At 38.2% G+C, this 565,510-nt stretch overlaps 9 protein-coding genes across 23 annotated transcripts; 6 read left to right on the top strand and 3 right to left on the bottom strand.

The window, feature by feature from the left end:
• Nucleotides 1-24,627: 24,627 nt before the first annotated feature.
• LOC130075617 (cytosolic beta-glucosidase) lies at nt 24,628-31,274 on the bottom strand. Its single transcript, XM_056240333.1, has 5 exons — nt 31,103-31,274; nt 30,369-30,593; nt 28,825-29,633; nt 28,568-28,691; nt 24,628-26,899 (listed from the first exon to the last, which is right to left on the bottom strand). The coding sequence occupies exons 1-5, from the start codon at nt 31,176-31,178 to the stop codon at nt 26,679-26,681; spliced, it is 1,455 nt and encodes a 484-aa protein (XP_056096308.1). The 5' UTR covers nt 31,179-31,274; the 3' UTR covers nt 24,628-26,678.
• Nucleotides 31,275-34,195: 2,921 nt separating this feature from the next.
• Nucleotides 34,196-87,380, top strand: LOC130075608 (adhesion G protein-coupled receptor A3). The gene is made up of 19 exons (XM_056240320.1): nt 34,196-35,073; nt 48,006-48,077; nt 56,837-56,908; nt 60,212-60,283; nt 63,522-63,593; nt 63,917-64,077; nt 65,349-65,562; nt 65,864-66,028; nt 67,538-67,739; nt 67,864-68,013; nt 70,148-70,309; nt 71,728-71,928; nt 72,112-72,319; nt 77,285-77,493; nt 78,519-78,643; nt 78,738-78,861; nt 79,984-80,129; nt 82,629-82,724; nt 85,673-87,380. Exons 1-19 carry the CDS (start codon nt 34,850-34,852, stop codon nt 87,120-87,122), a joined length of 4,125 nt encoding a protein of 1,374 aa, XP_056096295.1. The 5' UTR covers nt 34,196-34,849; the 3' UTR covers nt 87,123-87,380.
• An 18,278-nt stretch (nt 87,381-105,658) lies between these two features.
• On the top strand, nt 105,659-354,104 carry kcnip4a (potassium voltage-gated channel interacting protein 4a). 9 transcript variants are annotated; one of them, XM_056240368.1, is made up of 9 exons: nt 105,659-105,759; nt 324,809-324,914; nt 328,299-328,419; nt 346,675-346,744; nt 348,151-348,221; nt 349,228-349,335; nt 351,759-351,863; nt 353,567-353,629; nt 353,783-354,104. In XM_056240368.1, exons 1-9 carry the CDS (start codon nt 105,690-105,692, stop codon nt 353,828-353,830), a joined length of 762 nt encoding a protein of 253 aa, XP_056096343.1. In that variant the 5' UTR covers nt 105,659-105,689; the 3' UTR covers nt 353,831-354,104. The 9 variants fall into 9 exon arrangements, with proteins under 9 accessions (XP_056096343.1, XP_056096344.1, XP_056096349.1 ...); XM_056240369.1 differs by having other exon boundaries at nt 105,659-105,747; XM_056240371.1 differs by lacking the exons at nt 105,659-105,759; nt 324,809-324,914 and adding exons at nt 127,420-127,509; nt 128,579-128,730 and having other exon boundaries at nt 328,295-328,419.
• Nucleotides 354,105-361,555: 7,451 nt separating this feature from the next.
• Nucleotides 361,556-383,322, bottom strand: sec24d (SEC24 homolog D, COPII coat complex component). 2 transcript variants are annotated; one of them, XM_056240345.1, is made up of 23 exons: nt 383,184-383,322; nt 380,196-380,396; nt 379,464-379,566; nt 379,242-379,384; nt 378,889-379,152; nt 377,395-377,549; nt 377,191-377,302; nt 376,982-377,109; nt 374,346-374,484; nt 374,073-374,188; nt 372,977-373,101; nt 370,511-370,702; nt 369,435-369,528; nt 368,735-368,851; nt 368,431-368,601; nt 368,202-368,298; nt 367,429-367,574; nt 367,006-367,144; nt 366,533-366,651; nt 365,367-365,546; nt 365,081-365,272; nt 363,262-363,354; nt 361,556-362,192 (listed from the first exon to the last, which is right to left on the bottom strand). In XM_056240345.1, exons 2-23 carry the CDS (start codon nt 380,344-380,346, stop codon nt 362,052-362,054), a joined length of 3,117 nt encoding a protein of 1,038 aa, XP_056096320.1. In that variant the 5' UTR covers nt 380,347-380,396; nt 383,184-383,322; the 3' UTR covers nt 361,556-362,051. The 2 variants fall into 2 exon arrangements, with proteins under 2 accessions (XP_056096320.1, XP_056096321.1); XM_056240346.1 differs by having other exon boundaries at nt 363,262-363,351; nt 383,184-383,321.
• Nucleotides 383,323-385,910: 2,588 nt separating this feature from the next.
• LOC130075622 (synaptopodin-2) lies at nt 385,911-406,578 on the top strand. Of its 2 annotated transcripts, XM_056240344.1 has the most exons (5): nt 385,911-386,041; nt 398,473-398,624; nt 399,075-399,108; nt 399,187-399,796; nt 401,305-406,578. In XM_056240344.1, exons 1-5 carry the CDS (start codon nt 385,934-385,936, stop codon nt 405,039-405,041), a joined length of 4,641 nt encoding a protein of 1,546 aa, XP_056096319.1. In that variant the 5' UTR covers nt 385,911-385,933; the 3' UTR covers nt 405,042-406,578. The 2 variants fall into 2 exon arrangements, with proteins under 2 accessions (XP_056096319.1, XP_056096318.1); XM_056240343.1 differs by having other exon boundaries at nt 399,075-399,796.
• A 4,711-nt stretch (nt 406,579-411,289) lies between these two features.
• LOC130075634 (synaptopodin-2) lies at nt 411,290-412,438 on the top strand. The gene has a single exon (XM_056240376.1). It carries the CDS (start codon nt 411,644-411,646, stop codon nt 412,271-412,273), a length of 630 nt encoding a protein of 209 aa, XP_056096351.1. The 5' UTR covers nt 411,290-411,643; the 3' UTR covers nt 412,274-412,438.
• A 6,885-nt stretch (nt 412,439-419,323) lies between these two features.
• On the top strand, nt 419,324-434,959 carry myoz2a (myozenin 2a). Its single transcript, XM_056240366.1, has 6 exons — nt 419,324-419,478; nt 420,997-421,083; nt 423,168-423,334; nt 423,460-423,580; nt 433,437-433,620; nt 434,571-434,959. Exons 2-6 carry the CDS (start codon nt 421,002-421,004, stop codon nt 434,815-434,817), a joined length of 801 nt encoding a protein of 266 aa, XP_056096341.1. The 5' UTR covers nt 419,324-419,478; nt 420,997-421,001; the 3' UTR covers nt 434,818-434,959.
• An 18,640-nt stretch (nt 434,960-453,599) lies between these two features.
• LOC130075625 (inactive ubiquitin carboxyl-terminal hydrolase 53-like) lies at nt 453,600-509,566 on the top strand. Of its 2 annotated transcripts, none has more exons than XM_056240348.1 (18): nt 453,600-453,965; nt 467,670-467,913; nt 468,085-468,253; nt 471,056-471,148; nt 471,250-471,384; nt 473,469-473,582; nt 474,515-474,597; nt 474,761-474,860; nt 476,076-476,222; nt 478,375-478,524; nt 481,218-481,386; nt 483,402-483,551; nt 489,058-489,192; nt 495,146-495,842; nt 497,527-497,594; nt 506,713-506,764; nt 507,926-508,632; nt 509,196-509,566. In XM_056240348.1, the coding sequence occupies exons 3-18, from the start codon at nt 468,110-468,112 to the stop codon at nt 509,270-509,272; spliced, it is 3,021 nt and encodes a 1,006-aa protein (XP_056096323.1). In that variant the 5' UTR covers nt 453,600-453,965; nt 467,670-467,913; nt 468,085-468,109; the 3' UTR covers nt 509,273-509,566. The 2 variants fall into 2 exon arrangements, with proteins under 2 accessions (XP_056096323.1, XP_056096324.1); XM_056240349.1 differs by having other exon boundaries at nt 468,088-468,253.
• Nucleotides 509,567-511,631: 2,065 nt separating this feature from the next.
• On the bottom strand, nt 511,632-550,765 carry frem1a (Fras1 related extracellular matrix 1a). 4 transcript variants are annotated; one of them, XM_056240339.1, is made up of 36 exons: nt 550,401-550,765; nt 547,977-548,071; nt 547,530-547,843; nt 545,415-545,611; nt 545,002-545,325; nt 544,416-544,524; nt 543,221-543,352; nt 542,739-543,083; nt 541,085-541,227; nt 540,741-540,937; nt 540,516-540,606; nt 540,267-540,434; nt 536,176-536,384; nt 536,001-536,094; nt 535,668-535,920; nt 534,645-534,848; nt 533,716-533,901; nt 533,393-533,589; nt 522,873-523,080; nt 522,281-522,425; nt 521,949-522,090; nt 520,373-520,568; nt 519,996-520,260; nt 518,973-519,390; nt 517,504-517,705; nt 517,240-517,384; nt 516,942-517,071; nt 516,760-516,829; nt 515,839-515,985; nt 515,484-515,686; nt 513,649-513,696; nt 513,332-513,490; nt 513,122-513,238; nt 512,881-512,996; nt 511,972-512,057; nt 511,632-511,835 (listed from the first exon to the last, which is right to left on the bottom strand). In XM_056240339.1, exons 1-36 carry the CDS (start codon nt 550,629-550,631, stop codon nt 511,633-511,635), a joined length of 6,489 nt encoding a protein of 2,162 aa, XP_056096314.1. In that variant the 5' UTR covers nt 550,632-550,765; the 3' UTR covers nt 511,632. The 4 variants fall into 4 exon arrangements, with proteins under 4 accessions (XP_056096314.1, XP_056096315.1, XP_056096316.1 ...); XM_056240340.1 differs by lacking the exons at nt 511,632-511,835; nt 511,972-512,057; nt 512,881-512,996; ... (5 more) ...; nt 516,760-516,829; nt 516,942-517,071 and having other exon boundaries at nt 517,295-517,384; nt 517,497-517,705; XM_056240341.1 differs by lacking the exons at nt 511,632-511,835; nt 511,972-512,057; nt 512,881-512,996; ... (17 more) ...; nt 534,645-534,848; nt 535,668-535,920 and having other exon boundaries at nt 536,005-536,094; nt 536,181-536,384.
• Nucleotides 550,766-565,510: the final 14,745 nt, after the last annotated feature.

Genomic DNA, 565,510 nt, shown 5'->3' on the forward strand with positions numbered 1-565,510 from the left:
AATGAAGTCCTGCTTGTTTTGGCAAAGGGGACTTATATGAGAGGCAGGCAGCGCTGATCACTTAAAGGTGCAATAGGTGATTCTCGATAGAAACAGTTTTTGTTACTGGTTGAAAGTCTCCTCACATCCTGAAAGAAATCACTATGTTAAACAGTCTCAATGTATTTTTATAAATATATAGGCATACGACCATACAATGTAAATACAATCAATATATTCAGTCCGAATGAAATAATAATATGTCCTACCTGCCTGTCAACGTTTCTTTTACATACCTTCGCACACCCTGTTCGTAACAGACATTGCGTCATCAGCACGTACAGACAGATGTCGGTCACGGAGCACCGCAAACAAACATCAGCCACCATTTACAGTTCCTCCAAAACAACAAGGTTACGTTCACGCCATACCTATCATAATTAAGAGATAAAAACCTGTGACGTTCTAACCGGAGCTCAGACTCGGAATTATGCATTTCAATCTCAACCGTATCAACACCGCAATGAATCAGCAGCAGTCAGGTACAGGCTCTCTAAGTTGTTTACGTTCATATTATTGTAATGTTATGTGCTTTGAGACATGAGGTAGTTTAACGCCGTCTCTTGTGACACTTTGCTGAGAGCAGCTGTGTGTGTGTGTGTGTGTGTGTGCGTGCCTTCATGTGTTTTGCAGGAGGCTTTGGCGATTTGCAGGGAGTGTAGGATCCTATGCTTTTAATGCTAGCAGGCTAACGTTAGCATTTCCCAGATCACCTACTGCACCTTTAAAGGGATAGTTCACACAAACATTTTAATTCTGTGATCAAGATTCTGTGATCAAGAGTTTAAGGTTAGTTTGCAGTGTAGGGTTTTGGGTTAGTATTTGTTGTAGCGTTGTGTAGGCAATTAGCACTGTCTGTGACACATCAGTAATGAAATCTTTAGAATCGGCTGCAGGGTGGAGTTTGTGCTGAACTGGTTTTGGGGCAAAAATCGTAAGTCCACTAGTATTGGATTTAATCCAGTACGTCCTCGTCCTACAGGCTGACCCTTATGATGACTTTCTTTTTTCTGCAAAACATAAAATAAGGTATTCTAAGAAATGTTTCAGTCAATGGCAACCAAAACCGGTTACCAACATTCTTTAAAACAACCGCAGAAGAACGAAAGTCATACAGGTTTGGAAAAACATGAGGGTGTTAAATCTTTTTCTTTTTTTTTTTTATGGAACAGTTTTGAACCTTTAGAAAACAAAAAAAAAGTTTGCATGTGTGTTTTTTGCTGAGTATCATATTTGACACATGCTTTTTATGGCTCATAGTATCTTACCCTTTAAGAGTTGGAGGTGTATGTGTGTGTGTGTGTGTCAAGTCAAGTCAAGTCATCTTCATTTATATAGCGCTTTTAACAATGTAGATTGTTCCAAAGCGGCTTTACAGTGATAATAGGTAAATAATAAATTAAAGTAACAGTTTGTTTTTGGCTTTATGGCAGCTCTAGAATAAAGTTATTTTCTAGCTAAAGTTAGTTTTGATGAATTCTCTTCCGTCGCAAGTCGCAACGATCATTAGTTATTAATTTAGGGGCCGCTCACACGACACCGTTTTAACAGAAAACTCTTAAGTTCTCTCTACGCAAACTTTAAAAACGCGAACCTGTGAGAACGCTGATGGGGTGCACATGTGTATTAAGAGTTCATTCTATAGGTATGCGTGTTTGAATATATGTGCGCACGCATGTAGTCCTTCCCAAAAAAAACCTCAACAAACTTCTTGTCTGGCCTTAAAATGTATAATACAGAATTGTATCGCTTCGGCGTAGCCACGTGAACCGGAATTATCCCGACAACGATTATCTGTACAGAGGTAAAGGGAAGGAGGCCTTCACAGGGGAGGGACTAGTGACACATCAGGACTGCGTTGTCATCGCGTCCAGGCGCAGGTCCTTCATCAGATCTGGATACGGCCTGGATCCGGCAGACTTCTTCTTATGATGTAACGAGTACATCAGGATTTATGGGAAGTGTTCCCGGTTCCGGCTGACCTAATCTATGCAGCCTAACTTTGAATTATAGAAGTCTATAATGTGTTATGTGTATGCTAGGTCAAAGAGATGTGTTTTTAGTCTAGCTTTGAACTGACAGAGAGTGTGAGTGTGAGTGTGAGTGTGTGTGTGTGTGTGTGTGTGTGTGTGTGTGTGTGTGTGTGTGTGTGTGTGTGTGTGTGTGTGTGTGTGTGTGTGCGTGAATTAAAAGGCTCAAGAGAGAAGAGAATTTCTTGCCCAACACTGTCTATTTTATCTTTTAATTTCTGAAACATTTCTTGCAGAACTGTTCTTTGATGCAAATGTTAGCGAGTACATCTGTGGACACAAGGTCAGCCGGTCGAGAGCGTTCAGTGGCTGCCTTCGGTCACGCTGGCTGCTCCTGGCTCCTTGACATGGCTGACATTTTCACTAGATAGCTGCCTTTATGTGCTATGAGAGAGAGAGAGAGAGAGAGAGAGAGAGAGAGAGAGAGAGAGAGAGAGAGAGAGAGAGAGAGAGAGAGAGAGAGAGAGAGAGAGAGAGAGAGAGAGAGAGAGAGAGAGAGAGAGAGAGAGAGAGAGACTCATTTTCTGGATGTCTGCTTCACACCTGAAGCCACACTTGTTTCCATCAGCACGTTGTGCTGCTTATGCAAAATGGCACGGTGGTAATAAGGAGACAATCAATGCTGTCCGCTGCTTACTTTTCGACAGGCCGTGTCTGCGGGGCGGAACGACCCTCTGTACCCTCCAAGCTGTGTCCTTTTTTTCTAAATCACTGACAATTTAACACAGGTGGGATGTGATAACAGATCTTCATGGAGTCTAAACCAGATGCTGGACTCACAATTTGATAAAATGCAAACGGGGGGGAAACAGCATTATTTTATCATTATGTTCATATAGGCTATAAGTCATTCTCAGAAAACAGTGCAATATCTGAGCCTTTTGCTTCATTTGGCAAAATTACTATAGAACTTCACAAGAAATCAGACCCTCCTCCAGGGTGAAATTCCAGGTCCAAGAAAAGTGGGTATTTTTGAAACTACAGACAAATGCTTTAATTTAAACATAAGCTATTTTTGCTTTTTTATATTAAATAAAAATAATACAAAATTAAATAATGTTATAGACTACTGTTCATAATTTTGGTGATTTTAAAAGAAGTCTCTTCTGATCACCAAGGCTTTTATTTGATCAAAAATACAGTAAAAACAGTAATATTGTGACATGTTATTACAATTTAATGTAACTGTTTTCTATTAGAATATATTTTAAAATGTAATTTATTCCTGTGCTGATAAAGCTGTATTTTCAGCATCATTACTCCAGTCTTCAGTCATATGATCCTTCAGAAATCATTCTAATATGCTGATTTAGTGCTCAAGAAATATTTCTTATTATTATCAATGATGAAAAAGGATGCTTATTAATATTTTTGTGAAAACTGAAATTGAAATTTTTGTAACATTATAAATGTGTTTTTTTTCTGTTGAGCATAATGCATTCTAGATGAATAGAAGTAATAATTTCTTTGTTTAAAAAAAACTGCCCCCTGTAACATGTAGGCCTACGCTCTGTTTTGTTGAGATTTTGTGTTATGTTTTGCCTGAGTTTCCTTTGCTTATTAATTTCCATGATACCAAATTAGTTAACAACTGTTTCTGTTCATGTTAATTACCCTATTTGTGTATTTAAGCTCAGTTTTCCAAGTTTCTTTGTCCGGTATTGTTTAATGTGTTGTGATTCTGATGCTCCTGCATGTTCTCCTTGCTTATTAAAATACTCTTTATATATCTTTTGATTTGTGTTCATCTACATGTGACAACCCTAAACTTTAAACGGTACACTGTAATTAAAAAATAAATGTCGTCTTTTCAGAAAAAAGAAAATGGCAGCTGGCAGCAATGCCAGAATAATTCAGTAAAAATACAGTACAAAATGTAAACATTTACAGAACAACCTATACATTTTACGGTTTAAAACTTAACTTACAAAAAACACTTATTTTAAACCGGTAAATCCAAGTCATTTTCTGCTGAATGTGCAAGGCTGTGTTGCTATAGTTTTTATAATATAAGAATAAGATAAAGTTATAAGAAACGAAGCCCCATGCATTCTCTGAACCAGATTCTCAATGGTCTAAACACATTTGTTAAACAAATCACTCTTTCTGCAAATGCTGAGGCAGAATGAATCTCTCAATGACTTTGATTTTTGAGTGTATTGAAGCGTGCCTTGTTGAACCTTTTTGGCTTTTGCAGTTAGACTTCTGTATTTTTAGAGTATGCAAGTGCTGAAAATTCACTATATAATATTCAGTATTCAGGCTTTTCACTGTAAATTATACAATGATTTGTTCTTTTTACATATATATATATTTTTTTTACATTTAACTGAAATGTGAGGTTATCTATTACAGTTTTTTTCCTGTATTGTATATATGGGAACTTACTGTCACATTTTTACAGATAAAAAACAACATGTACAGTGTAGAGTATTAAAAGGTTTTGTGACCTACACATTAAACCAAATCAAATCTATAAAATAATTTGAACAATTGCAGTACTTGGGGGAATGGAGCATGAAAAGTACATATTATTAAAGTCCCCGTGAACCGGAAGTTGCAAACGACTTTTCTCCAGTGTTGTGACGTATTTCCGAGAGAAACGGAATACTAAATGAGGCAAAATGGTGGGCGTGGCTTTTTTCCCAACTAGCACCTGATTGGATCTAGAAAAGTAGGTGTTTTCATTCAGCCTGTCTACTGTCAGTTGGAGGGGCGTGATTACGGATGTTAAGAAGACGCCCAAACCGTGAAACCTACGTCATCAGGGAAGGTCCTGCAACGCAGAGGGGAGGGGAAATTTCAGATTTTGATTAAAGATTATGACGCCAAAAAAATTTTTTGTGTGGATTGACTTGCATGGATGAATTGTTCACCACAAAACGATCAATTTAGGCAAACAAAGTAAGTATGGTCAATTTTGAATTCATGGGGACTTTAAGGCATTCAAAGAAAAACAAATGATCAGGATACCAAACAGTGCATGTAAGCAGCCCATTCTGCAAGACTCATAATTCTAACGCTCAGATTCCGACATGCTTATTTGCTCTTTCCAGCTTGTGACACAGCAAATCCATGATGCTTTCCAGAGGCCCATAAAATCAAATGGGGTTGCCCTCGATTTGCAATCACTGTCCTTAAAGCGTCCTCTTCATAGGTGTCTCCCTCCGCACACATTTTTATATGTCAAAAATGGATTGACTATTTTCACAGCATACCCAAGAGTGTGGCCCTTTCATTATATTAAAAGCAATGTCTGGTGTGGAGGGATTCGGCCTGAGGATTCGGATGGAAGCGAGATAATTAGGATAACACAGCGGGTCTTTTTAATGTGTAATCCTCATCCTGATATGAAGTTGTTGTTATTGGCTATAGCAGATTCGTGAGGTTATTTCCTATTCCTAATGGCAGTGTAATAGCATAGTACTCATTACTTAATAGTACCTTGTTTGCTTTACCTTTAGAGAAACCTATTTAGTAAAGCGTTAATGTTAATATATGTTCTTATTCAAATTAGTTTTTAGAAACGGACCGTCTATTTACACCAAGTGCAAATTGCCCAACTAGTTTACAACTAAGTTTTTTCGTTTGTACTGCAACTATAGGCTACTAAACGAGAACATATAGGTAGACTGATAGTTTACTAGTCAAATACTTGTAGCACATTTTTAGTTTATAAAAAGTACACTTAGAAGTATACTCTCAGTAAACTATACTAGTTTAGTAGTTTTATACTGCAAGTACTTGTAAGTTCTCTTACGAGAGGTTCTCTCGTATTGCGTTGAAGCCAAAAAATTATCCTATAATTTTGTATCCATTGTCAACGCAGTTCAGCTGCAGAAGACCATGAGCGGGCTAGCTATCAGCTCATTGGTTCGCTCACAGAGAACTGCTTAAGCCTATGAGGAGACGCGAATGAACTCTCGACCAGGGATGTAGTGGAGGCTAAACGCACGTAAACGCCGTTTACGCACCTCCCAATATTCGGAAATAGCGTTTACCCACCTCCAAAGTGCGTTTATCCACCTCTAAATAGCTATAAATTAAGCTTATGTCGTTTTAGTTTCATATTGTTCATTATTTGTTTCATACTGTAGGTTGTTAAACCTAAGACGAACTCTTTCATTTTGCGCTGCATTACTGTCAGTGTTGTTGACTATTACTGACGGTCGGTAAGGTTGCGCTGTTGACGCTAACGCAGCCTCTCAAAGAGAAATCTACACAAATGAGCGCGCACACACACTCAGTTAACAACATACTGCCTATAAAAATCTAAATGTGGAGTTTTTATATTATTAACATATGTTAAGCAACCTCAATTATTTTTCCTGAACACCTTAACGATTGAAAATGTGACATTGATTTCCTACAGCAGTTCAATAAACAGTTAAAATTAAGTCACTTACATTTTAGATGCAATATTGGCTGTTTTTTGTTCTGTTTCAGCAGTGAAAATAGTTCCAAACCAAAATCACAGCAGAACCACGGCACATCTCACAGGAACACTCACTGTTATCATTACTGAATGATTCAGCATTTTGAACGAATCGATTGAATCAAAGATTCAATGACCCATTCATAAACATCTGTCTCAATCTTGAATGAATCAGCCGTTTGAACAAATCGTTTGAATTAATTAATTAATGACTCACTCATTATGATGGTCGCCTGCCGCCACCTACTGGCGGTTTAGTGTTATGTTTAAAAGTAGATAATTTTTTCCAACGTTTCTTATTTGTAAATTTAAATCAAGTTCATAACTTTATTTTATGCAACTGTAATTTTTCAGTGACCCCCTATATTTAAATCGGCATATTACATTATGCCGATTTAAATATCAAAGCTGATTGAACACTGATGAGAATATTGTTTCAGAATAAATAAATAAAAAAAAAAAAAAAAAAATCCGGACGAGAAACTTTTTTACTCGGACAAGTGATCACTTCATTCGAATGACAGATTTACTTGTCCAAAGGACAAGCGTATGAAAAGGCTTAATTTCGAGCCCTGCCTATAGCAATGTCATCAGGATACACATACACCGGTAGGCAGTGGCCCACCTTACCGGGTGACCACGTCGTGGTCCACCAGAATTTATAGTTTACCCATCTCTTTTTTTACCACTACACCTCTGCTCTCGACCAATGAGAGTCTGGCCCGCTCTCATTGCGTCAGACCCCGCCGAAACAGGCGTGGTCAGAGAGTATAAATAGCGTCCCAGGCTGTAAACTCTGATTTTCATCTCTTCAGCGAGGCTACACGCATCTGCTGATCCTGAGAGAAGCCGCCGTCGTCGAAAAGGCAACTCTAGCGAGCATCTAGCGGCTGTCTTCGCCACCTTCAGCCGTCCTGCGAGCTAGCGCCATCCGACGGATTTGTATCCTTTTTACAAAAAAGCTTCCTGTACTTATTTGTATCTAAAAGAGCCGAGCGTCTTTTTAAAGATGTCTCGTAAATCCTCCTGCGGTTCTTGCCGCGCTCCCCTCGAGACTGGAGACCGCCACGTCATCTGCGCTCTCTGCCTCGGATTGGAGCACGCCGAGCTCGCCCTCGCCGATGGCGGCTGCGATCTCTGCGAGGACATGCTGTTGTCGACCCTGCGGGCTCGCACATCTTCTCGCTTCAGACAGTGAGGAATGATCCGGTTCTCAGGCCTCCTCGGCCCGAGAATCCTCTGGGACCCGCGCTGGAATCGAGGAGGAATTAGTGCGCCTCCTCTCACAGGCCGTCGAACGCCTCGGGCTCGATTGGTCCCCTCCCCCCGAGCAGACCATCAACCGTATGGACGGCAGCTACTTCCGCCAGCGCTCGACTCGCGTCACTAAACGGGCCGCGCCCTTCCTGCCTGAACTGCATGCGGAACTCACGAAGTCCTGGAATGCCCCGCTCTCTGCTAGAACTCGCTCTGACTCTTCCGCCCCGCTTCGCGTTGTGGACGGAGCCGCAGAAAAGGGCTAACTCTCCATTCCCCCTGTAGATGACATGGTCGCCGCACATTTTTGCCTGCCTTCCACGAAATGGCGCTCATCACCTGTGCTTCCCTCTAAAGCCTGCAGAGCGACTTCAAGCTTTCACGCCCGCGCTTACTCAGCCGCCGGCCAAGCAGCCTCTGCACTTCACTCCATGTCCGTCCTTCAGATACTACAGGGTGATTTACTTTGTGAATGGGACGAGAGCGGAAAAAATCCCCCCACAGTCGCGGATTTGAGGAGCGCCACGGACATTGCCCTTCACGCTACAAAATCTGCTGCTCAAGCCCTGGGGAAATGCATGGCCGCCATTTGTGTGTCTGAAAGATATTTGTGGCTCACACTCGCCGACATGGGAGATTCTGAGCGCGCCGCCTTTCTCAACGCCCCGCTCTCTCCATCTGGCCTCTTCGGATCTGCTGTCATGGGTATCGTTGACCGTTTCTCCGAAGTGCAGAAAGCCTCCCAGGCCATGAATCTTTTTCTGCCTCGTCGCGCTAGCTCCTCTGCAGGCCGCTCACGTGACCAGCCTCCTGCACGAGCCCCACTCCAGCGCCCAGCTCAGCACAGTCAGACTTCTCAGCGACGCCAGGGCGGCCGCCCACGTTCTCGCTCTGACAGCCGCCACAGACCGCCGCCTCCTCGGGGGCCTCGGCCTAGGATCACGCTGAAACCTGATCACTCGAAGTCTGCCTAGCACAGCTGAGGAAAAGACGGCGCTCTCCCGCCGCGGCCGGACCGCCGTCAAAGTTTCGCCCTCTGTTAGTCCCCGCTCACGCGGCTACTACAGCAGTGTACCCCGCCATTACCAAGCCGGTCCCCTTTCCCGCTTGCATGAGCACAAACGCCGTTTTCACGGCGACCCAGAGAAATCTCAAAAAGAGCATAAAAGCCTCCTGTGTAGAAAATGTGCCCACAACACTGTGTTCACTCATACACAAAAGCATTTCAGTTCCCGTGTTTCTCACAGAGCCCACTCTCATAAGCGGTTCCAACCCGCTCGAGTTTCAGAGTGCATAAGCGCGCCCGAGCCCGTGTGCGCGTCCCACCTCTGCTCACTCTGTTACACGGCCCTTAAACTCCTCTCTGAGTGTAAGTCCCGCTGTCATAAACACTATGAGCGCGCCCGCGCAGCCCGCTATGTGCAGCAACGGGGACCATGTAGCCATTCACACCTTAGCGTTACGCTTCAAAGCGTAGGAAGCTATTCCGGGAATTTCCCAGTGGGTGCTTAACACAATAAGGCTAGGCTATCGTTTACAGTTTCACCGCCGCCCTCCACGTTTCCGAGCGCGGCTAGAAACTATTGTGAACCCAGAAGCAGTGACACTGCTCCGTTCAGAGATAGCAAAACTATTGTGCCAAAAAGGGCTATAGAGAGAGTTCCTCTATCTATGAGCGAGTCAGGGTTTTACGGCCCTTATTTTCTGGTTCCAAAGAAAGATGGCGGCCTCAGACCAATTTTAGACCTCATATTTCTGAACAAAGTTCTCATGAAGAGACCGTTCAAAATGCTCACTATCCGAAAACTCCTCGCGCATGTGCGCCAGGGGGACTGGTTCATTTCACTAGATCTGAAAGATGCTTACTTTCAGATTCAGATAAATCCCCTTCACAGGCCATTCTTACGTTTCGCCTTCGAAGGCCAGGTTTATCAATACACCGTCCTTCCGTTCGGCCTATCCCTAGCACCCCGCACGTTCACGAAGTACATGGATGCGGCGCTCGCCCCCCTGCGGAGTCAGGGGCTGCGAATACTGAACTATTTGGACGACTGGCTGATTTTGGCACAATCACAGAGAGAGCTACTGTCTCATTGTACAGTTCTCCTCGACCATCTGAAAGCTTTGGGCCTCTCTGTCAACTGGACAAAGAGCGCACTACAACCCAGTCAGACTATCTCCTTCTTGGGTATAGAGTTAGACTCGGTCACGATGAAGGCTCGTCTGTCAACACAGAGCGCGCGCCGTGTTCAGCGTCTCGCCGCATCTTTTCAGATGAACAGACTTACACCTCTGAAAACTTTTCAGAAGGCGTTGGGTCACATTGCCTCAGCCTCCGCGGTGCTCCAGCTGGGGTTACTGCGCATGCGCCCGCTTCAGCTCTGGTTGAAGAGCCGTGTGTCTCACCGTGCGTGGACCACGGGCCGCCAGCTGATAAAGGTAACGCAGACCTGTATCACAGCTCTGCAGCCATGGACTGTGGCAGAATGGTTTCAGCGGGGCGTTTCCATGGGGACCTTTTCTCGCCGAAAAGTCATCTCGACAGACGCATCCAACACGGGTTGGGGTGCGGCCTGCGAGGGCTCACCGGATTTCGGCCCCTGGTCAGCTCAGGAGAGCCTCCTCCACATAAACTGTTTGGAGATGCTGGCGGTCGAGAACGCGCTCACGCGCTTTCTTCCGCGCATTCACGGTCACCACGTGCTGATCCGTTCGGACAATATAGCCGTGGTCTCCTATCTAAACCGTCAGGGCGGAGTCAGATCCAGGAATCTCTTCCGGCTGACAGAACGCATCTTAGTTTGGTCTCGGTGTCACCTGCTCTCGTTCCGGGTCATCTGAACGACGGTCCCTGCACACTCTTACAGTCCAAAAGCTGTGGCGAATATTCGGCAGAGCAGAGGTGGACCTCTTCGCCTCAGAAGAGAACACCCACTGCCCAATATTTTTCTCAAAGAGCGAGGACGGGCTAGCCCAGACCTGGCCCAGCCGCCCGCTTTATGCATTCCCTCCGGTTTCTCTGCTACCACAGGTGCTTCAGAGAATCAGGGAAACACGCCACTCGGTGCTCCTCATAGCCCCGCGTTGGGAGGGTCAGACTTGTTTTCCGGAGCTCACTCAGCTGTCACAGACAGCCCCGTGGCCCATTCCAATCAGAGCAGATCTCCTCACCCAAGCTCGCGGTACGATCTGGCATCCCCACCCAGAGCGCTGGGCGTTACATGCGTGGGTGATCAACAACTACCCGTTGCTTTGCCAGAGGGAGTGTTAAACACGATCATGCAGGCTAGAGCGGCTTCTACTAGAAGGCTCTATGCGTCTAAATGGTCTGTGTTCTCTAAATGGTGCACTGACAGAAACTTGGACCCACGGTTACGCGAAGTTCCTTCCTTGCTAGTTTTTCTCCAAGAGATGTTGGACAAGGGCAGGTCCCCGTCCACTCTCAAGGTGTATTTGGCAGCCGTCGCAGCGTTCGTTGAACCCCGGCGCAGCCAGTCACTGGGCAAAGATGGCTTGGTCATCCGCTTCCTCAGAGGAGCTAGGAGGATGAACCCCCCACGCCCCCCTTCGGTGCCGATTTGGGACCTTTCCATAGTTCTCGAAGCTATGAAAGCCCCTCCATTCGAACCGCTAAACACCGTGGACCTCAAATACCTTTCGCTCAAAGCAGTCTTTCTGCTTGCGCTCGTGTCAGTAAAACGTGTGGGAGACCTTCACGCGCTGTCCATTAGCGCTTCCGGTCTCGAGTTTGGGCCCAATGACTCCTTAGTCGTTCTCAAACCTAGACATGGTTATGTCCCAATTCATGTTATGTCCCGTTCAGGGCACAAGTTATTTCCCTATCGGCTCTGCCTGCATCCGATAGCGAATCTGACACTAATCTCCTGTGTCCGGTCAGGGCCCTGAGATTATACATTACTCGCACTGCTCCGGTCAGACGATCCGAGCAGCTTTTTGTTTCGTTCGGTGGGCGCACCAAGGGGTTGGCCGCCTCGAAACAGACTCTATCCAGATGGATAGTTGATGCCATTGCAGCCGCATACGCATCAAAAGACCTGCCATGCCCTCTGGGCATCAGGGCTCATTCCACTAGAGGCATGGCCTTATCGTGGGCATGGTCCAGCGGAATTTCCATTCATGACATTTGTGTGGCAGCGGGATGGGCTTCCCCCTCCACCTTTGTCAGATTTTACAATCTGGAAGTTCCCGCCTTGCAGGCTAAGCTACTAGCAGTCTAGTATGTTACAGCTCTTCTGGTTGAGCTGCACTATGGGGAGTCATTCACACAGACCGGTTTTCGCTCTGTCCCTCTCTATCATGTGCTTATGTACTACACAATCTCCGGCCCGCTCTGCTGGCCTTTGTCACAGGTACATATAATTATTCCCACTCATAAGGGTTCCCTGGGGTCTCCCCTGGGACTCATAGTGGATGCTTAGCACGCACGGCGTTGACCAGGTGTTCCCGTTACGCAATACGAGAGAACCTCTCGTAAGAGAACGAATCGGTTACCTAACGTAACCTCGGTTCTCTCTAGATGAGGGAACGAGTATTGCGTTCCTGGCCGTGCTTGTGCTCCTAGCGTTCTCGATTCATTCTATGAAAACCAGAGTTTACAGCCTGGGACGCTATTTATACTCTCTGACCACGCCTGTTTCGGCGGGGTCTGACGCAATTGGTCGAGAGTTCATTCGCGTCTCCTCATAGGCTTAAGCAGTTCTCTGTGAGCGAACCAATGAGCTGCTAGCTAGCCCGCTCATGGTCTGCTGCAGCTGAACTGCGTTGACAATGGATACAAAATTATAGGATAATTTTTTGGCTTCAAATTCTCAGAAAAGATGAATCTTTTCCGTAGCATAAGCTAGCTTACGCAATACTCGTTCCCTCATCTAGAGAGAACCGAGGTTACGTTAGGTAACCGATTCGTTTTCTTTAAGTGAACATAATATCCTACTTACAGTGCAAAAATAATATATAAATAGTAAACTAAGTATACTACTATGTTTCTATTTAGTTATTCGTTTGGTTACACTTTATTTCGATAGTCACTTTAGACATTCTACTAACTATAAGTAACTTTTCAACAACATGTCAACTACCTGTCATTAGAGTATTGGTAGACTGTAGTAGACTGTCAGTAGACTGGTAGGTTATGGTTAGGTGTTAGGGTTCGGGTTAGAAGAACAAGTTGACTTGTAGTTGCTAAGTTACTTATAGTTAGTAGAGTGTCTGTTGGGGGACCAACAAAATAAAGTGTTAGCAGATATTAAGCAGACAGTCTACTAATCCTCTAATGACAGTTAGTTGACGTGTAGCTGCTAAGTTACTTATAGTTAGTATAATGTCTAAAGTGGACTATCGAAATAAAGTGTTACCATTCGTTTTTTATTCTTGAAATATACTTTAAACTGTACTTTAACTCTTTCCACATTTCCATGTTATTCTAGCTTCATGCATTGTTTTTATTATCACTTGAATGTGGGTAAGTTTCATAAAAAAGAAACATTTTAAACAAAAAGCTGAGAAAATCGCATTTTTGTCAAAGACTATATGTCTTGGATTGACCATGATGATCAAAACACAGATGGAGTAGATCGAGTCCATCAAAACCCCTAAATCCGGTAACGTTGGGCAGTTTTGAATTGATATGCTATTTAATGTTTGATGATCGCGTTATTTTACATTTGCATAAGCAATCTTCTTGCACTTGTTTCTGCTGCTTCTTCACCTGTGTTTTGATCCGGAGATTCCGTGCCATTTCAGAAGATGTGTAATAGCGCCCCCTACCGCATAACAGTGAAGACATGGATAGCCGCGGTATGGCGGGGAAAGAGTAAAGTAGATTTGAAGTAAAGATTTTATGTACACTACCAGTGAACTAACCTACAAAAAAATTCTGATACTCAGAATTAGTAACATTAATGTTTTCTTTACATATTTTCAAACCATGTAAGTTTATAAGACAGTGGGTACAACAATGTGAAAATGGGTATCTCTTGGCTACTCAATCAAAAGAGTAAACACAACTACAAGCCAAGCTTCCGCGTTCATCATTACATCGTGCACCAGCTCAAGGTTTACAAGGTTTCGCCTTAAACCGATGCGTACGGCCGTCTGCCGGAAACTAGTTATTTTTGTTAATAAAGTTTTAAATATGGATATTTTTCTTACACGAACGCATCACTTCACTTAACCTTCTGGGGACGGATTGGGCGGTACCGCCCAAAATGGCATACTTTTACAAATGTGTAAATATCTTAAAAACTATTAATGATAGAGAGAGGTGCGCTCTTTTTTACCGTCTTCCTCAGATTCCGCTGAAAACAGTGATAATTTACCCGGCTTGTAAATATACACACTTCCTTGTTGCGCAATACCACTATGTAAAAGGCCAATGAAATCGATGTTGTTTGGCAGATTCCGAAAGCAACAACCAATGGAAAATTGCCGATGGAGAAATATTTTTCTTATCCAATCAGAGGAAGGTTACCAAGATGTATCTAGCAAATCAGAGGACTCTGTAGCCTTGCAAGGGGTGGTACTATATAGTTAGGGATATGACGCAAACAGCGTTGAATGGAGAGAAGGAGAGAGAGCGAACGGAGGCTTACGGAGCGGATTATCAGAGAAATATGAGAGACAGAACAATTATTATTATATATATACATACAATTGTATCATTATTTATTGTTTTAGCACTTTTATGATGGCAAGCAGTAAATATTTACGGTGGAACAAGCTCTGGAACAATTACCGGAGAGTGACGAGGAGAAAGCATTGCTTAGAAAATTCTAAGCATTCCTAAGAAAAACGCATGGGATTATTTGTAAATAAAGTTACATTTTTCATTGTTCTTTACACATTTTATTTAACAATTACACATGTCTGTCAAGCAAAGGCTTTGACAAATATATTTTTTGTTAAAAAACTGTTCACTATTGTTGTGTGATGTGTGATTTTCAGAAATAAATGACAATCTAATTTCCGTTTTTGAAAGTCTCTAGTTTATTGTACATTTTCACTCATACTTCCTTTATAAACACATTACATGCATGCTTATGTTAGCTTAGGGTCTTCTGAATCCATAGATACCAAACACATAGTGTTCCATCTCCATTACATATGGTTTATAAGCCCAAATAGAGAAAACGGACCAAAAAGGGCTTAGTCCCCAGAGGGTTAAGGCCTTTATTGACCCCCCAGAGCCATGTGGAGCACTTTTATCATGAATGGAAGAACTTTGATGGACTTCAAAACAGAAACGGCCATTCCCTGCCATTATAAACCTTGGAAGAACTCCTGATTGTAGTGCAATTTATATTTCTGAGAAGTACATAAAAAGTAGACTGAAGTATACTTATTTTTAGTTTTTTTAAAAAGTATTCTTATAGCACACTTGAATAAACTTATTTTTCGTAAGGGAAGGACATGACGATACACTGAGTTGGCTGGCAATCCTAGATTATGAAGTGTTAGCCGCAAGCAATAGGCAAAAGAGGATGTGAAGGACGAGGACAGAATGTTGATTGCACATTGTCTCGAGGGTATTTCTCACTCCTGCTCCCCTACAGAGGTGACTTATCACAGTACAGTAGGATATCCAACCAGATAACAAAACTTTGCCATAATTAAATGTAAATTGGGTTTCCAATTTATACTTGATCAATCATAATATATAAAAAATGCTTTAGTTAAAATAGAAGAATTTATCTGTTTATTTTGTCTCCTAAGTACCATTTATTTTGCTCAAAACAATAGTGAATCATGAAGAGGAAGTGACGTCATCTCAATTTTTCATATCGCATGTTGCGATAGTCTTTTCTTCCCTATTGAGATGTAATCCAAGTGAAACGGCTTCTGGAACAAGAAGAAATGTAGGACGGGATTTGAATTTGTCCATGGGAAATTGATAGGATGGTTGTGGTTTGCTATTGGTGGATCTCGTGTGAGTGACGGGTTGTCCTGCATTCATTTTTTGAAAATACTAATGTACACAGATAAATCATTTATAATAAAATACTGTAAAATTCCATAGAGGAAAAATAAACAAGAATTGTCCCTTTTGACTTTATGGTGACTTTATAAGTTAATTCTATTCACATTTAATATCATTTTTTGTTTTTCATGCTTGACAAAAGCATATCCATAAATTACCTATATCCTATTTCCACCCTGTCACATTATAAAACAATTTTTATTTTTTATTTTTATTTTCTACAATTTATACAAAGTAATATCGTTGATGCTTGAATGCTAAAGATAGGAGGCCATAACCTTGAAAACAGAAAACAGTTTGAAATGTTTGGTTTGAAATGTTTCCCCGGTCACAAGTTCAGAATATTCAAATCATTGTTATTTGTTGAGTAATTTATCTTGAGAAGACAGAATTCAATTGATTAATTTTCAATACATTCTTCAATACATGGGTTTCAATGTATTCATTTGTATTCAATACAATACACTAGAAAGTTACAGAAAGGTCAGTTTGATCAGGGATGCAACTAAACTCAGTGGACCTTGAGGGACAGAGTGTTTAAACTTGAAGATTCACCTTACAATGACCTTTCCAACATGTAAAAGGCACATTTTTTGTAATAATCTTTCAGTTTTGAGAAAGCAGAGTAGAAAGGTAACCAAAACAAAAAACAGAGGCAACTAATAATATTGCTACTAATTTGAAATATGTGTCTACAACTAAATTTTGTGAAATGGTTTGGGCCCATTTCACTATTGATATCTTTTACATCCAGGATCATGCATAACATGCCTGTTGTACATGACCCTGAGCTTAGTATTGGACTTACGGAGAGATGAACAGAAATTCATCATTGTTCTTTCAGACTGTTGTTAGTGGTCATTTTTCAAAATTATCTTGGAACAAGGATTCCTAATCATGAACAGAGCTGACCCTGCCACATTGATCAAAGTGTCAAGGCTGTAAAAGAGGATAATTGAAACAGAAACGACACATTTTCTTTTGAATACCTTCTGGAAAATGGTCTCAGATCTTTACTTTACTAAGACCTCAATATGTTTACATGCACTGAATTTTATCAAAATGAAATAGACCCAATCCAATTCGCAAATTCTGGAAGTTCTGCTTATGTGCGCAAGGTTTTTTTTTTTTTTTTTTTTATCTGATCAAACCAATAGTCGGATTCAAGCCATTTAATTTATGTTTAGATTTGTATTAAAGTTTAGATTAAATCATCAAAATATGAGGAAAATAAATAAATTAAATATATATATATATATATTTAAATATGACGGAAAGACAAAATACTAAACTTTGTTACATGCACTTTTTCAAATTGTTTGTACTGAAATGTGTGTTGGCAGTGCCTGTACACAACCATCATAATGATACAAATCTATCCAGTGTTTTTGTTTTAATCTCCTTATATGTTTTCCCCTGCCTCAAATTGAGCCGTTCGATTTTGTGACGTCACTAAATCGGACGCCCCTACCCCCGATTGTTGATTGACAGCAGTGTTTCAACACAGACCCGCCCTGAGCGAGCTGTCATCATAGTCCGCTATTGTTGATACGCTGGAGCAGAATGGCGTCTAAGCGATTGTGGTGTTCTGTTCTTGAGTGTAATAACGAACACAGCAGTCATTTTGATGTTCCTAAATCCGAACCGCTGAAGACGCAGTGGCTGAGTTTTGTTTTCGAGGGGAATATTCCCCACGAGCAACGTCAATGCTTTTATGTTTGCGCGATTCGCAAATCATTTCTCAATCAGACTGCTTTATAAACGAGGGTCAGTATAAAGCTGGTTTTCTATGTACGACGTAGTGTTGCACGGTGCACCGATACTTCAAAAGTATCGCGATACTCGGAAATTAAAAACTTCACGATACCTAAATTTATTAGTATCGATACTTCTAAGAATGACCGCGTTCCAGATTTGTAAGAGAGTATTGCATGTTGGTGTGTGCAACGCACGCTTCCAGTGCCTCCCTATGGACGTCTGTGTTTTTCTCCTCATGCGCGTGTGACAGGGCGCGTGAACTGAACGAGCGCAGAGAGAGAGAGAGAGCGCGAGAGAGCCCCGGTTGCGCGCGCGCACTCTCTTTCTGCGTAGCCAAGCGAAAGTATAAATAAGGCTTCACCGTCTCTAAACTAAGCGCTGTCTTGCTCTCTCTCTCTCTCTCCCTCGCACATATTAATCAAATTAATTAAAAAAATGTTTTCCTGAATTACCGCTAGGAGTAAATTGTGGTAAAATACGTTGCCTTATCTTCTCTGAAAAGCGTTCCGCACATTCAGCTGACATAAACCACACTTTAAATAAACGAAAAAAACTATCCAGTCATGAAATGTTTTCTGTGATGACACAAATCTTGTGGGATGTCCTAACCGCCGGGATAATCACACAACGCGCACACGTCCGATAATGACACATCCAATTCGCGAACTAATGACTCATTTGAACCGATTCGTTTTAATGAATGGTTAAAACAACTGATCTGTCTGAATCGGTGTATAACTAATCGCTAACACTTTGTAATAAGGTTTCATAAATTACATAAAAAGTAGGCTACAGTTTGCATACTCAAGTGTAAGTTTTTAAAACAAATAACCCCCCCCCCCCCCCTGACTACTTTTTTCCACACAGTGCTATCAGGAATCGATAAGAGAATCGTTAAAGAATCGGATCGATAAGCAGAATCGTCAGTGGCATTGATATTGATAAAATCTTATGTTTCTTATGATAACTGAGATACTGCTGCTATATTTATTTATTTTTTTACCTTGAATGTCATTGCTCTAATTTATTTTTTATATTTTTCATATTTCATATTTTGTTCAAATGGTTAATATAGCCTATATGCTGTTCATATGTTCATTTATTAGTGTGTTATATGATTAGAATGTTGTCCCAGTTTTAAAATAAAGCACAGCAATGATATTTGAGTGTTTCTCCCTTTTCAGGAAAAGTATCGAAAAAGTATCGAAATCGCAATTCTTGACTTGGTATTGGTATCGAAACAATAATTTTGGTATCGTGACAACACTAGTACGACGTTCTCAATATAATTCATAATCCCACGTTTATAATGAACAACGTGTTATGGTTATTGTGTTATTACAAACTGAGTACGTATACATCAGTAAACACATAGCGTTCGTACATCTCACTAAGTTACTCTACCCTGCCAGTTAACAAAGATATATCGAAGTGACATTGGGCCCTATCTTGCACCCGGCGCAAATGACTTTGTACACTGACGCATGTATCATTCCTATTTTGCACCCGGGCAAAGCGGGCTTTTCCCTCCACAGACGCACGTCGGTAAACTAGGGAATGAACTTGCGCGCCCTGGGCGGGTCGGCGCAAAAAGGAGGCGTGTTTTGGCGCAAACATTCCCTAGTGCTATTTTGCAGTTCCAGAAAACAATTGCGCCACTGACCAGAAAAAAACCTAGTCTAAAGTCAGTGGCGCGTTGCGCATGCTTGGTCATAATGTAGCGGGTGCACAACGCGCATGCACTTTGATTCTCTCATCAACACAGATGCAGCAGTTTTTATTTTTGCAAATCATACATTATAACAAGGAAAAATATTAACACATGAGGGAAATCATTGTGGTGTCCATGAAGATGTAAAAAAATGTTGGCCTAAATCTACCTTACACATTTACTCAAATTTTTCAGGCTAATTGTAGTAATGACGGATCAGACCTGTTTGCCCAATAGTGGCAAGACACATATGTACGGTATTAGGACATCTGACAAATTAGTTTGTCCATCAAGAACCAGGAAACAAAAAAATCTCCCATCCCCATACAACGTCACTTCTCTGTCTTTCACTGCCCTGACAAGAACGTCGGTCTCCTCGGCTGTGAACCGCTCCTGGTGCGCGCCTGTTAAATCCGCCATAATAATAACAACAATCCGCCATGCAACATGCGCACCTACTCTTAAAGGGTATGTTGGATGACGCTCTGATTGGTTTATTTCACGTTACGCCCAAACCACGCCTATGAATAATGATCGAAGCTATTCCAGACCAACCCCTTTTAAACTTGAGTCGGGCGCAAGAGTCATTTATCCCGCCGGTAAAATAGCAACAGCGCCCAAGACCCGCCCACAAAGTTACTTGCGCTTCGCGCTTGATACTTGCGTTTCAGATCGTTAAAATAGGGCCCAATATGTTAACCAACCATTCAGAAACGTCCTGTTCGAGCCTTAATTGTCGAACTTCTTCGGGGCCGTCATCTTGTTCCAGGTCCGACTCCGGTTCAAATTGATACTGTTGCACAGATGTGTCCTCAGAGACTCCCGCTGCCATTCTCCAAAATATACCCTCAACTGTTGTCAAGGCAACACTCCACGTGCGTTGTGTCGAAGAACAGAGGGGCGGAGTGAGCGAAGCTCATTATCATTTAAAGGCATATGCACTGAAACGGCGTGCTGAAAACAGAGCTGTTTTTGACCAGGTAAAATGAGTGTTTTCTTACAATGCTAACGAGAATTTTTAATTAAAGTATATTACAAACTTTTCATTTAGACCCTAAAGAATCAAATTAACTTGTATGAAAATGGCATTATATGACCCCTTTAAAGCTACACTGTGTAATATTTTAAGTTGATTTTTAGCAAAAAAACTAGCCTGACTTCGTCATACTCATATTCTAGTCAGAATGTGAGTCTGATACTGCTCCATAGGGCTTTGATTATGAGGCGTGTCTTAACCGAACCAGGAAAAAAAAACCTCTGCACTCAATTGGATAGACCTACAACCAATCAGAGCAACGCAGTAAGTCAGCTACATAGTTGCATAGTATAGTTTCAACAGAACTCAACTGCACGCACGCTGGAAGAAGTAGTAAAATAATGAGCGTTGCTTCTTTTACTTGGTCCTCCATGAGTGCGAGTGTGCGACCAAAGGAGAAACCACAACGACCACAGGGTTTTCATTGCGTCCAATCTTCATAGCGACCATCGGAGCCAACTGATAAAATAAACTTTTGCCGAATCCCGTAGGAAGGACGGCAAACACATCTTTCCGATCGACAAATGCCTTGATTGCAGTTCTCTGTTCGTCTTTTAAAATGAATGCGCTGTCGATTTATTTGACAACAGACGTGATAGCGGAATCTATACATCTCAATTCTCCAGCTGCAGTCATCTCTGAGGGAAACCAGTTCAATCCAAGCGCTCTGATAACGCGATGACTACGTAACTGCAGATCATCTGTCCATCATCGTATAAAGCCCGCCCTGGCAATTTGATTGGCCCGACTAATTCTGAACCGATCATAATTACTCCTCAATGGATCGAGTCCAGACCGAACTTCCCGACCAAAAAATGTTGTGGGCGGGGTTCGGGCTGGCATCCAGGCTAGCAAAAAACACTTTGTTCTTTCAAAATTATATGTTCTCATTAATGTGTAATCAATCAGTTCAACCAACTAATTAAGTATTCTCGTACGTGTATAATCTGCCATTTAGAATACACACGAGCGAGTCACTCAAATGGCGGAAGCCATGTTGCGCATCCATCTAGAAAATACATTAGACAAAGAGGGACATACCTGGAAATTCTAGCTTCGCCTTTCGCGTTTTTACTCTCAGTGGCACCGTGACGAATGCGAGAGGGAGATTACTCGCGACTGCCGGCAGATTGAAATAACACGGTCACCGAGTTAAAACGCCCTCGGAATGGGAGGGGCTAGAAAGTAATATTCAGTTGGTAGTCATATACAATTTCACCGCTAGATGAGAGTAAATACTACACAGTGTAGCTTTAAGGTATTATTTTTTTTTTATTTGGAATAAATGGCAAACTACAGCAACAGGTTTTATTTTAATGCAAAAATATTTCTCCCTTGTTTTAGCATGTTTTCATTATTTCTTTGTTTGACAGCCTGGCAAAAAAATGATGTCTGCAAGATTTGGTATGTTTCATTGCGTTTGACAGCCTGGCAAAAAAATGATGTCTGCAAGATTTGGTATGTTTCATTGCGTTATCACAAATAAACCAAATTACTCCAAGTTGACTCCAAGCCAATATGCTTACAAAATCTTTAATACATTTTTAATGGATGGTTGTGGTTTGCTATTGGTCGATCTCATGTGAGTGACAGGTTGTCCCGCCCTCATGCAGTAAACATGTCATCAGAGAAAAGATTATGGGTTAAAAAATAATGATGTGCACAGATAAATCATTTATAATAAATACTGCAATAAAAAATAAGAAACGTCCATTTTGATTTCATGGTGACTTTAAGGAATAAAGAGAAGAGACACTGTGATTCATTTGGAAGGTATATGAAGGTATTTTACAAAAACTCACTGATCAGATAGTCCATCACATGTCAGACGCCACGCTCCGTCCTTGCCAAACTACCAAACAGCAGCAGCTGGTACACACTCCACTGGGCATTTTCCACTTTCCCCGTCACCGCTCCATCACATCTGAAGATGAGAGGCTGTAATTCACAGGCTATCTATTCTCAAGGTTTAGCCACACAGTCTTACTCCTCCACTCGTCCATCCACCACAGCTCCCATACCAGGGTGGTATCCATCTCCTGGCTGCAGGACAACCTCTTCCGGCATGGCATCACTCCCAGTGCCCCACTTACAGCCATCAGTCACTGTCTCAGCTGATAGCTCCATGTGTCAGCCGTATGGATGACTGTCGCTTACCTGTACGGTCCTGCATGCCAATAGACTCAGAGTTATGGGGAACAGAGTAGTCAGTCTGTTCAAGTATTTCACATCATCTGTGACGGGATGGAAAAGCATCTTATATTCATTAAGGCTGTGAAGTGTGAGTATACTGCAAAAATCTATTTCTTATTTTTGGCTTGTTTTCCAGTTCTTAAATCAAGCAATAAACATAATTCAAAAAAGAAACCAAGTTCAGTTTTCTTACCCCGTTAATGTTTCTCATTGGAAGCACCCCGATTAAATTTTTGACAAATTTGATTAAATTGATCAAAAACAAGACTTAATATCTTCTTAAGTAAATTACTTCTGTTTAGATATTTGTACCGGAAAACAAGATATTATAAACAACATATTGTATGCTATGTACTGTGTTGTGTGTGATCGAAGGTGTGTACTGGCCGTGTCATGTTGTCCGAGACAAATTTCCCAGGAATGGGACAATAAAGTATAAAGTAAGTAAGTAAAGTAAGACAAAAATACTGTGTAAGAAATGTACTTTGTTCAGTGATAATCAGGGTTGAGAAGTGAACAACTGCGATGCTAACTTAGCTATATTTGTCAATAGCGTGAGAGCATCGCGTGACATAATAGTGTTTCTCTAGTAACTATTGATCAAATGAGTAGCAGTGTAGCAGGACCAAACAGTTTTAATGTCTTAGCTAAGAGAATTGAACATGCAAACCTAAATGGTTCTCTCTCAAACTTAGCATAGGAAAGTTTGATTCATTGTAGCAAATTGCTTCATTTTGACATAGATATACATGCTCTCTGAGCATTGGAAAGTCTGATTCATTATTACCCAATTTTATTTATAGCTTCTAGGTTTGTTTTGATTTTGGTTTGCTTGATTACTTTTAAAAGTAATTATTACAATATTGCATAACTCTTAAAAAAGTAACTAATTGCATTACTTGATTACGTTTTTTGGAAAGCAAAGTTACTTCTTCTTACTACTTAAAAGAAAAACAAAAAATTTTAACAAATGTGTGTCATTTTTGCTTATTAGTATGGCTGAATGGATCGTTGAAGGTCAGCAGCAAAGACATTGGCTAATAAAGTGAGATTAAATGCATAAAGTCTTTGTTTTATTTAACATGCTTAATTATTGCAGGTAATATTCTGCGTTTGCATTTCACTGTGTGGTTCATTTTGAGGGATACTAAATCTGTTTTTCTGCAAGTGAGAGATGAGTAAATGCATGCTCACATTTAACTACAATAACCATCATGTTCACACAAAGCCTTTGCACACTCCTGATTTCCCTCAACATGGTTTCAGTGTAAAACAAAGTAACTTCCGTTATTTATTTGAAAGAGTAAACTCGGATATCTTGTTGTAAATAGTAATGTAACGCAATACTTTTACAGTGACTTGAAAAAAAAAAAGAACCTGATTATGTAACTCGCGTTACTTGTAATGCAGTGCCCCCCAAAACTGTTAAAGATTATTTTTCTCACTTCAAAAATGGTTGAATAAGAGAATATGGCTGAACAGAAATGAGGACATTAGTTTCCAATCATTATTTCTGTAAAAAATAGCAATGTACTTGGTGCAATAATCTTTGCAGCTTCTTGGTTTAAAGCTTATAGGTTTTTTTTTTTTTTTGAGATCTTATACAAACAAAGACTTTGCAGTATCAATTGAGAATATAATCCTGTCATTATTGGGGCCCAAGGGAGGCCTTTTTCAGCCACTCAGATGATGACAGTTCACAGTGAGTGCCTATTATTCAGGACTAAATGGAACTGAAAATGTACATTGCCACACTGAACTGGCTGCTGAAAGTACAGTCTTCATGCCAGCAGAAATGGCGAATCCCTTGTAATTGTGCCATTAGTGTTCCCATTCACTTCAGTCCAAATAGGCTGTAGTCAGTCAATTGAATGTCACGATGGTATGGGAAAGTTTACTTTTATTGCCGTCTCCTATACAACTCTATCTTTTACATTGAAAACATATTTGTATCTTTGTGAATGTCTACTGACCCGTAGATGTTAAATATCAATTCCATAGTATCTAATCTAATTTTGATTTAAAATCAGGAGTTTGAAAATGAAAGCACAAAACATAGGCAGAAATAAAAAAGTGGGCTTTAGAATATTTCATATAAAAACATTTACATAAATGTAAATGTTTTTATATTGACTGTTATTATTTCAGATTAATCATGAAAGATCACTAAACCAGCAAAGGCTCTATTATTTATTAGAATTATATATTCAATTAAATTCACATTTATTAGCGCTTTTCACAATACATATTGTTTCAGAGCAGCTTTACAGAAAATGCATGCGTCTGAATTACAATTTAAAGCGATCTGTTATCAGAGGTGACTGTGTCCAAGTTATGCATTTCAGAAATGTGCATATACAAATCACGCAGTTAGCTAACATCATGTATTCGTTTAAACAATGAGCTCATTGATTCTGAACATAATGATTTCAATATATAGAAAAATTGGCATTGGTGCATGTTGATTCAGAAATATAAATGTAAATTAATAATCCTATATTGTAGAAATTGGTCAATTCGAGGAAGGCCTCAAGTCATGTTTATTTGACAAATATTTATTTGATTGGAAGCATTCAGTCACTCATGAGGTTCTTCATTCAAGTATTGTAATTACATAAAACATCAATTATTGGTGTATTGTTACATTTGGTGCTGCATCTATTCATTGTGGTATTATAATGTGATTACTGGCCTATAGATGCATTATGATATCAAAATGACCAAATGTAACACTTGCATCATCAGGAGTGCTGAATTCAACATCTGACTTTATTAGGTAAGGCACTTTGAAATGGATTATCTCGCATACACGCTTTGTTTTTCTTCTTCTGTGGTTTATTCATTGAGACTGCCTTTATCTCACAGGGTATCTCCGTTTCTACATCTTTCTGTTTCGCCCGTCTTTCACTCCCTGCTGGCTTCTGCCGCCAACACCGGAGCCATATCATTTAACACATACTGTCACTGACGCTGAAATCTATAGGACGCTTGTCTAGCAGGGTTCCCACACTTCTTGACCAGTGCATTTCCATTAATTATTTAGTTGTTCATATTTAATAAATAAGGATTTTTAAAAGTAACTATAGAGAATGCACTCACAAAAAGCTATTTTTATACCCAATGAAATATGTGAGCGTAACCAAAAATCGTTTTGCTAATTGCCGTGACTTTTTCCAGGCTGGAATTCACAAATATTTAATGATATTTCCAGGTTTTAATCGTGGGAACCCTGTTCTAGGACACAAGTTCTAGGTTTTGAATGTAATCTACTTCATACTGGAAATAGTTAATTAGCAGCTAAATTATTCAGTTAATTTATATTAATCTAATGAGTTCCCTTGTTGCTGAATTTTTCATAAGTGTGTCAAAATATAAGTATGTTCCAATAAAAATGTGCCTCCATTAATTTGACATCTGTATAATTGACCATCAGTGGAGGTGATTGAATGTTACAATTAAATACACTAATTTACAGTCAAGAAACCTGTATAAAAATGTATTTGCCAGCCTGACTGGAACATGAGGATTAAAAATAGCTTCTATTGTTGCTTAATTCACTTGAGCTCTGATTATAAGAATTCAAACAATACAATCAAATACGATTTGTGATCTCATATTATTCGTTTATAGGATGCAATAATGGCTGTTCCTGGGTGAATAATTAGAACAGAACGCTAATTTTTTCAGCCATTTACTCCCTTGGGAGTTTAGGGCTGCGGTTAGATTCAGCATTCCCTCATTTCCAATGGTAATTACATGTGCAATCCAGTTAATGACACTTCAGTTTGCATGTAAAATTACTACAACCTGTTATGTTAATATCTCATGAACATTCTCATTTTACACCATTAGGAGAGTGTAATGAAATGACTGTAGAACTCGCATAAAGCAATCCCAGCCAATATACCAGCACAAAATGCTGTTCCAAATTTAATACCATTTTTGGCCACACAGAGGCAGCATTTATCAACAAAACACTAGATCTGAAACCTTGATTTTCTTGCTCATGCTTCATACTAAATGTTCAAGAACCCTCAGCTAAAGGACTTAAGTCCAACTTCGATTTAATGATAATGACTCACTCGATTTTACAGCAAGCAACACTGTAGTGTAACCAGTTAGGCTCATCATTATTTAGGCAGCAAAAAATAGAATTACTGCATTTTCATTAGACATTTCCTGATGCCGTTTCTTCATGTGTAATTTAATGTTGATTTCGTTTCTTAGTAATGTTCAATTCTCTTGGGTTTGGTCTGAGAGCGATGTTTGGATATGACAGCAGCATACTCTCTACCTGAGCGGTATATGGTGCGTTTTAGTTCAGGCGTAGAGAAATCCACATGAAACAAGCCGAAGCGCACATTGAAGCCATCATTCCACTCAAAGTTATCCAGCAGTGACCAGGCAAAATATGCCTTTACATTCACTCCATCTTGACTGATAGCTGGAAAACAAACACATCATCCATATTATAATAATATAGTATATCATATTTGAAAAACTTCCAGTAGTCTGGGTCTCAAAGCTACAATACAAGGACTTTAACTGTCAACTTGGTGTTTAACTGTTTAACTGGATTTTACAATTTCAGGACTACATCCACCCTTGTGAAAAAGAAATACACTTAAAGGGATACTTCACCCAAAAATGAAACTTACCTCACCCTTTTACTCACCCTCAAGCCATCCTAGGTGTATATGACATTCTTCGTTAAGATGAATACAATCCGAGATATATAAAAAAAAATGCCCTGGCTCTACCAAGTTTTATAATGGCAGCCCAAAATTTGAAGCCCAAAAAAAGTGCATCCATCCATTATAAAAGTAATCCACACGGCTCCTGGGGGGTTAATAAAGGCCTTCTGAAGCGAAACGACGAGTTTAAGAAAAAAAATCCATATTTAAAACGTTATTAGCTATAATAAATAGCTAGATGACCGTACACATAGTGCGCAAGTCGATTTGCACCACAAGAGTAACCCCTGACGCATGTATGACGTTGGATGTAGGAGTAGCGTAAGCTTTGACGCCTCTCGCGGTTTAAACAAATAGGGCTGTGCAACAAACTCAAGCTCCTCTTCTATTATATATCAAAATCCTCTGAGATTTCTCTTTTAAAAAAAATGTATGATGGATGGATGCATTTTTGGGGCTTCAAAATCTCACCCCCCATTCACTGCCATTAGAAAGCTTGGAAGAGCCAGGATATTATTCTAATATAACTCCGATTATGTTAGTCTGAAAGAAGAAACTCATATACACCTTGGATGGCTTGAGGGCCAGTAAATCGTGGAATAATTTAAATTTTGGGGTGAACTATCCCTTTAAGCATACTTACAAAAAGAGTACTTATTATGGCAACAATATACTTACTTAAAAGTATATACTTAAGTGCAACCTGAATGAAATGTTTTGACACTTAATTGCAATTAAATTAAAATGTATTATTGTATAAATGTATACAATTAGTTCAACTTAAGTTCATCTTTGTATGTAATCTCATAATTACTTCTATTGTATTTAAAATATGGTATTGCTGCATGTACTGACAAGCATTTATGGCAAACTAAAATTTACTTTAATGTAATTTCTGTTGAAATTCACATCTTGTATTTAAATACAAACATAGTTGCAATTTAGTACGTTTAAAATATAAATGTAATATAAATATAATGTAAATATAAATGTAATTAATGTAATATTGAATAACACACTACACTTCAAATAATAATCAAGTACATTGCACATTTTTTTAGTTTAGGACAACAAAAGATTAAAGTAATTATTTAAGAATTATTTAAAGTCAAACTTTTCATTTGACATCATTACAAAGTGCACTTTTAAAAAGTGAACTTAAGTGTGTTAAAGTCATGAAAGTGTAGTCTCTTTTAAGTACACTTAAATAACCTTTTATTTCATTCAAATTAAATTATCTCCAAGTATGTTTTTTAAAGGAAAAACTATTTATTTTTGTTTAAGACCAATACAACTGCGCATTGAAGCACACTTTTTCACAAGGGCATTACTAGTCTGTATAAAATTAACTGTATAAAATGAACTTTGTACTCTTGAGCTATTTTATTGTACATTGCGCAGTGTTAATATGACAGTACCTTTGCCAACTTCCTGCAGAGTGTCCTGATAGAACTGAGAGCGGTCGGCATCTTCTATCTGAACCGGCCCCATCTGCGAAAAGCCATTTTCAGTGATATAGATGGGCAGACTGGAATATGTGTCCTAAAAAAACAAGCAAATGTAAATGATTTTGTTAATAAGACAATATATGAATCACTGTATGATAAATACACACCTAATTCAATTCAAAATAAAGGAAAGTTAGAGAGAATTGTGCACAAATAAATGAAGGTACCTTTATATATTTCAGCAATTTCCGCAATCCATCAGGAACAACAGCCAACCAGTGAACCCCACATATGGGCCATGACGGGTCAACAACCCCCTCTGCCCCCTGATCCCCCACAAAACTGAGCTTGTTGTTCTTACCAGCACTACTTAGATCTTTGACTTTCCGAGAGGTGTAATAGTTTAGTGCAAAGAAATCCGCTGTGCCCAAAGGAGTGGGCTCTTCCTTTGAGAAGTGTGGCAGCCGAGAGCCCTGCTTGTATCCCAGATCCAAGCTCCTATTCTCAATCCTGAATCTCATGGACTCTGGGTAATCTCCTGTGCAAAACACAGGGCAGGCAAACCAGCCCAGAGTGAAGTCCTTGTAGCGCTCAGTGGCTGCAGCATCTTTAGGACAGTCCGGGTTCAACGGCTCTGCCCAGTCACTGTTCAGGGCAAGAGACACTTGCCCTCCTTGTAAAGGCCTGAAATGAGTATTATAAGTATGCCAGGCTTTGGTGTGGGCACGCAGCATGTTATGTCCCGCCAAGTAGACTGATATTCCTGGATCTTTGATCCCAGGGGCAAAGGTGCCATCCTCATGACCCAGCTTGGCACAAATATAGGGCTCGTTCAGTGTGATCCAGAGCTTCACTCTGTCTCCAAAGGTCTTAAAGCAAAACCTGGCATAACTTTCAAAGATGTCTGCAATATCTGCCGAGTTCCATCCGCCAAGATCCTGTAAGGCCTGAGGTAAGTCCATGTGGTACAATGTGATCATGGGCGTCACATCACAAGCAATCAAGTCGTCGATCACTTCGTTATAATACGCCACACCTGAGGGTTGCGGAAAAAAAGGTCAAAAACGCAAGTTAGCAACTTCAGGAAGTATAATGATTTAGGTAACAAGTAGGCCAAAATTAAACTTGCACACTTTTTTACATCATCCGTGTCAATCGTTTAAATCATTTAGAGTCGGCATGAAACAGATGTTTTCCTCACTAATGTGACAAAATTAGGGCAGGACTTGATTTTGTCCATTAGAAATTGATTGGACAGTTGTTGTTGATTGCTATGATCTCATGTGAGTGACACATCATCAGAAATGAGATGTCATTGAGAGGCTTTTGTTTAAACATAATGGTTTTGATTAAACATTACGATGGCACTTGAATTTTACAAAAGTGCATTTATAATCATTTATAATTAACACTGCAATATTCCATAAAAAATAACTTTAAACAAATGTGTAAACAATCATTTGAAGCTGAAATAAAATCCAAGAAAACACAAAAGTTGATGTTTTGTTTACTCAAACTTGTTCATGGATTAAGAATGCTAGAGCTTCAATAGAATTATTTTGACTCGGTTTTCATATTTTCCTGTTCCTACGGGTGAATTTTATGCTATTTATATAAATTTTACTTTTTTACTTTTTGTGTTTTTTAGTGATAAGTTAATTAAAAGTATTATTTACAGTGTTTGTAAATCTGTTTAGCACCGAGAAAGAACACGGGATTGACTTTTTTTTTATTTGACTCTTATGAACCTCACAAAGGTTGCCATAAGCACCTTTTGGATTGACATGATTTGTGGTTCCATCGGGAAGGAGCCGTGACCAGGATATGGACAGACGGTAATGGGTGAGACCAAGCTGTTGGATACATTTCAGGTCCTCTTTCCAGAGCTGATAGCTGTTACAGGCTACATCTCCATTATGGTCTTCAAACACCCGTCCTTTGACGTGACAGAATGTGTCCCATACGCTGGGGCCTCTACCATCCATATTCCAGCCTCCTGCAAGATAATTTAAGGAATCGAAAGGAAAGTTTAGACCCATTATATATATATAATCTCATTTAATTTTCCTTTGACATGTACAACTGTCAAATAACAAAGTTTGACTGCTACAAAATAACAATCCACATCTGCCAAATAACAAAGTTTGACTGCTACAAAATAACAAAATAAACAATCCACATCTGCCTTTAACAAAAAGTACTGGAGTGTTATAATCTAGCAATATCAGTTTACCATTGTAATTGCATGGTACTAACTATAATGAAGACGACCATATAATTACCATGGTATTTGTTATAAAACATGACAATAATGATGCCACGTTAAAAACCTTTGTAGTATTTTTGTTAGAGTAACTGAATAACTCTATATTCTAAATAATTGCAAATTGTTGGTATTACATGCATCCTGAAATGCTGAATCTGCAAGTGAGTTAAATCAGATAAGTCGACAACCACCGCGACGTTTACTACAGTAAATAAACACTAGTGTAACATGTAGGCTACCTTCTATTTGATAAGCAGCAGTCGCAGCTCCCCACGCAAAGTCTTTTGGAAATACGGTGACATCTAATGCAGACATATTTTAAGACAATGATGAAGAGGAAACTAGACAAAGTTATCGCGCTATTAAACGGAATAAAAAAAATACATGCAATCAAGTCTGTCTGCACGTTCGCAGCTTAAAGTAAGCGGTGAACGTCAGCACGCCCTGCACGTTACGTCATCGCGCACCGTCACGAGACCGTACAAGGTACTTTTTTTTTTCAAATATATATATTTACATTAGTGACGTTTTTTATATTATTTACATTTTTGACGTTTTTTGCTTCATTTAAATTAGTGACGTTTTTGCTGTTGGGTAGAATAGAAACGTTAATAATTTGTTTTTAAGCTCAACGAATTGTAATGCAAATGGTTTATCGTATCGCATGTTTCGTAAGAGATTGAAAAGCATATGATACAAATGTAAATGTAAACTGAATAGCCCCAAGGACCTTTGACCTGCATGAGGCGCAGTCCTCTTTACACACGGCTTCTAAATTGTCCCTGCCTGGTCACAATGACAATGTATGAGAAAGATATCCCAATGATAGGAAGCCGAAACATCTCCATGCGATTCAGAGTCACAAACGCTGCACAAGGCATTGTTCTCTTCAGGTTGTGCTACGACGAAGACCCATCTAGGCTAACTTTTTTCCTTTTCTTTTTTTTTTTCTTTTTTTCCACTACTGCCAACCTGTCTAAACTTGTTTGTAGTGCAGCAATGCAAAGAGAACCTTTTGTGAGGGCCACACAAAAACAAATGAGCACAATGGATCAAGGATCCTTTAGTATTGTGTTGCATTTTGTTTTGTGGTTTTGTAATGGAAAGCCATAACTGTAAAGGAAATGGATGTGCTTTTTTATTAACTGCAGAAGGGGGTCACTCAGTTGTCTCTTACATGTTTAGATAACAAAATATATATATATATACCTATATAAAAATGTATGTCTGAATACACACACACTCACACACATATATATACATAATTTAATATTCAGACATACATTTTAGGTTAAGATTTATAATAATGTTTATGGAAAAGCATATTTTTTGTTATGTAACCTGGCAGGTTACAGGTTAATCCTGCCAGCTACTTTAGCGCCTTAAATAGTCTTAAATAATCCTGGTGTTACAAATTATTTTTTACAAATAGAAATATATAGTCTCTCAATTAATGTGAGGTGAGGTCATAAACTGCATGCTGTTTAAAATTTAAAAAGTTTTGAATAGAGTACTGCATTTCACACAGATCAGCAACCTTTTAATGACATAAAAACATTTAGACCAGTTTTATATACTAACAATATTTAAATGACTCTTATTATTAAAGGTATATATTTAGTAAAAAGTACACTGATCTGCATAATGTTCTACAGTATACAGATCAGTGAAAAAGTAACAATTTAAGTGCAATTTGCAGGCCTGGAATATTAATGACTAACATTTATAGTAATAGAAATCTAAATAAAAACAACGAGAGGGGTTAACACTGATAAAACCAAAGAGGGCAAGAATTCTCAAGATTTGTTTTTTTAATTTTCAGAATGATATAATTTAACAAAGTGCATACCATCAGATGACTATTTACAGGGTCTTTTCATAAGTCTTCAATAACCTCCTAAAAAATTGTCGAGGACAGAGCTGTTTTACCCATGAGAGAGTTTTAGCCAAGTTAAATAAATAAATTAACAACATTGACAGCAGGACAGCAAACTAAACCTCATATATAGCATTACCAAAAAAAAAATATCGCATCGCCTACTGCTTCATTAATCTGTCACATTTTTATTAATATTTAAACAAAGACCTTTGGCGTGAATGTTATTTCACCAAGTAGCCTACAACATGTTCCTCTTTCAACTTTTTGTTGATCCTAGAACAAAGTTCCAATCAACTCATCAGATCTGTGCCCGTTTTAAATTTTATGTTGGTTTATAGGCCGGGTTAGGTGCCTCTACATCAGTTATTATTTATCCTTCTAAATCTCAAGATTTTCTGATATTGATGATGTGCTGTTTTTGTAATAATGAAAAAGAGATACTGACTCACTTATTTTTTGACTGTAAAGTCGTGAACCAGTTTTGGACTGATTTGGCAGATTTTATATTAATCTGATAAATATTTATTATTGCTTTACTTTAAAGGATGTTACCTTGTATTATGAAAATAAAAGCAATAAAGATCTGGAATTTATTGTTAACCTTTTTATTTTATCAGCTAAATTTTACATACACAAACAAACATTTCTTAATTCATCTCCTGTGTTAAATTTGTTTTGTTCTGACTTTGATTTTTACATTTCTTCAATAAGACTGTTAAAAAACAAAAAATCTGTGAAATATTTAAAATGCTACGATACCATTGGTGTTTTGTAATATCCTTATTTGTTAAAATTGAATGTGAGCTATGCTTTTTTTTTTATTATTATTGATTGTTTATATTTAGTTATTATTTGTGTTACCTTTTCTGCAATAAAAAAACAACAACATCAGTTATTATTCACACACCATTTACCTCTAATTTTAGGGATATAAGTAGGGTTAGGTTTAGCGTTAGGCCTAGGCCTATTTTTTCGGAATGTTGTTCCAGGATCAACCAGGGGATCAACAAAATATGTCGATCCAGGAACATGTCTAACTTGATGAAAAACTCCAAAACTTCATGGATAAAAACAAAAGAGAAATTGAGGATATATTCTATAAACGTATATGCCTACTGACTGAAGATTCAGTATAAAAGAAAATAATATCTTCTAAATTAAAGGCAATATTGTATAAAATGTGGGCAATAACAGTGGGTTTAATTAAAAGGATCGGTGTTGACTGGAGTTCAGACCAAACCTATGATGACGTCAGGGGAGGAAATGGAACATGGAGCCCGAGGCTCAGAGAACAGCAACACACTCGGCTATGAACTGAACAGCGCTGGTCACATTCACGCTTTTACCGTCTCACCGACCGCAAGAAGCACACTCTGGGACCCTGGGTTAAACATTCCGCTTGTATCTCTCACAAAGCGTTTTTACCGTCGTGGTCGGTAGCAGTATTCGGGGAACAGTAGCAAAGTGGAAACCAACTTTACGCATTCAGTTTCTCAAGAATGGTTTTATTGTTCGGCACGCGGACATGTCGCGTTTAATGACCTGTTTTAGATAATCTTCAAATAACTACCGTCTAGAAACTCTTTCTTTTCTTTTGGAGTTCAAATGTGCAGTGAGATGAGCACAGAGAAAAAGTTTATGTGAACAGATTTCCTTGAGTTTGTGAGTGAGACTGTTATCTCGGGATGGTTGCAGCTGTCTCTCTTTTAGCGCAGGAGCGAGATCTCCACTTTGACTGGAAACAAAGAAAATGCTTCGTGTAAAACAGTGGAAACTTGCGTGCAACCGGCTGGAGAAGGTTTGTTGAGTTGTACAATGATGCTTATGGAAAACAAAGAAGGATATTCGACCGCTGCCTTTCGGACTGCTTAATGTGGAAAGCAAAAACCATGATAAATCGTCCCATCTAATGTTGTGTCGAGTCAGTATTTCGACCATGACTTAAAGAGAGTGCTGGCCAGCGTCTCTGCTTGATGGCTTTTGACGAATATTCAACGCAGAGATCGTGTTTAGATATAAACAACAGCAACGAAAGGCTTTCCGGGGCTATTTATATGCTAATCTGACCCCTCTTCTTGCCGTGTGAATATCAACGAAGGCAGGAGTGATGTCGGTGGCCGCTACTTGTGTCTTTTTCCTGGCTTTTGTGCTTCTCAGAAGCTCGAGCTCTGCAGGATCGACTGAATGTAAATCATATGATGAACGCTTCAAAAGTGCAGTAGGGAAAAGCTCTTCGTCTGGGGCCACACTGGACAGAAAAGTGGTCTGCAGTAACATGGAGCTCCATCAGGTGCCTTCTACTGAATCATTTCCCAACAGAACAGTCTCGCTGTAAGTTAACACTCATTTTCCTCACAGAATTAACATTGCCATCTAAAAAATGCCCAACCACACATCACGAGGGTCATTCCTGCCATTTGACCTTATGACTTCTGGTCCTTCTGGGAACCTTTTGATAAACGAAACTGTTTTCAAAAGTCATACAGATCAAACTGAGCGACTTAAATAGTTATATACAAAACATATTTAATCCACTGATAATTTGATACTAAAATAGCTTATTACCTTTATTTACATTTCTCAAAACTCTAATAATTTTACTTAAGAATGATTAAAACAATTGTTGTGATTAGAAACAGTTTTCAAAAGTCATACAGATCTAACTGAGCGACTTAAATACATTACATAGTTATTCAAATACAAAATATTTAATACACTGATAATTTGATACTAAAATAGCTTATTACCTTTATTTACATTTCTCAAAAGTCTAATAATTTTACTTAAGAATGATTACAATTATTTTTTTGTGATTGAACCTTTCGAAGGACACACTATTAGTCAATTCATCTATGATTTTCTTTATTGAACTATGATTAAAACAAATACATTAGTGAATACAGTCATAAAAGGGTGGTCATCATAACAATAACAGGACATACCTTATTAGCAGGGAACACTTATAACATTTAAATGGTATATTTTACTTAATTTTGGTTAACCTAAATTGTACAAGCTTGTGCAATTTTCGTTTTGCATGCCTATTGCCTACTTTAGATATTAGTGAACTGGTGTGACCTTTTGCTGTTGTTACTTAAAGGTGCAGTAGGTGATTCTCCACAGAATCTTTTTTTTTTTTTTGTGCTGGTTGAAAGTCTCTTCACATCCTGATAGCAATTACAATGTTAAGCGGTTTGTATTTTGTGGAAGGCGTAGGACTATAAAATGTTGAATCATTGCGCAGACATCAAATGTCATCAACGCGTTCACGTACACTGTGCAGACAGAGCGAGAATGGCTGGCAAATAGTTGTTTACTTTTTTTTTATTGTAGTATTGTTACTTACTGTACTGTAAAGTTTTCTCACCGGTGAAAGACACATGATGTAATCCAATATCGTTGTTTCTGGTCTGTGCGCGTTCATGTGTTTTGGAGGAGGCGTGGCTTTGGATGGCGTATAGAGGGTATGCGCATGACGTCACCGTCGGCCGGAGTGAATGCGGTCACGCCCACAAGTGGCAAAAAGACTGAGTGGCAGCATTTGTTTTCAGCGTGAATGCCGTGAAAAACACACAAAACACATCTAAAACGGGAAAGAGCTTTGCGATTGACTGTACAACTAGATTTGACCAGAAATCTGAGGTACTGTATATTTTTACAGACTGCAAAAAGCTACAGAACAGACTATATTCTGCATACTTGGATGTTTTTAAATAAACACTGACAAAAAACTATACAAGTTTCAGAGCTGGACGATATGATGATATACAGTATAACATTAATGTAAGAGATCACTCGGATTCAGACCTATCTATATTGTATTTATATAAAACGTTTACAGGCAAATTTTCTTAATTTATTTCCCCGGCGTCGAAATCAGGCACATATAAATGTCAGGAAACACGATTCCTGGCTGCATGTCAATATTCATGGATTACTGGATCTTTGATAAGTTGTAAGGAACACTATTTCGAGTCCAACTTTTAGTTTAAACTGATAATAGTTTGTTTTACTCGCGTTTTCGCAGTTTCCCCTATTAACTCCAGTCACGCAGCAGCTCTTTTGCCACTCAGTCCGGCTGAGGGGGGCGTGTTCCGGCGGGAAAGTGACGTTAATGCATTCCCTCTATTGGAGGGAGGGTGGGATCGTATGCTTCCAATGCTAGCAGGCTAAAGTTAGCATTTCCCAAATCACCTATTGCAGACTCTAATCTACAGTCGGAAGTCCAGAATTGTTCTTCACTGGTTTTGTTCAGATCGGGCAAAAAAACCTAGGACTAGTTTGCAAAAGTAGTAAAAAAAAATAAAAATTCCAAATACCCCAAAATTTCCAACGATATAGGAGACTTGAGCCTGCGACGAACGGTTTAGGAGTTATTATGATCCTTTACGTACTTTTGATCGCTGTAGGGCCACCATCAGGCTGATTGGTGCGAGCCTTGTTGACATTGTAGACGGGGTGGGTATTACCATCCCTCAAAGTTTCAAGTCTCTACGACTTACGGTTTGGTCTGCCCAATCACTTTTAGGGGAGAATGCTGATCCTTGGAAATTCTAACTATTACAATAGGATTTCAGCACTTCGCGCTTGAATCATGCACAAGAACCAATAAGGATTGTTCTATCTAGCACATGATGCGTACATGAGCTTCCATGTTTACCATATGTGATGCTCTATTTGTATGTCAATCATTGTTTACATGTAAATAAAAGCCTAAATTAAATTTGTGAATCATATAAAGCAATCATATCTATTCACAATACCGCTCTGTTCATTTGGATTCATTTTACAACCTTTTTGGATCATTTAATTTTTGGTTGTGTGGACATTCAGTGGAGGGACAGAAACCTCTTAATTTCTGTCAAAGGTGAACCAGATGATAAATGATGACAGAATGACATTTTTCTGGGTTGCTTTAAAGCTAAAAATATTTGGTAACATTACATGTTATGCACTCTAATCTACCAGTCAAACGTTTAGACTTATTATGTTTTTAGGATCTTCAGAGTGATTTTTTTTTTTTTTTTTTACAGTGGCTTAGTTTTGCCCTGTGCTCTTTTTGTGGCTGGTGGTGCAGCCTTATTAGATTTTAAACAAAAAGCGGTCCACGTGACTGTGTCTTTCAGAGATGGATATCAAGCATGTCTGAAAGCCTGAATGGTGCATTCGTCTTTCTTCATGTGGCTGTGCTGAGTTTGTAAAGAGAGGAAGAACACATGTAAAAACAAAGACTTTGCTCCGGTGAGGGGAAATAAACGTTGAAACCTTGATTTAGTTGTGTAAAAGCATTTATTTCACTACTTTATGCACTGAAATATTTTTTTTTACTGAAACCGAAGTTTTCTTTTAGCTGAAAACCAAAAATAAATGTGGGTAATTGGGTGGTTGAACTCTTTATGCTGCAGGGTGGTGAATTAAACCAGTCATAGTAAAGTTTTTCGTTAATGAGACCCCTCTTAAAATTTCATCAAATAGGCCTACATTTTACATATTGCTACTCTTGCAATATTTTTGGTCACGGTGACATGCTTCCACACATTTGACATGTTTACCTGAAACTTGATCACATTGTGTGCATGAAATAGATGGCGAAACAGTCAGAACACGTCATCTGAGAAGTGTCATTGAAATATCAATGGTTTCAGCTCTCCAAAATGTTTTCGGCTGAAACCGGAAAAAAAATAAAATAATTGTGGCTTTTTCAGAAAAAATATTTGTAGTTGCCCAAATTTTGGTGCATCACTAATGTAAAGTGGACATTTGATTTAGGAACCCTAGATTGATATTTTAACACTTTCTCATTACGTTGGTGAAGCTTTGTGAGCTTGTCCCGTTGAATGAGATTGGTAGTTGAAATTCAGAAGTGTCAAGTTCTCAGACCTTGTACATGAAGTCTCAGGATTACAATAGCCAAACATAAACTTCATTCATGGGGTCTCAAATACTTGGTTTGGCACATGAATGGCTTTTTACACATTGGTTGAGAGTGTTTATGGGTCGCAAATCCAGCAGTCTTGTCGCTTCACATGATGTTTTCTTCACATGGAGGGGTCAACAGTAGTTATTCATGGAATCCTACCTTTTTTGACCTCCTCTAACCCTGAAAATCAATTACTTTCCTCAACCTGGTGTAGGAAAGCCTTTACCTCACACACATATGTGGGGTCAGCAGGTTTATTATACCACTCCTTTAACAGGGTGAAAAAAACGCTCCCCGTTATAACCTTGTGAAATTAAGCTTTTTGATTGCTCACTTTTTTTTTTACTGGTGGCACTGGTGAGTCAGTTGGTTTTAATCCTGTTAAAGTCGACATGAAGAGAAAATTCACCCTCATTCATCTGTTTTCTAAATGCATGTTATAGATCTTATTGTGTGCAATGCATACATGTATGTTTCTTTTCTTTTTACGTTTTTGACCTCATAATTGTCAATCAAAATATCCAGTGAAACAACAAACTTCTCTCTGTGATGCAGGTGGTCTTCGGTCATTTAGTCAATCATTTAGCCCCCATCCTTGCAAGCGTGTGTTCATCTGCCTGCGTTTTTGAGTGCTACGCCCACATCTTACAATCCAATCAACAGCCGATGCATAAAACCAAGTTCCGCCATTCATTATTTTCTTGTTCGATAATTTGTTGTTGGATTTGCGTCACAATTATGGAAGAAAGGTTCTGTTACTACTTCTGTTTCATTGCGACTTGTAGCCTACTTGGAGCTGGAGTTTTTAGAGTTATTTATGCAATGCTGCTTTTTAAATATCCTGCAAATGGCTTTAGGGGAGTTATTAAATCTCTTCCCAACGTTGACATTGTTTCTTAGTGCTTGGGATTGGTTTATAGCAATTTCTGTTGTAAGTGGATCATGTTTGTGCAGCTGTCTTTTTATGTGAGCCCAGTCACTGAGATTGTTTCTCTTAGGCAAGTGTTGAAAGCTACACCTGGACTGAGCTGTCCTCCCCAAAGCACACCTGGTGACCGTAGCAAGGCAGTGTGGGATAGGTTTCAGAAAAGCTTCAAAATATTTCCTAACAGGTTTTTGATTATATTGGACTTTTTAATGTTTGCAACTCAAGAAAATATCAGTTGGTTGCAAGAGTGATTCATCCACAGGTCAAGTAACAAAGAAATAAAACTATTACATAATGTTGATGTTTAATTACTTAGTTTATCATGTCCCCGCTTAATATGCAGAGTCAACAATAAGCCATTCATATTCTGATTGCCCAGTAATTACACACTTCACCTTTTAATGTAATTATTTGCGTCTCATGAGACTGAGAAATAATTTGTCTGTCTGCTTTTTGAAGTTGATTTTAGCCTATTGGTGCACCCATTTTTGCCGTTCTGCAGAGCATATTTCCATGTATTATACTGGCTGTTTTCATGTAGTCCAGGTATTTGATTTTAGGAAGATGTGGTCTTGCAGAAGAAAAAAAAACTTTTAGAGTAAATGTAAATTTGTGCAAGCGTGTTTTGTAGCTCTCTTTCCTTTCCAATGGTGTTATTTGATCACTAGATCCTGTAGAACCTCAGAAAATCAAGATAAGGTTGTATCTTCACCATCTGTCTCCAGCTCTAGCAGACCTGTGGGTGCCTAGCCAGATGCTCATTTAAATGCTAATTGTTAGAACCAATGCAAGTCCCAGACGAGTGGTCATCACCCCAATTTCTTGATGTGACCCTGGACAACTGGTCTTTACTTCATTCTTACCCACCAGGCATATCTTATTGGTAAATAATGTACTGGTAATTCAAATATTTACAATGATTTTGCTGGCTATGTAAAGTTCAGCAACATTGTGGATATTGTAATTTTTCCGTTAAGTAAGATGTCCCTCTTTGGATTCTTTCATGTGATTTAAAGGTACAATATGTAGGATTTTTGCAGTAAAATATCCAAAAACCACTAGGCCAATGTTATATATTTTGTTTAGTTGATTACTTACCATATCCCCAATGTTACTTTCCAACTATTTGTAAATCGTGAGAAAATTTGCGATTTTAACCAAGGAAACGGGATGTGTCAGCAGGGGGGAGGAGTCGCCAGTCAATGGCGTCATATCCGCGTTACCCTCGTTTTCCGCTCGTACTTCCATAGTGACCATGGCGACAGACGTGGACAACTGGGTTATGCTTAGCAGGATGCTCACGCTGTTGTTGTTTTGTTCAAACATTTTGGACCATGGCAAGCAGACTTTGAGACAAAAAGAGGACTAGAACGAAGATCAAAATCTTTCGAGATGCCGAGAGCTCCACGTCCGCGACTAACTTCAACTTGACAGAGACGCGAGTGTTCCATGTACTTTATTAGACAGGTGAGCAAATGTACATAAAACTAATCAATGTTATTTAGTTCAACATGATGAAATGTTAGAATATGATCTGTATGTTATTCTAATGTTGATCTAGCTTACTGCTAGTCTCATACAGCCAACAAACAACCTAACTAACAACATTCAACACACTCAAATGCCGTTTAGTTTGATAGTGTAACTGTTAGAGCAAGTGAAACAGCGCTGCGTTACCTTGTTTAATTATTAACCTCGTTTGAGTAACTTATTAATTCAGCACTTGCGTGTAGTTTGGTAGAATGAAATGTCCTTTTTCCTTTATATCCACGGGGCTCGCGTTGCGTGTGGCGCTGGTATACGTCTCTCATTAGCAATCGCGCCCTGCTTCATACCACAGTCATGTTAAAAACATCACTGTATTCACTCATCCATAAAAGATCCATCAGCTTGACGACAAGATCCATAATTCCGCTTGATGCTTTGCGTCATCGATATACGCCTTTGTTATTGTAAGAGATTAGCAACCCCTGGTGGCCAAAAATCACATACTCTACGTTTAAATGCGTTAGTAAAAATTGCTGTTTATGTTGGTGCATAAATGAATATATCATTCTTCATTTTAGGGCTGCATGATATCGATGCTTAAACGATATATCACGATGTGCGCGTCCGCGATAGTCACATCACAGGATGTGCGACGTCAAGTATAGGGATCTTAGTTGATCCGTGATCCGTACGGATCAGGCACCACTGTTTGAAAGGTGCATGATTCTCAGATTAATTGCAAAGTTTAACCATCATCGAGCGAAAGTTTATCATTTTGCACGTGTTTTAGGTTCTTTCAGTTTAAACATTCCAGCTATTTTAAACCATTCGAGCGCAAGAAGGCACGAAAGCGAACTCAATCCGGAACGGACAATGAATTCCCCTTCTGCCTCTATTTGTGCTTGAACAGACACATTCACACAAAATTGTCGAAAGGCTTGTCTTGGCAATGACAAGTATCCTCGTGCCGGGCTCATATTGTAATCTTGAGGGAGGGGAATCGCTCCCAGCTGGGAGATCGCTGTGCTCATGAATATCAGTATCGCTCTCAAATTGATCTTGACAGATCAGAGTCACAAGGCAGCGTGTGCATGTTTATACAAACTTCAGAATGTTTTCAGGCATTTTTTTTTGTCTTCTCTTGACAGCTTTGAAATGTACAATTAAAGTTGCCCAGAATGAAAATGTAAACAAACAACTAATTGCAGGCAGACGAGAAGTTAATCTGAGCGATATCATTAGATATCATACGTAATATATAAGATACAGCTACAATTAATGTTCATTATGATTAAACTCTTTTTATAGGTTTATCAACATTTTCTTGCATAGGCTATGTATGTGCATTTTTTTCTGTGTTGTGACTCATTTATAAGTGAAACTGGAAATTAAGTTGTATTCAATTAAATGTAATAATCAACACTCAAAAAAACTATATATAAAAATTTATATATAAAATGTTTTTGTCAACTTTTTCAAGGTGTCATATGATGCTTTTTAATCTTTTCATTTAATAATAATAACTTTATTTTTATATAGCACCTTTAAAGCAGCTTCTCAAGGCGCTTTACATAATAGAACAAACTAGTTAAAATACAACACACACACACACACACAAAAAAAAAGTCAATTAAAAGCTAACCTAAAAAAATGCGTTTTTAAATGAGATTTAAAAATACTTAGTCTGTGCATCTCTGATATTTGGAATTAGTGCATTCCAAAGCCTAGGAGCGTGTATAATGTATCTGTTTGTGCAGTTAATCTGCAAAGTTACAAAGCTCATAGTCTCCCACAAAAGGATTTATCTAACAGAGAACACTGATCCAGACCTGCCTAAAACTCCTCAATATATTACCGGATATTACTTCTTCAAACATCTGTGTGTTTGGATGCAAAAGCCAAACTTCTTTGTTTGGCCTTCCGAAAAACGGATGAACTTGGGAATCGGAGGTTAAGATTTATTTATAAAGCTGTTGCAGTACAACCCACAAGTTTGCTTGTGCACAGCGCATTTTACAGAGGACAGCTTCCTGAACCTGGGAGAGTACAACACCAGCTTTATACAAAGAGTACTTACCACTAGGGGTGTAACAATATATCATGTCCCAATAAATCGCTTTACAAAAATGCAACAATATGTATCTGTATTGTGTATAGTTCACCCAAAATGAAAATTAGTGTGTGAGGAAAAACCTCAAGTTTACAGAGTTTTAATGTCAGTACTACGTTAAACTACTATATATAATGTATAATAATGCAATGGGGGAATATTTGTGGGTCCTGATAATGCCAAATGTTACCTATAAAAAGTGGCCTACATTATTTTAAATATGTCTAGTCAGTGACAGAGTGCAAGCATATTGGAGCTGGCCAATCAGAGCACTCTGAGAAATATTTGATGTAATGTGTGGAATAATATCTACGTGGTCATTTGGGGTGCGGGTTGCGAATCAATGCGCTGATTTCACGCAGCCGCCATTTTAAAAATCGAAAGCGAGGCTCCGGTGGGAAGAACCCCGGAAGTACAGATAGACAACAATGCCTTGGACTACCAACCTGAAGCTGCTGCCGCGATTTACACTATTGGATGTTAATATCCAATATAGGATATGTATATAGTTCGTTCCTGCATCTTTTTTTACGTTCTGAATATATATATATATATATATAAAAATATATATTTTATTTATAAATGAATTTCACTGTATATAGTCTAAAATATGAAAGAAATGTATGTACATTTCTAGAATAACTAATTTCTACATTAAACACAACACTACGCCATCGCATTTGCGACTCTCCTATGATTAAAGGCAATTAGGCGACACTTCCGATTTCAAAATGGCAGCTGCGTGAAATCAGCGTATAGGCACGGGCGGATTGCAGGTCCAATAGCCAAGACTATTTTGACTCCATTCGGTACCCACTGATTGTGTTCACGCTCTGTAGTCTGAAGACCGTCAAAGTTTTCTAACTACTATGCGATTTGCTGCATCAAGCACAGCGTTTGCGCACTGCAACTGAAGTGATTGATCGCAAAAAGGGTATACATTTTGATTTCATGACTACTTTAAATGCAGAGTGAATCCAATAAAATATCCACGATATCATATGACTGCAAAGGCTCATATTTTGCTATACAGGTCCTTCTCAAAAAATTAGCATATTGTGATAAAGTTCATTATTTTCCATAATGTAATGATACAAATTAAACTTTCATATATTTTAGATTCATTGCACACCAACTGAAATATTTCAGGTCTTTTATTGTTTTAATACTGATGATTTTGGCATACAGCTCATGAAAACCCAAAATTCCTGTCTCAAAAAATTGGCATATTTCATCCGACCAATAAAAGTGTTTTTAATACAAAAAACAGAAAAAAAGTCAACCTTCAAATAGTTCTGTTCAGTTATGCACTCAATAGTCAATACTTGGTCGGGAATCCTTTTGCAGAAATGACTGCTTCAATGCGGCGTGGCATGGAGGCAATCAGCCTGTGGCACTGCTGAGGTATTATGGAGGCCCAGGATGCTTCGATAGCGGCCTTAAGCTCATCCAGAGTGTTGGGTCTTGCGTCTCTCAACTTTCTCTTAACAATATCCCACAGATTCTCTATGGGGTTCAGGTCAGGAGAGTTGGCAGGCCAATTGAGCACGGTAATACCATGGTCAGTAAACCATTTACCAGTGGTTTTGGCACTGTGAGCAGGTGCCAGGTCGTGCTGAAAAATGAAATCTTCATCTCCATAAAGCTTTTCAGCAGATGGAAGCATGAAGTGCTCCAAAATCTCCTGATAGCTAGCTGCATTGACCCTGCCCTTGATAAAACGCAGTGCACCAACACCAGCAGCTGACATGGCACCCCAGACCATCACTGGCTGTGGGTACTTGACACTGGACTTCAGGCATTTTGGCATTTCCTTCTTCCCAGTCTTCCTCCAGACTCTGGCACCTTGATTTCCGAATGACATGCAAAACTGAGCAACAGTCCAGTGCTGCTTCTCTGTAGCCCAGGTCAGGCGCTTCTGCCGCTGTTTCTGGTTCAAAAGTGGCTTGACCTGGGGAATGCGGCACCTGTAGCCCATTTCCTGCACACGCCTGTGCACGGTGGCTATGGATGTTTCTACTCCAGACTCAGTCCACTGCTTCCGCAGGTCCCCCAAGGTCTGGAATCGGTCCTTCTCCACAATCTTCCTATATCTTCCTTTATAAATCTCTTATAAAGTATTATTTTTTAAAGTAGGCCAATACATTTTATTATACATATTTTAAAGTTAAGGATTCATTATTTTGATATAGCCTAGCTGGAACAAACACTATAACAGTTGATAAGTTTATTTTTGACAAAACATATTATATATTTAACATTAGAGCAGAAACTGCTAACAAAAGCTTATTTGATGTCTATTTTAGAGTTAAAACTTTATAATCTATCCTAAACTAGTCACACACACACACACAGAACATGATTCAAATTTAAACAGTAGGCTATTTTTGCGTTTACAGACACTAAACGTTATTATATATCGCGATTAGAACAAGCCACAAGAATAAAACACTTACAGCTCAGCTCGCTCCTCGAAGTGAAAACCAGCACTTGTTCTGAGGTAGGTAAATGTCCCAGGATTATTCCTCACAGCCGCGCAAGACGACAGTACATTAATCTGACTAAATATAGTGTGTTTACAGAGTTTGTGGGGGTGTTTACACGTCTCAATGTGTTGCTTCAGATCATTAGCATTTGAATAGCGCGCGCTCTCCGTGGGCGTGTTACATTAGCGGAATAATGAGATGCGAGAACGATAATGAGAACGGCTGACACCTCTCTCTTTTTATATAGATTACATAAACAGGGAATATTTATTTTAGTTTTAAATTAGATAATTTAAAAGTACAAACTTAAATGATCATAAACATATATTGCTCATGTCTGGGTGAATAGTATTCGCTGAGTTTTGTTTAAGTTTAGAGACGTGCTCCAGAAAAAAAGTTCACGGACACGGAGAGGCAGAACGCACACCCTGTTTATTTTCTTTATTTTACAAAAGCACAATATTTTATTTCGATTCTAGGTGGGCACATAAAAAAGTAGACATTTAATAGTTTATTTTTTAATCTCTCTTAACTCTGTATGACCAGAAATGATGGAGTAGTTTAAGTCTATTTTTCTGCTATGTGAAAAAAAATCTGCCAAAGCGCACGGGTGCGTTCTTGGTCCCCAGAGGGTTAAATGCATCACCTCAGAATGTATAATGTTGGTTTGATTGCTTGTTACATGGGGGAAAATATATATAATGATTTACTGCGGGTGTGGGTCAGGTTGCTGTCTTTGTCAATCGGGTCAGGTATGGAATTAAATTCTGCTTTCGGATAACGGGTTGGGTGTTCTGTTAAGTACTGCAGGTGCGGGTTTACCAAAAAGGACCCTGCAGGACTGTTTGATATACCTCTTCCGTAATGCTCTGCACATCTGGAGTTTGAAAATCCACAAGCTCTTAAAGTGAGGAGAGGATAGGATCTGTTTGTGTTCTCAAAGCCAGAAAAATATGTAGGCTGTCTCAGTAGGCCAAGCTTGTAATAGTCACCCCTCAGCAGCACCCCATAATAATAACAGTCTGGCCGGGACCTGTGGATAAGGGGTTGTGAGCCTGAGTAACCGCATCCGGTCCAACTGTCCCTAAAACAACCAACCACGAGCGGTTGTGGTGCTTCCTCTGGAATGTACATCACTGTTTATTGCTGAATGACACAAAATGGAGGAGACATATGGAAGATATTTTGGCTCCGGAAAGCAAAAACAAACATGATTCAGCAGTGTATTTTGTCAAATAGCTGGTTTTCATTGAGAAACCTACTTCTAAAGTTAGAGGCTTTTGTTTAATTTTGCAGTAATTTCATGTTTCAAAATAAAACCAAGTAAAATGCAATTCGTTCTTTATCCATTGCAACTGTTTTCTTTCTTGTATATCACTTGTAGTGCTGTTTAGCACTGCACCAGTTTACAGCTAAACACATTTTCTGGTGTGCGCCTCAGCAGCCGCGAAAGCTCTGCTCCATTGATGGTCTTGTCAGCCAATTGGCCGTCATCTATGTGGAAAATTGAAGCAAGGAGACAACCGATTTTTTTTAGATCTGTTCTGTTAGACTGATTCAGAAGTGATCAAATAGGATTCATTGGTTCAGTCAGTGTATGTAATGTAGGCATGTTTAGCAGACATTTTCATTAGGCCACAAAAGTGAATGTTCTTTTGGGTTTAAACTTTTAGTTACCAGCTCAGACCTTTAAGAGTGCATCTTAAATCTAGACTACATCAGGTAGACAAATTATATTTTTCCCCCATGTAACAAGCAATCAAACCAACATTATACATTCTGAGTTGATGCATTTAAGAAAAACACATTACGATTCCATTTGGTTGCTATGGTAACTTTCCATATCTTTCTGTATCTCCAGCTGTTAGAAGCCAAAGTCCTTTTAGGCAAGTCATGCCACTCGGCCGCCATATTTGGCGTTACGGGTTTTCCCTATATAGTTGTATTGAGGAAGTGGCATGTCTCTATATAAATTGTCTCTGTAGAAGCTTCTTTCTGAGGATAAAGAGCTTAGATAGTATCTTGTATTCTTAGCTGCCTGTCCTTGCTAGGCCACTTTCATAAGAAAGCATTCGCTTAGAAAAAAAACCCCATGTATAATTAATGCAATATTATGCAATGCAAAATGTTGTTTTCTGAGGTACTTTGTCTGAGTCTTTTGAGGTTTTGAGTATGCAATGGAGGATGAAATGAGGATGTTTGCTCATGAACTTGCAAGTAAATAACTAGATCTAGTTTTACAATTCAGGTTCAAGTAATGTATTATCTGTGGTCACCTGTTTTTTTTGTGTGTGTTTTTTTAAATATCAACCTCTTTTGTTTTCTCCACAGGATTTTGAGTAACAACAAAATCCAGGAACTTCTAAATGGCTCTTTCATTGGTTTGTCATCACTGGAACGACTGTAAGTTCAAAATTCTCTTTATTTGTTATATTAATTGTAGTTCATTTTAGTTTGTTTAATAGGCAATACACTGTAAAGGGTTAGTTCATCCACTCACCCTCATGTCGTTCCAAACACGTAAGACTTTCGTTTATCTTTGGAACACAAAGGAAAATCTTTTTGATGAAATCAGAGAGCTTTCTGTCCCTCCGTTTGTCCCTCTAATTGTGTAATTAATGACAGAATTTTCATATTTGCTTGAAGTTGAACTATCCCTTTAATAGATTGACAGTTTATTTAAACTGACGCCCAAACTAAAACTTTAAATTATGGTTGCCACTATGGGTGCACCGGTTCAAATTACTCACGTTTAGTTTTTTATCATGGTTTTAGGGTCACTGTTTCGGTACAGTTCGGTATGTGCTATTCAGGGAAAAAAGGACTACTGTTAAATAAAAATAATGAAATTAAAAACAAATGATCAAACTACAAGCAACAGCACAAATAAATACAATAGAGCAAAGATACAATATTTATGCAATAAATGTTGATAAATCTCTGTTGATGCATGACAGCTAATGGTTTACATGTCATTTCATTATTCTATTATTATATGTGAATCTATTATTATAGATATTAACCTATTTGAATTGTATAATTTCAGGGGGGTTTTTTTGTCAAAAACAAAATTTAACCTACTGTATGTTCCCTGACTGATTTTTTTTTTTTTTTTTTTTACAATTTGATACATTTTCTTTGCACATTTGGTGGTGGAGAATTTCAAGCAGTGTTTTTTAAGTGTCACTTAAATTTTGAGACTGTTTTTTTTTTTTTACCTGTGGTATCGATTTAGTATTGATACCGAGGTATTAGGTTCTGGTATCGTACCGAAGCCAAAATTGTGGTATCGAGCCATCCCTAATATGCGCGCATTGCCTGAGACGCTGGCTTTCCGTGTGCGTGTTTCAGATGAGTGCACACACAAATCTTTTCAGTTCTCTTTCACGTTTTCTTTGAATGTTTAAATTGGCAAGGCTTAAATGAGTTTAGTTTAAACGCAGATAATGTGCTGTTCAGGTCTCACCTGTGCTCGCGCTATCAACACGATGATGACCGATGACGGCATAAATGACTGGTCATAAAGCATATGGCACTCGCATTGAACAAAGTTTAGGGGAAGCCAGAATGCGTATCCATCGACACAAATATCCATTACTCAAACTCTGTCTGTTTTACTCGTTATTATTTTTAACAAACCATGTAATAAATGCGTCATCAGATTTGAGGTGAACGGTGCAAGTGCGTGTTGAACTGTGGGGTGGAGAATGGTATAGTTCGATTTTTATTTTTTTACCGAGAACCATTACACTCCTAGTGGCCACGCTACAACTTAAGTACATTATGTGTAATTTGAATTTGACTGACTCTACTAAAAAGCATTTATGGTAAACTAAAATGTACTTTTAATGTAAAAAAAAGCTGCCCAACAATAACTTCACACATGTGATATTTGTAAATAAATACAAATAGTAAAGTGGCTGGAGCCGCTTTGTCTCCAATGTAGATTTAATGGGAATGTGTTTATAATGGGATCAATTTAGTTTTTCAGTTTTGGCATTCTGAGTTGTTCTGTTTATTTGATGTGTACATTAACAGTTCCTTGTTCGAGACCAGCAGTTCTTTTGGGTAAAGTGCAAAGCTGATTGGTTCGTATTCTGATGTTGACAAGGTGCATGTTGTCAAGCAAATTTAAAAGACAAAGCTATCGGTCAAAAGACCATCCTCAGGGCAGAGGATGGTCTTTTGACCGAAAGCTTGGTCTATTAAATTTGCTTTAAGGATTTGAGTGTGCGGACAGTTTATTTATTGAGATCTTTAGTCTTGTGTGTCTGGCACCTTGAAGATCGTGAGTGCGGTGTAACTCCTTCAAAGCATGTTGTCAAGCAGAAAGGAACCCCTGATTTTTCTGTTGAGGTACCGGTGAAGGATCTTGAGGCTGTTGGAGACCTCGAGGAGGTCATGACGGGGATGGTCATGTGAAAGTTAATTATAGCTGTTGCCTTCAGGGAGCACAATTGTCTGGTCTTGGCATCAGTTTACTGCTCGGTACTTCCGTTAGGCATTCAATGTCACTCACTGTAGCAGTGCTGGTCAAATGCTGGAGTTCACTGCTAAAATTAGAGCCAGCCTGTACATTAAAATGCCGTATTTAGTGTTGCTGTGTATGTGTGCACTTTCCCTTGCTTCACTATACATGACCCAGATTTTCAATGACCAGCAGACATGTTCACGGCCTATCACATAACCGGTTTCTTTCAAAGAACTGCTGAATAAAGGAATTTACGCACTACGGTTTGTTTTTTAAAGAAAGTATTGATTTTTTTTTTTTTTTTTTTTTTTTGCTTATTTAAGTCTTGTCAATGGGTTTTAATCTGGAAACATGGAAGTAGTTCTTTAGTTTTGTGCTTCATTTAGGGCCAGAATTACACAATGTCATCCTTGAGGGTGTATTTACCATGTCTTATTCTTGTTAATATTAATGTTATTTCAGGGTGTATATATACAATGTAATTGTTTTCAATTTGAAAATGTAATTTATTGCTGTGATGATGACACAGCTGTATTTTAAGCATCGTTTCTCCAGTTTTCAGTGTCACATGGTTCTGATTTGCTGTTTAAGAAACATTTCTTGTTATTAGCAATGTTGAAAACGGATGTGCTGCTGATTTCAACCGTGATACTTTTTCAGGATTCTTTGAGTATGAACAGCATTTATTTGAAACAATAAAAATATAATCTACTGTCTTTTGATTAGTTAAGTGCATTCTTGCGTTTCCAAAAGATAAATAGTACTAACCCCACATTTTTCAACGGTATAGTTAAGTTTGAATAAGTGCATCTATTTTTTTTTTATTATACTACATATTTTCAAAATTGATTTATTTTACTCATTATAAATTCATATTTCTATATTTAATCTACATTTTTTTTTTATGTAAAAACAATTTATTTTTATATTTCTACACGTATCCAAAATTGAAATTTGTGTAATTTTACACATTTCACTATAAATTCATTCATGAATACATCTCTTCACTCTTCATATTATATTAGCATACCATCATTTTTCACTATCTACACTATAAAACATGTTTCATACAAAAGTCATATAACCAAATTAAGAGGTCTTGTAGCTTAGCCGGTAACGCTTCCTTTTACAGTACGGTGTACTTACGGTGTATTTACCTAGAAAGTACTGGCTAATATAAGGTAAGTACATGGGTTAGGGGTAGGTTTAGGGTTAGTACCTAGTTATTACCCAGTAATTATAGTTACTATTATAAGTACATAGTAAGTACATGGGTAACAGGACTGGAAAAGGAAGCGTTAGTTTCCAGTGCTCGTTTACCCCCCGAGTAAGATCTGGGAATCATCTCAGCCAACAAAGAAACAGATGGACTTTCGGCTTGTGTTTTGCTTGAATGCAAAAGAAATTGATGTTTGTTACAGTTGTGATTGTGGTCCTGGAACCTTGCGTTCCAGCAGCCAGTAAACCTCGTCATCTTGAGAGATGTGTAAACTGAATTGAGAGCTTCCAACTGGACCGTTTCAGCCAGATGCAAAGCTTCGTCTTGATTCATCAGTGAATCTGTGCACCGTTCTGTTTATAATGTGAGGGAATTCTTCACTCTTTTAATGTTGAGAAAATGATACAGTTCAGGGTATAACTAGCTAAACCCTTGTCTTTATAACACATTGGAAGTGTAAACATCTTTGATCTTTGCGTGCTTTGAAAGACTGAGGAATTCATCTTCGGCTCTCTTGACGGCACGGCGGGTTTCTGCGTCTGGGCTTTTTGGCACAGTTACCTTCCAGTGCTGCTCCCTGTGTGCCCTCTCTGGCTTTGTTTTCACACTTCTCTCTCGCTCCTATCCCTTCCGCCCAGAGCAGAGCTCTGCTTTTGTCATTCTAATAAATCGAGCTAAAGCCAGAGATGTCAGCAGTCTGATTCACACATTATTCTCTGCACTGTGATTCTTTGTCTCTGTGTTGGAGTGTGTGTGCACTTTTGAAGACTGAATTGGTGAAAGGCTGATTTTTTTTTTCCACCTCATTGTCACCTTATTGTTGCAGTTAAAGGTATAGTTCACCTAAAAATGAAAACTCTATGTTGTTTCAAACCTGAATTACAAACTTGTGAATGGGGCTATCAAGCTCCAGAATTACAAAAAGCATCATAGAAATATCATACAAGTGCTCCATACATCTGGTGCACTATATTTCAAGTCTTTTGAAGTCACATAGAAACTTTGTTTTGTAGAACAAACCAAAATTTAAGTAGTTCACTAAAAATCTTGCAGAAGTGACGCTCAGTTTGTGAATGAATCATTGTTTTGAAATGATTTAGATCTTTTCAGTGAATCAGTTATTTAAGTTCACAAAACCTGAATGATTTGTTTGTGAATTGGAATGATCCGGTACTTGTGTGACGAACTGACCCAGGGGCCGTTTACACAACACCGTTTTCAACTTAAAAACTCAATACTTTTTATGCGTTTGGCCGTTCATTTACGTGACACTGGCGTTTTGGGGGTCTGAAAACACAAACTTTTGAAAACGGGATTCAAAGTGCGAATTTAGTCTCCATGTAAACTACAAAAATGAGAATTTGTGAAACGGTGACGACTTGCGCATGCGTATTACATGTTCAGTCAATAGGCGTGTAGTGGTTCTTTAAAAAGTGACATCGCCTACTACTGGCCTGGAAGCAGAATACAGCGTTTTTAATCGTTTTCATGGATCTGTGTGAACAAAGGAAAAACCTTTTAATTTTTGGCACTTTATTGTTGTGAAACTGTACCCTAAACGATTAAGTCCCAGTGCTTAATTCAACCTAAAATTTAAATTTTCATCATTTTTGTATCATGGTCAAAATCCATAAGACTTTTTGTTCATCCTCAAAACATAAATTAAGATATTTTTAATGAAACCCGAGATGTTTCCGTACATCCATTGAAATTCTATTCACCCAATACTCTGATGCTTCAAAACGTTCATAAAGGAGCTGGAAAACGAGTCCATATGAATCGAGCGATTTAATCCAAGTAGGGGTGTGCGATATCATGAAAGTTTATTATTTGCATACTTTTTAAAGCCTAAATGGTCTGTCATTCTTTTTTCTTTTATAATTTGTTTAGCTGTACTGCTCAGTCACTTGCAAAATAGTAAAACCAACATGGAGAAATCATGATAGAATCGTGATTTTTCCAGATTTTTTTTATATATATATATATATATATATATATATATATTTGCCATATCGCCCACCCCTAAATCCAAGTCTTGAGAGGAGTTACGAGTGCTTTTATATGATGAACGGATGAATCAGGGGTTTATTTGACTTTATCATTTGACTATGATCAATGCACATCAAATATGATAAACAGGAAAGCTCAAATGTGTGTCACAGCTAGAACAAACCTCAATGGTTCTGGCGTGTCAAGAAAGTTTAAACTTTGTTGCATGGACTTTCAATGGAGGGACAGAAACTTCTCAGGTTTCATTTAAAAAATATCTTAGTTTGTGTTTGAAGATGAATGAAAGTCTTATGGGTTTGGAGTAAATTGACAGAATTCAAATTTTTGGGTGAACTCTCACTTTAACAGCTCACTGAAGTTTGTTAGTGAATAACTAACATTTCAGTATTTTCATCCACACAGAGCTATCATATGACGAAGACTTGCATTAACTTAAATCATCAGAATAAATCAAGCATCATAAAATTATTTCTTTAATACCAAAATATTGTTTCAGGCAATGCCGATGAGCCAGCATATTTGTGTTGAAATTTGACTAGACATTAAGTTTGAAAACTGTCAAATGTTTTTCTTTTTTAAAAGGCCTGTCCTAATGTATCCTGAGAAGTTTAAGCGTTCCATTTTCCCCCTTTTCCCCTCTCACTCCCCCGACCCTTGTGTAAAGGTTATGAGCAGTGCCACTGGAACGCGTGTTTGCCTTTCCACTCCAGAGAACTGCCCACTGTGACCTGCAGCTCCGCCAGCTCTTCTCATAAGTGTTCTCTCACAGAAAGAAAAAAGCTTTTCCATGTGCTATTCCACGTTTGCTTGACATTAAACTTTTCTTCTGTATCCGTCAGAAATATTTCTCAATCAAGAATGGCGTGTCTTAGAGATTCTGTCAATCAGAGAATAACAGCTTACAGGTTTAGAATAGCAGGGCTTAAATCCACAGCAAGGACCTTTTCCGTCACTTTTGCAGTTCAATAAGCCGAAGAACACAGGTTAATGTGTTTACATGCTAGGTGAAATCGGGGTATTTGGAGTTAGAAAAACATATGGGCTAATGCATTCGCAATATTTAGTGTTTCAGCCTTTTATCATCAGGTATTGTCAATGTTGAACGTGTGTAAAAAGTACCTGTACACATAAGAGGTAGCAAGATCACAAGAAAAGCTTGACGTACACGTGCCGTTAACAAAGGGGCTGCACTATGGAACTCTCTCCCAATTGGACTCAAACTGCAGAACAATATTAACATCTTTACCAGAGAGCTCAAACAGTGGCTTAAATCGGGCCAAAGTTGTACTCGTGTATAATGTGCCTTGTTTTGCTTAATGTGTTTTTATCTGTCGTAAAAGCCCCTATGGACAGGTGTTGAAAATTAGCACATGTGCTATAACATTTTAAACAATGCATCTGGTTCGTCCAATGTTATTGCTATGTCCATATTAAATAAATAAATAAATAAATAAAATATATATAATTTAAGGCCATATTCTATTTGTCACTATATTCATAATGTTTCCTGTCCAGAAAACTGTCCAGGTGCTTCACTGTTCTGACAGCATCCCGTTATTAACAAACACTTGGAAAATAATTTTTTTAAATTTGTGCTTTGATTCGAACTGGTAAGATTGTAAAGATGTAAATTGATTTTCCCCCCTACCTCTATTATCAATGTTGAAAATGGTTGTGCTGCTTAATATTTTGGTGGAAATCGTGATACATTTCTAAATGTTGTTGTTGTTGTTCTTCCTCCAGAAATCCTATAATCATTGATATGACTTTAGTCTACCTTCTCTCTCTTGCCGTATTGTGTGTTGTGTGCTCCTCTATTCCACTCTCAAACCACAAATGGCACGACATCAAAGAGTCTCGCATGGTTAGTCCGCCTTTGACGCAGGAACTCTGTGATGATGTTTTGAACATTGCTGGCTGACTAGCGCAGGTGTGGGCTCTGGGTATCAGTGACGGGAGCCTTTGAACTTACCCGCCCTTTGTCGGATCCTGGAATTGTTGCACGCTTACTCATTTAATGCTCGGTCAGTGGTGCTGGTGATGGCACTAGTTTAAAGTCCTGATGAAATCAAAATGGAGGGTTTTTTTTGGCTTTTAGTATGAATATGCATCTCAAAAACAATAACAGAATTCGCATTTAGAAGATATAAGTGTTCAAAACTTAGTTTCTCACTCCTGCCAATATAGATAAATGATTTTGATGACGTCACTCTGCACTTCACCTTCTCATCAGATTTTCTGTCCAATCAAATGCTCTCGAGAATCTGAAGTGTCCCGCCCCCTATACTAAAGACGCTGAAGCTGCGGTTGAAATCGGCCACTTGTTCACACAATTACTGTTTTCTACATGGTGAATGACACATAATGCACTATATAGGGGATAGGTAACTATTCAGGCGGTGTAAATATGTTTTCCATTGGGGCGAATGTAGTGTCATGCAAACCGCCACAGCGCACACACAGTTTTCTCCAGTCCAGAGACACGATACTACAGAGCGGATCATGTGCGCGAGTCTGTGCATTTTTTTTCACTCTGTTTTTATGAACAATGAACAATGAGTTACTCATAATTTTGAGATAAAGTCATTAATTCAGAAAAACAGAGCAAAAACTTTTTTCCATGAGAAAAAATCTCGTAATTCTGAGATAATTAACTCGTTAATTCAGAAAAACAGAGCAAAAACTTTTTTCCATGAAAAATTATCTCGTAATTTTGAGATAATTAACTCGTTAATTCAGAAAAACGGAGTCGATTTTTTTTTCCTCAAGTGAATGCAATACAATGCCGTACTGCCACACTGCAATGCCGTACTGTTTTGCTTTAGTAATAGTCTCATATTTATTTAATCTAAAAGGGGAATCTATTAGACTGTGGCTGTCAAATGCGGCTTTGATGAGCTCAACAGCTCTGGCTGAACTGTGATAGAATCAAAACACCATTGGCTATTTAAAAAAAGGGGGAGGAGCTGTTCGATATGTCCCGCCCTGTCTTCCTGTTTCAGTGGAAATTACGTCAACACATGTTTCAAGGCACTTAATGAGCCTTTAAGCACTAGCCGTCAGTCAGTTTCTGCTGTAGCCATTGTACAGTGGTCGTTTACAGTCAATTCCTATAATTGATGCATAATATAGTGCAGTACATCAGGATATTATTGAATTACCTAAATGGATTCATTTTGCAGATTGAATTATTAAGTTTGAAGAGGTTCCAATCCTCATGTTACGTTACACTGGTAAAAGAGTGATTTATTAAGGGGTGTGCATTGACTTATGGCTTGATGGCTACGGCACATCAAGCATCAAAAGGTTTGAGTGTTATACCCACTGGCATGTTTTCTGAGTTTTGAATAACCTGTTATTATAGGGTTGGGTTGGCTCAGTTTAGCTCGTTTGAAATTAACCAAAGGCCTTTTTTTGAAGTGTTTGATAATGTTCACTGCCTAAAACTGTTTTTCTTCGCAGGGATATAAAGAACAACATAATCACACATATTGAACCAGGAGCTTTTTATGGACTTTTCGCCCTCAAACGACTGTAAGTATCATTCTGTCTTTCTAGACTGTAAAATGTGTTGATGACAACAGGGTTATTGTAGTTGACAAAAACTAACACCATAAAAAACATATTTGTTACATGAAATCAAAAACTTTAAAGGTGCTGTATGTACAGAATGTAATTTGTTTGACTGTACTAAAGCGTACAAATACCATGTTATATTTAGAAAACATGCTAAGTTCACATACTTGTTTCTCTGAAAAACAATGCTATAGAGCTGCACGATTCTGGATAAATTGAGATTCATGATTTTTTATTCAAATAGAGATTACGATTCTCCCACGTTTCTGAACAGACAAAATAACTGATCTAAACAAAGTAACATGTAATTTACTCTGACAAATGTTAATTGCCGCAGTCTATTTAATATGTTTAATGAATCCGAATGAATTATTTTTAATCCTTTCCCCGCCAGCATTTAAAAAAATAAAAAGTTGCCAGCCACCACCAGTATTTTTGATCATTTTTTTGTAAAAAATTTTCATTGCTCCCAGAATATTTTGTTGTATGAATATCTGAACATGCAAAATATAAAAAGAACTGAGCCTCTGCTTTAAAAAAAATAATAATAATTATAAATCATTTTTATCCAGACATCAAGAGCTGTATTAGTATCAGTGATACTGACCTTCATTCATAATAAACAAGTATTTAAAATATACTATCTTTATGTTGTCTCTACATTAATTTGGAGATTAACTGTGAAATTATTACATTATAAAATATATAAACTAAATATAAACCTATAAAAGCATAAGTGTTTTTAATTGCAAATAATCGTGATTAATCACAGATTTTTTTTGATTAATCGAGTAAAAAAATTTATCGATTGGCATATATATACATACAATTATTTTTTTTATTATATATATTTTTTTATTTTGTTTTTGCTAGTTGCCAAGGTAACTTCTCATTTTCATTACAAAAACACAACAAAATTATTATAACTTGAACTAAAATCAAAATGAAAAAAAATTAAACATTTATAAAAATAAAAACAAATTCGGAATATTAATAAACACGATAATAGTATCTCAGTGATACTAAAATAAATCTGGTTGACACCTCTCTTGCAGAAATGCTCTGATTCGAGTAAAAACAGTTTCACTGTTGGGTGTGTGCAACCACGGAAATAAGACTTCATCTTTCTGCAGTTCTTCACTCCAGATGGACAATGTCCAGACAGCACTCTGCACAGCATGACTGATGCTATCTACTTTAGTGTGTGTGTGTGTGTGTGTGTGTGTGTGTGTGTGTGTGTGTGTGTGTGTGTGTGTGTGTGTGTGTGTGTGTGTGTGTGTGTGTGTGTGTGTGTGTGTGTGTGTGTGTGTGTGTGTGTGTGTGTGTGTGTGTGTGTGTGTGTGTGTGTGTGTGTGTGTGTGTGTGTGTGTGTGTGTGTGTGTGTGTGTGTGTGTGTGTGTGTGTGTGTGTGTGTGTGTGTGTGTGTGTGTGTGTGTGTGTGTGTGTGTGTGTGTGTGTGTGTGTGTGTGTGTGTGTGTGTGTGTGTGTGTGTGTGTGTGTGTGTGTGTGTGTGTGTGTGTGTGTGTTGAGAGCAAGAGACTTGGAGAAAGAAAGGAGAGTTTGTTCCTTGTTTTGTGCAGAGTGAAGTATGTACATGTGGTGAGTGTTCGGCTATATACGTTCTTTAGACACACACTCAGAGGGTTCGCGTGTATGGCGTGGCTGTGTAATATGACTCACTTCTTGCCAATATAAACTGCTCTTTGGCTGGCTGAATGGAGAAGTATGCAGCTCCCCTGAAAAAGAATAGCTGTCTTCCGAACTTTTGACAGTGTACAAGATGAATTTTCACAGTTTTATAACCCTAGTTACTTTGCCAACTTCAGAGAAGTGTCCTGAACTTTAAAAAGAAATGGCTGGTGCTAATTAGAAAATGCATTCATTAATTATTATCTTGAGTATATATTTAGATATTGAGTATATTGATATCTAAAAGTATTCTCTTAAAATACATTTTTGTCGTCATTTTTATTAAACTAAAAAAATTATATTCATAACTGAACAAAGAACAGATATCAAGAATTATTCTTTAAAAATAAACGTGTAATATTATCTGTTATAATTGATAATATAACATATATTTCATACTAAGATTTATGCCTAATTCTTCTATTATCATTCTGCAATGTTAACTGTGCAACTTCTCAAATGTACACAGGACCCCATCACATATTGATGTACTTTTTGATGTTGAAAGGAAGCTTGTGATAAATCAAAGTGCTATATTTTTTTTTATGTCTCATGCTTGTATGTCTGAAAAATGTGGCTTGACATTAAAGTGAGTGATCAGATGGGGTTTAGAGACCTTTGCCAAAAACATGTTGTGTCATGTACGAAGACTGGGACGACTGCTAGATTGACATTAATGGTTATGTTTTGTCTGGGATGTAATGGTAGTTTGGCTGTCAATATTGTATAAATATAGGCACTAGCAGGATAAGATAATTTCCTAATTGGTGTTTGGTGAGGTGTATATTGTTTTTAGAAGTGAACGTTTTATCTTTTGCTTTATTAAAAGCAGTTATGAGGCTGTATGAATGCTCTTTCACTCCAAGATCAGTGTTGTTATTGTAAACTAAAACTATTACAAATAGTTTTCATTATTCAAAAATAATCTGAAATAGAATCAAATTAATCGATGAAATAAAACACCTTAAAGTTAGAAATGTTGCCTTGGCTACTAAATGGAATAAAGTAGGTTTGAAGTACTAAAATTGAAATAAATAGAAATTTAAGATAAATAGAGAAGCACATACAATTACTAAAAATGTAATTAGTAACAAAAATACAAGCTAATTCAAAATATTACACACTTTAATAGTATATAATGATAGTAATGGTATATAATGTAGTATATAATAATTCTGCATATAATAATACTGTAATATTATATAAACTAAATACTAAAATAACACTGATCAAGACCAGAGTGGAACTGATGGGATCAGTTATGGTGTCATTTACAGCTTAAAAAAAATAAAAAATATATATTTTCTGTGCCAATTTTTAAAATGTAAAAATATTATTGTGTGCGTATCAATCAATGGGGAAAAAAACCTGCTCATTTACAGCTCAACAGCTACAATAGGCATTCAGAGTATACAAATAATTGAAGATGTTGCAAATTGTATGTGGTTTTATGTATTTGATGTTTCAATTAAAATGATGTTGTAAAATGTTTTGACAAACCCAGGTAAGAAATTCTATAGTGCCTGTACGAGTTACCAAACAACACTTTCTCTTATCTTTTGTACCTTGCAGAGACTTGTCCAAAAATCTGATCGGCTGCCTCCATGTGGATGTGTTTAAAGGTCTCACAAACCTTGTTAAACTGTAAGTCATGTTTTTGTTACTACTCTGAACCTAAAGAAATTAATTTAATTAAATATAATAAAATTGATTTGAGTTTAAAAACAATCACATTTGATAGAAATATGGGTTATTTATGGTCACATGCTTTTACTGTAAAATGAATCTAATACACATTTCACCCCCTTTAATGTATAATACACTGAGCCAAAACATTTTGACCACTCACAGAAGCAAACATTTTTGATAATTTCCTAACAAGGCCACATATTAAGTATTGAGTATATTAGATGGTAAGCAAACAGTCAGTTCTCACAATCAACGTGTTGGATGCAGCAGAAATGTGCAGGAATAAAGATATGAGCGACTTTGACAAGGGCCAAATTGTTATGGCCAGATTACTGTCAGAGTATCATTGAAACAACAAGGATTGTGGGTTGCTCCTGGTCAGCAGTGGTGAGAATTTACCAACAGTTGTCCAAGGAGGGACAAACCACAAACTGGCAACAGGCTGTTGGGTGCCCAAGGCTCATTGATGCACGAGGGCAAAGAAGGCTATCCCGTCTGGTCCTAGCCAAAAGAAGGTCTACTGTGGCACAAGTCACAAAAAATTGCACTTTGCTCTGTATTGGGCTGCGTAGGAGTGCCTATGATGACCCCTGACCACCGTCAAAAGCACCAACAATGGGCCCAGGAGTGTTTTAATTGGTCTTTAGAGCATTGGAAGAAGGTTTTTGGTCCAGTGAGTACCATTTTCCATTACATCACGTAGACGGCCATGTACTTGTGCGCCTTTTACATGGGGAAGTGATGACACCAGGGTGCACTGTGGGAGGACGGCAAGCCTGTGGAGGGAGTGTGATGCTCTGGGCAATGGTTTGCTGGGAATCTCTGGTTCCGGCCATTCATGTGGACGTAAATTTGACACGTGACACCTACTTACACATTGTTGCAGACCAGGGACACCCCTTCATGATAATGTCTTGCCTGGAGGAAGTGGTCTCTTTCAGCCTGATAAATCACCCTGGCACACTGCACTCATTGTTCTGGAAATGTTTGAGGAGGATGATGAAGAGTTCAAGGTGTTGCTCTGACCTCCAAATTCCCCAGATCTCAATCTTGATTGAGCACCTGTAGGATGTTCTGGTCCAACAATTCTGATCCATGTTGGCTCCACCTCACAACTTTATAGGATTTGAAGGAACTGTTGCTAACGTCTTGGTGCCAGATACCACAGGACACCTTCAGGGGTCTTGGAGAGTACATGCTTCGGTGAGTTGGCGCTGTTTTGGCAGCACGCGGAGGATCAACAGCATATTATGCAGGGGGTCATAATGTTTTGGCTCATCTGTGTATAATCCATCTCATAATGTGAATTGAAAGTGTTTATCCATTTATCTGTCTGTCCATCTATCCATCGGTCTGTTTATATGCAGATATTTTTTATTAGATTGTGATGAGAACGTAAATGTCATTGGCGGTGTTTGGCTGAGAATCATTAGCCTAATTACCCTTCACAGAATTCTGAAACTCATAACAGATGTTGTTAGATGAGCGTGTTAACGTTGACTTCCCATGGGTGTAGCGACAGCTGCAGGTGTAACAGTGAGCATCGTCTTCACCAGGTGAAGGTGAAGATTATAATTTATCCAGTCATTTCAATTAAGACAGCAGTTGAAGCACTGAACAGATTTCATCCCAAACAGATGTGATGTCAAGGGTTTACGGGGAAAAAAACAGTTTGTAATGAGGCTTTTTAGTTTAACATGTTAATGGATCCCACTTGAATAAATTGGACCAGTATTACAGTCGTTAAGTTTGTGTGTGTGTTTTTTTTTTTCTCATATCAAACTGCAGATATGACATTTGTCATATCAGAAAGTGTTCATGAGTTTCTTCACAGACTGTTGCAATGTTGCAATCATCATAATAGTTTTAACAATATTCCATTTTATTCATCATTCAAGATACTTAAAGGTGCTGTAAGCGATTCGGACCTGTTTAGTACCACAACACACACGTAGCCAATCAGCAGTAGGGGGTGTGTCTGCTCATGATAGGGGAGGAGCAAGAGGGAGATTTGAAGAAGAACTGTAGAAAGAGATGACTGCGAGACATTACAAAAGAGAAAAGGTCAGAGGAATATCACTGGAAAAATAGGGGTTATGATCAGGCAAGAGCTTTAGGACATGCGTTAATATTAGAAAAGCTTTCCAGCGCAGGAGAGACCAAAGCGAAAAGGCCTGAAAACGGACACAGAGGTTGTGTTGTTTCTAATTCATTACATTGATATAGCGCTTTTCTCGGCACTCAAAGCGCTTTACATAGAAGGGGGGATCTCCTCAACCACCACCAATGTGCAGCATCCACCTGGATGATGCGACGGCAGCCATATAGCGCCAGAACGCCCACCACACACCGGATTACTGGTGGAGAGGTGGACAGAGTGATGAAGCCAATAGGTATATATATATGGGGATGATTAGGAGGCCATGATGGACAGAGGCCACTGGGCGAATTTGGCCAGGATTTGGCCCCTACTCTTTCGAAAGACATTTTGGGATTTTTTTTTTGTGACCACAGAGAGTCAGGACCTCGGTTTAACGTCTCATCCGAAGGACGGTGCTCTTTGACAGTATAGTGTCCCCATCAATTTACTGGGGGATTAGGACCCACACAGACCACAGGATGAGCACCCCCTGCTGGCCTCACTAACACCTCTTCCAGCAGCAACCTGGTTTTCTCAGAAGGTCTCCCATCCAGGTACTGACCATGCTCAACCCTGCTTAGCTTCAGTGGGCAACCAGTCTTGGGCTACAGGGTGATATGGCTGCTGGTATTTTTCTGCTCCGTACATAAGAAACATTGGTTTTGCTATGTCTCACAAATCAAAATGATGCTGTTGTTGTAATGTTAGCTTTAGTAAGAGGACAGTTTTGAGTGTCATTGTTTGTCTGGAGCTCGTGTGCCACTGGCAAATATCAAACTCCTGCTTGTATATACTCTTATCTACTGTTCATTTTTTGTTTTTCGTTTGTCACCTTTTTGTTCGTTACTTTATTTTTTTGTGCATTTTGGGGGCAGAGCATTGAAGGGAGGGGTGTGTTTGTTTGGGTTGATTTCAACAGTGTTTCTCAGAAATCACTTACTACACCTTTAAGGGCAGTTTGCACAATATAAAACAACTATGACTTATGGTGCTAACATCAGTTTCCATTTTGGATGTTATATTTTGCTCATTACTGCCCCGTTTTCGTTGTAGCAACCTTTCGGAGAACAAGTTTTCTTCACTTTCTCAAGGGATCTTCGACAGCCTTGGCTCTTTGAAAATACTGTAAGTGTTTTGTTGTACATTGCATCATTTACACATGTTAAAATTGCAATGTGCAATACCTAAAATAAAATGCAGATTGCAGTTTATTAGTGATTGTTCACAAACTTCATATGCATTAACTTAAACACTTGAGATAAGGTCTCATGACACTTGGCATATCTTCAAACATAAGGGACATTCAGAGTTCACACTCAGACCCCAGTCTAAATTGAATGCATTTGTTGACCCACACTCTGTAGAAAGGGAATGTTCTTATGATGTTATCTAAAGATGTTTGGTTCTGATGCAGTTTTTACTATAATTTCTGCTGCATACATTTTTAGGGAGTTCGACAGCCCGTATCTTCTGTGTGACTGTAACCTGCAATGGTTGGTGGTCTGGATCAAAGATAAGGCGGTAGGGGTGAAGGAAACTCACTGCTCGTTCCCTCGCTCCCTACAGGGTCAGCTAATAACCTCGCTCAGGCCTGAAACCCTCACCTGTGGTAAGAATATACTTCAACACACTTGTTTTCTGTCATGTTGGAGATGTTACACTGACTTCTGTTGTATTTATGCTGAACTAATGATGTTTTCTAACCCTCACACAAATCTTATTTATGTATATATATATATATATATTTAAATGTAAATGCATTTATTAATAACAATTTATTTAAATATATTAAACTAAATGTATTTCTCATTAAAACAAATGTAATATATTTATTAAGATTTGTCCTAGAAATCAGTGCTATTTTAGTATTATTTATATACTATTAGTGTTTATTAATATTTGTAATTAGCTGGTTGTGTATGTACATTTGTATATATGTTGTGTGTTTGTATAGTAAGTTTGTGCTATGTGTGTGTATATATAATAAATACTGTATATATTCTGTGTATATACAGTATCATATGTATTTATTATTTTTATTTATATAATTATTATATAATATATTTATCTATTTTATTTGAGTGTCATTTGTATACTATTTTATTGTACTTATTAATATTTTGAATGAACTTTTCTCTTTATATTTCCAGGTTTTTTCTTTTAATGTTACTTACATTTTTTGTAATGTTGTTGTGTATATACATTATATTTTATATATATGTTGCATAATGTGTGTGTGTGTGGTGTGTATGTACTATTACAGTATTTATTCATATTTAGGTTTTTCATCCATTTAATTTTTTTTTATATATTTAAAGTTTCAGCTTTATTTCAATTAAAAATGTTCAACAATTTTGAATAGCTGAATCAGGTTTAGTTATGAATAACAGCACTGATAACAATGTAGGCAACACCTGACCCACATACATTGTTAGCTCCATTCCCGCTCATGTGTGCAAACAGAAACTAGATTAAGTGCCTTATTTTGTTATATTTTAATGACGTTGTGGAGCATGAAGTCGGCTTTTCATGACCTATGACATATTGCACGTTAGGTACCTTATCTGTATTCTAAGATAACAACTGATAAAGAAAAATTACACTGTTGCTAATAAATTAAATAAATGTCCCAAAAACTAATGATTTTCTGTTCTTTTACTAACACTCTCCTACACCAAAAGCAAAGTAATCCTGCTATAAACGATCTTCAGCCTTGGTTCAGGCCTCCCATTTATGTTGATTTTGGACTTTCTAACCATAGCTTGTGCAAGAACTACAATGAAACTGCTCCCAAATCTCTCATTAATGTCAACTTTCGCAAAAAGCAATTATCTGCGGCTGACCACAGTGTATTTTTTTCCTTTCTCTCTTTGTTTTTAGACGCTCCTCTAGAGCTTCCCTCCTTCCAGATGACTCCATCTCAACATCAGATCGTCTTCCAGGGCGACAGCCTGCCGTTTCAGTGCATGGCCTCTTTCGTGGATGAGGACATGCAGGTTCTGTGGTATCAGGATGGGAAGATGGTGGAACCTGATGCCACTCAAGGCATCTACATAGAGAAAAGCATGGTGCAGAATTGTTCTTTAATAGCCAGGTAATAGAAACCAGCCATGAAGGAGACACCCAAACCCAATACCGCCTGCAAAATGCAATTTCTGCACACTAGATATACATGAATCACACTATGAGCAATGTTTGCCTTGGAGCATGGCGATACATATACCTCAAATATAAACTTGATCTACCAACATTGTGCTGGGAACTGCCAGAACCTTTTTTCTAAAGTGTTTCTATTTCAGTTTTAGTTGACCGTAACACTGTGGAATACTAAAATCTGTTATGCTAAACCTATTGTCCTGGAGCAAAAAGTTCTTGTTTGATTTGTTCTCACACAGCGCCTTAACCATTTCCAACATCCAGCCGGGATTCACTGGGAACTGGGAGTGTCGTGTGCGCACCAGTCGAGGAAACAACACTAGGACGGTCCACATTGTGGTTTTGGAGAGTTCTGCCAAGTACTGCTTGCCAGATCGGGTGTCAAACAACAAGGGGGAGTATAGGTGAGATTTACATTACCACTTAAAATATTGGGGTTGGTAAGACTTTTTAGTGTCTTTTTAGTCTCTTCTGTTCGCCAAGGCTGCATTTATTTGATCAAAAATACAGCAAAAACCGGAATATTGTTAAATATTACAATTTAAGATAATTGTTTTCTATTTGATTTTGTAAAATGTCATTTATTCTTGTGATGCAACGCTGAATTTTCAGCATCATTATTCCAGTCTTCAGTTACCCCTTTTCCACCAACGCATTTTGAGAGCCGGTTCGGAGCCGGTGCCTGCGCGCGAACCGGTTCTTTGTGTTTCGACAGCCAAAGAACCGGTTCTCGGCCAGGAAAACTGGTTCTAAAGCGGCACCAACTCTTTGCTGGACTAGAACCGTTCTTTTACCACGTCATGCTTACGTCGGGGGCTGGGGGCGGGTTTAGATAACATATTTTCTGACATAATATAGGATCGCAAAGCCAGGAGAAACATTTGCAGAAACACGATGTAGTCCGCCATTGTAATTGTTATGCTTGAAGTTGGCGCAAGCGTTTCTAGTTTTTTTTTATCAATTTTTTTTATTGAAAACGTTATGTAAACAAAGAAGAAAACAGTCACAATATAGAACAAATAAATGGAAAGAAAAAAAATACACAAGACAGGAGTACATAACTAATCAGAAAAGATTACATATCAAAGGAAAATATTAAAAGACTTACATATTTCAATTGTTTTCAAAGCCTTCTTGGTTCACGAGTTAGAGATAATCCCAAAGTAATGTTGTACTTGCAAGCGTTTCTAGCTAAGATGTATGGCGACGTACACAGTGACATAACGACGTCGTTCGCTGGGCGCTCTAGTCAGTGGAAAAACTGAGAAGGTTCGCAAGTTGAACCAACTCCGAACCAACTTTGAACCAGCACCAGTTCCGAACCAGTTCGTTTTTGGTGGAAAAGGGGTAAGTGTCACATGATCTTTCAGAAATCATTATAATTTGGTGCTCAAGAATCTTTTCTTCTTATTATTATTATTATCAATGTTGAAACTGTTTCATATTTTTGTGGAAACTGTGATACGTTTTTTTCTTCTTTGATAAATAAAATAGTTTAATTAGCATCATTTAAAAAATAAATCTTTTGTAACATAAATAGTCACTCTTGATCAATTTAATGCTGAATAATATATTAATTTCTTTCATTAAAAAAAGCTCATTCAATTGAATCACATGTATCAGCTGACAGTATCAAAACAAATGTCCAAAAAAATATTTTAGCTCTTTGCTGCACTCTTGTGGTTATAGATCTAAGTGAAACCTGTATTAGTGTGCAAGCAAAAACCATCAGACTGTTCACCTATTAATTTTTTTCTTTTACTTATTGCATATTTTAACCACTTCAAACTAATGTTCTCTCATTTAAGGCCATTTATTTCCATGCAATACCACAGACAAATGGTGTTCTTGGTACTTCCTTTCTTGCGCATTAACCTGATGGAGATTTAGCATTTGTTTTTGTCTGTATGCAGATGGCCTCGTACACTGGCCGGCATTACGGCATACTTACCCTGTAAACGGCAGGTGACCGGAGCTGGCATTTATTCGGGCAGCTCGGCCGAAGAGCGACGCGCATGGAGGCGATGTGACCGCGGTGGACAGTGGGCGGAAGACGACTACTCGCGCTGTGAATATATGAAAGATGTCACGCGTGTGCTTTATATCATCAACCAGGTAGGTCACTGTAACTTTGCAATACAGTATTCTGTGTTTAACTTTCATCATACACCTTTTTTTAGCCTGATGTATTTGATTCTTCTCTGTCTGTGCTAATTTTTTTGCTTTTCTTGAATATCAGATGCCTCTGAATCTGACCAATGCGGTACAGACAGCGCAGCAGCTGTTGGCTTACACTGCAGAGGCACCCAACTTTTCTGACAAGGTGGATGTGATCTTTGTAGCAGAGATGATTGAGAAGATTGGCAAGTTTGCAGAGAAGTATAAAGAGGTGAGATAGTTAAGTCATGTAGGGGGGGAAACTGTTATTGTATTAGGAATATTAAAAATCAAATCCACCAGTTCTGTTCTGAATAATGTTATTTTTTTACGTGCAACCCAAAAGACGATGTGAAATAATAGTCAGAAAAGTCATCATCTTTTTTTTAAAATAAAATTGTGCATATGAGTTTTTGTTGAGTATCATATTGGATACATCAGGCTTTTATGGCTCATATAGTATGATATTATGATGAGAATATGGAGCTCACACTTGAGGAGGGAAAAAAAACACCAGTTTTCTTCAGATGCACAAAGTGAGCAAAAATATGCAATTTAGTGCAGTTGCTGATATTCATATTGCCAAAAGTTAAGATGAAATTCTGAGAGTTTGTAATACCGTTCAGTGAGATATTTATGAGAGTATAGCAGATTACTTGCATAAAATGCATATAAACATCAGTATATCTCCCAATAATGTATCTTAAGATTCTATTTAAATGCTTAGTTTTATGATCAAAGCTCTGTAGTTTTTTTTTTTATTGTGGGCATCAAAACATACAATGCAGTGCAATACAATGATGATTGAGAGATGAACAGATAAACGTTCCTAAAAAGCCTGATGGATAATTTTTGATACTCACATTTATCACATATCATACTCACAACCAAAGTTGCTTCAGTCCAGTAAGTGGTCATCTTGAAATATTACTAATAATATAAAAGTTAGAAAGTTAGACTTTAGTTTAGGGTCCAATTCTCACTATTAACTAATTGCTTCGTAGCATGCATATTACTAGGATATTGGCTGTTTATTAGTACTCATAAAGCACATATTAACGCCTTACTAACTATTAATAAGCAGTAATTATGAGTTTTTAAGGCAAAAGTAGTAGTTAATAGTGATAATTGGACCCTAAACTAAAATGTGACCAAAAAGTTATTCTTATGTTTACTTCATAAAGATCAAAAACGCATGTGAACCACAGCCTGAATGGGGATGTTTTTACAATTATACTAAAAGTTATTTTACCCGCTAAAAAACTATAAACTATCAATCAGACGACAGAAGGCATGTAGTAGATTGTGAACAACTGGTTTCTCAGCAAGTTTTGATCATGTTGATAATTTAGAGACCTTAGAAATGTGTGTATCAAACATGGTTCAGTAGGCTGTATAGGGCTAAAATGATAAGACAACAACCATTAAAATGAGCTAAAAAATCAATATATTCCTTATTTTATTATATATATATATATATATACACCCCCCCCACCCCACCCCCCCACCCCTTCCTCCAAGATTCCCACTTTCAGAGAAGATGTGTGTATTTGAGGGAATTTCTAGACTTGAAAGACTGCCATAATAATAAATATTTAATATCTATCCAGTAAATCACAAATAACTGAAAAAGTTATGTGGCCTTTGAATATTGTTGTGGACAATGGGGGTGGCCTTGAAGTCAGAAAGGTTGAAAAAAAAACGTTGATTTAAAGCAACGTCCCTGTTCGCCACCTCAGTTCGTGACTCTCTTCCTCTCTGGAGAACAAAAAAGGCTTTTGCAGTTGAATCCGTAAGGAGAGGAGCAGATAGGATCTGAATGGATTTGGACACTGAGCCACAGAGGAACATTGAACCTATTTTTCAGGATCAGGTTGCACTTCACTCAGTGTTGAGGGGAAACGTTATCATGTAACACCTGCGCAGGGATCTGTACCATCATTCAACATCTCACATATTGCAAGGACACGTTATTAAATTTGACTTGCCTCGCGATTTTGCCATGCTTGTGAAATTTTGCTGAGGAATTTAGTGGAACTCAGATGTATTGAGTTGACAAAGAAGAGGCTGTTTAGGGCTCCAGCATTGGGTTTTTTGATAACATTAGCTGTAAGTGTTTCTCTAATGGGGGAATGTCAGACAAATCCCAGTAATCACATTTTAGTTCTTAGAAAAATGTTGATGAGTCAAATTTTTTTTTTTTTTTGAGTGTGATGTCAGGTTTTGTTCAGGAATGCGGTGGGGGTGTGTTTGTGTGTGTATATTGAATTAGTATGTAGTCTGTTTGTGTGTGTAATGCAAGCCTGGAGGAATGGGCATTGTTGTGGGTGTGCATGCATTGTCTCTAACTGCATTTCCTCTCTCAGCTGGGAGATGTGATGGTGGATATCTCCAGTAATCTGATGCTGGCTGATGAGCGAGTGTTATGGATGGCTCAGAGGGAGGCGCGAGCTTGCTCACGTATCGTTGAGTGCCTGCAGAGGATTGCCGTTCTCCGAATCAGTAATGGGGCTCTGGTCTATTCTACTGTGAGTACTGCAAAAATCCTTTCAATTGTTCATTTTAAAAGAATTGTCTCCTAAATCGGCTGCCAATACTGTCCATTACTATTTATTTTATTAATATTTATATTTTATTAGTTTTTATTAATATTTTGAATTTAATTTTTATATTTTCAGTTTTCATTTTAATTAGTTTATGGGCTTAAGTAATTGTATTATTATTTATTCCTAAAACAAAATTTATAAAAAAAAAAAAAGTAAGTTTAGTAAATAACAACAACACTGTCAATTTTTAAAGAAATATTCCTCAGTATTCTGCTGGTGTTACCAGAAGTTCATTTAGACAACAGCTCAAATAACACACATTTATTTTAAATAAATATAAAAAAATTTAAACGCTCCAGAATGCCTTGCCACTTGCAATTTTCATTGAAAGTTCTGTAAATTAGATTTTGTTTGCTTTTTACAAATTAAGGGTTAAACCAAAATAATTTCACTGATAACTGTCTTGAACAACTGATTGATAGTAATAAAAATATTCTTATGGAAGCATTTCTATTTTCTGCATCCTAACAGCTAGAATTGAATGTCTACGTTGACTAAATATTTCTTTGGAATTACTGAAAAATAGTGTAATTTCTTACATTACTTCATAAATGGAAAATACAACGCACTGTTCTCATAGTTAGAGGTGTGTGTTCTTGCAAAAGATAAATTAAATTAGATTTTTTCCCCTTTCTTAAGCCCCTTTCACACAGCGCTTTGAACCCGGCAAGTTGCCAGAGTGCCTTCTGTGTGAACGCAAACACGACCCGGGATTGATGCCGGGATTGATGCCGGGATTGATGCCGGGTTGGGAACCTAATAACATTGCCGTGTTCAGACCCGGAACACGCGCTGTGTGAACAAAAGCCAGAACCAATGCCGTATAAGGGGTGTGTCGTAGTGAGGATTCACAAGCCTTTGCAATGACGTAGTTATCGTGCGGCTCAGTTACTCTAGAAGAAAGTTTGTGTTTGTCATCGATACAAGAAAGAACGAAAAAATGTCTGCAAACTGGACTGAAGTAGAGACCCGTCACATCCAACGTCACGCGTCTTATTCCGGCAAATCACTGGCAGTGTGAATGAAGCAAAATCAAACGAACCCGGGTCAAATCCCGGGTCACTTTATCCGTGTATTTTCCGGAATCTCTGTCTGAAAGGGGCTTTATTAAAAGCAGCTGAACAGTTTTCATAACTTTTTTTAACTGAAATAAATGTATATATTTTTACATGCTTTATTGAACCCTTTATTTTTTTCAACAAAATATAGCCTACGCTACCTATTAAAACTTTTGGGTCAGTACGATTTTCCATGTTTTTGAAAACTGTTATGCTCACCAAGGTGAATGGTGTGAGTATGGTGTGGTAGCCGTTCTTCTTTATTGTTGTCTGTTTCAACAGACCTCTCATAACATTGCTCTGGAGGCTCATGCGATCAAGGCCAGCAGCTTCAATGGGATGACCTGCACTGTGTTCCAGAAGGTCTCACCGGAGCGCACGGCCATGGCCCATTTCTCTCCCAGAGACTCCGACATCAACCCAGAGCGCCAGCTCAGCTTAAAATGCAACGTGACCAGCAACCTGTCAGCATTGGCTCACAAAGTATGCGTTTTTCTCTGGTACTTTCTGTACGTCAATGTGTGTGGAGTATACAGTAGTGTAGATGTTTTGTCACAGCATATAAGATGAGTGTTTCTTCAATCCGAGAACTCCAATAAAGCTGTGGAAGCAGGAATATATCCATCATGTTTTGACAGTAACGTTATTGCATCTCCATGTGTGCAGAACGCTATAGTGGAGGCGTCACTACAGCTTCCCCCGTCTCTCTTCTCATCTCTGGGAAGTTCAGGTCAGGCCGAAGAGGCCGTCTACAAACTCCACCTGCTAGCCTTCCGCAACGGCAAACTCTTTCCCCCAACGGGAAACTCCACCGTCCTCAGTGATGGCAGCAAGAGGAGGAGCGTGGCCACACCTGTGATTCTCACAAAGATTGGTAAGAACACACTTGGTGCTGATCCTACTGCCTTGGGCAAGATCAGACATGCGCTCAAACCCACTTCATTTTTGATGTTATACAATATTTCTACCTGGACACAAAGCAAAGTAAAGTACAGTAGTTTAAAAATGAAGAATTAAAGATACAGAAGAATGATGCACTTGAGTTGTCACCATCACCATGAGTAATACAAGTTAAATTTTAGTTTTTAAATCAAACTAATAAAATTGCTACTGCAGTTACTTTTTTCCACCCTGGACAAAAGTCACACCCGACTTTAAGTTGCACCAGGTCAAAACTGCAGAAAGAAATAATAAGTTGCAGCGATGTATAAGTCACATTTTATTATTAAATTCAGAAATGTAAAATGCCATTGAATAAAAGTGAAACATGTAACATTATAAACACTATAAACATGTATTTTATTTCCCCTCACTCCACAATAAATTATAAACAACATTTATTATAAAATTAATTAGTTTAAAGTGAAACTGAAACTACCATCATGTGTGAAATGCACTATACAAATAATATATATATATATATATATATATATATGGGCTGTCAGTTAAACGCGTTATTAACGGCGTTAACGCGAACCCGTTTTAACAGCTTACATTTTTTTATCGCGCGATTAATGGTCTTTTTGGCCTAGCATTTTTCACATGCTTTTGCAACAGGACGCGGCATGTGCAGCGCTGCGCTATGAAACCCATTCATTTCAATGGCTTTGCGCTGCGCAAGGACGTTTTGTTGCTTCGTCGACCAAAGCGCAAACGGATCTAGCTAGACCGGAAACAAAACAACAGGCACGCCGCACACACTTGTTTGGGCTTGCGAGCCGGCCAAATAGTTGGTTAATATTACGTTTTGTGTGGATGACGAGCGCGAGACGCCGAAATGGATGCCAATAAGATTCTGAATTGAAAGTTTACTTTTAAAAAGTTGCCAAATGGTTCCATTGACAAGACCAAAGAGATCTGTGTGTTTTGTCGTTGTGAACTGAGCTATTATCATCGCAGCACGTCCAGTCTGAAATACCACTTGATGATGGCCAAGCACACACACACACACACACAGCTGATGCGAATTCTCCGCCCCCTCGTCAATATCAGGACCTCGTCAGTATTTCTTTCACCCTTTTATTGATGAGAGATTATTTGCTCCAAGTGAGAATGTTAGTGTGAAATTGAACACAGTATATGCCAATGTTGTCTTCAATAAAAAACATTTGCACACAGCAAGCCGATCCACTTTTCCATGTTGATAAGAGCATTAAAATGAGAAAAAATAATGGGACAAAAAGAAATCAAGAGACATTTAGAATAGATAAAAATGTGCGATTAATCGCAAGCTAGCTATGACATTAATGCGATTAATCGCGATTAAATATTTTAATCGTTTGACAGCACAAATATATATATATATATATATATACACACACATAGTTGTGGTAAGAGTTATTGGCACCCCTGGTAAATGATCAAATGTGACTGTGAAAATAAATCTGCATTGTTTATCCTTTTGATCGTTAGCAAATCTAACCTTTCATTGAATTAAAAGAATTAAAAGTGGGGGGGAAATCACATTATGAAATACATGTTTTTCTCCAAAACACATTGACCACAATTATTGGCACCCCTAGAACTTTTTATGAGTAAAATTATATATTTCTGAAGTGTGTGGAAATATATATATATATATATAAATAGATGACAGATCACAAAAAAATTGCACTAATGTTCTGGAAAATATGTGGATATTTAGAACTGTTATTTTATAGCGTTTTTTATTTTGTGATTTGATCTTTGCTGCACAGCTCTAATATCATCCATTCCTCCCCCATTTTGGCTTCAAGCGGGTAAAGAGGCATTGTGTCATAAACGCAACAATAATAGCAGCTGCTGAAGTGAGAGGCGGCGGCAAAGAACAGCACAGGGTGCTGCTGGGAAAAAGTTACTGCTATAACAGATTGATTTCACTTTGAAGGATGAGCAGAGAAGAAAGCGTTTGCAATCCCATGAAAAATCTGCAAAGGTTTTTGTTTCCCTAAAGAACTTTTCAGTCTCTGTCATTCTGTTTGTGCAGTGGAAGCTTCTGTCACCTAAACAAATTCCTCGAATGTGTAAACACACCTGGCAATAAAGCTCTTTCTGATTCTACACTCACCGGCCACTTTATTAGGTACACCTGTCCAACTGCTCGTTAACACTTAATTTCTAAGCAGCCAATCACATGGCGGCAACTCAGTGCATTTAGGCATGTAGACATGGTCAAGACAATCTCCTGCAGTTCAAACCGAGCATCAGTATGGGGAAGAAAGGTGATTTGAGTGACTTTGAACGTGGCATGATTGTTGGTGCCAGAAGGGCTGGTCTGAGTATTTCAGAAACTGCTAATCTACTGGGATTTTCACGCACAACCATCTCTAGGGTTTACAGAGAATGGTCCGAAAAAGAAAAAACATCCAGTGAGCGGCAGTTCTGTGGGCGGAAATGCCTTGTTGATGTCAGAGGAGAATGGCCAGACTGGTTCGAGCTGATAGAAGGGCAACAGTGACTGAAATAACCACTCGTTACAACCGAGGTATGCAGCAAAGCATTTGTGAAGCCACAACACGCACAACCTTGAGGCGGATGGGCTACAACAGCAGAAGACTCCACCGGGTACCACTCATCTCCACTACAAATAGGAAAAAGAGGCTACAATTTGCAAGAGCTCACCAAAATTGAACAGTTGAAGACTGGAAAAATGTTGCCTGGTCTGATGAGTCTCGATTTCTGTTGAGACATTCAGATGTTAGAGTCAGAATTTGGCGTAAACAGAATGAGAACATGGAACCATCATGCCTTGTTACCACTGTGCAGGCTGGTGGTGGTGGTGTAATGGTGTGGGGGATGTTTTCCTGGCACACTTTAGGCCCCTTAGTGCCAATTGGGCATCGTTTAAATGCCACGGCCTACCTGAGCATTGTTTCTGACCATGTCCATCCCTTTATGGCCACCATGTACCCATCCTCTGATGGCTACTTCCACCATGTCACAAAGCTCTAATCATTTCAAATTGGTTTCTTGAACATGACAATGAGTTCACTGTACTAAAATGGCCTCCACAGTCACCAGATCTCAACCCAATAGAGCATCTTTGGGATGTGGTGGAACGGGAGATTCGCATCATGGATGTGCAGCCGACAAATCTGCGGCAACTGTGTGATGCCATCATGTCAATATGGACCAAACTCCCTGAGGAATGCTTCCAGCACCTTGTTGAATCTATGCCACGAAGAATTGAGGCAGTTCTGAAGGCAAAAGGGGGTCCAACCCGTTACTAGCATGGGGTACCTAATAAAGTGGCCGGTGAGTGTAATTCTGAACAGTTAACCATCGTTTTTCTTAGTGCGAAGAACATTTTAAATTCTAAAAAACCTTTCTCCCCTATATAGAACCTTTTTTTCCAGTGGAAAGGTTCTATAGATGTTTTAAGGGGATTTCGCACCAGAAGAGCGCTTTCTTTCATAGTTCCTATAACTATTGATGGAAGTACCTGCTTTTTGGCGTGTTCACACCGCAGGAACTGAGAACAATCTTAAAGGGATACTCCACTTTTTTTTGGAAATAGGCTTATTTTACAACTCCCCCAGAGTTAAACTGTTGAGTTTTACCGTTTTTGAATCCATTCAGCCGATCTCCGGTTCTGGCGGTACCACTTTTAGCATAGCTTAGCATACATCATTGAAGTGGACAAGACCATTAGCATTTCTCAAAAAAAAAATGACCAAAGAGTTTAGATATTTTTCCTATTTAAAACTTGACTCTTCTGTAGTTACATCGTGCACTAAGACCGACGGAAAATGTAAAGCTGCGATTTTCTAGGCTGATATGGCTAGGAACTATACTCTCATTCCTGCGTAATAATCAAGAAACTTTACTGCCGTACCATGAGTGCAGCAGGCGTAATGATATGAAGCAGCGCCTGAAAATAGTCCCCAGCTCGGTAACTTCCAACGTGACCGGGACTAAGTGCCTGCGCCTGCTGCACTCATGGTACGGCAGTAAAGTTTCTTGATTATTACGCAGGAATGAGAGTATAGTTCCTAGCCATATCAGCCTAGAAATTCGCAACTTTACATTTTCCGTCGGTCTTAGTGCACGATGTAACTACAGAAGAGTTTTAAATAGGAAAAATATCTAAACTCTTTGGTCATTTTTTCTTTAGAAATGCTAATGGTCTTGTCCACTTCAATGATGTATGCTAAGCTATGCTAAAAGTGGTACCGCCAGCTCCGGAGATCGGCTGAATGGATTCAAAAACGGTAAAACTCAACAGTTTAACTCTGGGGGAGTTGTAAAATGAGCCTATTTCCAAAAAAAAGTGGAGTATCCCTTTAATTATAGGAACGGTGGGACTAAATTAGCTCCTACTTCAGAGAAGGGTCTAACCGAGCACAATAGTGATGTAAGTGTACACTGATTGGCCGAACGCATGACATATGATACGAAACACCGGCATATGTAGCACTGGAAGATGTTGTAGGAGATCTCATCTCTTAGCCCTCCTTTTTGCTCTTTCAATCGCATAACTTCAACTTGTACGTCTACATTCCATCTCTGTTATCACAATACCCACAACAAATACACAGCTCCGATCACTGCATGCTGACGTTGTTGAAGGACGTTCTTATAAGACGTCGCTGTCGGCTTACGTCACTTCAGAGTTCTTACTGGCGGAAAACGACCCCAGGGGAAAATTTAGTTCTCAGGGAACCACCCTGGTGGATAGTTTATGTAACTCAGTTCCTATAACTACCCAGTCCGAAAAATCCGAAAAATTCTTCATGGAATTATAGATGCAAATAGAGAACATTTTATTTTTAAAAGTGTACCATCAAAGATGGTCCATAACCAGATTTGTTTTGAGTTTTGTAGCACAAACTGATTAAACGTCCATTCTCCTGCTGTTTAGACGGCTTTCCACTGAAGAACCTGCAAAGTCCAGTGAACGCCACTCTGCGGCGGTTCCTTCATGGATCGGATGCCGTTCCCGCCTTCTGGAATTTCAGTCTGCTGGGCGGACAGGGAGGATGGCAGAGCGACGGCTGCCAGATCCTCCGTCAGGATGACAACTTCACCACAATCTCCTGTGATTCACTTAATAACTACGCTTTACTGATGGTAAGAGAGACGAAAGTGGCTAAAAATGTTAGCCTGTTCTTCAAATTCACTTAATTTTTATTGTGCTTTTCACAATAGCACACATAATTGTAAGTAGTGCTTTTATGGTACTTTTTTAGAATGTATATGGAAAAGAACAGCCTGAATTTTTTGCTGAATAACTTCTTTTGTAGTCATACAGTTGGAAGAGTGAGAATTTATTTCACCTTTAAGTTTCAAAAATGAATATTTTAAATGAGTAGTGAGACGCTTCTCATAAACAGTTTAAGGTTTTTTTCAGTTTCAAATGCTGTTTATTAAAAATCGTTTGCATCGTTTTTCATCCTTTTCAAATTAAACCTAACCCTAATTAAAGCAAAATAAAAATATATGAAAGAACCCTAATAAAAAATAAAAAAAAGTTAATAAAATTACTAAAACTTGAACTAAATTTAAAATGAAAACTGAATGTCAATTTAATCTAATTCAAAATATTAATAAATAGTACTATTACTAAAACAACACTGCTGACCAGTATTTACAATATAAAAGCACATTACATGATAATACAACAGAGTCTTGGTGTGAAAGAAATACTGGTAACGCTTCCTTTTACAGTCCTGTTACCCATGTTCATACTATGTACTTATTATAGTAATTACAATTACTGGATAATAACTAGGTACTAACCCTGAACCTACCCCTAAACCTACCCCTAACCCATGTACTTACCTTATATTTGTCAGTACTTTCTAGGTAAGTACACGTAAGTACTGTACTGTAAAAGGAAGCGTTACCGAAATACTTTGTAATGTGAATTCCAATGTTCCCATCATCCTCTTGGTTTTTTTTTAGTGCTAGATTGATCTGCTTTGCAATTTTGTTCTGATTTTCCTTCATGTTGATTTTCCTGAGCCTTCGACTCTAGACCTCTAGATTTTTTTTTCACACATCCTCAACACCCACCATGTACCTTCCAGAAGATGATTATTTGGTATTGGAATGCATTTGCAAATATTATCTGCTGATATACTCTTGTCAAACAGGATCTGAACAGGACCGGGTACGACGCGTACAGCTTCAAACCTCTTCACCCTGTTATCTACGCCACAGCCATCGTCCTGGTGCTCTGCCTTCTGTCAGTCATAGTCAGTTATATCTACCACCATAAGTAAGTGCTGTTTTTGGAGGATGAAAGTTGTATTTTACTAAGTACAAGGCATGGGTTTTTACTGGTTTTAATGTGCTATTTCATGTGTTCGCAGGTCAGTGCGTATAAGTAAGAAGTGCTGGCACATGCTGGTTAACCTGTGCTTGCATATTCTCCTCACCTGTGCTGTGTTTGTGGGCGGCATCAACCAAACATACAACGCAAGTGTTTGTCAAGCGGTATGTGCCTGCTTTTCCACATTTATATAAGTTTGGGGGACAATATTTTCATGAAATCTTTTTATAAGTTTCTCGGTTTTATAGACAGATCTGCAATACTGCTCTCAAGTTCACATTTGATACTCTTAAAGTCAGCATGAAATGGAAGTTGCGATTAGTCTTTTCTTCCCTATTGATTTTGGTTTTGTCTTGGGGGACTTGATTTTGTCTGTGGGGAATTCATTGGATGGTTGCGCAGCAGTAAACACATCATCAGAGAAGAGAAGAGATATCGCTGCAAGAGGGAGGGGAAGGCATTTTGATTAAAGATTATGAGTGCACATAAAAAAATAAATTAAGTATTAATGATGTTAAAGGGTTAGTTCACCCGAAAATTTAAATTCTGACATTAATTACTCACCCTCATGTCGTTCCAAAACTGTAAGACTTTCATTCATCTTCAGAGCACAAATGAAGATCTTTTTGATGAAATCTGAGATATTTCTGTCCCTCCATTGACAGCTACTCAACTACCACTTTGACACTTCAAAAAGTTCATAAAAACTAATCCATATGAATTGAGTGGTTTAGTCCAAAATTTCTGAAGAGACTCAATCGCTTTATATGATGAACAGATTTATAATTTATTTTATTCCCATACAAACATTGATCAACGAACATAAACAGAAGCTCAACTGAACCTGCATGATGCTCTAACACGAGAATGAACCTCATTGGATCTTGCGGAAGCTCAAACGTGCTGCGTAACACACGAGAATGAACCTCATTGGTTCTCAAACGTCAAGCGAACATGCCCAATTCATATGGATTAGTTTTAAGATCTCTTTATGAACTTTTTGAAGCATCAAAGTGGTAGCATAGCTGTCAATGGAGGGACAGATTTTCATTTAAAAATCTTCATTTGTGTTGCGAAGATGAATGAAAGTTGTGTAATTAATGACAGAATTTTCATTTTTGGGTGAACCTTTGTATATCTTTTATAATAAATACTGCAATATTCCATTTGGAAAGAATTGTCCATTTTGATTTCATGGGGACTTTAAATGGTACTTTTTTGAGAATATTTGCATTTTCATTGGCCTTGAGGAGAATTCAAATGTTTTCTAATGTCTCGTCCTGAAGGTGGGGATAGTGCTGCATTACTCCACACTGGCTACGGCCCTGTGGTCCGGCGTAACTGCACGCAACATCTACAAACAGGTGACGCGGAAGGCCAAGCGCTACGAGGAGCTGGATGAGCCTCCACCTCCACCCAGGCCTATGCTGAGGTAATGGTCAAAGTAATCAATGAGTAGAAGTGTAAAAGAAAAAGCCTGAAAAGAAAAATGGATGTACAAATAATACATCATTTTATTTAAATAAGTGATTAGAAATAGATAATATAATAAATGAATAATAAATACATTCAAAAAGCAAGCACACATGTGATTCATTTTAGGGTACAATAGGTCTGGAACTTTAATTTTACACTTGCATTGCCCAAAAGGCAAAACTCTGTGTTTTAAGTTCATTTCCACTGCTCTCCACTTGGTGTCAGTAAACATACAACAGTAAGTAGGCAAATTGATTATCTTTAAAGGAATAGTTCACCCTAAAATCTGTAATTTTCTGACCCTCATGTTGTTACAAACCAGTAGGACTTGACTTGCTTCTCCGGAACACAAAAGAAGATATTTTGAAAAACTGTTTTGATTACCATTGACATTACATAGACAAAAAGAATATCTTGTTTTGTGTTCTGCAGAAGAAAAGGAAGTCATATGAAATGACATGAGGCTGAGTAAATATGATGTGTAGTAATTTATATACGTTTTTTTAATTATAATACTATAGTATCCAGACTCTAACTTACGATACAGAAACACTAGTACTTGTTGGCAGGGCCGGCGATTGCTATAGGCGAACTAGGCGGTTGCCTAGGGCGACAAATGTGTTGGGGGCGCGGGCGCCCTCTAGTGTCGCCCCTGGCCTACTTCCCATTAATCATAGAATTAGAATGACAAGCGAAACAAAAACATGTTTATTAAACATGATCATCTTAAGGCGCCCCTCAGCCATACGTTTAATTACTTGTCAACCTGATTATTAGATTGAATGGATGATTATTGTCGATCAATTCCTAAAGGGGGGGCGGGGGTTAGTTTTATTTTTCTATTTTTGTCTTAACGACCCATAAAACTCGTACATCGATGGCCCATTCGTTTTGTTTTGTTTTGCTTAATTGGCGGCGCTGGGTTACTTCCAAATATATAACTTACTTTCAAGTATAGAAATTTGTACAATACTCATGAAAGTTTCCTTTATTTTTCAGTGCATTTGTTTTACAATATAGCCTATGGCAATTACTGTCATGACTCATGGGATTAATATTATATCTATTATTATGTAGTAGTGTAATGTAGACAGACGCTGTAATTAAAAGAGGTTTGAATTTTTCTTTGTTCAATTTGCACACTGAATATGGATTGGAGCTTTTAGTTTTGAACTCTCAAAGTGCACCAGATTGATGAATTTAACATTAAAATGCACAAAATTTTCTTACGGGGAAATACCCCCGAAACCCCCTTAACCTTGTAGCAGCCCAATAGATTGTAATAATAGTAGGCCTAGTGGTGGTAGTAGTTGTAATTTATCTACTAAAAGTTATTTATGGTCAGATAAAATATAGTTGTACAATGCAACTATGATATAAATATCCCTGAACGTTCTTTGTAGCATTTGTATGAACAATTTATTGTTTAAGTTTTTGAGTAACTAAGAGCATGTTTAGTTTAATAAATACTTATAATTTTTTTAGGGGGGGGGGGGGGGGCGCAAAACTCAATATCGCCTAGGGCAACCAAAGGGTTAGAGCCGGCCCTGCTTGTTGGCATATAGATATTCAGTTGATAATTTCTTCTTGATAAGTGCTTTTGTCATTTAAATATTTCTATTTAGCTTTCTTACCTTAGTTTTAGTAATTTTAGCTCTTCAACTTATTTTAGATAGTCATTTTAGAACTTTTTTTTTTAAGTCTTAAATTTTTCATCTAATTTTAAAATTCTATTTTATTTAAGCTTTATTTCATTTAATGAAATGTATTTGTAATATTTTAGTGAACAATAACACTGATGATTTTCGTTTTTGGTGAACTATCCCTTTAAGGCTGGAATACACAACATGATTTTGTGCCCAAATTTTCGGTAGTGTGTTATCAAAAATGATTACAGAAAGAAGCTAGGCATGAAACACTTAATGACTGATGAAGTTGGCACGTGTATAAAACCTAGTGTTTCAGAGTATGTTCATATTTTATAAAGTTGTGTAGTCTATTCCAGCCTTAATGCTTTAACATCAGGATATATATATAATACCTTACTAATTTTATGTCAACTGTAGCCTTAAAGGAATAGTTCACTTAAAAATGAATATTCTGTCATCATTTACTCACACTCAAGTTACATTTCTTTTTTCTGCTGAACACAAAGGAAGATATTTTGAAGTATGTTGGTAACTAGACAGTGGATGGACTCCATTGACTTCCATAGTAGAAAAACAAATACTATGGAAGTCAATGGAGTTCATCAACTGTTTGTTTTCCAACATTTTTCAAAATGTCTTCTTTTGTGTTCAGCAGAAGAAAGAAATTCATACAGGTTTAAAACAACTTAAAGGGTGAGTATATGATGACAGAATTTTCATTTTTAAGTGAACTATTCCTTTAAGGCTTCAGTTGACATCATTATTGTTATTGATAATGTTGTTGTTATTGTTTTTTTCTTCTACAGATTCTACTTAATAGGTGGAGGCATACCGATCATTGTCTGTGGAATAACAGCTGCTGCTAACATCAAAAACTACGGAAGTCAAGTCAATGCACCTTAGTAAGTATGAGTTTTAGGACACTTTTGAAAGTGACATGAAGGCCAAGTATGGTAACCCATATTCGGAATTTGTCCTCTGCATTTAACCCATCCAAGATAGTGCACACACATTAGGAGCAGTGAACACACACACACACACACACACACACACGGACCAGAGGTCAACCATTCACTGTGGCACCCGGGGAGTGATTGGGGGTTAGGAGCCTCGCCCAAGGGCACCTCAGTCATTTCCTGCCGGTATTAAGAATCGAACCCGCAACCTTCGGGTTACCAGTCCCTAACCATTAGGCCACGACTGTCCCCGTGGCTTTTTAACCATCACTTACAATAAAATTCAAGCTTGGGGTTAGGGGTGTGCCGGTTTCAGGCGGGGCGTTGCGACGTTCGTCTGTTATAGGACAACTTAGTTTGAATAAACGAGCAGACACTGATTAGCTACTTGCTATTTTAAATTAACAGCAAGACAACTAGCAGTGAATGTGCTTTCCATTAAATGAATCACACACAGTAAACAAATCCTTAACAAAAAAAACCCAGGCCTTTCTTTGTCAGTGTCGGCTACAAAGACGATCTTCGCGGTAGTCAACGCACCGGAGAGAAATGCACATTTCATACAGATTACATAAGCAGAGAGCAGTCTGTAGTCTGTTTTCTTTCGGTTTAAATTGTTCGGTTTAAAAGTAGACATGTCTGTGAGGCAAGTAGGCTACCTTAAATGCTGAGTTTCAGTTTGTTTATGAGACGAGCTCCAGTTCACGCGCCGGCGCCTCCATTTCGTGATTATCTATCGTCTGCTATATTTACTTCTTATTTATTAAATCCAGGCAATTGGTTGATGAAACATTGATTCAAATTAAGATACAATTAATACAAAACGAAATGAAAGGTTTTGTGCTTTCTATTTGATGTCTCTGTGAACGTTTTACTCTGTGAGATGTGATTAAATCTCCCGTCTTTTAGTGGCGCTTTCAGACCGGTCACATCCGTAACATTGTTTTTTCCTCATAAATGCGAACACGAAACATAAAATAAAATGAATATTTTATGTTCTGTGGAGACTACTGTTACTCATAATTTGTATTCTGAATACGTAACGCCGGTACATGTATTCCGTTACTCCCCAACACTGATATTAGTATAACCTTATCTGCAAGATATTTTAAGAACTTGGTTTTGGCGGTTATAGAGTTCTAATGACGGTGTTCAGCTATAACCGTCGGTCTCACCCTTATATAATAACCGTCACACCCCTACTTGGGGTCTTTGTTTGAAAAATGCATTGATTGTAATTAACAGATTTTGTGTAATCGATTAGCCATTTTTGTGTGGATATATTAAAGCCACTAGAGACTAAATGAAATGGTTTAGTATGTTTCCTTAACTTCGTTGCTATTAAGAACAGACTGTACAGATACAGCCTGTATATGCCTCAAGGCTCTTTCCAAATCCCCAGGTGAACATTTCCTGTCATTTAATAGTCTCTCTGCCATGAGAAATTGCTTCTGCTCTCGCTGGAGCCTAATGCCCATGCTCTGTAAAGTGCAGAATAATACTTTATGGAGGAGCAAGTAGTGTAGACTTCTGAAGTTGTGTGAACCTAATTATGCTGCTCTATTTTTGGCTCCCCACCTTGTGCCTGTTGGTTTCCCAGTCTCTCTTCTTTCACTTGTGACAGCTGTTTTGATTGTGTAACAGCATGGTTTAATTTGAAAATCCAGACCATCTGAGATCTTTGGGGTTTAATTAATCTCACGCTACCGTGACAAAAGGAAAAAACACTCTGCTAAGCATCACAGAACTCTTAAGTGTCTCATAAGTGTTTTTCCTACAATATGAATCACTTGATACCACCAGTGTAAACCTTTAGAACTCGTATGTACTTAAATATAACAGTTAATTTTCAGAAAGCAGACCTGCAGAAAGTGACAGGTGCTTTGATTTATAAAATATGATGGCAGTGATCTAGCATTGTTCTGTGTATGTCAAATTAAAATTTCATTCAAAATGTAAATTTCATTTTCTTGCTGGCAAGTAGAGCAATGTGACGTCGATTTACTGAAGTTTAAAACGGCAAAAAAAAGTAGTTCTCAGGAAGTTCTCAGCTTGTCAAGATCAGTATTTTAGTGTACTCTCTATTTGGTCGTTTGGCTGTTTCCTTATAAAGGTCTAGAAATGTAAGGTTTTTATCAGGTGTGTGATTGTTCTTTTTTTAATATGATGTCATTACGTTACTGTCTTGCCGCCAGCCAATCTCTGCATTGCTGATCATAGTTTCGAGTATCGATATATCTGCTGTTTTCAATGAACACAAGAACGTGCCGTAATCTCAGACACAATGGCAAGCAGAAATACTGGTTTAGAAGATCTGGAATCTGTCAAATCATCTCAAATGTATTAAGCCAGGTACGAAGAACGGACCCCTGATCCACTCTGTCAACTTTACTATTGTAAACGCTGCACAATGGCAAGTAGAAATACTGCTTTAATTCAGCCATATATGTTTGAACCAGAAACTGATTCGAATAAGTTGAAGAAGGAATTATAAATGGTCAACTACAAGTCGATCTATCAGAATGATAACGCGTTTAATGTATTCCTCTTTACAACGCCGGGCACATAACGGTAATTAATATGAGCCTTTTGTTTGACTACTTTATCAAACAGCTTGTAATGTGTTGCTAATGTTACACAAACCATGTTCCTGTTCGTCATCTTAGTCTTCCTTCTAAAAATTAGTATCCTTAGAAACATTTTTAGCAACTTGGAACGTCAGTGGAGACATGGTTGTTCTTTTTCTTTGCAAATGGTTTGCCTTAAAGCATATTAAAAACACCACATAGACATATAAACAACATTTAAAAACGTAGTTTTCAGAAAATAAGAAAACAGATGGGGTGAATTTCCATTTTAATGCTAACTTTTTATTTTTTTATGTCTTTCCTCAGCTGCTGGATGGCATGGGAACCCAGTCTCGGTGCGTTTTATGGCCCGGCAGCCTTCATCGTTTTCGTGGATTGCATGTACTTCCTCAGCATTCTCATTCAGCTCCGACGGCATCCCGAGCGCCGCTTTGAACTCAAAGAACAGTCCGAAGAGCAGCAGCACCTTTCTGTGACTGAAGCAACCGAAATCACACCTGACCATCTGGAGACCTCCTCCACAGCCGCCGGACACCCGGTTTTGATGTCGGCTCTGGAGAACGAACATACTTTTGTGGCCCAACTCATTGGCGTTGCAGGATCCCTAGCTCTTTATGTAGCGCTGTGGGTGTTTGGTGCTCTTGCGGTGTCCCAGGAGCATCCAGCAGATTTGGTGTTCGCCTGCCTGTTCGGCACTATCGCTTTAGCCCTCGGGGCGTTTTTTGTGGCGCACCATTGCGTAAACCGCCAGGACATGCGTCGTCATTGGTCACAAGCTTGTTGCCTGGTTCGCCGTAACTACGGAGAACAAGTTGATTCCTTGCTATTGCCTGTCGCGGTTACCAGTGACTCTGTGTTGACGGCCAGGGGAAACAGTGAAGCAACGAAGTGTCCGGCCAGCAGCGCTGAATCATCCTGCACCAATAAGAGTGCACCGAGCGTACGCAACTCCACCCAAGGCTGTAAACTGACCAATCTGCAGGTCGAAGCCGCTCAGTGCAAAGCGGCCCCTTCAACGGCCAATGGGACGGCTTTACTGGACAACAGCCTGACTGAACATTCAGTCGACAATGAGATTAAGATGCATGTAGCACCTGTTGAGGTTCAATATCGGCCCAGCTCAGTCAACAACAACAATCTTCCAGGAACGGGCAACGCCAACATCAATGGGCACTCTGGGCGACACCACAAGAACCGTTCGAGAGCTCATCGGGCCAGCAGGCTCACCGTTTTGCGCGAGTACTCTTATGACGTCCCAACCAGTGTGGAGGGCAGCGTGCAAAGCGTCCCGCACAAGCGCCACCATCATCACGAGAGCCTACACGCCCGCAACAGCCGACGGGCCGCGTATTTGGCTTACCGGGAGCGCCAGCAGAGCCAACTTCAACAGGACAGCAGCGACGCCAGCACCAGTTTGCCGCGACGCTCGCGCCACCTTAGCAAAAGTGGAGGCGTCCGCCTAGGTAATGGGTTTGGGCACGGCCTCAGCAACAATGTGGGGAACGGTGTCAGTAATGGAAGCTTAGTCGGCGGAGGGGAGGGATCTGGGACCGATGTCACCAGCCAAACTAAAGACTGTCCAAAACAGCCCCTCGCTGTTGAACTGGAGGTACAGCCCAAGTCTTACGGGTTGAATCTAGCTTGCCAAAACGGACCTGCCAAAGACTCAGAGAGACTACAGAATGTGTCCCCCCTGAACGTGGAGAGTTCAGGGAATATTAAGACTGGCTTGTGGAAGCACGAAACTACTGTGTAGCAAGATTCCCTTCTCAGAGACTACAAATCAGACTTTTATCTCTTAACTGTGAATCTTTATTTTATGATTTTGGTGGTACAGTTTGTAAAAAGTAAAAAATGTTCCTAAAGAATTTGCATTTTAATGTTTATGTTCAAAAACTGAGTACCTACAAATGCTTGGCTGCGAATCATCAGTCTACAAATGGTCTATTTTTGTACCCCTTAGCCCATTTTGTATTTCATTCTGACTTTTTGTATGTGAAGATGCATGACTCGCTGCTCTTTGAGTATATGAATCGAATTGAGTTGGCTGAATCTTTAATGTGTTTTCACATTGCAGCCATCAAAATAAAAAAAAATAAAAAAACGCAGCCCACTTCATCTCTGAGTTCAAAGGTGAGTTCATCCCCCGTCTTCCTGAGACCTGCTTTTTGGCCTTGTGGTTTCAAGTAAATGGGAGCTTATTATGATTTTACTACAAATGGTGCAATTTGTAAAAAGTTCAAAAGAATTTGCGTTTTAATGTTTATGTTCAAAACTGAAGTACCTACAAATGCAAATAGTTTCCCACTTGACTGCGAATCATCATAATCAATCTAAAAATGGTCTATTTTGTATCCTTTAAGCCCATTTTGTATGTGAAGATGCATGACGTTCTGCCCTTTGAGTACATGTTGCTGAATCTCGTATGTTCTAATGTGTTTTCACATAATTGCATGTAATTCACATAATTGCATGTCATGTAATAAAAAATCTCTTTGCCCAGCCAACTTCATCTCGTCTCTGAGTTCAAAGGTGAGTTCAGACTTCTTCTCAGAGCTTCCTTTAGGCCTTGTGGTTTGGGTAATTGGGAGCACATTCTGCCATTACGTCCATGGAGGCTCTAATTGAGGTGCAGGTCCTGCTTTTTCCCCACTATGGTGGAACCAGTTGGATGGGGAAGAAATGGTAGGACGCTGCCTCCAGAGTTAGAGACCCGTGTAGTGATTGATGGCTGACTCTCAGGTTGGGCTGCCTGTCATCATTAGTGGTGAAGGGAATATAATTGCTGTAGTGCAGTCTTACCTCACCTTCCCCCTTGTCTCACTTGCCACACGTCTATCGAGCTGTTCTCTGCAGGATAATACAGGACAGAGTGAAGGACAATAGAATAATGCTTTGTTTGCACACACACACACACACACACACACACACACACACACACACACACACACACAGCTAAAAATAGTGGATCAAAATGCAACTTGTTGTGTTCTTTTAACAACCGATATTTTGTGAGTCTGGTGGTGCTAATGAAGTCCTTAGGGGTTTCACTTTGTCAAATTAGGCCATATATCAATTGTGCTCAAGACACTGAAGAAAATTGAGATTATTGCTTTCATAACACATAGATGGATTTTTGCCCTGGATTTGAAGCTGAGAAAGTGCTTGTCTAAGACATGAATACAAATTAAAACCAGGTATGATTATTAATTATGGGTTGATGACATGATTCTTTTTTTTTTTTTATCTTAATTTAATTTATTCAAAATATCATAATGAAGAAAAAAGCCTCATTTCAAGAATAAAGTTCTTTAAAAGAAGCTTAGTTTGTTAGGAGTTTGGCATATTTTTTCTAAAAAATTATTATATGAAATTGAATCTGTCAAATCAGTCGTGAAACCAGGTTTATTTTAGCACTATTGAAATACAATTGTAGTGTTTTTATTTTTTATAGTTTCTGGTTAATTTTAGAAAGTTCCATTAATTTTGTTTGATGTTGACATTTTTATGATTTTTTAAATATGCCTATATACGTGTGTGTGTGTGTGTGTGTGTGTATATATATATATATATACGTCAAGTGAAACTAAATTAAAATAAATGCTGAAATAAAATGAGCAAGTATATCTGGAATAAAATAAGTTTTTGTAGTTTTTATTTGTAAAATTTGTATCTGTTAGTTAAAAAAAAAAATAACAGAAAATGAGATCTCAGAGCAGCATATCAAACCCTGAAGACGTGTCAAGGTCAATAAGTCTCTTAAAATATCAGATAATTTAACCTTTTATTAACAAGACAAAAGTTAGTTCTTAAGTAGGAACATTTCATGTGGTGTGGTGTCACCAAAAAATGTAATATTTATATAATATATTAATAATTAAAATCTAGGAAAGAATACAACTTTTTTTTTTTAAATAAGATTTTTCACCATAAATTCAAAAGTGGGGCGCACATTTTTGCACAATTGCTGCAACTGCACAAATACGCCACTAACGTGCGCATATGCAGATACTCAAGATAAGTGTTTGCGCAAGAGATGCTTATAAAGATATAATTAAATATATAATGAAAAGTAGATTTTTGTTGGCATCAGTTTGTGTGTGTACATGTTGTTCCACTGACCTTGTTTTACCATATGGGGTTGTTGATTCTCACTTGATGTCCACTGACTGATGTCCAGATGGATTGATGGGTGACATGCCCATTTCATGTCCCAGAAATCCACTTCCACATGGACAGAAATCCTGAAAGTTATATGTAAAGTGTGTTTTACCGGTTAACACCGATAAAGCCCATGCACTCCAACTTCTGTGTGAAGGTCGTGCAGAAACAGTTCATTCAAAAATGATAGAACTTATCCATTAACGTCATCTGCTGTATCTGCTCATGGAGGCCTTAAAGAATGAGCAAAAGACAAGATGTTCTTAATTTTCAGCCCACTAATGTTATATTAAAATCATATTTCTCACAGACAGAGATGTATTGCCAGACCCTCCTGAATGTGACGATGAGAAAAGGCTCTGAATTATGCATGGAACACTTATGACTGTATTTCTCAAACCAAACTCCACTGTGCCAGCCTTTCTGAGTTAAATGGTGTTCCTTTTCTACATTTCACCAATGCTTTGAGTCATGAAAGTTATATTATTTGAATGTAGGATCCCAGGGATAAAAGAAAACTATAAATAAAATAAAATGGTACACAAACCGTTCAAAAGTTTGGGGTGTAACGTCCCAGGGGTACCGTTTTGGTTACACTTTATTTCGATAGTCACTTTAGACATTCTACTAACTATAAGTAACTTTTCAACTACATGTCAACTAACTGTCATTAGAGTATTAGTAGACTGTAGTAGACTGTCAGTAGACTGTTAGGTTATGGTTAGGTGTTAGGGTTCGGGTTAGGAGAACAAGTTGACTTGTAGTTGCTAATTTACTTATAGTCAGTAGAATATCTTTTGGGGGACCAACAAAATAAAGTGTTAGTAAATATTAAGCAGACAGTCTACTAATACTCTAATGGCAGTTAGTTGACACGTAGCTGCAAAGTTACTTATAGTTAGTAGAATGTCTAAAGCGGACTATCAAAATAAAGTGTTACCAAAGTTTTGTATAGGGTAAGGGAGTAAACAGTGAAAAGAAAAAAAAGATTTAGGGTGAGTGAGTGTGCCGATGTACTAAAAACAGATTTTTTTTTTTCTTCGCGTTTTTCGCGTACAGACGACTTGTTGTCAAAACGATCCCCGCTCACACAGTTCCATGAAAACGACTAAAAACGCTGTATTCTGCTGCCAGGCCAGTAGTTGGCGATGTCACTTTGTAAAGAAACACTACACGCCTGAACATGTAATATGCATCCGCATGACATCACCATTTTCACAAATTCTCGTTTTTGTAGTTTACGTGGAGACGATAACTGTATAGTTTTAAAAAATTTACACTTTGAAACGTTAAAAGTGTTAACGGTCCCCAAAACGTCGTTGTCGTGTAAATGAACGGTCAAAACGCAAAAAAGTTTTACGTTTTTAAAACTGTGAAGTGTAAACGGCCCCTAAGTGATGAAACATTTCATATTACTACCCATGTTGAAAAAGTTTTTCCTGCCTCTATTTTTGTGGAAACGTGATACAATGCATTCAAAAGTTGGGGGTTCGAAAGTAAAAAAAAAAAAAACTATTTTATATAAATGTTGTTCTTTTGACCTTTCTATTCATCAAAGTATCCTGAAAAAAATCTATCACGGTTTCTGCAAAAAATAAGCAGTGCCGCTGTTTTCAACATTGATAGTAAAATAAATTTTTCTTGAGCAGAAAATCAGCATATTAGAATGATTTCTGAAGGATCATGTGATGTAGTAATGATGCTGAAAATTCAGCTTTGCATCACAGGAATACATTTAAAAATATGTAAAAATAGAAAAGAGTTATCTTAAATTGTAATATTTCACAAAATTAATATTAACTTTTGACTGATACAATATCAAACTTGTCAGCTTTCTCTGACTGTTATGCATATCAGCATATCTCAGAGTAGCATATTTTGATTTTTGCCAAATGTTTTTTTCGAAGCATCTGGCAGTGAGTTTGAGGTTTGCCTTAGAGATAAAGATTGATATCTTCCATGAAGTTGTACCATCTGTGCCTGATAGAATTAGCTTGACTTAAAGTGTAGGAATAAACCTACAGTTACCTACAGTAATCAGATATCATACATGAAATCTTCCTCCTCCTTAATGCATGTGAATACTGTACTTGAGTCATATTTGCAGTGATAATCTGCTCTTTTAGAGCTTAGTTGAGAACGAGAGCCATTAATGGGTATGGAATTAATAAATGATGAGGATAAATGATGCCATGTTCTCTCATCCGAAGCACCACGAGCCAAGGGTCAAAGACAATAATTCTGAGAACCTGACACCATTATTATGAAGGTCTTGCTCCCGAAACACATTACTTGAGCATTGACAGTGTGAGCATTTCACTCGCATTCGACTAAAAATAGATGTGTGCGAACTTAGGAGAATGAGTGCGAATAAAATTTCTTAAATATCTTAAATGTTATACAAACATCTTATCATTTTAAGAGGTTTTCAATTGGTTATGGAAAAACAGGGAATGAAAATGAAAATGCACATTCACTCTCTGAAATGCAGTCGTTACACTGGTAACCATGTAAACAAAGCAGGCTGCGCTACTTCCTGTTTTCAGCCAAGCAGATTTATGTATTTTCTATGTTGTTCACCACTGCATTAAATACTTAATACTTAAAGACTTAACAGGCTATTTCTTTTTTAAACTTAATAGGCTATTTATTTATTTTTTTAAATACTTTTCAATCTGACCTAAAACATGCCCAGGATGTTGACTGAAAATGTCTGATTCTTTATTATTGTTCAGTATACTTTACAATGAGGCTCCCTTAGTTAACAAGAAGTAACAATGAAAACTTTTAATACATTTATTAATCTAGGTTCATGTTAATTTCAACATTTAGCCTAGGTGTTATATGAAATGTATGTAAATCTAGTATTATGTGTTAAGTCTTACTTATTGCATAGTGAAATAGAGATAATGCATGTCGTACCAAAGTGTACGTTGAGTTATTTTTTCGTCTAATTTTATTGGCGATACTCAGTTGAATTATATTTCTGCTACACAAACTATTTGAGTTATGTTTACGAGGACAATTAAGTTGGCATTACTTAAGTGTGCATGTTGAAGATATCTAATTTGTGTTTGACCAAATAGACTTTACATAAGTTCAAAATACTTAGAAGTCGGATGCAAATAGTTGCCTCAATTTATTTTGAGTAAAACCAAGGTGATATTTTTTACAGTGTACATTATTAAAATCAAAAGTTGTATCTGCTAATATTAATGGACTAATTAACTAACAATGAACAGTTGTATTTGTATTAATTAACGTTAACAAAGAATAATAACTACTGTATCAAATGTAGCAATTTCTCATTGTTAGTTAATGTTTGCCTACCTAATGCATTAACTAACGTTAACTAATGGGACCTTATTGTAAAGTGTTACCTATTGGTTGTTACTTATAGTTCTTTAATCTGTTTGAAACATTTGTTTACTTTATACAGTTGTGTGTGTGTATTGTTTTATTGTATATTTAAATGTTGAGTTATTTTTATTGTAAGAAAAAGGTTATTAAACCTGTTAGAAGGACAACACTTTATTCTAACCTAATTAAATACGTGATACAACATAGAAGCTCCAGCAATTATCGTTAAATGAAAATGTTATACTGTCACATGTCTATATACAGTTTAAAGTAAGACTATAAATAATTTCATTATTATTCAAAACAGTTTGAAGCACTATTTAAATGGATGGTGAAGCATAGTTTACTGTAAAGCTACGTCTTAGTTTTGCTTATCTTGGCGAAAGCCGAGTACAAATCAGCATGAAGTTTTAACATCTACTCTTGTGTAATGGAAATCATAAAAACCTTGTGTACTTTGTGTATACTTATAGTGTCTCTTTATATCCACTTATTAAGCTAAAACGCATTTGAAAAAATTGCATTGCGCCCCCAAAAGTTTTTAATGTGCTCCGAAATTTTTCAAGCTACGAGCTCATGTGCTCCTGGGGGAAAATGTACGTCAAGCCCTGCAGGTGTACAGACCTGGAATAAGGTCACCACCTGTTTAAAGCAAGCACAAAACATGCTGGAAGTGATGCAGAGAACTCATTATGTCATCATTTGTCTGGAGTCAGAGAGAAGCTTTAGTGTAATGTATTGTTGGGTAGTGAATGATTACATGTTATCAGATTCCAAAAATGTTGTACTTGTAATTATATTATATTATGTTTTTTAAAATGCTCATAATTAGTTACCTTTTTATGGATTACACATGATTATACACTCACCGGCCACTTTATTAGGTACACCTGTCCAACTGCTCGTTAACACTTAATTTCTACACTGTAAAAAATTCACCCGTATATTTACAGTAAAGAACTGGCAGCTGTGGTTCCAGCCCTTTACCGTAATTTTACGGTTTCAACAATGCTGTAATTTTACAGTAAAGTACTGGCAGCTGTGGTTCCAGCCCTTTACCGTAATTTTACGGTTTCAACAATGCTGTAATTTTACAGTAAAGTACTGGCAGCTGTGGTTCCAGCCCTTTACCGTAATTTTACGGTTTCAACAATGCTGTAATTTCACAGTAAAGTACTGGCAGCTGTGGTTCCAGCCCTTTACCGTAATTTTACAGTTTTTAATTTGAAGGCTGTGCTGTAATTTCACAAAGTACTGGCAGCATAAAGTTAGAATATAAATACTGTTTTTTATTTACTCTATTGTCTGATATCTATTAACATCCCTATATGTAGCATAATGTATACAGACATTCCAAACAGACTTTTTACTCAATGGAAAAAATAAAGACAAAATAGATTATGTATTAGTACATTGTTTGCCATTTATTTAAAATAAGTAACAGGTTTTAACAATACATTAACAGTATTTAAGGAAAAAAAGTCACAGAAAATACATTTTAAAATTCAATGAGAGGAACCAGTAGGCAAACACAGAAACATGACAAAGAGGCAAAAAAACCCCCCAAAAAACCCGAACAAACAAAACACTAAAACCAGCCAAAATGTCACATCAGCAACCAGGCCAGAGATTAAGTCTGGGTCTGAGAGGAAAACATTGAGAACCAATGGATGAAAAATCCTTGATAGAGAAAAAAAAACAAAAAAAAAAAACACTGCCAAAATATCCCAAACCTGCTTTTGAATGATCTGGCCTGAGAGGAAGTCCAGATCTGAGAGGACATAATCACGAGAACCAATGGGTGAAGAAATGTAGAAAGAAGCAAAAAACAGCCAATACGTCCCACATCAGCTTTTGACAGATCTGGTCTGAGAGGAAATCCAGGTCTGAGAGTAAAGAAAATCAAGAAAATCTTAGTGCTAAAATAAAGCACATTGCAAAAAGTGATCACATACTCTGCAAAAAGTGATCACATACTCTGCAAACACTTTTAAAAGAAACATAAAATGATCATGTTAATGTACTTAACTAATCTTAATTCTTTTGTCACTTAAAAAACAACACCACGATCGTAACATTAATTCACAAGACCACCGTGGATGAATCAATGTCTTCTAAATCTGAAGCCAAACGATAGATGTGTGTAATAAAAATATTAATCGTTTTAACTCATTTTATTTTTGTGTAAGAGAAACAAAAATAAAATAAATACTAAATGAACTATAAATCATTACTTACGATCTACTGCCATAAGAGTGTTCACCAGGGACATGGTGACGTGACAGAGAATTGTGAAGCTCATGTGTCGGTCATCCTTGCTTCTGTGTTACTTCTGGAATATCAAATGCAAAAATGGTAACGTTACTCCATGATTGTGCACAAAGTTTGCAAGTAAGTTATACATGGCGTGAAACTCACCAAAGATTAGGGCAAACTGTCTCAGTAAAACATTTACAATTTACATCAAGTGAAGGATTCCTAGGAAAAAAGAAGAAAATAATTATTTCGAAATCTTTAACCAAGCAAAGAAAATCGACGTCAGAGTGCGGAGAACATTGAATAGTGAAATGCCTCAGCTGTTGATAACTGTCTGTCTGCAAAAACGTGTTTCGCGCCGCAAAGAATATCCGTCTCTGCCTCGTCTTTCAAACACAACCTCTTTGACTTAATACTATAACGTTAGGCCTAACTTACATGTGAATCTCACAAAAACGCAGGTACTTGCATCACTAAATCGAAAAAAAAAAACATATCTAATTTGCTTTGGGAATTTTAATATTATTTGCATGGAAACTAAACAAATTGACCACTACATTTTAATTACAACATTGGATCTGGATATTTCGAGTTGTTTTGTAATTATTCTCCATCTTATGTGCATGATATTATGCGAATTGATGCATCTGGTAAGATTCGCATCGTGTAACGTTACTGAATCACAAATTCATATAAATCGTTAGGCTACTACAAAAGAAAGCCCAACTAATTTCTAAATGGTAACAACTTTAGCCAAGCAAAGAATTCGCAGTAATAATCGCATAGATTTACGTTAGTAATCGGAGCTCAGAGAGCATTCATTAGCAGCTAGGCGAAATGTCTCAACCGTCGAGCTCTGTCTTCAAAACGCGATTCGCGCTCAGTAAGCAGTTAAAAAAAAATACCTCATGAAAAAGGCGATTTTACAGGTACTCTGGAGCAACATAATAGAATAACAGCAAAGAAATAAACTTACCTTGAACAGTGGCCTTCTTTAAGACAGCAGGAGTGTTGCGAAACCATTTTGTTTTCTGTTCGAAAAAAGACCGCGTTGAAGATGCCCCGCCCACACGTGCTATTTTTTACAGTCCAAGACTGTTTTTTCCAGGAACAAATTGGTTTACACATAAATGCTGTAAATTTACAGCAAGCAATTAATTTATGGAACATAGACTGTAAATTTACAGGATAAAACTGTTTATTGAAATAACAGTATTTTACTGTTGGAAATTGGCTGTATTTCTACAGCAATTTTTAACAGTGTAAGCAGCCAATCACATGGCGGCAACTCAGTGCATTTAGGCATGTAGACATGGTCAAAACAATCTCCTGCAGTTCAAACCGAGCATCAGTATGGGGAAGAAAGGTGATTTGAGTGACTTTGAACGTGGCATGATTGTTGGTGCCAGAAGGGCTGGTCTGAGTATTTCAGAAACTGCTAATCTACTGGGATTTTCACGCACAACCATCTCTAGGGTTTACAGAGAATGGTCCGAAAAAGAAAAAACATCCAGTGAGCGGCAGTTCTGTGGGCGGAAATGCCTTGTTGATGCCAGAGGTCAGAGGAGAATGGCCAGACTGGTTCGAGCTGATAGAAGGGCAACAGTGACTGAAATAACCACTCGTTACAACCGAGGTATGCAGCAAAGCATTTGTGAAACCACAACACGCACAACCTTGAGGCGGATGGGCTACAACAGCAGAAGACTCCACCGGGTACCACTCATCTCCACTACAAATAGGAAAAAGAGGCTACAATTTGCAAGAGCTCACCAAAATTGAACAGTTGAAGACTGGAAAAATGTTGCCTGGTCTGATGAGTCTCGATTTCTGTTGAGACATTCAGATGTTAGAGTCAGAATTTGGCGTAAACAGAATGAGAACATGGAACCATCATGCCTTGTTACCACTGTGCAGGCTGGTGGTGGTGGTGTAATGGTGTGGGGGATGTTTTCCTGGCACACTTTAGGCCCCTTATGCCTCGTTTCCACTGAGTGGTACGGTACGGTTCAGTACGGTACGGTTCGGGTCGGGTCGCTAAACCATGATCGGGGCTCGCGTTTCCACTGCCAACAGTACCCTACTTGATAGGCGTGGTGTATGCCGGAAAGTATTGATAACGTCACTTGATAGGCGTGGTGTTTGCCGGAGAGAAGCGATCGACGTCATTTTCGCGCGAACAAAAACGACATAGTAAACAACAATGGATGACAGACAGCAGATCTTGATCTTGCTTCTCAGGATGTTTGTCACAAGAAACAAGCGCTGGCATTAGGCGTTTCTCAATACCAAGTAGCCACGCAAAGTCCGACTCAGGAGATGAGATGACTCCCGAGGACGCGAGTCCAGTAATTCTGCTGATGGAACAGCGCGTTCTTGAAAGCGCCACTCAGCTCGCTCTGCTACTCCGGTTATGTACATTTTAGGCAACAATAAAACGAAATATGTTATAAAACACCACTCTGCTTCTTTTCGATTTAATTTAAATACATTTTAAACATTATAAGCACACAAATGTGGTTCAGGCAACGCATAGCCTATATTGATTATATTCACTGCATGTAACGTTATATTTATAACAAAACTAAATATAAAACACAATCCTGCCTCTTTTCGTTTAAATTTAAAAATATTAAACATATTCCAGGCAATGTATTGCATATTGCATTGGTACAAATGTTGCAATAAACAACATTACAGATGATCTTGTAATAAAATAAAATAAATGACAAAACTATCTATTTTTGTTGAATTTCAGTTTTATCAATAATAGCCATTGTAAAAGTATAAGTAAAAGGTACAAAAATATATACAGTAAAGCTTTAATAACAAAGCAAACAATTCAGTCAAATATACAAATTCAGCGCTCAAATATATGAAACTTCACTTATAGCCTTCTGCCAAAACTATTGGCCAGGGAACGAATTATAGATTCACGAGACCAAAGATCGCCTGTTAGGTCTGTACAAGACGAATTATATCTCATGTTTAACCACTACAGAGACGTCAGAGTCAGCGGCAAACATCAGAACGGCTAGCCGGGGAAAGGCGGCTCCAGGCGGGGTGCACGAGCGCCGAGCGTCCGGTGATTGCTTGGAATGGATCTTCAAATTATCATAAATCTATAAATAAACCACAGATTTAAGCTTTAAAAAACTACTTTCTCGCCTGAAAAACTCTTAAAACTACATTTCGTGACACAATAACAGTAGTATTATATTTTAACTGTATGCTTCTAATGCCCTTGTAGCACGCGCAAGTGACGATACTCTGTCAACCAATCACCGTTCTGCAGTGAGTCTAGCTCCACCTTTTAGTACCGTACCACTGTGCTAGGTACCACAACGGAAGGGTACCCAAAAAGTGGTACGGTACGGTTCGGCTTTTTGGTACCATTCACAACTTTTGACAGTGGAAACGCAAATAATTGCGTACCGAACCGAACTGTACCGTACCGTACCGCTCAGTGGAAACGAGGCATTCGTGCCAATTGGGCATCGTTTAAATGCCACGGCCTACCTGAGCATTGTTTCTGACCATGTCCATCCCTTTATGGCCACCATGTACCCATCCTCTGATGGCTACTTCCACCATGTCACAAAGCTCTAATCATTTCAAATTGGTTTCTTGAACATGACAATGAGTTCACTGTACTAAAATGGCCTCCACAGTCACCAGATCTCAACCCAATAGAGCATCTTTGGGATGTGGTGGAACGGGAGATTCGCATCATGGATGTGCAGCCGACAAATCTGCGGCAACTGTGTGATGCCATCATGTCAATATGGACCAAACTCCCTGAGGAATGCTTCCAGCACCTTGTTGAATCTATGCCACGAAGAATTGAGGCAGTTCTGAAAGCAAAAGGGGGTCCAACCCGTTACTAGCATGGGGTACCTAATAAAGTGGCCGGTGAGTGTATATTATTCACTCATTGGAAGTAAATAATTGTCCCTCATTGACTCGTTTAAATTTTCCTTTCGAAAAAATCCTGTTGTGTTTCATATCGTTTAGCTTTGACTATATTCACAATACAGAACGGCCATGTAAATAAATGTGTGATGCTGCTTCTAAAATTGGGGACACAAGCACCTCACCCTATCTCTTGCTGTGGAGAAACGCACGACGAAGGAGTAGAGTCAAAAAGAGTCTTTATTATAATCCACACAGAAAACTCAGATCGCAGGAGATAAACCAGAACTCAACCACATTCAACATAAATGATATTGGACAAATGAACTAGGGAAACGAATGCCTGCTACAGACTGTGCGATCACAAATCACACTCTACAACATGGATCTAATAAACTTGGGTACGACATATGTAAACTGTACGATGATGACCTATTGAATTGCAGGCTACAACGCAAGTTAGTATAGAAGAAAAAAAGCCATTAGGATGAGCTAGTGGTAAACAAATAGAGCAAGATGAATCTCACTTTGGCAATTGTGGTTTTTATGTGGAGGAAGAGGAGGAAGTGAAAGATGAGAATAAGGGTGTGTTCATGGGTAGGGAAAAGAGCCCAATTTGGCATGCTAATTTTGCAAATGGAGCTTGAGGTAAGTAGTTTTAAGTTTTAGTGCCATTTCCATTTTAGTGATCAATCACTAAAATGGAAATGGCACTAAAACATAGCACGCGTACGTCTGCAAGATGTCTGTTAAAGATCACTTCATCTGGAAAGCATCTGCTGTTTACTAACATCTGATAGACATCTTTAAGATGTCAGTTTAACATACATTCTAAATCATTACATCTTAAAGACATTTTCTAAACGTCTATTTGACATCTGTCAGGAAACGTCCTATAGACGTATTGCAGATGAGCAAACACTAAAAGATACGTCTTCCAGATGTAAACACACACATCAAATAGACGTCTCAGTGATGTATGTGTGCTATCAGGGCACACATACATCATTATATAATGTGTACCGGGGCATAAGGATATTAACGAGTAGAACAGAAACATGTGTGGGAACTAATGAACAGCTTGGGAAACTAACTAGGGAACTTAGGAAAATTTGAAAAGAGTAGAGTAAAACAAAACTAGAACAGAACAAACACGTTACACTTTACCCAATTATCTAGCCTTCTAAACGTGAAAAAAAAAATCACGTTTAGCCTACTGAGTAGAGAGCATTCTCCGTGGCAGATAGCACACGTACGTCTGCAAGATGTCTGTTAAAGATCACTTCATCTGGAAAGCATCTGCTGTTTACTAACATCTGATAGACATCTTTAAGATGTCAGTTTAACATACATTCTAAATCATTACATCTTAAAGACATCTTCTAAACGTCTATTTGACATCTGACAGGAAACGTCCTATAGACGTATTGCAGATGAGCAAATGGGGACTTGACAGTCCGGTTTGGTGAGGCGACATGGCACCGACCCTAACTACAATTTTTGTCATGTTATTTGTACAACAATTTGCAAGTAATCTGCCCAGCACTGTATATTAATATGACAACTCAACATCTGATGTGATCAGACAGCAGCTGTCAGCTGCTCTTCAGCTATTGTGCTCAACGACAAAACATTGCAGCCTCACAAATATGTCTTGGGGAAGAAATTCAAACTTTATGTCTGAGATTTTAGATCTATCAAGTTTGACAGAAGACATTACAGCGTACCTGGGACTCTATGGGTTCGTGTCCAACTGCACAGATGGCTGATTCGGCGAAGGCTGGATTGGTTTTGTGCTTGAAGATGTGTTCTAAAAGAAGTTGTTATGTTTCCCTGTCAGCCTGCTATTATTTGTATAGCGAGTGTTATAATTAATCAGTCATCCACTGACATAAAAACAAAAGCTTGCATGTCTTTTTGCTTCTTTACTGACAGACAGTGAAGAGTTAAAGGATACAAGTGGGATGAGAGACTCGAACCTCCTTTAACCATTTGAGCTCAATGGCTCAACGTGTCAGAAGTGAATACATTATCTGTGACACTGCTACAACAGATCAGCTTTTCTATAAATACAAATATGCACATTGCAAAAGCATTCAGAGCATAAGACATAAAAACATTTTTTTTTTGTTAATGAGAATCAACTGAAATAAAACAACAACCTAAACTTATTTTATTTTGTACTAAACAAACGAAAGGAAAAGAAAATAATAGTAACTACAATTAAAACTGTAATACGAATAAATAAATAAAAAACGTATTTTTAGACATTAAAAAATAAACTAATAAAAAGGGGGAAAATCACAAAAAAATTCTATAGAAATATATCTCAATGTAAAATTAAACTGATTCAGAATATAATTTTTAAGCACTCACTCTTAGAAAAAAGATTTAATGTGTTTCTATAGAACCCTATGTATCTTGACTAAATTCTAAAGATTTATACTTTCATGTTTAACTTTTTATTTCTATTAATTTCTAGTGATAAAGTTGTTTGCAAGCTGTTTATTTAATAAAATCTCATTAAAAATGAATGAAAACAAAATTCATTAAAGCTAAATCAATAAAATTATCCCATGATAGGAACCTCTAAAATGTTTTATATTAAGCGACTGCATGCCAGATTATATATATATGTGTGTGTGTGTGTGTGTGTGTGTGTGTGTGTCTGTCTGTGTACGTGCGTGCGTGTGTGCATGTGTGTGTGTGTGTGTGTGTGTGTTTAAATCCATAGTAACTGGATTTAATCCATGGTATCATTTTAATTATTCATAGAGAGACCAATTGTAAGGCAATGGTGACTTTGTTAGGGAAATTATATTTGTCTCAACCTTACTTTTGTAGATTTATGGATTATTATATTATATTATATTATATTATATTATATTATATTATATTATATTATATTATATTATATTATATTATATTATATTATATTATATTAAATTATATTATATTATATTATATTATATTATATTATATTATATTATATTATATTATTATAACATATCTGCTGCCAGGGACAACCGCAAATTATTTGATTTTCATTTTAGTCATCGTTGTTTTTAATGCCAATTATCTCTAGCTGAATTTGACCAACTTGTCTGAGCGTTTGGAGAGCAAGAAAGGTTAAATGAGCGTGTTTGAGTGAAATAACATCTAATGCCAATTGAAAGATTTCAAGTCAGCTGCTTGCATCTCGTTCTCATGTGTTTCCCTCAATGGCATGTCACATTAACCCTCATATTCTGCGTATATGCCTCGGTCCTCAGTTACGTAAGCTCATCACACTTGATAGCTCAGACATATCTTCTTAGTCTCCAGGCTACAATCTCTTGTACGCTCTCACTATACAGTACAGTCAAATGTGGGATGGAGTCAGTGAATTACTGCCTTCAGCAAATGGAGGCAAATCCTTCTTTATCCTCTTGTCTGGAAAACATAAAGTTAGTCTGGATGCTTAATTTCTCCTGTGAGGAGTTTTGCCCTCCTACGTGTTCGCCAACTCCTCATTTCCTTTCACCAGCATTTCATTACAGCTTGGGTTGTAGACATTGATTGCTGATGTTTAATTTATTATGTTGATTATGGTTTCAGGAAACAGCTTAAAGTGATGATGATATTAAACTGTTTATTCTTCTTTTGATGGAAAATTTCTAATATACAAATATTGTTAGATCATTATTACAATAGAATAACTGCACATCTTGTGCAATACTGGTAAAATAGTGAAGGTATATTCCAGAGTGTAAACGCAAGTTATTGCCATTCGAAACACTGTCAGCAGTGTCAAATCCCATCTGCTGGATTCTGAGCTGTCCTTTTATATTTCTTTTTTTTTTTTCAATTCTCCATGAAACAGTAAATCAAGCTTCAGCGTGCCAGTGTGTTCTGCCAGTTCTGAGTAAGCTCAAACTGAAAAGGCATAGTGGTGGCTATAGCAGTACAAAATTCGAGTGCAGTGTAAATGTTACTGCTGGATCATACAATATACAGTGGCACCCCAAATTTGGATACTGAAAACCTACTGTATGAATTTTATTGCATTAGATAAAAATGTTGAAACAGGTCCCTTTAAACTAAGGGTTAGCTCACCCAAAAAAGAAAATGATCCCATAATTTATTCACCCTCGAGACATCGTGTATAAAACGTAATTTATTCTCTTTATACTTTTGAAAATACTTTTTATTAACTGGTCTAAAGTGTGAATAGTCACCATGTGTTTGACAAAAATCGTGTGTAGTCATTCATATTTTTAGTCAAATCCCATTGTGTTTTCTTTTTCTTTTTACAAAACTGAATGAGTTTAGCTCAATAAATGACCGAAAGAGTAAAAATTACAGTTTTTTCATCAGTTAGTAAACAGCTCAGCCACTTAGATAGATATATCACCGCGTTATATCATGTCAAATCAAACTTGAAATGGCCTGACACCATGATGACTGTGGGGTTTAGTGAGCAATCAGCTTTTTTTTTTAGCAAGAAATTAAAGAGACCATCTTCGTGTCTGTGACCAGCAGTGTTTAAATGGCTGTTGATTCGAAAATCAGTTGGCTATTAAAAAGAACAGCTGATTTTCAGCTCACAAATATAATATTGTTTACATTGTTGCTGCCTTATAGGCCTATTATTTTGGAATAAATGTAAAAATGCTTAAAACACTACCTTTATTAAACAGAACATTTATTACATTTTTAATGTAAAAATACTAAATAGAATTGTATTTTGTATGTAATGTAAGGTTACCTAACATTTAACCAGGAAAATGAGACAACATTAAAGTCCCTGTAAAGGCAATTTTAACAAAACATTCTAAACACATTCTAAAGGTTAGAAATGTATTGCTAAAACATATTACAAAGACTGTGAACTGTGAAGTACTGAATTGTGGAGTTAGACCGTTAAACAGTTTTTCACCCTGGCAATTTCACGGATTTTTTGGGCGGGTCTAAAACAGGGCTCGATGACGCACTGGAGCTCTTGGACACGCCCCTACTCGATGACGCACTGATACTGATCCCTCTAACAATATAAATAGAGCACATTCGCATCAGTTTGGCGCTCATTTGCGAGTTACTGTCAGTACTATTATCAGTTACTACAGCCTACAGTTTGCTATCTAGCCATGCCTTCGTCACGGAAATGCGTACTACTTGGATGCAATCATTTGCAAAACAGATCGGTGTCCTTGTTTAAATTTCCTAAAAACGACGACATCAAGAAGAGGTGGATTAATTTTGTGAAGAGCCACCTTGATGGAGAGCTGAGGATCACCAGCCAAACCCGCCTCTGTAGTGATCATTTTACTCGTGATAGTTTTATAAACTTTCGTCGGAGACAACTGGGATTCACAGATAATCCGTTGTTACTGGTGAAAGGTGCCGCACCGACTATCTCTCGCCTCGGCCTTCATCCTCCCGTCCCGCCGACAACTGGCGCCATCATCGGCAATGCGTGCCCACCAATGAGTGTAAGTTGCCTTGTGTGCTTGTTATAATTATAGTAGGTAGTCCACTGTAACTACTAAATTCTGCAACCCTCTAACGTGATTTTTATTTAACGTTATATGATCAAAATTCCTTAGCCAAGTAATTTAAACTAGTATCTGTTCACAAAGCAGTCCCTTATCTAATGGATTTATGCACATCAATTTATCGTTAATATAACAACCATGATGGCTATTAGTTTGATCTATAACTATAAAGTGTAAATATATTTTTTAATCAGTTGTTTATTGCTAGTCTAACTTAGTTTGATCTATAACTATAAGGTGTAAAAATATGTTGTTTTTTTCTGTTATTTATTGCTAGTCTAACTTTATTTGTCTAAGTTAGGTTAAGCTAGTTAACGTTTACTTACATATAACTTAGCTAACTTGCATAAAAGGGAGAGAAAAAATTTACCATTCTGTTGCAGAGCGAGGGGGACGATGTTGACTTCCTTGGTCAATGTCTTCTGAATCGGATTCAGGCTCTGGAGGCTCAAACAAATATGGCTTGGTATAACCTAATAAGCTGCTAGGAGCATCCATTTCGGCTGTAGCGGGTCCCGTCGAGTGCAGCTTTCCCGCGAGTGGGCGTGGTTTCAGCGCAGCCAGCGGACACGCCCCCAGCGTTTGAGAGCAGAGAAAACTGCTCATTTTTTCAAGATTTTGATAGCTTATTTTATGTACTTGCCGGCTTTTTTTATCATTCAAATTTGGCTGGGTGGCTAATAACACATTTTTCTGTGGTGTGACAAACTCAGAACACATACTTAATTTTGACTTTACGGGGACTTTAAGTGTAGCTGGGACATGAATTTACATTTGATTAAAAAAACAACAACAACTGAGGGCTTTGCATTTGATTGATAGCACTTAATTTCACATCTACATGATTTATGATAAAAAAAAAAAACACTACCAAAAAAATCTAAGTAGATCTCTTAAAAGTAGCCCTTTTAAAAAGTTGACTACCCATACAAACAACACTGGCCGCGAGAGCGCGCCTGACCGGTGACGCGCATCCTCACTGCATCATACAGCATCCGCTGAAGTTGTTAAACGCTGAACTGAAGCGCAACAGTCACGGTCTGCCCCTCATAAGTGCGCTACACACGGAGAGAAAACTGAAAACAAAGACTATTATTACAATGGAGAAGAATCTCGACAGCATCTCATCCCGAGTGGACTCGTCAAGTTCGTCGAGTGGTAGGACTAAAGGTGCATGAATCATGATTATTCTCTCGCGCACCTTCACATTTTCTCATGCATGTCTCGCATGTAAGTTTGGCAACCTAACGGTCATGTTTGTACTTTTGCCGTTCTTTGAATGAGAGGTTTTTTATTACAACTTGCTGGTACAACGAGTTGGGCAATTCAGGCTATACCTGTTACTTTACTTTGGCCATAGGTTTGAAAAAGGCTATTTATTTATTGTCATGGCAGATGGAAATCGTGATATTGAAGCTTAGGTTCTTGCTTGAAGCGGTGTAATACTTTGTAGAGTAACTAGATGAACTAATGTGAGCTGTTGTGTTTTATACATCAGTTTGTTTTCTGTCGACTTTTTATAGGTCGTGTTTCAGCATTGTTTTTATAAAACGCATCCTTAGAAGCAAGCAGCCAAGCAGATGTGGGATGAAACTCACTGCCTGTGGACACAATCCCTGACCATGACACAGAGAATGTCTAAAAAAAACCTTTCTTCTCTTACCAAACTACAAACCCTCAATATTTATAGAACCTTATGGGCTTTGCCATCCAGATATTGCTGTAAATCCAGCAAAAAAAATTGCATTATATCAAGTCGATTTCGATTATTAATATAATGTTAATACCACTTCTGTCAAAAAACCTATTATTTTATCAAGTAGGCTATATAGCCATTTAACAGAGAACCTTTTTAGATAAAAATCTGCCTTCATTATATAATTGACTCTTGTCATATGCATCCCAATGTGACTGTGAAACAGCATTAATATAATCTATTGTGTGTTGCTAATGGTGGAATGACCTCAAGTGCATACTTTGTGCAAACCTGGAAAAATGTTGCTTTCCCATTATCTTGCTTAGTATAAAAAGATTATATCCGCACAGATCACTGATTTCTTTGCAATAATAATGGGAGAACAATTGCGGAAAAGCATGTGATGGTTATCTCTGCAAGAAGAGGATTTGTACTAATGGTTTGTTGTCCAACAGTGACTTTTTATCCCCTGCTAGAGTCCATGTGTTCTGTACTAAATGACAAAGTAGCCTATGTGAAGCTTGTTTGTTTAAATGGAAGGAAACAATTTGATTCAGTACACAATTACTATACATTTGCTCGTCTACTTCACAAACAAGTTATTCTTAACATAGACAAAGAGAATAATTAGCATTTTCATTGCAAGGAGATGATCTTTAAATCTTGAATCTGCAATGACATTAATGCGTTTGCTCTCCTATAATGGATCTTAACATTCACGCTTTGAAATTTCACATTCAGGCAGGTTTATTACCATTAGAGAAATATTGTGTTTAGAGTGCTTTCAAGGGCAATGCCATTTAAACTTGTCTTCTACAGTGAAATTCTACCAGTTGCTACAGATTAATCTTGTGAGAAAAGACACAATTGATGCAGGCATTAGTCAAAGGTTAACAAGGATGAGGGATATAAAAATGAACGTGATCTATTGTCTGATGCCATCAAATGATTGTATCTATATAGTTGTGAATATTTGAGCATTTATTTTTGTATAATATCATGACAAATAATATTTTAGACATATTTCTAACTACACCATTGCCCAGTGTGAAAAGTGAATTAGTTGATTAGTAAATTAAGGGTATGTTTACTCGAAAACGATGTTTGTTTACCTTTGCTTATTTCACGTAGAGACGACAATGTTGTAAAAACGATCTTCATTCACGAAACTAAAAACGCTTTAATATGCTGCCAGGCCAGTAGTTGGCGATGTTATTTTGTAAAGAAACCGCGCCTAGACACATATTACGTGCACATGTGCATGATGTAGACTTGTAGTCAAGACCGCCTAAACCGAGACCAAGACACTACCAAGACCAGATGGTATCGAGACCAAGACAAGACCAAGTCGAGACCAAGACCGAGACCGGAGGGGGAAAAAAACAGACTAGTGTTGTTGAAGCTAAGCAATAACTTGTAAGATTTTGTTTTGCATTGCCTGCCTATCTCTGCCGATTTCGAAGTCTCCAAATGAATCCATTCTGCAACTTTTAAATACATAATAATATTTTTAAAAACGAAATTATAAGTTAAAGTCCAGGATCCGAAAGTTGGTTGTTTTGTCGCTATGGTTACACACACACACACACACACACACACACACACACACACACACACACACACACACACACACACACACACACACACACACACACACACACACACACACACACCATTGGCGGTGCGCTCAAAGTCATCTGTCAGTTGTGCAGTTACCCAAAATCTCCTGAATGAAGTTAAAACCCATCATGTCACTGATATGTGTTTAACTAAATATTACTACATCAAAAACTGTACATGATATGTGTTTTTTAAATCAAGTGTTTAAAGTGCTCGTTGTCGCTGCGATCAGTGGCACGGATACGGCTCGCGCACCGCACTGTCTTCACGGACGCGCGCTTCAATCCGTTGCGGATTTCGTCGTGGATATTGATTTTCCTAAATCCCCCGACCACTATGTCGGTCTGAGACAACGAGACCTAGACAAGACCGAGAGGTCCGAGACCAAGACCAAGACCAAAGACCGTCAAGGCCGTGACCAGACCGAGACCACGTAAAAGTGGTCTCGACCGGTCTCGAGACATACACTAGCATGATGACACAGTTTTTACAAATATGTGTGTTTGTTTATAGAGAAAATAACTGGTATCGGTTTCAACTTGCACTTTGAAACCCATTTTCAAATGTTTACGTTTTTAGGCCCCCAAAACGCCATTGTCGTGTAATCGAACAGCCAAGACGCATTGTTTTACGTTTTTTAGTTGAAAACGGTCTTGTAAACGGCCCCTTAGACACCTGTAGCTTTAGTAGAAATGTTTTATAAAGCTTTAAATAAAAAAATGATGTACAAAAAGGTTTTTGTTATCGACTCGCTCTCATGTTCCAATCTTTTTCTTCTACAATTCTTCTGTGGAACACAGATAAATTTTTTAAAGAATCTTATCATCCACATCAGTGTATGCTATCATTCTGTTTATTCTAAGCGCGTGCGTGTCTGTCATTTATATACTCAAATACAAATACTTAAATACTCAGGCTCATTCCAGCAGGACGGATTCTGATTGGCTGTCAATGTTTTTATCGTTCATCAGTTGGATTAAATCATGCTGAAAGTGATTACAACAATATCGTTTCTCTGTGCTGTTATCGTTATAGCTGTGGTGTGAACTCTGCTATTCTATAACTATAACTATATCTTTATCGTTATCGTCCTTGGTGTGAATGGTAGCTCCTTCGCTATATTTTTAGTCTTCTGAAACCGTATGATAGTCATGTGAGGAACACATAAGCCATTCTTCACAGAATCTTTTTGTAGCTCTGTCATCTCAATCATTATCCTGCATATTCAAATGTCCTCATTGACTTCATACCAGGTATGATGCGGCAGGGCAACTTTTTTTTTTGTGGGGGGGGGATCTGAACATGATAAAAAAAACTATCAATGGATTATTGGTGGAAAAGAGCTGCGTAAAGATTCTTCAAAATATCTCCTTTTGTGTTTTATGGGGGAAAACAACATTCTGATTGGAAATAACGTGAGGGTGAGTAAATAATGAAATATTCCATTTTTAGGAACTTGATATAAAGGAAAAAAACATGCAAAATTGATCACGAAGAGAAAGCAAACTGGCACAAATAAGAAGACAGTGCGTGCCAGTATTAGGTAGGCGACAATTTTACTTTGCAAGTTACTTAACTCTCAAACCCACGCTTTGGAAACGCTAGCCACTCAGTTGGAAATGTAACTGTTGTGGCTTTGAACAGTGTTAATCTTTAAGTACATATTTACATATAGAAGAGTGTGAGTCTGCTGAGCTGAGCATGTTGAATATTTAAAATCCCGAATGGTAGACGAGACGGAGGAAGTATTTTACATTTGGCGTGCTGACTACAATGTATAATGAGCAGACACTTGTTTCCAAATGTTGAGGCTTGAAAACTGACACATTTTTTTGCTTTTTTTTATTTTCAAAAGGTCACACATTGTGCTTGTTTCATTTGCACTTGGTGAATGAGTGTTTGCTTTAGCATTATTAAATATATTTTGATCGGCTGATGACCTTGTGGCAGAGTGCAGCTTTCATCTGAAGCCAAAGGTCTGGTAGCCTTTTGTACGCGAGTCATTATCTTTTAGATCCTTTATTAATGCATCACTGGCCCTCTCTGTAGAAGTGTTGGCTTACGAATGTCCGTTTCTCAATGTGTCTTTCTCTTTTATTGTCATGCAGTTTTGTGTTGCATAATCAGTGGGTGGGACCAAACACTTGCCAGGTGGACTTTGCAATATTACTTGGGAAGTCTTTATTTTAAAGGCTCAACATTGCCAACCAGCCGTTCATAATCAACATTACGTCTACATCCTTTTATGAATTCCTTGAAAAATAAATGTTAAACCAAGTGCAAAGTACGAGACTAAAGCTTTTCCCCTTTTTTGTTTGACTAGATTGTCAAAGCACCCCAGATCATCAATGAACATCATTGTACATGAGCGTCAATGAAATTACAGCGAGACTGCGGGGAATGGGAGCCGAAAACATAACTACAGTTATGGAGGAAAATAATATTTTAATTGCTCTAGTTGGCAATTAGTTGTGCACCATAAAACAAGAAATTGTCAGGGGGGAATTCAATATTCAGACATTTAAAATTGTTTACTTGAACACACTGTTCATGTTTAGCATCTTATTCACCAAAGGAATTAAGAAATGCTCTTTACCATAATTCGGATGTATTCTTGTTTGTAATATTTTCTCTATCATTCTTCATGTTATGTTCTGTCATGAAGAGATGTGTAGTTATTTGAGGAGGAATAGGCATGTGGCGGATATTCTATCTTGGATTATATTAATCTCATGCCTGTTCAAGAAAGATTTCTTTAAGTACAGTAAGCAACATGATGAACTTTCATACCATATTTTTACATATGTTGGCAAAGCAAATGTGCCGATTACGCACTGAGGTGCCATGCTGAGTTGCCAAAATTCTTTAGGACTCACAAGATTCTTGTTGCAATGGAAACACTGACACAATGCTCATACCTTCACATGCACAGAAATTTGCTATGTAATTTAAAATCTACTACTACTAATACTACTAAGTGTTTATTTTCAGTGATGGACACCGAATCTTACTTTGGGTAACTAGCCTAGAAATCTAGACGCACCCTAGCGGCAGCAAAAATTATTTTGCAGCAAAGTGTGGTCTAGCAACTCTCCGTTGGCTTTTCGAGCTGGAAAAACCAAACTCTGGTCAGGCCAATCACATCGTGTATAGAGTTGGTGGGCGGGCTTAAAAATGACGGCAGAGATGTGACGGTTCCGCGTGATTTCCATAGGTGATTTCCCTGCTAACGTTACTTGAAAACAAAGAAGATGCTGCTGGCGAACAGCGGTCTTTCGAATCGGATTTGGCCGCGACTCTGGAGGACTTGGAGTTAAAGGATTAGTTCACTTTTAAAAAAACTTTTGCTGATAATTTACTCACCCCCATGTCATCCAAGATATCCATGTCTTTCTTTCTTCAGTCGAAAAGAAATTAAGGTTTTTGATGAAAACATTCCAGGATTTTTCTCCACATAATGGACTTCAATGGTAGCCAAACGGTTCAAGGTCCAAAAGACAGTTTCAGTGCAAACTGCAAACTGTTCAAATGGTTTTAAATGACACCAGACGATGAATAAGGGTCTTATCAAGCGAAACGATCGCTCATTTAAAAAAAAAAAATAACAACGTTTAAGTTTTATAAGCTCACATGCTCACCTCGCTCTGTTCTGTGTAACTCTCCTGTTCGAACTCGTTCATCAAAATGAACAAATCTTTTTCCGAGTCAATTCGTTCATTTCGGTCGTTAAATGAATCAAATGACTCGAAAAAAGATTTGTTCATTTTGATGAACGAGTTCGAACAGGAGAGTTACACAGAACAGAGCGAGGCGAGCATGTGAGCTTATAAAACTTAAACGTTGTTATTTATTTTTTAAATGAGCGATCGTTTCGCTTGATAAGACCCTTATTCATCGTCTGGAATCGTTTAAAGCCCTTTGAACAGTTTGCAGGTTGCACTGAAACTGTCTTTTGGACCTTGGACCATTTGGTACCCAGTAAAGTGCATTATATGGAGAAAAATCCTGGAATGTTTTCATCAAAACCCTTAATTTCTTTTCGACTGAAGAAAGAAAGACATGGACATCTTGGATGACATGGGGGTGAGTAAATTATCAGCAAAAGTTTTTTTTAAAGTGAACTACTCCTTTAAGAGAACGTAAGTCATTCTTAAAGTAACAACAGGTAACTTTTCAACCTTCATAATATATTTCCAAGTCTCTTGTGATGGTACATCGACTTACAATAGGTTGAATGACACGTCTGCCATAGCCTGACGGGGTCTGTAGCGTTTTTAATCGTACTTTTAAACTTCGGGTTTCGGGTAGTAACCGGCGAACAAAGAGAACTACAAAATTCGACTGCGTCACTTCCACCACCACCCCCACTTCCTTAAAATCGGACTTGCGAGCCAAATGTTATAGTCATGGCCGAAGCAGCACAGAAAAACAAGAAAGCAAAGGTTTTATCGGAGCAAAGCAAAAAGAGAAAAAGAGAAAGTGATCGCGTTAAAGGCAGAACGAGGATCAACATTGCAGAGCTGCCAACTCACGCATTGGCCGTGAGACACCCGCATTTGATTGGTTTCACACGCTCACACGTACGCCACACCCCCGGTTTCTCACGCTAAATTGTCAACCCGGTCGGTCAAATCCCTGAAAGATGAGTTTATCTATAGATCTACCTGTTGAGCCACTCGTGATCGACAAGTTATACCGCAAATTAGTTCAAATCTCCCGGAATCTAGAGCGAGCGCGCACGCGAGACAGAGACTGTGCTCCAACGCGCGCGGACGGCAGAGAGAGAAAGCGAGCGAGAGACCTTGCGTGTGCAGGGAGCATCGAACCCCCATCGAAAAAAGAATGCCTCTCTCTAACCTCTCTAATTCGCTAGAGTAGTAGCGAATTATCAATCTGGTAGCTAGTAAACGATATTCTAGTTTTTGATGGTTAGCTATCGCTAGTATTCTCGTTCTGATTTGAACTTTGCAATCGATGAAATGCAAATAGCAAATGTTTGACCTAAAAAGTGTAGTCTACTCAACATGTACAAAGAAAGGAGGAAGATTATTAATAAAATCATATTTTAGGATACCTAACATGTCTGTGATATTTGTTTATTTGTCTTGCCTCAAGCTATAATGCAAATCGATTTGTAAAATTTGCAGATTCATTTATGGTAGCTTGATATTATAATATTGACGATATATGGTTATTATCAACCACTCAAACATTGCATTGAAGTATCATATAGATCCAGTAAAACGGTAACCAATAGACTAGGCTACTATAATGACGCTGGCTTGTAAACGTGAGCATCGCGATCATTTGTCGTTAGAAAAAAAATAAAACCCATGAAATTATATTCATATGACATGCTGAAATATATGCCACTGTACCTGGGATGAAGACATTTCACACGCGATGCAAGCAGAACACCTGCATGTGACCTCCTCCTACAGTGTTCAGGGCTATCCTGGTTGTCAACAATTGCACGTGCATGTAGGATGACAGAGTTTACGACAGTAGTAGAGGACAATACTGTTTCCCAACTGTAGGGGGAGCCCGAGAGCAAAAAACGACCTGTTGTTACTTTAAAAAAGGAAGATGTGTTCGGAGTTTTGACGATCTGACACAGCAAAAGTTTAAAATATCAACTAGCTCCGCTGGTGGAAAAACGCATGGGACTCACACAGCCACAGCCGTTCGTTGCTCTGGTTGGTTGTAGCGCTGTCCTGTTTTTTTTTTTTTAAATTATGGCATCGCCTCTTTACAGAGACAAATAATTTATGCCATGATTAGTCTTCATTCTGTTACACAAAGCTTTTTTTCGAAAGCTTTTCTTACTGGATGGAGATGGTGACCACATATGGAGCTTTATGCTCTGTTAGCTGGACAGCCTGTAGTGGTGGTGATGAATATACTTTGCCCTGAATCTGTCATATGCTGGAGGTGGAGATCTGCTTTGGAAGTTGATGGTGATATGTCTGCAGAAATCCAAACATCGATCTGAATTTCAGTGTGCACGCATAGATAAGTAAACACCAGTTTCATAGTTAATTAATTGCCGAATCATCACAAAAAGTGATAACAGGCTATAAAAGTACCCGTGTAGTACTCTCAACTGTTTAACACATTTTTTTACAGAATAATTCTACAGAATTTGCTCTAAAAATCAGTGTAGATCATGTAAGTAAAGCAACCCAGGCTCATTGAAAAATACGACTTTGGCTATGAAAAACTCCAAAAGCCAATACATTTTCACTGCAGTTTTGAACACTAGAGGCAGTATCACCAACAACTTTTATTCTTTTTTACCCAAATTATGATTACATGGACATATTATCGATTAATACAGACTTATTTTATACATGGTTCCTTGCACAATACCTCAAAACACTTTTTACCAGTACATGATTTGTAAACTAATACATGTTGACATTTACAATACACAATCAGCTCCATATGGATGGCTTTTCTGACAAAATAAACTTGGTACAGTGATGTGGTGCGCTTGGGTATGAGTCCCATGAAACACAAATCACGATATAAGAGCTCAAAGCCTTCTATACGGCATGGTTGTATTACAATTGTATTTCTATCTCACGCTTGCTTTTGTTAACACTGTCAGTTAGGTTTAATGTAGGTGGTATGTTATTTTCAAATGTTACAGCATTAACCGAACATCTGCCATGATTTGTGTATTAACAACTGTAATAAAATATTCTCGTTTAACATTTCACTTTTACAATTCAGTGAAACGTGTTACAAGCAATGGATTATCATTTTCCAAAATTGTACCTACAGGCACATTTTTTAAAATCTGGGCTATAATGTAAACCCGCATTGTCAATAGAGAAAAAAACCTTCCGGCAGCCATAATCCTGTAGCCCAAGACTGGTTGCCCATTGAAGCTAAGCAGGGTTGAGCCTGGTCATTACCTGGATGGGAGACTCCTGGGAAAACTTAGCCTCGTGAGACCATCCTGATCTCGCGAGCTTTCAAGGTTTCACTCGCAGATCAGTCTGGATACTTTCCGTTAAAGAAAATTTGGGAGCAGTTCACCAAACGAACGTCCAATCAGCGTTGGCTTTGAGGCGGGTTGAGGTGTGACGCAACGAGAAGCGCGTCAGTTCAGTCTAAAGAACATGTCTGCTTCAGCGGATGAAACTAGCATCAGCGTGGCTATCGAGCAAGTTTTATCGGAATTATTTCTTCACTGAAAGAAGAGCAAAACACTGCTCTGGAGGCTTTTCTCAGAGGAAAAGATACGCTCTGTTAGTACGTCATATGCTTCGTTAATCTGATTGGTTGATTTGGCCCGTCTATCACCAACATAGGCCAATCAGCTAACCAGTATTTTCGCCCCTTACCAAAACTACTTCAACGGAAGGTTTCCAGATGGATATGCGGAGCAAATCCATCTGGCGGAGTCAGGTTAGGGAAAACTAGGTTGCTGCTGGAAAAGGTGTTAGTGACCCTGTGGTCTTTGTGGGTCCTCTATAGCACGAATTGTATTTATTGTGCAATTTATATGCAATTTATAAAAAGAGATTTTACGTGCATACGATATGCAGATTTCACGTATATGATATGCACTTTATGCCGTGTAATACGCACGTACTCCACACCACTAATCTTACCCAAGGGGGGTATCATATGCACATAAAATTTTTTTTTTTTGCATATAAATTGCACGATAAATACAATTCATGCTATAGATACGCATTATCATGAGATTGTGTTGGTCCTAATGCAACGTGTGTGGGTCAAAAAAGCACTGTCCTTTGGAAGAGACGTTAAACTGAGATCCTGACTCTCTGTGGTCGTCATAAATCCCAGAATGTCCTCCGAAAAGGAGTAGGGGTGTAACCCCGGCATCCTGGCCAAATTTGCCCATTGGCCTCTGTCCATCATCATGGCCTCCTAATCATCCCAATATAAATACTGATTGGCTTCATCACTGTCTCCTCTCCACCAATAAGCTGGTGTGTGGTGGGCATTCTGGCACAATATGGTTGCCGTCCCATCATCCATCCATCCAGGTGAATGCTGCACTGCTCCCTTCCATATGTAAAGTGCTTTGAGTACCTAGAAAAGCGCTATATGGTAAATGTAACTTATTATTATTATTATTATTATAAAAAATGACATCACGTATAGCACATCTAGTGGACGAGTCACTTGAAAAGTGCATGAGCAACGTATACGTTTTGCAAAATTGTTGCCAGAATCATGTATTTCCGATGAGAAAATTAAGTCCTTCAATTCTTTCTTGGCCTGGTAATACGCTGTGTTAGAGAGAAAACAATGCCCCATAAAAATGTAGTACAAGAATCAGATTTCATGACGAAACACAATATTATTAAACAGCACAAACTCAACCTCCTTGCCACCTTAAATATATTTATGTGGTTTTAAAGCCCCAATATACCCTGTTCATCCACTTCACACACCCTTGGAAAATCAAGGATTAATTGCCACGAGTACTTCCCGTCGGTCTATCGGGCTTTTTCCACCAGGTTTTGTTTGCTGTGAAGCCAACTTGTGTTTTTCCCGTCGGGAGCTAGCGGTGAGCATCTGCCAGGATGGCGTCCTGCCGTCGGAGCGAGGCCAGGCGTGAGCGGCGGAGGGCCGAGAGCCCGCGGCAGAAATAAACTCACTGGGAAGAGCCAACAGAAGGCGTTTGTTTATGAACGCCTGGGGGCAAAAGGAGAACGGACACGCTTTCATGTTTAGAAGCTCCCTCCAGGCTTGTTTATGCCACACATTCACAGTGTCTTCTTTGCTTACTCGGGTGTCATGCCAGCGATCGCGATGGAGAGCACTTTCCCAAACGCACACTTCAGCATCCGTCCGCTGTGGTTTGAATGAATGTTAAGCTGCCATGAAGGTTAATGTTTTGGTCTTGGTTACATTACTTGCCTTTTCCTTGCGAATTTGACCTGCAGTTCATCCTCTCAATGGCAAAACCTTTGGGTGGTGTGTCATACATTTAATTTATAATCCCCCAGCTCACATAGACTTTTTGCAGCACTAATTGCCTCCGATGGACATGTCAATATCATCCATCCTTTTACTGATCATACACTGTGTAAGTTTTGATGCCTTAACATCTGTCTTTCTCACCGTCTACAGTTGAAGTTGTATAATTCATAACTGAATAGGTCTATGGTAAGATCAAAGATATGACAGAATCTAAAGACAAGCGTGCAAACAGATCCGTCACAGATCAAATACAGCCACTGATGCAACTCTCTTATCACCTGAATATATTAGAGCATCACTAAAGATTTCTTCCTTTTCTGTCACGATCAGAACATATGTGCCCTCAATCCGCAAGATTTTAAGCCATATAAAGGAAGTTTTATAATAATTTAAGACCATATATATATATATATGTATGTATGTATCCATACACTGTGTACTTACTCACTCTCTAACCCCCCCCCCCCCCCCCCCCACACACACACACACAACCACACATTATAGATAGATAGATAGTTATATAGAAAACAAAAGATTTAGAGCCATCAGCATTAACACTTAGTGACCTTTCATAACAGTTTTTTTAAGCAAAGTTAGTCAGAATTGTTTTTGTATTGATTAACCAAGGGAACAGAACTAATATCTCTGCACTCTTCTAGAAGCAGTTTAGCTTCCCTACCTGTAATCTCATGAAGTGCCAAATAGTGATTTTTGCATAAATCATCACCAATCTGAATAATGAAGTAGAAGCAGATTGTATTGAGCTTGGCAAAGCAGTAAAGTGTTTACTCAAGAGTAATTTGAAGCTCATTCTGGTTTTGAATGTACTGAAATACAGCACTGGCATCTAGTGGCTAAACTTCGAAGCTACAATCCATAGAGCATTTGTTCATAAATCATCATTTTATATAGTGGAAACCAGGGGGAAATTGTAGCACACTAAATTTCCTCAGGTCGAAGGAGGACTCTTATTTTGCACAGGCTCTCTTTTCTTGAGAAAAGGGAATGTGAACATTTGAAAAATATGTGCACATAAGCAATTCTGTCATTTTTGAATTGAAACTAATATCTATTTTATTAGAGTGTTGATTAAAATGTAACATGAATGATAGATGTACCGTAGATAACATACAAGATTTTATCATGGCTGTAAGTTTGGGACAATCATAATGCATGCGATTAAAACTGTATAAGCCTTCTGAAATTAAAAATTTAATCATTAAAATGCATTATGAACTTTTTTTTTATCCTGTAATTGGGGTAAACAATTTCACTTCTTATATTAAATTTAATATGATCGGTGTTTCCCATTATTAGCTGCTTAATGATACCGTTGCTTTTCGCATAAACCTTTTTTACATATAAATGTTGTAGAAAGGACCTGCAGAATCAAATGTGAAATAAAAGTTGCATTTTAACTTCAATTCAATTTCTTTTTTGTTTGATTTATGACATGCATTTAAGTGCAAATAGCAATACACTCTATTTACACTATGTAAAAATAGCAGTATTTTCTTTGCAATGAGTGTAAATAGTAATCAGATGCTATTTATACTTATAAATAGTGGCCGATACTATTTGCCCAACCAGACGTCAATGGGCGGAGTTTACGTAAATAGCCTCTGCCAACAAGGTGGGATATTTGCACTTTGCTTAAAGGTGCTCTAAGCGATGTCATGTGTTTTTTAGGCCAAAACATTTTTTGTCACATACAGCAAACATCTCCTCACTATCCGCTGGCTGCCTGTCCCCTGAACACACTGTAAAGAAACGCGATCTCTGTAGACAGCCCATGCTTCACAAACAGCACCAAAAACAAACTGCAGCGACCCGCTCCCCAAAACATAACAAACTGTTCCAGCCAATGACCGACAAGAAGGGTTTGGGGGTGTGGTTTGGGGGGTTAGTGTGCGGATGAGGAGGAGGGAGGGTCTAGCTAGCCTCCGTTTTGTTTGACAATAGTTCGAACGTCAACAAGAAGTGACGTCACCCAGGATCGCTTAGAGAACCTTTAAAGGTGCATTGCGCACCTCTCTGAGTTTTTGCAGAACTATGCCCCCCTCTGGCGACAAGCGAAACTGCCTTACTGTCTTTGTCTTGCGTGGAGTTTGCGTTGGGGTTTATGAACTACAAGCCGATCTCTTTGAACCCATCTTCTACTTTTGTCGAAAGTTGACTGAAGTTTTGTCGCTCTAGTTGTCTTCGCTAATGCGGAGAATGGCGGCGAATACACAAACCTGCCAGACATAGCCAGGGGAGCGTGACGTCACGCCCAGTCTCACGTTCCTCTTATTTATTTTACTGTACAGGATTATAGAGGCAATCGCAGTGATCAGAGAAGGGCTCATTCAGCCCATCAGGCAATTGTTTAAGCATGTATGGGTTAGAAAAACGGGTATTTTTAACATGAAATGTTGCGCAATGCACCTTTAAATATACACTGTTGATTTTAAATACTTCTGGCTATATTCAAAAACATTTATATGTTTTTTTAAAATAAAAGGTATACAACAGAGCAGCGTGGTTAAGCAGCGTTACATCATATGGCAGTCGGTGTCGACAAGTGTCTTTATAAACGAGTCTCAGAATCATTTATTCAACAGGCTGGTTGCTGAAAACCGTTTCTTCCTTAGAAAATTATGCTAAAAACGGTAAGTATATTCATTTTCGTTCCCACATTTCAGCAAATCGTCTTCATGAATGAGTCATTGAATTATTCATGGTTTCGTTCAAAAATGCCTAATCGTCCAGGGACGGTTCTGCTAATGTTTGGATTTTGAACTGTTTTCCTCGGCGAAGCAAAAACTGACAAAGTATTTGAAAGAATTGAGTCTAAAATGTAAGTACTCCATATTAACATATAGTTTATTGAACTACGATAGCCTACTCCACAATCGGACTGCCTCTGAAAGACGTCGTTGCCAGCTGAAACATGGCATGTTTTTGGATTAGTAACGGAGACTCAAGCAATGGTAGATTGTGATAGTAACTGTTGTTCTGTGACTTGAATTCACAAAAGAAAATAGGGTTCAGCTTTTGTTATGAATTAGCTATTTGAATTTGTATGTGATCTCTCAGGAACATGCTATCATATATTGCAAATGAACATGAGGGTCAGTTTAATCAATACATGATGTTTAGTGTCATATATCAAGAGTACCTGTAGGAGTAAGAGTTGTTTTACATTGAAGCACTAAATCAACGTCACTGAGTGTGTTTTTTGGGTTGTTGAAACAGGTTGACGGGCAGTATGTTGGATGTTATCTCTTGTTACTCGGTAGATTAGCTAAATAATTGATGTGGACATCCCCTCACATCGGCTCACAGTCCGCTTAAGGGGAAAGCAGTGGGACGGTGTGTGTGTCTGAGTCTGTGAGCTTAAACTACCATTTCTTAGGTGTAAAACTGAACAATTTTTGGTCTACACAGAGTAACATGTATTCAAAATAGATGTCAGCAAAGCATCACAAATCATAAATGTATCTGTAACAAGCACCAATCACACAATGAGCAACTATTCCTGCAAATGGATATTATCCATTGTGCTTTATCATCCACAGATACAGTAAACATCTAGTAAACACACTATATAGAGTGATGAAATATTTTTGTAGACAACCCTCCCCCCCATCGTTTTCTGATTATCACATGTTTTGTTCATCATGAGAATCTTCAAAAATGCAGCTATAATGAATTTTGAAGGCTAAATGCAACTGGCAGAAGTAAAAAGCTAAATGTAAGCTATAAATGAACAATTTCAATGTCACCACCAATAACTCTGTTTTTGTTTTTTAAAGCCATTTTTCCTGAAAGTTTGAGCTATAATAATTAGCTAGACTTATTTTTACATTTGGCGTGATGATTTTACCTGTTTGGCGTGATGACGTGTATTATACCTGACAACCTCTATAGTCCCATTTAGCCACTTTATAACAACTGCTTTTTTGAGACTTAAAAAGCTTTATACAACCACAAGGGGATATATTACTTGTGTGTTTTATGATGTTGAATTAAAATGTGAAAATATCTTGAACTTGTGTTCACCACAGACCTTATTTCAGGCATTTAAAATCCCGTAAAAAAAATCCCTTTGATTTTGGGACAATGGAACTGAACGTGCTAAAATGCTAACTTGTTTCTGGGTTTTGGCCTACAAAAATACATCATCCCTGCATCAGATCATTGATGCAAAGTTAATTTCACTATGTCTAAGACTGTGTTTAAATCTCAAACTTAAACTCAACTTGGCTGATGAAGCTTTTTGCTGCACATTAACAAACCAGGCTGAAACAAAGAGATGGTCCTCACTGCAGAACATGAAATCCTGCCTCCCACCTTACATATACCTAAACCAGGGGTAGGCAAGTTCGGTCCTAGAGAGCCGCTGTCCTGCAGAATTTAGTTCCAACCCTAATCAAATACACCCGAACAAGCTAATCAATGTCTTCAGGATTACCAAGGCTAGGCAGGTGAGGATTCTTTTCAGTGTTGGAGCCAAACTCTGCAGGACAGGGGCTCTCTAGGACCGAACTTGCCTACCCCCGACCTAAACCTACCCATCTCCGCCCCCTGATCCCTAACCCCACCCCTAATCCTACCCATCTCCGCCCCCTGATCCCTAACCCCACCCCTAATCCTACCCATCTCCGCCCCCTGATCCCTAACCCCACCCCTAATCCTACCCATCTCCACCCCCTGATCCCTAACCCCACCCCTAATCCTACCCATCTCCACCCCCTGATCCCTAACCCCACCCCTAATCCTACCCATCTCCGCCCCCTGATCCCTAACCCCACCCCTAATCCTACCCATCTCCACCCCCTGATCCCTAACCCCACCCCTAATCCTACCCATCTCCACCCCCTGATCCCTAACCCCACCCCTAATCCTACCCATCTCCGCCCCCTGATCCCTAACCCCACCCCTAATCCTACCCATCTCCACCCCCTGATCCCTAACCCCACCCCTAATCCTACCCATCTCCACCCCCTGATCCCTAACCCCACCCCTAATCCTACCCATCTCCACCCCTTAGATCTGGATCCAACTCCGCCCCCTGGATCTCGTGTACTGCAATGAGGTGCTACTGGAGACAAATGGCTTTGTGCCATTAGCTGCTGTTTTGAAGGGGACCAAGGTTGCTGTTAATGGCCATGCAGCAGTCGGCTGATGTTCTCAGTTCTCTGTCTAGACCTGCTGAGTCCATAGACGGTAACTGTCAGACTCATGACCACAGTGACTTTGAAAGAGCAGTAGAGGAGGGACTAGAGACCTCCACTGTTCACAGTCATAATGAGTTATGAGGCCTCAGAAAATTAGGGCAACCCTGTGCAAAATGTTTCAAAAATGTGAACAAATGTTTTCCAGTAACCTTAATTCAAAGTTATATGGTCTTAAATAATGTTATCAAGACCTTAACACAAAAGCATTATTTATACACTGTTCATGGAACATTTTTGCTGAAACATTTTAGTTGGATGTTTTTCAAACATTTTTCATAAATCAATCAGAAGTTATCTCAGGAGACAGGATGTGGCACGATCATTGGATTCTGATGCGCATTCTTGCCTTCCTACGTTTTCAGCTTTCAGACGCAACCTTAAAAAAATGTAACATTTTGAACGAAATAACGTTTTCATGACTTAATTGGGGTGGTTAGCAAAACGTTTGTAGTAGAACATATCTTTGTTAGCTGGTGAGGTGGGTCAGAGAAGGGTCAGATAAGAGGAACAGAGGAGCCTTAACACGGGTCAAAGCAACAGAATTCAGTATTCTTTAAAACAGGTCGCATCGCATCGCTTCCGGGCCAGGTATTTTATATGTGCTTTGTTAAATAACAATTGGTGGCTCTCAAGGGCACTCCAGCTGGTGACTGTTACAGCCGTCTTCTCACTAACATTCACATATTGAAATTTAATAAAACGGCAACAATAAAAATAACTATGTAGGTTAGCTGATTACCTTAAATTTCCATAGATATCATACTATTGTCACGTCTTCTTTGGTTCATGTTTCATGTCAGTCATATGATTTCCCTTGCCCTCATGTGATCCTGTGATGTGTTCCTCATGTGAATGTCATGTTGTCATTGGTTTATTGTCTGATCATAGTGCACAGGTGTCTCTTGTCATTAGTCCTTGTATATTTACCCTTGTTACTTTAGGCTTGTTTGAGATGAGCAAAATCTGCGCAGAACCGATCACCGGTGATCACCGCGAGATGCATGCCGGTTAGAAATGTGTCCGAGTGCGGTCGCACGCAGTTGCTCTCCACCGACTGCGCTGATCAAAAGCACGATGGGAAACGACTTACTGACGACACAGCTTAATGCTCATTCGTTTAAACTACCCTGATGTATTGTTCTCTTTTAAAATGTTTGATTTTAAAACTCTGATATCATGTTTTATTTGTATACGTTATGTGTGAATATTCCCAAACTCTCTGACAGTGCGAATTCTATGGGTTATGCAATGTAATTTTTATTTGAAAAAAAAAACAATAAAAAAAACACATCTGTATTAAAGAAAAAATTATTGATAAACACGTATTTGGAATGTAATTAAATAAAAAGTAGGCTACATTGGGTGTCTTGTTCATTATATTTATTTTCATATAAAAGCAACAACTTAAATTACTACCAGTTTATTAGCAACACTGTGCATGAGCGTGAATCCCGCAATATCCATCTTTGATCTCGCAGGTGTCAGATCCACTGCGAGAAGAGAGAACTTACTGTCCGGCTTGCCTGCGCTTTTTTCACTCCTGCGCTTTTTTCACTCCTGTGCTTTTTCACTCCTCCTCTCACTGGAGCCGCTTACTCTCGCATACATTTCAGGCGAGGCAAGGCGCATCTCAAACAAGCCTTTTGTCAAGTATTGTTACCTGTAACGCTATTTGTAAGTCCATGTTTTTTTTTGTTTTTTTTCATGCCATGCCATGTTTTATGTTTGATCTTGTTTTGAATAATATTAAGCAGCACACTTTCCTCCAGTGGAATCCATGTTATGTGGACTAACATGTACTGTTAACACTTTCTCCAACAAGCTTATGCGTTAAGACGTGTTTTCCTGTTTGTTCATGTAGCCTACCCTGCTGTGTAAAGATGCCTGCCTTAACAATACATGTAAAAATATTTTTTAGTAAAACAATTTTTATGTGATTTTGTTGGGTGTCTTTTCAAAATGCTTAAAAAGTCACATTTTCAATAACATCAAGCAGAATTCACTGACAGTCTGTCTTTATCTGTAGTATAACAGATGTGTGGTTGTGTGGTATCTATTGATTTCTCTGGATCAGGGTTCGCTTCATCTTGAGATCAATACAGGTTTCTAACTAAAGAGCAGTGGTGCGTAATTTAGCTCTAGGCACTAAGTGAACCATATGTCATAAATAATGTCGATTTCATTTAATTTATACGGTATGTAAAATGTCAAAAATGCATCATGATACAAACCCAGACTTATATTGTGTTTATTACATTTGTTCACTTTATGTACACTGAATAAAATTATAAACGCAACACTTGTTTTTGCCCCCATTTTTCATGAGCTGAACTCAAAGGTCTAAGTCTTTTTCTATCTACACAAAAGGCCTATTTCTCTCAAATATCCCAGTTTTCACTGTACAGGGCAGATGGCAGACAGTGTGTGTATGGCGTCGTGTGGGTGAGCGGTTTGATGTCAACGTTGTGGATCGAGTGGCCCTAGGTGGCGGTGGGGTTATGGTATGGGCAGGCGTATGTTATGGACAACGAACACAGGTGCATTTTATTGATGGCATTTTGAATGCACAGAGATACGGTGACGAGATCTTGAGGCCCATTGTTGTGCCATTCATCCACGACCATCACCTCATGTTAAAGCATGATAATGCACGGCCCCATGTTGCAAGAATCTGTACACAATTCCTGGAAGCTGAAAACATCCCCGTTCTTGCATGGCCAGCATACTCACCGGACATGTCACCCATTGAGCATGTTTGGGATGCCCTGGATCGGCGTATACGACAGCGTGTTCTAGGTCCTGCCAATATCCAGCAACTTCGCACAGCCATTGAAGAGGAGTGGACCAACATTACACAGGCCACAATCAACAACCTTTTTTTAAATTTATTTTTTTAGTCGGGGGTCCCCCCTGTACCCCCTAATACAGTAAAACTGCACATTTTAGAGTGGCCTTTTATTGTGGCCAGCCTAAGGCACACCTGTGCAATAATCATGCTGTCTAATGAGCATCTTGATAAGAAGAGAAGTGAGGAGAAGTGCTCAATAACACAGATTTAGACAGATTTGTGAACAATATTTGAGAGAAATAGGCCTTTTGTGTACATAGAAAAAGTCTTAGATCTTTAAGTTCAGCTCATGAAAAATGGGGGCAAAAACAAAAGTGTTGCATTTATAATTTTGTTCAGTGTATTTGTTGTTGCGATTAATCAGTCGCAATAGCCGAAAACAGAAACCGCAAAATCGAGAGGATAATAATGATATTGTGAAGCTCTTGAGCTGTGATTTGTTATGTCTTACTGGATTTCTCTATGCAGGCTGATAGATCAATCTTTCTAATCCACCTGTGAATGTGAACCTCCCTGTGTGAATTTAGGTTATTTTGATCTGAGGACGAATTCCACAGCTGGACTGAAATCCAGCTGATATTCCTGTAGACTCTGTAAATGCTGTCATCGACCGTGTTTGTTAAAATATTGGTCATTCGAATTTTTGTATGATTGACTTGTTAATCTTATGTGTTTTAAAACATTTTAAACAGAATACCCATAATTTTATACAGGGTTAATTCAGGATAATTGGGATATTTTTCTCCAGTCATCTAAATGGCAAAGTGTCCGAATTTACCTGAATTTATATATTAAGTTACCTGAATTTACCTGAATTTATATATAGGCTATATATACGCATTAAATAAGTCTGTCAATATTGCTTTTGGATGCAAAATATGTTAGCAAAATATATTTGGCTCCCATTCTAATCTACACCATCTTTGACGCGCATGTGCGAACGAACTGACACTCGTTCATTGAAGTGTGAAGTTAAACATAGACTCGCTTGCTGTCAGGATAATTCTTTATGCAAAATAGAAATACTTGTGTGAATTTGTAATATTTACAGGTAACTAACTATACAACTGTAAGATGTAAGTTGTGCTCTGAGTTAACAAAACACGCGCATCTGATGACATTTTCGGTAAGAAGATGTGTACCGTTAGACCTATTTATAGACCTATTTATATATATTATCTGATATATAGGATAATGAACAAGATGCCCGATACAGATGAGCAAGATGGCAGTCTCTACAATCCTTGTGCTCTTGAGTGCCACTATCAAGGACATGAATGAGCTGATTAAATGTTTTAATTACATAGTATTATTCTTACAGCTGTACTGCAGAAAGAATGTTCTTAGTCAGTTTGTCTCGTTTTTTTATTTAAAAATATCTTCCATGATAAATTTACTACAGAAGCAAAATTGAAGATATATTTATTATATATTTATATATTTATCATTTATTCTAAAAATACTTTTGTTAATTCATGTTTGTTCGGGCTGTTCATTTAAACAACTAAAATGTTAAACTGAATTATTATCTGGAGATACTAATTTTAACCTAAATTAATAAATGCTGTCAAAATACTGTTCATTGTTATTTGGTGTAAATTGATGTTAACTAATAGTACCATATAAATTTGTTTATTTTTTTTCCAGAATAAAGACTTAGTCGTTGTCATGAAACGGAAGTTGGGATAGGCTTTTCTTCTCTATTTGGACGCATATCCAAGTGAAACGGCTTCTCGAACAAGACAACATGTAGGACAGGGCTTGATTTTATGGGAATAGGTTAGATTTTGTTGAAATGGTTGTGGTTTTCTATTGGTCGATCTCATGTGAGTGACAGGTTGCTGCGCCCCCGTGCCATAAACACGTCATTATAGAAGAGAAGAGATTTTGCTGCAAGAGAGAGAAAGCTATTTTGATTAAAGACTGAGGCACATGAATAAAAAATAATGATGTGTATGGATAAATAATTTATAAAAAACACATTTATAAATTGTAAATAATTATTATACAATTATTGTATAGCATCTGAAACGAAATCATTGCTGACAGGATCAGGTGCGTACAGGGTGTGAGTATTCTCGGTATAGTTGTCCCTGTTGATTTGTGTAAATGCAGCATGCTGAGTGATTTTAGGGGATGTTTGGGGGGGGGGGGGGGGGGTCTAAATATGGCAGCAGAGCAGCAGGGGAATCTGTCTGTGATCCAACACTTCATTATTGGCTCTGTTTGTGTGTGCACATGTGACAGTGAGGGCAGAGAATGACACTTATGTGTGTGTGTGTTCCTCAACAGAAAAGTATACTTCCCATGGGTCCTGTGAGTAAAACGTCATTTGCATGAATGATCATGCCGTTCTCTGATTGGCTGCTCTCAGGTGCAGATGCTGATGATGTTTTGCTGTCCCCTATAGTGAGAGAGGGGCGGATAAAGGCTTGAGCGAACCCTTGATCACCTCCCCTCCTCTTTTCTCGCACGAAATAAGAGAAAGTTCAGTTGCGTGAAACCTGAGCATCTTTGTGTTTCTGTGAAGCCGGTTGAAGGTTCAGCAGCTCCTCTAAGCCCACAAGGTAAGAAAATACTCTCACTGGAGGAGAGAGTGCAATACTCTTTTAGGGCGTTCAATTTAGCTACTTAATTTAAAGCAGAATTAAGTAGTTCAGTTTCACCCTAATGTAGAACAGGAGCTTTTTGCCTTGTTGTAGTTTGATGTATTCTTCAATGTGTAGATGTTAAGTTCATCTGTTGCTAAACTCCTACTAGTTGCTATTATATAGAAGAGGATATTCAAACCCTTCTGGCATAGAGCATAGTTTTGGGATCTGTATTATGAATCCATACTAAGCCATTTTTCTCACACTTTATATTAGGTGTCTACTATGTACTTGCATTCATTTTTTACTTATTGTACTAATGTAGTATTGGCAAACACTTTTGCTGCTATTGAGAGGGGCTGTGGGTATGGTTATGGACAGGTTTGGTGGTTATTGGTAGGCTTAGGTTAAGGGGTAAGGGAAAGGTCAACAGTGTAATTAAATATGTAATTACAGCTGTAATTACATGCAGGTATTTTAATTAAGTAAAATAATGTATGTACACCAGTGTTTCCCAAACCTGGCTGTTCCTAGAGACACATCAACAGTATACATTTTGGATGTCTCCTTTATCTGACCCATATATTTCTGGTCTTGCAGTCTATACTGATGATCTGATGAGTTGAATCAGATGTGTTTGATTAGGATGTGTTCAAAATGTGTAGTGTTGGTGTGCCTCGTGTCGAGGAACAGGTTTGGGAAACACTGATGTACACAACAAATGCAGTATCAATTGATTCATTTAAATGTTTGTACATAAAGACACTCAATATAAAATGGGACCACAATCTCTCTTGGGTGAAGGCAAAGTTGAGTAACCATAATGCAAAGCGTAATAATATTAGGGAAGTGTTTTTATAGGCATATAAAAAAATAAAAAAAAACTTTGTAGATTAGTTATTACTGCAGAAGGTTCAATGACCGAACAGTCATATTTTATTTAGCCTCAGCCCACTGGGGGGAAAAAAGAAAGTATAAAGTCTTAGGAAGAAACTATGTAGGATCCAATGGCATCATTTTAACAGAAGCTACCGGATTTGAATAGTTGTAGCGTGACCATGTCCACCCCAGTCAAGAGGACTCCGTGGGACGAAGACCTGTCTCAGTTTCGCAAGGATCACGGCCTTTCCAAGAAAGTGCTGCTCAACTGCTGTCTGTTCAGACGGATCATCTCCTGGGCTTCCCCCATCAAAAAAGGTAAATCTCTCTTCAAGAAAATGACTCGTTGTATATTAGGCTATACATCCCAGAATGAGAATGCAAAGTTTAGTCCATATTGGGTATTTGTTAGAGTCTGGTGGAACTTATGGATTTTTTTTAAAGCTCCAGTCCGTAACTTTTTTTGGGTTAAATTATCCAAAATAAATTTGAGCAAGTACATAACTAGCCAGTGTTCAAAACTATCTGCTTGCCTTAGCTCGATTCAAAGCGGTACGCTTGTAATAATGTTTTTAATTCCAGTGGTACTGGTGGATTTCCGCGGGAGATTCGATCATGTCTTTGCGTCATTACGTCACATCTGTACACATAAAGAAGGAGTTTCGGCTAGTAGGCTATATTGCGTGTGAGGATGTTGGAGGTAGAGATTTATAGCCTTTTCTCACAGCACTTGATATAATTAAACTTATTAATTTGATGGTGGATCCAGAAAGGTTCAAACGACAATCATCAGTGACAACTAGAGATTCACCCGTTGTAAAATGCAAAACACTTTGGACTGAGAGTTTGGAAAAAGAGAGACTGCATTTGTAGGAGTTTCCCTTTTCAGGAGAATGTTCAAATGAATCACGCAAGGTGATTTACTAAGGTTTGCTCTAGTCATTTTTCTGGTATTTGTGCCCAAAAAAAGCATGTCTTAAACCAGACGCTAATTTACACTGCTCTTGGTAGATTGTGTTGGTCATAATGGAAATGATCCGGCTGCGTCTGCGTTCTTTAATTTGCACGTCATCAGTAGATCACGCGCAAAACTTTCCTTTCCCATCGGTGCTTTTTTTTTAATTGTGCTCTCATGCAAATTTGCCCTGTTTAGTAAATCTGGCCCCTAGAGTCTGGTGGAATTTTTTTAAGTAGTGTACGACAGTGCAGTGCATTTCCTAAAAACAAAGTCCATCAGTTATTTTCTTTACACAGACTACATTTGCTTGAAGCTTTTTTTTTTTTAAAAGAACTGAAAACACATTAAAAGTGTATTTCAAAGGTACTATAGTTCACCAAAAATGAAAATTCTGTCATTTACTCACCCCTATGTCGTGTCAAACCTGTATGACTGCTGAGGAACATAAATGAAGATATTTTGAGAAATGTCTCAATTGTCAATACGATGGAAGTTAGTGGTAACCATAACAATTTGTTAATCAACATTGGGTGTGTTTAACTCCACTTTTAGACATACACTCGCGAACTTCCCTAAGCACTTCCCCTCTGGGGAAACCTGTCGCCATTTTGAAGTGGGTTACAACTTCATCAAGTGGACAAGGGAAGTTTATTTGGACAGACACTCGACCCCTTGATTCTGACCGAGGGAGCGAGTCTACTCATATGTACACTTCAGACAGATCCATAGACCACAACACGATTGTGACGTCACAACAGAAACTTACATTGCTCACACTTAATTTATCCACGAGTGATCAAGGGCTTAGGGCGTTCCATTTATAACCATTGCAAGGGTTCCACCAGTAGTGGGCACTCGTGCAACGTAAGCAATGACGTACTTCCGAGTGAACAAGGAGGGAAGTTGGTGTGGAAAGGACTTCCACAGCCATTATTCAATCTTGTGTTCCACAGAAGAATGTCATTCAGGTTTGGAATGACTTGAGGGTGAGCAAATTATGATTTTTTGGGTGAACTGTCAAGACCTTGCACCATATTTCTCCTGTCCTATGGGCATAGCTTTTTTTAGATCTGTTTTGTGTGCACATGTGCACCAGCCAGTTTGTTGTTTCCTTGAAAAAAGATTGAAAACCCATTTATTTAGATTTTGTAAAAAAAAAAAAAAAAAAAAGGCTGCAGTTTGCAGGATGAAAAAAGGATGAGCATGAGTCAAATGTTTACTTCTGATGCAAGTTGGCTCAACAACTGGTGATCTCATTTCAGAAAGTGACACTTGGAGCTTAGAACAGTATTATATTCTTCAAATCTCATTTGAAACTAATATTTGGCCCCAATTTCACTCTTATAGACTTGAGTTGGCTGAAAAGTAGAGTTTTGTTTCATCAGATTACCTGTATGTGTCCAGTGTATTAGATACACTTATACGCTTTTCAAACACTCGGTTTTACTCCTTTTTATTTTACCATTAAAATGATAGTTCACCCAAAAAAGAAAATTCTGTCATTATATACTTAAACTTCCAAACTTTTTAAACCTGCCTGAATTACCTATTATTTACCTATTCTTTTTTTAAAACAAAGATTGTAACCAAATCATTTTGTTTACCATTGACATCCTTTGCATGGACAAAAAAAACTAAAACATTTCTCAAAGTCTTCTTATATGTTCTGCTAAATAAAGCACGTCATATACAGTAGGTGTAGAACTATATGAGGGCGAGTAAATGATGGCAGAATTTTCATTTTTGGGTGAACTATCTCTTTCATAGAGGGAATATTTTACAGTAAAACTGAATAATCTTTCAGATTTGCTGGGAATCTTTAGAGCATTCTTGCTTCCTCTGCTTATTGAAGTCAAGCCCCTTGACACATTGATGTCTAATCTGCTGAAAGAGGGACCTCGGGGTGGTAATGCTTATATCATTTTACTGCTGTGTGTTGGATTTATGTTGCGTTCTGTGTTTCGAGTGATCAGACTTTATGGTCTCATGTGAAGTGACGGTCATATAAATCATTATATTACAGTGGAAGGGATATCGATGGATATCGATCTTATTCCTGATTACAGTCTCCGTACAGTGCGAAATGATGAAACTGCTTAGCTCCAAACTGCCAAGTGAGTGTTGCTAGCTAAAAAAAGACATTCTGGCAAAGTCCATGGAAACGATACTACTGAAAGTAAAGCAGATGCTGAGGGAATGTTGTTCAAAAAGATTTCAGAAATTCTCAAGTGGCACGCTTTATATAAATACAGTATATGGTTCATTCCAATATTAGATGAATATGTAGATCAAATGATGTGTGTTTGAATGTTTATGTTTGCATGATGGAGGCTCATCCCGTGTTTTGTATGTGTATATGTATTTGTGTCTCTATTCATAAGACAGTTATTATCTTAGGCGCTGTGTTGCTGTTATCACACCGGTTTGGGAAACAGCTGTGCCCTTTATAGTGTCAGATGCTGCTGTCAGTGTCCAGCCTCGCTGAATGGACAAACTCAATGGGTTTATTTGGCTGGCTCAACACTGGCCTGTCTCAGTGCAGCATAATCTGCTTTGACTATATCATTGCATTCAAAAGCATAACCTTCAAGATGGATTCAACTGACACAGCAGAAAACTGCATTAGTAAAAGTGGTATAAGGCATCAAGCTTGCTCTGGATTCTATATATCTGCAATACAGCTGCATTACGATGTATTTTATGAAGCTGCATAATTGCAAGGCAGAGAAGGTTTATGGTCATTGCATGATCTCTTTATTGAATATTTTGGTTCGTTTTACAGCTGCAGATTTCCTTTATATTTATGTCAATGTCGATTTTAGAGTTATTAACAGTAGGCCTTTGCTATGTTTCAAGTGAAACGGGTCTTGCAACAGAAGGGGCCTTCGTTTGCACCAAGCGTCAACCTTACGGTTTCTCTCTTGAATCCAACACGGAAGTGACTTAAACTGCGATCCATCAACTGGCCTCTAGAGGCAGGCTCCAAAAGATAGTCAATCCCATATACCCAAAGTTTGAAATTCAAGGGGGCTTGGGGCACCAAAATGAATAAAAATGCCCCTAAATTTAGGATATGGGCAAAAAAAATCCATGTATGAATTCTTTATGACAGGATAATTAAGCAATACCACACGACCAAGAGTATCAGCATGATTGCAAATGTAACTGATTTTATACAACAGTTCAATAAACAAGAAGTTAATATTAGGTGACTTACATTTTAGACCATTAGAATATTGTCTGTTTTGCCAACGGAAATATTTCCAAACAGATCCACAGCCATTGCACTTCTCCGAGCAACACTGGTGTTTCGTTACCGAATCAATTTGCATATTTGAACAAATCTCTACTGAATGAATCTGGATATTTGAACAAATCTGTCTAATGATTAATGACTCCACGACTCGCTGCATAGCTACTCTCTTGGTACTTATTTTGAATAAGTAATTACTTCACAACCACTAAGAAAATATGTGTGTTGAATGAAGATACATTCTCAAAGTTGTCATTATCATGTGACCAGTGTCAGGTGTATCGCTTCACTTCCATTTATAAATCCTCTCCTGTGGCAAAAAGTGTCCATCATATGCATGAATCTTGCCGGAAGAAGTGGGTCATCCGGGTGCTTTTTTCCTTCTCTTTTATAAGTACCGTGAATTTGGACATAATCTTGTTTTTTTGCATATAGTAGGGAAGTATGTGATTTTTGGATGCAGCCAGTCACTTGCTTAGTTTGAACGAATTGTTTATGATTCAATGACTCGCTTGTTAAGACAATGATTGTCTGAATTGCAAAGGCTGTCTTTCGTCATTAACCCATTATTTCATTTATGAGTATCTGCTTACATGTATACTACATTGCAATGTCTTGAAATAAACAGGACTTAAAGTCGGCATGACATTAAATTCACCTGTTTTGTAAATTTGTACATGCATGTTATAGGTATTACTGTATTCATCCATGCTCTTTTTTTATGACTCATCTCAATCTTCCATTGAAAACATATCTGGTGATGCTTGCTGGAATTCTCCAATAACTTGTTCTGCTTAAATCCAGTCAAATGTAAAAGTCAATGAAGAGGAAAAAGCAATATCGACAATTTGTCAATTGCTCTATGATGTGAGCTATTTTCTCTTGCCTTGTCAAATTGTATTTATTTATTAATTTAAGACGAGAAGAAAAAATTGAACACAACATGACTGTCTGGAAAGATTGTTCAAAAAGATGTTTAACATTTGCTACAGAGACTGGTAATTGGTTTGTCTAAATCAGCTGTTCTCAACCTTTCTGACTCCGGCCCATAACAATATTTGAAAGCCCTCTAGCCCTGGTTTTGTTTTCAAAGCATATTCTAAATTATGGGCACTCCTATAAATACAAATATTTTAGTTCGCTTTTTTAAATGTATTTTTTTTTGTTTTAAGTTATCTTAAGGGCCCCTTGAAAGTTTGCTGAGGGCTCCTGGTTGAGAAGTCTATATATACTTATTTTAGACTTTATTTTGTACAATATTTATTCAAAGCATCCATGGAATGATTGTTAGAAATGTTCAGATGACTGTGGTACAACTCTGACCACTGGATGGGGCTGTATCCATATGTTTCCTAATCCACTCAGCCATAGAGTATACGACGAAACCAACAGAAAACCGAATACAATAGGGCTGTTGTCAGTTTGTAAGCCATACTGGAAGGCTAATTCGCTATTGAAATGTCCCATGGATTTTTATGGGATTAGTGGTTAAAAAAAGGTTTGTGGTTACCATTACTAGAAAGAAGTTTTTTTTTCGTTTTTTTCCCCTATACTTTTAACATATAGTCATACTCATACCTCTCAAACCACACGTTACAATCAGTGGTCCAGGTCATCAAGCTGATTTATTAAAGCTCAAATCCTTAGTTGTAGACTTTATATAGCAACTTTTGGAATTATTTGAATTATTATCATACATCACCCTCATGTTGTTCCAAACTTATAACATGTGTTCTGTGCATCACAAAAGCAGAAGCTGCTCTCTTCCATATGGAAACTATATAAAGAAGGAAAGACGGTGCCCTTGTGAGAAAGAAGTGCGCTTAATTGTATTGAATATGCACTTGTAGTGTACTTCATAGATCATATAATAATAAAAGACTACTAAAGTTAAGTTTTACTTTAAAGTACATATAAATCACTATGTTTTAAGAGTCTTTTGTCATACTTTAAGTACAGTTATTTTGATGTGTTGGCTAACATGCTTAAGATGTGCTTTAGAACATAATTTCAACTTGTGTAGCCTAAATAAAAATTAATATATTAATGTTCTAAATTGCAACTTCTTTATTACAAATACTGATAAATAAATGCTTACCATAAATGCTTGTCAATACATTCGGCAGTACACTTTTACCACATTTCAAAGACAATAGAAGTCATTATGAAAAACAGATGTACTGAAGATCTACTTTAGTGGGTCAAAAAAGCACTCTGAAGTTCATTACATTTAATATAAAATTAAATGGCAATGGCAATTAACATGCAAACAATTACATTCAGTTTGCACTCAAGTATATTAAGTGTACTATTTTTCACAAGGGTATAAAGCTCAAGAAACCTTTTATTTTCATTGTGTGCTATATGCAACTCTTGTTTCATGGATGAAATTCAGTCATACAGTTTTCGAAAGAGTTTGTTTTTGATATAATCTTTAACAATAAATTTCTTTAAAACTCTCGCAATCCTCGCTTTCTAGGATATTTTGTATTTTGAAACTCTTTTTTTTTTTCGCCCAGTAGTAGGTAATGATGGATTTATAATACAACTACAGAGATATTCTGATTCTGTTATTTTATAACTGCAGTGTACTTTCATACTTTGGAGTGAATACAATTTCGGAAGAAGAAAATGTTTAATGCATGGGTTGGTAAAAGTGAGTCATTCATCATCTAAACCAATGTCTAGTTAGTTCATTATTTACAGTCATTAAAGGGTTAGTTCACCCCAAAATGAAAATTCTGTCAGTACTCACCCTCCCATAAGACTTTCGTTCATCTTCGGAACACAAATTAAGATATTTTTGATTAAATCTGAGAGCTGTCTCACACTCCTCCATAATGGATCGAAACTTGCCGGCCCAAAAGTTATGAAAGACATCGTTAAAATAGTCCAAGTGACTACAGTGGCTCAATCTTAAGTTTATCAAGCGACGAGAATACATTTTGTGCGCAAAAAAACAAACAAAAAACTATTCACACAAAGTATTCTCGTCGCTTGATAAACTTAAGATTGAGCCAAACGCGATACAATCCAGGCACCACGTGATTAATATCAGTATTTTTATGCAGTCTCCCTGATTCCCCAACTACTTCTCCGAATTCTTCATGTTGATGAATGGCCTTTGTGTTCAGATTAAGCTCAGCAGCACAAAATAAATAAATGATGCCATGAATATGGAGATATCACCATTGTCATTAGGCCTACTCAATTGACATAAAGTGAATCTGTAATATTTAAAAGGTTACTGTAGGCGGTTCATTACTGTACCACTAATGGTGTGTTCTCACCGAACGCGAATTTAATTATTTGCGCGAGTAGATTACATACAAAGTCAATGCAAAGACGCGAATAGATGCATCATTCGCGCCGGGCATTGCGAATGACGCGAATTGGGCGACGCGTTTGCCGCGAATGTCTTCCGCGCAAGTTGAAAAATTTGAACTCGAGCGAATGTTCAAGCGTCTAACTAGACGCGATAGACGCGTATTTGACGCTCTATTCGCGTTCGGTGTGAACACACCATTAGAATCAAGATCCTTTGGTCACACTTAGGTGTCTTTACGATGTATTTGCACTAAAAATAATAATTGTAGGTACAGTGTTCTATTGTGTTCATGTTATTGCAAAACACATTTCTGCTATATGGAGGTGAGATATATGGGTGAAGTTAGGTACAGGTTTGGTTTGGTATAAGGAAGGGTCAACAGGGTAATTCTACTGTAGATGTAATTACAGAAATTAAATACAGCTGTAATTACATGCAGGTATTTACTTGCTTATTGGTGTCACAGCCATAGCTTTTCCCTTCACATGTGCTAATAAAAAAGCTGTTAAGAAGAAATAAAATGTTCTTTTTGTCAACTTGAATACAATTGTTAAAGCAAACAGGAGCTAGTGACCTTTCGTCTCAATGTTTTTATTGACCACAGCTCACAGTTAATGTGATTTATTGATAGGAAGTGGTTTAACAGCAGGAGCTTGAAGTATACTTCTTTTTTTTATATCAAAGTATGCCTCTCATAAGCATTTGTTGTGTATTGGTTTCAAAAATGAATAGAATTTATCTAGATTTTGTTAGTTAAATGCGTTGTGTTGGAGAATCTCTTGCAAATCAAATAGTCTGCTGAAGTATTTGGGCACAGTTGTACATGTAGAAGTATTCCCTCATGGTGTCTTATTCATATCTTATGTTGTTTCAATGTTTATTGAATTATTTGAGTGTCATAATGGTGTTTTGTATTTGTGGGTCTTCAATAGTATTTAGCTCAGCTTGTGGAGAAGCTACTTGTGATGAACTTTTCATTGTCAATATATCGTAAAAGTAAAAAAACAGATTTTAGATCGGTAGTTTAATTTTAATCTATAAGACCTAAAATATTGCCACCATATTTTTTTTTTTACAGTAAATTTCTGGCAAACACAGCTCTTCTTTTTTTTACCATAAATTTAAACTTTTTCTAGTGTATTTAATATGTATTAAATGTGTATTTATTGTAGTTATTTTTACAGTGTAACATGATTATCATTCATGTCAATTAAAACTATGCCACATGTTATTCTTTACCAACAGATCTGGGTAAAAATGCTGTTAAATACTTAACTACTAAAGTTATTATTATTTTAACATAGTATAACTGCTGAAAGCACAGTAAAGATCAGTATAGTGTCACCATAATTAGCATTGTAGTTTAAACGTATCCTTGTGAACATTAGCTGCCGTCTGCTGGAAGACTTGGCTAATGAATTTTCCATTAGCTGGAATGGCCTCATATGGTGGCAGTTCACTCTCTACAGGGGATGTAGTGGAGATGATGGATAGTATTAGCAGTTAAGCGTGGCTGTTAGCCAAGCATTAGCCCTGAATGGGCAAGCTTGAAATCGGCCTGTTGGTTGACAGACAGGATCCGTTGTCTGTGTCATCTCATCTGATATGTCACACAACATGTCATTAGGAAACTTGACACTGGGATTGTGCACATCTATGACCTGCCCACAACTACAGTACCAGTATCACAACTGACAACTGAAATGACCATTGACTTTGACATTGATCCTGTAAACATACTTTTATTTGACATGAAATGTCAAAAATGTGTGTAAAATAGTAATATACACTCTACAGGTCAAAAGTTTGGAGTAATTAAGATTTTTTTCAAGGCTGCATTTGTTTGTTCAATAATACTGCAGTAATTTTGTGAAATATTTAGTTACATTTTTAAATTAGCCGTTTTCTTTTTGAATATATTTTTAAATATAATTTACTCCTCTGATGGCAAAGCTGAATTTTCAGCATCATTACTTCAGTCTTCAGTGTCACACAATATAGAAATCATTATAATATGCTGATTTAGTGCTTAATTATTATCAGTTATTATTGGTGCTCAGTTACAGTATTAATAATATTTCTTATCAATGTTGTAGACATTGCTACTTCATTTCATTGCTACTACATTGGTACTTCATTTTTCAGGATTCTTTGATGAATACAAAGTTTTAAAAAAAACAGCATTTATATGAAATAGAAATCTTGTGCAACAGTATAAATGTCTTTACTGCCACTTTTGATCAATTTAATGTGTCCTTGCTTAATAAAAGTATTAATTTATTATTTTTAGTTTAAAAATCTTACACTATACCTCTACTTATTTCACCATGTTTCCACAAGTATAAGGCAGCACAACTGTTTTCAACATTGATGATAATTTCTTGAGCAGTAAATTATCATATAATAATGATTTCTGAATGATCATGTGACACTGAAGACTGGAGTAATGATGCTGAAAATTCTGCTTTGCATCACAGGAATAAATTACATTTTGAAATGTATTCACACAGTTCTTTTTAATTGTAATAGTATTTCACAGTATTACTGTTTTTACTGTATTTTTGATCAAATAAATGGAAAACAAATATTACAAAAATTGTAATTATTCCAAACTTTTCACTTGTAATGAAATTACAAATACATATATTATGTATATATAATATTTTGTATAACCTCCAAAGCATTTTCATTTAGCATTCACTACTGGCTATAGACCTATAGGTTATTCATCTGTCAGGTTTACACTAGATCAAACCCTTACTTTCTGAAGGTAACCTACTTTAGCCATTTTTGTATTCCAGTGATGGCTCTGCGGTCTATAAATAGTAGGAATGATTGATATGTCATATGGTGAACCCTTGTAAGTTCCCTTGCCTGCAGGCAGAGATGACTTTCAGCATTAAAGGTGGCTTCACGTTGTAGTCACCTGTGCCTGTCATAATCTTCAATTACTGGCCCAGCATCAGTGTCAGGCAAACACAGCGCAGGCAGAAACCCACTGTTAATGCACTGGATGGAAGACATGGAAACAATGCAAAATGCATGTCAAATGTTAATGACAAACTGTTACTTGTTTAGTTTGCCATGCAATTTTATGAGTAATCATAAACTGAGTCAGTATTAGACCGAAGAATATCACAATCTAAAATGAAATTCTCAAGGTCAATATTTTGGAAGTACCTGGGAGACTGTGCACCGTTACACTTCTGAACTTGACAGATACTGTAATTTCTGTTGGCAGTCTTGTGGAAGACTTTTAACACCTACCTCTGGACATAAGTGACAGGCACAAGGACTCAACCTAGACTTACAGTCAGTGCCAAGCTACCGCAAAAGTGCATGCCAGTCAATGCAGAACTGTCCCAACCACCAGAATAAACCAATATGCCTCAGATGCAATGATGCTTCAGATACTTCAAGTTCTTACTTACAATAATGGGTTATTGCTCTATCTTCTGAAGTCGACAAACTGGTTGAGCTGAAAAGTGAAGTAAAAATCAAACCTATTTCAAGAATTAAGAATTGCAAACTGCTAATGGAAACTGCTAACAGCACTATAGAGATACAGGTCCTTCTAAAAAAATTAGCATATTGTGATAAAGTTTATTATTTTCCATAATGTAATGATAAAAATTAAACTTTCATATATTTTAGATTGCACACCAACTGAAATATTTCAGGTCTTTTATTGTTTTAATACTGGTGATTTTGGCATACATCTCATGAAAACCCAAAATTCCTGTCTCAAAAAATTAGCATATTTCATCCGACCAATAAAAGTGTTTTTAATACAAAAAAAAAAAGTCAACCTTCAAATAATTATGTTCAGTTATGCACTCAATAGTCAATACTTGGTCGGGAATCCTTTTGCAGAAATGACTGCTTCAATGCAGCGTGGCATGGAGGCAATCAGCCTGTGGCACTGCTGAGGTGTTATGGAGGCCCAGGATGCTTCGATAGCGGCCTTAACCTCATCCAGAGTGTTGGGTCTTGCGTCTCTCAACTTTCTCTTCACAATATCCCACAGATTCTCTATGGGGTTCAGGTCAGGAGAGCTGGCAGGCCAACTGAGCACAGTAGTGTTGTCACGGTACCAAAATTTCAGTATTCGGTACCAATACCAGTGAAAATCCACGGTTCTCGGTACCAATTTCGGTACCAAAGCTTAATTTAGATAAAATGTACATATATTAAAGTGTATATCACAGTTACAAAGATGGAAACTGTAGTATTAAAAACACTTTACAATAAGATTCTATTTGTTAGATAACATTAGATAAAATGACCTAACAATAAACCATAGTTATATACTGTAGCAATTATTCTCCTTGGGGTTCATTTAAAAATATACTAATACATTTTTTAAATCAAAAGTTTTATCTGTTAACATTATTTAATGCACAATGAATGAAGTGAACAAACATGAACAATCAAGTGTTTGTATTAAATAACTTTCACAAACATTAATTAATGTTGTAAAAATATATTGTTCACTCAATGTGTTGATGTTAACACATTAAGTAATGTTAATGAATGGTATTTTATTGTAGTGTTACCAAACTATACAGGAGATAAAACATGTTTTATTTGACTAAACTGTAGCCTACTTTTATTTAATCCAAAACTGCCAAAAATGTCACTCTTGCCTGTCTTCAAAACTTGAGAACCCTGTAGCTGATTTCTAATGCAAGGGCTAGAAATCAATTAATTCTTTGCTGATACTTCCTCGTCATCACGGAGAGCGCAGTTAGCACCGCTTTCTCCTTCTCTCCTCAAGTGCTCGCTCTCGCGTGTCTCCGCTATGCAACCATAAACAGTGACGCGCCTGGAAAAACAAGCTCGCACGTCGCTTATTATGAGCGCGCTTCCCGCGCGCCTACATTTGAAATTTGCACGCGCAAAAAACGTGCTATGTGAACGTGTGAACGGCCCTTTATGGCAACGTGACATTAGCCTAATTCAACATATTTCCATATGTGGCTCTTTCCTCCTTTCTTGTCAACAAGTGGATTCAGAGCCAGCGCATTAGCAGCGCCGCCGGTCGCCATGTCTCAGTGTTTTTATGAAGAGGACGCAACTCTGCACCTTTCAGACAGCGCGCATCAAGAACCGGATTAACCCGGTACTCGGTACCTAGAAAAGCTGGTACCGTAACCGTTCATTTTTTTTAGTACCGACTTGGTACCGAAGTACCGAGTTTTTTGACAACACTATAGCACAGTAATACCATGGTCAATAAACCATTTACCAGTGGTTTTGGCACTGTGAGCAGGTGCCAGGTCGTGCTGAAAAATGAAATCTCATCTCCATAAAGTTTTTCAGCAGATGGAAGCATGAAGTGCTCCAAAATCTCCTGATAGCTAGCTGCATTGACCCTGCCCTTGATAAAACACAGTGCACCAACACCAGCAGCTGACATGGCACCCCAGACCATCACTGACTGTAGGTACTTGACACTGGACTTCAGGCATTTTGGCATTTCCTTCTCCCCAGTCTTCCTCCAGACTCTGGCACCTTGATTTCCGAATGACATGCAAAACTGAGCAACAGTCCAGTGCTGCTTCTCTGTAGCCCAGGTCAGGCGCTTCTGCCGCTGTTTCTGGTTCAAAAGTGGCTTGACCTGGGGAATGCGGCACCTGTAGCCCATTTCCTGCACACGCCTGTGCACGGTGGCTCTGGATGTTTCTACTCCAGACTCAGTCCACTGCTTCCGCAGATACCCCAAGCTCTGGAATCGGTCCTTCTCCACAATCTTCCTCAGGGTCCGGTCACTTCTTCTCGTTGTGCAGCGTTTTTTGCCACACTTTTTCCTTCCCACAGACTTCCCACTGAGGTGCCTTGATACAGCACTCTGGGAACAGCCTATTTGTTCAGAAATTTCTTTGTCTTACCCTCTTGCTTGAGGGTGTCAATAATGGCCTTCTGGACAGCAGTCAGGTCGGCAGTCTTACCCATGATTGCGGTTTTGTGTAATGAAAGAGGCTGGGAGTTTTTAAAAGCCTCAGGAATCTTTTGCAGGTGTTTAGAGTTAATTAGTTGATTCAGATGATTAGGTTAATAGCTCGTTTAGAGACCCTTTTCATGATATGCTAATTTTTTGAGACAGGAATTTTGGGTTTTCATGAGCTGTATGCCAAAATCATCAGTATTAAAACAATAAAAGACCTGAAATATTTCAGTTGGTGTGCAATGAATCTAAAATATATGAAAGTTTAATTTTTATCATTACATTATGGAAAATAATGAACTTTATCACAATATGCTAGTTTTTTGAGAAGGACCTGTATAGCAGAAGAGCAAGTATGCATCTTTATCAAAGAATTATTTACATCCAGAATACTGTTTTTTAAAAAAAAAAGAATTTAAAGTTGTAAGTTAAACCAAGAGTATGTTTTTGGTCTTTCTACTTTAAATGTTATGTTTAAAGTTACACTATGTAAATTAACTATTTAAATTGTGATTCAATACATCATCAATTCTTCTTCCAAAATGTCTTTTTGTCTTACCCTGATTCACTATGGTAGGCCTATAATAAGTTTATATTTTAGACCTAGTGGGATGTTTTTCGCAGAAAATTGTGTGCATACGTCACTCATCCGTGCGTGTCGCTTCATATCTGTAAATAGAGAAGAGTTGCTCCTGCTACTTTGACACGTGCACGATTTGGGAGTTGCGTAGGTTAGTCACAGCGAGCGAGAAAGGTTGACATGGAGCAGCTAAATCTCCAACCTCCAGGGAATCTCCTATTTTAAACAATCACTGAGTCTGCTGGCAAAGAGAGAACGTGACAGAGCTAGTAATAAAACCATAATCAACATTGGCTTGGCTATTCGGAGATGGTGAGAACTGGGGGATTTGAAACGTTTTGAAATGCCGTTTTTATTACTTAACAGGTGAGTAAGGTATTTGACGGAACAGATAAATTGCCATATGTAGCTCTCTAACAGAGTTCATTGTATCTACTGTGAAAGGACATTTTGTATTTGCCCGTGTGTGATGTCACAGATCTCGCAATAACAAAAAGAGCCATTTTGGAGCTTGATTAAATAAATGCTTTGTTTATGAGGAGGATGTTTTATGCTATGAAACTTGCAAGATGTTTTAATAGTACAAAGGCCTTAATGTTCATGCATGCAGCTGGTTTAACTCCTAGAGAGCTATAAAGTTACATAGTGTATCTTTAAGTCTATGTGTTACTTGCTGTTTCTTTATTTATTTGTAAAATTTATTAGCAAGTCCTGAATTGTTTCAATGTAATTCCTACACCAATTTTTTTTTTCAGTGTAAAATACATCCAAATAAGTCTGGATGACTGTAAAATTACAACTTAGTCGATCATGTTTTTATTATATAGTTACATTACATCACAAATAGCTGTAAATATCAGGGCAGGTGTGGTAGCGACAGTACTTTAAGGTGTCAAGAGGTTACATGGAACGTTTTTAAGGCACTATTTGCTTTAAAACCAATTCTTTTGTGGTAAAAAGCAAAAACAATTTCTTAGATGTCGAAGATTATTGCTTTTGAAGGCATTGCAAATAGCATAAGGGCTATTATGAAAGCTTTTTTTTTTTTGACGAGCCACCTTCAGTTTATTGATTCAGTTATTGCCTAATTTTTTTCTTGTAATGACAGTTTAATGTGTTGAAATTATGTTTAGAGAGGTTTGTTTATGCGCATATCAAGCTGTTAACCTAAAGCAATCATATGAATGCGAACTTAAACTGCAAACTTGCAGTTCTATGCCATTAATGAGTCAGTAAATGGAATGAGCAAATTGAAATAATAGCGTTTTAAGCCTAAAGGGATCCATTAATTGAGATCTCCTCTATATAAGACTTTTTGAGAGGAGACTTTTGAGGGTGAGGGTTGCCATGATGCAATGAAATGGAAACTATATTTCCAAAAGGATTCCAGAAGCTCTTGATCAGACTATTTTTGAGGGCCCTTATTTTGCAATTGTCTCAAAATCTTAAAGGTGCCCTAGAATGGTTTTTTATATTATTTTATAATGTTTCCTGGGTTGCCCTTATAATGTTAGTATGTTTTTTAGATCAAAAATAGTCATAATTTAGAAATAAAAGGCATTTTTCCTAGCCTAATTTTAGCCTCTGATTTGAACGCTCTGTTTGAAGGGGCGTGTCTGCTGTGTGTAACCGGCCTCTGCTGTGATTGGCTGACATGCTTGCATATGAAATAGCTATGTATTACATGTGAAACTCTCTCGAATAATTTTACTACAGCTATTATACGTTTTTACTATTATAGCTATTGAGATATCGAAGTTTTTAAAGTATTTAGATCTATTCCCATCACATACAATGTTGCCGTGATGACTGAGCATTGAGCAAGCAGATGACTGTGTGTTGATCGCGAGCATGAAGATCTTATCATTGCAATGCAGTGTCTGCACTCTCTCTAATGCTTTCACCAATGCAAATACGATCATGTAAATACAGTAAGAGCTTCGTTGTGCAGTGTAACGTGCGTCATTGAATTCATAACGAGTTTGGCAAGTGTCCAGATAATCTCGCGCTGTGGAAAGATTGTTCTTTGATCGCTTTCTGTATATAATTTATTCACAATTTAAATACGTTTTTTTTCATCCTACTAAAAGAAACGATGTGTAGTTGATATTTTAGTCACTGGCTTGACTTACTGATGCATAAACAGTATTGAACGATTTTGAGAGAAAGATTACCTGTCTGAACTTGAACAATTACACATCAGAAAGTGTTGCTTGGTAGCTCGATCCGAGGCCAGCTCTGTATTGGCCCAAGTTGAGGAAACAGTCGTCGGTGAAATGTTTGGAAATTTCCAGAGAAAATAAAATTAAGCCATTGTTTCTTCAGAGGCTCGGATGAAGGAACTAAAAATACTTTTGTGTTCATGTGTACATCCAAACACTGATCAACTGCTATGCTTCGGCTGCGCAGTTCCGCCTGGCATTGAACATGGGCTGGCATATGCAAATTCTTGGAGTCATACATATTAATGATCCCGACTGTTGCGTCACAGTCGGTTTTATGTGGAGATTCGCCTATTTTTCAGGGGTGTTTTTCAAAAACGAGATTTAAGTAAGAAGGAGAAAACAATGGTGTTTGAGACTCACTGTATGTCATGTCCATGTACTGAACTCTTGTTATTTAACTATGCCAAAATAAATTCAATTTCACATTCTAGGGCACCTTTAAAGGAATAGTTCACTTAAAAATGAAAATTCTGTCATCATTTACTCCCCCCTTAAATTGTTTCAATCTGTATGAGTTTTTCTTCTGCTGAACACAAAAGAAGACATTTCGAAGATTGTCGGTAACCAAACAGTTGATGATGATCCCTATTAGTATTTATTTGTTCTGCACAGATATCACAAGGATACAGTACAAGGAGGGGAGCGAAACCCACTTGGGTTTATACAGAGTTCCACTCCACTTACATGAATAAACAACAAAACAAAATAAAGGCACGCAGACAAATAAGTTGAATAATTAAAGAGGGGAAAAACATATTTTCAGAAGCCTGATTATCCTTTTAACTTAAAATTACAGATGTTGAAGGGTGATGATAAAGGAGGAACAAAAGTGAAGAGCAGCATTTGAAGTATACTGCAGGAAACTATAACCAAATGCTGCCATATTAAAATCAAAAGGTCTTTCAACTGTCTTTTAAAAACAAACAAAGAAGACAAAGATCTTAGGGACAAACTTAATTTACTCCATAATTGAGGACTCCTAAAGCTGAGGTCAGTTTTATAGCCTAAAGTTCTAGAGAACGGTAAGACGAGATTTATTTCACTATGCCTTGTTTGATGGATAATGAGTATCAGAAATAAAAGTAAAAAAGTAATGTTGGTGGAAGGTCTTCTCTCTTGTAAATAAACTTATGAATAAATATGCATGATAAATGAACATTGACGTTCTCGATTGGTAAAATCTTGAATCTAAGAAATAGCGGAGCCGAAAGGAGCATATTTAGACGAGTAGGAAATCATCCGCAAGAACTTCTTTTGAATTTTAGAAATTTTTGCAAGATAAGTGGGAAAAGTAGCACCCCAGACAATATTGAAATAATTCATAAGGGGGAATAAAAAGCTATAATAAAATGTTAAATGAGCAGATGAGTGAATTGAAGGTAAAACAATTCTTAGAGTATTTAACATTTTCGAGGTTCTTGTACAAACTAGATCAACATGTTTGGACCAAGTTTAACCTTCATCAATCAGGATACCGAGAAATTTTGTTGAAGCCACTTGAATAACTGGAGCTCCATCAATTTCTATACAAGCATGTTCTTTGGGGTAGAATTTTTTAATATTGTGAAATATCATAAAGTTACATTTTTTGACATTTAGCGTTAGCTTGTTAATGCGAAACCAATTTGATAATATTTTTAACTCGTCATTAACATGTTGTATCAAGGTGACAAAATCCTCGTGCACTGCAATGAGATTGGTGTCATCAGCAAATAATATGGGTAGGAAATGTTTACAACAAAGGAATAAATAATTAATATAAATTAGAAACAATAAAGGACCCAAAATAGAACCCTGAGGAACCCCAAATGAAATTTTTAGAAGTTTAAGAAAAGAAACCATTGAAATAAACAAATTGTTCTCTATTGATAAAGTAATTGCGGAACCAAACTAAGGCAGTATCCTCCACACCATATCTATTAAGCTTAGAAATCAAAATATCATGTGAAACAGTATCAAAAGCCTTACTTAAATCAAGAAAAACACAGAGAGGAAATTTTTTATTATCAATAATTATTATCAATTATTTGATATATAATTTACAAGCTGAATTAATGCATGTTCTGTTGAATATTTCTTCCGAAACCCATATTGGTGTTTATATATAATGTTATTAACAATTAAATGTTTATTTAATCGTTTGTAGACGAGTTTCTCAAATATTTTAGAGATACAGGGCAGAATGGATATGGGACGATAATTGCTAAACACCTTTATATCACCTGATTTAAAAATGGGAATAACTTTAGCAATTTTAAGAGCTTGGGGAATAATTCCGGATTGAAATGATGATAAAGAGATAACATAAGTAAGAGGTTGAATAATATGATCAATGGTCTCCTTGAGGAGAATACTCTTAATACCATGGTGGCCAGGGGCTGAGTTTTTTAAAGAAAAAATAATATCTCGAACCTCCTGCGTAGTTGGGTGATCAAGATTAGGGAGGGGAGCGTACCGCCCATTTATTTGGCTACATGGATCATTATCAGTCTTCTGGATATTGTGAGCTAAATCAGAACCAATTTTGGTAAAAAAAATTATTAAAGCCATCAGCTATATCAATGGGGTCTGATAGACACCTATCATAGTCCCTCATCTCTGTAGGTGCAGATACAGCCTTCCTATTACGACTCAGTACCTGATTTATAATGTTCCAGGTTGATTTAATGTCATTAGAGACACGATTAAACTGGTCAGCATAACTTTTTTTTAGTCGCCTTAATTAATCTTGTGAATTGGTTCCTATATTTTTTTGTATGTTTCTAGGTTATTAAGGAGTGGGCTTGGTGACAGACTTGCGATACAACCGATTTTTCTTTCTAGATAGTTTCCTCAATTCACCGGTAAACCAGGGTTTCTCTCTACTACTTTGGATTTCACAGCTATCAGAGGAAAACTGGATTTCAGAGCAGAATTAAAGAGAGTCAAAAATAAATCATAGGCTTTAATAGCATCCTGCAACAACATGACCTCATCCCAAATGATAGATTTGATGGCTAATTTGAATATTCCAATATTTTTAAGGGTGAAATTTCGATATTTTAAATGCACATTTTTAGTAGTACAAGCATCAAAAACAGTGTATCATTTGAAAGACTGGAAAATGGTCAGACACGTCACACCATAACAGCCCTGCTGACATTTTATAGTCACATGAGTTGAACAAAATATTATCTATAAGAGAGGCTGAGTGTGTAGTGACCCTAGTAGGTTTTGTAATTAAAGGGTAGAAATTTACAGAGTACAGGGTGTTAAGAAAATCATGTGTAGCAGTGAGATCAGAATGTAAGATATTCAAATTGAAGTCACCGTGTAACAGACAGAGCTTATGTTCCTTTGAAATAATATCTAAAGTTGAATCAAGTGCATCAATGAAAGTATTTATATCTGTAGCCGGTGGTCTATAAATACATCCAATCACAATGCTTTTCCCTTTAAATAAAAAACATGAAGGAATTTCAATAAATAAAGATTCTACTAATGTTAAGTTGAAGTCATTACTTAAATCCTTTCTGAGAATATAATTAAATGAATCAGACACGTACAGAGAGACTCCTCCTCCTCTTTTCATTTCTCTACAAGAGTGAATAGCATTATAGTGTGATAGATTATAGAGGTGTGATGTATCATTTTGGAGCCATGTTTCCGTAAATGCTAAAGCTGAGAAGGAGTGTGACAAAAGGATCTCGGGTCTATCTTCTAAATTCTGCTGATGATTAGATTATACCCTGACATCATAGCCTACTTACGCCAATAATATCAGTTTAGAATTTTTTTTTTCTAATCAGTAGCAATCGTGTCTTTCTCTTCCACTTGATTTGTGTATAGCATATTTAAGCTAGCAATGCAATGCATAATATCATATTACTTAAATTAATAATATGACATTATCTGCAGTCAATATTGATTAAATGGGAGGGGAAAATCCTGCCCAAAAAAATGATAAAAGCATATATCACTGAAGTGGTATTCTGGAACTGTGAATATATTGAATAAAACAGCAAAATAACAATAACAATAACATCTTCATTAAACAAAAAAGAGATTACCTTAGATGAAGTTTGATTAATACATACAGTAGCCTACTGGTAAAAAGTCTGGACCAATTACTATTTTTAATGTTTTTGAAATAAGTTTTTTATTATGCTCTACAAGCCTGCATTTATTTGATAATAAAAAACAAAAAAAAAAAAAACAGGAATATTCAGCAAGGATGTGTTAAATATATAAAAAGTGATAGTGAAGACTTTTTTAAAACAACTTTTTAATAATAAAAAAAAATCCTGAAAAAAAGTATCACAGGTTATAAAATAAATATTAAGCACCATTTCTAACATTTGATAATAAATCAGAATATTATAAAGTTTTCTGAAGGATTACATGACACTAAATTCAGCTTTGCATCACAGAAATATATTTTAAAGTATAGGAAAATAGGAAAACCATTTTTTTTTTTTTTTTTATAATATTTCACTATATATTATTTTTCTGTATTTTTGATCAAATAAATCCAGGCTTGATGAGCATAAGAGACTTCTTTCAAAAACATAAAAATAGTTATGTGTCCAAACTTATGTACTGTGTAAGTAAAAACATTTAAAATTAAACATTGTATGTTAAAAGGTTAGGAATCATATTTGTTTCAAGAGTTTTTTATTGGGGGTGGGGGGCCTCCAACATGAATATTGCCTAGGGCCTCCAAATGTCTAGAACCGGCCCTGCCTGCCAGTGTCAATTAACTAAAAAAGAAGCTGTCAGAATCCCTTTAAATTGTCCAGAGAAGCTGTGAATTACCCAGGCAATTTAATGTTCATTCTCTTTTATGTGTATGAAATGCCAAAAATGCCTGTGTAAAACATATGTAGCACTTTTGAAATTAAATTTATGACGCACTACATCTATGAAAAAGTCTGCTGGTGGGAACGTTCACACAAAATTTGGCCTAATTGCACTGAAATCTAATATTCATACTTAAGTACGGACTGACTCAAATAATTAAGCATCACAATTTGTTTACCCTTGATTACACGCCTCATCAGCTCACTTCCTAATGGAGGAAGATTGTTAACAAAGATGGAATAAATAGTGTTTATGAATGAAAATGAGACTTTGTTTTGAGGTCCTGATCAAGGTTTTCTTTTAAAACAACTACTTCTTTAAACACTTAATGTACGTGCTATTCATCTGGGTATTGAAATAACCCATTTCAATACAAAATATAGTAAGTTGTATATTTCTTTGGCTTATAAGAGAGCAGTACCTTTGCATCAGTACCTGTGATTGATGTATTCATGCAATGGATGTTGCTTCTGAATAATGCATCGCATTAGGTGTGAGCCTGCAATCAGTGAAAGAAGAATATAGAGAGGCAGCTGTTCACAAAAGCGAGACAGTGATAGATGGAGCTGGTGTGTGTGTGTCATTTTCTACAGTGAGCCATGCTGAGCGATTTAAAGGGGTCCATCTTTTACTAAGCTTGACACAATCTGTAATAGAATTTTCAAGTTAGCTTCCCCTTTTTTTGACTTCCAGGAAAGATGTTTGCTTCAGTGTGAAGATGTGAGAGGTTGATGCAAGGCCTGTGTGTTTATGGCTTTGCCATGTATGGGTTTCAGGGTCACTGTTTATGTAAAACTTGCGCAATAGCAGATATCATATCTGTTACTTTTAAAAAGAAAAAGACAACATGGCTATTTCCCACAGTAAAAATGTTTTGTTTTGTTTTTATTATATTACAATATAAGTTCTCTGCATGCCACATTATCTCCGCTTTAAATGCCATGTGACTAGTCCTTCTGAAGACACAGGAAACACTGATAATCCTGAGCTAAATTAAAGCTGCAGTAGGGAGTTTTGAGAAAACGTTGACTTAGCCTGAAAATTTGAATAAGCACAACTTACAGGTCCCACCCCCTTGCTCTCTGCTGCACTACAGCCCTCCCTCCACAGCTCGTCCTCCACAGTAAACAGGGCCACCCATAACAGCGGATAAAAAGTTATATGGCACATTCACTAATAGGGACTAAACGTCAATAATATGCTTTACATTGACTATGGCCTGCCCATACTTTGACTACAAACTTGGTCCTCAAATCATTATGTATTTTCCAATAGCCTACATGTAACTTTATAACGTTGCACTCTTTCTATAAGTTATAAATAGCGAGTAAGATAACGTTAATATAACGGTAACTAAAGTTACAGTATGTAAGTAATTATTCTAGCGATATATAATGCTAGATAAGGTGTGCTAGGACATTATTTCATCAACATGACAAGCCAGTGAATTAGCAGGTTTCAATTGTTGCTTAGCAGAGTGCGTGACATTTTATCTACATGTTATGCGGCTAGAGTTTTGACACCGAGTCAATGGGCTCTGTGTAATTCTTTCTTTTTCGCTTGTTTATCGTCACCAGTCTTTTTCCTTTTACCTCTTTGTTTTATGAGCAGGAGTCACTCGAGAATTGGCAGTTTAGGTTGTTTCTCCGTCATAAGCACAGCTGCAGCACGCCGACGCCGGCAATCTTGAGTTTGAACGACGGCTCGCGCAACGCGCTGTGCAAGAGAGGGGTGTGATCAGCGCGTACACGAGCGTGATTGACACTGCTAAGACACTCCTCCTGGCTCTGATTGGTTGTTTCTGACCGGGAGCGTGTATTTCTTGCAAATGGCAATAGGACCACTGGGAGGAGCCAGAGGAGCTTGATTTTTACACAGATTATCTGTCTCATATTCTACTGTCAGGACATAATGACAGTTTTAGCAAATACATGTTTTCAAAAGTTACCTACAGGAGCTTTAATTATGGCCATAGATATTATGTAGATGCCACATTTGCGGTTGCTGATAACCACAATATGTATGTCCGTCAGACTGGAAGCTTCAGGATCAGTTTAGAGTGGCTCGGTTCACAGTAAATGCAGCAAACTAAATCTCTGCAAGCACTGAAGTTTAATGGACTGTGCGCCAGTTTCACCCTTTTTTTGGGCTTTTTTTTTTTAGGATTAGGCCTTAGTTTAATTAGGACATTTAAGTAGCTTTTTAAAACGTGCCTTAGAAAAAAATATTACTGGTGTGCAGTGGCGTAGGTTTGATTTTGAAATTGGTGGGGACGGGGACATCAATATATAAATATATTTTAAGTTTTGATCGAAATTATTGCTAGGATACATCAGTTTCACTGGATATTGGTAGGGACACGTCCCTAGCGTCCCTACTAAATTCTACGCCCCTGCTGGTGTGCATCTTGAGACAAAACATTGGAACTGACATATTTTAAGATATGTCAAGTTGATTTCAGTTAAAACATGCATTTTATCCTGCAGACCTTTTTGTGAAACGGGGTAATTCTTGCAAGTGAAGAAATTAAGCTACAGTATATGTTGATATTACACGTTAAACTCAAAGGTCTTACAGAGATGGAGTTCATGAGAAGCTTTTATAAGCTGCACGTGTGTAAATAAACACAGTGCCGCCTTTACTCTGAAATACGCAGCGCAATGGACTTCTTTCAAATTGCAGCCTTGTATTTGTTAATTGCGATTTTATAGTATATTGTATTTTCAGTTTTATTATGATTAATTGTGCAGCTTATTTCTTTCTTTCAATGTTACATTTGATTTAAATAATTAATAGCTTTCCATCAACACACAAACCCTTGGGATACCCTGCCCTGTAGGGTTTGAGGTCCACCTACTAGAGTCTCACAAAATCCTGTTGGGGAAGCATGGATTTATGAAAAATTCCTCATAAAATATAATGGAAAACAGTCAAACAGATCTCCTTGGTGTAACACTCCTCCATGATGAAGCGCATGATGAGTAAATAAGATGCCTCTCCTGTGAAAGTACCATTCCATGAAACGCTGGTAACCCCCAAAGTCCCTTTACTGTAAGTGGGTGCAGCTGGTTGTTGTTTGGGTTCTAGAGGTAAGATTAGTCTTGTGTTTAAGCTCAGCTTGGAGTCTGGTTTGAGGGAATGTAGGTCGACCGACAGCTCCAGGCCTTTTTCAAAGGTTCAGCTAAACAAACCAGGCCATGGAAAAACCGTGTCAGCACCAGTCGGCTTTTAACTGTAGATAATGCATGTTCTGTTTGGACAGACTGACAAGTCCATTTTAGTTGATACAGCTGAAAAGGGAAAGGGATTGTGAATATCTTCTTTTAGGCTGGTTTGAACAGTTAAAGGGAGAGTTCACCCAAAAATGAAAATGCCCTCAATCTTCCGTGAAATTAAGTCATTAAACTACGGAAGCTTGTTTTTGAATTGCGACTTCTAACAATGCAGTTGATATCTTACAATTCAGACTTTATTGCAAAAAGTCAGAACGCATTTCTGAGAGAAAAAAAGTTTGAATTGAGAGATATAAACTCGCAATTGCGGTTTTTTTTTTTTTTTAACTATAGAAGCTTGTTTTCTCCATAAAATAAAAAAATATGTAAAGGTCTGAAAATATAGATTTTGAATTGTCTATGATGCATTTCTTTGTATAGACTGGTCTAGGAGTCTGTCCCCAACATGAGCTGCCTTCTACTAATCTTTCCATACACCTGTTTTGCAAACCTGTTGGCTTGAGAAGATGGTTTTACCATCGGTTTTAATCCACATTTAGTTTGTATTATGACACAATTCTGTTACCAATAAAACAATCATGGTAGGAACGTGGATTTAATCCACACACTGTTCTTGGGTAATACTCGGCTCACCAAGCCACCAAGGTGATTAAGTTTGTTTTATCACAAACCACTTGAATGTTGTTATTAGAAATGTTCTGTGCTGATTACTGTTGTATATACTGATCTCAACCAGGCCGCCTTCAGAGGTAATGTACAGTATTGTATAGTAAACTCAGATTGTGATTGTGAACGTGTTTTGTTTAAGTGATATATTTTACTGCACATTCATGAGCTGGAAGGTCTAGGGGACAAACTCTTTTAGATTAATCTTGGTGCAAACTGACAGTTATTTTCTGTAGATTTATTACTTGGACAAACATTTGTTGCAATTATAGTTATGTATCATCTCAGGGGAAAATATGTTGATTTGCATAATATCCCTTGTGAAAACGTGTGCTTGATTATTGAATGTGCACTTCTAGTGTACTATAAATCTTAAAGGTATGTATTTTAGAGATTTTTTTTTTACTTGCAGATAGTATTGTTAATGAAATAAAAGGCCACAGTCTTGAAAAGTGTACTCTTGTTAAAAACACTTAAAGGATTAGTTCACCTCAAAATTAAAATTTCCTGATAATTTACCCCAATGCCATCCAAGATGGTCATGTCTTTCTTCAGTGGAAAAGAAATTAAGCTTTTTGAGGAAAATATTTCAGGATTTTTCTCCACACAATGGACTTCAAGCGCACCCCAACATGTTGAAGTCCAAATCAATGCAGTTTCAAAGGGCAATGAAGAGCTTCAAAGGGCTTTGCACCTTCCCAGCTGAGGAATAGAATCTTATCTAGCGAAACGATCGGTCATTTAAAAAACAAACAAACAAAAAAACACATTTATATACTTTTTAACCACAAATGTTCATCTTGCGCTGGTCTGCGACGCGCCAGGCATTACGTCATCACGTTGGAAACGTCACGATTTTTTTTTTGGAATAATAATAATAATAATAATAAATTGAAACAAAGATGTCAGACGATTTTGAAGTTGGAGGAGAAAACGGGAGAAAATGAGATGGAATTTTTCACCTTTCCCTGCCTTTTTGATCCGTAGTACACAGACAAATAACGTAGATGACGTGACGCGTGACGTTTCCAACGTGATGACGTAATCCCTGGCGTGTCGCAGACCAGCACAAGACGAACAATTGTGGTTAAAAAGTATATAAATGTTTTAAAAAAATTAGAAAATTAATGATCGTTTCGCTAGATAAGACCCTATTCCTTTAGCTGGGAAGTAGTAGTCCTTTGAAACTGCATTGATTTGGACTTCAACATGTTGGTTGCAATTGAAGTCCATTGTGTGGAGAAAAATCCTGAAATGTTTTCCTCAAAAAACTTAATTTCTTTTCCACTGAAGAAAGAAAGACATGAACATCTTGGATGGTATTTGGGTGAGTAAATTACCAGGAAATTTTCATTTTGAGGTGAACTAATCCTTTAAGTGGCCTGTTGTTTTTAAGACGGCCGCGCCCGCGAAGTTCAAATTCAAATGGAGTATCATTACATTTGTAGCACACTGAAATACATCTGAAATTGCACTTAATATAAATTTAAGCTATAATATATTTTAATTTAATTGCAAAGTGTCTTAAGACATTAAATTCAGTTTGCACTTAGTACTTTTTACAGATTTAACACTTTAAAAGAATATAGAAACTGAGACAATGCACACATGCCACTAAAAAACACCCTTGTCTCAGCATTTCTCATTCTGAAAATAATAATTAAAAAGTCCCTCCAGTGGCTTGTGTCTTGATGTGACATTAATGCATTTTCACGATGACAAGACAGGTGAGGACATCAGTTAGCTCATCTCTGTGGTACAGACATACATGTCCATCAATCTTTCATTTTAGGCAAAAAATGAAAGATAAGATGCTAAATGTGCTTAAAAACGAACATCTCTGACAAAAGCTTTAGGAAAATGCCACAACATTACATAAAACAAATCTATCCAAATCCAAACAGGCAACAGGGCTTGCTCCAAAATGTGGAAAATCATACATTTTACTATGTTGATGTGATGACAGTTTAATTGTCTTATCTGACAAGTGCCACAATGTGAACACCATTGGGCTATCATGAGCTTTGCAGGATTGCATTGTGATGATTTAGATGACTTCGGTTTCTGACTCTGAGATAGCTTGATAGACATCAAGTTGGGGAGATTTGGACAGTGCCATGACAAACTGGAAACTTCTTAGGGGAACTAACATTTTACACATCAGTGTTTTACACATCAGACTTAAAGCTCCTGTAGTTAACTTTTGAAAAAATGTATTTGCTAAAACTGTCATTATGTCCTGACAGAAGAATATGAGACAGATAATCTGTGTAAAAATCAAGCTCCTCTGGCTCCTCCCAGTGGTCCTATTGCCATTTGCAGAAATACACGCTCCCGGTCAGAAACAACCAATCAGAGCCAGGAGGAGTGTCTTAGCAGTGTCAATCTCTTGCACAGCGCGAGCGCCGGAGCGCGAGCCGTCGTTCAAACTCAAGATTGCTGGCGTGCTGCAGCTGTGCTTATGACGGAGAAACAACCTAAACTGCCAATTCTCGAGTGACACCTGCTCATAAAACAAAGAGGTAAAAGGAAAAAGACTGGTGACGATAAACAAGCGAAAAAGAAAGAATTACACAGAGCCCATTGACTCGGTGTCAAAACTCTAGCCGCATAACATGTAGATAAAATGTCACGCACTCTGCTAAGCAACAATTGAAACCTGCTAATTCACTGGCTTGTCATGTTGCTGAAATAATGTCCTAGCACACCTTATAGCATTATATATCGCTAGAATAATTACTTGCATACTGTAATGTTAGTTACAGTTATATTAACGTTATCTTACTCGCTATTTATAACTTATAGAAAGAGTGCAACGTTATAAAGTTACATGTAGGCTATTGCAAAATACATAATGATTTGAGGACCAAGTTTGTAGTCAAAGTATGGGCAGGCCATAGTCAATGTAAAGCATATTATTGACGTTTAGTCCCTATTAGTGAATGTGCCATATAACTTTTTATCCGCTGTTATCGGTGGCCCTGTTTACTAGCCTGCGCGTTCACGACGGGGTCCGCTGTGGAGGACGAGCTGTGGAGGGAGGGCTGTAGCGCAGCAGAGAGCAAGGGGGTGGGACCTGTAAGTTGTGCTTGTTCAAATTTTCAGGCTAAATCAACGTTTTCTCAAAACTCCCTACTGGAGCTTTAAAAGACAAGTTCAAAGATTTTCTTCCAGATTTGCATTGTTACAATTTCGGTAGTAAATATGAATGTACAATGTTTACTTTCTCCTTGTTACCTGGACCCAGATACCCCCGTTTATTTGTCAGCAAAAGTCAGCCAAATGGTGGACTTTTGACAGGTCCTGGGGCCTCATTTATAAACGTTGCGTACGCACAAAAGAAGGCGTACGCCACTCTCTACGCAATAATTGGTATTTATAAAAAGCAAACTTGACGGTAAAATGTGCGGTCCTTCACGCAAGCTCTGACCCAGGCGTACGCACAAAAACGGGTGAAATGAGAAATGGCGACACCGTCGGCAGATGGAAGAAACACGTGAAAGTGTGTGAAACTGTAGACCGTTGTGTAATGGCAATACTGCCTCTCATAAATAACACGAAGACTTCACAAAGCAAGTCTTACAATTAACAGCCTACACGAACACCCGTTTGATCGATCTGCAACAGAAATGCAAATTAACACATATTTGCAAAAAGAAAAGTGAAATATGTTCTGCAATAATATTGGCATGTTATACAATTCATCCTCATAAATAAGATGGTAAACAGAACGAAATAATGTACAAAACTGATATTCTCGCCAATGTGTCCGTCAGGCGGAGCAGATATAGATGCAATTAGATAGATAATTAGGGAGATAGATAGATAGATAGATAGATAGATAGATAGATAGATAGATAGATAGATAGATAGATAGATAGATAGATAGATAGATAGATAGATAGATAGATAGATAGATGTATTATTTGTCCACTGGGGAAAGTTGTTTTCATAGTAAAAATGTCTTTATCAGCTACGGAATCATGGTATTCATGCATATGCCTTTAGTTTGTTTTATTTTTGATAAAATAACGTATGACGTATGTCTCAATCATTCAGAAAGCAAGAAATTACATTTGCGCTGAACTATTTCCCATTTCCAAGTAGATTATAACCGACATCTGTAGCTTGTCATTTCTTTTTTATCTCGGCCACAGTCCGAGGTTGTGAGGCTACAGCACTACGGCGTCTGCAACCTTTTGCCACTCAAGTGCCTTTTTGGCATTAGTAGGCCTAATGGCCACACTGTGCCCTCCAAACAACATTTTTCTCCTCTTTTCCACCTCGCCAACGATAACTTCTACTTCACATTGAGTGAAGTTACGTTTTTTTTTATTTCCTCTCTATGTTTGCCATGATTTCGCAATCGATGAATATTAACTTATGGGCGTTTCACGGACTATTTATGGGCAACTATGGGTGTGACATGAAGCCGCAAAAGCTGCGCTACATTTAGAATTGATTGTGATTTATTAAGGGAAAAATGCGTAGGATGTGCGTGCGCACGGTTTTATAAATCCGAATATTTCTGTGCGTACGCACGTCCTATGTTTCATCCGTACGCCACTTCTGACGCAAATCCTACGCAAAGTTTTATAAATGAGGCCCCTGGTCTTTTTTTTAAAACTACAGATCAAACTTAATTTTTTTTTTTTTCGCTGCCTACTGACAATCAGATCGACAGAGGTGTCAATTTTGGTCAAGTATTTTGGCAAAGGGGAATGCCACAGTCCTTTTTCTCTAGTCATACAGCACTGATTAACAAAAAATATTCATGTTTCTACGAATTAATTGCACATCAAATTTGGCTGAGAAATTGAGTCATATAGTCGTTATACTTTATTTGAATCAATATCCGCCGTCAGTGTATGAATGAGTGAGTGAATGGGTGAATGTGAGGCAATATGTAAAGCGCTTGGGTGGCCATTGGGTCTGTGAAAGCGCTATATAAATGCAGTCCATTTACCAACATGATATTTATTACGCATAAACTTTTAGGCTACAAGGGCCATGATTATTTTTATTTTTTTCAGAAGCTGCATCTGAATTGATCCAGTTTGGTTACCAACAGTCTTCAAAATAGCTTCTTTTATGTTACGCAAAATAAAGAAAGTTTGAAACGTCATGAGAGTAAATGTAAATAAAAAGAATTTATATTTTTGAGCAAACTATTGAAAAATGTAAACTGCCAGTAGGTGGCAGTACTTGTCTAAATGAGTAAGTCATTCGATTTGTTCAAACGGCTGATTCATTCAGAAATTAAGTAAATGGCTCTCTTATGAATGGGCCATTGAATCATTGGTTCACCCGATTGATTCGCTTTAAAATGCAAAGTCGTTCAGAAATTAAACACAAGGCACTGCACAGACCGATCAGTGTATGACATCAAAGTTTCGACTTCGATGTCGTACACCGATCGATCGGTCTGCTCAGCGCCACTTCAAGTCGAACACGCCTACCGTGTTGCTCGAAGACGCATAACAGTTCTGCCGTAGCTTTACATGTAGGCTAATATTTTCATTGGCAAATTGAGCAAAAACAGTGCATTAAATAATTTTTAATTTTTTTTCATAACTGATTAATTAAATTAACACGTTAAAGCGACAGTCCAAGTTTTATTAAAATCCCATCTTGTACTCCTTCATCAACACCAAGCCAGAAATATAATTTGCCTTATTTTATGGCAAGAAGGGAAATGGCCTGTTTATTCCCTCTTAGAAAGAATTTAACCCTTAAAATATTATGAATGCACATTTGGATTAAACCTTTATCGAAACCTTAATTATTGGAGAGTATCATGCCGTGTCTAGACCAGATGTGAGTGACGCAACAAAAGCCAATAAAACCCATTATATTCAGTGATGCTGTGACAAATTCCCGACAGTAAACTGATACCTTTTTTATTTCTGACGCACTCCAAGCGCAACTTCTGACACTTAATAATTGATGATCTACTGTATATGATGCATGATCTGTTACATGTACAATCAAGTTACATTAAGTGAAAACATCTCTCATTTTAATGGCTTTTAAGTCGATAGATTGGAAGGAACATTCATTTATGACAAAAACCTCATTTTACCTTCATTGCTCTCATAGATTATGTTTGATTGCGAGCCTTCATTATTTATCTGACTGATGTCAAAGGTGCTAGTTTATCAATGTCACAGACAAAACGATCCTGCTAGTTTCACCTCTCGTAACCTTTACTGTCTCCACATTACAGACCAGTGATTGACTAAGAGTTTTAGCTCCTGTCTGACATTGATGATGACTTCATTCAATGTCTAATTGATGGGAACAGAGCGTCAGTCATGCCTAATAATTCAGAAATGTCAAGAGCGACAACTGCAGTTTGCAAAACCTAATATTTGAATAGTAGCACACTGCGTTCTAATGTGTTTCTCTATGACATTGCTTTCTACTTCTGTAATGTAAATCACAAGCTTCTGAAATCTTCATAATTCGTATGCTATAACCAGTGTTGGGGAAAGTTACTTTTAAAGGTAATGCATTACAATATTGCGTTACTCCTTAAAAAAGTAACTAATGGTGTTACTTTTTATGGAAAGTAATGTTACATTACTTTTGCGTTGCTTTTTCTCGCCTGGCTTGGGCTTACCTTACGTTTTTTAAAAACAACAAAAAACTATTTTTGGCAAATGTAAAGGCCCTTTCACACCAAAAGTGATCTGAATAAGCCTTAGACTGAAAGAAATGCAAATTCACTTCTGTACAGTAGAGGGCGCAGTTAAAAAAAAACGTTTCAGCTGTTCTGCCATTCTGAATTGAAGAAGAATAGGATGCAGGAGAATAAAGTTCAACGCTTTCTTCAGCAATATTTTTTTTTTTTTTATGAAACACGTGATGTTTATCTAAAGTCATTTTTGTTTATTGTTGAAGTGGATCATCGAAGGTCAGCATTGGTTAATAAAGTGAGATTCAATACATGTTTTTATTCATTTTGAGTAATACTAAATCACTTTTGTTTGCAAGTGAGATGAGTTAATGCCTGCTTACATTTAGTTAAAATGACAATAACCATCATGTTTACACAGTGAACAACACAATGCCTGTGAACTTACGATTTTTCTCAACATAGGGACAGGAGAGCTGTCAGTCAATGACTGGAAAAACAAAGGGTGTATTCACACCTGCCTTGTTTGGTTCGATTGAATCGAACTCTAGTTCGTTTCCCCCCTTGGTGCGGACCTTTTGGGCAGGTGTGAATACAGCAATCGAACTCGGGTGCGGACCAAACAACCGAACCGAGACCCAGCTGAAGAGGTGGTCTCGGTACGGTTCCAAACGAACTCTGGTACGGTTCGTTTACGGTGTGAACATGAACCGACCCAATTGCAAGAAAGCACTGTGCCTTTGAGTTAACAGGCTTCTGTAGTCGGAGTTGCGTTATGGGAAAGTGATATGTTGTAGCCTAGCCTACTACATTACATCTGTTGTGCGTCTTTCTGCGCGTTGTGTGTGCATCATTGGAATGGAATGAATGAGTGTGTGCATCAGGACATTCACATACAAAGCGTTCTCTTTAGTCTAATCGCGCATAGATGCCAAAAAAAAAAGCATTTGCAGTTCATATAATGTAACGAAAGTTACAATACAAGGATGATGCTGCGTTAATTTGCGTTAAGCCTTTTTTGCACTTCCTGATTTCCCTACTTGAGAATCCTTGTCCAATGAATGGACGACCTTAGCACACGTGTGGTTTTGTTTACAAATTTTGGTTCACTTGCAAAAAGAGTAGTGTAAAAGCGAACCGTACCAAAAAAAAAAAAAAAAAAATCATTTGGTCCGGACCAAAGCAAGTGAACTATCGGACTTTCCTAACTTGTGTTTAAAAAAAAAGTAACTCGGATCTTTTTTTGTCAATTTAAGCGTTACTTTTTTTCTTATCCTTGATCATTTTTATGGCAGCTTATGTTAGGATTCGTTATGCAGTTCCTTCCTGCCATAAAACAACAGCTCCAAGAAAAGTATTACATTTTTAAAAAGTAGTCCGTATGACTTCCGAGTGGTCTCTGTGTTCTCCCTTTGTGTTTACCAAGTTTAACAACATGACGAGGAGTAAATTATTCATTTTTTTTGCGTGGACCGTCCCTTAAACCTTAGTTTGGATATATAATTTCAAGCACAACTTTGTAGAAACAGATTAATGAACCCACTTATCCTTTGAGGGAAATTGTATTTAATGTCTTTCATAGCTCAGGGATATGTAAGAGAAGTAGGATATTTGCTTCACATTTGCACTCTTTTTTACCTTCAGGGTTGAGACAGTGAGTCCCCTGCTGCCACATAAAGAGTGATTTATGAAGTAATCATCGCTATTGCTTAAAGTTTCTCATTACCACCACCAGACTCTCTTTCCCTCTCGCTCTCAAACACATACTCACTTTCTCCTTTTAGAAGCTCCTAACAAGCACTAATCTTATTGTGTTTTGTGCCTTTTCTTCATGTTGTGTATATTATAAACAGCTCAAGGCTGAACTTTTTCAGGTCTCCGATGACCTGTGTAATGTGGCCAGCGTAGTAAATGGTCCCTCAGGGGCGTTCATGCTCAGCTGGGATATTCTGCAGTGCTTTCATGGAAAGCTAACACGGGCATCTGTTGAGTTCGTTTTGGCTGAGACTGTTGATTTCAAACCAAGCCATGATAAAAACACAATAATCACCTTTTAAAACCGTATAAATGTTTTCTGTAGCAATCATGAATATTAATGAGAAAAACAGTCAGTATTCCTTTCATTGACGTTATGGTGGATTTGCAGCTTTACAGTTTGTATGTTTCGTCTTCCTGGTTTTGAGTCTCCATAAGCAGTGCTTATTTAGGTAATTTCACGTCTTACATTTTGTTTCGTACTAGGTACGATTTTCTCGACAGAGAGCCTGATGTAACAAATCAGACTTCACGCTCTTTTCAAAAACTATTTGACATGGCCAAAGCTATTTATTAATGGCATCTCTCCTTTTTCTTGTCTCATTTCACTTTTCAAATTTTTCAGCAAGTATATTGTTGTGTGGTTTTTGAAATGTTTCTCTTTTGGTTTGTCTTCAATGATGGGACCTTAACTCAATCTGCTTGCAATCACATCATTGTCTAGGGCACAGCTGATTGGTTCCTGCTGTAAAAGTAGCCAATGAGCTCGCTGCTTAACCTTCAAATACTTGGTCATTTGCTGTAGTTGCAGCACGCTTTCAGAAACCCTCCATCTTCCCCAGCTCCACCTGTATAGATCTGCTATGGGTAATTCATGTATGCTATATTGTACAGCAGCAGCATATTGTGTATGTATTGGCATAGCAAGTCCCGTACTTGCTCTGCATTAGTAATCTTTTGGTTACACTTTATTTCAATAGTCCACTTTAGACTTTCTACTAACTATAAGTAACCTTTCAACTACATGTCAACTAACTCTCATTAGAGTATCAGTAGGCTGTAGTAGACTGGTAGGTTATGGTTAGGTGTTAGGGTTCGGGTTAGGAGAATAAGTTGACTTGTAGTTGCCAAGTTACTTAGAATGTCTGTTGGGGGACCAACAAAATAAAGTGTTAGCAGATATTAAGCAGACAGTCTACTTATAGTCTAATGACTGAGAGTTGACATGTAGTTGCAAAGTTACTTAAGTGGACAATCGAAATAGTATTACCAATATTTCTTTGTTGTATTTACAAATTTAAAAAATATATTTCTACAGTGTAGATTTCATCGTATGACACAAATAATGACAGATGTTCTGTTACCTTTGTGGTTTTTGTGGACATTGGTTGTTTGCAAAGGGCCTGAAAAATCGTGGCTCCAAAACAGAGGTAAAGTTTCTCAGGCAAAATGAATGAGTGTTGAATTACAGTATTTTAAGCAGGGTTACAGTGAGCTTTTCTTATCAGCGTCCTGTTCAAAACCCCTCCGTCTTCCTGAATGGCCATTCTTTGATTCGTGGAACAAAATAGAGCATGGGCATTATGTCTTGAAATAGACTATTCAGATTCCCGCTAGGGAAATTCGGATTCATTACATCTAACTTGACATAAAATGAGAGGGAAAATGAGTTTAGAGAGGTCAGTGCTCAGTTACAATTCTCAGATTGAAGCGCAATACAAAACGTCGGATTCAGTTTTAAGTACTAACGGTGGCACAGTGAAGTCATGCAAGGTTATCTACACAGAATGATATTCCCTTATGTTAATTATTTTGTTTTGGTTTGTTTACTTCCTGTCATTATGATCAGAACCATTCACATCAGCTGTTTCTTTTGAAACCCCAAAGGAGGTTAAAAGTCTCCAAGATGATTCCCTCGGTAGTTTCTCTTGAAGCTCTCACTCTCCCTGAAAAATGTCTTCAGTTGATGTGAAGTTGCAGAAATTAAGTCACTGACAGGGAACTATTGTGATGATCCTTCACACCAAGTCTCAGCTCAAAGAAATATAGCTGTCCTCAAAGCTTTTCAATTATATACAGTATCTATTCCTGCCTTTGAGTCATACGCTCAAGCAAAAAAAAAAAATATATATTGTTCAAATTACTTTTCACAAAATGTTCAATAATTGTTGCATCAGCTCATTTTAACAATTTAATTATGTTTACTTAAATTTTTTAAATGGAAGATAACACAATCCTTTTATGTTAGGACTACATTATTTATTTTTGTTGATAATTAACTGAGCAGTGGATCTGTAGTTCCCAGCTTTATTATGACAGTAAATTTAGAGATTAAATAGAATTCAGAAACATGATGAATAATTAATTTAAGAAGGATTTTTGTGTGCTTTGTTAAACAACCAATACTGTTCAGTTATTAGAATGAGTCTCCCAGGGTTCTACAGCACTTAGAATAGAGAAAACCTTTTACATTCCTGTTCAGTTCCTGAATTTGCATTTAAAATAAAACCGAAAACAAGATACAGAATTGTGTTATCTTGTGTTAAATAAGTTTTTCCTCTTTGTCGCCATCTCTGTTCGAAATCTACAATTGCAGTTATTCACGGAATTATTAACTTTACGTGAGTTGTACTTCGACACGGCACAGCGCGGATGAACACAATGTTTGAGGCGAGTGTGCAACTGTCAGTCACCGCGCCGGTGTGGATACTGTCATTCAGAATCACAGATTATTCTTTTTGGAAGTATGACCAACATAATAATTTTCACTGGAAAATGTCATCTGAACAAGTAAGTAACATCCACTTTTGTTCTGACATTGCAGTAAATCGCACTGATTAAATCTAAAAATCGCTTATCATATCACGCAAAACCTTGCAAATTATACTTTGTTCTCAAATTGTTAATGTTAACAACGTCAGCATTGCGTGACTACATGTAATGTCCTTCCGATATGTATCCTCCTTGTTTTCGCATGGGTCCGGTTGCAGTCTCTTTTTTTTTTACTCCGAAGTCCGAACGAAGTCTTTTGCATTTTACACCGGATGAATCTGCAGTTGTCACTGATGATTGTCGTTTGAACCTTTCTGGATCCACCATTAAATTGATAAGTTTAATTATATCAAGTGCTGTGAGAAAAGGCTATAAATCTCCACCTCCAACATCCTCACACGCAATATAGCCTACTAGCCGAGACTCCTTCTTTATGTGTACAGATGTGACGTAATGACGCAAAGACATGCTCGAATCTCCCGCGGAAATCCACCAGTACCACTGCAATTAAAAACATTATTACAAGCTTACCGCTTTGAATCGAGCTAAGGCAAGCAGAGCGTTTTGAACACTGGCTGGTTATGTATTTTTTCAAATATGTATTTTGGATAATTTTTAACCCAAAAAAAGCTACGGACTGCAGCTTTAAGGAAGTAAATAAAAAATGCAATGAAATTAAAGGGAAGTTATTTAAGTGTACTGTAAACTTTTGCTTGGTTAAAGAACACTTTATTTCCAAGAATGCTAATGAAGGCTTTATTTGAACGTTTCAGCGTCACATGCCATAACATACCAGTTCTTTTCTAGTGACGTCATTACACGGTGACATAAATGAACAGCTGAATCGGTTTTTGAACCAGTTCATTAAAACAAAAGTTTTGTTCACAGAAATTAATCTGACTTCCAATCACTATTAGCGAGCGAGTGGTGAATTAAGCCTTTTTTTTTTCAAATCAACACAGCTAATCATTAAAGAAAAGCCTTGATGGAATCTAAACTGGCTCTTTCCACACCCTCAAAATTAATTTTAAGCATTTCTATCCCTACTACTCTTTCTTTCATGCCTTTCCAGAGGATTGCACCCACTCTGATATACATTCCTGTGTCATTGAGAATGAATTGTGTCCTTGCAGCTAACCTTTTATGAGCAGCTCCCCGTGTTTTACTTCCCTCCCCATCCCGCTTCTGCCGCTGTCTTGCCCAGAGTCTCCTCTCCTGCTGGGGGATTGATGTTATATTAATAGCACAGTTCAGGGTCATGTTAATAAATCAGAAATATTTAAAATAAATAAAAAATTTCACTCAGCTGCACCCCTTTTTATTGAAAAAAATATCTCAGTCCACGCCTCTTGTTTTTTGACCGTCAGGTCATTCTGTCTTATTAATTTTTCTGTTATCTATTGTAATTTTCTTACAGGGCTGCACAGACTGTTTTGATTTTTTTCAATACCATCTCATTTTTTTTTATTTTTTTTTTTAACTATTGAGTTTTTGATTCTTTTTATGTGTGCACTACATCGAATCGGTATGCAATGTTTGTGTTTTAACACCCCATACAATGTGAGTGAGCGAAGCAACAGTTTCTTTGATAATGAGTGTTGCAGTGAGCTCACACTGAACTGTGACTTCAGACAGACGTGTGAATTCAGTGAAAATGTGCATGCTTGCATAGACAGTGGTTTGGAGAGTTTTAGATCACATCTGTTTATTGTATCCATATACTGTAAGTATATATATATATATATATATATATTAGTATATAGTTGGACAATGAAACTGAAGCACTTGGTTTAGACCACAATAATTTATTAGTATGGTATAGGGCCTCCTTTTGTGGCCAATACAGCATCAATTCGTTTTCAGAATGACAGATACACGTCCTGCTAATTCAACCTTCAGGCTCTGCTCTTACAGATGGAATGTTAAAGGGTTAGTTCACCCAAAAATGAAAATTCTGTCAGTAAGTACTCACCCTCATGTTGTTCCAACCCCGTAAGACCTTCGTTCATCTTCGGAACACGAATTAAGATATTTTTGATGAAATGATGACAGAATTTTCATTTTGAAGTGAACTATCCCTTTAAGATTGTGGACTTTAACAAACCACTAACCCCAACCATTAAACTTTGGCAACCTTGCTCTATTTGTGCAACAGACATGAATCAAATATATCCCTGCAATGATGTATTTTTACAGGCCAAACTGGAACCATCAAACCAAAACTTGACAAAAACCCAATAGGACTTTTCCATTGGTATTTGGATTATAAAGACAACGATATGGTGAAAGCGGACTAATCAGTAGATGAGTTTACCTGTTAAAGGGTTAGTTCACCCAAAAATGAAAATTCTGTCAGTATTTACTCACCCTCATGATTGAACTTGCCGGCCTCGAAAAGTTATTAAAGACATCATTAAAATAGTCCAAGTGACTACAGTGGCTCAATCTTAAGTTTATCAAGCGACGAGAATACTTTTTGTGCGCAAAAACAAACAAAAATAACGACTTTATTTCAACTATTCATTTCCTTCTCTTTGGGCCTCTAGTCAGTTAACGTAGTGTGATTCCGTAGAGCTACGTCACACGTAGGCTCACTATTGGCCGACGCTGGTCATGTGCGTGATGCGTGTGACGTACAACAACAGAAGCTTACGCTATTACACTAGTGAACTGACTCGAGGCCCACAGAGAAAGAAATTAATAGTTGAAATAAAGTCGTTATTTTTTCAAAAAAAAAAATTGCGCACAAAAAGTATTCACGTCGCTTGATAAACTTAAGATTGAGCCACTGTAGTCACTTGGACTATTTTAACAATGTCTTTAATAACTTTTCGAGGCCGGCAAGTTCAATCCCTGAAGAAGGCTATGGACTAGTATGATTAATTTCTCAGATTTCATCAAAAATAGCTTAATTCGTGTTCCGAAGATAAACGAAGGTCTTACGGGGTTGGAACAACATGAGGGTGAGTAATTACTGACAGAATTTTCATTTTTGGGTGAACTAACCCTTTAAATCAGGGAAGATTGGCCACCGGGTGGCACATGGGTCCAACATATATATATCTTTGAAGTTTGTGTGAAAGACTCAAGTTCCAAGGAAAAACATCAAGGGCTAAAAGAGAATTGTTAATCTTCCCTCATTGTTTTGTGTTCATTTAAAGACATTTCACATTGTCCCTTTTATTTTACTCATATAGTAGCTTATAAAAAGCTGCATAAATCGTTTTTGTACATAGCTCAAGAAGAGCATGTGCAGTGCAAATTGGGGAATAATTTGTTTAAGAATTAAATGTTTTAAGAATGACCCAAAACAACCTTCAAAACAACATTCTAAGTGCATAATTGGGTTCAACCCCTGATGTTGGCCAGTTAAGTTCAAATTCCAGCTCATTAATGGCAAAGAGAGCCTGTTCTTAAATTCTGCATTTTGTTCATCCCTGCATTCTACAGTTTCAATAAAGAACTCTATCAGCTTTTTTTGTTTGTGAGAACAATTGCATCTCCTTTATCTCTTTTTTCCTTTGACTTTCATGTCTTTTATATAATACTTTGATATGAAGTAATTTTGAAGTAATTTAAGTATGTTGCTACATTGCATTCTTGGTGTATTTCAAACCGTAAACTCCCAAGTGACCCCAAATGGCCAAAGGGATGTGATCATGGGCTTGTGAACGTTTATTTACGTCACTTTGTTGCAATACATTACATTAAATGTACATTAATTCTCTGTATCAGAGTAGTATCGATTACAGTATCCGTAGCGATTGTTCCCTTTACATCATTTATGTCTTGTAGCTTGAGAGCTGAAGTAGTCTGATCACTCAGTGCGCTCTCTAATGCTCAATCATCTGGCTAATTCCCAACGCATCAAGCACGGTTCCAGCACTCTAGGAAGCGAACACCATTATTCCTGAGGTTTATGAGGCACCGCAGCATTAAAAGCCTCATCTAATGGTCTTCCTTTCGAAACCAATCTCCATTGTGCTGCTTCCATATACTCTCAAATCGACTTAAGCCCATTTGAGGGCAGCCTTCACATTTTTCATCAATCTTCATAGAAGTCACTTTGGCTCTGTGTTGGAGATTTATCGACTTCTATAAATGCATGTCACTTGCAAACTGCAAATTATTCTTTATGTTTTGCCAAATGAATGCTAGCGAGACTGAGTTTTGATGTTGGTTAGGTTCTGCTGTTGATTATAATATTAATTTTAAAACACCCTAGAGTTGCAGCATTGCTCCTGTACATATTTTTGTGTCTGCCAGCCATAAAACAGCCTTGAGGTTTTCAGTCGTGAGTGAGAAAAGGCATGTGCATGTGCACTCACCTAGTAGCTGCCATTAAAGACAAGGATTTGAAATAGAAAATGCTAGAAGGCACATACAGTAGAAACAGTATCAATAGAAGAGAAGGTCTGCTCTGACTCCACTGCGTCCTGACAGACACATCATGCATTATGTATTAGAAAATTATGATTTCTCTTGGCGTATTTTGTCCTGGCTTCTTGCCTAGATGTTCAGCTAAGATTAGAGTATATCACATTGACTTCTTGACTTTTAATTGATCACAGCCCATTGATGAGAAGGAATTTAAATGCATTGGACCTGAAGCCTGAACTTTGGAAGTTTAATTTGACATCAAAGACATTTCTGGATGTAGAAATTCTTATCGCATTTGTTCTGCATCCCCAGAGAATGTGAAAAGTGATGCAATCAGGCACATTTACTTGCAGATATGCAGTGGCACTTTTACTTCAGAGCGAAGATCAATAAAAGTGTCAGCACATCAAGACTTGAAGCCATCTCATCAAATGTCCATGGCCTGCAGCCCGAGCCGAGGTTTGTTTCTGTGTGGGACCGTTGACAGTGCAGGATATTGCGATCATACTTGGAGTGCTTTAGCTTTTGGCAGTCAGTTCCATCAAATCTAGTTTTCTGACAATGTCATAAGGGCTACTCCTCCTGTATACCAATGGGCTCTCCTCCCTACACAATTTGCCAAATGATGTTGACATTTATTGAAGTGCCCCAGGCAAAGCTATGCTATCAAAAAGTTTGGCAGGGGAACAATCTCTTGAGGCGTACAGGTTCATATACTGTCGAGTTTGAAATTTTCAGCTGAATTTACAATTGTAGGACACTTTAAAAATGTGTCCTTCAGGTGCTCAGGTCACCCTGGCAATCAATCGTTTTATATTTTACAAAATATGTTTTCGCTGATTAATTCATGATTTTAATTTAAAGGGTTAGTTCACCCTGAAATTAAAATGATCCCATGATTTACTCACCATCAAGCCATCCTATTTGTACAGTATATGATTTTATTCTTTCAGCTAAACACAATCAGAGTTCCATTAAAAAATATCCTGGCTCTTCCCAGCTTTATAATGGGAGTGAATGGTACCTTGTTTTTGAAGGCCAAAAAAGCGCATCCATTCATTATAAAAGTAATCTATATGGCTCCAGGGGTTAATAAAGGCCTTCTGGAGTGAAACAATTAGTTTTTGTAAAAAAATATCCATACCTTTATAAACAAAAATTTCTGTCTTCCAGTACCAGGCTAAGTACGCGAGCTAGTTCCGGCTGAAGAGGTGACCCGACCGGTCACGATTTAGAAGTCTAAAATGAGAATTTTTAAAGAGAAATGTCGGAGGAGCTTGAGTTTGTCGCCCAGCCCTATTTGTTTGAAAAGCAAGAGGTGTCTACTCTCACCGAAGTCCTACGCCGGAACTCAACTCTCTCGTGAACGCGTTGACAGACATTACAGAAAGCAAGTGATTACAGTTTATAAAGTTATAATTATGGAGACTTTTCTTACAAAAATGCTTCAGAAGGCCTTTATTAACTGAAAACGATGATTTGTATGACAGTGCAGGAACAAAAATAGTGTTCACCAAACCATTTCACATGGGGTCTAATCTGAATCTCAAATACAATTGTTCAAATCTGCTTCTTTTTATTAGATTACTTTAGGAAAACCCTGCTTTTTCTTGCTTTCTCTTATGTGTCAGTCTCATATACTATATGTATGTGTGTGTGTCTCCCTGCCCACATCTTGATTTTCCACAATTTCTGAGCATTATACTCCCAGGCCAGTGGTGTCGAAGCAAGAGTCCAGGGACACATCTTCAATATTTCAGCTGCATGTTAAGTCGGGGAGTCCTGCTTCCTCTGCTCTGCCCTGCGAGGGCCAGGGTGGAAACCAGGTCACACAACACTCAAAGTAAACTGAAGGACATGCAGGAGATGAGAACACCATTAGCCCTGTGCCTGTGACTGTATCTGCAGACATTGTAGTGACACACGTCACAGGCAGAAAATGTGAAATCTGTCTCTGCACTCCCCTTGTGCTTGACCTTTGTGACTGTGACTGTTTCTCCTTATCAGCATCATCTGCTAAGTTTGAAATAACAAACAGAGGAACGGCATGATTTGTAGAGACACAATTTTTGAATATGGCCCTTTTTTGGACACGAACGAGTGTGTATGAAATTGATTGTATTAAAAACAAAATCTGCAATCTTTTTTTTAATAGCTTGCATATAGCTTAATAGGGATTATTTTGTCCCTACTCACTGCAATAGATATTCCTAGATGTTCATAAGCATTGATTTAAAAGGAATTGAGGTCACTTTACTGGCCCTATTACTTTAATAATTCAATAACTGACCAACAGATTTGAATGTTCATAGTTTTCTGATGTTGGTTGTCACATGGCATTGTTTTTTTTTTAAATAGTTTTTAATTCAACTATGATCTGATTCAGAGAAAATGAAGGGTAAAAATGTATGTTGAATCAATCAAAAAATCAAAAAATGATTTGCTTCTGTTTCAGTGTTGGAATAGTTAGTCATTAAGGCCCAGCAAAAACGATTAAGGAAGCACTTTCACAGACCTGCTTTAAGGATCAATAATTGTCTTTGAATTCACTCCCTTGTCTTTGTGCAACTGAACTTAAACAGGATTGTGTGTGTTGCTGGGAATAGGCTGACTTGATTTGATATGATTTGTCCACAAACTTGAGGTACAGCACTGTCCATTGTGCTATTGGTGCCTTTGCTCTACCGCATCATCAGAGTCTTGTCACAGACACCCAGCTCAATGTAAACACAGCGGGCCCTCATGTCCCTTTACTGTATAAGGCCTTTGAATTCCACTATGTGGAGAATACATTACACCAAACATGAGTAGCAGTGCATGGGGAATCCATTAAGGTGATGTATGAGTTGGGTCGCCTGTCTGTAGGGTCAACGGTGAGAGGAATGCAGAAGACAGTTTCAAGAAATGCTTCCATGACAGTAATGAGAATTGAAGCTCAAAAAATATAATGACTGTTGTGGATTGTCATATACTAGTACTGTGTCATTTACATCTACACTCCTGGGCAAAAACATATTGGGCAAAGCCAAAATTGGCTAAATAGTTAGTGTTTTATTAATGGTCTTAACAATACAATACAATACAATACAAAGTTTATTTATAATGCACAATTTAAAAACAACCGAGGTTGACCAAAGTGCTGTACAAAAGAAGATAAAACCAACACAAGCTGTAAAATAAGTGTAAAACATAAAAGTAAAATCCTGAAACAGCAAGTCAAGGTATATTAAACGCCAAAGAAAATAAATGCGTCTTGAGGGAGGACTTAAAGGTAGATAAAGTTGGGGCAGTTCTGATATGAACCGGGAGAGTATTCCATAGTTTAGGGCCGATGACAGAAAAGGCACGATCACCTCTATTTTTTAATCTTGTCCTGGGAACTTGCAATAGTCCGGAGTTAGCAGATCTAAGTGACCTTGACTGAACGTAGGGTTGTAGCAAATCTGTTAAATACTGTGGCGTCTCATTACGAATGGATTTAAAAACAAACAATAGAATTTTGAAATCAATTTGATCGGGAGCCAATGTAGTGAGATCAATATTGGCGTAACAGAATCATATTTACGTTTTCCATAGAGGAGCCGAGCCGCTGCATGCAGAACTAATTGTAGACGTGAAACACAAGCCTGGGGGGCACCGATATACACAGAATTACAGTAGTCCAGTCGAGATGTTACAAAAGCATGCATAACTGTTTCAAATTTCTTTAGAGAAAGAAATGGCTTCACCTCTGACAGGAGACGAAGATGGTAAAAACACGACTTGATCACAGTATTTATCTGCTAATCGAATTTAAGATTATTATCAAGCCAGACACCTAAGTTTCTGACACATGTGGTAGTATAAGGTGACAAAGATGCAAGTTCAAGATCATGTACATAGTGCTCATTTGAACCAAACACAATAAGTTCAGTTTTACTCTCATTAAGACTCATGAAGTTAGTTGCAAGCCAGTGTTTTAGTTCTTCCAAACAGTCCATAATGGGCTTTAAGGCCTGCTTGTTATCCCGCTTCATAGGGATATAAATTTGGGTGTCATCTGCGTACAAATGGAAAGAGACCCCATACTTGTTGAAAATAGACCCTAGTGGAAGCATATAAAGGGAAAACAATACTGCCGTGCAAAGGCAAAAGACCGTAACTTCGTGTTTGGTCGAAAATTAGTTTTTTATATTTTTGGCACATTCAAGACCCCCTTTATCATGTGGATAAGTATCTTGAGTCAATTCCGTTGTTTTTTCGAGAAAATAATGGGTTGTCTTAACAGTAACTTCCAAAAGCGCGTGAGAAACCAAGGCAGAACACCGTAACACCAGTTACCGCTCTTTGGCTTAGTTTTGGAACGCTCATATTGAGTTACGGTACTCTGCCTTTGTTTAGCCGCGCGTCAATATGAAGTTACGGTGCTGGCGTTCTATCAAATAATGCTACCTTTGAGATTGTACGGTGTTCTGCCTTTGTTTTGCTCTCCATTAAAATTGAAATTACGATGTAGCCGGTGTACTTTGTACAGCTGCCATCAGTCCCTGTAACTTCTGATGTCCTCAGAGCTTTGTCCTGCACAAATGCGGTCAGAACATTTAGTATGGTCTGAACCCGCTCCATCGACAAACGTGCGATAGGCTATCCATCGCGAATGATATATGCAGAGTTGACAGAAAAAATGTTACACACGCCGTAGCAGGTGAATACAACAAAGAACTAAAGCCCCGCCTCACCCAGATCGGGTACCGGACCTGGTTGAAACAATCATGCATCTAGCTGGCAGAGTGCCAAAACTTCGCCGGCGCCTTCAGCAACGCCCTGAACACAGTTGTGCCGACGCGGGACTAATATGTCACAGGGAGTGATAATAATGAAGCAACAAGGGTATATTGGTGCATACAACATAATGAAGCAAGAATTGCTGGTGCATACAACATCAGACAAGCTGTTACAAGCGGGTTGTTACGGAGCCCCTAAAGGGACGTGGTGGTGGAAGCTCGTTTTGAGGAGAATTGGGTTGTATCTCGTTGTCTAGGTTACTGTGATTGTAAATAGGTGTCGTCTGTGTTTTAACAACGTTTAGCTCAAGAATATTGATCCGGGAAGTTCGAATAGCATGTGAATATTTTGCCAACTTCATTGAACACCTTGAGTTAAGCACTGACCGCATTTCTTTATATTTGAGTCCAAGTTCAAACACTATGAAACGCTCCATTAACGTACGGAGCTCTGAAACACTGCCAGCGGGACATTAAACAGGAAGTGTCTGTCCGAGCTGCCAACAGGTTTTGCGTGGGAACGCAAATATCTTTGCGAGGGAACGCAAATAACTTTGCGATGGAACGCAAACATTTTGCGTGGGAACGCAAATATCTTTGCGAGGGAACGCAAAAGTTTTGCGAGGGAACGCAAAGTTTCTCGGGGGAACGCAAAAGTTTTGCGAGGGAACGCAAAAGATTGAAAAAAAAAAAAATCTCCCATCCTAAGAAAATTTCCACCACCACGTCCCTTTAGGGGCTCCGTAGGTTGTACCTACAATCACACTGTCCGGAATAAATCCGCAGGACGAGCGAAGTGCACTGCACAATAATAGGGCAGAAAGCTGAAACCACCGCTACTGAAAAGACGCAGAACACAGAAGGTTGTGTCAAAAAAGTCATAAAATGTGTCATAAAAGTCAAAATGGTCAATAAATTAGAAGTTAAGGTATTTTGCCTTTGTATGACCCATTATTGTTTTGCAGAATACAGTAACTTCCGAATAAGGGTCAAAGGTCAAGTTTGAGCTAATTTTTTTTTAATGTAGATAAATATATTCATTATGACAACTACTTGGCAAATTTTCATTGTCCTACCTATCATACAATTGGCTGGACAACAAAAAAAACTTTAAAGTCATTTTTCTCAGTTTCACACTCTGGTGAGTTAAGGTCTTTTGCCTTTGTAGGGCAGAATACAGGACCAAGAATTGAACCCTGGGGAACACCTGGGGCCTCATTTATAAACGTTGCGTACGCACAAAAGAAGGCGTACGCCACTCTCTACGCAATAATTGGTATTTATAAAAAGAAAACTTGACGGTAAAATGTGCGGTCCTTCACGCAAGCTCTGACCCAGGCGTACGCAGAAAAACGGGTGAAATGAGAAATGGCGACACCGTCGGCAGATGGAAGAAACACGTGAAAGTGTGTGAAACTGTAGACCGTTGTGTAATGGCAATACTGCCTCTCATAAATAACACGAAGACTTCACAAAGCAAGTCTTACAATTAACAGCCTACACGAACACCCGTTTGATCGATCTGCAACAGAAATGCAAATTAACACATATTTGCAAAAAGAAAAGTGAAATATGTTCTGCAATAATATTGGCATGTTATACAATTCATCCTCATAAATAAGATGGTAAACAGAACGAAATAATGTACAAAACTGATATTCTCGCCAATGTGTCCGTCAGGCGGAGCAGATATAGATGCAATTAGATAGATAATTAGGGAGATAGATAGATAGATAGATAGATAGATAGATAGATAGATAGATAGATAGATAGATAGATAGATAGATAGATAGATAGATAGATAGATAGATAGATAGATGTATTATTTGTCCACTGGGGAAAGTTGTTTTCATAGTAAAAATGTCTTTATCAGCTACGGAATCATGGTATTCACTATTCATGCATATGCCTTTAGTTTGTTTTGATAAAATAACGTATGACGTATGTCTCAATCATTCAGAAAGCTGCAAGAAATTACATTTGCGCTGAACTATTTCCCTATTTCCAAGTAGATTATAACCGACATCTGTAGCTTGTCATTTCTTTTTTATTTCGGCCACAGTCCGAGGTTGTGAGGCTACAGCATTTACGGCGTCTGCAACCTTTTGCCACTCAAGTGCCTTTTTGGCATTAGTAATGCCCACACTGTGCCCTCCAAACAACATTTTTCTCCTCTTTTCCACCTCGCCAACGATAACTTCTACTTCACATTGAGTGAAGTTACGTTTTTTGATTTCCTCTCTATGTTTGCCATGATTTCGCAATCGATGAATATTAACTTATGGGCGTTTCACAGACTATTTATGGGCAACTATGGGTGTGACATGAAGCCGCAAAAGCTGCGCTACATTTAGATTTGATTGTGATTTATTAAGGGAAAAATGCGTGTATGTGCGTGCGCACGGTTTTATAAATCCGAATATTTCTGTGCGTACGCACGTCCTATGTTTCATCCGTACGCCACTTCTGACGCAAATCCTACGCAAAGTTTTATAAATGAGGCCCCTGCATTTAAAGATATTTCAGAAGATGAATGGTATCCAATATTGACAACATACCTCCTGTCAGAGAGATATGACCGAAACCACTGTAATACTGTGCCACGAAGTCCAACACATGTTTCAAGACGTGATATAAGAATATCATGGTTGATTAGATCAAAGGCAGAACTGAGGTCTAACAGAACCAGAGCCATAGACTGCCTGGAGTCAGTAGTTAACATGATATCACTTACCATTTTAATCACAAATCACTGGTCAGGAAATTAGTAGGGCTGCCCCCTAATAGGCAACTGTCCATTAGTCAACTAAAAGAGGCTTAGTCGACCAAAATTTTATTAGTCGGTTAGTTGCAGAAAACTGTGGTAACAGCATGTCGGGCTGGAAATCCAAGCGTTCGCCTATCATCCATCGCCCTTAAATATGGATTATCATTTGAAACATGCAAGTAGTAGCAACTTTACTTGGCCGATCGCTCTAATGTTAACCCAGACAAATGTGCGTTATTATTAGGCACATATCCAAGTATGTGTGCAGTGTGTGGAAGCTGAAGTATAGCGCTCTTACTGCATGACATGGAAACGCTGGTGCCTGACAACAGCGGAAACAACCTAAAATGTTTTTTTTAGGGCTGTACTGTCCCAGTCGATTAGTCGATTAATTGGTCGATACGTTCTGGTTCGACCAAAATTCTGATTGGTCGATTTTTTTTTGCCGCGTTCATTTCATCAGGTGGAAAGCACTAACTACTAATGGGGGTGTTTTCAGAGTACCCCTGTTTCACAGGTAACTGTCTGTCTTCAGAACACCCCCCTTGGTTTCACTTTTTTTGGATTAGCCCAATCCACTGGAGAAGAGAGACAGATAAGTAGGCTATAGAAGGTTTGATGCTGAATATTATTTATTTAATTGTGAGAGCGTTTAATAGTCAATCCTCTTCTAACATGTCAACAACAAATACATCGACAGTGTGGCAGCATTTTGTTAAAATTGATAACGGGAAAAAGGTCGAATGCAAAGTTTGCAAGCAACAGTTTGCCTTCCACAGCTCGACGACAAACATGACATATCATCTAAAAGCGGTAAGCTTACTTGTCTGCGTTAGGTTGCCCTGTCTGTTTTGAGTAGGCTATATGAACATATCAGTTATGCACTTTATTTCGTTTCTGCTCTTGATCTGGTTTGTTTAATAAATATTCTTTTTCTATTAAAGTGGACGTGCCTTTTATGTTTATTAAGAGTAAAAGTTTTAAGTTAATAGTCTCTTCGTGTCTCAGCCGCGAAGCTGCGCTCCTATGTTAAGCCTCGCTGAATGTTTTTGTAGAATAGTAATACATCTTTCAAAACTGTAAGGGTCTACTTTTATTTGTGTAAACTCACAATAACAAGAAAACGTTGTGCCTTTGTAGAATAAAGAAAACACGCAGGATGTGCTATCTGCTGTCTCTGTCTCCCTGGCATCACAAAAATTAACCGAAACTTAATGTATAGGCCCATTGTCTCTCAGAAATATATCTATAGAAAGCTTGAAATGTCTACTTTTAAACGAACCAATTCAAATCTAAAACACATACTCTCTGCTCATGTTATCCGTTTGTTATGTAATCCACTTCTCTCTCTATAGGCACGTTCGCTATTCTGCGGAGATGACGAGTCAGCATCGCCAGCTTTATCTTTGCAGCCGACACAGAAAACACTACTTTATTATTATTATATATTATTTTTTTTACTTTTTTTATTCTTAATTAAGCTTTACATAAACAAGGAACAATTAACAGCAATACGATATGTTGAAACAAGACTTCACATTGCCCTCATTCCTGAATGTTACAAGTACAAGTCATACATATTGTACTGAATACGTTAAAAAAAAGAGATGTAAACATATGAATACATTAGTGCTGTAGCGGCGCGTCGATGACGTCGACGCTTCGACGTGAAAATTACGTCGACGCCATATTTTTGCGTCGACAATTCTTTATTTATTTTTATTTTTTGCACCGTGTCCGGCGGTACAGCTTGACACCACACGTGGGAGACCGAAACATTGCAGAATGGAGGACGAAGACAACTAGAAGTGAATGTGCTTTCCATTAAATGAATCACATACAGTAAACAAACCCTTAACAAAAAAAAAAACGTTGCAATTTAGACTCGCAAACTGGGTGCCGGTGCGGAGACGTACACGCTCGGGCAGATTCGGCTTGAAGTCGTTCATCCTCGGTTGCGGCGCCGTGCGCGCTGTTACAAAAAAAGCCGTGCACACAGCACACAGGGGTCTTGCCGGTCTTGCGCACCCAACGCGTCATTTTTGCGGCGCGCACCTTCGCGCTTGTGCGGACGCGTCGAGTATAAACAAGGCTTTACTCCGGTTCAGCGCGCGCTCTGATCGGTAAAGGGGCGCAGACCTCTCCCGAATCATCTCCAGCACTCAGCCTCCGATCGCAGCGCTAACTCCGCCTACGTTTCCCTCGTAAGCTGATATTAGTATTTAAACATTCTCTATGATAAAAAATGTTTGTAAAAAATATTTTAATAACACGTTTTTGGTGGTTATAGAGTTCTAATGACGGTGTTCAAATACATAACTTTAGACTAACGTTAGCCAGCTTATAGTATCATGATTCAGTACACTAGTTAGTATTTATTTGAGATACATTATGTTATTAATCGAGCAGCAGAAAAATAATCTTTATATTAATCGTCCGAATAGTCGTTAGATTAGTCGACTAATCGATAAAATAATCGCCCAACTAATCGTTTAGTTAATAATCGTTTACCCCAGCCCTAGAATACATAAACGTGAGGAAAGAGAAAAATAAATACAATTAAATGAGTAAACAAGATTAACTTGATAGGATTGCATACAAATTGTGCATATTACGTATACATGTCATATACACCTAAATACACACATATATAAAGATAAACTATATGTACATGACTAATATGCATGCAATAATTATATACACATACGTATACACAAGCACATTCAGAGCCGCCACTTGGTTGTCTATGCAATTTGGGCAGGAGCATTGTCTTGTCTGACCATCCCTCTTTAGATAACAACTTTTAAGGTGTGGGAAGCAAGCCATTCTGCAATATTCTCCTGTACTCCAAAGCGTTAAATGACTTTTCACAATGAAGAAACTCACCAATAGCAGCAGCTAAAAAGGCTCCCCACACAATGACAGCTCTTCCTCCATGCTTCACTGTGCTAGAGATGCATTTATTATTATATTTCTCAGCAGATTTTCGATGACACCGCTCTGGAGCATCACCATGCAAGTTGTTTTATTGTGATTCATCACTCCACACAAATCTGCTGAACCAGTCTGAATCAAACTTATATTCTGCAAAAAAAACAAAACTGTCTTCGATGTTTTTCTGAGTTTGCTCACTAGCATATTCGCTAACCACTACATATACGTAAATGCAAAAATATTTGCTTGTCCTTATGAAAAAGTACACTTTAGCATACTTTTAAATAGGGTAATTGTGGAAAAATATGCATACACTTAAAATAAGAATACACTTAAAGCGATAGTTCACCCAAAAAATGAAAATGCCGTCATCATTTACTCACATTTACCCACAAGTTGTTCCAAACCTGTATGATTTGCTTTCTTCTGCTGAACACAAAAGAAGATATTTTAAAGAAGGTTGGTAATTAAACAGTTGCTGGTCCCCATTGACTTCCATAGTATTTTTTTTTTTCTACTATGGAAGTCAATGGTGCCAAACAACTGTTTGGTTCCAATCGTTCTTCAAAATATCTTATTTTGAGTTCAGCAGAAGAAAGAAACTCATACAGGTTTGGAACAACTAGAGGGTGAGTATCATTTTGGGTGAACTATCGCTTTAAGTGAGAACTGAATGTAATGTTCTTGGACACTTAATTGCAACTAAATGAAAATGTGTGTACAAATGTAATATTAAATAACACACTGTTAAAATTATAATCAAGCACTTTATATGTGCTTCAGTATGTTGGTCAACACATCCAAATAAGTTCTTGTTAAAGAACAACAAAAGATTATTAAAACATGTTTCTAATGTACTTTTAAATTTTAATGTTTAAGTTAATGTTTAAATTGACATTTCGTGCACTTTTTAAAAGCCTACATTAGTGTGTTTAGAAGCAATGAAAGTGTACTGTCTTTAATTCTTTTTCTATCATCTGCAAGTTTAGTCTTTCAAAACTACTTTTAAGGTTTGAAGGTAAAACACAAGTGCACATACAATTAAGCGCACCTTTTCCACAAGGGTATGTTTGGAATATTTAAATCCTAAATCTTTAAAGTAATCTGGCTATAGGTGATTTTAGAAAAAATGAAAAGGAGAAATATTAGTAAGTAATTGGCATTGGTGGCAGTGTTTTGGCTAGAATGTGTGTCATGGCATCAGTCCTTCTTGAGATAGCGTGTGTGTGTGTGTGTGTGTGAGCAGGTGCGTGCGGGGGGAGGAATTCAAAGAGGTGCGGAAGCTAGTTCTCGCACACGCCAGGAGCTGGCGGATACTCTTCATACTCAGCAAGTCTATCACTCAAGCTGTGTGTGAGGCATGTCTGCAGCTCCTCAAAAGCTGCCTGGATTTGAATTGAAAGCAGATTGATCGTTTCAGAGGGTTGCGTAGCAGCTGCTAATTGGTAATGAGGAACATTTGCAGTTGCTTGCTTAGGCCTGGTCTGAATTAGACAGAGTTCAGCTTTATATTTAGCCTGTATCTGTATCTGAGACATTTTCGTAAAGCCTGTAGATGGCATACATTTTAAAGCTCTTCCTAATACCCTAAAATACACATTGTAATCTCTTATAGTACATATAATGTACAGATAATATCTTGTCATGAATTATTGATTATAACTATAATACATGTTTTGAAGTAAATGGTGGTTGCCTGTGCAAAAATAACCTTCATAGGGTGTTGGAAATCATCATTTCGATTATTTATGAAGGTAATTTCACATGTCCCCTCAACCAATATCACAATTTGAGATTAATAGTATTATTAATATTGATGTCAATAAAACAAACAATGAAAGACAATTTATAAGTCATGATTAATAGAGAAGTTTAAGGGTTTGTTTAAATCCTTAACCTTAAGTATGAGCATTAGTATAAATCTGCCCTTGATTATGTTTTAATATTTAGATTAAAAAAAATTATAATTTAAAACAAAATAAATAACCTTAAATAAGTATTGAATTTAAATTAAAATGTATAATTATGTTTTTTAATATAACAAAACAGAATATAAATACTTTTTAATGCATTAATTACCGGTAGTTCAAAACGCATTATATTAACGGTTCATAGAAATTGTTACTATTTTTTGTAATTAAATCTGAAGAGAACTTGTGATCTTTCCCTTGTGAAAAAAAGAAGTGCTTAAATGGTGTTAATTCTAGTGCACTTCAAATATTAAAAGTATATATTTTTAAAAACTACTTTAAGTAATATTTCATTAATATTATAACTGCAAGTCCCCCTGTGTGTATATGTCTGTGTGGTGTTTTTAATATGCTTTAAGACAAACCATGTGCAAATTCACAAGTCAGTATTTTCTCCTTAAAACTGCAGTGAATCAAAGTCTTAAAATCGCTGGTGTTTATGACATCACAAACTATACCTTGTAACCAATCAGGTCAACGTGTGATCGTCAACGAGTGGATCTCTGAGCTGGTGTGAGTGAGTGGAGGCAGAGCTAATTTGCATATTCATAGCACCGCGTAGAAATGAAATGAGTATGTATAATTAATTATGAAATTACATGTAAAGAGTCCTATTTTAGCGAGTCAAAATGTAATACATTAATTAACATGCAATGTGTCCAGAAACACATTCAGTTCTCACTTAAGTATATTATTTTAAAGTATATTATTTCCATAAAAAGGACTCTTTTTAAAAGTGTGTACTTTTTTTATGCTGAATCTACAGTAGTACATGGAAATCATTGACCTTTCAAAGCACCTAGTAAAGCTTGATAGTAAAATGCCACACATGTCTCTTTGGATTTAAAACATGAAGAAATTAATTTGAGTACATGAATTATCGCTATGCTGTTCATAAGGTCATATCAAACGTGTAGCTGTGAAGCGGCAGTATGAAACGTGCACTGCAGTGACAGTGTGCACACATTGTAGCATAATCTGTATGGAAAATCTGTTCACTTCGCATTCACCCAAATTTTTCTCTCTTGTCACAACAACCCAGAGCTCCTTTCAGAACAACACGCCTCTTTGCGGAAACAGCGTTCCTATTTGAGAGCACCAGGGACAGAGAGGGGTCTAAATCTTCTGCGAGTCACTCGTGTAAAAAAATATCTTGGTTTTGGAGTGCTCTTCCTGAAATAGGCCTGTCTGAACCAGAAATGACCAATGGGAATCAACTATTCTTTCATATACAAAACAAGACGTTTCATTTGTCATCTAAATGGCTTGCCTCTACCTAGAGCTGCTAGAATGAACCGCAGATTCCTCTGGAATGTTAAAGTATTTTACACACAAAAAGATCATCTTTTTTTTTTTTTTTGCAGTAACATCATGGATCAGAAATAAGGCTTTAATGGATCGATGATTGATAATAGCACAGAAGTGGAAAAAGTGGAAAGATTTATGATTTTTGAAGTCGATGTGAAAATTCAGCTGCGATTCACACTCAAAATTTGCAAACGAAAACAAACGTTTTAGCTCTCAGGCCGCCTTCAGTGTGTGAGGTAATCTAATATCTCCACCTATTTATACAATTAATTCTTTGTTGACATCACAAACAATTAACATGCAGGTGTAATTAATGCTAAATATTAAATATGGTTGAAATCACCAAAATCATCAACTTACTATAAACTTACAATTAAGTATCATCAATCAACCATGTACAATATAAACTTTCTAGATATGTTAAAGTCCCCCTTTCAACCATTGTATCCCTTAAAACTCACCTTTGATCACTAAAATGACATATTTAAAAAAAAAAAATCCTTGGAAAGAAATCTTCATGAAAATGAAGCTTGACAAACTCTACACCCTTGCTGCCTCATTTAGTATTTGTGGTTCTATAAATATATATAAATGAGCCCCGCCTCCACTCACACCAGCTCAGAGATCCACTCGTTGACGATCACACGTTGACGCGATTGGTTACAAGGTAATTTGTGATGTCAGAAACACCAGTGATTTCAAACTGTGATTTTGAGACTGTCTTTGGGTCACTGCAGTTTTAAGGAGAAAATAAAACTTTTACATATAGGACATAATTCTACGCCAAACTCAATAGAGATTCCAAAAATCAAAACATTAAACAAACAGGATTACATTTGAATGGAAGCTTGTTTCCGCCACTGAATAAAAAATAAATAATAATAATTGCGACTTTTTATCTCACAATTGCGAGATATGAAGTCAGAATTGTGAGAAATAAAGTCGCAATTCTGAGAAATTGTCACAATTGTGAGAAAAAAAGACAGAATTTAGACTTTCTCACAATTCTGACTTTTTTTCTCACAATTGCGAGTTTATATCTCGAAATTCTGACATCTTTTCTCAGAATTGTGAGATATAAACTCGGAATTGTGAGTTATCAGGCCAATTTAAGGAAAAAAAAGACACATTTTAAATATCACAATTCTGACTTTACAACACGCAATTTCGACTTTATATCATGCATTTCTGACTTTATAACACGCAATTGCGACTTTATATCAATCCATTCTGACTTTAAATCTCGCAATTCTGACTTTATAACACGCAATTGCGACTTTATTTCACGCAATTCTGACTTTACAACACACAATTGCGACTTTATATCACGCAATTCTGACTTTATAACCTGCAATTGCGACTTTATATCAATAAATTCTGACTTTATATCTCGCAATTCTGACACGCAATTGTGACTTTATATCACGCAATTCTGACTTTATTTCTCAGAATTGCGTGATATAAACTCGCAATTGTGAGAAAAAAAGTCAGAATTGTGAGATAAAAAGTCGCAATTACCTTTTTTATTTTTCATTCTGTGGCGGAAACAAGCTTCCATACATTTGTCATTATCAACACAAGAAATTTCCTCCATGTGTAAAATAAAATAGAGTGCAAATCACAGCAGAATTTTCTATTTAATTAAAAAGATTTACACACCAAAACGAGACGATATGCGAAATGAGATTGCGTGGAAAAACGACCTTGTTGAACTGCAATTTAAACAACATCTCACATCATTCATGTGGGTGAATATCACAAAACCTGTTAACATGACTGGGTAAAATTTTACTCGCAAATCAAAGAAATTAATATAAATGTATATTTTGCTTAAATAAAAAAGCCTGTTTGTGAAAAATAGAAGAATTGGTTCACCCCAAATGTTCCTTCATTTTAACTGATATTTTAATTGCCCTCATGTACAACAACAATACGTATCTGTCAAGCTCTGTCAATTTCCATATCTCTGTCAGGGTTGGTGGCTGTAGAAATCACAAGGCGCAGGAGAATTCAACAAGAAAAATACTTTATAACAAATACTCAGGAGCACTTTATTAATAAGTTAAATAAACACTAGTGATGTTATGCCTGATACTGAGGCTTCGAAGCTTGTGTTGAGAACGTCAGGTTCTTCCCGCCAGAGCTCCATATCGAGGCTTGTATTGTTTTAGTTTAATGACGTCAAGCCTCGGCTGAGTGCAGTGGTTTGAGAAAGGGTTCACTTTGGGCGGAACGATGTGTTTTTTTCCCCCTCTCATGTTACACAAGCACTTCCACTTCTCTCTGTCCATTTCACCTTAATCACTTCTTCACTTCACCTTCTTTTATCAGTTTACTCCATATCCGTACAAGAAAAACAAAAGCACTCCCCAGTTACTAATAACAACACTTAGCATAAATTCAAATAACTATTTATTTATGTATACATGTTTGTGTGTATATGTTAATGTACCATGAACCATGTAACACATTTTGACACACTCTTGACAATATTTTTCCTACACCATATTTCCATTGACCAGCAGGTGTCCCTGGGTGCATTCGAAGCTGGAAAAGGCTCCGAAGCTTCATTAAGTTTCATCTCGTCACCACTAATAAACACGCAGGAGATTGTAGAAGTAATCACAGGATAGCACAACCACTACACACAAACGCAAACAAGACCGAACCCAGAACTGAGGAAACTCAAGGCTTAAAGGCACAATATGTAAGTTTCGCCACTAAAGGTCGCTTATTCGAAACAAAGGCGTAGCTTGATGATGCCGTGAATGAGTGTGGAATCATGGGAGTTGTCGTCTTGACTCTTCACCTCCACAGCCGATGGAAAGGAATCCGGTGGACTCGGGCAGAAATCATGTATTCATGTAAATCGTGTAAATCAAAAGTGAGCGAGTGAATGCTAATGAGAGAGACCTCTGGAAACACTGGTGTCTGAGCTTTTGTTATGCCTGTGCTGCAGTCGCCCGCTTCCGCTCTTTTCGTTGCGTATGTGGGGTAACGCAGCTCTGTTTTACATGGTTAAAACAATCATACTAAATACATTTGAGTGTGTTGAAAGTTGTTATAACATTACTCTGTGCGTTCACTAGGTGGCTGGTATGAGGGACTTGTTGCACTTTGCAGTAATCTAGATCGATATTAGAAAATCGTATTAATAAAAAACGGATGACTGTTGCTAAATGACATGCAATTTATTTGATAATATATTGTATGATGGAGAAAGCTGTCTCTGATTATGCTAGGTTACGTGACACAATAGTGTTGTCTCTGAGGCATGGTAAAAATCAAGAAAATAAGCGATTCAGACAAGCCGTGTTGCGCTTTATATCAATGATTCGTTTTCTGTTGATAAATGTATATCCAAACAGTTGCTCCCCTGTCTAATAAAACACATACTGTATTAAAGCGTCTTTGGTGTTTCCATGATTTCTACGGAAATCAATGGTAGCGTGGATATGACGTCATTGACAGACGAGACGACGCAAAGACACGGTCGATAACACTGGTTAAAATAGCTGCTTTCTCTGGATTTAAACATTGTTGGAAACGTTTGGGATATTGTAAGTACACAGGTCAACAAAATATATAACATTGTGCTAGTGGTTTTTGGCTATTTTAATCTAAAAATCTTACATATTGTGCCTTTAAACACATGGGGGGATTAATCAAGGATAAAATGGAACAGGTGTGGGAACTGATTAACAAGCAGGGAAACTTACTAGAGAACAGAACAGGCAAACAGGAACAACACAGTGAAAACTAAAGTGCGGGCCGTTTACACAACACAGTTTCTTACTGGAACCTTTATGCATTTTGTCTGTTTATTTACCCGACAACTGCATTTTGGGGGCCTGAAAACGCAAAATTTTGATGACGTGTTTGAAGTTTTTAAAAATGACACCGTTATCGTCTCGGTGTAAGCTACAAACATGTGAATTTGTGAAAACGGTGACATCATGTGCCTGCGTCTAGGCACATAGTGTTTCTTTACAAAGTGACATCGCCAACTACTGGCCTGGAAGCATAATACAACGTTTTTAATCATTTTCGCAGTGTGAGTGGGGATCATTTTGACAACATTTTTCAAGTTTTTTAATACATTGTTGTCATGTAAACATAACCTAAAACTAAACATTATCATTACATTCTTTAAATGGCAACTTAAATTTGGTTTTGTGGATCCCAAATCACAAAAATTGTATAATTACAGAAGAGTATAGTGGTGCACTTTTATGGTGCTTTAAAATAGTTTTTTTTTTTTTTGTTCTTGCTGGAGAACAATCCGTTTACTATTAGTTATTGTATGTGTAACATTTCTTCAAAAGTGTATATTTTTTTCATTAGACAAAAAAAGAAAATAGCATAAATGGGTTTATGACATGGGTGAGTAAATTATGACAATTTTCATATTTTGAATGACCTTTTTTTGTTTATATTTTCAGTTTTAGTAATTAAGTGCTTTCCTATGCTTTTTTGAATATTTCTTTTTAGCTTTAAATGAGACATTCTAGTACTTTTTTTCAGACATTTTCATTTGTCAAAGAGTTCTCAATGCCATAATACAATAAAAGCTCATTCCCATTACAGATTATTTATGTTTTAAACTATATACTGTTAATACATCGCTGCAATGTTTGTTGTACTGCCTTTCATGTATGCAGCTTTAAACAATGATAATAAAATATCTATATACCTTATGCGCCTTATGCGCATCTTTCGAATTTTGTCTTTGAAATTCCGTTTTTGTGGTAGCTCTGTATATTATGGCATCGCTGTCGTAATTAGCTGGTGAAGTGGACTTACTCATTGTAGAGTTAACGAAAGTTATCATGAGCATTGTAATGTTTGAAGGAAGTCATTAAAATGATCGGCTCATTAAAAAATACGTAAGATCTTACCGTCATGCTGTGGAAACACAAACCAGGAGACAGAACACGACGAGCGCAGCTTTGGAAAGAGGCGGGGCTACATAAGGTCTATACCAATCTTATTTTTTACTTTTATTTTGGAATAAAATGTTACCCAAGGCTGTTTTCATGGACGAGTCCCAGTCTTTTGATGTGGCTTTGTAAAATAAGTACCTCGGACTGTGAGTCATCAGGACTGACCTTATGAACTCCACCTTTATTTCTACCATCTGAACACCTGCCGTTCGAAAATGTCAAGGTGTTTCCCATCAGTTTTAACCTCTCTCTCTCTCTCTCTCTCTCTCTCTGTTTCTTTATATTGCCTTCAGTACACACCTCAGTCCCTTTGTCTTTCTGTCCAGATCTCTTTACACTTGCTTTCTTTGCACCTTGACCTTTATCTTCCTTCCCAATATCTCCGTCCTATTCACTTTCTCTCAGGCGAGAGCAGGCTGTCTCCGTAGTCTTTCTTATCTTTAACCTCGCCGTCCCTCCCTTTCTCCATTTCTTCCACTTTTAAAAAAAAAAATCCTTCGCTCTCAATGCCGTGACACTCAGAGATGCCTCATCCAGAGCGTCTCTGAAGCGGTGTAGCATTGTAACTGGCAACACGACAGTCCCATAATCGCCTGTCAATGCTGATTCCTTCTCTTTTTTCACCTCTCCTGCCCCTCCTCCTCATCGCTCTCTCTCTCTCTTGTGCTTTCGCTCCGAGGCCACGCTGGCACCGCCTTCCCAGAAACGGTCGTGGAGGTTGAAACAGCCACAGATGGTGCTGAGACACACAAGCAGCCACTCTACTACAAATGTGTGTGTGTGACAGAAAGAGTGTGAACGGCTAAAGAGAGGAGACCGCTTAGAAGGGAGCGCTCAGCACCTCTGGGACACACGAGCGCTCCAGAGGAAATATTTATGACCCAACGGCAGTAAGTGACCCCCCTCGCGCAGCTCCGTATGAGCCGACTCTCGCAGACGCACGAGCTGAGCAGGTTCGGGCAGGAGCGCAGCCACGGGGAGGAAGTTTTCCTCTGTCTACAAAGCTTTTGAGGATAAAACAGCGGGAAGAGAGAGAAACCTCAGCATGAGCTGCAGGAAGAGATGCAAGAGGGAGATTCTGAAGTTTGCTCAGTACCTCTTCAGACTAATTACCGGCACACTCAATGCAGGTAAAATTGGAAAGTTTTTTATCTTGTAAAAACCTGGTTTGCTCTTTGTTGGATTTGCAATGGCGTATAAAATACTTTGGTGCAATCTATATACAGTATTGATGTAGAAGTTGAGGCAGTGCAGCTCAAACAACCTGCAGCCATCTCTTAACCGGGTTTTGACCTTTTGATAATATCTATCTATCTTCTCCTTCCTAATCTCCTTAATCATGTCAATTAATCCAAGTCAACTGGCAATTAGGAGGAGGCAAACAAATTTTCCCCATCATTTGCCAAATATAAATTGATGTGTCAGCTGTTTCAAGGAGAGATGGGCTCTTCTTCGTGGATTGCAGCAAATTTAGTCATGTTGTCCTTGAGTATCCTGCTGTAGTTTTCCCAGTGTGTCTACAAATAATGTCAAATTGTGTGGAGATAATTTGGGCAGTGAGCCATATTTCTGAAATGAATAGGCTTGTTGCAGGAAATCAGCAATGCATCAAAACAAATGCATGGGAGTATGCTGACCTTGTTAAACGGTTTAATTTGTCAAGATATGTTTTTGCATTCTTTCATTATTTATTTCTATATATTGTGAAAAAACAATTTAATTTTCAATATTTTGAAGAAATAACCTGAAGGACTCATTATTACTAAATGTTTGTTACAGAGAGAATTAATGGTCTAATAATTGTTCTCTTTCCACCTCAGTATGAGGAAGTTTTGTTCTAGCTAATCCAAGCAAGAAGTCATGGGATTTGTCTGATTTGACAAGTTTATTTGTTTACTCTTTCCCTTTCTTTATTTCACGTTTATTGATTATCGTGTATCTGTTGGGTTTTGTGTTGTGTTGAATATCCTGTGAATCTCTGCAGCATCTGAATGTGTGGGTGCGTTTGACAACAAAGACCACGGATGGCAAAGCTTGGCATGCATTGCTTTGCTCGTCTTATTTTTTATGAATACGATGCATTAGGATGTGTTGTGTACATAATTTGAGTGATAAAGAGACCTGCGGTGAAGACTTGACTACTGCTGGCGGACTGGTTTAAGTAGATTTCTGTAGGCGGGACTGATGTAGTGTTTGATCATAATCACTGACAGCGAAAGAAAAACTTTCCCTCATTAAATCTTGTTGATTATGGTCATGTGTTGATAGAAGGCATGTCTTCTGTGTTTGTGACAGGCTGTCCTTTTTAAGTTATTACTTACTTTTTTTGAGCATACATTATATTAGTCAAGCAGTTCATTTAGCAGTTGATCATAATCTGCAAAATCTGTGTGTTCCTATAAAATGGTATAGACTATTCTCTTCGCATTCTCTTTTCAATTATATTGACTATTTCCTATAAAGATATAGGCTATTTACTAAGCAGAAATTCTTAAAGGGATAGTTCACCCTAAAATGGAAATTAAGTCATTTACTCACCCTGGTGTTGTTCTAATGCCATATTGCCTTCCTTCCTTTTCGGACCACAAAAGGAGAATAAAAAAAAAAATTTGAAATAAATGTCCCGCACACACTCGTCCATATAATGGCAGTGAATTACGACCAGCATCACACCTTTTTAAAAAGACGCAAAAGTGAATGATTCCATACAACAAACATGTAGTATATTCAAAGTGTTCTGGGGGTATAGGATAGGGTAAGGCTGGGCGATATATGGCCAAAAATATTATCACAATATTTTTTTCCATATCATATGATGTCAAAATTCATCACTATATTAATTTACCTACCATTAATGGGGAAGGAACTGCTCTCAACATACAGTACTGTGCAAACATCTTAGGCACGCTAGTATTTCCGCCCCAAAGAAATGGTTTTAAGCCAGATATATATTTTGCTGTAGTGTTTCAGTAGTAAATATCAGTTTACATTTCCAAACATTAATTTTGCCTTTATTTGTAACAATCCAGTGAAATTTCTGTATGCACAAGGAGTCTGACAACAGCCTGTATGCTCCACACGGAGATCTGATATCACCATTATCGAGTCCGTCTGAGATTACATGAAGAAACAGAATTAACTGAGACAGACTAAATCCAGAAGAACTGTGGCAACGTTTCCAAGAGGCTTGAAGAAACCTTCCTACATTTCTGATTTTATAGGGATCTTGACATGATATAGTTTTTCACCAAGCCCTACGATAGGTTTGATGAAAAGCAAACCAAAATTGAATGTATTATTGAACATCTTCCTTGGCCATTGGTCTTCTGTGCACGGATATTCGAAGATAGCGCCAAGTGGAATACAATCCATGAACTTTCTTCTCTGAGGTGAATATATCCATTAGATATATTCATACAGCATTAAAAACACACAAGGGTGAGTAAATGACTCAATTGTCATTTTAGGGTGAACTATCCCTCCAAGACATTAAGGTTTCAGAGCAAATATCTTGAATTAAGTTCATGCTTACTCCTTTGGCAAATAATTTTTCTTGTTTTAAGAAAAAAACTCAATAAATTTGTTTATGCTCATAAAATAAAATGAATTTATGATCGGTTCACACAGTATTATATCATATTTGTCTGGTGTTGCACTCTCTTCCACTGCGTAAATGGCTACAGATATACTGCGCTATCTTTATTAACAATGCTTAACATTTGCCAAATAGTGATTTAATTGAATTTAGAGTCAAAAGCATGAAAAATTAATTAATCCAGATGTCAGCTGTTTTGTGATGATTACCAGGATATATCAAACGTGCTGGAAAAAAGGATGTGTTCTTGGAACGAGCCCAATGTCAGATATTATGCTGAGTCACAGAAAATGACTTTTAATATTGATCGTCTGACAGACTGACAGCTTTTCTGACTCTAAGTTGCTGGAGACCGTCTTTCTGCCTTCACTTGAAATCCTTGTTACGGTGCTGTATTGATTCGGCTGACACACTAAGACAATCCGTCTAAACATGGTTGTAGAACCGTGTTCTTGTTTCTGTTGGTCTTTCTTTTCTCCGTTTACACTTAAAATAATAAATAATAAAAAAGTTTAAAAATAAAGATTTAAAACGGGTTTGAATTTTGTCACAATATGAAGTGGTAATTATTATGTCACAGGAAATTTGAATATGACCGTCAAAGGAAATTATTTTGGTTGAATGCCAAAAACTGATTATCTTGTACTTTTCTAAGGAGCCATTTGTAATATCAATATATTCATGCTTATATTTCAACCACCCTTGTGAAGGCAAACACTATATCTTTTGTCTTAGAAAGCAATGCACAGACACTGAATGTCAATATCTGTTGCTCAAGTGATCAGGATTGATCGATGACCTGAAAGAATCGGTCCGTTGTAAAGTCTGACCTGAGCCTGATTCTAATGGGATCTGACGTAGAACACAGCAGAGGGACACTGGAAATCTGTGTCCTTGGAGATATCATCTTATTCTGCAATTCTTAGTCAGTTATTGTGTATATTGTATTATTTATTAGGCTACATCATATAATAATAAAAACTTGATCTGTGCTGATTAAATATCTTCAATATTTACTGTTGAAAGAAACAGGAAGTTGGGGTGGGACAAAGGTCTTTCTTTTTTTTTATAATGACGTGAAAGCTAACAGAATAGTTTTTATTTCCTTCACCGTAAAGAAGGAATTATTGAGAAAACAACGCAACTTGATGCATTCAGATTTTTAGGTACTCTCAACTATTGTCTTAAAAAATTATCACACAACCTTGTTTGTCAATTTACAATGTATTCATTCACTATGCAAAATGCCTCATTCAGCCATAAATTCTTCGAGGGAACTACAGATTTCTTGTTCAGCAAACTAATACATTAAATTATTGATCTATCATTTTGGTAGCCATATATTTGACACTTAATGGGAAATGAGCTATGCTATCTTTGTTTCTGAAGGTGCATTCACATTGCAAAGCAAAGATATCTGGAATAAAGTTTTAAAAGGTTGTACCATAGACCTTAGTCTCAGCCTCAGAAGTCACTGGAAACAGCCAATCAAAGTCAATTTCAAAGTCGTCATGTGAATAGGTGAATTCTAACGCCGTTAAACATGACGCTGAACAAAACGAACTGTGATTGGTTGCTTTCTGCCAACAGTCTGAAGGTGTGTCTACTATACATAGACAATACATACACTGTAAAAAAACCCCGTAAATTTACAGGTAACGGCCTGTTTTTTTTTACATAAATTTGCCGTTTTGTCATTATACAGCGAATTCCTGTTATTTTACAGATATTTGCTGTAATTTAAAGGTCCACTATTAAATTTACAGGTAATTGCTTGTATTTTAGTTTTACATCAATTTTACGTTTTTTTAAAGGAAATTGTCTGTATTTTTACAGGGTTATGTGTAATTTTACATAAAATATTCGTAATATTTTACAGATTTTTTCTGTTAAATTAGAAAACACAGAAAAGAAGGTATAACTGCAGAAATCAGCAGTCATTTAACATGTTTTCCTTGAAGATCATTAAGCATGTGGGTGTTAAAGTGAGTTTTAAGGTTAAATAATAGTATTTCCGTACTATATACGGTAAAAACTGTGATAGATCTAATGGTACATTTAATGTAATTTTACTGTAAAATACATTTAAATTTACAGTTTTTGAAAGTGAAAAAGAACAACTCGTTTAATTTACAGTGAAAAAACGTAAATTGACATTCCCACAATTCTCTGCGTGACACTTAACATTTGATGTGTTTTTGTTGAAAAAACTGTTTCTTCATAGTTTTCTTAGTTTTTTTTTAATCAGTTATGTATATTAGGGTTTTATGTTACATTTAATGTTGTTAAACTAATGTTTATTGCATTTTTAAAATTTCATGTGTCACCATGATGGTGTTTAATGTTTGTGCGAATGACACTGTGCAGTTTCTATATATTAGTATTAACTCTCTTGTGGAAGAGCTGCTTGTAATGAGCTTTGAATGATCATGTGACTCATCACCACTGTGGTTGTTGGTTGTCAGTGTATTACAATGGTACAAAACCGAAATTAATACTTCAATAGGTCAGTAAATTAACATTATATCAGATAATGAAAGATAATTTTGTGTAGAATAACAGTAATAAACCATAATTATAGGATAAGAAATTACCATTTTTTTACAGTTTTTTTCCTGACAGTATTTTTCCGTTTTTTAACAGACATTTTCTGGCGCCCCTGCTGCCAGAAAATTACCATTTTTTTACGTTTTTTTTTTTTACAGTGTAGCTAACAATAATGACAAAACAACAAAGTCAACAAACAGTAAATCTATGAGAGTAACTGCATAATTTAATCATGCTGCAATGCATACTAGGAACTCACAAATCATCAACATTTTAGCAATATTGTTTGTTCAGCCAATTGTGTTTGACTAGTTAGGACAACATTTGGGGAAATCTGTTGGTTTAACATGGGCTTTTATGTAGTTTCTAGTAATTCACAAGTCTCAGTATTTGACTCAAAGATCCAGTGAACTGGAAAATATGTAGTTGCTATTTTTTTTTTTTACCCTGTAGTGTCTTTTAAATATGTCTTCTCCTTTCTTTATAGTCCATTGTCTTGATTAAAGATCATAAAGAAAATGAAATCCTTGTTTTATCTCACCAGCAGTAAACACCTCTTGCTATTTCATTGCTGTAAATTACTTTTGAACAACCTATTACATTTTGTACCGTAATGTTCAAATGTCCCACAGAAAGGACAGTGCGAGCTGCATATTTCTTCAGGCTTTTGGACCCTGAAGACTGTGAATTGAATGGCTGACTTTCAAGCTACATGGAGCCGGAGGGCTGTGTCCATCTATTTGTCACATTGTGGCCTCGCTCTCACCGCCTAAACGCTCGAAATCTCTCTCTTGTGAACAAATGACATTTGCCTTTTTGTTTCTCCTCAGTTTATTGCTTTCTGCTGTCACACACGTCCACCGCTGCAATGTATCATCCATTTTTAGGGGAACCGGTTGAAATACTTGGCACAGGATCTGGAACAACGTCTGCTTTTTGTCTTTAAGGAAAAAGAGACAGAAATGGCCTTCATATTTCTAATCTTGCCTGAGAGCATCTGGAGAACTTTCTCTTCTGCTTTATCACGTTTTATTTCTCACGCAAACCTCTCAGGTGCACATGCATGCAGCAAAGTAGATGGTTATAGATTTCAAGTGATTTGATTAGGTTTGTCAATGTAATTTGCGGAGGTCTCACAAGGTCAAAATCCTTCAACTCGTTGACATTATGCTCTCTCTTTGAGTATGAGAGAGTATCAGATGCTCTTACCGGTCATAATTCGCAATTGAACAGTTTCTAGCTTCCATTTCTTTTTTGTCTGTTTACTTGCAAAACTGTGCGTCTTCGCGTAAGGAAGCGGTGTCGTATTGCGTGAAGGCTGAGCCTGTGGTCATGTCAGTATGGTGTGTTTATTTAGACAATCTCTGCGACATGAGTCGTGTAGGTTTCGTCTCTTTGGTTTCTCGACAGCTATTACCAGGTCATGTTCCAGCTGTCCTCTGAGATGCCGTTCCAGGAGCCCACATAATCCTTGACCAAACACTGAATATTTAATCCAAGATGCCAGCTCATTGTGGCTTAATATGCCCTCACTTCAGTTTGATAGACAGACTCGCAGCTGAGCTGCTATTAAACAGCCTTGTATGTGTTGTCAGGAATAGCTTAGCTTGGATAGTGGTGCAGTACTTACTAGTTATTAGTATAGGTTTCCACCACATAGAAGGTATGTGCGTGACGTCACAGTCGGCCGTATAGTGACTGCGGTTACGCCCACTAAGTGGCAAAAAGACTGAGCGTCAGCATTGGTTTTCAGCGTGAATGCTGCAAAAAACACATCTTAAACGGGAAAGAGCTTTGCGATTGACTGTAGACTACAACTAGATTTGACAAGAAATCTGAGGTATATTCCGGCGGGAAAGTCCCTTTATTGCGCGGTACATTTTCTCCCATTCATAGTAATATTAGTGCACCGTCTTTCTATATATAATGTCTTTGGTACAAGTAAGCCCACTCATTTTATATATATATATATATATATATATATATATATATAATGGCAGGGCTGGCAAGAAAAACGTAACATTACAACAGGAAGACCCTGAACGTGCATGAAAATGGTAGTTCCCAAAATATTTTAAATGATGTTGGGGTCCAAACAACATTGGACCCCACTGACTTTCATTGTACACTGCAAAAAATGAAATATTGCCGGGTTAAAAAATCTTAAAATAAGGCAAGAATTCTTATTTTTTTTCTTCTAAGATAAATTAACTAGCCTAGAACTAAAAGCAAAAGATTATTTTGCTTGTTTTGAGAAAATATGACTTGAATTTTCTTACTTAGAAAAAAATGCCAATTCTGGTGATTTCTGTAAATGAATTAAGTATCTTTTTAAAGTGTATGGTATATTTTGACACAGTCTATCCAATTTCAAGCCATATTTTCTTATTTTAAGAGCACAACGTTTCTTATTTTTAGAAAACAATGTTAGCACATTCAGACACAAAGATTATTATTTTTAATTGTTTTCTACTTTACATTGAATGAATGCATGAGGCATTTAGCGCTTTCATATGTACAACTGTACACCCAAAGCCCTTTACAATCATATCAGGGGATCTCTCCTCCACCACCACCAGTGTGCAGCATCCACTGGGATGATGCGACGGCAGCCACAGCACCAGTGCGCTCACCACACACCAGCTATAGTGGAGAGGAGAGAGAGAGTGATAAAGCCAATTCAGTGAATTAAACATTATTTAGTTTGAACCATAACATTTTTTTCGGTGCTGACAACTGTCAATATCTTGTACATCAACCCAGTAACTTCATTTTAAAAGATTATTCACCCCAAAATGAAAATTTCCTGATAATTTACTCACTCCAATGCCATCCAAGATGTTCATGTCTTTCTTTCTTCAGTGGAAAAGAAATTAAGTTTTTTTGAGGAAAACGTTTTAGGATTTTTCTCCACACAATGGCATTGTGGAATGGAACTTCAATGGAATTGCAACCAAAATGTTGAAGTCCAAATCAAATCAATGGGTCTTATAGCGAATCGAAGAGTCATTTAAAAAAAAAAAAAAGAAAAGAATAATAATAATAATATACTTTCCAACGTGATGATGTAGGCCTAATGCCCGGCGCGTCACAGACCAGCACAAGACGGACAATTGTGGTTAAAAAGTATACTTTTTTTTCTTCTTTTTTTTTGAAAATGACTCTCTAAATAAGACCCTATCCTCAGCTGGGATTGAGGAGAGCCATTTGAAGCACTTTAAAGCCCTTTTAAATGAAACTGCATTGATTTGGACTTCAACATTTTGGTTGCAATTCAAGTCCATTGTGTGTAGAAAAATCCTAAAACGTTTTCCTCAAAAAACTTAATTTCTTTTACACTGAAAAGACAAACATCTTGGATGGGATGATTTGGGTGAGTAAATTATCAGGAATTTTTCATTTTTTTGGAAAAAGTTAATTGGGGAGTAGTGAAAAAGTCAGCGAAGGTCTTTTGATCACCAATTGTTGACAGCAGTTGTTTTCATCAGGTTCTTATAGACAGCAGTCGCTTAAATTAAAATAAAAATTCAGTTTTTTTGGTCTCTTTATTTTATATATATATATATATATATATATATATATATATATATATATATATATATATATATATTAGGGCTGTCAAATGATTAATCGTGATTAATCACATCCAAAATAAAAGTTTTTTTTTACATAATATATGTGGGTGCATTGTGTATAATTATTTTATATATATAAATACACACACATGCTTGTATATATTTAAGAAATATTTTCATGTATATACTGTATATAGATTTATATATAATTTATATTATATATAAATATAAATATTTTATAAATAAATTATATATTTTTCTTAAATATACATGCATGTGTGTGTATTTATATATATACAAAATAATTATACACAGTGCACCCACATATATTATGTAAAAAAAAACTTTTATTTTGGATGTGATTAATCGTGATTAATTATTTGACAGCCCTAATATATATATATATCACTATCTCAGTGATGTATGTGTAACCTTGATGTATGTGTTAACTTTACTCAGTAATATAAAATACATACTTATTACTAGGTTTTACAAGCAAGTAACAACAAAGGACGCAATGACGTTACTAAACCAGTGAGAGGCAGCAGTTAAAGCGTGCCTAATGTGCAGAAAAAACAAAGAAGAAGAAGCGGCACTTGTGAGAGCATGCACGATAGATTTTGTTCGTATTTAGGCGCCAATTTTGCAGATGTGGAAAGACGTTAACAGACTGACTACATTTTCGTGATTAATCATTTGACAGCCCTAGTTTTTTTTACAAAAAGCACTCATGTCATTACCATTATGCCTTTAAGTGGAGAAGTGACTATTAAGATTACAGTCCACAGTTAAAGGGTTTATCAACAAAACCCCACAACACTTTAGTCAACAGCTAGATAGATTGTAAGCAAAACCATGATCAACTCAGAATAATAATAAAAAATTAAGGCTGCCGTAAACTCACCTCTGTATTAATTTTCTGCATAAGCTATCCAATATCTCTCCAATGCTTCTTGAAGACTTGAAGATTGTGACAAAGCGTGGTGTGTAGAGATCCACAGCACCATAAAAGTTACTCTGCAGTCTGCAGACCTGTGGTGACTAGACTATCCTGTCAAACTCTGCAAACACCTACAACACAGGCACACACACACACACAAAAAAGGCACGAAACAGTGTGGACATTTTTCAATGCATGGTCAGGCCTACAGGTCAATTCTAAAGCAAACCTAAACAGAATGTAGTTTCTCATTGTGGAAAAAGGGATATGCATAAGTACTTAACTTACTTGTCTCTGTAAAAAGAGCTGGCCACTGCTCCATCTGCATCCACAATCTCACGTCTTCGCATTGAGAAGGTCTGGTCCATCTTTGATGCAATGAGAGGTTCCACTAAGATAACATCAGTAGGGATAACATCACTTAACATCAGGCACGGCGTTATGGGTGGGCCTGACGGGCCTAGGCCCACCCACTTTTCAACAGGCCCACCCAAAACTTTTCTTCAATTTTTTTTGTCAAGAATTATAAAAAATCGCCAATTAAGCTCATAATTTGTGCTAAAATAGTCTAAATGTTTAGTTTTAAAAACAATTTTAAGCTGGTTATTTCTTGATGTTTCTGCGCAAGTTCAGCAGACGGTGTTCGGGTTTTCTTCCGATCAGAGGATGTGAGTGGAGAGCGCATTTCTGAATATTCCGCTCTGTTCGCTCATTCTGCAGGCTCGCGCGCTCAACCCAGAATGGCCTGCTGGTTCGAACTTCGAAGATATGTGGAATAAGGCCTTAGGCTACTTAAATAGGGCAGGCTATAGCCTAGTATGGAAGCTTGTTTCCGCCATAGAATAAAACATTTTAAAAGATAGGCTAATTGCGACTTTATTTCACACAATTGCGACTTTAGTTCACACAATTGCGACTTTAGTTCACGAAATTCTGATTTTATATCTCGCAATTCTGAGAAAAAAAGTCAGAATTGCGAGATATAAAATCAGAATTTCGTGAACTAAAGTCGCAATTGCGTGAAATAAAGCCGCAATTGCATGTTATAAAGTCAGAATTGCGTGAAATAAAGTCAGAATTGCGTGAAATAAAGTCGCAATTGCTTCTCTTTTTTACCCAATGTTTACTTTATATCTCACAATTCTGACTTTGTAACACGCACTTTATATCTTGCAATTCTGCCTTTATATCTCCCAATTACGTAGGCCTATTATAAAGTCAGAATTGCGAGATAAACATGCAATTATGTGAAAAAAAGCCAGAATTTCAAGCTATATTTCTCGCACTTTTAGCCTATATCACGCAATTTTGACTTAATAACATAGGCTACAATTGCGACTTTATATCACGCAATTCTGACTTTATAGCTAACCTGCAATTGCCACTTTATATCATGTAATTCTGAGATATATGGAAGTCACCGCCGGAAGTGATCTCTCGCGCGTGTACGTCACTCATTGTTTACACAGAACAGAGATTGTAGGTAAGACGGCTAATTAAAATGGTACTAATTTGCGCTTATCCGGGATGTTTAAACCGTCGTAAAAGAAAACGAAAAAATTAATAAATAAAACAATTGTATGAGCGACGTACACGTGCGAGATATCACTTCCGGCGCTTTCCGGAAAAGACCGAAGCGCCGGCGCCCTCAGATTACTTGGACGTGGCTGTGTTTACAAGAGGTAAAAACGATATAAATACTGTTCGTTTTCTCACACAAACCGCTCGTTTCATGTCTTAGGCCATCAATGTGTACTTACATTTACGAGTCATTAAATCATGTTTAATTTGGACTTCTCTGTGCATGCTCTTTGAGGTGGTGACCGTAGACCTGCATTATATGACTGACAGACAAGAACGGTTTGACCTAAAAATATAAAAATTGAAACTACTGCGGAAACAAAGACACCTACATCTTGGATGCCCTTGAGGTAAGCTAAAACATACCAAAAATTAATTTCAAAGTGAACTATCCCTTTAACAATTATACAAAGAAATGGGACTTCCTGCTTACAATTATGCAAAATGACGATTTTTACGTCATAAAAATCATGAAGTGGAACACTTAAATCCTTATTTCTCCCATCTCGGGAAAATAAGGGAATAAACCTTGACCATTCAATAATATGACTGGGTTTCTAAAGATACAAAGCTTAATGCAAATGGGTGAAGTGTCCCTTTAAAGTGAATAGAATCATTCTTTGATGAAAATAACATACCTGTATGACTGATTATATATTTAATATATCTGCTAGGTTCTGTTCTCTGAAGGTTTTATTTATTGTCTGTGGTTAGCTGGCAATCACTTGTCAAATTGTCTGTCATCACTGAAACCACACAGCACATTTCAATGAAACATTATTCGTGTCTTTGCTTTTAAACTCAGCAGACACTTTAAATGAACCTCAGGCTCTAAATTCCAGCCGCTCGATATCTGTCTCCCAGACAATGTAGAGGAAGTAGGGCAGCTTCTCCATATCATATTCTCATTACACCCTTTCTCACTTCCACAATATAGAAAAAAAAAATCTTTCCCGATCAATGGCTCACAAACATTGTTCAACAATGCTTGGAGAAAGAAGCTGGATGAAAACCAAATGCAATTTCATTGGTATAATTCATTTATTCAGAGACTCTTCGACTTTCCTGCTGTCTTCTGTCTGCATTGGGGAAAAGTCGTTGTTGTTGTTGTTGTTTTTGTTGTTTTTTACTTTCTACAATTTCATTTAGACCTGAAGAGTATAGAGTCACTGGTGGTTTCACAGGTCATCATGGCAATTATAATGGAGTGTGTCTTACTGCCCTTGTGAAGAGACTTCTCTTCTGGCACCACGACATCGATTCTTTGTCCTGTCCTGTCCTGTCCTGTCCTGTCCTAAAGAAATGTATGTTAATTATAAGATATAAATGTTGCTGAAGATGGCCTGAACTGTAAAAAAAAAAAAAACATATTTTAGTAAACTAGACTTAAAGGTTTAGTTCACCCAAAAATGAAAATTCTGTCAATAATTATTAATTATTAATTTCGTTGAAAATCTTCAAATGAAAATCTTTTTAAGGAAATGTCCTTTCATTGACAGCTACGCAACTACCACTTTCAAGCCCCAGAAAGGTAGTGAAGATATCATAGAAGTAATCCACGTGACTCCAGTTGTTTAACCTCAGTATTATATATACTAATATTATTTTTTAAATACTAATCAACATTTTTCTCAAGGCATCATAATTAACCCGTCTGAAAAAAAAAGAAAAAAAACATCTTAAAGCAGTCTAAAATTGTTTGCTGGTTTTAGCTGATTTAAGCTGGCCTCAGTTGATTTAAGTTGGCTAGCTTGAAACCAGTAAACAGACCATTTTGGTTTGGCTGGTTGACTGGTTTAAGCTTTTTTTTTTTTTAATCATGGAAGTTGTCTTTGTGTCGGTAGTGTGCATTCTGTACTACAGCCTCCATAGGCAGCTCACAAGGTTTTAGATCCAAGCAATAAAATAGGCTGTTTCTTTTATTTTTTTGTAGAATTTGTCTCAATGTGCTGTGATCTCTGCATCCCCTACTACTGCTGTACACTTCTATGCAATTACTGATTATAATCGCCCAGCTGCAAGCCGACAATCCCATCACATGCCTTTTTTTCATACAGCATCACTGCTTGTATACTCCCACATGAACTTTTGGTAATGAGTTCAGTTACGTTTTGCCCAGTTTATTTGAGTAAGAGCCTATGGCCTCCAGCCTGTGTCTCATTAGTATTGCACTCTAAATGGCATCAGTCACTATTGATGTGAGCACTTGCACACTGACCTTAACCTGTGGCCCTTGTGCCGGAGTTCACTGACCTTTGAATCCAGAGCCACAGTAGATGATTCTGAAAACAAGCACGTGTTGTACTTTTGTTGTTCTTATAGCGTTAACGGTCTGTTATGTCTGACTGCATGACACTGTCTTAAAATGTTTTTAATCTTTAAGTTTCAAAACTTAAAAATCGGTCATGTTGTTCCATTGATTGATTGATTGATTGATTGATTGATTGATTGATTGATTGATTGATTTGATTGATTGACCTTTTTGAGTATGTGGTCAATTACGTTAGCCTGGATGCCAGCCCGAACCCCGCCCACAACATTTTTTGGTCGGGAAGTTCGGTCTGCACTCGATCCATTGAGGAGTAATTATGATCAGTCAAAAAATGTTCGGGCCAATCAAATTGCCAGGGCGGGATTTATACGATGATGGACAGATGATCTGCAGTTACGCAATCCTCACGTCATCAAAGAGTGCTTGGGTTGAACTGGTTTCCCTCAGAGATGACTGCAGCTGGAGAATTGAGATGTATAGATTCCGCTATCGCGTCTGTCGTAAAAGAAATCGACAGGGCATTAATTTTAAAAGACGAAAAGAGAACTGCAATAAAGGCATTTGTCGATCGTCAAGATGTGTTTGCCGTCCTTCCTACAGGATTCGGCAAAAGTTTAATTTATCAGCTGGCTCCGATGGTCTCTAAGAATATGGGACTTAATGAAAAGCCTGTTGTCATTGTGGTTTCTCCTTTGGTCGCACTCATGGAGGACCAAGTAAAAGAAGCAAACGAAATGGGCATGTTATACTGTACTCGCACACCATACCCATACTGGTAATCACTGTACCCCTTATAAGCGGTTTTTGTTTTTTTAAATAAATCATTAGATGATGTTACTCAATTCAGTTTATTTGCCAGACTCATGTCCAGAACACCATGCAAGACAGAACAAATAAACAAGACAAAGTACAAGTACAAGAATTACTCATCATTTTGTATTTAAATCATCATTAAAACATCATTTTTGCTCCCGGTCTCTTTTCTCTGAAGACTCAAATGAACACGCTTATTCAGTCTGGTGTCTTTCGTCGTCTCTACATACATTTATTAAAATCAGTCAAGTCGCGCTCCAACCCTGTTATAAAATTGAGACAGGTCAGACAAATGCGAGTGGATTTGTTGGCTTTACTGTCGAGATCTAATCCTAAACGGAGAACTTGTTCGTATATATATTCACATTTTCTATTTCGTTCAAAAATATTTTTCGAGCTTGCAAGTACTCTGAAAATTCTTTTTGCAACACCGGCAAAGGTCGTTAACACTAATTTTTCTTTTAAATACTTTTTCCAGAGTGCGTGCAGTCATAGATGCGTGCAGTGCAGTTCAGTTCTGTTGATATGAGTCGCTCAACATACGTCACTTACTGCGTTGCTCTGATTGGTTGTAGGTCTATCCAATTGAATGCAGAGTTTTTTTTTTCCTGGTTCGATTAAGACACGCCTCATAATCAAAGCCCTATGAAGCAGTATCAGACTCACATTCTGACTAGAATATGAGTATGACGAAGTCAGGCTACAATTACGTGGTATGTAAAGTTATTCTTTAAATATGTCTACTTTTGTGTTCCATTTCAAAAATGTACATTTTCAAAGTGTGGAAAACTGTATTTAAAAAGGGTAAGAAAAGATTTATTGGCCATCCAGAGCCCATTTTCCCATTTTAATTGCACTTGCATGTGTGTAACCCACATTGCGGTTTCAAAATAGACATTAAGCGTAACCTAATTAAACTCTGCATAATTAATAGGATGTACAGTGAATAATTAGAGGATGATGTTGTCATAATGTCAGCCTTGGATTACTTTAAACCCTCTCATGAGTCTTGTTATCTACAGTACTTCCTGTACGGTATTTGAGGTTATGAACACTATGAAAGATACAGTTAAATAACTTTTTAACTCTTGTTACATCTTCTACATGCTTAAAATGTTACATTTTTCAAAATTATTTTCAAATAGGCATAGCAATATCTGAGTATTATGCCCCGGGTCTGGGTTTATAGAGAGAATGCTCTAAAGGGCAGTGATAGTGAATCCCAAAAAAACAAATCACTCCGGTTGATAATCATACAGATCCACAAGAACTAAGCAGAGAGAACTGTAATATTAGACTAACAATTAACTAGTGGAATAAGGAGCAAGTCCTTCAGTGTCAACAAAGGCCAAAGTAACAAACCAAATGAATACTAAAAGAAAAGTGATCAATTAAATAACCTTATCAAATATCAAAATAAAATACAACTGGCTTACTTAACTCTAGGGCTGCAGCTATCGATTCTTTTTGTAATCGATTAATCTAGCACTTAATCGATCGATTAATCGAGTAATCGGATAAAACATTTTTTGTGTTTTTAAACAACCAAAACAAATAATGCATAACGAAAATGATGTGGTTGTAAAATGATCAAGCATTGGCTTTTATTTATATATATATAAAAAAAAACTGGTATTTATTCCAACTCCAACATTTGGCTCCAAAACTAAGCCTATTTATTGCAATTTTTACCCATTTAGTATAAGTGCCAACAATGTTCTATGCTCAATTACTTTGGTAGCCGATTAAAATGTCTTCCCCAAAAGTAGAGTGGATTTGGAGAAGCAGGCTGGGGAATTTCATTTTTTGTTGTTGTCTGTAACTATTTGGAAGACCGACGTGACATACAAACAAGGTCTCGCAAAGACTGCAATACAATATTTGTTCCTCCATCACGTCTCAGTGTATACAGTGAATGCATGCTGAAATTATTGTTGCGTGGCTACATAAAAGTTTAAGTATATGATGCATTGCCGCAATTGATCTGACTGGCGCGTGAGAGAGACGAGGGTGCATGCGTGCGTGTGTGTGAGTTCTTTTTTTAGGCTATACTCTCTTGCAATTGAACGTGAATACATTTACTACTTAAAAACATCAAAGCTAAACATCATATCTAGTCAAACCGCATCTCGACATCGCTACAAATACAGTATGGGATTAAAATCAGCGAACATCAATGTGTCATAGGCTTATGGTGTGTTCACACCGAACGCGAGTAGATTACATACAAATTCGATGCAAAGACGCGAATGGACGCATCATTCCCGCCGGGCGTCGCGACTGACGCGAATTGGGCGACGCGTTTGCCGCGAACGTGTTCCGCGCAAGTTGAAAAATTTGAACTCGAGCGAATGTTCAAGCGTCTAACTAGACGCGATAACGCGTATTTGACGCTCTATCCGCGTTCGGTGTGAACACCATTAGCTAACCTTGTTTCAGCGAGGCTTGGTGAAACAGCATGGAGTGGACTGTTGTGGTATGCCAGGTCTACTTTGCAGTAGACACATTGCACCTTGTTGTCTTCCTTTTTAAGTATGTAATGATTAGACATTCTCTGCCGTTTATGGACATCTTTACTCTCCGCCATCGCGCCAACTAAATTCAAAATCTATCACCCGCTATAGTATAGATCCGCGCATATAGTGCGCGTCATAGGAATTTAACGAGGCTTCGAGGCAGAGTTTTTGCCTCGAGGAATTTTTGCAATCGAGTAACTCGATGAATCGTTTCAGCCCTACTTAACTCTTTATCAAAAACAAAGCCCAAACATGTTCACCAAAATAAAGAGGCAGGTGACCCCTATGCTCCAAGATCTTTTAACATGTTTGTAACATAATTGAACATGATCCACTTGTGTTACAATCAGAAAGAGAAATGAGCGCTCTGTCGAGTGCCAGCAGCACCTTTATAAAGACCATACCTCGGCTGAACAGCCAATGACGGTTGTACACCCCATCATTGGACAACCTATCAGAAGTCAAAGATAGTGCAACAACACAAATACAGGGGCAGGTCTTAATAACACTGCTGTTTCTTACACAGAATGTGATCTTGTTAAAGTATGAAGAAGATATGTTTTCATTTTGTTATTGGTAGCAGATTTCAGTGGTGTTGCTTGCCATATCCTCAAGGTTTTATCTCAGCCGAATAACATTAAGAATGAATGGTACATGCTCTTAGGCTTATCTCAGAAATTCTTGCCGTCATGGCCACAATGCAATCATCTGAGCCTTTCCCAGACCTTTGGGAGCCCAGAGCTTTATTGTTTCTCTGCCATTTGATTCCGACTGCAGCTTCCAGTCAGCCCATTTCAGCCGCTTCCATTCCAGCCCCTTCAGTTATTGTAATCAGTTTTCTCATTTGCACTAATGTTTGTAAATGAAAATCCCTTCAGTCCACAGGATGGATTATTTCTGTGGACTGGATATAGGGTATTTTTAGAAGCACCCGTGCTTTCTGGACTTCATATGAATCCTTACATTGAATAGATTGACCACTTTTACCACCCATTTGTTCAGAAATTGTTCTGTGATGGTGGATTCAGGAGACTAAACCGAAAGAAAAAACTCTTAACCTTTACCCAGCGCTTAATGGCTTTCTGAACACCAAGGCCACTGGTCTGTCTGCAATGGAGGTGGTGTGTTCAGTCAGCTCATAAATTGAAGGCACTTTATATGTCTGTGCGCACTTGGTCCTTTTCATTTATTTCAATCATTTTATTACTCCTCCATAAGACTTGTGTCATTTATCACATCTGCCCGCCGCATGCATTGGAAAATGGTTTGCGACAATCTCTTTAAGGTCATCCGATTTCTGTTTCTGTTTCTTGTTCCTGTAATTGCCCTTTCCATCCTGCTCTCAGGACGGGGGCGGGGCAACCTGTTACTCACATGAGATCGACCAATAGCAAACCAGAACCATCCAATCAATTCCCCATGGACAAGTCCCGCCCTAATGTCACACTCTTAAAATCACTGGCCTCTAATTAGGGCTGGGAATCTTTAAGCACCTCACGATCCGATTTGATTCAAAAACACACTTTTGAAAGAAACCGTCTGTCAGTAAGTGAGTTTCGTGTATTGAATATATAGGCCTGCTGCATTCTAAATGGCATAAACGATGCCTTTGTAGAGCATTTGGAAGGTAAAACTCCATTTCGAACTTTATGGAAGATTATTTTATGGAAGGTTCGAGTGTGTGTGGGTGGTTCAGGTATACAACCCCAGGTATACAAATTTCCCCACAAAGATGGCAATATCCTAAATCCTTGTCCTCGTGGGGTTATTTTTGGTCCCCATGAGGAAAACGGCTTATGAACCAAACTAAGTGATTGTTTTTATTTTAACTATAAAAATGCAGAAAGTTTTCTGTGATGGGAAGGTTTTGGAGTAATTTTAGAGGATAGAATATATGTCTATGGAAAGTCCCCATAAAACGTGTGTGTGTGTGGTTTCTAGAGCACACATAGTTCAATGGTATCTGTGGTTAATCATTGAAGAGAGAATCACGATGCATACATTTTCTTTACTCCCACCCCTAATTCAGTGCTGAATATCTATAGCAGATATTATAAACTATAATAGTTGCACATGTATTTTGCTGCCTGCTTCATCAATAGAACTGTGTTCTGAAGAGTTTTTTTTTTTTTTTTTAAGAAAGTATTATGCATATTTCAGTTTCTATTGTACTTTCATTTCACTTTCATCTATTTTCAAAGGTATCCTCTGTCTCTTCTCAGGGTGAACATTCAGCTTCCATGAATACATTTTCAAGCCGTGTCAAACGCAATTTAACGCAGAATTTAACGCTAGATTTGCGTTAGTCAGTGTTGTTTAATGTTAATGCCTCTTTATTTTGCCCTCTTTTTTGTTTCTTTCTTGTCTCTGCCCTAACTTTTTTTGTTAAAAATAATTATCAATCCTTCCAAAATGTGTTTTTGTCTTGCCCTGGTTCACTATGGTAGCCTGTTATAATTCGTTGTATTTTAGACCTGTCGGGATGTTTTTTTGTGGGAAATTGTGTACATGTCACTTGCCCATGCGTGTCTCTTCATATCCGTAAATAGTGTATATGGTGTGGGAGTGGCATAGTTGTCACAATGAGCGAGAAAGGTTGACAAACATGCTCAAACCTCTGGAATCACCCGTTTTAAAATAAAACGCTGAAGAGAGGAGAGTCTGCTGGCAAAAAGAGAACACGAAAGAGCTCGTAATAAAACAAGAATCAACATTAACTTGGCTTTTCAGAGATGGCGAGAACTGAGGGATTTGAAATGCTGTAAAAGCGATGCAGAGAGAGTGTTTGTATTACTCGACAGGTGAGGTAAGGTATCTTATTGAACAGAGTTCACTGTAAAGTATTATCTATTGTGAAGGGTCATTTCATTATGGTTGTTGTAGCGCTGTGCTGCAATTTATGCAAGGAAGTACCGTGTCTACTGTATTAATGGGTAAAGTTACAGTAACGTCTTCAGCTTTTCAGCTTGAGATTATTTCCTTCTAAATTAGTTAAATCTCTTAAAGGGGGGGTGAAATGCTATTTCATGCATAGTGAGTTGTTTACACTGTTAAAGAGTTGGATTCCCATGCTAAACATGGACAAAGTTTCAAAAATTAAGTTGTACGTTTGATTGAGTATTTCTGTTCTCAAAATACTCCTTCCTGGTTGTCACAAGTTTCGGAAAGTTTTTTTCCGAGTATGGGCGCGTATGACGTCAGATGCGCCGGAATTTCCTTATACGGTCCCAAGGGCACTTCTCTCGGAAGGGCGCGCGTGCAGCTGTAGAGCGATAGCCGTAACCTATGCCCATCAAAGCGCTGTGCATCGGCTGCGCTGCAATATGTCACCAAAGAAGTGTGTTTTCGGTTGCCAAGGCAAGACAACACTGCACAGATTCCCAAAGAATCAAGCGTTAAGGGACCAGTGGATGGAGTTTGTTTTTCCAGAACATCAACACAGTTGTGCAAGTGTTCTTGTTTGTTCCATGCATTTCCAGGATGATTTTTTTATAAACAAGGCCCAGTTCGAAGCCGGATTTGCTAATCGTTTAGTTCTCAAGGATGGAGCAGTCCCAACACTAAAGGTTAACGGTCTTGCATTGGAACCGCAGGCGGTGAGTAGAACTGCTTCAAATATCTGTGTGTGTCTATCGGCGTGTTAGCTCCCCCCACACGGTACGCCTCCACCCGCTCGGCTTTTTCCGGAAAGACTCGGTACAGCCTATCTTTCTTTTATAAATATAAAAAAACTAAAGACTTTTTGGAGATATGATGGATGCAATATTACTCTATAGGTACTCAAGATTAACATGAGATTGACTGAAACTGAGTGTTTCACCCCCCCTTTAAGCCTAGGTGAATGTGTTATGAGCAGTACGAGAACCATATTCATCCGCACAGTCAAGCAGAGACGAAGCACAACCAAAACAATGTTCTTCTGCAAAATGCATGCAGTTTTGTTTTCCTATCCACTAGAGGGCCAAAAGTTACACATTGAATCTTTAAAAAAAAAAATTCAAGTACATTTTTTTTAATGGTTTTAGCTTGTGTTAGTTTTAGTTATCTAAAATAAACCTGAATTGTATTGTTCTATAGATTGTCAAAGTTTGAGCTGCAATACACACACTGATATGCAATATACTGTGGATGCCATGAATGTTCTTATTGCAACATATTACACGTGTCAAGTCAAGAGTCCATTATTTATATAGCGCTTTTAACAATGCAGATTGTTTCAAAGAAGCTTTACAGTGAGAATTGGAAATGAATGAAACTGAAGTTGTAAGTATATTAATTTTATGGTTAGCATTTGATAAGCAGTACACTTCATGTCAGGGTCTTGATTATTATTTTGCAATAATGTCGAGCTGACTGTAATTTATCCCTTACATAGAATGTACTATCAGTCCACTGAAAATGAAAAAACAGTATTTCAAAAACAATAAGAACACATTTTTCACAGCTGAAGCATCCAATTGAGGTCAGAAATGTGAACTCCTTGAGACTCTGGAAGCCATTTATTTTACAGTAATGACTCACCTCGGCAAGGTCAGCTGATGTTCAGGGCTCAACAGCATCCCTAAGATGTCCAGTGACCTTGGTTTTGCAGAAACTAATGCCATTTGCAAATTCAATTTAAATGCAAAGTAATGCAAATAATATGTATGTAGTTGGTCTCACTGCATTAGAGACTCAAGGCTCATGGTCGTCTTCTGCTGAAACACTCTATAACAACGCCAGTGCATGTTCCTGTAGTGAGATTGGAGCATTGACTTTACCTCCAAACTGAAATACTAATTTAGTTTAGGTTTTATTTGTCTTTTATATCCCCTGTGTGCTGATTTTAGCTTCACGGTGAATTCACAATTGATTTCCTTGTCAGCCACGAAGAGTATCCATTTTTAATCTTGTTCATTTACCACAAAATGGCTTTTTTATGCAAACCTTTAAGTATGCTTATGTTTGAGTGAAGTTAACAAGCCTCCTTTAGCACCACTAGATAATTTAATTAAGCCCCACACCTTCACAACAAGACTCAATGAACAAGGGAACACAGCGGCACCTGCATCCACACTGATTTTGAAACAAGGGCAGATACATCACCAACAAAGACATCAGAGGTCGGAGATCGATGCGCAAAACCTCATTACATGAGGGCAAATTGCTGATTACATTTTTGACATTGACGCGCCACCTTTGGTCACTGTGGTTTGTGGTGTATACATCTTCATGGCGACTATACAGAGCCACACTAGCTAGCAAGGAATTCACAGCTTTGCTTGACTGCTTAATAATGAGAATTACAGCCATAGATCTCCATGACAGATGCACTGCACCGTAAAGACTGCAGGAATAGAATCTCTCTCCCCCATATTTCTTATTAGCAAAGAAATATTCTCAAAGGAGCCGGGCAGCCGTTGTAAAACACAGCGATGCTGGTGACAAGGACTACAGTAGGACCAAGGAGACTTTTTAACTGCGAGTAACTTGTGCCTCAGAGGCCTATATGTTCCTGAATTTGCAGTAATTTCTGGCTACTACTGTAGTTGCTTTATCATAGTCTACCATAATAGCCCTGTTAATTACAAATGAATGACCATCATAGGCTATACTGTGAACAGGACCATGAAAATACTGCAATATGGAATCACTATGATCCACTGTGTCTGTACAACAGTCATCTCTGGTATAGTTCCATATGAACTGTAATAGTATTGCAGCCCTATAGCCAGATTAGAGCAAACTAAAGACTCCCACATGGTAATTATAGGATAATTCCTACAAAGCTCATTGTGTGTAATGGAAGCCTGTTTCAGCCCGTTTTTGCCAATTTCTGACTTTTTATCTCACAATTGCGAGTTTTTCATCATTTACATTTTATGTCTCCCAATTATGACTTTATACAGTTTCTTACAAAATGACTTTATATCTTGTAATTAAGACTTTATTTCTCATAATTGCGCCTGTGTCTCCAAATAATGACTTTATCTACACAGTGTATCTATATCTCACAATGCGACTTGATAGCCCCTTTCACACAGTAATCCAATTAAATTACCGTACTGGAATTACCGTACCATACTAATTACTAGAATGACTTTACTGGTAAATACACAAATATGCCGTTCACACAAGCAATGGCATTTGCCTTAATTCGCCCGCATGAGGAGAAGCGCTTTAGTTACCCTATCTGTTCAATTTGACACTTTTTTCTTTTTTTACTTCTGAGTAACAGGCATAAGGGGATGATCACACAGAACGTGTTTTTTCTCTTAAAAACAAAAGATGCGCATAATAGTATCCAACTACAGGGTCGCAGTGCTGATGAATAGAAAAGAAGGGATGTTCTCGAGCGCAACATGCTGAAAAAGCGTCAAGATACGGCGCAACGGTCAAATATGGCGATCTAGTGCACATTTAGAAAAACTATTAAAAAGCAGTTGTAACTGTCATAGGCCAGGAAGAGCTGTGCGTGTACGGAGAGCGTCTGACATTAGAGACTGAGGTCTTTAGCCTCCTTGTTAAAGCGCCCGCCTCTCACGCCGGAGACCATGGGTTACATTTGGTGCCGTGACCCGGATTGGAGTGAGGTTTAGGGGGTAAGTGTAATGGTGTGTTCACACCGAACGCGAATAGAGCGTCAAATACGCGTCTATCGCGTCTAGTTAGACGCTTGAACATTCGCTCGAGTTCAAATTTTTCAACTTGCGCGGAAGACATTCGCGGCAAACGCGTCGCCCAATTCGCGTCATTTGCAACGCCCGGCGCGAATGATGCGTCTATTCGCGTCTTTGCATTGACTTTGTATGTAATCTACTCGCGCAAATAATTAAATTCGCGTTCGGTGTGAACACACCATAACTGTCGTAGGCCAGTATGAGCTGTGCATGTGAACCTCACTCCCCTGATCTCGAGGCGCTCTAGCGACTGACGTTAGAAGCTGAGGTCTTTAAGCCTCCTTATTAGAGTGCCAGCCTTCCACACCAGAGACCAAGGTTTCGTATCCCGCTCGGAGATACACAAACATTGCGTACTAGTAACCGCGTCATCTCTGTAAGAACTTTTTGATTGGTCCAAAGCAGACTTCTTGGGTGCTTCTTAATACTCAAATTGATGATTCCTTGTTTCCTTGCTCCTCTGTCCTCCAGCCCGTGACCAGGAAACCGATTGAACTCAGCCATCTTGAATCTCAATTCTCTAATTGCACCGCAAAGGAGGCGAGGAAGCTTATCCTGAGTCATGAGAGATGACAGCGCGTTCAGACCTCTTATGTGCTCATACCAGTAATCCTCATTCTTTGTTCACACAGAGCATCATACCAGTAATCTACTGGTAAAGTCACACAACTTCTCATACTGGTAAATTACCAGAAACAATTTACCGGTATTTTTGAAAAGGTCCTGTTCACACATGATCCTTAACGATAATTTACCAGTGAAGTATGTGAAAGGGGCAGATATCTCACAATTGCGAGTGATTTTATGTCTCCCAATTATGACTTTATACTGTTTCTCACACTTTATATCTCAAACTGTGACTTAATGTCTGGTAATTGACTGTATTTCTTATAACCGTGACTTTGTCTCCCAGTTATTATGACTTTATTTTATATCTCACAATGTGACTTTTTATCTCAAAATGTGGCTTAATATCTCATAACTGAAACTTTATTTCTGGTAATCTTGACCTTTTCTCCCAATTATTACTTTCTCACATTTTGACTGTCACCTATCTTGTAGAGTTATTGAGACTTTGTCTCATAATGGCAACTTTATATCTCACAGTGTGACTTTATCTCAGGTTAATCTGTGACTTTAAATCCCGTAATTGAGACTTCTAATAATTGTGACTTTTTCTCCCAATTATGACTTTGTCGCACAATGTGACTTGATATCTTGTAGAGTATTTGAGACTTTTTCTCGTAATTGCGACTTTATACATCACATTTGCAACTTAATATATCACAATTTGAATTTATTTCTTATTTCATGCTTTTTGATTTTGATTTTTTTACTCTGAGAAACAGACTTCCATAGTGTGAGATAACATACAGCATGTGCTATGGAGCTTATTATATTCCCCCAGCATACTCACAGTGGAACATGTGTTCATTTGCAGTGAATTTAATTCTGTTAGTAAAAAAAAAAAAACTGATTATAAATGAACAGGGTCCAAGTTAATCTCCATAATGAAATTTCAAATGAAACCCAACTATTAACAAAAGAATTACATCAGCAGTACTACCCACAGATCTATTAATTCTAAATAACATCTATTTATAAATCCTCCCCATGCTTTGCCCAAACATACCTAATTAAATTATTCTAGCGCAAGTCCTTATGGGATTCCACAATGCACTTTATTGTCATTTGTTTTGAAGAGAAAAAATGGCCTAGCCTGCATTGATTTCAAAGTATTGTACAATCCTGGTATTGTGACAGAGAAAAAATGTGTCTATGATTTATCTGACTATAATGTGAATATGAAGAAGATCTACTGAGCACAAAGTGAATGCTTTTATCAGCATTAATGGTCTCATTGATTGTCTCTTACATCTCGAAGAGCTGAGCTGCATCTACTTCACTAATTACACTCTACTTGCTTTTTTCCAATTACTGCACTTTCATTGTCTCAGTGAAAATGACACATGTATTTTAATGCTCTCTGGAAGAAAAAAAAATAGAACGATTGTCACTTTTAAGTTTTTTGTCGTTTTGATCCATTGCTCTTTTACTTGAATGCAAGTCTGGCGCACTTGTTAAAAAGCTTAAAAACAGCTAAAGTTTAGCTAGAAGCAACACATCTAAACAAGCTCACCCTGTGTTAATTGCTACCCAGATAATAGCAGCTCTCATATTGCTTTGGCAGAGAGAGTAAAGACATTGTTTACTTGCCAAAACAATGATAAAACAACAGATGACCGGGTGAGATGCTTCTATTAACCTATGCATTTGGCCCCTAGAAACTGCATACTGGTCAGTTCAGTCAAATTAATTTTCACAAGCTTCTGTCACCAATTATAGTGTAGAATATGTATGATGGAAGCATAAGTGAACATTTTAATCGGCTTCACAGATGTTGGACTGAACTGGGTGAACTGACATGTTATAGCTAAAAATAGTTCTTTCTTTGACCTCACAGAACTCTCAAGTGCTCTCAAGTCATGGATTTGGTCACATTTACTAATGATGTCATTGGCATATGATTTATAGGGCCCTATATATTCAATTTCCTTCATTTTGAGATTCAGTTTTACTTCAATGACAGCTGGTCCTCTCATCACTCAAGTCAATTTTCATTTTACATGCTGATAAAGCTCTTGACCTTGTCAAGGTGTTTTCTGTCCAAATGCTTATCAGTGTGAAGTGTTTCAGCTCTAACCTTTAATCCATGAGGTAAAACACCAGTCTCAGGAGATATTCATAGTCAGCTTTGCTCTGTGCACAATGGAGCTCAACTGTACCTCCCACAGCTCCGTGCTTAATGTAGGAAGCTATTTGAATTGAAAAATAGGCCTCCCATGATGATCTGCAAAACCAAACCAGCGTTTCACAGTGGGTTATAAAAACATCATCACGTTGCAAAAAAAAGGCATTAGGAGAATAGATAATGGCAATAATCATATTAGTCGTTTAGCCTGTGAGGCGCAGTGTGGAGAGATATTTCACATCAAGTGTCGAGCAGCAGGAAACGCATTCACAAACTGTCAATTCTGACGGAAGTACGTTGCATAAGATCATTTTTAACTACACGACTCCATGATGAATTCCTCTAGTTATTGAGGCTGATCGCTGAATGGAGTCATTTAAAGAAAAGAAACATGAATGACTCTGATGCTGTTTTACTAACAAATGATGTTGCCATTTACTGTACATTAACTGGCTGTTAAAAGTTGAATATTCCACAAAATTGGTTGATCCCAAAAGTATGTGATTTTAAATGGTTAATCATTTATCAGTTGTTTACAGTAATGAACTGTAGATTGAACTACTCTGACAAAGAGAATCATATATATATCCTCATTGTTTTATTTAAAAACAACTATACCAATCATTTTTCTATCTACAAGTTTAAATGATGCTCTTTTCTTGAGTTTGGAACCAGATCCTCCACTTAGTTCAAAATGTCTTTCATGTTAAATGAGATTCCAATTCCATCATTTAATCCAAGAGACACTGCACATTCAAAAAGCCTTTCATCAATGCAATCAGCATTGGTTTCTTTGCTTAGAGCAGGCAGAATAGAATATTCTCACTATCATTGAGCCCCTCAAGCCCCCAGACAGAGTGATGCTAGGACACATTTTACTTGATGAAGCTTCTAGGCAATTTAAAAGCCTAAGTCACCGACAATTTATGTGTTTTTATACCAAGCAATCAATGTGCTCGGCCAGGGAGAGAATGTAGCACTGTTGAGAATTAGACCGTAGATACAGTCTCACTTTTTGGAGAGATGACCAAACCAAGAAAAATGTATCTAGAGTCAGGGGTTTCCCTGGAGATCTGTGAACAGATAGATAGAACATACTGGATATTTTCTTTAAAAATACACTATATTGCCAAAAGTTTTGGGACGAACTTTAATGACATCCCATTCCTGATCCATAGGGTTTAATATGGAGTTGGCCAACCCTTTGCAGCTATAACAGCTTCAACTCTTCTGGGAAGGTTTTCCACAAGGTTTAGGAGTGTGTTTATGGGAATTTTTGACCATTCAGGCACTGATGTTGGACGAGAAGGTCTGGCTCGCAGTCTCCGCTCTAATTCATCCCAGAGGTGTTCTATCGGGTTGAGGTTAGGACTCTGTGCAGGGAAACTCGCTCATCCATGTCTTTATGGACCTTGCTTTGTGCACTGGTGTCATGTTGGAACAGGAAGGGACCATCCCCAAACTGTTCCCACAAAGTTGGGAAGCATTAAGAGTTCCTTTTACTGGAACTAAGGGGCCAAGCCCAACCCCTGAAAACAACCCCACACCATAATCCCCCCTCCACCAAACTTTACACTTGGCAACTTGGAATATTTAGTCATGAGGAATTTCATGAATAGACTTATTGCACAGGTGGCAACCTATCACGTTACCACGCTTGAATTCACTGAGCTCCTGAGAGCGACCCATTCTTTCACAAATGTTTGTAGAAGCAGTCTGCATGTCTAGGTGCTTGATTTTATACAACTGTGGACATGGAAGTGATTGGAACACCTGAATTCAATGATTTGGAGGGATGCCCCAATACTTTTGGCAATATAGTGTATCTGTATTTCTATTTTCAAGCCAACCCAGGCTCATTGGAAAAATTTACCTGTGGCAACATTTCTGCAAAACGATATTACGTTACTTACGAGTTTTGCTACACTTTCAAAGTGAAATGTCCAGTGAGTGATATTAAAAGCGCATTCTGTTTTATCTGAAACAGAACTGGCAATGCTTAATTACGTTGGTTGATGTACGGAAATGAAATGTCCGGTGAGTGCCGCTTAAAGGTTAATTCTATATCGCGATTGAAAATACTGTACACCACTGATGGGCAGTAACGCGTTAGAAGTAACGCGTTTCTGTAATCCAATTACTTTTTTCAAGTAACGAGTAAAGTAAGGGATTACAATTGCAAAAACAGTAATTAGATTACTGTTACTTCCCCGTAAGCAGGCTGCGTTACTGCGTTAGTTAACCGTCATTTTGTTTTGTGAGACTCTCGTGCCATGAGTCGTGAGTGACAATCATGTATGAGCGCCGCGACGTCAGTGGTAAACACCAAAATGTGTTGAACAAGAGACAACATGGAGCGCGGGAGAGAGACACGCGTTTGATTGGTCTCACACGCCACACCCCCGATTTCTCACGCTGAAGTGTCAACCCGGTCGGTCAACCCGGTTGCCTGAAAGATGAGTTTATCTATAGATCTACCTGTTGAGCCACTCGTGATCGACTAGTTATACCGCAAATTAGTTAAAATCTCCCGGAATCTAGAGCGAGTGTGCATGCGAGACAGAGACCGCGTAGCGCGCGCGCACCCGCAGAGAGAGACCTTGCGTGCAGAGAGCATCCTGATCTAGAAACAGGACCCCCGTTGGAGAATGTCAAAATTCCACCTCAAATCTGAGCAAGCACCCGCAAACCGGCACGTGAAACTTACTGAAACAAACCCTGAACCCCCAACTGACATGACATGGCTGTTTTGGTAAACTCATTTTTACTCCTTTCTGCACTTTACTGTTAAAAGACGTAACTGTTAATAATTTGGAATACAGTCAGGAGAGACTAAAATTTTAATTATTTTATTGCTGTATTTTATTTACATCTATTCGAATGAAGGATTTTACAAAAAATGTATTGATTTTATATGCTGGAATATGCAGAAATATAAGTTAACAGAAGAAGGACTTTCTTTATTTCATTAAAATATGGTGGAATGTGCAGAAAATAGGTTTAAATGTTCATCAAAAGTCTGATGACTGTTGCATTAAATTTAATTGTTGCTTGATGCAATGTGCATAAAGTAAAAATATTGAAACTAATAAAATTAATAATTAATAATTAAACTTTAGATGCTGGAATATGCAGAAAGAATAGAATTAGGCTGAAAGGTCTATTGCTTTATAGCGTATTCAGGTCGTGCATCATGTTTTTGAAAAGTAACTTAGTAACTAATTACTTTTGAAAATAAGTAATCAGTAAAGTAACTGGATTACTTGGAGAAGTAATCAGTAATCAGTAACTAATTACTATTTCCAAGCAGGGCCGGTTCTAGACATTTGGAGGCCCTAGGCAATATTCATGTTGGAGGCCCCCCACCCCCAATAAAAAACTCTTGAAACATATATGATTCCTAACCTTTTAATTTATACAACGTTTAATTTTAAATGTTTTTACTTACACAGTACATAAGTTTGGACACATTACTATTTTTAATGTTTTTGAAAGAAGTCTCTTATGCTCATCAAGCCTGGATTTATTTGATAAAAAATACAGAAAAATAATATATATTGAAATATTATTAAAATTTAAAATAATGGTTTTCCTATACTATACTTTAAAATATATTTCTGTGATGCAAAGCTGAATTTAGTGTCATGTGATCCTTCAGAAAACTTTATAATATTCTGATTTATTATCAAATGTTAGAAATGGTGCTTAATATTTATTTTTTAACCTGTGATACTTTTTTTCAGGATTTTTATTTATTATTAAAAAGTTGTTTTAAAAAAGTCTTCACTATCACTTTTTATACATTTAACACTTCCTTGCTGAATATTCCTGTTTTTTATGTTTTTTTTGTATTTTTGATCAAATAAATGCAGGCTTGTAGAGCATAATAAAAAACTTCTTTCAAAAACATTAAAAATAGTAATTGGTCCAGACTTTTTACCAGTAGGCTACTGCATGTACATATTCAAACTTCATCTAAGGTAATCTCTTTTTTGTTTAATGAAGATGTTATTGTTATTGTTATTGTTATTTTGCTGTTTTATTCAATTTATTCACATTTCCAGAATACCACTTCAGTGATATATGCTTTTATATTTTTTTTGATAGCTGCGGTATGGGCAGGATTTCCCCATTTAATCAATATTGACTGCAGATAATGTCATATTATTAATATAAGTAATATGATATTATGCATTGCTAGCTTAAATATGCTATACACAAATCAAGTGGAAGAGAAAGACACGATCGCTACTGATTAGAAAAAAAAAATTCTAAACTGATATTATTGGCGTAAGTAGGCTGATGTCAGACAGGGTATAATCTAATCATCAGCAGAATTTAGAAGATAGACCCATGAGATCCTTTATTTGAAATATTTAAAATGTTGTAGTGTGTTGGCTTTTTAACTTTGAATACAAACGTCCTGTCTTTTACCTTTGTAGTGTTTTTAGTCAGCTCCCGACACGATGTTATTCATTGTATGCGCAAATTCAAAGCGTCGCGTCTGGGCACGTTAATGACGCTCGCGCTCTTTTAAACTCGTAATAAAGCGGTGAATGATTTTGTCCAGAAATGACGCTGATCTACAGTACAAGTTTATATTTAGAATACATTGCAATCACTCCAAAATAGATGACGACAACGCACACACCTGCATTAGAGCTGTGCTTCTTTGCGTGCCTATTTAGACTTTTGCTTCGCAGCACCTGATGGGCTGGCGTTAATGTGACGTAATGTAACAGTCTATGGTTAAGATAAACATCGTCACTATTTTTTAGTTAATTAATAAATATTGAAATAAATTGTAGATAGGATATTTGTAATTTTTTTATTTTTTTTATTTTTTTTATTTTTGTCCTTCTGTCTGGGCCCCATCCCACCAATCGGGCCCTAGGCACGTGCCTAGTTTGCCTTTGCGTTAATCCGGCTCTGCTTCCAAGTAACTTGACCAACACTGCTGTACACATAACCACCTCCGTATAGGGAAACGCAGAAAAATAAGTCTTTATTAATTGATAATCTGCCCGATAAACATAATCTGCATGAAAAAGAATAAAGTTGTTGGTGTTTTACTGCCACTAGTGTTCCTTTCAGCTGGAAACTGCAGTGAATTGTGTCTGTAGGTATTTGTCAGTGATCCTATGTTGTTTTAAGCATTACAGATTGTGAAAATGTTAAATAACTTTTTTTATTATTAACATTTCATACATGCAAATTATTATTAATAATAATGTATAACATAGTGAAAAAAAGAAAATGTTTCTTTTGACTATAGAAACACTACACTAAAGGAACATTATTTTCAAAACACCATTCACTAAGACTTTGGACAAAATATTTTGTAGTTTCACCCATTATAAAATATGTTTACATTGCATTTACTCTGTTATTATGTGCTTTTTCTTTTGTCTCATATCAAGTCAATAAGTGTCCTTCCATTTTACGTGGGTTTCTTAAGAGGCCACGAGTTTGACTCTGAAGTGTCTATATGTCGTAATTCTACTGATTACCTGCTTTCACTTTATATTGCAGTAAAAAGAGAAGAGTGGAGGATTATAAAGTGGTTCATTATAATGTTTAATGTGCAAAGAATGTTTTGTTTTTTCTACTTATCAATTATAAAAGGAGTATGACAGCTTTTCAATGTTTCTATCAACTGACAGAGTTCTTAACCTTTTAACTACTATATATAGCAGTGTTATTCAATTTTTCATGTTTGAATGTTCTGCACATTTTTAACCACGACAGCACAAATGATGCTTTAAGGCAAGGCATGTGTTTTCCATTTGTAATTCTGTGGTTTGTACAGAATTTCATTTAGTTCATTTTAGGTTGGTAGTCATATACCATTAGTCATATCAATGTGTATATATAAATCAAACTTACGATATTAATAACATATACAACTACAAAAAGTAACAGCACATCTATCTTGAGAAAGCAGCATGATGAGAGACATCTGTAATAGTTATGCTCGGTTTTGGTTTCATTTTCATTGTGATTCAGTTCCTGTTTTAGTTGTCTATTTAGTTTCCTTTTTTCTTAGTTCTTAGTTTTTCTAGGTTATCCATTAATTAGATCACACCTGTATTCTGTTTGTTATCTTGTGTATCTAAGCTCTCCTGTTCCTTCAGGTCATCGTCTGGTGTGTGTGTAGGCACAGTGTTTCGTTGGTTTTGTACCTTTCATTTTTATTTCTTTTTTTAATAAACAATTATTTTGATCTCCTTTGTTATCCTTCATCTCCGGACCCATGAAGTGACAATATCATTCGTGTCTGTAGCATAAATGTGCAACAGTTTTGGGTGGAAGCATAACAGGTACAGTTTGAGCAATAATAATAGTGATGCTTGCCATAATAAGCATTTCTAGCAAATTGCATCTGTTTATTTGGGATTGGTTCCCTCATTTTGAAAATCCTTGGCATTCTTAACCTCATTTTAGTCCAGACGCAGGATATAAACTCCATTAATTTTGAATTGATCTGATCACAGAATGACTCACTCCCCATCTGACCTGTGCACTGCATGATAACACACATCATATTGCAGCACATCTTTTGTTTGAGTGATGGACAATCCTGTATACATGGATGAATTATTTAGAGACTATAATGTACAAATAAGATACTATAAATAAGCGGTGCGCATAATTTATGAACTGTGATCCTTGTTTTATTATATGGTATTAAATAAGAACCTGAAGAAGCGGGATCTGCAGTATTGGCTTTCATATTTTTTTGTACAGGTTGCAGAGTTTAAGTTTGGAGGTCAAGTCATTTATTAATGTGTAGCAGATGGCACTTTAACACCCTCTTAACACCCCAAATGTTTCTTCAGCTCTTGTTTTCACATCACTGCCGACCCAAGGCCTCCAGCTAGATTCCATTGACTTCCATTCAACAGCAACACGAAATATTTCAATGCTTATCACTCAAGGTCCAGGGAGATCACGATTTAGTGGTGCATTTATCATTTCTGAAAGGCTCTCCTTTAGGTCCAGGTTCTGTAGAACAGACTTTCTCAGAGCTTTTTAAATCGAAGACTTTTTAAAAGCCTTTGTAAATTCAGCTTAATTATTCTAATAAATTGTTCAATTAAATTATATTATTAATTATTAAAAAGAAGTCAAATTCCCAGTGAAGTACTACACAACCCACCATTCAGAAGAGAATTCCACCAATCAGAACACACTGTACTTCTATAGAATAAAACTGTACTGTAGTGTAGCCTATTATTTATAATACTTATCGATAGTAAGTCAGTGTATCATCATTGCTGTTTTTGCTCTATTCTTTTTTTTCAGTGCAGTGTTATGAAATAAAGCGAAAATAAAATAGAAATATTAGGTGAAAACTTAAACTTTAACAATTAAAAATGTTGCCTCGGCAACTAACTTAAGTAAAAAGTTTAAAATGTAATTTAAAAAAAGTTAAAAATGATAAGTGAAGCACAAATATTACTGAAACTTAAACTGAAATAAATGGTAACTTTACAAACTTTACAATAAGGTTTATTATTTAACTAACATTAGTTAACTAACATGAACTAACAATAAACAATACATTTGTTACAGTATGTATTAATCTTTGTTAAGGTTAGTTCATACAAATGCAGCTGTTCATTGTTAGTTCATGTTAGTTCACAGTGCATTAACTAATGTTAACAAATACAAACTTTGATTTTAATAATGTATTAGAAAATGTTGAAAATAATATTAACTAAGATTAATAAATGCTGCAGAAGTATTGTTCATTCTTAGTTCGTTAACTAATAAATAATATTGTAAAATGTTGCCAAATAAATTAACCTAAATAGAAGTAAATTAACCAAAGCACAAATTTAAAATTAACGCGTGTGTGTGTGTGTGTGTTTGTGTGTTTGTGTGTGTGTGTGTGTGTGTGTGTGTGTGTGTGTGTGTGTGTGTGTGTGTGTGTGTGTGTGTGTGTGTGTGTGTGTGTGTGTGTGAGTGTGTGAAAAAAACCTTTTGTTAGATGTGGTTAATCATGATTAATTGATTTGACAGCACTTACATTTTATATATAAGATTCTTTTTAAATCTGTGCTTTGGTTAATTTATTTTTGATATTTTTATTTCTATTTAGGTTAATTAATTTTTATTTGAGTTAAAATTTTAGTAATATTAGTGCTTCAACTTTTTATTTATAAAATCTCATTTGTTACTTATTTTTTACAGTTAATTTTTTACTTGGTTTACTTCAGTTAGCTGCCAAGTTAGACGTGGTTAATCACGATATACACACACACACACATATATACAGTGTATATATACTGTATATACACACGCACTCCTATATAAGATGGATGGATGGATGGATAGAATAGTGTGTAAAGTGTAAATAATACTACAACGTTTCAGTGAGATTTTTGTTGGGTTTGAGGTGGAGAAATGCTGCTGTAGAAGAGGGATGATGACAAATACATATCCCTATTATAATTCACGTTTCCCCAGGAATCTGACGGTCAGAGAGGTGTGTTTTGGAATGTCAGATGCTGCATGTTCTTTATCATGAAGACGTATTGACCCGTTAGCGTTGACGTCATGCACGTACCACCCAGAATCTCTTTATCAAAAATAAATAAATAAAAACATTATCTCATCCCCTCCAAAAAACGTTCAAACACATGTAAAGTTGACAGATTCACCCTTACGTGGTTGGGTGATTAAACACAGCATCACTTGAAATCAATATTAATAAGCCTGATGCATAATTCAGGTATGCATTTCTGCCAGTCAGGTTAGCCTCATGATTAATTCATGGCTGGCTTTACATACATCTCCGGCCTCATTTTGTGATCCCACCACTTTACCGTCCATCATCAGCTGTGTGTGCACTGCATTCATTCACTGGATTCAGCTTTATTGTACAGATAACAGCAGCACTGCACTGCTTGCACCATTAATCATCAAAATGTGTCAACATGTCCATCATGGACGCTTGTATTGTAAATAAATGAAGCTTGCGTCCTTCTGGAACACACTGTCAATGCAGCCAGGGCTGGAAACACTCTGTTGTCCCTGTCACCTTTTGAGCGTGTCCTGAAGAAGAAGAAAGGACAGAACACAGGCACATAACACATCAACAGTCTGCAGTATGATTAATTTATGCTCATAAACCCAGATTTACCCACAGGAGTACAGTAGATGTTTGTATGTAATTAGGGAACAGAATATATTAATAAGATGAATAGACTTTGGAAAATGTGGAATATGAAATGGTACATAAATGTGGGACTAAGGAGGTGCTTGGCTTGTAATACGAGGAATATGGAGGGAGTTCAACTGGACCAATAAGGGATAATTGGGAAAATGAGAGCCAGATATTCAAGATCAATAGCTGGCTCTTTGCTAAGTCTCAACCCAGATAGTGTCGGCCGAGATCCGGCCCACATCTTGTGGATTTCACAGGGCCCAGAAGTGGGCCGACACTGTTGCCGCTGGGAACCCCCTTGTTTACTGTTGCTAGATCTGACAAGCTTTCTAACTAGCGTTTCTTCAACTGTTGTCAAATGTGGAGATAGTAGTGATTATATTAATGGAATTTCCTGAGGAATATAAGCCAATATGAAATCAAAACTGATCCTGTACTTTCTGAATGAAAGTTTTGAGTCTTGTTGTACTGTAAAAAAATGTTTTTATCAGTGCTCATTATTCCATTATTAATTTTATTACTTTACAACTGTTTTGATCAAAGTGCTATTTTAACATAAAAATACTTATCCACTTTATGTACTACAAATATTAATAATAATGTTGTTTTTGTTGTTGTTTTTATTGTATTAATAGCAATAATTCAATATTATTACTATTATTATTTCATTATTATTTGTTGATTGATGCCAATAATTCATTATTAATTTTATTATTATTACTATCATTATTATTTACTTATTAATGATTAATAGATGTGCAATTCATAATGCTATTATTATACTTATTATTGATAAAAAAAAACTATCCAAACACAGGACTTTCATCAAATTAAGTTAGACAACAATATCTTGTCAGACAATATAATGGATATATGCATAATAATAATAATAACGTTGTTGTTCTTAAATATTTAATAAGTTAAAAAACAATAATAAGTCATTACATTTTGAAGAAATCTATTTACAACGATCCAAACACAGGACTTATGTTAGACTTATGTTAGACAACAACAATATCTTGTCAACCAATATGATGGATATACGCTTATATGTATAATACAAAATAATAATGTTGTTGTTCTTAAATATTTAAAAAGTAAAAAACAATATATTGTCAGACAATATGATAGATATATGCTTATATATGTATAATAATAATTAATAATGTTGTTGTTAGAAGTTAAAAACAATAACAAGTCATTACATTTTGATAATATCTTGTCAGAGAATATGATGGATATATGTATAATAATAATGTTGTTGTTAAATATTTATAGTCATTAAAATGTTAAGAAATCTATTTACAACTATCCAAACACAAGACTCCCCTAGACTTATGTTAGACAGCAATATCCTGATGGTGAACAATATGGTGAACGAAGGTGCGATTGGTCAGTAACAATTGTAAGGCATGGATTAAATAAGGCTCAGTTGGAGTCATTTTTACACAAGCCGATAAAAAGTCTGAGCAAATGTCTTATGATATGCAACTCATTTGCATGGCAGAGCATACGGCAGTGGCATTAGCGTGGCATGGCAGTGATGTGTAAAAAGAGCGTGGCAGGAGCATACCCAGGCTAAGTGCTCTGTTACAGGGTTGAGCTACAGGCAGGGATATTGGTTTCAGTCAGTAAGTTATCTCCAGAGGAAAGGGTTTCCCAAGTGAGCTTGAATTGCACTGTGCTATAAATAGGTAAAAAGGCTACTGTAGCCCGTGAGGTCTAAAAGTACCTGTGGAATTTGTGTTCATTTTCCTGAGAGCGGCTCAGCTGTGCCTGATGGTAGCTGTTACCCTTTCACTGATGCTATTTAGTGTCTGTATTTAGGTTCATTTGACTTCTTCCATTAAACCTTTAAGCGTTTGACCACCTCTTGGGTATTTAGACTCTCTCTCTCACACACACACACACTCACATGCAACAGTTTCACACTGCACACGACATTTATCAGTGCAGCTTTGCTTTCTGACAGCTCAAAATCTACAAGGGCCACAGCCACTTACTGTCAAACCCAGTGAATTACACCCATGAAGAAACTGTCAACAGTGTGAGTGGCTCTGTAACACGGTAAAGCACGAGCAGTGCCCCGGCTGATGCCGTATTATACTGCAACATACATCATCATGTCTCTGGATATTCCACATGATGGATGTGGCTGTCAGTCGGAATCAAATGAAACTAGATCTTTTTTACATCAGAGAATTTTAAATGGGATTTTTTTTTTTTTTTTTTTTTTTTTTATCAAATGCCTGGTCTCACAGATTTATTAGTCAGAAACAAAGTGTAAAAGGTGCAAGATGGTGTAATAAAATTGGACAAGACAGGATTAAAGTGTTTGCGGAGAGAAATAGGAATGGAGATTTGCATTTATTGCTTAGTGCGAAGCTTTCTGTGATGAACAATAACACTAAATTGACTTCTGAACTAATATTGCTGTGGATTGTTTAGTTAATTTAGCTGCAAGAGAACTACGTAATTATAAACGCATTTGCATTTGATATTAGACACAGAGCTTGTTCAGGCTTTTCCCAGAACTCAGTCACTGATAAACTTACACTGTTTGATTGACAGCTGCAGTGATTGTAAAGGGAGCGCTCTTTGATCGCTTTCTATTAGGGGTGTAACAATATATCGTGCCACAATATATCGCAATACAAAAATGCAACAATACGTCTCGTGGATACTGACAATATGTATCGTGGATAGTTCCCCCAAAATCAAAATTACTGTGTGAGAAAAAATTCAAGTTTTCAGAGTTTTAGTGTCAGTACTACATTAAACTACTATATATAATTGTTGATTATATTGTATAATAATGCAATGGGGGAATATTTGTGGGTCCTGATAATGCCAAATGTCTGATGTTACCAGTAAAAAGTGGCTTACATTTATTTTAAATATATCTAATCAGTGACGGAGTACAAGCATATTCGTCTACAATAATTCTGTATTTTCAACTTCAGAATCATGAATATTTTTATTCTGGTGTCACCATTGTCCTTGGGTTACAAGCACCAAGTGCAAACCTATTCATTTAAACCCATAATGTAATATCAAAGTAAGCATTTTAATCAACAGTAAATTTTTTGTTAACCTTTTATCATATGCCTTGGAGTATCGCAATGATATCGTATCGTGAGTTCAGTATCGTGATATGTATCGAATCGTGACATGAGGATATCATTACACCCCTACTCTCTATATATAATTTAATCCGTTTAAATAACAGATTATTTTCATTTCGTCTCCTGTGCTCTCGTGGACTACATTTCCCATAACCCATTGCCTGGACTCATTATGCTTGATTACATTCTGATGTGTCTCATTATCTTGTTAACTCTGCTGTGTGTTCTGTCATTCTTTGCAAAGTCTTATGTTGTTAGTTACACTGCATTTGTGAGCGTTATCCTGGTTTTCTGTGTCTTGGTTTTTTAACGACCATTTTGCAAAGACGTGCAAGAACACACAGGGATTGTATAATAGTTAACAAGTAACTTTTTTTTTTGTTGTTGTTGTTGTTGACTGAATTATTATGGTTAGGTCCAAAAATGTTGAAGCGAGGCATAGCAGTTTATTAGCAGCATACCTTTAATAAACTAAAGAAAAGCAAACACTTTAAAGAGGAACAGTGTGCTCTAGACAAACAACACCAGGCCATGAACTAAGGAACCTGAAGGTCTTAAATACACAGGACAACAAACTCAAATACAAACAGGTGTGCTCTAATGAATCATATAATGAATAACCTTGGTAACTAATGACTAGGGGGAAGAAACAAAGGAAACAGGAAACAAAGAGAAACATACTAAAAGTCCTGGAAAACGAACTAACAATAACTGTGACAACTAAAGCTGAAATTAAATAAAATATACATATTAGATTTAAAAAAAAAACTTGTGTGAAAAATGGAAATTTTGCCTTTGCAACTTACTGAAATAAAATACATTTCAATTGTAATTACTTAAATGACTTACAGTAAACCAAAACTGAAATAAAGTAAGATAAAGACACTAAAAGCTTACTAATGCTTAAACTTATATTAACATGAAAACTGAAAATATAAAAATAAAAATGTATTCAAAATATGAATAAATATTGTATTAGTTAGTATATAAATAATAATAAAAAACACATTGTGCTTTAAAGAAGACATGTCAACAATTTGATGCTTTGAAATAAGTTTAATGTACAATGTAAAAATACAGTAAATTTCAAAAATAAAAACATCCTTCCTGTTTATTAATTGAAACTAGTTTGCTGGATTTTTTCCTCCACAACTTTGTTGTCAAACTGATCAATATAGTACATGTCCACCCAAATTTGGCTTTCAGCAACTTGATACAGTGACCCAATGAAGAGGAAGTACAGATAGCACTATTATAAATATATAAAATATTCATGTATTTGTTTAATTCAAGAGAGTAAGGGAAAAATAAGTACCCCTTAGCATACATTTCAAAAGAGTACTTATTACAGGAAATTGTGATTTAAAAGAATACGTGTAAACTGAATGTAATGTTTTCAGACCGTTAACTGCATGTTAAGTGCAATAAAAGGAAAATGTTCCATAGTTTAAATTTATATTCTGAAAGCTCCTACCTGTACCATGTGACCGCTGTACTCACCAATAATAACCAACTGCAAAACCACAGAGCCATATGTCACAGCAGTCTGAGGACATTTAAATAATCCACTGTGCAACGGCATTTCATTCTCTAGCAGGATGGATGTCCAAATGTGTCTTGCAGAGAGCGTCCTGTGCACCTGCAGCAAGAGGCCCTCCGGCGGTCCTCACGGTGGAGCTGCATGAGACGGCCTATTGGGGCTGCAGGTGCTCTTGCTGTACAGCAGACACTTCCTCACACAAACAGCATTTACATGAATAACTCAATCAATTAATCAAGCAGTGGCACATTTATTGAGCGGGTAACTGAATCACAAGTGCAATTTACTTATTACTCATTTTTTAAGGAAAACACGATGCTGAGCTATTTTAAGTATATGTAACATGAAATGATTATTATGGCAATATACTTTTAACAAATATTTTTAAAGTGTGTTTGAATGTGATGTTTTGGGAATTACATGTTAATTGCCAATTATTGAAAATGTATTATAGTTTAAATTTATATTAAATGCAATTAGTTTGTTCTTTAACGTGATTTGTGACCCACTTAAGTAGGACTTAAGAACATATTGTATGGAATTCATAATTACTTCTATTGACTTTGAGATATTAAAGTGTACTTCTGAATATACTGAAAAGCTTGGTATAAACTAAAATATATTTTAATCTAATTTCTATTTAAACTTGTATGTCATGCATTTAAATATATTTGTAATTTCACATTTGTAATGAAGGTACAGTTTAAATTTAAAGATATTAACTTGTATGTCGAGGAACAAACTACGATTGAAATTATAACCAAGTACTTTATATGTGATTTAGTATGTAGTCAACATTTCAAGATTAGTGTACTTTAAAGCAGGACAAAATATTATTAAAACATAATTATTTAAAATGTACATTCAAGTAAAAAAATTTATTTGACATTATAACAAAGTGCACTTTTAAAAAGAGGTGCACTTAAGTGTGTTAAGAAACCGTCATAAAAGTGTACTCTTTAAGCCTTTTACAGTTTTTTTTTTAAATATATACTTTTAAAATTTGAAGTACACTATAAGTGCGCGTTCAATAATATACAATTATCTGCACTTCTTTTTTACAAAGGTCATCCTTTACAGGAAATTGTAACTTCACTCAAGGCCCCCATTAGGAGCAGTTATGTACCTAAACAAAAGATTATGTGTAAAGCACCTGCTTCTGAGTGTGTGAAGTCCCTAAATGTGTGTCCTTTGAAGGCCACTGTCTTAATTTGGCTGTAATTAGAAACAGCAGGTCATTATTCTCATTAGCCAAAGAGGCATCTGTGTGCTGGCATTACAGTGTCTGCCTGCCCAGGGCACATGCTGCTGAGAGCAGTTGGCAGTTAATACTAACAGCACTAACACCAGCAATGCCAGTCTTCTCCGAGCCTGGATTTACACATTGCACTAGCCAGTATGCTAATCATTTCAGAACTTTTCTGCTTGTCCTGTTGGGCAAAGCTCTGTTTGCTGTAAATTCATATTGTATGCTAACAGGTTTCAGCATTTTGTGGAGGTTCCACAAAACAGATTTTATTAAATAAATATTGATGTTATAAGCCTATAGTTTTGTTTATCATATGTACACTGATGAGCCAGAACATGATAACCAGTCACTCACAGGCAAAGTGAATATCGTTGAGCATCTCCCAGTCATAACAAGGCCATGTATTAAAGCAACACTATGGAACTTTTCAACCTTCATAATATATTTCCAAGACCCTTGTGATGGTACATCGACTTACAATAGGTTAAATGACACGTCTGCCATAGCCTGACGTGGTGTGTATCGCTTTTACTCGCACTATGTAACTTCGGGTTTCGGGTAGTAACCCGAGCACAAAAAGAACTACAAAATTCGACTGCTTTACGGCATACGTCACTTCCCCCACCACTTCCTCAAATTGTCTATGGCCATTGCAGACATCCCAAGTCTCTAGCGTCTCCCTCATGCCCGCAAATTAGTTCAAATCTGCCGGAATCTAGAGCGTGAATGCGAGACAGAACACACTGCGCGCATAACATACATAGCGCGAGCACGGCAGAGAGGGAGAGAGCGAGAGACCTTGCGAGTGTGCCTCACGAAACCTAGTCAACCCGCCACCCCCCCCCCGTCAACAATCCAGTCACCAAGATATACCTCCCTGAAATGACTTCTTGCAGGTTGGGATGTCTGCCATTGTTGATTCCAAAGCCGGTGCTGGATAAACAGCGAGCGTGCGCGTGTGACTAGGCTGCGGTAGGCTAAATTATTTACGACAGCGGTAATGGACAATTCCGCTTCCAACCTGTAGGGCGACCGCTGAGGAAAAGTTCCTTGGTGTTGCTTTAAAGGTTGGATGTTAGTCGGTCTGACACCAACAACAAAGTGTCAGCCAATCAGCATTAGGGGGCGTATGACGGTGGAGGAGCTTTAGGACCCGTGTTAGAAAAGCTTTTCCAGCGCTGGAGAGAGCTAAGCGGGAAGGCCTGAAAACAGACGCGGAGGTTTGCTTTGGTTACACACGTGAGTAACACTGGGTTTGAGTGTCATTGTGTGTCTGGAGCTGCTGTGCTGTTGGCAACTAACAACCAACTCTTGTTTGTAATTACTAATGTGTAGTGTACGTTCATTTTTTGTGTTTCCTTGTCTTTCGTTCATTATCTGCGCTTTATTTTTTCGTGAAACGTTATTCTGTTTCACTTCTGTAAACAGACATCCACTCTTGGATTGAGTGCGTAACGGAGGACAGCTAGAGAAAGTCGCACTGTTTAGTGTCATTGTTAGCGCACTCGACTCGCTTCCAGGGGATCGGGATTCGAGACCGACACGGAGCAGGGCTGTTAGGATTGGATTGTGAGTTTTGGAGGCGGAGCAATGAAGAAGGGGTGCGTTTGTTTGGGTTGATTTCAAATATCAACATTGGCCAACTAGCCTGGCAAGCCAGACCCACATCAAGATGTTATGTCTGGGAACACACCATTGGCAGGGCTCAATCCGAGTGGCGGGATAAGCGGTTGTCTTTTAAATTTCCTCTGCACGCAATAGGTTAGCGCTACAACCAACCAGAGCAACGAAGAAGGTGACGTAGTCAGAGAAAGAATGACTTCAGTGCCGTTCTTTTCTCAAAGAAAAGCTTAAAGGGATAGTTCACTTTGAAATTAAATTTTGGTATGTTTTAGCTTACCTCAAGGGCATCCAAGATGTAGGTGTCTTTGTTTCCACAGTATTTTCAATTTTGATATTTTTAGGTCAAACCGTTCTTGTCTGTCAGTCATATAATGCAGGTCTATGGTCACCACCTCAAAGAGCATGCACAGAGAAGTCCAAATTAAACATGATTTAATGACTCGTAAATGTAAGTACACATTGATGGCCTAAGACACGAAACGAGCGGTTTGTGTGCGAAAACGAACAGTATTTATATAGTTTTTACCTCTTGTAAACACAGCCACGTCCAAGTGATCTGAGGGCGCGGGCGCTTCGGTCTTTTCCGGAAAAAACCTACATCTTGGATGCCCTTGAGGTAAGCTAAAACATATCAAAAATTAATTTCAAAGTGAACTATCCCTTTAACTCCAAGTCTTCCAGAGTCGCGGCCAAAAGCGATTCGAAAGACCGCTGTTCGCCAGCAGCAGCAGCCATCTTCTTTGTTTTTAAGTAGCAGGGAACCGTCGCAAGTCTGTCGTCATTATTTTAAGCCCGCCCACCGACTCTATACACAATGTGATTGGCCTGACTAGAGTTTGGTTTTTCCAGCTCGCAAGCCAACGGAGAGTTGCTAGACGACACTGGCTGCAAAATAAAATTTGCTGCCGCTAGGGTGCGTCTAGATTTCTAGGCTATTGGCCAACAGCAAATTTCTACTGATCCCACTTTTAAGGTCTGGGTAGATTGGATGGGAAGCAAACAATCAGTTCTCGTAATCAACGTGTTGGATGCAGGAGAAACGGGTAGGAATAAAGATCTGAGCGACTTTGACAAGGGCCAAAATTGTTGAGGCCAGTCGACAGAATCAGATTCCTCCCGGTCAGCAGTGGTGAGAATTTACCAACAGTGGTCCGAGGAGGGACAAACCACAAACCGGCAACAGGGTGCCCAGGGCTGATTGATGCACGAGGGCAACAAAGGCTATCCAATCTAGTCTGAGCCAACAGGAGGTCTACTGTGGCACAAGTCACACAAAACTTTAATGATGGTTTCAGGAGGAATGTGTCACAACACATAGTGCAGGGGTGGCGAACTCCGGTCCTGTAGAGCAACAGTCCTGCAGAGTTCAGCGCCAACCCTGATAAAAACTCATTTCTCATCTTCATGCACTTATTGGGTCTCATTCATGAAACACGAGCAGAACAAATGTTTGTGTAAATCGTGTGTAAAGTGGTTCTGGCGTAAATTTTCGGATTCATTAAAATGTTGTATTTTCCAAATGTTAGTTGGTACGAAAGAAATCTACACCTGCTCCCAGCCACACGTAAATAGTGAGTTTAAAATACGAACGTTTTGCTCATTAATAACTAAGGCTGCATTTTAATTCACCTTAATCGGGTACATATTTACACAGCATTTTGAAAAAATATTATATATAGTAATTACATACGGTTTTTCTTTTTACTTCTGGGACTGTTTGATTAACATATGAAACTCCATTAACTGCATCTGTAATATGCTGCCAAGCTTCCTTTTTTTAGGACCTGATACGCCACTATGTAGCCTACGCTTGAAAATAAAATGTGGTGTTTTGAATGAACTTCTGATAATAAAACTTTTTCTTTTTCCTTCGCTTTTGAGAAGACATGTTGAAATCCTTCGTTTGGTGTCATAATATGATGCCCATATATAGTTGTCAGTCGGATTTAATGGGCGAGATTTATGGTAATTGAGAATGAGCGTGGACGCGCGTCCCATTTACGACTGATTGGAATTCATTAACACACACACACACATTTCACTATCACATCTCACGTTTACAAAGTATTTGTGAATCAGGAGATGAGTTTTCGGGAAGGTCTCTTTACGCGCAAATCACTCGTTTACTCGTATATTTACAAATGTTTCAAGAATGAGACCCATTACAAGTATCTTGAGTCACGTAATCAGATTACTTTTTCAAGTAACTAGTAAAGTAACGCATTAATTTTTCAATTTACAACATATCTAAGTTTAATTTTTCAATTTTTTTTTTTACATTTATTGACTGACAACTCTCCTGTCCTCATGTTGAGAGAAATAAAGTGAGAACACACAGGACTTTTATAATTAACTATAGAAATTACACTCACTTATTCTCACTTTATTCCAATGTCTTTGCTGCTGACCTTCAATGATCTAATTCAACCATACTAATAAGCAAAAATGACTTTAGATTAGATTAAGAAATTGCTGAACTTCCCTCTCCTGTATCCTATTGTTTAATCCAGAATGGCAGCACAGTTGAAAGGTTTGTTTGAGCGGCGTCCTCTACTGTACAGGCGTAAATATGCATTTCCTTCAGCCTGAGCCTTATTCATTTCACTTTTGGTGTGAAAGGGCCTTAACATTTGCCAAAAATATAACTTTTTTGTTGTTATAAAAAAAAAAAAAAATCAAGCCCAGCACAGGTAAGAAAAAGTAATGCAAGTAACTTGATATAAAAAGTAACTACCGTAAGTAACCCACTTAGTTACTTTTGGGGGGGAGTAATATTGTAATGCATTGCTTTTAAAATTAATTTTTCCCAACCTTTTCCTGTAGTGTTTTAGTAACCCGTCAGACCTTGATTAGCTTGTTCAGGTGTGTTTGATTTAGGGTCGGAGCAAAACTCAAAACTCACGACATTCGCCACCCCTGACATAATGCATTGCACTCTGCTGCGTATGGGGCTGCGTCGCTGCAGACCAATCAGAGTGCATGATGGCCCCTGACCACCGTCGAAAGCATCTACAGTGGGCATATGAGTGTCGGAGCTGGACCTTGGAGCAGTGGAAGAAGTTCGCCTGGTGCGATGAGTCCTGTTTTCTTTTACATTCATATGGACGTAAATTTGACACGTGCCACCTACCTAAACCTTGTTGTAGACCAGGTAAATGACAATGTGTTCCCTGGTGGAAGTGATGTGCTGGAACCTACAGGACCTAAAGGAACTGTTAATAAGTATTGGTTCCATATACCACAGGACACCTTCAGGGCTCTTGTAGAGTACATGCCTCGGTGGGTTGGCGCTGTTGCACGTGGAGGACCAACAGCATATTAGGCAGGTGGTCATAAAGTATTGGCTCATCTGTGTACCTAAACCCTCAATTCTTCTTCTAATACGACATGAAAGGCAGTAATACACAATAAATGTTGGATATGGTGAAGGAGGTTTTATATACAGTTTGTATGTTAGAGTAATTAAACAGTTTTCATGAAGATCTAGATTAAAAAACAGAAATACTGGGGGAGAAAGGGGCTTTAAATGTCTGCATTTGTGTTACAAGACCGCCCTCTGTTGTCTAAATTGAGGCTTGCAGTGATATAGAAAGTGCAGTGCTTTGGTCACCTATTTTTTCCCCATCATGAAATGAGTTTTAACAATAAAACAAATGCTACTTTAGAAATGTAGGTTTAACATGATGTACACAGACATGAGAACTCCAGTCACATCAGTTGTCTAATAAAAGCTGTTTTATTTTAAATAAACAGGTGCAGGTCTCCTAATGGACCCTGAAGTTCTTCGGCTAATACCTCATGCAGAGTTGAGCATATTGATAATAATATAGTTTTATTATTTTAAGCAGCATGTTCTACTCAATTTATCTCTGTAACCCTTCCATTACTACACTGTCGTCTGCACATTTCTACAATGGCATCGGTAAATCATGTGGGGGAAACATTACTTTTTTGTTGTTCCACTGCTTCAACACGAGTTTTTAATAATATTATGACAAAAAGACAGTTGTGGTTAACCCAGTCAATAATAATTTATAGAGCTGTGCTTATGTTTATGGAACACAACATGGATTTTTTTCAAATATACCACATCTTGTCTCCTACTGCCACTGTGTGGCCATATAGTTTAGTTCTTTTCATCTGTTAGACAATTCCTTGTTGAAATGAAATAATTCATTTAATCAGCATTCATTCTTTTTATTTTACATTTGACAAAATAACAGGGTTACAGATTTGAACATTGTGTTTTTCCTTTATCCTGTGAGTCTTGGTGTTTGATAGCAGTTTACTTCAATACTTGGGTTTATTTATTTATTCATTCATTCATTTATATAATCAGCTTATTAAAAAACAGTCTATTTTATGAGGAAATATACTTTTAAGATAATACAAATCTGTTGACAATAATCAAATTGCCAACAACAATGGCAAACCTATTGGTGAAAATAGTGTCAGAAAACACCCCAGGTCTCACTTCACAGACTGTACATTATCCTACTCAGCCATGTTTTCATTTGTGAAAAAATAGCTATCTACAATCTGAAGCAACATGTCTTTTGGTAATGCTAGCCAACCTATGCTAACCAACATTGACCGTCTGCTGGTCATATTGTACAGTAACTATTGTGCCGCTGTCCGTGGTGCTGAAGAACTCATTCTACCTCCACCACATATGAATTTCTCTGCACACAGGATTAGCGATTTTATCGCATGATTACCATCTCTGTGACTGTGGCTACTTGAAGTGGATACATACAACCCAACCAGAGAGATAATAATGATGCCCCCTCATAGAAACAGCACCACAGATTTGATAGGTAATCCAGTCGTCGAGCCTTAGTTGCGGTTTCCATCCAAAGGTGTAAACGTATGCTACTGTATGTGCAAAATTGAAATATTGCTTAAAAAATTTGTGAATAAAGCACTGTTTCCATCCCGTGTTCAAGAGACCAAAATGGCCACTTCCTGGGAAATTGGCATGTAAGAAAAATGGAAGTTGCTGCAATCATTGAAGGCTCTTTTCGTGTATCATAGATGACGTGCGCCTCAGAGCGCGAGAGATGGAAAGTAACTATTAACAAATACTTTCATTTTTTTTATCTACTTTCTAGAGTATAATTAAGTTGTGGTACTTTTCCTTTTACTTCGCTACATTTATTTTTCACCAAAAGTACAAAGTACATTGACAAAGGTGAGCTGGCATCTGACAGGCGCTTTTCAAATTAGTGCACTTCAGCCAATAACAGACAGGTGACTCGGGTGCAAAACCAATCAAAACGTCCAGTTCAGCTGGGGGGCGGGGCGTTCAAACCACGCTTTGACATTCAATCACTGGCGCTCGCGTTGAATCAGTATCGCTAACGTTTCATATTTTAGTGATTTTGAGTGAGGTAAGCTATACTTATACTCTGATTTTAAATTGTAATTTTGGCCGCTCCTGAAATGGATCATACCATTGATATTACAGAGCACCGAGCAGCTGAAGTAAATAGAAAACTCGGCACATGCAAGGACACAGTTATTGCATGGACGGAGCAAGAACAATGTAAGTGCCTAAAATGCACTCAATTCATTAATGCTAAAGCTTGCCCTTTTTAACAATGCAGTTAAACTAAATATAAGAAGTAAACTTTCTGAAACAACCTCAACATTAGTAATAATATGGCATGATGTGTCAATCAGATGCACCTATAAGTGTAGTTTGTTACTATAGCAACAGTGGGCTCTCGGCACATTTTCTGTAGAACGAAATAGCATTTTATTTAATGTTAACCCACCCCACTTTATTTTTTTACTGGTATTTTATATTTATATATATACATAATTCTTATGAAAATATCTGAGATGGCTTGAAGAACACTGATAAACACAGATATATCATCGCAATCGTGTGTTTGTTGTCTTCATGTTTCATCAGTCAAAACCTCTATCTGCGGCCTTTCCAAATACCCACACTTGCGGTCTTTGCACTTGGCCACTTGTCTACTCACATGATGTATAGTGTTCCTGTAGTGTTCAAGTAGGCGTGAAAACTGCAAGTGTGTGTAGAACTTTTGAAAACCCTATGGGACACATTTGTAGTGCTGTAAAAATGCAAGTGTTTACAGAGCTTTATTTTGATTTTCAATACTTTGCATTTTTAAAATAAACTTCTGAATGTCTGGTCAGGTGTCGCTATGTAACGGAAGACAAAATTTTAAATTGTGGTGCTTCTAATAAAGCAGTTGCAAATGTTTTACAAAATACACATGTTTGTTTTACAAAATACACAAATATCTTTGCACCAAGACACTTTAACAATTTGCTAACAGCTCTGTTTTCAGCACGCCGTTTCAGTGCATATGACTTTAAATGATAATGAGCTTCGCTCACTCCGCCTCTCTGTGCTGTGCGTACACCGGTTGTAACACAATAACACAATAACCATAACGCGTTGTTCAGTATAAACGTGGGATTATGAATTATATTGAGAACATCATACTAGGGGTGTAACGGTACACAAAAATCACGGTTCGGTACGTACCTCGGTTTTAAAGTCACGGTTCGGTACGTTTTCGATACAGCAAAAAGTAAGAAATGCCAGAGAAATTTCCTATTTGTTAAAAGAAAAAATATTTCCTACATCTTGAAACTTTCAGGTTTATAAATGGGGGTCATCTTTGAAGGATGAACAAATAATGTTTTGGTCATCACATTAAAAATAACATTTAAATATATGAAGAGTTTAGATGCAAAAGCCATTTGAAATTGTCTTAGAATGATCATTTTTATCAAGCTTGTATATTTAAGTTCAGTAATTTCACTTAAATGCCAATGAAGATTGCCTATTAATTGTCATTTGAGTGAAATTACTGAACTTAAATGTACAAGCTTCATAAAAATGATCATTCTAGAAGAAAATTTCAAATGGCACTTAGAGGCTTTTGCATCTGAACTCTTCATATAGGCTATTTATTTATATAATATTTGAGTTTTGAAGTGCTGGGAAAAGATGTGTGAAGTACTTGAAAGCATTTCACTATTCCAGCCAAACTGGTTACAGTTAGTGTTACTATAGTAAATCCATGGTGAATGTGTGAGGAAATAACAGCAGGATGCAGTATGCAAGTAAACTCAGTTTAATGGATAATATAGAATAAACAATGAAGAAGGCACAAGTTGGGGACAACACTCAGATGGACAGTGAAGCAGGGACGAGATGGCGATCCGGTGGAAAACAGGTGATGAAGTGCTCGAGTGAATCCCAGGGGAAGTGAACATCCAGATGACACGACGAACTGACGAACATCCAGACGACACGAGGAACAGACGAACTCCAGACTAGGAACAGCAGACGAGGCACGAGCACAGGAAACACACCGGGGAACAACCACAACGATCTGACAACAAGGGAGAGAATTGCTGGGTATATAAAGGGAACTGAAATGGATGACAGCTGGTGACACTAATCAGCACAACGAGTAACCACACCCACACAATACACTCACGCAGACACATCAGCGTGAGACAGCCGATTCATAAACCGTGACAGTACCCCTCCTCCTAAGAACGCCTCCTGGCGTTCTCAGACTCCCTTACCTGTCGATTGTAATCATCGATAAGGGAATGATCCAGGATGTCTCTAGCCGGTACCCAACTTCTCTCCTCCGGACCGTAACCCTCCCAGTCCACCAAGTACTGAAATCCGCGTCCCCTCCGTCTCGAGTCCAGAATGCGGTTTACCGAATATGTGGGTTCCCCATCTACGAGTCGCGGCGGGGGGGGAACCGGGGCAGGCGGATTAATGTGAGAATGAAACACGGGTTTGATTTTAGACACATGGAAGGCGGGGTGAATTCTCCTGTACGCAGGAGGGAGTTTGAGTCGGACTGTCACCGGACTAATAATCTTGGTGACAGGAAACGGGCCAATAAATTTAGGAGCTAGCTTGTTAGACACGGAGCGGAGAGGAATATTCTTGGTAGAAAGCCACACTCTTTGACCCACGACGTAAACGGGAGGCTTTGACCGGTGGCGATCGGCCTTGGCCTTCATGCGCCTCCCTGCTTGGAGTAGAGTCTCACGGGCTCTAGTCCAAGTACGGTGGCACCTCTGGACGAATGCGTGAGCGGAGGGGACCGCGACCTCGGATTCCAGACTCGGAAAAATTGGTGGCTGGTAACCTAAACTACACTTAAACGGCGAGAGGCCCGTGGATGACACTGGTAATGAATTGTGGGCGTACTCCACCATAGAAAGCTGTTGGCTCCAGGACGACGGATTCTTGGCAACCAAACATCGCAACATTCTTTCGAGGTCCTGATTGGCTCGCTCAGACTGGCCATTACTCTGGGGATGATAGCCCGAGGACAGACTGACCGTGGCCCCCAGTAATTTACAAAATTCCTGCCAAAATCTGGATACGAATTGGGAACCCCTGTCAGAGACCACGTCCATCGGGAGGCCATGTAACCGAAAAACGTGATCTATGACAGTGACCGCTGTCTCCTTGGCTGAAGGTAATTTGGCAAGGGAATGAAATGTGCCGCCTTCGAGAACCGGTCCACTACGGTTAAAACAACCGTCATGCCATTGGAAGGCGGGAGGGCGGTGACAAAATCTAGAGCGATGTGGGACCAGGGTCTCGAAGGGACAGACAGCGGTCGAAGTAACCCGTCTGGGGGTTGGTTAGATGTCTTACTAGTGGCACAGACTGAGCAAGCCAAAACAAAATCGTGAATGTCGCGAGCCATCAATGGCCACCAAAATCGTTGTTTAACTAGAAACCTGGTGCGAGTCACTCCTGGATGACAAGCCACGTTGGAGCAATGACCCCATCTAATAACGTCGGACCGTAACCCCTCCGGAACAAATAATCGGCTCGGTGGACAACCAGGCGGAGGCGTTACCCCTTCTAAGGCTGTCTTGACCTTCGATTCGACCTCCCATACCAGAGTGGAGATGACAACTTTCTCAGGTAAAATACACTCGGGAGTCACCGGGCGTTCGGATGGATCAAAAATACGAGATAAAGAGTCGGGTTTGATGTTTTTGGACCCGGGGCGGTACGAGAGAACAAAATCAAAACGACCGAAAAAAAGAGCCCACCGAGCCTGCCTGGAGTTGAGTCTTTTAGCAGATCTGATATATTCCAGATTCTTATGGTCGGTCCAAACGATAAAGGGAACCCCCGAACCCTCTAACCAATGACGCCACTCCTTCAACGCTAGTTTAACTGCCAACAACTCTCTATTACCAATGTCATAATTACGTTCGGCAGACGATAGTCGATGAGAAAGAAACGCGCAGGGATGCATCTTGTCGTCTGAGGAAGCGCGTTGTGAAAGCACTGCTCCTACTCCCACCTCTGACGCGTCGACCTCCACCACGAACTGACGTGTGGGATCAGGGGTGACAAGAATGGGAGCCGAAACGAAGCGACTTTTGAGGTTGTTGAACACTGCCTCGGTAGTGTTCGACCACCTGAACGTCGTTCGGGGGGAGGTCAAGGCAGTCAGAGGTGCGACTAGTTGGCTGAAATTACGAATGAAACGTCGGTAAAAATTGGCGAATCCCAGAAACCGCTGTAGGGCCTTACGGGAATCTGGACTTGGCCAATCTACCACAGCCTTAACCTTGTCAGGATCCATGCGCACTCCCTCAGAAGAGATGATGTACCCTAAGAAGGGAACAGACTGTGCATGAAACGAGCATTTCTCCGCCTTGACAAAAAGCCCATTCTCTAACAACCTCTGGAGCACTCGCCTGACGTGTTGAACGTGTTCCTGGAGAGACGAAGAAAAAATCAATATGTCATCCAGGTAAACATATATGAACTGATCTACCATGTCTCTCAACACGTCATTCACGAGTGCTTGAAAAACCGCTGGGGAGTTGGAAAGCCCGAACGGCATAACCAAATATTCAAAGTGCCCCCTAGGGGTATTAAAAGCGGTTTTCCATTCATCCCCCTTCCTGATGCGAACCAAATGATATGCATTACGTAAGTCCAGTTTCGTGAAAATGGATGCTCCCTGCAACCTCTCGAAAGCTGAAGACATCAACGGCAAAGGGTAAGAGTTCTTTACCGTGATGTTATTCAGCTCTCGGTAATCAATGCAAGGTCGCAGAGAACCATCCTTCTTCCCAACGAAAAAGAACCCCGCCCCCGCAGGAGAAGAGGAAGGTTGGATGAACCCAGAGGCCAGAGAATCAGAAATATATTTCTCCATGGCCTCCCTCTCGGGAACAGAAAGAGAGTAAAGTTTGCCCTTGGGCGGAGATTTACCTGGCAGTAGATCTATCGCACAGTCATAGGAACGATGCGGAGGAAGAGAAGCAGCGCGAGACTTACTGAACACCTCCTTCAGGTCTTGGTACTCCGCGGGCACGTTAGACAAATCCGCTGCCTCACTCTGAAACACAGAACCGGACACAGAAGGACAGGCAGACACTAAACAAGACTCATGACAGTGGTTACTCCATGTGGAAACAGTGTTAGTGCACCAATCGATCCGGGGGTTGTGCCTGGAAAGCCACGGGTGTCCCAAAACCACTGGTGCAAGTGGTGAGTCCATGAGAAAAAATGAAATGAGTTCTGTGTGATTTCCAGAAGTGATTAGGGTAATGTCTTCAGTAGCATGTGTAATTAGGGGAAGTTCTTGACCATTGAGTGCGTTGACTGTAATCTGGTGCGAGAGAGGAGTGACGGGAATCTGAAGCTTAAGTGCAAGTTTGAAGTCCATGAAATTACCCTCCGCTCCCGAATCCAGTAGTGCGTTGGTGCAGTGCGTCGACTGTCGCCATCTCAGTCTTACCGGGAGGAGGGTTGATGATGGTGATGAGGTCTTCTCGGCGGAGATCCCACCCGATAGTAGCCTCATACTTACTACCGGGCTTGCTCTTTTACCGGGCAGGAGTGGATGAAGTGACCTGCCCGGCCACAGTAGAGACAGAGTCCCTGGGATCTCCGCCTCTCCCTCTCCTCCCGGGAAAGCCGAGCTCTCCCCACCTGCATGGGTTCGTGGTCGAATACGGGGCTGACCGCGCTCGCGCCACCGGGCTGGTGGTCTTCCGGGCTGGACTGGGAACGGCTGGGGCGCGTCAGTCTGGTCACACGATTCAGGCGAGAGTCCACTCTCAGCGCAAGTTCCACCAGTCCGTTCAGTCTCTCTGGTAAGTCCATCGCGTATATTTCCTTCTGAACGCGGTCAGCCAACCCATGCAGGAACATATCCCACTGCGCCTCCTCGTTCCAACGGCACTCTGCGGCCAGGGTGCGGAACCGGATGGAGTAGTCCGCCACCGAGCCTTCTCCCTGTCGCAGTTCGGCGAGTAATCTGGCCGCCTCCTTACCCGCCACTGCACGGTCGAAAACCCTCTTCATCTCCTCGGAGAGTGCCTGGAACGAGGTGCAGCAGTCGTCTCCGTTCTCCCACACCGCCGTCCCCCAAAGTGCTGCTTTCCCTGACAGCAGGGTTAGCACGAAGGCTACTTTGGCCTGTTCGCTCTGAAAAGTGCGTGGCTGTAAGGCAAAATGCATAGAACATCTTGTGAGGAATGCTCTGCAATACTCCGGTTCACCGGAATATCCCTCTGGTGTGGGTAGGCGTGGCTCTGGTCTCTCAACTGCTGCAGGCATCGGTGGTGGGGGAACGGGCGGTGTGGGGGGCGCAGTGGGAGTCTGTAAAAGTTGTACCTGTTGGGTGAGCTCGGACACCTGCTTCACGAGTGCTTGCACCGCACGACCTGTGCCCGAGATGCTCTCTGCTTGTTGGTCCATACGTGAGATACTGTGAGCGATGAAGTCGTTGAGCTGTGATGAACTTGCTGCATCCATGGTTGGTCAGATCGTTCTGTGAGGAAATAACAGCAGGATGCAGTATGCAAGTAAACTCAGTTTAATGGATAATATAGAATAAACAATGAAGAAGGCACAAGTTGGGGACAACACTCAGATGGACAGTGAAGCAGGGACGAGATGGCGATCCGGTGGAAAACAGGTGATGAAGTGCTCGAGTGAATCCCAGGGGAAGTGAACATCCAGATGACACGACGAACTGACGAACATCCAGACGACACGAGGAACAGACGAACTCCAGACTAGGAACAGCAGACGAGGCACGAGCACAGGAAACACACCGGGGAACAACCACAACGATCTGACAACAAGGGAGAGAATTGCTGGGTATATAAAGGGAACTGAAATGGATGACAGCTGGTGACACTAATCAGCACAACGAGTAACCACACCCACACAATACACTCACGCAGACACATCAGCGTGAGACAGCCGATTCATAAACCGTGACAGAATGTTGCTGGTCTGTGGACGTAAAGTATTACTAGTTCATTCACGGCACAATATTTCTCCTGGTGTCCACGTCAGCGCTGTTTGATCTAATAGAGATCTACGGTTAATAATGGAGAAATGTGAATGCTTCTCACTAGATCTCGCAGCGATGTTATTACTTCAGTGGCGAACTCAAATGTTTTATTTACTGGATCTCTTAACGCAGTGTTGTAACAGTGTCGCTTGATCGAGATCGTGTCGCTTGATCGAGATCGGCTCCCGCTGCACAGATGTTGCTGCTCCGAACTGATAAACGATCCGTGAAGCACAATATAATGAGTAGCGCAGTTTCGTTCCGGTTTCATTACGCTTGCCATTTGATGTTGCGCAACGTTGTGGTGGTCGCGCCAGCGCGAATTTTGTCGGCAGGAAAAATGGTCCAAGGAATCGTTCGGTTTGTATGCGTACCGAACCGGAAGCCTCGAACCGAAACGGTTCAATACGAATACATGTACCGTTACACCCCTACATCATACATAGAAAACATGCCGTAATGTACCCTAAGTGTAAACTTTAGACGCATTCATCGTGAAGCGTGCAGCTAGCGATTTGCAAAGATTGATATAAATATTAATATAAAGTTTAATAAAACGTTACACTCACTTCAGTTGTTCTAGAGGTTCAGCAGGAACACGAATAGCTGGTACCGATCCTTTTTTCCATTAGCAGCTTCTTAGCAAAACCAGCTTTATACTGACCCTCGTTTATAAAGCAGTCTGCTGAGAAATGATTCGCGCAAACATGAGAGCATTGACGTTGCTCGTGGGGAATATTCCCTTCGAAAACAAACTCAGCCACTGCGTCTTCAGCGGTTTGGATTTAGGAACATTAAAATGACTGCTGTGTTCGTTATTACACCCAAGAACAGAACACCACAATCGCTTAGACGCCATTCTGCTCATAGACAGTGCTCCAGCATATCAACAACGACCGCGCCGGTCCGCGCGGACTATGATTGACAGCTCCCTCATGAGCGAGGGCGGGTCTGTGTTGAAACGATGCTGTCAATCAACAATCGTGGGAGGGGCTTCCGAGGGTGTGACGTCACACGGTTGAACGGCTTGATTTGAGACAGGGGAAAACATATAAGGAGATTAAAACAAAAACACTGGATGGATTTTTATCATTTTATGATGGTTGTGTACTGGCACTGCCAACACACATTTCAGTACAATCAACTTGTAAACGTGCATGTACCATTATATGACCCCTTTAAGACCGTAAGTGTGGTATTTGGAAAGGCCCTGCATGTTATTCAGCTGTGGCGATATCTGATGTCCATGTAAGGGATAATCTCCATATAAGGGATTTCCTGGAACGTCATAAGTTTGATACTTTTATGAATCTCACTTGTGGACTTTCGTGAGGGCGCCCTCTGCCTTCCTGAAACAGAAATTGCATGAGTGTTTAGCGCTCCATATTGCTAACATCACCTTGTTTTGGGTAAAAATAAAAAAATAATACGGAAGTACTTTTTATCGTAGTAACTTGAGTAGTTTTTCAGCAAACTTCTTATTTTTTCTTTCTCGAGTCATATTATTTTTCAGTAGGCTACTTCTACTTGTAATTGTTCTAAATCCAATTTTTTTTATACACAATGCAATAAATGTTGTCATGTTCTCTTGCGTTCGTATTCTTAATGTTAGTGAACGCAATCATGTGAGATGCTTCTGGGAGGTCTTTCTACCACATCATTTTGATGACAGAGGTTGGCTCAGGCATTTCAGAATGACAACATTCAAGATGTTGCTGTGCAATCCGATTGGTCCGCCTGTTAGTCAAGTTATCCAATCACATGCTCTGTTGATGCAAAATCAAATGCGATGTTTTGTTGCACATCCAGGGATTTATTTGGTAAATGTGTTTCCATGGTAGTTCATACGCATGTCTTCTTATAGGATAAAAAAAAGTATCAGACTCAAATGAGCACATAGAGCTTATGAGCATCTTGGCGTTTCCATCTAGCCTTTTTTTAATGCAATATCCCAAAATTGACACAAAAATTTGGTGGATGGAAACATGACTGGTGATTGCTTTATCATTTGGGACTACAGAAAGCTGGTTATTTTAAATGCGTTCAACTTATGAAATGAAAGTTTTTAAATATTTGCTTTTCCAAGACATTTTTCAAGCCCTCTTCCCTTCACCTCTGTACCAAAGGAAGCCGTTCCTGTGTTACTGTACTCAGTTTTATTGAAATCTGTCATAAATCTCAATCAATTTTATACATATGGGCACTGAAAGATGATCAAAGCGAGCAGAGTGAGAAAGGTGCCTTCGTTCTGTTTTGCAGGGACCTTGAGATCATTTCCACACACTGAGCACACACACCAAAGTGGCCATTGACACGCTCAGAAAATTGGCCCTTTGATGACGGTTCTCTGTATTGAATTGGCACAGGGTCGCTGGGTTCATGGATGAACGGAGGTGTGGGTGGACGAGAAGGACGTTTGAGCTGTGTATATGCGTGGGACTTACTGTGTTTAGAGGTTAGCTGAACTCTCGAGGTGCTTCAGGGGAAGCTCATTGTGCTTGTTGTGTTGACAGAAGCTTGTGATGGAGCTTTATATGAAGTTTTGTGGCACTTTTATCACTTTTGAAATGCACTGAGATACCTCAGAAATAAATAAGCTAGTGAATAAGCCAGTGAACCCATAAAATTGGTCCCGGGTCTGCTCTGATAGGGTTACAGGGAAAATGCTGAATAAAAATAAGAAAAAGTAATTGAATATGGCAAAATAAATTAAATAAATAAAAAGGAGAAAATGATTTCCCATATTTATTTCTGTTGTTTTTGCTCTTGTTGACGTCAAAGGCAACAAGCGTTGTGATATTTGGAGCCAAATTAGGCAGATGCCAACATGGACAGCTTGTGTTGTGACATGAACAAACTAATAGAAGATACAATCTGGTCACATTAAAAACAGATTCACTTGCAAAATAAGGGGTTGCACCAACCATGCTAATCTTAATAATCTTGCATGCTTGCTTATTCACTTTATATTTTAACTTTAAACTTTTTTTTTTTACTAATTTAGATTAGTAATAATTAATCTTAACTAATTACGGAGCCCCTAAAGGGACATGGAGATGGAAAAAATATGAGATGGGAGTAAAAAAATCCTAGCAAAACGTTTTGCATTCCCCTGTGAAAATTGGCGTTCGCTCACAAAGAACCCTAAATGTTTGCGAGCAAACACAAAGTTTATTGGGGGAACGCAAAGGTTTTGTGAAAGAACTCAAAGTGTCTCGGGGGGGAAAACAAAAGTTTTTACGAGGGAGCGCAAAATTTCTCAGGGGAATGCAAACATTTAGTAAGACAACGCAAAAGCTTTGAAATATATATATTTTTTTCCCATCTAATTTTTTTCCCCACCACCATGTCCAGGACTTCGTAACTAATAATAATTTATTATTAGTTAAGATTTTGAAAAGTTTTTGAAAGAAGTCTTCTCAACAAGGCTGTGAAATATTATTACAATTTCAAAGAACACTTTTCTATTTGAATATATTTACCTTTCGATGCAGCCATCGTGTACACACAAATCTCTGACCCATCGTCTTCTTCCTCGTCTAATTTAACCCAATAAACGGCTCTGGGCATTGGTAAACCACGCCTCAAATACGAGAAAATGAACATGTAGTTCCCAGACCACGTCTCAATCTCAACGAGACATGGTCTGACGTTAGCCAGGCTACTTGAAGTATAAGGTTTCGCACCAACCACCAGTGGCGGATTTAGCAAATTGGGGGCCCAAGGCGAAGGTAGTATGGGGCCCCCCATCCGATCTTTAAAAGAGAACGAAAAAAGTAAAAAAAATAATTGAAAAATAAACCATTAAATGGCACTTTCTGGAGAGTTTTGTGCAAAGAAATATAGAAAAAAAGTAGGTCGTCTAGCAAGTCTTGTATTTCTGTAATTCACACAGATCAAACACAAATATGCTGACTGAATAGATTGCTAGTTGAGAAACACTGCTTTAATTAATGTTTTTATGATGAATTTGTGAAAGGTTAACTAAACAGCGTGAGCTGTTTTCCTGCTGGCCAGTAAGTTATTTGGCAAATTTCATTCATACAGATCTGTATTATGCTATAGTTTTTGATAGTGTTATACATTTCTTACAGATAATCACGATGATCATTGCGTTTGTCTTACCGAATGTGGTAGCTTTATGCAATTACAGTTTGTCTATAAGCTTTTTTTGTATTAATGCCGACAGTGAAATGTTGCCAGATTGCTACGAAAAACAAGAAAAACAAAACAGAATAATAATCCGAAATAAGTTCAAAGCTTGTGTTTTGGAAATAAGATTAATATATCACTAACCCTAACATGCAACTTTCCACTTTAATAACTTCCTAAAGTGTCACATTAAATCAGAAAAACAGGTCCAGAAGACTACTGCCACCTTTCCATTAGGTGGATCTGGCAACACGGAGGCTGCACCCGCGCCCTCACTCACAACCAACGCGCTCTCAAGCCCTGTTCACTGCGCTAGCTTCTCGCAGCAACATGAATTGCAAACACTCATATGAGGTGGTTTAAACGGCTAATTAATCATTCAGAGAGCTTGACATTTTATTTTTGAATGTAAAAAAACGACAGAGGTCCGGACCTCGGTGACCTCATAGCTGGCTACGGCCGTGGACTTGTAACATATCGTTAGCATTGTTGTCATTGTCAGTGGGCATCACAAAAAAGTTTGTTACCTTCTGCAATTTTGCTAAAAACGTTTTGCTTTCCTCCCGCTTCCTGCTTTTTCAGCACCGCTTGGGTAGCTTCGCTTCATTTTTACTCTGTCTACTACTCTGTACACTGTCTGTCACTCTGTACACTGTCTGTCAATCACTTCTTTTTCTCCGTCAGTTTTTTTTGGCGCATTACAGCCTTGTCACTTTCGCACGCAGAAAGTGAGATAATGGAATAGTCCAATTTAGTGAGGTGGGGGGGCCCTCCTGTCTGCGACTAATGATTTGATGCCTTTTTTCGCAAATGTTTTTTAGAAATATATAATTTGCGGAAAAAAAAAGAAAAAAAAAACTTAAGCATAATTTAATGGGGCATTTTGGGGGCCCCTAGGTAGCTCGGGGCCCAAGGCAATTGCCGACCTTTGCCTAATGGTTAAGTCCGCCCCTGCCAACCACGATAACCTTGAATTATTAATGTTTTTTTTTGTTTGTTTTGTTTTTATGATAAACAATTTTTGTACTGTTTTTGGTCACTACTTGGTGTCAAATATAAAATCTCAGTCCTAAAACTGGGTCTCAAAGCAAAACCATTTGAGAACCACTAAAAGAGACCAGCAGATATGAAATGTCAAAGTACTTTAGGCTATAGAAAAATAACGTTTAAGTGGTTAAAATGTACGTAGCAGATTTCCTTTTGTCAGAAATTAGCTGTCATCTGTCAAATGCAAGAATGAGTAGGAAACGGCTTGAACTGTGTCTCAAAGCAAAGCAAAGGCTCTTTACGTTTGCAATTTGCACACCCACACACATTCATAGGCAATCATTTCAGCCTACTTTGTGCCGGCTAGTCTCTCATCTTAAAGCTACTGATTAGCAAGACATTCTCATGTGAAACATGTTCTTGATGAATTTTCTTGATGCTCAAGAGCCTTTCTTTCTGTTCTCCAGCCCCCGGTTTGAGTTGCCATGGAAGTGGCAGTGTTTACTTCACGCAGCGTTACTTTCTGAGAAAACCCCTTGTGACACTGGCTCTTCCCGGATTCATGATTAAGCGCACTCTCGGATGCGCACTACTCTTATATTACACCTCTTGTGATTGCAAGAAACCAATTACCACGCCAATACGCCTTTGTTGATTAAGATCAAATTGTTGTTTACACCGCAATCTCCCCAAAAAAAACAGGATTAATGTGTTTTTCGGAGAAGTCCCTCCACTTTAGCAGCAGCCCACCAATTTTCTAGTCGCTGTGCTTTTTTTGCATTTCTCACAGGAGAAATATGAGTTCTACCGAAGGGTGTGTGCCGTTGAGAAGACGTATTATTATGCATTAGTCTCTGTGGTTTCAATGAGCGCCGGCTTCGCTTGCTCCAGAACTCAGAATTGACAACAACACTCAGTCGTTCTCGGGCAGCAACAGCTAGTGCTCAGTTCACACTGTGCCCTTTTCCCCTCCTCCTTTTGCTGCTCCCCTCCCGCTCTTCCTCGTTTCCTGCGAAGAAGGGTCTGTTGAAAGAGTAGGGGGACGGCAGCGGAGCAAACGACGAGAACTCGCTGAAAGCGCAGGGAGCTTAATTAAACTGCTGTTCAACTGTGCCAAAGTGGAGCAGCTTGGAGGCATTGGTTTGAAAGACTCAACATCTCCACCGGTTCTTCTGAAACTGGTGAGGCTGCTGGAGACATCTTTAAGAATCTCTACATCCACGACCGAATTATAAAGCAGGACTCAAACTGCACTTGAGGAGAGCCACAGTTGTTCCTGGAGAACTCTGAAGAGAAACATCCACGGCGGGTTTTCTGAAGCGCTGAGAGGGGGCAACATGGGCGCTTTGATGGTGGTGTTTTCACTTCAAACCAAACAAAGGAGAAAAAGGGCAGGTAGGCAGTAAAGAGCACTTTCATTATGTGACAAGAAAGTCACAAATGCTGAATAGTTTTGCAACGCATACTTGTTAAATTAGACAGATAGATGCTGTAAAGTGGGGTTCAAATGTTTAAGGATTTAAATTAGTTTAAACCTGGAAGAGAGAAAGTTTCAAGATTTTGAAAAATGCGATTTAATCAGACTTCCATTGAAGCTCAATATGCTCTTTGGGTCATTTTAAAGGGATAGTTCACCCCAAAATGAAAATTCTGTTATTAATTACTCACCCAAACCTGTAAGACTTTTTGAAGCGTCAAAGTGGTAGTTGCGTAGCTGTCAACGGAGGGACAGAAAGCTCTCTGATTTCCTCAAAAAGATCTCCATTTGTGTTCCGAAGATGAACAAAAGTCGTACGGGTCTCGAACGAGGATGAGTAATTAATGATCAGATTTTTATTTTTGGGTGAGTTATCCCTTTAAATCATGCTGGAGAACACATTCAACACAATTAAATGTTTTAATATTCAATTTATTAATTTCGGTAACACTTTGCTGCAATAAGGTCTCATTAGTTAATGTAAGATAAAGCTTTAATTAGCTAACATTGAGCAATACATTTGTTACAGTATTTATGAATCTTTGTTAACATTAGTTAATAAAAATACAACTGTTCATTGTTAGTTCTTATAAGCTCAGGTCTAGTAACAAATATTAACAGAAACAACTTTTGATTATAACTAAAAGGTGAGATTGATCGATGCTTTAGAAGTATTTTTCATTGTTAGTTCATATTCACTAACAACAAATGTTAACAAGGGTAACCTTACTGTTAAGTGTTACCTATTATTCTGATAGTATTATTTTTAAACAAGTGCATTACATTTTCAAAAGAATTTTCACTAGTCCTCTAAGAACTTTTAACCCTCACTGTGAATGGTATTTTCAAATATCTTTATTTTTTTATATATATATAAGATAGCCTACGTGTTCTTCCTCTGGTGGGTGTTTTTTGTCTTTCGCCTTGAGAAAAGAGTACACTGCCACACAGTGATGATTCATGGATTTATGCTTCTTTGTTGTGTGGCCAAAGGACTCCAAATGGAGGTTTTCTCAGAAATGGTGTACAAGGGGCTTTTACGAAGTAGAACAGAGAATTACTTACAGGGAAGAGAGAATAAACAAAAAGAAGAAATATTATTTAATTACTTAAAGGCTTATCTTTATTTCTGCAGTTTACTCTGAACAAAATTTGGTGTGTCATTTATAAATTTCACTTGGCTAGTAAATTTCACAAAGACGACATTACACATTGGATTAAACATGACATTTTGAAGTAGAATGACTGAAAAATATTTTTTTACAGTTTATTCTTTCATTTTTAAATGTGTATAAGCACATTCAAAATCCAAAGGCATGAGGACAAACGCTCTCCAGTATTAACTTAGTGAATGGACCATTAGTGATGTGGTGTTTGATTTTATAGGAACTCTTTATGGAATATCTACCAGGCCATCAGGCTGTGAAATTAAATCTCATTCACCTTCCACATAATCCACATAAATCTGACATTGCACACTCCTTCATGCACTGTGCTCTCATTTCAGTGGAGTTTAGGATTGTGCTTTTACCCCCAAAAAAGATCTTGAAGGTTCTTTCATTGTTTTTCACCAGAACCAGCACTGTCATAATTTGTCCTGTTTACTATCTCTTATCTCTCTGGTAAATCTAGTTCATGCCTGTAATGATTAAGGTTAGTCGTTCATACATTTGCATAATCCAAAGTGGAAAAAAGGGTGAAAATAGCTTCTATCCCAACAAAGTTTCTAAAATGTACACTGCCCTGATAACCTTATTTACTGCATCCCAGCTAATAGGGCAGATCTTTCGTTTTGTTTGATATCTCTAACCTGAAACTGCATGTGTGCCTTATGGTTAATGTGTACCGGAAATGTATAACTGGAAGCCTCAGTGCAACTGTATCATAACCTTTTATCATCGTAGAGAGAGAACACATCAGTACATGAAAGTTTCATGTTGTTGCGTGTGGTACATCATGAGACCAACTGTACCGATTGTTTTTGCACGTTGGGTGTAGCAATAGTTTTGGCAAGAATAAGTAAGTAAGAAAACTTTATTAATCCCTGTAAGGGGAAACTCATTCGCCACCCTTGCACATTACAGACACCACAAACAAACAAAGACAGAAAACAACAACAATCAATACAAGAAATTACACAATTTCATTAAACAACCTAACTGCATTCGGAGTAAAAGACCTTCTAAATCGCTCTGTAGAACACCGAGGCATTATTAATCTTCCACTAAATGAGCTTTTAAGTCCACTAAAATTACAATGTAGTGGATGACCTTTGTAACGCATAATTATTTTTAATTTTGCCCTTGTTCTCTTTTCCACAGTGATCTCAAGTGAGTCAGGATTAAGGCCCATCACTGAGCCAGCCTTTCTAATCAATTTATTAATCCTATTTTTATCATCTACAGTGATACTACATCCCCAACAGAGCACTGCATAAAATAAAACACTAGCTACAATTCCCTGATAGAAAACATAAAGAAGCTTCCTACTTACACCAATAGAACTCAACTTCCTCAAAAAGAATAGTCTTGATTGCGCCTTCTTAAACACAGCCTCACTATTCTTCTTCCAGTTCAGTTTACTGTCCAAATGGACACCAAGATATTTATAAGACTGAACAATCTCTACTTCCTTACCGTTAATACTCACTGGTTCTATCACTTCTTTATTCCTTCTGAAATCAATGATCAACTCCTTAGTCTTCTCTACATTCAATTTTAGGAAATTTTCATCACACCATCCAACAAATAACTCAACCTCTCTTCTATAGTCCACATCGTTGCCTTGATTAATTAAACCCACAAGGGCAGTATCATCTGAAAACTTTTGTATACAACATGAATTCTGAGTGTGCCTGTAGTCAGCTGTATACAAAGAAAAAAGAAATGGTGATAAAACTGTGCCTTGAGGGGCTCCTGTTTTGGTTAAAATAATGTCAGAGATTTTATCACCCAGCCTAACAAACTGGGGTCGACGTATAAGATAATTCAATACCCACATAATAGTTTTACTATGTAGGTTACAACGCAGCAATTTATCAGCTAAAACATGAGGTTGAATTGTGTTAAAAGCACTAGAAAAATCAAAAAACATAATCCTAACAGAGCTAGAAGTTGTTTCCAAATGATTATAAATATTATGCAACATAAAAAGTATGGCATCATCTACTCCAACACCTTTTCGATATGCAAACTGTAACGGATCATGAAAAACTGACAACTGTCTACCCAGATAACCAAGGATAATTCTCTCAAAACATTTCATTATTTGTGACGTCAAAGCAATGGGTCTCAAATTATTTAAACTACGACCCACATTACCATGTTTTGGAATGGGAACAAGACACGATGTTTTCCACATATCTGGTATTTTCGATGCAGACAAGGACAAAGAAAAAATTGAGTGGAAAACTGAGCACAACTGGTCAGCACAGACTTTCAAAGTAATTTTCTTTGAATTTAAAATTAATTTAAAGGGGTGGTATAATGCCCCTTTATACAATATGTAAAATAAGTCTCTATTGTCCCCAGAGTGTATAAGTGAAGTTTTAGCTCAAAATACCCCATATATAATTTTTTACAGCATGTTAAAATTGTCCGTTTATGAGGGTCAGTAAAAACACATCGTTCCGTGTGTGCCCCTTTAAATGCAAATGAGCTGCTGCTCCCGGCACAGAGGGCGGAGCTTCAAGAGCTTGTTTGTGTGTGTGTGTTAGCAGCTACATGCTATTGCATTTGTGTTACGTACTGTATTGCATGTGAAAAGACGGATGCGACAGCTTGAGCAGACTCACAAATGTGCTCTACTACAACAATTCTTCCTCTTCTCAACATGGACTGTGTGTTCCTGGGGGAGGGGTTTATGTAAATTTTAAGGTTAGTGATGTCACTAACCCGGGAGGAATGTCGTGTAGTCCCTACCAGCCGTTTGTTGTAGTCCTTAAAAAACGATTTCTTTAAAAGCAAATATCTTCCTTTGCTTTGAACTTTGAGCGTTGTAACTTTGCAGACGTTGTTTATGCTCAAACAGCAACATTAAACACTAACTAAAGTTGAAAAGTGAAATCATAATTAACCACCCCTTTAAATGTACATATCTGCCGCAACTCAGGTATCACTCTTAGAAGAGAAGGTTCTATATAGAACCTTAAAGGGTTCGGTCTGGCACTTCATATATTAAACCTTTATTATTGGATCATTTAATGGATTTCACGAGTTCACTCTTAGATATAATTAAATAGATTAAAGGTTGTTCTTATTTGGCGTGCTGTCCGAGGGGAGGGCTCCAAGCTCAGAATTTGGCCCGAACCCAGAGTACTCCCCCATCCCAGGCTGGGATAGGAATAGTTAGAAGTGAAGAGATGTGGTTGTGGAGGGATGCTGTAAAACTGTCACGGAACAGAGGTAAGTCTGCTGTATATATACACCTCTTATCTTGTTAATTGAGTTGATTAACTGAATGTGCTCCTCCCGTGTTAATTAAATTCATCTTCTGCTCAGCAACTCTTAGAAGAAAAGGTTCTATATAGAACCTTAAAGGGTTCGGTCTGGAACTTCATATATTGAACCTTTTCTGGGTTTCCATTATGGGGTCATTTTATGGATTTAGTTTTAATTCATTTAGTTTCAATTCATTTTTAATTTTAATAAAATGTTATGATTTAACACATTATCACTGGAATAAAATTGAAGTAACCCATTAAACATTAAAGTATTATGCAATCATTTCTCCTTATATAGAACATTTTTGGCATAAAGCGTTCTTTAAAGGGGTCTGGACATAATAAAACAAATTTGCCTTGATCTTTTAACATATAAGGGGCCCTGTATCATACACCCAGCTCAATGGCGCGACGCAAGTGTTTTTTGCTAGTTTCAGCCCGACGCAATTATCATTTTCACGTCCTGCACCACGTTGTTTAAATAGCAAATGCATTTGCGCCCATCTGTTTGGCCGAAGTGTTTCCTATGCAATGATGTTGGCCAATCATAACAGTGGCCGTTTACTGACAAGCCTTAAAGGGGCAGCCACTTAAAAACAGATCATTTCAGACAGATGGTCAGATTGAGGTTGAAAATAATCAGTTTTCTGCATATATAACTTTATTAACATTTTAAGTGAACCTCAAGGAACATATTAAAATAATAGAAAAATCCATGTCATGGCCCCAATTGTGTTTGAACCCAGAATCGATCACAGATCGAACAGATCACAACACCACTATTGCTGACCATTGAAATTATTTTGCTGTCACGCTTTTGTAGGTCCAAATGTTTTATTTGGATGTCCAGGTAAAATTCTGAAACGCTTAAGTTGGTGACTTTAGGCTCAAGTTTTCCAGTCTATCCCATCATAGACCTACAGATGTAAACACAAGTCTCAATATACCAGAATTTACCATAATAGTTGAGATGAAAAAAAATTCGTAATTTAATGTAACACAATATAGTTACAGCTTTATACTGACGATAATTAAGTACACCATTGCTTAGATAAGCAAGTTCTCTCCAGCATTGGGTTGTGAAGGTTGAAGCTTAGTAGGTAACTTCGCAACAGCTATATCTATGGAGAAAGTTATATTAAGTGTCTCATTCTCAACCTATATTTTATGGATGGTTTGGAACAGGTTGGGAATAAAATGAATGGACAGCCGTGGTCCTTCTAGTAGGCAATATATCATAAAGACAGTTTTGTGCATTGTAAGCAGAAATTAGAGGAACCCAGATTCCCACATTGGGAACTGAGCAGTCTATATGGACTACGTTTATTTGAACTGTGTCTAGCTTGTTATCGTGGAGGAATTTGAATGTTAGGAGTATGTTGTATGATTTATTACACAAACAATAAAATACTAAAAGGTACCATGCTTTTAGGATTGTCTATACATTGCAAAGGAGGTGAATCTAAGGTGACATATATACCACAAAGAGGTTCATTTACAAATATTCAACATGAAAAAAGGATGCCCTTGAGGTAAAGAAGTGCACTTAATTGTATTGAATGTGCCCTTGTTGTGTACTTTAAAATTTAGAGGTATATTAAAAAAAAACTGTACTTGCAGATAATATAATAAAATAAGAGAATTAAATAAAAGTGTGCTTAAGTACACGTTCATACTTTAATTTTGATCACTCCAGTCCAGCTCCACTCCAGGATTTCCATGTCCCTCATATCACTCTCTCCACACTCACTGGTGAGAGAAATCCTGAGGGGCTGAAGGTTTTTTGGTTTTTCTTTGGTTGGCATGGCCCTAATAGACCCTTCTGTAGATGGAGCAACTACACCATATACTGTTATTTATTAAATTTTTTGTAATCAATATTTAAATTACAAAAAATCTCATATTTTAGTAGATGTTTCAACAGTAATGACGTACTTTTCCAGCAACTTCAGAGTGGGTAGTCAATAGATTTACGTAGATGCTACATTCGACCCCTCCAGACACGTCAGCGCGCGCGCCATCTTGGAACAGTCAAATTGTTGTCACTCACCGTAAGAATCAATGATGCCACAACATTGCGCAGCTTCTGGTTGTAAAACCGCCAATTTAAATTCCAGAAGATATGGGATAACCTTTCTCAGGTGAGAATGGGTTGGTTTGTGTTTTGATATGTATTATTAACTCAATTTTACAGGTATTAACTATGGTACTGTTTTTACTTTGACCATGGTAACTTTTTTTATTCCGTGTTAGCTGATGCCTTTGTCTTGTTGTATTGTGTTAGTTTAGCAAAATCATCTGCTATTAGTAGATATATACAGATATAGATATTCATACATGAGTCTAACTACAGTTGTACACACTCAGTCAACTTCCTCGAATGGCGACGGCTTACGTGTTGCGGCCCATAGAAACAACTGCTAATGAGGCATACATATATAATATATATATAGGACCTGAACAAACCGTTGCATAATTTTGTATTAAAGCCTATAGTTGAGTAGGATTAAATTGACTTCCCTTATGCTTCTCTGAAATCTTAAGAGTCTATAAACTTTATTGTTACATAATTATATGTAAAAGCATGCCAATTATTTGAGACCAGGCTTTATGGGAGAGTAATGAAATATCCTCTCATCTGCCTTTATTATATTTTTAGCCCTTCATTTTAACATTTTTTTCCCCCTGTTTGTTTGAAAACAAAATTGCAGCGGCCCCCTGTGACATTTTATATTGCAAAGTTTTAATATGTCAGAGTATTATTCAGTTTCAGAAGGGCTTTTGTGTGTGTGCTTCTATGAGAGTGACTCATGAGCATGAAGTGCGTGTGACGAGTGTGCATGTGTGTGTCCACTTGTGAGGAGTATTTCAGAGAAGTCCTCAGTGTCCCGGTGTAAGTGTGCATCCAAAAGGCTTTGATGATTGTGCCTGCTTGCTTTCAGAAACATTGAACAGACGGCTTTCCAACCACTCCAGTCCCACTCGAATGCTTGCCATTTATTTAGCAGCCCGCCGGTCCGCCATCACAAGAGCTTCTATTTAACTAGCGCCGCTCTGACAAAAGCCTTTTGCACCGTCCCAATACATTAGGGGGAATATACTTGTGCTTTTGAAGTGCACTAAGAGGACACAGTCCTACTTCGTCCCGACCAAGCACTGGAAAATTCTTTGATTATGAAGCCACTCCAGAAGAGCTTGTGTGTTTGTGTGCCATCATACATTGCAGAAGGATCCGGTCTCGGCTTCATCGGGGGACACGGGCTGTTCTCTCACTGTGTTTGCTAATTGATTTTGTGTTTTCTTGTTGTCTGTGGGGGAGTGAATGTGTTGTGCTTCTCGCTCCTTCAGTCTTGGCCCTTCTGGTCTTTACACTTATAAACAGGGCAAACAGAAGGAACACGACTCCAAGCTCACCGCGCGAGAGCAGCTGTCACTAGGAGCAGGCGGTGGTGCTATACATGACTCTCCATATTCACGCAGACTTACGCAGTCAAACATGTTACCAAGGGTCAAATTAACATGTTGTAAGCCACGATGACCTGTGGAAAAGATGTAACCACATCCTGTTTACAACCACACCCAATCCATAAAGAAAATACTAAAAGGGATACAGTAGATAAAAGGACCTCCCAACTCTTTCTTATTTTTTATTTTTTTTAAATGTGTTTTATGTATGTTTAGTGGATTAGGATTTTGGACCAATGAGATTTCACAGTGGGCTAACCCCACAATTTAGGTTTGATCCCCATTGAATTGCATTGTATAGACAAAAAAGTCTGCAAAAAATCTCTTGTGGAGAAGAAAGTAAGTCATACAGGTTTGGAACTATTTTTTATAGTGTTCAATCTAGTTTTAGTCATTTTGTTTTGTGCTTTTTTTATATTTCTATATAGCTCTTATTTATTTTAGAAATGTTATGACTTCCACATGAGTGTACTTCAGTTAGTTGCCATACTTTAGTAATTTTTTTTAAATTTTAGTTTTTGTTTTAGGTTTAAAGGTGCAGAAATCGATTTCTGAGAAACACTGGCGATATTTGAGATCATCAAAACAAACACGCCCCTACACAAAAGGATCACACCTCTTGATAGCTCCGCCCCCAAATTCACAACCACTCCACGCCCCCTTTCAGGGGCGGACTGGGACCAAAAAGTGGCCCTGGACTTTCTGGCCCACAGCAGCCCACCACATCCCACATCATAACACATTGGCCAATTAATGTGCAGAATATTTTTTAACACCACTTATAGCATAAAAATATAACACAATACAAAAATAAATGCTATTTAAAGAACATTTACACAACATATATTAGGTCATATTTGTAAAACCAAAGGGAAACAAACAGAAGAACATTAAGACACACAACATTATTAATATAAAACTATAAAGACATCATATCAGCTAGTCAGGGGGAGCTAGAGCCAACAGAGCCTGTTGAACTTAGCCTGGTTAAAACCAGACCATTCTCAGTTGTAACTGAGTTATGGTCTGGCAAAGCGTCATAGACAAATCATTTCCAGAGGGGCGTCACCAACGGACGTCGCGGATAGACCTAAAACCAATCAGAGCGATGAAGGAGATGACGTATGCAGAGCGGCAGAAACATCTCCGAGTGTTGTTTTTTGCTCGGTTTTTAACAAAAAGGAAACGTTCAAATCGCTTAAAACAGACGCGATAGCTGATTCGAACGAGTGATGTTCGACGGCGGCATCCATCTTTGTAATGTAGGCTACAAAATCTGCTTCAAAATCCCAGCGCTGTCGTCATCGTGTAAAGCCCGCCCCAACGTTTCTGATTGGTGCCGCGATTTCGACGGATTGGAAATGGGCTTGAATGAGCTCTTTGCCAGACTAACTTTCAGAGCAAATCTAAATTTGCCAGAAGTTGTCTGGGTTTTCCCAGGCTATGTTGATCTGCTTCTCTTCGCGCCAAATGTATAATCTGTTCATTTTCACAGCATCTACCTCTAATGCTTTTTTTAACCTGTAACTTTTCAGCTCCACCTTTTCTTTTCTTCCCCTTTTCATCCATGGCTGTTCTAATGTTACGTCATATTACCTATGTGTGTTCCTTGGCGAATATTTAAATATTAACATGAGCGGAGTGGAATAAAGAAAGTATTTAGCAGGATTGATAAAACGGTAAGCACGCACTGCTTTGTTTACGGTGTGTATCTGCAGCCTGCAGCGTCGGTTTCTCTTTTTGAATGACGAATATAGACGAATATATCTGCAGAAATAGACAGTTGTCTCATTTACACGCAGGTCAGGTGCAGAACGCGCATTCTAGCTAACAGTCGGCTTTTTTCCCGCGACGCGAGCGAGTCGGCTTTCATCTGCGCGGCTTGGTGTGTTTCCAGGACGTAAAAGAGGGCATGTTTCAAGATAAGCAATGGAGTAGACCAAACTAATTAACAGGGAGGGAGTGCAATACACTCACATGCATGCACACGAAACACAGTTGTTGGCCCCTTTCACACAGTGCGTTAATCCCAGGAAATTGCCGGGAAATTGCCAGAACGCCTTCTGTGTGAACGCAAACACGACCTGGGATTGATGCCGGGATCGATGCCGGGTTGGGGACCTAGTAACATTTCCAGGATCAGTCCCGGAACGCGCGCTGTGTGAACAAAAGCCTTAACCAATGCCGTGTCGTAATAATGACGCTGAAGTGAAGTGAAAGCAGGCTAGTGAAATGGTACGTAATGCGCTATAGTTTATGATCGAATCAGAGAAAAAAATTTACTAGCGTGGTTTTTCCAGAGAGAAATCGCAGCTCATAAGCAAACTATACACGCTGCTGAGACATTAACGTTACGTCACATCGATGTCACGTGTCTTTACGGGATTTTTACGGATTGTGTGTGAACGCACTCTCTGATTCCGGAAAATCACTGGCAGTGTGAATGAACCAAAATCAAACGAACCCGGGTCAAATCCCGGGTCGCTTTATCAATGTATTTTCTGGAATCTCTGTGTGAAAGGGGCTTATGCAACACAGGAACCTCCCCTCTAAAGAGTGTAACCCTTACTGCTGATTGGCTACAAGTGTGTTTTGGCACTCGGTCTGATCCACTTTCAACAGTGTTTCTCAGAAATCGCTTACTGCAACTTTAATTACCAATATCAACACATTTCATTCATTATTTTGAGAACAATATGCTGTAACAGCATCAGTTATATGAATTCTGACATGGTAAAATTAATGACTTAATAAGAGTAAGAGTGGCAGATTAATTGAGAAACTGTTCTAAGTGACTTGCAAGTTCTACTGAAAAAAACAAACAATTGATAAACGTGTTTTGCTATAGGGATCAATCCTCACTGGTCGCACTGTATGTTTTTGATTTAAAAAAAAAAAACCTGATCATTCACTCAGGAATTGGACTTCACTGGTCATTCTTTGTTTTTGATTCCATACTAAATAAATAAATTCATTAATTAATTACATTTTTGGTATCAGACGTTGTGCTTTTGATTCACTAAAAGAACAGGCTCATAAGAGTCATTAGCTTTAGAATCAGACTTCAGTGGTGATGATTTCAGATGAATATTGATGTAGGCGTATAATGAACACTTTCAGATTGCTGTTATTTTATGTTCCATCCACATCGGTGGAAAACTGCACATGTGAGCGCCACTAACGGAACCAAATATCATGAAAATCATTCTATTCTGGTTTTTTTTTAAATGGTTCTCGGTTTCCTTGTCATGATCCCTTTACCTTCTAACTGTATTTTTTTCTAGCTTGCATAACTCTGAAGGTATTGACTTTGCACTCTCTCTCTCTCTCTCTCTCTCTCTCTCTCTCTCTCTCTCTCTCTCTCTCTGTCTCTCTCACCACTGTCATGTCATGTGTTTTGTTGAACTAATGACGTCGTCATCGGCTAAAATACATGCGCAGGTTACTTTACATCCTAAACAAGTGCGCACCAGAGTCAAGTTACGCTTCCATGCTTAGATGTTGAAGCTTTGGAGGACATAAAAAGTTTATAGAGTTTTGTACTTTTGAGTTTTAATAACCTACACCAAGACTTCGGTTTGATCTTGAAACAATATCCAGACACATAAAACTGGTCTGGTGGGTGCAGAATGTTCTAAAGTGATGCTGTGTCTGGGTTTAAATAAGCCCTGGATCAGTATCTTTCTAAAAATGTACAGAGACAGCAGCTTGCAAACACTGCAACTAGACCACATCACAGCTGCGTTTAGTAACTTTGCACTGGATGTTGTTTGTGTGCAGGATTAAGACCTTTTTACACCACCAAATGCTTGAAAACCTTTCTAAACCAACTGCAGAAATGCTCAAGTAAAGCTGCTTTTAGCGTCTTCTCCCTGTGTAATCTTTACAGCGCTGAAGGTTTCTCAATGACTGATTGAATGCTGTGTTATCTAAAATGATTTATATTATCAAATGATCTCGCTCTTCCCTGTATTTGTCACTCGGGGGCAGCAAAGTCCTGTTGCACCAAATCTGAATCAAGAACTGTGATGCTCAATATAGTACAGTTCATACGTATTTGACTGTTTAAGCTCACCTTTCATTCACCTTTATTCATATTTGTGTCGTTATTTGTTATATCGTTTTAACACATTTCTAAGTACTGAATTCCAATAAATTAGCTTAAGTTAAAACAACTGTATTATTGTAAGTTGTTATATGACTCATGGTCTCTTAGAATATTATCGAAGATATTCATTACTTTCTACAGCCAGCAGATTTTCTGGTTGCAGGCACATTCATCAAGTGTTAAGAATCCAATGCTAAACTGATTAGGGACCACAGTGCAAGAATAAATCATTGTTGTCTCAGCCGTTTAGGTGCTATGTCTAGAGTATGCTTGACAAATAAATAGTGGCTTCACACAAATTGAATTTTTTTCATTTCCCAGAATGTTTCCAGAATGGCCACATATCTGTGTGGGTGTGTATGTACACATATATATATATATATATGGTTCACAACACAAGCATTCTAATTTTGAGGGGGTTTTTTCTTCAAAAAAAAAAAACTGTATACTGTATCTCTCTCTCTCTATATATATATATATATATATATATTATATATATGAGAGAGAGAGGGAGAGATACAGTATAAAGTACCTAATAAACTGAAATACTTTCCCCCTTCCTTCTCAATGACTGATGTTTCTTGCTGAAGAACATGCAATACAGTTCTTGAAACGTCTGGAATCAAAAACTGGATCGTTGTTAATAACATATATCAATACTCCCTTTTTCTGTTAATGGAAAAACGTTTGAAAACAAGCACCTTTGTCATAATTACAGAAGAAATATTTGAGTTAAAAAGGTGAACTTGACCTTCAGCCTCCCTATTCTGGTCAAACAATCGCCCTGTTAAAGTGGGTGCTGAGTGAATTATGTCTGTATTAAATGTTTCTGCCAATCCAGATTCAGGCTAAACGTGTCATCCACTTAGCGTGCTTCTGATGACGTTTACATCCATTTGTCAATCTTCAGCCTTGCATTTTTCATGATGGAAAAAAAAATGTAATCATGTGCTGTTCATAGCAATGACCTCTGTGTAGTGTGCTTGCGGCCGCAGCCATTAGGGTCCTATCTGTTACCATTTTATTTGCAGCAGCTGAGCTTCCTCTAAATATAGCTCAGGGCACTGATGGCAGCCTTTGTGCGGCTCGCTAAAGTAATCATTCAGACAAGACAGCCTGTGTGTGTGTGTGTGTGTGTGTGTGTGTGTGTGTGTGTGTGTGTGTGTGTGTGTGTGTGTGTGTGTGTGTGTGTGTGTGTGTGTGTGTGTGTGTTATCTGTTTCTTTCTTTCTCACCTGTGTAGTGAAAGGGGAGTGTGAATGAAGGGTTCACACATGAGCATATTGTGTGTATGAAGACACCCCCATCTCCGTACTTGTGTATGGATCCTTTTGTTTGGGATCCATATCCTATGGATACCGGACTTTGGAACAACTTGATTTGTAGATGCGTATTTCATGACCTCAGAAAGCCGTCTAAATAAGATCAAATGGCACTGTATGTGCTGTTTCATGAATGCATACCCAGTATGCACATGATTTTACGTGCTTGAGCACAATAGGAGGAATAATTAAATGCATTGGGTGCTTGTGGAGCAATCAGAATCTGGTCGTGCTAATCTTTAGTCTCAGCTTGTGCCATTCGCTGCACATGATTGGCTATGTTGGAAATTATTATATGAGTGAAACATGTTTCATATTTATAGTGTCTTGTGCATTTTTGACTTGTGAACCTGTTCAAGTGATTCACTGGAAATAATATTTATTAACTCGTGTGCACTTCTCTAGTAGCCTGGTAATACTAGACTCTGCTACTTCACTTTGCTTCGTAGACAGAGTCTGGAATGGCATAATAGAGAAGTGTTTCTCTCTCGCTAGGGGGCGCTTGTCTGAAGTTTAAAATCATTGGTTACCCGTAAGCCAATCAGAAAAGTTTATATATGACGTATGTTATGCGCCGACACAGCCGCATCGAACCACAGACATCATGCATCGAACTCAAATCTTTTATCGAACTTCCACTGTAAACCTGCTGTAAACACTTGATGATGCGAGCGAAATACCGGAGTGAACATGGCTGTAAACGACTTTTGCAGATTATGCGAAGTTAATCAGGGCCTCTAAACTGATATTTGACAGTAGAGAGAAACAAAAAAATATTTGCAGCCAACTGTCAAAGTTAGAATTAGTTCTGTTAAACACAGCTCTTTGTTCATCTCGAGTCTGTCGGAAATGCTGCAACTTAATTGCAAGATTACAGCATGTCATGGCAATATTTAAGACCTGGAAAAGAAAGGAGACACTGACCTGTCAAAAGGCTCCCCAGTTTCTCGCTGACGATCGGTAATAGTTGATAAATTAAACTTTTCCCAAAGGGAGTAGGGCCACAACATCACCTCCATTCAAAATGTTTAATACACACTCGTCTTGTTCGGGCTTCAGTTTGCTAATGCCGGGAATATTCTCCACAACAGAGCGAATTGCATCCGCGTCTCCATATCCGCGGTCGTTTTCGATTTCCCTGACCTAATCTTAAACTCGGCGCTTAGCGACTACGTCACGGCTTTCAGCCCGCCCTCTGTTCGTTGATTGGCCCGGCTGTTTTCAGGCCGGAGGAAAACGGATAGATAGGCCGCTGTCTCAGACTGAGTACAGAAGCGAAATGAAATTGAGCGGAAGTACGAAGTCTGACGTAGTCAGGCTACTTCTCTAGTACACTGGGGGGAAAAACTTAAGGATTTGCTTATGTCTAAATTCACATATATCTAAATTTCTTTAGAGAAATTTATTTTTCCTATTTTTACCCCAAATCGGGACGGGTGATGTGAGCGTTATTGAGTACACAGATGTGATGTAATGTCTGTTGCATACATACTGGAAGCCAGAGGGCGCCCTCGCACAGAAAGTTAACAAGTGAGACTCATTAAAACTTATGACGTTCCAGGAAATCCCTCATATGGACAAAGTCATCCAGATATCGCTGCAGCATCTGAATAAAAGCAAGATAGAGACGTTTTGACCAATGAAACATGAAGACAATAAACATATGATTGCTACAAAATGGTTTATCTGTGTTCAAGGCATCTCAGGTATTTTTATAAGAATGCTAATGCAAATGCAATGCTAATCGACAGTCTTTACCACTGTATATAATACAGACTCTTTCTGTGATAGGAAGCCAAACAATGTTGCCAAGTCCGTGGTTTTCCCATGGAATTGGGCTACTTAGGCTACTTAGGTTGAAGCGACAACCCATAGGAACTCTTTTTTTAATCCCCGGAACACAATTTGTACCAGGGATCCCCTTTCCTGAATGTGATTGTGCTGGTTATAGCAATTGGACTGGTTTTGTTATGCAAACCTGGCAACCCTAAAGCCACATCAGATCACAAAAGGAAGTTATTTTTAAAAAAATCAGCTGACGTTATAAAGTGTGTGGAGTAAAAACATAAATGCATGTTGTAAGTGACTCAAACCAAAGACTATACAAAGATGGTTCACCCATATTACTCTAAATGGGGAAACTGCAACATGCAATATGGCGGAATAAGTCCAACCTTCTAAATAAAAGAGCCAGTCAGCAGTTGGTAAAATCATTGCGTCCCTATAGCTGCCATTCAAGGCCCACTGAAGTGCCTTGACAAAACGCAGCATTATTCAATGTAATGATGTAATTTCCACTAAAACAGGAAGACAAGGCGGGACATATCGAACAGCTCTTCTCCATTTTTAAAATAGCCAATAGAGTTTAGTTTATATCACAGCTCAGCTAGTTCTGTTGAGCTCGGTAAAATCTCAGTTTCCTTCTAATCTCTGACAGTTTCCTAATCAGTTTCCTCCATATCGCTTTAAAATATACCATTCTGTGAAGAATTCAAATGGGTCCCAAACCCAAACCAGACTTCATTCGCCCCAATGTAAAGGATATTTACACTGTCTGAATCATTCCCTATCCCCTATATAGTGCACTATACCATTCACCATGTAGAAAATAGTAAATGTGTGAACAAATGACCGATTTTAGCCGCAGCTTCAGCGTCTATTTATAATGTAGGAGGCGGGACGCTTTATATTCTAGAGAGCATTTGATTGGACCGAAAATCTGATGAGAAGCTGAAGTGCAGAGTGATGTCATCAAAATCCTTGATCCATATTGGCAGAAGTGAGAGACTGAAATTTTGAATGCTTCTGAATTTTGTCATTGTTTTAGAGCACACTATAGCTTAAAGATAACAGTAAGGCTAATGGTGTGTTCACACCGAACGCGAATAGAGCTTCAAATACGCGTCTATCGCATCTAGTTAGACGCTTGAACATTCGCTCGAGTTCAAATTTTTCAACTTGCGCGGAAGACATGTATGGAAAGCCGTTAGGGCCAAAAACACGCGAATTTTAACGCGTATTTCACGCGTATTTCACGCGTAAAATACGTGTATTTTACGCGTGAAATACGCGTTGATTATGTCACGCGTATTTCACGCGTATTTCACGTGTAAAATACACGTATTTTACGCGTGAAATACGCGTGACATAATCAACGCGTATTTCACGTGTAAAATACGCGTATTTCACGTGTATTTTACACGTAAAATACGCGTGAAATACGCGTTAAAAATCAGTATGAACGGGTCCGTGTCATTGGCTGCTGAAGACTTGGGTCTAACCATTTGTGTGAGCTTAGAGGGGTGTACCTTTCATAGACTAGGCTACCACCAGTTTACATTCTATAGATCAGCTTATTCAGGTTTTTTGTATAACCTATATGAATAATATATTTAAATAGCAGTTTTATGACAATTAATTTTTTTTATGACAATTAATTTTATGACAATTTAGATAAAAATAAAATTAACTTGTTTTTCTCCACTCATGCCTTTTTGTAAATAAACACATTAGTGGACATTCTAGCTTTAACATCAAAGCATTAACGTGTGTGGGGAAATCAGTTACAGTGGAGGTAACCAATGCAGGTTTATGATCACTGCAGGTTTAAGATACAGACCACTGTAATCAATATCTGTCTTTGGAAAACAACGTGAGCTTTTGTTGTGCTTACATTTACAGCTATAGCAAGCAGGGGGCGCTTTTTCAAACCTTTTTGTTCTGAAATTGGGCACTCAGACAAACTGTAATTAGGTATACAGGTGATATTATCAATTTAAAGGAATTTAATGACTTAAAGTATTTAAATATGTTATTTAAGGCTTTCAGGATTAGAATGGGAGCTTGTGCTCAGGTCAGGACAGGTATAAGAACTTGATTTGGCTTTCCTGACAGCAGAAGTATTTTACTGCTACCAAAATTAAATATCCTCCTATTTCTTTTTTTCTTTTTCGTCGTTTTCTTGTGTAGCCCAAAGAAAATAGATAGATTGCATTTTTATGAACAAATATTTTTACCAAGATTGCCCCCTTTTGCATATTAGTACATTTACATATTATTATTATTATTATAACAGGGACAATGGACAGTAAAGAACTGTCCCAGAATTAGCTACAGAGCTAAATTTCATCTGCAGTCCCTGGCATTTGGCAGATGCTTTTATCCTAAGTGCCTTACATTGCATTTCAATGTACACATTTACGTTCTTATCAGTTCTTGCTTTCCCTGGGAATCGAACCCTTGCATGAATTTTGCAAGCGCTAACATTCTACGGTTTGAGCTACAGGAAAAGTAGGAATTTATCTGTAAAACAAATCAACCCAACTCAAGATTTCTAATATTAAAAGTTAACATTTGATTGTGGAAAAGTTTACAGCTGTGGTTCTTGATCAATGCAATTGTAATGAATATCTGTTAAAACAACATAACCTTGCTTGCAGGGACCAAATTACAGAAACGTCCTATCTTAAAGGTATTGTTCACTCAATTTAAAATTCTGTCTTCATTAACTCACCCTCATGTTGTTTCAAACATGCATGAGCCTCTTTGAATGTTTGGTTACTAATATTTGAAGATTATTGTTAACCAAACATTGCTGGTCCCCATTGACTTCCATAATATTTTTTTCCATAGTATGGAAGTTCCACACAAGAAAGAAACTTTGGAACAACATAAGGGTGTAAATGGGTGAACTATACCTTTAAGCCCCAAGTTATAATCTGACAAGTTCAGTGTTTTAAATTGGTTCCAAAATGAAATCACAGTGGTTACTTAAGACAAGATATTACTCTGACTGAAGTTGTTTCTGCAATACAGCCTCAGGAAACCATTCCAGGTCATAATTTCAAGTCCTCCCTCAGTGTCATATATTATTAACTAATATTCAGGGCAATTTGTACTTACCTCAGACTTGTCAGCAGCTTAATATCCTTTTATCTTAGCTCCATATCCTTTATATCTTTAAACATACAATGCTTTAATAGTACAATAATACAAATGCAATAAATTAAACTGTGCAATACTCAAATCTATATTTTCTACTGTTTAGTTTCATAAGTAGAGTATATGTACAAGTAATCTTAATTTTTAAGATTTCACATACGCTTTTATTTCTTTTCTTAAATGTGAGCAATGGTGACATGACCAAATTTAAACCTGGGATCAATAAATTATATCTATTATGCAATTTATTTTCCACATTCACAGTGTCATTACATGGACATTTATCAACTTTATCATAGAAGGCTTTAATAAAATAAAGCTAACAGACATAGGCGTCGATTTCGGGGATGCGGTGATTTCGTACCACCAGATTTCGTCATGAGTCATTTTGCACCCACCACTTTTAACTCCCGTCCATATTAATTTGACTTTTGGTTCGATTTTTTGGACCGTTTTCAGTGGTTATGAGGAGCAATATGAGAGAGAAATTTGGCAATCATTGTCTGACCCAGCAAAAAAAACAACACTATAATACATTTTTTATTGATTTTTCTGTTCGCATTTATGAGGGAAAAAACAACGTGTCAGTTCTCGTTTACGGACGTGAGCGTTCTGAAAGCGGCACTAAAAGACTTCTTTAAAACTTTCACAGAGACCTCAAACAGAACAGCTGCCTTTCTTTACATTTATTTTCGTTTTATATTAATTATATCTTAATTTTAATCAATGTTTCATGAACCAATTGTCTGGATTTATTTAATAAATAAGAAGTAAATATAGCAGAATCACGACATGGAGGCGCCGGCGAGTGAATTGGAGTTCGTCTCATAAATTAACCGAAACTCGGCGTATAATGCACATTCACATTCACAGCGTATTAGACGCATTTATTATCATTACTTTTACCGGTTCTTTGTGGCAAGCTTTATGCGTGCGGTCGTGCGCTTGAGCACAAATTATGAGCTTTTGGCAATTTTTTTTTTATAATTATTGACAAAATTAGAATATAGTAAAAGGATTTTTTTGTGTGTGTGAAAGTTTTGGGTGGGCCTGTTGAAAAGTGGGGCCGTGCCTGAGCTACAGGACATCGTCTTTGAAAACATAACCTGCGCGAAAGAGAGAAAAAAAATTAATACGTCATTGTACCCAGCACTTCTGAAAATGCACTGAAAATGCACTTCCGAATGCGTCTCTGTCCCCAGCACATTTCAAACCAAACTGACGCCCATGATAACAAAGATAGATTTACAGGTGACACTGCAATGACTACCCTTTTAAATTGCTAATTTAACCCTTTACACTTTTTTTTTTTTTACATCAGCAGGGTTCACTTGGAATGCTCCGAATGCAATGGGCAAACACGGTCCTCAAGGGTCAATGCCCTCTGCCCTGCAGAGTTCAGCTTCATTTCATTTTTTCTAAATGTAATAAATTTTCAGTGAAATCAATTCTGATTTAAAATAGTAATATGTTAACAAACTAACCCACAGTACCTTTTATCATGCAGATGATTTGTATGAATTTATGATCACAAGCTTGGATGTGTTCTGTCAGCTTGAGGAAGGTAAAGTAAGTGGGGAACTGAAAAAAAAAAACCGAGTTGGCTTTATAGCAGTCTCATTTCAGTAAACTGCTGGTTAGGTATGAAATATGCCACATGGTGTCCGTAAGAGACTTGGTGAAAATATGTTGGAAATTTGAGAGTAACCTGTTTATTTGTCACCCCAACAACTCAGTTATTAACAAGGATTGAATGGTTGTACTTAGTTGTGGGTGTATTAGTGTGTGGTTTTCCATAGAAACAGAAAATGCAGAGTAAATATTCTAACATTAAATATTAGAGACAACACACTGACAACATACATTATTATACTTCATCTCATTAAACAACAAATTAAACCCCATGTAGCCTACTATTTAAATCGATTGCTGGACGTCGTAATGTTATTGTAGCATAAATCTGATTTAGCATTTTATTAGCAACCCCCACCCCACCTGTTCCACCCACTTTTTAAAACAAAGTTACGTCACTGATTTTTATGTTTATATGTTTACTTAAATGTTATATGGTGTTTTACCAAAGTGTCTAATCATTTTTACAGATAAATTGCTTTAATACCAATTACCAAGGTGACCTGTAAAATACTTCTGCTGTCAGGAAAGCCAAATCAAGTTCTTATACCTGTCCTGACCTGAGCACAAGCTCTCATTCTAATCCTGAAAGCCTTAAATAACATATTTAAATACTTTAAGTCATTAAATTCCTTTAAATTGATAATATCACCTGTATACCTAATTACAGTTTGTCTGAGTGCCCAATTTCAGAACAAAAAGGTTTGAAAAAGCGCCCCCTGCTTGCTATAGCTGTAAATGTAAGCACAACAAAAGCTCACGTTGTTTTCCAAAGACAGATATTGATTACAGTGGTCTGTATCTTAAACCTGCAGTGATCATAAACCTGCATTGGTTACCTCCACTGTAACTGATTTCCCCACACACGTTAATGCTTTGATGTTAAAGCTAGAATGTCCACTAATGTGTTTATTTACAAAAAGGCATGAGTGGAGAAAAACAAGTTAATTTTATTTTTATCTAAATTGTCATAAAATTAATTGTCATAAAACTGCTATTTAAATATATTATTCATATAGGTTATACAAAAAACCTGAATAAGCTGATCTATAGAATGTAAACTGGTGGTAGCCTAGTCTATGAAAGGTACACCCCTCTAAGCTCACACAAATGGTTAGACCCAAGTCTTCAGCAGCCAATGACACGGACCCGTTCATACTGATTTTTAACGCGTATTTCACGCGTATTTTACGTGTAAAATACACGTGAAATACGCGTATTTTACACGTGAAATACGCGTTGATTATGTCACGCGTATTTCACGCGTATTTTACGTGTATTTTACACGTGAAATACGCGTGAAATACGCGTGACATAATCAACGCGTATTTCACGCGTAAAATACACGTATTTTACGCGTGAAATACGCGTGAAATACGCGTTAAAATTCGCGTGTTTTTGGCCCTAACGGCTTTCCATAGACATGCCCAATTCGCGTCATTCGCAACGCCCGGCGCGAATGAAGCCTTGTTTATACTCGACGCGTCCGCACGAGCGTGAGTCTCCGCTGACTGCGCGCGCACCTCTCCAAACGGACGAGGCGTTTATACTTGACGCGCTCGCCGTTGTGCTATTCTGTGAAACGATAGGGGGCGACTCGGAGTAATTCTCCTATAAACCACGAAGAAGTAGTTTGCCGTTTATAGAGGGGTTTCACCAACGTCACGTTCTGGGCGGTAACCCGGATGCGCGGCCATTATGGAGGCACTCGGATGTAAACAACAGCATGGATTGCACTGTTCATGTACTACTGAACACATTGTTACACTAATAAACCACGGAAAAAACACGAGGTAGGTGCGAAATCATATAGAGAAGGACTTGGGAAGCAGGACAGAGCGAAACATTTTGACAAACTAAAGTTAATATGTTTTATGTGGTCACATTATGTGGTAGCTGCTAAAGATCCGAACGAGTTAGCTTCTCTAGCACGTAACATTACTGCAATTCTTCCATCTATTTATTATCCCGAAATAAGATACGTTCAGATTGTCAGTCCAAAAAAGCACATGAAATTCGTTTCAAGTTACATCCATAATGTGGTTTGAAATCCTATTCAAATCACATATCAGGACATCAGCCTCAGTCTGAACGCTCGGATTTCGCGTGGTATGTCTTAAAATGCAAACGTAATTTATAGGAAACATGCTGAAAGTCACTGCCGAAACAATGCTGTGTTGTTGCAAAGTGCCGGACGAGCAGAAAAATATTATTTCTGAAACCGGCGCAGACGAGCGTGGGAAAAAAGCAGTAGCTAACGTTATATACCAGCCTCCTACAGTTCTGCCGTAGTAGTCCAGCGCGGCGGCTACACATTTCCATGTTGTAACATTTAAAAAAGACAACATCTAACATTATATTGCAAATGCAACCCCTCCATCAACGCAAAGTCATTGCCATATTACCAAATAACATGCATGGACACACACGTCGGATCTGAACAGTTGCGATACACAGTGTGGACATCATTTTAGATCAGATTCCAATTTGATACAAAGATAATCGGATTTGGACTGACAGTGTGAATGTAGCCATAGTTAACATTAACTGCGTCGACATTTTAGCCATAGTCAACGCTTCATTTACATGTGTCTGATGCTGTACCTCTCTCAACCACAAACGCCTTCTTTCATCAGTTTTTTGCACTCTTCTCTTTAACTTTTGACAGTCTATAGCACTCGACATGTTTTTTCCCGATGTGACCGATTGGTACAGACAAAAACTCGACCATTTTTCAGCAGCAATAATCAGCCAAATTTGCGAGTCCATTCAGTTCAGTGGCATTATTCACGTTCTGTGCCTCCAAAATGGCCGACTTCCGGATTGATGACGCGTCGTGAAACCCCTCTATTAGTAGTTTATTAATAGCTGATTCATATTAAAAGAGTAATAAATGCAGTAGGTGTATTGTACGTTCTTGTACAAACTCGTTAAACAACTGAAGCCTTATTGAAGAGTGTTTAAACCTTAATTTCATCAGCAGGGCTTACTTCTGCTATTGTATGCTTATTTTATAAATGTAAGCAGTTACTTTAGACAAGTGCAAACTGGGTGCTTAATGCAAATGTGTTCCTATTCACAAAATGAGAGGCTTTTATGGTCGCCCATCAATGCAAATGTCTCTGTGTATAGAAGGATCATAAACATGCTGGTACAGACGTACCAGTTCGGCCTGATTCGGCTCGAAGTCGTTCATCTTCGGATGCGGCGCCGCGCGCGATGTTACAAAAAGTGCCGTGCACACCGCCAGGCGAAATGGGGTCTTGCGCACCCAACGCGCACGACCGCCCACACCGCAATTACGTCATTTTGCCGTGCGCACCTTCGCGCTCTTGCGGACGCGTCGAGTATAAACAAGGCTTTATGCGTCTATTCGCGTCTTTGCATTGACTTTGTATGTAATACAAAGCCACTGGCTCGCGCAAGTAATTAAATTCGCGTTCGGTGTGAACACACCATAACATATTCATACTAAAAGACAAAAAATGATTTTGATTTCATGGGGAGAAACCGGAGACTCGCGCTTAGGACTGCACATGCGCATTGGGTGGACGCATTGGGTTTTTTTAACGCCATTTGAGGAACATTTATGCAACGCCTCTGAACTTCGATTTCTCTCAACAGAGGACAGGAGAGCTGTCAGTCAATAAATGTGAAAACAAAGTAACTTGCATTACTTATTTGACAAAGTAACTCAGATGTTTTGTTGTAAATTTTAAAAGTACCTTATGCTTTACTTTACTAGTTACTTGAAAAAGTAATCTGATTACGTAACTCAAGTTACTTGTAATGTTACTCCCAACACTGGTTATAAGTTTTAGTATTTATAGTGTTTTATTTTTCTATTTCAGGTTTAGTAATTTTAGTACTTAAACTTAAACTTTCAATTAGTTACCAAAGTTTTTTTTTTAAGTCTAAGTTTTTAATCTAAAAAAAATGTTTGGACTTTTTTGTTATAGTTTTAGTTAACAATAACAAAACTGGATAAAACTTTCAAGCAAGTTTCACTTTTCAGAAGAGCAAAAAAACTTATGAATCCTATAGAAATATTATTATGAGTAATATAACAGTAGCCTATGTTTATATTATTTTCTGTCATTGTGTAATTGAGGTGGAGAGTTTCAATGCGGTTGGAGATCTGTGAGCACAGGAAGGTGAACCGCAAGAAGTCGTGACTTTAAAATGACCCTTTGGTGCTTTGTTGGGTTCAGAGATACCAAATCCAGGTAATTCCATCATTCTGTCCTATAAACGCAATCTTCTGACACGTATTCCAGGTTCTCACTTGTAAAGGAACATTATGTTCTCCTTGTGTTCTTAAAATTAGACGGTTCGTTTTAAAGATTTAAGGGAGTTATTTTTTACGTTTTTATTATTCATAATTCAGATGACCATATTCAACATTCCCTCTTTGCCATAGAATTAAAGATTTGCTGTGCATTTGGAACATCCAAGAACTCTTTTTTCACAGACAGCGTTTAGATTAAGACAGGATTAGGCCTTAGTTCAATTAGGACATTTAAGTAGCTTTTAAACATGCCTTAGAAAAAAAAAAAACATTACTGTGTGCATCTTGAGACAAAACAATGGCAGTGACATATTTATTTCAAACATGAGTTTTAGTCTGGGACTAGGCTTAAGCCTTGTCTGTGAAACCTAGGGTTAGTGTGCAAAGCAATCTTAGTGGCTTTTCAATTTCAGGTATTTCAGCCGTTTAAAGTCCTGGTTACAAGCCTTTCGTTCAGGACGTGACGTGCAAAAGAAAAAAGATGAATAAATCACAGTTTACTGGCATTGTGACCTTGCCATTTCTGGCAATTATGTGCTAGGCGGCAAGGCTAATTTAATAGAAACAATACACCTTCATTAGCAGGCGAATCAAAAGGCCTCTTGTTTTAATCAAATCCTCCACAATAATGTGATTAGGACCATTCTAAAGAAGAGAAAAGAAGCCATTCACAACAATCACTTACCCACTAGAGCCAGTGGCTCAAATAATTCATATGCATAAGGGGATACCTGTGAAGTTAGAAAGCAACGCCTAAACAATAGAAAGGTTTTGATGAAAGGCTTGATGAATGATGAATGACATAAAAAAATGCTGTATAAAGCTTTGCATAACAGTGTTTTTTGACAAAATTCATAATTTAAGAATTGGTTCGCTTTCAGTTCATTTGTTGGGAAATGATTTGCAGTAGTGGCAGGAAAAAGAGATTTATTGCAACTGTACTTTCAACTGCCTGTACCATAACAGTTTTAATATGAATTAATACTCACTAACGTGTATTATTCAAAAGAACAGCTCTTATATGAAATGATTAGGATTTATTTCCATTTAAATTCTACCTCTTTAAATTAAAATATGAAGCTCCATGTGTCTAAATTCAATTTCCTGAATTTAATTGGAATCTTAACACTCGGATGGCAATTCGTAACTATTTTACGTTTTGACCAATTTTTGGCTAATTCCTGTTAATTAGTACAATTTGTACTTATCTGTACAATCCTATTTGTACATTTTCATATGATCTGCTTAGTCCTCACTGATGGTTTGGTTCAAATTTACCTTATGTATTTAATCTTACCTTCTTAACCAATGTCTTTGCCGCTGACCTTCGATGATACAATTCAACCATACTAACAAGCAAAAAGGACTTTATATAAACATTACATTTGTGTTTCATTTTTGGGGGGTTTTATTGCTGAAGTAAGCGTGTTAAACTTTCTTCCCCTGCGTCCTCTTCTTCTGTGATTCAGAATGCCAGCGCAGCTGAAAGGTGCGTTTGAGCTGCGCCCTCTACTGTACAGCCATGAATTTACACTTCCTTCATCCTGAGGCTTATTATTTCACTTATCATGTTAAACAGCCTGATCTCACGGCAATTTGTACGAATTTTACGAGGTGGCTAATTCGTACGAATTCATACGACCTCACTCGTACAAATTCGTACGATTTTTGCTAATTCGTACATATTTTACGAGTTACCAAATTCGTATGAATTCGTACGAATGACATACCCCTGACCCCGCCCCTAAACCCACCCATCACGTGGGTTTAGACAAATCGGACGAATTCGTACGAGTGAGGTCGTACGAATTAGCCACCTTTTAATCACTCGTACGAATTGGTCGTGAGATAGCGTTGTGTTAAAGAACCTTTACATTTGCCAACAATAGATCATTAAAAAACAATCAAGCTCAGCCCAGGTGAGAAAAAGCAACGCAAAAGTAACAATGCATTACTTTCCATAAAAAGTAACTAAGTAACACAATTAGTTACACAATATTGGAGCACATTACAAGTACCGGTAACTTTCCCCCAAACTCGTAGTTACGTTTTCTCGTGAGATCGGGTGGGAATTTACAAGGTTTTGATGCCGTTCTGAACGGCGCACAATTCTTTCCGCACACACTTGCTCTTTTTTTTTTTGCCAGCAATACAGTCATTGTGTCCTTTTTGGTTTGTTCTTCATGATTTGACAAAAAAAACTGTTTCCTTGACAACATATGGTCTACGTGGCAGAGCCTGGAGGTGTTGCCTCTGACGGACACATGCTGTGTTTGTGTGAAGATGAGTTTCACGGGCCCGGCTATGACGGTTGGCTACACGCGTGTCAGGTGTTATCAGCACAGTGTCTGTCTGTAGGGGGAAGATAACTGGAGAGTGATGTTTCAGAGAGTGAATCTGCTGTGGATTTCACCTGCTTTTAGGGCTTAAGATCAGGCTTTACTTCTCTCCAGATCTTCCTCAATGTCTTTTTTTTATTGCCATTATTCATTGATTCCCCTCGTGGTCCCTCCTTCTGCACGTTTTTTTACCCTCTGTCTTTAATTTGGCTCTCCGCCCCCTCTGCTCTCCTCTCATCTGTTCTCAGTTAGAAGATGCAGACACTTTGAATGATGTTAAAGGCAGAGCTCTCTGTCCAGTGCAGTGGTCAGGACATGACCTGACCCGGTTAGCATGATGAACTTGGAGGGACTAGAGATGATTGCTGTCCTGGTTGTGATTGTTGTCTTTGTTAAGGTTCTGGAGCAGTTTGGACTTTTAGAAGCAAGCTATGATGGTAAGCACAAAGAAGCTTTCTTTATGCTTTATTTTTTATTTTTATTTTTTTGAAGAATTCCACAGTACAGATATTTTGTAAAGTCTGAATCATTTGTAGTTTCTGAAACATATGTTCAGTTTTATGTGGTGCTTATTGGTTCTCTTGAATTTGCACTCTGAATGTAAGTTCATAATAGATACTTACAGGATTCTAAACAGTTTTATCCTGCATTTTTGTCCATATGGTTTCAGTTATGCTGTTCATTCATTCATTCATTCATTGATTCATTGATTGATTGATTCATTCATTCATTGATTCATTCACTCACTCACTCACTCACTCACTCACTCACTCACTCACTCACTCACTCACTCACTCACTCACTCACTCACTCACTCACTCATTCATTCATTCATTCATTCATTCATTCATCTGCAATTAAATAAAATTAGGTTACACTTTATTTGGTAACACTTTATTTTACAGTGTCCTTGTTGAACATGCTACATATAGTCTCAATAGTAATTACTATACATTATCCATAATTTTGCAACTAACCCTAAACCTAATCCTAACCCTATAAGTGCATAGTCAATTAATATTACTCAGTACTTCAATGTATAATTACACTGTAACAAGGACACCTTAAAATAAAGTTTCACCTTTGTTACACTGGAATTATACATTTAAGTACATATACATGTAATATTATACATGTATAATATTATATATGTAACAATGACACTGTAAAATAAAGTGTTACCTAAAATTATTATTTGGTGCTCCTGTGAGTTTGTGTGACAAAGTTTACCCTTGTGAAAAAGTACAGTTAGTATAATATTAATATTATTATTGCTGAACTTTTGTAGGAATTAAGAACATGTATATGTAATTTCAAAATTACTTCTATTGACTTTGAAATATAGTTAAACTATACTGTTGAATCAATGTACTGACAAGCATTTATGTTAACTGAAATACACTTTAATGTAAACTTAAAATGTAGTTTACAGTACAACTATTAATTCAAAATTATTACAAAGAGCACTTTTTAATTGTGTACTTAAGAAACAGTCATGAAAGTGTACACTTTAAGAACACTTAAGTGGCCTTTTATTTCATTAATATTAAGATATTTTAAGATTTAAAGTAGTGTATTGAATGCACTTAAGTGCATAATCAATAATTAAGTCCACTTTTTCATAAGAGTAAGATGGGTAAAGTTTAGTGTACTGAAGTTTCAAGTTAGTGTACTTAAGTGTTTTAGATAAATGATGCATAATTCATCTCATTGATAATGTAAGATGTATTTATTTATTTATTTTTAATATAAGAATTGATATAAGTTTACTGAATTTTAATAAAGTTAACAATTGGATAGTGGAATAGTGTTTAATGTCACTGAAAGATGAATAAATGTTCTGATATTGTGCAACAAAATAAAATATCACCTTCTTGATTTGAAAACCTGTTGAAAAAACCTGTTGTAAGTATAATTTTTATGTCCAGCAAAATCCTACCAAACTAAAAGGCAGCTTGTTCTCTGTCATTTTAAAAGTCTGCCGAGACTACAGACTTTCTGCTTTCCTTTCCACAGGTGAGCAGTGTGTTATTTTGGCATATGTTGTCATTATAGACCTTAGGGAAGTGCTAGATTCAATTTTTGACAGGAATGAAAACAGGGCCGTGATGAATAGAATACAGCGCATTCAATGGATCGTACTGTTGTTTAACAATTCGATTGTTCAGCTGATGAAATGTCTTTCCGAATAAAAAAAATTCAATATGGCACCTGCCTCTAGGTCTTTGTCATGCAGTTTCTTTGTCATGGACTGTGGCTGGGCTCACTTGTAACCTGCAGTTGGGTGCAGTATCACTTTTTGTGTGATTCAGTTCATAAATTGTTTTTAAACACAATATTAGATCAGTCTGTTAACTCGATGTCTGTCTTTGCTCTGAGTTTGTAGCATGCTTTATTTCCACAATCATTCTCTTGTAAGTTGTTCTAGGAGATGCTGCAGACTCAGAGCACATTGTTTGTTTCTCATCACCTTATTATTAACCTTACACGTGCACATGAGTTATTGTGTCTTATTATGAGTGGACTTACTGGTTTGATAGAAAAATGGTAAAACTGCTTCAGAATAGATGACAAATTGACTTCAAAGAAGTTTAATCACTCCCTATAGAGAGATTTTGATAAAATCTCTATATTTGTAAGATAAAGTGTAATGTCATACACACACCAGACATTATAAATCAAATGACATCACTAATAATCAGTATAAAAAGTGTTGAAACAGTTTGAACAATGGCTGCTTATGCTAACATTAGCATTAATACTTTGATTTATAGTGTGTAGAGTGTAGATCAAGCTAATTGGACGGTTGCAGTTGCAGTGCATTATTCAAAATGAATGTAATGATGCCAGCGTTCCCAGGCCGAATGCATCAGGCTGCCAAAGCCACTGGCATTTCCGCTTATTTATCATTAATATTTATTACAATGTTAAAATCACATTTCCTCGTTCTCTCAAGCCATGGTGTTTGGTTACCATGGTGTTTGTAAAGATTGGATTTATTATGTTTTATTTGTTTTAGATCAGAACGTTGCACACCACTTTAACACATGACCCTTTATGACCAATGCAATTATATATATATATATATATATAAAGAAGTTTAAGTACAGTTAACTGTAAGTAATTTCAACCTAAATTACATTAAACTGACTTTAAAAAAATGAGTTGAATCTTGTATAACTTATAAAAATGTTGAAAATTGCTTAACTTATTTTGATGAGTTAAAGCAACGTAAAAATATATGTTGTCATAACTTATTGATTTTGTAGAAAAAAATAATAAAACTTAAACTAAATAACAAAACATACACAAAAGCTGCAGAAAAGTAGTCCAAGTCTTCTAAAATGAACAGATCATAACTTTGTTGTTATTCAATAAAAAAATATATTAATCTGCATAAACTCACTTTTACATTAATAACAATAATTGAGAGAAATGATGATGTCTGATTAGTCTTTTCAGTGAATCAAGTTATCCAGTTTGCAAATCAGACTGAATCGATTCAACTCAATGACTCTCAGTGGTTAATAGTTCACTGAAAGGAAATATTATCAGTAAATAACTTAAATTTTGTTCTTTTCTGTCCATTTATGGTCCATGAGAGAACTAAAATCGACATAAGGGTGAGTAAATAATGACCAAATCTTTCAGGCTGTATACGTGGGTAGGCTGTCCCTTTAAGAGATTGTGTTTTGGGCACAGGTATGGCCAAGAGATTTTAGGCTGCAGTACACCTCATTTTGACGGTCCCCTTTAGATATTCTGTTGGCGTAACGTTGGACCTACATGTCAACTAACTCTCATTAGAGTATTAGTTGAGTATTAGTAGACTGTTAGGGGTTATAGGAATAGGGTTAGTAGAATAAGTTGACATGTACTTGCAAAGTTACTTATAGACGACAGAATGTCTAAAGGGGACCATCAAGACATTTGGTTCATCTGAATCTGATTCTGAATCTCGTGTTGTAGTTAAAAATAGATACTTTGCACAGTCAGATGCAAATGGCTTCTTTCACCCAAGTCACCTCGTCTCTGCTGGAGTGACAGTGAGTGAAGGCAGTGTGTCACCAAATGACACCGGCATGATATCAGATGACATGAGAACAGAGATGACGGCTCTGACAGGATCGTACAGGAAACAGAAGCGAGATTCACTTTTGGGATTGCAGCAGATTAAAGTAGAAAGTGAAGTAAGAACTTCCATTGTGCATGCAGTAAATTGCACTTCACGGCTTTGTGAAAAAGAAGTGCTCTTAATGGTTTTGATTGTGCACTGAGTCCTTCAAGTATTTTTTTTTTTTTTAAACTGCTTGCAAGTTTAAAGGCCACTTAAAGGGATACTCCACCCAAAAACATTTACTCACCCTCAAGTTGTTGCAAACCTGTATGAGTTTCTTTCTTCTGCTGAACACAAAGGAAGATACTTTGAAGAACGATTGGAACCAAACAGTTGTGGGTCATCATTGACTTCCATAGTAGAAAAAAAAATACTATGGAAGTCAATGGTGCCAAAGTTGCAATCGTTCTTTAAAATATCTTCAGCAGAAGAGGGAAACTCATAAAGGTTTGAGGGTGAGTAAATGATGACAGAATTTTCATTTTTGGGTGGAGTATCATTTAAAGTCCCCGTAAAGTCAAAATTAAGTATGTGTTCTGAGTTTGTCACACCACAGAAAAATGTGTTATTAGCCACCCAGCCAAATTTGAATGATAAAAAAAGCCGGCAAGTACATAAAATAAGCTATCAAAATCTTGAAAAAATGAGCAGTTTTCTCTGCTCTCAAACGCTGGGGGCGTGTCCGCTGGCTGCGCTGAAACCACGCCCACTCGCGGGAAAGCTGCACTCGACGGGACCCGCTACAGCCGAAATGGATGCTCCTAGCAGCTTATTAGGTTATACCAAGCCATATTTGTTTGAGCCTCCAGAGCCTGAATCCGATTCAGAAGACATTGACCAAGGAAGTCAACATCGTCCCCCTCGCTCTGCAACAGAATGGTAAATTTTTTCTCTCCCTTTTATGCAAGTTAGCTAAGTTATATGTAAGTAAACGTTAACTAGCTTAACCTAACTTAGACAAATAAAGTTAGACTAGCAATAAATAACAGAAAAAAACAACATATTTTTACACCTTATAGTTATAGATCAAACTAAGTTAGACTAGCAATAAACAACTGATTAAAAAATATATTTACACTTTATAGTTATAGATCAAACTAATAGCCATCATGGTTGTTATATTAACGATAAATTGATGTGCATAAATCCATTAGATAAGGGACTGCTTTGTGAACAGATACTAGTTTAAATTACTTGGCTAAGGAATTTTGATCATATAACGTTAAATAAAAATCACGTTAGAGGGTTGCAGAATTTAGTAGTTACAGTGGACTACCTACTATAATTATAACAAGCACACAAGGCAACTTACACTCATTGGTGGGCACGCATTGCCGATGATGGCGCCAGTTGTCGGCGGGACGGGAGGATGAAGGCCGAGGCGAGAGATAGTCGGTGCGGCACCTTTCACCAGTAACAACGGATTATCTGTGAATCCCAGTTGTCTCCGACGAAAGTTTATAAAACTATCACGAGTAAAATGATCACTACAGAGGCGGGTTTGGCTGGTGATCCTCAGCTCTCCATCAAGGTGGCTCTTCACAAAATTAATCCACCTCTTCTTGATGTCGTCGTTTTTAGGAAATTTAAACAAGGACACCGATCTGTTTTGCAAATGATTGCATCCAAGTAGTACGCATTTCCGTGACGAAGGCATGGCTAGATAGCAAACTGTAGGCTGTAGTAACTGATAATAGTACTGACAGTAACTCGCAAATGAGCGCCAAACTGATGCGAATGTGCTCTATTTATATTGTTAGAGGGATCAGTATCAGTGCGTCATCGAGTAGGGGCGTGTCCAAGAGCTCCAGTGCGTCATCGAGCCCTGTTTTAGACCCGCCCAAAAAATCCGTGAAATTGCCAGGGTGAAAAACTGTTTAACGGTCTAACTCCACAATTCAGTACTTCACAGTTCACAGTCTTTGTAATATGTTTTAGCAATACATTTCTAACCTTTAGAATGTGTTTAGAATGTTTTGTTAAAATTGCCTTTACAGGGACTTTAAGTGTACTTAAACACACTTGAGTACACCTTTTAAAGTGCTTCTTGTACTGGTGTCAAATTAAGTTTTACTTCAAACCACATTTGTTTTAATAATCGCTTTCCGTGCTTTGAAGAAGTACACATATTTTCATGTGTTGACTATTGCAAATGTGTAATTGACATTCAAGTTTCAACAGAAATGACATTAAAGTATATTTTCGGTTACCATAAATGCTTATCAGTACAGTCAAAATAAGCATTTTAAACGTATGCTAAAGTGTCCTTCTTTTTCCCAGAGGGAAGGTAAAGTAAGGAAAAACAAATGTGTATTTACAGCCATCACTCAAATCTTGATCATTGAAAGCAGACTATTTTGTCGTATGGATACTGTGATGACACTCTTTCAAAAGGGAGGGTCAAACAAGTCAGTTCATGGTAGTGAAGTGAAGGATTCGTGCAGGAGAAGGGTCTTAGTCCATGTGTAAATCAGTGTGAAACCAAATACTCACACACTGGCAGGAATCAGTCACCCGTCAGGCCCAAGACCAGCGCTCTCATGGCCATCTGCTGTCATTCTGTGTGTACTGTACATTATGCTTTCAGAAGTGTATTGTTATGGCTATGGCTGAATCTTCTATGTTTGTAATATTGTCTGATATTTTATCTGCACATATTTTGTTATATAGTTATAGACAATACTGTTGTTGTTTAGGAGAGTTGTTTGAACATTTGTTTTGGGTCGAGATTTGTTTATGAATGGTCTTGCAGTTATTCATTTCTGCCACTTGGTGGCAATACAGGTTTTGTTAAAATGGTGATTTAATGCATCTTAAGACACTAATCATGGCAGTCACTCCTCATCTATTTTCCTATTTGTTTCTAAAATTATTTCACAATATGTCCTAAAGCCTGAAATAATACATGCATTAAGGAAAATAGGTAGAAGATAATGTCTTGGCATATATAATGTGTTAGCATACAATTTCACACCAATAAATTGCATTTTAGGATCCTGGTTTTGACTTCCAGACTAGGATTTAAATTGGGTAGCTAATCGTTTTTTCAACCACAATGCCAAAAAAGTAAAACAAACTACTTCTACACAAAACATATTTTATATCCTATTCTATTCTTTTGTGCTCAAACAGATTGTGTGTGTGTGTGTGTGTGTGTGTGTGTGTGTGTGTGTGTGTGTGTGTGTGTGTGTGTGTGTGTGTGTGTGTGTGTGTGTGTGTGTGTGTGTGTGTGTGTGTGTGTGTGTGTGTGTGTGTGTGTGTGTGTGTGTGTGTGTGTGTGTGTGTGTGTGTGTGTGTGTGTGTGTGTGTGTGTGTGTGTGTGTGTGGTCGCAGGTGTGCTTTTCCGTTCAGGTTGGATGCTGTGACTGAAACCAAATGAAAGCGAGATAACTGAAATGAGAAAAAATAATCCTGTTAACAGAAGCAAGTAGTTTCAAATATTGAGCATAATTGCAGTTTTAAATGCAAAGCTATGGAAATGTGCTTTTATCAGTCATGTTTTAACTATTTAATCCATTTGTATTTGATTTGGCACATTAATAGCATGAGTGACAATGCTGCCATGCACTTGAACTGTCACCACAAACATTTAGTTTCCATTCATGGTCACTAATACCTTCGGCAATGCATTTAACCTCAGGTTGATCCTGGATGACTGTCCTTTCCATTAAATAAACCACTAAACCTGTGATTAAACTGACAGCCCTAGTTTTTGTATCTTCTTATAATTTTAAGTCCCCCTGTGGTGAAAATCAAGCTTTTAATGTTGTTTATATGTCTATGGTGTTTATAATATGCTTTAAGAAAAACCATGAGCAAATTTATAAGTCAGTATTTTCTCCTTAAAACTGCAGTGAAACAAAGACAGTCTCGAAATCACAGTTTGAAATCGCTGGTGTTTCTGACGTCACAAACTACCTTGTAACCAATCACGTCAACGAGTGATAATTGGCGGGGCGGGGCTAATTTGCATATTCATAGAACCGCATATACTAAATGAGGCAAGGGTGTAGAGTTACATGCAAGCTATTTTAAGGCATGAAGAATTTATTTTTCAAGAAAAAAAAAACATTTTAATATGTAATTTTGGTGATCAAAGATGAGTTTTAAGGGATACAATTATTGACTACAGGGGGACTTTAAGATTTGCAAAGTTTCTGTAACTGTTTGTACGAGCCATGTAGGCTACTAAGCACATGGATCATGCATCGACATTGTCAAAGAATTGTCTGAAAATATTTACATTGAGAAAACATTTAAAAAGTAAAACTTGATTTGTTGCTCCAGATGAAGAGTCTGAAGCAGCAGCCACAAAAACACAATCATTATCTGTTGTCATTTTGACTGATAAAGCAGTTTTCTGGATGGAAATGTGCCATGTTGGTGTGTCAAACTGATCATCCTTCTCAATCTTTATTTCAGTTTCATTATTAGTTCATCTTTTTCAATCCTTTTGTCTAAAGGCATGCCTTTTTTTATTCCGCCCTGCACTAGGTTGTTGTTTTTTTCTGCTTGAAGAAAATTATAGTAATTTGATAGGTCATTCGTCCTCAGTCCAGAGTATTTTTGACCAATTATTTTTCACAGGTGATGGAACATAAATGCTCTTGACATTTTAAAGCTACCCATATATCTGTGCTGACAACATGACAATGAAATGCCATGCAATTTTCTTCAAATGTTCCTGTCTTAGAAATGTAAAAAATGCAGCGTCCTAACCAAGTGCAACACGAAAAAGTTTCCAGTGACAAGCAATTTGTGTGTCAATCAGAACATATTTTGTTTAATAAATCTCTTCCTAAAAGTTGGCAAAGTGAACTATTAGCACTTTCTTTTCTGGTAAAATAAACAAAAAAATAACATTAACAAAAAGGACAAAAGTTGACATTCTTATTTGTTGCTATTAATATGTTGAGTGAAATATGTTAGGCTATTCTTGAAAGGTCCTTATAGTGCATATAAATGCACTTATAAATTCCTGACTTCTAAGAAAATCCTTCAGATTTACACTGTAAATCTACAACGTATAAAGCAAGTAAACCGCCATGTTCTTCTGTTCTTGACAGATAGATGGAAGTGCAGGTCAGTGTTTCCAGACAAACGTCTTGTTCCTTGAGCCAGTTGTGAGCCGTCTGTCTCAGCCAGTTGCCAGCAATATATTTCTTTCCAACCACATTAGCCGGCTTTCCTGGACAAATGCCACAGACTCTCATATCAAACATAAGTTTTAGCAAGATTGCTTATGTCACTGAATATTACATCATTTTCATTGCATCAAATAACATGGGTGCAGCTTGGTATTTGGTCCTCCAGTGTCCTGCTTGAATTAAACCTAAACTGTTATTTCACCCTCAATTGTGTATTCAGCACTGCTCAGAGCAGCCACGCTTCACAAGCTTTAATTGCTTACATTTCACACTCAGTGCTTCGGGGGATTTGAGGATATGATGGGCTAATTTTACTGCTTTTTACATATTGGAAACAAACATTGGTTCATGTGGTATAGTGGATATTGCTATTAAGCATGTAATTATAGCCTACCTGAGACATTACATAGCTGTTTCAAACACCTTTATCACCTTTATACACACACACACAATAAGTGTGTATCGCTGTATCGTGACTGTATCGATACAGCACAGCCTCTCGTACCTTATTGCTTACACACACACACACACACACACACACACACACACACACACATATATATATATATATATATATATATATATATGTGTGTGTGTGTGTAAGCAATAAGTACAAGAGGCTGTGGTGTATGGTGAATAAGTCACGCCTGCAACCCCTTCAGCCATGACTTATTCATGATGCAGCATTAGCCTCGAGTACCTTATTGCTTTAAAAAAAACGGTTACCACACAATACAAATATTAAAGCCAATAATATATATCAATGCAAGTTTCATGAAATAAAATCACTAAAAGCCTTCCTTCCACTGGAAAAAATAGTCCCTGACCGTGACCAGCAACAGAAGTTACATTATTTCGCCCTTAGATGGCGGCAAAGACTGTCTTTATGAGCGAGTCAGTCAGAGAAGACTGAAACTTCTTGTGATTGTGAACACTGATAAGCAAGAGCAACTAACAAATGACTAGTGTGTCAAGGCACGGGAAAACCCCAAACTGAGATATTGCAGCGGACATTCAAATGGATTTTTTATTACGAATAGGACTGACCTGAAGGAAAATGCTATATCTACTGTAAGGTACACTCGTTTACTCCATCTCTCACAACTACTACTACTCTACACTCACCTAAAGGATTATTAGGAACACCATACTAATACTGTGTTTGACCCCCTTTCGCCTTCAGAACTGCCTCAATTCTACGTGGCATTGATTCAACAAGGTGCTGAAAGCATTCTTTAGAAATGTTGGCCCATATTGATAGGATAGCATCTTGCAGTTGATGGAGATTTGTGGGATGCACATCCAGGGCACGAAGCTCCAGTTCCACCACATCCCAAAGATGCTCTATTGGGTTGAGATCTGGTGACTGTGGGGGCCATTTTAGTACAGTGAACTCATTGTCATGTTCAAGAAACCAATTTGAAATGATTCGAGCTTTGTGACATGGTGCATTATCCTGCTGGAAGTAGCTATCAGAGGATGGGTACATGGTGGCCATAAAGGGATGGACATGGTCAGAAACAATGCTCAGGTAGGCCGTGGCATTTAAACAATGCCCAATTGGCACTAAGGGGCCTAAAGTGTGCCAAGAAAACATCCCCCACACCATTACACCACCACCACCAGCCTGCACAGTGGTAACAAGGCATGATGGATCCATGTTCTCATTCTGTTTACGCCAAATTCTGACTCTACCATCTGAATGTCTCAACAGAAATCGAGACTCATCAGACCAGGCAACATTTTTCCAGTCTTCAACTTTCCAATTTTGGTGAGCTCTTGCAAATTGTATCCTCTTTTTCCTATTTGTAGTGGAGATGAGTGGTACCCGGTGGGGTCTTCTGCTGTTGTAGCCCATCCGCCTCAAGGTTGTGCGTGTTGTGGCTTCACAAATGCTTTGCTGCATACCTCGGTTGTAACGAGTGGTTATTTCAGTCAAAGTTGCTCTTCTATCAGCTTGAATCAGTCGGCCCATTCTCCTCTGACCTCTAGCATCAACAAGGCATTTTCGCCCACAGGACTGCCGCATACTGGATGTTTTTCCCTTTTCACACCATTCTTTGTAAACCCTAGAAATGGTTGTGCGTGAAAATCCCAGTAACTGAGCAGATTGTGAAATACTCAGACCGGCCCGTCTGGCACCAACAACCATGCCACGCTCAAAATTGCTTAAATCACCTTTCTTTCCCATTCTGACATTCAGTTTGGAGTTTAGGAGATTGTCTTGACCAGGACCACACCCCTAAATACATTGAAGCAACTGCCATGTGATTGGTTGATTAGATAATAGCATTAATGAGAAATTGAACAGGTGTTCCTAATAATCCTTTAGGTGAGTGTATAAGCTTCAATGAACAATATTAATAAGAACATAATGTTTACATTGCTAATAGTGGTTGCTTGGGGTGTTGTGATTCATATAACCTTGGGTGAAGCGGAATAAAACACTATTGACCAATCAGAATCAAGGACTGGAACTAACCATTTTATAAATATATTTATACAACAGGGCTGCGTTCAGCCCCGACAAAAAGTTGCACAACGTTTTTTAAACAGAAACGGTGATGCTTTGCAAGAGTTGCAACTATGGCAGCTGAGAAGGCCATTCTTTGTGTTCTTTGTAAAGAATTTTCGGAGCCTGATGAAGTCGGTATAAATATGTGTTTAAAACTACAAAATATGCCCGATGTTACAGTTACTGCACTTGCCGCCCAGAACACAAGAGAACATCCCAATCGAGTGAAGGGATTTGTGGAAACTGAAATGGAAGCACACATCTTACCTAATTCAGATTAAAACACATCTATTTAGCCTCACATACTGAATTTATTTGTAGTTCATACTGTTTTAATACCCTGTATTTTCTTTCTCATTTTTAGGAAAAGCACTTAATTACCATTGTTTATTTCTATACCAAATGCCATACACTTGCAATGAAAGTGTACAAACACTAAAATATAAACCGTTACAGCACTCAACCGTTTCACCGTTTTTATCACACTGTCATGGCGGTCGAGCAGATGCACCATATTTTTTACAAATACTACTGTTGTTGTGTCACGAAATAGTTTTTTTTAGGCGAGAATGTAGTTATTTAGACCTCAAATATGTGACTAATAGATAATCATAGTGCCTACTTTACAAACATAGTGCCTATTTTACAATCCGTTTAGGCATTTCAAACACCTTTATCAGACTTTTTGTAAATATATAATATGCGATGTGTGTGTGTATATATATATATATATATATATATATATATATATGTGTGTGTATGTATACAAACTTTTATGTTTGATGCGATTAATCAATTTGACAGCACTGATTTTTATTTAATAATAATCACCATAAAAGTCATTTTCAATGGGTCAAAAACAGTGCCCTAAAATAAATCTCTTTCCATAATTTGGAAAGAGATTTTCACTATGGTTACTGAAAGATATGGTTTGAGCTGTTCTAAAAGGATGGTTTTCACCCAAAACCCCCCCCAAAAAATCTTTTTTTATTATCATGCAGTCCTATCATATCTCTCTGTGACTTCAGAGTCTGAGTTCCCCCTGTATTATTCATAAGGCGTTGTCTTATCTTTAGGCAGGTATTTCCAATTTACAAGCAATGATCACAAATGTGAATGTGTGACGGACTTGTGTGCTTCCTCACTGACAGAGTCTTTAGCTACAGGTCACCGTCCACTACGTCGCGCCTCTGACACTTTAAATGAGGATATTTTTAAAAAGCTGAATTGAAAGCAGTGTTTGTGTTGCTGTGTGAATCAGGACAGGCTTTCCTCACATAACCCTCCGTTGGACAGGCTTGATAAGAGTCCCCACAGGACAGGGAGCCTTTGACCGTGAAAAGAAATATGTAATCTCTCGCCAAAATCGATTTTATAACCAGCAGAAATCGAAGAACAAGGAGCGTTCACATCCTATGCTTGACAGAGATAAGAAATCGACCCCACTAAGGGCTCTCCATCAACACTCTCTGACATTTTACGTCACCTTTAAGACTTCACGGAAAGACAACACAGAACAGGAGGAGACTGCCATTATGACACTTGCAGCTGTCAATGGAGTGAATGCTGGTGTCTTTGATTTATGTTTGTGGTTTCCTGCGATTTGTTTTTTTTTATACTATTTTATACTGTTTAACCTTTTGGGCAGAAACTATGAGTCGATAATCATTCCCTCTGATTCCCTAAGGGCTAGTGTCATAGTTTTATTAAAACCATGCTATTATAGGCAGATAGAGGGGGAAAAACACAATGAGCAAAATTAAAAATGGCTGAAGGCATAATCTGAATAATTACATGAGCTACATTAATAACCCTACACTAAATTATTTTCTCCAAAAAAAGGAATAAAATAATTTGGTACGAGACCTTTAAGCAGTTAGAGATATGGGGAATTGCTATATTAACTGTAATACATGCAAATTGCACTGTTTATGAATTATGCTGTATAATGAATCTTCTAAGAGTGTGAAATCAATGAGTTGGTGTAATGTTACAATCCTTTGGCATCTCTCAACTGTATATTATGGGCCAGAAGGTGGCAGTAGTCATGCATTTTTATGGAGGAAGCATTAGTAGTAGTTTTAAGGATGCTTTACTGTAAATCCACAGTCTCTTGTAAGCACAAAGGTAATAGTTCTAAGCTATAATGAGTTTAATTTTGTTTGCTTAAAGGGAAAAATGGAATGATGAGTTGAAAGTAATTTGTGTCATTATTCACTCGTCCTCATCAAGCCCTTATGCAGTTGATTTTATAATTGTATAGAATTTTCACATAGGTCTTTCCATAGCAGAAAAAGAACTACACTTTAACATACTTTTAAAAAGAATACTTTCTACAAAAAATAATATACTTTCAAATAATATAATAAGTGTAACCTGAATGTAATGTTTTCGGACGCTTTATATCATGTAAACTGGAATTAAATGAAAATGTGTTTTGTGTTAAATTCAGTCAGCTGAACTTTAGAGTGATTTAGAGTCATTTATATTGAAACTTGTATTGATGTATTTATTTGACACATTTGTAATGATGAAGCATTTTAAAATATATTAACTTTAAATGTAACACACTACTGTAATCAAGTAGGCTACTTTACACATGTGCTTTAGTATTTTAGTCAACACATCAAAATAAGTGTACTTCTTTAAAGCACAACAAAAGATTATAAAAGCATAATGATTTAAAATGCTTTCAAAGTAAACCTTTTAATTTGACATTTTTACAAAGTGTATTGTTTTAAATGTGCTAAGTGTTTGATTTCTTTCAAATTACATTATCCGCTAGTGCAATACAATTAAGCACACTTCTTTTTCATAAGAATGAATGGTTTATTTTGAGAGTGAATCATTTTCAGACTGTTCTTCAAACTATGACTTCAGAAGGAATTCTGTGGTGCTTCTTTAGCCTGTGGTTACTGGGAAAAAACCAGTGTATTGATTCTTCACAATTCGCCTTTTGTGTTTATCCTGAAAACCATAAAAGCAGTGTGGATTCAGAAGGGTGAATAAATAAATAATGACAGCTTTTTAATATGGGGGTGAACTGTCCCTCTAAGGGTTATATAGTGAGTGCACTTTATTGAACAAGACAGACTTTCCTCTTCAGTCGTGTAATCGATGGGTGTCCTTAGAGTATAGACATCGTGCAAATAAATGCACTGTCAAACTGTTTAAAGGATGAGTTCATTATGCATTGATTTTTTTTTTTCCTCAGCATGTTGTGTGTTGAATTACAGGCCATGTTCATGCCGCTCTATATCCATAGGAAATGATGCGAATTCGGTGATAATTAGATTAAACTAGTTTTAAGTGAAGGGAGTGAGGACATGAAGAGAGAGCAGTTGAATATATTTTTCTCATCACTTTTCCTCAATGATTTCGCTCTCCTCATCTCATTTCCTTTCCCTCCCCTCATCTCTCTCTCTCTCTCTCTCTCTCTCTCTCCCCCACCCCACACACACTCCGAAACCTCTCGCACGTCGGCACACATTTCAAACTCACGCTCTGGTCTCTGACTCTTCTGTGTTGGGAGACTCGGATCCCCAGAGTTGAACCTCAGCCTCCCAGGCTGGATTTGGAGCAGGAGTGGAGCGCTGCACCACGAGGGTGCCTGGGGCGGCCCGGCCAGTGCATGCTGGGGGCTGGACGGAACTGGAGCGAGGAGTTTGGCACGGGGTCAGGCAGGTGGCATGAGCAGGAGCAGGGGGTCGCGGTGGTGAACGCCATGTGGGAAACGGAGGGTCTGCAGACGCTCGGCATTGTGTTGATCGTGTGCGCTTCGCTCAAGCTGCTTCATCTGCTCGGGCTTATCAACTTCTCAGAGGGTAAGAGAGAGACTGATGATGAAGAGTCGATGCATCCGAGATCTTTTTTGGATGTCCTGTCAGAATGACCTTGACAAATAGGCTTGTTTAGGAGTTTTGGAAATATGTGAGAATGTTGGTGTGCATGGAAAGATGTGAAATGGCAAATATTCTGCTGCTAGGTTTGTGAATGCAATGGAAATATGGCTTTGGAGACAAGTTGTAAGTGTTTGTGTGAATACGTCAGGAGAAGTGCGTCTTTTGAGGAGCCAGGTGGACACGCATTTGGTTTTCCTAATATATTGCTGGGTGTTAGTTAATGCTTTAACTAATGGGACCTTATTGTAAAGTGTTACCAAATATTAGATTCAACTATTAAAAAAAACATAACAAACCAAAATAATCAACACTTTAACAAATTGACCTGCTCAGAATCTTTTTTCCTCATGCTTTCTACATTTTTCAATAGCATTATTTTTTATAACAACATATGATATTATTTGCTTGCCGTCACCATAAAAGATGCAGAATCAGTTTCTTCTCTTTTAATTCTGGGTTCAGTCGCTAAAAACAACATAGTTTCATGTCAAACATGTATTCATTTCTGCACCTGTTCACATGCAAGCTGTACATTTCTTCCCAATTTTTATTTATTTTCATTTTAATTCTAAACAACGTATATAGAATGAAATAGTTATAGTTCTCAAGAAATGAAAACTCTGTCATAATTTACTCATCTGCAAGAAAATGTTCACGCTCCAAATGTAAAACAAGAGTAACCCATGTGATTCGTGCACTATATTCATCTGACTCTGAAGTCATACAATAGCATTCACACGCATCAATATCTTGCACATTCAAATATGGCTCATTTATGACACAAGACTGAACTTGCAGAGAACAAATCCGGCTCACTGGAAGACAAAAATATGTACATGAACTTTACCAAAACAGAAAATTTGAATGTGGAAATCTGAAAAGCTTTTGTGTTGCACAGAAGAAAAGAAGGGAAGTTAAGAGATGACAGTTTCCGTTGTTGAGAAGCATAAAAAAAATTTTTTAAAAGGGATAAAGAGTGTGTATAATGAGAGTATTGACATATTGTTTTGCATATATGTCCACAACTTTTGTCTTGGATAGCAAGCTATACTGTAGCTGTACATGTAATTGGTTTGTCTCAATGAAAGTAAAATTGTTTGTTTTGTACAGAGGTTTGTCATCCCTGCTGAAATTTCCATCATGAATTCCATGCTGGTCCAGGCTGGTTTGTGCTGGGTAGAGCTGAGTGGTGTTCAAGCTGGTGGACCAGCATAGTCATGCTGTTCTCAAGCAAAACTGAGCTGGTATAGCCGGTCCACCAGCTATTCCCATGCTGGTGGTGACCAGTAAACCAGCAACCAGCATCCCAATCTGGTTCCAGCATGCAAAACATACCTTATGCTGGTGTATGTTGGGTGCATCCACACATAGATATTCAGGACACGTACACACTGTAAAGTTCCATCTTGTTTGTTTGTTATCCGCTATTTTTGACCAAATAATAATACAGCAACCAAAGACTCATAATGTTCTGCAGTTTTACCTAAACTGCTGTCTACAGAGGCATTGCTTTTTTATTTATATGTTTGTTTTGCAGAGCGTACACTTGAAGTGTTGCCATGTCCACTTATTATAAGCGTTTTTAGGCTTGTTGTTTGAGCTTGGCTCATAAAGCGATCCAGTTTTTGGAGGTGATAAAGTAGGCAGGTGCGGGTTGCAATTTTGGTCCTTTTGTCAATATAAAGCATTTGGATTTATCTCGGTTTATTATGGCCTTGTTCCAGTGTTGGGGGTAACGAGTTACAAAGTAACGGATTACAGTAACGATATTACTTTTTTGGGTAACGAAGTAAAGTAACGCATTACACTAAAAATATCGGTAACTACACTACTTTACTATACTATAGGAACGCGCTTTCCTGCGTTACCCAAGCCGTGTTTGCTTGTGTGTAAAGTTCTGTCTAGTGGTGCGTGCGCACCGTTGCCATAGAGATCGATTTGAGTGACATAGCTGCCGGTGCGAAGGAGAGAGGGAAATGGAGACGGAGACGGAGACAGGGGGTCTCTGCAGCGCGAGTCTCCGCTGACTGCACGCGCACCTCCCCAAACGGACGAGGCGTTTATACTCGACGCGCTCGCCATTGTACTATTCTGTGAAACGACGGGGCGACTCGAGTAATTGTCCTCTTAACCATCAGGAATCAACGGTGAGAAGAAGAAAGGTCCACACGTGACGATGTTTATTTTAGTAGGCTACATCACCACCAATAACACTACAAAAAGAATCGTGTACGTAAAATCCAGTAAACCCTGAGATTATTACTTGTGACATTAGAACAAAATGTGGATATAAAAACATGTATGTAGACTATAGAACTAAATCAACGATCTCTTAAATAGTTTCTAATTTCACTAAACATTTCATTAAGTTTCGTGGACATTTTATAAAACATGGATCTTTCTATTAAAAATGCTTATTATGCTATTGTAGGCTCATTTTGTAAACATAAGCAACTGATTTAGACACGCAAACTGTGTGCCGGTGCGGTCACGGTGAGACGTAGGCTACATGCTCGGGCAGATTCGGCTTCTTGAAGTCGTTCATCCTCGGATTCGGCGCCGCGCGCGCTGTTACAAAAACTCTTCTCAAGTCTTGGAGCACAGCAGGTAACACAAAACAAAATGAACAGGCTTGTTGCAGGGTTCATTGTAGAGGAATGCTTCCCCTGCCGACTATTGAATCGCCAAGAAAAATGCATTTTAAATTAAGATTAAAAATGTAAAAGTGACCTTTATTTTATTATTTTTCATTGACCACTTCATTTTTTATTTTTATTGCCATGAGTCGAATAAAAAGCTTGTTTTGTTCTCAGGAGAAGAGTTTATTCTCATGTTTCCCAAAGCCTGTGTTTTAAAACTTGTGTGTTGACCCCATTTTAAAATGACCGCACCATAGCCTCCTTGTTTGTGGATTTTACAGTGAGATATATTTCCTTGTGCAGACAGGGATATTGTTCTTTCATATGGTTTTACATGCCATTTTGTATATATTTATACAATAAACACTATGTAGACAGGCTAAGTGATGATAGGGCTATGATATTTGTCCATAAATTAAGAAACGGGAAAGTAAAGTAATAAGTAGTGAAGTTACTTTTCAAACGCAGTAACTAGTAAAGTAATCTCATTACAATTTACAGAAGTAACTAGTAACTAGTAACTAATTACCTTTTTTGAGTAACTACCCCAACACTGCCTTGTTCGCTGTTTTTTCTAGGAAGATCTGACAACAAAAACGAGTTGATGAAAGTAGGTACTTATTTTGAATGAGTAATTACTTCATGACCACTAAAAAAAGTATGTTCTATATATTATGAATGTGTGTAGTATGAATGTAATCTGGACGTACTACATTCACCGTGTTGTTATTATCACGTGACCTACCAGCGTCAGTTGCGTCGCTTCACCGCCATTCATAAATCCTCTCCCGTGGCCTCATGGGATAGTAAAGTGTCCATCGATGCACACTTCAGAATCTCGCCAGAAGAAGTAGGTCATCCTGGTATTTTTTGCCTATTATTTTGAGTACTGGGAATTCAGACTTCTTTTGTCACATACTGTTTTTCACCTACTATATAGGGAAGTATGCGATTTCGGATGCAGCCGATGACTCGTACCTCTTTCAGAGATGGTTTCGCTTCTATATCCTGTGATTTTCTTGCACCACACACACGTGACGCAGAAGTGAGGTACATCTTTGATGCGTGTTAAAATACTTCATTAACAACTAGTTGCTCAGGGAAATTTTGCGGGGAGATGATTTGTTTTTAGATTACTGAACTCTGTGTACGTACAGAAGGGGATTATACACTAAAAGGTGAACTGACAACCGGATTTAGCTGGAGTGTGTACACTGCCTTACAGAGTCACCTTCCACACTCTGATATCATGCTGTTCCATTACTATGGGAGGCTTCAGAAATCAGAGGCCAGAGATCATTACTTTCTGTGCTTGCTTGCTCTGGTGATTAAATGCACTTCTGCGATCACAGACTCTGTCCAACAATTGTACGCCGTGCAATCCACCCAGTTTTGCTTCATTTTCCAGGTTTTGTTTTTCCATGTCTCTGTGGGTTCATTTCAATGGCTCATTTACTGTCAGTATTAGAGCTAATAGGATGTCGGCTGAACAATGGATCTTATTAGCAAAGTGTTTCTTTAAGTTTATGAAATGTCAAACACTACAAGCGGTTTAGGATTATATCACGCTGCCTATCTAATGCCACTCTAAATGCCAACATCTTTTCCCAGCTTAGTTTGAGCTTCCATCCCTCTTTAACATAGATATCTGCCATGAACCCAGTCACAGACGGCTACTCTCTGTAAATGTTTTAGCCCTGATGTCAATTATGAGCTCACAGGTGTTACTGACCCTAGATCAGGGGTCATTTAATCATTAAGGCTGTAAGCACTGTGGAACAAAAGCCCAGACAACAAGAGATCGCACCCAATCAGTGTGTCAGTGAAGATAAATATTGTCCAGTTGACCTGCACTCACACAGGTGCACATGCACTCGACGAGTGTGACTCAGGGACTCATAAAGTTCCCGTGTCAAATTAACAGCGGCGCCAAGCATTAAGACAGAGAACATCGCAGCCGCAACGGTGCGGTATACCCTCACTTCTGGCCTTTGTCTTTGACATGTATTTTTTGACATGAGATTTACAAGTTTATAAAAGGTCTGAGGATGAAATTTAGTTCAGAAGGACAGGGCTGAGGTGCAATGATAATAATCTGTCTGGTTTAATTTTTTTTAAATTATACATTTTAAAGTATTTATTTTGTATGTATTCATTTGTTAATTTGATTTATTTGTTATTAATTAATTCATTTATTTATTTTGGCCCCGTAGTAATCAAATACTAGCAAAACACAGTTGCACAATCAATTTTATTTGTTTGTTTGCTTGCTTGTTTTGCTAAATACTGCTTTCGTACAATGATGAAAAACAGGAGAGCTTACCCACTCAGTAATCGAAGACTACCAAAACACCTACATAGTTGCACACAAACATTTGTTTGTTTGTTTGTTTTTGTTTGTTTGTTTTGCTAAATATTGCTTTTATATAATGATGAAAAACTGGAGAGCTTACCCACTGAGTAATCAAAGACTACCTAAACACCTACATGGTTGCAAAGTCAAACACACTCTTGTTTGTATGTTTGATTGTTTGTTTGTTTGTTTGATTGTTTGTTTTGCTAAATACTGCTTTTATATAATGACAAAAAAATTAGTGCTTACCCTATCAGTAATTAAAGACTTCCAAAACACCTGCATGGTTGCAAACACGTTTGTTTTGTTTGTTTGTTTTCCTAAATACTGCTTTCATGTAATGATGAAAAACAGGAGTGCTTACCCTCTCAGTAATCAAAGACTACCAAAACATCTATATGGTTGCACACATGTTTGTTTGTTTGTTTGTTTGTTTGTTTGTTTTCCTAAATACTGCTTTCATATAATGAAAAATTAGTGCATACCCTCTCAATAATTGAAGACTACCAAAACACCTGGTTGCAAACACACGTGTGTGTGTTTGTTCGTTTGTTTGTTTGTTTGTTTGTTTGTTTGTTTGTTTGTTTTCCTAAATACTGCTTTCATGTAATGATGAAAAACAGGAGTGCTTACCCTCTCAGTAATCAAAGACTACCAAAACATCTATATGGTTGCACACACGTTTTTTTGTTTTTTTGTTTGTTTGTTTGTTTGTTTGTTTTCCTAAATACTGCTTTCATATAATGAAAAATTAGTGCACATACCCTCTCAATAATTGAAGACTACCAAAACACCTGGTTGCAAACACACGTGTGTTTGTTTGTTTGTTTGTTTTCCTAAATACTGCTTTCATGTAATGATGAAAAACAGGAGTGCTTACCCTCTCAGTAATCAAAGACTACCAAAACATCTATATGGTTGCACACATGTTTGTTTGTTTGTTTGTTTGTTTGTTTGTTTTCCTAAATACTGCTTTCATATAATGAAAAATTAGTGCATACCCTCTCAATAATTGAAGACAACCAAAACACCTGGTTGCAAACACACGTGTGTTTGTTTGTTTGTTTGTTTGTTTGTTTGTTTGTTTGTTTTGCTAAATACTGCTTTCATATGTAATGATGAAAAACTGGAGTGCTTACCCTCTCAGTAATCAAAGACTACCAGACCATTCATTCATTCATTCCTTTATTCAAACATTTATTTATTATTTTTGCCAAATAATGCTTTCATATGTAGATGGGAAAACAGGAGTTCTTATTACGCTTACCCCAAAAAATCTTGAGTGGCAGCCTTTCAATTTCGTTTTATTTTGCTCCAGACAGCGAAAGTCAAATAAAAGTGCAGTGATCTTCAAATATCTCTGAACTCTCAAACTTCAGAATGTGCCTTATCTCTCTTTTACCCTCCATCTCTTGAGAGTTGGATAAAATCAGAAGGTAATGACTGGTTTAGTGTCTGTGTTCTCAGAGTTTGAATGCCGGACAATTTATTTGTTCATGTTTGTGAATGCCTACACCGTTCTCTGTTGTGGCTACAGATACTGAACTCAACATCAGGTTTTATGTTTCTTGTTTGTTTTTTAAGTCCCAATTAAGACAAAATTATAATGTTCTGTTTGCTATTGCTTGATAGGTCTATGATCAGAGTTCATGCTACTGCTTCTTGCTTCACAAGCTTTGTGCTGTATGATTCAGTGTGCATGGTCTGATCCCAGTGCAGGGAGTTTCTGTCAGTCAATGGCTCTGATTCAGCACATATACTATTGAAACTTGGAACTTGGATCCAAGATGTTGTTTTTCAAGTCAGTCAAATCTCAAGTCATGATCAAAATTTGACTTGCGCCTCAGGTTACATGGTTGCAGTTGAGCCAAGACAAAAGACTCCAGAGGGCTTTATACATTAATCTCATCAAAATAGATCATGCTGGTGAGACATGTGTTTTGGTATAATAAAGAAAGCATGTGCCAAACTTTGTAGACTTCCATATGAAAGCAGTAGCAGCTCATCATAATCCAGTCATCTTGCAGTTAGTCCCTGTCTGTCCTCATGAAGGCCTTGCATCCTTTGAATATGCATTAGTGTGTGTATTAGTGTATTAGTGTTGCCACAATACTGGAATTTCCATCTTCGATACGATACCTTGAAAAATATCAATATTCGATACCATTTTCGATACCACAGGGAGAACTGCCATGTATACCTGGCATTCTGACATAATTTTGTATGTATTTGCTCGTTTAAGAGGAATAAGCCAAGAAAGAATTCGGCATCTGAGAGAGTGAGAACGTTCAGCTTGTATCGTATCGGTGTATCAATACTGCAGAAAAGGAGTATTGGAACCGTTTCAGATATTTTAGAATCAATATATATCGAAATATCAATACTTTTGACAAAACTAATGTGTATACACACTTCGCCTGTGTGTTTGCCAGAGTACATGAAAGAATAACTTGCTGTTAGAAACATTAGCTTACAAACTTTACGCCTCAGTGGAAACGAGCCTTGCTTGAGTACTATAACTGAGGACAGGGGTGAATTTGACAGTCTTTGATCATGAGACATGCTTACCAATAGACGAGTTTTTCAATGAATCATTTGCAGACTTCTACAATAAAGAAACACAAGAGTGCAGCAATTAATGAAGTGTGTATGTGTTACATTTTTAATGGTTTTGTGTTTCTTGGTTTTAATATATGGACTTTTATTTTGAAGTGTATTTTCTATTTTCCTTGTTCTAGTGTTTCACCTATTGTGTTTAGTTCCTGTTTGCCTTTGTTTTCTTAGCCTCATTAGTTTCCACAGTGATTCATTGTTCACGCTTGTTCCTTGTTAGCCCCTTGTTTTCCTGCGTATTTATACCCGTGTTTCAGTAGTCTGTTGTTGTCGGCCATTTTCTTTGCACGTCTCTGCATATTTGTGGAGTTGTCACCTCCACCTCACGGCACAAAACATAAACACAAAACCAGGGAACATGTAACAGTATGTGTGTGTATGAACGACAGAAAGAGACATTGATATTAAGTGTTTTTACTTTAGCTTCTAAGCTTTAGAACTAGTTAGATGGAAATGCCAATAAGTTAAATATGCGCTTATTTTGAATTTGATGCATAAAATAGTTTTTCCTTAGCCTGGATGCCAGCCCGAACCCCGCCCACAACATGTTTTGGTCGGGAAGTTCGGTCTGGACTCGATCCATTGAGGAGTAATTATGATCGGATCAGAAATGGTCGGCCCAATCAAATAGCCAGGGCGGGCTTTATACGATGATGGACAGATGATCTGCAGTTACATAATCATCCCGTTATCAAAGAGCGCTTGGGTTGAACTGGTTTCCCTCAGAGATGACTGCAGCTGGAGAATTGAGATGTATAGATTCCGCTATTCCGTCTGTTGTAAAATAAATCGACAGTGCATTCATTTTAAAAGACGAACAGAGAACTGCAATCAAGGCATTTGACGATCGGAAAGATGTGTTTGCCGTCCTTCCTATGGGATTCGGCAAAAGTTTATTTTATCAGCTGGCTCCGATGGTCGCTAAGAAGATTGGACGCAATGAAAACCCTGTGGTCGTTGTGGTTTCTCCTTTGGTCGCACACTCGCACTCATGGAGGACCAAGTAAAAGAAGCAACGCTCATTATTTTACTACTTCTTCCAGCGTGCGTGCAGTTGAGTTCCGTTGAAACTATACTATGCAACTAGCTGACTTACTGCGTTGCTCTGATTGGTTGTAGGTCTATCCAATTGAGTGCAGAGTTTTTCTTTTCCTGGTTCGGTTTAGACACGCCTCATAATCAAAGCCCTATGGAGCAGTATCAGACTCACATTCTGACTAGAATATGAGTATGACGAAGTCAGGCTAGTTTTTCCTAGTGAGTAACAGAGAATTGTTGTGGTGCATATAGCAAAAAGGGAAGAAAACCAAATGACAACAAAATTATTAGTTATTTTTGGTCACTTTATATTAGGTCTCTTTTCTTAAAGAATAATTGTTAGGTACATACTTGTTCTGTTGATGTATTGCAAAACACTTTTGCTGCTATTGAGGGGGGATATGGGTAAGGTTAGGAACTGGTTTGGTGGTATGGGTAGGTTTAAGGGTGGGTTAAGGGGTAATGGAAGGGTCAACAGTGTAATTATTGATTTATAGAATTTTTTTCAAATTATAAAATGTTTATTTCAGATGACTTATTTACTATTTATGCGATATTAAGTCGAACTGAAAGTAGGCAGAAGATGCTCGCACCTGCAGCATCGGTTTGGATGGTCTGAGAATCTCGGTTCACTGTTTTGACCTTGTATATGTCTGAGCTGCCTACTTACTCATTTGTCCAAAGTCACACAGCAGAAAGGACTAAAAGCTTTTACCAGCTTCTATTTCAAGAGGACAGCTATAAGTCTGACCTTTTCTTAAGTGCCCATATAGTGATCACACACACAGAAGGAGGATATTTCATGATATACATGACTTTTTTTTTTCTCTACCTCTGTCAAGAAGTCTTGAAAATGCATTACTTTTGACAACAGCATGTTTGCATTGTCATCTTATTGAGGGTCTGGGGTGAAAGGAAACATCACATAAGGTCACTTTCAAATCCCTTGTGGAAAAAAAGTGCACATAATTGTATTGAATGTGCACCTGTGTACTTGCAGATAATTTAATATTAATGATTAAATGTTTTCCATTCAAGTATGCATTTTAAATCACTGTGTTGTTGTGCTTTTTAAAAAAGCACACTTATTTTAACAATGAAGAAGCACACGTAAAGGCTACTTGATTATAATGTCAACTTCATGCAGTATTACATTTAAAGTTGATATTATATTTTAAATGTGTCTCTAATATATTTTTTTAAATTCACTTTGCACTAAAGTACATTATTTAAAGGGCACCTATTATGCAAAATTCACTTTTACATGGCGTTTGAACATAAATGTGTGTTGGCAGTGTGTGTACACAACTACCCTATAATGATAAAAATCCACCCAGTGCTTAAAAAAAAAAAAAAAAAAAAAAAAAAATCATAAGCTCTGTCTGTCTCAGAACAAGCCGTTTTCAGATTCGGGGCAATGTGACGTACTTTTGCACAAGCCCCGCCCACAACTGTTGACTGACACTGCAGTTTTAGCGTAGACCCGCCCTGAGTGAGCTGTACACACACAGTCTGCCATTGTTTCGACGCCGGAGCAGCTGTAGACAAGAATGTCTCATAAGCGATTGAGGGATTTTTGTTGTTGGATGTAAGAATGAACATAGCCGTCTTCATTTACTCTCGTGGTTACTCAAGAATGGATCTGTAGCAACAGTTCGTGACCCAGCGTACAGTCTCTGGAGTGACAGGCCTAACGTTACTGACCACGGCAGAAATGAAAGTGAGAGCGCGCGCACTTTATGACAGCTCATCGAGTCGTTTTACGGATGTACAGTTTACCAGTTTAAGCACCCACTGAAAAGGTGTGTATTTGTTTACTGCTAATTGTAACGAGTGTTTTGTGTACTTCGCTGTGTATTTTGATGATAATGAAAGGGAGAGAGAGAGTTTATGGATACGACTTTAATATAATATAGCCGAATGTCAAATAAAGTTTTTTTTTTTTTTTTTTTTTTTTTTTTTTTCAGACAATAGAACGAGTAGCTATAATATAGTGAATGATTACATTTTTATAGGCCTATGTGGAACATTATCTGAATTGAGAAAGTTAGGGAACTGGATGAACTAAGCTCTGTGATAGTGAGTGTTACAAGTAATAAGCACACGAAAAGAAATAAAATGAAAATGGTCAAACTAAATTCTTTAAATATAAAACAAAAGAAAAGCAGATAAGTGATAAGTCCGTGTCCGTGGAAAAACATTTCTCATTCGCGTCTGTCAGCGGCCGTGCGCTCCTCTCAGCCATTCACTGAACGGGAGACGCCGCTAGAGAGAGTGATTGACAGGGAGAAAGCAAGACCTCGCGCTCGCAGGACAGTGCTGGCAACATTTGGAGGTTACTGAGGTTTGTCCAAAAAGTCGCTAAAATTGTCGCTAGTCGCTTTTTAGAAAAAATGTCGCTAAAGGGGTCTGAAAAGTCGCTAAAAATAGCGACAAAGGCGCTAAGTTGGCAACACTGTATGGATTGTCCTGACACTGAGCGCAAGCTCGTGAGGCTCCGCCCTCTGGGCCGGCAGCAACAGCTCATTTGCATTTAAAGGGATACACACTAAAGGTGATGATACACAGGGCAACTTTTTGAGCAATGTTGCTGGGCAATATTGCCGAGCGATTGTTGCTTGGGCACTTTCCCATTGAAAAGGGGCAATACATTCCTATCTGGATAATTTAGATCAGTCGTGGGCCCTGTGTCTCATCTGGTTCCCTGTTGACGGCAACATTGCCCAGCAACACTGCTCAAAAAGTTGCCCTGTGTATCATCACCTTAAAACTGCGCTTTTTTCTGAGCCCCAAAAAATGTAAACATGCTGTTAAAAAAGTATCTGTTGGGTATTTTGAGCTAAAACTTCACATACACACTCTGTGAACACCAGAGACTTATGATATCTTCTTATGATATGATATCTTCTTATGAAATGATATCTTCTATGATATCTTCGACTTATGATACTGTGATATCTACTGTGATATCTGATATCTTCTATGTCTCTAAGTCTCTGGTTAAATAGAGAGTTTCTGTTTTCAAATATCTACAGACTATGTATACAGAGCTCATCATTTTTCTTCAGTATGAGTGCATAAATGGCTCATATTTACAATATTGAATTGCTTGTACATGTTTTTTAAAATATGAGGATTTTTTTCCTTTTGTAGATGTAAACTTCTGGATCTGGTTGATGCAACTAAATCTCACATTTGGTAAATAAACACCAAACACTTATGATGTGGGAAGCTTTGTTAAAAGACTTTGTAATTAGTGATACTGTTTCTCAAACATTTTTTTCTCTATTTAAATCCTATTTTACTTCATTGCTTTGAAGATGATGTGGTGCATGCAGATGAATACAGACGCAAGGCTCTTTAATTCATTATTTTCCATCAAAACAATGCAAGCAAATATCCTCCTTCAGCATTTTCATGACTTTAATTAATGAACTGAATGTGGGAAAATCATACGAACTAATCCAGCACCAGCGTACTGTATGATTATTCATAACACGAAGATGCACAGCCTCCAATATTTATGAGCTCACATTTTTGTACAATATTTTTTTCTGCAATGTGGTTATCATTCTTAAACTTGCGTCTTTGTTTTGTTTAGCTGTAAAAAATTCTCAATTATAAGTTACTCAGGAAAAGAAAGTCTAATATTATCCTAGCTTAGCTTTCCAGGAGCTTCCCGTATCTGCCGGTGGAAGCTTGACAGTGCTGACCTCTTCTTGTTAGCAGCGGCTTCATTAAAGGGGGTGTCACCAACGTCAGGCTTCCTATCTTAAATGATAGATGAGGTACACGGAGACTATCAGTGGCACAAAGACAAACTGATAATGTGTTTGATCACAAACAAAGAGATCAGTGATAGTCAAGTGTACCTCATTCATCTGCTTCCCGACTGGCTTTAGCCTCAACACGACTTCAACAATTGTATCCGCCCAGAACTTACACAGACTAACCTTTTCCTTCATAATTGCTTATCAGGTTTTTACAGCGAGGAGCACATAAATCATATTGTCACACTTGAAGCGGTACCAAGAGAGCAAATTCTTTAATTAAAGCATGTTCACCATTATGTAGAGCTGGATGGGGAAATTGTGCTGGCGGTGTTTCAGATATCAGGGGATTGGCTGTAACTGTGGGGCCAATTGTAAGGCTAATTATCCACTCTAATAGCCACTCTAATCAATATGGTTTCATTCAGAGTAACAAAATATCACTTTAAACATTATATTCATTAATGAATGCCACAGGACAAGTCTAAAATAAAGTTACTGGAAGATAAAACCACAGCGACTTGCCATTCTTTAAATTACTAACAGTTTCCTTGGGTGTGACTGCTTATTTATCACTTCTTTTTAATAATGGTAATCCAAAGTGCATAACCCAGGATTAAAAATCATGTAGCCTAACAGCATTGTGCAATATTCTATATCAAATCTGCTCCTTTATATCTGGTTATAGAATTGTGTTTTGACCAAGCGGCAACCTTCCAGTCTCTCTCTTGAATCCAACACGGAAGTGACATAAGCTGCAATCCATCGACTAGCCGCTATAGACCACCCATGTTAATATGCCCAACTTTACAGCAGAAAAAAATATGTTTACAGCCTGGTACGAAAAAGTGGTTTTGGTCTATAGAGCTAATTTTGCCCTTCATGACAACTGAGGGGGATGAATTTCTTTTTAACTCATCATTTTAAATTATATTAAGCCTTAAAGTTCTGCATAATTAAGGGCGTGGCCACTTGAGTGACAGGTGGATTGCCTCTGCTATCACTACTAGCCGTTTGTCTGCTGTCTGTTAGCCGTCACGTCACCTCAGCTAATCCCGCCTCTTTACCCAATTTCTGTTATCCGGGACTGACACACGGTGACTCGCTGCCAAGATGGCGACGGGCGGCTCCGCCCACTTTGGGCTTCAAAAATGCTCTTCAGAAACCTACGGGTGATGTCACGGATACTACATCCATATTTTTTTTACAGTCTATGGTTTTGAAAAATTGTGCCACACAAGTCCTGAAAAGTGAAGCCAAAGCATTTCGATCGCCCCCTGGTGGCTGGCTACAGTAAAGGTCTTAAACCCCACCCCCTCTCCATGTAATCAAATGGGATGCAAGCCAAACTAAACAATCCAATTACACTTCAAAAAAAAAAATTTCAAAGATAGTTTCTGTCATTTTTAGGTAGTTCTCATCATGTAGACATATGTTCAAGTGCTCGTTTTTCCAATACGTTTGGTTTTAGTTGGTTACACCCCATTTTAATAGCATCAAATAACTGAGTATTGTGTAGACTCGGGCTCTGAATGACTTAACGACCGTTGGTATTACGACCGTTACTGAGATATTTTGGCTTCATTTTTCTACAGACGACGAGCTGTCCAACTTTATGGTTGTGACACGTTCCATAACCATTATGAAAATGGAACTTCGTTGCCCTCATACATCAATGAGCCTCGGCCGCCCGACACCCTGTCGCCGGTTTGTGGTTTGTCCCTACTCAGTCCACTGTTGGTAAATTCTCACCACTGCTGACTATGATCAACCCACGGCCACGAGTATTGCTGTTTCTGAGATACTCTGACCCAGTCGCCTTGCCATAACAATTTGGCCCTTATCAAAGTCGCTCAGATCTTTATTCCCGCCCGTTTCTCCTGCATCCAAAACGTTGGTAATGAGAACGAATTCGCCTTTGGCTAAGCCCCGCCCCCTTAGTTACTGTTGCTACGTCCGACAAACAAACTTCATCTGGGCTCTGGTATCAACATGGCTTATGCTGTGACAGCTCTTCCTGCTGAAATTTTATCAAACTTTTATAAAGCAGCAAATAAAGTGTCCGATAGAAGTAGGCAAAAGGGGCTGCAATATACGTTCGAAGGCTATATTCACGACATACAGGAGAAACGCAAGGAACAACAAGGCATCCAAACAGAGGCAAAAGCATACCGGTCACAGTCAAAAAATGAACCACCGCATATCCTACTAATCGAGACGGAGGCTGGAACTAACAATATCAAGGAGCAACACTGTTCATGCAAAGCTGGGTAGGTCTCTATTCACTTCTATAATCGTTATTACAAAGCAAACGGACTACGCGAATATAACGTTGTATTTATTAGCAGCGTGTGCTAGCTAGACGACACTTGTCAGGATTTGACTTCGGTTTTGGGAAGGGAAAAAACGGACACCCCCCTCCAACCTCTCTGGGAAACGCCTATCTGTGTTACAAATGCCCCAGGCACAACGTTTAACCATATTTTTGATAAAACTACGACGGTAATAGCCTGCCGAGACCAAAAATATGAGATGCCTGTGTTAAAGTCAATGGAGCGCTGTGAAAAAGTGTCGGACCTCTGTGGGAACTCGTTCTTGGCAGCGCTGTGATTGGTCAATCTACATTCTAGGGTGTGGCTTAGCCAAAGGCGAATTGCTTGCTTACCATCTAATATACTCAATACTTGATATGTGGCCTTGTTAGGAGATGATCAATGATATTCGCTTCACCTGTGACCTGGTCATAATGTTTTGGCTCATCAGTAAGATAAGAATCAAGTACTTTACATGTGTACTTTATCAAGTAGCCAATGTTAGTCCACACATCAAAATAAGGGTATTTCTTCTGTCATGACAACTCTCTGAGAGATTGGCATGGTAATGGATATGGCAATGTTAATATATTTGGTCTTGGCGTAGTTGATCTGCTACGCTGCCACAGCAACCAATCAGCTGCGCTATGTAGATGACGATGCGATTGCTAAAAAATTGAGTCAAGGACGTATCAGCCTGCGCCATCTAGAGTTTCATGACAGAACTTTGTATTTCTTTTAAAGCATGACAAGAGATTATTAAAGCGTAATGATGTAAAAGTAAAACATTTAATTTGACATTAATACAAAGTGCACTTTTTAAAGGTTTTAAGAAACAGTCATGAAAGTGTACTCTCTTTAAATACACTTCAGTGTCCTTTTATTTCATTAATATTATATTAAAGTACTGTTTTTAAAAAATGAAATAAAAGACAGCGGCTCACATGTAAGCAGCTCACTAGGTTTTAGAGTTTAGTGTTGAGTAGTGCTCCTTTCAGTTCAATTTAGCTTAGCTCATTTTCTGTAGAGCAGCGGGTAGCTACATTTTTGAGTTGCTATAGTCCATCACTAGGCTTGTTCCATTACAGAGAAAGCATCTCTTTTAAGGCAGTCTCTTAGACAGCTCTCAGAGAAAAGCAGACTGAATAATGGCAAAAGGAGACATGTTTAGTCAGACTCTGCGGCTCTATATTACAGCAGAATAGCCTGTGCCAGAATCCAGTCTTTCTAAGCACATGATTGCAAAGAATTGCTTTAGAGATTATCCATCTCCAGCTGAACTCTTCAAACAAAATGACCAGAAATGATCTGGGCATAGATTAATGTATATGTTGGCTTTTCGTTGTCATTATTTTTTTCAAAAAAAGGCTGTCGTTTCATGTCTTCTTTTCATGTCCTTGACCAAATCACAATGAAGGTCATTCAGGAGCTATTCACGGTTGTTTTGACGCAACTCTCTCCTAGTAATTCCGGTCTTGAGTGTGTTTGTGAGAGTATTGTGTGTCCCGGATAATGCTGAGGGAAGAAAGACCTGTCCTTTGTGTCTACTGGCCATCTGTGCTTCATTAGTGTTTCCTATTTGGCTGCTCTTTCAACTTTTCAACTTGAAAAGCCTTTCATAAAACACCCTGAATATAAATGTGGAGAGGGAAAGTCATTTATACTGGTGGATTTACTGGGTTATTTATTGTGTGTACCTCATTACACACAATATATCATATATTTATTCTGTTGGTCTAACTAGTACTTATACTAAGTTTCACATTAGCTGTTTCCATCCAAAGTTGAGAATGTAACTTGTGCACAAAATCGGAATATCGCATAGAACTTTTGTAAATAAAGCACCGTGTTCAAGAGAACAAAACGTCACTTCCTGGGAAACTGGCCCAAAATATCTGTAATATCCCCAAACCAGTTCAACGAAAACTCCGCCCCACAGATGATTTTAAAGATTCCATTGGTCATGTCAATCACAGTGGTGATTGCCTACACCAAACACTAATCTCTAAGGGTTACATAAGCCGCTTTCCGACCGGAGGGACTTTTGCAGTTCCTAGAATCTAACGTTCCTATAACCCTTTTTTTCGCGTGTTCCGACCGGACTAAGTTGGGGATTTTTTAGTTCCTCAGACCGTAGTTCCTATAACTCTTTCAGTACCTAGTCTAGAGCGAGGACTTTTTTAGTTCCCTTTCCCTAGGTCTACGTTGATTGGTTCAACTTATAAGTCACGCCCACTGTCAACACATTTTCTTCACTGTCTGTTGCAATTCGCCCATGTATCTAACTCATAACTTAAGACAAACATAACGCATTAAACCAGCTAATTGCTAATGCTTGCTAAACTTACCCGTCGTTTTGTTTGCCTCCTGCGCTCTGCTCTTCTATCTTCTTCCATCATATTATTTAAGATCATATTACGCTGGAGCCTTCGTCTTCTGTGTTTCTCTGTACAGAACTCAAGATCTTTAAACGCCGCCGTTCGTACTCGTTATTAAGGTCCCGGCAAGGCAGAACAGGAACATTCCGATAGCCTCCTCCACGCTGGTTTGTTGTTGTTGTATGTGGCGCCGCCGCCGCCGTGCTTGCGTCACTCCCTTACCCCTCCTACCAGTTCCTATGGCCACTTGGCCAGTGCGAACGCAAACAGCAAAACCGAGTTTGGGGGAGAGTAGTTCTTAGAACTGTTTAAAAGTGGACAGTTCCTATAACTAAGTTCCTGTAACTACTTGGTCGGAAAGCGGCTATAGTCTCGCGTAGCCAGACCTTCAGACTGACGGCTGAAGGTCTGGAACTCATAGCAGCTTTCTTTGGCCAAGGCCCGCCCATAAGGCCGTTTGACCGACATGTCAAACAACCAATTACAGTTCGTTTCGTTCAGCGTCACGTGGAAATGTCCCCACAACAACAGACCGGCGTGCAACAAGTCAGTCAGCATAGAAAATCAAAGGAGAAGAAAACCGAACACAATACTGAATCGGCCAGCTGCGATGTCAGCGTCTGTTGTTTCATGTTTGCCCGCAAACGCGGCTGATATCCCCTTCACAGTTAGGTATTTCACTTGATCTTCCATAATAGATCATAGCTGTCAACACTGAACATTGAATATAAGGGAGATTTCCCGGAATCCATCCCCAAAATAAGGGAATTTTTTTACACGATTCTTACCCACCACAAACTTTAAAAATAAAGCACTAATCATTAAAAGTCTAAAGAGTTTATAACTACAAATGAGTGAGAGAGAAAGAGACAGTGTGTGTGTGTATTAGAGAAAGTGTGTCATTTTTAAAAAAAAAATTATCAGAGAATGTTTAAATACTATTATCAGCTTACGAGGGAAACGGTACGTGGTGCTTCGGGGGCTGCTGGAGATGATTAGGGAGAGGTCTGTGCTTCTTTACCGATCAAAGCGCGCGCTGACACGGAGTATAATTGTTTATACTTGACGCGTCCGCACGAGCGCGGCAAAGATTACGCGTTGGGTGCGCAAGACCGGCAAGACCCCATTTCGCTTGGCTATGTGCACAGCTTTTTTTGTAACAGCGCGCGCGGCGCCGCATCCGAGGATGAACGACTTCAAGCCGAATCTGCCCGAGCATGTACGTCTCACACAATCAGAGCGTAAAAATACGGGATATTTTACGGGAAAATAATAAAACGGGAAGACAGCGGGAAAAGAGCTAAAATACGTGAGAAACCCGGAAAAAACGGGAGGGTTGACAGCTATGTAATAGATAGGACGGGACACACAACTAGTAAAGTTGGATCTGCTGGGAATCCTTATAAATGCTGACAAAGGGTCGGCCAGGCTTGGAAAATAATACTCTTCCCAAATCCCGTCGGCAAACAGGCTAAAATATCTCTTTTTGTCTCCACTAAGTGCCTCAAACAAAACTCCTGGACATCTCTTAAAGAGTCTACGCCGTGAACCTCGCATACTTTTGAGAATCCTACGTTTAGCTGATCTTGATAAATGCTCATTGTCACTCATGTAAACACAACAGTTTTTCTTCCGCAATCACACGTCTGCGCTTTGTTTCCCGGCAGACCGAAAATAAACGCGACACTCGCACCCCCCGGAAATATGATAAAATTCAACCAATCAGATGACGACTTCGACATTCCTGAAGTGTTTCCAGTTAAATGTACCATATGCATCAGACGTTTAGCCAACGTTCCGTGGGCGTGACGTCTGAGGCTGAGACTAAGGGTTACATGACAACGATGCTTAAAACTGAGAATTTTTTCCTTTTGAGTTTTCCGCGTACAGACGACACCATTGTCAAAACGATTCCCATTCACACGGATCTGCGAAAACGACTAAAACGCTGTATTCTGCTGCCAGGCCATTAGATGGCGATGAAACACTATAGATTGAACACGTAATACGCATGTGCATGACGTCATCATCTTCAGAGATTCGCGTTTTTGCCGTTTACACGGAGACCGTTTTCAAAAACGTTCACTTTGAAACCCGCTTTCAAAAGTTTGCGTTTTCAGGCACCAAAAACGCCGTTGTCGTGTAAACGAACGGCCAAAACGCATAAAACGTTTTACGTTTTTAGTTGAAAACAGTGTCGCGTAAACAGCCCCTTACTCTACCCATCACCCTTACCCTTAACCTTAACCAAAGAAATTAGCTGTAGGGAGGGAATTTCACTGTACTGGTTTGGAATAAAAAAATCACACCAATGTGATTGGTTCACTGTTTAGACCAACCACATCCACTGTTGAGGCAAAGTCATGTGAGTTGTTTGTTGCGCATCAAGGGATTTATTTAGGGAATGTGTTCCCATCATAGTTTACACGCATGTCTTCTCTTTTTAATACACATTTTTAGAATTTGTGTGTATCTCATAGCTGTCAACATTTGGTTTTCAAAATCCGGGAGATTTGTGCGGGGACCGTTCGGTGCAACGAGAGGGGGATGGGATGGGGGGGTTAAGCTTTCCACAACTGGGTTATAGGTTGCCAGGTTGAGATGACAAACGATTATTTATTATGATTATCCGATTATTGTGTTTCCATCCAGTGTTTTTTTTTTTTTTATGTGATATCCTAAATTTAGCATAAAAATAGGTGGATGGACACATAGCTATTGATGCATTGGACAACTGTGGCTGCCTCATTCTGCCTGTACACCTAGGCAAATAACACAAACCATTCATTCAGAGTGTGGAAAAGTATAAAATAAGTCACCAATTGTCGCTGGTAGATTCAACCAAACGGGAAGCAAGCGAAGTGCACAGGAAATTGGAAATGTGATGTCAGGTTTGGTTGGTGTTGAAGCTTGAGCCGACGTTTCTGGCTGAAAAGGAGACAAAGAAGATATTCGAAGCTTCATTTTATTAGCATCTAAACATACGCCTCACCGCAGTGACCTATAATAGAGACCGAACGCCTCTGAAATAGGTATTGACGTTAATAGTTAGTGTCATTACAGATGAAAAGGGACAGCTATTTCCCCACAATGTTGCCATGTGCAAAATAAGAAAACAGAACAGCTGGATTGCTGATGTATCTTAACAAGCATACAAATGGCTTTGGAGTATATGTAGATATTAGGGCTGTCAGTTTTAAAGGGATTGTTTATTCTGACATGAAAATTCTGTAATTATTTAGTCACCCTCATGTCGTTCCAAACTTTCTTTCTTTTATGTAACAGAAAAGAAGATCTGTTCTGTTTTGCTGACCATTGACTTCCAAAGTATAGACAAAAATACTGATACATTCCTTAAAATATTCTCTTTTATGTAACACAGTTGAAAGAAATACACAGTTTTTGAGCGACGTGAGGGTGAGAGAAGACTTTCATTTTTCATTTCTGGGTAAACTATCCCTTTAAAACAGACTAAACTCAGGATGTGCCTAGTATGTTCTGTAAGTACTTATTTAAGTCAACGTGTCAAGTAGTCTGACCTCGTAAAGTAAGCATGAAACCGGCTGTTAGCTGTCGAATATTGTCATCATTGGACACGTCACATGAACTTTTCACTGTTAGTTTGAAATAAATCTTTTTTTAAGGTTTCATTTTCTGATCATTTATTCATGAAAATATGTATTTATTCCTGTAAAGCCTATTCAATATGCAAAATAATTCTAAGGTCTCTAAATTATCAACATGATCAAAAGAACGTTGTGTTTGTACACAAACTACATGCCTTCTGTCCTCTGTTTGATAGTTTAAAGGTTTTTAGCAAAAAAAAAGCCTTTAGTATCATTCTAAAATTGTGATAGATGTGTCTTTTCGCTGTGAAATCTTTGCTGATTTGAATAAAGTAAACGTAAGAATAACTTTTATATTGTTAGTTAGTAATATTTCAAGATGAACACTTACTGACTGAAGCAACGTACATTTACTAGCCATACATCATTATTTAGAAAAATCATGTTAAAATGTGAGTATCAAAAATGATACATTAGTATACAAAAAATGAAATTGATTTACATTACAAGCTAACAGAATTTCATCTTTTCGGCCATATAAATATCAGCATTTGCACAAAATTACATATTTTTTCTCAGTTTGTGCATCTGAATAAAATTTAGATGTTTTTTTTTTGCTTCTAGTATGAGCTCCATATTGTCCTATATCATACTATATGAGCCATAAAAGCATGATGTATCAAATATATATATATATATATGACAAATATATATATATATATATATATATATATATATATATATATATATATATATATAATGACACATATTTTCTATATGCCATAAAATGCTTTTGGTTACAGTTGAATTGAAGCACTGAAATTGAACCTTAACTCAGTGTAGTGATAGTCCATCTATCACTATCATGTTTGCCATTTTCTGCGCCATTACCTCCTAAGGTGTCTGATGTCATTTGTGTTGGTAAATGTGCAGAAAACATATTCAAGTCCATCTTTGAGCAGCAGCAGATGCATTTCTGAGTGGTTCATTACAGCACATCTGTGTGTCGATTACTGCCAGTGAAGTTCAGCAGGTGGATGGGATGGGAGGGGAAATGTGCTCGCATATTTTACAGCTTTTAAATCAGCACTGCCAAAACCAATGAAATATCCGGTAACGCTTTAGATTACAGCCCGGAAAGTACTGCGTAATTAAAGCGATTTTACAGCGTAACCTTCGGTAATTATAGTGTACCTATAACGTACTTACAATATAAGTATAAGGGAACAATATTTTAAGTTTGAGGAATAAAGGGGTAACATATACAAATATTTATACTGTAAGTATTATAGAACTAAGGGGTTCTTATTCTACTTTTATGATATAACAATCTTACATTTGGGAGCAATTTAGCAAGAACATACCTTTTTGAAATAATGGTGAACCAGCATACTGTATAGGCTTTTTAAAAATTACAGGGTACATATCTATTTATAAAATATAAAATATATACAATTTATAAAGAAATCGTTTTAACAAAAGTGCACTGAAAACGAAAACTATAGCAACTTTTGCTTAAATATTGGGGAAAGATACTCTTGTTTCATGTAGTGGTGCTTGTTACCCTCTTGTTCCATGTAGTTACAGGGAAAGTGTGACGTTGCGGGCTGTAAATTAAAGTGGTGCTTGTTACCCTCTTGTTCCATGTAGTTACGTGTGACATTGCGGGCCGTAAATGAAAGTGGTTCTCGTTACCCAGTATATTAAAAAAAATTGCAATAGTCTTAGCTTTTCTTGCATTGAAACATGTTAGCCCAAACTTAAACATATGCACTTTGTGTACCCTGTCATTTTTAAAAAGCCTATACAGTATGTATTGCCTTGGTACACAATTATTACAAAAAGGTACGCAGTGTATGTTCTCGCTAAATTGCTCCCAAATGTAAGATTGTTGTATCATAATAGTAGAATAAGTATCTCTTAGTTCTATAATACTTACAGTATAAATATTTGTTTATTTCTCCTGGTTGTTACCCCTTTATTCCCCAAACTTTACATATTGTTCCCTTATACTTACATGTAAGTACTTTATAGGTACACTATAATTACAGAAAGTTACACTGTAAATTCCTCTTAATTACACAGTACTTTCCGGGCTGTAATCTAAAGCGTTACCAAATATCCTGCTGAACATTTCATTGGCCTTCAGAAGCATTTGTTGCCTGAGTCCTTTAAACTTTCTGGTTGTCTGCATGCCAGGCATAATGAAAACATGAGCAAACGTCAACATTTTCAAAATAGTAAAAAAAAATATATATTTGCTTCATTATCTAGCGTTTCAACTCTTGTCATGACCATGTAAACCTGTAAATTTGCACAACACACACAAGGATTCCAGAAAAAGTGTACATGAAGAAAAATCCAATGGAAGTATTATTACAGTATTATAACAGTAACACCGCTAAAAAGATAATTTAGACAACTTTACAGCTCAAATGACACGCATATGAATTAAAAAATAATATGAGCTTGTCGCATAGACTGATGTTGTAAGCGCCTGACGATACAGTAAGCATGGTTTTATTTTGTTTCTGCAAATCGAGCGATGAATCAGTTTCTGTGGTAATTGACATCAAGGCACAGATGTTTTCAAAAGAGTTTAATGGAAAACTCCAGGTTCAACAGAAGTTAAAGTCTCCGTGATATCAAAATTGAAGTTTTTTTGCTTTTAGTATGACTACCGGTAGGCCTATGTTAGTCTTGTAAACTAGTGTGCTCCAAAACAAAAACTTCGTATTTAGAAGATATTAACATTCAAAACATAGTCTCTCACTTCTGCCAATATGGATAAAGGATTTTGATGACATCACTCTGCACTTCAGCATCTCATCAGATTTACTGCCCAATCAAATGCTCTCTAGAATCTAAAGCGTCCCGCCTCCTACATTATAAATAGACGCTGAAACTGCGGCTGAAATCGGGCACTTGTTTACACATTTACTATTTTCTACATGGTGAATGACACATAGTGCACTGTATAGGGGATAGGGAACGATTCAGACAGTGTAAATATCCTTTCCATTGGGGCGAATGAAGTCTGGTTTTACAATAGTGTCACGAGCGCCACAGCGCACACACAGTCTGCTCCGGTCCAGAGACACGATGCAGACCAGAAAACGTAACGGACCCATTTCAATTCTTCACAGAATGCTATTTTAAAGCGATGTGGAAGAGATTAGGAGGATGTTTTAGAGATTAGAAGGAAACTGAGGTTTTACCAAGCTCAACGGCTCTGGCTGAGCTGTGATATAAACTAAACGCTATTGGGGTTTTTTTTAAAAGGGGAGGAGCTGTTCGATATGTCCTGCCCTGTCTTCCTGTTTCAGTGGAAATTACGTCAACACACTGAATAATGCTGTGTGTTTCATCCCCACAGTATTTGTGGTTTATAATGCGTATACATTTTTTTAAGGAAACGAGGGACAAGTCAAGGTCAATTGAGCTTAACTTGTACTGAACCCAAAATATTTCTCGATTTCATAATGTCACACCCATAGTGAACCAAAGTCTACCATTTTAATACTGTGCGAGTTTGAACCCAATCAGTAATTCCTGTGCAATCAACATCCTTTTACGCTTCAGTAGCCACTTAGTAAGTAATACACCTTCAAGACAGATCATTTTATTCATGTCTCTGTTTGTGGGAGCTTGAATTGCCTGTACTCTTTTGACCTTGTCAAAATCCATAATAAAACAGATTTAAGCAGTGTCTAACGGAGCTCCCGTGTGTGTTATTTTACGTGTAACTTAGAGAGCGTGCTCGTCGTTTTTGAGTTGTGGCCTCTTTGGACAATGACCTGTTTTTTTTCCCTTTGTTTCTGAGGCTGCATTTTTGACGCCACGAGTGGGTGGTCATGTCTGGGAGCAGACTGGAAAGTAGTGAGGTGTTGACTCTCTGAGGGACAGAAAGCTGTGAAGTGTCCAGGCTCATAAAACCGCACTTGTCCGGGCTGAGGTGCATATACATTATAGATGTGGAGAAACAAAGAGAGATGTGATAGGTGGCAGCAGGAAGAAGGAAGTCATAAAATGAGTTGTAAAATCATGCAGGACTCTAAGGGAAAATTTTTGAATCAATGAAACTATCCAGACTTCATAATATACTCAACCACATAAATGTGCTATATTTTTAGAAAATTGATATAGTGTTATGCTAGACTTTTGTTGCACATGGGTGAAGTGCTGAAATGTTCCATTTTCATCAATAACGCTAACTACACTGTACAAAAAAGTTGTAAATAAAACGTTTATTGAAGCACTGTATGATTTACAAGTGATATTATTGCAGTCTTTCTAATTCCTTGCCTTTTGTGACGTAAATTTGAGTGAAACGGCTTCTTGAACAAGAAGGTGGGACTTGAGTTTGTCCATGGTGCATTGATTGGATGGTTGTGGTTTGCTATTGGTCAATCTCATGTGAGTGACAGACAGATGGCCCCGCCCTCGCACCAATAAACATATCATCAGAGAAGAGATGTCGCTGCAAGAGGGAGATATTTTGGTTAAAGATTATGAGGGCACATGAGTTTTAAGAAATAATGATGTGCATGGATATATTATTTATAATACTACAATATGCCATAAAAAAATAAGAATTGTCAATTTTGATTTCATGGTGAATTTAATTCAGTGTGTTCTTTGTAGTTTTAGGTGAAATTTACTAGCAATTTCTGAGTAAAAAAGTATTTTAAAGTAAATCCTACACCATTTTTTTTTTCAGTGTAGAGTTTCTAAAGACAGATTTTCTGCCTAAATGTATCGCCATGTTGCTAAGGTGTTGTAGGTGGTTACTAGGGTGTTGCTATGGGGCAGTTAGGTGGTTCTGTAATTGTTAGGTGGTTCCTATGAGTTAAAAAAGTGAAAGTGACGTAGAGGCCTAGTATGGTAACCCATACTCGGAATTTGTCCTCTGCATTTAACCCATCCAAGTAAGTGCACATACATTAGGAGCAGTGAGTAGTGAACACACACACACGCACGCACTGCAAACCGTGGACACACACACCCGGAGTAGCGGGCAGCCATTCACTGTGGAAGAGAGCCACCCCCCCCGGAGAGTATTTAAATGAATCACACGAGGTGATTTACTAAGGTTTGCGCTCATCAATTTACTGGTATTTGCGCCATTATTTACCGCCCCAAAAAGACCAGATGCTAATTTGCACTGCTCTTGGTAGATTGTGTTGGTCATCAAGGAAATGATCCATCCTATTTTGTAAATCTGGCCCCAAAACTGTAGATTAACCTTCAGTATGAGCAATAGTGATATTGGGAACCCTATAGTCGAGGGAGTAACTTTGGCCTTTCCAGACACCAAAAACAAAATGGCAGAATTTAGCTTGATGCAGTACAGAATTAGCTTTGTAGACCCACATCTCTGCCAATAATCAATCTTCATCACTCTGATTTGAACCAGTTCTGTATTGTACCATATGGTGAGCAGAAGTTCAAGCCCTGCATTAGAAACCTGTGAACATTTAGTTCCTTTGGGAATTTACTGTGTGACCACTGCAGCATAGTAGCCTGTCCTGTGTTTGACCGTTGTATTTTTGTACACAAACTGGATATTAATGTCTCAATTTTTATTAAGCAGTTTTTATTTTTCCTTTTTTATTTGAGCCTTTTTTGGTTGATCTATTTCTTTATTCAGTGATAATCTAATAGAATATTTAGTATTCAATGCTATTTAATGTGTCTCATAAATTAGCCTACACTACTGGTTAAACATTTGGAATAATTAAGATATTTTATCTTCTGCTCATCAAGGCTGCATTATTATTTCATCATAAATGCAGTAAAATATTGTGGAAAAAGTTTTACAATTAAAAATAACTCTTTTCTATTGGAATATATTTTAAAATTTAATTTATTCCTGAATTTTCAGCATCATGTCACATGATCCTTCAGAAATTATTCTCCAATATGCTGATTTGCTGCTCAGCTATTATCAATTGTTGTTGGTGTGTATTGTAATGATGCGTTGAAATTCAGTGTTTATGAATGCCACAACTCAAGACTCAAAAGGCATATAGGAATCATAGGAATGACCCTCGAGCACAAACGTGTTGCACTGGTTCATAAGTCTCGTTACTGTCTTGTGGTAATCGTGCTGAAACTTTTGTTGCACTCCAGAGACTCTACAGGCTTTATATGTGGAATGACTTGAAGGCATGTTTTCGGATAGATATAAATCTCCCACATTTGATGTATATATGAGCCCACTGTCACCCGCTGCACATATCAGAGTTTTGTTGATCTCAGCAAGAATTTTCCTGAGAATGGCAAAAATGCATCATGACCGACTCGCCTTGTTCTTGCATTGATGGAATGATACCAGGCATAAAGCATCCTTATGTATTAAGAATCTCACCTTAACATTGTTTTAAAGATGAAAAGTTTGTCACATTACATTTGAATTTATGTTCTAACTTAACTTACTACTATGGGACTCCTCCAGTGCTTGGACATTTTCCCTGCATGGCATGTTTAATAGTTACACCTATATCCCATGTTAACCTATTAATAGTTAAGAATGAAATCCCAAGACTTTATGAATGAGACCTGAGACATCATTGCATGTATTATGTGCATGCTGAATGATCATGCAACACTGCATATACTTTATTTTTCTCATGGCAGGGGCGACATGCAGCATGGTATCATGTGAAATGGCTACTTGTGTTATTTTTTGGTGGATCTTTAATTTAAGCTGAGGTCTTTATTAAAAGTACCATGACTACCCAGACAGCCCCCATGGTGACCACTGCTGTTACCACCCAGACACATCTTTCGGAGTGATAACTGCCCTGTGCTGCAGCTAGATAGAGACTCAAGGGTCTCACTCCATCTTTCAAAAGAAGTGTTTTCTTCTTACAATCATATCCTCTTTTGCTGAGTATCAAGGACTTCTTCTGAAATAACTGAAATAATTCTTCTGTTATTTCATAAGTCAGCACCGATAATAGTCACCAAGAAGTTTGAAGTACACTACCAATCAAAAGATTGGACCAAAAAAAGCAAAAAGCTTACTTTTATTTTATCAACCAGCTTTATGAGATGCATCCTCGAATGCTTCTTTTAACCATATTGAAAGAATTTGTGGCTGCTTTTCCTTCACGATCTGATCCAACATCCATTAAAAAAAAAATCTAAAATTATTTTATTTTTGCATTTTTTTTACTTTTTTAAGAAATTAATATAACACTATTGTCTAAAAAAGTATTTTCAAGCATTTAAGCATAAACATTTAGAGCAAAATATTTTTTTCACAATAATAAAACATTTTATCAAGCTTTTTTTGTTTTTTGAGTTTATTGTCATGAAATTAATACATGTCTAATCTTTAAAAAAGATTTTAAAATATTTTTTTTATTGCTTTTAACTAGTAGTGCAAGACTATCAAAATCAAAAATACTTATTTACTTTCGATAAATAATGATTTATAAACAAGTGCAAATAGATAAAAGGTTGACGGTACATGTGGTTTAACCCAAAACCTAACTTTATTTTGTTTATTTCATGATTGCTCCGTTTATCTCATTTACCATCATAAACCATTTAAATGGCTTTACACACCGTCACACTGTTGCCATTCAGATAAAGCACAGAGTGTGTAGCCTTCATGGTCCTGATTTAAGATCAGATGTATTGACCTCATCTGCGGCCCTCGAGATCACCTCAGCATCTCCCCACAGGAAATTCAATCCTGCTACATAAGCATACGTGTGTTGAAGGGAAGGCCATACTCATTATCTGTAGTGCAGCAATAGGCATGTTTTGTCCTTAATGAGAAAACATGCCATAAAAAACCAGATTACTCATTGATTATTGGACCTTGAGATACTTTTTGAATTGCTGTTTTGTAAATCTTTATCGTACTGACAAGTGATTTTTTTTTCATATTAAAAGAGGACCTATAATGCTTTTTTACATTTTCAACTTTCTTTAGTGTGTCATGTTGCTGTTTGAGCATGTAAAAGGTCTGTAAAGTTATAAAGCACAACGTCATGCTCTATATCATTAAAGGGTTAGTTCACCCAAAAATGAAAATTCTTTCATACTCGACCTCATGTCGTTCCAAACCCGTAAGACTTTCGTTCATCTTCGGAACACAAATGCAAATCTTATAGATGAAATCTGAGAGCTTTCTGTCCCTCCATTGACAGCTACGCAACTACCACTTTGACGCTTCAAAAAGTTCATAAAGAGATCGTAAAACGAATCCATATGAATTAAGCGGTTTAGTCCAAATTTTACTGAAGAGACACGATGAGGCCTGATGGAGTGAACAGAGACATTATGTCCCTCCTGCCACAACCTTGAACTCCCCGATGTATGGCCAGGACACTGTCTCAGCTCCTTAGCACAAACACAAAGAGTGGATGCATGCTGCCATCTTATATACCCGTATGTGTGGAGGAGTGGCTATGCATGCAAATTCCACTTGCCAATTTCATTGGCTGTTTTCATAAACTCAGAGGTGATTGGGGCTCCCAAGTGAGACCCCTAATGGCATAACGTCGACGTGACTGACAGAAAGGGAATCATAATTCCAACGAACATTCGCAAACTTGCATGGTTGGAACTACAGCTCTCGAGCTGTGGTTAGATGCATAGTTTCTTAAATGACATTTGGACTTACAGTAAATAGGTCATGCTCTTGGGCACAATAAGCAAACTAACATTCACTACATTCTATGTTCCCTATTTTAACGATCTAAGCGCATGGTCTAAAGCGCAGGGCGCAAGCACACTTAGGGTGTATCCGAATCCACTTTTGCTAGTTTATTGGCTGGAAAAATGGTCTGCGCCCGACGCATGGTCTAAAAGGGTTGTCCCTATTCTCTTAATGAGTAATGGGTGTGTTTTGGGCATAACGTGCAATAAGCAAATCAGAGTCTCATCTCCCATTCCCTTTAAAACCCAGTTGCATTCACGGCATGGTGGAATTTGCAAGCGGAAAACCTGAACGCTTCTCTAGCAAGGAAACGGATCTGCTCGTGCGGGAACCAAAGTGTACACGCGTTGTGGATCCGTCTATAGGCGCACATTACTTACGCGCTCTTTAAATAACAAAAAAAAATATTGCGCCATTGACTTTGGACCAGGTTTTTGTTGGTCAATGGCGCAGTCTATTTCAGTTGCCTCAAAATAGCAACGCGCCAACAATGCGCCTGACAGTGTTGTAGTCGAGTCACCAACTGTCGAGTCCGAGTCGAGTCTCGAGTCCCAGTGTTCGAGTCCCAGTGTTCGAGTCCGAGTCCAAGTCCGAGTCACCAAAGAAGAGTCCGAGTCGAGTCCAAGTCGAGTCACCATTACCTGAGTTCAAGTCCGAGTCGAGTCTCGAGTCCCGTGTTCGAGTCCGAGTCGAAATTATATACACTTAAGCCAAATCAAGCAACATTTTTCAGGCACTCTTTCTTGCAGCTAGAAACGTGTATGATATCACTAGAATTGCCTTTGACCTTAGATCAAATCATTGTCAACTAGCTGTGGCACGATTATATTTATTTAATTGTTTAAATACATTTTTGGATGATCAGTCAACTGGAATGGATAAAGAAAACAAAAAAGAAAGCCTAATTGGACAGAGGAGGAGAAATGCATTCTTCTTGACGAATATGGTAAAAGAAAAACAATTTTGAAATTTTGAAAAGCAAACTAAATCCCAATGTAACTGCGGCAAAAACCAGCAAATGCAGTGCTATATCGCTATAACTCCGCAGGAAAAGAGTGGTTGCGATGTGTGACATAGTAAAGGTCGCCGTCTAGTTTGTTAGCTAAAATAAACATAATTGTGTTATCGTATGATAAGCGGGATTAAGCGCTGAGCGCATCCGACTTTGGCTCAGCGCTCCTTTGTGGTCAGCTCAGCTGCTGCAAAGCGTGCCAAAATCGAAATGGCTGATTAGATGTAGAGGAACTTATCTAGTGTTAAATGAGTGTTACGTTATCTCTCTCACGAGAATGCAGCGTAAAGTGAGTGACGTCAGTGAGTGTGTTGTCAAGCAAGGAGAGCGAGCGGTAGCAGTGTCTGTGAGGGAAAAAATAGATCACGGCCGGTCTTGGACCCCGAAACAGGAAAAGTGTAACATCTTATATCAAATTTTTATAACCTATTTAGTCAGAAACAACGTCATTCATTTGATGAATGCTCAAGTCCGATCTTATATATTCTCGAGTCCGAGTCCAAGCACTAGTCATCAGTCCGCGAGTCCGAGTCGAGTCACGAGTCCAGAGCATGGAGTCTCGAGTCGGACTCGAGTCCAGAGAATAAGGACTCGAGTCGGACTCGAGTCCGAGTCCAGGACTCGAGTACTCCATCACTGGCGCCTGAACACAGCTCGTTTTCAGATACATTTGCTATTTAAACAACGTGGTGCAGGACGTGAAAATGATAACTGCGTCGGGCTGAAACTAGCAAAAAACACTTGTATGACAGGGCCCTATATCTTTCATTGTATATACTGTACATTTCAAGATATATTTTAGTGTGCCAACAGTTCCTGCTGTTTTTGAAGTGTGCATTTGCGTAAAATGCGCAAGGGAACTACGATGAATCAAACATCAAATAAATGACTCGGAACAAAAACAGTGAAGTAGTCATTAGGTGCCATGATCGTTACAGCAGCATCTTTATTGCTGAAGTTATTAGTCTTCCACCTACGTGTGACATTATTAACGACAGTCATATTGCTGAAACAATGTGGTTCAAACGACAGAGGAGCGACCATGTTACTACAATTTCGAGGAAACAGTCGTGACTAGTTGGTTAGTTTCTCCAACGATGCATCATACCATGGTAGTTACATCAGCAAGTTACATCGTTGTAGGGAAAACACACCCCAGAGCGTTACTCACAAGACCTCGTAAAAGGGCATAATAGGTCCTCTTTAAGGTCAGTGAACTGGTTTAATGTGGAAATAGGGCAGGTATTGCCTACACTGCAGGCATCTAATGTCTCCACAAAGACAGTAAAAGCTCAAGTCACCTACATTGTGAGAACCAGCAAAGTGTACCCAACAAGGATACCAGACTAAGATCAAAGATGTAGAAAGATTTATGTGATGGTTGGGTCGAGGTTTAGAGAATAGGAATATAATTCGCTCAGCAGCATTAAAAAAAAGAACAAGTCATCAAGTTATTCTAACAGACTGACAAAGCTTAATACTGATCCTGGATCTGCACGAAACTCAAACTACACATCCATGCCTCCTTTGCTTCATGAACTAGCCAGAATGCCGCCAGCATGCCGCCGCCCGATGCTCCGTTCCAGCATGGTTACTGTGTTGACACTCACACTGTATCTCCTAGGTAACGCTTGCCTTCCGAACGGCAGCAGGTGTGGTGTTGCGGCACGGCTCAAGAAGCTGTTCATATGCTCTTCTACCAAAGCCCCATCCACCAGTACACAAAGCAAGTCCTCTTTCAACACAAGTCTGCAGCATCTTTCCTCAAACAGCTCTATTTCTATCAGCGTATTGTCCATACTCTTGTGAAAAAGAAGTGCACTTGATTTATTGAATGTGAACTTATAGTGTAAGCCTACGTCATATCCTAAAAGTATATATTTTTTAAAACTGTACTTGCAGATAATATAATATTATTGAAATAAAAGGCCACTTATGTGTATTTAAAGAGAGCACACTTTCATGAGTTAAATACACTTAAGTATGTCACATTGAAAGTTTTACTTGAAAGTAACATAAAAAAGTAGACATTTTACAGTTTTTTTTTTCCCCATATTTCTTAGGTCTGTATGACCATAAATGAAGGAGTATTTTAAGTCTATTTTGCTATATGTGTGAAAAATCAAGCAAAACATTTGCCGACCCCAGAGGGTTAAATCATTAAATATTTTGTTGTGATTTAAATAAATACACTTATTTTGACTTGTTGAGTAAACATTATAAATCACATGTAACTACTTGTATGAGTATATAAGATATAAGTGTATAAGAGTATTTTTACTATCACATTTAATATATTTGAAATGTACTAAATTACAACTTTATTACAAATGTGTAATTATAAGTATATTTTCAAATGCATACAATTTTCAATAGAAATGGCATTAAAGAATAATTTTAGTTGATCATAAATGCTTATCACTACATTCAGCAGTACATTTTCACCATAATTCAAACATAATAGAATTATGAAATTGCATGTAAAGATGTCCTGTTAAATGAATGTAATGTTGAATCCAATGAAAATGTATTATAATTTAAAACTATAAAATGCAATTAGCTGAAGTGTGCTTTTTGACACAATTAAGTAGGCCTATAATTTCCACAATATGTACTCTTAAAAGTGTACTTGTTTTTCACAAGGGTAATGTCACTCCTTTCATTTCTTTTTATTTAACTTTTCTTAACTATTTCATGTTTGACCTCTGTATCTCTCACTCTTTTCATTATTTTTATGTAATCCAAAGACATTCTGCTAAGTATATCATACTGGATATGTTATAACCGCTGAATACCCTCTCCAACATTGTAGCAAATTTTTAATATCAAAAGTATTGAATTCTTGAAGTAGACTAGCAAATGATGAAATGTCATATTAACTGCTGATTGTTAAATGCTCTATTTTGTGTTTTTAACGAACACATTTAGATGCCAAAGAATGCTGTTATTGAAATACATATGCATCATGCTATGAAACGGGGCTGTTAGCATGAAGTGGTAATGATGCTACGATTAGTCTGTCACATTTGATTGCTATACACCCAGAGGGACACTTCTGGGATGAGAAAATGATGTTTATATAGGTCAGTTCTGTTTGCCAAACGGTTGACGAGTCGTCTTCTGTGGATCACAGGGTCATATGTCTGCCATTTGTCTTCCACGCTTCAGGTGTCAAAAGTAATCGCTGTGCCTTCCATAGCCACCATCACCTCCCATTGATTAATGTTTTATTGGCTCCTGCTCCACAGTGATTATTTTTAAAGATTATTTAGCCTTTAGGGGTGTAAAAAATGTGTAAATCTCAGTCACAGGTCAAATCGGATGCTAGATGATCTGAGCTAGAGAAACGCAATGTCCGAAAGGGCCGTTCAAGTTCCAAGAACGATAACTATAAAGATAACCATAATGATAACTGTATTTGCATCCACACCAATGAACGATAACGGTCTGTTTATTCTAAGCTCGTGCGCAGCGGTTTCAAAGTGTGCGTACAACGTTATTGGACATGTTTTTGAGGTTATTGTTGCATTTACACGGCTTTAACCTGCAAATCCCTCAGCATGCTACTGTATGTTTTGAGTGAAGTTAGTGTAATCGATCTAATAATCTAACAGTGAATTCAGATTACGTAAATTAGTCAATATAGTGGAATAAAAACAACATCTTGTCTTTTTTACCGCAACTTCAAAGGAAGCAAGACAATTTTGTCCAAACGAAATGAGCGAAACGGTACCATTTATTCAGAGAATATGAACAATTGTTTTTCATATACATTTTAAATGCGCGAGCCCTTAAATTACAATGAATTCTGATTGGCTGTCAGTATTTTATAGTTCAACAGCTGGAAAAAAATCGTTACGAAAGTGATCCCAACGATATCGTTTCTCCACATCGTTATCGTTATAGCTGTGGTGTGAACTCTGTTATTCTTTAATATTGAGACATATTTTTAGAACTATATCTTTATCGTTATCGTCCTTGGTGTGAACGGGCTTATATGAGCTGAAAGCTTTTTTAGATTTAAGGCTAATAAGGTTGAGACACCAAGACCTGTTAAGATAATATGGACATATGGAAAGTCTTAGAACAGAGCTTAAAACATGCTTTGGATATTTGAGGTTTGGTTTCATCTTGAACCTCTGAATGAATGGAACATATTTGCAATATTAAATGTGTGCTGCTTTTTTTGAACAACAGTTCAACAAGTTAATATTGAGTAATGTACATTCAAATTTAGACACAATATATCCTCAGTTACTTCGTGTATTTTTGACAAGGAAAATTGTTTCAATTAAAGCCAAAGCATAATGTTGCAAGTCTGTGAGCAACACACCAGTGGTTCTTTGTTCCTAAATTAATCCGTGCTTTTCAACAAACTGGTTGAGTGAATGCTTCACTGACTCACTCGTACAGACATACACTTGTTTCAGTCATAAATGAATCAGTGTTTTTAAACAAATCAGTTGAAGTGATTCAGTGACTCACTCATAAAGACTGGCTGTAACTGAATATGCATACTTGCCTACTATATAGTAGGCGAAAAACATTATGTGAAAAGAGTAACATGTCCACAATTCACAGTATTTATAAAAGTGTGCAAAAAGTAGCACTAGCACTGAGTTTTTAAACTTTCACGCTGAGGCCATGGAAGAGGATTTGTGAATGCCTGTGAAGCCTATGACGAATGTAGTACGTCCAGATTACATTCATACTACGCTCATTTATACTGTATATAGTACATACTTTTTAACAATTGCAAAGTAAGTACAATTTTGGACATCGTCAGTCACTTGTTTCGTTCATTAATGAATCAGTGTTTTTTGAACAAATTGGTTGCAGTGAATGATTCAATGACTCACTCATACAGTCACTTGTGGCTTTAGTAGTTAACGATGTAACTATCATTTGTGTTTTATAAGTACTAATGTAGAAAAAAATATATATTTTGGATCTCATTAAATGTTGTACATCTGATATCCCCTGTGAAATATAAAGTCCTCAATAGTTTTGTCATTATTTGGTACACTAATTATTAATTAAAAGAACTGTGATTAATGCTGTTAAGATGAGTAGTTGAATCATAACCCGGATGTTTTGTGTTTCTTTACAGATAGTGTTGAGGATGAACTGGAGCTCTCTGCTGTACGGCATCGACCAGAAGCTTTGGAGCTGTTGGAGGCTCAAACGCGTTTCTCACGCAAAGAGCTTCAAATCCTCTACCGGGGCTTCAAGAATGTGAGTTAATGCTTCTAACTACATATCTGATATTAAAATACAAAGTTTAATTTCGATTAATTCTTTTCTTATTTTGAATTAGATTGCATTTACTTGAAAGTTTTCCTTTTGAATGTTGCTTTGATGTGGAACATGCCAAACTTGGCAGGAAATCTGTCACGCTTGCTACAATAATCAGGTCAGGAAAGGTCTCTAGAGTGTCCCTGAGGCATAAATGTCCTTTGTTACCTCTGGTGCACAATGTAATGAGACAACACCGAATTAACTTGACCCAAATTGTCAGGTGACAGAGCATAAGAGTGGCACAATGGTCCTTTATTATCAGACTCTCAAGGGGGGGAATCATAATTCTTCCTTAAGACCACACACACGCCGCTGACAGGTGATGACTACACAGTTTTTCTAGCACCCTGTCTTATAGTTATAGTGATGGCCACTTTCGAAACACTGCTTTGTGAAGCTTTAAAACCTTTGCGAATCAATTGTTTCTAACCAGTTATTCAGGGCAAAATCACTTAATTTCCGTAAATGAGGCTTGGCTGTATCATAATTGTTTCGAAATGTTTCACAATTTCAATGGTTCGCCACTAGGGGGCAATGATTTAAATGGTTCACCACTAGGGGGCAATGATCTCTGTGAACCAGTTTCTATATCAGTGGGTTTTTAACCCTGGTCCTGATTAGTCTCCCGTTGCCAGACCTTCGTGCTATGTTTACACGGAAACGATCTGAAGTGAAAACGCAAAAGTGGCGTTGCGTTATCACTTTTTATTCTGCGTTTAGACGAGCGTTATGGTTGGGAAATTCGCGTGCATAGTGACGCAAAAGTGTGTGAAATTCGATGTAGTATGCACTCCAGGCGGCTAGGTGGCAATGTGAAGCACTGCCACACAACAACACCAATATCTTAGAATATTTTGTACAACTGCTGAAAAGACTCTTGTATGTTTATCAGAGCTGCTAGGGCAACTTGAAGGTCCGACGTATGGAAATAATCTGACATGTTGGTTGTTATTTTCCTGTACTGGCGCATGCATGTGACGTAAACGCGTGCGCGACGAGAGCCACCGTGAGCAGATTTGCGTTTTTTACCGTTTAGACGGGAACGCGATGGTGGAGCGTTTTTAAGATTTCCACTCTGGAGGGTGGTTTCACTTTTTTGCGTTTTTAAGCCCCCAAAACGGTGTTGCCGTGTAAACGAAAGGCACATCCGATAAAATATTTTTACGTTTTTACCCGGAATCGTTCTCGTGTAAACGGGGCCTCAGACTGACAGCAGAAGGTCTGGACTCCATAGCAGCTTTCATTGGCCAAGGACTGACATGTAAAGCAACCAATCACTGTTCCGCGTCATGTTTAGAGGTGTGAAAATGTAACGTCGATAATAACAGTCTGGTGTGTAAAACTCTTGGACGTATTTTAAAGAGTCTATGCTTCGAACTTTACAGACTTGACATGTAAACCCGAATAAGTTGGCACAACTCAAAAAATTTAAGGCAATAAATTGCCTCAAATTTTTTAAGTTAAGAAATTCAAAGTTTAAGTAAGCAGAACTGACATATTTTTATTTTGTATTTGTACATTTGAATTGTTCTTAACTTGAAATGTTTGAGTACACTAATTCATACATTTAACTTAAAATTTCAAGTAATCTCAGTGTGAACACTTTTATTAGTATAAACTTAGCTAGCTTTAACAAGCTAGTTTGCTAACATACTATTTTGTTAACATCTTAACAATAGTATGCTATACAGTAACACTTTCAGCAATACAGAGGTTTTATTTGCTCTCAAATCAAGCTCATGCACCACTTGTCACCATGATGGTAACTATCCTAAAACCAACATTAACAGAAATTCTTCTAAATTAGCATAACGAAACATTAATCATTACTAAATCACCCGCTTAACATTAATCTTGCACAAAAAAACATTGTATTACACTTAATTTTAGCATTTACTCTCCCTTTCGAGTGCCATCGGCAAAGCATGCTGGGAAATATACATCCCAGCCGTTTCAGTTAAACTTAAGTTCGTCTAAATTAAAAGAAATAATTTCATAAAACTCAAAACAATGAAACAGTTCAGTTTACTTAAAATATATCCATTCTGTGAACTTGAAAGAAAAAGAAAGTGCTAAATACTCATAAAAGTTAATTTGACTGAACTAATTAGTTTAATTTAAGTTTTTCCTACTCAAACCAATTAAGTATTTTGAGCGTTAGGGTTTACAGTTTAAATCCAGCGTTTAGTTGCTCCTGAAAAGCGTTCATTGTCACAGTTATAAACACGACAGCCTTCTTTTTCCATGAGGAGGTTTGGCGTCACGGCATCTTTGTTTGGCGTCACGATGCCTCCTGCGTTTTAAAGGCTTAGTGAAGCGATGCTATTCTGATGCTTATTAGTTCTCTTCTTTGAGTTTGCAGCGCACCAAGTCTGCCAATTTCATCAATCCACATTGGCGCTGAAAGTTTCTACTCGTTTGATTTTTTACTGTGAAGTACTAAAACCCTTCAAAATAGATTTAATTAGTAAATCATTGTCAAGGGTCCTGTTCCAAATGCAGCCCCAAGGCCTCACGTTATTCCTCCGACTCCACACTTTGATGGTGTTATTGTAGAGCTGAACAAAAGGGCATATCAGGGGCACATGAGCTCCTTCTGAAACCTAAATTGTCCACCCTAGTCTCGTGAAGTTCACAGACACACACACACACGCAACAGCTATTGCAAGTCTGGAACTCCTCAAGTGTGTCATGTGGGACAGGCCTGGTTCACTACAGCTTGTTATTCTTTTGTTGATGCATTGCTTTGTTGCTCCGTCCTGGTTTCGCTATCATCCTGATTACAAGGAAAAATAGTAATACACAAAGCGAATAAAAAGTTGGCACTTGTGTCCATGATAACAACCTTTTGAACAGGTATAGTCAGACCCTTGCCATTAGAAATAATTTTCTCTTCATCTATTAACATCTTTTTCTGTATTTCAAAGTACCAGTATTAGTCAAAGAGAAAAGGTTTAATAAAAATATTTATATTTATTGGAAACAGCACTGCTTTTTATTACTACTCCTTAGTTCTCATTATTACTGGTACTTTTGTTTACTCATCCATGCAGAAATCATCCATTCATACACCATGGTTCAAAAGTTTGGGGTTAGTAAGATACAGTATATATAAATTAATACTTTTACTCAGCAGGAATGCAATAAATGATCACAGGTGATGGTAAAGATATAAATGTTACAAAAGACTTATATTTTAAATAAATGCTGTTCTTTTAGTAAATCTCTATTCATTAAATAATCCTGAAAGAAATGTGTCATGCTTTCCACAAAAATGTTAAGCAGCATTTTCAACATTGATAATATTAATAAATGTTTCCTGAGCAGCAAATCAACATATTATAATGATTTCTGAAGGATCATGTGACACTGAAGACTGGAGTAATGATGCTGAAAATTCAGCTTTGCATCACAGGAATAAATTACATTTTACAATATATTCAAATAGAAAACGGTTCTTTTAAATTGTAACAATAATTTATTATAAATAATATTTTTTGATAATATTAATAATATTTCACATTATTTCTGTACTATAGTTTATTTTGGATCAAATAAATGCAGCCTTGGTGAGCTAAAAAAAATATTTTTTCAAAAACATTAAAAAATCCAACCAACAACAAACTGTGCAGATCTTAAACCTTTAAATGGAAATGTATGTCAATATCTACCAATCCTCATGGTTACAGATGAACACAAACAGAAATATCAAAATGTCCGATCTGCTCTTTTCCATACAAGGAAATACAAGAAATGAATGGTGATCACTGGCTGTCATGGTCAGTTGTTCAGAAATAAAGCAATAATAAAATAAAACCAAAACCAAATAGTGCTGAGACAGTTTGAGGCTGTTTGGGAGAATTTCACCTTGTAGATCATGCAAAATAATCTTTTCATAGTGGATTTTACAAATGGTGGTCATACTTTTTTCTTACTAGGTTAATTACACTGTATAAATGATCAGGATCTAAATTAAACATGATTATCTGTTAGTATATTTTACCACTAACAAAGTATTTCACAATCTTCTCGTCTCCATTCAGACTTTTCCTGTGTGTTATTCCAGTTGTATATTATCCTTGTGACTCCAATGAATTAGTGGTAAACTGAAACCCAAATGTGCCAGATAACCTGTCTCTGATCCTCTGTGTGCAGTCAGTGAATGAACATGGTTCAGTAAGCTGAAAAAATCATTTAATTACTGCCTGTGTATCTTAACGGTGTTAATGAACCTTGCTTTGCTCCTGGAGTTTTGATAATGTTGAGAAGACTTTGGCAGTGATGGTTTCTGATGAGAGCGGCGTGTCTCTTAAAAGGTAATTACACGGGGTCTCTCTCACGCTGCGTGCACAAGAGACAGAGACAGTGGATGACAGCAACACAAAACAATCCCTTTTAATTAACCAGAGCTCACTGTAACAACATAGAACTTTCTCAGACACAGCCTTTTATGTCAAAGATGTGAAGTCAACTTTCTGTTGGGCTTCTTTCATGTACCAGAGCCCAAGGTAATTGGTAGTGCACATTTATTACTATTCTTAGTTATTTATTTAAAAAAAAATCTGGATGCTAAATGTTGGGTAAAACATGCATATTGTGACAATGTAAGCATTCGATTTAATTTCGGTCAGTCTAACTCCGTCACAAATAAAATACAATTTTAACAGATCTTCAACATTACTTATGTGTTAAGTGTTATACAGTGCTTAGCATAAGTGCACCCATGCTAAAGTCGACTTAAAAGAGGAATAAAAAAACATCTTTTGGAAATTGATCTTAATGCCTTAATTAAAAAAAAATGAGGAAAAATCCAACCTTTAAGGACACCAATTTTCTTTGTGAATGAATAAGGTATCGTAAATAAATAAATGTTCTTCCTTAAAATACAGGGCGCATAAGTCAGGACACCCCTATGTTACAATCCCATAGAGGCAGGCAGATTTTTATTTTTAAAGGCCAGTTATTTCATGGATCCAGGATACTATGCATCCTGATAAAGTTCACATCATCACATACCCTTCACCACACCTAGAGATTGGCTTGGTTTTATTTCAGTTTGCCTAATAGCTCTAGGTATGGTGAAGGGTATGTGATGATGTGGGGCTATTTTAATTCCTCATTTTTTTAATTAAGGCATTAAGATCAATTTCCAAAAGATGATTTTTTTATTCCTCTTTTTAGTCAACTGTAGCATGGGTGTGTTCACTTATGCTAAGCACTGTGTGTGAAGCACCATGACAGTTTAAACTAATTGCCCCCATGGGGATTAATAAAGCTCTAAACTAAACATTTTAAAGGACTTCTGTGTCAATATTTACTCACCTTTGATTTCCAGAGCAATGCAAAAGGAGATATCAAAATAGTAATCCGCTCTTTTCCATTAAAGAAAATGTGCAATATTCATGGTGATCACTAGCTGTCACGATCAATTGTTTAGTTTAAAATCTTTTAAATAAAATAAAATAAATGAGATGGCCAGTCAAATCAAAGAATGTGGGCTTTACTTTTCACAGAAGACAAACATGACTCTTCAGTTTTAATTGGTGAAAGAATGCGAGGTAAGATGCAAGTAGCATCATATTTGACAACTGTTTTACAATACAAATACTATGGACAGTAATATCCGGTAATGCAAGCTTTGCATAAAAAATATATCATTTTTAAAGATGGAATGTCGACAGGGCCGTTTGAAGGAATTTGGGGGCCCCAAGCAAAATGGACATGGAGGCCCCCCAAGCCCCCCCACCCCACACACACACTTACACACACTTTATATGAATAAAAAAGGTTTACAGTGCAAATACTGCTGTTGCATACTGTGCATAAAAAAAAATAAAAAATTACAGTGACATAAGCTATGAAAAAATCATGTTCCTCTGCCTTTTACAGGTTAAATAATGTTTATAGATGGGTAAGGTTACAAATGATTTATTAAGTAAAAAGACTGTTTGCTAACAGTTAAATGACAATTAACTAAATATTAAATAACTAACAATTTACCATCTATTAATGATTGTTATTATAAAGTGTTACAGAAAACTTAAAGATATGTTAGCATTTCCATATTTTGATATTAGAAGGGAAGGGATGCTGCTTTCACTACCAATGCTTAAAAACATCCCAAGCTAATGTTTGATGCATGGAATTTATTGTGTGGTTTTCCTAACCCCCATTGGTAAATAGATTATCACGGTGGAATAGTTATGCTATGCCACTTTCATCAAAACCTACTAGCTATAGCAATGTCATGTCATTAAATACGATAAACAGTGATTCTGGAACTCCTTAAACCGTTTAAAAACATATTACAGTATGTAACGTTAACCATATTCCGTCCGTTCGGAAAAAAAAATCCACTAACTGTTCGTTACAAGCAGCATTTGCCGTCAGGCAGGTAGGTAGCTAACATAAACATATTTTTGCTAGCCTTATGTTACCTGACACCATTTGTACAAGACAAGTAGAGCTATTTTTATGCAGTGTAATTTATTACTTTAGCACTATCTGGTATTTTTCTTAACCTTCTCTTCCTTTCTCTTCTTTCTTTTCTGGCTTCCTGAAGCATAATTCCGCTTCATGATAACTCCCGAGGAGGTTTGTATTTTGCCGGCAGCAGAGATCGCGTGGTTGGCTGGCTGCTGTCAGCAACTACTGAGGGGGCCCCCTTGAGGGGGATTCCGATAACAGTGTCATTGCACTTTACTGCATTGACTATCAAAGGGGCGCTCACAGTTTGTCGTTGCATTTTATTCTTAAACAGTCGTTGTCTTGGGGCCCCAGTCCAGCTCGGGGCCCCAAGCAATTGCTTGGTTTGCCTGTCCTGTTCCGACGGGCCTGAATGTCGACAACACAAACCAAACTCTTCCTCTCTCATAGCCTGGTTAAAACCAGACCATTCTCAGTTGTAACTGAGTTATGGTCTGGCAAAGCATCATAGACAAATCATTTCCAGAGGGGCGTCACCAACGGACGTCGCGGATAGACCTAAAACCAATCAGAGCGATGAAGGAGATGACGTATGCAGAGCGGCGGAGAAACATCTCCGAGTGTTGTTCTTTGCTCGGTTTTTAACAAAAAGGAAACGTTCAAATCGCTTAAAACAGACGCGATAGCTGATTCGAACGAGTGATGTTCGACGGCAGCATCCATCATTGTAATGTAGGCTACAAAATCTGCTTCAAAATCCCAGCGCTGTCGTCATCGTGTAAAGCCCGCCCCAACGTTTCTGATTGGTGCCTCGATTTCGACGGATTGGAAATGAGCTTGAATGAGCTCTTTGCCAGACTAACTTTCAGAGCAAATCTAAATTTGCCGGAAGTTGTCTGGGTTTACCCAGGCTAAGTGAAGAACATAGACTGGCCTTATGCAAATTTGTTACATTGTCATGTGGGTATGTAACAGGAAGTGAGACTGGAATTTCAGAATCGATAAAGAATTTATTCTGAAATTTCAGTTTTAGGAGACAATAGCCGTGTTTCCACTGTCGGGCCAAAAGTGGTCCCTTCCCGGGCTTGATCCGGCCTCGTCCGGGCTTCCCCGCGGCCAGTGTCCAGGGTTTTTTGGCCCGCCGTATACCTTGGTCCAAAGCGGGCCAGCTCGGGCTTGAGGACTGGTTACGAATAGAGGCAGAGTTTATCTGAGTCAGGAGACGGTAGTGCCGGATGATTTCATATACCAGCTAACATCAGCATTAAAGACTTTTAAAATCATTTTAGCCCAAAACACACTTTCAGACAGCAGCGAGTGTTTGAAATAACTTCTGTTTGTGATCCAATGTGGATTCTGATCACCGTATAAGGCAGAAATATTTATATGCAATGCAAAAGACTATGCACGCTAACCATTACCATAGTAAACATGGTAAATATGACCGCTTGAAAAAATCAAGACAAATCATAGGCTACCACGATCGTTATTTATTTTCTCTGTCATTATGTCTCTTCTCTTTATACCGGACTGTCTGATATATTCATATGTAGCTCTGCATGAATAAAATCATGCTGTGGCAAGGCAGCATGGGGAAACAGGCTACTTAATACCAGTATAATACTATTGCACAAAACTTATTGTCAGTTTTCTTTCTAAAAGACAACTACCACAAGTCATAAACTTGTCTTGAGCTTATTTTTTATAATGGTCTTTTTATTTACTATTTATGGGATCGTTTTTGCCTACTCTTTAATGAGTACTGTGAATTCTGGACATACAGTACTTCTTTTGTCACATACTGTATTTTGCCTACTACAGTACTAAAGCAGTCATTAGCCGTATTTCCACTGTCGGGCCAGTGCGAGCCAGAGCTTTCAGAGCCGGGCTGGGCTACTAGCCTCTCGACCTGTAGCACCAAGCCCAAAACCACACTGCGTTTCCACCGTCGGGCCAGAAGCTCCGTAGCGCTTCACTAAAACACGCCTCTCTGAAACAACGTCACACAAACCAATAATTTCACCAACAAATTGGAAGTTTTATTAGAAAACTAATCAGAAAGAAATCACTGGAAACTAGCGATATCGCAAAACGAACATGATCAAAGTAGAGATGCACCGATTGATCGGCTGGTGACCGGAATCGGCCGATTTTCACGTGATCGGCCATGATCGGCGACCGGCCGGTCAGTCTGACATAATCCGATTTTATGCCGGTCAAATGCACTCAAAGGGCGCTGCATGATTAACATCGCGCAACATCAGCATCACACGTGCACACGGAACGCACACATTGTGAATTCCGGCCGTTTCACACCGCAAGCGGGAGCAGCGCGTTTTTTTTTTGTTCGGCGTGCATGTTAATCAATGAGTGCATTCACACCGGGAGCCGGAGCAGCGCGTGAGCGTCGAGCAGGAGCGTCGCGTGAGCAACAGTGAAGCACGGTTTTCGGTGCAGAGTCTATTTTTGCTGTGCTCAATTTAAGTGAAAGCACACTTTTGATGGACAAAATAAATATGATTTCATCCAAAAAAGTGCCCAAAATGCACAGAATTTGCATATCTGTCTGGTGTGTGAATTTGCATGCTAGGCTATGTCAGAAAGAAAATGAAGACTCAAAAATATTTATAGGAAATTTACCCATTTAAACTTGTTTTTATTATTTCCCAATCGTTTCCCTGCACATGCTCCACTTGTCCTATTTAGCTTGGCTGGACATGTGTCAGATGAGAGAAGAACTGTGTGAGAAATATAACTTGCCATTGATGTACAAGTGATTGCAATAGGCCTGTGTGTGTGTGTGTGTGTGTGTGTGTGTGTGTGTGTGTGTGTGTGTGTGTGTGTGTGTGTGTGTGTGTGTGTGTGTGTGTGTGTGTGTGTGTGTGTGTGTGTGTGTGTGTGTGTGAGAGAAATATCTTTATACTGCATTTTATTTTTATTTGTTATTTATATATTATTTTATTGCCATTCCCTGTTTTCATTCAGAAGTTTAGTTTGCTAAATATATCAATTTTTTTTAGTTGGATATTGGATGTGAAAAGGAAATGGTTCTTCCATAACACTGCACTTTAGATGTGTGTGAATTTCCTACACAGTAATTTATAGTTCTATTTGATAGCGATTATCTGTTCAAAAAATGTTGTAAAATGTTCTATTAAAGAGAAGATAGAAAATAAATAGTTGTGTGTGCTGTAAAGTGGTTTGAAAAAATGAAATCGGAATCGGCTAAAATCGGTATCGGCAGGTCAAACTCAAGGAAAAATGGGAATCGGGATCGGCCTAGAAAATTGTAATCGGTGCATCTCTAGATAAAAGCAACCATTTGTTGCCATTTTTGTTGTTTACTTAAAGATTTATAACCCAGACAATCAATGTTTTACCACAGGTTTAAAATAATAAGTGATACAATACAATTGATCACAATGAATCAATTTGTGTCAAGATTGCACATTAGTCACACAAAAATTCGGACTTGCTTTACTCTACTATGACTGCACGCTGCGAGGCAGTCTGGATTCCATGATCCAGATTTTCGCCTCATCTAGGGAACCAATCACAGAACGGGGAGGGAGCAGCAAGACGATGACGACGTCTATGCGACACACCGAAGCAGTTTGTTTATACCTATGGATCCAACATGGCAGCAGACGCGAAGTTACCTTTCGATGCAGCCTTATGGCCGTTTCACACCGCAAGCGTGAGCGGCACTTGAGCAGGGCGTCAGCGTAACTACATCGTCACTGCAGCTGCAGACGCGCGAGAGTATTCACACTGGAAGTGTTTGTACAGTGTCACAGCAGCGGCTCCAAAGCTACATATATAAGCGAGCAATTCTTTACAAGGACAACGATACATTTGTTTTTAGAAGTTGGTCATTTATAACATTGATAGTCTTGAAAGTTTGTTATGGAGAGGTGTACAACATTCGCATATAAATGTTAAACAACAAAACAACCCAGAAATTGGCTCCAATCTATTAGTTTCATTCATACTTTCGAAATGTTTACAAGACTGCAACTCCGTGGATAAAAAACAAAACACACAAATAAACCACACACTCGGGTTTGATTTGGGTTGTGCTAGCTAGCCTATGTAGCTGTCTGTGTGTTACATAAACTAAAAGAACGTTTATATATAATATTTTCTGGCTAGTTTACTTTAGTATTTTTTTATGTATATAATACACAACTTTCACCCAAACTGAATAATTAAAAACAAGTTTTTACCGGGTAGCCTAAATCTTCTATAAATATTTTAGAGTCTTTATTTTCTTTTATTTGCCTACTCAAGTTCTTGTTCAAACTCACTAGACATGCTTATTCTGTGTATTTTGGGCACTTTTTGTGTGAAATCATATTTATTTTTGTCCATCAAAAGTGTGCTTTCGCTTCAATTGAGCGTGAGCAGTGCAGCAAAAACAGATTCGACGCCGAAACCCCCGCTTCACTGCTGCTCACGCGACGCTCCTGCTCGACGCTCACGCGCTGCTCCTGCTCCCGGTGTGAATGCACTCATTGATTAACATGCACGCCGGAAAAAATAAGAGGCGCTCACGCATGCGGTGTGAAACGGCCGTTAGATACACGCCATCGTGTACACATAAATCTCTGACCGTCGTCTTCCTCGTCTAATTTCTGTCGCTCTACATACGTCATCTGGTATAATTGAAACGATTGGCTATGAGCTACGTACAGGCGCATTAGATAGACATTCTTAGCACCCAATAAATGCCTCAAATACGAGAAAATGAACATGTGGTTCCCAGACCCAAGTCTCAATGAGACTTGGGTCTGACGTTAGCCAGGCTAGGTATTAAGTCCATCTCTTTCAAATTTGTGTCACAGAAATATGAAGCTTATCATCTATAGCCTGTTTATGTCCTAAATGTAAGTCTCAAGGGAACATGAGGATGAACTGAATGTGTTAAGAGGCATCAACTGAGTCAGATTTGTTCCAGAAAACTTGATAAATACAGATTTTTTTAGGTCCTAAACACTTATTTTAAGAGCACACAGCAGAGATTACGCTGGCTTCATCACTGTACTCGGATGAAATGCACAAAGGGACAGTGGAAGTTCATCATGAGGTCAAACTTTCACAAAGTCTTCATACTGTAAGATTCAGTATATACAATGTTTCTGTACAGTAAATCCATTTAAGCATGACTGAATCCTTTTAACCGGGCCAGCAGATTCAAACTGTTTTCTGAAAGTGTAACAGACAGTTCTACACTGTTGTTGAAGAATGATCAAAGAACAAATCCCTCTCGTACTGTGCTTGGATCACAAACTGTAAGATTTTCCCAGCTCAGCACACACCACCTCTCAGTCCTCCTCCTCTAGTTGCTCAATACACCGCAAAGGGAATACTGTAATGAGGTTTCATATCTGGCTCTGAATGCCCGAGGCTGGTTTCTGATTATTTGATTTTCATGTTATTTTATTGCTGAGAGTTTTGCCATGTTCTGTTACATGTGCACACTTTATAAACCTATATAAACAATTAGTTTGCCCTGCAGACGGACTCTTCATCAGCTCCAAACATTACAATGTGTCTCCCATTGTGAAGTCCTTAAAGGCATAGTTCACCCTAAAATGAAAATTAAGTCATCATTTACTCACCCTGGTGTTGTGCTAATGCTGTATGCCGTTCTTTCTTAGGAGCATTTTTTTTTTTTTTTTTTTATGTACCGCTCACACTCGTCCATATAATGGCAGTGAAGAGCAACCAGCATAAAGATTTTTTTTAAAGACTCAAATGTAACCGAAACTACTCAACCCTCTCCGAGCAGGATTCGAACCGGCATCTCCGGCCGGACGCGCTAACAGGGATGCTAAAGAGAGTAGTCTCTAGCCTCAGTCGCTAGTGATGCCAGTGGAGTGAGGTTTACAGGTCTAGCTTGCTTCAGTTACACAGAAGTATAACAGAATGATCCCATGCAACACATGTCGGTTGTATATTCCAACAAACTAAAATTGAATGTATTATTTAATTACATTTTTGACCTTCGCTGCACAACATGCCACAGTCCAACTCGGTCTTGCCTAGAACAAGAACACAAGCTGTGAGAAATCGAGATGAACAAAAACGCTACATACATGCCTAGAAATCCCAAAAAATACTTTGACTGAGGCCCTGTTTAAACCTGGTATTAAAGATGCTCTAAGCGATGTTGGGTGACGTCACTTCTTGTTGACGTAATAACCTAGAATATTGTCAAACACTTGATGGCTGCTCTGTTAAGTCTTGGTTCTTAAGCTCTGTTAAGTGGTTGCCCTGCACGCTTAATAAACAAACTACAGCTAGTTCAAAACGCAACAGCTCAAGTTCTTACCAGAACCAGGAAATATGACCATATTAGCCCGGTTCTGTCAACACTGCATTGGCTGCCTATTAAACACTGTATACATTTTAAAATATTTTGCTGATTACTTACAAAGCACTAAATGGTTTAGCTCCGCAGTACTTGAGCGAGCTCTTAACGCATTATAGTCCCTCAAAGTTCCGGCCAGTTGATAATACCTAGAATACCAATTACAAACCTGCGCAAATATATTCAAACGCACATAACTATAGAATCAATTCTTAATGTGCATGTGAACACCATCGTTTTTCACAGGTTCGCGTTTAAAGTCTGTTTAGAGAGAATAGTGTCGTCTTAGCGGCCCCTAATTTAATAACAAATGATCATTTCGACGGAAGTGAATCAATCAAAACTAACTTTAGCTGTAAAATAACATTATTCAAGAGCCGCTATAAAACCAAACCAATCTCTGTTACCTTAAATTACTATGTTTATCTCTGTAAAGCTGCTTTGAAACAATCTACATTGTTAAAAGCGCTATATAAATGAGGATGACTTGACTTGACTTGACGTTCGAAGTATTGTCAAACAAAACGGAGGCTAGCTAGACCCTCCCTCCTCCTCATCCCGTCCCCTCCCCCTGTAGTTTTACTGATACTTCATTCAATGTGTAATGTCGCCAAGTTAGATAAATGCTTTCATATAATGCAGAAAAAGAGAAACATACCAGAAAAACACGATAAAACGTTTCGCCACCTGAGGTTATAACTAGCTCCCTTACAAGGACGCAATAATAGCAAGATAACGTTAGCTTTGCGTTTCCCAGTGAGCAACGTCTCCGTCGTAAACAAATTTAGTCAAAGTTGTCAATAGGCTATGAATGAACATTCAAATTCATAACAAAGAATGGGTGAAAACAATCATTCACACAAACTGTCGCCCTACTGTGAGTTTGCTTGATCATTTAGAATAGAGATCGATAGCTAGCTGCTGGAAACCTATATTGTATTCACCAAAGTTAGCGCTGACTGCATAGTTCTAGCTAATTTTATATCCTTGTGTATGTTAGGCGAACATGAAAGTCCATTTAGAAACACCAAACTGAATTTACCCACCTGTCCAGCAAAAACAGAGCTACCTGAATGTCGGATTGGAAGCCCTTCTGCCGGCGGAGATCTCGCCACCTTTCAAAGGCTTTTCCAATGTAAATTTGGGACTTTGCGCGTTCCTTCTCCTTTTCCCTCTTCTTTGCATTTTTGCAATCTGTTCATCGGAGCGTCGTCTCTTTGGTCGTGTGTCGGCCATATCAAACTTAAAGAGTTATAATTCTAACTTCCCTCTCCATGCTTCTCTCTCCTCCACACCCCCCTTCATGTGCACGCGCACTAACCCCATACCCAAACCCTTCTAGTCGGTTATTGGCTGGAACACTGTTTGTTATGTTTCGTGGAGCGGGTTGCCACAGTTTGTTTTTGTTGCCGTTTGTGGAGCCTGGGGTGTCTGCAGAGACCGCGTTTTTTTACAGTGTGTTCAGGGGACAGGCAGCTAGCGGATAGTGAGGAGATGTTTGCTGTATGTGACAAAAAAGGTTTTGGCCTAAAAAACGCGTGACATCGCTTAGAGCAGCTTTAAGATGCGTTTTGGTCGATCGAATCGCAGGTAGATGAGGGAGACACATTCTCGTTTACACCTGGTGTTTTAATCCGTCTCTTTTGTCCACTTTCAACCACTTTATTTCTTCGAGGGGAGGGTCTATTGGCGGGTAAATGTAAGAGCTTTTTCAGATCTTTCGATCAAATGGACAAAAAAATGTTGACAAATGTGAATGAGATAACTTCTTGCGACGACAAACACTACAGATACATTCACCTCAGAGAAGTACATGGGCCCTATTTTAACGATCTGAAACGCAAGTGTCAAAGCGCAAGTAACTTTGTGGCCGGATCCCGGTGCTGTTGCTATTTTCCCGGCGGGATAAATGCCTCTTGCGCTTGGCGCAAATCTAAAAGGGGTTGGTCTGAAATAGCTTCATTATTCATAGGTGTGGTTTGGGCGTAACGTGAAATAAACCAATCAGAGCGTCATCTCACATTCCCTTTAAGAGCAGGTGCACATGTTGCATGGCGGATTGCTATTATAACGGCGGATTTACCAGGCGCGCGCCAGGAGCGGTTCACAGCCGAGGAGACCGACGTTCTTGTCAGGACCGTGAAAGACAGAGAAGTGATGTTGTATGGGGATGGGAGAAACCCACCCAAATCAGTGTCGGTTAAACAGGCGTGGGAGGAAAGAAACTACATTTTTTACATCTTCATGGACACCACAATGATTTCCCTCATGTGTTAATATTTTTCCTTGTTATAATGTATGATTTGCAAAAATAAAAACTGCTGCATCTGTGTTGATGAGAGAATCAAAGTGTATGCGCATTGTGCACCCGCTACATTATGGCCAAGCATGTGCGCTTAAAATAGCATTATGAACAACTTGCAACAATTGTTTTATAGAACAGCAAAATAGCATGAGGGAAAGTTTGCGCCGGAACACGCCTCCTCTTTGCGCTGAACCGCCCCGGGGAGCGCAAGTGTATTTCTTAGTTAACCGACGTGTGTCTGTGGAGGGAAAAGTCCGCTTTGCGCGGGTGCAAAATAGGAATGATACATGCGTCAGTGTACAAAGTCATTTGCGCCGGGTGCAAGATAGAGCCCATGATTTGTATTTCATGTGTTTTTGTTCATCTTGATTTCTCAAAGCTTGTGTGCTTTTTCTGGGCGAGATGGAGTGAATTGTGGCACGTCGTGCAGCTGTGCAGAGAAGACCAACGGGCAAGGTCAAGAATTTCGTTAAATAATACATTAAATTTCAGTTTGTTTTTCATCAAACCCTATTGTATACCCCCAGAACACTCCGGCTATGGATTTCCCCCTCCCCTTCTACTCAGACTTGCCAGTTTTCCAAACGATTGTCATTACATTGGCAGATTCGGCACATTTGGGCAGTGTTAGTTCCGACTTCAGTAATATTTGATGGTGTTACAATGGTGAAATTACTGTAAAGTGTAATGTGTAAAGAAATACACATTCTGAGACATGGAATTAATAATTCTGGGTAGGCTGTGCCTCCCCTAATGAGCTGCCACTACCATTTACTCTTTGAATACATTTTTTTCCAAAGATAGTTTCTGTCGATTTAGTATCACGGTGATGTATGTTCAAGCAAGCATTTATTTTTCAAATAACTTTGGTTATAAATAGGTGTAACGTCATGATTGACAGCTTTGCTTGCGTTTGAGTCTTTGGGCGCGGGACCTTGATACCGCGGCTTCACCCCACGATCACTACTACGCTGACTCGGACTCCAAATGACGTCAACTGCCATTTCTGGGACATTTTGGCTTCACTTTTTGACAGTGAAAGGAAATGGAGATCCTTCTTCCATCTTTTTTTACAGTCTATGGTAAACCTGGAAATATCAGGCAAGGAAATGAAAAGCACAATTTTCAAATTGTGCTTTTCCTTTTCTTGAGAGAAACAGGGAAATTAATAACATTTAACAAGAGATAGAAAAGTTTCGTACTGAATGTAGAGAATGTTTCTAGTCATGCTCAACTCTGAACTATTTCCGCTGATAAAATTGTTCTTTGTTAGTGCAATCTATATATATATAAACTCAAATGAAGTGGATGATTTAGATTGTTTAGTAACTTGTGATCATAGACAATAACTGAAATCTCTATTAAGGACATCTGAGCAATTTTCCGCAATTACCTTGCTTGAAATAGTTATACTTTAAAAGCGGATTTCATAATTGCTGCAATTCCCAAACCATTAGTGATAAAGCAACAGCAATCATCTTGAAAAAATATATAATTCCTGGGGTCCAAATAATACAGTTCCAGACATTTTAAAGTTGGATAGTGCCTTTGGGTTGATTTTAAGATCCTTCATATGACATATGTACAGAATCGTGTGTTTATCACTGCAGGAGTGCAGTATTCATAGAATGCTTAAATTACACCATCTATGGAACTACAAAATATGTTTTTGGACACAAGTTACAGGCATAAAAGCCCAGTAAAAACAGCTGATGATGGTCAAACTAGAATAAATGGACATAAACATCAGATTTGACTTTGTTTTCTACTATGTGAGATGTTTTGTATTTATCATCATATTAATGCACAGCTTGTCAGCAAAAATGACACCTCTATTACTCACTTTAAATTGCAACAGGCAGGATGAATACATGACCTCAAATTGAATATTAAAGCTACTTTCCTGCTACACTTTCTTTGCTACTTTACTCATCTGTTTCTCCTTATAAAGCTAAATGTTATATGTCAGAATCCAGTATTGTGCTTTCCATAAACGAGTTAAAAGAACATTACAGTTCTCAGTTCTTTTGGTAAACATGTGAATTAAAACAATACATCTAACTATTCAAATTAGAAAGCGGTGGCATCTTCCTCGAGACAAAGATATTCCTTTTATATTGTTTTCATGTCTGTCATCAAGGAAGATTTAGTTAAAAAGGTGATTTCACTTTGTTTTAGCTGGTTTATCATATCAAGGGAGTAATGCTGTAACTAGCTAATAAAGGTTTGCTAAATACAGGTCTTATAAAGTTCAGTCTGTAATCGTTTTAACTGTCAGACTATCACTTGTTTATGACATTTGAATAACAACACTAATGTGCATCTGTTATATCTTCTGCAATCTCGAAAATAATCAAATGTTTTTGGCTTCAGTAAACATCTTGGATAACAGCCATAGCAATTCCCTTAACAAGAATAATGAAGAAACTGCATTGCTGATGTTCTGAGGCGCCAGCCATCCTCTCATAATGCATGTTCAGTGCATTCTCTGGCTTGAAAGGATCATTTCAGAAAAACCACTCATAAACGTGTTACTTAACTAAAACATGTGAGACCGTTTCATCAGACAAGTTTGACAGCTTAAACTATTGGTCGGTCATCTTGAAGAGGTCGATCTCATTTTCAGAGCATCGTTTTTAGTGCAAGTCATCAACTAAAATCAAATGCAAATTCAAGCACTAAGCATCTCACAATTTATTAGTGATGCAACATGCCAACTTCAATGTTGAATGCTACAAATCGTATATGAGGTTAAAATTATCTAATGATAAGTGATATTACAGAGTGGAAAATTTTCAAATCTGACAAGCATTTGCTATCTCTCTGAGCTCATTTATTCGAAATGGAGAGTCATAATATGATATTATGTTCAATGCAGCAAATGCTCTTTCCCTCTCATGTTCATTTATGATGCGCATTAGAATGCATCACAATGGCGAGAATGGACAATGGATATTGTGTTTATTGCTTAGGAATGATGTCATTTCATATTTGGACTTATATGCGCATAATGGTTCTCTTGCTGAAATCACTCCACAATATCATCTAAATAAGATTGTCATGGAAATGTCTGTATCTGTGTTTGCAGGAATGCCCCAGTGGTGTGGTCAATGAAGACACATTTAAGGAAATTTACTCTCAGTTCTTTCCACAGGGAGGTGAGTGTGTTTAAAGTTATCTATTCTCTAGTACTATTTCCTTTACAGTTACACCACATACAGTACAGTGTGATTTTTAATATAACCTGATCTGACCTTTTATTATACTTTGTTGGTGTAACCTGGAGTACTGGATTTACTTTAAAACAATTATTTTCTTAAGGATTGCTGGTAAATTTCACAAATAATTAAAGTTACACATTGAGTTAAACTCTTATAAATACTTGTGCATTTAACAGTTTTAATGCACACCTTCCAGCCAATCATAATCGAGTATTCAGACAGACCATGGTATAAAACGTTTAATGCACATGTAGTTCCAGTCAGTTTAATAATCGTTCTATATTAATGCACTCGCACACAGAGATTGGAGATTTAGCTGCGCGCACAGAAACATTCGGGAGCACAGAAATTTCTCAACGCTGCCCCGAAATATCTTCGCTACTGAAACGCTATATTATATTTCTTAGCAGAGAGGGGGTAACATTGCTGTTTTTGAACCTCACAGCTTCACTATTAGTAGAAAGATGCTGCACAGACGCAGGTAATTCACACACACGTCTCTCTCACTCTCTCTGTCGATAATTAACTCACATAAATGTTGTATTTCATTCATTCAAATAAATGTAATTTTACTGCACTACTTTGTTGCTGTGTCTGATTCAAAGCGAACAGAATGCTAGATCTAACAAGATGTAACTGACGAAAATAACCGTTATTTTTACCCTTTCCGGTCAAATAATGTGCTGCAAACATCAGTAACAGCTTTAACTTGTCAGTGCTGGCAAATGACCATGATAGCTATAAGTAGGGGTAATCCAAGGCTAACTGTGCATTAAACTATTTGACTATCATGTCGGGCAATTCTTTGAATCATTTAATGCATACGCTAGCTGTGAATTATTCCTTAAATAATATAATATATTGTTTTGTTATTGATAGTGTAAGGGGATTGATATGTCTTCAACCTAGAAACTGTATAACATAAAATAGAAATCAAACATGAATTTATAGGACTAAAAAGCCCCAGATGGGAGTTTCTCCTCATCATTTCAGGAGTCCACCACACACACACCACTGATCTGAATAGAAGTCTCTCAGAGGAAATGGTGATTCTCTTCTCTTTCGAGTCACATGATTTGTGCACAGTCGAAGGAGTAGTTTTATAATTATAGGTTTGAGCTTCTCTACATCATTTGTTAGGGTTTGTGACAAATCTCTCTCACGTGACCCTACTCATTTCCTGCACATTCACATACACACACTATTTGTATTATTTATAGTATAATGGGTCGTAGCTTGTGCAAGCTTACACATCCCCTTGGTTGTTGAACATAATTAGCTGTGCAATGAGTTAATGGCATTGCTGTGACTGAAGCTGAGCAGTTTCCTGGTTTATTTTTCAGATGCATCAACGTATGCACATTTTCTGTTCGATGCATTCGACACCGACCACAATGGCTCTGTCAGTTTTGAGGTAAGTACTAATACTAATGGACCATTCTGACTGAATGCAATCTCTCTTGCATGCATGGCATTAATAGTAAACCTAATAATACAGCATGTATATTGAATTGCAGTTTCACATTTGGACACACACACACATATCTCTCTCTCTCTATATATATATATATATATATATATATGTGTGTGTGTGTGTGATGTTATGTTATTTTGTTCCGTTGTATATTCAGAATCGTGTGAGAATAGTGATCTCTATTTTAAAATGTGAAAAAAAAATCTATCTCAATTCTCAATCAAGAATCGTGCAGCTCTACCAGACAGAGCACCTAAATACTCTTTCCCCTATTGATTTTAACCTAAAATCCTGAAAAACAAAACCTCTGGCATGTTATGCACCAACTACCCATAAACACAATTGGAGCTATTACAGAAGTAAATGATTTGTTCAAGTTTCATCAATGTCTTGACTGACAACATATTGTGCAATTTGTATCTTACTGAGACATTATTCAAACACCACTGAACCTTCAATTTGCACATAACGAGGAATTCATTCTTTGGCTATAAACAAACATCGCTGGTCCCCAGCGATACAGTAATTAAACTAAATGAGAATATCCTCATCTTGCTTTTTAATAACAACGCTTGGCTTGTCCTTTAGCCGTTTAGCTACCACTAAGACTTATTTTGTCATATCTGGTCATTAAAAACCTTGAACGCTCATGTGAAAAGTTCAGCCAGAAAGAATTTCTCTCATCATTTGGCGAAAAATGCTTATGTGGTTATTAAAGACATTTATTTCCATTCACATAAGAGACATGTGAACTCAAACCATTCATTATGCCCTTTGCGTGCCGACTGAATTAGTGAGATAATACAACTATTAAAATACCATGATGTATAATATCATCTTGTGAAATGAATGTTTGTATAGCAGAATAATCATGAATCATGTTCTAGCTGTAAATTACACATTTATGTTGTTATGCAACTAATACTGGTCTTTCATTTTATCACAGGATTTTGTCATGGGTCTTTCCATTCTCTTACGAGGCACCGTTCAAGAGAAGCTTAACTGGGCATTTAACCTGTACGATATTAATAAAGATGGATATATAACAAAAGAGGTAACATGAAGAAAATCAGTAAAACTTTATAATAAGGGTCATTTCATTAACATTCATTAATTTGATAGGTGACATGAACTAACAATGAACAGCCCCAAACCTCTGATGTTTTCAGAAAAGGCCAATGGAATTGTTATGTGGAATTTGCATGTCTGGACACGCCCCTAGACATAAGGGTATATAAGGCAGCCAGCATGCATCATACACTTCAGGTGCCGAGATGGCGTTTCAACCCCTCAATGACAGTTCAAGTTGTGGCAGGAGGGATACAACATCTTGTTCCCTCCACCAGGGAACGGAGGTTACACTAGTAACCGAGACGTATCCTTTCTGTCGCTCACTTCGACGTTGTGTCGAATGAGAGACACAAGGGGTACCTATATTAATTGCCACAAATGTACTATGTCACGAGACATGGCGGTGCAGATGCGGGCAAGCCTCCACGTGCCAACAGCAAGTGCAGCTACGCTAACTCGCAACCTACCAACTCCCAGGGTAAATGACATCAGGTCTCCCTAAGAAGGTGACCTCCTCACTCCAGCCGTAGGGCCTCTTCTCATTCAAAATAAGTTATATTTCGAGGCCGAAATACACCTGGTTGTTAAAATTGAGAAGGATTCTCTTTCTCATTGAGAATGCAACACTACAGAGACCACATCCTACCCAAAAGGGGAGGTAAGTATGTGGAATACATCCTATGGACTCACCAGTGGGGAGTACTACATAGGGAAGAGTCCCTGTGGTGGGCTCCACCTGACGAGGGGGAAACTACCCACCACAGCGACCTGGTGTCGGAGCTAGCTCCGTCTAGGGAAAGACACTGGGTTCACCGACAGGGAAACTGAACAGTGAAAGAATATATCGTATGGATATATTCCCACTGTTAGGGAATCACTACATACCGAGCACTAGCCAAATTACAAGGGCTTATCTGAAAATGGGCATACCACGAGTAATGGGCCTGGTAGTGAGGTCCTCCACCGAACTCATCTACCGTAACAGTGCTTAATGATGGAGAAGGGTGGCCCAGGGTTCACCATTCAAGGGAAACTCTAACTGGACCAGTTGCCCGAATTTTACCTGTTGTTACCTGAGACTCGAGAAGAAACTGGTTCCATAGAGAGATTATAAATCTTGCGAAGGTGTTGGGTGTAGCCCAGCCTGCAGAGCACCGTTCGCCAGAGCTGGCGTAGCTGTGATACTCCAAGTGGAGTGAGCTCTTACTCCCAATGGGCACGGTACACCTTGGGTCTGACAAGCCCGGAGTATGATGTCCATGATCCAATGGGCCAGTCTCTGTTTGGAGACAGACTTCCCCTTCTGCTGGCTTCCAAAGCAGACAAATAGCTGCTAAGATTTCCTAAAGCTCTGCGTGCAGTCCAGGTATATGTGCAAAGCGTGCACCGGACACAGCAAAGACAAACTCTCATCTCTCTCATCAGGAGGGAGTGTAGGACCAGAGAAAGTTCAAAGAAAGGGTAAGGCAAGGTCTTGTAAGATTCAACCTCTGCGCACCTCTCAGGAACCTAACAATCAGGTTGTGCTTCCCCAAAGACCTGCCACCTCACCTTTCGTGGTTACCCGCTATTGTGCTTGAACAGTTTCAAGCAGTTCAGCACTGACTGTTTACAGTCTTGTGAAAGACGTGCTGTCATGACGATCGAGTCCAACTCCACACCGAAAACAAGAAATGCTCTGCACTGTGGAGAGCTTGCTCTTTTCCCAGTTGACCCGAAGTCCCAATCAGGCTAGGTTATCTAGGACCAGGTTCCTGTGTGCACACAAGGATTGCATACTTCGCTAGGAGGACAACGATCTCTGCTCGGAGGACAGCGGCATTCTCGCCTCGTGCTGAGTGTGGCTGATCGCCATTCTCCGACCTCAGGAACCAATCATCCAACCGTGACCGGATGAGTCCACTTAAGCCCAATGCTCGCGGCGACCCATGAAAGCACGGCTACCAACTCTGCGTCAGCCTCAGACTGTACTGTCACACCGAAGGTGGAAGCACAGACGAGTCATCCACATGTCCAGGGGCGTGGCCAGAGATGCAAAAAGAGGTGTCTGTCTCTCATTCGAAACAACGAATGAGTGACAGAAAGGGAATTATTATTACCTAGATTAATAAATGCTGTAATATTTTGCACACTGTAAAAATTATTTTACAATTTTTTTTCAAAACTCTCAGATTTAATTAAGTTTTTCTAGCAATTTCTTTGTAATTGTTTGTGAAATTTACAAGCAATTTCCGAGTGAATTTTTCTAATCTACACCACGATTTTTCCATTTTCCAGTGTATTGTCTGTTCATGATTAAATTAAATCTAATTAAATCTTATTACAAAGTGTTATCAGAAAATCACATGACAAGTGATTATGTAACACCAACAAACAACATGCCTGTCTATTGTTTGGTATTCACAGGAAATGTTAGATATCATAAAGTCTATCTATGACATGATGGGAAGATGCACATATCCCACACTTAAAGAGGAAACTCCACGACAGCATGTGGAGATATTTTTCCAGGTAAGATCGAATATTATCAGTATATTCCATATCTAACTTATTCCATCTTGATTTGTTTTTCAAATAGAATATAGGCTCACACTTTATATTAGGTGCCTTTAACTACTACTACTACTACTACACACACATATAAAGTATATATATGAGCAATATCACACGAGGAGCAGTGCGATATGGCTGTATATCAGCACAACGGTGATATATACAAAACAGTTATTTCAATTGTTAGGTAATCTCAATGTGTTGAATTGCAAAACAATACAGCTATTGAGGGGGGATACGGGTAAGGTTAGGGACAGGTTTGGTGGTATGGGTAGGTTTAAGGGTGGGTTAAGGGAAGTTTAACAGTGTAGAAAAAACAGTGTAACTATAGATGTAATTACAGAAATACTAAAAAATACCTGCATGTAATAACAGCTGTCATTTATGGAAGCTTGTTTCCGCCACTGAATGAAAAATAAAAAAGGTAATTGCGACTTTTTATCTTACAATTCTGACTTTTTTTCTCACAATTGCGAGTTTAGTTTACATCTCGCAATTCTGACTTTATTTCTCAGAATTGCGAGATGTAAAGTCAGAATTGCGTGATATAAAGTCAGAATTGCGAGATATAAAGTCAGAATTGCGTGATATAAAATCGCAATTGCGTGTTATAAAGTCAGAAGTGCGAGATATAGTCAGAATTGCGAGATAAAAAGTCAGAATTGCGAGATATAAAGTCAGAATTGCGTGATATAAAATTGCAATTGCTTGTTATAAAGTCAGAATTGCGAGATATAAAGTCAGAATTGATTGATATAAAGTCGCAATTGCGTGTTATAAAGTCAGAATTGCGAGATATAAAGTCAGAATTGATTGATATAAAGTCGCAATTGCGTGTTATAAAGTCAGAATTGCGAGATATAAAGTCAGAATTGATTGATATCAAGTCGAAATTGCGTGTTGTAAAATCAGAATTGTGAGATATAAACTATTCTGAGGGGGAAAAAGTTAGTCTTTTTCCCCCCTTAGAATTGGCCTGATAACTCGCAATTGCGAGTTTATATCTTACAATTCTGAGAAAAGATGTCAGAATTTCGAGATATAAACTCGCAATTATGTGTTATTAAGTCAGAATTGCGAGATGTAAACTCGCAATTGTGAGAAAAAAAGTCAGAATTGTGAGATAAAAAGTCGCAATTCTGTCTTTTTTTCTCGCAATTGCGACTTTATTTCTCATAATTGCGACTTTATATCTCGCAACTGCGACTTTATTTCTCAGAATTGCGACTTTATATCTCGCAATTGGACTTTATTTCCAACAATTCTGACTTCATATCTCGCAATTGTGAGATAAAAAGTCGCAATTATTATTATTATTATTTTTTTATTCAGTGGCGGAAACAAGCTTCCATAGTAATTAAAAACAATTATAATGTAAAAACATGTATGTACACAATAAGTGATTTGTATCAAATGATTAATGTAAATGTTAATTACATTAGTGTATGTACAGTTATATAAAATGGGACTAAGTACTTCACCTCAGTATTTACTGGTAAAGCAAGTACATTTCCAGAATGTATCTATGTCTTGTTATACATCACAGCAATCTTACAGATCTAGTTTCTGCTGATGTCATCATAGATGGTCTAGATGTAATTTTAAGCAAGAAAAATGTCTATGAGCAAATTGACCTTCTGACCTTTTTTGTGTCTTGACAGAAAATGGACAAAAACAGGGATGGAGTGGTCACTATAGATGAATTTATAGACTGCTGTCAAAATGTAAGCCTATTTTTGGTATGAAGGTGATGTTCTGCATTAATGTCTTTCTTGAAAACATTTACAATAGGTTTTTCTTGAGTAAAGAGAAAAGCTCCTTATTCAGTGTCATCCTGAGGACTGTCCATTATTAAAGTGTCCATTTGCTCCCCACAGGATGAGAACATCATGAGATCAATGCAGCTTTTTGAGAACGTCATTTAACGTCTGAATGGACTCTGTTGGCGGGCCAGCTTATATAACCACCTTTATACTCCACAAACTCCGAAGTCCTCGATGAGACACAAGTCTGATTACTAACAGTGATTCACCCATAAACCAAAATTAACAGCATTTTTAATATCAAAGAAAAATTATTTTTTACATTTTTGTCGTATCCTTTTCCTGTAAAAAAAACACAAAAATTATACCTTCATTTAGAGTACAGCAATTTATGAAAAGCCTGTTTCCACCATGGAAAAAAATTTAAAAGGTAATTGTGATTTTTCTTATCTCACAAATCTGACTGTAAATCTGAGGAAAAGAACTACAATCCCATGAAGCATTGCTAACAGCATAATTTAGGTTTATTGCAAAATATGCATATATATAAACAACAATTTATGTATTTTAAGAGGCAGACTCGATTACTCGTGCATCATGGGAGTGGGCGGAGCTAAAGAGCTTTTCTGATTGTTTTGATCTCTGATTAGTGGAATTTTATGTTCAGCTTCATGGATAATGTAGTTTTTCACCACAAATTCTGCTATTAAACACTCTTATTTTAAAAAATAAGTTGAAATAATCCAGGCTGACGCAAATAATATCGATTAACAACCTAGTAGATCACAGTAGGTCTCTTTAAATGTTTATAAGTTATCATTAAATATCTATTTTAATGGACAAAATGAATGAAGTTTTTACCCAGTTGTGAATAATAAAGTCAGAATTGTGAGTATTAAACCTGCAATTGAAAATGTATAAAGTCTGAATTTCGAAAGCACAATTGCTAGAACAAAAGTCGCAATTACCCTTTTTATTTATGATAAAAAATATAATTTTATTTATTTATATATTTATTTATTTATTACGGAAATACTCTTCCATTCAATTCCATAGATACATAAATCAGCTTTTTCTGCAAATTGAAAATGACTAGAAGCCATTTTACATCTAGAGGTACATTTCATACATTTGCAGGAATTTACAAAGAATATTTAACAGACAATTACAATGATTACTTCTTTATTGAACCGCCATTTGGCCCTCATGGTTTAACACTCATTGTCACATCAACTCATTTGTTAAGTTACTAATGTGTCACACATAAACATGGCATAGTATACAAATTCATAACATAACACAGATTCATGGCGTTCTTAAGCACAACAAACAGTAATAATTCATACTTCTTGCCTTCTTTCTTTCCATAAGTACACACATGTGAATCTGCAGCCTTTACATTTCTACAGAATCATTCCAGAATGTTCTTACAACAGTGGGTCCAGCCAAAACAGGTGGAAAGGTTCAAATAAAGATGTATGTTTTCTAAAATATATTTAAAATAGATCTTTACAGTTTTTTTTATTTATTATTATTATTATTCTTTGTTCAGAATCATTTGCCAACTAGAACAAGATGTTAAATTATAGATTTGGAAGCGATTCAAAGCACACGTTGTATTTGTCTTAGGAAACACTGTTACAAAGTAATGCTGCTTATATGTATCTAAAGTCCTTGTGAAAAAAATGTCACATTATGTTTACATGTTTCAACACTGTATAACTGTTCTCAAAGCATCTTGCTGTGTGGGTTTATTTATAAGCGCATCAGGTTGCCTGTAGCCATACAGTAGCCTATGTTTTCACTCAGAGGTTTTTATTCTGTTTGACCATCAGTATTTGTTTCTGCAAAAGAGCTCTGTTAATGTCAAAGAAATGTCTCATGTCTTTCATGCATTTCGGGATGTTAAAACGTATTACCCCCCCACCAAATTTTATAGAATATGATTTAACTGTGGGCAACTGTTATAAATGCAGTCCAACAAGACTATAAAGAGTTATAATGCTCTCCACCGTCGCCACCTAGTGGTAAGTGACTTCAGTTACAGCACAACGTGGCTGACAACATACTTTTGTAGAGAAATATTGGATAATTACACGATAACAAACCGCCAAAATAAATTTAGATTTTCCAATATCGTTCTAATATTATAATGCTGTCTTTAGAAACACATGGGCCCAGTTGCAACAAGCTTCCATTACAATCATAATCGTATACGAATAGGCTGAATCCTTGGATGCAAAAGTTTCCTTCAACGTGCATTTTGGTTAGTCACGGGGAGCAGTTACCTCACAATAATCCTCAAAGTTTGACAAGTGATCACGCAGCTTTAATGGAAGTCTAAAGATAACCTGTATACCAGAGAATGAGAGAGAAAATAAGAAGAGTTGTATAACTTTGTATAAATATAGAGGCCAGTCCAGACATCGGGTTGAAAACTACGGAGCCCCTAAAGGGACATGGTAAAGGAAAAAATATATGAGATGGAGGTGGGAAAAAATGTCGTTCTCCCAAATGTTTTGTCCCTTTAGGGGCTTTATAGAAAATAAATTATTCCACTGATTTGTATTTAAAATGTGTGTAGATATTTCATAAGTTACAAAGTACGGAGCCCCTAAAGTTAGGCTACATGGTGGTGGAAAAAAAAAAGGTTTTGCGTTCCCCCGAGAAACTTTACGTTCGCTCCCAAAACCTTTTGAGCTCTTCGCGCTTTGCAGCGGAACAAACGTTTTTGCGAGGGAAAGCAAAGTTTCTTGGGGGAACGCAAAACATTTGCGAGATCTCATATTTTTTCCCTTCACCATGTCCCTTTAGGGGCTCCGTACAAATGGGCATTTTTGATGCATCTCTTTTTTTTCCCCACATCCTGTATTTTTCTTATTTAATCAGAATATGCAAATAATGTTTATTGTTTGAGGTTCTATATACTGTCTAATAAGAACACTTGATTGTCTGTCAATTTTTAGTTTTGCGATGCCTGCATGCCTGATTGACATCAGCTTTTTCAGGAGAAGAGTGCATGAGCTTTTCCCTATTCTAGAAATCAGTGCCTTTCTTTGTTAATGTTCATCCCAAACTGTATTTTCTGTCTGACTGCATTGTAATTGAGTTACAGCATTGAACATGATCCTTTTAAGTCCTTTTCTGAAAACAATGCTGTCATTGATTGCTGTATTTGAGGTTTCCCATTAACATTCTAATAATGCACAATTTCTTGCAAGCGACATGAACCAGCTGCATGTGTAGAGCGTGAAGAACGCTTTACAGCAGGAGTGGGCAACTCTGGCCATCGAGATCCACTTTCCTGTAGAGTTTAGCTCCAGCCGTGATCAAACTCACCAGTAGCTTTCTAGGGCTGCGTCTGTAAGGCGGCTGACTTGTTGCCTCTCTGCCTTATCACTTAGCGGGCAGCGTTTGCGCACGAAGGTATACCTCACAAAACTGATTTGGCAGCATAAAGGTTTAATGATCTACAACAAAACAGAGAGTTTTGGTGATAACTAAGCAAATATTTACCCAGACAGCAACATAGTGTCGGTCCAGATCCGGGCCACATCTGGTACGCGTGGAATCCACATGTGGCCCGGATCTGGGCCGACACTATGTTACTGTCTGGGTAATTACTGCAATACTAATCTTTAGCTAGAAATGACAGCAGAAGAGGAAAACACTGGTCAGAAACATACATTTAAACATAAACTGGCCAATCACAACTTTCAGATGCCATCTTTATTTTTTAGCTCACCTGTCACAGAATGCAAAGCACTGGATTGTCACAGGATGGAAACTGGATTCCCATGGATTGTGGGATATCAAAGGCAGCGAACGATACATCTATGCTGCCTTCAAAAATCAATCAGAGGAAGGTATCTAAGGAGACAGGGATCTATTGGATTCGGGCATGGCCGTATGCCTTCCTAACTTGGAATGCATCTTGCGAAGGCAGCATTTTAAACTTTCGGACGCAGCCATAAGTAAAAATGTTTTGCCTTTCCCTCTCTAACTTCCCATCTCGTTCACTCTGATGTTTGTCATTGCTTACATTTACATTTATTTATTTCGCAGAAGCTTTTATTCAAAGCGACTTACAAATGAGGAATACAGCAAGCGATCCATCGTGAAGAGGCAAATAAACAGGAAGTGCTCAAAATACAAAGTTTCAGACATTGCTCAGAGAAGCATAAACTAGAATAGGAAGGGATTAAAGGAAAGTGAAAGGATAGAATTTTTTTTTTATGAAGTGCTCACATAAGAGACGGGTTTTCAGCTGTCTTTTGAATATTGTCAGGGATTCTGCATTACGGATGAAGGCGGGGAGCTTGTTTCCCCAGCAAGGAACAGTGAACGAAAATGTGCTGGAGAGTGATTTTGTGACTCTCTGTGATAGTACCACCAGCCGTCGCTCATTTACCAATTGTAGGCTTCTGGTAGGGATGTAGACTCGTAAGAGTGAGTGGAAGTAGGAGGGTGCTGAGCCTGTGGTAAATCTGCAAGCAAGCGTTAACACCTTGAACTTGATGCGAGTGGTAGCCAGTGCAGAGAAATGAAGAGCTGTGTGACGTGGGCCCTTTTGGGTTCATTGAAGACAAGACGTGCTGCAGCGTTCTGAATAATTTGAAGAGGTTTAGTTGCACATGATGGAAGTCCAGCCAGAAGAGCATTGCAGTAATCAAGCCTGGAAATGACCAGGGCCTGGGCAAGAAGTTGTGTTGCATGCTGTTAGGAAAGGCCTTCCTGATCTACCTGATGTTGTGTAGTGCAAACCTGCATGACCGAGAGCGGTCTTTGCAATGTGGTCTTTGAAGGTCAGCTGGTCCACAAAGATTACTCCAAGTTTTCTAGCCGACTTGATGGGGTAATTGATGATGAACCGAGCTGGATGGTGAAATTGTGCTGTAGAGTCGGATTGGCAGGGAAGACAAGAAGCAGTCTTCGTGACGTTCCTTCATCTATGCCGTGATGTCCTTTAGACAGCTTAAGATTCATGCAGCTACTGTGGGATCATCTGGTTGAAATGAAAGGTAGAGCTGTGTGTCATCAGCATAGCAATGGTAGGAGAGATCATGTGCCTGTATGATGGGTCCCAGTGATGTAGTGTATATGGAGAAGAAGAGGGGTCCAAGAACTGAACCCTGAGGAACCCCGGTGATCCGTTGATGTGCTACCCTTTCCAGGCAACCCTGAAATACCTACCTGTGAGATAGGATTCAAACCAGTGAAGTGGAGTTCCTGTGATGCCCAGTAATGAGAGGGTGGACAGAAGGATCTGTTGATTCACAGTGTCAAAGGCAGCAGATAGATCCAGGAGAATGAGAACTGAAGATTTGGAATCAGCTTTCGCCATCCATAGGGCTTCAGTGACCGACAGTAATGCAGTCTCGGTTGAATGGCAGTTCTTGAAGCCAGTTTGGTTGACATCCAGCTGGTTATTCTGTGAGAGGAAAGATTGATTGAAAACACCTCGTTTAAGTGTTTTCGTTATGAATGCTAGGAGAGCGACAGGTCTGTAACTATCCACAAGTGACGTGTTTAATGTGGGTTTTTTAAGCAGTGGGGAAAATGCCAGTACGCAGAGAGATGTGTTGATGTGTGTGAGAGCTGGTAAAAGTGTAGGTGAGATGACTTGTAGAAGGTGTGAGGGGATGGGATCTAGAGGGCAGGTAGTAGGATGACTAGATGAGCTTACGTTGCACAAGTGCCCACTACTTGAGGAATCCTTGCAATGGAACGCCCTAAGCCCTTGATCACTTTTGGGCTACTTCTGAAAACTTAGGCAGCTGACTTGTTGCCTCACTGCCCTACCTCACGAAACTGATTTCGGACAGACTTCTGGAGACAGCATAACGGTTTAATGATCTACAGCAAAAGAGTGAGCCTTGGTGAAAACTAAGCAAATATTTATTTCTCGCAAGAAATGACATCAAAAGTGGAAAATGTTGGTCCAAAATGTACATTCACACACAAACTGACCACCATTAACAACTTTCAGACGCCATCTTTATGTTTTAGCTCAACTGTCACAGAATGCAAAGCACTGGATTGTGGGATATCAAAGGCAGCGAAGGATTCGCATCTACTGTATGATGCCTTCAAAAAACGTTCGGATGAAGGTATCTCAAGAGACAGGGTATGAAGCTAACTTTGGATTCAGACATGCCTTGATGCCTTCCTACCTTGGAATGCATCCTTTAAAGGCAGCATTTTTAAACTTTCGGATGCAGCCTTGGAATCTTCTATACGCTGATTTCACGCAGCCGCCATTTTGAAATAGCTCCGGTGGGAAGAAAACCGGAAGTGTCGCCTTTAATCATAGGAGAGTCGCGAATACGATGGCGTATTGTTGTGTTTAATATAGAAATTAGTTATTCTAAAAATGTACATACATTTCTTTCATACTTTAGACTATTATACAGTGAAATTCATTTATAAATAAAAACAATATTTTTTATATAAATATAGAATTCAGAACGTAAAAAAAGAAGCAGGAACGAACTATAGACATATCCTATATTGGATATTAACATCCAATAGTGTAAATCGCAGCAGCAGCTTCAGGTTGGTAGTCCAAGGCATTGATCTGTACTTCCGGGGTTCTTCCCACCGGAGCCTCGCTTTCGATTTCAAAATGGCGGCTGCGTGAAATCAGCGTATGGAGTGCGTGTTGCTGTTGTGACGTCACAATCATGTTGCATTGTGGTCTATGGATCTGCCTGATGTGTACATATGAGTGGACTCGCTCCCTCAGTCAAAATCGATGGGTCGAGGGTCTGTCCAAATAAACTTCCCTCGCGTTCTTGGCGAAGTAGAAAATGGCGGCAGGAATTCTCCCAAGGGGAAGTTCCCGATATCTAAAAGTGGAGTTAAACGCAGCCTAGTAATCCTGAAGACCTTTATTAGCTTGTTCAGGTGTGTTTGATTAGATTTTTTTTGAGCTAAACTCTGCAGGAAAATGGATCTCGGGGGCCAACGTTGCCTACCCCTGCTTTACGGTGTTAGTGATTGGCCCTTAGTGATGGGTAGAGCTGTCTGGAGCAGATCTAGTGCTCTGTGTGCCTATCCCAAGCTTCTCTGTGGAACTAGATGAGTGCATTTTGTAACATAGTCAATAAACCGCTCAGAATGTACTGCCCTGCTGGTTCATTGTATATGGAATCATTGGTAATCTTGATGCCTACAAAATAACTATGATTAAGCCATTCATTTGAGTTCAGATAAACACAAAACATACACGCTTACAAGGTTAACAGGGACTACACCTTTATTCAAAAACAGCTGTATAAAGGCTTCAAATTGAAATGTACATGACAGGCTGCCTTTGGCTTACAGAACTGAATCTTTTCTGTGTTCGGTACGAAGAAGCACATGTGTGTCCGATCCAAAACATTAATGAGCAGGTACAAAGGCTAAATGCATGTGACCTGAGGTTTAGTTGCTTACAAGTCTTTAAAATCCATCTCAAACTGTAATAAAATGTACAGTATTGGTCCAGAGACGTACCATTAGAAGTCAGAAATTTATTTAGTATAATAATTGCTCACTTTATAAAACATCTCAACTTTGGAAATGTTTCAAAGAGCAAAACTGTATAAATGACAAATAATGACTGACATTAATTACAAAATAAAAGGGACGTTCCACCTTTAATCAACATTCAGTTCTTTTGATTTAAGAAAGTGTTCTGATATGTTTCTTTAAATGTCTAATGGTTAAACAGGAGAGCCCAAGTCTTATGGAAATCATAGGCATGATGTTGAACAGCAGTGTGGCATCCCTTTACACATTTTGAAGTATTGGAAATATACACACAAAATGTAAACGTGTGATGCGCAAAATAACAGCGAGTAAAAAAATTAAGACAAAGATGTTCTTTAAAAAAAATGGTTTTAATTTTTGTACATGACTAGATTTCAGTTATGTGTGATGGTGTCCTCCCTGAAGTCATAAAAAAAATATATTTGCAAGTTTGGTACTGTATAGTTCCAGTCACAAAGATGTCATCTATTAATTTAATAGACACAGCACAGATTTTCCACTCAAATCCACACATTACGAGCCTGCTTTGTTCATTTTGTCTGTGTGTTGACTGTGAGAAATGTTTCCCTTTGGTAAATTAAATCTGGAGGGATGATTTAATAAAGTCATTGAGAGATTCTCAACATAATGGCTTCTCAGAACAGAGAGATGTGGCGCATTTGAAGGTGTTCAATCTAAACACCCACTTACCAGCATCCCTCATGTGAAACAGAAAGGAATAAAGCACAAGGGTCATACTCAACTGCAGAAAAAGATTTTGGTCATATATCATAGGCAGCTGCAGAGGTTATAAGAGAAGATGCCTGTGCGCTATAACACACTTATCTGTGTGTGTGTGAGAGAGAGAGCCTTAAGTAAGCAGCTGCCTGATCTCACGGTGGACATAGCACAGGAAGTCCATATAAGACGCCCCTCCGTGAAGACCCTTATCCTCCACCAGGTGCTGACGGAACAACATCTCTGCTCTGTCCTTCTGCTTCACTATCATCAGCTGCACACAGAGACACATCAATTACACTGCTGATCACAGATCAGGACAGAGAAAGAAAAAAAACTACTATTCAAAAGTTTGGGGTCACAAAGATTTCTATTATGCTTTTGAAAGAAGTCTCTTATGCTCACAAAGGCTGCATTTATTTGATACAGTTACATACAGTTAAAACAGTAATATTGTGGAATACTGTAACTATTTTGATATACTTAAAAAAAATATTCCTGTGATGGTACAGCTGAATTTTCAGCATCATTACTCCAGTCTTCAGTGTCAAATGATCCTCCAGAAATCATTTTAATATGCCATTTTTCTGCTCAATTATTATTCATCCTTATTGGAGATCAATTATTAATGATAAGTCTATTACACATTATTACAAAAGCATTCAGGATTCTTTTGAGGAATAGAAATGTCAAAAGAACAGCATTTATTTGAAATAGAAATCATTTATAAATGTCTTGATTGTCACTTGTGATCAATTTAATGCGTCCTTGCTGACTTACCCCAAACTTTAGAATGGAAGTGTATAATGTAACAAAGATATTAAGCACCAAAAACTGTTCTCAACATTAATATTAAGAAATGTTTCTTGAGCAGCAAGTCAGCATATTATAATGATTTCTGAAGGATCATGTGACACTGAAGACTGGAGTAATGATGATGAAAATACGGTTTTGCATGACAGAAATAAGATATATATATTCAAATAGAAAGCCGATATTTTAAATTGAAATAATATTTCACAATATTACTGTTTTTACTATATTTTTAATCAGCCTTGGTGGGACGTCTTTCAAAAACAAAACAAAATCTCAATTATTCCTAACTTTTGAACGGTGGTATTATATATACGATATATATGAGAAACTACTAGTATAAAGTTTGCAGTAATTAAATGTCTAATTATTATATTAATTTTATATTAATTATATTAATACTGCATCACAATCTTATTATTCACATTACACGCTGAAAATCGCAGTAACACCAAACCTCTTTGTAACAAGAGCGAGACGGATGCATAAACCGCATGCAGGAGAGAGGAGATGGTGAGAGAGAGCTGTACCTTCATGGATGTGGCCCTCTGCTGTGAAATGCTGGAGATGATTGAATGGAGTTTCCTGGAATGAGCATTATCCAGCACAGGTAATGACGTCTGCTGAAAGACAATTATACCTCTACAGTTATCACTGCGGCTCTGACGCTGGTTTCCATAATGAGAAGAACTAAAAGAGCAGTTCCTTGATTAAAGCAACACAAGCAGTGAGATCAAAAGTGCAAAGAGGAATAAGGTTATTAGTTAGATATAATCCAATTCAGCAAAGATAAGCACTGTACAAGCACAAGTTAAATAATAGTTGCCCAAAAGCTTTTTATTTTTTATTCACCTACATATAGTTTCAAACTTCTGTATAGGATAAATTATTACTTTCTTTTTTCTTCTATTTTTTTGTTCAAATTGTTATATATCAAGTCAAGTTTATTTGTAAAGTGCTTTTCACAATATGCATCGGTTCAAAGCAGTTTTACAGAAAGTCATACTGTTATTTCAATAATGGCTCAGTGCTTTACTACAGAGCAAACTTTTTGGTGCTGGGCGATATGACGATATATAATAGGGCTGGGTATTGACACAAATTTCACAATTCGATTCGATTTCGATTCGATTCAATATTGATTATTTTGGATATCAGGTACAATACATGGCACATTTTCTCAAGGAAAACAAATCTCTTAACTAATGCTGTAAACTATGGGAGTCAGTTGTAGCCTTCTAGGCTTCATTAGCCTACTACAATATTGAAGGTAAAAATTAACTGATTTGTAGCTATACAAACACTTAAATTACACTTTTATTTATTTTTAGAATAATAAAGTTATATGAAATATAAACATTTAAATGGTGGCTGTCATAAAAACTTGCCAGATTTATTCAAACATGCATTAAATATCGAAGAACATTAAAAATTATAATGAATATGTAATGCAAAATGCTCCTCTTTAGAGTTAATTTTTCTAGCTGACTAACGAGTTTATGATCACATATGGTTTTTCTGAGGTAGGCCTAAATGTGACGTTACATGACATTGTTTACAAGTTGTTTTACTGACGTCTTTCCACGGTTGAAACACTGATTGAGCGATTCCATGTGACATGATACGGATTTCGATAAGTTGTACTCTATCTTTTAACACACTTTCAGATGCTCGTTCATGTTTATTTCGCGCTGTAACTGGTATTATTAAGGCAGAAGAGGAGATCATGTGCGCTCCGCGCTGCTGCTTCTCTTGAGCTGAGCTGAGCCAGAGCGATCTCACGCCACAGCGCCAAAACGGTATTTATGTTTTTGAATTTCATAAGAAAATGGACGTAATTTGAAATTTGAGACTTTATTTAGTATCAATAGTAACAAAGCACAAAGATTATTGCGATTTATTGGATGGGATGCGCGCTACAATGTTCCATTCATTCATCAAATGAAAACAGGATGACTAATCGATTTAAGAATCGATATCGGTTCGTAAAAATGAGAATCGATTAATATCGAGAAATCGATATTTTTTTACCCAGCCCTAATATATAACATTGATTCAAGTGATTCTCCAGATTTTGATCTAGCTATATTGTATTTATAGTGTTGTCTAACACATATATCAGTGCAGCAGTGACTCTCGCACACATCTGAGCACTCAAGGCAATTCGAGATTTAAATATGGGTCAGTATTGTTGAAATAAGAGATTAAAATATTGGTTGGTTTTGTTCTATTAAGTGATCTAAACATCGGTTGGTTTCGTTCTATTAAGAGATTTAAGTATCGGTCAGTATTGCTCTATTAAGAGATTAAATATTGATAGGTTTTATTCTATTAAGAATAATGTCATACCCCTTCTGAGTTCAGGTGGGCGAGAGAGGGCACATTGAAGAGGTTCTGGATGAGGTCAGGTGAGCAGGCCTGTCCCAGCCAGAGGAACATAGAGAGCCCGTTTTCCAACAGGAAAATCCCTGACTCGCTGAGCCGCTCCTCAGAACAGCGCACTGGAGCTGGGATTGACTCACTGGACACATCCATAGTGTGCTGAGAGAGAGAGAGAGAGCAAATGCTTAAACTGTAATGCACAGTGTTTGAAATGAATGATAGAAACGATATACATGTTATGTGTGTAACTCACCAGCGGGATGAGCCGAGGGTAGAGTAGGACCTGGGTTTCCTCCACTCCCATCGCCATAACCATGAATCTGTAGAAGGCTCTGTCATCTGTGGAGAGCTCAGTACTGCCCACAAGAGATGGAGTCTTCAACAGACTGTTCATGTAGACGGGAAACACCTTCATCGCATCAGGCAGGATTAGCTGTAGGGTACAATGTTCAAGAGGAGCAGTCAGTTTACATGTCAAATCAGAGATACACACTCAACAAAGTCTGATGTGAGAAGGATGAGAATGAGAAGGAATTTTCTGTGTTGAATTTTTTAACAGGTGTTCTACCCTTATTTTGAATTATGCATTGCATTGTGTTTTATGGTTGACGGAAATAGCTGTAAATTTAACTGAAAAAGGTACTGATCATTTTCTGCTAGGATCTGCTAGGATGCTGTCTTTCTAGTGTTTTTTTTCTTACAGTGCAGTGCAAAGATGATGATATGAATCTATTAAATATAATTAAAATATGAACGAGACATGGTGCTGAAGAAGAAAAAAGATCTAAAAAATAAAGTTAATAAAGATATAAAAATGTCAACAAAATGGTTTCTGAATTTCAGCGTGAGCTAAAACTAAACCTTTGATTTAAATAAAGTATAAAATAAATATTGAAAAACTTCAACTTCCTAAACTAAGTTTAAACTAACTAACTAACTAACTAACTAACTAACTAACTAACCTAAAATTTGAAATATTGCCTAAAATTAGTTGAAAAATAAAATAACAAAGTGAAATAATAATAAATCAAAGTTAAATAGAAATATTAAAATGAAAACTAATAACAATGACAAAAGCACATAACAAAATGGCTAAAACTTAAACTAAATTAGATCACACTTTATTTTAAGCTGTCCTTGTTACAGTGTAATTATACATTTAAGTACTGAGTAATATTAATCAACTGTTTACTTACTATTAATTAGGGTTAGATAAGGGTTTGGTTTAGGGTTAGTTGCTTGTAATTGTGCATAATCTTCTGTTTTTATACTAAAATTGCACTGCTGCATTATAACTTAGTTTAAATAAGTTCACACATGATATGTGTGTGAAGCATTAATGAGGGGAGAAGATGTTTTTATAAGGGTGTATATTTCATATGAACATGGACGGGCATGAATGTGAAGTGTGACACTGACCTGGCTGGCTGCTGAAGGAGTGGCGCAGTTCTTCCTGTAGCAGGCCAGCATGTGAGCCGTCTGGTTTACCAGGATTTCCCTCACCGTCTTCAGTGGCTGGTTGAGCATGGCCCGATACGCTGAAGGATAAAAGCATCCACCACAATCACTGACTGAATAACTCACTGAAATAAAATAAGTGCTATAATAAAAAATAAAGCAAAAAATAAATATATATACCGGTATATAAAAGACAAAAAGCACAACTGGAAAAGACTCGAAACTCCTGAATTATGCTTTATTCCACTATAAAGCCATTAAAAAAAATGATCTGATAGCATCAGAAAGCAAGGTTTTTATAGATTGATTTAAAATTCTCATTATTGTGCATTTTTGATTTTTAAAAATGAGCATTGTCACATGTTATGTTCAAATCTGAGACAATAGCATGAAGTTTTTATTTACGTTCTTGTACGAGTTAGAAAGCTGGTCACCTGACTTGGCGAAGAAGTTGATGAGGGCATCTGTCTCACAGCTTTTGAAGAGCTCAGAGAGCTGTGCGCTGCAGTTCAGACTGAGGTTGTGAATTCGCAGCCTCCTCTGTCCACCGATGGTGGTGTAGAGCAAAGCACACTGGGAAACCACAGGAAACAAACTTATTTGTGTTGCTCTCACCAGCAAGTGAATTCCAAGAGCATCCCAACAAACCAGTTCAATGAGGACTCAAATGCACTCGAGTTACCAAGAAAAAAATATTATGCATCAAACAATTGTATTACAGATTGTGTCAAACAGTGAGAGACTTAACATGTGAGCAGTTTTGATGCAGTAAGTATTCCCAAATGTCTTTTTTGTATTCTTTAATAGTCTTGTCTTTGTCATTGTCTCAAAGCTCAGTGTTGTACTTGAAGACTGACCTGCATCACAGCTCCAGACTCCTCGCTGAGTGTGTCGTCATGTTTAAACTCCACCGTCAAGGCCTTGTCACAGTCCACTGCTGCCATCTCCACATCTGTAGTGTTGCTCATGTGTACGGCACCAAAGAAATCTGTGGCCCTGAAGCCTTGAGAATCATGCAGATATTAAGATATGCCATACATTCACTCACTACCGCTCAAAAGTTTGGGTTTCGGTAAGATTTCTTAATGTTTTAGAAATAGGTCTCTTAAGCTCACCAAGGCTGCACTTGTATGATCAAAAGTACAGTAAAATCAGTAATATTTTGAAATATTATTACCATTTAAAATAATTGTTTTCTATTTGAATACATTTTAAAATATAATTTATTCCTTTGAGGCAAAGCTGAATTTTCAGCATCATTACTCCAGTCTTCAATGTCAACATAGTCCTTCAGAAATCATTCTAATATGCTGATTTGCTGATCAAGAAACATTTCTTAATATGATCAATGGTGAAAACAGCTTAATATTTTTGTGGAAACCTTTTTTTCAGGATTCTTTGATGAATACAAAGTTCAAATGAACAGTATTTGTTTCAAATATAAATTAATTGTAATATTATAAATGTCTTTACTGTCACTTTTGATCAATTTAATGCATCCTTGCCAAATTACAGAATTCCTTTATTTTGAAAAAATCAAATCAAATCCTACTCAACTTTTAAACGGTAGTGTGCATAGTGTGTTTAACCTTACATAGTGTTCAAGTACTTTTCTCTAGAATGTTATTACCTGTGCCAGTACGGACACGCATGATGGCATCGAATCCGATGGACTTCTCCACATCTCTCTTGAGGTCATTGAGAAAATGCTGACCATTAACCTCCACCTGAAAAGATATAAAGGTATAAAGGTTTGAGGTTTGACCACAAGAGGGCAGCAATATAAACCCAGAGTTCAGCTCATATTTGATACCATATTCAAGGTGTCTGTGCTTCAGTATGTCTGTGCACGTGTGTACCTGGAAGTTGCTGTACTTGTAGATTGAGCCTCCAGTATGTGAGGGCACGTCGCCCATGGTGGCCATATCCACATACTGATTGGGAAACAGGAAGAGGTCGACACAACAGCCCTGAGCCACACAATCTTTAGTCAGCTGCTCATACACACCCCGCTGAGGCTGGAACAGAGTCTGACAACACAGACAAACAAATCATTCATTTTAAGATTTTGATGTTTAATACTATTTTATGCAGATGCAAGTATGTAGCTGAGATTTTTGAATGGAGAAATTTCATTCAATTTCATATTCAATAAATAGTCACCTTCTCCTTTTCTGTACCGACTAGTTTTTTGTCATCTCTGTTTTTCAGTTTTCCTGGAGCCTCTGCTGTTGGGATGGAGGAGTGGAAGATGAAGAGTTTGCCACTGCATTCAGCTGCCTGAGGAGAGAGGGGAAAAAAATCAGAAAATATAAAATCTAGGGCTGTCAAAATGATTACTTGTGATTAATTGCATCTAACAGTAAAATTTGTTTTTTACATAATATATGTGTGTGTGTGTATATATATACTATTATATTTCTATAAAAAAACTTTTATCGATTTATCGATTTGACAGCACTATTCATGTTCATATTAATTGTAATCAGTATATGCGAAGGATGTGTATACTGTATATATATATATATATATATATATATATATACATTAATCTGGATGCGTTAAGAGTACTTGATTAAAAATATTTGCCCAAAAAACAACTTAAGTCACAGACTGAACATGTCATTGAGATTATGAAACAACCAGTGCTGTCGCCAGTGACGACAAGTGGAAACATTGTCTCGGGCCTGTGAATTTAAATGACGACCCTAGAAACAACTGTGTTTATCAAATAAAGATTGTGTGCAGTATTAAAGTGCACTTTAGTTAAACAATGTAGAAATAAAAACTAAGTATGCAAGTACGTTTAGAAAGGGAGTAAATCGTTTTGGTAAATAGTTCAGCCTATTAGATTTGTTTGTACCTTTAGGGCCTCCACACCAGCTTGCACGACTGGTGCAAAAACAGTCTCACTCTCGTTGGTGTCAGCAAACATGTCAGGGATCTGATCTAAAAGGCTTAAGAAAATATTACACAAAATTACATTAACAGCAGAAATAGGCAACGTGTGTCTCAAAGTCAAGCCATTCTTAAATATAACGAGCAATGTTGTGATAGGCAGGAAAAGCATGCTTGAACTGAAGTGTATATACTGTATACTATTATGTTTCTATATATATATATTATACATATATATACACTGTGTGTGTGTGTGTGTGTGTAACACTAGTCTGTAGTTCTAGTCTGAGCTGTTGACATTCTCTGAGAAATTATTCATATTTCTATGGCAACACTCATACCTGTAACACCAAAATGGTTCCATGTGTGGCTTTGTTAGTGATGTATGCAAAATTCTTCATCACTAATTAATTCTTTTGCAACAAAATTACGAGAAATGAAAAATATGTTTGTATACATACATATATATATACCTTAAATGCAGTGTCACTTTGGATAAAAACATCTGCCAAATGCATGAATGTAATGTTTAAGTATCGAATAACCAATATGCATATATATACAACAAAATATCTGCATTATGAATATTGCTGTAGTAAGAAAAATTATTAACAAATACAGTTATGAAAAAGTGGAATGTTTCCAATAGAGATTTCAATACAGAAACTCTTTTATTTCTTATTATGATTTATTATATCTAAGTTTTTCGAATGGAAAAAAAAAAATTGTAGGGAGGGACTAGATTTTGACCATGGGTTTAGTATTGGTCAATCTCATGTGAGTGACAGGTTGCCCCGCCCTCGAGCCAGGAAACACATCATCAGAGAAGAGGGGGAGGAGAAACTATTGGGGGTTTATTATTAAAGATTAGTATTTTTTATTTATTTTTATAAAAATACTGGTGTGGACCAAAATGATTTATAATAAACACTGCAATATTCCATAAAAGAATTGTCATGGTGACTTTAATTCTAAAACTGAATACTGTATATGACTCGATGTAAGAAGCCTAGAAGTGTCTTCAGATAGAAATGAGCATACTTGTTGATGACAGGCCGAGACTCCTGGAAGTTGACGAGGAATCCATCGAGAAGAGGTACAAACATCTCAGCCACATCAGAGACCACCATCATCTGTGGCTGGGCCAGAGCACTCTTCACATTATAGAAGTGCAGGATCTTGTTGTAAGTGACAAAGCCCACTTTGATGGCTGAACTTTCGGCTCCCTCCTCTCTTTAAAACACAAAGAACATAAGAAAAATCAATCAATAACTGCAGTATCACCAAAATCAAGCGATCAGTAAAACCAAAAAGATAAATTAATAATAATAATAATAATAATAAAAAGCTAAAAAAAATTAGGACACTGAAGTCGCACTCAAAACAAAAAGAAAAACTATATCTTAGCATTTAGCTTATGCTAACAAATTTCCCAAAACGTCACTTTTCTAAGCCTTTTTTGCCATTACTTTTAAATGGATAGTTCTGCCAAAATTGGAAATTCTGTCATCATTTACTAACCCTCGTGTTGTTTTAAACCTGTATGGGTTTCTTTCTTCTGTTGAACGCAAAGGAAGATGTTTTGAGGAATGTTTCAATTGTGGGGCACCATTGACTTCAATAGTAAGTGGAAAAAAACACTATGGAAGTCAATGATGACCCACAACTCTTTGTTTATCAACATTCCTCAAAATATCTTCTTTCGTGTTCAGCAGAAGAAAGAAACTAAAAATAAAGAAATATGCACATTTCACCAACTAACATATACCAGAGCACTGTGTAATAGCTGATAGTGGAGAGCTGCATCTAAGCTGTGCTGGCCAGTAAATTACAAGCATCCCACATTGACATCTGCATCTGGGGTTTGTAGCTCTCTATGGCTACATTTACAAGACTGTAAAACATGGCGATGGTTTGAATCACTCAGTCCATACATGCCAAGTCTGTCATTAAACTAGAGACAAACTCTCCAATACAAACCCTATCAGGCATCTTAACAGACCCCATCAGCTCTGGGTGTCCAATGTGGTTTTCATTAACGAAGTAATTTAGCAAGCAAAGCCAGGAACAGAGGAGAGAAATCAGATATAATACCACAGGCTTATTTGGAGTGCACTACCGGACTGCTTTCAGAGTGAGGTCAGCTCCCAAACAAATAAGGACGTACCCTTAGGAACCAGCAGATGAGAGGTAAGGACTGGGAGTTTGAAAAAAGTCTGAAATATGCAAGTTCCTCAGCGGCGAATCAAAGCTCACCTTTCAGCTGGCCGTCACCCAAATAAACGGTATAATTGGAGCCATGTGTCCCACGAAACTTTTAAATACTTGGAAATGTTGCAGTACTAAAGTCGTTCAACCTCCTGACTTCCTTCAGGCAGACATTTTCAAAAGATGAGATATTGGAATTGTTTCTTTCCCTATTTTTTTTCTTGCTTGTTCTCCAGTTACCATATTTGGCAGTGGAGCGTGGCTCTTTTTCAGCTGGATTCGTTCACATTGCAGGCTGCAGTAGCTGAGATGAACATGTGTTCCACCTAAGAGGTGCCGAAAGAATACGGAGGGGTGGCTTCTGCTCAAGGGTTCCACTGTACTCCACAGATCCTCCAAGCCAAACAACTGGAGCTGGGCGTCAGTGTGTGGGATGAGGGATGAAAGCAATCCTATATCTTCATTCAAACCTGGATCTTTACAGTATAAACTGTCCAAACAATAAAATACTATTATAATGATCTATTCGCACTGACAATTGTAAGCCTGTTGGCCAGTACAGAGTCGACAGAAGCACATGGGAAGCTAACATGACATGTCAAGCAGTGTGACACATGTAAGGGCCTATGAAATCTGCTTTATTTTTTCACAATTCCACAAAAAATTAATTGTTTTTATTTTTCTGGATTCTATGATCCATGATTTTAATAATCAAAATGATGTCTAATCAATTCAATTTATAAAACTAATAACTTTTTAACATTAAAAAAAAAACAATAGTGCCCTAAGAATTTGTTTTATTTTTTTCAGATATTGTGTGTTGTCTGTTTTAATTTTTCTGGATTCTGTTTTATAATTTAACACAAATTTACTATCAATAATTAATAAATGCATAAAACAAACATTTAACCTTTCCATGGTGGTCAAAAAGTACAAATTCTTTTTTTTTTTCAATGAAATGAATGTACTATATTTTAGTTTGATAACATTTTTTATTAAAGGGGATTTTATGATACTATAATTATATTTATATAATCCATTTATTACCTGTTAACCACTTTTTGAGCATGGACCTGAAAATTTAATTTCCAACTTAAACTGTCATAAATCTTAAATGATTTGGTCACTTTTTAAAGAAGACACTTGGCAGATTAATGCGAAGTGAAAACAGTTTAAAAAAGGGGAAAAAATAAAAAGAAGGTTATAGATTTTAAGATATGTTAGTGCAAGTTGCTTTCAGTTAAAACGGCTCAAACATGCATTTTAAATATAGACAGCAAACATTATCTCTCAACTTACTTTGGAAGTCGGTCAAGCAATGTCTTCAGTTCCTCGCATATTAGTTTGACAAGTCCACTTTTTATGTTGTTGTAAGAGACATCGATCATGAAGATGTAGGCAGGAGGATTGGGAGGCTTATTATTCTTAAAGACAGAAAAGAACATCAGAATGAATTGTTAGTTCATGAACTTCAAAGTGGCTATTTTTGCTTGTTTTTTACAGACTTGGTACATATTTAAGCCATATCATATGGCAGAGAATATATATAAAGTTTGCAATCAATTATGTAAAAGCACATCAATTGCATGAGAAAGCTTTTTATCTTTTTATATAAAGAAATGGCAAGCTGAATGCATTGGCTGTAATGATTGTATTAAACACTGCAGGAGCTGATCCTCAAGTATTAATAAACATCTGAGAGAAATAGGAGCCCAGACAGCAGATTATAGTGTCAGGCTGAGATGAGGAACCCAGGCACGGACTGGGGCCAAAAATGTGTCATGGATCTCTTTAGTCCGATAACTGAATTGAAATCAAGTTCATTTGAGATTACAAGCTACTTTTCACCCTGAACCGTCAGAATGTAATGCACAATGCATCAAATGTTTCAAAAGTTTACACTCCCTGACTCTTTAGCATCAGTGCATGTTTGCAGCTTTTGTAATAGCCATGTCCTTAAATTGTCCTCAGTGTGAAAAGATGGATCTCAAAATCATACAGTCACTGTTGGAAAGGATTCAAATGTCCTGTGCTCAGGACAAACAAAGAACATCCAGGTCGTGCATCATCCAGGTAATGACACAGTAATAAAAATTAAGCGTAAACTCAAGGTAATATTTTTTTATTCACTTTTTATTTTGTCTTGTGGACTATATGTAAACATCTGTAATGTGAAATAGCTTACTGTAATTATATAGGGCAGTACTACAATTTTAACATTCACAAAACAAGTTGAATTTAATATTTTGACTTTGTATTGAATTTTCATTAATATTGTGTATTTGCACATACTATGCATTTCCAAAAAAGCAAGTTAAGTTTCAGCTGACAGAGCAGCTTAAAAACAAAAAGCAAGTTCTCATTGTTTAAACCTGAATGTTATGAATATTGATACCTTGCAGTAATCCAACGTGGCAATGAACTCATATGAGCCCAAAGACAATTCTGGTCTCTCATACATATCCATTCTTCTCCCCATATGGTCCAGATGCTGGAAATACTGCACTGGAACTAAGGTAGTGGAAACACATTTTTAGAAACACTTTTTTTTTTTTTTTGCTATGATAGCACAGACAAATAATCCCTACCATATGCTGACAGGAAACACAGCGTACACATGCTGTGTGTAAAAAAAGATTTCAGCAGTCTCCAATGGTACAGTACCAACCTTCATTAACACAGCTGCAGAAACCACACTGGTAGCGTCGTCCTCCATCGATAAACTGCATGTAAGGACACATGTAGGCCTTACAGCGGTTGCAGCGGATTGGTCCAGTCTCACCGTGATTTACAATGTACAGAGGAGTCTATAGAGCACAAGCAGATCACAGTGAGAATAACAAATAAGACCTACTGTAACATTTGCCGTACCATTTTATACAGAATGCTAATCTATGTAGTTACACAAACACTACGGTTCAAAAGTTTAAGGTCAGCATTTTTTTTTTTTTTAATACTGTTATTCAGCAAGGATGCATTAAATTAATCAAAAGTGACAGTAAAAACATGTATTTTGTTACAAAAGACTTCTATTTAAAAGTCTTTTCAACTTTCTATTCATCAAAGAATCAGCAGTTTTCAACATTGATATAAATGAGAAATATTTCTTGAGCAGCAAATCAGGATATGTGATTGGTTTCTAAAGGATCATGTGACACTGAAGACTCGAGCAATGATGTTGTAAATTCACCTTTGCCATAACAGGGATACCTTTAAATATTATATATATATATATATATATATATATATATATATATATATATATATATATATATATATATATATATATATATATATATATATATTCTCTTTTTTTTTACTTTTAAAATTTTAATAATATTTCACAATATTACGTTTACTGTATTTTAATAAAAAAAGTAGTGTTTACAACTGTTTGTTTTTTTAAAAATCACTTAATTTTAGATGGAAAACTTTAATTGTTACCTTCATTAACTGACTTCACTAACTCTTAAAATGAAAAAAAAAAGGTTAAGCTAATATAATTTAGAATTTCAATTTCTTTTTTCAGTCATTATGGAGTCATCTAGATCAAAATGTGGAGTGATTTCCTCCTTAATTTGACAGTACAATAATATATTTATCTGACATGTTCCTTGGAAACTGCACTTAAACCCATTAGCCTCTCATGAGAATACTAACACTTCCTAAAAAGGCTCTGAAGTATAATGATGAAGTGTAAAGCAATGAAAGATTCCAGAGTTAAACAAGTCTTGAAGGTATCAAAACCACTATTAAACCACTGTCAAAATAAACTGAGGGGACAGCCATGAATTAGGGTTTGAACATATTCCAAAGGCAGTATTTTCCAAAGACAACACCATCGACAACAGTGTTGATTCTTAAAACAAAGGATCATTTACTTCCTTGTGTTGTTCCAAACCTGTATGATTTTCTTTTTTCCATGTAACACAAAAGAAGACGTTTAGCAGAATATTATTCACACAGCTCTTTTCCGTACAATGAAAGTGAATGATGTACAAACGGGACAAAAAAAACCCCCTCTCAAATCACATTAAATCGAAGATAATGCTGAATTAATATGTGCATATTCAAAACACACAAAAGATATTAGAGACCTTCGGTGGGGATAAATAAGTTATAAGTTAATAACTTAATTTTGGATCTGTTCATTACACAAAAATATGGTATGACTTCAGAAGATTGGAAATACAGCACAAATCATATAAAATACTGTTATGATACTTTTACTGTGCTCTTTCTGTCATTTTTGGATCATTCACTTGTTAGGATGGAAAATAGTATAAAAAAATCATCATCATCTCCTTTTGCGTATCACAGAAGGAAAGTCACATGGTGTGAAGCAAATTTTCATTTAGGCAAACCCCTAGTATCATTTTAAGACTAGAACAATCCTTGGGAAAAAGAAGTGTGCTTAATTGTATTGAATGTGCTCTTTTACTGTATTTAAAATCTTAAAAGTATATTTTTTTTACTGTACTTGAAGATGATATAGTATTTATGAAATAAAATGCCACTTAAGTATATTTGATGCGAGTACACTTTTTAAAGAAATGCACTTTGTACTAGTCATATTAAAAGTTTTACTTTAAAGAGCATTTTAAATAATTATGTTTTAATAATCTTTTGAGAGGGCTTAATAATTTAACTGTAGTTTTACTGAATATTACATTTAAAGTGGATATATTTTGAATGTACTAAATTGCAACTTCATTACAAATGTGTAACAAATAGGCCTATATTTGAATAAATGACATACAAGTTTCAATAGAAATTACATTATTGAATATTTTAGTTTACCATAAATGCTTCTCAGTGCATTCAGCAGTACACTTTAACCATATTTCAAAGACCATAGAAGCAATTATGAAATTTCCTATAAAGATGTACTTGTCAAAAAAGCCCTCAACTAAATGCATTTAATATAAATTGTATCATATTTCATTTAATTGCAATTCATCTGCAATTAAGTGTCCGAAAACATCCATCACATTCAGTTTGCATTTAAATATGTAAATATATATGTGTCAAGTACACTTTCACAAGTATGCAAAAGAGTAATCTTTTCACATGGGAAGATATAGTTTTACAGCACTAAAAATGAGGTGCTTTCCTCGTGGTTTTTTATATTTTAAAACTAAAAATTCCTTAGAAATGGTCACTTATGTGGTAGCATTCCTCACTTATAAATCATGTCTGCTAAATGAATAAATGTAAAAAATAAAAATAAAATAGAAATCTAGTACATAATCCCAAAACTGAAGAACTGCAAAAAAATCTGAGTGCTGATAATATGCTGCATACCTCATTTTTGGGCACGGTAGCGAAGGGTTTGATAATGGCTGCCAGAGGCACTTTGCACTGCTTTGCAAGGTCAGCAGTGCAAGGGAAGGAATATGTTGTGCACCGCATGAATCTTGGGCTAGCATTCCCTTAAAATAGAACAAAAAATGAATATATTAAACAAAAGTACTTTTATGCTAATATTTAGAGTGAAGTGAAAAGATGCTTACCTTGATCCTGTACTGTGAAATCTGTGGTGACCAGTGGAGGCACCTGGCCCCTAACGTTTGTGACATACACCTGGCCCCCTCTCTTAACCTGGTCATCTTCAATCACTTGCGTCTGGAGGAGACAAGTCAGTGTACCTTGAAATGTGCACAGATAAAAATACTTTTACACTGTAATGTAGCATTTTGTTCTCTTTTTTTTATTACCGGACTTGGAATAGAGTCTGGGTCCAGCTTCTTCTGAGGAGGGCCTGCCATTTGGGATGGAGCTCCAGGGAAGCCTCCTGGGAAAGCACCTGTTTGTGGCCCTGCCATCTGTGGTCCTGCCATTTGTGCACCATAAGGTCCTGCAATTGGGCTCCCTTTAGACCAGAAGCAAAAACAATGGTTATTTAGGCTCGTCAACATTTTCCCCTAAAAATAGTGTAGAAGTGAAGTGTATAGTTTCTACATCAACAAACAGAAGTGAAAAATTAAGATAGTTTTCAAACAGGTATTGCAAACACAACACACCATCCTTCTACATTTGGTTAGACAGATAGTCCCGTCCCAAACTCACACCATTGCTTAAGTAAATGTTGCTGAGTTGGGTTGAGGCCCGTCTCATGAGGCAGGATTAAGTGGCTAACCAGTAAAGATTGAGCAAACTCTGTGAAGGTGGATTGGTAATTACAAGGATTAATACGTATACTACCAGTCAGAAGTTTGAAATAATTACAGTTTTGTAATAAATTGATTACTATTTTGGCGGCTTAGTGTGTGGATGTTTCTGTGTGTGTGTGTGTCTGTGTCTGTGTCTGTGTGTGTGTGTGTGTGTGTGTGTCCCAAGCTATGGAATTATGGTTGGGGAAAGACCTGCCAAGAAAATTCATGGACAGTCTCTCGCGTATGGCAAGAGATGGCCATAGACTCACCAAGACTCGGATACGACTGAAATGGTAATACAATAGAATAATTTTTAATACAATTAAAATTGTAATTTATTCCTGTGATGCAAAGCTGTATTTACAGCATCAATACTCCAGTCTTCAGTGTCACATGATCCTTCAGAAATCATTCTAATATGCTGATTTGCTGTTCAAGAAACATTTTTTATTATTATTAACGTTGAAAACGGTTTTAAAAAATATTATTTCGTGGAAATCATGATGCACTACCATTTAAAAGTTTGGGGTGAATAAGATTCATCAAAGACGACACATTCAATTTATCAAATTCATATATAATTTTACAAAAGAAATCCCCTTTTGATGAACTTTCTATTCATCAAAAAAATTCTGAAAAAATGGATCACATTTTCCACAAAAATATTAAGCAGCAAAAACGGTTTTGAACATTGATAAATAAAAACCATTATGAATAACTGAGTACCAATAATAACTGAGCATAACTGACCATGTGACACTGAAGACTGGAGTAATGATGCTGAAAATTAAGCTTTGCATCACAGGAATTAATTACATTTTTAAATAGTTATTTTAAATAGTAATAATTTTCGATCATATTCATTTTCGATCATATAAATATGGAGCCTTGGTGAGCATGAGAGACTTTTTACATTTTTGACCGGTAGTGTAAAAGATTAAAAGCGTTTTAAAAATCGAAACAGTATTTTAACACTAACAAACTACACACTTCATCTTTAAATATACGTTTTTGAACTCTTTCTTTGTCATTGTTGCAAAATGTCCTAGTTTTAACCTGGTTGCTGTTGATAGCCTTGGGGTCCAAGTGGTGGCTGGTGGACACCTGGTCCAGGAGGGCCAGACATTCCCATAGGTGGAGCTGACATAGAACCCATAGTGGCCATTGGTGGAGGAGACCCTAATGAAGGCGGCTGCTGTCCAGGTGGAGAAAGAGGAGGATGTCCCATTGCAGATGGTGATGTTTGGAATTGTTGTGGTGGTGATGTTTGAAATTGTTGTGGTGCTGCTGAGATTGAAGGAGACTGCATGGGCCTTTGACCTAAAGATCATAGTACATGGGTATGAAATGGGCCAGTTAAACATCCACTATCTGAACTTCAAATTAATCTAAAATGGCATCTAACTTACCATATCCTGCAATGTTCATGGAACTCATTTGATTAGTCAGCTGTTGAGTTGGAGGTGGGGATTGTGCCATACTATAGAAAGCACTTTGAGGAGGCTGCCCATAAGAAGACATGGATGGAGCTGAAGCAGCAGGAGGAGCGAAACTGATGGGAGTAAAAAAATATATTAGGAGCTATATGTTATTATGTAATTCACTTTCAACAACAGTGAAGTAGTGTTTACCTGTGGGGATGGGCCCCGTTCTGCTGAATGTTAGCACCATACTGGCTGGATACTGGTATTGGAGGCATCCCAGAAGGAGAGGAGGCAGGTGGCTTGAGCACACCTAGACAAAAAAACATTCATTTTAATGCAAGCACATAATACTGTGAAGAATAAAAAGAGCCAGTATTAGAACGTAGGGCTGTGCGATTAATCACATTTTAGATTCAATTTCGATATTGGCTTCCGACAATTATGAAAACACGATAATCGAGATAAAACAATTATTATGCTGGATTCTGCTGTTTTTCTTTAAAGAGATACACTTCCGCCCCCTCCTTAAAAGCCCGAAGATTCAAATCAGTCAAATCATGCAATGTGACCGTGGTAAAATGGTGAGTATTCACATAAACAATGTAGGTTATGTCTTGAGCGATCCTATACATTTGGAAAATACATTGGATGCATGAAAAAAATTACTTGTATACCATTTTGGTTATATCACCCACTCCTAATAGTGTTAAATAATCGTGATTATGAACTTTTGGTATAATCAAGCCGCCTTATGAGAACATAAGGGATGATATATCAGATGAAACTAGTGAAGAACAGTTTCCTAATGGTTTGACTCTGTTCATTTAGGCTGAGGCTTTGCTGAGACTCTTATATTAAGGACAAGATGAAATTTGCCAGTACTAAAACAACAAAACTGAAGAGTTAAAAAAATATCAACATTTTTCAGCATCATTTTACCTGTCGGTGGGGCAGAATAACCCTGTGGTGGGGATCCATAGGCCCCATAATGCGATTGAGGTGGGGGGTTCCCAAATCCAGTAGAGTATCCCCCCATTCCAGCCTGGGCTTGGGAATATGGAGGGGTGGCAACATAACCTTGCTGACTCATCCTATTGTTATACCTCTGTCATTCCAGTCTGGGACAAAAAAAAAGGTGACCTGGAGAAGAAGAAAAAAAACAGGCTGAATTACAATCGACTTTATATGTTGTCAATGTCACGTCCCACATGTTTCCAACAAACGTTATTCATTTTGCAGGTTTAAAATAGCCTAGACATTAACAGAAAATGCAGAAATAGACATAAACGTTTAGTTTTGAAACATCACCTTTACACAGTTATTTCAAATTGGGTGCATTCAGCATAATAATAACAAAAGATTCAAACTTTACACCTACTATAATTTAATGGCAGTTATTTTTACCTTAAACTTTGTTAACAGCTGTTCTGGGTTCTCCAGATGCCCCAAACAGTGATTTTCTAACAATCATGTCAGTTTTTAGACACATGTACTATCACTTTTGTTATTAATGTTTATGTTATGCAGTTTTGGGGGGATATATGGCATTTTTTTAATTTATTTGCCAAAATTAGTAATTATATAACAGGTTTATTTAAACTAGCAACATTTTATGTAAAATTCACATTAAAGAAAATCAACATGTCTGGTGAAAACATGAAACGTGCCATAGTTTAGTGGAAGATTACTGCCATCAACTGGAAAACAAACACTTTTGCTAGTGCTTAATGAATAGTTTGTGCATGAATGATATCTGGACGATGACATCAATGTTTTCTCCAGAGCGGCTATATATACAGTATAAATAAATGAACTAAATTAATAACTTTTTTTACAACAAAAATGAACCATCACTGAACTTATTTAAACTGGACTATGACACTATTTTCTTCTAGATCTGCAGTACAACCGAAACAAACTTTGTTGCATTATTTTCCTATTATCACTATAAAGCTTCTTTGAAACAATCTGTATTGAAAAAAGCCCTATATAAATAAAGGTAACTTGACTTGAATGCTAGATGCTCTTGCTATTTGTGTTTACCTGTAGTGTGGCTTAGGTGCTATTTTTGTATAGTTTAACCATCATCAGCCATATATATATATATATATATATATATATATATATATGCTTAATAATATCATGAAAACAATGACGGGGTGAAATGGGATGTGGTGTATGGGGCACCAGGTAAAATATTGCCTAGGGTATAAAGATGAGATAATGAAAAGTGTTCTACAGTTTTGAGTTTCCCTGATATCATTACTTGAACCCTAAGCACGTGTGATCAGGAACTTTGACACTTGACTGAGATAAGAGGAGTTTATGATAACACAATTGGCCAAGAATACAAACCAGCACATACAAAATGTGGATATACCGGTTTGACTAATGAGCCATCACATTAATGAACTTAATAACTTACCGTAAATAATACAGCAATGTACTTGCAATATATTGAAATGGGCAGCATTTTGGTTACTGTATATTTTAAATGTCTTACCTCTGTATTTGATTAAATCATGTAATGTTAATATATCAACCTATCTGAGATTTTCACTCTGTTTGTTACAGGAAAATGTACTGGTGTTTATAATGGTGGTAACAGAACGGAAGGCCACGTGATGACTTAAAGTTGCCTAAAACATTTTTTTTTTTTTAAATGCAACTTCGTCACTGAATTCTCACTTTAAAGGGATACTCCACCCAAAAATGAAAATTCTGTCATCATTTACTCACCCTCAAGTTGTTGCAAACCTGTATGAGATTATTTCTTCTGCTGAACACAAAGGAAGATATTTTGAAGAACGATTGGAACTTTGGCACCATTGACTTTCATAGTTTTTTTTTTTTTCTACTATGGAAGTCAATGGTGCCAAACAACTGTTTGGTTCCAATCGTTCTTCAAAATATTTGTGTTCTTTGTGTTCAGCAGAAAACTCATACAGGTTTGCAACAACTTGAGGGTGAGTAAATGATAACAGAATTTTTATTTTTGGGTGGAGTATCCCTTTAAATTTACCTAACTGATAAGAAAAACAAGGCAAAAAAAGTGATGGTTCATGCAAGGAATTTCCCATAAAGGTGATTCATATATTCATAGTTTATTTGAAATAAATCAGTAAAATACATGGTTGCATTGTTTTTTCACAGCTATTCAATTGTCAGGTTTTTACTGAATTAAAACTTTTACTGAATCCACATAAAAAAAAAAAAACTAAGATTCTTATGTAGGCTAATTATAGGCCCACAGTACGCATACTTCACAATAAACGTTTTATCAAAATATCCTACACATTATTCTACTCCATATGTAACACAGCAGAGCTATAAAATAACTCCAGCAGATAAATAAACTAAACTGTCCTCTGGTTTATTAAATACAAATTTGCTAAACTGAACATGGCTGGTCTTACTCTCTAATTTTTGTCAAGACTGGCCTGTCTGAGAAATCATGTCAGTATTTCTGTAAGAGGCCTTTAAAACTTAGACTCGTGGTAAGATCGAGTTTTCCTAATATCATTCAACACGATATTCAGAACAGTGAAGACATAATAGAGATGCTTCAGTGATACAGTACAGTATAGTACAGTATCAGTCTGCCACTGCCCCAAACTGCCACGTCAAAGACCGTTATGACAGACCTGTAATCTTGAGCTACAGCTGACTTTACTGAATAAAGTCCATATTGAAACACTTCGCCATGGCCAGAATCGATAGATTACCGGTGATAAGGAAGCGCGCGCACCAGCTGTCACTCCAGTGATACAAAGTTACGAAATATTTTCTGCTAGAGACGGAAACTGACGTATAAGCCAAACTTACATGAATGGCGCTGGTAAACCACATTTAAAATAAGGGTGCCTTTCAAAAAACCATCTTTGGTGTGTTTGTTTATTAGTAAATACCAAAATAATAGAGACTTACCTGAGAGAAAACGATGAACTGCGTCCTTTCCTCTGTTGATGTTGAATTGCGTGCCGAGAGTGCCACGTCAAACTCCAGCACAGCGCACCGGTGTCTGCGCGTACACGCGTCATACAGCAGGCGCCTCTGCGCATGCGCACACTGGTGGGAACCACTACACGTCAGCAGCCAAGTACACAGATGTGCGTAGCGAGCAGAAGCCATTCTGTGCTGGCCTGTATAGATATACAGAGAATGAGAAATTGATGAAAACTGTATATAAATTGGCTAAATAAGTTCAGATTATTCTAGACTGCTCATCGTGTGCATATTTTTCTGTTGTTTCGTTTTGTGCACAATGTTGTTGAATGAATTTGAGAGTGCTCCAGTCACTATGGAGAAATATTTTGTTGCAGTTATAATACATTGTATTTTTGAGGGATTCTTAAGACATTATAACATATACTTTTCTAATTCACTATTTCAGGTTTCTTGTTTTCCCATATAGAAAATAGAAACTTAAATAAGTCACAGTCAGATACATCCAAGTCAAACTGTAACCTACTATGAGAACTTAAGGACTACTTTTGATCAGCCTTTTTATTATTATTTATATAATTTTGTCTCCCAGGTTATACCCTTTGTGAAAAAGAGGTACACTTCAGCCTACTTTTAGAAAAAGTTCTTATCACGCAAATAGCCTATTGAAACTTGTATGTCATGTAAAATATAGCCAATTTGTAATTACATTTGTAATTTATTTTATTTGTTTTTATTTGGGAAGCTGAAGATGCAATTTATTTAAATATTAAATTTATTAACTTTAAATGCAGTATCGAATAACACTAAAATAGAATAAAATGTATTTATTTCTATATACATTTATTATATTACATTTTTATTATATAAATAAGTAATTAACATAAGCTTTAGTGTGTTGTCAACTCATCAAAATTAGTGTAGGCTACTTTTTTAAAGCATAGCAAAAGATTATTAAAACATCATCATTTACAATATACTTTATGTACAGTTTTATGCAAACGTCCGTTTTGAAAGTGGTTTAAGAAATATAGTCATGAAAGTGTACTTTCCTTAAGTACACTTAAGTGGCCTTTTGTTTCATTAATATGATATTATCTCCAAGTATTTGAAGTAAAAGTGCACAATAAATACAATTAAGCACACTTTTTTCATAATTATAAGATATGGGAAAATGAACTTCATTAAGTCAGTTCTCTTTCTGTTTGTCTTTGATAGACTGTTCCTGACCCTTAGAGTCGCTTTTACCACAACTTGATCTGTCAAGTTTATTATACTGCAATTTACTGATATTAGCACTGCCGCTTATCTTTTTGACCTCCCACAGATATGAACGGTGGCATTTGGCATGTTAAATATTCTGTCCTTGTGTCTCTGATTGATTTAATCTGATTTTGCTAATGAGCATCTTGATTAGCACTGACACTGCTTTGGCTCTGTGAGACTTCAAACATTGACTTACCTAAAAGTGTTGTTGTCCAGTCACAATGGAAGAATCTTTTTGAGAAGAATACCTTAGAGAATTTTTAAAATGGTATCTATAAAAAACCCTCTATATTTAAAATAAATGGCTAGGCTTTTCAGCAATAATTAAACAACAAAACAATTCATGAAACAACAAAAGTGAAAAAGCTAACATACATAATATCAAAATATTGGTTTGGCCAACAGAAATGTCCCGAGAACACTTTATTCTGTTAAATTGCAATTAACATGCAGTAATGTGTCCGAAAACCTTACATTCAGTTTATAAATTTTATAGCATATTATTTCTGAAATAAATACTCTTTTTAGAAGTATGCAGGGCATTTCCCCCGAGGAGGCAAGGGAGGCAGTGCCTCCTCAAAAAATTGGATGTGAAAATAATCCATATCACAAAAATAAAACAACTCAAATATTACAAAATGTGACATTAAAAGTGTATAAATCACATGTTTTTCTAAAGTAACTCTGTTACCTCATTCATTAAGAATGAATGAGGAAATGACACCTGAGAGGAGGCAATGCCACCATCCCGCTAGTATGATATGATTGGTTAATGCGATAAATCCTGGCTCTTGTCTTCTGCTTTTGCTAATAAGCTAATGGGAAGACTAATTAAAGTAAGTAAACAACTCAGACAGCCTTAGCCATCATCGCTTTGTCACGTCAAAAAACTTGAAATGGCCTGAAAATAAATTGACTATTAGAACAGCTATTATTATATACTTGGTTTTAATAAATAGATCATTAATAATATTGTTAATGTAAAAATACAAAATAGGATTGCATTTATTTTCTTTTTTAATGTAATGCAGCTAATGTTTATTTAACCAGGAAATGTGACAAGGCTAACTGGGACATGAATTTACATTTGATTTATTAAAAAAAAAGTTTTTAAAAATCTGTGAGGACTTTGCCTCCTCATTTCAGAACACCACTGCACGACACGCCACTTCAGCCAAAAGTGTAGCATATTTTTCACAAAGTTGAACCAGAGATTTTCCTCCTCGGGGAGTTTTATTTAATACGCACTTGAAACGCTATGTGGTGCGTTGCTTTTCAGTGTCGGTTAAACCTGCGTACAAGTCAAGAACAGTTCCTCTCCTTTAGTCTCTGAAATGGATGACGCCGAAAAGAGGGCCGGACTCCAGATGTTGTGGATTTACACCCACCAAAGCCAGCCTCCGATATCTCACTGAACAAACTGAACAAACTGGATTCCTCTCAGACTGGAGGACCGCTTCAGGAGGATGGGCACGGGGGAGTTTGTGTGCGTGACGCTGCGTGGCGGCGCGCCGTGGGGATTCAAACTCCTCCAGAACGCGCAAGACCCTCAACATCCTCTCCATGTGCTTGAGGTGAGACTACATGCTACTATTGTGATGATGGTGACTCAATTTTTAGTACGTGTTGGCAGAGGACCTAATGACGCTGATGAATATCCATAGTTTTCTTTTTCTTTTATTGTAGGCTAGCTGTTTCTCCTATTTCTCATTGGAGGATTTAAATGCTATAATAAAGCACACAAATGCCCTTTCACAAGACCCTGGTGGTCTTATAGCTTTAGTAGGGTTTTGGGCACTTTTAGCTGGATAGACATGGGATGCCAATTGCTAAACACCAGCGTGGACAGACTGAGATATTAGCTAAAACCAGCAAACCAACTTAGGCTGGCTTAAGTAGCTCTTATCATCAGGGTGAAAGTTTTCTGAAGTTGATGTTAGGCAGCATTAAAGTTTTGCTAGGCAGCATGAAAGTTTTGGTGATAAAGTCTTGGATAAAGGTGAGTTTAATGTACATTTGAGAATATGTGGAAGATAATTGGCTGCTCCTGAGAGTTGTCTTTATAGCCATGGATGAAGGTTTTATATAAATATAGGTCTTTCTCTTATTTAGGAAATAACACAAAACAATGTCTGTCTTTGATGGATATGGGCAATGTTGTAAACAGATTCTTGCTTAATGACAACATATCTTAGTGGCCACCCGCTGAGTTCAAATTCGGCAGTTGTTTTGATAAATGTTCACTGCCAAAGTTGTTTTTCTTTAGCTGAATTTTACAGGGAGATCTGTGCTGTGCAGTCTCTGCCTGTCCCAGACTTCAGCAAGGGTCCTTATATGGTCACAGCAAAGCTAACAATGTTTGTTGGCCAAGTACAGGGTATCTGTCATCACTCCCATAGATATCAAGAATCTAAACTGTTAGTATTGAGAGGCTGGAATAATCTGTTGATCTTTTTTTACTAGAGAGGAAACCTTGATTTAGTGATAATGAGCATTAGTAAAACATATTTTCTTATATCAGCAGGTTTTGTGAGTGTCAAATTAGAATATATGAATATTCTGCATGTTTTATGGAAATGCTCAACACAGTCTCTGTCCCTGCATGTGGAGACAAAGACATACTGTGTGTTTATACTCAAAATTATTTGCTTACTTAACAGCTTAACAAGTTTAAAAGATCTTCAAAGACATGGAATAGTATAACAGTATGTTTAAAGGGATAGTTCACCAAAAATATACAATTGTGTCATTATTTACTCTCCCTCATGTTGTTCCAAACCTGTATGATTTTCTTTCTTCTGCTGAACACAAAAGAAGATATTTTAAAGAATGTTGGTATTGGAAACCAGACATTTGATGGACCCCATTGACTTCCATATAAGAAAAAAAATACTATGGAAGTCATTGGCTTCAACTGATGTGTGAGTTGATGAATGTTTACATGTGAATAAAAGCCTAAATTAAATCTGTTCATCATTAAAGCGATCGAGTCTCTTATCATATCGACACACGGGTGAGTAATTAAAGACAGAATTGTCCTTTTTGGGTGAACTATCCTTTATAAAGCACACTTGGAACACCGCTCGCCCAAATCGGATTAGAGGACCGGAACTTACTCTTGCATAAATTACAAATAGATGTTTCAAATCCACATGTTGCTTATTGAAATCCAACTCTTGTGTCCATCAATGTAGGCTAACTGATGACACATACCTAAAGAAATACTCTGGTAAATGTAGCTACTGTATAGGTACAAGAACTGACAGATAATTGACAATAACAGTCATGAGTCTGAGGTCACCTAGTGGATGATCAGTGTTCCTGGCCAGTGGAAAAAATAGTTAAAGGTTCTCTAAGCGATCCTGGGTGACGTCACTTCTTGTTGACGTTCGAACTATTGTCAAACAAAACGGAGGCTAGCTAGACCCTCCCTCCTCCTCATCCGCACACTAACCCCCCAAACCACACCCCCAAACCCTTCTTGTCGGTCATTGGCTGGAATAGTTTATTATGTTTCAGGGAGCGGGTCGCTGCAGTTTGCTTTTGTTGCTGTTTGTGGAGCCTGGGCTGTCTACAGAGATCGCGTTTCTTTACAGTGTGTTCAGGGGACAGGCAGCCAGCGGTTAGTGAGGAGATGTTTGCTGTATGTGACAAAAAAATTTTTGCCCTAAAAAACGCGTGACATCGCTTAGAGCACCTTTAAGCAATAATTTCTTTCTCAGCTGAAAAGCTCATTTATGTGTAACTCCATAAAGTGTCTTTCACAAAATATAGTCATATTTTACAATTCAGTAAAACAGTAATAGCCATTAGTGTGGCCCCTTACAGGCTGTTTTTAGTATAGACTCCCACACTTTAGCTTTGGCAAACTCCTAATTAGCAAACTTTTGACTATACACAAGTTAAACCCTCATAAAAGTATAACTGGCAAAGAAAGCTTCTGTTTTTTTGTGTGTCATTATAATTTTAAAACCTTTAAAATAAATCACTACTGGAGAAATGCAGTGTACCCACAGAGCCTCGACTCATAAATCCGACTGAAACTATTGTCTGTCTATTTTAATTTTTATATTTTAGGACTGCATAACAATAAGGATACATGCTGCTAAAATAACTTCTAAACTTATTTGGGATTAGTAAAGATGTACATGTTGATGATCAATGTGTTTGTGAAAATTTTAGTTTCTCCAAATTTAAATAATATGGTCCTTGTTTTAATTAATCATGAATCATGCAAATAGCTGTCTCTCAGGTTGTCATCATCGAGTTCAAAATGTCCATTTCATTGTTGACAAGCAGAGGACATCCCAGAATGTTCTCAGAACTTTTGCTGGTTCTTTCAAAGTTATATGAATAAACAGTAATGTTAATAGAACATTCGTTCAAGTTATCTGGTCTTTAATAATGTTCTCAAAATGTTAGCACAAAAAAGCATTTTTCATGCATTCATCTTTTAAATGTTTCAGAACTTTCAGAGAGCATTACAATATTAAATTGAGTGTAAGTTTAAACTAAGTATTAAAATACACATATCCAGAAGCATATCTGATACCTGATATCTTTTGTTATTCAAAATGTTGTTGTTTTTTAAAGCATCTGATAACAAGGATTTTTCTATGGGGTTGCCGAGATAATGTTACAGAATATATATTTTCTCTTACATGAGACATATTTGAGCTCGCCCAAATATTTGCCTGTCCTGTGCTGTCATGAGAGAGATTGAGCTGAACGTTCACAGACTTGCTTCCATCTTTGTGGACTGACCCCATGATCCTCTAAGTCATCTGGAAGACATAACTTTTACTTGACTCTAAGAGCAAACTCGTCGTCAGCAGAGAAACATGCCTACAAATGTATATAACATAAAGCTGATAAATACTGTTCATGATGGACGGCTGTTCAGTGTGATGCATAATGATGTTCATGTCCATGAAACTGAGTATAAAATATTTTATGCTCTTTGTATGCGTGTCAATAGTCATTATTTCCGTATCCTTGTGAAAAAGAAACACACTTTAGCATTCCTGTTTAAAGACTACTTAAGTAAATAAAGTTTTACTTTAAAGTTCACATTAAATCATTATGGTTTAATGACCTTTTGTTGTTCTTTAAAGAGGTATAGCCTACACTAATTTTGATGAGTTGACTAAAAAAAGAACATGTAAATTAATTGCAATTTAATTACAAATGTGTAATTGCAAATGCTGTATATTTAATTTTCAATAGAAATTACATTAAAGAATATTTGATACTTCCCTTTTATTCTTATTTCAAAGACAATAGAACTAATTATGAAATTGCATATAAATATGTACTAAAGTTCTATTTAAGTGTGTCAAAAAGTCCTCTGAACTTCAGCTAATTGCATTTAATATAAATGTAAACTATAACACATTTTCATTTAATTGCAATTAACATGCAATTAAGTGTCTGAAAACATATTCCGTTTGCACTTAAGTATTCTTTTAAAATATATTAGTTTGACATTATTACAAAAGTGCACCTTTTGAAAGTTGACTTAAGTGACCTTTTGCTAAATTAGTATATTATCTGCGAGTAAAATTTTTTGAAGTATGCTTTCAAGATTTCAAGTATACTACAAGTGCGCATTCAATACAATAAAGCACAAGTAGGATGCATTCATGTGTGTAGAGTTTATATCACAAATAATAGACATCTGCAATAATTTATCATTTGCATGCTTCATAAATGTTATATTCTGTACCGCACTGTGTTACAATGGTAAAAATCTTTAGTTTGCTTTTTTATTTTGTCTTGCAGTTGCACATCATGGATCTTTTGGCATAAGTAAGGGGCTACAAAGGGCCCAATGTGAGTCCATTAAAAGTACATACTGATACAGTCTCTTTTAAACATGCACCTACATAAATATTTTCATAATGAAGCGTTGGAAGGCTTTCAGAACTCTGTAGTAAAGAGTAATGCTTATAACCTTAAGTCATTTAGCTATCATTCACTCCTGTGTGCTGCGGTAAACTGCTACCTAACTTACCCATGCAATACAAGTTTATGAAGTCCAGATAATGTGGATTTAACAGTCTGTGGACCACCGGGGTTCATTTTACCTGAAATATCTGTTGGAAACACTGAAAGATAATTGCTGTAAGCTGTGGGAGACAGAAGCTGAGGCATGAGAACTTTCCAGCATGCTGTGTTTACTGTGGGTATGGGAAGAAAACTACAGTAATTGTGCTTTTGACTTTCTTTTCCAAAATTTTCTGCCAAATAATGTTTGATTACAATGTCCGGGTAACAAATGCACTATGACACAAGCAGCCTTGCTTTCAAACAAATGAAAATAAGAATGCTTATGGTTTGAAGCCGCAGTTTTTTAAGACTTACTTTTTCAAAGATTTCCTGCTTTACACACTCGCCCGTTTCACTAGCATGAACTAACATTCCTATATGATATATAACATTTTGTCTCATTTTAGTGTGTACTGCAACTGTATCTTATGGGAGCTTGTTTCCACCATGGAAAAAAAATACAAAAGTTTATTGTGACTTTTTATCTCACAATTCAGAATTGCGAGTTATAAAATCCAATCTGAGAAACAAAAAAGTCAGCTCACAATTCTGACATTTACTCACAATTGCAATTGAGAGTCTATATCTTCCAATTCTGAGGGGGGAAAAAAATCACAATTACCTCTTTTTTTTTTTTATTCAGTTGTGGAAACAAGCTTCCATAGTATGAGCACCATGTTTGCAATGTTGTTGCATTGTGTTAATGGGTTTTTGCTTATGGGGGAGGGGGGGGGGGTCACGAAATATTGGGAGTAATACATGGGAATATTAGTCACCTGAATATTAGCTAGGGTGGGTGAGAAGGGACAATGTATTCTTTGTTGACCAAAAAAACTTATAAAATCAAGAAATATCAGTCTGTGCAATAAGGGAAAGCAATCAAAAGCATTTTTTGCCTCATCACCTATAATTTATTTCTGCGTCACAAATACTTAGTCCCTGTTTTAGTCTCTCTGCTGCCTTTATCAAACACAGAGTAGCCGCTATATATGTTGGTAACAAAAGATTTCCTCCGATTGTAAATCTCCTGATTGAAACTTAAAAAGAAAATCTATATTTTGTCAGGTAACCTAAATTCTGTTACATGTCCCTTGTGAAAAGAAGTGTGCTTAATTGTATTTACTTTAATCTTAAAAGTATATATTTAAAAAGAAAAAGCTTTACTTGCTGATAATATTAAGGGGGAAAAGGCCATTTTCATGACTGTTTCTTAGCACACACAGTACATTTAGAAAAAAGTGCACTTTGTAATAGTGTCAAATTAAAAGATTTACTTTACGTTTTTTTTATTTTGTCATACTTTAAGGTACACTTATTTTGATGCGTTGCCTGACATAAAGCATACATACCATAAAGTAATGTTATATTAAAAGCAGTTAGCTGAACATTAGTTTGTTTTTTGACCCACCTAAGTACATCTTCATATGTAATTTCATTATTACTTCTATTGTCTTTGAAATATGGTTCAATAACTCCTGCATGTATTGACAAGGATTTATGGTATAACTAAAATACAATGTTATTTTTTATTGAAACTTGTGTCATGTATTTAAATATAACATATGTAATGTTTAAATTAAAATGCAGTGTTTAAAAGCCTATTAACTTTAAATGTAATATTGAATAACACACTACAACTAAAAGTATAATCAATTACTTTACATGTGCTTTAGTATGTTAGTCAGCGCATCAACATAAGTGTACGTCTTTAAAGCAAATGTCACAAGTACAATTGCTAGATGGTTCTTTCCCCTCCTTTTTTGGATGGGAAGTGCTGTATTCTTGTCCATTTGAGCAGTGATTATATATCCTCTGTCCCTCTGAAAAGCCCTAATACGGCAACCAGAGCTGTCTCCCCTACAGCTTCATAACAATCCCACAGCTCCATGGTTTTATTCAATTAAAGAACCTTCACCTTTAAACTGGCTGGGCATCATGCCAATGGCTTTAAAATGCTTGAGGGTTGTTTGTGCGCAAAATATTATGATTCAGTAGCCATATTTTTAGGCCACACTGTTAATGAATTTGCATAGTAAATATGAGTGTGTGATGTTTTCAATATTTACACCATAATGAGTTGTAAAGCTGCAGAGAACCAGCTGTGTGTTAATGAAAAATGTTCCACTCTGTGGCAGTGTTGTGCGGTTTAGACAGTATTTATAGGCATACAATTTAGACTAAATATTCAAGAGAAGACAAACCACTTAAGACAGAAACTTTCAGCAGAATTGTGGTTACTCACAATTATCGTGGCAGGTTTGTGAGTCTCGGATATGTTAATGTCACTAGGCTACTACCGTTTAGGCCTACTTTTCATCTAGAATAATATATTTGAAACGAGTTGTCTTTTATTGACTGCACACTGCCCTCTAGTGTTGATTAATAGGTAATATACTGTCTTCTAAAGACAGTAGGCCTAGCAAATAAGCATTTAAGAGGATGTTGTTTTGAAACTGGATTTTTTTTAAATATGCGTTTTAATAAGGCAATCAAAAGTTATTATTGCATTAGTGTCATCTGTTTACTGATCCCCAGGATCCAAGTGTGCAGCTTATATGTAAGCTATAGGCTATATAGCCTACTTATCATTAATGTAAACTGCCTTATTATCACCTATGGTGTAGTTTATTACAAAGTTTATTGACGTGATAAAATGTTGGAAATGTATGCATGTCGCTTTATTCAAATTTTTTGTTTGAGAATGTGATTTTAGATATCGATTACAGTAAATCACCAACTGTAAATGCAATTGATGCCAAACTAACTCAACAAATTAACAAAATGTAAAACATATCACTTTATTTTCATGGTTTTCTCTAACAATACAATTTGTTCTAACTAAGCAATCCTGTTAAACCTGTGTCCCCATATACTTTTTTAAAATTAAATCGTGAAACCTAGTAAGTGACATCATTGGGACCCTTTCTACAGCATGATAAACAGCCAATAAAGAACATGTCGCCATGAAATGGAAGTCGCGATAGTCCTTTCTTCCCATGTTTTGAGTGAAATGGCTTCTTGGACAAGAAGAAATGTAGGGCGGGACTTGATTTTGTCTGTGCGGAAATGGAAATGATTGGATGGTTGTGGTTTGCAATTGGTTGATTCAGTGTGAGTGACAGGTTGTTACGCCAGTAAACTCGTCATCAGAGAAGATAAGTGGCTTAATTTTGTATTAAATATCGCGGCGCGAACACATAAATTAAGTGAATAAGTCATTATTATATCATTATTTGTCATAATAAATGCTACAATATTACATAAAAAATATGAATTGTCCATTTTGATTTCATGTTGACTTAAAATATAGCTAACTCAAGCATTCTTATCAAATAAATAAAAAATCTGGTGTGCAAACCTGAAATGAGTCGTCAATTCACAGGCTTTGTGATTGGAGCATCTGAAGTCTCTGTGAGAGGGTGGATACAAACTGGAGCTGAAGAACGCCATTTTCTCTGGACTCGCGTCCCGAGATAACAGCAGAAAAGCGAAAAGGGAAAATAATTAGCGTAGCTGCTGTTCATAATGATGATTTCCATAACACAGGCGTAAATGATAAAACAAGAAGACAGTGACTCTTGCGTCCCAAAATCACCCCCCTCCGTCCCCCACTCAACTCAGCCCAGCTTACTGACCTCTACGTCCCTCCTGCTGCTGAGACCTAACCACAATCTCACAATCTCTCCGCAACCCAACCATACGCACCAACCCGTTGACTAAGGCTGTCGAGCCCCACTGGTGCGTTAATATGCAGTTTCAGTGGACAACGGTTCCGTATGGCATTCCACCTACCGCAACACAATATCTGCCCAACCACCCATCATTCACGCAATATACACAGGAACGTAATGACTGTAAATACTATGCAACCTATACAAATAACCTACAGTCTCTTCAAGTTTTATAGTATTAAATGGATTTGATCTGATTCAGCATGGTATAAAAGGTAAGCATTATGTAAATGCTTGGCTAAAGAGATGCGTCTTTAATCTAGTTTTAAACTGGGACAGCGAGTCAGAGCCTCGAACAATATCAGGAAGGCTATTCCAGAGTTTAGGAGCTAAGTGTGAGAACGCCCTCCCTCCTTTTAGTGGACTTAGATATCCTAGGAATGACCAGAAGCCTCGAATTTAGTGATCTTAAAGAACGCGATGGATTGTAGGGCGATAGAAGGTCCATTAAATACACAGGAGCTAAACCATTTAGGGCTTTATAGGTCAGTAATAGTACTTTGTAATTGATACGGAACTTGATAGGTAACCAGTGTAGAGATGATAAAATTGGTGTTATATGATCATATTTTCTTGACCTAGTAAGAACTCTAGCGGCTGCATTTTGCACTAACTGTAGCTTGTTTATTGAGGATGCAGGACAACCAGCTAATAAAGCATTACAGTAATCTAGTCTCGAGGTCATGAATGCATGAACTAACTTTTCTGCATCAGAAACAAATAGCATGCTACGTAATTTAGCAATGTTTCTAAGGTGGAAAAAGGCTGTTCTTGTAACATATGAAATATGATTTTCGAAAGACAAGTTGCGGTCTAGTATAACTCCCAGGACTTTTACCGTAGAGGAGAAAGTAACAGGACATCCTTCTATATTAAAGGGATACTCCACCAGTTTTTCTTATTAAACTATGTTATTCCCTTAACTAAGACGAGTGTATACATACCTCTCTCTTCTCAGTGCGTGCACTATATCGCTCTGTATTGCCGCAAAACTATGTTAGCACTTAGCTTAGCCCATGCATTAAATATGGGCCAAGCAGAGAAGAGACCAAACACTTCCACGTTTTCCCTATGTAAACACAGTTACTCGAGTAGTGTAACTTGACCTGGGCTGGTGACACAAAATAAACCGTTGCGCTTTTCTAAGCGTTTAAAATTGATGACTATATTGTATGGCGGAATACCATAACAAGTGTTTTTGAGCACTTCGACTTGGCGCAATAATATCTTCACTCGTGAAAAGTCCTCTTACCGGCTCCCGCTTCCTCTCCCCCTCCCTCTGACATTTCCGTCAATACAACCAACTTTTTTTTTGACTACCTGTGCTATTAGCAAACTGCAGATCATTTGCAATGGCGGACTTTGTAGATGATTATGACTTCTTTGTAGAAGACCCAGAGCCATATCTGTTTGAACCCGAGTACACGGAGGAGGAATTAGCTCTTATGGACCGTGAGAGGCAAGAAAGATAATGATCCAGAACAGACCGGAGCTGGCGAAAGACCACGGGCAAACAGCAATTGGTGGTGCAAGTGTGACTGTTGCGAACAGTTGCCGACCGAAATTGAGAGCCTGTGCTGTTTAGAATGCTAACTAAGCTAACTAGCTTCCAACAACCTGTTACTTCGTCAACTCCGCTCGAACTACTACTACCGGCGCATGTCACGTTGGTTGTATTGACGGAAATGTCAGAGGGAGGGGGAGAGGAAGCGGGAGCCGGTAAGAGGACTTTTCACGAGTGAAGATATTATTGCGCCAAGTCGAAGTGCTCAAAAGCACTTGTTATGGTATTCCGCCATACAATATAGTCATCAATTTTAGACGCTTAGAAAAGCGCAACGGTTTATTTTGTGTCACCAGCCCAGGTCAAGTTACACTACTCGAGTAACTGTGTTTACATAGGGAAAACGTGGAAGTGTTTGGTCGCTTCTCTGCTTGGCCCATATTTAATGCATGGGCTAAGCTAAGTGCTAACATAGTTTTGCGGCAATACAGAGCGATATAGTGCACGCACTGAGACGAGAGAGGTATGTATCAACTCGTCTTAGTTAAGGGAATAACATAGTTTAATAAGAAAAACTGGTGGAGTATCCCTTTAAAGTTGTATTGTAAGTGGTTTTGTGGGTAGTTTTTTGGATCAACAAGTAATACCTCCGTTTTATCTGGATTTAGTAGCAGGAAATTACGCGTCATACAGCATTTTATATCTTTAAGACACTGTCAATTTAGATAAGTTAGTGTTTTCATCTGGTCGTGATGAAATATATCATTGAGTGTCATCAGCATAGCAGTGGAAATTAATTCCATGTTTTCTTATAATATTACCAAGTGGCAGCATATATATTGAGAATAGCAGAGGGCCTAACACCGATCCTTGCGGCACTCCATAGTCTACTGACGTTATCTTCGATTTTTCCCCATTTAAACAAACAAAATGGTAACGGTCCGATAAGTACGATCTGAACCAGCTTAATGCCTGTCCCTGAACACCAGTGTAGTTTTGTAGTCGATCCAAGAGTATTTTAGGATCGATAGTGTCAAACGCAGCACTAAGATCGAGTAGAACTAATATTGAGATACAGCCTTGGTCAGAAGCTAAAAGTAAATCATTTGTAATTTTAACTAGCGCAGTTTCGGTGCTATGATGCGGTCTGAATCCTGACTGAAATTTTTCATATATCTCATTTTCTTGCAAGAAAGAGCACAATTGAGCGGACACAGTTTTTTCTAGTATTTTAGACATAAATGGAAGATTTGAAATCGGTCTGTAATTTGCTAAGTTATTTGGATCTAATTGCAGTTTCTTAATGAGAGGTTTTATTACTGCCAGCTTGAATATTTTTGGAACATGACCTAAAGATAAAGACGAGTTAATAATATTAAGAAGAGGCTCTTCCACTACAGGTAACACTTCTTTCAGAAATTTTGTTGGTATTGGATCTAATAAACATGTTGTTGGTTTAGATGCAATGATAAGTTTATTTAGCTCTTCCTGTCCTATAGTTGTAAAGCAGTGTAGTTGTTCCAGAGGGGCCATAGTTGAGGCTGAATCATAAGACACCATAGAGGATTGTACATTTACAATTGTGTTTCGGATGCTTTCTATTTTCTCATCATCACAGCTATACTGTAACGGAATATTTTGCTCTGGTGATGTCTGTTTATTTGTTAGTCTAGCCACGGTGTGTTCCACGGTGGAACTAATCTCACAGTTCCTGATTGAAATTGCTCAGTATAAATGATGCCCCCAGGAGGCATGACATGACATCTGTAGTTTCAGGATCTTAGGTGATTTATCCATAGACAGTAAGAAGTTTATTTTAGGTGAAGGTATTTTATCACTGGCAGATGGTCATAAATAGATTTGTTTTCATAATGCTGCCATTGTTTTTGAGAATGACTTATAATGCAAATGTTTGAATAAACAAGGTCATTTTAGGACTTAATTATTCTGTTACTTTTTTTTTACTCGGGTCATCCATAAGAAAATATTTAAGATTTCATTTGTAGTTCAATATAGAGAATTTCAATTGCCAGCTTGTATGTGCTGCTAAATCAAGCAATCTTAGGCGAACAATTACTCTGTTTTATGACTTGACCTTATAGTTGAGAGTTGATTTGTGATGCACTTAAAGTTACAGATGGCTGATATTAAATCTTATGTTGAAGTGTCTCTGCTTCTGTATGCAAGGCTTATGGGTCATAGACCTGCTCTGGCCTGTAGCACTGTTTAGTCAGTTGACATGCAGCTGTTGTGATGCGTAAATTAGAGGCTCTTGGTCTAAATTAAGACACACTGTCTATGAACCAAGGATGGAGTTATAGTTCTTTATTTCATCCAATATGTACAGTATTATGTGCACACTGTCTTACATATACACACTCACACACGTTGGGTTTTCATGTTTTATGGGGACTTTCCATAGACATAATGATTTTTATTCTGAACAAACTGTTTATTCTATCCCCTAACCCTAAAACTACCCATTACAGAAAACTTTTTAGATTTATATAAACAAAAATTTATAAGCTCTTTTCCTCATGGGGACCAAAATAATATCCACACAAGGACAAGAATTTCAGATATTACCATAACATAAGGTTCACCTGAACTTTTTTTGTGTGTGCATTGCAATGTCTACATAACCTTAGGTTTATGTTACATTATATAGTTTTAATTGCTAAAGCTGCCCTTTAATAAACATGTGATCATTTATTTCTTCTAGATAGAGGATGGTAGTCCCGCTGCCCTAGCTGGATTGTGTGAGAATGATGAACTGGTGTCAGTGAATGGAAAGCCTTGCTCTAATCTCAGCCTCTCAGATGCTATTGATCTCATTGAAGCCTCTGCTGACTGTCTACAACTGCTTGTCAAAAGGTATTTTATTACTTGGGCAAATGTTCCTTGATGCACTATGGTTGATTCTTTACTTGTTTCAATGTATTGCATCTTTTATTTGTGCGATAAGAGATTTTTAGTTTAGCAAAAAGGATTTAGGCCTAGCTTTGCTAGACTGATTGTGATGCATTCAATTGTATAGTTATTCGCATTTTATAGTATAGTCTTATTTATGACTGTCTTGACCCTTTGAAATAACAGACGTACTAAATTACCCACTGTGTACTACAAAATCACTTACCTAGATTATTTTAGATTAATAAAACACTAACACATGATTCACAGAAAAATTAATGATTCACTCTTGCTTCTCTCAATTTTAACTAAAAGTTAGGATTATTTTCTTAGTTCCAACAAATGATTTGCTTTATAAAGAAGTAGACGGATTAACTGCAAATAACATGATTTTACGACTTCTCCTCCCTCCAGATGCTGTAGTCAACCTCAAGAGAGCCTTGAAGTGGTTAGTACCACTTTTCGGATCCCATCTCCATCCAGGCTTCATCCAGACCCTCAGAAACTATACATCTCTGAGTCCCAGGATGAAGCATATTATGGGGAAACGGACAGCGATGGAGAGTTTCCAGTGGGGACTCGATTGGTCCGGACGCAAGTTCAAATACCTGCTTTTAGGAATAAAGGTAGAGGCACTTATGCCCAGGGTGGTGGAGACACCAGTTTGGATGTAACCCCAGGATCTGTGGTTGAATTGCAGCTCTCGCTCTCAAAGACCACCCTGGAAGAGCCAGATTGTGCTGCATTAGGCAGTGCTTGTGGATTTGTGGGAGACATCCATCATAGAAAGACGGATGAGAGCGTCAACTATACCACCACCGCATTTTCTCCAGATAGCCCTCTATATATACCCCGACAAGACCGGCAACCCCTTGGTCAGTGGGGTGTGTTGGTTAGCAAACCCCCTGCTTTGCCAAGACAGGTGGAGGTGACAGTGCAGCAGTTATCTAAAAGCAGTTCTGGAAAGGAGGGGGTAGAGGCCAGTGAACGGTTGGATTCTGGTGGGGAAGAAGGAGGGCACATTGAAGAAACTCCCACCTCCTCTTCTGTGTCCTTTGGACTTCCCTCAGAGGAGTGGGACTCTGAATCGGAGAAGGAGGTCAACAAGCCCAACAAGCACCGGGCAAGGCACGCCAGTAAGTAACATCTAATTTTCAGTATGTTGCTTGTTATAGCGTGATATGGTATCTGTTTGCAAGAATAGCAATAATTTCTTATTTTAAAAACGTAGGTTATAAATATTGCATCAGTGAACTGACGGAGTCAGCTGTGGATTGCTTGTGCTTGTAATTTCTAAAGTTATGGTTTAAAAATGTTGAACTCAATTCATGTCCAGTTTGTATGTTTCTTTTTAACAACTGTTTAGAATCACTTTTTTTGTTATGATCTGTATTATGTATATTTTCAGTGCTTTGTGAGCAAGAGTATGCATAGATAGATAGATAGATAGATAGATAGATAGATAGATAGATAGATAGATAGATAGATAGATAGATAGATAGATAGATAGATAGATAGATAGATAGATAGATAGATAGATAGATAGATAGAACAAAAAAGAACATGGCAATGATTCAATGTAGTGATGGGTAGGGGCTTGCAGGGTGACATGACTAGTAAAGTTAAGAATAAAACATGGGTATGCTAATTATGCTTGCAGAAGTGCCATTTGACAGACATCGACATGTGCAACTCTGGCCTGTCACCCGATCCTTTCAAATTGGCCATCTTAGCAGCACTGAAATGGAAGTAGCACTCATCTATGGCTATCTCCACCTTGAGATTGGAAAGACAAGAATCAGAAATGCATCATGTTTTAGCCAAACCTATTTTGAATGGACTGACATAGTCTGGTGGGAATATGGGTCTTTACGGAACTTGTGCATATATTGACTATAACAGGGCAGGGTTTTTGTTTTTTACAGCTTTTGGAGCTACACATATGGGCTTGTATTAGCACTCTGGCACTAGCAAGTCCACACACGGCCCCAGGGCTATTTTTACTCTCTCTCTTTTTTTTCTTTGCTGGATCTGCTATTGGCTCAGCCTCACTACCGTGCTCTAGACACATTCACAGCTGTAAATGGCTTATGTTAATGTCTGGCTGTTATACATGGATCAGAGATTTAGTTAATTGGTTAGGTTGTTATCAAATCTCTGTTTGGAGAATGACTTATTAGGTCATTGGGAATAATGTGGGTCAGGGAATAAGTAAATTCCATTTAACACCTGTTAAATCTGGGATTCATCAGTTGATTATGGGAGAAGCCACAACATTTTGATACAAAAACCAAACATTTTGATACACGTTGATACACATTGTCATGCATTGTTTAATTTTTAACAACAAAATCTCAATTGCATAAATTCCCATGTATATTTTAACAAACAATTATGTATTTGGTTTCACATGAAATAAAAATAGGTTAGCTACATGGTTCTTACTTGACACTTGTATTTTTTCATTTCAAGACATTTCTCATATGAAATGACTTGTTGGCTGCTCACATAACAGTGCTATTTATATGCTTCATATACGTTCAGTGATTTGGGCCACAAGGACCAACCATGTGCAATAATATCCCTATTTTATGACCTCATCCGCCCCATACCCTTAACTCCTGCTTTTTTGTGTCATTCTTAGGGCTCCGGCGCAGTGAGAGCCTTTCAGAGAAGCAGGTGAAAGAGGCCAAGTCCAAATGCAAGCGCATTGCTCTCCTGCTGTCTGCCCCTGCCCCCAATGCTAATAACAGGGGGGTGTTGATGTTTAAGAAGCATAGACAGAGGGCCAAGAAGTATACAATTGTAAGCTACGGTACTGGTGAGGACGAGCCAGATTATCAGGACGACGAAGACGACAAGGAGGAGCACGCCGTTGAGTTCACTGTTCTAGCCACAAGTGAAACAGAAATTTATGAGGATTTCTTTACCAATGCCTCAGTTCAGAAAAGCATTGTGAGCTTTGATTGGGATACCGGATTACTTGAGATAGAGCGCAAGCTTGACAACAAGCAGGATATGGAAGCACTACCTGAGACCAAGGGAAAAGGAGCCCTCATGTTTGCCCAGCGCAAACAGCGCATGGATGACATAGTAGCTGAACATGAAGAGATGAGACGTAAGGGGCTCCCTGTTGAAGCGATGCAGGTGCCTGAGACACATCAAACATACCAACACATGGAGGAACGCACTTATTTGAATGCACAAGAAACCCAAAATTACATGGATGTAAATCTACACCACAGCATATCAGCTCAAAAGCAGCAACAGCAACAACATCATCAGTACCAAGATCAGTACTATCAACAACAGCAGCTGCAGCAGCAGCAGCAGTATCAAGACTACCAGCAGCAGCTACAATACCAGCTACAGCAACAACAGTATCAACAACAGCAAGACTACCAGCAACAAAAAATGTATCAAAACATCCAATCATCCAATCAGCAACAACACTTCCAACAGCAGCAAGTGCAACAGTATTCACATCATATGAATGGCACGTTCAATCAGCAAGTGCAGAACGAAATGCAGGCTTCAGTCACAAACAGAAGTGCCAAACCATTTTCAATTCAAAATAGAGTGGCCGCTCCATTTTCCTCCCCGACAAGTGCAGATAATCAAGAGCAATCTGGGTGTTCATTGGGACAAGGTGAACAGATTGCTTCCCGTGATGAGCGTATATCTGTGCCTGCTATCAAGACTGGTATCTTGCAAGATACCAGGAGGAGTGCCAATAAACCTATGTTCACTTTCAAAGAGTCTCCAAAGGTTTCACCTAATCCTGCTCTGTTGAATCTCCTCAACAGGAATGACAAGAAGGCAGGTTTTGAGTCGTGCCCAGAAGAAGATTATTTAAGCTTAGGAGCTGAAGCCTGCAACTTTCTTCAGTCTCCTAAGATGAAACACAAAATTCCACCACCAGTAGCTCCTAAACCTCACATTAACCCCTCTTCTCCCCCATGGTCAATTCAACAAGAAACTACTGACCAACCCATCCCACAGCAAACCGCAAACAGTGTCCCAGTACCTGCAGAAGCTCCAGTCACAGAGGTTGAGGCTGCTCCTGCCCCTGAAACAGGGGCCCCAATCATGTCTGAAATAGAACCTACATTGGCCCCTGAATCCCAAATTATTCAACACTGTCCTGAACAGCTTGCTCCAGGTAATGCCTGGAAACAACCAGAATCTCAGATGGAGCCGAACCAGCAACCAGAAACCTGGAACGAGAAACAACCCCAGCTCCAAATTAATTCTGCTCATCCTGTCCCACTACCTGTTACACAGCCAGATCCATCTGCCAGATCATGGGATCCAGCTCCAACTCAAGGTCATCAGCAGCTTTCAGTGAGTACTTGGGGTCCAAATGAGGTCCAATTGCAAGTCCCATCTCAAACACAGCCACAATGGATGACGCAGTCTCAGGGTTCTCCAGAAGTACAATTGCAAGTGCCTTCTAAAACACAATCCCAGGCTTCTTGGGTAACACAACCTCAAACTTCACCCCTACCCAAGCATCAACCACAGCCTCAGTCCCAAATCAATTCTTGGGTACCAAGGCCAAATCAGTCAACACCACAAGCCCCATGGTCTCAGCCCTATGAACCTGCACTGCCACCAGTTAATGTTTGGCAACAAGATCAAAATCAAGCTCAGGAACAGCCAACCTGGACCCAACAACAACAGTTCCAAGAATCTCAGTTAATGCCACATGGGGCATCACCCCCTCAGCAACAGCCACAGCCTTCTTGGACTCAACCTCAGAGGCAGTCACAGCCCCAACCACCTTGGGTCTCTCAGGATAAACATCAAGAGCCAACACAGCCATTTGCAAATGCATGGACTCAACCACAAGGTCCAGTTCAAGCACAGCCTCCATGGGCTCAACAGACTCAACCACCACCTCAGCCCACAGCACCAGTGCAGCAACCCATGAATTCTTGGCCACCAATGCCAGCCCAGTCCCAACCACATCCACAGTGGGGACAAGAACCTGCTTCTCAACAACATCCTCAACAAGTAATGAACTCCTGGACACCTGAACAGAATCAAATTCAGCCTCCCTGGCCTCAGCCAATGGCACAAACTCAGCCTCAGGAGCATCCTCCATGGGCACCGAAACTTCAACAGCAGGCATCACCGCCACCTGTGAGCCAATGGGTACCACCACAATCTCAGTCTCAACCAGCTGTAAATGTTTGGGCACCCCAACATCAGCAAGGTTCAGTTGGAAACATAGCCCAAACTGCAAACCAGAAGTTGCCTCCCCAACAAATCAAGGCTTGGAGTCCATCTCAGACCACTCAGCCCACTCCTCCACGACGAATGAACTCATATACCACTGGGACAAAGGTACCATCCCCTGTTCCAACAAGTAGTACTGTGTCAACCTCTGGTTTTGGTTCAGCTTTCGAGATGCCAGCCTTGAGAGGGAAAGGAGCTGAACTTTTCGCCAGGAGGCAATCCAGAATGGAGAAGTACATTGTGGATTCTACCACAGTGCAGTCAAATAAGGCAAGGCCATCTTCACCTACTCCTTCTTTGCCAAATTCCTTTAAATATTCACCAAATTGCCGGGCTCCCCCGCCTTTGGCATATAATCCAATTCATTCACCCTCATATCCACCAGGTGCTATCAAGCAGCCTCCCCCTTCTAGCTCTTCAACAACAAACAAGAACAAAAGCAAAGAGAAGGGAAAACCTGCCCCAAAACCTCTTCATGTTCTTGATGTCATGAAACATCAGCCCTATCAGCTGAAATCCTCCCTTTTCACTTATGGCCCAGCAGCAGAGAAACTTGCTGCAGAAAAGGAGGCAGCTGAAAAGCTAGCTGCTCAAAAAGCAGCTGAAGCTCAGGCCCAAATTCAAGCCCAAGCACTAGGTGCTCCAAATCAAAACCAGCAAATGGCATTTAACCAAGGTCCTCCCCCTTATGGTTTTATGCCACAGCAGGCCCAGCAACCCTATGGAATGGCTGATCAGCCACCTATGCATGATGGCCTTTACCACCAAGTCCCTCCTAATACTTACCAGCCTGTCCAAAATGCTTATCAACAACATCCTCATCAAGTCCCATTTCAACAAGAATACAACCCCCAACAAACTTACCAACAACCTCCTTTAAATCCTTACCAACAAGCACCAAGTCCTCCCTACCAACAGCCCTCCCCATCCTCCTATCAGGCAGGTCCTAATCCAGTATATCAAGCCGGACCTGCATTGGCCTACCAACCAGCCCCTAGTTCTTATGTTGTGCCATCTTTCCCAGTAGCAGCCAGGGCTGACTCCGTCTCAGGAGGGAGTATTACTGCTGCTCCAAAGCCCAAATTTTCAGCCAAGAAGAGTGTGGCTCAGGTGTGGAAGCCAAGCACTGCTGAAAAATAGAAATAGTGATTGTTCCCCTAGTGTTTTTACCTTAAGAACTAAGGTAAAAACAAGACCTGAGCTAAGATTCAGATACTTTTTGTAGAACATATCCAACTTCCAAACCAAAATATTGTTTGTTACAAATTACGTTTAAGATATGCCAAATAAGTAACAAAGAAGAGGGCATGGACATTTCAAAATGACATCACATGATGTTAAATAATGCTCCGATTTATACTGATATTTTATAGCCTGTCTTGCTACAGGTAAAAAGCTCTTGTACTTAGCTCAAAAACAGCGAATTAAATGTGTTAGACAATTTTGGTCAAAGGGATTCAGTGTTGAGTGTGAGTTTGAGAAGAGAAACATGGATGCTTAATGTTGGAAAAATTATGGCAGGTGAAAAAAGAGAGATAGACATAAGGGTCTGTTATGAGGGCTACTGAGTAACTGATTTGCAATACAACTTAAGGGATGTAACCCAGCAAGCAATTTTATATTTAAAAGACGTCCAATAGCCGTCCAAACACAGCCCTGATGTCTAGGCTAAAACAAGGAAAAATTTGGGCAGTCAGTATAAATTTAATAGACTTCTAACCATAGCCCAAGAATAGACACAAAGGCTATGCACAGAATATCAAAGAAATTAAACCAAATACCTTGTTATCACAGTTGACTTTGCTTACATGATGGAATATCATACATCTCACAAGTTACTCTGGCAAAAATGACATGTAACTAGATAAATTCAAGGTTATTTTGGCTAGAAGTTACTCATAACTGGACTATATCGGGTCAAGTTAACCTAGACGGTGAAATAACGGCTATTGCTTGCTGGCAATCCTTTAAAAAACAATTATTATATAATCATACTTAAAATGCATAAAAGGATTTGCAGTATCAACTTTCACACAAGCATATGTGTATATGATAATATTTTACAATACCTCAGTAGACGGACAGAAAAAAATATATGATCAGTTCAATGATATTTGGAATATGCAAGTAAACAATGTATTAGCTTCTGGCTAACAGTGCAAGGAGATACTATATAACTGAGAGATAATGTATTATGGTGGAGGTTCAATCATATCTCACCTTCTGAGAAAAAACATTGTTATATTTCTAAATTGTAATTAATGTTTTAGACTTTCTTCAAAAAAGAAGAAATGAATGTACTCCGTATGTGAGTTTTTTCAAGTAGGTTGAATAATGTCACTGTTTCGATGTTTAACTGGTACATAGTTGGAGAGCTATTAATTTTTACTTTTTATGAAGATAAGTAGACGTTGTGTAGATTCCTGTTTATTTTTTGAGGGAGGAATTTATGTTAAGCTTTTTTGTTTGCTTCAATATTTTTTTTTCCATCAGTTCAACTAGAACGTCAAATAAAACAGTTATAAGAAGTAGACGAGTTCTAAAACTTTTTATTTTTAGTTTGACTGCTGTCTTCTGTTCTTTTTGCTGTCTTCTGTTCATTTTTTTTGTGTGATATTTTCTTCATAGTACACTATTTGTAAAATGTACCGTGCCATTAAAATCACTATTTAAGTTTTGTTTGTTTGTTTTTGCATGCACCATCTTTCCGAATCACTTCGAAGCACCAATCACTTCCATCTTTCCAATCTGCATTATTTTTGCACCTCACTATTCTCTGCTTTCATAATTCTTTTCAAAGTATTTTTCAGTAGTGAACTGTAAAAGGTTCAACCAGGCGCTCGTAAAGTTATAAAATACGTGATAGGTGCTCTTGGGGTAGGGAAAAGATCCAAAGAAACGAAAAGCAGGTCCCAGACACACATATTTTGTGTTACTTTGCCCTGAAGAAGACATTTTAAAATGATTTAAGCCATACTAAATAAAGGCTTTTTAACTTTATCCTTCTCCTCATTGAAAACTTGACTGAGTGCCTGGGACCTGCTTTTTGTTTATTTTTCAGTAGTAGTCAGTTTAAACAAGGTAAGTAAAGACTTGACTTCAATAATTTTTAATCATTACAGATACTTTTTTACTACAAGAAATTAAAATCAGTAGAAATTTTAATGGAATAATGTTCATAAAACATTTCTTAGGTTTAATCATTCAAATCAGTTATACATTTTATTTATTATTCAATACCACCAGTTACTTAACTGTAGCTTATTTGTTAACGTGTTAAATGTAGTTACAATTAAACCCTCAATCCTTGCTCTCCCACAATGAAGGTAGATTACATTTAACATAAGATCCTTTCAGATATGTAATTTTATAAATCCATATATTTTTCTAAGTGTATATGAAATTATATGTTCTATTATTATTTACATCCTATTCAATCCTTCTTTCAAAAGTTTTATTTGCAGTAAAGTGATACGTTTCTGCATGGAAAAAAAATCATTTGACAGCCTAAAATAACTACGACCTGAAAGCAAGCCGTGAGTATTGTTCTAAATTTGAACCTGTGTTACTTTCAGGAGTTAAGTAAGACATACTTCATAATTGGGGAAAAGTGGAAATGATATGAATGAATGCCCTGCAAGGCCTGCTCCAGGAGCTATATTTGGAGAAATGTGATCTCTGGTCCCATGACTTAAAAGCAGAGGAGGAGAGCACTTTGCCTTATGGCACCTGTCACTTTTAGATCACTTTAGACTTCATTTATGTTTTTTATACAAAGTCAGAGACTAAATGAAAATGTGTAACAGCAACACCGATATATTTGTCAACATTAATCCAGTCATTACTGGCATTGAACATTCCACAACTGAAACTATTATTTATTTAAAAATTTTGAAAAACTGGCTTTTTAAAACAACACATTAAATTAATTTTACAAAATAAATACATTAATAATTTTAACATTTGATTTATACGGAGTCCCTAAAGGGACATGGCAATGGAAAAAATATATTTCAATGCTCTCGCGTTCACTCGCAAAACTCGGTTACGTATGTAACCTTGGTTCCCTGAGTCCTAAACCTACGTGAACCGGAGGTCCTGTCCTGAACTGACTTAGACAGCTCTGTAATGACTAAACACTGCAAGAGACGAAGTGCCCGAATCGTGCGAGAATCCAACTCCACGCCCAGAAAAATCGTTTGCTGAAGTGGTAGCAACACACTCTTTTGAAGGTTTATGCAGTCGTAGGCTCCTCAAATGATTGAGCACCAAGTCTCAATGAACTACAGTACTGCCAATTCCTGTGATTGAGCTAATATCAGCCAATCGTCCAGGTTGACCTAGAGCTGCAACGGGGCCAGAGCCGCATCCATACACTTTGTGAACGTTCGAGTAGCCAGAGCCAGTCCGAACGGAAGAACATGGTATTGGTAAGCTTTGCCCTAGAAAGGGAACCTGAGGAACTTCCTGTGCCTCTTGACGATCTGGATGTGGAAGTACGCATCCTTTAAATCGACAGTCACAAACCAATCTCTGGTTTGGGAAGAATCCCACTGAAAGGAGGTGGGCCTTTCCGAAATTGGATGGTGTAACCGTGCCAAACGGTATGTAATACCCACTGCTAGATCTCGGGCAGGCTTTGCCACGCGGCCAAGTAATCCGCCAGGGGCCTTGACCGTTATATTTTTGGAAACTGCCAAACCACAGGTACCAATACATCTTCTGATTTTAGAGACCCTCTGGTGTCTGCAAAAACAGGAAGGACATGTGAAGAGACCACATTTGATCTTATCAATATAGACTGATCTCCTTGCATAGGACCCCGAGGCACATGAGTGACGGGAACCTCTAAAACAGGAAGCTGTCCAATCGCCCAATCGGGCTGAGCCACCACATCGACAGTGGGAGCTTTAAGCGCCGTCATAAACGGGCCATGCGCACATGACCCTAGGGCTTTTTTACGAACTCTGAAGGCTGGGATGCACGGAGTATCTGAGGCATTGCTTGTCGAGAGGGCTCAGCCTAAAACCGCCTGAGGCGCAATCTGCGGTGGGATGGTTAAAACCGGAGCCAGGAGGCCACGATGAGGGACCTGTCTATTGCCCAGGCAGTAGGCTTGGTAGCTCTCAGCGCCAAGTCAGTAGCCCATCTGAGCTCCTTAAAGGGATAGTTCACTTTGAAATTAATTTTTGGTATGTTTTAGCTTACCTCAAGGGCATCCAAGATGTAGGTGTCTTTGTTTCCGCAGTAGTTTCAATTTTGATATTTTTAGGTCAAACCGTTCTTGTCTGTCAGTCATATAATGCAGGTCTACGGTCACTTCCTCAAAGAGCATGCACAGAGAAGTCCAAATTAATCATGATTTAATGACGCGTAAATGTAAGTACACATTGATGGCCTACGACATGAAACGCGCGGTTTGTGTGAGAAAACGAACAGTATTTATATCGTTTTTACCTCTTGTAAACACAGCCACGTCCAAGTGATCTGACGGCGCCGGCGGTTCGGTCTTTTCCGGAAAGCACCGGAAGTGATCTCTCGCGCGTGTACGTCACTCATTGTTTACACAGAACAGAGATTGTAGGTAAGACGGCTAATTAAAATGGTACTAATTTGCGCTTATCCGGGATGTTTAAACCGTCGTAAAAGAAAACAATAAAAAAAAAAATTAAATAAAACAATTGTATGAGTGACGTACACGCGCGAGAGATCACTTCCGGCGCTTTCCGGAAAAGACAGAACCGCCGGCGCCGTCAGATCACTTGGACGTGGCTGTGTTTACAAGAGGTAAAAACAATATAAATACTGTTGGTTTTCTCACACAAACCGCTCGTTTCATGTCGTAGGCCATCAATGTGTACTTACATTTACGAGTCATTAAATCATGTTTAATTTGGACTTCTCTGTGCATGCTCTTTGAGGAAGTGACCGTAGACCTGCATTATATGACTGACAGACAAGAACGGTTTGACCTAAAAATATCAAAATTGAAACTACTGCGGAAACAAAGACACCTACATCTTGGATGCCCTTGAGGTAAGCTAAAACATACCAAAAATTTATTTCAAAGTGAACTATCCCTTTAACAGCCTCTGGAGTCAGACCCTCTCCCTTGTCAGACCCTTGTCCCGCCTCTCCCATGGCTGTCGCCTGTCCAGCGGCCATGTAAGATTTTCCGACTAAAGCAGAAGTAATACTAACACGGCTTGGATGGCAGCAGGGGCCGTTACTTCCAAGTCAGAGTCGGCGCAAGATGGGCCGCGAGAGTCTCTTCCATGACCGACATCGCCACGTAACCTTGCTCTGCCATCTTGGAAACAGTGGCGAAGTCAGCGGCAGTGGGATTAGTAAACTGCGCTGAAAATGGCTGCTTCCAAGACCTTGATACCTCATGGTGGAGGTCTTGTAAGAAGGGGAGAGGCTTATGGGGCTGGGCTAGGGCTGCGGCTGGTCAAAAATCGGTCATCTAGATAGGCCCTTAACCGCCGCCTGAGCATGCTGAAGGCCCAAACATTGCATGCATCTGTCATGAGTGTCTCCTGCGATTAACCTGTCACATGGATCGAAACATCTCCTAGCTCATCATGTCCGCTTGAGAGGAGTGAAAACTGCTCTGAAAAGTATGAACAAGAGAAAGACCGCTTTCTTATGGGCAACAGAAGATTCGCTTCCTGAAGAAAATGAAATCTGATGAGATAGCACGTATTCTCGGGGCGGTGCTAAGCGCTACTGGCCAATGAAATGGCGTAATGTTATAAGGGCTTCAGACATTCGTCACACCGAAGGTGTTCACATAGCGACGGCTATCGCAGCGTTGAGTGAACCTATGAAAGGCAACCCGCATTCCCTCGCAAAACCTTAGTGTTCTTTCAGAGCAGACGCGAAGTTTCTCGGGGGAATGTAAACATTTTGCGAGTGAACGCAAAGTTTCTCTGGGGAACGCAAAAAAATGCAAAATCATTGACAAGTAATTTTCCCCCCTATATCCGTAGTATGGAACCTCTAAAGTACGGAGCTCCTAAAGGGACGTGGTGGTGGAAAAAAATCTGGGATGGGAGGGAAAAAAAATATTTCAATAGTAAAGGTTTTGTGAGCAAACGAAAAGTTTCTCGGGGGAACGCAAATAATTTGCAAAAGAACGCAAAAGCATTTTTCCTCCCATCTATTTTTTCCCACCACCATGTCCATTTAGGGGCTCTGTAGATTTTAGCAACAGCATTTGTCATACTACAAACTCACTAAAATGTATGTTATCATCATTAATAGAATCCCATGTCTTCATGGCTAGCTCATAACCTGTCCTTTGTTGTTGTTTTAAAGCAAATAAGCCTGGATAGATAGTTATTTTTATGCTAATTTTATTCATCCTGCAGAAGTGGATTTTCAAGTGAATTGTAGTAATTAGAGCCCTGCACGTTCATATCATAACCAGACGGTGGCAGCACAGTCTTTCTGGTTAGGCTTATCTGTTCACTCCATGGTGGAAAATTGTTTTTGTACATATCCACATACACTGTAAAAAAAAAAGATTTTTCAAAGTTGTAAATAAAACAAAGATTATTGGAATATGATTTACAAGAACATATTATATTTCAGTCCTTCTACTTTCAAATTTCACATTTAATTTAGTGTTACTTTCTGTTTCTTAATTAATTGTAAAATTTACAAGTAAAAAATGCTTCACTCACCAATGTTTTTTTTCTGTGTAATATCAGTGACCCCCCCCATTTTTTACTATTGATATGAATCTGCCACTACAATTGTTTATTCCCATGAAAACTGTTTTAAACGTATTTGTTTGCTCATTTCAGGGGCTTAGGAGCGCGTCCTTGTCACCACCTGTTAGACTTTCAGCAGCAGGTCTCAGTCCAAGGTCGGTTTCATTTTCTCCATCACCAAGACCTGCATCACAACCCTCTTCTGTTCAGCCACAGACTGCCCGGCTAGACAGGGGTCACAAGCCTCCCAGCCCATGGGAAGCTGCCTCACGCCACCCATTGGGGCTCGTGGATGAAGCTTTTACATATCTGGACATTCAACAGTCTATTGCCTCCAACCTGCGCTATGCCGCTCAGACTAAGCTCTTACCCGAGCCCCCGGCCGAGTGGAAGGCAAAGGTTGCATATGAACCTCCACCGAAAAACCAAAAAGACAGTTTGAGTCCATCACCTCTGACTTTTCTGTCCCCAACCAAGAGCACAGCGTCGGCACCAGCTGGTCCCGTCCCATATGTATCACCCTTTAGACAGTGTCAACCCCAAAGGTCAATGACAGAAGCTAACCTTGGGGCTTCACAGGGTAATCTAACGAAAATGGGGCCTCATCGACTGAGACTCTATAAAGCCAAAGATAGCAGTTCTTGGAGACGTTAAAAGAAGCGCCGGGAAACCCTTTTCATGCAGGTCGCGAAAGTCAAATCAAACAGGGGGGTGTTTTGAAAGTGAGAAAAGTACAATTCTTAAGGCTACTATTAAACAGAAAGATACTGAAAGACAGAGAAGCTGATGTTGCAGAATGAGGGTCTGTGAAAGTCAGAAGACGGAACTATAAATTGATAGAGTTTTTTTACGTTTGATAGACAGAGTGTTACAACTGGCTTTTAAAAACTCACACTTACAATACAATACAATAATGTAATCTAATTTTGATTAGTGAATATGCATCCCTTGTGAAAAATAAGTACACTTTAGCATACTTTAAAAAAAAAAAGGAAATAATATACTCTAAAAAATATATACTTAAGTGCACCTAACTGCAAGTTGATTGCATTTTAATGAAAATGTATTATAGTTAAAATTTCTATTAAATGTAATTAGCTTAACTTTGGAGTGTTTTTGACCACTTAAGTAGTCATGAAAGTGCACTCTTTTAAGGACACAAAGGGATAGTTCACTTAAAAATGAACATTTTGTCATTAATTACTCACCCTCATTTAGTTCCAAACCCGTAAGACTTTCGTTCTTTTTTGGAACACAAATTAAGATCTTTTTAATAAAATCTGAGAGTTTTCAGTCAGTCCATTGACAGCTACACAACTGACACTTTGACACTACAAAAAGTTCCTGAAGCGATTGTAAACTAATCCATATTAACTGAGCCGTCAAGATTATCTGAAGAGACTCAATCACTTTCTATGATGAACATATTGAATCAGATCGTGTCTCTTCAGAAAATTTGGACTAAACCGCTTAATTCATATATATTATTTTTACGATCTCTTTATGAAGTTTTTGAAGCATCAAAGTGTCAGTGTAGCTGTCAATGGAGGGACAGAAAACTCTCAGATTTCATCAAAATCGAATTTGTATTCCAAAGATGAACAAAAGTCTTGCATGTTTGGAACGAAATGAGGGTGAGTAATGACAGAATTTACATTTTTGGGTGAACTATACCTTAAGTGGCCTTTTATTTCATTAAAGGAGTAGTTCACTTTCAAATGAAAATTAGCCCATGATTTACTCACCCTCAAACCATCCTAGGTGTATATGACTTCTTTCAGACGAATACAATCGGAGTTATATTCAGTGGTGGAATGTAACGAAGTACAAATACTTCGTTACTTTACTTAAGTAAATTTTTCACGTATCTGTACTTTACTTAAGTAGAATCAATAGTGCATACTTTTTACTTTTACATCGTTACATTTTGCAGCAATTATTATACTTTCTACTCCACTACATTTCTACAACGTTCTGTTACATTTTCGTTAAATTTTCTGATCCGTTTTTCCCCTGCCAAAACGTCGTCCTGACCGTTCGTTCGTCGCACGTTTCTGTCTCACCAGTGAAGTTTGGTTGCCATAGTAGATATATCAACCCGGTCACACTAAATGCGTCTCTATAGCACGCAGTGTGTTTATCGTGCAATTTATACGCGAAAATTTGTTTTTACATGCATAGGAAACGCATTGGTAGGTTTAGTAGTGATGTGGGGTGCGTGTGTATTATACGTTTGGTTAGGATTAGTATGGCAAGCCAAGAGGTTCAGAATTACGCCATAAATTAATCGCGTTTACAGCCAAACGCCGTCATATATGGCGTTTTAACATAATATGTGTGTTTATATATATATATATACCGTATATAGTAAGCTTGATGTGTATATTGCCTAATTGCAAGCTTGTTCAGAAATGGTGACAAAAACTTAAAATATAACTGCTTTTCCATCATATTGAACATCATTATAGGAGTATTAGGTTGAATGAGTTAGAATTAACTGTTTTATTAATCATTAGAATATAGACATTAAGAGAATAAATTGTTATGCAAGTACTTTTACTTTTAATACTTAAAGTACATTTAAAATCAGGTACTTTTTACTTTTTACTTAAGTAGGGTTGTCATTGTGGTACTTCTACTTTTACTAAAGTAAATATGTCTCTGGTTATTTGTACTTTTACTTAAGTAATGAGAGTCAGTACTTCCTTCACCACTGGTTATATTAAAAAATATCCTGGCTCTTTCGAGTTTTTATAATGGCAGTGGATTGAAACCATAAGGTTGAAGCGCAAAAACGTGCATCCATCCATCATAAACGAACTTTAAAGGCTACTAAAGGGTTAATAAAGGCCTTCTGAAGCAAAACGATTGTGTAAGAAAAATATTCATATTTAAAACTTTATAAAGTCAAATAATAGCTTCCGGCCAAACGAACATACGGATTCCACTTAAGTGTAAAGCGCAACTAATGCGATTAATGCGACGTACTGCCCATGCGTACTGCCGATATTTACGCTACGCCATGACGCACGTCAAGTTTCGTAAGTTGCGCATGAGCGGCAAGTAGACTGCATATGTCCATTTGAGCAAAAGCTAGAATTTTACTTTGTAACGTGTTAAATATGAATATTTTTCTTACACAAACTCCTCGCTTTGCTTCAGAAGGCCTTTATTAACCCCCCGGAGCCGTATGAAGTTTCTTTATGATGGATGGATCGGATGCACGTTTTTGAGCTTCAAACTGATAGTTGCAATCCACTGCCATTATAAAACTCGGAAGAGCCAGGACATTTTTTAATTTAACTCCAATTGTATTCGTCTGAAAGAGGAAAGTCATACACACCTGGCTTGAGGGTGAGTAAATCATGGGCTAATTTTCGTTTGAAAGTGAACTACTCCTTTAATATCATATTATCTGCAAGTAAAGTTTTTAAAAAATATATACTTTTAAGATTTAAAATAGGCTACACTAAAACGTGCACATTCAGTTCACAAAAGTTCACTTCTTTTTCACAAGTTTTGCACTAATGAATGGGGTAAAGTTATACATGCATGATCATGATACATGCTAGAGAAATAACAAAACATAATAGGTCTTCAAAATACGTAATTTCTAGTATGAGACACATTTCAGAACTCTCCGTATTTAATTAGCCGCACTTTTTATATGAATAGTTCTGACTATGATTCTAGCTGTCATCACAACTGAAGCACCCTATTACTGAATTATTTGAATGCAGCAATTTAAAGGGATAGTTCACTTCAAAATTAAAATTCTGTCATCATTAGACGTCACGCCCACGGAATGTTGGCTAAACGTCTGATGCATATGGTACACTTAACTGGAAACACTTCAGGAATGTCGAAGTCGTCATCTGATTGGTTGAATTTTATCGGATTTCCGGGGGCGCGAGTGTCGCGTTTATTTTCGGTCCGCCGGGAAACAAAGTGCAGACGTGTGATTGCGGAAGAAAAACTGTTGTGTTTACATGAGTGACAATGAGCATTTATCAAGATCAGCTAAACGTAGGATTCTCAAAAGTATGCGAGGTTCACGGCATAGACTCTTGAAGTGTTCTTCACCTTCTTTGATTTTCTATGCTGACTGACTTGTTGCACGCTGGTCTGTTGTTGTGGGGAGATTTCCACGCCCCGAAACGTGACGCTGAACGAAACGATCTGTAATTGGTTGTTTTACATGTCGGTCAAACGGCCTTATGGGCGGGCCTTGGCCAAAGAAAGCTGCTATGAATTCCAGACCTTCAGCCGTCAGTCTGAAGGTCTGGCTACGCGAGACTATCATTTACTCACCCTCAAGTTTTTTCAAACCTGTTTGAATTTCTTTCTTCTGCTGAACACAAAGGAAGATATTTTGAAGAATGTCAGTAACCAAACAGTTGACTGGACCCATTAACTTCCATAGCAGGAAAAAAAAAATACTATGGAAGTCAATGGGTCCAGTCAACTGTTACTGACATTCTTCAAAATATCTTCCTTTGTGTTCAGCAGAAGAAAAAAAATCATACAGGTTTGAAACAACTTGACCGTGAGTACATGATGACAGAATTTTCATTTTGAAGTGAACTATCCCTTTAAATTACTGCATTCAAATAATTCAGTAATAGGGTGCTTCAGTTGTGATGACAGCTAGAATCATAGTCATAAAATTAGAGAAAGAAAGAAAATCATTTTGTTTGTGACTGTGCTACAAAGCTATTAGGCAGAAACTGTTGAATCAGTAACAGTCGTACTTGTTACATAAGCTTCACTAGAAAAGATTAAATCACTCTTCAGTGACCCGGTCTGACCCTTTACCACATGCCCTGTTGCCCCAGACTCGGATTCAACAAATTCACTACTATTTGCTTAAAAAAAAAAAAAAAAAAAAAAAAAACGAATTTAATGAACATTCCTTAAATGTATTTTGCAGTGAAAGTCTGTGGGTTCTCATATGTGACAATGCATGCTCTCAATCCACTTAAAAAATACATGATACTAATTTGCACTGAGTTGTTCATGCTTATATTTCTTCATTCAATGACTAAATGTTTCTATGAGAAGGATATCAGAAAGCTCAAATTTGACATGTTTTTGTCAAGATATGTTTTGTAGTTTGATAAGTTATCAAATATGTTTGGATATTTCTTGAATTGTCGAGTGCATCATCTGACACAGAGTGGAGCAAGCAGCTCGCTTATACTGTTTTGCCCAAGTATAGCTCAGTATTAAGTAGCTTGTTTGACACACTCTACTGCTCCACTTTATGTATGTGACTGACATAAAACCATGCTTGCGCTTCTATTAAAGTAACATGTGTAGAAATCTCTCTGCATATAGGTGTTTTTTGAAATCTTTGTGGAGTTTTTTGGAGGGAAAAAGTATGCTGAGAGTCGCTTTCAGCCCAATAGTCTGTAACAAGTTAGCCGTCTGGTTATATAATGGCTTGGGAGGCCTGGCTCAACTCCCGAGCTTGTACTTGTCATACAACCAAACTATGTGGCAGCTGACATTGAAGACTGAACCGTGTTCAAAAAAGTTCTGCAATTAATCTGCTATTTGGGATATAGGCCTACTGTACACGGGAGGAAACATGTCAATTACAGTCAGCGTCGGCCATACCAGTTGCAAATAATTATTTATATAATAATAAGCATATTCATTACTTGTAAAAGTACAAGGAATTACACTTAAAAAAATATTTCCTTATGTCTTCGATCCAAAGATTGATTCCTTTACATGACAGATACTGTGTCTGGGAGTGACATTTTTATTTGTTGTTTATGGGAAGGATGAAGGAAATTAGAGTGTTAGAATGCTGGACAAAAACATTTACAGTAACTTCACATACACCATTAAATGAGTCATGACTTTCTAAGCTTCCTGCAGATAATGGTTCGTATTTGCTTAACTAGATCACAGATTATAAATGACTGGTTATTACTCTGGTCAAAGCTATGGGCTTTGAGAGACTACCCTTGTGAAAAAAAAGTGCACGTAATTGTATTGAATGTGCACTTCAAATTTGAAAGTATATATTTTTTTAAATTACATCCAGATAACATAACACATAAAGAGAGTATACACTTTCTTTGTTTCTTAACACACTTAAAGCAGCACTAAGTAGGAATTCCGTTTTTGTCAAACAGCGACCCCTAGAGTCGCTGTGGAGTACTTGTACTGTCGTGAATAGCACTCACGCAGAGATGGCTCGCACCTCGCACTCACCCCTCCCCCTGTACACTGGTACCTGTTCAGTAGGATAGAAGCTGTAACGAGTGGAAATAAGGTATGGCCCCTTTAAGAGCTGCGCGCGCCCAACACCACATGTATACGGCGCTGGGTTATTTCTGTTTGATGCTCATTTTATCCGAATTTTATTAGATCTGTTTTTTGCCGTAAAGCAATTCGTTACCTCGCGAGACCTGATATCACACGATACTTCCTAACACTGAGGCCGGCGGCTCGCCGGCCCAAAGTTGCAAGGGTGGTTTTGCGGCTCACAGGCACCAGGGGGGTGCGAGACGACCACCATTCAACACGAAATCAGTAATATAAACATTACAATGACTCCAAAGCTGTTCGGTTAAGGTCAAAAAGTTACTTTCACCTTTAAGTACACTTTTAAAAGGTGCACTTTATAATAATGTTAACTTACAAGTTTTACTTTAAAGTGCATGTTGCATCATTATGTTTTAATAATCTTTCGTTGTGCTTTAAAGTACACTAATTTTGATGTGTTGATTAACATATATTTGATTATAATATAAACTGTAGTAGGCTATGCTACGCAATATTACATTTAAAGTTAATAAGTTTTAACTGTACTAAATTGAAAGCTTCATCGTTATGTGAAATAAAAATATTACATACAAGTTTCAATAGAAAATACAATAAAGTGCATTTTAGTTGACCATAAATGCTTATAAATTCGACAGTACACTTTAATCACATTATAAAGACATTAGAAGTAATTATGAAATTACATATAAAGATGTTAAATGCTAATTGTAGCCTATTTAATATAAATGTAAACTGTAATGCATTTTAATTTAATTACAATTATAATGCACTTAAGTGTCTGAAAACATTAGATTGAGTTCGAACTTAAAGTATATGACTTTTTAAAAGTATACTTAAGTTTAAGACTTTTTCACTATTTATTGTATAACATTATATATATATTTATATATAACAAATCTAATTTTACATACTAACAAAATATGGAGTATTAAATGGTTACACTTTATTTTAAGGTGATGTTACAGTACATTGTACTTACTCAAATAAGTACTGAGTAATATTAATTAACTGACTATAGAGTTACCGTTTTGGCTTAGGGTTAGTTAATTGTAATTATGCATAATTTACTGTTATTCCTAGTAAGTACATGTGGTAATGTATACGTCACCTTAAGATAAATTATATCTATTAAATTATATAAAATGTGTTGTTATGAACATGCTACGGTAAGGTGTTTTATATCTTTGCTCCAAATCATGGCCATTGACCATGTTAACCAAAACTCAGAACTGAAACTCAAGAATGTCCCGCTAATGAATGAACTGTACAAACACAGTGAAGTCATAACCTGAGCAGACACCTGCTGTGTCCATTACACTCTAAAGTGTTAACGTATGTCTGTCTGTGTGTGTGTGTGATCAGCTCTATTAATAACCGCATGCTAGTTAAAACAGACAGACTAACAGCTGGCCCTCCCTCTGACACCCCTCTCCCCTGTAGTCCGCTCCACCAGAGTCCTTCAGTCCTGGTCAGAGAGGGAACAAGCACAGGTTGCACTGATCCAGACTGACCCCACTTACCTCTGTTAAAGGATACTGACACAACCTGACACATCGCAGGTAAGGAGCCCCTGCCTCAGGTGCTTATGCAGCAGGGATGTGTGGGTTGTGTGTACAGTGTGTTAAAAAGTTCTGTCAACTTTTCTGACTGCCATCATCAACATAATGATGTACAATAATGTCTCAAAGCAGTACGGTAAGGTCGCAGTCGTCACTAGCCCCGATAGACTGCATATGGGGCTGAACTGCATTAGCCTGTACTGATTATTCTGCTCATTTATGATATGTGCATGCTGTTGGCTTCACATGTTGATGTAGTTTGTGTATTTAGCAAATAAAACATATTGAGAGAATGAACTAAAAGGCCTTAGACTAAATATTGAGGTCAAGGTACAGTATACTCTACTAAAGGGGGAGGGGGGGACATGGTCCCTATAGAAAAAGAAGTACACTTTAGACTTTTTTTACTTTTAAAAAGAGTGTTTATTGCGGAAATAATATATTTGACATTTTAATAATATATTCAGCTGAATGAAATGTTTTTTGGCATGAAAGTACATGTTATTTACAATTAAATGAAAATGCATTAGTTTAAATTTATATTAAATGCAATTAGTTGGGTTTTTGACCCACTTAAGTAGGATTTAAGTATATATGTTATTTCACTTGGAATTCTACTCTCTTTATAATATTGTTAAAGTGTACTGCTAAATGCACTTGTGGTAAATTTAAAATATACTTTAACATAATTTAACCCATTTTGATATGTATTTAAATAGGCCTATATGCAATTGCACATTTGAAATGTATGAATTGAAATTGAGTACATTTAAAATATATTAACTTTAAACGTAATAATAAATAACAAACTGCAGGTCAAATTATAATCAAGTACATTACATGTGCTTTAGGATGTTAGTCAACCAATCAAAATAAGTGTACTTTTAAAGATAGTTGACATAATGACTTAAAGAGAGTGCATTTTAAGTCATTATGTCAACTATCTTTAAGTCATTTTAAGTACACTTAAGTGGCCTTTTTTGTCATAATTATTATCTGCAAGTAATTTTTTTTTAATATACTTTTAAGATTTAAAGTACACTAGTGCACATACAATATACACATAATTTCAAAATATAGATTTTTTTAACACGAATTCAGCCCTGAGAAGCTTTCCATCAGACATTACAGTCTTTATAACATGGTTAGCGAATAGCATGTAACAGCACAGTAATGGATGTGGACACACCACCTTTTCCCTGGTAATCCCGCACGGTGTGACATCACACCCTTCGGCTGCCACGTTCTCTCCAGTTGGGTCTCTATATCAGGCATATCGATTCACAGTCCCCTGCAGAACCACACAGGGGGCAATGCCTTCGCTCGGACGTCATGTTTAGTTGCTCTGGGTTATTTAAAGGGATGTGCTAGTGTCAGCCTTTCAGCAGGTCTAATAAATGTCACCCACTGGACTATGAATGTGATTATGAGTTTGTTTGTTTGTTGTGGTTGAAAATGTATAAGATTGCAAGGGGCAAAATGTTGTAGATTCACATTCCCTAACTTTGTTTTCCACAGACAGCATGTCTCAGCATACTCTGATGTCAACACAGGAGAGGAAAATGCAGGCTGCTGCTATTTGTAGAGAGATCCATGCCACTGATGGTACTACCATTGATTTATTACTAACCTGTGTGTGTGTGTGTGTGTGTGTGTGTGTGTGTGTGTGTGTGTGTGTGTGTGTGTGTGTGTGTGTGTGTGTGTGTGTGTGTGTGTGTGTGTGTGTGGTATAGTATAGTGTACACACACACACACACACACACACACACACACACATATATATATAGATACTAAAATGTATTTAGAAAATCTATTGTGCTTATCAAAGCTGCACTTATTTTAATGAATTTTAAATGTTACTTATTCCTGTGATGCAACGCTGATTTTTTCAGCATCATTACTCCAGTCTTCAGTGTCACATGATCCTTCAGAAATCATTCTAATATGCTGATTTGCTGCTCAAAAAACATTTCTATCAATGTAGAAAACAGATGTGCTAATTAATATATCTTTGTGGAAACTGATACTTTTTTTCATGATTCTTTGGTAAATAAAGTTCAAAAGAACATTATTTAAAATACAAATATTTTATAACATATTAAAAGTGTTTACTTGCCCTTTTAATTGTTGCATACTTTCTGAATAAAATAATTTATTTTCTTTATTTTTAAAAAGGCTTTCAAGTTAATATAAACCTAGTAAGATAAACATACTGTAAACCCAAACAAGCTATGGTACATTTAGACATTTAGGCCCACTGCTCCAGGTGTGTGTCTGTGTGTGTGCCTATACTTAACTATATTTTCGGGACAAATTTGTAGAAGTAACCAAAACCTGACAAAATCTCCAAAAACCTCCCTAAAAATAAAGTCATTAAAGGTTTTTAAAAATGATAGAATATACAGTTTGTACAGTTTAAAACCAATTATGTCTAAACAATTTTCCATTTACATAGCTAAGTAAACGTGTGTGTGTGTGTGTGTGTGTGTGTGTGTGCGCCTGTTCACTACTCACTGCTTCTAATGTGTTTGCACTAACTTGGATGGGTTAAGTGCTGAGGACATATTCTGAGTATGGGTTACCATACTCGGCCTTCACATCATGTCACTATATTACATTAAAATACTGTTAAGATTTAAGTAATCACATTTGTTTAGTGATTAGATTAACCACACCCTGGACAGCTAAAAATACTGATCCGTTGAGATGTATAACTACCGAGAGCAACTAATCCTTTTGTAGTTGTCTGTTTGAAACTCTATTTCGGGGAGCGGACAACTGATCATCCAGTGGCTGACGGCAAGATGATGCTTGACAGCTGTAAGAACATACCAGTAGGATAAATTTTCATCCTTTGATATGCCTGTAAGAGCTTCCCAAGTGACCTGCATTACAGCCTTCAATAACTCAAATTGGGCCTCTGCTAAAGGCAACTGACAACTAAATTGAATTGTTGATCAGTTGTCAGGAACACTGCTGTGATAAACACCACAGTTTACAGGGGTGTCAAACTCAGTTCCTGGAGTTTAGTTCCAACCCTGCTTCAATACGCATACCTGTAGTTTCAAACATGCCTGAAGGACTTGATTAGCTGGATGAGGTGCATTTGATTAAGTTTGAAGCCAAACTCTGCAGGGCTGTGGCCCTCTAGGAAGTGAGGGTATGTTTTCACAGCAACAATGTACTAAAAACGGCCAAAACGCATAAAAGGTTTTTTTGTTTTTATTTAAAAATTGTGTCGTGTAAACGGGCCCCCCTTTTGACAGCCCTGGCGGTGCGTAAATTGAGTTACCCCTCCCACTTCTGCTTACTGAGATTTTTTATGTGCGAATTGGCCATTATTATTACAGGCATCCTGTGGTAAAATTACATTACTCCATCTACCATTGTAAAACTAACAGCCATAAGCCCTATTCCCGTCCGAATAGGGCTTATGGCTGCCCAACTGATTACTTCATTTAAAATACATGTGATGGTCAAGTAGGGTAACTCATAGTCTGAAATTGTCCTCTGCATTTAACCCATCCAAGTTAGTTCACACACATTAGGAGTAGAGAGTAGAGAACAGACACACTGCAAGCAGTGGGCAGCCATTTTGTTGTTGCGCCCGGGGAGCGATTGGGGGTTTGGTGCCTTGCTGTGTTGACGTATATATTGTAAACTTACTTAGTTTTTACTCTTTTCCACAGAAGCAGAGATGGATCTAGGAAGGAAAGTTAGCGCACCAAAGGAAATCATGTTGGAGGAACTTTCCTTAGCATCAAACAGGGGCTCCCGTCTCTTTAAGATGCGTCAGAAGCGCTCAGAGAAATACACCTTTGAAAGTATTCAGAATGAAGCCAACACACAGCACAGCGTAAGTGTCATTTGTTACATAGAACACAGAGTCCGTGGTCCAAAAGCACAGAAGGTCTGTGTGTGGACCTATTCAAATAACCACAAATTCTCATTGTAGTGACCATTCCGTTTTTCTTTTCTCAGATTGATGCCATTTCTCTGGGCCCAAGTGCTGAAATGACAAACATTATGACAACAAATCATGAAAATTGTCTTGAAGTTGACCAGGCACACAATACACTCAACCCTGAGACTATTGCCCCAGGTTAGTCCACAGCAATTTCTTTTTTTAAGGGGTCCAAGGACCAAAGGTGCAGGAACCCCTACTGATGCTTTTTTTGCCAATTGTGAATTTTCTGCCCTAAAACAGACATCTTCAACCCTGCTCCTGGAGACACTGTCCAGCAAAGTTTATATCCAACCTGCTTTAGCACACCTAATTTCACACCAATGTGATTTTCAAGTGATCCTGAAGAGCTTGATTAGCTGGTTCAGGTGTGTTTGACTCTCCAGGACAGTGGGTCATGAGCAGGGTTAAAGAACTCTGCCCTAAAGGGGCATCTGGGCATCACATCTGGGATGTCTGGGCATCAGACATCACAAGTTGTAGAGACCTCAAACTTTGTTGGGATGGTTCCAAATCCCCCCTCACTACTCAGGCACCCCCACACACATGCGTTGGTCATCCCAAAACCCTGATGAAAGTTATCAAAATTCTTTTGATGAAGATATAAGCCAATTAAAGGCACAGTACGTAATTTTTCGCCACTAGAGGTTGTTTATTCAAAACAAAGGCGTAGCTTGATGACGCCTCGATTTCGCAGAATCATGGGAGTTTTTGTCTTCACCTCTACAGCCGGTGGAGAATATGACGGGCCTCGGACAGAAATCATTTTCATGGATGACCGGTAATGTATTGAAGATTTATTAACGTTACGAAAGCCTTTAGAGCGGAAAGTTGTTATAATGCTACTCTGTGCGTTTGCTCTGCGGCTACTATATGAGACACTTGTTGCACACTGCAGTGAGCTAGATTGATATTAGGTAAAACATGGTACTCACGGTAAATCAAGAAAACTAAATTTAAACAAAAAGACTAACTGTGTTGAGCTGTATAATAATGATTCGTTTTCTGTCAATGAATGTATCCAAACAGTGGCTGACCTGTCTAATAAAACACATAATATATTAAAGCGTCTTTGGTGTTTCCATGGTTTCTACAGAATAAAACCTGAAATCGGGGGTAACGCGGGTATGATGTCATTGATAGGCGACGCACGGACACAGTCTGTGTCCTGGTTAAAACTGCTTATTTCTCTGGATTTAAACATTCTTAGAAACATTTGGGATCATGTAAGTACAGGACTCAACAAAATGTATAATATAACAATATTCTAGTGCTTTTTGGATATTTTGATCCAAAAATCTTACATAGTGTGCCTTTAAATGGTCTAGTTTGGCCATTTTGACTATTGGCGCTTTTCCATTACCAGTACCAGCTCGACTCGACTCGCCTTGGCTCGCCTCGACTCGGCTCGCTTTTCGCTCCGTTTTCCATTGCAGAAAGTACCGCCACAAATAGTACCCGGTCGTCATAGCGACGCATTTCGTTCCCCCATCAAGCTCTCGCTGGATCCTCTCTTCGGCAACCAAACAAAGGAATGTCTGCACCTCCTCGTTTGACCACGACGTATTCTTCCGAGTTGCCATAATAATAGTAGTAAGTTTAGTAACTATCTCTGGCCAAACTATTTAAAAATGGCGGGGTTCTTCTGGATACTCCATCTGGCGCGTGCAATGATGACGCAGATTCTCTGTGACCAATCAGCAGTCGGCATTGTTTTCACGTCACATTTTAGTATCGGCTTAGCTCGCCTCAGCTCGCTTAGAACCTCGCCGGAGGTGGTACGAAAAAAAGTACCCGAAAGCAGGTACAGGTACAACTTTTACACAGTGGAAAACCAAACAAAGGCGAGTCGAGTCGAGCCGAGCCGAGGCGAGCTGGTACTGTGTAGTGGAAAAGCGCCATATGACACTGCTCAATGCAATGAACAAAACTTGATACTACAGAGCCCTTAAAGCAGAGGTGTCCAAGCTCGGCCCTCGAGGGCCACTGTCCTGCAGAGTTTAGCTCCAACCTCCCTCAACACACACCTGGAAGTTTCTAGTTTGCTTAGTAAGACCTTGATTAGCTGGTTCATGTGTGTTTAACTGGGGTTTGAGCTGAACTCTGCAGGACACTGGCCCTCCAGGAGCAGGATTGGACACCCCAGCTGTAAAGGGACATGGTGATGGGAAAAAATATGAGATGTTTTATGTTTCAACGCTTTTGCAATCTCAAAAAGGTTTTGCGAGCGAATGCATAGTTTCTCGGGGGAATGCAAAAGCACTGACATATTTTTTCCTGCGATCTCATATTTTTCCCATCACCATGCCCCTTTTAGGCTCCGTATGAAACTCATAGGCTGAGTCCGAAATCCCCCCATATACCCTCAAATAGGGCGTTACTTGAGGGGACAGCCATTTGTAGTGGTGTCCGAAACCATAGTGGACGTTATTGAGTGCACTCATTCAATCCAACATTGCACTGAAATAACGATTGTACATCCGATGTACGCTCAACGACTGTCCCGAATTCACTCACTCGTTTTCATCTACTCCTTCAAGTGAACCGTATTAGTGACATCAATAGTGAATGAGTGGTGGTTTAGGGGGCGATTTCAGTTTCAGCCATAGACAACAGGATATTCTGAAGATGCACACCAAATAATGTCAAAATCTGCCAATAGAGGGTGCTACAAATAAAAACCTGTCATAATTACATAATAATCATCACTAGGAACAGAACAGAGAAACGGAAACCAAAAGAGCCCACACGTGACAATGAATGTAAACTTTGATTATTAATGTACTGTTTCTGTGATGTATTTAATATACAGTATATAGCATTAACTGTTACATGCTGCACACTACATCATTTACATCTTGAGCATGTAATTCCCGTGTGAACAGTGGCCGTAGTGTCCTAACAGGAAGCTTGTTAAGTGTTTCCTGTGTCCTTTAAGTGGTGGCACAGAGACGCAGCTGTCCATGATAACATCTTAAACAGATCCTATCCTTAAAACTCCCTGATCTAGCCTTGGGGCTTTGCCATCCTTCCTAGATTGGTGGATGAGCACACATTTACCGCACGTCCAGCTATTTTAGTGTCTTTGAGGCTTCATTAAGATGGGGAGGGGATGATACGAAGACCGGCAGATGAATTTTTGATTATAAATAAACAAGATTAATATGATATAGTGTCACTGTGAGAGAGAGAGCAGACACTGGTTTCACGCTATGCATTTAAAAGTGATATCCGGAAGGGGGAAATATATATTTATATTTTATACAGAACAATATTTATCTGACAAAATTATTTGGCAAAAAAGGCAAACTATGGCTATAGGTTTTTTTACTATGCGAAATTAAATTCGTAGAATGACAAAAAGCTCACATGAAAAAAACACATTGACTACAACATAACGAGTTATTAATATTGCATTGGTTCTCTCTTGTTTGTGCATGTGTTCATAATCTCTTTGCATGACCAAAAATTATGTCCGCACAATTTGGAATGTTTCATTGCGATATCAAAAATCAAACAATTGTCTCCAAGCACACTATGCAATATGCTTACAAAATAAAAAAAAATAAAAAATAATAATAAAAAAGTATAAAATTTGAATAAATGTTCATTTTTCTAGGCTGGACATCATTAGACTAAAACTGAACTTTGATTTGACATGGCATATTTTGGGCGGTTAGTTACCTGTAAATGCATTACAAAGAAAGGAATTAAGTCTCAAATATTTTTCACTAACACCATCTTTCGACATTTTTGAGTGGATTACTTTTTCCTGTGCCACTAGTCAGCAAGCATAAATTGCCTCCTAATGAGAAATGTTTCATAGCTCATCAGCATCTTGATGTGTCAGAGCACTGCAGAAAACAGTGTCTAAAAACGAATCCCCCCTGCTGTATTATCATTTCTCTGAGGCCCGTTGAACTGCCCAGACCCTCAGCATTGCATTTTTTTAACCTTGAAGCCAAAAAACTCAGAAAGGAGATTGTCCACAGTATGAGGGTGATATGTGACAGAACACCCACATTACATAACTGCTGTTTTGGGCTTGCTGGCCCTGCCAGTGAACAGCGATTTGAGGTATACTCTTTTTGAAGGGTCCCCCTCCGTCCCCCCACAGCATGTTTTAGAACCTTGTGAAGCCTTTTACTGTAGATTAAATGATGACCAGACAGTAATATATCACTGTAGAAGCTAACAATACTGGAGCAGTAGCTAACAGTGTGCTAGCTGGTCATACAGAATAACAATAACCTAAAGGTAATGTAGTATAATAAGCTAAAGAGCTAAACCCTCACAAAATGTAGCAATATTACCTTTTTAACTTCCCTTGTGAAAAAGAAGTGGACTTGAATGTGCACTTGTAGTGTACTTCAAATCTGAATGTGCACTTGTAGTGTACTTCAAATCTTAAAACCTTTAAAAAAAACTGTACTTGCAGATCAAACAAATAAATAGATCAAATAAAAGGAGTCATAGGTGTACCCAGAAGAAATTTTTATTTCTCAGTGGTTGCTTTTCCTAAGCTCAGGAGACTTGTGATTCTCATATATCTCTCTTTTTAGTATCAACAGTGTCTCAGATGTTTCTTCTAAAATTCCTTAGGGGAAATAAAAGTAGACACAACTGAGAAAGTTCTGAGAGAAGGGGTCCAAAATGAGAATGAGCTGTGAGAAACCCGCCTGTTCTCACGTACCGGTAAATGTGCCTCAATAGCACCCATTGTGCATCATCGTGCAATTTATACGCGAAAATGAGTTTTTACGCATATGATACGCAGTTTTCGCGTGCATTTGATACGCAGTTCATTTGCGTGTAATACACACGCACCCCACACCACTAATTCTACCCAAACGTAGGCTATAATACACACGCACCCCACCACACCACTACTAAACCTACCCTAACCAACCCATGCGTATCCTATGCACGTAAAAACTCATTTTCGCGTATAAATTACACGATAAACAGAAACACACTGCGTGCTATAGAGACGCATTTAGTGTGATCGGGTTGGAAAAACATGTGTGAACTCTTTATTGTCTTGCTTTAATCTCTTTCAAGACTCTATTATATTAATGTTTTATTGCTCATAGTGTTATTCTGTTATGTTCTTGTTCTCTATGTTTAGTTACCAGTTATCGTTACCTGTTCTGTTTTACGTTGATACTCTCCCGGTGCATTTAACTCTCATCCTTCCCTCGCGTTTTGTGACAAATTCTTTCCTCGCGGGTCAAAATGACCCGTAGTCCTAAAATTATACTTTTTTTTGGTCCATAAAGCTTATTTAATTTATTTTGGACAATATTCTTTTCTACTTTTTAATGCAATTTTTTGGAGATTTTTTATGTTATTTACCTTTAAAGCAGCACTAAGTAGGAATTCCGTTTTTGTCAAACAGCGACCCCTAGAGTCGCTGTGGGGTACTTGTTTGTCGTGAATAGCACTCACGCAGAGATGGCTCGCACTCACGGCCGGATCCCCTCCCCCTGTACACCGGCACCTGTTCAGTAGGATGGACGCTGTAACGAGTGGAAATAAGGTATGGCCCCTTTAAGAGCGGCGCGCGCCCTGTTTAACTGTCGGCAGTCTGTATCGTATGTGCGCCTCGAACACCACATGTATACGGCGCCGGGTTATTTCTATTTGATGCTCATTTTATCAGAATTTTATCAGATCTGTTTTTTGCCGTAAAGCAATTCATTACCTCGCGAGACCTGATATCACATGATACTTCCTGACACTGAGGCCGGCCCAAAGTTGCAAGGGTGGTTTTGCGGCTCACAGGCGCCAGGGGGGTGCGAGACGACCACCATTCAACACGAAATCAGTAATATAAACATTACAATGACTCCAAAGCTGTTCGGTTAAGGTCAAAAAGTTACTTAGTTCACCTTTAAATTACTAGATTTTATCAATAAATAATGATTTAAGCACATTCTTTCAACTTAGATTCAAAACAACGAAATTGCATGCATAACTCTTTTAATTCAGCTCAAAATATCTTACATTGGGTGTCTGTGTCGACCTCTTGTGGAAGAAACATATATAACATGAGATTTCATGACTCTTGCCACTAGATGGCCTTATAGCTCTATTTGGATCAAATGAGCTGTTCCGCTGGGTCCTAAAGTCAGTTCTTTCAGAATGAATTTTGAGCATTTTTAGGTTTTTCTATGTGTACTGAAGCATTCCTCGCATTCCAATCATTTCTAAGGGGGTCAAATTGACCCGCGAGAGAAGGATTTATTACTTTTTTTTATTTCAACCACAAAAGTTTTTTGTGTATTCGTGGTTCAAGTCCGACAAAAGTCCTAGGGTCTTGGACCACTCCGATGAACACCCAATTTAAAAAAAAAAAAATAATAATTTAAAAATGAGTTTCGGGTCAAAATGACCCGAGGGAAGGATGAGGGCCCTCAGTTCTATCAGTTCATTTTTGGTCACATCAATGTTTAGTATAGTAGCTTTGTTTTTTCTCCAGTATGTTCTTCTGAGTTATTAAAGATTGTTCCCTTAAATCTCCAGTGCCATGAGTGTTAAAAAACGACACCCCGCACGTGATACAGTGGGTTTGCTCTTTCTGTTCTTTTATTTCTTATTATATTACATTTTGTCACTCTAGAGCAGGGGTCTCAAACTCAAATTAACTGGGGGCCGCTAGAGGTAGAGTCTGGGTCAGGCTGGGCCGCATCAAGTATTCCACAAAAAAATAGTATTCAAGTATTCCAAAAAAGGAGCACAACTGATCCAATCTTCTCAATATTTATTAACGTTTCTTCTGAACAGTTCCTCTGAATTTGAACATTCCTTTCTGTACATGATTGGTTCTTCATGAGCTGTCCTTCTGACAGTTGAAGTTCATTTTACAAACTTTCTTTGTCTATAACACATATTTGTGATATTTATATTTGCTTATGTCCTTTTTATTTTCTTTATACAACACATTAATGATATTGAATGTTTTTTTTGGAAGGCACATTTCCTTTTATTATACTTAGAAAAACAATTATTGCTTTTGAAATACAAATATTTGCAGTCATGTCTGCCCGTCTTATTGAATTCTTTGTATAGTGTCTCAAATTACTGACTGCACAAATCAAAGCAAACCTTCTTATGAACCTGTTGGACACATATTACAAGCTCAAAGTGATTATTCTCACATTGTTTTAGAGCAGGGTCTCTCTCCAACACGTCGCTCGCGAGCTGCCAGTAGCTCGTGGTCTGATTGGTGGTAGCTCGCCAAGGGGCCGTTCACATATCGCGCTCACATATTTTGCGCGCTCAAGTTCGTAATTTCAAATGTAGGCGCGCGGCAAGCGCGCTCATAATTGAAGCGACGCGCTCATTTTTTCCAGGCGCAGTATGTTTGTACTTCGCGGTTGTCTATGACAACTATTGACAACAAACCCTCCGTAAGCTGTCACGAGACTATCTATGGTAGCTCATAAGGGATACATTTTTTTTTTTTTTTTTTTTGCGGCACACGCAACGACGGGCCGCACTAACATTAAACTTTAATGTCAAGTAGGGGGCCACAAAATATCACCCCGCGGGCCGCGAGTTTGAGACCCCTGCTCTAGAGCAACAAGGCTCACAGTGTGAACGAAGCCTAAGCTCAGTAAACTGATGGGGTGATTCACTTTCACTTATTCTTACCAGTAACAATTCAATTAGAGAGCTCTACATTTGTCTGTTCTCTCTTTTAAATGCTCATTTTTCATTTTCTGACACGTGCTTTGTCCACTTTTGTTTTCACTTGAACTTCTTGTTTTTTTTTTCAGATGTCTTTCAGATGTCAGTCTTTTAATCCCTAACTGTGTTTTTGGTAACACTTTGCTTAAAGCCTTTATGTATAATGCATTGTACAGGTATTCATAATGTATGTTATTATGCATAATATCTTTTCATAAATAATTGTAACCAAAGTTAAAGTGCATTATATTTACTGATTCCTTGTTGCATCTGATTTTTTTTTGTTTGTCATGCGTTTTAATGCATTATATTTTCTAAAGGTGTGTTCAATGAATAGATAAGTATTATAATAGCTAGGGTTACAATAATTCATGAGATAATAGGTGCATTATAAGGCATAATTAATGCATTAGAAATGTCAAAAAATGCATTAAAAAAACTCCTTTTATTATGCATTATTGTATACACTCACCTAAAGGATTATTAGGAACACCATACTAATACTGTGTTTGACCCCCTTTCACCTTCAGAACTGCCTTAATTCTACGTGGCATTGATTCAACAAGGTGCTGAAAGCATTCTTTAGAAATGTTGGCCCATATTGATAGGATAGCATCTTGCAGTTGATGGAGATTTGTGGGATGCACATCCAGGGCACGAAGCTCCCGTTCCACCACATCCCAAAGATGCTCTATTGGGTTGAGATCTGGTGACTGTGGGGGCCATTTTAGTACAGTGAACTCATTGTCATGTTCAAGAAACCAATTTGCAATGATTCGAGCTTTGTGACATGGTGCATTATCCTGCTGGAAGTAGCCATCAGAGGATGGGTACATGGTGGCCATAAAGGGATGGACTAGCCTCGTGAGACCATCCTGATCTCGCGAGCTTTCAAGGTTTCACTCGCAGATCAGTCTGGATACTTTCCGTTAAAGAAAATTTGGGAGCAGTTCACCAAACGAACGTCCAATCAGCGTTGGCTTTGAGGCGGGTTGAGGTGTGACGCAACGAGAAGCGCGTCAGTTCAGTCTAAAGAACATGTCGGCTTCAGCGGATGAAACTAGCATCAGCGTGGCTATCGAGCAAGTTTTATCGGAATTACAGAGTATTTCTTCACTGAAAGAAGAGCAAAACACTGCTCTGGAGGCTTTTCTCAGAGGAAAAGATACGCTCTGTTAGTACGTCATATGCTTCGTTGATCTGATTGGTTGATTTGGCCCGTCTATCACCAACATAGGCCAATCAGCTAACCAGTATTTTCGCCCCTTACCAAAACTACTTCAACGGAAGGTTTCCAGATGGATATGCGGAGCAAATCCATCTGGCGGAGTCAGGTTAGGGATGGACATGGTCAGAAACAATGCTCAGGTAGGCCGTGGCATTTAAACGATGCCCAATTGCCACTAAGGGGCCTAAAGTGTGCCAAGAAAACATCCCCCACACCATTACACCACCACCACCAGCCTGCACAGTGGTAACAAGGCATGATGGATCCATGTTCTCATTCTGTTTACGCCAAATTCTGACTCTACCATCTGAATGTCTCACCAGAAATCGAAACTCATCAGACCAGGCAACATTTTTCCAGTCTTCAACTGTCCAATTTTGGTGAGCTCTTGCAAATTGTAGCCTCTTTTCCCTATTTGTAGTGGAGATGAGTGGTACCCGGTGGGGTCTTCTGCTGTTGTAGCCCATCCGCCTCAAGGTTGTGCGTGTTGTGGCTTAACAAATGCTTTGCTGCATACCTCGGTTGTAACGAATGGTTATTTCAGTCAAACTTGCTCTTCTATCAGCTTGAATCAGTCGGCCCATTCTCCTCTGACCTCTAGCATCAACAAGGCATTTTCGCCCACAGGACTGCCGCATACTGGATGTTTTTCCCCTTTTCACACCATTCTTTGTAAACCCTAGAAATGGTTGTGCATGAAAATCCCAGTAACTGAGCAGATTGTGAAATACTCAGACCGGCCCGTCTGGCACCAACAACCATGCCACGCTCAAAATTGCTTAAATCACCTTTCTTTCCCATTCTGACATTCAGTTTGGAGTTCAGGAGATTGTCTTGACCAGGACCACACCCCTAAATGCATTAAAGCAACTGCCATTTGATTGGTTGATTAGATAATTGCATTAATGAGAAATTGAACAGGTGTTCCTAATAATCCTTTAGGTGAGTGTATAAGGGCTTTAAGTAAAGTGTTTCCATGTTTTTCTTTATCAGCATTTTTTGTCATTCAGCATGTCTTGTAAATGTTTATGCCTTATGGTCAAATAAATCTTTTTTCCCCCATGCTTTCAACAGGCTATGGTGGTCCCTTGAAGGATGTTCCAGCAGAGAAGTTCAACTGTACAGCAATGCCCAAATCCTACCAGTCCCCCTGGGAGCAGGCCCTCGTCAGTGACCCCTCTCTGGCCGAAACGCTGGTCGCCCGCATGCCTGAACCTGACACCAGACATGAGATACCTCAATACAAGAGCTTTAACAGGTCTGTGCTCTACTCAAAACTTGTAAGAAATCTAAATAACCATACAAAATCTAGTTTATAAGTCATCTTTATTGCAAAAAAAGGGTACAAATCACAAGTGACTAACCAAAATATACATAACAATATACAAGATTATAACACGTAAACAGAATGTTTTGCCAGGATGGGCCATTACAAATAGAAAGAGGACCATATGTTGACAGTTTTAACTGCCGTTTTGTTGTTGGAGCCAGAAATCAGATTGATATAATGAACAACTTCATGGAGAAAAAGTACCAAATTAGTTTTTTTGGCACTGAATTTACATTTATGAATGTGAAATTTTGCCAAAAGAATTAATACATTTATAATGAAGTACACTTTGACTTCTATAAAAGCCAAATACAACATTCTTCCACAATAAGGCAAAGTCTTTATAAATATGGTCAATGATGAATCTGCTGAGGTTTTGCATTTTTTGTCATTTTCGCGGGTGGAAAACGTTTCCGTTTTTAGTACATCGTTGTCGTGCGAAACGTATCCTTAGTTACCATAACATTACTACAGATCATGCTCAGCTTATTGCTCTGGTCCATTCTAGTGTAATGCCCAATTTTCACAATCAAATCAATTCCCAGCGGATAAAATAATAATGGGCCATTTTTTTCATGAATATTCTCTCGCATATGTAAATATGTCAAATTACAAAAAAAAAAATGGTTTACAAATGCTGTGCTATGTTGACTTTTAATTATGTTGGAAACCTGCCTGAACATGTTTAATGAGCAGAAAGATGCCATCCAGCAGTATCTGAATTAGAGCCAGTCAGCAAGATAATCTGATGAAGTGGGTAAAATGATCTAAAATGTTGCAGGGTTACAGTATATACTACACTTTTTGCTGTGATTGTTTCTATTGAGTTGTCTTACAAAACCATAAAGCTCTCATTACTGTCACTTCTCTAATTGAAGGGTGGCTATTCCATTTGGTGGCTTCGGCAAGGCACCCAAAGCCCCTGTTAAAGCTCTTGATGTGGAACCCGGCCACGCCATTCCAAGTCCCATGGCCAGAGCACCTGCCGGGGTCAAACGGCCCACCTTTAACAGAACCGCCTCAGGCTGGGTTGGTGACAGTGCTCCTCTGATACTTCCCAGCATCTCCCTTGAGCCCATATCATCCATGTCTTCCACATTTATCCCAGAGTCAGACGACCTCTGAGCATTATCCTTGTTTTTGTGAACTTCATTATCACTGGAATACACACTACCGGTAAAAAGTTTGGAAAAAGTATTAATCTATTATTAATGTTTTTGAAAGAAGTCTTTTATGCCCACCAAGCCAATATTTTTTTTTTTTTTTTTTAAATACAACAAAACAGTAATATTTTATATATTGTAAAATTTAATTTATTCCTGTCATGCAAATCTGAATTTTCAGCATCATTACTCCAGTCTTCAGTGTCACATGATCCTTCAGAAATCAATCTAATATGCTGATTTTCTGCTCAAGAAACATTTGCTTATTATTATTAATGGCGAAAACAGTTGTGCTTCTTTCTTTTTTTTCTTTGTGGAAAGCATGATATAACTACCATTCCAAAGTTTGTGGTAAGTAAGACTATAAAAAGATGAAGAAGTTAAAGGGGTCCTATTATGCCCTTTTACGAAGTCTTGATTTTGTTTTTGTGGTGTACTAGAATATGTTTTCATGCTTGATTGTTCAAAAAACGCATTATTTTTACATATTTTACATTATTACAGCTCCTCTCTCCCCAGTCTGTTTTTTGATGAAGCCCTGCCTTCCGAAATACGACATGTGCTGTGATTGGTTAGCTGGCCCAGTGTGTTGTGATTGGCACGCTTAGCACGTGTTTGGGAAATGTCCCGCCCCTTCATAACCCGTGTTCTTTCTCTAGTGTAAAAATAAATAAGGATGGTGTCAATTTCAAACCATTTCGAGCTTGATTCAGACCCTGACAATGTTAACGAACAAGAGGATTTTGCTGAAGTATGAATTTCACAGGACGTTTCAGAGTGGTACGTTTTATTATTCCTTATAGATATGATGTCCGCCATTTAATCATATTTGTCGGAAAACTATGGTAATACAAACAGTAATCCATCACAAAATCATTGATAATTTTCCTAAGGGGCGGGGAACAGTCTTACAAATGCAAGGGCTACATAAACACTACATCAACACTGTAATGTTAGCAGGCAAGCGGAGGCAAAGCTTTGCCTTTCAATTACATCATAGCTTAGCAAATACTTAACTTATAATTGTAACTTTTAATAGAAAACACAACTACAAATAATAAGACATACAAGTTGTGAAATATGAATCCGCACAACTGTTTTCAACATTGATGATAATAATAAGAACCAAATAATTGAGCAGCAAATCAGCCTATTAGAATGATTTCTGAAGGATTTCTGAAGTGACACTAAAGACTGGAGTAATGATGCGGAAAATTCTGCTTTGCATCACAGGAATGAATTATATTTTATATACATAATATATTATCATAGAAAACAATTGTAATAATTGTAAGTATACTTGGATCAAATAAATGCAGCCTTGGTGATCAGAAGAGAATTCTTTCAAAAACCTTAAAAAAATCGTAATTATTCCAAACTATATGATGGAAGTGTAAAACACCTGGAATGTGTGTAAACAAAAAGTAAATGTAGCATACTGGAAACCTAAGACACTGAAGTAAGGCTATTATATGGCATGCAGTGACTGATTTCTGATGGATTATTGGAAATGTTGATCTATACCATTTCACTAAGCAAATGTTACCCAAAGACTAGAAGGGCAAGCCAATCTGCCCATATAGACCTGTAAATATGTATTTATCAACATTTGTTTAAATGATTGAATAAACAAAGCATTCAATGAACTTGTGTTTCCATTTAAACAATTTTCAAAAGTAGCTTTTTGGCATTAACACAGCATGCACTAGTAGTAAATTAGAGTCCAGTATATGACTACTGTACGCACTGCACTGCTTGTGTCAGTTTTTTCCACTATCAAGGTTAGAGTCTCCAGGGCTGACAAATTGAATCTGTTTTCCTGACGCAGCCGAGATGAGCGATGGGTCTCTTGCCTTTTGTAAGGCTGCTGTCTCTTGCATTCGATCAGACAGCCGCTGATGGGCACAGCACATGTCCATCACAGCTCAACTTCAGCCCGTTTACACTCAGCTGGGTCTGTGCTTAGCATAAAACAGATCCAATGACATAAAAGGGAAAACGAGGTGAATAAGAAGCAGCTTTGACATTTTTCATCACATACAATGTTCTCGAGGACCTTCTGCAGTCAAATATTTTTGAATAATTGATCTTAGAAACCGATTTGTGCGGTGCCAGGGAGGGAAGTGGTTTATTATGTACATTATGCATAACAGATTATCTACTTTGCTGAAAATTATAGTTACGTTTGTTTCACAAGGTTGTTGCTGTCAGTGTGGTACAAAATTTCTATTTGGTGAGAAAGCATCAGCTAAGAACATGTACACTTTTGGTGTATACTATGTAACTTTTTTTGTTCAAAATTTAAATAATGAGTCAATACATCATTAATCCAAGGAAGTACCGTGTTTATTACTGTGTAAATCTACAGTAACGTCTTCAGTTAGTAAGCTTGAGATCTAAACTGGTTATATCTCTTAAGCCTAGTAGTGAATGTTTTATGAGCAGTATGATAACCATATTACCGATAACCTTTAAAGAACCATTTCTGCCAAAAAAGTCTCTATACAAAGAGAAATGTCTTAAATGATTGCAATACTTTTATGTTTAACGGGCTATTTAAATTTGTTCTAGTGACGAAGTATGTTTACGAGCTGTTTAATTCATACAATTTCATTCAAATTAAAAATGAATTAAAAAAAAAACATGAATTAATTTAAACTTGATTCCTAAAATGATGATGGGAACCCCTGAAATGTTCTATATATGAAGCGTCTGACAGAAATATTTAGAACCTTTTCTTCTAAGAGTGTAGAAGAATTGGTGACCAATATTACAGGATGTAGTATTACAAATGAAAGCAAAGTTGTTGTGTTTCTTTTAGAATGGGATGCACAGGACTATGCCTTGTCATATCTGCTTAATTATAAGACACTGAGCAGTTGAAATCCTTGACCGCAGCATAACATTGAGTAAAGTCCTTATAGCTAACTGAGTGTGTCGGCAAACAGAAGCTGCTGGAGAAAAGCCAACCAATTAGCCTCAGCCTGAGTCAGAAGAAAACATGCTGATGTTCAGTTGCTTGCCTTTGTGTCTTTGTTGTGTAGATTGCAGATGCAGATGATCTAACTGGATAATAAATGATATACTGTGAGTATGGTCAACACACATGCTTAACGTTACCTCTACACAGTCTACATAAATGCTAAAGCAGTGCTGTGGGATAAATATGTGCACGGTGGCCAACCTGATCTCATGGTAAAACGTAAATAAATACATTTGTACAATGTGAAACGCACAAAAAAAAACTTTTTTTAAGTAATCATGAAGGACCACCTGCAAACAACCCCATAACTGGAGTGTAAACAGCGACAAGACTGTGGGAATTCATATGAATTAGTCACCGCCCAAAACTTATAAATAGTTATAAATTAATTACTATGAGATTGTGTTGCTGTGGCAGATATACGCTGATTTCACGTAGCCGCCATTTTAAAATGCTCTGGTGGGAAGAAAACCGGAAGCGTCGCCTTTAATCATAGGAGAGTCGCGAATGCGATGGCGTATTGTTGTGTTTAATATAGAAATTAGTTATTCTAAAAATTGTACATACATTTCTTTCATACTTTAGACTATATACAGTGAAATTCATTTATAAATAATTTTTTATATATATATGTATAATTCAGAACGTAAAAAAAGAAGCAGAAACGAACTATATGCATATCCTATATTGGATATTAACATCCAATAGTGTAAATCGCGGCAGCAGCTTCAGGTTGGTAGTACAAGGCATTGTTGTCTATCTGTACTTCCGGGGTTCTTCCCACCGGAGCCTCGCTTTGGATTTCAAAATGGCGGCTGCGTGAAATCAGCGTATTGCTGTTCAAAAACATGAAAAAAACATAATAGACCAATATGGATTTTTAGTGGTTGATTATTAAATGATTAGTTTTTGTTTTCACTGATAGGCAAGGCAAGGCACCGGTAGGCAATTTTAGGACCATTAGGATTTTTTTCCAGAACTCATTTCCATAGTGATTCCAATAATAAAAATCGTGTTAAAAATCACAATTTTATCTCTTATTGTCAATACCGTAATGTTAAAAAACGAGCTCATTCACATTTCTGTAATGCAAGAAAATTGGCATTCTCATTACTGTAATGAAATGCTAGTGCAGGACTTTTTGTGGTAATCGTTTTCATAATTGTCATAAAAAATAATGCCACCATTCAGGAAAGCAGGCCCTAAAAATTTGAGACTCTTGCCAAAATAGAAATAGGATATACCCAATATCCCATTCGCAGTGGACATGGCTGTATTCCTAAACACTGTCTGTTTGATTGCTGTTGGAAAGACTCGAGTCGTCCCCCTCTGACAGGGGTCTTTGAATTCCTACAAACCCTCAAGGAACTGTGACCCCGAGTTTCTTTTGAAATAGTTTATCAAGGGTTTGGTGGAACTCTCTTTTTATCTTTGTAACATATTAAGCCTGTGAAAATAAATATATTTGAAATGCACCTGTTTGCACCACTGGGGGATGGGGGTTGGCCGGCAACTAGCTATAAATCACTGAACTCAGTATGGTGTAAAGAACAGTTGGGCGTTTTCAGTTCCAGTAGGTCTTTGATCAACATCTAGCCAGAGCAGCGAGTGCCACCTCCCTAATGTCAGATCTAAAACTACACAAGTGGACTACTTCCTCTTAACTTTGACTTTGGGCACAGCTATTAAAGTCTTCAAACAGCAAATGCAGTAAAAGTACACTGTAAAAAGTGATCAGTTGACTTAAAGGTGAACTAAGTAACTTTTTTACCTTAACCGAACAGCTTTGGAGTCATTGTAATTTTTATATTACTGATTTCGTGTTGAATGGTGGTCGTCTCGCACCCCCCTGGTGCATGTGAGCCGCAAAACAACCCTTGCAACTTTGGGCCGGTGGGCCGGCAGCCTCAGTGTTAGGAAGTTTCATGTGATATCAGGTCTCGCGAGGTAACGAATTGCTTTACGGCAAAAAACAGATCTGATAAAACTCTGATAAAATCAGCATCAAACAGAAATAACCCGGCGCCGTATACATATGGTGTTCGAGGCGAACATACAATACAGACTGCCGACAGTTAAACAGGGCGCGCGCAGCTCTTAAAGGGGCCACACCTTATTTCCACTCGTTACAGCGTCCATCCTACTGAACAGGTACCGGTGTACAGGGGGAGGGGATCCGGCCGTGAGTGCGAGCCATCTCTGCGTGAGTGCTATTCACGACAGTACAAGTACTCCACAGCGACTCAAGGGGTCGCTGTTTGACAAAAACGGAATTCCTACTTAGTGCTGCTTTAACTTAAAATAGTGAGGAAACCCGCTGCCTTAAAATTATTAAGTAAATAAATCGTGCATAATTGAAAAAATTAAGTTATGTGAACTTGAAGTCAATTCAAGTAAATACAAGTTTATAACTTAATAATTTTTAAATATTAAACTAAACTAAAATAATTTCACCTATTCACTTTTTACAGTGTATTAATCAAGATGTCCCTGGCGGTGTACAGTAGCTTCATAATGCTGTCACTGCAATTGTTATTTTCCTTGTATATGCACCGATTATCACTGCAAAATTTTTAAGTCGGCATGAAACGGAAATTGTGATCGACTTTTCTCCCCTATTGTGATGTATATCCGAGTGAACTGTTTCTGGAAAGGATGGAATGTTCAAAATTACGGTGGATATGTTTAATTTGTCACATTGGAAATGAAAGTTTGAGTTCGGGCCAGTGCATTGTGGGATTTATTACCCACAACTGTGTTTTTTGTATACTACAGCGCTTCTACAAAAATGTGCACAGTATACAGACGTATACTGCAGAGATAGAAGTATCAAAAAAGATGAAGGACAGCAATAAACCATTCTTATATATGCTATTTTTTGTATTTATTTTTAATTGCTTGATCTTCTCTGTAACACTCTGCTCTGAAGAATAAACATCCTGTTTAGTGGTTGATATTTAATTCACATTAACAGACCAACATCACATGCTGCATGTTCTGTTGCTGTTTTTAGATATTAACATTCAATTAACCTCCTGAACTAATGGTTACTAATAACTGGCCTGCAGTCTTGACATTAGTCACACCAGATGGTCAAATAACATAGGTAGCGCCAGCGCACTGTTGATCTAAAATTGAATTGGGCGTAACAAAAAATAACTAAAAGGTCAAGAGCAGGTTCCCGGGACATGGTAGAAAGGTGTAAAGGTCCCTGCTGAGCATTAATGAAAACGACACATGCGGGTGTTTAAGTCATCAGAGTCAGCATTGATCTCTGGCACACTGCCATTACATAAACTGACAGAAAGTGATTGACTAACACGCAGCAGCCATTCAAGACTGAATGTAATGTCATTAGTGCATGGTGCTCGCTAAGGCAACCATTACTATTGCTCATACATAGGATTAGAGATTTGAACAAACTTTGGTGTGTAACTCAGCAAGTTTGTTGGGGGGGGGGGGGGGGGGGGCACATCAGAATCTAATGGGTACAGTACGATGCTGCAATCCGATCACTCATACAAGATCCTACTGTAAGTGTATGTGGTTGTTTAGGCCACGTTGATGCACTTTACTCCTACCAAATACATCTATACGTCCAGAAGATTGGGAGCTTCGCAAATCACACGGGCTGCGTTCAAGTCCAATTTTTAATAGGGTGCGCGAGATATCGGCCACCATATCGGTATCGGCCGATATATGTTAACTTTTTTATGTTGTCGTCACGGCCCAATTCGAAAATTTGGCTGATATCTTAAAGCCGATGAATAACAGATTATAGCTGAGACACTTCAGATGCACACTGTTCACCATGATGGTTTTGAATTGCTTGAAATATGATTGGAATCACTTCAAAAAGGAAAATACAGTTAAGTGCAACATGTGCAGTACAAGTCTATACATAAAATTATAGTGAGAACATCATTATAATTGTGTGCTTGGGACATGGCTATTACTGGTGAGATTTCTGATTTTGTAATCAGGCTCTCTCAAATTATATTAAAATGTGGATTTAGATATGTCGGCCAATATGTCGGTTATCGGCTTTCAAAAATAAAAAATTATTGGTATCAGTCAAAATTTTCATATTGGTGCATTCCCCACCTTAAACGCTCTTCCCTCGTTAACCTCCCTCAGTCTCGTTCACTCGGATGTACATCATTGCTTACGTTGAACGAGTCCCCACTAATGGCTGAACCCTTGCAATGGGTTTACATGGAACGCCATAAGCACTTGGAATCAATCCGATATGGAGCTGATTTATAATTTACAAAAATTTTTCCTTATAAATTTGTTTACACACTATTCTATAGGCCTGTATGTATGCTTGGGCTGTTAAAAAAATAAATGTAAACAAATATTAAATACTGATATATTAATATATGTATATTAAATATAATTATATTTTTAAATTAAAATGATAACAATACAATAAACTAAAACTGTGTAAAAAAAACTGTCAGTTTAGGTTGCTACAAGAATTAAATGCAGTTAAATGTCAGAATAACTCTAATATCATACACTATAGAGTTGTGTGAGGTGGGCGTAAATTAACCACGACCTGCTATGACATCACAATCGTGTTGCTTTGTGGTGGTCTATGGATCTGCCTGAAGTGTACATGTTGAGTAAACTTGCTTCCTTGGTCAAAATCAAATATTACATTTAAAGAGAATATATTGTACTAAATTGTCAAGGGATATAAACTCTCTATCAAGGTAAGATATGTATATTTAATTTTATAGTAACAACGTTTTGCTGTTGATTTTATATAATTGGATAATTTTGAAAGATTTTGTTATTCAGTAATGGCAGACTCAAGAATTTACGAACCTAACGAAGAATGTGAAGAATGAAAATTATAATATTTGTAGTTAACTATCAAGTTTTGTGTCTCTCTTATCTGACTCCATTGAGTTAATGGAGCAATCTTCTAATCTTGATCTGAATCAGATGTGTTAAATAGGGGAGACAACATTAACCAGGATCAGGATAAAGAACCACCGCATTAGAATAAATGCTTTATGCTCTTTGCACATTTGACCAGCCGAATATTACTAATTCTGTCTTTTCTTTCTTTACTCTTTGGGTAGGAAGATGAGGAGTCTGTACGACCCAGAAATAAGAGCTTTTCATCCTGATGCATTCAAGAGGTTTTATCTTGAAGTTCAATGATATAAAAAAAGGATTTTAATCAGTGGTTCCAAAGCCTGTTCCTGGAGGCACACCAACCAACACTACACATTTTTTAACTCTTCCTTATCAAGCAGAACTGATTCAACTCATTAGTATAGACTCCAAGACCAGAAATATATGGGTCAGATAAGGGAGACATACAAAATGCAGCTACTGTTGGTGTGCCTGCAGGAACAGGGTTGGGAAACACTGATTTACACATTCCGAGTTGAAGTCATTTTCTTTACAGTTGAAATAATTGATCATGTAATTTTATCATGTATCACTGGAATCTTTAAAGAAATTAATAAAAGGGACCCAGTTTTCACCCACTGTGGTCCCACAGGGGCCAATTGTGGGTCCAGTGTAATCACTCATGTTGTTTTTGTGTGTAGCCCACCTTGGCCCCATTTGGGACCCAAGTGAGCCCATATAATAAACATCTAAGTGGGGCCTCAATGGGCTAACATACATGGGGCCCATGTGCAGCCGATGGACAAATTTCTCTGGGCCCCATTTCGGTTGGCCATGCAGAGCCTTACGTGACAGCCCATCAAGGCCCACATGTGGCCCACATGTAAATGTTGGCTGCATGGGCTGTGTCTGAAATCGCCCCCTATACCCTCATTCACTATTCCCTATCACTCCACTAATATAGTCCACTTGAAGGAGAGATTGAAACGAGTGAGTGAATTCAGACACTTGAGTGTGCCAGAAGGGCTGCCGCTTTTGCATAATTTGTGCTTGCTGTATTATAATCATTTGAAACTTAGCAAACTGGCAGCTCCAGTAGTAATTAAAATATTTATCTTAAACTATGTCATTAGAAACTAGCATGTAAAAATCTTAATTAAACAATTTAATAATCAATTAAAATGGAATTTATACCTGTATGATACACTGTACCCACATTGGACCAGTGGTTTGGAAAATGGATGCTGGATGATTCAGCTAGAACATCTTCTAGCGAGACGCAGGAATTCATTTGGCGCGAGCATCACAGTGCATTATGGGTATTCACTAGCCATTAAATGTACATCAGTTGTTTACTCGTTATTGCAGTGCATTGTGGGATTGAATGAGTGCACTTGATAATGTCCACTACGGTTTTGGACACCACTACAAATGGCTGTCCCGTCAAATAATGCCCTATTTAAGGATATGGGGGCGATTTTGGACACAGCTTAAATAGGCCCGTAGAGACTTGGGGCGACCACCTAGAAACCGCTCAAAATATTCTAGCAACCACTCATAACACCTTATCAACTGAATAACCACACCCACAATGCCCTATATTGTGGCTGTAAGTTCTGCACAGGAAACACTGCTCATATTTTCTTCACAACACATTTTTGTGTGTATGTGTGTGGAATAGTAATGGCAGATTGAGTATGTAAACTATTGTCATATATAGGGAATATACAGAGTGCAGATGCAGGATAAGGTTCTTTATTTTGTTAAAGTACAACTGGCATTCTCACGAGTCCAATTAAATCACATGTAACCATAAGTTACTAGAGTGTGACCGATACCATTGGGGGTTAATGTAGTCAGTGTAAGAATCTCTAGTGGAATAGCATCACAACAAAGCTCTACATGTTGCATTAATGTGTTATGCAAACTTTCCATATCTTTCCTCTAAATATCATAAGCAAACGTTTTGTGAAAAGAGAGAGACTGTAGTGAGACTGAATATGAATATTCAGACAACATTGAAAATGTTCCCTCCAGTTTTTCTCAGTGATGTGTCAATGGAAAAAAAATAGTTTCTTATCCTAATTGTCAGAGCCAGTTCGTCTGCTCCAACTGCCAGTACCAAGACAGCCAGTGATATCTACAGCAAGTGCTAGTGCTACCATGACTACAGTAAACATACAAGCAAAATATATCACAGTCATCTCCTGGTAAACAGTCAGGGGTGAATTTACTAAACAGTTGCATCCGACAGAGTCATTAAAAACCTGCATCTTATTCTCCAACCACCCGCAATCTAGCTTACCCAGGTTCTAAATGCACTGAAATAACACTCACAATGTCAACAGAAATGTACATTGTATGTACATTAGGCTCATTATTGCATCTTATTCACTAAAGTCTGGGTCATTTGTCCGGTGCAAATAATGTTGGGCTAACAACCACAGAATGCAGGCAGGTTCATTTGAATAACATAAAAATACATTTATATTTATTAGCAATCACATCAGAATTTATCACATGATCGCATTATCAAACATGCAGTATAGATGGTTAAAATTATTAAATTAAAATAATTTTATGATTAAAACATTTGAGAAAATAACAAATATTTGTTTTATTTTAATTACATTAATCTAACAAACATAATAAATCTAAACCATAATGAAACTCAATCCCTGGTTGAGGAGATTCCCCCTTCCATGTAAAGCACTTTGAGTACCCAGAAAAGCGCTGTATAAATGTAAAAAATTATTATTATCAATACATTTCTTGAAATAGTACTCACTGCCTACTTTGTTAGGTACACCTTGCTAGTACCGGGTTGTACCCTCTTGAGTCTTTTGCCTTCAGAACTGCTTTAAAGGGATACTCCACTTTTTTTGGAAATAGGCTCATTTTACAACTCCCCAGAGTTAAACTGTTGAGTTTTACCGTTTTTGAATCCATTCAGCCGATCTCCGGTTCTGGCGGTACCACTTTTAGCATACATCATTGAAGTGGACAAGACCATTAGCATTTCTAAAAAAAAAAATGACCAAAGAGTTTCGATATTTTTCCTATTTAAAACTTCACTCTTCTGTAGTTACATCGTGCACTAAGAATGACGGAAAATGTAAAGTTGCGATTTTCTAGGCTGATATGGCTAGGAACTATACTCTCATTCCTGCGTAATAATCAAGAAACTTTACTGCCGTACCATGAGAGCAGCAGGCGTAATGATATGACGCAGCGCCTGAAAATAGTCCCCAGCTCGGTAACTTCCAACGTGACCGGGACTAAGTTTGTGTAGTTTCAGTCGCAAATTAGGTTTTCAGGCGCTGCGTCATATCATTACGCCTGCTGCACTCATGGTACGGCAGTGAAGTTTCTTGATTATTAGGCAGGAATGAGAGTATAGTTCCTAGCCATATCAGCCTAGAAAATCGCAACTTTACATTTTCCGTCGGTCTTAGTGCACGATGTAACTACAGAAGAGTCAAGTTTTAAATAGGAAAAATATCGAAACTCTTTGGTCATTCTTTTTTGAGAAATGCTAATGGTCTTGTCCACTTCAATGATGTATGCTAAGCTTGTCATGTGGATGGAGGAACGAACCCATGCGCAGACAGCAAATAACTCAAAAGGGGTTTAATGATGACAAAACAGAAAACAAAACCCACGATGGGGCAAAACAGGACTGGAGGTAGACTAAGACACGATGACAAACGAAGACTCTGACTTGACAGGAAACAAACTCACAATTCTCAATAAACAGGTTTCAGACAAAATACTCACAGAGAATAACTCACAAAGTTTGACAATGTACCGACACAGGACAGCAAACACAAGGGGATTAAATAGGGAGACACTAATGACAAAGACAGGTGAAGCTGACTAGACAAGGACAGGTGAAACTGACTAGACAATAATGACGAGACAAGGATAACAAGGGGGCGGGGTAACGTAACGAGACAACACAAGCACATGGCTCAAAACACAAGACCATGTGCTTGCACACAAAACATGATTCTGTCATGATCCTGCCTCAAGACTAGAGAAAATCAAGGACACGAGGGCAGAATCATGACAGAACCCCCACCTTAAGGAGCGGCTACCAGACGCTCCTCAAGGGGACATCAAACACGGGACAAGACAGACTGAGACATCGACACAAACCAACAAAACATGACAAATAACAGTAGTGGCAAACACGAAAACACAACAGCAGGGTTCGGATGAAACAATAAAAATAACAAACAAGGAAGAGGTGGCGGAGGAAACACAGAGTTCATGGGGGGTGGTCCAGGGTGGATGGGTGTGCTGGGGGTCTTAGGTCCACGGGATGAGGGCTTGGGACGAGGATTCCGGGCAGGTTTGGATCGGGACACATGAGGAGTCTTGGAGGAAACAGTCCGGGGTTGATTAGGGACAGGAGGAACAGTGGACGACGGAGAGGGAATCACGACAGGGGAAGCTGAGGGTGGTGAGACAAGACTTCTGACTGGGGAAACAGCGGGAAAAGGAACAGGACACAGAACAGGGGACGTAGCAGACGGCTGTGGAGCGGGAACTGAACTCACTGAATCAGACTCGGTACACATGAACACAGACTCGGATGAAGCGCTCAAATCTGACTCGGAAGAAGCGCTGTCTGCAGCGGGCTCTGTGTCTGCAGCGGGCTCTGTGTCTGCAGCGGGCTCTGTGTCTGCAGCGGGCTCTGTGTCTGCAGCGGGCTCTGTGTCTGCGGCGGGCTCTGTGTCTGCGGCGGGCTCTGTGTCTGCGGCGGGCTCTGTGTCTGCGGCGGGCTCTGTGTCTGCGGCGGGCTCTGTGTCTGCGGCGGGCTCTGTGTCTGCGGCGGGCTCTGTGTCTGCGGCGGGCTCTGTGTCTGCGGCGGGCTCTGTGTCTGCGGCGGGCTCTGTGTCTGCGGCGGGCTCTGTGTCTGCGGCGGGCTCTGTGTCTGCGGCGGGCTCTGTGTCTGCGGCAAACTGTGTCTGCGGCGGGCTCTGTGTCTGCGGCGGGCTCTGTGTCTGCAGCGGGCTCTGTGTCTGCAGCGGGCTCTGTGTCTGCAGCGGGCTCTGTGTCTGCGGCGGGCTCTGTGTCTGCGGCGGGCTCTGTGTCTGCGGCGGGCTCTGTGTCTGCGGCGGGCTCTGTGTCTGCGGCGGGCTCTGTGTCTGCGGCGGGCTCTGTGTCTGCGGCGGGCTCTGTGTCTGCGGCGGGCTCTGTGTCTGCGGCGGGCTCTGTGTCTGCGGCGGGCTCTGTGTCTGCGGCGGGCTCTGTGTCTGCGGCGGGCTCTGTGTCTGCAGCGGGCTCTGTGTCTGCAGCGGGCTCTGTGTCTGCGGCGGGCTCTGTGTCTGCAGCGGGCTCTGTGTCTGCAGCGGGCTCTGTGTCTGCAGCGGGCTCTGTGTCTGCGGCGGGCTCTGTGTCTGCGGCGGGCTCTGTGTCTGCGGCGGGCTCTGTGTCTGCGGCGGGCTCTGTGTCTGCGGCGGGCTCTGTGTCTGCGGCGGGCTCTGTGTCTGCGGCGGGCTCTGTGTCTGCGGCGGGCTCTGTGTCTGCGGCGGGCTCTGTGTCTGCGGCGGGCTCTGTGTCTGCGGCGGGCTCTGTGTCTGCGGCGGGCTCTGTGTCTGCGGCGGGCTCTGTGTCTGCGGCGGGCTCTGTGTCTGCGGCGGGCTCTGTGTCTGCGGCGGGCAAAGAACGGGAGGCTCCCCTCTTCCTCCTCTTTCTCCTAGGTCGCGAAGCAGAGACCATAGCCGGAACTGAGACGGGTTGGGGAAGCACAGCGGGAACTGTGTCGGGCGAAGGAGGGGTTTTCTCAGGCAGGATTGACTCTGTCGCTGAGGACTCTGAAGGAGAGTCCCACGAGGACCGTCTCCCTCGTCTCCCTCGAAGACCGAAGGGGGTAGACGGAGTGCCAGGAGTCGTGGGGGAACCAGCCTGGTCCCCAAGCGTCGCGACGCCTATCATTCGACCCTCGGGAATGATAGGTAGGCAGGCAGAAGGTGAAGACCTCGAGGATGCCGCCTCGGACTCCTCCCGGGAGAATTGGTCATACAGTCGAGAGAAGTTTGACAAGATCCACTCACCCTCGGGTGAGTATGGAAGGGTGACACTCTTCTTGTTGAGGGGGGAAGACAACCAGACTTCTTCAAGGGGGTCCGGACGATGCTTGGCAGAGAAGGACAAACGGTCTGCTGGGTTCTTCTTTGGTCGGTACATTCTGTCATGTGGATAGAGGAACGAACCCATGCGCAGACAGCAAATAACTCAAAAGGGGTTTAATGATGACAAAACAGAAAACAAAACCCACGATGGGGCAAAACAGGACTGGAGGTAGACTAAGACACGATGACAAACGAAGACTCTGACTTGACAGGAAACAAACTCACAATTCTCAATAAACAGGTTTCAGACAAAATACTCACAGAGAATAACTCACAAAGTTTGACAATGTACCGACACAGGACAGCAAACTTGTCTACATGCCTAAGTGCATTGAGTTGGGGGGAGGTTCCTAGGGCTGCATCCGAAACCGCATAGTATGTGAAAAACAGTATGTGACAAAAGAAGTATGTCCAAATTCACAGTACTCATAAAAGAATAGGGTACCGGATGACCTACTACTTCTGGTGAGATTCTGAAGTGTGCATACAATGGACAATTTACTATCCCATGAGGCCACAGAAGAGGATTTATGAATGGCACTGATGCGACGTAACTGATGCTGGCAGGTCACGGCAATGACAACATGGTGAATGTAGTACGTCCGAATTACATTACTACACACATTCATACCAAATAGAACATAATTTTTTAGCAGTCGTTGAGTAATTACTTATTCAAAATAAGTACCTACTAAAGAGAGTATGCGATTTTGAATGTTGGTCTATAGTGGACACATCATTTGTATTATTGCATTCATTTTGATCAAAATATAAAACCTTGCATTGGCCCACTTCTGAAATTACTCTTTTTTTTTTTGGTCGACATCGCCCTCTTATTTTCAACTCCTCTCTTCCATTCCAATTTGCAATCAAATAAATTCCAAATGGATGAAATCAAATCTCATCCTTTTTCCTATTTCACGCAGAACACCGTTTCATGATGGCTTTAAAACTCAAAATGAGTGATCAAATGCTAAAGTTTTTGGGCAATAATATCACCCAGCACACAGACATTAGAGCAATTGTACTTGTACTATACAAAACAAGGTCATAAACAAATCAAAGCATCAAGTTTCAACTAGCATGAACTGATTTGCCCTCATCCCAAATCAATAGCAGCAGGGTGAGTGAAGGCACACATCACCAGCCCAATTATTTAAAGACCTCCTGCCTTCAGGATCTCACCCAGTTAAAATACTTTTAATGCACTGGGCCAAATTAACTAACTACACAGTTAATGGAAATGTGAAATATAATTAAGCCATAATTCTAACATGAGAACTGAGTAATGAAACTAACACAATTAATGCACATAAGCCATGGCTCAAACTCGACTGGTAAAATTGAAAATGTACACTCCATTTAGCTTCTATAATCTTCTCTATGCCCTTATTATCATAAGCTTGGTCCTCCAAAGTGGAAAAACTGAATCTTTGAATCCTTTCAAAAAAAACTATAAACTCACAGCCCCCTCACATTATTATATAAAAATTTGCACAACACTGAAATGGATATTTCACACAAAAGAAGATATTTTGAAGAATGTTAGTAACCAAACAGTTGCTGGTCCCCATTGACTTTTTTTACTCATACTAGTCAATGGGGCTTAGCAACTCTTTGGTTACCAACATTCTTCAAAATATTTAAATTTGTGTTCAACAGAAATAAATTGATTCAGAACATCTTAAATAATGAAAAAAAAAAAATTGGTGAACTATCCTTTAAATGCAAGTGATTTCAAGACCTTGAATATCAAAAAAGGAAACATTATGTTCCTAGGGGGAAAAGATTTGCAGAAGGAAAATGCATTGTCTCTTAAATGGGCTTTCCAAGTACTTCCCTGGGAAAGGAGTGTCCCGTTCTGATACACTATGACCTCTTTACGAGCACTCAAATAATGTGCCTGATTTCCCTTTCCACTGGCCCGATCGAGTGCAGCACAATGGTCAAGCACTGAATGGATTTCTGCTTGTCAAATCACAGGGCATGCTGTGAAAAAGTACTTACAGTACCTCCTAAAGAGATATTTGATTATATACGACTCAAATGTGAAGCAGCATTCCACATTGTAATAGACTACATGGCTAAAACACAGTTAAAAACCCCCCTCCATCTTTTTATGTAACAGGATTGGACAGATGGTGTCCAGATAACAGCAGTCTTACATCACATCGCACCAGACTACTGCTTCCATCACCAGATAGAAGAGTATAAATAATACAAAGCCATTAAAGGTCTTAAGATGTCAATACAAGAGCATCAATCCAATATGATGGGAACCCTTTAGCTATGTTCACAGAATATTAGAGAACTGCTTACTGCCCAGAATATACTGTACCTATCTATTACCATTTCAGTCATATCCGAGTCTTGGTGATTCTATGGCAATCTCTTGGTATACGTGAGAGACTGTCCATGTATTTTCAGGGGTTGCCAGGTCTTTCCCCAACCCTCTCCATTATGGCTTGGGACTCACACACACATTCACACCTACACTTTAGCGTCTCCAATTCACCTATACTGCATGTTTTCGGATTGTTGGGGAAACCGGAGCACCCGAAGGAAACCCACGCAGACACAAGGAAAACAACTCCACACAGAAAGGACTCCGTCCTCCTGGCTCAGATTTGGGGACATTCTTGCTGTGAGGCGACAGTGCTACCACTGAGACACTGTTCTGGTCTATACACTGTATACATGCCTGATACTCGATATATTTTATTAATGTAAAACAGTATGCAACACACAATAGTCCAGTTAGTCTAAATAAATATGTCAAGTTTCGCAAGATTTTAAGTGAAAGATTGATTCTGAGGCCACCAGGGCTGGACTGGGGTTAAAATTTGGCCCTGGACAAATCCAGCCCATCCGGCCTACAAGTTCCCCTGTGAATGTTTTGATGGGTTATGGGGCCTTAAATTGGAGTAAATAATTGGATAAATAAAACAGGAAAGAAACAAATAATGATAGATATTATTGAATAAACTGCAAATGTTAACAAACTTAATGTTTCATTTTTGTCACATAGAGATGTACTTGACTGTAAAGCATTGATTTCGAGCTAGGATGCCGTAAAGTAAATTTACTGCTTTTCAATTCTGTCATCATTTATTCTCCCTCATGTCGAAACACAAAAGAAGATATTTTGAAGAATGTTGTGACCAAACCATTTTGGTTGCCCTTGACTTCTACTGTATGGACAAAAAACAACCCCAACAAAACATAGAAAGAAGAAAAGAACAGCGCCTAATACGGGGGAGGTCTCCCTCGCATCGGTGATTGGCCCACTACTCGACCGGCCCACCGGTGCTCCTGGTGGCCAGTACATGCCTGGCACAGGGTGGGGTTTTTTTCTGTTAGGTTTTTTAGGTTTTTTTTTTTGTTTTTTTTTGTTTTTGTCAGGGCATGTGTCCTATATATTATAAACAATTAACAATATGTATCAAGGTGTTTCCTGGTGGAAATTAGTGGAATTTCTGCATAAGTGCAATTCTTAAGTAGTTTAACAACTATAGCATCTGTCTTTCATACAGAGAGCTAAGAGTACAGTAGTACTATATTAGTACACTATTCTGTACATGGCCCTGGTTCTAGGTCATTACTTTTAAGGCCCCATCTTAAAAAAAAAAGTACACTTAATACTTTTAAAAAGAGTAGCATTGTTATTACTGAATGTATTTCTTTTTTATATTTTTGCAATGTTTTGCATGTTAATTACAATTAAATGAAATTATATGTATTATAGTTTATTTATGGTTACACTTTATTTGAAGGTGTCTTTGTTACCCTGTAATTATACATTTAAGTACTGAGTAATATTAATTAACTACATGTACTCTAGGGTTAGGATTAGGGATGGGTTTGATTTAGGGTTAGTTGCATATTTTAATTACACATCATTTATAGAATTACTATAGTAACTACATGTAACAATGACGCTGTAAAATAAATGTTACCATTATAGCCTTTATTTATTTGACTTATAATTGATATGAAATTACTTTAAAGTGCATTTTGACTCACTTAAGTACAGGTAATTTCATTATTATTTCTATTGTTTTTGAAATATGGTTAAAGTGCATTGCCGAACTAAAATATACATTAATGTCATTTCTATTGAATCTTGTATGTCAGGTATTTAGATATATTTTTATTTTACATTTACATTAACATTAAATGTAATATTGAATATCATGCACACTGGAGTTCAAATTATACTATATTATAATTATAGTACTTTGTGCTTTAGTATGTTAGTCAACACTTCAATAAGTGTATTTAAAGCATGAAACAAGATTACAACTTTCCGACTTTTAATTATACATTATTATAGTGCACTTTTTAAAAAGTGAACTTAAGTAGGTCCTATGTTAAGAAACATATTCTTTAATATGCATAAGTTGCCTTTAATTATAGGTATATTATAGGCCTGTTGTCTTCAAGTCTACACGTTTTTTAAATATATATACTTTTAAGATTGATTATAAGTAGCCTAGTAGCTACACTACAAGTGCACTTTCAATATTGTTCCGTATGCACACATCACTTTATTCAGCTGACACGCCGATATGTTCCAAAATTCTGCAGCTCCGTAAGATTTGAAACATAGCCACAAAAATAAGTAGCTTCTCTGTGTGTGTCGACACAGCAGAGGAAAGTGTGAGAAAGCAGGAGAAACTCCTCCCTTCGCCGTGCTGCACTGGGACAGACTGCAGTACATACTGTAGTGTAGAACAGAACAGAGGCGGAGTTTCACCTCAGCACCGAAACCAGCTGAAAACATTCAGGTGCCCGCAGTCAGTCAGTCAGTAACTCACATCAGTAATGCACACAGGACTACTGCAGGGACCATTCACTTCACTCTACAGGATTTAAATAACTAACTAAAGAAAGAGTCAAAACAATAAGAAGATATAAGAGCGAAGGCGCTTATGGTGTTATGTATAGTGTACATCTTTACCGGTGTGTTTTCGTGCGTCGTCTGTCGCTTCCGCTTTTCCGTCCAGCAGTTTAACGCCGAATTTCAGCAGGAGTCAATGGGAATTTCTGCTCCTCAGTAAACTATTTCACTGGACACTGAAAGAAAAAGAGGAGTATCCGTCATTTATTGTTCATGCGGTGAGTAGATGCGTCTCTTGTCATGTCAGTACATTTTGTTGTGGTCAAACTTTTCTACGCCATGTTTCATTCGTTACTGCGCATGTGGCGGAAATGCACCTGAATCAGGTAGACGCGTCTCGGCGTTTCACTACAACACTAGCATTGCAACTTGCTTTAGCCTACTGTTTACATTTAGAACCATTACGTGACAAGTCATTAAATTGTCTATTTTGTATTTTTATATGTTTTACTCTGTACTTAGTACAAAGCTCGTGTAGCCTATGTTGTGACATACGTGTGTTAAGTAACGTGAATATTTTCAATATAAGCACCACTTGATGTCACTACTGCTAACGAATCCACTTTGATACATGTACATGGTAATGTTGAAAAACTATACAATATAGCCTAGGCTAGATACAATACAAAGCTGAATTGAATTCATATACATTTATGAAACTCATCATATTCCTGTATCCTCATGAAGTTGGGAAACTTGTCTTAATGACTGCAGTGTTTGTGCTTCTTATCTTTGCTTACATTGAAATTGTGTTTTAATATTTTAAATAACGACACTGTGTCAAACATTAAAACTTGATATTCAGATAAAGGGAATTTAAATAGAGGCATTTAAAGGTATTTGAGACACCAGTTTAAAAATAGTTTTCTTAATTAGTTTGTCTTAATTTCCACTAAAATATTTGAACATCATTAAAACAAGAAAAAAACATGAATATATTAGACTTGATCTTGAATTAAATTTTCTGACTCATTTACATTTTTTCCCAAATAAATAAGTAATATATAATAATATAAATAAATAAACCCCACTGAATTCGTTTTTTTTTTTTTTTTTTAGTTCAAGATAAAACTAGTTTGTGTCTTACGCAATTTTGATTATCAAATCTAAATAAAAGTAAGAAGGATGCTTAGATTTGACTGGAATGCAATACATGCATGCTGATTAGGAAAACAAAGTATTGCAGTGTATATGAAAATGACTGGTTAGTTAAAGTTTTGAATATTATTGGAGAGTAAAAATAAGTGATTAAATGGATAAATTGTTAGGTCAGGTTTTGAGGATTTGTTGTATTTATCTGAGCAGACTGAGGTAGAAGCTGTATTAGAGGTATTTCATCTGGGGATGCAATGAAATGTTATTCATTAGTTTCTCCACAAACATTACAGCTGATTAAATTGACTCTATACACCTGCCAAAACACTCTTCTCATTAAAGTTTGCTGCTCGTGCATTTCATTTAAACACCCTGCCAGTGCAGAAGTTCACCATTCAGCACAAGAGAATAGTCAGCTTTTCTTTGGCTAATTTAGTAAGGCAAGATCATTTCCCATACATGTTAGAATTTTCTCTGATCACTCATAATGTTTATGTGCCATTAGTATTTCAAATCTCTTAATTTGTGTTAGGTATTCGTGTGGTTACTCTTTATTCCAAGTAAACAAATAATGGATATTTGTTTAACCAAAACATTTGGAGACTTTGAGTATTGTGAGATTGAGGAACATTTCTTTAGTTTGCATGTTAGCAATTTCAGCATGCTCATATTTGCTTTGCTGTTGCCACCGAGACGGCATGCGGCAGAACCGGCTGTCTTCTCCACTGTGGGAAGCAGCTTATTCAGATCTGACTGACTTCAGATCAGCAGTTTACAGCTGTACCCTTTCAAGGTGTTTCCTGGTGGAAATGAGTGGAATTGCTCAGGGAGGAGTTTCGTGGAAAGCCAGTTATGCAGATCAGGTTTGATGATTTCACGTGCAGCCTGAATACATTCAGTAACTATTGTAGTGCAATGCATTCCTAGTTTTTGCATAGGCGTGTGCATGTTTGTGCGTGAACGTGTGTGTGTCTATGGGCGTCTTTTGAAACATATGACTGTTTGTGCAAGCTTGACAATGATGTCACATTTATGAATCATACAGGAAGGACAACATTGATAAATGAACATTTATGTTTAAGGCTGTGTGGATTGACTTATTTTGACAGGTCTTTATTTAGGGTTAGTTTATTTATTGATTTTTTTTACATTCTCTTTATGGATGTTTTGAACCCTGTGAACAGACTTTCAATTGAGAGACGGAAATCACTCAGATTTCATTAAAAATATCTTAATTTGTGTTTTGAAGATGATGGAAATTCGTATGGGTTTGGAGTGACATGAGGGTGAGTAAATGATGACAGAATAATTTTTTTGAGTGAACTATCCCTTTAAGGTGATGATAAGCCAGATTGAAATGAAATGAAAGTCGTTTATTTCTAGGGCTGTGAAGCGATTAATCACTTCCAAAGTTTTTGTTTACATGATGATGATGATGATGATGAATTTTATTTATAATACACTATACATTTGACATCAAATCTCAAAGTGCTTACAAAAATCAAAAAAATAAATAAAATAGAAACAAAACAAAATTATAAATAAAAAAAACAATACGCAGACACTTAAAATACTTTAAAATACTTAAAAATACGCTTTTCTAAAAAGATAAGTTTTCAGTTCTTTTTTGAAAACATAATATATGTGTGGGTACTGTATAACTATTTTGTTTATATAAATACACACTATATACACGTGTATATATTTAAGGAAAATGTGTGATTTATAAATAAAATATTTATATAATATAAATATAATACATTTATATATAATATAAATGATAAATACATATATATACAGTACATGCAAATATTTCTTAAATATAAACATGCATGTGTGTTTATATTATATACTCAGTACAAATATATTATGTAAACAAACTTTTATTTTGGATGCAATTAATCGCGATTAATCGTTTCATATGAGAGTATCTTCTCAAACTTTATTCGTCATGCACTGTAACCCCACCCACCCCCCCATTTCAACTTTTTGAAAGTGTAATCAAATTGGCTGTACAGTACGGGTAATTTCAACTTGAATTATATTAAACTGACTTAAAAAATAAGTTGAATCTTGTATAACTTGTATCAAAAAAGTTGAAATTGCTTCATTTTGATGAGTTAAAGTAAAGCAACTACATATGTCGCCAATGATGACTTATTGATCTTTTTTTACAGTGTGATTCTACTCTGAAAGTAACTGACAGGTGCTTATAGGTAAATGTAACCAAAGCGGTAGAAGTTTTTGCTGATCTCACTGAATCTAAATAGACCCCTTCTTGAGGCCAGCTGCTTCATTTGTTATTGTTTACAAGGAATCCTCCTCTGAATATCTGGAAGTGTCTGACTAAGCACTTCACTAATAATGCATGAAGCCACTGAAGCTGAATAAATGTTTTAAACCCTGTTGGAGGAAACCATTTTTTTTTTCAGTTGGAAATGAAAGGAAAGCGAGTTGGTGGCCGCATTGTGAATTTGACATTTATTGGCAAGCCGTAGGGGAAGTGAGGAAACGTTTAGGAAGTCGAGTATGTTTCGTAGGATATTGTACTTCAGTCACTGATAAAAATTAATGTCTCTATACATCTGTTTTTGTTTGTTCTGGAGTTGTTTTGTCACCTCCATAAACGCATTGTGTATTTAATGGCTGTGACCTGACCCGGTGTCTGTGTACTCGAAGTGCTGACCGCGTGCTGGAACGCAGCGCATGACCAACAGGAAGCCCACACAGGAAACGAGGGCAGCATTGTTGCATGAAGCCAAAAGAGCCTTCTCCATTCCTCCGGGATTTCTGCCGCTCCCTCAGTGTTGTTTCAGGGTTTCGGGAGCGTGTCATGTTTCGCCTCAGCAGTGTGTCCCGCCAGGGCAAAACTGGTCTTTTTGTGTAGCAATTGTTGTGGGTTTGCTGTCAGAGGAGGATGTTATTCTTCACAGAGTGACAATGTTTTTAGTGCTTTGGCGTGTGGCCGTCCCATATTCCTCACAGTGGTTATTTGTCCATGTTGTTTCAAACCTGTATGAATTTCTTTCTTCTGCTGAACACAAAAGAAGATATTTTGAAGAATGTCGGTAACTAGTTGATGGACCCCATTGACTTCCATTGGAAAAAAAATACTATGGAAGTCAATGGGGTCCATCAACTGTTTGGTTACCGGCATTCTTCAAAATATCTTTTTTGTGCTAGGTTTAATTTGTGTGATTTATTAGGGGTGAGCGTTGTAGTAACAACTTGTTTTCATGACAGACTTATTCAAACATACATTAAATATTGAAGAACAAGTTAAAGAATAATATAATGAATATGCACATATTTATTAAAATACTCCCCTATAGTTCTTTTTTATAGCTTACTATTGAGTTTATGGACATTGGCTTTTCTGAGGTAAATGTGAAATCTTTCCGCAGTTTTGGGGAAAGTTACTTTTAAAAGAAATTCTTTACAAACAATATTGTATTACTCCTTAAAGTAACTAATTGCATTACTTAGTTATTTGGGAAGGTAATGCATTACGTTACTTTTGCATTACTGTTTCTGTTTACTGTTACTTGTTTGAAAAAGTAACCCAGATATTTTGTTGTAAATTTAAAAGTAATGTTACTTTATTTACTTGAAAAAAGTAATCTGATTACGTTACTCGCGTTACTTGTAATCCGTTACCCCACTATCTTTTCGTGGTTGTTACACTGATTAAGTGATTACATTAGACATGATTCATTTCTACGGAGCCCTGCACATGACATGCAAGAAAAAAAAAAGTAAATTGGCGCACGATTTACCAGTTAGTTCCCTCGATTTGTTAAATCGTGTGGACAATATAGCAAATCAAGGGAGCGAAATAGTAAATCGTGCGCACGATTTAGCATACTATTTTTTTTTTTTTCCTGCATGTCATGTGCGGGGCTCCGTACATTTCAGTATGTTGTACTGTTTTTTTTGGGGGGGGGGGGCGTTCAACATACCTTCTGATTTTCATTTGTTTATTTCATGCTATAGTAAAGAGGAAATCGATAATTGTTCACGGCTACAACAATCTGTCACGCCAGAGCGGCAAAACAACATTAATTGTTTGAATTTCATAATTGACAGAAGATAAGACTGGTTTCATATCAAAAGCACAACGCTTATTGTGATTTATTGGAGGCTAGGCATGCTACAAATGTTTAGTGTATGTAAGGTTCACTCATCAACTGAACTGCATAGACTAAAAGATTGATTCTTGGGATTTTAGAATCCACACCGGTTCATCAAAATTGAGAATCAGTTAGAATCGAGACATCTATTTTCAACCCAGCCCTTGTCAAAGTCATTGTTTGTTTTTATTGCATAACTATCCATCTGTCATCTTCTGCAAGTGTTTCTCATACAAATTATTTTCAGACTCCTCCCTCAGTTGGATATTTTTATCATGCTTGCATTGCAACATTATGATACATTTCAAATTCAATCAAACGCATCATTACATTGCTGTGGGAGTCTATAGACGAGATTACTGTTGACATGTGAGTTTGCATAATCTGTCAGTGTGTTGTGATTTAGACTCAGACATTTTGTCATTGCTCAAACACAAGAATGTTGCGTTCATTAGCATCTATTTCACAATGTTATATTTGTCATACATATCCACTTTTCACAAGGATAGGATATCTGTAAATGCTAAATAGCATGATATTTTTTCTGCTTCCAATACGTATCCATAATGTGATACAATTTGGCCACATTTCTTTGTCAAGTCAAATCATGAGTTTGGGAAAATTGAGTAGGAGTTGAAGAATGAGTCAATTAATTAAAAAAGCAGAAAAGCTCATTAAACTTTTTGAACTTGTAAAGGGCATTGTGATAGAAATACATTTTCTTATTTTAAATTAACATTCATATTTTATTACTGTAAATGTTCTATATTATACATTGAGCAGTGTTACAAATGATGTCGTGAAATGATCTTTAAGAGTGATTTACACCTGCAGGTGCTTCATTATTCTGTGAATCTCCTGTCAATCTGTGGAGGGATCTTTACTTTAGCTCAGGAAAGATATTAAACCATTAGTGATTAGACAGTTCATCGAAGCCTGTACATGACAGAACCTGGCGCTCCATATTCAGATAAATTATAAGCTTAGAGCTGTAGTCATGGTAGGTAATTAATACGTAGGTAATATAAAATTAATGGATAATGAAAGTAGGAGAAAGAGCCATTTATTATTTTACGTAAAGTCTTAAATATTCAATTACAATTCAATGTAATGTGAGTAAGACGATGAAATTGTTTGTGTGCGTGTTCCACAGAACGTGTTTGGGATGTCAGAATTTTGGGGTTAACTATCCCTTTAAATGTGTTGCATAGTTCAAGACCAAGAATAATCAGGATTTTACTTCTCATATATTCTTAGCACAAACATGTCAGTTTAGGAGAGTCGTAAATTAGGAAGCTGATCAAGGGAGTAATGAAAGTACAGGAAATGATCTCATCTGTAGTTCAGAAATTTCAGCTCTTTATAGAATGGGTGTGGGAATATCCTCACTTACATTAGGTAAGAAGAGGAAGAGTCCCATTGCATGACTGAAAGCAGACTGTAATCATTACTGTATACTTTGAAATGTCTGGTTTAGTAGCTATGATGTTCTGGTGCCTAGATATGGTTATAGGGCCTTCTTGTGTTTGGAGTCTAAACAAGAATATGGGATTTGTTCTGTCTGTTGTATCAAAGATCATAAGTCTGATCACTTAGCACACCTCTCCTCAACAAGCCGTGCAATAGAGGATAGGGATGCCATATTTGTGTAAGCCAAAACACAGAAACAAGTTAACATTTTAGCACTTCCGGTTCCATCATCCTGAAGTCAGTGGGTATTTTGAATGGATTTTTGGTTCTACATCATAAAGTACGCCAGTAATATCCCCTAACAAGTGGCTAAATGGGACTACAGAGGTTGACGGGGACATTAAACGTCATCATCATCACATTTATGCATTTACCTATGCATATATAGCAGATGCTGTTATCCAAAGTGATCACTCTTAAAGGGATAGTTCACCCAAAAATGAAAATTCTGTCAGTATTTACTCACCCTCATGTTGTTCCAACCCCGTAAGACCTTCGTTCATCTTCGGAACACGAATTAAGATATTTTTGATGAAATCTGAGAGCTGGATCACTCCTCCATACTAGTCCATAGGCTTCTTCAGGGATTGAACTTGCCGGCCTCGAAAAGTTATTATAGACATTGTTAAAATAGTCCAAGTGACTACAGTGGCTCAATCTTAAGTTTATCAAGCGACGAGAATAATTTTTGTGCGCAAAAAAACAACAAAAATAACGACTTTATTTCAACTATTCATTTCCTTCTCTGTGGGCCTCGAGTCAGTTCACTAGTGTAATAGCGTAAGCTTCTGTTGTTGTAAGTCACACGCATCACGCACATGACCAGCGTCGGCCAATAGTGAGCCTACGTGTGACGTAGCTCTACGGAATCACACTACGTTAACTGACTAGAGGCCCAAAGAGAAGGAAATGAATAGTTGAAATAAAGTCGTTATATGTGTTTGTTTTTGCGCACAAAAAGTATTCTCGTCGCTTGATAAACTTAAGATTGAGCCACTGTAGTCACTTGGACTATTTTAACAATGTCTTTAATAACTTTTCGAGGCCGGCAATTTCAATCCCTGAAGAAGCCTATGGACTAGTATGGAGGAGTGATCCAGCTCTCAGATTTCTTCAAAAATATCTTAATTCGTGTTCCGAAGATGAACGAAGGTCTTACGGGGTTGGAACAACACGAGGGTGAGTAATTACTGACAGAATTTTCATTTTTGGGTGAACTAACCCTTTAACAGGTAAACTCATCTACTGATTAGTCCGCTTTCACCATATCGTTGTCTTTATAATCCAAATACCAATGGAAAAGTCCTATTGGGTTTTTGTCAAGTTTTGGTTTGATGGTTCCAGTTTGGCCTGTAAAAATACATCATTGCAGGGATATATTTGATTCATGTCTGTTGCACAAATAGAGCAAGGTTGCCAAAGTTTAATGGTTGGGGTTAGTGGTTTGTTAAAGTCCACAATCTTAAAGGGATAGTTCACTTCAAAATGAAAATTCTGTCATCATTTACTCACCCTCAAGTTGTTTCAACCCTGTATGGATTTCTTTCTTCTGCTGAACACAAAAGAAGATATTTTGAAGAATGTCGGTAACCAAACAGTTGACGGACCCCGTTGACTTCCATGGTATCAACTGTCTGGTTACTGACATTCTTCAAAATATCTTTTGTGAAGATTCATACAGGTTTGAAACAACTTGAGGGTGAGTAAATGATGGCAGCATTTTCATTTTGAAGTGAACTAATCCTTTAAGTTTGATCAATTATAGTGAGGTTTGGCTTCGCAAATACCACTGATAAAGAGATAATCATCTAGATAATGAACCGATCCTACAGTGTACAGTAGGTAGTGTGGATTCTGTAGCTTTCAAATGGCAGGTATTTTTGTCATTCACCTCTTTTTTTTTCTGTGCTTACCTCACCCTCACTCTTGCTGGCCAAGTTTGTGTCATGCTGGGATGAATTACCATAACCGGTGGCTCATGAGCTCAGGAGAAAAAACGTCACCCATAATGTCAGCATTTTCCGCTCTCCAGCTACATCATCACCTGATTGTGGTAGCTATTCGCTCTGCGCCACGCTGCTTTCTATTACTGCCAGTGATGATGATAAGACTCATGTTTGCAGCCTTGTGACATCGGAGAGGTCCAAACAGAAGTAGTTGTGACCATGTGTGGATAAGTAAAACGAAGTAATAAAAAAAGTTATTAAAACATCTCTAACAAAGAAATGGGATTCTTACCCTGGGTAACTTTATCCAGGGGCTTTTTTTTCAGTAATGCTTCCTCCCCTAAAAAATTGTTTCTTGTTGAAATAAAAGTCAGCAGTTAGATCTTGGGTTAAAACAAAATTCAGTTTTTCTGTTGTAGGTTTGCTCAAAGAAGAAGGTTCCTTTGATTTGAGTGATGGAAGTTGAAGTAATATTAGAAGGGGACTTTTTGGAGGATTTTTTTTAGTTTCCATGGCATGCTATTAAAAAGTCTGTTAAAATAATGTTTATATGAAGAAATTTTCCATATTGATATTTCATAGAATTTCCCGTTTTCCCAAAATTCCCGTATTTTGAATCTCATTGCCCGTGTTTTAGGGTTAAAGGAAATGTCTGTTAACCTAACAATGTCCCAACAGACTACCTTTTCCATTTTTTACAGATTTGTTTTCTTACATAGCTAGTTTTTCTTACATGGTTTTGTCATTTTATTAACTTTTACTTTTTAAAAACAGTAATTTACTTTTATCTGCACCTTTTAAACTCTTTATATTTGAAAGCCGATAAATCTTCTTAATCCAAATTTTTATATCATTTTTGAGCCTGATTACAAAACAAAAGTTTCACCATTAAAGGCCATGTCCCAAGCACACAATTATAGTGTTCACATTATAATTTTATGTACTGTAGCCTATATGACTTGTGCTACACATGTTGCATTTGACTGTATTTTCCTTTTTGAAGTGATTCCAATTATATTTCAAGCAATTCAAAACCATCATGGTGAACAGTGTGCATCTGAAGCGTCTCAGCTAAATAATACATTATTTATCGGCTTTAATATATCGGCCAAATTTTCTTATCAGGCCGATAACGTTAACATTAAAAATGAACATATATCAGCCAATACCGATTTGGTAGCCGATATATTAAGCATCCCTAATATCACAAGTGCATCTCATGACTATATTGTACCCCAAAAAGACCTGAAATGTAAATGAAAATCCTTATTCTGTAGTCATGAACAACTGGGCAAGTCATTAAGATATCATGAAAATTCATTGTGTTTTTCTCTGCTTTACTGTTATGCGATATTTTATCAAATAATGTGGTGAAAGTAATACCTCAATGCAAAAAAATGTAATGGTCCTAAAGTAGTTTTCATAGTGAAATATGACCTAGACAGTCTCATGAAAATTGAATCGGCCTTTTTCATAATTTGGCTTAAAATCAGAACTACTTATTAATAGACTGAACAGATGATCAATAGACTTTTCAGGGGGAAATACACATGAACATCATGTTCAAACTAGTTGTTATTGGCTCAAACTGGAGCATGTGTTTGCAGAGGCGTGTCCCCAGGGCTCCTAATCCTGAAGACGAGAGCTCTTTAGCAACACTGTATCTTAAGTGATCACCCTGGAATGTGTTCGTTTGGCTGACTGTGACCACATTATAAATGAGAAAGGCACCTCACAGCCTCAAGTAGGTGTTTTTGTCTTGTTTAAAATCTCAGCAGAAATACTGTCAGTGGTCAAACAGTGCTCTGGTCACCTTAAAACTACTTCTGAGTTGTTTGAATACCAGTGTGAATGAAATGCTGTTCGGCAGGTTTCCGTTGCTGTCTGTGTACTGACACGTTCTGAGAAATAATAACTTGAATCATTCTGACATTATGCTTTCTCAAGTTTGATGACTTACTCGTTTTTTGATGCTTTTCTTGCTTTTCTGAATGAGCGACATTCACAAGAGCTGAAGACATTTTGGGACAAACATAATTTAACAGCATTTGCTGAAACTGAACTTGAAACCAAAAGTAACAAATCTCCCACATCTTCTTATTTTTGGCTCAGTTTTCACCAAATCAAACGGTTCTGCGGTTTATCTTCTCCAGACCTCCAAACCACAATCTCAGAGCCAAAAAATGTCCTGTTAACACAGATGGTGTAGATCGAGTCCATCAACACCCCAAAGCTTGCACAGTTATAGCTCGCCCTGGGTCGACATTTCATTCAGTAACATTAGGCACTAGGAAGTTTTGATTTATATGCTGTTTATTGTTGTTGATCTTGTTATTTTACAAATGCATCTGCTTCCCTATGCTATTGCTTGTTTCTGCTGCTTCTTTGCCTGCGTTTTGATCAGGAGATTCAGCACTCTTTCAGAATACGTGTAATAGCGCCCCCCTACACGGAAAGCTGGAAATTGTCATCAATGGCGGAGAAGCGTTGTCTCGTAAATGACGAAAATGTTTATCAATGGCGGGGAAAGAGTTAATATTGGTATCACAGGATTGCATTATTTCAGCATGGTCTCAGAAAATCTTGAAAAGTTTCTTTCTCTTAAAGGGATAGGCTACTTCACCTCTGGAAAGATGAATGTGGATTTAAAATGGGTCATTTATGTAGAAGAAATGTGAAATTATTTTTGAATTTGGAGTTTTCTAGACTGAGAAAAGCCAGAAAATGTATTTTTGGCTTATGTGGATGAAAGACAACAACTCCCAGAATGCACTTGCTTCACTGCCCTAGGAGGCCACGCCTACCGGTAACAGAGCGCAGTAGTTAAACAACAAGTCTAGGCTTCTAGTGAGTCTCCGCGATGAGTCTGCCCGAAAATGTGTTTCGAGATCGCCCAAAATGTCTGGGATTCGGCTTTTGCGTTCTACAGTCGCCATTAATTATGTTTACTGTGGCGAGCAGGACGAGGCTAGGGCCGCGGGAGAGCGGCGCGAGGCCGGTGGCGTGATTACCGATGAGCGGCTCCTGTGAGACGCACCGGTCTCGTATCTCTCACGGGGGAGCGGGAATTTTCTTAGCAATGTTAAAACGCACATCAACCGATCACTTGTTCAGCGTTCATGTAAACACTACATTCAGATTCACCAATCGGAATGAATTCAGTTAGATTGAAACAAAAGGTGTGCATGTAAACAATGAATGGCGACTGCAGAAAGCAAAAGCTGAATCCAGGACATCGACGGCCGGACATGTCCGAAAAAAGAGGATGGTAACCCCTACTACTCAGCTTTCTCCACAGAACAAGAGCCTGCTAGCTTAGCTTCCAAAAAAAGATGGCTGACACTATGTGTACATTCTGTGAGTGAGATCCCACCCTCTATGGGCGGGTTGAGAACATGCGGGACAGCTCCTACAACTGACTGTAGTCTTTAGCCTCTGGCCAAAAAGTCCTCCGATGACGCAAAATGACGATTTTTGCGTCATCGGAGGATTTTTTCGAGACAAAAAAATACATAAATCTCTCGTCTCAGGGGGATATGAGGGTGGAAAGCATGGTAATTCGAAAATACTACAGGTTTTCTTCTAATACAAAGCTTAATGCTAAATCCTGAAGTATCCCTTTAAACAAAGCACTACTTTTGGGTAACATAGGCCTACTAGAAACGATAAATCAGTATAAAGTTGTAGTAATGGTTTTAAAACCATGCAGAAACTGCTGCATGATGAAGAATGTACTTTGCATTGGGCCACTAAGCAGAAAAAAGGTTGTCACCGACCAAAAATGGTAAATTATTGTAATAATGTTTTTTTTATTATGGGAGTAGGACTGTAGATCTGTAGGAGAGTTTGCATACAGTAAAACTCCTCCAATGCATCAGTCAGGGTGGAGAGCATGTTTTCAGATCCAGGGTGTGTTTCAGAATGCTCCCTGGTTCTGTAATAAGTACACTGCTCAAGGGAGTCAGCCATTTCTAGTGCTGTCGCATTGTCAAAATCATCCCTGGGCACTGGAGTCTTTGCTACCTGGAACTCAAACTCCACATGGATTCTACCCTGTGTGCTGCGGTGAATGGGAATGTTATCAGGAAGCTTTGACCTCTTTGGCTGCAATAAAGATGAACGATGAAGGGTAATGTTTAGACAACAGTGATGTTAAAAGACAATTAATTAACTGCACTGACACTACCTGATGAGATCAAAACTTGAACTGAATTGAGCTGAATTAGGACACTTGTCTTCTGTAGAGCTGCTTTTGTCAATGCTGTAAAGCAATTCTAATCAACTTTACAGTTTTGAATTGAATCAACATTGGACTAAATTTAGCCGAGCAATGGCACTATTGTCTTCTGTAGAGCTGCTTCAAAGCTAAATTTAAATTGTTTCATGATCAACTTTGCAAGATCGACACTGTTATTGAACTGAACTGAATCAACATTGAACTGACTCAAAGTGAATAATGACAGTATTGTCCTTTGTAGAGATGCTTATAGCTGAGCTGAACTCCTTTCATAATTGATTAACTTTAAACATTTGTTGAACTGAATTGAATTAACATTGAACTGACTTGAGATGAATAACAGCACCATTACCTTCTGTAGAGCTGTGTTACTGCAAAAATTTAAGTTTAAAATGTTTTGATTTTGCTGTATGAACACTGTTATGATTCTGCTTATAACTGTAAAGCTGCTTTGAAACTTCTGAATTGTATAAATCACTATATAAAAAAATGACTTTGCATTAAAGCAAAGCTGTAGTAAGTCCATGTTATCATGTCATGATTGACTCATCCTAATGTGAAAGATATTAAGGCCTTTGCCACTGACTGAATTTGTTTTAACCGCACAATATACTGATTTTCAATTGTAAGCAACAAAGAAGCTGCCATTGTATATTTTCAGTCTTTTATTGCTTTTCTGTGCACTTGCCAAGACCGTGATGTCAGCTTGCTTGCACCTTGCATACTGTAGAAACAAGTTGGTGCTGCAAAGTCATATAAAAGTTAAACAATAATGTTATTTAGCTCAGCATTGCCAGTTGGATGTGCTGACCTACTGACTTTTGCACAGTTTTAAATGATTAGCCACTCCTCCCGTTAATGATTTATAAGGAGGTGTTTATGATGACAAGGGTTTCTGTGTTGTTGTTAGCGTCTCGATTTGTAGGAATCGATGCATGTGATTAGTCGGGGCTCAGATTCAAAGTGTAGATTAAATTGCGAGCGAGTTATTCAAGCAGGCATGTTCATTGCTTCAAGAATTCATGCATTTGCTTCTCTCCACAGAGTGAGTCCTGCTCATCCTAAGGCTGATGTCCTTCAAGAGTAGCGTCAGAAACATGGATGACCCCTTAAAGGTTGACTGATTCCAGCTGACACCTCATGTGTGCTTTATAACCATGCTGCGAGTCACTAGAGGCCTTATGGCCACAGTATCCGCCAACAACTCGCCAAATTCCCCAACTCAATTCAGGGAATGATCAAACCATCCTGTCTATGACATACACATCAAGAGACCTCTTACATACAGGTCAGTAGCAAAAATAAAGGCTTTTACTCAATGATTGACTGGGAAGCAGACCTTAAAAGCCTCAAGTTAAATAGTCATAACAACCTTTTTCCAACAGTACCATCTTTTGTTTGTGAAATCATTACTTGAAATTACAATTCAAACCTTCTTTAACAAGTAACTGTTCATCAGCAGGAAGGTAAATCCCCCAAATCCAATGGCATGGGTCAAGTTCTTCAAGAGACCGGGAGGCAATCTTTCCAAGTCTTACCAGCCGGGATCTATGATGTCCTTGGCCCCCACCAAGGGACTACTAAATGAGCCGGGACAGAACAGCTGCTTCCTCAACAGTGCAGTGCAGGTACGTGTTTGCCTTGGGGAACTTTTTTCATTCTATCCATCCATTTATCTCTCTATCCATCTATCTATCAATTGATACACACTAGGGGTGTAACGGTACATGCATTCGTATTGAACCGTTTAGGTTCGAGGCTTCCGGTTCGGTACGCATACAAACCGAACGATTCCTTGGACCATTTTTCCTGCCGACTAAATTCGCGCTGGCGCAATCACCACAACGTTGCGCAACATCAAATGGCAAGTGTAATGAAAGCGGAACGAAACTGTGCTACTCATTATATTGTGCTTCACGGATCGTTTATCAGTTCGGAGCAGCAACATCTGTGCAGCGCGAGCCGATCTCGATCAAGCGACACGATCTCGATCAAGCGACACTGTTACAACACAGCGCTAAGAGATCCAGTAAAGAAAACATTTAAATTCGCCACTGAAGTAATAACATCGCTACGAGATCTAGTGAGAAGCATTCACATTTCTCCGTTATTAACCGTAGATCTCTATTAGATCAAACAGCGCTGACGTGGACACCAGGAGAAATATTGTGCCATGAATGAACTAGTAATACTTTACGTCCATAGACCAGCAACATTCACCATGGATTTAATATAGTAACACTTACTGTAACCAGTTTGGCTGGAATAGTGAAATGCTTTCAAGTACTTCACACATCTTTTTCCAGCACTTCAAAACTCAAATATTATATCAATAAATATATGACGAGTTCAGATGCAAAAGCCTCTAAGTGCCATTTGAAATTTTCTTCTAGAATGATCCTTTTTATGAAGCTTGTATATTTAAGTTCAGTAATTTCACTCAAATGACAATTAATAGGTAATCTTCATTGCCATTTAAGTGAAATTACTGAACTTAAATATACAAGCTTGATAAAAATGATCATTCTAGAAGAAAATTTCAAATGGTTTTGCATCTGAACTCTTCATATATGTAAATGTTATTTTGAATGTGATGACCAAAACATTATTTGTTCATCCTTCAAAGATGACACCCATTTATAAACCTGAAAGTTTCAAGATGTAGGAAAACTCACACTTATTAAAAAAAATATTTTTTCTCTTAACAAATAGGAAATTTCTCTGGCATTTCTTACTTTTTGCTGTATCGAAAACGTACCCAACCGTGACTTTAAAACCGAGGTACGTACCGAACCGTGATTTTTGTGTACCGTTACACCCCTAATACACACACATTACCATTAAAGGTTTGGAATCATTAAGATTTTATGTTTTTGATAGAAGTCTTACGCTCAACAAGCCTGCATTTATTTGATCAAAAATACAGTAAAAACTGTAATATTGTTAACTTAAAATAACCGTTTTGTGATCAAGCTTAATTTTCAGCATCATTACTCCAGTTTTCAGTGTCACATGATTCTTCAGAAATCATTCTCATTTGCTGCTCAAGAAATATTTCTTATAATTATTATACATTTTTAAAACAGTTGTGCTTCTTAAGTTTGTGGAAACCATAATACATTTTTTACACAGTTACAAAAGATATATATTTCACACATGATAAATGTCTTTGTTGTAGGTTTTGATCAAATGAATGCATCCTTGCTCAGTAAAAGTATGAATTTCTTTAAATAAACTTACTGACCCCAAACTTTTGAACTGTATATATATTCACAGTTCCACATAGATATTCTTACCAATGGTACGTTGAGGTAAATGAATATGATAATGGTAATCATTATATTATACTATATTATTTAATAATGAATATAATGACATTTAACATGGCTTTATTAACATTCACTTTCTATTCTAATGGCTTCAACTTTGAACAAACGAAATACTGTTACCTAGTATATTATCTACATATAAAAGTCAGATCAGATACAGTAACGTAAAAATATCCCCCACCCCCCTAAACATTCTAACTAGCTTATGACTCACATTGAGGAGGAGATGACAGGTTCCTGTGGTCAGAACTCAGAGTATTTACGACATCCCAACTCCACCCATCAACCCCCAAATCTTGCTCACAACAGCTATTTTCTCCTAGCCCGCTAGTTACTGCAAGCCAGTTTTCCCTCTTGGATAGGATCGTGGACATTATGATTGAGTGTATCTCTTCCTCATTCTGTTATCTTGTTCCTGTACTCATCACCATGGAGTGAGGAGGTCATACTCAGACTAAGTTGTCTGGGGCCTAAGGGAAAAACACAGAGTGAAGAGTAACCTTACACTGCCAGCCCAAACACACACACACACACACACACAAACATCTCTCACCCCTCATCCTCTGTCATAGCGTAATCTCCCTTAAGCTGTTCCACAAAGCAAGGACAATGAGTCATATTTCTCAGAGTTTTAAGAACAAAATGACTCCCAATAAGAAGAGACAAAAAAATAATAATTCATGGCCATCGGATGTTGACTTTTAGATTGTCACTTTGAAGCGTCATGCAAAATCAGACGTATGAGTAGTTTAGAAAGATACATTGGAGGAGAAGCAGACCATTTAGAGGAGTGTCCCTACCTAGATAGGATTTTGAGGCAGCACATTTCTGACAGGAAGGCTGTTTCAAACATAGGTGGCAAATTATGGCAAACGAAATGGCAAATTTAGGTTTAGTTTTAAAAAATGACGGTGTGAATGCTAAGCAAACCAGGACTAAATGTATCTTTTTTTTTTTGTTCCGGAACAAGAGAACTGAAGTATGAACACACCCAAGTAGACTGCGAGGCAGCTCATTTCAGCTTGGAGTAGTAAATGTTTGTCATTCATTGAAGTGAGGTATTTCTAAATCTGAATTTCCTGTTATTTCCATGCACTCTAGGTGCTTTGGCACCTCGATATCTTCAGACGGAGTCTTCGTCAGCTTCCAAACCATTACTGCTTGGGGGACTCCTGCATCTTTTGCGCTTTGAAGGTATTCTCATGGCCAAACTCATCATAAAGCAGCATTTAATACTTTCTTTAATGAAAAGTTTTTGTGTTAGTGTTAAAAAGCACTTCATGTTTGTTTTGCAGGGAATATTCTGTCAGTTCCAGCACAGCCGAGAGCGAGCGTTACCTTCAGATAACCTGCGTAATGCCCTAGCCGAAACCTTTAAGGATGAGCAGCGCTTTCAGTTAGGCTTCATGGATGATGCTGCTGAGTGCTTCGTAAGTGTCTTTGTGTGTGATTTTGTGAGTCAGACCGAGGAACTTGTCATGATATGCACAGATTTTGACATGTAGGGCTGGTTGATTGTAGCTATAAAAAATAATGGTAACACTTTACAATAAGGTTCATTTATTAAACATTAGTTAATGTATTGAGCAATACATTTGTTACTGTTTTTGTTAATCTTTGTTAACGTTAGTTAATACAAATTCAGCTGTTCATTGTTTGTTCATGTTAGTTCACAGTGCATTAACTACTGTTAACAAGATTTTAATAAAGTATTAGTAAATGTTGAAATTAACATTAACAAAGATTAACAAATGCTGAAGAAGTATTGTTCATTCTTAGTTAGTTAACTAATGAACCTTATTGTAAAGTGTTACCAAAATAATATATATATATATATTTTTTTTTATTATATATTTTTTATATACTTTGTTTTAACCCTCTGATGCATGATGACCACTACAGACGTGTATATCTCTCAGAATTAATCAATTGAAATCGTTTATCGTTATCGTAATCTTTGTTTTTGCTTTGAAGTTAAAAACAAAACAAAACTTTGAGATAAGTGTTATTAACTAAACCAAAAAATATTCAAAAGTTAAATTGAAATACAATAAAATATTAAAATTAGATGAAAACTATAAAATTACTAAAATAATTACTAAACGTAATAGAAATATAAAAAATGAATGAAAAGTTTAAAAAAATAATAATTACTAAAACTTAAATTAAAATGAAACCCGAAAATATACAAATAAAATAAATACTATAATAGTATTTAAAAATATATTAGGATAACATTTGTGATTTAAAAATGAATATATATATATATATATATATATACATGTTTTTTTTTTATATCATACTCTTTAGGAAACTTAATGAACAAATGAAAAGTGCATTACGATCAATGCAACATATCAGACATTTTGATAGAGCCCAGGAATACATACTATGTTATGTATTACTATAATTCCTTAATCCCTTAAATATTATTATTATTATTTTCTAGATAAATATATAATTAGACTTTATAAAAGTCTTTATCACATTTATCATATTATACATTTTTTTGATTTTATGCAGGCTGTTGGTAGTCTTTGGCAACGTGACCTCTCAAATTTTTATACAATTTGTCACATTTGTGGATAATATCCAACCCTAGTGCTTAATTTAATGTAGTCATTTTTGATTGATGTCTTTTTGTAAAAAACTGGAAACTTCCTATTAACTAAACTAAAAATTTCCAAATGAAGCTCAGATGCTATTGTGTACAGTATCCACAGCACAGTTCATGCACACTTGTCCTTATGTCTCTCTCTCTCTCTCTCTCTCTCTCTCTCTCTCTCTCTCTCTCTCTCTCTCTCTCTCTCTCTCTCTGGAAAGCTGATGTAAGCATGTTTACCCCTTCGGTGTGTGCAGGATTTCTCTTAGGGCCACCTAATTGCAGTAAACCTGCTTAGCACTGGGACCTGTAATCAATTTCTGTTTAGCGCAGCAGGACTGTGGAGAGTCAGTCATTACCTCAGTAAAGGTCCATTTACAGTGCTCCCCTAAACAACACAATCAATGAATGATCTCTATCAAAGCAAGCCTGGAGTGCACAGATGCGTTCCTCTCACAGTCAATGCAGGTTCTTTATCAGCGCTTGGCTAGAGAGGCTATCCCAACAATGCTGTTGTCTGTTTGTCCGGGTTGCCTTTTTATACTGAACTAGAACTGTTTTAAAATAAGCTAATCTTTATTGGAGAAAATGAATCTAGCCTCTTTTCAAAAGGAAAATTGGTGTTAACAGCGCTATTGGTGTTGCTAAATGAACCCACGGTTTTCATGTTTGAAAGGGTGTATTTAAGCAGATAATAGGCTTGGGAAAAAATTACTAAAGCTTAGAGTGCATTCACTTGATGCCAAGGCATCATTGTACCAGCCCAAACAAATCCATTGTGTTTATATCTGGTAATACAAGAAATGATTGTTTTCATGTCTACGAATCTGTATATTTTTATTTATTTATATAGTTGTGTGTAAAATGCCTCATGACACACACACAAACTGTAGGCTTTTGTATTTTTAATAGGAGAACATTCTACAAAGGATTCACCTGCACATCGCGCCGGATGACGATATTGACGCCTGCACATCCAAATCTTGTATCACTCATCAGAAGTTTGCTATGGCACTTTATGAACAGGTATTGTAGCGCTTTAACACTCCTTCACACACTTGCATGCAGACACGCCTCCTGTGAGTAATAGAGAATTGATCGCTATCCTGCGACGGTGGTTTTCAATCAGTCGGGTACAGTGGGCAGAAAACTCGTAGGGAATACTAATTCAGGATCCATTCCCTCTCCTTCTCCTGAGACATGGGAACACACAGCCCTTTTAAAAGTATTGTGATGATATTAGACATTAATAACATGGTGCACGTGTGTGTGTGTATAGTGTGTCACATAAATTAGTTTAAACGTTTTGGTCATTACATTTTTTTTAAAGAAATAATACTTTTAATAAGCAAGGATGCATCAAATTGATCAAAAGATACAGTAAAGACTTTTACATAGTTTACAAAAGATTTCTATTGCAAATAAATGCTGTTCTTAAGAAAAAAGAAAAAAAAGAGTAACAGTTTCACAATAAACTTAAGCAGCACAACTGTTTTCAACAGATAATAATAAGAAATGTTTTTTGAGCAGTAAATCAGCATATTAGAATCATTTTTGAAGGATGTGACAATGAAGACTGGAGTAAAGTTTCGCATTACAAGAATTAATAAAATTTTTTGGAAAACCTTTTTTTAAGTGTAATAATATTTCACAATATTACTGTTTTTACTGTAAGAGACTCATTGCTGGTACATAAAACCGTGGTTAAGCCGCGGTACATTTTGTGTACACGAGAGACCACCCTATAAAGCAATGTGTGATTTGCTGTTTGGACACAAGAAAGTGTTCAGTCTTGTTTTGCCTGTATAAGGAATTTTTATATTGGTTACACCCTCAGGTTGTACACAGTTTATGTGGGTTGAGACATCTCTTACATCACATACAGTAGTGTAATTAAGGCTTTACATCATATATTAGCATGCATCACTGTGTGTGTGTGTGTGTGGTTCCCCCCGCAGTCAGTGTGTAGGAGCTGTGGTGCATCATCCGACCCGCTACCCTTCACTGAGCTTGTACACTATGTGTCCACAACAGCCCTCTGGTAAGTGAGACCCTCTCCAGCCATCATGCCAGAAACTTGAGACGTGTTTTTGTTGGTATATTGACCTAAAAAGATCAAAATACCTGAAACTATGTGATTTTTATTATCAAATTGCTTTTTTTTAATCTCGGTTTCTCTTTCTTCCTCTTTCTCTGCTCTCCAGCCAACAAGCCTCAGAGATGAGAGATGAAAGGATGCGCCCAGATATGTTTGGGGAGTTGCTACAAGCCGCCAGCACAGTTGGAGATATGCGTAACTGTCCGGTAGGTGTCTGGTAATGTTGATTAATAATGTAGAATTTACTAGAGCTTTTAGCTCTTAGAGGACACCATCATGCACTAATATGTTGGCTCCTTCTGTGATGTGATGTCATTAAGCACACACAAGGACAAACACACATACCCTTCTTGTCTGATATTCTGCAAGTGTAACACCTCTATGTGACGGCAAGATGAAACACGAGACCGGAACGTTCCTCTCGCATATCAACACATTCTGCATTTTTAAACAGGCGAAGTGGGAAGTCACATCGTACTAGTCACTGTCAGAAACACGCATCTCATTAAAGTAATGCAATGTTTGGTAAAAACAGGGTTATTATAGTTAACCAAATCTAAAACCTGTGAAAAAAAAAAATCATTCATTAAAATGAACATTAACTGAAATAAAAATATATTTTTTTAAAACATCACACTTATTTTGAGGTAGTTGCCAAGACATTTAGTTCAGCTGAAATGCTAAAATAATTCAAATTAAATAATAAAAACTACAGCAAATTTCACTTTTACATTGTTTTTGAACGTAATTATGTGTCCGCAGTGTGTACACAACCACCCTGTTATGGTAAATCCACTCTCTTTGCTATTTTCTAAGTAAATCAGAAACGGTTTCTCAAATGAGCCGTTCAGGAATGTATCCATTGGGATGTCACAGTGGAACAGGCCCTATTAGCTTAGCTCCTCCCCTGAGTAAGCTGTACACAGTCGGCCATCTTTATCTTGTTTGTTTCACATTGTTGTTTGATTTACATTAACAGCACAGCCAGCAGCAGGTACTGTATATTAGGCTGCTACTTTAAAGCGCATACATATCTAATATATACATGCGGTTCACAGACATAACCGACTGTTTATGTGAACTTTGTGTGTATTTGACAGTTTAAGCTTGGTTTAGTGCTCACGCGGCGTGTGGGTGCTCAGAAAACACATATCAGAAGTTTAAACTGATATGGCTTTAAATCGCATACAACTTATAAACTTTCATGATGACAAAGAACTGCAATGTCATGTGAGCGTAACCATGATAGAGATGATTATCAAAAGCCAACAGAGTATCCAAGTCTCAAGCTATAAAGGCTCCACCCTCTTCTGGAAAAGGGGGCGGGGAGCAGCAGCTCATTTGCATTTAAAGACACACACACAAAAACAGTTAAAAAAAAACAAATAAATAATTATGTTTTATCGCTGTCCCTTCAATAGAGTAACTGTGGTCAGAGAATCAAGATCCGGCGCGTGCTGATGAACTCTCCAGAAATCGTGACCATTGGATTTGTGTGGGACTCAGAACATTCAGACCTCACTGAAGACGTCCTCCGATCTCTCGGACCACACCTCAACCTCTCAGGGGTAAGAATGCTGTCTAGCAAACTTTCTCAAACACTCTGCTCCACCTGGTTCATTTTCAGAAAGGTGCTTGACCCCGTCCTAAAGAATCGAACTGCAAAAGCACTACAGTAGACCAGGGGATCATGAAACAATGCTTTGTAAAACATCTTGGTGACACAGAATAAAAATAAAAAATTAATGTACCTCCAGATTGGTCACATTTGATTATACTTTACACGGTACTTTCAAATGTCAATTTGGTATGAATTTGAATGTGTTGAGGATGAAATAAAGTCTTCAGTTTTACTTACTAATAAGTATGGTGGCTGGTGTACCATGGTATCTACTACAATACTGATTAATACTATATTCATATAACATTGATGGTTTTTAAAGGGATAGTTAACTCAACAATTAAAATTCTGTCATTTATTTACCCTTTTGTCATTCTAAACATGCAAGACTTTCTTTCTATTGTGGAAAAAATATATATATTTCCATGCAATAGAAGTCAAAGGTAACCAAAACTGTTTGTCATACAGGTTTGATTTTTGATTTTTTTTTTTAACAATCCCTTTATATGTGCATTAAAGAATCCAATCAATCCCATGGAATTACCATGATGCATGTCTGAAAACACATTACATTCGCAATGGTACTTTTTTTTCTTAGCAGATAAAAAATATGATAGTTGGTAAGAAGAGTATTTTCCATATTTCACGCTTAGGAAATAGATGACTTGAATTTACAAGAATCTGCTAATCAACTTGTAGGTTTCTCGTTTATATGCCATTGAAGACTGAGTCGTTGTGGGGAAATCCAATAAGAAACATCTTATTCCTGGCTGTTATATAAAATATAGAATTCATAGGAAGCCTCCATCCAGATTAAATGGCTATAAAAAGCTTCTGACCTCACCACGGTTACTCTTTTTCAGTTATTTATTTTTATAGCACATCTGGTGCTGGTGTCATCGAGGCCGATTTATGGTGGTGCCTTGGAACATATGTATGACATAAAGTAGGAGTTTATCCTCTTCATAAGACTGAGGTTGTGTAACTGCATCAGTGACTGCATAACCCACGCTTGATGACCAGAAAGCCACTGCAGTGGAAGGTCATCTGGCGTCCGAGTGTGTAGACGGCCTTCATTACCAGCCTCATGTGGGAGTATAAAGCCATGTTTGAGAATTGTTTTCCACCAGATGGCCGTTCTGTTTGTGCAGCTGTATGCATTTCTGATGTTAAAATGCATCTGTAGGTGACCTTACATATCTCCTTATAGAGCTGTCCAAACAAGCATGGTGAATTTGGTTTGGCATCGAAGATCTTGATTGGAAGCATCAGTTCTTTTACACCAAATTGTCACAGTTGCTAAATAGCTTTCATTCTACTTTTCGCCCACTTCCACGTTACCACCCCTCCAGTTGGATTAGTCTCAGCCGAAACCCCCTGGACAAGTACAAAGGCTTTAATTCATTCCCTAGTTCTCCATGTGATGTTGGAGACTTCAGAGGAAAATAGCTCCCCGCCTGCCTGCAATCCATTGTTTCACGAGCCTCCTAAGAAAACCAGCTATTCAGGAATCAGGGGTGGAGGAACAAGTGTTATGCAACAGCTGCTTTATTTAAACTTGTTTCAGCACCAACATACTTTTGCGTTCTGTCACCTACTTCTGCCTTCTAATACTGAAGATTTTTCTCAGAAGACGGCAGTCTAACACATGAAACTGCTGTAAACGTGCACCCAGAAATTATGAATGTCAATGTTTTTTCTTTTGTGGAACACAAAAGATGTTTAGTTGGATGTTTATGCTGCTCATGTGTGCACAATTAAAAGTAAATGTTGACTATGGACTGTCGAGCTCCAAAACAGACTAGAAGTATGAAGAATTGTGGTACTTGTAAAGCACTTTTTTTCTTTTTTTTGGAGTTCGACAGCCCTTGGTCACCATCCGTTTTCTCTAAATGGAGAAAAAGAAACTGTATAAACGTCGTGTTTGACTGAAGAAAGAAAATTATACAGATTTGGAAGATATCAGGGTAAATAAATGATGACATGGTTAATAAATTGTATTATGTTAATGCAACATTAACTAAGGGAACTTATTGTGAAGTGTTAAGGATTTTTGTGTTGTGTTATGATTGTCTAAATAAATGCATTTGTGTGTGCAGCTCTTTTATCGTGTCACAGACGAACGTGCAAAGAAGAGTGAGCTGCTATTGGTGGGAATGATCTGTTACTCCAGCAGACATTATTGTGCCTTTGCCTACCACACCAAATCATCCAAATGGGTTTTCTTTGATGATGCCAATGTTAAAGAGGTAAGACCTCTTACCTGTTATGGATCGAGTCCTTTTGTCTATATATTTTACACATTTACTATTCATAATTCTAGCAACTATCCAGCAGTCCTGGCACTGGTGATGTGCGTTATTAAACAAACATTCCCTCCATCCACACGTTTAAATATCTAAACATTTATACCATTTTCACTGATCACATGGTCGCTATATCTGTTTTACTTTCTGTAACTTGACACTGCAACTGTTTCCTCCTTTTTCACACTCGCTCAAAGAGTTTATAGTTCACTGAAAAAAAATTGGGCGGATTTAATTTGAAACTGGTTTTTACTCAAAAATCGCAAAGAAATTTCACCATTAACAAAGAAACCACAAGTAACACATTGATGTAAATGTGATTTTTTTTTTTTAATAGATAGACTAAAATAGTATTTCCCTGTTAAACTTACTCCAATAATCTGTTTTATTTTTACTTTGTATGTTTCTCCTCCAAATCTTTTCAATTGGAGCCTTTTTCTTTATGCAAAATATATTTGTCTCTTGATTTTGAGGTGAACGTGTTATCGTCATTCTATTTGTACGTTAGAAAGATTATTTTAAAGCGTAGTTAAACATTTTTTAACTTTGATTTATGTAATCCCAAAGCAAACACTCATTATTACCTGCCTAAACGGTCTCTAATTACAACCAAATAAAAGATTTGGATGGGCAGCCAGCAAGAGTGAGAAAAAAAAAAAAGTTGAGATCCAGTGTAGTGGTGCATGGCCCGTATCTCTTCATCAATCTGTCAGTAGTGTGCGACTTCTGCTTGCGTGTGCACTTCAGCTCTCACTGGGCTTGTGGTGCCCGTCGCTACCGCCAAGATGGATCACCCTCAAACACACCCACACACACACACACACACACACACACACACAGTATGTGCATTACAGTAGATGTTTGTGTGCTAACTTACAGTATAGAGAGAACTTTTTCAGAACTGCAGAATATTTTTTTTTCACCTCTTAACTTAATTACAGCTGTTTTGTTGATTAGTTTTTTTAAGCATATCTTAATTAATCTCCTTTACAATCTTCCCTGTTCTTTTTTGCTTTGCATTTTGACCAACACAGGCTCATTGGAAAAACATGCCTCTACTTACATGTTTGCAAAACTCAAACTTACTAATACATACAAATCACTGCAGTTTCCAGATGAAATGAACACTAGAGGCAATAAAACAGCAACAACTTTTTATTCCTTTTCACACAAATTATGATTACTGGGGCAGATTATCGATTAATAAAGACTTATTTTCACGTGGTTTCTCGCACAATAAAATGTTTTGACCTCAAAACCTTTGCTATGTATGACTTCAAAAACAATGTTATGACATTTTACCATAGAGCATGATTTGTAAACTAATACATTTTGATGTTTACATCACATAACCAGCTCCATATGTTTGTCTTTTCTGACATGGCAAACTTGCTACGTAGCTCACCTGGTACAACATTGCACTTGCGATGTGGAACGCTCAAGTACCGTGAAACATGAGTCACGATAAAAGGTCCGAAACTTTCACGTTTACTTCTGTTCCCGGTGACAAAAGCCTGTAGGAAGAGGTCTAGATTCTGTCTCGTTCCGGTGCTATAGGCATTTGTTTTTTTGTTTTTTTCAATTTCCACACAAAACCCTTTAGATCACCTGTGACAGACTTGTGCGTGCTGTTATTATTAGATAATTATATTTTGCGGGAGCCCACAAGTCATTACCTTTTCCCGCTTCCCACACACACATCAGTATCTTCCCTCGCACACCCTCACTCAGCAATTCCAAACTTTTCCCGGGCCACACTCTGGGATTGCAGACCCAAGCAAGCTAAAATGTGTTTTTTTTGTGTCACGTTTGCTTTTGTTAACACTATCGGTTATGTTTAAAGGGTTAGTTCACACACAAAAAAAAAATTCTGTCATTAATCACTCACCCTCGTGTCGTTCCAAACCAATAAATAAGACCTTCATCTTTGGAACACAAATTAGGTTTTTGATGAAATCCGAGAGCTTTCTGATCCCTCCATAGACAGCATCAGCATTGCAACTTTCAAGGCCCAGAAAGGTAGTAAAGACATCGTTAACATAGTCCATGTGATTACAGTGGTTCAACCTTAATGTTATGAAGTGACGAGAATACTTTTTGTGCGCAAAACCCCCCAAAAATAACGACTTTATTCAACAATTTCGCGATACATACAACAACCAACGTAATAAAACGTTGCCAGATTCACGTTTATCTGTTTTGGATAAAACTGAACATGGGCCACTCAGTGGACATTTCAATGTCGTGAAACGTGCAAGACACAACGTAATATAATTTTGCAGAAATTTTCCAATGAGCCTGGGTTGCTTTTGACTGTTCCGATCATTTTTTTCTTCAATGGGAAGCACTGCGTCCACATCCTGCTTTCTGACTTTTCCTGCTTTTCACTCTCTCGCTTGCTCGCTCTTTCTTTCTTTCTGTTCTGTCTGTTAATTAAGAAGGAAGGTTACATCTGTTTGCCTGGAGAGATTTTGTAGTACAGCCTGCGTACTCTTACCTAAGCCTCCCTGAGGCAGGCATGCATGCCTTCACGTCTAATAATAATCACTTTTTCATTGCTGTCTGTTTCACAGATGTACTTTACTGACTATACGATACTAAAGAACTGTATAACTTGAATTTATTTATTTTTTAAGGTGGGATCCAGGTGGAAAGATGTGGTCACCAAATGCATCAAAGGTCACTTCCAGCCTTTGCTTTTGTTCTACACTAACCCCGATGGCAGTTCTGTGATAACAAACGAGGCCCAGCGGAGCAACAGCAGTTCCAGCCAAAATAAGAGCTCAATCAATGGAGACGCACCAGGTAGAAAAACTTTCAATGCAATTCTATTGTATTCAGGTAAATAAAAAAAAAAATAAAAAAAAAAACATTTTGAAAATTTTATCAGAGACACAGCAGTTTATTCTGCTTTGACATATATTGAAACTCCTATTGTCGCCAGAAAAAAGAAAAAAAAGTGGAGATCACAGCTGTTAGTAAACATTATTTTATTTAGTGGTCGACTGATATATATATATATATATATATATATATATATATATATATATATATATAATGTCTATATTTATTTTAATCAGCATTTAATAAATTATAAATACATTTTAAAATAAACATGCTTATACTTTAGCATTGCAACTTTGTGAAAATACTGTAATAGGATTGCAGATTCAAGAAGTAATTGTTTTAACAATATATGAGTTCTAAACAGTAAAAGGAAGTAAACCCTGTAACACTCAGTAATCTGGTAATTTCGTGCGAACTGGTAATCATATTTTTTTCAAATAAAGACAAGGTAACACTAATTTTACATACAGCACACATTGAAACCAATGACACAATGGGGAATTAGAGATGAGGCAGCACATTTTAAAATTAAGCATTTTAAGTTTGTCGATCACGTCTCTAGTGAAGCTGAACTAGTCCGCATTCACTTCACACGCGACGCACAGACTGACCGCCACGCACAGTGACACGTTTATGCAGGCTACAAATGCACACTTCACAAGATCTCACAGCTGGATTTGATTTAATATGCAAGGTTTGTGAAATTAAATGTTTATTATATATTTAGAGATTTGTTTAAAGGATATAGATGCTTATTTGCTGAATGTTGACGCCTAATGAGAAAGTATTAAAGCATAATTGTTTGTCTTTTTCTTTTATTAATAATTTGAAAGCAAACGCTTTACTTTTTCGCATACCGTTAACTTTCTTTGTTTAACAGTTCAGTCTAATAATGTATTAAATATGACTGTTAAACAGAGACCGTAAACTAATGAAGACCGAGAATGTGAGAGCTATCAGGCGCTGCCGTTCTCAGTGCCGCTCAGAAAAACGTATCGGCCGGTATTTTAAAAATGCCAAATGTCAGCCGATATATCGGTCGACCACTAATTTTATTAAATTAAAATATAACAAACAGTAATATTAAATAATTCCTTATAACACATTTACCAATGCATTTGACGTTTCATTCTGCATAAAAAATATGAGATTAATCCGTTAATTATTGAATCGATTAATTTCTGATGGTGACTGTCTAAAAAAATGCTGCTCAAAATATAGGGTCCCACAAAATATAACAAAGTAAATAAAGTTGTGCTAATTTATTGTGCAGCCCTAGTGACATCATAGTGACAAATGTTTTTTCCTCTTTGAAAGGCAAGAACAAATATCCCTACTCAAGATTGTGATCTTAAAACAAGACCCAAAATACCCAAGAATTTTTTTTCTTCAAAAATCTGTTGTTGTTAGGAGAGAGGATAATGTCAGTGTGAATCTGTCTAATGCTAGTATCGATTAGCACCAATTGACCGTTGTTTGCTATTTTTAGATTCTGTGTATTAGCCAATGCATATGCAATTCAGTGTTTGCTTTTCACTGCAAGTTGTAAGTTGTAATCTGTATGTAACGGTGTACGTGACAAATAAAATCTTGAATCCTAAATCAATGCTTAACTAGTTCCACTAGTATTGGTAGTATGTAAACCTTGCACCACTTACAATGATGATTCACTACAAAACAAATTCATTTAGAAATAGCAATATTGTTTCTTCAAATTGTTAAACATTGTGATGGAGTCAAATCCGTGTGTTGATTAGGTGTTAGAGCCTGTATCCTTATTTTACTGAAAATCTTCATAAATGATAGTGCAAAATTAAATCATAAAGAATACAAGTTAGAGCCTTTGAAAGCTGTGGGTGTGTTCTTCCTTCCTTCCCTTCCCTTGTAATATACATATAAACAGATAGTAAAAAATAACTATCAGTAGTTCTTAAAGCATTTTGTTTTTTCAATTGAATTTTATTGTCTCTTAGGTACTCCTATACTGAGCGGTAAGAAGTTGGAGTTGACTCGAGAAAACTTGACTGCTTTCTTCTCGAATTATGGTACTGTGAAGCAGAAGTCTCAGCCTCCTTCTGTGTTCAGTCGTGGCAGTAACCAGACCAGTGGCGGCAGAGGGCCAGGTAAAAAAAAACACACAAAACACTTCAAACTACTTCAACTATAAAATTTGAGGTGTTCATATTTTATGTCACTGCATCTCACAGTGACTTACTGCTTATAACTAGGACTATTATTCACTTTCATGCAGCAACTGCATTCATATTTTTCCATAGATGGAAAAATATGAATCCATATTCCATATTCCATATTTTTTGAGCATAGATCTGAACTTAAATGGCTGTAATTGATGAATGCTTTGGAATAGTCCTTATAAGTTTACTGTAAAACAAACCTTTATTTTATTTTATATAGAACATGTATTTTACAAAATAAGTTATATATAAGTCTAAATTTGCTAGAAAATCAAAGCCATGTCTAACCAAGTTGTGTTCCAAATTTGAAGGTGATATCACAAAAATTGAGCCTGCTAAAAGGTTTTTAAAGGTGCAAAACGCAAGTCTTTGAGTTTTTGCAGAACTACGGCCCCTCTGGCAATAAGCGAAACTGCAACCAATTCTGATTGTACATGTATCTAGCTTACGCTAAAGCATTACACATTTTACTAGGGCTGTTTTCGACTAAGGATTTTCATAGTCGAATCTGATTCGTTAGATTTTGCCGTAGTCGAACCTGTTTTTTTTTTTTTTTTTTTTTTTTAGATAGCAGCTAGACGTTCGGTTGAATAACTGTTCGTCTGTTCTAGGACAACTCGCTCTACGTTTATTTAAAATGAACAGCAAGACAACTAGAAGTCGAATGTGCTTTCCATTAAATGAATCCTTAACAGAAAAAAAAAAAAAAAACGTTGCAATGAACGTGCTTTGTTTTAAAGGTGCCCTAGAATGTATTTTTTTATTATTTTATAATGTTTCCTGGGTTACCCTTATAATGTTAGTATGTTTTTTAGATAAAAAATAATCATAATTTAGAAATAAATGGCATTTTTCCCAGCCTGCTTTTAGCCTCTGATTTGAACACTCTGTTTGAAGGGGCGTGTCTCTGTGGGATTCAGTGTAACCGCGGCCACTGCTGTGATTGGCTGACATGCTTGCATTATGAAATAGCTACGCATTACATGTGAAACTCTCTCCCGAATACTTTTACTACTGCTATTATACGTTTTTACTATAACAGCTATCGAGATTAACGAATCGTGAGATGTTTTTAAAGTATTTAGATCTATTCCCATCACATAAAATGTTGCCGTGATGAGCATTGAGCAGATGACAGTGTTGATCGCGAGAATGAAGATCTTATCATTGCAAAGCAGTTTCTGCACTCTCTCTGCTTTCACCAATGCAAACACGATCATGTAAATACAGTAAGAGCTTCGTTGTGCAGTAACGTGCATCATTGATTTCATAACGAGTTTGGCAAGTGTCCAGATAAACTCGCGCTGTGTGGAAAGATTGTTCTTTGATCGCTTTCTGTATATAATTTGTTCACAATTTAAATACGATTATTTTCATCCTACTAAAAGAAACGATGTGAAGCTGATATTTTAGTCACTGGCTTGACTTACTGATGCATAAACAGTATTGAACGATTTTGAGAGAAAGATTACCTATCTGAACTTGAACAATTACACATCAGAAAGTGTTGCTTGGTAGCTCGATCCGAGGCCAGCTCTGTATTGGCCCAAGTTGAGGAAACAGTTGGTGAAATGTTTGGAAATTTCCAGAGAAAATAAAATTAACCCATTGTTTCTTCAGAGGCTCAGATGAAGGAACTAAAAAATACTTTTGTGTTCATGTGTAAATCCACACTGAGCAACTGCCATGCTTCGGCTGTGCAGTTCCGCCTGGCATTGAGGGCTGGCATAATGCAAATATTTGGAGGCGTACATATTAATGATCCCGACTATTGCGTCACAGTCGGTATTGTGTGGAGAACCGACCGTTTTTCAGGGGTGTTTTTCATAAACGTGAATTAAATGAGAACGCGAAAACAGTCCAGTTTGAGATTCACTCTATGTCATGTCCATGCACTGAACTCTTGTTATTTGACTATACCAAGGTAAATTCAATTTTGAATTATAGGTCACCTTTAAATAAATCACACACAGTAAACAAAACCTTAACAAAAAAAACTTTGCAATGAACTTTGCATTTTAGACGCGCAAACTGCGAGCCGGTGCGGTGAGACGTAGCCTACATGCTCGGGCAGATTCGGCTTGAAGTCGTTCATCCTCGGATGCGGCGTCGCGCGCGCTGTTACAAAAAAAGCTGTGCACACAGCCAAGCGAAATGGGGTCTTTCCGGTCTTGCGCACCCAACGCGTCATTTTTTGCCGTGCGCACCTTGCGCTCGTGCGGACGCGTCGAGTATAAACAAGGCTTTACTCCGTGTCAGCGCGCGCTCTGATCGGTAAAGGTGCACAGACCTCTCCCGAATCATCTCCAGCACTCAGCCTCCGATCGCAGCGCTAACTCCGGCTCCGCTTCCCTCGTAAGATGATATTAGTATTTAAACATTCTCAATGATAAAAAATGTTTGTAAAAAATATTTGAATAGCACGGTTTTGCCGGTTATAGAGTTCTAATGACGGTGTTCAACTATAACCGCCGGTCTCACGGTTATATAATAACCGTCACACCCCTATTGATAACACTTCCCTACTATTCGCCTATGAGGTTCACAGTCGAATCAGACCTCTCCGAATCGAATCGTCGAATCCTCGACTATTAGAAGTCAGCCCTACATTTTACGCATCGTCATTTGTTGTCATACATAGATTGGCCGTATCAAATATTAGAGACTGGGCTATATCTTACCGTTTTATCAAAAAAAAAGCCAACTGAGGATCCCGTTTGAGACCAAGAGCAGACCGGAGATCTCTCCATTTGTTGAATGCCTTCCCGAGGTTGACTCTCGTCTTACTCCGACGCCTGTCTGACTCCAATTTGGACCTTTTGGTGGCACTAGACAAAATTTTTCTTTTCTTTACTTTACGTGGAGTTTGCGTTGGGGTTTGGAATGGACTACAAGCCGGTCTCTTTGAATCCATCTTCTACCTTTAACGCACGAGTTGTCTTCGCTGATGCGGAGAATAGCGGCGCCGGCGAATACACAAACCTGCGAGACATAGCCTGGTGAGCGTGAACGCGCATGACGTCACGCCCAGTCTCAAATTCGAGCCCGAATCCCTCTTATATATTTTACTGTACAGGATTATAGAGGCAATCTCAGTGCGCAGAGAAGGGCTCATTCAGCCCATCAGGCAGTTCTTTAAGCATGTATAGGATAGAAAAACAGGTATTTTTAACATGAAAAGTTGCGCAATGCACCTTTAAAGTACCGTTATGGTACGGCAATGTCTAATTTCAAGTTTTGAGTGTAAAATACATGACAATTAAAATATGTGATAGAGAAATAAGTCAATAAAAAAAGAAAAACGTGATAAGTGTCCAGCTACTCTGAAAGTTAACAGGATAATTAAGAACCTCACAAGATAATATCACGATTTCTATTCTAATTTGATTAATTGTGCGGCCCTAGTTACAACAGAAGGACAAATATTTGTACCTCTTTAAAAGGCAAGAACAAATGTCTCTTCTCAAGATTGTGACCCAAAATACCCAAGAATTGCCTTGATTTACCTGTTTCAGCCATCTCAAATCTCATGCCTTTTTCATGAACGGTGCAGTGGTCAAAATGTTCTCTGTTGGAGGCAACACCGTTCCCCCGCAAAGTGTTTTAATACCCAGAGGATCAGAGAGAGAAGTACAGGATGTTTGAAGAAAGACAGACAAGAAAGACCTGCAGGGAGACGTATCGCCTCGTGCTCCAGTAGCCCACATTCCACTCTTATTACAAACCATAATGGCTCGATGCGTCTCTTTTTATTGCTGAAATTTCCTCTCCACTAAAAGCTCTTAGATCAACTTTGTAATGGCTTTCTGTCCTTAGGCAGTGAAAATATTCCCTTTGGCTTGGGGAAGTAGCTCATAAAGTCGTGCAAAATGAGTATCGTCTTATAGCCCTCAGCGATTCAGGTGGAAGATGCAATTCGAAATAAGTTTTAATAAAATGTGACATTAACTTACACTGCCAGTTTGTGCCAAGTCATTGCAATAAGTTTATTTCATGGACATGTTTACTTGTTTTGACAGTATTTTTAGGCAGTCTGAATCTAATATATCGTGGCCCCAGAAAGTCTTTATTCCTAAATCACACATGATGTATGAATGCCACTGCATTTGATTATAAAACAATATCAAATATTTTTTCTCAGAACTAATTTCACTTTTTTGAGCCATGTAGTTATGTTTTTTTTTTTTTATTTTTTTTTTTTAGTTTGTTTTGAATTTGTTTACGGTTTTGTTTAACAGACGCTTTTATCATATGTGACTTGTAAGAGGAACAAACACAACAATATTCGTAATGTACAATGTTTGCCTTTGTTTGGTTTTACATTTATGCATTAGCAGATGCTTTCAGATGCTTTTTTTTATCCTAAGCAACATGGAAAAAGATGAACAAAAGCAACAATATTCATAATATAGTGGGGTTTTTTTTTTTTGCTTTTACTTTTTTTTAGCTTTGTTATGCTTTTTGTTTTACAATTGTGCATTTAGCAGATGCTTTTATCCTAAGTGTCTTGCAAAAGAGGAACAAACGCAACAATCAATATTCGTTATATAAAATGTTTGGCTTTGGGTTTTTTGTTTTAGATTTATGCATTTAGCATATGCATTTTTATCCTAAGCAACATGAAAAAGAGAAACAAAAGCAACAATATTTGTAATATACAGCATTTTGTTTTGTTTCTAATGTGGTTTAGATGTCCAAGTACATATTGGGGCCACTGTTAGTGTAAACTTTACAAAGTTCAGAAGGAGATCTGTATCTTAAGTATGTTTTGGAATGTAAGATGCGATCGCTGATGTTTTTTCAGCTGTATCTAGAAACCCCTCGCTAAGAGACTGTTATGTGACTGCCTTGTGTTTGAGTGCAAGAAACGTCCTTTCTCTTTTTGTTATCTGTCTCTCTCTCACTCTTTTGCTCTCTTGTAACACTTCACTGCTTTTCTCCTCCAGCACAGCAAAAAAAAAAAAAACTGAAACACACACACACATTGATTGCCGTTAAGGCTCTACTGTCCTTCCCAGAAGCCTCAGGGGTGTATTTAAAGAGTGCAGAGGCCACACTTTCTCTCACCATCCCAATGATCCTTACCTTCAAGTGTACTCTAATGCTTTATTTGAAGGGTGCTGCATATGGATTTTACAGCTGACCCATAAAACATACTTGACAGTGTTTTTAATGGCTGCATTAACATTTCAGAATTCCTGTAGAAAAAGTGCTAGATTTAGACCTTGATATATGATCATTTATAGTAAAGCTAATGAATTCAAGCTATATAGTTTTTAATACCTCCGAGGTACCTCCATATTAGCAGAAACCTCATTTAGCAGGATTTTTCTGGAACAGTGAATTTTAATAGTAAACTATTGCTTAAATTTGTAGAATTACATCTCTAGTGAAAGTGCTACATTTAACCATATCTGTGTTGCTTGTCTTACAGTGAAGATGAACTTGGATCCAAAGAGTCGATTTAGAGAGATTTTGAGGGAGCTGCCGAAAGAAGGCCGTCCCATCAACCTTATCAAGAAGGACTCGGACCGGTCACAGGCAAGACCAGAAACACTGCGGAACCGGGGTAAGCATGTTACATTTTGAGTGTTTTATGTACAAATATTTAAATAAAACGCCAGGCACTGTTGCAGCACCTCTCTGCCCAGTCTGTCAGTAACACTCTGTTTAGTTCTTGTCTCTATGAAGCCCCTCCTTCTGAAAAGTGTAATCCGCTCTGATTGGTCATCTGGACCAGTGTGTTGTTTTTGGACAACCGCTTCAAGCATGTTTCGGAAATGTCCCTTACCATAACCGCAAGTTCCAATACACTACTAATGCAACTCAACCTGACCTCGCCCCTTTATTTTATGTAAATTATTTAAATGAGGAATATTGTGACGTGTGTGTGTTCCCGTGTGTTACTGATATAGACAGTGTTTGGAATAACGCCGTTTAAAAGAACGGCGTTAGGTAACGACGTTATTTTTTCAGTAACGGGGTAATCTAACTAATTACTTTTTCCGTCGTTACAACGCCGTTAACGTTACTGGACGTTAAATGCGGTGCGTTACTATTGAAATGTGTGGGGGACAGAGACGCATTCGGAAGTGCACCTTCAGAAGTGCTGGGTACAACGACGCAATATACGTAAATATACGGTTAGTAAAAAATATACTAATGTCATAGAACGGATACCTAATACAAATAAATAAAACATATCCAGTTAACTAGCAGAGCATTCATTTAGTTCGCTATTAAATAAGAGATCTAGCGCTTAAATCTGTTGTTTTTGAGATCCAGCTGAGCGCTGGTGCTGCTGCGATCAGTGTCATGGATACAGTTGTTCTCTTGTGGCTCGCGGCGCGCGCAGTCTTCACTCGGACGCGCGCTTCAATCTATCGCCGTTGCGGAGACTATTCATTCCGGTGAAATCACAAAATAAAATGCACACAAACGTGTCCCTGCTTGATCTAGATATATAGATACAGCTATATCTAGGAGCTAAAGTTCAATCTTTAAAAGCACTCCATCTTGTTAAACTGTTTACTTTTTTAATGAAGATAAAGAAATACAGCAGCCTATGTCTTCCAGACTATTTATCTCAGGTTGTTAGAGTTTGTTTGATTTATTTAATTTGCTACAGTTACTGCAAACACACTTTATATTATTTAACTGTTTACTTTTGAAGAAAATACTTGAAGTACAGAATGTCTACCAGACCAGTTGTCTGACATTGGGAGTTTGATTTATTTCAGTAAGAATTTGTAGTTTAAAAGTTTACTTTTGTTGTGAACAAAACACTTGGAAGTACAGGTTGTTAACTTGACCAGTTGTCTCAGGTTGAGAGAGTTTGATTTAATTCGCTAGAGTTAAATGCACTTTATATGGTGTAACTGTTTACTTTTCTTGAGGTGCAGGATAAACCTCTTGCCGACGTGCAATAAATATCGAAAGTTACGTACAAACACGTCTGTTCTACTCATTTCAACTGACTTGTGAAAACTGCTAAAAAAAAATCCAAATTCTTTGACATATAGCAACTTTTTTTTTTAACAGTAACGCAAATAGTTACATTCCCTGGTAACGAGTTACTTTTATTATAGGGTAATTCAGTTACTAACTCAGTTACTTTTTGGAACAAGTAGTGAGTAACTATAACTAATTACTTTTTTAAAGTAACGTTCCCAACACTGCATAGCTCCTTTTGGAGTGACTTTGTGCTTTGTAACTTTGGATAATTTTTGATGCTCAAACAGCAAAGAAAGCACACTAAAGAATGTATTTTCAACATGTATTATTGAATGTATTATAATTCAGTAAAAAAAAGAATAATAGGTCCTCTTTAAATATCTGCTCCGTCCTCCTTAGAGAAGCACATATGTGTGGTTGTTACACTCTGGGCTTTTAGCAGAGCTTTGGAGTGGAATAAACTAGCTCACAGTGCTCTGCTGGTCCTTATGTAACCCAGGGTCAGCGAGAAGTGTTAAAAACACAGATTACTTCTGACGTGTGCTCCATCCTCACGCTGAGTATTGTAATCTCTGTAACGGTTCCTCAGTCTAGCTTGCGCTGAGCGACCAGCTCTTTTTTTTTTTTTGAGCTCAAATTAATAATGGGTCAAACTGGGTGATGGAGTTATATTTTTAATATTGTCATGCACCTCTAAACTGAGAGTTCAGTAGATGGTAATGTAGTATTTTTATTAGGATTTCATATTCATTTTTATTTTAAATTAATCAGTCCTGCCATAGTCAGTAGAATAAACCAGATGACTGACAGCTATTGTATGTCCGCTTGAGTACAAGTAGAAGTACTGGAAAATAATATGGCTTAAGTAAGAGTAAATAAGTACTCTGCTGAAAAACTACTCAAGATGTGAGCATTATGGAGTGCTAAACACTGACTCATGTAATGTCTGTTTCATTCATACTGGAAGCCAGAGTGTGCCCTCACACTGAGAGTCCACAAGTGAGCTTTACCATTAAAGGAATAGTTCACTTAAAAATGAAAATTCTGCCATCATATACTCACCCTCAAGTTGTTTCAAACCTTTATGAATTTCTTTCTTCTGCTGAACACAAAAGAAGATATTTTGAAGAATGTCGGTAACCAGACAGTTGTGGGACCCCATTGACTTCCATAGTATTTTTTTTTTTCATACTATGCACCACTTGCATAACCACACTAATGCTGGATGAGGTCAGAGATACTCACTCAAAGGGCCATAAAGGCTTTGCTGAAGCCTTTCTAATGAAACATGTTCATCAGATCAAGTCATCTGTTTTAGAAAAGATTGCTTGCTGAAAAGTAAGGACATCAGTTGTTTGTCTGAAGAGTGTGTGTGCAAAGACAAGTATGAGCTCAAAGGAATAATAAAATAAATAAATAAAAATAATTTACTCACCCTCATTTCATTCCAAACTCGTATGGCTTGCTTTTTTATGTGGAATACAAGAGGAATTTTGCGTAATGTTTTGGCTTCGTTAGATGGAAAAGAGTGGGTTAGTTCATCCAAAAATGAAAATGATCCCATTATTTACTCACCATCAAGCCATCCTAGGTGTATATGACTTTCTTCTTATATATTAAGTTAAATAAAAAAAATAAAACCTTGCTCTTCCAAGCTTTATAATGGGAGTGAATAGTACCTGAGATTTTGAAGCCCCAAAAAAGCTCATCCATCCATCATAAAACTAATCCATACGGCTCCAGGGGTTAATAAAGACCTTCTGAAGTGAAGCGATGCGTTTTTGTAAGAAAAATATTCATATTTATAAACTATAATCATTGGCTTCCGGTAACGGAGTCGAGTTCCTGCGGAAGAGTGACCTCTGATCAAGTTGCAATCAGTTCATTTCAAATGCATTAATTTTTAAATGTAATATCAAATAACACACTACAGTTAAAATTATAATCAAGTACTTTATATGTGCTTTAGTATGTTAGTCAGCACATCAAAATTAGTGTACTTTAAAATACGACAAAAGACAATGATTTGAAATGTATTTTGACAAATGACATTAAGTCATGAAAGTTTACTCTCATTAAGTACAATTAAGTGGCCTCATTAATGTTATATTTTCTGTAGGTAGTTTATGTAATATACAGTAACACTATTTCAGTGTCCTTGTTACATATGTTACATGTGCTTACTGTAGTAAAAACAGTACATTATGCATAATTACATGCAACGAATCCTAAACCAATCCATTCTCCTAACTCTAATTATATAAGTAGATTGTTATTTATTATTACTCTGTACATAAATGTATAGTTACACTGTAACAAAGACGCCTTAAAAAAGTGTAACCAAATTTATTTTTAAGATGTTAAGTACACTACAATTGTACATTTCAATACAATTAAGAAGACTTATTGTATGGCACATTGGACAGTGCACATAACTGGGCCATATAGACATGAGCTTATGGGGATCACAAAGTCATTTCCTCATGTGCAATGAAACTGGTTCACCATATTGTGCAAGTGTCATGTGACCAACATTACCATCTCCTTTTATTGCTCATAAGCAGTAAAAGTGTGGTTTGCAAGCCAAGCTGCTTGACTTTGCTTTACCCTTTTTAAGTATGTATATGGCTTACTAATGGCTTTTTAGCCTTCAGCGTGTAGATCTCTGACCAAACTGCCTTCATCTTGTAGAAAGTTAGCCGTGTAGGCTGTTTGAGAATTCATTATGCCAGATAATTAGCATTTTCAGTGTGTGTGATGACCGCGAGTCAAAGTTACATTAACATCTAATGAGACGATGCTGTTTTTTAAAGCTCATAGTGCATAACGATATAGGTACTTGGCACTAGGTGGAATGGCACTATAGCAGTATGGATTTGCACTGCCGTGAAATTTCTATGCCACTGTGCCAATATCAGCACTGTTCTGCCTAAAGACAGTCACACTTCCACCTTCACAAGAAGAAAGGTCATCCAGGCTGTTAGTGCAACCTCGCATATGTCGGAGATGGATGATTCTGGCCTGTAGGCTGGAAGCAGCATCTGTGCATTGTTTGTGTAATGTAAATGAACAATTTAATTACACAGCCAACTTTGAGAGTGAACCAGGACTACATTCACACAGTTGCAATATACACTTATTAGTCCGGTTTGGAAAGCCAAGTACAGTTTATATACAGTGTGGTCATGAAAGATTGACAACTCTTAAGTGCTGAACAGTTTAGAATTCATTCTTTCTTGAAATACTGAAGTGTATATTTTTCCATTTTAAAATGCATGTATTTCAAATAAAGTTTATAATATTAAAGGGGTGGTATAATGCCCTTTCCACAAGATGTAAAATAAGTCCCCAGAATGTGTATGTGACGTTTTACCTCAAAATACCCCACATATATTTTATATAGCATGTTAAAATTGTCACTTTTTGAGGGTGAGCAAAAACGCACAGTTTGTGTCTGTCCCTTTAAATGCAAATGAGCTGCTGCTCCCAGCACAGGGGGCGGAGCTACAACAGTTTGTGTCCTTTTACCTCACACAAACATTGACATTTTCAGTGCATGTCTATGTTCAAACCTGAGTCAGACAATAATGGAGAGACTCAAGAAGATGTGACATGTAGAACCATTTCTGAATGGTTAGTTGATGAATTTAGGTAGCTTATGTGTTAAATTGATTAGCATATTCTGTCATGGTAATCTATAAATCGTGTTCCCGGCGGCGGGGTTTATGTAAATTTTAGGGTTGGTGATGTCACTAACCCGGGAGGAATTTTGTTGTAGTCCTTAAAAAACGATTTCTTTAAAAGCAAATATCTTCCTTTGCTATGAACTTTGAGCTTCGTAATTCTGCAGACGTTGTTTTTTGCTCAAACAGCAACATTACACACTAACTAAAGTTAAAAAAGTGAAGTCATAATCAACCACCCCTTTAAATAAAATATTTTTTTTTAAATCTAATATGAATTATTAATAACTGTAAGTCATACCACATGACATTTTAACAACCTGAACTAACATTTCAAATTATCTCATATATATATATATTATTTATTTATTTATTAATTTTTTACCTTGACACCAAGTCCCCTATGATATCGTATTTATTTTTGTTTTCTTACATTTTTCTGCATGTTGGATGCACTGCATGACTTAAGCTATGATATAAATAAAATACATTTTGTAATGTAATAATAAAAAAGAAAAGAAATCTAAGAAACTAAGAACTAGTTCTCTACTAAAACTAAGAACTAAGATTTTTTTTTTCTTCAATGTGATATTGTATCACCCTGACAAGGGTAAAAACATTTTATTTTAGCAGAGATTTAATCAAGTTGTTGTATGTATTAACTGCTTTTTTGATGTATTTTTTTAATGTGTTAATGGATCCATCTAAATAAATAGTTACATGTCATGACACATCTGATAACTCTATTCACTGTGTATTATACAATAAATATTAGACCCCACTGAAGACAACCACACTGCGGGTATCTTCAGTGCCAGTTGGGTGAATTAGTAGGTTAAATTTCCGCAGAATCGAGCAGTTTGTAACTCTGCATCTCATCCCCAGACTCAGCGCCTGAGAAGCCTTACGCACGCTCACTATCTCCTCCTGAGAATGGCTTCAAGAATCTGGAGTCACGACTGTACAGCAGCCAAGGCCGAGGTCGGACGAAAGCGGAGCGCTGGCCTGTTACGGCCACTCACTACAACCACGAACCACGCTCTCAACCTCAGCCTCGCGTCCCGCTTCATCCCCCCGCAGAGCATCGTCCTCGAAGGTTAGAAGTCGGCAACGGCTACGAGACGGACAGCAGTCAGGGCTCTCGCAGCCGAGCCAATCGTGCGTGGAGGCCGATGCGAGAGGCACTCAATGTCGACAGCGTACTAAACACTGATGATAATCAAAACTCCCACAACTCTCGCAGACAGACCTTTAACCAGGAGAGCGAAGAGTTGCCATGGGGCCGACGTGAAGAACGCAAACCCAAGAGTTTAATGACTATTTATGAGGACGAGCTGAAGCAGGACATGGGAAGCAGGAGCTCGCTGGAATCAGAGGGTCGAGGACTTCCAGAGGCGGACAGGGTTAAAACAAGCGTCAACAACCTCAACATTCGGACTGATAACTGGAAAATCCAGCGCACTGAATCTGGATACGAAAGCAGTGATCGTCTCAGCAATAGCTCAGCCAATCTGGACTCTCCTGTGGTGGAGAACTTGAGCAACAAAGAAATGCAATCCATACCCGAACCAAACCTTTCCAGGTAAGAACTAAAGTAATCCTTAATCAGGAAGAGCATCAAGACATATGCATTTAAGCAAGGCACATTGGGTGATAAATGTCACTACAGTACTGACATAAATCTGATTTACAAGACAAGAAATCAACATGAATTCAATACTAATTAGGGAGATTTCATGCACTCAGTTGTTTTAGGCCACAGAAAGGAGATTCACCGACAAGAAAAAGCAGGATTTATTTAAAGGGAAAGTTCACCCAAAAATGAAAATTCTGTCATTAATTACGTTCCAAACCCGTAAGACTTTCGCTCATCTTCGGAACACAAATGAAGATCTTTTTGTTGAAATCTGAGCGATTTCTGTCCCTCCATTGACAGCTACGCAACTACCACTTTGGACACTTCAAAAAGTTCATAAAGAGATCTTAAAACTAATCCATATGAATTGAGCGGTTTAGTCCAAATTTTCTAAAGAGACACGATCGCTTTGTATGATGAACAGATTGAATTTGGGCTGTCAATAGAGGGACAGAAAGCTCTCCGATTTTATCAAAAAGATCTTCATTTGTGTTCCGAAGATGAACAAAAGTCTTAAATGACAGAATTTTCATTTTTGGGTGAACTATCCCTTTAATAAAAAAAAATTTGATTATTTTTTAATATACACTACTGTTCAAAAGTTTGGGCCCTTTTTTTCTAATATTTCTTTTGTAGCAAGGACACATTCATTTGATTAGCCTAGACAGTGAAGACATTGATTAACTTTCTACATTAACTTTCTATCCATCAAAAAAGTCACGGTTTCCACAAAAGTATGTATTACTAATATTATGTATGTTTTAAAATATTATGTATATTAAGGGTTTTTTTAAAGCAGCAAATTAGCATGTTATGATTTTTGAAGGATCATGTGAGATTGAATACTGGAGTAATTATGCTAATATCAGCCTAAGTTATCAGCCTAAAATAAAAAAAATACTTTTCAGAAGCATTTTTAAAAAATCGTTCCGATTTTTTGGACATAAGTGTCTAGAGTAATCGTTTGTTTGTTTGTTTGCTTGTCTTTTTAAACCAAGTAAACAACATGCAAGATATGCCTATGAACAGTGTTGTGTTCAAGCTGTGTCGGCAAAGAATACTTTTCAATGTTTTTCTTTGTCAGATAAGGTATCAAATTCTTGTGTAGCTGTGCATATCTTGTTGTCATTGTGAATCAGAGTACACCATGTAGCAGTAATGTGAGGTGGAGGTGTTTACGTCATTGTTTAAGGTCTTAAAAAGGTTAGGCTTGGGAAGAACTAATGTGGTCTGACTAAAGAACTGGTCACACTAGATGCAGCTGTTCTTAACTCAAATTTAACTTGTTTAATAGTTTAAAGGGATAGTTCACATTCTGTCAAAACAATTTTCATTTTTGGGTGAACTATCACTTTAAGTATGAAGTTTGCATTAAACTTATATATTACTTTTGTGTGACAGAGCCAAAATTAGAGTTTTGTCCATGTTTGATTTTTAGCCAAGTTTAGGCGTTTAGATCCACTTTAGAACTTCTTTTCATTTTACACATTCATCAATATTTCAAGCTCACCAAATGTGAACTTAAAATGATGACGTGAATGGAGCACAAAATGTAGTATAACCACCCCTTAAGCCAAACGCAACTTTGCATATACAACATTGCTGAGTTCAATGCATTGTGTATTTTTAGGGACCTAAACTTCCAAAGGAGGTATGAAGATTCAAAGGCTGAGATCTCATCTTCGTCCATCTTCTACGGTAAGAACCCTCAGAGGCTTCTCGGTTAAAAGTGTTATCAGAAATTGCCTTTTCAAATCTAGTATGCTGCCTATGTAGCAGCTGCCTTCTAAGGCATGTTAACCATCATGGAACCTCATATGTGGATCAGTGGAATTATAGTATTTGTTCATGTTTTGAGTTAGCTTTTATTTTAATATTGTATGTGTAATGTTGTAAAGCAGAAGTTTAGCTGAAGGTAGCTGAATTTTATGTTCGTTTGCCTTTCTTTTTTATCTTTTTTTACATTTTATTTTAGTACTTAAACTTATTTCCATTAGTTCCCAAGGCAATATTTCAGATTTTTTAATTTTTTTTTATTATTTGATTTTAGCTTTATCTCAATTACCAATAATCGTTTTAGTTGACAATACCATCACTGACATTGATTTTTGAATGTTAGCATGCTGCAAAAATATGTTTGATGTTAGCATGGAAAACGAGTGCAAAGTGTGTACGGTATTTTGTCAACCTCTCACCCTTTGAAAGATCTCCCCACAGAGGCTGGAGGTCGATTAAAACCCCACTCAGAGTGTTAAACAACCGCTATAGTCAGCTTAATACAGAAGTAATGATAAGAGCAGACAATTATTCATTAACTAACCTAAAATTTTGTTCAGCTGTTTTTAATGGTAAAGAAATCACAATAAGAGTTCGAACCTCAACTGTACCGTGAAAACCAGCGTCGTTATTTTTATTATTCAAAATCATTCATTAATTGAAACAAACTTTAACTAAAATTATAAATATTAAATCAAAAACTTGAACATAAAAAACTTCAAATGAAAATTGAAGTTTTGCCCTGGGAACTAAAATTAAACTAAAATTACTAGACCTTAAATAAAAATAAATTAAAGCTAATTAGAAATATAAAAACAATTGGGAAAAGCACATAACAAAATTACTAAAACAGACTAAAATGAAAACAAAATAAAGCTTATTAAAAATATGAATAAATAATATATAAATATATGTAATATGGCAGTGCGCGCATCACATGACCCGTCACGGCTGTTATCAGCACTCTCATTCCAGATGAACTGGTGAAGTGAAGGGTGCACATGGGGTCGTGTTTGGGGACGAATCATTTGTCCTGGTTGTCAGCGCTGGGAGCTGTTTGTGTATGCGTGAGTGTGTTGTGATGGCCGGGGTGGGGGTCTATTTACCCCGCTGTAGGTGGTTTATGGGCTGAAGAAGTGAAGCAGAAAGGACAGCTCTCAGGCTGTGTCCTCTCGCTCGCCTTTAAGGGTGTTCCACTGCGACTCGAGCGTTGAAGTGTTCACCGCCTTGGGAAATAATGGCTGTGCGTTCTTTTGACGGTAAATGAGTTGGGGGTCTTAGACAGTGAGAGATGCATGATGTTTATAATTTGTCAGACCCAGATGGCAGTCATTTAAACAGTAATACAATTCAGATATGTTTCTTTTTTTTTTTTTTTTTTGCTGCAATATTACATTACATTTCATATCTAGTTGTATTTCAAAATTGATTTGACAGTCCTTTCCAAATGTCAGCTTGGAATTGGTTCAAATGTGCTGTGTGTGTTGCCTTTTTAAACTGGCCTGATTCCAGTTGCCAATGGAGCAGAAATCATAAAAGTAAAATAAGAGAAAGTGTATTAAATAAACCTGACTACTACTACAAAATTAAATTAATATTAAATTGCCCCTCGTATGCAATGATTTCTGCTTTTGTTTTGGACATATGGTTTATATGCATCCAAGGTCAAAAAACACTTTTTAATTTTCTTATATTATACACTGCACATCACCTAATTTCTCAGAGAGCCTAAAATGACTTGTTCGAAGATTCGATCTCTCTAAACCCCACCTTTCCAAGAGCCTACTCTGCTCTGATTGGTCAGATGGCCCAGTCTGTTGTGATTAGTTGACCACAGTGCATGTCGGAAAACAAACAACCATTACCATATTTGAATTTCAGCTCTGGATCTTCCTCAGTGCTTGATACAGCGATTCTTACAGTAACAATTGCGTTGTTTTTTCCATATGGTCTTTCCGTATAGTGATCCGCATTCTTCTGAAGTGTATGCAAAGTGGATCTGCTCTCGCAGCGCAGAAAACAGCGTCTTCTCAACATGTCGACAACATGAAACAAACCCTTCCAGTCTCAGAAACAATATACACTCACCTAAAGGATTATTAGGAACACCTGTTCAATTTCTCATTAATGCAATTATCTAATCAACCAATCACATGGCAGTGGCTTCAATGCATTTAGGGGTGTGGTCCTGGTCAAGACAATCTCCTGAACTCCAAACTGAATGTCAGAATGGGAAAGAAAGGTGATTTAAGCAATTTTGAGCGTGGCATGGTTGTTGGTGCCAGATGGGCCGGTCTGAGTATCTCACAATCTGCTCAGTTACTGGGATTTTCACGCACAACCATTTCTAGGGTTTACAAAGAATGGTGTGAAAAGGGAAAAACATCCAGTATGCGGCAGTCCTGTGGGCGAAAATATCTTGTTGATGCTAGAGGTCAGAGGAAAATGGGCCGACTGATTCAAGCTGATAGAAGAGCAACTTTGACTGAAATAACCACTCGTTACAACCGAGGTATGCAGCAAAGCATTTGTGAAGCCACAACACGCACAACCTTGAGGCGGATGGGCTACAACAGCAGAAGACTCCACCGGGTACCACTCATCTCCACTACAAATAGGAAAAAAAGGCTACAATTTGCAAGAGCTCACCAAAATTGGACAGTTGAAGACTGGAAAAATGTTGCCTGGTCTGATGAGTCTTGATTTCTGTTGAGACATTCAGATGGTAGAGTCAGAATTTGGCGTAAACAGAATGAGAACATGGATCCATCATGCCTTGTTACCACTGTGCAGGCTGGTGGTGGTGGTGTAATGGTGTGGGGGATGTTTTCTTGGCACACTTTAGGCCCCTTAGTGCCAATTGGGCATCGTTTAAATGCCACGGCCTACCTGAGCATTGTTTCTGACCATGTCCATCCCTTTATGGCCACCATGTACCCATCCTCTGATGGCTACTTCCAGCAGGATAATGCACCATGTCACAAAGCTCGAATCATTTCAAATTGGTTTCTTGAACATGACAATGAGTTCACTGTACTAAAATGGCCCCCACAGTCACCAGATCTCAACCCAATAGAGCATCTTTGGGATGTGGTGGAACGGGAGCTTCGTGCCCTGGATGTGCATCCCACAAATCTCCATCAACTGCAAGATGCTATCCTATCAATATGGGCCAACATTTCTAAAGAATGCTTTCAGCACCTTGTTGAATCAATGCCACGTAGAATTAAGGCAGTTCTGAAGGCGAAAGGGGGTCAAACACAGTATTAGTATGGTGTTCCTAATAATCCTTTAGGTGAGTGTATATAATATAAAATAGTTATATATAGATTCAAATATTTTAATAATTGATAGTTACACCGTTTTTAATCATTATAATAATACGTTTAAATATAATGATTGAATTAAATGGCAGCACAAGCTAAACATTTAACACAACTTAGTTTTTTTTTTTACTTTTGATCCACTAAAAATCACCTGATCGCAAAAATAATTAGTTTGAAGACGCTGCTTGGAATGACATTTGATCTAAAGCAATTGACTTCATACATTTTTAAGTGTGACTTGCACGCTGAGATAACTTTTTTTTGGCCGCTCTTCCTGTGTTCATATTGCAAAGGAAGGAAATGTCAAATCCCATGTTAACAACCCAAGCTTTCAGTAAACAGCGCAGTTGAACATTGTCCTTGTTTGTGCATTGCAGAGGGCTTTTTAAGAGCTGTTGGCAGGATGTGCTTTCTCTTGCTCATAAATGGAAACGGTCTCATTGTCTCTGTAGTCCTCTTGTTCAGTATCAGTGCTGTGCTCAAGTTTTTAGTGTGCCGTGTGCGCTTTGTGTCCCATAAGATGCCTGTAAAGGTCAGACCAGCAGGAGTTGCTGATAGTTCAGTGTGTTGAACAGACGAACCCATGACAGTTGATCTTCCTGTCAGGGCTGCTGTTTGCTCTGAATGGTTTCACAGAGACTCGCTGTTCTCCCTCTGCAGACACACACACACACACACACACATATGCATGCTAACATTGCTGAGTGTCATGACATTGATGTGTAATTTACACTGAACCAAAGTCTGAAATCCTTACATAAAACTTGATCTTTGTTCTTTTGCTGCCTTCAGCAATGCAAATCTAGTTTTTAATGCGATGTTGCATGTCAGCTAAATGAGCCTAATCCTTAAAACTAAATGAAGACATCGCTGTCTGTTATTTCGAGAATGGCCCGGCCCATTTACTTTGATGTTTGGGCCAATAAATGTGAAAGTATGAATATGCTAGAGAGATTGTAGCATGGCATTTCCTGTATGGCACATTAAACCATAAAGAGATGTTCTCTAAGTAGCATTTAAGAGAGATCTTGTTGCACTGTGGAAAATATTTATTCTTAGACATCAGGAAATAGTTTGGCAGATCCAGTTCAGTCTTGTCTAATGCGATTCATATCTATACAAATTTATATTTGCAAGTATTACTTTACTAGATTAATGTAGCTGTAATACGCAGTGTTGGGTAAGTCACTCTAAAAAAGTCATTAATTACTAGCTACTAATTACAGTTCATCAAGGATAGACATGAAACTGCTTATTCTTTCAAATAAATAATTAAAAATTGTATAAAAGTATTTAAAGGAAGGTTACATTAACACATAGGCATTACATTTTGATGTTTAATTCACTATAGTTTTACATAGAATTGTTCTATAGCCAGTGTTTAATGCAATTACATCAGAAGTAACTGGAATTAAATGACAGAAAAATCAAGCGTAATCTTTCTTTACTAATTCAACTTTCTTCTACTAATTAAATTACAGTAATTAATTACTTGGTAATGCATACACCATATATATACTGGTAATATGTTACCACACACTTTTTAATTGTAATCTCCAAAGCTAACAGTGTGTTCCAGCTAAGCCCTCTAGTCCATTGGATTCTGCTGCTGATTTGTTTGGGTCTGATTCACTCGACTATCGAGCCTGGAGAACAACAGGTGTGTGTTACATTGTGAGTTTAACACCACTCCCGAGCTCTACCTCAGCTTCTGAAACCAGTCTGACTGCACATGTGATGGCCGTCTAAGCTCGTTCCCCCACGTGTCAGCATCAGTTAGGCAAGCCAATGATTTTACAATCATTTTAAAAAAGCAATTTTATGCAGTGTTGTAATTTGTAGCTAAAACTATTGGTAACACTTTACAATAATGCTTCATTTGTTAACATTAGTTAACTACATTAGTTAACTTGAACTAACAATGAACAATACTTCTACAGCATTTATGAGTCTCAACGTTTTTATTAATTAACATTAACAAAGGTTAATAAATACTGTAAAAATACATTTCTCATTGTTAGTTCATGTTAGTTAATGCATTAACTAATGTTAACAAATGAGGCCTGATTAAAAAGTGTTAGCAAACTATTAAATTTTTACAAATTATTTCGGTTAGTTGCACACATTTCTCGTTTTCATTTCTAGTTTCGTTGGAGTACTAAAACTAATACTTAAAATACAGTAGAAATATATATATATATATATATATATAAAAACAAGCACATTACAAATATGCTTAAACTAAATATAAAAAACAAAAAAAATAAAAGCTAATGCAAAATATTAATAAATGCTATAATAGTATATAAGTAATACTAAAATAACCGATTTTATGACACCAGCTGGTGATGTGCTCGTTTTTATTTAACCAACCAGAATGTTACTCAGGTTATTCATCACAGTTTTATTTTAGTTAGTCATAACAAATCGAATCTGATCACGATTATCTTTTATTAGTGGTGTTTATAAAGGCAAGAATCACTCGTACTTTGAGTTTGGAACACTGAATACTTTTTGTCATATATATAATCATCCCTCACTGTTTGCAGACATGAAAGATTATGATATCAAATCATGTGGCTTCTTGAAAAGAGATGCTGGGTTTTTTTCTAAACAATTGGATTTACAATATTTGCTTGGTGGAAGATTAAACGAAGGAAAGAAATCCCCCAAACTTGCACTGATGGAGGGAGCCGTCATATCAAGGGTCCAGAATGTCATATTAGGGGTGGTGGTTTCTTTTGGACTTGTTTTTATTTATTTATTTATTTATTTGTTTTCTGCTCCAACATTGCAAGTCATGGCCATCAAATGGAGGTTCTTCTCATGAGGCTTAACAGCTTAAACACGACAGGCTTGAAAAAACAGAAAATGGGGTCTAAAGTCCAATCCTCTCATAATTGCATGCTAGCCAAAGGGATTTAGTTGTTAATGCGCTGGGGGAAAAAATAACAGAAGGAAGGGAAAGGCAATGTGTGCTGATACATCTCTCTCACACACACACACACACACACACACACACACACAGTCACTGCTGGCTGAATCTCAGGGGGCTCGAGCTCAGGGCAACCACTGTGCTCAGATTCAAAGACAAACCGCCGATCCCATGAAGAAAAGGAAGTGTAGGACTAATTAAAGAGTTCATTTGCCAATTTCTTCTTTTTTTTTTTATTCTTTTTTTATGATAGTAAAAGTATGCATTATCAGAGTAATGTATTGTTGCAGTTCAGCTTCAGTATGTGTTTTTTTTATTTTTGAAAATTATATTAATGGGATGTTATAGCAATCAAAGTATGACTCGCTGAACTTTTACAGCTAAACAAATTTGAAATCCTTATGATGGACTTGTCTACCCAGTAATGTGAAGATTTTATCTTTAGCTCCCTCTAGTGTTTCATTTTCATTCTTATTTTCTTTATATAACTCACCGGCCACTTTATTAGGTACACATTGCTAGTACCTTTAGAACTGCCTTAATTCTTGGTGGCCTAGATTCAATAAGGTGCTGAAAACATTCCTAAGATATTTTGGTCCATATTGTCTTGATAGCATCACGCGGTTGATGCAGATTTGTCGAATCTCCTGTTCCACCACATCCCGAAGCTGCTCTATTGGATTGAGATCTGGTGACTGTGGAGGCCATTTTAGTACAGTGAACTCATTATCATGTTCAAGAAACCAGTTTGAGATGATTTGAGCTTTGTGACATGACGTGTTATCCTGCTGGAAGTAGCCATCAGAGGATGAGAACACTGGTCATTAAGGGATGGACATGGTCAGCAACAATACTCAGGTAGATTGTGGTTTTAAACAATGCTCAGTTGGTACTAAGGGGCCTAAAGTGAGCCAAGAAAACATCCCCCACACATTACACCACCACCAGTCTGAACCATTAGCCGCGTTTCCACTGCCGGGCTAGGGCCGGGCCAGGGCTAACAGCGAGCCGAGCCGAGCCAGTGGCCTCGGACCTCAAGCACCGAGCTTTGTACGTTGTAAGTTACCCTTTCTTCTGCCCAAATGCTCAGAAGAGCTTTGGTATCTTCGACAGACCAACACAAGCGATTCTCCATTTCGAGCAGCGATTATTTAGCGCGATATAAAAAAAATGAAATGTGCATCTTGCTTCAGATCATAACGTTCCATAACACTGATAAACTCCGCCTTTTACCTTGACCACGCCTCTAGCCCGAGCTGGCCCGCTTTGGCCCAAGGTATTCGACAGGCCAGAAATCCTGGCCGTTGGCCCAGAGTAAGCCCCGATCAAGCCCCGGAAGTGACAGTGGAAACGCGACTGGCCCTGGCACGCACTAGCACGGCTCGGCCCTGGCCCGGCAGTGGAAACGCGGCTATGATACAAGGCGGGATTGATCCACGCTTTCGTGTTGTTTATGCCATATTCTGACCCTATCATGCAGCAGAAATCGAGACTCATCAAACCAGGCGACATTTTCCTATCTTTTATTGTCCAATTTTGGTGAGCCTGTGTGAATTGTTGCTTCTGCTGCTGTAGCTCTTCTGCTTCAAGATTGGATGTGTTGTGCGTTTAGAGATGCTCTTCTGAAGACCTCAGTTGTAACGAGTGGATATTTGAGTTACTGCTGCCTTTCTATCCACTGGAACCAGTCTGGTTATTGGACTGGATATTTTATCTTTTTCGTACCATTCTCTGCAAACCCTTGAGCATTCTCTGAAAATCCTGGTTTTGTGCATGAAAATCCCAGTAGATCAGCAATGGTCTGAAATACTCAGACCAGCCCGTCTGGCACCAACAACCATGCCACGTTAAAGTCACTTAAATCACCTTTCCTTCCCCGTTCTGATGCTCAGTTTGAACTTCAGCAGATCGCCTTGACCATGTCTACATGCCTAAACGCATTGAGTTGCTGTCACGTGATTGCTCATTATTGCAAATATCTGATCAGCCGGTTGAACAGGTGTACCTAATAAAATGGCCAGTGAGTGTAAATATGCATACAATTTAATTTAGTCAACTTTTAGAAGTGTACTAGCATTAAAAATGGTCTCAAAGTTTGGTCTGAAGTCGAAAAAATAAATGTTTGATTTCCTGAAAGCTTTAAGTAGCTATTCTATCATTCCTTGGAAAACTGCAGTTGTTTTGAGGTTTCTGCACAGTGGTGCTGTCTTCCCTGACAATCTCACTGTTATTCCGTGCACCATTGCTTGTGAATGTGTTCCCAGCATGCAGCCGTGTGGTCACCTGACAGCTAGTCAGATTTAAAGGTGCGGTCACTACAGCAACACATTGAAAGCTTTACTGTTTTCTCTTTAGAACCCAAGGTCTCTGACTCACTGACCACTTGGCATGGGCACTTTTATGATCGCGTTTACCCCTTGAGCTCATTGTTAACAAGCCATTGGCGCGCACAGAGAAGCTGGTTTGAACCGGACGGCCCAGCCTGGGCCCTTTCTCTTTGGACTTGTGCACTTCAGACAGGCCCAGAGCCCCCGCTGAGCACTGCCCGCCAGATGCCCCACTGAGAGACATCCTCACTGAACCCCACCTCTTACATAACACGTCTGCACCGTCAATGTTACAGCTGGGAGTGGACAGCCTCAGTCTGTCTGGAGATATTCTGTCTTTTCACATTATTTTTCATTTGAGATGTACATTTTATAAACGATAACTACACATTAAAGGATGCATGATGCAACTATACATAAAACATTAATGCTTTGAATCATTTATCTTATAGGTGACTACCAAAAGAAAGCACACGATCGTTCCATGAGTCCTGTTATTCCAAGGTTAGTTATTTGGAAATATGAATGCATGAAGCTTTGAAGCTTTTCCATGCTATTTTGTGTGTACTTTCCATATACAGAAATGTTCAGTTGTATAAAACCATAAACACATCGTCCCAAAATGTATTTAAGCCACACTTGTACTTAAAAATCGAATATATATATATATATATAAGTAGCTATTATATATTTCTCTCTGTAATGCAATGCATTTGAACATTTTGAAGTGTCACTTAAGTGCCTAAATACTTTTTGTCATGTTAGGGCATAATTCTGTTCTTAATTGCAATTATGCATTGCAATTAAGGTCATTGATGGAAATGTTTCAGTATAGTTTATTGCAGTGTCTACTCTTGTGAAAAAGAAGTATACTTTAGCACATGTTTGAAAAAGAGTTCACATGGACATAATATACTTTAAAACAACATAATTGCTTGAAATTGATCTGGTGTTTTGGACCCTTCATTGCATGTTAATTGCAATTAAGTGAAAATGTATTAGTTTAAAGTTCAGCTAATTGCATTTAATAAAAGTTTGGAGTGATTTTGACCCACTTAAGTAGGACTTAACCACATATGTATTAAATTTCATAATTACTTCTACACTTCTATTGACTTTGAAATATAGTTAAAGTGCACTCCCGAATGTACTGACAAGCATTGATGGTAAACAAAATATACTTTAATGTAATTTCTATTGAAACTTTTATGTCACGTATTTGAAAGTTGAAGTTTAGTACAGTTAAAATATATGGATTTAAATGATAAATGTTATTATTTATAAATAAATGTAATATCGAATAACATACTACAGTTAAAATTCTAATCAATTACTTTGTGCTTCAGTATCTTAGTCAACAATAAAAAAAAAGTGTACTTCTTTAAAGCACGAGAAAGGATTATTAAAACGATCTAAAATGTACATGTATATAAAACTTTTAATTTGACATTATTACAAAGTACACTTTTTAAAAATGTAAAGAAACATTTAACACAAGTCATTTAACTGGCCTATTATTTGATATAATATTATCTGGAAGTATAATTTTTTTACTTTTAAGATTTGAAGTACACTACAATTAAGCACACTTCTTTTTCACTCGGGTCATATGGGCAATTATAAGGTAGTTATTAAATATAAACCGACCTATGTTTCCTCCTGCAGAGGGCAAGCTTTTAGATACATTCCTAGTAAGGAGAAGATGGAAAAGACTGAGGTAGAACGACCACGTGTGGTAAACGGGAACCCCATCCCTCCTTATTTCACCAAGACCAGCAGTTCGGAGTGGAACAGCTCCGATGACCTAGCCGGTCCCTTTTCCGAGCAGGAGGATTCGTCGTCACATGCCGACATGCCTCCTCAGGTTCCCTCTCGGACTTCATCTCACGCCGCAGGTCCACCGTTGCCTCCAAAACCACATATCTTGAGTTCAGAGAACCGACGACACCTCCAGCAAGATCCCTGCCCACCCAGTCCTCAGCGCTCGGCCCTGTCCCAGAGCGTCCAGCAGAAGTGGCTGGAGAACTCGCCTGAATCGCACATGAACTCGTCGGACACGAGCTCCAAGTCTGGCTCCTCTGATCAGGAGAGGAATGATCTGTCAGCTAGTGAGGGTGAGGAGAAGTTCTCCATCTTTCCTAAGCCTGTGGTCGGCTCTCCTGGGATCCCCACCACTTATTTCTCTGTGGATAACTGCATGACGGACACTTACCGTGCCAAGTACTATAAAAAGAGACCCGGGCTTCATGTGGTGGTCGACTCCAGAGCCGGGGATCACACCTCATCTGGTGAAAGTGATTATGGGGAAAGAGTGTCACCATCTTCTTCAGAAACACAGGCACCATCGCACACCAGAGTCATAGCTAGCGCAGGTAATGAGTCTCAAATACATATACACCTCATGGTATAGATAGACCAAAAGACAAACAAATAGATAGACGATGGTATAGATGGATGGATAGATCAGGTTCTCTGATGCTGATTAATGGTCACATGACATGCAGTTAAACAAATAAAATGTGTGTTTAGTATGTTGATTTGTCTTTATTTATCTTTATTTGGCAATTCTATGATTGAATTATTTATTAGCTTTTTATGAACTCACTAACCAGAGTTCCTTCACAAACCAGAGTTGGAGAAACCCTGAATCCCTTTTTCTTTTTTTATATCAATATGGTAATAATAAGATTGCCCTATTCAAATCAATATTAATGAGTTGGGTTAAAAGTAACCAGAAAGTAGTCAGAATACTATACCTAAAATGTATTACCAACTACAATTCCCATCCAATCTGTATCGGACTACAATTTGTACGTAATCTACCCAACACTGTGTAGATATTTTACTGATAGACATTCTTATGAGCTGCCAGGAATAAAGTTGGACTTTTAACACTAGTCTGATAATACTGATATAATGTTCTTTTTCCTTTCAGCTCATGCTTCCAGTAAACCCACTGCAAAATGGAACCCCGTTTCAGTGAAAGGACTGGATGAACACGGCTTTCTATGACATCAGGTGTCATGTGTGAAACACACAGCGCTAGTGATGAAGCGTGGACGCTGAGATCACTGGATGTTCAATGGCCTTCTCTTAGAACATGTCCTTCTACACTTTGGGTTGCGTGTGGCAGTATCAAACTGTACATTTGCACATTTTCAAGCCAAAAGAGAACAATATTACCTAACTTAGAAGAAAATATTCCATAGCACTCCGAAGGCTCAAATGTATTTGATGACTAACTAATTAAGAATAACAAAATTAACAAAAGTGAAAGAATAAGAGTGATGGATTGTCTTCCGACCCCACGGTTTCTGTTCACTGCTTCTGATTTTCTCTTAAATTGTTTAACGTTTCGATTGCTTTTGGACGGCAGAGCTGCTAAAGGATTTGATTGTATTTTCAGAGGGTGAAGCTGCTAAATGTGAAACCATTCCTGTATTTGGTAAGAACTCGTTTAAATGATTCATGGCCTTTTTTGTCGGTTTAGGTGTGTGATATCTATTTTTTTATTTTATTAAATGAGTCCCTGGTCAGTTATTAAAATGGGCCATTTTAAATATTGTCACCCTTCTATCATGTTGTTTTTCAACCAATGTGCACAGAAATCATGGACACTGGAGATCGAAATGTATGTCATTTGTTTGTAAATGGTGGAACTTGACTTTATTTGGGCACATGAAATGTTTTTTGTTTTTTTCATATTTGGAACAAGTTGTACATTGTCATTTAGTTTTTATTTGTATGATATTTTGTATATTGCTTGGCAGAACACTGAATAGTGCCTTATTTTATACGTAAAGATGGGATAAAGGTGTTTTTATCTTATGTTAACTTTTATAATATTGTAGTTCATTTTGGTTAAGAACTTTTAATAAACTGATTTATTTAAGCATAACATGGTTGCCTAATTTGTGTGAATATTACACAATATACACTAAGACGCTTCTTTTAAAAACATTTGAATGTTATTCTCACCAAGGCTGTATTTATTTGATAAAAAAAAATACAGTAAAACAGTAATAGTGAAATATTATTTAAAAAAAATTCAAATAACCATTTTATATTTGAATATATTTTAAAAATGTAATTTATTCCTGTGACGTAAAGCTGAATTTTTTCAGAATCATTTCTCCAGTCTTCAGTGTCACATGATTCTTCAGAAATGATTCTAATATGCTGATTTGCTGCTCTAGAAACATTCATTATTATCAGTGTTGTGCTGATTAATATTTTTGTGGTAACTGTGATAGTTTTTCATGATTCTTTGACTAATATGAAGTTCATAGACATTTTTTGTAATACTGTAAAATGCATCCTTGCTGAATAAAAATTAATTTCTTAGTAGTAAAAAAAAACTATTGAACCCAGACTTTCAAACAGTAGTTCTTAAAAATAAAATAAAATATTGCTTATCAATGTAAATCTCTTGTTATGAACTATATGCATACTATTTATTTTAAGATTTATTTAAATTCGACAACTGAGTGTCTAGAATATTTATTGTAATTCTTCTAAGATGTATATTCAGTTCCGGACACAATTATTAGGTAGCAATAATTTCCATAGAAATCAAAATAATAGAGCATTAATTTCAGATGTCATTAATATGTCAGGAATTTTTATTCTAAAGTAGGGGTCTTTGCAGTGACAGTATTCATATATATATAGCCATCATTTAGTGAACTAATGAACTAAAAAACTAATGCTAGCTAAAAAATTCTACATAGCTTCAAAATCTAAGACCATTTCTTGAAAATCGGTCCCATAACATACAGAGCACAAACAGTAATAAATACATAGAGATTGAGTAGCATATATTACATTTACATTACAACACATGATGGTCCTCTGAGTTAGAAAAGATGTGGGCTGAATCCGAAATCGCACATTTCACTACTATATAGTATGTAAAAATCAGTATGTGAAAGTAGCATGTCCGAGTTCACAGTACTCAAAAGAGTAGGTGAAAAATACCAGGATGACCTACTACTTCTGGCGAGATTCTGAAGTGTGCATATGGACACTTTACTATCCCATGAGGCCACGGGAGAGGATTTATGAATGGCGGTGAAGCGACGCAACTGACGCTGATAGGTCACATGATAATGACAACATGGCGAATATAGTACGTCCGGATTACATTCATACTATATAGAACATTCTTTTTTTAGCGGTTGTGAAGTAATTGTTCAAAATAAGTACCTACTCAAGAGTGCGATTTCAGACACAGCCGTGGTCACGTCACCCTTGGACTAAGAAACAGTGAGTTGACAGCAAACAGTTGTTAATGTGAATCAAACCTCATTACAGGAGTCATGATTACTGTGCACTACAGAGTGAGGAAGTTCCCTCACATGCTGTGAGCAGTCTTACATTTTAACATAACACACATAACGGTGTCCCTTTCCTTTCTTGCAGTCTCGTATCTGCCATTTCGTCTTCCTCCAGACCAGGACACACTTCCTGGTTCCCTTCTTCCTGTTTTTTGGAGGGCTCCGCCTCCAGTTGGTGTAAGTGACCGGCTCTCCACCCACCCACTCCCAGCGGCCTTTACTTTCACGATCATTCAGACCTGTGGTTCAAGAAAAATCGAGCGATGAGTTCATGTTTTAAATCGTATTGCGCTAAAGAACCTTAACAAAAGTTATATTCAATGTAATCACACTGACTGCAGTGCGAAGTTAGTTTTATTCACAAAAAAAAGTTACCAATCCAAAAGGGTTTTCTTTCACTGAAGTCCCACAGCCAGTCCATGTCTCCTTTTGACAAAACACTGACCAGGTTTCCATTGAAGCTTGAGGAAACAAGTATTTAGTTAGTCAACATGAAAGTCACAAACTTGACCATTCTTATTTTTTATTGATTACTAGTGTTTATTTAAATTTATAAATAAATATGTCAAGTCCAGGGTTGCCAAGTCCGTGACAGAATTGGGCTACTTTTAAACTGTTGCCGTAGGTTGTTATTTTTTACCACGTGGGTTATAGGTTTGACAAATCTTTTTTATACATTTATATTTGACTTAAAAAAACGCTTGTATTGAAATATACTATAATATACAAATGATAAAAGTGTGCTAGATGTTAAGTTTGTTTATGATCACTACGATATACCTAGTTGTTTTCAATTTGGATATTAGTGACTGTAAAATATGTAAGAATGGCATATTTTGAGTTGATATTTAGAATATGGTCATTGGGCTACTTTTAGGCTATTTTTAATTGGCCATTAGGCTAGTTTTGTTACGCAGATCTGGCAACCCTGATCAAGGCCCACCCTACTTTTTTGCTTGTTCGAGAAGCCATTCCACTCAGATGTCACAATAGGGAAGAAAAGACTTGTTTCATGCCAACTTTTAAAAAATCACACATATTTGATATCCTCCGACTGGATGAAATCAAAGACTAAAGCAAAAAAAAAAAAAAAAAAAACAGGTCCATCATACACTATACAATTTTCTGTGAAATCTGTCGAATCAAATCAGCAGACTGGCTCTGATATTCAGAAACTACTGTCGACTCATCCAGACTGCAGATCGGGACACAAGTCTTGGAGTGTATTCCAGCCTTATAAGTCATAACTGGTGATATTATTGTTTTTTTAGTGTGTTGTCTTACCTTTCTCTGCAGGCCCGCACCGCAGTGCTCCACGTGGCTTTGCGCTCTGTGCTCAGAATATAACAGAAGTCGTTGTGGTACGTCCATCCTCGAGGACATTTCTGTGCTTTCACAGTCTGAGCGAGTACAGAAAAGACGAAAATTAGTATTTTAGTAACATGAAATATTCAAATCATCTCATGAAATGTAGAAACTGAAGATCCAGACAGCATGATTTACTCTGAATATGAATGTGAATGACCTCATTAGTAGGTGTCCAGGGCCTCCAGGAGACTCCATTACAGTGAAACATCTGACCTGAGCTGTCGTTGTAGTGGAGGAAGCCACTGAGCTCTGGAGTACAGGGTTTAGAAGAAGGCTGGGGGAGAGAGGCACCAAACACGCAGGTTTATTTGCAGAAGATTACTCTAATTCTTCTGACGATTTCTAGACGCACGCACAAAACTCTCACCCGAGTCCCAGAAGGCTGCAGAACTCTGTCCGTTTGCTGTAGTTTTGTCCTGAGCGCAGGAGCGTGATGCTGCCCCCAGCTGGTCACCTGCACCTGTGCCTTTCTGTCAGTCCTGGAGTCAGCGTTGTCCTCCACCGCCATCGATACCATACCGTGATACTGTAAGTTATTGATCATATTAATATGATGTTAATAATAATAACAAAATGACAGTATCAAAATGTAAGATAAATAATGTTCTTGGATGTAACCCAGATATATCTAGTCACAACTGTAGCTACACGTCTCCTCTACTGCCACGGTTTTATTCCACTTACTTTGTAAATGACATCAGATCCATCACGAATAATTTCCGAAGGCTGAACCTGAGGATGAAAGTGCTTTAGAGTATTCAGAATATATATATATATATATATATATATATATATATATATATATATATATATATATATATATATATATATATATATATATATATATATATAAAGTGTAAACAAATTAAATTTAGATTTAATAAAAATTAAATAAATGTTGCCATGGCAGCTAAGAAAAATTAACTGGAAGTACTGAAATTACTAAAACTTAAATGACAATAAAGCTTAAAAGGAATAGAAGATTATATTTCTAAATAGAAACCGCAAATATTTAAAAGCTATTAAAAACCTTTTTTGTACCATAAAAGTATATAAATAACACCAAAATAACACTAGATAGATAGATTTGTGGGATGCACATCCAGGGCACGAAGCTCCCGTTCCACCACATCCCAAAGATGCTCTATTGGGTTGATATCTGGTGACTGTGGAGGCCATTTTAGTACAGTGAACTCATTGTCATGTTCAAGGAACCAATTTGAAATGATTCGAGCTTTGTGACATGGTGCATTATCCTGCTGGAAGTAGCCATCAGAGGATGGGTACATGGTGGCCATAAAGGGATGGACATGGTCAGAAACAATGCTCAGGTAGGCCGTGGCATTTAAACGATGCCCAATTGGCACTAAGGGGCCTAAAGTGTGCCAATAAAACATCCCCCACACCATTACACCACCACCACCAGCCTGCACAGTGGTAACAAGGCATGATGGATCCATGTTCTCAATTCTGGTTACGCCAAATTCTGACTCTACCATCTGAATGTCTCACCAGAAATCGAGACTCATCAGACCAGGCAACATTTTTCCAGTCTTCAACTGTCCAATTTTGGTGAGCTCTTGCAAATTATAGCCTCCTTTTCCTATTTGTAGTGGAGATGAGTGGTACCCGGTGGGGTCTTCTGCTGTTGTAGCCCATCCGCCTCAAGGTTGTGCGTGTTGTGGCTTCACAAATGCTTTGCTGCATACCTCGGTTGTAACGAGTGGTTATTTCAGTCAAAGTTGCTCTTCTATCAGCTTGAATCAGTCGGCCCATTCTCCTCTGACCTCTAGCATCTACAAGGCATTTTCGCCCACAGGACTGCCGCATACTGGATGTTTTTCCCATTTCACACCATTCTTTGTAAACCCTAGAAATGGTTGTGCGTGAAAATCCCAGTAACTGAGCAGATTGTGAAATACTCAGACCGGCCCATCTGGCACCAACAACCACGCCACGCTCAAAATTGCTTAAATCCCCTTTCTTTCCCATTCTGACATTCAGTTTGGAGTTCAGGAGATTGTCTTGACCAGGACCACACCCCTAAATGCATTGAAGCAACTGCCATGTGATTGGTTGATTAGATAATTGTATTAATGAGAAATTGAACAGGTGTTCCAAATAATCCTTTAGGTGAGTGTATATATGTGTGTGTGTGTGTGTGTGTGTGTGTGTGTGTGTGTGTGTGTGTGGCCTGGTAAACCTTACGTTATGGAGACAAAATGTCCCCACAAGGATGGCAATATCCGAAATCCTTGTTCGTGTGGGGACATTTTTTGGTCCCCATGAGGAAATCAGCTTATAAATCATACTAAGTGATGTTGTTTGAAAATGTAAAAATGCAGAATGTTTCCTGTGATGGGTAGGTTTAGGGATAGGGTTAGTGTAAGGGAATAGAATATACAGTCTGTACAGTATAAAAATCATTATGTCTATGGAAAGTCCCCATAAAACATGAAAACACAACATGTGTGTGTGTGTGTGTATGTATGTATGTGTGTTTAATCATATTAACTTACCACTTTTCCATTCCCAATGACTCTGAGTGTTTTCTTTGTAGTGGAGGGAGCTTCAGCTGTTATATCTCCATCACCTCTGATATAGCCCTGAGAGAAAGGTAATGTCTCCACCTGGATGGAGCCGTGTTGAGGGTACGGACCTGGCTCAACCTCCCGGCCTTGAATACTAGTTCCTGCTTTGATTCGGGTCTCTCTGCACTGCCCTTTAGAAACACCCAACAAATGACCTTACAAACATAACATAACATGTGGCGTTTCATCTTTATGTGAACAAAGTAGGATCCGAATGTTTTGCTATATTCATTAAAGGAACTGTTCAACCAAATATATGGTCTTCTGGACAATCTGCACTCACCATTTGTGTCCTTTATGAAGATGGTGGCTTTTGATTTGTCTTTCAGCATTGCACCCACCGGAGATATCAAGGTAACCTCAAATTTCTCATCACCTTCCTCTAAAGAATCCTGAACCATCTCCACTCTCCATCCTCGACTGACCATCCCTGAGAAAAGACAAGAGGACACGTTAGCAATGATTAAAGCATTGAATTAGCTTTTGTAGTATCTTATTGTAGCATCTTCAATTCATTTCATTATTTTATTTATTTAAAGGGGTGGTTGATTATGATTTCTCTTTTCTAACTTTAGTTAGAGTGTAATGTTGCTGTTTGAGCATAAACAACGTCTGCAAAATTACAACGCTCAAAGTTCAAAGCAAAGGAAGATATTTGCTTTTACAGAAATCGCTTTTTAGGGACTACAAAAAACGGCTGGTAGGGACTACAATGAGCTTCTTCACGGGTTCTAACCCCAAAATTTACATAAACCTCCACCCCAGGAACGTGATTTATAGATTATCATGACACTCCACATCAGCTACATAAATACATTAACTAACCAATTCAGAAATGTCCTGTTGCATTCTACATGTTGTCACTTCTTCTTGAGTCTCTCTATCTTTGTCCGACTCCATTTTGAACATAAAAGGCTACAAGTTTTTGAAATGTTCAGTGATGTCAGAGCTGCTAACACACAAGCTCCGCCCTCTGTGCAGCTCATTTGCATTTAAAGGGACAAACACAAAAACAGCGTGTTTTTTGCTCACCCTCAAAAAGTGACAATTTTAACATGCTATATAAAATATCTGTGGGGTATTTTGAGCTAAAACTTCAAATACACACTTTGGGGATATCAGAGACTTATTTTACATCTTGTGAAAAGGGCATTATACCACCCCTTTAAGAAAACCCTAAGAAAATCCCAGTGTTTCAAATTACCTGGGTCAAACTGAATCAAAGATGAAGCCGGTATAAAATCCTTTCCAGCAGATGCTGTTAGTTCTTTCACCTATGGAGAAGAAAATATATATATATATATATATATATATATTAAAATCCTTTTTTGCAGAAGAATAAAAAACAATCAAATAAACCACAACAAATAAAGCTATACGCAATACCTGTACAGTCACATAAGACGAGTCCTGCACATTCCCCTTCCTCTGGATGGTTAGTGAGACTGACCCCTGACTCTCACATATGATATACTCAGTCCTGGTCAGCTCCACACTGGCCCAGCTAAACTCCAATCTAACAGAGGGAATAATATTTATTACAAATCCTAATATACACAAACAACATGCCATTCAAGTATACAGTATGTGTGGAGGTGTTATTGCTATAAGAAATGACTATTTATGGGCAATGGAAATACAACTTTTTACACAAAAAAACAACATTTCAAAGCGCAAGGTTTACTTGTGAGAAAGTCCAGATTTGCCCAGTGCATCAGACACGGCAAACTCCAGGCTGTCAGTTAAAGAGTCTAGAGCAGAGTTTATGATGTAGAGGATATTCCTTCTGTTCAGATCCCTCTGAGAGAAACGATGCCTCACAAACTCACCTACGGACATGTCAAAGATTATACAGGATGTAAACACATTATTACAGACAGGAAGACTAGATCTAGATAGATGGATACACAGACAGACAGACATATAGTTAGACAGACAGACCGCTCACCATTGGTATAATTTTCCAGGTATCCAAAGTAAGGCGGTCTGAGGATGTGATAGATCAGATCACCATCTGCAGAGTTCTTATCCTGAGCCTTAAGCTCTCTGGAGGATATAAAGATCCCATAACGACCATCTTTGAGGAGCTCCACTTTCCACAGGGTTTCCAACACTGCTATCTGTGGAGCTGAGCTGTCGAGAGCTTCAATCTGTGGCACACACATCATTTCAGCAGGATTAAAAGTTGGAAAACAATGACAGGATACAAGTTATGTTGGATATGCATTGAACAATGTATGAAAAAATATAAATATGTACAATCGAAGCACTTACTGCACTCTCACAGCTAATTAGGTGTCAAGACCTATATATATGGTCAAACATTCAAAAAAGGTATTTTTATTAGGGCTGTCAAACGATTAATCGCGATTAATCGCATCCAAAGTAAAAGTTTGTGTTTACATAATATATGTGTGTGTACTGTGTATAATTATTTTTAATACATAAATACCCACACATGCATGTGTATTTAAGAAATATTTGCATGTATATACTGTATATAGACTGAATGTAGCCTATATATAATGTATATTTTATATAAATATAAAAATGTTATATATAAATAACATATTTTTCTTAAATATATACATGTGTGCATTTATATACAAAATAATTATACACAGTACACACACATATATTATGTAAACACAAACTTTTATTTTGGATGCGATTAATCGTGATTAATCGTTTGACAGCCCTAATTTTTATAGATTGTTGTTTAAATGAGGATTATGATTATTTAAAATTATTGATGGCACTTTACAATAAGGTTCATTAGTTAACATTAGTTAACTACCTTAGTTAACATGACCTAAGAATGAACAATACTTCTACAGCATTTATTAATCTCAGTTAATATTAATTTCAACATTTACTAATACGTTATTAAAATCAAAGGCTGTATTTGTTAACATCAGTTAATGCACTGTGAACTAACATGAACAAATAATGAACAGCTGCTGTATTTTTATTAACTAATATTAACAAAGATGAATAAATACTGTAACAAATTAATTACTCATTGTAAGTTCATGTTAGTTAATACATTGACTGATGTTAACTAATGAACCTCATTGTAAAGTGTTACCAAATTATTTTGGTCACAATGTTTATGAATGGCATTTTTTCCTGATGTTTTATTGTTCCTATTATTATTATTGATTTGTTGTTCCAGATGGAGTTGAAATAGAGTCTGTGAATTGATTGTCTGATTATGATCACCTGAAGATTTGTAGTGTTTTCTATATAACCACTGAATTGTTACACTGACGAAGGCAGACAGTCGAAATGTCTGCATTGTTTTTTTATCTCCTGCTTGAACTTGATAAAAAAAAAAGTTACAATGCAAACCTTTTTGAATTTTTAAAAATAGGTACAACAAAAAAAGTTGTACCAAACCAAATGATTGCAACTAACTTGCAGAGTGAAGAAGAGCGGCTCAGTTTGCACGTGTCCGTCCAGCAGGAAGCCTCTTTCTGTGCTGTCAGAGGCTGTGAATCTGAAGCGATCGATCTGAGAAGCTCCTCCAGAGTGTCTGTATGAAACAGCCAGATCCTGAATGTTCTGCTGGGTAAAACTGCTAGCAGCGACCAGTGTCTGTCCCTTCAAAAGCAACTGGCCATACTGGGGAGGGTGTACCACCCTGTAGCTCAAGGCAGTGTGTGGGCTGTCAGGATCAGACAGGAATAAGGCATCAGGTGTCAAAGTTATGGTGGACCCCTGGGGAACCCGTAGACCAGTGTTATGCACTAGTGTGGGGAGAACCTTATCAGTCATTTCCACTAAGATCTCCAGGGTCCCGTTGCGAGTTGATATGCCATTGCTGACCACAAACCTATGAATAAAGTAGACATATGGAGCAAAGACACAAAGCACAAATCAATAATCTTTATGGGACATTAATCACAGCTGCACAGAAATTCAATAAAATGAAAGGTTCAATAAAAGGTTACTCACATCTGTATATTATTATTTTACCCCACAATAAATAAATATAGAAATAAGTAAGAAATTATATTTTGACAGTATTCACAATATATATATATATAAATATACAGTATATACATACATACATACACACAGATTGTTATTATTTAATTAATATTGGTTTAGTTACAGTACTTATGTGTGCAAATTGTGCTTATATATTAATTATTAATTATGAATAATTGTTTTAATTAATTATTTTTAATTATTAATTGAGTGCAAATTGTGCTTAATTATCACAAAGATAATTAAACAATTCCTAAATGTTTTTTTAACATTATTGAATCATTATACAAAACATTTTAATATTTAAATAAATATTATTTTTATTATTTATTTAGATTTTGGGGGAGTAACTCTAAAAATAAAACTATAACATTATTTTGCAAGATAAAAAAAAAAAAAAGGTTGATGAAGAACGCAGACTGCATCAGTCTTGCATGAGGTCCTTACTGCAGGGTCTCTTTAGGTGAAGTGGCTCTGTTGTCATGTACATAACACACCAGGTTTGCTGCTACGTCCAGCTGACTGAACGACTGAATTTGCATGCCGGTGTGTTTGATGTACTCCACATGACCATGTGCTGGAGGTACAGTGATGACATAGAGCAGCTCCTCCGGCTTGTCAGTGCCGTCCACCGCCAGCAAGACGTCTGTGGTGAGAACCACACGCTCCCCTCGACTAGACCTCACAGGCTTCAGGAACAATGCTATGTCTCCTGCAGATCAGCACAGAGCAGACTTGAAAAGAACTGACTCAATTGAACACTTTTATGATAACTCTTGGAATATAGGATGCATATCATCAGGAAATAAAAAGCAGCAGCCCACCTTTCTCCAGTTCTTTGACTGTAATGTGGAAGTGCTGAGCAGGAGAGCGGTTCTTGCCGTCCAACAGGTGAAAGACAAAGAAGTCGTCAGCGGGTGCTCCAGGATTACTGGTGTGAAGGTACCGTAACAGGTTCATATCCAAAACCTGCTGAGAGCAGTTCATTCCTGCAGATACAGACACCCAGTCTGTGCCGACCTGGGGAACAGCTAACATTCTGGATTTGCTCACACACACACATACACTCACCTAAAGGATTATTAGGAACACCATACTAATACTGTGTTTGACCCCCTTTCGCCTTCAGAACTGCCTTAATTCTACGTGGCATTGATTCAACAAGGTGCTGAAAGCATTCTTTAGAAATGTTGGCCCATATTGATAGGATAGCATCTTGCAGTTGATGGATACTTGTGGGATGCACATCCAGGGCACGAAGCTCCCGTTCCACCACATCCCAAAGATGCTCTATTGGGTTGAGATCTGGTGACTGTGGGGGCCATTTTAGTACAGTGAACTCATTGTCATGTTCAAGAAACCAATTTGAAATTATTCGAGCTTTGTGACATGGTGCATTATCCTGCTGGAAGTAGCCATCAGAGGATGGGTACATGGTGGCCATAAAGGGATGGACATGGTCAGAAACAATGCTCAGGTAGGCCGTGGCATTTAAACGATGCCCAATTGGCACTAAGGGGCCTAAAGTGTGCCAAGAAAACATCCCCCACACCATTACACCACCACCACCAGCCTGCACAGTGGTAACAAGGCATGATGGATCCATGTTCTCATTCTGGTTACGCCAAATTCTGACTCTACCATCTGAATGTCTCAACAGAAATCAAGACTCATCAGACCAGGCAACATTTTTCCAGTCTTCAACTGTCCAATTTTGGTGAGCTCTTGCAAATTGTAGCCTCTTTTTCCTATTTGTAGTGGAGATGAGTGGTACCCGGTGGGGTCTTCTGCTGTTGTAGCCCATCCGCCTCAAGGTTGTGTGTGTTGTGGCTTCACAAATGCTTTTCTGCATACCTCGGTTGTAACGAGTGGTTATTTCAGTCAAAGTTGCTCTTCTATCAGCTTGAATCAGTCGGCCCATTCTCCTCTGACCTCTAGCATCTACAAGGCATTTTCGCCCACAGGACTGCCGCATACTGGATGTTTTTCCCTTTTCACACCATTCTTTGTAAACCCTAGAAATGGTTGTGCGTGAAAATCCCAGTAACTGAGCAGATTGTGAAATACTCAGACCGGCCCGTCTGGCACCAACAACCACGCCACGCTCAAAATTGCTTAAATCACCTTTCTTTCCCATTCTGACATTCAGTTTGGAGTTTAGGAGATTGTCTTGACCAGGACCACACCCCTAAATGCATTGAAGCCACTGCCATGTGATTGGTTGATTAGATAATTCCATTAATGAGAAATTGAACAGGTGTTCCAAATAATCCTTTAGGTGAGTGTATATATATATAAATATATAATATTTCATGTTCTGAGAAAAATTTCTCAGAGACTTTGGTATTTTTGGAAGTAAGAGATTAGATATTTTTCTCACTGCATATTGAGCGAACTGACCTTCATCTGAATGACACCATGACTCGGTATGCTCTCAAAAACATAGACGATGTCAGAAGAAGAAGTGTCTTTGTCGTGAGCACTAAGCACAGCACTGGAGATCAGTCTGGACTCCCCAGCCTCCATCTCAAGGCCAGTGTTCCTGCAAATAAATTATAGTGTGTGTCTTTCTTTTCCACAGAGACTTACCACTTAATGTGATAGGCTATAATGTCTTGAATGTATTGTGTATTGAGCAATTCATAATATATATGTTTCAACAAATAAACTAATGTATAATTTATTGATGAATAAAAGCATGATTTACTTCAATAATATTTATCTGCAATTACCGTATAATTTGTGGCTCCTCATCATTGACAGGCAGTACTTTAACCTGCATGTGTTTCTGGAGCTGGTGTTTTCCGTCAGAGAGCTGAACAATAAATCCGTCCTGCTCACTCTCAGAGTCATCGTGCATGTACATCAGAGTCATGCCTGAGGACAGAGTAACACAAAATATATTGTCTGATATATTACAACAACAAAAAAAAAAAAAAAGTTGGGGATGCATTAAATCATGCAACAAGGACCCATTAAATTAATCAAAAGTGAGAGTAAAAGATTTTCAGTGATATACCATATATATACACACACACACACACACACACACACACACAGTAGGTAGTCAACCAAAATGTCTTTTACTACCACAGGTGTGCCCAGTCACATGTGACGCTCATTCGCGAAATCACCACTAGGTGGCGCAAAGGGACTTGGAAAACTGCTCAGTAATTGTGACGTTTTTACTTGCAAATGAAGATAAAATAATGAAATTACTGGTAATGCATGTATATATATATATATATTACAACTACTATATCATCAATATATTGCTTTGGCTGTAGTCAAAACAAAAACGTAAAAGACTTTAAAGTACAGTACCACTCCTGAGGTCATCCATAGTGAAGTGCTCCACAGGGATCTCAGATCCGCGCTTGTAATGCGTCACATCATTGCCGTGTGGGACACTCATGATGGAGCCGTGCTGAGGCTGCTGGACTATGCTGAACATTAAACGGTCTCTGGGAACATCAAGATCCACCGCACTGATTATAGATGGGTCCAACTCTTTCATGTCTCCCTCCCGAACCTAAAAGACAAGCATTGGTCATCAGACCTCAACTGATTAGAGCAGTGTTTCTTGATACAGATCATGCCAAATGACACGTTTGAGCTTCTGGAGGAACCAATGAGGTTCATTCTCGTGTTATGCATCACGTTTGAGCTTCTGGAGGAACCAATGAGGTTCATTCTCGTGTTATGCAGCACGTTTGAGCTTCTGGAGGAACCAATGAGGTTCATTCTCGTGTTACGCAGCACGTTTGAGCTTCTGGAGGAACCAATGAGGTTCATTCTCGTGTTACGCAGCACGTTTGAGCTTCTGGAGGAACCAATGAGGTTCATTCTCGTGTTACGCAGCACGTTTGAGGTTCTGGAGGAACCAATGAGGTTCATTCTCGTGTTACGCAGCACGTTTGAGCTTCTGGAGGAACCAATGAGGTTCATTCTCGTGTTACGCAGCACGTTTGAGCTTCTGGAGGAACCAATGAAGTTCATTCTCGTGTTACGCATCACGTTTGAGCTTCTGGAGGAACCAATGAAGTTCATTCTCGTGTTACGCAGCACGTTTGAGCTTCTGGAGGAACCAATGAGGTTCATTCTCGTGTTACGCAGCACGTTTGAGCTTCTGGAGGAACCAATGAGGTTCATTCTCGTGTTACGCAGCACGTTTGAGCTTCTGGAGGAACCAATGAGGTTCATTCTCGTGTTACGCAGCACGTTTGAGCTTCTGGAGGAACCAATGAGGTTCATTCTCGTGTTACGCAGCACGTTTGAGCTTCTGGAGGAACCAATGAGGTTCATTCTCGTGTTACGCATCACGTTTGAGCTTCTGGAGGAACCAATGAGGTTCATTCTCGTGTTACGCAGCACGTTTGAGCTTCTGGAGGAACCAATGAAGTTCATTCTCGTGTTACGCAGCACGTTTGAGCTTCTGGAGGAACCAATGAAGTTCATTCTCGTGTTACGCATCACGTTTGAGCTTCTGGAGGAACCAATGAGGTTCATTCTCGTGTTACGAATCACGTTTGAGCTTCTGGAGGAACCAATGAGGTTCATTCTCGTGTTACGCAGCACGTTTGAGCTTCTGGAGGAACCAATGAGGTTCATTCTCGTGTTATGCAGCACGTTTGAGCTTCTGGAGGAACCAATGAGGTTCATTCTCGTGTTATGCAGCACCAGAGCCATATAGAGTGAGAGTTGCGACAATTCCATTGACTCCAATGGAACGTTTTTTTTTACAGCAATGGCGGTTCGCAGAGCCTCTCAATAGTTCCCGGAAGTAGCAGCAGCGCGGTAGAGTTACAGCAGAACAGACCGTTTGTGATGCACTTTTAAAAGGTAAGACGTTTAAAGAATAAGATTGTATATTATCAGTACATCTGAATCAAATTAACTTGTAACTTTAACTGTATTAAAGCATGCTAGTTGATTATTGCTCTCTAAATTAGTAGTTTTAGGGGACGTTATCAGGTAAAATAAAGGTCATTGGATAAAGTTAGTACCGCATAACAACAGCATATTAATGTTTAAACCCGTTCTATTAATGCATGTTTATCCTTTGTTGTATAATAAGAGGGAAATACTTCTAAACAGAGGTTAAATATAACATTGGGGAGTGTGATAGTTGTAATTGATAAAATGAGAATATCGGTTTCATTCCATATTAAATGTGCATTAACGGGGAAAAATCCTTATTTTATATTTCATATTTGAGTAAGGAAAAACGTATGGTTGGCGTTTTTTATTCATTGTGTTTCTGTTGATTATTACCTTTCTATATTATGATTTAGCTCAGCTGATTTGTATTGTACTGATTTGTATTTACTGACGCTGTACCCTCATCAATCTCAGCTCCTTGGATTTTGCAAGACTTTACTTGCTCCCTATTTTTAATAAACATTAAACTTCGCAGTGTTGGTCTTTGTGGAAAAAGTGCAGATACACCTAAGTATGATTAGCACAAAAAATGATTAGTTCTATTTAGATTGCTCCTGACTTGAGCATATTTTCTGTGTCTGACAACATAGAGGAAAGGCCAGACAACATGCTTGACGTGCAGTTTATTAGACATTTATAAATCCCATTGTGCTAATTCAGTGCAAAAGTGTATATATGTCATTGACAAATAAACAAATTACATCAGTTTTGAAAAGATTAAAAAAAACATTTCTTTGTTTATTTGTCAATGATATATATATATATATATATATATAGAGAGACAGAGAGAGAGAGAGAGAGAGAGAGGTCATTGACAAATAAACAAATAAATGTTTTTTTTTAAATCTTTTCAAAACTGATGTAATTTGTTTATTTGTCAATTGTCAATTTTTTGACCAGGTAAAATAAGTGTTTTCTTACAATACTAATGAGAATTTTTAATTAAAGTATATTACAAACTTTTAATTTAGACAATTCATTTTTTTATGATTAAAACACCATTTAAATTAGTATTTTAGTCTGTTCATTTGTGCGGACAGTTACACAACCTGACATTTTGGGGGGTTTAAGATAACAAAACATAAAATATATATTATCTAAATGTACTAAAAATGAATTTAAACTAAATAGGTTTTATAGATTAAAGTGATGTATGTCATGAATTTATCAAATTATGTTAAAGGGGTCATATAATGCCATTTTTGTACAAGCTAATATGATTCTTTAGGGTCTAAATTAAAAGTTTGTAATATACTTTAATTAAAAATTCTCATTAGTATTGTAAGAAAACACTTATTTTACCTGGTCAAAAACAGCTCTGTTTTCAGCACGCCGTTTCAGTGCATATGACTTTAAATGATAATGAGCTTCGCTCACCCCGCCTCTCTGTTCTGTGTACACCGTTTGTAACACAATAACACAATAACCACGCGTTGTTCATTATAAACGTGGGATTATGAATTATATTGAGAACGTTGTACATAGAAAACATGCTGTAATGTACCCTGAGTGTAAACCGACGCATTCATCGTGAAGCGTGCAGCTGGCGATTTGCAAAGATTAATATAAATATTAATATAAAGATTAATAAAACGTTACACTCACTTTAGTTCTTCTGAAGGTTCAGCAGGAAGACGAATAGGTTCCGATCCTTTATTCAGGTGCAGCTTCTCAGCAAAACCAGCTTTACACTGATCCTCGTTTATAAAGCAGTCCACTGAGAAATGATTCGGCAAACATGAGAGCATTGACGTTGCTCGTGGGGAATATTCCCTTCGAAAACAAACTCAGCCACTGCGTCTTCAGCGGTTCGGATTTAGGAACATTAAAATGACTGCTGTGTTCGTTATTGCACCCAAGAACAGAACACCACAATCGCTTCGACGCCATTCTGCTCATAGACAGTGCTCCAGCATATCAACAATGACCGCGCCGGTCCGCGCGGACTATGATTGACAGGACGAGCGAGGGCGGGTCTGTGTTGAATCACTGCTGTCAATCAACAATCGTGGGAGGGGCGTCCGTTTTATTGACGTCACAAAAACGAACGGCTCAATTTGAGGCAGGGGAAAACATATAAGGAGATTAAAACAAAAATACTGGATGGATTTTTATCATTATATGATGGTTGTGTACAGGCACTGCCAACACACATTTCAGTACAATCAACTTGTAAAAGTGCATGTACCATTATATGACCCCTTTAAGGAAATAATGTACTTGGACACTTAGAAAATAATGTATGTGTGTGTGTATAATCATGTTTTGTTTTAAAATGAAATATATTATGTATTCATTTATATAGTAATAAGTGCATAAGCATTGTAAACATTACGATGAATGCAATTTTACATTTTACTTGTTTGCAATGGCTTTTTAAGACAATCACCTGTTTCCTGGAAGTCTCCTGTCCTTGTGAAACCATAGTGAACATTACATGATAACCCTTAAATAACATACCAGTTTAAGAACACAAAAATACTTCAAAACAACTGCAAAACGGTCTTTAACCAAGGTAAAGTTAGCTAGAAAATATGTTAACAAAGGCAGGCAACACTGGTTGACCACAATAAACATTAAATATCAGCAGATTTTTATCTTTTAAAAACAATATTGCTGTAACTACACACACATACTACATCCAAATGTCAATGTATTATATACATATTGTAAACAAACGCATTTATTGACTACAAACTACCAAAAATCACAGTTCAGCTCTCTACCTCCATCGATTTGAATTGGCGCCGAAGCACTTCCTGGAACTTTCTGAGGTCTCCGCGAATCACGTGACAACCAAGCATTTAGAACTTCCGTTGTCGCAACTCTCTCTCTATATGGCTCTGTGCAGCACGTTTGAGCTTCTGGAGGAACCAATGAAGTTCATTCTCGTGTTACGCAGCACGTTTGAGCTTCTGGAGGAACCAATGAAGTTCATTCTCGTGTTACGCATCACGATTGAGCTTCTGGAGGAACCAATGAGGTTCATTCTCGTGTTACGCAGCACGTTTGAGCTTCTGGAGGAACCAATGAGGTTCATTCTCGTGTTACGCAGCACGTTTGAGCTTCTGGAGGAACCAATGAAGTTCATTCTCGTGTTACGCATCACGTTTGAGCTTCTGGAGGAACCAATGAGGTTCATTCTCGTGTTACGCAGCACGTTTGAGCTTCTGGAGGAACCAATGAAGTTCATTCTCGTGTTATGCATCACGTTTGAGCTTCCGGAGGAACCAATGAAGTTCATTCTCGTGTTACGCATCACGATTGAGCTTCTGGAGGAACCAATGAGGTTCATTCTCGTGTTACGCAGCACGTTTGAGCTTCTGCAAGAACCAATGAGGTTCATTCTCGTGTTACGCAGCACGTTTGAGCTTCTGGAGGAACCAATGAAGTTCATTCTCGTGTTACGCAGCACGTTTGAGCTTCTGGAGGAACCAATGAAGTTCATTCTCGTGTTACGCAGCACGTTTGAGCTTCTGGAGGAACCAATGAAGTTCATTCTCGTGTTACGCATCACGTTTGAGCTTCTGCAAGAACCAATGAGGTTCATTCTCGTGTTACGCAGCACGTTTGAGCTTCTGCAAGAACCAATGAGGTTCATTCTCGTGTTACGCAGCACGTTTGAGCTTCTGGAGGAACCAATGAGGTTCATTCTCGTGTTACGCAGCACGTTTGAGCTTCTGGAGGAACCAATGAAGTTCATTCTCGTGTTACGCATCACGTTTGAGCTTCTGGAGGAACCAATGAGGTTCATTCTCGTGTTACGCAGCACGTTTGAGCTTCTGGAGGAACCAATGAAGTTCATTCTCGTGTTACGCATCACGTTTGAGCTTCTGGAGGAACCAATGAAGTTCATTCTCGTGTTACGCATCACGTTTGAGCTTCTGGAGGAACCAATGAAGTTCATTCTCGTGTTACGCAGCACGTTTGAGCTTCTGGAGGAACCAATGAGGTTCATTCTCGTGTTACGCAGCACGTTTGAGCTTCTGCAAGAACCAATGAGGTTCATTCTCGTGTTACGCAGCACATTTGAGCTTCTCGAGGAACCAATGAGGTTCATTCTCGTGTTACGCAGCACGTTTGAGCTTCTGGAGGAACCAATGAAGTTCATTCTCGTGTTACGCATCACGTTTGAGCTTCTGGAGGAACCAATGAGGTTCATTCTCGTTTTACGCAGCACGTTTGAGCTTCTGGAGGAACCAATGAAGTTCATTCTCGTGTTACGCAGCACGTTTGAGCTTCTGGAGGAACCAATGAGGTTCATTCTCGTGTTACGCAGCACGTTTGAGCTTCTGGAGGAACCAATGAGGTTCATTCTCGTGTTACGCAGCACGTTTGAGCTTCTGGAGGAACCAATGAAGTTCATTCTCGTGTTACGCATCACGTTTGAGCTTCTGGAGGAACCAATGAGGTTCATTCTCGTGTTACGCAGCACGTTTGAGCTTCTGGAGGAACCAATGAAGTTCATTCTCGTGTTATGCATCACGTTTGAGCTTCCGGAGGAACCAATGAAGTTCATTCTCGTGTTACGCATCACGATTGAGCTTCTGGAGGAACCAATGAGGTTCATTCTCGTGTTACGCAGCACGTTTGAGCTTCTGCAAGAACCAATGAGGTTCATTCTCGTGTTACGCAGCACGTTTGAGCTTCTGGAGGAACCAATGAAGTTCATTCTCGTGTTATGCATCACGTTTGAGCTTCCGGAGGAACCAATGAAGTTCATTCTCGTGTTACGCAGCACGTTTGAGCTTCTGGAGGAACCAATGAGGTTCATTCTCGTGTTACGCAGCACGTTTGAGCTTCTGCAAGAACCAATGAGGTTCATTCTCGTGTTACGCAGCACGTTTGAGCTTCTGGAGGAACCAATGAGGTTCATTCTCGTGTTACGCAGCACGTTTGAGCTTCTGGAGGAACCAATGAAGTTCATTCTCGTGTTACGCATCACGTTTGAGCTTCTGGAGGAACCAATGAGGTTCATTCTCGTGTTACGCAGCACGTTTGAGCTTCTGGAGGAACCAATGAAGTTCATTCTCGTGTTACGCATCACGTTTGAGCTTCTGGAGGAACCAATGAAGTTCATTCTCGTGTTACGCATCACGTTTGAGCTTCTGGAGGAACCAATGAAGTTCATTCTCGTGTTACGCAGCACGTTTGAGCTTCTGGAGGAACCAATGAGGTTCATTCTCGTGTTACGCAGCACGTTTGAGCTTCTGCAAGAACCAATGAGGTTCATTCTCGTGTTACGCAGCACATTTGAGCTTCTCGAGGAACCAATGAGGTTCATTCTCGTGTTACGCAGCACGTTTGAGCTTCTGGAGGAACCAATGAAGTTCATTCTCGTGTTACGCATCACGTTTGAGCTTCTGGAGGAACCAATGAGGTTCATTCTCGTTTTACGCAGCACGTTTGAGCTTCTGGAGGAACCAATGAAGTTCATTCTCGTGTTACGCAACACGTTTGAGCTTCTGGAGGAACCAATGAAGTTCATTCTCGTGTTACGCATCACGTTTGAGCTTCTGGAGGAACCAATGAAGTTCATTCTCGTGTTACGCAGCACGTTTGAGCTTCTGGAGGAACCAATGAAGTTCATTCTCGTGTTACGCAGCACGTTTGAGCTTCTGGAGGAACCAATGAAGTTCATTCTCGTGTTACGAATCACGTTTGAGCTTCTGGAGGAACCAATGAGGTTTATTCTCGTGTTACGCAGCACGTTTGAGCTTCTGGAGGAACCAATGAGGTTCATTCTCGTGTTACGCAGCACGTTTGAGCTTCCGGAGGAACCAATGAGGTTCATTCTCGTGTTACGCAGCACGTTTGAGCTTCCGGAGGAACCAATGAGGTTCATTCTCGTGTTACGCAGCACGTTTGAGCTTCCGGAGGAACCAATGAGGTTCATTCTCGTGTTACGCAGCACGTTTGAGCTTCTTGAGGAACCAATGAAGTTCATTCTCGTGTTACGCAGCACGTTTGAGCTTCTGGAGGAACCAATGAGGTTCATTCTCGTGTTACGCAGCACGTTTGAGCTTCTGGAGGAACCAATGAGGTTCATTCTCGTGTTACGCAGCACGTTTGAGCTTCTGGAGGAACCAATGAAGTTCATTCTTGTGTTACGCAGCACGTTTGAGCTTCTGGAGGAACCAATGAAGTTCATTCTCGTGTTACGCAGCACGTTTGAGCTTCTGGAGGAACCAATGAAGTTCATTCTCGTGTTACGCAGCACGTTTGAGCTTCTGGAGGAACCAATGAGGTTCATTCTCGTGTTACGCATCACGTTTGAGCTTCTGGAGGAACCAATGAAGTTCATTCTCGTGTTACGCAGCACGTTTGAGCTTCTGGAGGAACCAATGAGGTTCATTCTCGTGTTACGCAGCACGTTTGAGCTTCTGCAAGAACCAATGAGGTTCATTCTCGTGTTACGCAGCACGTTTGAGCTTCTGGAGGAACCAATGAAGTTCATTCTCGTGTTACGCAGCACGTTTGAGCTTCTGGAGGAACCAATGAGGTTCATTCTCGTGTTACGCAGCACGTTTGAGCTTCTGCAAGAACCAATGAGGTTCATTCTCGTGTTTACGCAGCACGTTTGAGCTTCTGGAGGAACCAATGAGGTTCATTCTCGTGTTACGCAGCACGTTTGAGCTTCTGGAGGAACCAATGAGGTTCATTCTCGTGTTACGCAGCACGTTTGAGCTTCTGGAGGAACCAATGAAGTTCATTCTCGTGTTACGCAGCACGTTTGAGCTTCTGGGGGAACCAATGAGGTTCATTCTCGTGTTACGCAGCACGTTTGAGCTTCTGGAGGAACCAATGAGGTTCATTCTCGTGTTACGCAGCACGTTTGAGCTTCTGGAGGAACCAATGAAGTTCATTCTCGTGTTACGCAGCACGTTTGAGCTTCTGGAGGAACCAATGAAGTTCATTCTCGTGTTACGCAGCACGTTTGAGCTTCTGGATGAACCAATGAGGTTCATTCTCGTGTTACGCAGCACGTTTGAGCTTCTGGAGGAACCAATGAGGTTCATTCTCGTGTTACGCAGCACGTTTGAGCTTCTGGAGGAACCAATGAAGTTCATTCTCGTGTTACGCAGCACGTTTGAGCTTCTGGAGGAACCAATGAGGTTCATTCTCGTGTTACACAGCACGCCTGAGCTTCTGGAGGAACCAATGAGGTTTGTTCTCGCACGTCGAGCAGGTTCAGTTGAGCTTCTGTTTGTGTTCACTGATCAATGTTTATATGTGAATAAAGGCCTGATGTAGCAAGGTTAGATGTTGTGGGAAGGAGGAGGCGGAAACCGACTAATAATCATAAAATAAAACAAACACAAAATGAAAGTAAAGACGACAGCCCCTCACGGACGACTGCCGCCACATAAAAACAAAACATAACATAATTTGTCCAGGCCTGGTCCTCTCTCGTCCTTTACTGTCATCGCTCCTCCTTTTATGCTTCTGCTCCTCCATGAGGGATACGAGACCAGTGCGTCGCGCAGGTGTCACTCATCACCAATCTCGTCCTGCTCACCACACCTCAATTGAATCTGGTCATCATATAAAGCGATCGTGTCTCTTCAGAAAGTTTTGACTAAACCGCTCAATTCATATGGATTAATTTTATGATCTCTTTATGAACTTTTTGAAGCGTCAAAGTGGTAGTTGCGTAGCTGTCAATGGAGGGACAGAAAGATCTCAGATTTCATCAAAAAGATCTTAATTTGTGTTCCGAAGATGAACGAAAGTCTTACGGGTTTGGAACGACATGAGTGACTAATTAATGAAAGAATTAAAAATTTTGGGTGAACTAACCCTTTAACTCTTATTTGTTATTTGATATTACATTTAAAGTAAATCAATGTTGTACAAACCCTGTCACACCTAATGTTAAAATAAATCCTCTTCTCATTTCTTAATTAAAGGCATATGAAGTTATCATAACTTGCAACATACTCCTTACTCATCAAGAATCTCTATACTCTATACGCATCCAGTTGTTCAGCACCAAAACCAATGCAAGTATTCGTTTATCAACTTTAGATACGTCTCTAAGTTTTGACCCTTTATTAAAATGATAATCAGTTTACTAAATAATGTAAACTTGACTGACTGCTTCATTTCCCCTTTAAAGGAGCTGTATGTAAGACATTTATTTCAATTAATCATAAAATGGCCCTGATATGTCACTAGACATTAAGAAATCATGTACATTTCAAATACTTATATCACTGACAACAGTAGTCCGGCCAGGATATTGTCATTTAAAAAGTGCAGTTGCAGCCCTCAACTGATGTTGATGTTGTCATGTTGTGTTTTGGTCTGATGCTCCACCCTCCACCTATCTACCAATCACGAAGTCAGTAGTGTTGCGGCATCCGGGTTGCCAGCTCTGCTCTAGTTACCACTTCTTGTAGCAGCCTACGCTCCTGCTGGATCCTGCAGCCTATCTGGCAACCTCGAGTCAGGGAGGAGGGGGAGGGGATACACCGCTCTACAGTCATTTGAAAGTGATTGCAGTACCAGTTTTGGCCACAATCTTACATACAGCTCCTTTAAGGTGAATTTAATTCTCTGATGGTTCTCATTAGGTCGTTGTGGTTAACTGATTGTAAACATTGCCATTCTTTTCTCTGTATATACAGTATGTGCTGTGCTTAGTTTAGCTGCATTAACCAGTAGTTTCATTTATTAAACCTAGTACAATATATAAAGTAAGAAAGCTTTCTTGGCAAGGAGAATCATTTTTCTTAGAGTTGACAGAAGATTGTACAGTCTGCTTGGTGGACGATTGTAAGGTAAATTCTGCTACAGTTAATTCAGAAAGCTAAAACCCATTACAAATAATTATACAGTTTTCCCTTTTGAGCTAAACTGCTACACAGCTGTGTTATTTACAAGACGATTCTCTGACTGACCGTGATGTTTCTGGCCAGGAAGTCTGGAATCTCATCATTGGTCGGACTGATGATGATGTAGAACAGGACTGAAGAGGATTGCTGTTTCCCATCGGACACATGCAGCATGATCTGGTCAGTGGTCGGCTCCATCCTCTGGTGTCTAGACTGAACATAGTTAATGTGTCCATTCAACACATCCCTGTAGGTGAAAGAAGCTAAACGAGGAAAAAACAACAATTCAGGCTCCAATATTACCATATAATATAACCCAATGCAATGACGCCAATTTTGGCAAAGTCATATTTTAAACCAGTTAAATGCACATAACAGAACTGGCTCACCGATACTGATTCCCATGTTGCTCTTTTCAAATCCTGGACTGGGCAGGATGTTCTCTATGTAGCCAAACTGTGGAGGAGCAACCAGGATGAGCTTAAGGTCTTCTGGAGCAGAGTCTTGGTCTTCAACTCTCAGATGGGTCACCGTGATAGAGGCTGACCCTCCTTCATTCACCACAAACACCTCTCCTGATGTGAGAAAAAAATGTGTCATGGACCCTAACATGTCAGCAACAAGCAGCAAATCCTACAATATGCCTTGTGAAAAACAAATGTGCTTAATGTACTTCAAATGTACTTGTAGTGTACTTGTATATTTTTTTTAAACTACTTGGAGACAATAGACCATATTGAAATACAAGGCCACTTAAGTCATGACTCTTTCTTTACATGCTTAAGTGCACTTTGTAATAATGTCACATTTTCAATGTCAAAAGTTTTCATTTAAAATACATTTAAAATCAGAATGTTGTGCTTTAAAGTACATTTTTAATGCACATATAAAGTTAATATACTTTATACTACATTGAAACTTCTTTATTACAAATGTGTAATTGCAAATCAATTTAAATACAGGACATGCAAGTTTTAATAGAAATGACATTAGTTTCCCATAAATGCTTGTCAGTACATTCGGCAGGCACACTACATATAAAGATGTACTTCCTTAAATGGGTCCAAAAACACTCTTAAGTTCAACTACTGGATTTAATATAAATGTAAGCTATAATACATTTACATTTAATTGCAATTAACATGCAATTAAGTGTCTGAAAACATTACATTCAGTTCACACTTAAGTTTAAAGAATATTGTTTTTATAAGAAGTACTCTCTTTAAAAAGTATGCTAACGTGTATTTCCTTTCACAAGGGATACGAATGTTATAATACATTGTTATAATAACATCAGAAAGAAAAGTGTTCCCATTACCAACAGCAATAGATGGTGGTTGGTTGTTCACAGGATAAACGGTGATATTAAGGTCATAGACAGGCAGGGAACTCTGTATTTCAGGTGTTTGTGCACTGAATATAGTGGCTTTGTCACTGCAACAGGAAGGAAGTAGCCCTGATTCTCCATCAGAGATCACAAACGTGACAATGTCATGACGTGGTTGTAGCCCAATCTCGTGTCCTTTGGAGTAAAATTGATATAAATTTGTTACTTCACAGGTTTATAATCAAATTTAACGAACAATATCAAATGCATTTACATACCTTTGCAAAAAAGAAATGCACATTGATTGTGCACTTGTAGTGTACTTCAAATCTTAAAAGTATTAAACTGTACTTGCAGATAATATATTAATTAAATAAAAGGTCACTAAAGTGTACTTAAAGAAATTAGACTTTCATGACTGTTTCTTAATCTTAACACACTTAAGTACACTTTTAAAAAGTGCACTTTGTAATAATGTCAAATTAAATGTTTGTTTTTTTGTGTCATTCAATATTACATTTAAAGTTGCTATATTTTAAATGTACTAAATTGCAACTTCACCATTGCAAATATGCAATTACAAATTTTATAAAATACATGACATACAAGTTTTAACAGATTTTATCGACATTAAAGTATACCATTATAAAGTTTACCATAAATGCTTGTCAGTACATTCAGCAGTACACTTTAACTATATTTCAAAGACAACAAAAATAATTAGAAATTGCATATAAAGATGTACTTAAGTCCTACTTAAGTGGGTCAAAAAAGCACTTTGAAGTTTGCTAATTGCATTTAATAAAAATGTTTACTATAATAGATTATAAGTCTGCAAACATTACATTCACTTTGCCCTAGTTTATTCTTCTTTGATTAAGAACTCTTTTTGAAAGTATGCTGAAGTGTACTTTTTCACAAGGGTAGGCCTAAATATGGTTGGATGTTAAGTTCAACTACAGAAAGTGAAATTTAAAAAGTGAAAGAAATACATTGCTACTTTTCTTATATTACCTGTGTGTCTATAGGAAATTAAGCCAGCAGTTATATCTGCTTGAATGAAGCGGTCCACCACGATGTCATTTCTTTGAACTACCCCATGATATGGTTGTCGGGCGATCATATACATCAATGTGCTATCATCACTGTCAGGATCTGTGGCACAGATGTACTCAATGGTGATGACCACTTCCTGTCCCTCTGCACAGGCTAAAATGGGTTTCAAACCTGGCACTAGCATTGGCGCCTCATCATTGACTGGCGTCACCTGTCAAACATGCATTTGTTAGATATCTTCAAGTGTTTCTTTTGTGCTAAAAAAGTAATTGCAAGATAAATCTCCATTACCTTGACATGTAGTACAAAGTCAGCAATATTTATCCCATCCGTGGCAATGAATTTAATATCATCATGTTCTGTCTCAGAGCTGTCATGGCGATATCTGTTGAGACAAAATAGTCAAAACTAAAGATAATGTAGAATTACGATGAACCCAAACAAACTATGATGAACCATATCTGACCTAACTTTTAGGCTTTTCAGATCCCTGACTGTGAAAGTCTGGCCTGGACTCATAGCTGTGCCATCCAGGTAAATACTGCCATGCTGAGGTTTAGTCTTCAGCTCCACGTGCAGAGAATCCTCGAGCGAGTCCTGGTCCTTTAGACGCATGTGTTCTTCACTCACCCAGCTCTCTCCCCCCTCATCCACCGTCAGCTGTCTCACATGTACCTAAAGACAAAAAGAAACACATCCTAGCACTCAACTACCACTTGTGTTTGTATAGTTCTGATATCTATAATTAATAAAGTGTTACATTTTATAAAATAGTTCAGAAGAATAAGGTGATAAAAGGTGTAGCATTAGCACCATGCCAATTGTAAAATCAGCTGCTAACTTGAGCAAGCACAAAAAAAAAGAAAATAATAATTTATTATTTTATCAATTAATTATATCAAATTATTTAAAAAAGGTAATAACAAGGTGCAGCATTAGGATCATGCTAAATATTGACAGTAAAATATCTTAGTCATATCTTCAACATGTTTAAAAAAATTATGATTTCTTATAAAATTATGCAAAATATAATAAATAAAATTATAAAATGGTGAAAACACAAGGTGAAGCATTAGGACTATGCTAATCTAGGCAGTAAAATCAGCTACTTGAACAAGCTCAAAATAACAAATATAATAATTATTTCTTATAAAATTATATAAAATATAATTCATAAAATTATTATAAAATAAACAATATAGTCAATACATCCCTTATGAAGAAAGTACACTTGAGTGCATTGAATGTGCACTTGTCGTTGTCATGTTGTGGCTGTGGTAATCACACAACGATGATGAAGTAGTATCCAACACAGTCTTTATTAATAATAATTAACCAAAACAAGCACGCAGGAGAGCACAGGGGTAATACTAGAAGAAAAACAAACTACACTATGCGTAAATGAGAACTGACAAAGAACAACGAAAACACAGGGCTATAAATACAGGGTTACAAAAAAGCCAACCAAACTAGACACAGCTGAAACTAATGGGTAACTATAGAAACAAACGAGGGCATAATGCATAACCAGGGAAACTGAAACTAAAAAGAGCAGGGAAACAGGAATTAAAGGAAATGGAGCAGAAAATAAAAATAAAGCAGAAAGTATAGCACAGTCGAACACACAGCCTTGCAAAGTATACTTCATTTGACTCGTACGCGTACACAGGCGTTCGACGCATTCACAGTTTTGAGCAATCTCTCGCCACGAGTTACAACCCATGTAAATATCTTTGTATTCTTTCATGCTAGAGTTGTACAAATGAGGATAATTTCTAACCTCTTTGCACAATCTCCCATCTATGTAGGCCTCCATTGTCGCTATAGCTTGCATGTGTTCCGGTCTGTCCTGTTTATGCAGTTTTTCTTCGACTACCTTGTGAATCGACGACCCCAGGGCACGGTTGCACTTATGGATCAGTACGATCATCACTTTTGTGGATCATCACTTCTGATGATGAAATTCAAGTCATGAACACTGAATGCTGACCCTCGCGTACGCGTAAAAAGTGAAGTATACTTTTTGGCCTTGAGAGTTCATAGAATCGTGACAGTAGTCTCCCCTCCCAAAAGGCCCGTCCTCGTGCCGTAATTGAATGTCCAAGTGTGGATGGAGAGAGGGGGCTCTGGAGGTGGGTGCGGAGCTGGTGACAGACAGGGACCAAGAGCAACGACTCAACCAAGGATGAGTCGGGGGGAACTCGGAGGAGCCCCAGGGCTGATGGACCACGTTGGAGCCGAGGGAACGCAGAGCCGGGGCGGAGCTGAAGGGTTGACAGGCCAAGGTGGAGACATGGGCCTGGAGGGCTGAGGTGAAGCTAGGGAATCCATAACACCATGCCCGAGGTGGAGCCATACTGTGCGTTCACACCGGACGCGAATAGCGCGTCAAATTCGCGTCTACCGCGTCTAGTTTGACGCTTGACCACTTTGTGTTAATTCGCGTGTCAATGGCGAAATTGACGCACGTAAAAACAAAAGTTTGAAGCGAAATTTACGCGCGTCAGAGGCGAAATCCGGAGGCGAAAGTTTCGAAACCCGTTGGCGGCCATCTTTTTAGATGTTTATCGAGCATTAGCATTAGCATTATTCGAGAGAGTCACCGCTCGTATATGCTCTGGAGAGCAGAAACAGCTGCGTAGGGGACATCGTCGCTGTACTCGGGTCCACCCGAACCTCCGGAGGGTTTCAGGAGTTTCACAATTTGCTCCAGGAGCTAGGTTTGGTGGACCTAACGGTGAGGACGCTGACGAGGACAGCGTAGGCCGTATAAGGCCTCGGCCTCGAGTGGTCTATGCCTGTCGTCGAGCCCGCGCTCTACAGCCCGGCGCGAGGTTCACCCTCGCCCGCATCCACCTAATCTGTCATTTATTTTTGTTTTGATATTAAATGGAGCCTCCAAAAGTGAAACCTGTCCTGTGATTTTTTAAAAAGTTTTTATACACTAAATTGTGTTTGTTGTCTTTACATTAGAATAATAATGTTTCATATAATCTAGAATAGATATGGAATAAATAGCATTCAATACAAAATGAGTATCTCTCATATATTGAAATCGAGTTTTTATGTGAAAGATTTGCTTTGCACACCAAGCATTTTTGTCATATTACAAAATAATTTATTGAGGCCAAACATAAAATAACATTATAAACTGTCACTTCACCACGTGACAGCAGCAAGCAGGCTCCTGATTGGTTAACGCGGTGCGAATTGACGCAGAAGTTCAGATTTTTCAACTCGGGCGGCAGACGCGAATTCGCGTCAAACGCGAGAATGCACAAAAAGCACTACATAAAACATTCGCGCTTAACGCGCCAGACGCTCAATTTGCGCCATTCGCACGAACTTGACGCGCGAATGAGGCGTATTCGCGTCTACCGTGCCGCGCTCTACGCCTCATTCGCGCCGCAGGAATTTTTTACGCGCGTAACACGTCTTTGCATTGACTTAACATTGAAATCACTCGCGCCTGACGCGCTATTCGCGTCCGGTGTGAACGCACCAATAGAGTTGCATAGAGCAAGTGGCATGGCCGGAGCCGAGGAGTTGGACGACACCAGAAGTGACGATGTGTCCAAGAGAATGGATGGAACCAGCAGAAGGAATGAGATCAGAAAGTTGGGATGAACCGAATGGGATGCAGGAGCTAGGAGACTGGGCAGGAACATAGGAAGAGGAAGGACTCCGGATGGGACCGGTGGAGGAGGAGTAGGGAGTAGGTACTAGGGAGGGAACTGGATCAGCTCACCACAGGTCTATCAGACTGGGCAGTGTGCGCAAACTCCGGGACAACCCGGTTGGCAGGCTCTCGCTCCGGGACTGTCTGGCTTCAAGATGGACGGGGTGGCTGCCTCTGGCTCTGTGGTAGGAGTAGCCTCTAAGTCGGCTCACTTGGTCCAGGGCTTGGGCTCAAGGTCTGTGGTGGGCTTTGGCTCTATTTCTGGGTCCGTGGCAGGCATGGGGGTTACAGGCTCCTCCCCTGCCTCGCAGATGGTGAGAGGGGAACCGCAGTGCAGAAGCACCAACTCCACATAATCCAAAAAAAGCCCTCGAGGACAATATACAGGCATGCCATGGACTGCTCGTTTTGGGCCAGTGTAAAAGAAAGCACAGAGGGAGTGGTCAGGATAGGGAGTCTGACAAAAAATTCCTTGTGTAGTTCTCGAGGGAGCATTCCTCTTTTTCGAGGTGGAGGAAACCTGACAAAGAACAAGAACTGACAAAGAACAACGGAAACACGTGGCTATAAATACAGGGGTAGAAAAAGCCAACCAAACTAGACACAGCCTAAACTAATGGGTAACTATAGAAACAAATGAGAACATAATGTGTAACCAGGGAAACCGAAAATAACATTGAGAGCGGTCTACTCAAACATGTCAATCTCTTTCCAGCTCAACCTAAATCTATATCTCAATCCCAATCTCTTTTTTGGCCATTTTACAGTGAAAATTGGATTACTTAGAGCAGAAAAGTAAAAGCACAACTCTACTCAATAAGTACCACTAGAAAGCACTATAATTATTATCTGTTCTGGATTGGGTAGATGAGGGCTACCTCTGGTGCCAGGTTATCCACTGGCAGAATCGTTATGTTGAAGCAGATTCCAGCGGTCATGCTGTCTTGCTGGTTGGTCACCGACAGGATAAACTGGATGTGCTGGGGGTAGGGTCCAATGTCCAGGATGGGAGGCATGTAAGCTACTTTCATGTAGTTGACTGCATTCTATAAAGAGAGGGTCATTTACAGCTTCGGTTGCTTATTGGGATTTAAATGATATATCTAACCCCAGCTCAAAGTATTTACCTGAGTGAAAAGTCTCAGCATCGGGGCATTTGGGTCCTTTTTAAATTTTGGGATGCTATCAACCAGAAACAACCTTCCTGCATCAGACCCTCTGTAAATCAAAATGTACTAAGCATTAACATCCTTCTGAATTCCTTCAGCACATACATGTTGAGTTATATGCTGCAGGTTTGAATTGAATGTGTCCTGCTGTGGACCTCATAGGCTTCTAGTTTAATTTTGTACCCATAGGTGGTGCTGTAGAAAGGTGGGGTGGTTACGGTGTATGTGAGCTCACTATCTGGTGACTCCAAGTCAACAAAGTGCAGCTGCTGCTTGGTCAAGTAGGTGACATCAGTCTCATTGACAACCAAGTGCCTGGTCACACCCGGTGCCTCTTGTGGAGGCTGATCAGGGACTGGCTGGATTTGAATCACAATGACCTGCAAAGATTACCTGGTTAGTGAATAACATGTAAACTCTGAGGAAAGTCAGATTAGAGGAAACAGCAAAAAGATGCTAAAACCTTCAGTATAACATGGGACTACTATTTGATCAAAGAGGGGATGTTTAGGAAATCTGGAACTTACCTGAGGCTCTGAAAGATTAGGAGGGTCATGAAAATCAGAGAGCACCACCTCAAAAGAGTCATCAAACACCTCACTGCCTGAGTGCCGATAGTAGATGATGGAATGGAAGAGGTCCTTCTGAAGAAAACGGGTAACAGGGTATCCTGAAAAAAAAAGGTGATATTTAAAGGATCCCTGAGGACACTCAGTTCCCCAAGAATGAATTTAATTTTTTACATGTTCTAAAGAAAATGTGAATGCTGTTTGTTGGGGGTTGGGGGTGCTTTGCTAGTTAGTTGCAATGGTGTTACTAGGCCGTTTCTATGGAGTTTTATATGGCTTATAGGGCGTTGCTACAATAAGTGGTTACTAGGGAGTTTTCAGTGGTGTGTTATGATATTATGGGTTGGTTAGTAGGGTGTTACTAGGCGGTACCGAGGGTGTTCTGGGTGGTTACTAGCAGTGTTGTAGTCGAGTCACCAACTGTCGAGTCCGAGTCGGGTCTCGAGTCCCAGTGTTCGAGTCCGAGTCCAAGTCCGAGTCACCAAAGAAGAGTCCGAGTCGAGTCCAAGTCAAGTCACCATTACCTGAGTTCAAGTCCGAGTCGAGTCTCGAGTCCCGTGTTCGAGTCCGAGTCGAAATTATATACACTTAAGCCAAATCAAGCAACATTTTTCAGGCACTCTTTCTTGCAGCTAGAAATGTATATGATAGCCTATCACTAGAATTGCCTTTGACCTTATCAAATCATTGTCAACTACCTGTGGCACGATAATATTTATTTAATTGTTTAAATACATTTTTGGATGATCAGTCAACTGGAATGGATAAAGAAAACAAAAAAGAAAGCCTAATTGGACAGAGGAGGAGAAATGCATTCTTCTTGACGAATATGGTAAAAGAAAAAACAATTTTGAAATTTTGAAAAGCAAACTAAATCCCAATGTAACTGCGGCAAAAAAACAACAACAGAAAATGCAGTGCTATAAGCAGTTGTAACTCCGCAGGAAAAGAGTGGTTGCGATGTGTGACATAGTCAAGGTCGCCGTCTAGTTTGTTAGCTAAAATAAACATAATTGTGTTATTGTATGATAAACGGGATTAAGCGCTGAGCGCGTCCGACTTTGGCTCAGCGCCAGCCATAGCACGAAAGCAGTTTAAACCTGGCAGTTATGTCACGTCACTATACGTTCGCTCCTTAGTGGTCAGCTCAGCTGCTGCAAAGCGTGCCAAAATCGAAATTGCTGATTAGATGTAGAGGAACTTATCTAGTGTTAAATGAGTGTTGCGTTATCTCTCTCACGAGAATGCAGCGTAAAGTGAGTGACGTCAGTGAGTGTGTAGTCAAGCAAGGAGAGCGAGCGGTAGCAGTGTCTGTGAGGGAAAAAATAGATCACGGCCGGTCTTGGACCCCGAAACAGGAAAAGTGTAACATCTTTTTATAACCTATTTAGTCAGAAACAACGTCATTCATTTGATGAATGCTCAAGTCCGATTTTATATATTCTCGAGTCCGAGTCCAAGTATAATCATCAGTCCGCGAGTCCAAGTCGAGTCACGAGTCCAGAGCATGAAGTCTCGAGTCGGACTCGAGTCCAGAGTCAGGCTCTTACTACTAATCTAAAAACATGCATTTAGAGTATTGTTTTAGTTTTCCTACAACCCTTTTCCTCACCTGTTATCTCAGGACCAGGCATCTTCATGATTTCCCCTGCCTGAGGAGGTCTGGTGATGTTGAACATGATGTAGTCATCACTTGAGTCCATATCACAGGCTTGCAAAATGGATCCTCTCAAAAGACCCGTCTGACCTTCAGACAGCTCCAGCACCATATTGGTAATGAGGAAGGGTGGACTGTCATCTTTGGGCAGGACGTTGATGGGAAACTTGTGTCTAGTTTGATGTAAACCATCAGTAATCCGGAAAACTATAAAATCTTTAGTAGTGTCACTGTCATCATGATGGTAGTGTACCGCACCATCCTTAATATCCTTCACAGTGAACATGAAACCTTTTCCACCTAACATACAGATAAACATGCAGTTGTAGTGAGAAGATTTTGTGCAAAATGCAAAGATGCGACTAGAATTTGACTGAACTGATATAACAGATTAATATTTCCAAATTGAGGAGTGGGGAAATCATCTGTATGTGTACCTCTAACAGTTAGTCTGCCGTGCTGCAGGCCATCCACAGTGATGATCCTCACAGCCTTCAGGTTGTCATTGTCAACAATCTGCAGCTGATCCCATGTGATTGGACGGGATTGACCTTCCAACAGACTGAGACCTATTCATTTGATAGAAATAGGGAGAAACTCATTTGTCTGGCATTCATTACACATCCTAATCTTTTAGATTATCAGGTACTGTAACTTTCTGAATTTTCCTTCAGGGTTTAATTAATTGTCTGGGATTGATGATATTTCCGTGGCATTTAATCACCCCACTCACTGCGGTTTTGTGTGATCTTTAATAAAGTAAGTTAATTTAATTTCACAAACAGCCCATTACCCTTTACATTCAGTGTGATTTTGGCAAGTAAGACATATTCTTCTAATCTAACATGTTCCCTTAGTATACTTGAGCGTACATTTAAACTTAAGTGTGAATTGAATGTTTTTGAACACTTCATTGCAATTCAATAAAAAGTATTGTAGTTTAAATGCCATTAATGCCTTGTTGTCTTAATAGCCTGTCTTAAAATTGTCTAAATATTGTTAAAGTGTACTGCCGATTGTACTGACAAGCATTTAAGGTTAAAAAAAACTTGAAATGCAAGTTTCAATAGAAATGACATTTAATGTATTTAAATACATTTGTAATGATGAAGTTGCAATTTAATATTTTTTTAATATTAATATTAGCTTTAAATGTGATATTGAATAAGTCTACAGTTAAAATTATAATCAAATACTCTACATCTACTGCTTTAGTATGTTAGTCAACACATCAAAATGAATGTACTTCTTTAAAGCACGAATACATATTATTAAAACATAATGATTTAAAAAGTACTTCCAGGTAAAACCTTTAATCTGACATTATAACAAAGTGTACTTTTTAAAAGTCTATTTAAGTGTGTTAAAAAGCATAGTCATTATTTTGTTCTTTTCCAAATCTTACAAAAAAAATATATTACACCCAAAATAACATGTATAACATCAGTTCGGACATCTAAATTTGCTTTAAAGCGAAACTTTCATTTACATGGGACAAGTCCTATTTTGGGGGGAGGGGAGTCTCCACCTTTCAAATGTTCTGTTTAAGAAAAGATTCTCAAGCAAAGCAGTGAGATGAGAACAGAGCAACATGTATATACAGTATGTATATAAATGATGCACAATACAGACCCATGTTCCATGATACTCTTGGTGCATTGGTTTCAGCTGTCCTGATTGACACATGCACCATCACAGGCTGGCTTTTCTCAAAGTAGAAATCATGCACCTCAAACTCCACCTAGTAGAAATTAACAATAGATAACTACTGGATTATCGAGTTAAATAAAATAATTCTGTTTAACATCAAGTTAGTATAGTGTGAAAAAAAGAAGTGCTAAATTGTATTGAATATGCACTTGTAGTGAACTTCAGATCTTAAAAGGCTAGACTTTCATGACTATGTTTCTTAACACACTTAAGTACACACGTCAAATTAACAGTTTTAAAGCTTAAGGTTTAATAATCTTTTGTCGTGCTCTAAAGAAGTACATTCATTTTGATTTGTTGACTAACAAACTAAAGCACATGTAGAGTACTTGATTATAATTTTAACTTTAGTGTGTTGTTTGATATTACATTTAAAGTTAATATATTTTATATATTAATATCTTAACATGCAGTGTCAGAAAACATTACATTCGGTTCACACTTTAAAATATAATACTTAAGTACTCTGTAAAAGTATGCTAAATCGTATCTTTTCCAGAAGGGTTACCTCATAGTTCCGCCGCTGCGTGTGACTGGAGTTTGGAGGCTGGTAGCTGATCAGCATGTCGTTGAGATCCATCCAGGAGAAGGAGGAGATGGGTTTGGTGTGATCAGACAGATGAGTAATGAAGCCCTCATTAGGGGGGTTAGTAATGTTGAACACCAGCCTCTGTTTGGGCGTCTCATCATCCTCCGCATCCAGAGTTGCCGTGGAGAGAGGAGTCAGAATGAACTGGTCCACCTCTAAGATGAACATGGACATAAAAGCAGGCTTGGGCGGCTGGTTGGGCATCGCGTCTTTAATGGTTACCGGGATCCAGGCCTGCTCTGACTGAATGGGAGGTGAGCAGAACTAGTGTTAATAATGTGGTAAAAAAAACTCCTTTAATTAAAAAAATGCTTTTATTTTAGAATGTACACCTGAATTATGCTTCTGCTACGAGTGTCTATGAGATCCAGTCTAATTGCGATGTAATCTATGTCTGGAGATGGAGGATCGATGTGGTGGTAGCGGATACCCATCATGAGGAAATCATTGCATGGTACTTTGATGATCTTCAGCAGTTTAAGACCCTTTAGACAGTCGTCACTTTTACAATGAGCTCGAGCTTTATTATCTGCAGGGGGACAGAGACAATTAATGTTAAACTACAAAACAGATTAGTAGTTTTTTCCCCAGATATTATAATGCTCAAATGAAATCAAGGTATACACTCACCTAAAGGATTATTAGGAACACATGTTCAATTTCTCATTAATGCAATTATCTAATCAACCAATCACATGGCAGTTGCTTCAATGCATTTAGGGGTGTGCTCCTGGTCAAGATAATCTCCTGAACTCCAAACTGAATGTCAGAATGGGAAAGAAAGGTGATTTAAGCAATTTTGAGCGTGGCATGGTTGTTGGTGCCAGACGGGCCGGTCTGAGTATTTCACAATCTGCTCAGTTACTGAGATTTTAACGCACAACCATTTCTAGGGTTTACAAAGAATGGTGTGAAAAGGGAAAAACATCCAGTATGCGGCAGTCCTGTGGGCGAAAATGCCTTGTTGATGCTAGAGGTCAGAGGAGAATGGGCCAACTGATTCAAGCTGATAGAAGAGCAACTTTGACTGAAATAACCACTTGTTACAACCGAGGTATGCAGCAAAGCATTTGTGAAGCCACAACACGCACAACCTTGAGGCGGATGGGCTACAACAGCAGAAGACCCCACCGGGTACCACTCATCTGCACTACAAATAGGAAAAAGAGGATACAATTTGCAAGAGCTCACCAAAATTGGACAGTTGAAGACTGGAAAAATGTTGCCTGGTCTGATGAGTCTCGATTTCTGTTGAGACAATTCAGATGGTAGAGTCAGAATTTGGCGTAAACAGAATGAGAACATGGATCCATCATGCCTTGTTACCACTGTGCAGGCTGGTGGTGGTGGTGTAATGGTGTGGGGGATGTTTTCTTGGCACACTTTAGGCCCCTTAGTGCCAATTGGGCATCGTTTAAATCCCACGGCCTACCTGAGCATTGTTTCTGACCATGTCCATCCCTTTATGGCCACCATGTACCCATCCTCTGATGGCTACTTCCAGCAGGATAATGCACCATGTCACAAAGCTCGAATCATTTCAAATTGGTTTCTTGAACATGACAATGAGTTCACTGTACTAAAATGGCCCCCATAGTCACCAGATCTCAACCCAATAGAGCATCTTTGGGATGTGGTGGAACTGGAGCTTCGTGCCCTGGATGTGCATCCCACAAATCTCCATCAACTGTAAGATGCTATCCTATCAATATGGGCCAACATTTCTAAAGAATGCTTTCAGCACCTTGTTGAATCAATGCCACGTAGAATTAAGGCAGTTCTGAAGGCGAAAGGGGGTCAAACACAGTATTAGTATGGTGTTCCTAATAATCCTTTAGGTGAGTGTATTTTGAAGTATTTTCAAGAACACTTTAGTTTGGAACAATTCAGCATAATGGTTTCTGAGGTATCATATGACACTGAAGACTGGAGTAATAACTGGTGAAAATTCAGCTTTGCATCACAGGAATAAATTACATTTTTAAATATATTCAAATAGAAAATGATTGTTTTAAATTGTAATAATATTTCACAATATTAATTTTTTTGCCGTATTTTGGATCAAATAAATGCAGCCTTGGTGACCATAAGAGGCTTCTTTCAAAAACATTTAAAAAATCTTAATTATTCCAAACTTTTGGCCAGTAGTGCATTCTGAAAACCTAAAAAAAATTAATATATAATTAAATAAATAAGGTGATACTATCAGCTGTTCTGCTAAATCAAAACAGGTCGTTCGCTAAATTCCATTATATTCCTTCCAATCCAAAAACTATCCAAAAACTGGTTAAAAGTTGCCACTAAAGTGAATTATGACCTAATGGAATATTTTAACAACCTTTAGGTTTCCTTTCACATGAATTTGACCTGATGGAATCATTTTTAAGCGCATTTGTGCAGTAGGAAAGTAGGAAAACTGGTCAAATATTATTATGTTATGATTTTACCCAGCTGTCTTCGAAGAGGAACAAAGCTATCTGGTTCATCTCCTCTCGGTCCCTCTGGTTTGTCCGGTTCCCCGGTGACTAGTTGACCGTGAACAGGTAGATGTGTCTCCAAAGTTGTCATCTGAACTGTGCACTCAATATTGTGTCGGTGTTCATAGTGGAAGGACACAACATTACCGTCTAGGATATTGGAGAGGCCATAAAACTCTGGCACCTCAAGACTCTGTGATCCAAACCTAATCACATTACAGTCAGGGTCCATGATTTCAACACTGAGAGAGAACAGCTCACTGTATGTCTCTGTCTCTGTAAATCTAAACATAAAGAAGTCTTCATGAAATGTCCATATTCTTAAAGACAAAAAGTGTACTATCTGTCTTTTAATACAATATCTTCCACAAATATTTCCATATACTGTATTTATTTACAGCAGCATGAACAACTTACCTGTACAGACGAAGTTTAACAGTATCCTCTTTTAAAATCGGACATCCATTATGAGTGTATTTCACTTCATCAGCCAAAAAGTGACAGTCAAAAACCTATCAAATGATAAATAGTTGTAGAAAGAACAGAAATTAAAGGTGCAGTAAGTGATTTCTGGGAAACGCTGGTGAAAGTTGTGGTATCTGTCAAGAGTTATTAAATAATGAAGAACATGGGACAGGAGTAGCAAACTTCATCCATCTGTATTACTCTTTCACTTCTGTTCTCAGACACATTAGGCTACGTCAATACACAACACTTTAAAATATCAGTCACAATATATTTCACTTATGAACACAACAACAGCAGGGGGTGTGTCCACTCATGATAGGGGAGGAGAGAGAGAGAGCAAGAGGGAGATTTGAAGAAGGCCTGTAGAAAGAGAGATGGCTGAGAGACATTACACAAGAGAAAAGGTCAGAGGAATTTCACTGGAAAAAGAAGGGTTATGATCAGACAAGAGCTTTAGGACCTGCGTTAATATTAGAAAAGCTTTCCAGCGCTGGAGAGTCCGAAGCGGGAAGGCCTGAAAAAGGACACAGAGGTTGTTCTGCTCCATATGAGTAACATTGGTTTTGCTATGTTTCACAGAACCAACAGGACAGTTTTGAGTGTCGAGCTTGTGTGCTGCTGAAGTGCTGGTGACTTACAACAAACTCCTGCTTGTATATACTCTTGTGTACTGTATGTTCATTTCGCTTTATTTTATTTTGCCTCACTTTTAAAGGTAGGGTATGGGATTTGCAAAACGGCCGGCAGATTTTGAAAATACACAACTCAAAAGATCCTACCTTCTTTCCTCCAACCCTGGCCCTGACTCCACCCATTCGAAGAACATGGATGTGCATGCACGAGCGAAAACTCACTTGCACTTACTCTCTCTCTCTCTGTACCAGGGCGACTTGCACTTACTGTGACTGGGTCACAAGCTTTGAGCATGCGCACGAAGGGGACGCGCCGAGGGGGATGGGGGAGGGGGGTATGGTACGACCGTTTGATTGACGCATTTTCTGTCCAATGATTCTAGGTGGTCTTGGAAATGATTGGCTGGAGTTTTTCGAGTCCTGCCCGTTCCACAGATGATTAAATTGCTTCATTTTCATGTCAGTGCTTTTAACTCAGTGGCTGTAAGTGGGTTAGGAATAGGATTTCAAGTGATTTTGAAAAAATGGTCAAAAAAGAAAATCACATACCCCACCTTTAAATATCAACAGTGTTTCTCAGAAATCACTTACTGCACCTTTAACTTAAAGTAGCACCACACAATCCTGATATACCTAATAACCTGTTATGAACTGTTATTGCATTAACAAACCTGAATTACAATCAGAAAAGGAAAAAAAATATTGTTAACTAAAATTTAATCTATTAAAATTGTCACACAGAGTGTGAATTGTTTTGGATATTCAAATTAAATGACCCATCATACCACTGATCAGCTCTACCAAACTTGGATGTCTTTTCCAGTAATAAACAAACACTGTTAATTTGTTTTGATTGATACTGTGAAGCAGCTTTGATACAATCTGTATTGTGAAAAGCGCTATATAAATATATTTGACTTGACTTGACTTTTAATTATTTGAAATAAAGCTGAAATAAAAATTTTTTTTTTAAAAACTTGTCGACATGATGTCGTTGAATTGTAGAGCTGAGGCAAACATTTCCACATCGCTATGATCAGATACTTTCTTAACCGCCGCTTTCTCATCGCTGTCATTTTTGTTGTGTGTTTATTTTGTTATTGAGAAGAGCGCACAGCACATATTTACATACAGTAGGCCTATTCATCTAAACGTCGCTCCCAGCAGCGTGGATGGCGTCGGGATGTTCGTTAACAGCATATTGCCTCAAATGTATTTCCAACTTCTTTTTACTACATAGCAAAGAACGAAAAAATAGCTTTGCCATAGTTATATATAGAGGGGCATTGAATCACGTTCAATCTTTTTTGTGTTACGAGTGCGAACACGAGCAATAAGTTACTGGCTGCAGTTCCCTTAATGGCCACCGGTGTCACTAAAAACAATTCTACTTTTAGCCCCTTTCAAGTAAAACTTTTAATTTGACATTATTACATAGTGCATGTTTTTAAAAAAGTATGTTAAGAAACAGTTTAGCAAGTTTAGTCTCTTTAAGTACATTTTAGCCATATTATATTATCTGCAAATACTTTTTTTTTTTTTAAATATACCTTTAACGTTAAAGTACGCTACAAGTGCGCATTCAAAACAAAATACAATTAAGCACATTTCTAATTCACAAGGGTAGTTCTTCAGATATCAAATGCTCTCAGATGAAAAAGCTTTTGGCATGTTCATCACTGAAAGTTTGTTTGATAATACGAAGAGAGAAATGCATGCAGAAATAATGAACATTGTTTACCTGTGGGGACAGTGTGCCGACCCGCTGTGTAATGGGCTCGTTCAGCACAACTTCCAGCTTGCAGGCATCCTTGTCTCTGGGTATATAAAACTGCAAGTCCCCCTCCTGCAGAAAGACTGACTGCCCCCTCTTTACCTTAAGACCAAGATTGTTTTTTACCAGAGAGCCCTGAATCTGGTGGAGAAGTCCCAGCATTAGAAAAGGCAAATATGCCCTGTCTATTGCAGTCATTCTGTTCAGTTTGTGTGGATCAGGACCTCTGTGTTGAGGGAATGGATAAATCTACAGGAGGAACAGTTGTTTGGTCTCGCTCTGTCCACAGAATGTAATCATGCAAAGTCATCTCCACTTTTTCTTGATAATAATCTGAGACAATTAGTTTCAGTTCATGGATCAGTATCAATCTCTCTCTCCATTCATCATATGAGATGTGATATCTGAAAATAAAACAGACAAAATTATTATGACTTTATTACACTATTAAGGACATGAAGCCTATTTTTAGGATTTTTCTGCATAGTTGCATTAATATTATAAATAATATTCAACATTCATATTCAAGAAAGACATTTATAGGCCAAATCTAATCTTTTTGGTTGCTAATTATTTGGTGAATCATCAAAAATCTGCAGATGTATAAGAACGCATTGGTAATGAGTATATGCATATGCACATATATATTGTAAATATGTATAATATATTGTTCATAATAGTTGTATTTTGTGTTGGTGAATATGATCTGCAAATGGTCAGGAGATGTTTTTTGTGAGATTCACAAGTAAAGAATGGCAAAAATGGGAAAGAAGATACAACTCTTCAACTGATCCAACAAATAACTGGCAAAAGAAGGAATTTAGGAATCACATTCTCTTCAGTTTAAGGCTAAAACGTCTCCATCACCTCTCTCTGACATGTTTGTTGAGTGATAGGGGAAAACCTCCTTCCGAGCCCAGTCCTAGTGAGGTGAGATGTCAACTTTTAAAAAAATGACCTTTGACCCTAAACAATCCCCAGGCCCTGGAATGGCCAGTTTGGAGATTGAGGCTGTCTGATCTGTCAGCACTGAACACACTGCTAAAGATCCTTAATTCTTCCACCTGCAGTTAAATGAGCCATTCAAACGCTGGCTCGAGGGAATGATAAATGCTTTCCACCTTACAGCTTGATTCGGACTCATGCAGTAATGGAGTAATATTATTCAAAATGATCAACAATCCACCATTCATTAACCTTCTTCCAGACTCCAAGCATACTGAAATAATCTTTTTTCCCCTGTGGTTAATTAATCAAATGAGTTTTATCAATACAAAATTAATTTAAAACAGATTTTTGGCTCTTCGATTATTTTGCAAGTTACTTCAAAACAAAACAATGAAATACCCAATGGATTTGGACATTTCTACGAATTTGAGCTCACTGGGTCACATTTGTCAAGTCTAGCAGCAATACATCTGGAATTAGTCTGCCTTTGTTTACTTACTAACGTGTTTTCTTTTAAAAGGCCTCTCCTCTTTTCTTCCTGCTGTCTTCCTCCATTGGAAAACCCAATTTTCTAAGATTGTTACACAGCCTCGGGCTAAAAGTCTATTCATGGCTTAAAAAACAAGATGGTCAGATAGTAATCAGCCTGTTTTGTCGGAATGGCGTGAAATTTCATAGAGGAACAAACAGGGTCTACTCAACATAAAGTCTGTGAGAAACAAAGAGAAAACACAGCTCTAAAAAATGACTGAACACAAAACCATGAGCACAAAGAACAGAAACGAGTAACTGCCTCTGCTCGGTTTACCATTAGAAAAGTTTAAAGCTTAACTGTATGGAATGTGCACTTGTAGTGTCCTTCAAATGTAAAAAGTTTTTTTTAGAACTGTACTTGTGCACTGTACTGTAGATAATATTATATTAATTAAATAAAAGGCCACTTAAAGGTAGGGTAGGCAATTTATTTTACAAATACTTTTTTGTTATACATGGTTAAAACTCTCTTCACATCTTGATCAATACTAGAAGTGGTCTAAATATTAAAACATGTACATATATCTTCTGTGGAAGTCTCAGAACCAAAAACAACAATCTTAAGCAGCGTTTACGCCATGTCGTAAACGTAATTACGAGCTGGCAACCTGTGACTTTCTACCTGAAGCTGTTCACGTCCTCAGACTCGGATTTATGCGTTTCTATGTCAACACTATCAATGCTGACGTGAATCTGAAGCAGTCAAGTCCAAGTAAGAGCTGTGTAAGTTGTTTACATTCTTTATTGTTGTAATGTTATGTGCTTTGAGACATAAGGTAATTTAAGGCGTGGCTTTGGAGACGCTCTGAAGGGAGGGTGGGATCTCATGCTTTCAAAGCTAGCTTGCTAATGCTAGCCGCTCTGAAATTGCCTATACCTTTAACGCAGTCTCTCATGACGCTTTTCAGAATCTGCTGTGTGAGTTCATGTGTTTTGAAGAAGGTGTGTGTGGCTTTTGAGACACTGAATATGCTTCTTATCTTAAAAAAGCTTTAAAAGTTTTACTTTTAAGTATATTTTAAATCATTGTTTAAAAAAAAAAACTTTTCTCATGCTTTAAAGTACACCAGTGTTATTTGTGTTGACTAACATGCTAATGTACATGTAAAGTACTTAATTTTAACTTTAGTTTTCAATATTACTTTTAAAGTCAACATGACATACAGTACAGTTAAAAAGAAATTACATTTTTCATTGAGCATAAATGCTTGTCATTTGTTAGTAAACTTAGCCATATTTGAAAGACAATGGAAGTAATTATGAAATAACATATAAAGATGTAATTATGTCCTACTTAAGTTTGTCAAAAAAAGCACTTATATTGCATTTCATATCAATTTTAATTACATGCAAGTGCCCAAAACATTACATTCAGCTTGCACTTATATTATGTAAATGCTAAAGTGTATCTTTTTCATAAGGGCACTAGATGAATGATCAGACATGACAAAGGTGAAAATTTCACCTTGGGTAGAGTGAGATTTCTTACTGTTAATGTATCTAGTTAGGGGGTTAACAATGTGTCTATTACTTTTATTAAGCTAGTATTTACAGCAAATGCTGTAGTTTAGCTTGCAAAAAACAAAAGAACAACAGGATTTAGGATAACATTTAGGATAACAACAGCGATCCAGAAATCCAGAATTTGATTTGATTTGATTTGTTTTTTACAGGCACAATTGCATTATAAAATGTGATAAGGGTTAACTTATTTTTAATCAGTATAACATTTTAATCATGATGTCAGGCAATATTGATAAAAAGTTAAACCTGTTTTCATCTTGACCATGTGCAGAACCTTGATGATACCTGGAAGCAGATGTGGTAAATTATTCCCTGTCCTGTTCCCAAACCCTTGTTTAACTCTCTTCCAGTCCAGACACCTTTAGTTTGGCATTACATCATGCTTTTTATTGAGGGAATTCTTTTCATTTTCATGCTTTTCTTTTCATTTTCATTCCAGCTAAAATCTGAGCTAAGTATGACTCTCAAGCACATATCAAATCATTTACAGGCTATTTTAGCCCAGCTTTTTAAATAAATAAAAAGGCTTCCTTTATCAGCCACTTCCAGTTATTTTAGGTGTACGTTATCTTGCTTGATATTGCAAACACTTTTTTGTTATCATATTGTTTTAATGTATTATCATAATCTTAAACACCCAGGTGTGTAGGGCAATTCGTTTTACTGTTTACTGCACTTCATATTCTTAGTTATTTACCTATAGTGGATAATGAATCTGAACATTCACAGGAAATTGCTTACTTCCACACTGAAGATGGATAGCACACAATCTCTCTTTAAACGCAATACTTTGTTTGAAATATTCACGCTATGGGTTGTGGGCAATATTAGATCGCACTTCAAATTCTTACCGGAAATAGTAGACCATAAGGGTATCTTTGGAATACTAATTTCAGCATACTACGATTTGGGACACACTGATTCTAATTTCGAATACTATTTAGGATGGATAGTATGCAAATTCGAACAAATCGGTTGAGTGAATGATTCCATGACTCATTCGTATTTTAAATCAGCTGAAAAACTCATTGAATGAGCCTTTTTTACTAATCATTTAAATGAATGATTCAATGACTCACTCATAAAGACACTTGTCACTTGTTGCAAAGTAACCTGCGGAAAGAGTCCCTGAAAAATAACACGCACACACTGACAGTCTGACACAAACACAGTTGAATAGAAACAGTGGTGTTGCGCTGTTATCAGCACTCTTGGAACGCTGCTCGACTAATCAGATTTGAGGACCGGAATGTCTCCAGGATAAAAAGCACACTGACTTTGAACATTTACTTAATCACTTCACTTTAGAACTGTCATGAGGATGTTGATCAACTCCGCTGCCGTGATGTCATGGAAAGAGGATTTTGTGTTTTGTATAACCTAAGCTTTCACACTGCAGCCCCAGGAAGTCTATAACAGGGAGGATTATGTATTCCCTTCACAGGTTATTCTCCAAAAAAGGACCAAATTCCTTGTTGTGGTGTGCAAAGATTAGCACTGGAAACTTTTCACATCCCAACCATGCAGTAATAAAAGTAATTATGAAATTACATATAAAGACGTCTTACTTGTGGGGGTAAAAAACCCTAAACTTAAGGTACTTACATTTAATGTATGTATTCTATGCATTCGCATGTATTCTATTAAGTATATCATTTAATAGTACTCTTTTTCACAAGGGAACCAACATTTAAAACCTATATGCCCAATATGCTTTACTAGATTAACTACTTTTTCTTGCAAAAATAAAAAGTTTCTACCCTCTGATTAATGGCTTAAAGTCCCTTATGTGCCTCTGAGTCACTTTCAGACGTTTTTGTGCGCACCACATCAAACAGACAGTGCATTCCCAACTCTCTTGTGTGATCTCACAGTTTAGAAACTGTCAACGTTGTTCTCAGGGCATGATTCTACATGCTGTACAGTCTGTGATTATATGGTTCACCCCTGTTTGGGATGTTCTCTGTAGGTTTGGAGCAAGTTCAACAGACAAGTGTTGAAGGGATCCTTCATGGGCTCAGGTAAACACCAAATTGTAATGAGGCTTGACTAGGAAAGGTTCCAGCAAAAAATGCATTTAAGAGACAAAGACAGATTTGAGAACAAATGAAGGGGAAGTTCAATGAAATGTTTTGAACTCTTATCTCGCTCTCAGGTAGGGACACCTTAACAATCCCACCAGCATTTCCCCAGAACAGCTGCTAGATTCAGATGTGGAATATGAGATGCAAACATCTCACAAACACAGTGGCTATTCAACCAGCCGACAAGCCATGAGTTCACAAACGGTGCTATGTGGGTACCAGAAGATATTGTGCGCATACAGGAAAATATTTCTCAAACATATATAATTACAAACAAGTAAGCCATTACTGACAACTCTTGTTTCTTATTATTAAAATGTCTCTTTTTTTTTTTAAAGAACAGGAGTAAAACATAGTGACATTCAAAACCACAAAAGCACAACAATCCTACCAGTCATAAGCAATCAGGACTCAATTAAAACCAGCTGATTGAAATAGCTCAAGTATGTGGATGTTATGAGAGCGTTTCACAGTGGTTTATTTGTACTGATTGGATATTACTTTAGTAACATTTCTTTGTTCATTATGATGAGGCCTGGATGAATGGGAAGATATTTTCAAGTTTAGCCAAGATTTCCGTACTAATGTTTTTATGTAGATATAGCAGTGATTATGAGGCTCCAGTCAGGAAAGCCCAAGGCAGGCTGGGTGGGTGGCCCGGACCCCTCTGCACTCTTTCTAAACTTCTCTCTGCTTCCATTCAAACATGTGGGGGCAGTTTTCCTGTCATCAAAACGTGCCAAGACCAAGTGTGAAAAACAATATGAGCAATGACAAAATGTGTCGTTCAAAAATGTGCAGTTAAATTAAAATGACCATGTATCTGTCTTTCAGCTACATAAAGTTATTAAGCAATATAATACTGAGTTAAATAAAGGTTACACAGCGTTACTGACTTTACTACCTCAACAATGCAGCAAAAAAACAAAAACATATTTGTTAAAAAATGTAATCATCAATCTTCAAATAACATACATTTACCTGAGCAGCAAAACTGCACAAGATATTGAGAAAATATGAATTATTAATTGAGAGAATATGTCTTAAATTATATATATATATATATATATATATATAAATAATCATTATCAGAGAATTAATTAAGTTAAATTTGTATTATATATATGGTGGAGAAACCATTTTCACTGATTACACAAACACAATTCCACAACTGGCAAGTAACACACTGAGTTAAAGTGAAATTTTAAAGTAGAAAAACTTAAATAGTATTTTCTTGTAAAACATACTAACTTGTTTTATTTACAACTTCGAAAAAAAACTATTTTACAGTGTATTAAGGTATAAACTTTTTCTACATTTATGCTTCTTTAAGAAAATTCTTTAAGAAAAATAAACTTGATTCAATACACGTTCTATGAAAGAAGCTTTAATATCTCATGTAATTTTGCTTCTCGTGTAAATGTATCTTATTTTAAGGATGTTTCAGTATTTTTACAGGAAAACAACAAAGGGTAACTGTCCTTCTTAAAAGGTGAGGTAAGGTAAACTATCATTCCCTTTCGTTGTCACTCCGAGTTCCGTCGGATGACGACGAATGGGGGTTTCGCTTAGAAGCCAATCAACTTCAAGTACTTCAAAACGAGCCAATGGCAAAGAAATGCCATGGGTCTGCGGAATTTGCATAGCGTAACTCCGCCTCACCTCGTGAGTATATAAGGAGAACGCTGGCAGCAAACCGGCATGTTTTCGCTTTGGAGCCAAGTTAATCCTTCGTTCCACAGCCATCTCTGTACTGTCAGTTCTTCAGACGAGCGAGATTCTCTGGTGTTGGTGTGACGGCGATCTCCGGCGAGGACGCGCTTCCTGCTTTTCTGTCCGTGATTCGACAGCGAGTGTGTTTCTCCCCGGGCGCTTCAACACAGTCAGAGTTTCTTTTCTCACAAAAGAGCTTGCACGCGGCACGTCTTTTTAAAGATGCCTCGCCCGTGCACTTCTGGTTGCGGTAGACTCGTTGATGACTCTGATGGGCACGAGTGGTGCATAGTGTGTTTGGGCATTAATCACGCTAGAGCAGCACTCGTGGATGACTCATGTTCTCTCTGTGGGAACATGACCATCGCAGCATTACGATCAAGACTCGGTGATCTCGCAAGAGTGAGGGTCCCCTCATCCACACCCCGATCTACTGACTCTAGAAATAGAGCTAGTACTTCGGCTGGTGGCCAGGGTGATCTGAGGATGACGGTTTGGAACAAAGCGCCGACTATCAGTCCGTGCCCAGCCGCATCCTCTCCAGTGCTGCAACCCGTGAGTGTTCGGGGGATTCCGGCGGGATCATCTTCGGGTGTCCCGCAGGTTTCCTTTGACGCTCCAGAGGATGACGCGATGTCTATCGCAGCATCACAAGGTGGGTCTGAGTCTTCTGGAAGTGAAGACTCATCACAGCTGCCACCTTCGGGTGTGATTACAGTTGTGCTAGAGTCTGATCCAGAGATGACGGCCATGCTGTCTCGAGCCGCCGCGAGCATCGGGTTAGAGTGGAACCCTCCGCCCTGCCCCGAGCCCTCGCGGCTGGATGACTGGTATTTGGGTCAGGCTGCGGACCCCCGTCCGCGTCAGGCCCCGATACCTTTCTTCCCGGACGTGCATGATGAGATCTCGAAGTCCTGGAAGACTCCCATGTCTTCCCGTGACCGCTCGCTGATTTCATCCGCCTTTCCTCCCCTCGATGAGGCCGCTGCCCGTGGGTACACTGGGCTCCCCCCGGTTGAACGCTCTGTTGCGATGCAACTGTGTCCTCAGAGCGCTTCTTCTCGTGGTGAGCCTAAGCACCCATCCAAAGCCTGTATGTACTCGTCTGCGTTAGTGGCGAAGTCCTACAGAGCTGCGGGGCAGGCAGCCGCCTCTTTGCATGCCATGGCCATTCTGCAGGTCTACCAGGCCCAGATGCTCAGGGACATGCACGAGGGCAGGACAGACCCGGGGCTCTTCAATGAGCTGCGCGCCGCCACCGACCTTGCTCTCCGAGCGACGAAGGTGACCGCACGCTCCCTGGGTCTGGTGATGTCCACAGCCGTGGTCCAGGAGAGACACCTCTGGCTTAATCTTGCTGATGTGGAGGATGCCGAGCGGTCCCGGCTGCTCGACACCCCCATATCGCAAGATGGCCTTTTCGGCGGTGCAGTCGAGGATTTTGCCCAACAGTTCTCGACTGCCCAGAAACAGACTGAGGCTATTAAGCACATTCTGCCCCGACGGCCCGCTGCTGCCTCCACTCAGCCGACCGGGCAGAATACTCAGTCTGTTTCCCGCCGAGGGCGCCCTCCTACGGCTCCCACCCCTCCCGCCCGGCCCAAGCAGCAGCCTTCACCCGGGCCCGGTCGCGGAGGAGGCCGTAGGAAGGCGCCCCAGCCCTCTCCAGTCCCGCCCCCCGCTAAATGCCGGGTCAAGCGGCGCTCCTGAGACGGGCTGCTCAGGGATGATGTACACTTCTCAGGAGGTGGTAGCAGGACCACTCCTTCCCCCGGTGGAGGGCCGGGGGAGAATCTTGAGAGAAGTGACACATTCATCTCTGAGCACACAGAGTTCTCGGACGACACGGTGCGCCGCCCCCGGGCCGTGCACCCCTCGTCCTCCTCTGTCCCAGAGCCGGATGACAGTGCGCGCCGTCCACGGACCGTACCACTCTCATCCTCCTCTGTCGCCAGACCCCTGGCAGAGCAGACCCCCGTGGAACGTTCGTCCTTCCCTGGTCTGCTCTGTCAGGACGCGGTCTATGACTGTACCCCCACACCGGGCCGCTATGCCGTCCACGTCTGGGTCAGTCATACCGCCTCGCTGCCCCACCGACGGGAAGTCTGTGGTTCGCATGACCCCGCTGGTTCAGTCCTTGGGAGCTTGGCTAGAGCTTCCCAACCTGTCCCGCTGGGTCGCACGAACGATCAGGCTCGGCTACGCGATTCAGTTCGCGCGGTCTCCTCCCCGCTTCAGGGGAGTCCGCTCCACTATGGTCGGTGGCAATGCCCCTATCATGAGAGCGGAGGTTGCTACCCTGCTGGCGAAGGGTGCGATCGAGACTGTCCCTCCAGCCGAAATGAGGTCCGGGTTTTACAGCCCCTACTTCATTGTCCCGAAGAAAACCGGTGGGTTACGGCCAATCCTGGACCTGCGCGTATTGAACCGCTCCCTTCACAGGCTGCCGTTCAAGATGCTCACCGCCAAACGCGTTTTCGAATGTGTGCGGCACCAGGATTGGTTTGCAGCGATCGACCTGAAGGACGCCTACTTTCATGTCTCCATTCTCCCTCGACACAGACCGTTCCTACGGTTTGCTTTCGAGGGACAGGCATATCAGTACGCAGTTCTCCCATTCGGGCTAGCCCTGTCTCCTCGCGTCTTCACGAAGGTCGTCGAGGCAGCCCTTGTTCCCCTCCGGGAACACGGGGTTCGCATTCTGAACTATCTCGACGACTGGCTGATTCTAGCTCACTCTCGAGATCAGCTTTGCGAACACAGGGATTTGGTACTCCGCCATGTAGCCCGTTTGGGCCTTCGGGTCAACTGGGAGAAGAGCAAACTTTGCCCCGCGCAGAGGATCTCTTTTCTCGGTATGGAGATCGACTCGGTCGCCATGTCCGCGCAGCTTACGAGCGAGCGCGCGCAGTCACTGCTGACTTGCCTGAGACAGTTCGAGGGCAAGAGTGCGGTTCCACTGAAACTTTTTCAGAGGCTCCTGGGGCATATGGCATCTGCAGCCGCGGCAACGCCGCTCGGATTGCTTCATATGAGACCGCTTCAGCTTTGGCTTCGCGACCGAGTCCCGAGGTGGGCATGGCAACACGGCACCCTCCGAGTACCAGTTACTCCGACCTGCCGTCAGACCTTCACCCCGTGGGGGAACCTCAGCTTTCTACGGGCAGGAGTGCCTCTGGAACGAGCTTCCCGGCATGTTGTTGTAACGACAGATGCCTCCACCACGGGCTGGGGTGCCATGTGCAATGGACGTGCTGCCGCGGGCTCCTGGACAGGACCCCACCGCTTATGGCACATCAATTGCCTCGAGTTGCTGGCTGTACAGCTCGCCCTGCGCCGCTTCCGAGCCGTGCTCTCGGGCCAGCATGTACTAGTCCGATCAGACAATACCGCGACCGTAGCGTACATCAACCGCCAAGGTGGTCTGCGCTCCCGCCGTATGTCACAACTCGCCCGCCACCTCCTCTTATGGAGTCAGAAGCATCTGAGGTCGCTTCGAGCCATTTTCATCCCTGGAGCCCTGAACTGTGCAGCCGACGAGCTGTCACGGCTTCAGCCCCTCCCCGGAGATTGGCGACTCCATCCCCAGACGGTTCAGCTGATTTGGGACCAGTTCGGGGACGCACAGATGGATCTGTTTGCCTCTCACGACTCGACCCATTGCGCCCAGTATTATTCCCTGACCGAGGGCACGCTCGGCACGGATGCTCTGGCACACAGCTGGCCGCGGGGCCGCAAATATGCGTTTCCCCCAGTGAGCCTTCTTGCGCAACTCCTGCGCAAGGTCAGGGAGGACGAGGAGCAGGTCACTCTGGTCGCGCCGTACTGGCCCACCCGGACCTGGTTCTCCGAACTTGTACTCCTCGCGACAGCACCTCCTTGGCCCATACCTCTGAGGAAGGACCTACTTTCTCAGGGACGGGGCACCCTATGGCACCCTCGTCCCGATCTTTGGAACCTCCACGTATGGCTCCTGGACGGGACGAGGCAGGTTTGAGTACCCTGCCACCAGCGGTGGCGGCTACCATCACTTCCGCTAGAGCGTCGTCCACGAGACACCTCTATGCGTTGAAGTGGAACCTCTTCGTCAACTGGTGCTCTTCTCACCGAGAAGACCCCCGGAGATGTTCGATCAACGTCGTGCTTTCCTTCCTTCAAGAGGGGTTGGAGCGAAGGCTGTCTCCCTCCACCCTCAAGGTCTATGTCGCCGCTATTGCCGCACAGCATGATCTTATAGAAGGTAAGTCGGTGGGGAAGCATGACCTGATCGTCAGGTTCCTGAGAGGAGCGAGGAGACTGAATCCTCCTCGCCCTCCTCTCGTTCCCTCTTGGGACCTCGCAGTGGTCTTATCCGCCCTGCGTAGTGCTCCCTTTGAGCCTTTACAGTCAGTCGAGCTTAACTTCCTGTCAATGAAGACGGCGCTTCTGACTGCATTGGCCTCCATCAAGAGGGTAGGGGACCTGCACGCATTCTCCGTTGACGAAGCGTGCCTGGAATTCGGGCCGGCTTACTCTCACGTGATCCTGAGACCCCGGCCTGGATATGTGCCCAAGGTTCCTACCACTCCCTTCCGGGACCAGGTGGTGAACCTGCAAGCGCTGCCCCCGGAGGAGGCAGACCCAGCCTTGGCACTGCTCTGTCCAGTACGTGCTCTCCGCATCTATGTAGACAGAACGCAGTGTTTCAGGACCTCAGACCAGCTCTTTGTCTGCTATGGTGGGAAGCTGAAGGGAAAGGCTCTCTCCAAGCAAAGGTTGTCTCACTGGATAGTGGACGCCATTGCTTTGGCATACCAGCAGCAAGGTCGACCGTGCCCCCTTGGTGTGACTGCCCACTCCACCCGGAGTGTGGCATCCTCTTGGGCTCTAGCGCATGGCGCCTCGCTAACAGACATCTGCAGAGCTGCAGGCTGGGCGACACCTAACACATTCGCCAGATTCTACAATCTCCGAGTGGAGCCAGTGTCCTCTCATGTACTCGCTTCAACCAGCTAGTACCGGACCCGCTCAGGTGTCTTCGCTTGCTCGCCACTCCACTCCACGGACTGGATACGTGCGATATTCTCCTCAGGTGAGCTTCTCCGAAAGCCCTGAGTTCCTCCAGCACTCCTGACGTCGGCGCCAGTGTCTCTTGCCTGCGCGTCGGCTAGGTGCCTCCCGTGTGCATGGTACCTCCCTGAGCTACCCCCACATGTGTATTCCCACTGTAAGCCTCTCTGAGCATGTGTCTTTCCCTTGGCAAGCCACCTTGCCACCCCTGGGGTTGAAATATTCCACCTGCGGCTGGACACCCCAGTGATTCCCCATATGCATCCCTCGGGTCATATGTGTATCTTTAAGTCCCCCCCTCTGGGTTGGCAGTAATTGCATACTTCCCTAAAAGATCTGGGATATGCTCCCCAGTGTACCTTGGTATTCCTGTGTTAAATAGGAGTCCTTCGTCCGTGCTAGGCTCACGACAGGGATCTCAGATTTACGCAGGGCACTGGAAGACAGCTGGGAAGGTGGCGTGATTAGACTGGTATCCCCATTCGTCGTCATCCGACGGAACTCGGAGTGACAACGAAAGGGAACGTCTCGGTTACGGATGTAACCCTCGTTCCCTGAGTAGGGAACGGAGACGTTCCGTCTTCCTGCCACTTTCCGCTGTACCGCGGGGATCGCCTGAACTCAGGTTGGCTCCTCAGCGAAGAAACATGCCGGTTTGCTGCCAGCGTTCTCCTTATATACTCACGAGGTGAGGCGGAGTTACGCTATGCAAATTCCGCAGACCCATGGCATTTCTTTGCCATTGGCTCGTTTTGAAGTACTTGAAGTTGATTGGCTTCTAAGCGAAACCCCCATTCGTCGTCATCCGACGGAACGTCTCCGTTCCCTACTCAGGGAACGAGGGTTACATCCGTAACCGAGACGTTTCCTTCCAATGGTCTTATCAGAGCTACAATTTCTGGGTCACACGGGGGGGGGGAAATGTGCGTTCCTCTCTGAAGAAGCGGGCATTCTGTACAGGACTGACTGGAGACACCGGCTGGAGCCAGCAGAAATCGGCTGCCTTTCCTCACAGCGCTGTGCACTGCTTCTCATCTCGCTAATGACAGGGTAACGAGCAGCCAACTATTTCCAAAGCAAAGATGAGCAGAGGGAAAGGGGGAGGCCTTCGCTCTCTAAACAGCTTTGGCCCCCATTTGGCAGCATACCAGCATGACCGTTCTCAGTGTTTGCAAGTGCTGAAGACTCCCAGATGAAAAAAAAGGGAGTATGGTTATCAGTCGGGGGGATTGTTATTCTACACTCCTAAAAATAAAAGGTTCTTTATTGGTGTTGATGGTTTCATGAAGAACCTTTAACATCCATTGAACCTTTAAAATGCACAAAAGTTTCTTTACAGCAAAAAAAAAAGTTTCTTTAGAAATGTTCTTCACACTAAGAAAAAAGAACTGACCACTGTAAGGTTCTTTGGGGAGACAAAAATGGTTCTTCTATGGCATTGTTTGCGAAAACCCTCTTTATTTTAAGAGCGTAAGCTTAAAGAAAGATTAATAAAGGTGCACTAGTTTAATTCATAAGGTGGACAGAGATGAGAAAGCTGTTTTAAGTGACATGCTTTCCACCTGACTTTCACCTGGATAAAGACTATACCCTGAGAGCCATTCCTCTTATGACTTAAAAGAGTTAGCCAAACAATACTAGTTCATAAACAGGACATTATTAATAAATCATACAAATTCACATATGGCCTCATTTGGAAAACAAATAGGAGGACCCGGTGGGTTTGCCAAAAGTTTAGAAATCATTTCACGGATTTCACAGTGAGAACATTGGTTGGGTTAGATGTTTTAAAATAATGTACATTCTCCCATTATATTTAACATTTCTCATTTGATAAAAATTATATTCGGATATTCGGTGCCACTTTATATTGAGTGTCTTTAACTTCTATGTATGTACTAACATTAAAGTTAATAATTTGATACAATGCACTTATTGTATACATACATGGTTTTATATTATACCTATTTAAAAAAAGAAAACTGCATTAATTTCTGTAATTACTGTTGACCCTTCGTTTACCCAATACCACTAAACCTTATATCCCGCCTCAATAGCAGCACAAGTGTTTTGCAATACAACACAAACACAATAAGTACAATGTACCTAACAATATTATTTAAGTAAAGGCAGCTAACATAAAGTGTGACCGCCCAGGTACACAATTTACACCTTTCATTTCTTATCTTTAATCTGTTCTTTAGTTGATCTAAATGTTATTTAGTGGCATTTTTGCACACACATACACAAAACAAACACACACAGAGCACATTTACAGACAAGTTCATACCTGAAACCATAGCACTTATAACTCCACAACTGTTTATCTTCTCCTTTTCACTCCAACGCTTTCACAGCAACGGTCTAATTGACAAGAGTCCCGATGGCAATCCTCACCCCTGCGAAGAGATGGAAGAAGTAGAGGAGGAGGAGGAGGGTGTTCTGTGGAAACTCGGAGGAGGGAGGTGGGATAGTCCTGCTCCGGAGGCTTTTAGGGAGGAGTGAGGCTGGGTATGAAGAGAGCAAAACATGCAGAGGCAATCAGAAAAGAGAGGCAAACACAAACAGACAGAGATCAAAGAAAAGCAATCTACGCTCCGACCGCACCACACCATTAGATAATGACAGATTGAGGAGGTCTTCCATCAAAGGGTGTCTAGATGACGCCGCTGAAAAAATAGCATGTTTGTTCACAAAGATCTGTGAAATCAGTTTCTAAGTGTCTCTAAACAGGTAGCTGGCAAATAATATGGGACAAACTTCAAAATAACACAAAGAAAAACTATATTTTAGGTAACGTGACTATTTTTAGAGTGTCAAGTTTTTATTTGTCAAATACACAAAGGTAGTGGATTATGGTGTCCAATCACCCCTCATGATTGTGCATTAAATATAAAAATAAGAAAAAAAAGAATATATGTAAATGATCTATGTACAAGGAGGATGTCCATATGTTGAAGTCCATTGTGCTGAAGTGTAAAGTATATTCGCATAAGATACAAAAAGTGCAAAACAATAGTTGAATTAAATTTGTATTTATTTGTATTTATTCTATTTTAAACACCTTTTAGATTGTTTGCTGTTAAAAAAATACTAATTAATTAGAAAACTTATATGTGGTCATAAAAATGCATGTACAGAAAGTATGCAACAATTAGAAAATGTGGTAACACTTTATTTTAGTGTCCTTGTTACATGTAGGTACTATAGTAATACCTAAAAATT

The sequence above is a fragment of the Rhinichthys klamathensis genome, unplaced genomic scaffold (genome assembly GCF_029890125.1).
Source record: "Rhinichthys klamathensis goyatoka isolate OS25496 unplaced genomic scaffold, OSU_Roscu_1.1 h1tg000593l_1, whole genome shotgun sequence".
Taxonomy (NCBI): Eukaryota; Metazoa; Chordata; class Actinopteri; order Cypriniformes; family Leuciscidae; genus Rhinichthys; species Rhinichthys klamathensis.

What these genes read in the sequence shown, in the direction of transcription:
- LOC130075617 (XM_056240333.1), bottom strand. Translation starts at nt 31,178, where the DNA reads ATGTCTGCATTAGATGTCACCGTATTTCCAAAAGACTTTGCGTGGGGA. An exon ending in AATTGCTGAAATATATAAAG is followed by an intron (nt 28,692 to 28,824) that starts GTACCTTCATTT and finishes TTGTTTTTTTAG; the next exon opens with GACACATATTCCAGTCTGCC. An exon ending in TCTGCAGGAAGTTGGCAAAG is followed by an intron (nt 26,900 to 28,567) that starts GTACTGTCATAT and finishes TTTGTTTTCCAG; the next exon opens with CTATCAGTCAAGATGGAGTG.
- LOC130075608 (XM_056240320.1), top strand. Translation starts at nt 34,850, where the DNA reads ATGTCGGTGGCCGCTACTTGTGTCTTTTTCCTGGCTTTTGTGCTTCTC. An exon ending in GCCTGAAACCCTCACCTGTG is followed by an intron (nt 64,078 to 65,348) that starts GTAAGAATATAC and finishes CTTTGTTTTTAG; the next exon opens with ACGCTCCTCTAGAGCTTCCC. An exon ending in GGGCTCTGGTCTATTCTACT is followed by an intron (nt 70,310 to 71,727) that starts GTGAGTACTGCA and finishes CTGTTTCAACAG; the next exon opens with ACCTCTCATAACATTGCTCT.
- kcnip4a (XM_056240367.1), top strand. Translation starts at nt 292,556, where the DNA reads ATGCTGGGGGCTGGACGGAACTGGAGCGAGGAGTTTGGCACGGGGTCA. An exon ending in ATGGCTCTGTCAGTTTTGAG is followed by an intron (nt 348,222 to 349,227) that starts GTAAGTACTAAT and finishes ATTTTATCACAG; the next exon opens with GATTTTGTCATGGGTCTTTC. An exon ending in ATGGATATATAACAAAAGAG is followed by an intron (nt 349,336 to 351,758) that starts GTAACATGAAGA and finishes TGGTATTCACAG; the next exon opens with GAAATGTTAGATATCATAAA.
- sec24d (XM_056240345.1), bottom strand. Translation starts at nt 380,346, where the DNA reads ATGAGTCAGCAAGGTTATGTTGCCACCCCTCCATATTCCCAAGCCCAG. An exon ending in TTTCACAGTACAGGATCAAG is followed by an intron (nt 377,110 to 377,190) that starts GTAAGCATCTTT and finishes TTCTATTTTAAG; the next exon opens with GGAATGCTAGCCCAAGATTC. An exon ending in ACCCTCGGCTCATCCCGCTG is followed by an intron (nt 365,273 to 365,366) that starts GTGAGTTACACA and finishes TCTCTCTCTCAG; the next exon opens with CACACTATGGATGTGTCCAG.
- LOC130075622 (XM_056240343.1), top strand. Translation starts at nt 385,934, where the DNA reads ATGGGCACGGGGGAGTTTGTGTGCGTGACGCTGCGTGGCGGCGCGCCG. An exon ending in ATCCTCTCCATGTGCTTGAG is followed by an intron (nt 386,042 to 398,472) that starts GTGAGACTACAT and finishes TATTTCTTCTAG; the next exon opens with ATAGAGGATGGTAGTCCCGC. An exon ending in GCACCGGGCAAGGCACGCCA is followed by an intron (nt 399,797 to 401,304) that starts GTAAGTAACATC and finishes TGTCATTCTTAG; the next exon opens with GGCTCCGGCGCAGTGAGAGC.
- LOC130075634 (XM_056240376.1), top strand. Translation starts at nt 411,644, where the DNA reads ATGAATCTGCCACTACAATTGTTTATTCCCATGAAAACTGTTTTAAAC.
- myoz2a (XM_056240366.1), top strand. Translation starts at nt 421,002, where the DNA reads ATGTCTCAGCATACTCTGATGTCAACACAGGAGAGGAAAATGCAGGCT. An exon ending in AGAGATCCATGCCACTGATG is followed by an intron (nt 421,084 to 423,167) that starts GTACTACCATTG and finishes TCTTTTCCACAG; the next exon opens with AAGCAGAGATGGATCTAGGA. An exon ending in AAGCCAACACACAGCACAGC is followed by an intron (nt 423,335 to 423,459) that starts GTAAGTGTCATT and finishes TTCTTTTCTCAG; the next exon opens with ATTGATGCCATTTCTCTGGG.
- LOC130075625 (XM_056240348.1), top strand. Translation starts at nt 468,110, where the DNA reads ATGGCATGGGTCAAGTTCTTCAAGAGACCGGGAGGCAATCTTTCCAAG. An exon ending in TCCTCAACAGTGCAGTGCAG is followed by an intron (nt 468,254 to 471,055) that starts GTACGTGTTTGC and finishes CATGCACTCTAG; the next exon opens with GTGCTTTGGCACCTCGATAT. An exon ending in ATGATGCCAATGTTAAAGAG is followed by an intron (nt 478,525 to 481,217) that starts GTAAGACCTCTT and finishes TTATTTTTTAAG; the next exon opens with GTGGGATCCAGGTGGAAAGA.
- frem1a (XM_056240339.1), bottom strand. Translation starts at nt 550,631, where the DNA reads ATGACTGCAATAGACAGGGCATATTTGCCTTTTCTAATGCTGGGACTT. An exon ending in CGGCAGACTAACTGTTAGAG is followed by an intron (nt 543,084 to 543,220) that starts GTACACATACAG and finishes TCTGTATGTTAG; the next exon opens with GTGGAAAAGGTTTCATGTTC. An exon ending in TGCAGCCTTCTGGGACTCGG is followed by an intron (nt 513,239 to 513,331) that starts GTGAGAGTTTTG and finishes TCTCTCCCCCAG; the next exon opens with CCTTCTTCTAAACCCTGTAC.